We start from the raw sequence: 576,716 nt of genomic DNA on the forward strand, positions 1-576,716 counted from the left end.
CTGTCCTGAAATCCAACAAGGCAAGGGCTCCCACTGATGAGCAAAGTTGGTTTGCTGAAAGGAAGGGAGCAGATGAACACTTTATCCTTCACCCCAGCACCACACTGCCTCATTTGCTCCTGCACAGCATTAATCACACAGCTCTTCTTTCAGACCAAGGCTGTTCCTCCTCCCAGGATGGATTTGGGCACAAACAATGTCTTCAAAATCCACAAGTTGTACCAGCAGAGCTGAAATCTAAACCAACTTTTCCTAGGTTGTTCCTAGGACAGCAGCATCTCCACTGTGTAGTATCCAGCTGTGCCTTTGTCTTGACAAAAGGAAACAGTAAGATTTGCCAGGGGATACAGAAAGCAAGAACACTCTTATTTTTTGTTCCTTTGAAAGTTCAGGGAGGATTGCGGTGCCCTAAAAGCAGGAACAGAGGAAAAGGTCAGTGAAGAACATGCCTGCAGCATGAAAGCTGAAGATGTGTGCAATGAATTTCATTTCAATACATTTTTTGTAAAATCTGGTCTTGCATAGAAAAAATACATGCTTCAAATGTGGCTGGTTACTGACTCTGAGGAAAAAACCACTCTGAACTTGGTGTCTCTGCCCAATTAACCCTTAGAAAATATTGGATGTGTGATAAAATTTTTGTGGTGTGAGGGGCTTGAAATACCATCTAGGTGATGGCAAGATGCAGCACATGGAGTGAGTGACAGGCATTTGTAACCCAAATACCTGCAGGCAGACTGCTGACTGCATGCAGTGCCCATGGATGGGGCTGAAATTACAGCCCATCATGGGGGTACAGTGGCATTCCAGCCTGCTGCCATTTTCATTACAGCCTTTGACAAAAAGATGGATACAGGTTCTGTGTACTGTTCTTGGTATTAAAATAAGAAAGAGATCTTTTTTTTTTCATCTTCTGTTCTCATCTTAGATCAGCTCTCAGAGTGAGCCATCAGTCAGATGGCAGTGCTGATAGATCTTCATTTTCACTGCATGCTTTCCCTCACTTTTGTGACAAAGACTGCTAGACTAGAAAAGTGTGTGCCATTAATTCATTGCACTGTCAGTATTGGGACTAAAATGGAAGGGGGAGCATGGCACAAGATGTGCCTTTGCAATGAGCAAAGATAGCAGCATGAAAGAATGAAATGACTGGAAAGGAAGCAAAGTTTGGCCAGAAGGTAAAATCCCAGCCATGCTCCCATGCTGTGTTACCTGTAGCTCTGCCATTTGGGTCCATCTCTTCAAGCCTTGGCTCTCTGGTCCTTGTACCACATCCAGCACGGTGGGGCACCAACCCAGGCTGTGCCCAAATACCAAAATGTGCTGAAAATAGATCCTGGGTAATAGATCTGAGCAGATATGCCCATGTCTCCATGGGTCTGGAGGACCTAGCGTGGCTGTAAAATGCCTCATGGCAGGGTTTGAAGAATGTATGAGCTCAGATCATGTCCTTCCCTCCCTCATTCCACCAGGGACCTTCTCTGCTGATTTTAGCAAGGTTATCTGGGTTTCCTCACATCCCTGTCTTCCAGGGCATCATTAGACAGGAAAGCACAGCCTGAAAGTGCAGCAGAGCACAAGAAGCATTTCAGCCAGCAGCTCTAGTGGGTGATACACCAGCCTGGTGTGTTAGAGGCATGTGCATGAAAGAGACAAAAGCCACATTGCAGTGTCCTCAGCAAATGTGACATTCCTCTGCCTGACTAGAGAGGTCAGGTGCATGTTCAGCAGGACTGGCTGCTGCCATGGGCTGGGACAGGGCTCAGGCAGAGCAGGACACATCAGCTGTTGTCAGAACTCCCTCTCCCTGGGAAATCTGCAGCAGAGGGTCTCTGGATTATAAAATGTCATTCTGCTGTTACCAGCCTGGCACTTTACCTTCCTGATGGCACCCTGCTCTTCTCCCCAGTCATTCTCTAAATGCATTAAATATTGATTCTAAAACATAAGCTGGCTGTAAACTGTCAAAATGGAGTTTTTTTTGTCTTAAGGCTCATATCCAGAAATGTGTGATCCAGATCTTAGGTCTCCCTGCTGAGGTCCAGGAAGAGTTAAGGTATGGGCTCTGACACCCTAAACAGTGAAAGATTCACTTGCCTCTGGAGGTGTTACAGCCCATTCTGTCAGCCACACTGCAGTATCCATGTCTCTTCCTTCTGCTTTTATAAACAGTAATGAAGGAGTAATGCTGCTGTCTAATAATCAAATACTCTGTACTTGGAGGGAGAAACCAGCCTTTGTAACAATGAGTAATGCCATTGCAATATACAATGTCTGAGCTAGAGATAAGCATGGCTGAGAAATAAGCTGCAGCATCAGATCCAAATTCAGCCTACATGTTCTTTAGGACCTTTAGAGCTGGAGATGAAAAGACCTCCAGCTCTGAGGACAGTGGCTGTTCATCTTGCTTCCCTCCTGCTTTCTGGTTTTTGCTGCCTCCTTTCACCAAGTCCACTGAATTCAGTGAGAAAACACTTGGAAAACTAAGACTGCCTTTTGATTTGTCCATCTGGCCACCTCCCTTGCTATCTGTTGAAATGTAAATAATGGTGGTTTATGGTTTGTATTGCCACCTGCAGCTGCAGGAAGAGGCACTCCCCACCCACCTTACAGTGCCCCATTGCCCACCCTGTCTCTACCCAGCCCACACTAGCCTTGCCCCTCTGGCATTTGCAGTGCTGCTGGATGGAGCCATTCCCACCATGCCTGTCCCAGGGAAGGAGATGCACCAGTGTCCTTCACACATTTCCTTTTCTGGATCACTGGAAACTGCCTCAGGAGCTGGAGCGACATCCAGAGCTGCACATGGGCAAGGTGCTCTCTAACCCAGATAGTCTGTGCAAGAGCTGAGATGGCTGGCTCAAGCTTGGACATCTGTCATGTCCATCTTCCCCTTGCCGCTCCATTTCCCTGCACTGCAGGAGCACTGGGGTACACAAAAAGGAAGGGACTTTTTGGCAAAGGCTGCAGAGCCAAAGTTTTTTCTTCAAAAGATAGGCAGGCCAGCCCAGAAACAGGTAAAGGCAGTGGAAAAAAATGTGTATTTTCCTATTTCTAGCTGCCTTAATATCAAAACCCAGCTCACACAACCAGCCAGCAGACACCTTTCTCATTGCAGATCCTTTCTCCAAAGGTAAATCTCTATGTGCTCATGGCTGTGTCCTTCCCTCCAAGCCTCTGCCTTTGTGCAGTTTGGCTCTTTAACCACTGGACTCCAGTTCTGAAGCAAATACATTTCTTTCTATCAGTGGCCTTCGAATCAACCTCAGGGGAACAAGCTGGAGATTCATTCTTCATTTTAATGGATGTAAACCCCAGCAAATTTCTAAACTTTGCTTTTTTAAAACACACAGGCTGATAAGAAAGGTTCTTAATGGAGACTTACCCGTGTGCCTTGCTTACACAAAATCACCCATTATGATCCATTAGTATGTTACCAGAGTGAGGACTGAACATCTTGATCTTCTGTCACTTCTCATTCCCAGGCTGACCTATAGGCTTCTCTGGAGATAATTTTGTAAACAGACATGACAGATTGCTGAGAATGTGTATTCCTAGCTTAAATCAGTCCATCCAGGAAGCAATCCCAAGCACAGAGCAGGGAAAGGCTGGCAGGTTATGCTGCTGAAAGCCTTGTGGGATTTCACCAAGCTCCATACACTTTGTGTCATGTAATTGGTATGCTGGTAGTGGATCTGTGATAAAGAAATGGGCTTAAACATTTTCAGGCACAATTTCTGTAAGTCTTTGCCAGCAATTATCACACGTAACCAAGGAGTTTTGCTAATGAACGAATAAAATAAATGATCCTGTTTATTCTTTTCACTGTTCTTTATAATGTTTTGGCCTCAAAATCTAATTACAGAAAGTTTGACTGTGTGCTAAGTTTTGCTTCCAGCCTCTTTTGTAGGTCCATTCTCCAACCACATTTCAGCACTCTGCTGACAATGCTGCAGAGTCTTCTGGACCAGGAATTTATAGGCAAGGAAACAAATGGCTCTTGCAGACAGTGTGAGCAGAAGAGTAAGCAAATCAAAAAAGCAGATGGTAAGTGAAACACTTAGTGTAATTCAGGTTCTTAAGGAGAGTAAGTTCACTGCATTGAGCAATTCCAGTATCTTATGAGAGGCATCTATCCTGAGCAGAAGGTTGGCAGCACACGGTAATGATACCTGATTGAAATTCAGAGGGAAACAGCAATGCAGGCTGTTACAGCAAAGGCTGAGAATCACTGGAGACTGAGCACAGGTTAGTTTGATGACTAACAACCCAGCTGAACCAAGTAGAGTGTGTTTGGGTTCCTTCTTTCATAAATCAAAAGTCTGTATCCAAGGCTATTTTTTCTCCATTAAGAGAGGAGGAGGGCAAGAAGTGAAGATTCCCCCAGGAAATCTTGCATCTACATTCTCCTGTGCAGGGACTCTCAGCTTCTTCAGTCACAGGGTTAGTTAGGGCAGGTGCAGGGATGAAATAGCAAAGCACAGGGCTGGTACAACTGAAGAGCAGAGGTCATGCTTGCTGTTTCTCCAGAGCATCCGAGTCCTCTGTTTATCCCAACCTATTTGCTGGTCCAAGCACTCCTGCAATTACCCCTGCTCCTCCTGGACAGCTCTGGTTAAGTAGCCAGGGAGTGAGATGGCACAGGTGAGCTACTATATTCCTTACAAACAACTCTATCCTCTCTCCTCTCCTTCTGTGCTGAAGAAAGACAGGAGGGAGGCAGCAGTGAAATACAGGTGATAGTAGGAAAACAAAAGTGTTGATTGTAGAGAAAGACGAGAAGTAAGTGATGGAGAAATGCACCCAGTGGAAAATGCTAGAGGGTAGAAAAAGTGGAGGAGGATGTGAACAGTTCCAGGCTCAGTGTGTCCCAGGCATCAACACTTGCAGTCAGCACATTTCTGTGCATTACAGAATCTTCTTCAAGTCACTGGAGGTATTCCAGCATTCTGCTCATTATCATTTTCCTTCCTGAACTGGATGTGGCTGGACTCTGAAATGAGAGAGCCTGGATTCTCATCACAGAGTGGTGAGTGCCAACAGGCAGAGGTGGGCAGGAACCTCTCACTGCCTCTCATTTAGGATGTGCACAGTCAAGGTGTCACTGTCATATTTTCTGGAAAAATCCCTTTGCCCAGGATTCTTCTCCTCAGAAGCTGCGAAGCCTCAGAGAGAAAGGAAACCAATAATTATCTGTTTGCTTCTCCTGTGTTTTGCTGCTTTGGAATGTGTTTGAACATTGTTTACACACAGGTGATTGTTTCATTGCTTTCTTGTGAATTGTTATCACTCATTGGCCAATCAGGGCCAAGCTCTGTCGAGACTCTGGAGAGAGTCACAAGTTTTCTTCACTAGCTTTTTAGCATTCTGTAAGTAGCCTTTCTGTATTTAGTATAGTTTAGTATAGTATTCATTAATATAATACAGTATCATAAAGTAATAAGTTAGCCTTCTGAGAACATGGAGTCAGATTCATCACTCCTTCCTTCATCTGGGAACCCCACAAATAAAATATCAAGGATAGGGAATCTCTGCTGGAGCCTACTCACCTTTCCAGCTCGTGGCTCTCCCTGCACTGCTCACCCCGGGCCAGGCACAGCCCCAGGGCCTTTAGGAGGTCCTGTGAAGGTGACCTGCCCTTGCAATGCCTGCTAAAGAAGAATTTTAATCCAGCCAGAAGAGTAAGAGGTGGCTCAGCTAAAGATCTTTAACTCTTATAATGGAAAAGGATCCACATCCTGCTGCCACTGAGGTCACCCACAAAATAAGGCTTGGCAGTAAGGAAGGTATGATATTTGACCCAGACCCTCTTCACTTTAAACAAGGCTGATGCCAGTTTTCTTCTGCCTTTCTTTAAGGCAGTGAGGGGAAAATGGAAGTCTTCCTATCCAGAGAGACTTGAAGCAAAAGAGCTGTAAATCAGAGAGATGGAAGAGTTTCTCCTTTCTAGCCCCATTTTAGCTCTGCTAATACTGCACAAAAGCTCAACAGCAGTTCTGGCAGTCAGAATCATTGCCCTTGGTGCTGGGCTGCTCAGGACATCCCTTTTTCCTGCTTAACTTGTCTGCAGCTCAGGCCTCTCAGAGATTATTGATTTTTTTTGCCATTCTCTTCTTTCTCAAGCTCTCCCAAGGCAGATGATTTAAACATTGTTTTTAAAAGTTTATGGCGAGACAATTTAAAAATGTCGTTGAAGGCTCTGATCTCTTGGCAGGGATGGGAGAACTTGCTTATGGCTTCTGCAGAGAAAAAATATTGGTGTGCTAATCCCCTGAACAGCTCCTTTCACCACAGCAGTTGTTACTCCACAAGGACCACCCTGAGTGCAAAGCATTGCTCTGCACTGGTGTGGGCAGAGCCTGGGGTCCTCAGGGGTCTGAGGTAAAGCTGGAGGATATGGAGCAATGTTGAAGCTATTCTGTTGTTATTACTTAGCCAGTTCCTGTGCAGCCACATTTCCTTGAGCATTTTAGCAGCAAATTCATCAAGTTTAGAGGATCTCGAGGGGTCCCAATGGTCTGGCTGTGGAAGCAGTGGTGGAGAAAATGCTCAAGAGCCTGGTTAGGTCCCACTGAGACACATCTCAAACCCTATTGAGATACATCCACAGGCTTCTCCATCCATCCTGAAGTTCTTTCTAGAAGATGAGTCTGTCCTCTGTGCTGGCCTTGTGCACATATGTCTGTTAAAAACAAAATTAGGCATTCAGCATATCCATATCATCCATATCCACCCTGGGTACTCCAACCACGTTAGGAATTTCAGAGGTGGCACCAAGGTGTTTTACAGCCCTGACAGTAATTTATTCCAGCTAAAATTGAGCCATACCTGGTCATGGCTCTGTGCTACCCTCAGTCCTGGCCACATGCTCTTGCAGAAGAGGAAGAGAGTGCTGCTTTCAAATATCTTCAAAGTATTGAATTATTGCAGGATTTAATGTTCAGTAGATGAAATTACCCTTTCAAGTGACCTCAAATGTAATAAAGAACCAAGACTAGTCAGTGCAATGGTTTTATTGCAGAAAATTACAAAATGATGTACTGTAGCAGCATAAACTTGTAATAAATTACCTTGAGTAATGAACCATGAAAAATACCAAAGGCATGTAAACTGTGTATTTCTGAAGGAGGATGCCTGTGCTGGGTAAAACACATACACAGATCCCATAAGAAAACTGTAGGTGTGATTTATTTGGATTTGTTACTTCCTGCTTAGACATGATCATGCTGAGTTGACTGCAGTGATGTCTGTGGCAAAACTCCTCTCAGTGTAGAGTGTCACCATAAATTAATGGAAATGAGCTGACAGCATCAAAAGGTATGAGAACTATAAGGGGAGATCTTTCCTTTGGTTTATGCTTTCTGTATCCTCTACATTTTGGGGTTTTGTTCTAGTTCAGTCATTGAGAGCATGTTTCCTTTTCTGAAGTCCTGCTGTTTCCCTAGAAAATATAATATGGTATAAATATGGAGAGTCCCATCACTCCAGTGGAGCTACACTGATTTCCATCCCAGCCAGGAGATTCTTGGTGAGATTCATTGGTGTAACTGCCTCACATTCACTGGTGCAAGGGGGACAAAATGCACAGTGACTTTAACTTCACTGTGAATCACTGTGTTCAGGCAGTGCAGCTTCTCACTGAGAGACATTCTGTATCAGGAGTGCATTTAATCATTTTTTTAGAGCTCTCCTTGGCCAGGTCAGACTATCCCTTGTGTGAGGGGATTTAACCCCTCCTCGAAGGCACAGGCAGTGGTACAGGGGCTCTCTTGGCTTGATGTGGCATGTAGCCTCAAGTGCACAAGTGTTGGAGTGCCAGCACTGCAAAGCCAAATAGGCTGTGAGAGAAGGAAGAGGGGGAGAGGATAACATCCTATTTGTATCCTAAATATATCCCCATGCATGGAGAAAGTTCCCTGCTGGGCAGGAGGGGTGTAGAGCTGAAAAAGGAGATGTTCCCACCAGGCAGTGTGCCCTGGCTGTGCAGGAGGGCAGGGTGAGGACACCTGTGCAGCCTGGACCTTCAGGTCTGGCTCCTCATCTCCAGCTGTGTCCTACAAGCCCTGAACTCAGGGTGACCCCTCTGTAATGAAGGGAATTCCCTGCACCCCCAGGAGCAGCTGAGCAATGGGTGTCTGGTGCCTGGTTTGGAAGTGTCTGCATGCCCCCTCCTCACTGTGCCACCCCTCACCAGGGCACAGTGCCCTGAGCCTGGGGCTGTGTGAGAGCCCAGCTGCAGTGTGAGCCCTGGCTGCAGGCAGGAACACACAGAAAATGCCCTGAGAAGCTGCAGAGGAGTTATTTACTTTCCCATGCCATGGCTGTGTATTTTGGTGTAAAAAATGGGCAAAATGGGAGTTCAGGTGTTCTGGGTGTGCATATGTAAAATGCCCATAGGACTCCTGCTCTCACCATTACCCACTGGGAAAATGCCAGTGAGTGTTTTTGTAGAGCTAATGGGGCTCCCAGCCACCTCCCAGCCCTGGCAGAGGATGAGCAATAATACTCAGAGGGCTGGCTCATGAATTAAAATGAATTAATTCAATTCTCTTAATTGAAATGAGAATAATTTTGAATGCAAACATATTGTAATTGATATATTATTTCTATTTGTAAAAGATGAAGAAACAGTTCTGAACTAACACATCAAATTTGAGTTATCTCACAACTGGGTGGATTTGATCCAGCCTGTTGGGGAGATTGAGTCCAGCATCGAGTCCAGCATTTAAATTGTTATTAAATATTTGTACAGCAGCTAGAAGTCATGGTTGATGGCAAATTTCTAGCATGTGAGTGCCATGTATCTGCAGGAAAATCCTCAGCTGGAAGAGAGATATGATGGAAGCAGAGAAGGCAGACAAAGGATGTGGAGGGAGCTATTTGCCCAAGGTGAGAGAGGATGGCTGGGGCAGAGCTGGGGATTGAAATCAGACCTTAAGGACAGCAAGGGTATTCAACTGAGCAAAGCTTGGCCTAAAATAAGTCTGATTTTTCAGTCAATCACTCAAACCCTTTGCAATGGATGTGGTAAATTAACAGTTAACTAAGCTTGGCCAGCTTATGAAGGGATGTGGAAAATTCTGTGCTCATTGTAGTCTCTGAGGTGATGTGGGTTTCTTTCTCTTAGACATCTTCCCCACTAATCACAAATTCCTGGATTAAATCTGTGAAGTTCTGGGTACATTTCAGAGGTCTTGGTGCTTGAAAGCCTGAGCTGGGTGGCAGTGAAGGTCCCTCAGGACCTCCAGATGAAGAGAATCTGGAAGAATCTTCTGGAGAATCTCCATCTGAACTGGAGAATCTTCTGGGGCCTGAGCAAGACCCCAAGCATGGGCTGTCTGAACTTCCATCTTCAAAATCTTTGGTTTCAGTTTTGGGCTGGTTGCCAACAGTAAATCAAACATAAATGGATATAAATTCCCATTTTTCCAATTTTAAATCACTGAAATATTAAAGAAAGCTGAAACTCTCCAAGATTTTGTCTTTTTTGAGAACCAGGCAGAAGAATGTAGAATTTATTTCCAGTTTTACTTAGTGTGAGTGCCCAAGAACAGACAGCAAAGTTTCAGGCTTGCTGTATCTTTGAGCTTCCCCTCGCATCTCTGAGGATGAAGCATGGGAGCAGAGATGGACCAGGCACATCACTGCTGCCTGCTTGCCACAGGACTATTAAAGGGATTCTCTAATCTCCACAGCACATGATGAATTAATGGCATTTGTCTATCAGGCCATAACAGCCTCAGAGCTCACAAATCATATGTTAGTGCTACTGCCTTTTGTAAACATATATTTTAAATATGCATTGATTTGGTATTCACTGTTATTATTCATCAAAATATTCTCATCTCTGAACACTTCATAACAATAATAAAGATTAATGCCAAGCTCCAATATGGATAAAGGCTGCATGACTATGTATTTATTTGGCAAGTTTAATTAAAGCTGTTTGTTACCATAAAAATGAATGTTATTTTCTTTCAAGTGCAGCACAGCCAATATGAAATGACTGGGTTCCACACTGCAGCTATTTGAAATGGCACTGGGCTGGAATCAGCCAAAGGAGATGATACTGTGGGTCTGTTTGTGTTTATACCTTTTTGAAGTGATGAATGATAAGAAAACAGAATTCCTGCAGTTTTCTTTTGGTGGGGGCACGTGGGTGGTCTGAAGCACTTTGTTTTATTTGTCACTGTGGGAGTGCCACTATGGGTGACCTCTGATAATCCATTTACCCTCCTCAGACCCTGCTTACCCTTCAGGAACTTGTTGGATTGGAACCAAAATTAAGGGAGGGCTTTTAAACCATAAATGAAAGAGATTAAATGGTTGATGGCTATGTTGTGAATAGTTCTTGATGTTACTGGAAGCAGGAACCTGGTCTTAGGATGGGCTGCAAACTGCCAGGTGCTGTCAGTGCATTTCTCTTTCCTCTGGGGCTATCCTGGCAGAGAGGGATCAGTCAGACCCCTGTGAGGGATGGACACAGGGGGGTTTGCTAGGACCAGGGCAGGCAGCCCTCCCCTGCAAATCCAGCCAAAAGCACCTGGGAGGCTCGACCATGTTCATGGAGAAGGAGAATGCTCCTGCCTCTGGGAGTTACCTCCCATCCAAAACTCCTTGTGAATCTCCCAATGCTGGTCCCAGGCACTGGGTCATCCAGTGATTCCCAAAACACTGGCACAACCTGGAATGGCCACTGTCCTTCTCTGTGCTCTCCTGCCAGCTCAGGAGATTCCATGGATTCTATGCCAGCTCCATCTGTGACCAAGAGCATTAGAGGGTGCTTGAGCTAATTGTGCCAGGAGGGTGCTGAGTATTGAACTGACAAAAGTCCTTGTTCCAACCCTAAATTGTCAGGGATCTCCCCACTCTGCTCAGCATGGGTTTTGATCCTTTCTAAAGCTCCTTGCAGAAAGCATTGCTAAAAGTTATTCCTTCCTCAGGTCTGTGGAGTTCATGGCTCAGAAAATGAGATCATTTGGGTGGCCAAGCCCCCACGTGGTTTCAGTCAGCCCTGGCACCCTGTCCCCTATGCCCACCCTCAGCCAGGGCCAGCCAGTGAGGGCTGGCACACGGGAGCTCCCAGCTCCTCATCCCCCAGGGGATTTTGATGGCCTCTGCTCCTGAAGCTTCACATCTAAAAATGAATAAACCCCTTCACATTTCCCATATGTCTCTGGAGCTGAAGTCTCTGCCCTGCACCATTGCAAGCAGCAGATGGCACCTCCTGTTACTGCAAATAGGCTTCAGAGTAAGAAGTATTTGAGTTGCTTTATTTGAATCAATAACTCAAATATACTTTGGATTTGCCATCTTGATAGGCTCACTTGAAATTGGTGTGAGAATTTAGGTTGCGAAAAACAAGGATGATCACAATGAAGAGTAGCAGACACAGCCTGACAGGTTTTTGTTGTTGTTATTTGGGTTTTTTTGGCTTTTGGGGTTCTTTTTTAGGTATTGTGCAATGCAGTGTCAGTGTCCCCCACTCCCTTAACTTCATCAGTGCCTACAGACCCACTCCTTGCCAGCTTATTCAGACTGTGAATGCAAATCTGCAGCTGCCTCAGCAGAGTAAGGTGGTAGGATTGAAAATATTCACTGGGGCTGGGCTGCTTCCTAAATGCGATGTTCCCCGTGGCAAAAAGATCTGCTATCAGGAGAGAATCAGCAGGTCTGGCTTTATCCAGCAGAGGGCAAAGCCACCCGCAGGCTGCCCGGCTGGCAGGGGACCCCTCCCGGCTTCTTCCCTCCAGAGCAAAATCACAGAATAACTCAGGTTAGAAAAGACCTGTGAGAGCATCGAGCCGCACCGTTAATGAAACATGCCCAGAGTCCAAGGAAGGCACATGAAAAATGCAGATTGGACTACGGGTCCCTCTCGCAGCTGTGTCCCTACACTTGGGGTGGGAAGCACCCTTGGGAACCAGGGGGGTGTTTTCATCATCTGTCACCTATTAGCCTTTCCTCTGTGGGCTGCTTTCCATAAGGGTGACATTAGGGACCCTTTCTGCTGGAAACTGAGGCAACTTTTGCTGGAAGGAGCTGTGAGCAGAGCAGGGAGAGAAAGGGAGGAGCACAGGGCAGAGCCAAGGATGCACCCAAGGAGGGGCTGTGTGTTTCAGCCCTTCTGCCTTAACCTGCCACCCTAAAATACCCCTCTTTGTTGCTTATTGCCCTACTCCAGTCACCATTATATGGTTAAATATATATAATATGTGAGATATAATAAATTATATATGATGAGATATATATAATATACAAAATAGTAGCTAATGTCTAATATGTAATATGCAATATGTAATATAATATAATATATATAATATAATATATACTATATAATATGTAGTATATACTATATAATATATAATGTATAATAAAGTATATATTATATGTTATATAGTATATATTATATGTTATATAATATATATTATATGTTATATGTTATGTATTGTGTTCACTGTGCCTGCTCACTGAAAAGGGGGGTTTCAGGGTGGAACTTTTTGGGGCCAGGCTGACCCACTGCTGCCACTGAGATGCTCAGGAACAAAGGCAGTCCTGCTCACCATATAAGTGTAGATTTATCTGCCATCCCTCTGCATTATTAGCATTTGGACAGGCACATGGTGTGATTCTGGAGCTTGCTCTGTGCTGGGCCAGGAGTTTGACTTTGCAATCCTTGTGGGTCCCATCCAGCTCAGGAGAGTCCATGGATTCTATGCCAGCTCCAGCTGTGACCAAGAGCATTAGAGGGTGCTTGAGCAAATTGTGCCAGGAGGGTGCTGAGAAATGAGCTGAGAAAAATCCTTGTTCCGACCCTAAATCGTCAGGGATCTCCCCACTCTGCTCAGCATGGATGTTGATCCTTTCTAAAGCTCGTGGCAGAAAGTGTTGCTAAAAGTTATTCCTTCCTGAAGTCTGTGGAGTTCTTGGCTCAGAAAATGAGATCATTTTTATCTGTGTTTTATAAAGTCATGATCATATTCTAATCAAAACACTAATCCCAAGGCATTTCCAGACGCCTTGCCAATAACTAACAGAGACAGTAAATATGATTTGATACCTTAGAGCTCCTCCGAGTCTGATTCTCATTGAGATGAAAGCCTTCAGGCAACTGAGAATTTGGCTCCTTCTCTGCTGATGAAAACCTAATCAGAAATAGGAGTGGGATTCCCAGCAGTTCCCAAGAGACCCTTGCCTGGCTCTGAAACCAGCATTTAGGGCTCCGTTTCTGGCAGTTGTCTTTTGGAAAAATAAAGCCTGACATTTTAATGCAGGCCCTTCATACAAAGGGAGATTTTAAAAAGCAGAGAGATCTGCAAAGCCACCCACAAAAAGAGGAGAAAGGGGGAAAATTAGATGGAGGAAACATCTGCTAAAGTTTTCCTGCTATTTCAGGAATGTTTGTATAACTCAAGCATTCCCTACCTCCTTTTGTATCACAGACAACATCTTTGCTAAAAGATCCTCTCGTGTCCCACTCCCCAGCACACAGCCTCCCTCCCTGCTGGCTTTTGCTCACACAGAAAAGCAATATTGGGAATGTTCTTAATGCATCTGAGTTTTGTTTTAATGGAGCAGCTGGGGACAGGAAGGGCACTGCAGCTTGCAGCTGGAGACCCTGCATCTCCTCCTGCAGCTCTTAAAGCCCATGGAATGATGTGGTATTCCATAACCTGTGACTCTGCATCCAGTGTAGGGCAAACACCCCAAACCTGAGGCAACCTTGTGTTTCTTGTTATGCAGTTAATGCAAAAGGCTGGTCTTGTTAAAATTTTAGTAGCAATTGGGCTTAGATCTGTGCATAAAAAGTGCTGAATACTGGTGTGATTACTGAATTTGCTCAGACCTTGCTGAAACTGGAATGCACAGAGTGCATTACATTGAGGATAAAAGGTAAAAACTCACTTGGATTGTCCTGGTGCCATCATAAATGAATCATCACTTAGCTATTAAGAGCCATGCTTGATCATGCAGTTTAGAGCACACCAAAAAGAAGCACTGGCTGATTCATGTGGCAGTATCAGAGCACAGCACATTTCCCTGGCAGATGTCTGTGAGCTTGGGCAGTCAGAGGCACTGCAGTTGCAAAGCTGGAAGAGTGTTCCTGATGGATATATCTACTTACCTCCAGGCAGACTGAAAATCTGTCTCCTGTCCAACCACAAGGGGAAAAAAAAAAGTAGGGAAAGCTTTAGTTGTACACTTTGGGGTAGGCTGAACCTCTGGGTGATGTGGTCCTGTCATCATCTCCAGCTCTGCCTTCTTCACTGCTGCTGTCACCTGCAATGTGGCCACCTGCCCACAGGAATATGGACAGAAACACCAAATTGTCTCAGTTTTAAGAGCAGCTTTCTGAAACAACTCCCCTAGCTGGGTTTTACACAATAACATGGGGTCTTGGTCCTGATCCTAATCCTCTAAGGGTTTTCCCCTCCTCCATGCCTGTACAAGAGACATAACAAAATCCACCCTGTAAGGAAATTATTTTTTTCCTTGCTCAATCAGAAACATATGATATTAACCTGAGGAGAAAAATACACCAAGTTTTATGTTTGCTCCTACAGTAACATTAGGAATTGATTTCAGGACAGACTACAGCAGTACTAGTTAGTACTTTGGCAGGACTGAACAAATAGGTATCAAGTTACTAGAATGAGAATCATTGCCTAGACACCAGAACAGCAGAATATGGGAAAACCCTAAATAGGCAGTGATTATGGATGTAAGGGAGAACATGTAATTTAGTGTGGGGATGGCTGGGCTTAACACCTGTATTTAGTCCTTAATTTCAGCAAACTAATTTCCAGAGGCCTAAATTAATAAACTGTGTGGTGTTTTCTTCTCATTAGAGAGACTTTAGTCCTTGTTTCCATTACCTTTACATGCCAAGTAAGGCACTTCTCTCCCTCAGGACCACGGGCTGAGTGAGAATTTCATGTATAAAGCCCTGTCCAAATCTGTCTTACGCCTCCCTTAACTCCCACATGTTTCAAACACCAGAAAACACTATCTGCTAGTAGCTGTAAGCCTCTTCCTAGCACAGACACTGCTCAAACCTTCCATCTTTTCATATTTTCTCAGCTGTGATCTGACCTGTGTGCTCTCTCACATGCACATCTCTGCTCACACAGTGGTTCCTGCCCCAGCTCCATCAGGAGCTAAATGTTCTTATAGCTATCCTGAAGTAGTTTGCCATGCCACCAGTTTCAAGGAAACTTTCCACAAACCTCAGTGGTAGCATGATGTGAATGACAAAAACCCCCTGCAAAGTGGGATCTGCCACCTCTGCTGTACAGCAGAGCATCCTGTAAAACAGAGTTACAACTCTTAGTTTCTTCTGTGTGCCTGTGTGTGGATGTAGCAGTGCACATCACTCTGTATTTCTCTTTATAAAGCAAGTTCTGAGAACATGAATGGAGTAAAAGTAGTACATGGATGGAGTAAAAGTAGTAATTCACTGGCTGAATTCTAACTTTTGAGTAAACAATGGATCTGCTGAAGGCAAAAAGAGCTTGCAAAGTTTTCTCCCCTTCATCTGTCTCTGATTGGGCTCCTCTGGAAATGACAGTGTGGTGCTAGATATGAAAAGCAATTAACGAGCATAAAATAATTCAAACCTTTTATCTAGGAAACATTTTGCTGTATTTATTTTTCCCCATAATCTTTAAGAGGCTGGGTTCTGCTTTCTGTCAGGAGCAAATTAGTGACCTCCATTTCTTGCTCCCTGCCTGAGGAGGAAGGTTTGTGTCAGTAACAGATCAGAGAACGAGCAGAGGTTTCGGATCAATTTGCAGCTGATGTTTGTTTGCATTGTTTCAGAGCTCGGTCATTTTATTAGATATCCTTCAGCTATCACATGAAATATCCTCTGGAGCCCAGGGGAGAGCTTGCAGCTTGCCTCTGCAGGGGCTCTGTTCTTGAGAAAGAAGAGCCCTTTAGCAAAGAGCTGAGTGATTGAGCAGTGCCTGCCCACGTGTCCTCCTCCAGCTCTTGGCCACAGAGCCCAGCAATCCATGTGCTTATTGACTGCTTTGACAGATGCAAAGCAGAAAGCAGGGGGGATCTTTAGTTTAGTGCACTTAGGGTTGTTTACTGCATCGCCCTGAAACTGGGAGGAAGGTTTTCAAAAGAGATTGGGGACTGAAAAGTGATGACCCTGCTTATAGTCATGAATTATGCCTCAGGAACTGATTTGCTGCACACCAGTTAGGGGAGGTGCAGCAGCCTCTCTGGAGGCTGAGCAATTCCACAGCCCTGGAACTGTTCAAGGTCAGGCTGGATGGGGCCCTGAGCAAGCTGACCCAGTCTGTGCCCTCTCTGCCCACAGCAGGGGAGCTCAAACTAGGTGATTTTGATGCCTTCCAACCCAAGGTTTTCTATGGTTCTATAATTCCGAGACTGGAGTCTGGACAGGCCAGAAATTCAGGAGTAAGAGGAGCTCAGAGCTGGCAAAGACCCAGTGTAGCTCTGTGTAGGGGGATACAGAATGGGCAAATGAAGGTGGTGTAATCTTATCTCCCAATGAGTTGCAGCTGGACCAATTACAAAAGATTAGAAGCAGGTGTGATCTTAACTGGCCACACCTGTAGCCAATAAGGACAAGAGGTATAAAAGGTGGATTGGTGGGATCTGGAGTCAGATGGCTGCTGCAAGGACCAGGAACAATCAGTGCTTAGAGGAGCTGCCTGTGAGGAACATCGAGGAGGTATGGAGCTCTGGTGATATGAAATGCTTGCTCTATAATGGTGTTAGAACTCATGCTAGCTAATGTAACAGCTCTGCCTTTCAGAATGGGGGGACAATGAGCCCCCCAAGACCTTTGTTGGTACCAGATGAATCCAGGGCTGGGGCACTCATTTGGTGATGAGGTTTGGTGCCAGCAAAGCTGCTGAGTGGCTCCTGTCACACTCTGTTACCAGCCAGAGAAAGGTGTTTGGGCATGCAGGGGAGTTAAAATCAAGGCACAATTGTGTTACATCACTTGTGACGGCTGCAAATTCTGCTAATTGCTATGGATTGTCAGGAAATTTTATTAGACCAGGATGGCAGCTCAAGTTTAGCCATAAAAATGTGTATTTCAGCTGAGATAATAATCAATGGTAGCCTTTAAATGCTACAAACACTTTTGTGATCAAGCAGATTGAATGCTGTGCTACTGAAGTTGCTAATCTAACAGGTTGCTTGGTTGGCATAAATCATTGCCTGCATGTACACAAACTTCTCAATCCTTCAGCTAAAGCCAGTGGTTTTTTTTTTTGAGGAATATTTGGACACCTTATACTGATCATTAATAATGTAGAAAACTAGACAGCAATTAAAGACAGAAAAATATATGTTCTGGTTTGTAGGACTGCTGAGTAACTGCAGTCCTAGTTAGAGATAACAGATGTTGTGGGTGTTCTGCCCTTAGAAATATCCTTCCTGTGGTCCTCAGGAAAATAAATGGGCCTAATTTAAATGAAGAGATTCTTCTGGTTTTGGAAATGTCATGTGAACTCATTTTATTGACTCATTAGTAAATTACTTCCTTGGGCCTTAAGGTTTTGGATCAATGAAATACATGCCCAGGAGTGTTTGGGGGCTTCTTTGACTGCTAGATTTTTTTATTATATTTTGTACAATGTTTGGGCTGCTTTTATTTGCTAACTAATATTTTTGTTTTGGCTGTAAACAAGGAGCACTTTCCAGTGGGCATGGAACAATTTTGGGGATGTGGGAGGTCAAACAAATGCCCTTGGCCACTTGCACCCTGCAGCTCAACATATGCCATCTGCTCCTCCATCTGACCTTTGAGATTTTCTTATTTCCCTCTCCCATAGCGTGTCCTTGCCACGTGCTTGCCTTCCTTTGCCATTTCAAGGAGCTCTGTGTTTGCCAGGCTGGCTTTCCATAGCACTTGTGTGATAAGGAGTTGTGTTTTGCAAAGGTTAGCATGTGCCTTTTCTCTCTCTGTCGGGCAGCAGAGGCAGCTGCTTCTTCACCCCGTGTTGGGTTGTGTGATAAAACAGGACAGGTCAAGTTCCCTGCTCTAGCCCAGCTCTGGGAGCAGAGTGGTTAGACTGGTTTTAGGTCACCCTCTCTCAGCACTTCTCCTGGCTCAGCCTTAGTCTGAGCTCTGGCAGAGGTGAGGGGGTCTTGGAGGCTGCAGGGGCTGCCAGCAGTCTCAGCAAGGTGTGGGGTGATGGTCACAGCCCCCAGGGGACACTGGAGGAGCTGTGGGCATTCCAGGCAGCTGCAGGAGCCCAAGGTGACCATTTGTCCCTGCAGGTGTTGTTCCTAGCCTCCCATCCAGGTCAGAGACACCTTACTCCTTCTGTAGACCTTTAGTCCAGCTCAGGAGAGCTGCAGACCTTGTACCCATTTGGGATGAAATGCAACTCCTCAGTTTGACTCTCAGTTATGTTTTGCAATGGTCCGGAGTGAAGTCTTAGGCGCTGCTCTCTCCAAAAAACCTCCCTTGAGATCTCCCTTCATTCCCTGGGTCACAGCCAACCTTAGGACATTGCAGGTGTTTTCTCTTGTAAGGATTTTTGCTTCTAAGGGCTGGGCAGTGAACTGGTTTACGCCAGCTTGTGCATCAGCTTTATTTCAAAAATGCCCATTTTATTCTTCCTGATAAGACAACAGAAGACATGATATTCTGCTTTAGCACCTAGAGTAAAGAAACCACCATTTCCATTTTTTTCCAAACCCAGTGCCCCAAAAAAGGGCTGGCTACACCAGTGCCTTCTGCAGAGCAATGTCCTGCAGAGCTGTAGCTAACCCAGACTTCTAAATTTTAGGTAATTTCATGTGCTGTCAATTTTTTTTCTTTTTATCACAAGCACTAAAGAAATTGGGTGGCCTTAGATAAAACTATTTGGATTGCATTATTTTTTCAGTAACAAATGTTTATTTTCTGTTGGCTAGGATATAAAGTTGTACTTTTTGCTCAATGTTTCAAAGATAATGATCAAGAGTATTTACTGCAGGAGAATGGCTCTCTTGTCTTCCAACAGGAGCAACAGTTTCAGGCTTTAATCTGCTTTATTTGGAGATCAGGGCTGAAAACTGGATTGTGCATGTCTGTTGAATGCCAAAGTAAAAGCTGTAAATCTTTGCAGTAAGCGAAAAGAACTGATCTAAAATTAGGAAGATCCACAGGAAAGGAGTCCTGTGGTCTTGCTTGCCATCCCAGCAGGGTCTGGGAAAGTTTGGTGCTCTTATTTGTGTGTTGTACTGGATAGAATAAAAGCAGCCTCATTAGCTCCATATGATAAATTATAGATCTAAAAATACCCATCACATTTAGATGCTGCAATGAAACCAGTTTTCACTCAGGAGCAGAAAAAAGAGGAATTTGCTAAGAATCAATTGGATAAGACATCTGCTGTGTCTGCTGTGCTGTTTCTGCTAAACATTAAGCTCAATTAGCTGCTGGTGAAAAATGCCATTTTAACCAGCCCATACCCAGGTGTGCACCAGGGCCTGTGCATGATCACAGAGCTGCTCAGACCTGGGTGTCACAGGGAATTCTTATTTCTGCTCAATTTTGCAGTCTTGTCTGTTCAGAACAAGGACTACAAAATCCAAGCTGACTGTGGACATATTCTGTGCCCTAATGCAGATATTTGTGGTCACAGATTATACTTGATGGAGCTCAAATGCTTCAAGAGAGTTTTGGCTGAACGTGGTTTTGTTGCCAGTGACCTTTAGAGATTTACAGTTGCTGTCATACTTTCCATGTGAGTTACATTCCTGAGAGAGGTGTAAGGAGCAGGGAGCTGTGTGGTGTTGGATACCCAGTGCCAAGGATGCCATGGGAGACCCATGGAGGAAGGCTGGGTGGCCACAGCAGGATGGGGAGCCACAGTGTGAGATAAAGGACTGAACAACTCCTGGATTATTAACAACCTGCTGAGTAAAACTTCCACCCAGCAGCTTGGTAGACATTCCCAAAGCAATCCTTTGGACTGAGAAGGGCTGGGGAGCTGGAGGCACTTGGAGAATGGAAGTTTACATTAGCTGTGACAGGTACAGCAACAACAAGCTGAAGAAGGTCCAAGGTCAAGCAATGCCAGTGAGATCCTACATCTTGTTCAGGAGCCACATGTCACACCTCTGCCTGTTACTTAGAGCTCTGGTGGGTGCTTCAGCCAGTTCCTGCCATCAGCAGAGGTTTGTGACTGCAGACCCAGTTATTGACATGGGATTGCTTTGGGTGGAACTGTCTGTGCTGCTTTCCTTGCACTAATTTGTATTAAGAAATGCATCAGATATCACACCAGGTTCTCAGTCTAACCCTTCAGCCATAGATCCTTTGCTTTAGTGACTGTACATGTTATTTTTTGTCCATGTGCCTCCTACAAGTAAATGGTTTTGATCTCGCTCTCAGTGTGTGCCCTTTGCTTCCTCCCATGCTTAGTGAAAGGCATAAATCAGCAAAATTAATTAAGGATTCTTTGAGAGCTCTAACATTTCCAACTCTTTCAGTGACTTTATTTAAACAGTCAAGGATGTGAAATGCTTTTCAAACCCTCTGAAGCAATGGTGGTGTGTGCATTGTTTATGTGGGGGATGGCAGGTTGCTGCCCTTACTGTTTTACTCAGTCTTCAGGCATTTACTGCAGGCCAGAAGCTGTAATGACAAGGAAAGAAATTTACTCTGTTGCAGACAGAGCTATTAAAAGAAAATTCTTGTCAAAGTAATTCTTATCTCATGACAGGAATGCTGAATTACTGCTTATTACGGGAAAGGGAATTGAAAATGGGTTGGCTCTTCTTCCCATTAGAGCTTTTGTTTTATTACAATTGTCATAAGCACACACTTCTTAATAAAATCTTTTAAAATATGAAATCATCCTGCGTTAGGTACTGAACATAAGATAATGTTATCAAAATTAAAGAGCAGATTGCTCAGATAGGCTGGCAGAGTGAGCAATTCCTTTTTTTGGCACTGTAAGTGCGTGTCCCAGACAAAAGCAAGAGTGGGGCCCTGAGGAATAACTCCTCCATTCCTCTGGGACAGCAGAGAGGAATGGAGGAGTTATTCCTAGGAGAGACAGCTCAAACAGTCCCTTGCACTGACCCCTGTCCTCATCCCATCCCCATGTCACCAGGGTGCAAATCCATGAGCACAGAGCTGTCTGCAGTGGGGCTCTGCAGGCCAGTCCCACAAGCTCCCAGGTGAGAGTTCTGTCTCCAGTTAAGGCTCTTGGAAGAAAAGGGATGGCAGTGCTCAAGGTTTTATATGGCCCCACAGGTAAAATAGCCTTTTTGGTGCCTTCTGATCTCCGGGTCATTTTACATTTGTGTTCCAGCCCAGTTCCTGCCTCTCTCCACTCAGCTCCTCACTTTTTCTCCCTTGCCCATGTTGCCTCAGTGGATGTGGCAGCCCCACTTGCAGATCTGCAATGCAACAGAGCAGCATAAGAAACCATTTTCACTTACCTCTGGTTTTAGACCAAAATGCTAAATCTAATTGTGCCTTGGACATTTGTGATAGAAATTGAAGCAATGGTGTGGAAATAATCTGTAGCTTAAAAAAGAAATCAGAACAAATGCTGTTCTCATTTAAGCCCCTTGCTTATTACAGAGCATTAGTCCACTGACACCTTCCTGCAGGAGTTGTGCAGGCTGAGCTTTTTGGTATTGTTCCCAAAGTGTGCCCCAAAGGTGCTTGGGGTGCATCAGAAGAGGAGTGGGTCCTTGTCACCCTTCCAGGTGTGGGCAGCAGCACAGCCTGGGCTCCCCAGGGCTTGCTGACCCTCAGGCTGCAGCAGCCAGGGCGCTGAAACCTTTTCCTGTTCACCAAGGGCATCATCTTCTCTTCTCCCACCTTTAGCTTCTGTCCCCTAAAGCTTCTGCAGGATAACAGGACACAAATGTGAAATCAGGAACTGCCTGATACAGCCTGGCTGGCCAATAAATCACGGGTCCTTGTGCCTGTGGTGACAGGCCCTGATAAACAGCAGTGCCACTAACCCTTCACTTCCAACTGCTTATGTCTCCCGAAATACCTGCTCCATCAGCTCACCCTCTCCCTCCCAGCACAGCACCACACTCCAGCAGCAGCCAGCACAAGGACACAGACTGGAGTGTCTCTCCAGAGGTCCCTCTGCTAGGAGGGTGGGCTATTCTCTTACTATAATGTGCATTTTTGCCCCCAAACAAGCACCCCCCTGGTAGATCTGTATGTGCAGCTGCCTGTTACCAGCTGGGGTGGGGTCCCCTCCAGTCTTGGGAGGCAGAAACCCAACAAAGTCAGGTGTGCACCAGCCCCTTGGTTATGTCTTGGTCTGCTCCTGGGATGAAGACAAAGCAAAAAGGCTTTGTGCCCAGCTGGGTCTAACCTGGCCCTTCCTGTAAATGGTGCAGGAACAGGAAACCATTTTCCTCCTCTTTTAAAGTTTTGGTGTAACTTGAGAGTCAAGCTTTATGCAGATCGGAACATGTTAGTAATGTCTGGAAAGTAATTACAGTGTGTATTATTATTTTAATATTTACCAAGTGCTGACAGAGTAATGCTTTTATTAAATCTTTAGGGAGGGTGAAATACATACCACAAGGCATGGTGAGATGAAGATAGTCTTCTGAAATCATTCATTTAAAATTCAATTTTACAGTCACTTCCCTGTGATCTACTTTTAATCATATATTGGTTTCTTTGCATCTTAAATTATGTAAGGTGGCTAATGATTCTAACTTAAAATTCTTTATGGAAGAATGCAAATAATATTTCTGCCTAGTCAAGGCACGCCATGAACTTCTTACTGAAAAACAATTTATCATTATATTGAAGTGCAGTGGAACTTTGCTGCAAGCTTGAAGTCTTTCTTTTGACTTATTGCAGTTATGCAAGAGCAATATGCCAAGGGTTGTTAGCAGATCTCTGTGTTTGAAATGGAGACTAGGAGATTAAATAACTTTTGGCCTCTGAATTATTTTCTACAATGAGGAGAATCTACTAAAGTAATCTTGCAAAAATCAAAGAGCAGAATTTCAGTTTTGTTCACGTCTAATACTTTGAATAATCCAATCCAGATTTTCAACTGATTTTTTTTTTTCTTCAAAGAATATTTATCATAACCAAACATTAGGGTTAGACTTTTTAATCCAACTTGCATACTCCTCAGAGAATGTAGAGTCTTCTGTGACTTGCCACCTAAGGGAATGCATTTCTTTATGAAAAAGCACTGAGTTTAACACATTAATTGGCTGTCAAAGTGATTGTAAGAATTAGTGAACTTGATTTAGATGCTCAATGAAGATTTGAGTCACAAGGTTGGTGAACCACTGAGTTTGGGTCCTGGAATAAATGTTTGTGATGTGTCCAGTCTAGTCTTCACTGTAACATTTGGTAACTCAAGCAATTGGCCTAATTTAAAACATGTCCACAGACTTGAGAGAAAAATCTATAGCAACATAATTATATGAATATATGAACTTTAAGACAGCTGAGGGACGTAAAACCACTGAGAAACCCACAGTCTAAAAGAAATGAGTAGCTGATGGGTGGAGTTCCCTGACATCTGGATTTCACTACAGCAAACCTTTGTGGAAACCTGACTGAGTTTCATTTGCTCATATCCCATGGCTTTAGCTAAAACTCTTAGGTTTTATACTTTGTTTTAATTCCCAGGTTATTAATTGCCCATGCAGATAAGATGTCTTAATGCGTGCGCATTCTCCTTCCATTGCATTTCATTAGGAAGATATCATTCCATTTCAGCCACACATCATTAAACATTTCAAAGCATATCCAGGAAGGCAGTTGTATAGATGAGACACATTATTACAGGTAATATATTTTGCTGAGCTGCACAGCCCTGCAGATAAAGAGGCAGCTCTGCCCTGGCCGCTGGCACCGGCGCGTTCAGGGCACACGCCGCATCCATCGCTGTCCAACACAAACTCTGTTCCTTTTTCAACTTCTTTTTCTTTGCTTCTCCCCTCCCACCCTTCAGACACCAAGGCTGTGTGCCTGCCTTTTCAGGAGAAGAGAACAGACTGCAGCCTGAAAGCCCAAATCCACAGTCAATACAAGGATGAATGCTTCACACCAGACCCCTCGTGTAGTTATTTGTGTGAGAGTAAAGTTCAAAGGCAGCGAGCTACAAAACACTGCCAACCCCCTTGGTGTGAGAGGATGGGGAACTGAGCCCTTAATCCAGGCTGGGCTGTCTGGGAGCCCTGGCATGGATGGATTTCAGCTTTCCCCAGAATTTATTAGCACTGCCTCGCTGCCTGCCTGGGTTTGTATCTGTTACCAGCCTCTCTTATCCTCAGAGAACCTCTCTCCAAGTTCAGCACACTGAAGCTGCCCACAAGGCACATTATTCTAGTCAATACAAACAAAATAAAAGCCAGCAGGAGAGCGGGCAGGCTCCTTACACTGAACAAAGGCTCAGGAGAGATGTGATTTCTTAGAATAAGCTGCAAATACACAACTGCCCTCAGATATAAAATTCACCAGGCAGTCAATACCACATTGAAGGTATTTTGTTTATTTTTTTTCCCAGATGCACTTGTGCATCTGGGCTTCCTCAGAGACCTTTTCTGCAGCTGTATGTCAGATTATACTTAACACCATTATCATGGTGAAGGGAAGAAGTCTCTATTAAGAGACTCCTAGCTGGGCACACAAACTGGCATATTAATTTTCCAGACACTGTTGTACTACTGCAGTAATCCACTGAGCTGGCTCAGATATATATAAGGTCCTCCACAAGTCAAAAGATGCTCTCAGGTGCTTTCTGTGTGGTGCAGCCCCACAGGGGTCAAGGCTCAATGTTGTAGAGCTGGGTAATCACAGCAGCAGCTGTGGTGAATCTGTGCTGGTCTAGAATACATGTTCATACAGTCATAGGATATAGAAGGGACAGAGCACAGGCTTATTGGGAATAACTGAGCAAACTGACTTTTAAAAAAGTATTCTTTGAGGGAAGGTAAAGAGAAATTTAAACTTGGCTCATTTCTCTCAGTCTCCTTTGCTGTGTGGTGAAGTAAGCACTGTGTGCTATTGTGAGCTTTATTAGATGGCTTCTCACACACTCAAACGTAATCCTTCAGCCAGGAGATGTCTACAAATCCTATTCTTTAAACATGCTTTGGCTCCTGGTGATTTGCTCTTTGTCAGCCATCCATGCACCTATTTTTCATGTTTATCCACTTTAAATTGCATTAGCATCAACACTGCACCAGTGTGCAGCTCCTGGTCTGGCTGTGCCCCACTCATCCTGCTGGCTGCCTGCAGCAAGGCATTGGGATCCAAAGCAGGTTTTTCTTGAGCCAGTTACTGTAGCTGGATTAAAGAGCTGACACAATTATCACTGCTTATTCTGGCCTGGTAGATTTGCTGTGATTCTTTCTCTAAAAGTCACATCTAGCAGGAGCCTGGTGGGGTGTCTTTGCACATGTCTAGAACTGCAGCTGGTACAGAAACACAGGGTGCTTAAACATGGTGCTCTGGGTGTAACCAGTGTTGGCACAGTTCTGGGAGGAATTTTCTCCCCTTTCCAACACAGTCTGTTACAGAACTGTCCTTCACCCCATGGGCCATTCACCTGCATCTGATGGACTGGGCATTGACTGTCTCTGAGTCAGAAAACAGGATTTTAATGGGGGAATTGTTTGAATGGGGCTATCAAATCTTGTTCCCTCTGCCTTTAAAGCTCTCTCCATGTCTGCATTATTTCCTTTCCATTTGCAAGTACAAAAGAGCAGCAACAAGAAACTCTCAAACCAAATGGAAAAGGAATAGCATTGACACAAGACAAAGTGTTCACATCCCAGCCCTGCTCCATGCACAGCAAGGTCTCTCCTCAGCACACAGCCTGGCCAGGATTAGAGAAAACCCAGGATTTTCTTTTTTAATCCTAAAAGCTGTTACTTGTATTTGATAAATAAACAGTTGCTTTTATATGCACCAGTGAATGGTGTAAATGATAGCCATAACACCCCAAGGTGCTGGCAAACAAACTGTATATTTCAAATGGTGGGTAATAGGGAATTGAGGAGGAGCTTAATTAACTCTGCCACTAGGCAGCAGCTGAGTTTTGTTAGTCCAAGACAGAGCACAGAAAGAAATCCATGTTCCCAAGGGGGCCACAGGATGGTAACAGTGATGGGACAATTTGTGTGGCTTCACACTCTGGGCACCATCACCCACCAGGGAGCACAGAGGGATGGGAGGAAGGGAAGGGACCATGGAGCAAGCAGGAGTGGAAGGAAAAATGTGATCCTCAGCGAGCTCTTGGAGGTAGCAGAGAGAAGAGGAGTATCATGGAGAAGTCTGAATGTGGCAGGAGTAGGAGTGGGTTATTTCACTCCTGGTTTGATCACACAGGAAGGATTGCTTTGGCACCGGCATCTGAATGGGCAAAGGTACAAACCCATGGTACCAACACCTGGCCACAGGCAGCAAGGAGCAAAAGGAGAGACACTGGTTTGCCATGAATTTGGGGTACATACCTGAGTGTAGTTTGCTGCTGGCAGCACAAATATGTAGTTTTCAATGGAGCTTCATAATTAAGACTGAATACAGAAAAAAATCCCCCAATTCCTCCATCGAGTCAGATAACTCCAAACATGAATTTTCCTCTCCCTCTCTCCTGGAGCAGCTGCTTCATTTAGGTAATTCAGACACCTCCATTCCTGCTCTGCAGGATGCTAATGGATGGAGAAGCTTTGCAGAGGGGCTGAGTCCCAGCACCTGCTGAGTCCCACCTGTGCCAGCTCCCCTGCAGGCACTGACTGTGGGCAACTGCCTGGGGAGGGAGATTTGGGGAGCCCAGAAACCTCCCTGCTCTTCACTTGCTCTTCATTTCTGTGCATGCTGCTGCAGAGGGAAAAGTCATCAAGCTTTTCAGAGGGAGCAGGGATCGATGTCACACAGATCAAACCAGCAGTTGGGAAACTTTGGGTGAAAGTGTAATACTGTGAGTGCTTCCAGCTAGGTTTCATTCAAGTCCTGGTACTGAGGTTTGAGTATGATGACAATTTTAGCTTGAATTGCCTGACAGCTCCTCTTTGTGAACAGAAGCAATATTGACAGAATGGCACTTTTTGAAAGGTGAGTGATTTCTTTTTTTCCCCAGAGGAAACACATTCCATGTGTAATGGGATGACGCTGTTTCTTTTCCTTCTGAACTGAGGCTGCTTAAAATGAAAGTCTGAGAGCTGGCTTTCATTACAGTCATGGCTTTGTGTTTCTGGGGAAAATAGGTATTAGCTATAGGATTTGAGGCCTTGCTATTTTAGGGAGGTTCCCCTTGGAGTTACTGTTCAGGTGCCTTCTCTGGGAAGCTCCATGGAACACCTGCCCAGGGCAACTCCTGGCTAAATCCCAAGGGTCCTGGGTGAGGAAGGATAAAAATCATTGCATTTTAATGGGGCTCTCCTTAATTATTCTCTTGAGCTGAAGGGGACCATGGTGTATTAGGTGGCATCAGTACCATAAAGCAGAATGTGACCTCGAGGGAGATGAAAAAACCGTTTGCATGTGCAAAGGCATCCCCACTTCCTGGGTTCTCAAATATCCTCAATCCCAGCCTGACGTTCCCTGGACAGAGAACACTGTTTATTCTGGGAAAAAACAATCTGACAACTGTAAATTTCTCTGCCAGGCTCCTTTTTCCTTCCTCATATTATTATCTCCCACATCTTGTCATTCATGTCATGCCACGAAGAGAAGCAGCAAGGAATGAGCAGCCATGAATGAGTCCTAAAATCACAGTACAATGGTAAATCACCAAGGCAGCGTGGCTGTGTCACCTCTGCAGCTTGCAAAGGGTGGAGGGGGTCAGTGGATATTTGATTTCCACCCACCTCTTCTGCCTGTGACCTGCCTGCTGCAGGGAGCTGCTTCCCTGGTGAGGGGTAGATAATGGGAATACTCAACACTGTGTTACACAATGCTCTGACATGTTCTGCCTAAGCTCAACGAGATCCAGAGATAGAAAAGCCGGTGTCATAACAAAAATTGTAATTAAAGTTTTGGTCAGATTGAATCCATTACATCTCTCCCAAGTAACCAGTATTGATTTCAGCCCCAGCCCAGGGATATGTAGTCTGATACCTCTGTAATCCTGCTAGCAGAGTCCTAAGCCCATTGCACATGCCATTTGTGTGGCTTAAGCCCAAGAAAATGCTTCCAACCATCTCCAGCTCCGTAGGATTCCTGTTTTATTGACTCTGAGCAGACGCAGGCCAGCGGAAGCTGCACAAGGAAGATGGGTTTTGAGACACCAGCTGTAAATAGAAGGGAAGGGGCTATTTTGGCTATATTTCTGTGTTGGCATAAAACTGCAGCAGATTGCATTATTCAGTGGGTAATGTAATGTTAATGCAGCCCTGTAGCTGGGGGTAAGAGAACTTAAGGTTTAATCATTTTGTAATGCACTTACATTGCCCGTTTTAGATTTGTCAGCTGTCATAAATGAACTGCAGTTTTATCCCAGGACTATATATAGAATTACTATTTATATATTTTTTCATCTGCAGCTTATGCAGTTTAAATGGAAAAAAAAAAAAAAGAAGAAAGGAAAGAGGCAGGATGGAGCAAGGGGGGGATGCACCCTTGGCTGTGCTCTGTTCAGAGAATTCCTCAGTGCCTCCCCAGATAAGTGCTGCCTTCACCTAAGCCTTGGCTTAGGTAGTTGACATTTTCAGTAAAACAACACCCATTTTCAGCAGACTTTTAATGTTATGGGGAGTGAGGCACAGAAAAGTTGCAAGTGAAAATGCAGCCACATAGAAATGGCAGTTGGTGAACTGCTCTGTGTCTCACGTATCTATCATTCATAAGAACCTAACTCCAGGAAATCCCCTCCCATGGCATCACTCCTCACCAGCTTTTATTAAAAAACCATAATACCCTTCTGCATTCTAAATTCTGACTAAAAGCCACCCACGTTACAGCTTTTTGTATACATATTTTTAGCAGTTCTCAAACAAAGGCAGTTCCTTCTTGGACTGCCACGTCCTGCTGCTTTCCCTGCTGTGGTTCCTCACAGCATCACTGGAGATCTCATGGCGTGTTGCAGACTGCCCGAGTGCTGGTTAATGTCCTTGCCAAGAAAAGAGAGAAGGGGTTTGCAAATGGATTTGCCTCTCCTATCAGCTCAAAGTGCTTGAATGTGTTTGCTTTTTTGGGGCAGCCATTTGGAAAGAAATCCAAGGGAAACTTGAGAAAGTAGAACATCCTGCTGGTCTTACATTCCAAATATTCCCATTGTCTCCTCTTTTAATCGAGTTCTTACTCTGAAAGTGATTTCTGTAGGGAGTTTTGCCTTGACTGTTCTCTCCACTGCTACATCCTACAGGCCAAAGGATTCTTTTCTCCTGCAATAATAGTTGATGTTTTTTAAGGAGCAAGAATACCCCTGTTTTCATCCATAGCACTTACCTAGAAAGAACATGATAATTTATACAGCAAATGCAGCCTGTGCTTCCTGCTGGACAGCCTGATTTATCGACTGTGCATCTGTTTCATATAAAGTGCCCTGAGCAGAACAAAACCCTCTATTCTAGCAAAACCAGGACAGATTCTCCAGTTTTCAATAAATCATGTTCTACCTGTGGGATACCTTGTTAACGACTATACACTAAATCCAGAGGGGGTTTTCCTTTTTCTTTTTTTTTTTCCTCTTTCCTTTTTTTATTTTTAACTATCCATCCCAAATATTCTGAGTTTCTGGGACCATTTTAATACCCTTGCTACCCAGGCAAAACTCCTTCTCATTTCTGAGGGAGTTTGGCATCAGTAAACTGGCTACATCAAATATCTCATTAGTAACACACATCTCATAAACCAGCCTCGTAAAACCACAAGGCAAAATCTTCCTTCATTCTGCTTGTAGTTTACATCTTTGCCTTTACCCAGCCAACTTTTTTTCTGCACGGGATGGAGCTGAATTTCCATTATGGAGCCTGATTTCTATATCCAGGGAAAATACCTGGATCCCCTCTATGGAAAAAGCTTCCTTAGAATCATAGGATGGTTTGTGTTGGAAGAGAAGCAGAGGACAGTTGCCTAAGCAGGACAGTGAAAGGACTGACACTTATGGAGGAGTGGAATGAAGTTCCAGCAGAAAATGCTGTTCCCCCTTTGAGCCCATGCCTTCCTGGAGGAGATCCCAGCCCCACTTCTCCCCTCCCTGAGCACAGCCAGCACAGCCCTGCCACAGGGAATGGCTCCTCACTTCTGCTGCCAAGCTCTCGCTTTGAGTCTTCAGCACCAACCTTCCCCAAACCACCTGAGGTTTAGGAAACTGAAGGATGGGAGAAAAATCCATGTTCCCAGTGCAGCTCCACTGAAAATGTGTAAGTGCAGCCCAACCAGGCCCAGGGGGACTGTGTCTATCAAAGGCGCTGATACAAAGCCAAAATCCTCGTTTGAAGATTTAAATTGATGTAACTGGGAGTAGAAATTGTTTTTTTACTGAGGGCATAATTCATGCAGGAGGATGCTTATAGCATCCAAAAGGCTTTAAGCTAGTGTTACAGTTCTGACAGTGAAGCACAGAGGTGTCTAGGGAAAAGGGAGTACATTCCTGTAAAACACCTCCACAGCGAGCTGTGACAGAGCTGGATCTCATTTCCTACCCTGTGGGCTGGAGCCTCACTGCATCTGCATCCCCCTGATCCCCCTTCTTGTCTGCTGAGCTGCAGCCAGGCCAGCAGCTCCTCAGCAGAGCTGGAAGGTCTTTGCAGCACCAGACCCATCTCAGATCCACAACACCCACTGAGTGGAGAGGACTCTGGGGAGCTGACCTGGAGCACATGGCTCTGAGGCACACACTGCCTCTCATCTGGGGCTTCTCCTGGGGACAACGGGGGTCTTGATTTCTGACAAGATCTCTTCTTCCCCCGTAATACAAATTGCCACGTGTAAACACCACAGATGGGATGAGAGGAGTCCTTGACCTTGTTTCTTTGCTGCACAAAGCCAGGTGGTGTTTCTGCCAGTTCCTCTATTGCCAGTCAGGAATCAAACAGCTCCCTGTCATTAAATTGCCAGTCCTTTGTCCCTGGGCATAGTGCACAATAAAGTCACCTTTCCAACAGTTTGCCAGCTCTTGAGACGTGTTGCTATTTCAGTGTTATCTGCAGGGTTATTTGCTCAGCCCAGGTTATGTCACCAGGCTGCTGGGCCAGACCTTGGGGACTCTGCTGTGACTGCATGTGACTCTGCTCTGCAGGGGACACAGAGAAGCCCTTGGGCTTGAGGACACCTTGGTCTGCCTGTTCCTTTCCTCCTCAGCAGGAATGCCCCAGGCTCCACCTCACCCTGCTACAGCCCCCAGGACAGCTGGCAGCAGCACAGGGTGCCCAGGGTGCCATTTTGGGCTTCTTCCTCCAAGGAATTCTTTCCAGAATACTTTGGTCTGTGGTGGTTGTGTCCATCCAGTGTTTTTTAAGGACAGTTTCTCTTCCAGCCTTTTTTCAGCTGTTTTGTCTGTCTTTCTGATGCCTTTGCCAGTCTGGCCGGGACTGAATTTGGCCCCTGATAGAAACTTCTCCATTAATCAGAGATTTGCCTCAGTGGCAGGGTTGTTCTGACTTCTAATTAAGTTTACAGTTTCTAATTAAATTGATTTGAGATCCTGGGGTGGAAGGCCTTTTAAGAGAAATCATATATTAAAAATTTAAGATTTTTTGCTCCAACAACCTTTTTGTGTAAGACTAATTTTAACATCTAGACATGAAAGATGAGTAATCCTTTCTCAGGCTTTGGCAATGTTAGCTGAAGCTTTTTCTCGCTCACCTTTATCAGAGAAGCAATAAAAATTTGTTAATCACCTTGAAAAAGTTACTCATGTCAGGGTGAAATATTTGGCAACCATACACAGGATCAAAAAGAATAAAGTTGCTGGACTGAGGAGGTGTGTGAGACCCAGGCTGCAACTGTTTTCCTTCTTCCTGTGGTGGTTTTAAATCCCAACACCCAGATAATTAATAAGTGCTGTTTGAGAGGGTGTCTCATATCCCACTCCTGAGCCAGTCACTTCAAACAGGCTGTGGCTGTGAGCTGCACATCATCCTCAGCCAGATAAACTTTACAACTTCATTTCTTGAGACTCAATCAACCAAATCAAATATTTCCCATGGAAGATTTGATTAAATGTCAGTAAGATATGGCAGAGAAACTTTCAAAATGATGAAAATTGACCAACACACTCTCCTTGCTTTTGTATGTCAAAGTTATCTTAAATCTTAATAAACCCTAATCAATGCCTACTTTATACTCACACATAAAAAACCCTTCAAGGGCTTCCCTTGGGAGACTTTAAGGGGTGTTTGGGGTCAGAGCAGGTCCTTACATGGTGTTTCCTCCAGGGCCAACTGCAGATTTGTTCACTTTTAGTCCTAGAGAGCAGGGAGCCTCGCTGCCTTCGTGCCCTGCTTGTGTTACAGCTTTTTGTGATGGGAACTGAGCCACCCCTTTGCCATTTTCAGGGTCCTCTGGAACATGATCTCCCCAGTCCTGTCCTTGGAGAAATGCTGAGGGTTTGACTGGCCTCGTTTAGGACCACTAAGATAATGAGAAGAGCTGTGGATTGAGATGTAGGAGATACAGAGCTGTGATGCTCCTGTCCTGCTTCACTTGGTTGTGCTCTGTTCCCAGCACCTGGACAATTAATAAATGCTGTTTGATGGGTTGTATCATTTAAGGTAACTGAGAAAACCTGACCCCCTCCAAAGCTCTTGCCTTTAGAGATCAGTAATATGCAACAGATAAAGGACTGAGAGGATTGTGGATTTTTAACTGGGAGATTTTTTCCCCCCCAGAGTAATGATGACTTCTTGAAAATGCTTTTTTCACCTTGAAAAGAGATGTTTTGATAAAGCTTTTATTAACACTCTGAAATGTTTTTGATGTTTAGAATGAAATTTCTTTCCAGATATGCAGTCTGAACCATATTCTTGATGTTGAAAGGTAAAATAATTATAAAATAGAATTATAATAAGGCCAGAGAGGAAACAAGAAGCATTTCAAACCAATGTAAGCAGATTCAGGATGGACCTTGTCTGAATTTTCTTTCACTTTTCAGTTTTTATTCCTTTTCTCCTAAGCCAAAACAGAGAAATATTTCAGAATCTGCCACACGCAAAAACATTTCCTTGCCCAGCTCTAATTGCTCAATTGAATTATTTGCAGACAGATCACAACTCCCTTCAATTAATCAGTTCCAGGAGTGCTGTTTTCCCCCAGTCCCTGACCCATGGCTCATTCATGGACCCCATGCTTGTGCTGATTTAATTTAGCTCACGTGGCCTGGGAGGTTTTCCTGTTTGCACAGGCCCTCACTTAAACTCAGGATTTGCATACAGCTTCTAATTCTCCCTTAACATTCACCCTTCCAAAACCTTTTCTGCCTCTGACCTCCCATGCTGGGATGGATCCCTGTGGGAAGCTGATGCACGAGGAGCATGAACCCAGCTGGAATGAATTTGTTTAAAAAGCTGGGAGGACTTTCACTGAGGTTGTTTTGGAATTGCTCACCCAGTCCTAATTGCTTTATAAATTTAATGGAGTTAATTCTGGCCACTGGGTGCTGGATCAGGGCTATAAAGGCAGCACAGAGTCACAAAACCTCATCTCTTGGCACAGGGAAAGTGCAGAGGGGGAAGATGAGGAGCAGGGGAGAGACCTCATGCAAGTGAGACTTCAGACTCCTCTGCAAGAAGTTGGAGGCCAAGGTGATGTTCCTGGAAATTCTTGACTTTCAACTCCCATAAGCCACAAAGGGGGTAAGGAACTGGGGTTTTTTGTTGTTGTTTTGGGCTACTCCCTTCCTCACAAGAGCTGGTTACTGGAAGCTACAAAAAAATCAGAGCTGCCAAGATATCTCAGTGGTTCATGAAAAACTGCTGAGCTTGATTGTTTTGTGAGTTTTTTGTCTGTGTATTTCTTATTTACTTGTTTTTGCTGGGTTGCCATAAATTCCAGTTTAGGGTAAATCTGTAGTTCTCCTGTTCCTTTGTTAGTGGGAGAAATCTTTAAGTATGTTAAACCTTTCTGCTGCTGCTGATTGCAGGGATTTTTACTGCCAGGTAAATGTGCATTTTACAAACAGGAATGCTGTCCAGGTGGATGTTTCTGATATGCATCAAAGGCTAGATCTGATAATGTTCTCCTCAATTGAAGGTGACAATAATGATAGGAAAACAATTGGTCTACTTCTGTGCACATCCCAGAACATTAATTTCTCTGGTCAAACCAAGATTCTGAAGAACAAAATCCTAAAATTGCTGAAGATGAGGCTTAACACTCAATCAGCCAAATTCCCTTTGTGTCTCTCACCTGCTCACCCAGAAATAGATTGTAATCTGCTTTTGTAGATGGATCAGAAGAGTGAGGAGAGGGGTAATTCACAGAAAGAAAACTATATTTGCAAAATACCTTTTCTTGGAGTGTTGCCCACAGAGTGCTGCAAGGTTTAGCTGCTAAAGAATCCCTTCAGAGCCTGGCCTGGTGCAGAGGAAGGCTGCTGTGCTGTAGTGCTGCCCCAGGCCATGCACAGGCTCTGCCCCTGCCTCATCCCCTGCTCTGGTCTCAGTTACTGTCAGCAAAGCCCCAGCAGCCACTTCACCAAATTAACTTTGGAGAGCTCTGGCTTTATTTCTAGTTCTTCAGGCTGTTGTTTGACAGAGCTTGAGGTGGATCAGCCAGGCTGGGTTGGACAGTCCTTGGCCACACCAGGGCAGCTGCAGAGAATAAAGAGCCCAACCATAGCTCAGAGTGTCAAGGGGAGCAATAAAACCTTATCAAGAAGGAATCACAAGCACCTAATGAGAATCAGATGAAGCATAAAGAGGCCACAGGCATGCTCTTATCCAGATGCACAGGGAATTATGTACATAAACACTGGGTAATTTGGTTTTACATCTTATTTTTCATCCAAAGCTTCAGGGAGAAGTGACTTGGTTACTGGAAGTGGGAAACTTTTCCTACTGTGTAGGAAAGCTGCTGTTAAAAGCAATCAGGGGTTGCTCCCACAGAGCTTGGGGGATGGAGCTGCCCTGGGGGATCTGACACCTCCATTCAAGGTGGTCTGGAACAAACATCACCAAGTCCCTTGAGCAAAGTGCCCAGCTCTGGCTGAGACTCTGCAAATGAGAAACATCTGGATGAGGAGAGGTGAGCCAGAGTGCCCCATAGCTGGGGCAGAGTGGTGGTGTGGGGCTGGGGTCCCTTACACAGAAGGTCCTGCTGCTGGAGCTGGGCCATGGACCACGTGCAGAGGTTGCTTTGGGCTCAGTCTGAGGGCTGAAGGAGGGCTCTGCCTGCTGGGCTTCCTGCTCCTGATGGTCTGGTTTCCAGGCTGAAGTGCATTAGTGGAAGATTTGCTTCCCACATGAAAAGCTTTGCCTGCCTTGAGCTGCTTGTGGTTGCAGATATGACTGCACTTGTTGTGATAAATGCAGGAAACCTGAAATGCAAAGGGAAGGGTGGCTGTCAGTCAGCTCAGAAGGGCTGGAAGGCAGATGATCTTGGTGTTAAGCCTTGCTTGGCCTTGGTGAGGTGCAGAAAGCTGGTAAATTGCAGAAAGCCCTTGCCTTTAAAATGAATCATGTCTTGGGCTTCACCTCTGAGTGCAGGGTACCATAGAGAGGATTGGTTGGATGTAAAGGAACTATGTCTGCTTTGAGGCTGTCCCAGGTTGCCTGACTTGTTCCCAGGACTGACATTCCCAATCTGATTTAAGAGGGCTCAGTCCAACACCTGCACTGCAGAAGTCATTTCACTCAGGGGGCCTGGTAACAATGGGACTTGTTCTCCCCATGGATCCAAACCTGCCTGACAGCCTCATTCCTCTCCACCACAGAGCTGACTTCACAAAACCCCTGTCTGACATGCACCACAGAGCAGGCAGCTGCTCTGAGCCAGCCCAGAGCTGTGTGTTACCACCAGCCCTCTTGCCAGGAAGGTTTTTTATCCTGTGCTGGTGTCTGTGCTGGCTCAGAGCAGTCAGTGCTGCTTGGAGAGCAGAATAACGTGTTCAGGGCAGATCTGCAGGAGTGTAAATGCTGCTGCTTCCCACTGGGAAAGTAATGCCCTCAGGGATTTGGCCCTCTGTTTCCCATGTATTTTGGTGTGAAATCCTTTTCCAAGGATGCATCTTCCCAGGAGCACCACGGGATAACCAGCCCCTGCTGCTGTTACCCAGAGGGGAGCCCAGCATCCAGCAGAACCAGCTCCATTACTGCCAGGGCTGTGCAGCTGAACCAGAATTGTGTTAATTACCTACTTACCTGGGAAAACCTTAAGGTTCAGCATTAAGGGCAGAGAAATTATTACTCAGGGGATATTTTAATGAGCAGAAAAACCCATATTTTGTTTCACAAGTCACTTTTTTTACATTAAAACTTCCTGGGCTTATAATTAGAAATTTAATGTTTTGTGAACTGCAGTTGTTCAGAAACTATGGGGGAAATGGTTTATTTCCCAGCTGCCCTCTTGTTTAATGAATCCTCTCAGTTTTCTTTCCTAGTGGTTAATAACGTAGCACTTATGCCCACCCTGTCTCACAGAGGAATTTTAAATCTATAGGGCACTTCTGATTATTTTATATACATATGTAAAAACTCAGGCAGTCAGTGAACCATAACTAATGCAAGTGTTTGGCTGTTTGGGAGCAGAGGAGAGAGTGAAGGAAAGGCAGGCAGAAAGGACCACGGGCCCCCAAGGACTGTCACCCCCCTGGCTCATGGGAGCCAGCCTGACAGGCAGGGTGGCGTGGGGGGAGACTCTCAGGGCAAGGACTGTCTCTTCCAGAGGCCATGGCACCATGCAAAACACTTCCTAAGTGACACAATTCAGAGGCAATTAGGTAATTGTACCTCTCTGCTGTGCTCCTGAGCTCAGCACACACTCCAGGCTCTGGGCTTAGGCAGGTGTTACCTTGATCTCTGGAAAGCTGAGTTTTTGGAGGGGTCTCTTGTATGTTTTTTTCCCTCTCTTTAAGTCCAGAAGCCGTGGCAGGAGAGCTGCTGGCTGTTTCCTGCTCCTCCTGAGGGCACCCAGCTACCCTGCCCTTCCCAACATCTGCAGGCACAGCCCATGCCATGCCAGGGTAGAATTTTAATGCACAGCACTCCCCATTTCAGGGGTAGATGCAGACATGGGGATGAGGCTTGGGGCGTGTGGAGACACCTCCCTTACAGTGCTGTGGCAGACACCACCACTGAAAGGAGCTGCACAGGGAGGAGAGAGCCAGAAATAGCAACCAAGAGGCTGGGTATGGCTTCAGACTGCCTCCTCATTAATCTCAGAGCAAAGTCACTTAAAATAATCCTGACCTTCCCTTCCCCATCCATTTGCCACAGGCTGACTAATTGTTCCTGTTCCAGGGTAAAGGACCATGGGCTGCCTGGCTCTCCAGTGAGCTGGGCTCCTAAAAAGAGAAGAGAGAGGCTGATGGGGCTTGGACTTGGCACTTTGGAGCCCTGGTGGCTGTTTGGCAGGGAAAATGGGCTTATCTGAGCTGGGTGGATTGCAGGAGGGCACATTTTTGGGTCTGGCTGTGCACACTTGCCCCCTTGAGGGGAAGCAGGTGTAGGGGAGAGGTGTCTAGCAAGAAGGCAGCAGCACAATGAGCCTGAAGGATGCCTGGCTGCAGGAGGAAGCAGAGAAGTGGGTTTCTCCAATCTGGAAGCTGGGATTTTAAGTGCAGAAGCTGGCTCCTCAGTGGGAACATTTGGGGAACAGCTGGTATCAGCTCTCACTGCTCCTCCTTGTCCGTGGGGATGGATTGCACTGCTGTAAATCACTGCCTTGGCAGCAGTCCCTGTTCACACCCCATGCCTTGGTAAAACCGTGGGCTGGGAGTGGAAGTTGTGGAGAATCAATCCTGGCTTTCTGCCACCTGGGAGTGAAGGCAATCCTTGGGTACCATTGGGTGAACTCTCTAGGAGGTTTTTACTGCCTGAGAAATGGTTGTGAGGGACAAGCAAATTTAGATCTAACCCACATGATCTACATATAGCAAAAATCCAGATACACCCAGAAGGAAAGAAGGGAAATTAGGACAACAGAAGTTGATGGGCTGAAAACTTAATTAACATGTTGAAAAATTTGACCTGATCTCAGGCGCTTCTCCTTTCTCTTTTCCTTTGTTGCTATTGGTTTGGTTTTTAATGTTACTGCTTAGGATGAATTTTACTCTGAAATTAAGAATTAATTATATCAGCAACATGTCAAGCTAATGTGTTAATTCTGTTACAACACAGTGGAAACACAATATAACAGAATTCCCCCCATGTACCTTCCTCTGGTTTACTCTGAGGCTCAGCTAATAATCTTGTGGCCCTGTAGCTTCAAAAAGGCAAATAACAATTTAAAAGTTTTCTCTTTATTGCATTCATCTGTTGTGCTGGGATGAGGAGCAGCTCCTTGTGATACACTTGGAATAACACATCTGCTGCTGTGTTATTCTATTCTGTGTTACATCCCAGCCCCTTCCCTTGCTTTCCATGGCAAACAAGCAACAGAAAGACAAATCAAGGCATGGTTGCCATTGTCAGTGCCAGCTCCTTGTGCTGCAGGCTGGATGAAATATCCACACAATCATGGCACCATCCCATATTTATTTAAAAATATTAAACTCTTTATAATGGAGGGGTCATCAGCATGCTGCATTCATTAGCCAGGGCTCCAGGGAAGAGATGGCAGCACACAAAGAACACAAACAGGCTCTACACAAAAGGAGCAAAGAAACATCCTTTGGAAATGCCAGTGCTGAGCAGCAATTAAAACCAGCAAAAGTTAAAATACAGGGAATTCCAACAGTCTGAGTACAGCAGCCAGTCCTGACTGTCAGGGAACCTGTGGTGGGATTCCCATGGGGGTAAGGAGGGATGGTGAGGTCTGTGCTGCACAGTAAAACATGAATGGATTTTCTTTGTGAAAAGAAGAATTGAATTGCTGCTTGTGTGGAGAACCAGCAGTGCTGGAGGCAGGCAGGTGTGCTGCAGGTCAGGCAGGGAGACAGGGCTGGGTTTGTGCCAGGGTTGCATCCTGCAGGATGCTGAGCTGCTCTCTGAACTGTGGGGAAGCTGCCAGGCTGCACACAGATGAGTGTGAGGTTTCTGCCAGGAGCAGGCTGGAAAACATCTCTTGAGGAGAAGGGACTGCTCTGCAAGACATGGTGTGAGTCCAGCATTGGTTCAGGATGCTCAGAAATGGCCATTTGACCTTGCAAAGCACTTCTGGGCATCTCAGGGCAAGTGGTGTTAGAGTCAGTGGATAAAAGGAGGGAGTGGGGGGGGGTGTGCTCTCTTGTGGAAAGTGTTTCTGAGCAAACAATTTGTTCAGTAACTCCATTTGAAGTTACTTCATGCTATTGCAGTGATTTTATAGCTCCTAGTCCCCTTCACTCCATCTCCCACTGGAATTTGCTCAAGAGGGTTGTTACTCCTTGTGCCATTCCATCCCTGCTGATTTTGCATGCAGAGAAATGCTGCTGTGGTCTTGAAGCTCACAATTAGGATAATGAACTGAAAGAGGTCAGAAGAGATGAAATATTCATTTTTGGCTTGCCATGCCCTTTCAGGAATTAATTTACATTGGGCAGTTATGTGGTACTTTTCCTTTTATATTTTCTTTTCTCATTCTTTTTTAAAATAGACATGGATCACATCCAAAACCCAAAGTGCTCAGATGGGCTTTGGAGCTGTCCCTAGCTCTTTATACTTCCCATTTTCCAGGCTGCCTTCTGAAAATGTGTTTTTAGAGGTTTCCCACTCCAATTTTCCCGTTACCTGCCCACAGGATTTTAATGTTTTTAGTGATAACAAAGTTGCAGCTGGTGCAAAGTGGCCAAAACAAAACCAGGAACTGTATTTCCCTTCCTTCTCCACCTCAGGGTCTTCCACCTCCCTGGTTTCTGCCTTTGCTCTTTTTTCCCTCCTGCCCTGAAACTCCACTAAAAATTTCCCAGCTTTTAGCAGTCCCTGCAGGCACAGAAGGAATGATCCTTAATTCCCAATTTCCATTCTGCTGCTGGTCTCAGGGCTTTTTATTTCAATGCAGAATTATACAGAAATTCCTCCGGGGACTTTTCACATCCATATTTCCTTGTGCCTCTGCTGCTGAATCATCTAGGAACTGAAACTTGCTTGGCTGGAGAGCAATGTGTTTTTATAAATTATCGACATGCTGAAACTGGCCCTGGTCCAAGGCAAGCCTTCCCCTTTGCTAATGTGCCTTGGGTCTAATCCCCACCACACTGAGGAGGATGAAGATGACTCATCTCCAGCAGGAAAGGCTGGATCCAGGACCTAGTGACACATATGGGAGGTGGAAACTGGGAACAGATATGCCAGGAATGGATTTGTAGCCAACACAGAGCTGCAAACACAACTCTGTTGGTTCAGATGTTGTCTCCAAAGACTCACTGGGGAGCAACAGCTCCCAAGAGCCAGTAATTCACTGCAGGAGCTCTGATGGGCTTGTTTTTCCCAGTTCTGGATCTCTGCTGGGCAGTGGACCGTGTCTGTCATTGTACAACACAATTCTCTTTCCATGGATCTGGATCCTCACCTAAAAGCTCATTTGATTCAAGTCAGGAGTTTTAAGACTTTATTCTACAGCAATAAAGAAAAGAAATGAGCCTGGCAGTAAAAGGGTGTTGAGGGATCTATGGAGATGTGGTGTCCATCCATACGTGGTGCTGCTTGGATGGATTTATTGCCCAGGCTTTTCTGCAGTGGTCCTGGGGCTGTGGAAAGCCTCCATGACGTCATGCTGAGAACTGGGAGTTGAGCTGTTCCTGCTGTGTGATGGGAGCAATATCCTGATTTATCCCTGCTGCAGTGGCTGCCTGTGACAGCTCTGGCAGGGCTGTGCAGTGGATGCCGTGACCTCTGTGGGCAGAGCAGGAAGGTGGAGCTGCTTCCTCTCTGAGCCTGCCTGCCAGGGACATGATTCAGATTTTACAGCTAATTGACTGCACTGATCTTGCTGCCAGAAAAGGATAATATTCAATGAGTGGCTTGTCTTTCAATAGCTGCTGTCCAAAACTCTGCATGCACCTTATAAAACCAGTCCTGTGACTTGGCTGACTGGTTGCTCAGGGGCACAGGCTCTCCCACGACCCCCTCTTTATCTTCTCCCTGCTGCTCTGTGCCCTGCAAGCAGTCCCTCACCTGGGCTATGTGCTGTGTGACCCAAAGACAGGATTTGATGTGATTCCCCTGTATCTTTCTGTTTCTGATTAAAGCCTTGCTCCACAGAGGCTAATGAACCTAGTGGAAATTAATGCCATCAGCCCCTGCTAGCAGGAGGAGATGGACTCTAAGCCAACCAAAACTGCTGGGGGCACTGGTTTGAAACCCCATTAGCCCCAGCCCCCTTGTGCTGAGGGCTGGGTGGTTTAGTGGACAGCCCTGAGCTTGTGGCTGGAGGGCACAAGATAAAAAGCTCATGTGGCAGACAAAAACCCATCAGCCCATCCACGCTGAAAGCAGCACAAGAAAGGAAATTTGGGGAACTTGTAAATTCCGCTCTGAGGAGGCTGGCATGTGCCGCTGCTGCTGCTTTCTCCTTGGCCTGCTCATCTGCCACCAGAGTTCATTTGTTAACATTTCTTCCCCGAGCTGGCTCCCAGCAGAGCCACCACGGAGCTGATTTTCATCCCAGCCCGCGCTGGGGAGCGATGCCAGCTCCAGGATAGAGCCCGTCATACTTTGGTGATGATGCTTGGAAAACACGGAGCAAACAATGCTGTAGGAATAACTGAGCCCACATAGACTCGGGGAGAACTGTTCCCATGATGTTTGCTCAGCCCCTGAGTGATTTAGCACTCAGGATGCGCTGGCAGATGATGCAGCGAGACGCGCTAATTCGGGCCTGCAGTTCATGTGAAAGAACGGCGAGACGGGCTGCGAGACAATGAGAGCTAATATTAGGGCAGCAGGCAGGGAGTCAGGAATCCCAATCCCAGCTGACCTGATCCCAGGCCCCAAATCCCTCTTTGGAGCTGTCTGGAGAAAAGGAGCATCTCCCTTTATGCTTGGCCGAGCTAGCCCTGGGAGCCGTTTGTCCCAGCCAAGGCTGCTGGCTGTTATTCTCTATAAATAGCAATGATGATGATAATCTTTCCATAGGGGGTAAGGCATGGTGGGGTAGTGCCTCATATCAAAGCTCTGCTGCTTTTGTTGGACCCAGCTCAGATGTGCAGTAGAGGCTGCTTTAACATCACGATGCTCTTGTGGGACCAGGGAGGAGGAAGTTGATCGGGGATGTTTCTGCATCAGACACCGCCATGAATTCTTCTGCTTCACTGCTTCGAAAAGCAAGGTGGGGTTTGTGTATCTTCCAAATCACAGAGTGATATCTCGAGGTGTGTTAATTGGCTCTGCTCCTGAGAATATTTGTGTGTGCTCAGCCTTACACATGTGGCTTGTCTGATGCCTGTAAATTACTCTCAGGAGCAAAGTACAGCCAGACCCCAGATGGCTGCAGGATCAGGCTGTGCTGTCTGTTGCTGCCTTGTCTCTTCTGCCTTTTGTCAGGATTGTAATTCTGACCCAGAGGGGGATCTCCCAGCTATTCCTCACCATGAAGGAGCAGCATATCAATACTGCTCCAAAGGAACAACTTTTCCAAACCTTCAGCTTGTCCCATTATTGTGCCTTACTGCTACCTTTTTATTTCTTTTAATCTTGCTGAGGGTACTTGGACAAACCTTTTGTGAGGATGAAATCAATTCTTTATTACAGAAATCTTTCTTCAACTCAGTGTTTTTATGAGGGAAAAGGTATTTTTACTATTTATTCCTTATAGAGAATTGCTATTGATATTCTGTGTATTGATTCTTTACTTTTGAGAAAAACAAGCCCCTTCAAAGTGGAGCTGGTGGACAAGATACTGCACTGATACAGCCCCATGTGCCAGTTAGTTTTGGGAAGCTGAGCCTTTGTGGCTAGTTTTATTTTCGAACTAAATCATGAGATTGACAACTCTACTCAAGTTGTTTGAACCAGACTTTGCTATAGGGAGAGCTGGGTTTTTCCCAGCTTTTTCTTCCTGATCTTTTTCCATATTTAAGCCATTAGACTTTAATACACATCCACCACAAGGGACTACTACCAACTTACTCAGCATGCAGCATGTTGGAAAAGGGCAGACTTTGCCTCTTCTTTATGGCTCCATAAAGACTTAAAGCAGAAATCTTTCCTGATGCAGCTTTAGTTTTCAGGATTTTTAGGGGGAATGAATAGCAAGTTTTGTGTTGAAAATACATGGGGAAAATAGAAAGGAGAGGACTGGAGAGGTGAAGCAACAGGGGAAGGACAGGGAACAGCACCTCCATGAGTCTCAGCAGAGCAGGGGTGGAGTTTTAGGATACAGTGAGACTCTCTTGGTGTCTGCAGAGGGAACAAGGACAATTAAAAAGGAGGAGAGAGTGAGGCTCTCGAGCTGAAGTGAGTTTGGGTGAGTGTTGGTGCCTTGGGCAGCTGGGCTGAGCTCTTGCAGCACAAATCAGAGGTGAGCCCTTTTCTTTTTCAAGTACCAGAAGCAGAGAAGTGAAGGTTTATCAGCTGAGACAGGTGAATTGGGATAGCTTATCTTAGCAGGACACAGCTAGTGTCTGCTGAAGAGTCTTTGGTAACTCATGTGGAAACATTAAAATAGCAAAGAAAAATTCCTAGGGAAGAATGTGACTTAGTAAGACCCAATATCTATCAGCCTAGGAGGAGGAATTTGCTTCTTCTATAGCTTGATCATGGTGAAGAAAGTCTAGGAAAAAACATTTTTTATATATTTTTTAATCTTTATTTTATTTATGAAATACTCCTGTGGGTACCACATACCTCCCCTCCAATAAAATCTGTCCCTAATGGACACTGCATTGATATTTTATTCAAGTTTCTTTCAGAAAGTGGAAACATATGGCAGCCTTAGCTTCCCATGCAAAGCCAATCTGATCCCTGCTCAGGTTGCCACCAAGAGGCTTTGCCTGCTCTGTGCCAGACTTCAGAGCTTTTCAAGCCTGGCTTCCTCCATACCAAAAAGCCCCACCCACAACCATCCTACCCTGGAACAGAAGATCTTCTGCAGGGAAGAGATGCCTGAATGAAATTAATAAACCTGGGAATACAAGTGCTAATGAAAGTTAATGAAATCTACAATTTGTAATTGATTCTCTAGAATCTTGCTTTTTTAAAATGACTGGGTCCCCTGAGGCTGGCATCCTCACTTCCAGCTGGTCACTCTGACCCTTTGCTTCCACCCAATAAGCTCAACCACATCCCAACATGCCCAGCCTATTGTGTGTTATTTAAGCCATAGGATATGACAGAGCATGTTTTATGGAGCCATTAATTTATGCTGTGGGTGACTTTAACCACCCAAGAAGTATATTAATGGTGCTATAAAATACACCCCAGAGTGTCTTAATATGGTTATGAGATTGATCTTCAGCTTTATATTCCACTATGTGTGATATTATTGAAATAAATTGTAGAGGAAGGTGACATGAAGTCCCACTAAGGGGTGAGTTTCCTTTTTCTTCCCAGCATCCTGTGGTCTCAGGCTCACTCTGAGCCAGCCCTGGGTGGGACTCAAGCCACCCTGCTGCAGGAGGCTGGAACTGTCCTGCACAAGGGGCTGCCTTTTGGGATGGAGTTTGCTGGCCCAGCTCTGTCCCCGAGCTTAGGCAGGACCTGTCTGTGCTGGCTGGTCAGTGGCTTTGACCAGAGCTTCTCATGTCCTGACCCTTGGAAGCTTTGCTGTAAACACAGGGTTTGTTCAGTACCTGGAGCTGGGTCATCTGTTGAATGTTTGCCAGGACTCAAAGCAGCACCAGCCCATCTCCTCCTTGCTGCCAGAGAGCAGCACCAGCCTGGTGAAAAATCCTGGGTGCTGCACAGAAAATTCTCCTCCAAGAAGAGTTAAGTGGGATTGCTACGAAAACAATTCTTGTTTGGGTAATAACCACAATCCATGGCTTTCCTACTGAAAGATTCTGGTAGTGTGAGTGTGCCCACAGGAAACTTCAATGTCTGAGAAACTGGATCTTGTTTAAAGTCTATCTTCTCTTTTTTACCAGGATCTATGTGCTTAGGATTTCAAAGCCTTGAGACACATGATGTCAAAGGTTTGGGGGTTTGGGGTTTATCTGGAAATGAAGACTAAATTCTGCTGTATTAAATAAGCTGTACTTTCATTTGTAGTCTTAATCATTGTCATCTTTATGCTCTCTGGTGGGAGTACATGGCTGTGAACTGCCATAAACCCACAACATTCTCAGTGACTAGACATGGTTTTCCATTCCAAAAAAAGTCAAACTGTGGTTTCCTCAAGTTTCAGTAGCAAAGCTGAGAGAATGAGTTGATGCTTGGGGGAGCTTTGACCCATTTTAGAATTCAGGACACAGCACGAAATTTCAGAGACGTTTGAGACCAAGACCACGGGTCAATATTCTATTTGAAAGAGCCATTTGAGCTGTTGTGTGTTTGTAGCAGGGCCCAAAGCATGCAGAGCACCTTCTGAAGGAGGAAGAAAGATCAGCCTTCTCATCCTGACAAATTAGCAGCTGCCTATGCATGGGCCAGAGAGGCTGCAGACAAAAGAACAATGGAATCAGGATCTGCTTAAAGGCCTGAGCCCACCCAAATCAGTTTTCACAGTGCTGTCATGGGCTGTGAGCTGGTAAAGTGCATGCAGACCTGCAGGAGAAGAGGCTGCACCAGCTGCTGCAGGTGAGGTAGGATGGCTGCAGTGAGCCATCCTCGGATGAGGAGTGTGCCCTGAGCTTCTCCCTGCCCTGTGTCAATGTTCAGCTGCTCCCCAGCTTGCTGCCCTCTGAAGATTCCTTAACTGCTGTTTGTGAAGTGCTTAGAGACCTTCATAAAAAGGAGAGTGTCATTATTAGAGCTGCAGTGGTCAGAGATGAAGACAGTCTGTTAATCATTAAATCCATCCCCTGCAAAGGCAGGACCACTGTCCCTGGGAGAGAGGCCAGGCTCTGCAATGAAAGGCAATGCTGGGTTTGTATGGAGCAATACAAACCCGGCATTGCCTTTCATTGCAGGGACGCTTCTGGGCAGGAGCAGCCAGGCCATGGGTCAAGGGCTCAGCATTGTTAAAGCCTGACCAAGAGCTTCTCTAAGAGAGGTGGTTGGAGCAGCTGTGCCCTGAAATAATCTCCTTGCAGCAGCAAGGTGTTGGGCAGTCACAGAGTCAGCAATCAGGACAACAAAAAACCTTGGCTGTGTTTGAGCTGTTGTAAGTGATGTCAGCTTCCAGGATCTGGGGTTATCCAGACTGACCACCTGGATGCAAAGAGGTGATAAAATGGTAGGAAATTGGTCCAGGACCAAAACTGAAGTGAAAATCTGGAAAAAAAGTACTGGTTGAAAGTTGCTGGTTTTGTTAATTATCAGCAAGAACAATTTTGGGAACACAGTGGCCCAGACGTGAGTACAGCATTAGGCTTACAATGGGGACAGCTCACATTTTCATTGCAGTTGCAGTGTTGGTAAGCAAACTGAAAAGGGCCCTTGGAAGTCTGTCATCTCATAAATTTTACTATCAAAACTTGTTTTTCTTAATAGTCTTTTCCAAAATTTTTTTTTTTTTCCATGAGGCATGAGTAGTTCTGTAAGATCTATTCAGGGCAACCACAGCTCATGTGATGTTCACATGGATCCCAGATGATTTTTAGCTTAGCAGGGCTGTCACATAAGGCATCCTGCAAAGTGATGGTGATGAAAATACGTCACACCCGGCGCTGGGCTGTGAACAAGGGGCTCCCTGCACCGTGAGCTCACGTGTGTGACACAACAAGCCAGTGCACAGATGAGAGAGAAAGCCTTCCCCACAAGCCACACTGCTGCTCTGTAGGGTCTACAGTCTACAGGAGCATTTATTGCCCAGGGGATCCAGCCTGATGACCTATCCACTCTTTACTGGTGAAGGCACAATAAAAAGTGTGATGTCATCCTTGAAGTGACAAATGGGGCAGCTGGTTACTGAGCCAGGAAAAGCAGATGTGAGGCAGTTATTGCTGCTCAAACATAAGGGATCAGCACAGCTTTAAGGATGAAAACAAATATGAAAATAAGAAACCTCTTGGAAGCAAATGGGGGCTAAACACAGCAGGTACTGAACTTCATGAGTCTGCTCTACCCCTCCGTTGGAAGGACTTTCCTGAGCTCTGGTAATCCCATCTGCTTCCCATGGAGACCTGGACAGAGGTGCCTGAGGCACGGGGGATGGAGCTGATCACTGCTGTGCTGTGTGACATTGGCCAAGCCTTTCTCGTGCCTGGCTGGGGCTGTGCCACTCGGGCTGGGGACAGCGGCTCCCGCGGCTGCAGAGTGGTGTCTGCAACGATGGGAGCTCTACAAGACAGCCAGATGAGAGATTGCAGCTGGGGAAAGGAGGATGGAATGCAGGGGGTGAGGGAAGGACAAGCTTCCCTGCTCCATCCGGGACCGGCGCGTGGGCAGGGAAAGTACCCCAGTCACCTCTCAGGTCTGTGAGAGAAGCCGGATGATCAGCTGGGCCGGCATCAGACGATGTTAGGCAGAGCTCCTTCCCCAAGCACCGATGCTTGCCGAGCTGCCGCCTCTCCTGCATCGCACATCACCGCGGGACGCGCTCGGCTGGGGAGATGAGAGATGCAAGAGCGACGCGGGCACAGTGAAAGTCTGCGGGCTGTAGCGTCTGAGCGCACATTAGGGCAGCACAGGCAGCCAGACCAGACTCTTTGTTTCCCTGTGCCACTTCTCAGTCCCGATTAGCAGCAAAACAGGGCACGCACACATCTGACAAGTGAATTCCTTGCTGGAAGGGGTTCGGTCATGCATAAGACTGCTCAAAATGAGGCCTGGCTTTCAGGTTTGGAAGCATGGAGCATGACCTGGAAGGGACAGCTGGTACGTGCACTCTTACTTATTTTCCTCTTTTGAGTTTTGCACCAGTTCTGAATAACTTTGAAGAGTTTTGGCCAAGGACAAACAAATGGATGCCTGTTCCTTTACCCAGCAGCCAGACCTCGCTATTAGTCTGTCCAGCTTCTAAACAATTACACGAGGACAGGACAATGTGAAAACATTATTAATGTCTCAATTCGAGCACTCAGTCAAAAACTGGAGGAGAGAACTAAGAGTAGGAGCGCGACTTTCACTCAGCCTTGTGCAAGCGCTTTGATACTATTTTAATGAGAAACTTGCGCAAGTATTTCCTCAGGTCTTGTACTTTGTGTCCCCTCTTGTAACAACCATCTGGAATGCGCAGGTAAGAAGTGATCGCAGCTGTTTGCAACTGAGAAAATCCTAGAAATCCTCCCGGGAAAGCAAAGATGTGCCAAGCCCCCGTCCCCTGGAACATGAGCGTCTCCGGGGCCGCGGAGCAGAGCACCCGCGCTCAGGTCCCGCTCGGAGCAAGACGATTCCAGCCGGGGGGTTCACCCTCGTCACGGCCCGGGTGGCTCCGGCACGGACTTCTCCTTTGGGGAAAGTTGTCCGTGGGAGCGGGGAGGAGCCGGGGCCGCACGTGTGGCGGGGGGGCCGCGCCGGCCGGGCCGTGCCGGGGGCGGGGAGCGGGCGGGGGCCGGGCCGGGCCGGGGCGGGCCGTGCCAGGGCGCCTGCGCCGGCGGCGCGGAGAGCGGCGGAGCGGGACGGACCGAACTGGAACAAAACAAACGGCGCTTTGTATCGCCTGAAAGGCTCCGCGCCCCGTGCAGCGTCCGCGGAGAGGGGCGGCAACACCGTGCGGCTGCCGGATTTGCTTTTCCAGCGCTTTAAAATTATTTTTAATTTAATTTTATTTTTTTTTCTTAATAAGAGGGGAGAAGGGACGGCGCGGAGGGGCGGGCGGGAGGCGGTGCGCGCCCTCCGCGGGCGCGGGGCCGTGCGGGCGGTGATGGCCTGAGCGGGCGGCGGGTCCGCGCCCCCTGCGCACCTGCCGAGCGCGCTCCGCGGGCGCGGAGGGACGCGCAGCGCCATGTCGCGGGTGGTGCAGAAGAAGAACCACTGGTCCAGCCGGGTGCGACAGTGCGCGCTGACCCGCGGGCCCGGAGGGCAGCTGGGCTTCGCCCTGCTCGGCGGCGCGGAGCACGGCGAGTTCCCGTACGCGGGCGCGGCGGCGGGGGACGGCGAGGCGGCGCTGAGCGAGGGCGAACTGCTGCTGGAGGTGCAGGGGGTCCGCGTGTCGGGGCTGCCGCGCTACGACGTGCTGGAAGTGATCCGGAGCTGCAAGGACCCCATCGTGGTGAAAGCCGTCCGACAAGGTGCGAGGGGACGCGGCGGGACGGGGGAAACTCACTCTGCGCTTCCCGCGGGGGTGCGGGGCTGGGTGGCCACTGGCGAGCGCGGTGCCGGGGGTGGCGAACATCAGCCCTTCGGCTGGTGGCCCCGACAGAGGCACCCACGCGTGTGCGCACCTTCTGCGGGGGCGCTGATGCACAGGCACCTCCTGGTCCGGACCCGGCTGCAGCCGCCCCGCAGTCCCTGCCCTGCGCTAAGCGCAGCGAGCAATTGCGTGAGACTTTCCCAAAGGCACCGCGGAGCCGCCAGCGCTCCCTGCGGGAAACCCGCGCTTGTCCGGGGGAGCTCGGTGTCCGGCTGACCCTTGGAGAGGCTGAGGGAGCTTCACTGCTGGGGGAATGGGGCAGGGATCTCCTCCTCCAGCAGCTGAGCATCCTTTGGAGCTACTGAGTGGAGTCTTGTTCTGAAAGTGCAGCGTGTGTTTGCCGGCTGCCAGCGTGGGAAGAAAAAGCTTGGACCCTCCTGCATCTTCCCTCTCTGGCTGAAAGGCTGCTCAGATTTACCTTTCTTCCCCCCGGTTTGCACTAGGTGAGGTCACATCCGTGCTGCCAGCCCTGAAGCGCACAGGTGAAGGAACAGACAGATAGCTCTCCTGTTTGCCTGAGGAAGAGGATAGGAAAAGTCCTCCCATGCTGGATTAAAAAGATGACACTTCACATCCGTGTACACTCCACAGTCGCTCAACAGGTTAGCTAGCAGGCCTGGCTAATGGGCTTGTGATTTCCAGGACAGGACTTCAATTTAGTGCCAAAAAGCTGTTGGTGCTGCCGCAGCCACCGAGGCTGGTTGGACAGGCAGGAGCAGGACTGCAGCTGGACAGCCGGAGGTGTGAGAGGTGGAGGAGCTCCCCGAGGTCAGCTCCAAGTGCAGGAAGGAAGGGAAGTTTTCTTCGTGTTGCCCAAGAGATTCCTTAGGGGAAGGTTTATTTGTCATCCAGACGTGTGCATCCTAAAGGTGGGGGTTTCACTCCGGCTTGTGCTGTGAGGGTTCTTTTTCCCTGTACTTCGTTCAACCCAGCTGGTAGCTGCAGACAGAATTTCTGGCCAGCTGGCAGGACTGTCATCTGAAGTCTTGTCCCTGGGCTGGCTGATGAGCTGAGATGAAGGGCTGCAGGCACTCGTTTCATCCTTGGAAGCTCCGGAGCCAGAGCAGATGCCAGCGATGGTGTCGGAGAGGAGCTGAGCCTGTGCACTGCCCCTCCACCCCCTGCCCCGGAGCTGAGCCACCAAAGCACAGTGACTTGTTAGTCCCTTCCAGGACTCAGTAGCACTATTCCAGCAGACGCTGTCAAACTCCCAAAATACCCAGTTTTTGTTAAACAAATGCCTGTTTTCCCTGCTTCCTTCACTTCACTGGGAAGTGGTGAGGGAAACTCAGCCTGCTGGTTTCCCTGCCCAAGTAGGAGGGAGAGAAAAGCATGAAGAAAAGTATGAGGAAATTAGGCAGAGGGGTTTTTTTACATACTGATTGTTTTAGCAGAAGTATTAAAATACAGCTTGTGGTGTTGCAATGTGATCAGTACTGGTGGGTGAAGGAAGGTGTGTATGAAACCCTTCCCAACCAAACAATTTGTGATCAAACTTTTTGTTGTTTTGGAAACATGAGTTAGTATAAATAAAACATGTCCTGGGAATAAACTGCACATGACAGAACTCGGTGGTAAATGTGTCTCAGCTCCTGGATATGGTCAAAAGAACGGGCAGAGAGCTGAGTTTTAGCGTGTTGGTTGGGTTTACCTGGAAAGTGGGAGAAAAGGGTTCAAAACCCATCTGTGAGTCAGGGCAGGCACTTAAACCTTGGACTGTTCCCATCCAGAGCTGAGAACCAATCCCTTGGTTACTGTGGGGTTGTAGTTTCTTTTTTTTCCCTCCATATTTTTAAGAAATGCTTTATTAGCCAAGCATGTGGAATAGAAATAAATATTTGGTTTTTAAATCACTACATATTTTTGCGGTCTGGAAAGCCTGTCGATGGTAGCCTGGCATCTGCATGCTGCTCTTTGCAAAGCACAGCTCTCCCTCATGTATCAGAATCAGAAGCGTGGAAAGGGAGAGTTGTTTAATTAACATTCATTACTTCTGTGTTGATTAAAAATCTGATTATGGGAATGGCAACTGTCATTCAACACGAAAAGTGTGGCACTAGACAGCCCAGGAGTGTGCAGATAAGATTGTAAATATGTTTTTACACAGTTACTCAGATTTTTTTTACATAGTAACTTTTTTCAAAGTTATCCAGATTTTCTTCCTCCTCACAGTTGGTAGTTTCTAACTGATTGGTGCTGAAGTGCTGGGGCAATATTAGCCTGGAAATGTATACATTTTATTGCCTGTCTGTTTTGTTTGACATTTGCAAGGCTGGAAAAACAGGAAATTTACTATAAGTCATTCATCTGCAAGCATGAGCAGGAAAATAACGGTTCTGACCTTGCACTTGGTGAAAGAGACTAGGGTGGAAATGTAGGTGGAATAGGCTGTGCATGGGCTTTGTCATTCAGCCACAGTTTGTAAACTTACAGGTTTGCTTGCAATGTTTTTTGTTTTTTTTTTTTTCTTGTTTTTTGTGAGTGGTAAGTTTGAAAAGTAAGTACAAAAAGGAGGAACCTCTATGAAATCTCCTAATGGAAATACTGGCATTTAATACTGGTCATATGGGATTTCTTGGTCCTTTGCTTACCTGGAAGGAAGAGTGAAGAAGGCTAAAGGACTTGAATGGAGTTTTTTTCCTTTCCTTTTCCCTTTATGCCCCCTTTTTTGCTATGACATTTGAAAATAAAACTGTGCCATTATAGTTGCCTGTTTTGGGGGAGAGAGAGGAAGAATCTTGCTGCCACGTATCTTAGTAACTTTCAGAACTGTCAAATGTGTGAAAAAACCTCAGTTAACATTTAGTGCTTTTATGACTGACTGTTTCCATCTTACATCTGTGCCTAAGTTCTGATGAAACTGGCAATTAACTTCTGTGGAGTTAATAAATGCATTTTTATTATTACTTGGTCAGAGAGTATGGAATTAATAGATGGAATTATAGGAGCAGTGGTCACATATTCTAGTGTATAGCTGGCATTGCCTTAACATAGTGATTTCCCAGCTGTACTGTGAATCTTGTAGCTACCTTGAATACATTTCACATTTGTTAAAATAGCTCACTTTGATAAATTGATAATGGATTGCATTGGATAGATGAGTTATAAAATCAGGCACACCATTTCTTCTCATGGATCTTAGTTAACAGAGTCCAGCATAAGAGGAGAGAAGTTTGTTGTGCCATCCTCCAGAAGAGAAGAATTACGACTGCATCTATAAAAAAAGGGCCATGTTTTATTTGAGGAAGGGTGTCTGGGTTTTCATTCTCCCTCAGTGAGAGATGAGCACATTCAGAGAGATTTCCAGGTTTTTTTGCTCCTTGGTTCGATGACCTGTGCCAAACCACACCAAGCCAGATGCCTGGTATGGGAAACTGTCAAAGTTAATATGCTTGTAAATTAAATTGGTTTTTCAGTTCTCATTTCAATGCTTTGCTTCCCTAAAAAGTCTCAGAATCCCAAGCTCCTAATGACCTATTGCTTTGAAACCAGGAGGTGCTGAGAGCAGTTTATACAATTAATAATTTTGATAGGACTTTGCAGCTGTGGTGATCCCACCGTAGGGAGGAGTCGTGTGCTTGTGGGGGTTTTTTAGCCCTGTACAGGGCAGACAGGAGCAGAAACAGTCACTGTTTACCCAGTGCTATCAGCTGCATTTGTTTCTTTTCAAACATTAACTTAACCCTAAGATAAATCCTGAAATACAGTGCAGTGACTCAATGTTTCAATGTCAGGCTGGCATCTGCTATCCATGAGATGTTAAACTCACTTACATATATTCATGTGAACAAAACCAGCCTCTTTCAAAAAGTTTCTGTGAGCTGGTATTTGAGTATTTTCCTTTTATTTTCCTGAGAGAGCTTGTGGGATAATTTCTGTTTGTTATTTTGGCATTTTTTGCAAAACATTATTAAAAAAAAAAAAAAAAAAAAGGGAAGAGCTGATGGTTTAGCACACACAGGGAAGCAGAGTGTCACTTTGTGAGTGGTGATGCTCAACATCCCACGCTCAGTGCCCAAGCCCAGCAGTGAGTGTGGAGCAGAGCTTGGGGGTGATGTGCTGAGCCAGGGAAGAGAGAGGCTGTTTAGACAGTGAGCTCTTGCTGTTCCCAGTTACCTCTGCAGCATCTTGCATGAGCTCCAAAAAGTGTTTTCCTCCACTCTCTGCTAGCTCAGTGCCAGTCGCTTACACAGTGAATTTTCTCAGTCATTTTTCCATCTGACCCAAATTGTTTTTGGACCCAGGTGGGTTTCAAGTGGAGAGAAAGAAGTGTTGTCATCTGAAAACCTCAGAGATGTTCTTGTATTCTGGATTTACAAGGCCTGTTTTCAACTATGACAATTGGAGTAGTTGTGAAAGAAATGTAAAATTAAAAAAGGCAGAATCTCTTTTTTTCTAACTTGGAGCATATTTTGCTGCAAATCAGTAGTACTGATTTTTCTTTAAAGCAGTACTTAAAGTAGTACTGCACTTAATAGTCATGAAATTTGTATATCTTGTATTAAAATACTGCCTTGAGCAAGACCTTATCTTTACTGTGCCTGAATTTACAGTGTGGAACTTGCCAGCATTTGGAAGTTGATCCTGCTTGTGGCAAAGCAGTCATCCATCCTCTCCAGCCATGGAGTAGCACCCCAGAGATGGGCAAGAGAGCCCAAGAGCCACATCGTGCCTGTTATAAAAATATCCAGGAGTTAATGTGATACTTTTCATGGCATGAAAGGGGGCTATGCTTTCCACAGTAAAGTTAATCTTTCCACCCATTGAGATGGGACTCCTGGCTCCCTCTTTATGGCCAGTCAGACCACTGAGCAATTAAATCACAATTATGGTCTAATTATGAGCAGTCATTCAACACCACTGCAAAATAAGATGTTAACACCATCCTGCATGTTGTTCCACGTTTTTAAGACGGAGTTACAACTCCTGCATGAGTGAATTATTGACTTGCTATCATGAAATTTAAGATTCATCTTCCATGTTAGAAATTTAAGATTTTTTTTTAACAAGTTTGAAAGCCAAACCAGCAGTAGCTCCTTGCATTCCTGGATTTGGTATTGTCATTTTCTCCTGGTTCAGCTCAGGCTGTGATCATTCATGCATCTCTTCTGGCTGCTCCTGTATCTCTTGATCTGATGCCTGAGAAACACACTTGCTCCTTTGGCAGTGTGTGCACAGGGAAACATTTGCCCCAGGGCAGCTGCATTAAGGTGTAAAGATATTCAGAGCAGCACTTTTGTGGCTGTGCAGAGCTGATGATTTGAGCCCTCTCTCATTAGATTTCAGCATGGCTAGTTTGAAGTAATGTGGAAGCTGAGAAGATGCTGCTGCCTCAAGGGCTTTTTTCTATTGCATTAGCAGGGGCTGGGCTGTGGGCAAGGACAGGATCTTTGGGACCTCTCCTGAGGTTTTTAAAAATAATTGGCCAAGTTTTTTATTTGCATTCCTTTGCTTAGCTCCAGACACGAGCTATGCCTGTTAGTTATTTCAGGTGTTTGTATTTTTTTTTTTTTCACACTTCCTCTGAATTTGACTGGAACTTGTAAATCAAAGCATTTGGTTTTGATCTTTGTGTGCTGCAAGTGACTTAAATTTCTTGGTGAAAAGCACAGAGTAGTGGTTCTGTAAGAGCAAGTGCCATGAATTTATAGAAGGACTGTGAAGAATTTGAGACAAAATGTTAGCTGGAGGTGCAGGGATCTTTGCTGTGAGCACTCAGTGGTGCTTGGAGGGCTGGTACTCAAACTTCTGCATCCTGTCTGAGCTCCTTCCAGCTCCCTGTCCCGATTCCTGCAGCAGCAAAATGCAGATCCTCCTGGTCCATCTTTCTCCAGAGTTTTTCTCTAGCTCAGCTGTGGAAGAGATTTATTTTTGCCTTTTAGAAAGAGAGTATGAAGTGACCTTTTTGCACCAAGGGCACATGGCTGGGTCACCCCCCCCCGTGGTCCCTGGAGATCCTCTCTGCTGCCTTGCCCTGTCACCCGGGGCATCTCCTGCAGGATGGGGACAGCAGCAGCTCCTCGGTGCTGAGTGACAGCACTGCTGAGCCTGCAGGACCAGCTCCTCAGAAACACCATTTTCACCACTGTCATCATTTTCTCTGTCTCTCTGGACACTTGATGTTTTGTTTGCTCAGTTTGTGGTTTGGTCTGTGCTTCTGTGGAGCTGTGGTTTGACAGGTAGGGGCTCAGAGTTGGCAGCCCAGGAGATCCACAGCATCAGATAACTTAAGTTTGGGGCTTCCTGCAAGGATCTGGTGTTGGGAAACAGGCATAAACCTAGGCTCTCATCCAGATTTTGTTATCTGCTGATCTGAGAGAGAGCTGTGGAGGAGGCTGCCTGCTTCCAGAGCAGTTTGGCAGCTTTTGCATTGCACTGGTATGTTGGCACATTGGGATATTTATTATTTTTCCCCTTAATTGTAATTTTTTGCTTTTCTTTCTGAACCAAATAGGTGGGCCAGCATCTCCCTTGGCCCTGCAGGAGCAGTATGGCTCAGGGTAAATGGGATATTTTTGTTGAGATCCACCCTTCAGTTTCCAAAGGTCACACACTCCATCCACGCTTCCTCTTGTGACATTTTAAATGGTTTCCAGAACTATTCCACTGCTACAAGCTGGAATGATGGCACTATGCTCTCTGTTAGTCCCCAGGCCTGACTCTGGCATCATTTTGTGTTAGTAATATTATTTTATTTTAGTATTGTTTATTTTGTGTTAGTAATATCATTTAAACCTTTTTTAGTAATATTATTTTAGTAATATTTAATTACTAATTAAAATACTAATTTTTAGTAATATTATTTAAACCTAATTGTTTGTTTTGTGTTAGTAATATTATTTAAACCTGCAGATTTTATTTTTGTCTGCCCCTAGTAGACCTTGGAGAAACAAAACAGTTTTTCCTTCAGGTCCTGGTGTTTTGGGTTACATTTTTACACCCTTGGCTTTTGGCTAAAGACAATTCCAGTTTTTGTGGTTGTGAGGGTTTGTATCATAACTTAAAAGAAAAATAAGGTTTTAAAAATATTGATTGAATTTCATTAACTGTCCCTTATTAGACTAAACAATTAGGCTTACTACACGGTGTGAAAATAATGCAAAGTGCCCTTTCTTCATAATGGAACAGGAAATCAAAACAAACAAAGCCTTTGGGATGACTTGCAAAGTGGAACAGATGCCCTCACAATTGCAAGGCATTTGAATAAGGAATCAGTTTTGCATGGTTTGCTAATCCTTCAGTAAAGAGTTCATTGTCTTGGATTACACATCTGTAATTTTGGAGCCCTCAAGTCAGTGTCTCAGTACAATTAGAGTGGGAAGAGATTGACTTCTTTCTTCATATCCTTAATCTCTGGCTTGTTTTTTAAGAGGAAAACCTCAACTCTGGGTTTTTCATTTAGTTATTAAAAAAAAGCCTTTGAAAAAGAAGCTGCCTAAAACCCAGCCACTCCCTCAACACAAACAAAGCTGGGCAGATATTTTGTGCTTTTAAAAAACCCCAACTTTGATCTTCAACCTGTCTTATTCCAGTGGTGCAGATCCTGCACCAAGTGGGTGTTAGACCAAACTGATGACAGACTCAGATGTCTCAGAGGCTTTTGGATGAATAAGAGAGGAGAGTTACTGCCCAAACAGGCTGAACTGGACAGGTGGGGACCTGGGCTGCAGAATAACTGCAAAATGGCTTTTCTTAAAAATAGCAAGGAACATGCCCCTCCTCCTCCTTTCCCAAAGGCTCAGCTAGAACTCCCAATTAGCAATTTAAAGGCAGGGCTGCAGGTGGAGGTTCCTGAGCCTTGGAGCAATTCCCTGCAGCCCTTGGGAAGCCAGGGATGGCTGGAGCAGAGGTGGGAGAGCAGCAGGAGATACACAAATGACACCAAAAGCTTTGGGCTGGGGGAGTTTCCCTGTTCTCTGGTGGAGTTGTTCATGCTGAGGCTGTCTCTAAAAACAGGCTGAGTGTTTCTGCAGGACCAGCCAGGAGCAGGGCTCCTTCTGGCTGCTGACAGTCCCACAGCAGCCCATCATCTTGTTCTGGCCCTTTCAGGAGAGCTGGAGAGGGACTTTTTACAAAGGTAGGCAGTGATAAGATAAGCTGGAATGACATCAATGCCCCTGAAAAAGAGCAGGGTTAGGCAAGACACAAAGAAGGAATTCTTTGCTGAGTGGATGAGGGTGGGCAGGCCCTGGCACAGGGTGTTCAGAGCAGCTGTGGCTGCCCCTGGACCCCTGGAAGTGCCCAAGGCCAGGCTGGATGGGGTCTGGAGCAGCCTGGGGCAGTGAAAGGTGTCCCTGCCATGGCAGGGGGTGTCAGAACTGAATGATCTTCAAGATCCCTTCTGACTGAAACCCTTCTGTGACTCTGTGGTGCAGCTTTGCTGTTGGATATTCTGTTAGGATGTGGTGCCTACAATATCCCCTGCTGCCCCAGGACAGTGTGTGGTTCTCCTGTGTGACACGGGGACAGTGGGGGACGTGTGGCAGAGCACAGCCCTGGGGGAGCTGATCCCTTGGAGCTGGGGGTGAGAAATCTGCAGTTTGGCTGAATTTGGGAAAACTATTCCAAGCTGAGTCTCCTCTTTGCAGTGCTGCTGCCTGGGGGAGAGCACTGAAGACAGGACACCTGATGGGGCTTTGGCAGCCCCTGGTCCAGTCCAGGCTTTGTTCTCTCCATGTCCTGTGGGCAAAAGAGGGATTAGTCTGGTGCAAAACAAAGAATCATGTTCTATTTTCCCTGGTATGCATTTTCCCTTCAACAATGAAGTGACTAATATAGAATATCTTCTCCATGTGCTCTGGTGGTGGTTTAGAGGAGCAGCAATACCCTGACTGCATGAGCAAGTCCAGAGGTTCTGCTCAGCAGGGACTCAGGATCACAGAATCTGCTGTTTCTGAATAAAATCAGTAAGTTTTTTACTTAGTGGGAGGGGATGCCTTGCTTTGTTGTTGTTAGATTGTCTTCTGCTGGTACCCCAGCAAAGGCTGTGTATTTGTTTGATGTGCAAATAGCAAACTTGCTTAGCAATGGTGTGTAGTGTTTGGTTAACTTGTGCATAGCCTGTGTGCACTGTGGGGTCCTCCCTGTCACCTCCTGTCTGCTTTTATTAATCCAACTGTTTCCAAGTGGAGATCTGAGCTGCCAAATGCTTTTATACATGTCCTGTAGCTTTCCTTCTATTTTTTTTTAAATTTTTTTTTAATGAAGAGATATGGGCATGCTGAGATTGTTCCCCCAATTTCATGTGGAGATATTTTTGTCTGGACTAAGCTGCAGTCTGTAAATCCCTCATGGTGCAGGAAGCTTTGTTTGCTCCAGGTGGAGTGAGGCAATTAAACCCCCACTGTCTGTCTCTGGCTTTCTGTGGGAGGTGTGGAACTGCTCTGGGCAAAATCCAGATGGGCACTGAGGATATCAGGGCTCTGCTGGTCCAAGGGTTGGCTGCTCAGTGAGGTTACATATAGGGGGAAAATGTATAGCTACACACAACCTGCACCCAGTGCAAGAGGAGGAGCTTGTGAAAATATTGTGTCACCCATCAAAATACTTTGAATTCTTGGGTGAGACTCTGAGAATATGTGATGGTGTGTATATATAAATATATATATATAAAACTTTTTCAATTTAGCATCCCTGTTGTCAATTGCTGCTTCAGTGAAAAGTTCCAGAATGTCCTTTTCTTCACTCTTAATTTTTCCTTTATAATGGAAACTAATCCCATGATTTCAGCAGCTCAGGTTGCTGAGCAGCCAGTGCCATGGGTTTCACCACGAGTGCTAAAATTCATTGTTGGCACAGCTATTTGGAAGCTGAGAAGGAAGAGTATGAAACCAGCAGCATTCTGGCTGAGAGCAGTTCCCATGGCCATGATCTCATCAAGAGATGCAGGAGCAGCCTCTGCTCCTGTAGAAACATTGAAAATCACTGTTGTGGTGTTGCTGTGGTGAAACTGTTTCAGTGATACTTGTCCTGTAAATCATCTGCAGGAACAAGTTGGTTTTGAGAGATGGTTTGCTCGTGAGACCTCAGTGGCTTTCAGGTTACGTGATGCAGCTGCTGAAGAAGGTCCAGATTCCTTTTCCTGAGCAGCACTGGGGGCAGCTGCTCCCTAGACCTTGGTCTGGCCCCTGTGAGTCACTCCAAGCATGCAGGAGGGAAATCCAGAGTACACCTATGAACTGCACCTCGGCAAGGTGCCCAGTTTCACTGTGCACAGAGACCTCTGGTGTGTTAAAGGCCATAAAATGGCATTTAGCTGCCTCATTCCAGGGGCAGGTGGCAGTTACACTTTAACACGGGGTCATTCCTTTGTCAGGATGGGAAATGTGGTGAATGCCTGGGTGCATGATGTCAGTCTGTCAGGAGTGATCAGTTTGGGATTCTCTTGTGCCAGGCAGGGCATGGACCTGAGAGTTGTCCCTGCCTGGGTGTTTACAGGAGAAGAATGAGGGCTGTGGAGAGCTCAGTGATGAGTGCAGGGGAGAAAGCCATGCACAAAGGCTGTGTGGCTCAGCTGGGATGTTTGTGACAAGGGCATGGACCCACACATCTTGGCTCCCTCTTGCTGTGCTCTGGGGCTCTGCTGCTTCCCAGATCCTCATTAAAACGGGAAAAGGGTGAATTTTCAGCTGGAACAGCTCCCTGGTTGCTTTGCCAGGTTGTCCTGCTCAGGTGGAGCTTTGCCACAGCAGTGTTTCCATAAAATGCCCTATAGTTTGTTGGTTTTTATTTTTTTTAAATTTGTGCTTATAAAACCTGTCAAAGGCTGAAATTTTTATCTGCAAAAGAAATGGGTTAGGGACTAGCCAAGGCTACTTTTCCATTTATTTTTGTGTCCTGTTGCCAATTTTCCAGTTGTATTAGTTGATGCTAGAAATACCCACGTATCAGTTTTTCCAGGAGCTAAATACAAAGAGGGTTTTTTTTACATAGTTCTGAGCTGGGGTAAGATATCTTGGTCATATTGCAGACTGGCAAATTTGGATGTGCTGAAGTTGTTGCACATGAGAAAAGCCCCAGTAAAAATGAGAGTGCTTAAATTTAAGCATGTGCTAACGTAACACATTGCAGAGGGCTTTTTGTATCTTGTCTGTAAAAGATGCTATAATCAGCACTGAGGCTTGCCTAAACCAGTGTGGAAATTGCTGTTTGCCTAAAAAGCCGGGCAAGTTGTCACAATCCCAACATTAAAAGGCTGCAGAGGATTAGCCAAAACCTATTTCCAATTGATTTAGTGCAGCTGATGTGCAGCTCAGCCTGCTCAGCTGTGTCATGCCGGGGACCGTGGTGCTTTGAGCTGCTCTGAGTCCTGAGACCAAGTGGGTGAGCTGGCACTGCATCTTGCTGTGATGGCTCTGCCTGCTGTCCCCCTGGGCATGCTGAGGAAACAAGGGAGCCCTGGCTTCCAGCTCTCGGGTTTTGTGTTGCTGGAATGGCTCCCGAGGTATTAAAGTGTCTTTTTTTCCCAGCCCCGCACTCAAAGAAGAAGTTGGGATTCCTCAGCTCTGGTTCTCAAGGTTGTTTATTTTCTCTTATCTAATACATTCTTTTTTCTGACCTGCAGAGCTCTGTCCAGCAGGTCAGGTTGTGGCACACACTGACTGCCTTCAGGGCGCTGTTGGTTTTTTATACTAAGAACTACGAGTACTTTATTTACAATAATTTCCCAATACCTATCACCTGTGTTAGACAGTCTGTCTCTACCCTAAACCAATCCAGAAGTGCCACCATCACAGCAGAAGATGGAGGACAAGACAAAGAAGAAAGACAGGGCATGCCCAGATTCCTCCATCTTGCCTCTTGAACCCCCATTCTAAATCCCCAAAATTCTACTTTTTCACCCTGTGATAAATTCACTATCATTCTATGCAAACCCTTGTGGCTTGTAACTCTTCACACAAAGTTGTTAATTGTTTCCATGGGTTAAAATGGAAGGTACAGGTGTCTTTAACTCCATGCCAAGGTCTCTGAGCCCCCTGCCAGGGTATTGAGTCCTCCAGGGCAGCCAGAGGAATGTCCTGGGATCTGACACCCGGGCTGGCTCCTCACAATTTGCTTTTATTTGCTGTGTTCCTCTCCCCCTGCCCGGATGGGATCTGGCCCCTGGCAGGGAGCACAAGCATTTTTCCACGGTGCACTTGAGTTGGCAGGGAAGGTTCCATCAGCTGCCTGGCTGGAGCCTGGCTCAGGATGTGCTGCATACAATAATTCGTTGGTGGATTTCTGACAAAAGAGTGTTTCTGCTGCCTGCAGCACCTCCTGCCCTCCAGGCCCTGGGTGTGTGCTCAACAGGAAGGTTCAAAACTTTCCTTCAAAAAGCTAGGGACTTTGTTAACAGTCTTACAGACTTAATTAAAACTGGTGTCCCTCTTTTCCTGTATTAGTTGCAGGTGGAGGTAGATTTTACAAATAATAGGTGACTTGTGATGTTGTTCTGCTCTGGCTACTCAATTTTTGTAAACCTCAGGCATCTTCCAGCTACCTGTGGACTTTGGCAAGCAGAGCCTGCTCCTCCCCGAGCTCTGGCTGAGGAAAGGCTTCTCATTAGCAACACCAACTGATAAAACTTCATCAAGGCCTCCAGACAGAGCTTTCAAGTACTGGGACACAGCAGCAGCACTGCTGAATGCTGATAGCTGTGTGAACTGGTGGCAGAAACAGCAGTGAATATTTATTGTGTGCTTATTTCTCCTCAGAGTCCCCGGTGTAGAAGAGACTTCAGCACTTGTCCGTTGTAGTGGATCATGTTCAGAGGACTTTTTGCCATAAAAACATTGTTTCTAGCTCAGGTGTAGCTAAAAGGGTCTCTCAGCCTCAGTTCTACTTCAGCTGGTATTGCACATTGATGCCTTGTTGCACCCAGGTGAGCTTGAAGGTGTAACATTTACAGGAAATGTGGCTGAAGCCTCCCCGTCTTGGAGGTAAAGATGCAACATTTGCATTTCTTAGCACTGGCTCACATAGCTGCCTTGGGATCAAGTTTTAAAAAATGACAGAATGGTAAATGCATTGTTTTCCCCTTCTCTCAACTCTGCCTTTCCTCTGCACTGGTCAAATCAAACAGCAGTGACATTTCAAAGTCTTCCTGAATGGCAGAATTAGAAATACTCCATTTCTGTGAGAGGTGGTTTAAACGTTGCACGCAGCTGTTCCGGTAGGAAGTTGTTTGACTTGTCGAAATCTCTCTTTTACTGCACAACCTCGATTGAAAATGACAAATTGCTTAAAGCAGTTTCCATGTTAGACTTTAAAAAATTCAGTTTCTTTCCACCCAGAACACGTGGAAAGCATTTGTGCACTTGCCTGACTGTTTCTCTGTCCTAAGGCTCACACTCTGTGGCTTTGGACTTCATGTAATTTTCACATGCAGCTGCTTGGGTTTGTTTTCCTCAGCTTTCTATGGGATGGATTTTCTCCTGCCTCAGCTTAGCTGTGAAAACTCAAATATCTGCCTGGTTCAGACTTTGGGGACCCTGGAGTAAGCAGAGGAGAGACACTCCAAAGTCTGTGCATTTTAGAAGTGATGTTCAGAGCATTATAAAATCCATAATTTAGGCAGGAGAGTCTGGATCCACAGCCAAGTTGTTGTAATGTCCTTTAAAAAGCATTGAGCGGTGTTAATGCTTCACAAAATGACAAAGCATCTTTTGCTAAACATTCTCAGCCACCTTTCTGCAGCTGTCACTGTAGCAAAGGAAATTCGTGGCAGGTACCAGATACTGAGCCAGGCAGTTGGCTGTAACTGCTGTAAAAATAAAAAATCCTCAGTTGAAAACGTTTTTCCTCTCTTTTTTTTTTTTTTTTTTTTTTTTTTTTTTTAAGAAATATTTCAAGTTGTCATTGTGCTCAGGTGGCCCTGTAGGGAGCAGCACTAGTGTGCATCCCACGAGGATGCATTTGGGCTTGTGAAAGGAGAGAGGGTGCAGAAGAGAAGTGGGTCCCCTTAGCAGTGCTCAATAAATGGCAGGCTCCAGAAAAAAAGTGGAAATTATATTTCTGCAGCTTTGACAGGCTGAGATGGGGCTTTCTGTGCTCTTCCTTTTGCCTGGAGTGAGTTGTGCCAGTGTATGAATTTGCAGAGCTGTTTTTGTGGCTCTGATGCAGTTCCTGTGGATGGAGCTGGGACCTTCCCCAGGGCCACGAGCAGAAGGTCGTGTGTGTGTGTCCCCTCTGTCCCCTGGGCTGGAGGGCAGGCCCAGGGCAGGCCCAGGTCTGTGCAGCTGAGGGCACAAACTGTTCCCTGTCTGGCTGGGAAGGTGCCTTGCCCCAAATGGCATCAGATGAAAAGAAGCTGGCATTGCCCCATTGCTCTGCTAGAGACAGCCCCGTTGCTCAAGAGGGATGATTACTGAGTTAGACAGCAGTCAGAAGGGGATCTGAGGACAATCCAGATGCTTTTTCTATAACTCCCAGGCATGTCACATCCTGGCATTTCTATTTTTACCCACTTTTCCTCTAATACTTTCTTTTATCTGTTATGATTCCTTCAGTTTTGGCAGGTTTGGGCTAATATAATATTTTAACTTTCTTTTTGTAGCTATGCCTTTAGTTACCACTTAACATTTTGCTACAGTGTTGTTTTTTCTCGTAGTGGTAGCTAAAAAAGTAACAGTTACAAGTTTTCTGGGTCCTGTTTTTGTGGTTCTCTCTGTGAGTGGTTTTGGAAATTACAGTGTTGCTGAGTTTGGAGTAGGATGTGTCACAGCAGACTCAGGTGAGCTATCCTCTCAGCTGCTCTCCTGATGCAAATACTGGTTGATATAATCTGTTTTAGAAGATTGCTTTAGAAACAGGTGCCCTCTGGGAAGAATAACCCATTCCTGGTGGGGTGTCCTGGTCTTGTAGGCAGAGGGCAGTTTGTGCCTGCAAGCTGGAGCCTTTATGTACCTTGTTTATAGCGTTTGTTGCCTTTTGTGGAGTATCAGATGCTGCCTTCGGCTCTTCTTGTTATGTGAAGAAATGTCTGATCCATTTCTGAATCCTGCAGAGCTCCCTGATACCAGCCATAAAATATTTTTTTAATGGGCATTAAGCCTGCCTTGCTGGTCATGGTGACTCTGGCTAATAAAGCCATTGCACCCCAAATACCCTGCAGATACAGATATCTGTTTCAGAACCAGCTTCTTTAGTTATGTAACAGCATGAGAGCTTTAATCCCTTTCCTCTTGGAAGCAGTCTGGATCCCTTTCTGCTCGTCCAGCAGCCAGCATCATCACCAGCAGGGCTGGGCTGCTGCTGTGTTTCCACAGTTTCATACCCATGGTTGATAATTAACCCACTCCTTTAATAGTGCTCCCATGTTTGCTCTGACCTTTTTTCTTTCCCGCTCTCCAATTGCAATCCAGATTAAACTCAGCCTCTTCCCAGCAAACACTGGAGTTAATATTCCACCAGAGGTGTGCTGATAAACCCCTTTGTTACCTGGAAAAAACTTAGCTCAGTGTGCAGGATTTATTATCTCAGGTCAAAAGAATGCACCAAAATAGAGGTGCAAGTGCCTTTAAAATGCAAGCTGAGCTCACAGGTTCAGTTTCCTGATCCAGCAGTGTTTGTCATAACTGACATAGCAGCAAGTTTTTCTCTTTGAGGGGGGTGTTTGATTTTTAGAGAATCCAGACCCACTTTCTGTGAGAACTTGCACAAGCTGGGAGTGGGGACAGGCTCTGCCTCAGCCTCAGGCTTGGTTCCCTGTCCTGACAGGGTGGTGGCTTTCAGAGGGTGGTGGCACCAGGGTGCCTGGCTGGGGACGTGGCCCTGGGCAGCTGTGGAGCTTGGCAAGGTCAGGTCTAAAGGCAGCAAAGGCAGAGTGCTGCTGCAGCCCACTGAGTGAGCAGGGCTCATCCCTCTGCCAACAGGCAAATGCTTCCAGGGTTTGGTGCATTCCTAGGTGTGGGCATGGCAAACCACACAGCATTAAAATTAATGAACATTCGTGCAGTTTTAACTAGAATGAAAACTGTTGCAAAACTTATGTACTCAATAACTCCAAAGCCTGTTTTACTGGGGAGAGATGGGTGTTTGTCAAGCCACTGGGGCTTAGCTCCTGCACTGCTCCCCTTTCAAAGATGACACATTTTGATTTATCCTCCTTTCCCAGAACCTCCTTTCAGCCTTAGAAAAGCAATGCTTATCATCAGTGCTGTTGGGAGCCTGTGCAGCAGTTTGAATTACTGCCTTTCCCTTTCTGGTGCCATGTAAGCCAGCATAAATCTGTACATTACACCAATTTACATTTGGTGGGATTTGTTCTGACACGTCCAAAGCTTCTGACTCTTGATTCCTTGTATGAGCAACTCCTTTAATATGGAGCCCTGGGGACAAGACCCAATTTAAAATAAAGTTGTGCAGGTAAAAGCAGGAAGGCATGGACTGTGCTCCTGTGGTCTGCAGCTGAACTAAATGAGGAGTTTAAATCCTGCTCTACATTTCAGCTCCTAAAGCCAGTGCCCACTTCTGGGCTCAGCCTTGCCTTGGCCAAAACAGAAGCTGCTGGGTGTGGGCACCCAGGATCTCACAGCAGGAAGGGGCTGAGAGCAGCAATTCCTCAGCTGCTTGCAGAATGAATCTGTGTTGCTGTTCTCATATGTATTCCTTTTATTTAGGTTAGCCTTGCTTTTTGAATTAAAATATGTATGCACAAACCACTTCAAGTTCTTGTTGATGTGGGTTTTGGGTTGTTTTATTATTTTTTGTGTATTTTTTACCCTGCCTAAGGTGCATTTCTCTGCTTGAGAAAAAGGTAGTTTTAAGTAAAGTGTAAACTATAAAACTTCCATTAACTCCATCAAGGGGATAGGATAGCAGTGAGCCCCAGCTACCTCTGTGAAATACCTTGGCTTGAAAGTTTACTACACTGCCTTTACAAGATTGAAAGCTTTTTGCCCCAGATGAAAGGAAGGCTTTGCTGTAAAACCCTGCTCCTTACTAACCTGGCTGTTCTGAAGTTAGATGCAACTAACTTGCTGTGTGCTGTGTAAACCTCTAAGGAAGAAGTTGGACATGTGTGAATAGCTGAGTGATGAATTAAATAAATGAAGCAAGGAAATGTGCCATCACCTCTTGATAGAGACTTCTTTCACTTGGGGCTGATTTCTCAAAGGATCGAATTTCTAATTCCAATAATGAGATTTTTAAATATGTACTAAGCCTCTAAAATCAGTATCTCTAAAGGGCCAGATTTTAAGTAACACCTAAAATATACAGGATATCCTTATGGAGAATGTTATATATATGTACATGGAAATTCATCCCTATAGAGTCTACAACTAGAAACTTTTTGTGAAAAAACTTAGTCTATTGCCAGTTCTGGGCTAACACTTTATTTTTCTTAGATACTTTTTGTAATTCTTTTTATGGGTGCTGAATTACTTGTGTGACACACCACGTTGCAGACAAGGGCAAAAGTTTAGCAATCTGCTGTGCAGAAGGGCTGATTTCATTGCCAGCTGCTGATTCTGGGTGTGCAGCTCCTGTACCAGCCAATTAAACCACACTCATTACAGCCTTTGTGGTTTGGAAGTGAAGTGTTCCTGCCTTTAACTCGTAGTTTTACAGGATGTTGGTTTAGGCTGGAGGTTTGCAAAGCTTGAAATCTTATATTTTCCTCTGCTGTGTGCTCCAGGGGTAGGGGAGGTGAAGAAGGAGAGCTCCATGGAGAGTGAAGTGGGAAGGTGAGATGCTTAGAGCATTGTGAACCTGCAGGCACCTCCTAAAAGTTTCATGAAATACCTTGGGATGTGGTGTGCCAGGCTGCTGCAGACAGGAATGGTCTTGGCTGGGATAAAAAGTGTCCAGTGCTGTAGGAAGTGCTGAGCATCCCTTCCTAAGCAGGTTCCTTCAGCTCCAGATTGTTGCCTGCCACCCTCGTGGGGGAATCCTGCCATGCTTGGAGGCCAGTCTGGGAAAGCTGCTGGGCAAAGATGGGAGGAGGCAGAGATGGAAGAGGAATGTGGCCCTCTGAGCTGCAACTGGTGATTGTGCTATTTTAAAGTCAAACTTAATTTTTAGCTCTCCATAAACAAATCTCTGTGCCAGCTTCTTGTGCAGCTCTGAAATCACTTGTGCCTGCTGTGTCCTCCCTGGGTGCCACAGGGAGAAGAACTGACCTCTCCTTCCCCAAATGCCTCTTGGCACTCAAGAGGACCTTTGAAGAAGTGCTTTGCAGAGGAATAAACCCTTCAGCTCTTCTGAATGTTGCATGACAGCTTCTTTATCTGGGGATGAACAGATCTCATGGATTGAGTAGGATGCAGGTTACAGTGGGAGCTGGTGTCTTCACCCATGCATCCCAGGGACTGCCTTTGCCCCCAGTACTTTCATATTTGACCTAGAAATGCAGAATTTTCCTTGGAAATAGCACGTGCAGCATGGGCAGGGAAGCAGCAGGGATCCTGTCCCTCAGGAGGGTCAGTGATGTTTAATTTCCTTCTGACATTACTGCCCTGTTGATTTTAACTTGGAGACTTCAGTGAAAACCACACACACTGCTGTGAAAATTCATACTTAGTAACAAGTAAACAAGTGATCCAGCAGTCTGACTGAGTCAGGAAATTCCCTCCAGACCTTGTGGGGAGGAGGAGCTTTGCATTTTTCTTGTCCCTCGTTTATTTTTAGTCTTGCCTCTAACATTGCTGAGAGAGCCATTACAGCCCTGCAGATTAAAGCCCCAGCATGGGGTGGAGTTGAAAGAGCCATGCTGCAAAGCAGTCAAAACCTCCAGGATTTTCCAGCAGTGTCATGCTACAGGCAATTAATTTAGTCCATTATTTGCCTGCCTGGGCACAGCTCAGTGCCACAGTTCTGTGAAAGTGTTTGATTTCCTTGTGCACCTCTTGTCACAAGTTATGTCTTCAGTGACTCTGTCCCTGTGACTTGTAAGGGATGTGATGCTAATATTTTGGGTGTAACAGCTCTCTTTTTAGGCCTCTTTCTCCCTCAAGTATGTTCTGCCCTTGCTCTGAGGGTGAGTTGTGTTTTAGAGTGGGAAGAGTTTAAGTCCTGCACAGCTCCCATCACTGATAACCTTGGTCTGCAGCTGTCAGTAATCCCTACAGGGGTTTGGGTGTTTTGGAGGAGCCAGTCTTGGCAGCAGCACCCATCTGCAAGACCAGATGATTGACCCAAGAGCTCCTGGCATTTCAAGGAGGGCCTTTTTCTGCCATGGCTGGCTGTGTTAGTCTGAGTCCACAGTAGGGTGGTTAAGTCAAGGAGTGGTTGTTGGGTTTCCTGAGTCTTTTTTTGCTGACCGTTAGTCAAAGCCCTCAGACATGGCAGAGGATGTTATTCAGGACTGCCTAGAGCTTGAAAACTCTTAGAAAAATCAGTTTCTGTGAAGAGCTGGTGTGCAGTCTTGGTTATATTGAATCCATTTCATAGGAAACAGTTTTACCCAAAGTATGAACTAAGGTGATTTACCTCCTCCAGCAGTGGAATCTGTTGGTGGTGTGTGATGAGAGAGGTGATGGAACAGACAAAACTTCACTGAGCAGATGGGGAAGTGTCACTGATATTCTGGCAGGACAAGGACAGAGCAGCGCTGACAGTGCAGGACCCAGAAACAGCATCCAAAGCTGGGCTTTGGGCTTTGGCTTTGGCTTTGGGCTTTGGGCTTGGCTTGGAGAGCTCTCATCACCAGCAGTCTGGCCGTCTGCTCCCCTGGGCAGAGCCCTGCCCTCTGGGAGGGCTGGAAGGGCAGGGTGACTGCTCAGCCCTCTCCAGCCCCTTGTGGATTCACCTTAAGGCACATCCTCCAACAGTGACTGGGGAGCCTGACTGTGGAATAAGGACCTGGCTGTGCTCAGGTGCAGCTCTGCTGCTGCTGCTGCCTGGGTTTGGCCAAAATGTCCCAAATCTGCTGGGCTGTGGAGAAGGAGGCTGGTCTGTCACGGGGAACCTGAAGAACGTGTTTGAAGACAAGACCAGCTGCTCTGGGCTTTTGTTGCAGACTTCTGCCAAGCATCTGCAGGCTCTGATCAGCCTCTTTATACCTGAGCAGCTTTAACAAAACCTTTTTGTTTTCAGTTGAACTGGCTGTTGGGTTTGCTTTATTTTTAAACTAAGCAAGATCTCTGGGGGCTGGTGCCAGTGGAAGTGTCTCTGTGATAACACAGGTTCTCAGTTAAAATGTGGCTGAAAAATACTTTAAAAATAAAACAATGTGCGCAGGGCTGGTCACAGAAACTGAGGAGATCTGTTTCTTTACTTGGGAATCTTGGATCAAAGTCTGTTGTTACATGGAAATCCAAATGACAAGTTTTCTTCAGTCTCCATTATTCACGCAGTGAATACCTCTTAGGGCTCCCCATAAATATGTCCTTTTCTAGACTTACAATGAGTAGGCAAACACTATGTGTTTATACCAAATGCTGGAGGATTTACAAGTAACTACTATGTGGTTTGAAGTAACAATATACACAATGTATTGTATATTTTTGTATTTGGCCTATGTTCAATATAAGATTAAATGCACAGGCTTTAAAAAAAAAAACAAAACCAAAGACTTTGCAATGCTGAAAGCAAAAAAGCATGAGCTATAATGAGGCTTTACAGTATATAGAATTTTTAAGGGCAATTTTAAATTTCCTTAATATATTTTCCATGTAGAAGCCTGTATTTTGCACTTCAAGTCAGGTTCTGATGGTTGCACTTAGCAGCAAACAGCTGGGGATTCTAGTGCCTTAACCACACAGCAGCTGCTAATTAAAAATATATAATTCTACCCTGATTAGCTTATAATGATTATAATCCCCTTAAATTTGATTATTACCACAGCGTGGTAACCTCAGCCACCCCCTGTTTCATTGTGGGGCCTGTGAGTAACAAAACTAGTAATTTAGAGCTGATATCTGGCTCCTGAAGGATTTCATCCCAGAGAGCAGCACAGGGGAATAAAGGCACCCTGTTCCTGTGTGGCTTTGGACATGCCAGTTTGGAGTTTGGATTTTTTTATTCATCTGCAACAGGCAAGCAGTGCACTTAGTTCTTGGCAGGAGTGAATTTTCCTCAGTGCTACTTTGGCTCTGATAAATTTATTCCATTTATTCTTGTTTTCTGATCTGAATTTTCTCTTTCCTTCTTTCCTTCTTTCCTTCTTTCCTTCTTTCCTTCTTTCCTTCTTTCCTTCTTTCCTTCTTTAAACCACCTGGTCAACTTTGCAAAACAAAAAAGCTTTACAAAACATAAGAGTCATGCTTTCAGCCCTAGGTTTGCTCTGCTTTCATCTTGAGCCCATCTGCTTATTCTTTGCCAGTTTTTTCTCAAAATATTTTGTAACTCTTGATAGCAGGGAATGGCCTCCTTCTTTCCTCTGCAGCACCTGGGTGACACTGTAGGGCAGAGCAGTAATAAATAACTGCTGCTGGAGAGCAGCTTGGAAACCCTGAGTTCTGGGCAGTTTTTTCCCCTCTTGCTGCAGTCCCAAGACATGAAAAGAGGCTGTGTCAGAAGCCTGTCAGAGAGATGCCCTAATCTGAAAGTGTCAGAGTCACTTAGAGTTCACCTCTGACTTCAGTGTCTGGTATTAATGGAAGAGCTGAAAGGCCAGTTTTAATATATACAGGAGATAACAGAACCTGTCATTAAAACAAAGAAATAACATCTCCCAGAGCACACAGAAGGGGCTGCATCAGTGTGTTCATTAGGAAAGGGCTTGGGCAGGGGAAGGCTGGTGCTTGTCCCAAAGGTTTGAACTGCTGAGCTGTGCTGGCCAGTGTGAGCTGAGTATCCCCCAAGTTTCTCTCTGTTGGTGGGACAGCCAGATGGGTCTTACAATTAATTATTAATTATTCTATATCTTGAATAACAGAGCCTGGATGTCTTACTGTGTAGCTGTTGTACTTCAGATATCAGGGCAAGCCTAGGTGCCTCATACAAGAGACAGAGTTCTATTTTTTTTCCTTACATTATTCTGATTATTCCCCTTAGCTTTTTTACTTGCTTGGTTGGTTGGTTGTGGTGTTTTGGATTTCTATAAATTTATCTATTGAGATTGACACAAGCATTTTAGTGCATTAAAAAAAAAAAAACAACATAATTTCTGTAAGATTTTGCTGCCCACATGTTCCCTTCCAGTTTCATTCCACCACATATGGGCATTTGCATACAAATAAAAGGAAACCTCTTCTGAGTGTGTGGATAATTGATAGCTATTCCTTAGGTAAAGTCAGCTAATATAATGCTTGTTAATTTTAAAGCTCTCCTGTGGTTGGCAAGGAACTGAAGGAATCGACCAGGCTCTGAGAGATGCAGTTTCTTGCAGCTCTGAAGGATGATCTGTCTGAGAGTCACAAGTCCACAGTCAACTTGTTCTTGGGTAAAACAGAAAATTTCAGTGATTTCTGACTTTGCTTTCCACTCTGCCTGAGATGTGAGATGTCTGTGCAGAAACAGAGCCACAGAGATTTATGGTTCTCCTGGTGAAGAGGCGACGTGCACTGCCGTGACATCTTGTATCTCAGAAGTTAATCACAGCTTTTCTCTGTGTTGCTGGGTTACATTGCTTTGAGAAAAAACAGAAACTGCTATGAACAGTATGAATAGCTGAAACCACAAGTCCCACTGAGATTACAGCCAGCTCCTCCTAAAGGAAACGGATTCAACCACCAACATAGTTTTTCATTAGATGATTTTTTTTCTGAGCGAACAAAATACCCCTATTGTGGCATAATTGTTTGGTTTTTGGAGATGTAGGCAGAGTTGCAACTACATGACTGGTTGAAATAATAATTCAGCTAGATGAGGGGGGAGGGCAGAGAGACATTTGGCTTTTTATTACATTTTGTAGCATGTTGCAGACTAATGCAGAAGGTTTTAATTTTCTTGGTTTCTGTGCGCTTTGGCTCTGCAAAGGGGGGAAGGAGGAAAGTCTGTCTTGCATTTCAGGACAAATCTAAATCTGATGGACAAAAGTTTTTGCTATCTGATTGAAACCTTTTGTTGCTGAGACTGAGTGACTCTACCAGGCTGGCATGGCTGAAGGGATTTCTGTCTTGGATTCAATGTTTTGAACTGGTAAAATGTATTTATTTGTGGTTAATGGAGAAGTTAGTACTTTCATTGTAGCAATATGATAATGGCTAAAGATCAAGCTGAATTTTAAGTGAGGAAAATGAAGTATAGAAAAACCATGGAATCAGGGTTTGGACCCACAGATGTAATTTAATATAAGCAATTTTTGATTTCTTGTACCTTGACCTTTCATACCAGAAACATCCAGAGTTGTACCCAGTTCTTCAAGATGTGCAAAATGATGGTGATTTGATAAACCTAATTAAATAGAAGATGGTGAAGTTTGCCATATTAATGCTTGTCATCTGAATTTTCTTCTATGTCTCAGCTGAAGGCCCAGAAATTGCTTTGGTCCATTCTTTTCCTGCCCTTGTATTGACAAAGTACATCACGCATCAACAAAAGATGCTGCTGTTTCACCCAGATGGGCTCATCAAAAAGCAACATTTATTTAGGGGTTTAGGAGGTGCAGACAGTTAGGAATTTAAAAATATGATCAAAGAATGGGAGATCTTGGATCTGTGGTTGTTAGTGTGAAGAAAAGACAACAGTTTCCAAAAAGCGTTTGAATATCTACCCACTGGAAGCTTGATGATTTAAACAGCATCACATTGGGATATCTCCATCAGTTTTCATTTTACAAATCACTGTGGTGTCCCTGTACTGTCTAGGCTAAATGTAGCAACCATACTTGAGGAAATTTTTAAACACAGGGCTGGCCAGCCTCTAATTCTTTGTAGACTTTTCTCATGGGAATTGTCTGGCTGGTTACACCATGACCACCAAACATCAGACAGTGCAAGGAACTTCTTCCCCTTGCCCCACTTTATTTCCATCTCTCTTCCCAAAGGCAGTCCCTTGGAGTGGTGGCTGTGGTTTGCTTGTTTTTTTCTCTAGGAATTTTGTGAGGAAACTCTTGGACTTACTCATAAAGGCCTTTCTAGCATCTGATCTTTGCTAGAAAGTTTTCCAGAGAAGGCTGTGCTGTGTTTGTTCAGAATTCCCTTGGGAATTAATATCAAGTAAGGGAGTAAAATTATTTTGTTAATCTTCTTCAAAAGCTGCTGAGCACTTCATGAGTCTTTCCATGGCCATTGCTGGATGGCTGAACACTGTTGGGCTTGAAAGCTGCACTGTGAGCCTGCCCATGTTTAGGCTCTCCTTTTAGGCAGGCTCTCATCAGAGCTCTGGAAAGCTGGTGGCATGCAGTAGGCACACTGGAAAGTAAATAATGTCTTTTCATAACTCTGGATTTAAATACTGTCATTTATTTGGTCTTTAATGTTTTATTAACCATCTAAACCAGTTTAGATTGCAGCTAGAGATTCAGCAGCAAAACCAGATAAACCAGTCTGTTTTGCTCCCCTGAGCATTTGTTGATAGGAAGATACTCCAAGCACTCCTGTGTGCTCTTGCAGAGAACTGGGCTGGAGAGGAGCAAGCCCAGAGCCCTGGCAAGCCAGTGCAGAAGGTGAAACTCCAAATGAGGTGGAAAACATCCAGAAAGACATGTACTTCAAAAGGAGTTTTTCTAATGAAAATAATCTATCATGAGGAAATGAGAATGTTTGAGGCTCATTCAGCAAGTTGGGAATACAGCTTAAGAAACTGATACAAGAAAACTCTGTGTGAATTGCAGAGGAAATTAATACAGACAGTTGATTAAAAATAGCTCAGAACTTGGAATTATAAACTTCATATAAAGGACAAATTAAATGTTGTTTCCATAAACAAAGACAAACCTGTGAAAGACAACTCAGAATGGAAAATAGATAGCAAGTTACTAATTTAAAAGCAAAAAACCAAACCCTCAAACCTATTAAAAGCAAAGAAGAAAAGGGAAATTGCTTTTAGACCATATGAGATGGCTTGTGACTGTTGGTGCAGTGTCCTGTGGCCACATGAGACTTTGGAAATTGAGTGTGCTGTGCTGCTGCTCACTGCTGTCATCTGGAGCATGGGGATGTGCATGACCCCAGGTGATCTGAGAGCAGCTGCCATCCCTGAGCCTCTGACTCCTGCATGGCATCGTTTCCTGGAGGGGGGTTGGGGTGACAATTCAGGGCTACAAAGAGACCCAAATGTTCAGTTTGATGGAAAAGTACCTACACAGCCAGTTCAGAGGCTGCCTGGCCCTTGGGTGTGGATCCACTGGGTGCAGGGATGCCCAAAGTGAGGAGCAGCCCTTCTGGAGCACAGTCCAGCTGTGCTGCACACAGGGACAGTTTAATTTCTGCCCTTCCCCTGCAGTGTCAGCAGTTCAGAGGCAGGCACTGAGGAGGAATCTGAGCAAGGCTGTAAAACTCTGCTTCCAAGGGCCTCTGGAGAAGCTCAGCCCTCCCCAGTGTTGCCTGGAGTGGGAAAGCTGTGCTGTGACATGAGGCTGGGCAAGTGGGCAAGTTTGTCTCAAGGCCAGAGCCAGAGAGCAGGGATAGCTCCCATCCCTGCACCTGCAGCAGAACAGTGAGGGGCTTTATCCCAGCTCCCTGCAGCTGTGCAAAATGGAGAACAATGCCCCTAAGGCTGCTTGGGGCCTGGAGGCTTCTGGGCTGTGTCAGGGCTTGGAAGCACCTCTGATTTATTTGATTTAACTTGCATAATTGTGTGAGAGTGCTTGTGTGGGGTGTATTAACCATTGCAAAGCAAACAAAGTTGGTTTAGAATCACAGAATCATTAACGTTGGAAAAATCCTCCAAGATGATCAAGGCCAACCTTTAAACAAACACCACCATGGCCACCAAGTCTGTCATGAAATGCCACATCTTCTCCTTTTTTAACACTTTCAGGGATGGTGACTCCACAATTTCCCTGGGGAGCCTGTTCCAGTGCTCAACCACCCTTTCAGTGAAGAAATTTTTTCTGATATATAACCTGGACTAACCCCTGGCATACCTTGAGGCCATTTCCCCTTGTCCTAAAGGGGAAGTGTTTTATCATCTCTTGCAGCTTTTAACAGAGGGGATGTGCATAACATCATTTTATTTCTATGGTTTTTGAGGCAGAAGATTTTTAACCTGCTGTGCTTCGAGGGGCAAACTAATCCCCATATCTGCAGCAAGATCCCCCTTCTGTGCAAGGAGCCTGCTGGGCACAGCAGCAGCAGAATGTGGGGTGGGCAATCATCAATGGCCCTGGGCCACCAGAGCCAGGGCAGAGCAGAGGATCAAGAATTAACCTAGAAAAAGCCTGGGGTTTGCAGCAGTGAAGTGCATTTCCCTGTGTGTCAGGGTGGTCTGGGTGTGAGATCCTCACATCCCCAGCTCCCAGCACTCCCATCAACATGTAGCCTCAGGGAGTGGCAGGGCAGGGCAATTTGCATTGATAAGGAAATGTCAGCCCGAGCCATATGGAAATGGATCATTGTTTTTATGCACACACAGACACACAGAGATGCTGTATGAAATCTCTATCCTGCTCCTCAGGAGCCAGCTTTATGAGGAAGTGTTTGTCAAAGTGAAGGTAGCTGTGATGCAAGTCCCCAAAGCAATAAAAGAAGGTTCAACGTGCACAGCTGCTCCAAATGTAATAAATTGTGTCTCAGGGCTGCAGGTGTGTAGCAGTATCTGGGGTTTGGTTTTGGTCTTTTTTGTTTCATCTGGTTTCCTCACTAGATCTTTAAAATGAATGTGTGTTCTTGTCAATGTGCAATGCTTTTTGTAAGTACATGCTCTAGAGGGAAGATGAAGGTGTCTTACAGAGCCGAGGTTTGTCCTTTCATCTTGCAGAGGCAATTTAAAAAATCTGGAGGGCTGCTCCAAGGACAGCACCAATCACCTGGGGAAAACTGGGTTATCACATGGGAGTGGGCAACTCATCATCTGCGTTCCTGCTAAATCTGGGGGAGAAGAGAGGTTACCTACCTGTAAATGGCAGCAGGCTTTGGTTTGGAGAAGGCTAATTGCCATCTGGAAGATAGGATAAATATAGATGTAGATAGATATATATAGATATATATGGATATATATATATAATTTTTTCTATTGAAATCTCTGTAGTCTTCCTAATTTTTCTAGTATGTAAGCACAGCTGAACCTTAGGCAAAATGCTTGTTGGCCTGGGGGCAGTCTGGTATCTCAGCTCCTGGTTGATCAGAGGAGCTGCAAAATCCTTCCTGGACGAGGACATTTGGGAGTCTTACCCCAGAAATACATAGTGCTGATTTTCTGAAGTCAAAACATCACGACAAAGTTTTGCCAAAGTTTTTCCTAGTGCCTTTGCCAAAATTCAGTAGTGAAGAAAAACACTAAACCAGGCTATTCCCAAATCCATAAGTGATGATCTTCCAGCAGAACTTCCATTTGCAGCAGTCTTCAAAGATATTTTTTGTATCCCATCAGCACACATGGTCCTGGCCCACAGCAAGTGTTAACATGGTCAGTCCCTCCCCAGCTCAGCAACTGTTTGTTATATTTGAAATTTGGACTTCTTGTCAATTAGAAATTCTGCTACACAACTTTTCACTAGGTCTGCATTTTTTTCTTTTCTTTGCCATCCTTCTTGCCCTGCTGCATTTTCTTTGTTGCCAGACTGGATTCTCACAAGGTGGTGTTCATCCCTCTCACCCAAGGACTGTATTGGGTTAGGTTGGGCACCTGCCAGCATTGGAGGTAGCTGGGTTAGTCCCAAGCAATCCATTGCAATTTGCATACTGATGAAGGTGGGGCACTGTCTCTCATTTAATGTTGAGAAGTGAAATAATTATTTTCCCACCCAGTGACCCGACATGGCTTTATAATTAATTTTTGTAATTGGTGGAACACATGCTTTCTAATGATAGCAGGCAGTTGCCTGCCAGGACACAGTGATGTATTTACTACCAGATTGCTGCCTTTGACTAAATCAACAGTTCTGCTCTTTGAGCACTGGATGATCCATGGCTCTGTGTCAGAGCAGTATTTAATTGACTTTCAGGGTTTACTCAGAAGTTGTTGGCTGGCCTTGTAAACACCACTTCTCTGAAACATCATTTGTAGTAGCTGGCAAGCTCGGTATAAATTTCGTGTGAAATTTTTTTTTTTTTATGTTTGCAGGTGTTTCTTTGCCTCCCTCCCAGGAGACAGTCATGTTCTTGTAGTGTTTGTGAAGCAGGGTTGTTTCTTGCTGTGGGGCACTGTTATGTGCAGGAGGGGCTGTTGATGGAGTGAAGTGTGTGTATGTGTATATTTGTATTTTACATCTCCATCTCTGCCAAGCAGAGATGCTTCTGGTGCCAAGAGCTGCTGAGGGGTCACCAGTAGCTCCTCAGGGCAATGTTTATCTCAGCTCTGGGCATAAAACAGCAGAGCAGAGTGTGGTCATCCTTGAGATGGGCATGAGAAATTAGCAGTGATTTGTTGGATAAAGATTGCTTATCCAACAGTTCAAATCTGATAGGGATGAAAAGTTGATTTTCTGCTTTGTTGGGAGCTTCTGTTCAAAACTGTTCTTATTTCTAGTATTCATTATCTTTCCCAACAGGGAAACCACTTTGTGTTTAGCAAAAGGGTGAGGCAGAATCACCTTTGATGAAAATGTTGGTTCAAAGCCATTTCATTACAAATCAGTGCAAGTTCCAGCAGCACTTCAACATTTTGCTTGCAAATGTCAACAGACAGCCTGAGTGATGTGCACAAACCCCTGGAATCAAGCTGCAGAAGTGCTTAAATAAGAAAATATTACCATGCAGGGGAGGACCTTGTGTGGTGGAAGTAAATGAGGATGATAAAGCTGCAGGGTCTCCTGGTCAGATGGCATTTTACAATGTGAAAAACCACTTTTTGGGAACTGGGCCCATGTGTACTAGGCCACAGGTCTGTGGTGGCTAGAGATGTCCCTTTCCAGGCCACCAGGTCCAAGGGAAGACGAAGGGAGTGTGTCCTGGGGTGACAGTTTGTCCCCATCAATGGGTCGGGCCAGTCTGTGGGGTGGGGATTGGTGCAGGTTGAATTTAGGGGATGTTTTTTGTTTTATTATTGTCCCAGTGAGCTGATGGGGTTTCCATCATCTTGTGTGGTCTGGTTTTGTGCCCAAGCAGCCCTGTCTAAATTCTGAGGGGTATTTGAGCATTCTGCACAGACAGCAAGGGACAACAGTTCCTGACCTAGGTTGTGGTGGAGGGAGGCTCCAGTCAAAGAGCTTGGTTTGTATTTTTGCATCTCCCAGATGATGTGGCTGAAAACACCTTCCTGCTGTGTCCACACTGAGGTCTCTCTCCCATGGATGAACCTGAGAGAGCCTTGGGAAAGGCCCTACAGACATGACTGTGAGAGCTGTAATTAATGCCCTGCTCTGAGCAGTCCTGAGTCATTCCCTGTTCTCTCCTGCTCCCAGCAGGGAAGGGAAGAGAGGGCATTGCCCCCAGGCCATGGGTTTGGGGCTTGCCCTGAGAAAGAAGGGTTTATGTGCTTCCCTAGAGGTGTGATCCCCTCTCATGCTGTCCCTTGCTGCCCTGGCCAGAGCTGGTGCTGCTGTCCCTGTTTGCTGAGCTGCTTTCCCTGCCTGCTCTGCACCCTGCCTTTGTGTGTGCACAGTGACATATCACAGACAGCTACAGGAATGGGTCACACAGAGCCAGGATTGCTGCCTCCACCCCCCAGAGACAGTTTTGGTTTCAATGCACACCAGACTGCCACCAAAGGGAAGGGGAACAGGGCTGAGAGCTTAACTTCTGGCCAAAGATGCACTCTCACCATGAGGACTTGTACTGGCTGCAGAGGCTGACTGTGGGAAAAATTGCTGCTATTTCAGATTTCAAGGTGTGAGGAAATTCTTACTTTACCTAGTGCTAATTTGTAAATTGTAACCACATGAATGTGGCTGTTGCAATTCAGGAATGGCATATACAGCACTCTTGATGGATGCTGTGCATTTCATTTCAACCACATAACCTGCCTTGGGCTGGTTTTTAACATATCCCTTTGGAGCTGAATTTTTTTTTATGGAGGTCTCTTTAATTTTGGGTGGCCTGCATGGATTGTAGCAACCCAGCACAGTAGGGATGAGTAAGAGGAGAGACAGTGTTATTTCTGAATTTCCTTGTCTTTGAAGACTGAGGTTAGATACTTTGTTCTTCTGGCTAAAGTGGAAGCCTATGGTTTAATTTTTCTTGAATATGGGTATGTATTTCAAGTCTGTGCTTTCCCATAAGTGGTGTGCTGGCCTTTTAGAGGTTTCATTTCTTAAAAAAAAAAAAAGAGTTGGAAGCATCTTTTAGACTCCAGTTGCTTTTGAAATCTCAGTGGGAGGAATGGGTTGAAGAAGAGCAGTGGTGCTGCTTAACATGGGAACCTCATCTCACTTGTATGTTCAGGGCAGCTTTTGCAAAAGTACTCTTTGCTTTTACAAAGTACTCTGTTCCAGTGGTCTGGCAGAAACCCAACAATACTGGGTATTTTACTGTCAAGCAAATGTAAAATACAAACAGATTTTGTGCAAGGGGGCCTCAGTAATGCCACTCACTCCAAACCTTGCTTTTTTTGGAGAATGCTTGACCCAGGCAAAAAGGTTTTACCAAACAGATTGAGCCCACCTTCTGTCAAGACAGGGCTCTGCTGTGGGTGCTTTGGGAGCAGCTGCAAAGTGCTGGTTGGAAAATTGGAGCAGTTTTCCTGTAGACTAGTGTAAAAAAGGACATGTGAGGTGTCTGCAGCAAGAGGGTGCAGGGGATTAGGTGTTTGTGTGTGTCTGGTGGTCTGGCAGAAATGCTGGGAGGTGAGTCTTGTTCTCACTTTTGTTTTGAGGTGTTTCAATTCTTTTCCACGTTCATTGCTCTTTACCCCATCCCTCTGCTAAAAAGACACAGAAATTCAGGACCATCACACCAACATCTGCCTGATTATTGCCTGGGCATCGTTGTCACCCTTGAGAAATCTTATTCTGAGCTGAACATGTTTGTATAAACCCTCACAGCTCTGGACCAACTGCCTGCTGCTGCCAGACAATCTCAGCCACTCTGCCTCTGTCCTTGCCTTGTGTCAGGAGTGCTCCTTTGGAATTAAATGAAACTGAAGGGGGTTGTTCCATTTTGTGTGACAGCTCTTAAATGGGAAATTTCCTTTTCCCTTTCACTTTTTTTAACACTGCATAGTTGTGGTCCTGCTCATCTGGCAACTTCAGCTAAGGCTGCCCAGGATTTTGCTGCATCTCAGAGTGGGGAAGTTGAATTTTTTGTGAGCCAGTTTCAGGAGAGAAGAACCTGTTGGTTTGCAGTCCCCAACCTCTTGGAAATGTCTTAATTGCCAAGATTTAAGGAAAGATCTGTGGGAAGAAGTTTCTTACAGAAAATTATTTTTGTTTATCATTTTACTGCAGTTACATGGCCTTTGATTCTTTTCTATTAAGGAATGAAACTGAATAAAATTTAGTTATATTTCCTTGGCATTTCCTCTGCAACAGTTCATTTATTATGTATAAATGCAGTGTTATGTGTTCCAGGTAATTTATATAATTACTCTGCCATTAAGTGTGTCTAGTTAGAATCAACAAAATTAGAAAATGTGAAATTTCAGTGTCTGCAGTAGTGGTTGCCTGGTTATATCCTGGATGGGATTCCCTTGTGAGATCCTTCCTTTCTCTTTTTTTTGGTGTGTGTGAACCTTTAACACCAGCATGAGTTGCATTAACACTAAATGATTAAACAGGAAAAATATTTCATTGGATGACATATATGTAAAACATGACTTCTTTAGTGATGTTATTAGAATATTTAATGTTTTCATTTCCTGGCCTCTGGGAATTTAGCTATGCAGCTTTAACATTGCACTCCAAAGGAAACAGGGAATGTTTTCCCCCTTGTTAATTCACAGAGCTGCTTGCCATGGGGTGTTACTGAGGGCCAAAATTCAATGTCTGAGACGATGCCAATAATTAAATATACATGAACTGTTGGAGCAACAGAGATTTAAGGCAAAAATCCACCCAAAACAAAACCCAGCCCTCTGAAAGTAAGACTATTGGATGGGATATGTCTTCATGCTTCAGGACATTAATCAATATTGAGTTTGGATTTGGGAAGAAGAAGGTTTTTCTGAAGCACATCAGGAGGAATTGCTGTCACTGCTCCACCCTGAGCCTCCCCTGCTCCATCAGGATGTTCTCCCTGCCAGCAGAGATGTTTAGCATGAAACATCAGAGCATCAAAGCTTTGTAAAAAGAAGGGATATATAAAAAGGGGATTCCTCCTTCATTTCCCCACTGTTTCTGGAGCTGTTTGCAGCTCCATTCTGGGTGCTGCTGTAATACCAAGACCTGCTTGGTCAATTGTTGGAACCAAATAACCTTTCAGGTCTGTTCCAGCCCAGGCCTTTCTGTGATTCTGCAATTGCTATCCATCTGTGCTCAGGCCCTGGTTTCCACCTAGCCAAAAAGCCATAATTAAGGACTGCAGGAGTGCTGGGGGATATCTGTTCCTGGGTGGGAAGCTCTGCTGAACAGTTTAAAAAATAATAATCTGAAATATTTAAAATATCTTTGTCTTTATGGGTTTTATGTGGCCATCAGTCATCATAGTGCTTCTGCAGTGCTCCTGCATGAAATCACTGCACTGGGAATATTTCTCAGTTTTCAGCCAAGGACTATCAGGCAGCCCATGGATGTCCTGAATTCTCCCACACCTCCCTATCAGCAGTCGTTCAAGGCTTGATGGCTCTTCTTTCATTTATAGAGATTGGAAGCATTGTCAAGCCAGGCTTTCCTGGGGTTTAAACATGCTTTTGGACTGTGTTTTCTTTGGAGTTTTTTGTAGCATTAGATTATAAAAAACTGGTGGATGAAAGTGGGTTGAATTCCAGCTGGCACCAAAAAAAAAAAAAAGGGCAAACCAAGAGCTGTGATTTTTTTTCTTTCATCCAGGATCCTCCCCAGGTACTCTACTGTTCTTGGTTTTAGAAAACAGTATTTTCCTGCAGGGGTTAGAATTGGTTCATTCAGCCCTTAGGCCTTTCTTTGCTCCATGGTGGTTTTTATCAGTTCCAATCTGAGAGCACAGTGCCCTTTTCCTTGTGAGAAAATGTGAAGCTGTAGAGGGAGGGGAAGGAAGAAAAAGAGCAGCAATGTTTTTCCTCTCTGAAGTCATCACCTACAGAGCTGGTACCAATGGCATTTTAATAGATGAGGTGCTCCCCATCCAATATTGTGATAGAAATTCATTGTGTGGGGGATCAGGGAAGTTGGGAAATAAAAAGCACAAAAAAAGAATGAAGAAAATACTGATTTGAGCTGGGAAGAAGAGGAAGGGCAAAATGTAATAAATGGGATAGTTAATATTCAGTGATTTAATGGGGTCCTGCCAACCTTGTCTAAGAACTCTTGGATCCTAATAAAAGAATTGAGAAATTTTGGGTATAAACCAGCTGGTCTTCATAAAGCTCTTGTCCAGCCACATTGTAGTCAAGGGTTTTTTAGATGTTTGCTCGATTGTACATTCAATTTTTCTATTTGTTTTTAGAAAAGGGTTTGACTGATATGGGATTGATCTCAGGAAATTAGAGTGACACTTCAGTTTTGGGGCAACAATTTGCTTTTCTATGTGGGTGCTTTGCTTCTGTGGAGAATAACAGGTCAAGCTTCAACATCTGAGCAATTGCCTGAGTGTATTATTTAGCTGTGCTGGTTTCTGTGTGTGAAATCTCCATTTTCCCACAGATTCAGCTTGTGGAGGCAGCTTTGGGGAAAGAAATTACTTCAGAGCTTCGAAGAAACAAAAAGTGCAACTTTAACAAATTTCATCTTGGCCAAAAGCATTTAATACCAAGAATATTATAAATGCTTTCTGTTGGAATTGCTCCCTCTGGGCTGCTAATCTGGGAGCAATTCAGGCATTTGCTTCTGACCTTACCCCCTTCCTGGAGATCTGAGCACTTTGCTCATGAGAGTGCAGGACAAGGGAAGGAGGGGCTGGCAGAGCTGTTGTTTTCCAAAGGAAATGAAGTCATGTCACTTTTGGTTGGAATTACAGCCTCTGCAATGTCTTCAGAAAAGGTGACACTCTTCAGAAAGGAAAAACAGCTGATGGGAGGTGCTTGAAGGTGCCTTGAACATTTGTGTGATTTCTTCTCTGCCAGCAGTGCAGGCTGGCTGTAGCTTTATGTGAGTTGGTAGCTGGTAATTTATCACTTCATCTGTTTGTTTTCTGGTGCATGGCAAATGCATCCCTTGGGATTAATTCACCAATTAAGGAGCAGGACACAGAGCTGTGAAATCCCCAGGGCATGGGAAAGGTGGCCCTTGGTGTCCCTACAAACTGTGGTGTGTGATGTGGTCCCACTTCACCTTATCCTGCACTATCTGCATTTTCGTGTTATTCTTTGTGAGGATTGTGGTCCTGGCAGAGAGGGACTGAGGCTGCACACCCAGGCAGGGACCTGTTGGATGGGTTTCCACCTGCAGGGCCCTGTTGTTTCTGCACTGTTCTAAGTCATGAGAGGATTTAGAAACCTTTCAGCCTCGGCAGTGATGTGCAAACAGAGCTGGTGCCTGCAAAAGGCAGCTTTGGGAGCTGTCAGGAGCTTTTGGTATCTGCAGCAGGTCCTTGCTTCTGCTGCAGCAAAGTTCTCCTTGGGACTGTTCTGGAGGCTGGGACTCACTGGGGAGAGCTTTTTGTTCTGCTGGAGATAACCACACTGCTGTGCCCCCAGCCTATTCTAGTGATCAGCTGCCTTTTGTTGTTGTTATTTTCTCCTTTTCCTTCCCCCATATGGAAAGTTTCAGTGCTAGTGGAGCATGGCAGTTTTATGTACTTGCTTTTTGGAGCTAATAAAAACTCCCAATATTCTTCTCCTGAGCCCACAGCAGCCAGGCAGCATGGTGCAGCTCCTGGAAGGGGCTGAGTGTGTGATGGTGCATCTGGGATGTTGGAGTTTGGATGTTTGGGTCTGTTAGTCCTCAATTTGCTCCACATCCACCAGTTTTCATTTGCATTTTCAATGAGCCCTTGGCCTTTTGATGCAAAGCCTTTGCACACCCCATGACCTCTGCAGGGGGCACCTTCTGCAGCTCATCCCTTGTGAAGGCTCAGGAAAGGTTAACAGAACTGTTTATCCACTTTTTTGCTCAATTTTTTACTTCTTCCTGCCTTTCCTGTTCTTACCCAGCCACTCAGCCTATGGGGGAGAAAAAAACACAACAGGTTTCCTTGCAATATTGGTTTGAATGTTCTGGAAAACAGGAATCATGAGTCATTGGTCCTAAATTAACATTTGTGTGTGAGGCTGAAATGACATGCAAGAGATGGGTCACCCCTGGAGACAGGAAGAGTGTGGTAACATGCTCCCAACTCTCAAGGCTACAGTTCAGCTCTTCCGTTTATAAAATCCTCATTGGGAGGCTTGTAAACACCTCTGTGTGCCTTAGCCTCACTCTTGAATCCAGGGTTTCAGCCTGGGAACAGCTTTTAAAAACAAACACCCCTCTTCTGTGGCTCTCCCACTTTAAAGTTTCTTTACATGTCCTTGGAGCTCGCAGAGATCAGCAGTTTCTGGAGGAATTTGTTCAGCCAGGTTTCTTTTTCAAAGTGCAAACACAAGCCACAGGGTTGAGATTTCTGAATTTTGAGTCTTGAGGGTCTGGTCCTGAGCTACTTGAAGGCAGTAGGAAAAATGGGTTTATCTGCATTTCATAGGGGATTTTTGTCATTTGAAAGACACTGGGGTTTCATTTTTTTCCCCCCCCTCCCTTTTTCCTTTCCACCTTTGCCAGACTCTGCCTTCCTGGACCATCATCTCCTCCTCTCCAGTCACCTGGGGGCTGAGTGCTCCTTTAATCCTCAGATTGGCACAACCATCTGTGTAAATGTCCTCATCTGCACATGCTGTGGAGCCAGAAGAGATTATTCCAGCCAGCCTTAATTGCCTCCTGTGGCAAGGAGGTCTGTGAGGGTCCCCTCCTGATTTCTGAAGGGATATTTTGGCCAGGCAAGGTCTCTCTCACTAATTCAGTCTGCCCTTTGCTCAGGTACTGTGTTCTATTTTTAGGCACTGCTGGCTTCAGCTTTCTTTTTTCTTTTTGACAGAACCAAAATAGAACAATATTTATGCATCATTTGGGTCCATCCTGAGGTGTGTTGTTGTTTATTTTTGTTCTTTGTTTGGTTTTTTTTTGGTGGTGCTTGATCTTTGTCATTTTTGTAATCAGCATTAAACTGAAGGATGCTGATTCTATCAAGCCTTGGAGTTCTAACTGGTTGATACTGTTTAAGAAGCCAAAAAAAGCCCCAGAACCTACCTAGGTAAAAACCAAATATCCTAAATGAAGATGAAGTTCCTCCTTTACTGAAATGTGGTTTAGAAAAATATTTCACCACTACAAAGCTTTCAAGAGCTTGACCTTGGATTGTTAATCTTAAAACTGTGCAGTGCAGATGAGGTTTTTCTTTTCTAGAGAGGGAAGAAATGCCATGTTTCTCAAAAGACCTCCCTAGAATTAAAAGAAACAAAATCAAAACCCGGAGTGGATGATAAATGAAGTACAGTAATCTAGGAGTTACAAGAATTTCATGCCATCAGAATCAGCTTTATTTCATTAATTTGCCTTTTTTTTCCTTGCTGTCCCATTATTCTTGTTGCAATTTACTGTCAATGTACACATGCTACTAAGTGCTTTAATTCTGTGTGAGAAGCTGCAGCCTTGCAAGTCTTAGGTTAGAAGATGCCCTAAAAAAATAAATGAGAAACAGAAAAAGGAAACCTAAAAAAAAAAGGTTTTTTTCTTCCCATCTATCCAGTGCCAGATCCCAGTTTGATTTCTGTGTGCCCCTGCAACTCAGTTCAGGCTGAGAAATATCTGAGTAGGCAAAGGTCTGCTGGAATGGAAACATTAAGAAATTAGATTTTTTATATTATACAGAATTATTTGGAAGATTGGTTTTAAGGTTTTTAATGTGCAAATGCAGTTCTGAATATATATGAGGTGTTGTACATCTATATTATACTGACTGTTTCCTCTATAGTATTTCCTGTTGGTAATGCTCAAGACCTTGTTAAAATCGGGTTTATTGCAATGCTTGTTCACACATTTATAGAAAAGGGGCCTGTGTATAATCATCCTTTTCAAAATGAAGCATCAAATGGCAGTTTCACAGAATCTATGTTTGAAGGCTTTTCTGTGGTTTACTGGGATTTTTTCCCCTCTACTTAGAGCCCTGTGCAGCCCCTGCCTTTGTTCTCCTGGCTTGCTCACTCATTACTGTTTGCATCTCCAGGTTATAACAAAACATTCCAATGCTGTGGTCATTCCTCTCTGAAACCTTTAATGAGCTTATCAGGAAAGAACTATAAATATGTATCTTGTACTTCTTTAGTGGGAGATGCTTCCTCTGGCCATGAATAATGAGGTTGGCCCACCATAGCTAATTACAGACTGTCTCACTGTTCCAAATACCCCTGGGTAACATTGTTAGGACTCTCTTTCCAGGCTGATGGCTTCTCTGTAGCCTGAATATTACCTTGGCCTTTACTACCCTGGTCAGAAATGCACTGTATGGGACATTTGCCATGCCTGTTTGGGACTTGTTTTTTGCTAAAAGCATCATCTTTGCTCCTCCCTGAAGGATGAATCAGAGGGACAGGGCAGAGCTTGTCTGGATCAGGCTCTTTGGAGTCCAACCCTCAGTTCAGCAGTGCAGCTGTAAATGCTTCTGTGAGACTCTGTTGAGTGGCAAGGTGGAAGACAGCAAGTCCTAAATGTCCCTGGTAAATCTGATCATTTGTGCTGCTGCCATGATTACCTTTCAAATCTGTTCAGTGTTGTCTAGCAAACTTAACTCACCCTCTCATCTTCAGGAAAACAAATGTACCAGTTATTGCCTACTGGAAAGTGTGAGCTGAGCTCTGTGGGTTTTTTTTTCCTTTTCAGTGGGCTTGCTGTGATTTTGTTTTGACAGATTGAGCTGTGTTTCACTTTGCTTTCATTTTTCACCCTGTCAGAAGAATTTTTAGTGCATTTTTTTCCCCTTCCCCAGCCTCTTGCTGTCTGTATGGATCAGTGCACTGAAGCAGTGCCTCCCTCTCCTCTGCATTGCTGGCTTGCAGCTCCTCGTGCCACAGAGGCTGGAGCTGAACCTCCCCCGTGGGAAGCTTGGGTCAAACCTTGGCCATCTCAGTGGGCAGCAGAGCTGCTAGGGGCAGGTGAGCCTCCAGGTGGGAATGGCTCAGGCAGTCTGAAAGTTTTCTTTATTTTTCTCTTGTCTTGTGCTGTGTTTCCCCTGAGGAGCAGCGTGCCCTGGGCTGGATCAGCTCCTGTGCTCGGGGTCAGCTGTGCCCACTCGGTGTGGGGAGGATGCAGGGCTGTCCCCATCTGCACAGGATGCTTTGCTGAAGCTGTGTGTGAGGGTTTAGGGGTTCAGCTTCCCCTGCTGCCCCTTCATGAGCCTCTCAGCAGTCACTGTGGAAGCTCTGGAAGCTTCATGCCCACGTCCTGCAGTGTTGCTGTGTTAGAGGAAAGCTGCTGTGCCACAACCAGAATCATTAGAAAATGGGAGGGCTCACACCAAACTCACCTGGATGCTGCCAGGTCTAAACTGAGCTGGTGCTGAGAAGTTCAGTGGTGAGTGAGTGACTGAGCAGCACTGGTTGAAGCCAGGGGAAGCTGAAGTCAGGTTTAACTGTGCCATGGCAGCAGTCTCTGAACAGAGCCCTGCAGAATGGTCTGTGATCAATGGAAATCTCTTGGTGAGGCTGCAGCCCCTGCCCTGGGGACCCTCTGCTCCAAGGGGAGCAGCACAAGAGCATGAGCTGCTGCCAGCACTGCAGCATGTGTGCTGCTGGAAAACAAGGTGCCAGATCCCTCCTGCTCTCAGGGCAGTCTGGTGTCATACCCACCTCAGACACATCTTGGTTTGCTCTTTTTTTGTGTTTGTACAGGATGTGCACGTGGAGCTTTCCCTCCCCAGGCTCCAGGTGCCTGTGCTGCCCACAGCAGCAGGTATGGCTGGTTCCTGTGGGTCCCTGCTGGGGCTGCAGTGACACTTTGCTCCCCTGGCTCTCACTGCCTTGGGATGTGTTCTCCAGGGACCAGATACTGCTGCTCTGCCTGCAGGGAGCTGAAGTGACTGTGTTCATCTATCAAATTCTTAAGTACTTTTTTCTTTTTCCTCTTCTGAGCTTGGATTTCTTTTTTTGGCTGCAGTTTCCCTTGTTTTATGGGCTGTATGTGCCACTCTTGCCTGCTCAGTACTTCATTTCTTGAGAAGTTCAGTTGCAATGCAGTGATCAGCAGGTCTGACTTTATTGTGAATTCTTCCAAATTCTCCCTCAGTGTCTAGCAGTGTACTTAGGACAAGCAGAGATTTATTTGCATAACTGGTCAAGCAGAGGTTAGTGTGAAATAAAATACATGCATGTGCTTCTCTCAGCCTCCCCCAGTGCAAGGTCAAGGCTGGCTTATTTTTCCTGAGTCCTCCCATTGTCAGAACCTCTCAGGGATCTGGGCTCTGGTCCACTTGCTGTCAGTAGTAGTTTACTTTGCTTCTCAGTAAATTGTCCAAGTTTGCAAACCTCCCCCAAGGCTATCATATGACAGCATCCCTCACGTGATGGGTCTGGTAGCAGGAAAAAAAATCTACTTTCTTGTAGCCCAGACATACAGCCCTTTCAATTATGTATGAGTGAAGTGCTCAAAGGATGCAAAACCCTTGAAGTTGGCTCGGGTGTCTTTTCTCCCCCCATTCTCCACCCTCCCTGGTGCTTTATCATGGTGCTGGGGTGAATTTGCCATTCACTGGGTGAAACAGAGGGAGGGAACGATCTGGAGAAACCTAACCAGGGCTAAACCAAGATAACATTTCTGCCTGTGCTGGTCCTTGAGGCACAGCCTCTGCCAGGTGGAGTATTTGGGGAAGTACTGCCTTGCACTTGTCCTCTAGGATTCTTCCTGAAGCAATTCCTGCTGCTGTTCCTGGGGATAGAACTGTGAAATGGGAGGACACATGTTCTGACAACCTCTGGCCTTTCTTCCTGGACAAAATGAAGTTTTGAAGCAAGGCAGTTCAGTGCCCAAGTGATACAGAGCTCTCTGAATGGCTGTGGGTCAGTTCAGGTTTTGCCTCAAGTCCTGACCCTGAGGTGAGCCCAGGCAATTCCCCTCTCAGATATCCCTAAAATACACCAGGATCTGTGCTTTGGGCAGGGCCTGAGGACAGGCTGAAGGGAGGAAGGTCTGTCCCTTCAGAAGGTGGATGATTATTGGCATGTGCCTCTCATGCCCTTTCTGGTCCTCTCCTGCCTCCATAAGAAGTAACCAGAGCTGTCCTCAGGCAGTGGGGTGATGCTGGACCAGGGACTTGTCAACCACATGCAAGGGCCAATGTTCACAGTCAATGTGTCCACAGCTTTCCAGTCCCAAATCCCTCTGGGTTTGAGAGATTTGCTACTGGGATTCCCTTCCCTGATGGCTGGAGAGGGATATGAGATGAAAGGAAGGTAGTGATAACAGTGGAAAATGGTTTTTCCACTCCTTCCCTTTGAATGTAGAATGCTTCATTCTGCCTGGAGTTTAGCTACAGGTTACATTAAAAATGTTTGTTGAAGCTGGAAGTGGTTATACTGGTAGCTTAAAATAAATAAAGGCAGTGACTTGAGACAGTGAGATAGGAGACAGTGGCAGCAGGGTTGTAACTGATTTATTTATTGCAGCCTTGAGAGCAAGAAATATTACAGAGGACAAAACCCCTGTAATGTTTATATAAGGCTGTAAGAAATTGATTACAGCTCAGGTATGTTTTGTTGCATGCTGCTGGGAGGAATCATAAAAGTCATGCAACAAAGTTTTGAACATTGTGTTATTGCTGTTCTGCTCAAAAGCCTCATTTGCCACAATGAAAACCTTTCATTTGTTCTTTTTGCTAATTCCAGCTGTGTTGGCTTCCACCTTCTGTGAGTTGCTGCTTGCAGGATTCAGCTCTTTCAGGCTGTAGTCCTCTGGGGGTGAATTGTTTCTTCTCTTCTCAGCCAACAAAATCTCAAAATTTAAAACAAACAAAATCTCAGGACTTTGTGGAAGTGTTTCCCCACAGATGTGTTTGCTTTTAGTTATTATTTGTAACTTGTATTATTTGTCCTCTTCTGTCATAGTAAGAACTTTGGAAAGGCTTTCCTAATGCTCTCCCCAGTTTATCCCACCTAATCCCATTCTCCCACTGAACCATGCAGGACTTGATGTACCAAGCATCTCTGGGAGAGGGCAGTTTTCCTGCAGCCTTCTGCCCTGCTGGGACCAAGCCCTTCACTTGCATCCTTGTCCTGGAGGATGTTGGGGGTACTCAGCAGTGGCTTGAACCCCTGGCCACCCCCTTCATGCAGTTTCAGAGCGAGTCTAAGCAATATATCTTGTAAAGACTCATTTGGGGTTTGGCATTTACGATGCTCTACAGCCAGAAATCCATCTCTCCTCTCCACTTGCCCAAGGCAGTGTGCAATAAATCTCTGTCTCTGAGCATCCATAAGCTTCCTCTGGTACATGAAGTTACTTTCACCTGTTTATGTTCTGATATTCTTTCAGGGAATGTGCATTAAATTGTTTTTCAGGTGGATCTCCTCTAAATAAATGGCATCTTGTGTCGCTTCAGGAACTGCAAGGAGCAGTGGAATGAAAGCCATAAAAATAAAATATATGCATTGCTGATGCCCAGCAAGACTAGAGACTAAAGCTGACAATAAAAGAGACCCAGGAGTGCTGTCTGCCTGCCTGCCACCTCACAGGGTCCGTGGTCTCTGCAGGTGTGGTGGAGCAGCCTGGGTTGCTCATGGTGATGCTGAGTGATTTGGGGCAGGGATTTCCTAGCAGTTACCCTGGATTTGAGTTCATCCCTGAAAACACTCTGCACACAGTGCCTCACCCCTGTTTTTGTGGATAACTTGGAGCTGCCTGCAGATGCTGGTTTGGCCTTTGCTTGGCAGAGGTTTGTGTGCAGAGCAGACAAGGTGATTTGAGATTATGAAGCCCACCTGGTGTTTGGCAGTGCTGTCTGTGGTGAGGGAGGGTGAGAGGGGGCTGAGTGTGCTGACAGACTGTTCCAGCACAGGTAAAACGGGTTTGATCCAAACTTGTTAGTCAACAGCTGAGTTCATGTGTTGCTGCAGCTGTTCTTAGCACACCTCTGCCTGTGTCCTTATGTTACTTCAAGGAGAAAAGTCTGGTAAGCTGGACACAGGATTGCTGAGTGCACAGAAGCAGCTCTAAAATTGTTACCTGCTAATTTTAAGGCATTGCTTTACTCTGTCCCTGGCATCAATGAAAGCAGCACTTGCCACTTATCTCCTGGCATATGCCTATGATTGAGCAGCAGAGAGAGGGATTTAAATTGTCATTTCTAGCTTCACTGATGATCTGACACTCTCTGAGCAATCATCCCACCAGATCTCAGAAGATGGAAGTGCAAATCCCACTCAGTCTGTTTGAACCAAGAAGGAAAGTCAATGGAAGCACATCTGAAATAGCTGCAACCACGAGGAGAGGATTAAATAATACAGCCCTCAGACAAAAGGATTCAGTTGTGTTTATTTTGACATTAAGAGAATGGGGTTGAATGGGAATGTGTGTAGCATTGTTTTCAGCATGTCCAGCATTTTGAGGTGTAGTTTTGTGTGAAAATGAGGTGCAGTCTCTGGTTGCAGAATCTTAAATATGATGATGCTTTATTGGAAACTTCTCAAACAATAGAGGTGGTGCTTTTGGGAGGACTGAAATGTTCACAAATGATTGTCTATGAAACTGGATTTCATTTTGATACTAGAAAAACTGCCTTGACATTTTTTATTATTGTTATTGCTTTTATTGTTATTTTACTGTTAAGTGCTGAGTATCTTTGGGCCTTCAGTGACTAGAGGGAACTGTAAGAGATTGAGTACATCTGATACTTCCTATGTACAAGATCCAAGCATGGATTTGAGTGCCTGGCTTCTCTAGTAAGGATCTTGATTCATGTAATGTAAACTTAGAACAACAAAATTGGATTCAGATGCTCCCTTCTTTTTCTTCTTTTTTTTTTTTTTTTGTGTCCCTGTTGCAGTCCTAAGCCAAATGATTTACTGTGGAATATAGTTGAATTGCTTGTTTTATCTCATAAAACAAATACGCCTTTGTTGCTCTTTTGGACTGATGTTTTCCTTAGCTTGCAGTTGTGGCTTAGCTATACCCTTCCTTCCCTCTTGGACTTTTTAATTTTCCTCACACCATGCACAGAGCTTGGGTTTGGCCTTCTCTGCTGGCTGATGAAATTGGCTTTGCCATGCCATAGGAGCCTGCTGCCTAAGCAGTGGAGATACACTGATAAACCCTTTGCTTTTGTGTTAGAATTGGTGTTTTGTTTTGATACGGTGTGTATCATTTCCCATTTGAAACCGCCGTTATTGTATGCTTGGAAAAACCCTCTTACTTGGCATTGGCAAAGGAAGCAGAGTTTAAAAAGAAAGAAAAAAAAGAACCCACTTTAATTTAATAAGCAGTATTTCAGGGCTCCTTTTGTTACGTGCTACCTTTTGAACTCTGCAGAGCAGCATGCAGATCTAATCCTCACCAGCGTCACGGCTTGGGCTGCACAAGTAAACACTTTAAATGGGAGGAAGCACCTGCGCATCGCTATTGTCTCTCTTCTCCCATTAGCAAAACCTCGGGGCTGACTCTGCTCCAGCCAAACCCTCCAGGCAGTGGGAATCCACAGGCAGAGAGCAAAGCTCCCTGCCCTGGGCTGGAGCTGTGGGAGCACCTCGGGGGACAGCTGGCCATGGAGGGGAGCGTGGGGCTGCGTGCGGACACCCGCGCACGGCTGGGGTACCGGGCCCATCGCCTCGGCACCGGGGCATGCAGGGATCACAGGAGCCACCAAGGTGGGTCTGGGCAAGGTGTGCTCTGCCTGGGACTGTTCTGGGGCTGGGGAGGCTGATGGACCTTGAGAGCCACAGTGCTCCCAACACAACGTTCTGGAATTATCGCTGTTGTCCCACTCGTTTCGAGTGCTTGGCGTGATTGCTTTCCCACAGAGTTTGTGGTTTTACACCATTCCTTATTGAGGAGCTGGTGAAGTGTGTTATGGTCATAGATATAACCTGCAGCAAGCTTACAAGACAAAGTTTAAAGCTGAAAAACCTGGTTGAATAGAAGACTGCTAAAGGCAAAAAATCTCTTTAATTCACCCAAGACAGGTTGGGAATTGATTTACCAGTACCCAAAATAGAAGTACTGGTATAAAACTTCTTTTGAGCTAGGAAACCAAAACATTAAAAAGTTCATTGATTTGAAGCTAAATTTGGTTAAATTCAACTTAGAAAAACTAGGATGGGTCTTTTGTTTCCATTGCTGCGTTAATGTTGTGGTTTGTGCCTAGTGAGATAGTGGGGAACCATAGGATTCACAGGATAAAGTGCTTAGTGTGATATAGGAAATCTTGTTAGAGTTGCATCACTTTGGGATTTTTAGGTTTTCAGTCTCTATGAGACATTTTGTGGTGGTGTTGTACCTGAGGAGCTGGAACTACATCTTAATTTATTGAGTGTTCATTTATTGACATTTGAAATGCCTTTGATGAGATGTTAGTAATTATTTGATTAATCTTCTAACATCGGTTTCCATTTAGGAGAAATTGTCTTTGTGCCCTCTAGTGGAAAAACTATTTACTTGAAAGCTTCTAAATTGGGTAAAGTTTTTGCACAGAAAAGTGGAACGTGTGAGAAAAGACACAGAGAAGCAGAACAAGGCTGGAGAGATGAAGGGTTGCAAGGGGTGGACGTGCTTTGTGCTTCCTCTGCTTCAGTCCTCCCAAAACTGTAAGAGTGATGACATGCACAGACTTTGTCAAATACAGAAAATATTACCCAATATTCACATCAGCTGGACTTGGTGAAATTATTCTAGGTACAATTATGAGGAAAGTCCAGCCTCAGCAAGCTCTGGACAATGGTCAATCATTCGTGATTGCCATCAATGTTCTCCAGGGATGTGGTAGAGAAGGAAGAGCAAAGCCAAGCCCACTCTGGACCTTTAAATGGAGGAGAAGGAAAGACAGAAAATGAAAGATCAAGGAATATAACATGGTTCCTTAAAATAGTTCCAGAGCACTTTATTCACAGCAGAGAGGAGGATAGGATTAAAAAAAAAAAATCTGACTTAAATAGGTGGATCTGTCTAGCTTCCCTCTTAATGGGGTAACTCATTAATGTGTGAGAAGGGCTGCTGATGTGACTGAGGCTTTGGATCATCCTGGTGAACAGCAAAACCAGCAGGAGACCATTGTGATGAGGAGTAGGGAAGAGGAGGATGCAGAGGTGGCTCTGAGGGAGCAGGAGCTGGATGTCCAAGTGCAGCAGCCAGGGTGGTACTGGATGGTGGGGCCTGTTGTGCATGGCCAGCCCAAACAAACCAACACCCGCCTGAGGTTTTAGGAAAACACGCAAACTTCTCTCTGAGTCATCCTCACAGAAGCTCTGTGCATAAGGCAGGATTGGAAATCCCTTCCTGCTGCACCAAGGGGAGCTGGGCATTGCAGGGCAGGAGAATGGTCATGGTGGCAAGTCTGCAGGTGAACCACAGAGGTGGGAGGCTCAGCAGATGAGGCTGGAGAGGGAATACTGAAGGAGCTGTATTTGGAAATATAAGCCTGAGTGCAAGCAACACATTTTCTGATGCATAAAAGATTTCTGTAGAAAAGATGATCATTAGCTCTTAGTTGCCACTGGAGAAAAATACCTTGATTTGCCTGAAAAAAAATATTCAAGGTGCAGATTGGAGAAGAGTTTCTTACTAGCAGGTAATGAAGCGAGAGCAAAAGAAATTGTGAATCTGCTTGGCTGGAGGATTTGCAGAGCAGTTAAAGCAGTGCCTCTTGCTGATGGTGAGATTTCTCCCCCTCTGTTGCCCTCTGTCCATCCACCCACTACACAGGGTCTATTTCACACATTACCCTTCCAAGCTGGACTTTTTATTTCTGTTGCTAGAGTTGGTTTCAGGGGCCAGGGGTCAAAACCAGTAGCAGTGTAGTAGGCTATTGCATGGCTTTGGGATATAAATTCTGCTCTCAGTGCAGTCATGAAAACTTCAAGCAGGGATGTAGATCACAAGAAGCTGCTGCTGTCCCATATATCTTCCCTCCTCTGTTTCATTCTGGAGCTGCTCATTCGGGATGAAGTGAGAGCAACAGATGTGAACGTGATGGAGTCCCCACACCCCCCTCCCACCACTGTCATCCTCCCTTTCCTCGTACTGGACTGTCATTCTTGTTTATTTTGGTTTGAATTACAATTGCAAACTGCCTCTTGCAGTGTTGTTTGTGTGTGTGTCGTGAGTCACTGTTTGTGTTTGCTGCCGTTTGCTTTGCCCATCCTCTCCCCATCTCACAGCCACAGTTCCCCTCCCAGGATCCTGGAGCCTCTTCTATTCTGAGTCTTCAGCACTTCTGTGAGTTCAGGGAAAAGCAAGCTGTCAAGGAAGATCCAGGATTAGCCTTTTTTTTAAATTATTTTCCCTTGTTATAGCTTTCTTCTGGCATTTTGTAAGGGTCCTTGTTCAAATCAAAAGATTCCTTGGAGATTCCTTCCCTGAGATCTCTGTGCTCAATTAGTCTCTTCTCGTATTCCTACCAGACAGTGAGATCAATACTGTGTTTTCTGGCTTTCAGATTTCAGGAAGGAGGGGGAAAATCATGTTAAAAAGATTTTTGAAGTTACTGAGGTGCACATGTGCAATTCCAGCACCTGCCATTACAGTGGAGGTGTTAATCCCTTCACCTGCTTTATCACTGGTGTGGAGACTTCAGCATCCTGCTCAAGATCACAAGTTTGGACCAACAGGGGCTGACCACACTGGCCTCTGAGAGGGGCTGTGGGTGCTCTGGATGGATGGAAGAGACTCTCCATGCCCTCATGGCCTTGGGTGATCCCTTGTGCTTCTTCTTGCTCCTGGTAAAGTGCCATCATTGCCAGCCAAGGAAATCCTACAGCTCTGTGCCTGGGAAATCTGAATGGTAATGGCTTGCAAGTCACTCTGTGGAATTAGCAAGGAGAAAGAGAGAATTCCTTTGTGTCAGCTTAATGGAGCTTCAGCTCACAGAACTCCATGTGGGAGAATTAACAGTGGGTCTTCAGTCTCTCTCAGGTTGTCCAGAAGCTCAGCAAATGTTTGATTGTGAATCTACTGTAAAATAGCTGCAAGATTCCTATGCCTCAATTAGCTGCCTTGGTAGAGAGCAGGCAGATTTTCAGGTAAAAAATGTCCATTTTGACTCTTTAAGTGTTCTCAGGTGGCCTTTGGAACATAAATGTTTTACTCTATTTGTAATGCAAAACCTTTTAATTATCTCCAATTCATAAATCCTTAGTTTGTTACTTCACTGCTTGTAAGAGAATGCTCATCTTTGAGTGGGTAGTAATCAGTGTCAGAGGAAATGGGGAATAGATGGTGTGTTTTAAATGGTGTCAGTTCCAGAACTGGAATGTATAATTTAAGTCACTTAGATTTAATCATCCTTTAAACACTGAGTCCCAGCCTCTGCTGCTTGTCTCCCAGGAAGCTGACAGCTTTTTAATGCCACTATGGCAACACTGGAAAGTTCCTTAAACTGCTCCAGGCTGTGATGTGGCTCTGTACCACGTGTACTGGTGCATCATGGCTGGTTCTCTGAGCCTGGATGCAGCTGGGTGCAGGGCTTGGTTGGGCTCTGCTTCACCCCCTCCCAGCCTCAATTTTGGAAGTTTCAACTGTTTTACCTTTTTATGGAGCTGTAACAGCTGTTGTAAGTACCACAGCAAATGTAACAGCTGCTGAGGGTGGGATTGTGGATCTGGGGAGTGTGTATAACAGCTAAACATATTCTAGTAATTCAGCAGGTTGAAAAATAAAGCAGCTCAAGCTGTGTTCATCAGCTCTGGAGCTGTGTGGTGGGGATGTTTCCTGATGGAGTGGAGTTGTGCTGGTTCAGCCTGGGTTCCAGTGCCTGGAAGTGGGAGGCTTTGACCTCATGCATTTCAGCAAGGAGACAGGGCAAGGTGGGGTGCAGCAGGTCCTGATCCTGCCTGGGGAGCAGAGCAGCAGTGCCCTCAGCACTGGGGGACCCCAGCACTTGTGACCATGGTGTGTGGGGCTGCTGACATGCATACAAGACACTTGCTATTCACTTCAGTGCCAGCATGCATGATTTCAACCTGCACATGTAGATGCATTCATAAATACATATGCACATATATAAGGGAGACTGCAGGCACTTTAAAAAGCAGCTGAGAAACCCTGTTTGGGATTGAGAGGAATAGTGGATTTGTCTTTCCAAACAAGCAGTGGGTCTGCTGGTAGATAAAACTAGCACTGGGACATAAGAGAAACAGTGGGAAGGGTTCCACTGACTGATGAATGGAAAAAGATATTTACTTTTACAAATAAACTTTAAGTTTGCTGATAAATGAAATTAGACATTGAAAGATTAAAGAAACAATGAAGAAGAAAAGCTCCTAAATGCCATAAAAATTAAAAACTAAAAGGGAGGGTTATACATTAGAGGGAAATCTCTGGTATCAGGTGTATCAGGAAGTCTGAACCTCTCAAGTACCTCAACCAATAGGGAAAGAGAGAAGGGAAATGCAGCTGGGAAATTGGGATAAAAAGGAGGCTGCATCCTCCAAAAATTTGAGAGATCCTAGGGGAATGCCCCATGGCCTCTCCCTTTATTCAAATAAAGTAAAAGGACTACTCTGTCTCCTTTTTGGACATAAACCCCTGGTGTTTGTGGATTAATTTTCCTAACAGGATCATGTGGGATTCTGACCTCTGGCTGCCTCCCCTCTGCCTGCTCCCTTGGCAGTCTGGCTGCAGATAAAATAATTTAATGCAATTCTTGCTCCCAGCAACTGGTTGATGGCATTAATGGAGTGAGTGGAATTTCACTCATAGCAGAAATACATCTGGGCTGCTGGGGAGTGAGCCCCACAGTCAGAAAGGGTCAGTGGGTTCAGAACTGGTCACCTTTATTTGCAATGGCCCCTTGAGATGGCATTAGAGCTGACTGGCCATCTACGTGGGCAATAGGTAGCTTTTGTTGTGCCTAGCAGTCAAATGGTAGAGTCTGAAATTAGAATAGTCTTAAATTAGAAGCTGCCACTTCTACTTAGAGTAAAACTTGCATTTCCCTGCATGTATGAAAGCAGGAGCGTTTGGAGCTCAGAGGATTTGCCAAGGAGCCCATTAGTGCTGGCTGAGAGCGAGGAGGGGCAGTGGGAAGGAACATCCTGATGAGCTGGGGTGAGGAGGTGATGTGGGGACACGGAGAGCTCGGGGGACATGGGGACACGGAGCGCTGGGAGCCACCTTCTGCTGCAGGGAGCAGCCGGCTGTGGCTGCAGGAGCGGCAAACTCGGGGAGCGGCGCTGCTGGCACCCAGGGGAGGAGGAGGAGGAGGAGGAGGATTGGAATATGACCAATACAGCTGGACAGGACGTGCCTTGGCTTGTCTGGCCCTTGGTGCTCAACCAAATAGTGGCACTGTGGTGTTTCACCCCAGAGACACCTTTGGCTGGCTGGGTGTGTGGTGTTTCACCCCAGAGACACCTTTGGCTGGCTGGGTGTGTGGTGTTTCACCCCAGACACCTTTGGCTGGCTGGCTGTGTGGTGTTTCACCCCACAGACACTTTTGGCTGGCTGGATGTGTGGTGTTTCACCCCACAGACACCTTTGGCTGGCTGGGTCCTGCAGCTGGGCGCTTGGAGACGACTCCAGGCATGCAGGAGCTCTGGTGGCTGTGGGATGGAGCCTCGTCCCTTAAGAGGGTCTGCTCCTCAGGTTTACCTCTGGCAGAGAAGCTTTAAGGTGATGGTGAAGGGAAGACGTCGGTTCTGATGGAGGGTTTGGATCCAGAGTTTTTATTCTGGCCCACAGAATAAAAACTTCTGTCTTGAGGGACCTGCTGGAGGTGTGGTGTAAAAATCTGGTGGAGAGGGGCATAGGGGTTTGTTTTTAATTAGTATTCCTTAATTTTAGTAGAGCTTGTCTTTCTGGAGTGGCTCAGAGTTGGCAGGTGCCACCAGGCTATGCTGCTTTGGCTTTCAGTGGTAGTTTCATCTCAAAAATTGGGGGATCTGTAGGGTTTGGGGGAGAAGATCTTAGAGTGGAATGTGGAGCCTTTTGTCTGTGCCTTCAGACCTCTCCAGGTTGTGTTTAATTTTTAATTTTATTATTTGAAAGATAGAGCACTCTGTAGTGACAGAGGAACTAATGGTATAATTGGGAGTTTGTTCTGTTCATGTCACCTTGCATCATATTGCTGAAGAAGTGGTAGAAAGCACATGATTTCCTTGAATTTATTCACCGCTCAGAATTACTCACAGCATAAATTTCTGGGGGGAAAAAAAACCAAGCAAACAACTTAGATGTTCTTGTAATTTGTGAGATAAGCTCAAAAAGAAAAAAAAAGAAGCATTTAGCTTACTTAGTGCTCACTCCCCCTGAGACTTAAAGCAACAGTAACTGTTGAAGGGTTCTTTGCTTTAGGATTTTCCCAGTTTTGTAATGTAAAGGTTCATTTTTCTTGGTCCCTGGGCAAAAAGATGATCTAAAAGCCTTTTCCTCAATAAAAGTGCATGTTTCTCCTTTATCGCATGACTCCAGGAGCTGAGGGGGTTTTTTAGGAAATCCATCAGATATGTGTGAAAATCATCAGTGTTGGCAGCATTGAAGTGGTTGAGGACAAGTTCAGTGCTGTATTTGCTCAGAACTGAGAGCTTTGGGACCAGGGAGGTTGCAGCAGCGTGGCATGCTGAACAGCCTGGCTGTTTGAAAGCTCCTGCTGCAAGTGCCTGTGATGATATTTTGAAGTTTATTTCCTGCTGCACTTGATAAAACTTTGTTCACTGCACTGTTCGACTTTAAAAGGCAAAATCCTGGAGAAGTGCAAGTGGCTTCCTCAGGGAAACATGGATTTTGCTCTTGGCAAGCTGTTGATGTCAAAGCTGTAAGTGGAGGTGTGCTGTGCAGGGTGTTTGGAGGTTCCTCATTTACTGGGGACATGTGATGTCCAGTTGGGTGTCTTGAGCTGTACTGGGGTCCCAAAAACAAGTCCTTGTGCAGGAGGAGGCCAGAGCCATCCTGATGGTGACTGGTGTGGCCTCTCAGGCTGCTTTGCTGGGTGTTTGTACAGGAATTCCCAGTTTCAGCTGAATATCTTTGAATTTATGATTTTGTGAGCTGGACTTTGACCTCTGCCTGCTTCATGGTAAAGCATGAGGCTGCCAGGTGCTTTCCTGGTGTCACCCCATGCCCAGCATCACCTCCCAGCTGTGCTCTGTGGTGACAGTGGCCCCTGGGGAAGGTGTGTGGCTCCTGCTCAGGGTTAACCCACACCTGCACCACCCCATCCTCCTCTTGCCTTGTCAGGTAGTTTAACCTGTGCTAAATTTCAGAGTAGAGTGAACCAGTCTCATTCCACAGCTCCTGTGAGCACCAGGAGAGACCTGGAGAAAGAGGAGGGCAGGACCACACCTGTGTTAGCTGTGCTCATGCTGACAGCTTCTGTCTGCACTTCTGTGTTACCAGGACTGGGAATCCTGGACTTGAGTCCTCTGCTCTCCGTGGGACTGAGCTGCTTCTGCTCCCCCTGAGACACAACTCAGTTGAAAGGGCATATTTACAGGTTTGGAAGACCTGGGGAAATGGCAGATATGCTAAAAATATCTAATTTACAAGGCAGATGTGCTAATAATGGGCATTTCTGTGGCTGGACATGCACATCAGCATGCCAGCTCAGCCCCAGCTGGCTGGGGGGATGTCAGGCACTGCACAGGCACTCAGGGGAGCCCTGGTCCCCATCCCAGCTGTCTGGCCAGTTTGGCACTGGTGTCCTGCATGGATAGCACATTTATGAGAGGTTGGCTGGTTTAGGTGCAGCATGGACGTGTTGGGGGCTCTTGCTGTGCAGTGGGCACAGAGATCCCTGCACCTGGGAGAGCAGGGGCTGCTCAGCCAGCTGTGGGTTGGTGTGCTGCTGACATAAGGAGGCTGTGTGGAAACTGGATCAGATTCTGGTGCAAGATTTCTGGCAACCTTCAACTCAGTAGCCCCTGAGTCAAATGTGCACTTCCACCTGTGGGGAAGCAGCCTGCTTTTTTCCTCCTTCTGCCCATTTTCCTTTCTGATCTGTAAGGTTTCACATCTCAACTCCAGCAGCTTTGGCTCTACTGCTGGCACTGTTTGGATGCTAGAGGAGACTTTTTTTGGCAGTCACTCGAGAGCTGTTCCTTATTTGCCTGAGTTCTGGGTTTACAGTGATGCAAGCAACGTGATACTATTTAGCAGCTCTAATAGAGGTCAAGGTGCTGTTGTCTTAGGTATTGTAAAAATGCCTTGTAAAAGGCTGTACATTACCCAAAAGGGCTACAGGGAAGGCAAGCAAAAGAAGGAATAAACCAGCCCCTCACAGCTGCTCCTTATACATGTGAAGCTGAGGCACAACCAAATGTGCAGGTGTGTTTTGTCAGCACCTGAAATGGGACCCAGCTCCCCTGAGTTTTGCTCTAAATGACTTTTTGTCCATATGGGTTGATTCAGAGTCAGTTGCTAAAACAAGCTAAGGCTGTGTGCTCTTTGCTCATTGCTTTATCCCCCTTTTAAATGCTTTGAAAGGGATCTTGGGTAAAGCCCATCCACTGCTGGGACATCCCTAATCTACTTTTTTCCCTGAAACCTGGCCAGGGAGGAGGTGGGAGCATGCTCAGTGTCCCAGGTATGAAGCAGAGGCCGCACCCTCTGCCAGCAGCTCATCAGTCTCAGCCTGGGGATCCCAAAGCTGAGCGAGGCAGGGGCAGGAGGCAGCAGGTAAGGAATGCTGAGCACTGCTTGCACTGAACCTGGGCAGGTCTTGTCCTCTCCCTAAGGAGCAAGGAGGAGGCTTGAGTAAGAGTGAGTGAGTCTGGGGAGAGTTTCTGAAGGTGCATCCCCCAGGCAGCTGCTGCAGCTCTTTGTTTGCTCCTTCTCCCCATCCTTTGGAGGCATGTTGAGAGCTGGGGTGGTTGGGTTTGTTTCTGGTGAAATTCCTGCTCTGTGGGCTCTCAGGGCAGAGCTTGGCCCATGTCTGCAAGCTCAGTGCTATTGTCAGCTTTGGCTCCAGCTTATATTTTTGGAAATTAGGTTTACAAACTGCAAATTTTATCAAAAAAAGTCTGTTGATTTTTTTTTTTTTTTTTTTTTTGGTGTGTGTGTGTGTGTCTTTTAAGGAAAAAAAAAATCCCTCAATTTCTTGCTTCTCTGAAAATAGTAAAATTCTTGCCTTGGCTGTTGTTAGGTGGCTGCCAGAAAGGGAGGTGCTCTGATCCTGTCCTGGTGTAGCTAAGAACTTGTGTGTGTTCTTTGCTGCATTGAAAGCCTAAATATTTATGTTACAGTTCTGGTTCCTTGCCATGATCTTTACTTATATATCATTGTGGTTATAGTTCCTAAATGATTTGAGCTCTAATAAATAGTTTATTCTGTTTCATATCAACAAGCCAAAATAATAATTGATCTTTCAGGATATAAACTCCTTTTATTACTTGAGGTATTGTTTGCTTTTACGGCTCAAGTTGTTTACAAGGAATTGTTTTTATGCAATATATTGTTCACTTGTGTATTCTGAAAGAATAACAATAAAACATCATTGTGCTCCTGGTTTCCCTTTGAAAAGGCAAAGCAACCCTCCAAGCATGGTTGCTTTCCATGCTGTAATGGTTCTGTGCTCTTTTACCATTGTGTTCTTTAAATAAAAAGCACAAGATGATCCTGCTGCACAGAAACACAACAATTGTTCCTGTAAACAGTGTGTGCTCTGGTATCTGTAGCTAGTCACTAGTTTCTTGTTTATTATTTTATCTTCTTAATGAGAAATCAAGTTGCTGATACTTCCTTGCTTTTTGGAACTAATTGTTCCATGATTTTAAAAAGCACTTAATATAATTGGGAGTCATTAACTTCTGACACAATGTGATGGAAATGGAGGAAGTCCCTGTCTGAAGGGCTCTGGTGGCACAGATATCCCAGCAAGGATTGCTCTGGGTGTGCATTCAGTGAATGCCTTAAATCCACAGCCTCCTCTGCTTGCTGCAGGAGCTGAGGCAGGGACCAGTCTGTCCATAGGCATTAAGGCTCATGAAATTGGGACATTTTGTGGTTCCCAGAGCTAAGCAGGGGCTCAGAGAGCTGACAGAGCTCAGCTGTGACCTGTTCTGTGGTACTGCCTTGTGCCTGCATGTCCTGGAGATCACCAAGGGGCCATGGTGGGGGTGGTTGGGAGAGTTTGTTCTTTGGAGGGCCTGGTGATAAATGTCAGTCCCACCCCCCCAAATCATCTTGGTAGGCAATGGAAATGATTCCCAGGTGACTGATGGGGAAGGGAAAGGGGGGCATTTAAAGGGGAGAGTTCCTAAAGGCAGAGAATGCTTCTGGGGTGAGCTTGTGGGGCAACTTCCCTGGGACTGAGGGACCAGGGCAGTGCCAGCTCTGGGGAGAGCAGGGACGTGCCCAAGAGGTGCCACAGCTGAGAAAGGGCTGGAAATCCTTCTGGAACACTCACAGATGCTGGAAGGTGCTGTAGGCGCTTGAGCTGCAGCAGAACAGGTGGGATGCAAGGGTCTGGGAGAGGGCTGGGGGCTGAGCTGTGCTAGGGCTGCTGAGATGTGTTAGTGCTGCTGCTGCTGCCCTGCCTGCCCCTTTCTGGGCAGGAATGCAGCAGACAAGTTGTTTTGCTTCACCAGGCAGAAGGGGTTGATCTATTTTCATGTGTCAGTTTGGTAAGCATGACCCCAGCCTGGAAATACTGACTGCTCTCACTTGCTGGTGTGCTCTGTGCTCTTTCCAGCAGCAGCTTTGTCACAGTCTGTTGGTGACAAAAGCACCTGGGGAGGGCATGGGCTGTTTCCCTGTGAGGATCCCTGGGTGCTCTGCTGTTTCCAGCACTGCTGGCAGCTCTCCTGAGTTCCTGCACCATGCAGGGCAAAGTTTGGCTTATCTCACCATCCATCCTAATTAGGTGCTTTTTAAGGCAGAATGTTTCTTTCTTTTTCTTTTTTTCCTTCTCCTTTTCAGTCTTGAAGTAGCACTGCTGCAGCCCAGAGACTTTGTGTTCAGAATCTTCTGACAGCAAAGCTTGAGGAATGTGTCCCTGCTGCAAAACACTCTCAGATCACTTGCAGAAAAGAGAGATTACAATCCCTGCTATGTTTTGCATGCCACAGCTTGAAACCTTCAAGCCTGGAAGGTGGGCTGCCCAGCTCCTGCCTTCCAGAGAGAGCCTTTGAGAGGAGAAAGCTGCTGTCTCTTGCTGCTTCCTATCTCCATCTCCAAAACTGTTTCTTTGTGAATGAGTGTAATGGTAAAACAAAGCCTGGCAATAAGTGGCCTTCCAAAATTGTGCATTTTCAGTCTTCTGATCTTGCCGCCTTTTGTCTCTGGGCTGTTCTGACCTATTCATGTCAAGAGAGCAAAGAATCTGTGAGACTCTGATAAATTTGTACAGCCCCTGCATAGTCTAGGAGAAGGTTTAATTTGATCTGACATTTACTAATCTGCCAAGACTTTCAGTGATTTGTTTTCATACCAAGTTGAGTTTTATATCCCATAGAGAAATGGGTAAACATATTTCACTGGTAACAACAGCAAGTGTATGAAGCCAAAAATTGGTATTCATGCACTTGAAATTCCTTTCTGCTTGCTTTTTATGGGGATTTATTCCCCTTGCTAATTGCCAGGTTGCTAATTTTGTTCACCTGGTAAAGTGCTGGCAGAGTCTTAGCTGTGAATTATGTGGGCCATTTTGTTTGGTTTAGTCTTGCATTGCATTCATATTTTCCTAAGGCTGTTGCCTTAACACACTGGCTGTAAAAGTGATTCCAAATATCAGATTGTTTTTCTACCCACCACATGTGACTGGTCTGACAGCAGCTTGTGTATAGATATTCTTGGATTTATGTCTTTAAATGGCTCTCACACCACAGTGGGAAATTGCTTGGTTATTTATGTGTTTCTCACACTTTGTGAGTAAATTAGTGAAACAGTGGGATTCTCCAGTGCATTTTTTGTGTGTTTTCTTGGTTTGTGTGTTGTTGGTTGCCGGGGTTTTTTCCCCCCTTTTTGACTTCTTTTAAATTTCTATTACTTTTTATATATTTTAGGATACCCTGATGAGGTACTAGTGGAAAAAAAAATTCTGTTTAGATCTGGAATCTGCATTCAATGAAGTCACAGGAGAAGATTACTTGAACCCCTGGTATAAAAAAAATAATTTCATAGTTCTAATTGTTGTATCTGAAGCCTAGAGGATGATCAGCCCTTACAAAAATCCATAGTGATGGCATAAATGGGGCATTGGAAGTTAATGCATGAGAAAAATCAGTTGCCCTTTGAAGGAAAAACCAGGAAAACCAAACTAAGATCATGCACCCTGTCCTAACACTGCTAATTTTGACTTCAAGCCTGAACAGTGCCACAAAGTAAAGCATAGGAATAGATCTGACTATAGAGACTCCTGTGCCTGGGACACCCCAGGTGCTCATCTGGATTATTCCCTTGCTTTAGATTTGTTTTCTTGTTGTGAGAGGTCTGTTCTGAAGTTGAGACTTTGGACTGAGGTTTCCAGGACGGTGTTTGAGGTGTGTGGGTGGATGCAGCCCCACTGGGGATGCTGCAGTGATTGTGATCCCCCTCACCAAGGTCTCTGCTGTCACTGCACTGGGGACTTTGGTGTTCCCTCCCAGTAAAACCCAAATGAGTGCCCAGTGTGTCACCTTATGTTATGTAACCTTTACTGCCCAATTTCCATATCTGTTTCCTTCCTTGCAAGCCCTCCAGCTCCTTGCTGGATGGAGCACAGTGGGGATTCTGGTTCCCAGCTGGGAATGAGGGGATGGTGCCTGCAAGGACATGTTCCCCCCTACCAGGACAGGCAGAATCAGCCTTATGCCACTGCTCTAACTCCAGTCACGTCCCCTTTCTGTGGGGAGAGGGCTCCAGCCAGCACAGCCAGCTCCAGGGCCTTGTGGCAAATCAGCAGTGTCCTTGTTTTATTTCCTCAGATTGGATTTCATTAACCTTCAGCTTGCTTGCTCACTGCAAACCAATTTCTGACAAGCGAGTTTGGGGTTTCTGGCCTCCTCCACCCTGCTGTGCTCACCATCAGTGCACTCCACCTTCCAGTGGGTGCCTGGAAGTGCTGGCTGAGCTCCTCAGCATCCTCCTCCTCACCTGCTGCAGCATCCCTGCCCAGAGCCAGGGAGGGATGCTTGCCTTAAAGCACTGGGGAATGGTTCCCAGCCTGGTAAATCCAACAGCAGTCGGGAAGGTGATCACTCCTTCTGGAATTAGTAAAATGTTAATTGGCTGCCAGCAAACCTGAGTCAGGCACAGCTGCCTGTGGGTTTGGTTTGCTTTAAAAACTACTCAGGATAAAATCTGTTGACAGCTTAAAGCTGTGTAGTGCTTTTTAATTTGTTTAAATTTCCATATTCTCACCCTGAGTAAGTTGGCAGGTATGGCTGGGATGCTCACCAACCATATTACTCAGGTTTTGGTATCAGCACATTAACTGCACACTTGGCACTTTAGAATTGCAATGGCTTGGTGTTAGGCAATTCTTTTGATAACAATCAGAGGGATTCTGATGAATTAAGAGATTATTTAATCATGCCTGGGTTCTTTCTTAGGCTTCTTTCTTAAGGTTTAAAAATTAATTCCAAGTTTTGAAGACAAAAGGTTTTTTAGGCAGCTTGACTTTTAGAGGGACTTCTAATAGCTAACAGTATTGAATGTGTAGGGAAACTCTGAGCCACTCTTTGCAGTAAATCCTCATTCTTCATTATGATTTTTGCTATGTATAACTCATACTTACAAAAAAAAAAGAATCACTATTTTTTCTCTCCTGCCAAAGAGAGATTATGGTCTATTTTTTCAAATGCTGGGAAAGTGGGTAGGAAAGGTGGCTCTGAGTAGAACTCTCTGCTCTTACCAGTGGTCCTGCTGGCTGTCCAGGGTGACAGAGGAGAAGTTTGTCTGTTCATTTCGGGGAATACATTCTACCTTTGCCCAAATGTAATGTAATTGTGAGTGTGGCATTAGTGGGGAATGGTGCTGATAGCCAGGGTGCCCTGCAGTCAGGAGGAGCTGGCTTTGCAAGACTCTCACAAAGCCAATGTCAGAAATACATTTAAATACATTAATTGTCAGTATGTAAATGGGAAAAGATGGTGAACTAAAGGGAGTTCTCCCTTAATTTCAGGTATTGCTGCTCTTTAGTTTTACAGTCCCTGAAACACACTCCTCCCCTTAACTCCTTGTATTTTGTGGGGCTGTGGCACATCCGCAGAGTGCAGAGGCATCAGCAGAGAACTGCTTAATGTAGTAAAGACTCTTTACCCTCCCTTTCTTTTTATCTCCATCTCTTTTTTTTTTTTTTTTTCTTTAATGACCTGGCCAGTGCACTAAAGAGTTTGATTCTGAAAGCCTTAAAAATGCTGGTTCAGGCCCAATTGCCTTTATATGCCAAGGTTAAGTAAGATGTAGGCTTTAAATGTGTCAGAAGAAGCTTATACATGCATAGCTTGCTTTATGTCTTCAAATATTTGACATATACAAAAAAAAAAAGCTCTAACTCTTTTCTGACTGAGATGCTTTTAAAAGAAGCTAAAAAAGAGAGATTCTTCAGTTGCTTTTGCCATGCTGCATGTTACCTCATTAATTCAACTTGATATTCATCATTAGACAGTGCAGTTGGCAAAGTTCATCCCCTCTTCACCCAGGCAGGATGGACCTGGGCAATGAATGGCACAGTGGAGCTGTTTGAATGGTCTTTGGAGAAGGCCTTCTGCAAAGGAGGAGGTTTTCCACATGAAATATCTTGTTATCCTGACCAGGAGGCTGTTTGTTAAAAGGCCAAGAGCATCACAGGGTTCTTAGCTCTCCTGCCCAGAGTGCATTTTCCAGGGATTGAGCATCTTTGTGAACTGTTTGCTGAACAAAGGTGATTTTAATGCTGTGTATTAAGATAGGCTTTCACAACTGGCACAGCTGGGAGAGTGATCTGGGACATGGTGCTGTCTGTTACTGTGGAAAGTCTCTTTAAACATCTCTTACTCATCTTTTCTATACAGAAGTACCTTCTTTTGTGCTCTTTTTGTTCAAGCAATTGGCAGATTATGTTCTTATTAGTCCACTCTTAAATAGCTACAGATTAAAAAAGGCTTTTTTATTAAAGCTCTGTTGTAATTTTGCAAGTAATGCATTGTCAGGAAATCGAATACTCTTTTTTTTTTTTTTTACCAGAGTGGATAATTAACCACTGCAGCAATTCATCAAATGTTACCCAGTGGGTTCCCTCTCATGGAATGTGTTAAGTCAAGGATTGATATATAGGGAAATGCTCTAGTTAAAGCAGAAGCCAGGGAGGAATTGATTGATATGATGTGGCCTGTGTTACATGGGAATAGATCATCTCGGGATCCCTCGAGGCTATAAATCCATATGAATCTGTTACCTCTAAATACTGATAGGAGATTAGATCTGGGGATGTAAAATGTCTCCAATTTCCCCGAGTGACAATGGTGCCACATTGAGGCATTGTCCTGGTCCCAGCACGGTGTCACCTTGTGAATTGGTGGGGTGATTTAATGAGCACTCCTGGGTGGCTGCCTCTGTGTGTGCCCACCAAAGGGAGCCTGCCTTAGCTGGAGAGACGGGAGATCAGGTGCTCAGAGACCAGGAGTCACTGCAGAAAAGATCTCACAGTGAGAACTGTCCTCCTCCACTGTTGGCAAAAAACCCCTCCAAACTGAAATCATGGATACCTGTTTGGTTTGGGCTTTTTTCCCTAAGGAAAAGTGTCATTGTTGAGGAATTTATATATATATAATGTATATATAAAATACATAAATATTAGTATATATAACAAATATACATATGACATATCATATATATGGCATATATTATATACATTACATATATGATCTATATACACATATATAACATATATCATACATGTCTATAAATTATATATAACATATATATGTCACATATATATATATTAAAAAAAAAAAAAAAGACTAAATGGTTTTTTTCTCTATGCTTTTTTTTGTTGAATGCATTTACTTGCTTACTTTCCTTACTAGGAGAAAACCTTGGAAGCTTTCAGGTTTTACTAACCCTTGGCTTTGAATTCCATCCAGTTCTGGTTGTAAAATGAATCCCCTCATTTTACAGCTGAGTAACTTTGGGAAGTGTTAGAAACCTGCGACCCAATTCACCCTTCAGCATCAGGATACTCCACATGTTTTGTAGGATTACTGAGGGTGTGCTTAAGAAAGTGTTTTTCTATTTGTGCTTCTCTACTAGTCATTGGATTCATACTAATGGTTATCTTTACTTTGTATTAGCATTTATATAATCACAGATTTATTTGAGCTGCAGCTTGTTTTGAAAGCAATTGCTGGCTGAGTGATGGTGTGGCTGTGGTTGGTGCAGGAGGAGCCTGCCCATGAATACTAAATGCTCCTGGAGTGGTTCTTTGTGTATTGGGTCTTATTGGAAGGGCTGTCTTTGATCCAATCACTTTGTTATAAAGTGTTGAGAGGGCACTATAGTTGAATGAGGGGGTGAGAACTTAGTCATGGATTTTAGAATCAGGGTGCATAGATGTAAAAACAGATTAAAAAAAGCCCAGAGTTGGTGGTTTACAACCAACTGTTGGTAGGTTTATTGTGAGTGGTTTGTTTTTCAGCAGTGACTCTATATTTGCTTCTCGGTGTTGAAGGGACTCTGCACGTCCCAGTCCTCCCCAGCGAATGCAGATGCTGGGATTTGGGTTCTGTCCCTGTGCTTTGCACATGGGAAATGCTCCTGGAGCCTCGGGGGGCCCAGCTCTGCTTTCAGAGAGCCAGGGCAGCAGAGGTGCCCTTAACTGGACTGCTAAGAGCAGTGATGAGAAACCTCCCCCTCCGTTGTTTTGAAGGAATTTAGATGGAATTTAAAAGGTATTTTTAAGGAATTTTTCCTGTCCCTCCCTGAGCACTGAGTCAGAGCCTTCCTGGGCTTTCAGCTTCCCCCCTCTCCCATTTCCAGGCAGGGTGATGCTGTCTGGCAGAGGAAGCAGGGATGGGGAGCAGGGAGGGAGCCTCCAGCACTGGGGACCTGCTGCAGTCTCTTGACCAGGTCCCACAAACAGATCTGCACCCTGTCTTTGAGACAGCAATTTTCTTGACCAATGGATTTGGAGGTCTGTCTGTCTCTGCTTTATTATTGCTATTTATTGCAATCAGTGTTTGTTTGGCAGAAGGTTTTTGTGTTTAATACCAGCCCTGCTGCCCATTGCCAGGAAATTTAGAACCTGTGAGTGATTTCAAAGGCCATCTGACTCCAAAGCTTCCAGCAGGATTTATGTTTCTGCTGGTGCAGAGTTACAGTGTCATAAGCTTTTTATTTGTTCTTATTATACCATGGGCATCTGCAGACCGTTGAGTCCAGTTTTCTTCAGCTGTTTATGTGCAAATACATCTCCGATCTTGTGAAAGGAGGTCATTCATTATTTCCACTGACTGCTGCTCCAAGGAAAAGGCTCCCCCCCATAAGTCATTAAAAGAAAATGGAATTAGTTGTGCCAAAACTGTTGGCTACAAAATACATATGACTCCACTGTTCGTATGGAGGCTGAAAAAAGCTCTTGGTTATTTGGAATATACTCCTGATTCAGTGTCTGATCAGGTTTTATTCTGGTAAATCTGGCTTGCTGTCTGCAGTTTAGCTGGCAGTGGAACCTGGGGTGCGCTGCCAGGGCTGCAGTGGGATCCCTGAAAGGCTTAATTTAGTTTCAAATTGTTGTAAACAATCATTTATTAAACTCCTACTCTCTTTCCTGCCTGGCCAAAACAGTAGCAAGTTCCCTTCCAAGATTATTTCTAAAATTTTGACTTTTGGTGGAATCCAAAGGTTGCAGAGTGCAAAACTTGGGGTCTGGTCCTTCCTCCTTCTGGTCCTTGCAAATGACTTAGGAATTCTGAGTCAGGGCTTACTGTCTAAACCCATTTCTGTCTGTTTTTGAAATAATGTGTTTATTAATGCAGTGTGATTTGAACAGCTGCCAAATGTAACAATAACTAGGTTTAGTTGTTAAAGTGCTTTTCTGGAGATCCTAATTTTTAACGTTCTGATATTTCTTTTCTTTTTTCTTTCCTAAAAGAAAAAGGGGTTTTGCTGACTGGCCTGATATGTAATCCCTCAGGGGAAAAAGAGATACATTTCTAGGTGTACTGGTCTGGTGTCTGTGTGGGGGTATGTGGTGGTGCTGGGTCACTGTGGGATGGAGCAATGCAGTCATGGCATGACCAATCCTGACCCTTTATTTCTGCTTAAAGCTTTAGTACCTTCTGTCTAAGGATATGATGCACCCAAAAAATCACATTTCTGTGCCACTAATAAAAGGTCTGTAACAGACTTCAGATCACTGAGTGATAAAAATCCACTTTTAGTCCTCCCCCAAGTTTTAGCCATGTCTTTCAAATGTCATCTGGAGGTGTTGTCATTATCTGTATCTGCTTGTTGTGCCTTGGACAGGCAACAGAGATTTGTGTGGGAAACAAATATCCTATACAAGGTAATACTGCTGAATGACTCTTTAGCTTTTTAATGTTTCTGCAGAAAAGATGGATGTAACTCCTGAGTCCTGGGCTGGCAGCACTGTTGGAGTGTGTGCCACACTGGCAGTGTAATCTGTCTTCCAGCATTTCATCTACTATACATTTGCTTATCCAAATATTACTTTGTTATTTTTATAGCTGTCACTTGCAGTTCAGCTCAGAACAGCAAATGTCAGAAGAGAGTTACAAACAGCACCAGCATTTTTTGTGGTGTATTTGTTGGATGGTTCCTCCACGTAACTATTGGAAAGGGGAAGTATGGAACAGTGGAATGATTCTGTGAAGGCAGTCAAGGGTTTCTGGATTTTTCATCCTAGGCATCCCTAGCAGGTGGCAATGATTACAAGTCTTGTCCTGCAGAGCTCCATTTTTGTAGATCAATGTGTATTTTTACCCTATTATTGATCCTTCTTTGTACAAGGATTTCCAGCATGGCAGGGAGGGAGGGGAGCCTGTGTTGAGCCCAGCTCCAGCTGGTCTGGAGGCACAGCCACAACCTGCTCTGATAATCTTAGGCACCAGTCCAAGCAGCTCTCCAGTGTGGCCTTAAGGCAGGATTCCTGGAAATCTCTCTCCTGGATCTTTTCCCAAATGTTTCAGATGGGGCTTTTTGAAAGATAATCTATATTATCATCTTTGTAAGGAAAGGTAGTTGTTCCCAAATGCATATTTCTATGTAGTCATCCTGCTCCCTGAGAAGGTTCTCTTGAAAATGAGCCCTGCTGTGCTTCACTGCTAGAGTGATGTCATCTGGAACCTTCTCTGTGAATTTTGGACATGTTCTTGTTGTTGGAAAGAGCACTGGTGTTGATTCTGCTGAAATATTCCCAGATATACTGCTGGGTTTTCTAGCAGGCAGATTGAAAAGGAGCACTGTGGTATCAATAGATGCTCCATGTTCTGCTGTGAGGAGCTGTGCAGTAATGATTTGCAGCATGTAACTGCACATCTTGGCATGGATGCAGATGTGTAATGCTAATTCTTGAACACACTGAGGTGGTTCTTTTGAAATCAGCATTATTGCAGTTTTCTGGCAGGTGCTGGGATAGGTAGAGGATCTTGCATGCTTTTCTTGAAGCCAGTGGACTGTTGGCCTGGCATTTGAACCTGTTTGAGGCTGGGAAGAAGTTTTATAAAATCTTCAGGAATCCTTCAGTTGTGGTGAGGAGCTCTTGGGAAAACAGGGTGGTTTGGTGGGAGGGAAACTCCAGGCACTGGCCTCCAAGGTGGTCTCAGCAGGCTGTCCCTGGGAAAGGATGATAATGGTAGCAGCTGATTTCTTTGAGCTTTGCTTGGGAAATGGCTATTTCCATAAAACCTAGGCCTACAAGAAGTTTTGTTCTCATTGTTGCCATTGCTATGAAAGTTGTTTTGATGCTGTTGCTCCATTTCTGGGCTCATCCAAAAGGACCATCCAAAAGCAGAAGTTTCCAGCTTGGTTGTGTGATTTATACCCAGAGGTGCCATCCCAAGGTCAGGAGCTGGGCTGGTCATGAGATGGTCTTTGTCTCTGGGGCTGTGGGAAGGACTCTGGGGAACCTGAGTCTAATTTCAGCCTTTTTGTTATTTTTTTTTTCCTCCCTTCTTTCCCCACAATGCAATCTGACTATTAGTATTTGTGGAAGCTTAATAAGAACCACAATAAATGTGGACTATTTCATTTTGCTTCCCCTGTAATTGCCAGCCCATATCTCCCTCCATTATCCTTTCATCTTCTTTTCAGGCTGGCTAATAGTTGCTTAGTGATTACATTTAATGGTGTGAGAGCCTTTTAGTTTGGATACCCTGCTTTTCCTCCCCTCTTGCTTATAGAGATGTTTACATTTTTAGCCAGAGCTATGATTTGTCTCCTATATAATTGCATGGAAAGCAACAGTTCACATTCCTAGACGGGCATCCTGAATTTATTTTTATATCATTCTAATGCCTTTCCCACGCTCAGTTCACCCCGTAGAGTCTCTTGATTAGTTCAACTAACTGTTCCCCTTCCCACAGATTTGTTTCTTTGCAGTGAACTGCATATTTTAGCCAGTCTGGTGTGGTCTGTAGAGCTTTTGGGAATTCACAGTAAGCAGGGTGAGGTGGGAAAGGAAAGGAAAAGGAAATATTTCACCAGGTTGTGTTTCATGTAGCTGGAGTCTGTGGAGACACTGGGATGCTCTCCTTGCCCAGTGCAGGTGGTGCTTGGAGGGCTTTGCCAGTGAAGGTGCCTCACTTGGAGCAAAGCAAGTCCTGGCAGAAGCTCTTTGTTGGCTGACTGACCATGCTTGGACAGTGTGGAGGTGTCATTCAAAATTATCCACTTCATCAGTGTTATTGGTGAAAATTATCAGGATGGAGCTGATCCAGGGAGAGGGGCTGACCTTCCATCTCACCTGTGTGGCTGCTGAGGAAGGAGTGGCCCTGAGCATCCTGACTGTGCCAGCACCTCTCTGGCTGCAGGGTGGGAGAGGGCTCAGCACAGCTCTGAGAGCTTGGGCTCATCCTTGAGCTGCTCCACGTGTGAGATGGGGAAAGGGGATGGTGTGAGCCCACAAGGCACAGAGCAGGCACCTCTGGGATGAGAGTGCAGAGTGGTTCAGGGGAAGCATGCTGTGCAGTACAAGGTGAGAGAGGCTGAAGCACTGCCAGCCCTGTAAGCTCTCACTCCCCCCATCTCTTAAGGCTTTTATCTGTCTGTGTATCTCCTGTTCTGGCACCAAGAAATTTGGAAACTTCAGGAAGAATGTCCACCCTTAGCCTTTGATGTAGCAGTGTGGCTGACTCAGGGTCACTAAAGCCTTTGTTAGGGAGTGAGGAATTTTTGCTTTTTGTTAAAGAGCCAGGAGCTGTCTGTTTTCATCACTGAGTTTGCAATCCTAGCAGTTGGAATAAAGCAAAATTCAAAGCTTTGGAGAAGTAGCTGGGGGTGTGTGGAATGAGTAATGATCCAATATGAGGCCTCAGCAGGGTGAAAAATGTAAAACTAGCATCTCTTCTGCTGTTGGGTTTTTTTTAAGATAAATTCACTAGCAATGAGAAGTATTTTAAATGTTGCTGCTGTTGCTGATAGAAACAGGCCATTAAATTGCTACAGTCAACATTCCTTTGGGTCCTGGTCATAAGCCAAGCTGCCAACTATTTGTAAATTTACTGACAGTTAGTAAGCAGAATACAATATTTAAACTGTCAGAAAACTAATATTCACTCCTTTCAGGGAAACACAGCTCTGTTTCTCTTGGGCTCTGGCTTTTTGTAGTCTTTGGTTTGCTTTTATTTTCTGCTTCTCTGAACTCCAGCACTGACCCAGGAAAAAGCAGTGAGGAGATGAAGAAGAGGCTGCCTGCCTCCCCCTTCCCTGTGCACCCTGTTCTTATCATCCTTCACAATATCCCAGTCCTTTTTGGCAGAGATGTTACAGATTGCAGCCAAATTCCTGGGCTCCCAGGGCCAGAGTTCTCAGTCTTGCCATGGCTTGCAATAGATGCTGTTCCATCCCAGCAAGCTGTAAATATGAAGACAGACATTCACAAGTGCTAACTATAAATGCCTGGTGGCTTCCTGGGGTGTGCACTCAGAGATAGTGCAAAGCAGCTTGGGAGAGTCTAGAAAATACTTTGAACTTATTTATCATACTACTAAAATGTTGTGGGAAAAATGGCAGAATCATTTGTTTGCTGCTTGCTGTTGAAATGCAGGCCTGGGATGAATTACCCATGCAAAGAGAGCTCTGTTGTGAGCCAGCATTGCTGGGAGAAATCTGCTTTTCTTTACTGTACAGCAGCATTATGGCTTTGCCCTGTTGTGGACCTTTGTCTGAAATATCTTTTTGTGTAACTACCTATGTGGACATTGATAAAATATGAATCCAGGTGGATTTTCCCCAGCCCCTGCTGAGCAGTAACTCTCCTGTCCCATCAGAAGGATGAGGAGCTGAGCTGTCTGCAGGGGTGGACCTCTCTCAGCATGGCAACCCTCCCCGTGCTGTGCCTTGCTGAGGGACAGTGTTATTTGCTTCTGAGAAGTGAAAATTTCACTGGGCACTCTAGGCTGTGGCCTTGATAAAACCAGGAGGATGAGTTTGAATGGATTGCTGTGGTAATTAGATTACAGGCAGCAGCAAAATAAGATATTTACTTCTTTTTTTTTGATGCTTAATTTAGAGAAGTCTTTTTTTCAGACCTCAGGAAAGCCCCTGTTCCATGTCAGGATTATGCCAGGCTTGAAAATTTTGGACCAAGAGGGGAAAGAGCACAACAGCTGCTCCTTGCAGAGCAGTGGGTGATCCCTGCTGGGGGTTCACCAGCACTGCCAGACACCTGGGCTTGGGCTCTTGTTTTCAGCTGGGTGCTGCAGAGCTGGATCCTTTCCCCTTGCATGCCAGAGGAGCAAGCATGCCTCTACCCTGCTGGTTTTGTCAATTTTTTTTTCCCTGAAAATAAGGAGCTTTCCTGCTCAAAAGCAGCATTCTGCCCCGAGCAGTCCTGGCTTGGGTGGATCATTGTGCTCACAGAAGAAATGTGTTGTAACTCGCTTGCATTCCCCACTGTCTGTGCTCCTGGGGCACAAAGGGTGTGGGAAAGCTGTGCTCTGAATTTCCACCATCACCTCTGAAGTTTGGCCCAGCCACAAGGTGTAAGAAATTGGTAGGTGTTGTGTGATCTGCAGTATCCTCCAGCTACAGCTGACATTACCTGGGCATGGAGAGGCCACTTGTGTGTGCTGCTGCTGCTGCTCAAGTGCAAATAAATATAATATTTATCACCCTGTGCTGTCAGCGTGCTAGAAATTAAGCCCAGAGCCAGCTATAGCAATAAGTGTTTTACCAATCATTATAGCATTTGTCAACATTATGGGCTGCAGCCTGGCAGTAAAAAATGCATGGTGCTCCTGCTAGAGCAAATGGCTTTTCCAAGGAGAGGTGTATTTAATGAAGAATGAACAGCACAAGCTGTAAAAGGAACAAGATCAGTGATTTTTACAAAATGCTTGTAAATGGCACAAAGCGAGGTGGCACAGGCTGTGGAGTGATGTCCCCAAGGGTGCCCTGAAGTGAGCTGTGTTGGGCACCTCCACTCTTTGGAAAATGCATTGAAATTAACAAAAAGATGCTTTAAATTGAGGAAAAGAAGGCAAGCAACTTGTTGCTGGCACTGCTTGCAGGGCTGGGAGTCAGGAGCCAGCCTGCTTTGTGTTGGCAGCCCCTGGGGGAGCCTCCTCACTGGGAGAGATGCTGAGGCAGAATTTCACCTCCCACCTGCACTGAGGCAGGGATAATGGGGTGGGCTCCTCACAGGGAGGGCATGGGTGCTCAGAAATGGCTTTAGAAAGGAGGTGGGAGCTGCCAAGGCTGTTCTTCCCTCCCTCTGGCTGGAACTGCACAGCTTGACTTTTGGTTTCTGCTCCTTTTATTTCAAAAGGGCAGTTTTGATGTGTGTTCAGCTTGCCAGATGGTGGTGTACAAAAAAAAAGGCCTGAAAGCATGAGGGAGGGAGGAGGAGGAGGAGGGAGAAGCATGTCCCTGCCTGGGACCTGGGGAAACCTGACTTGTGTAATTGCTATCAGCTGCTGGAGAACCACAGGGTGTAGACTATAGAAATTAGGATTGTGGTATTCATTAACAGAACATCTCCATCCTACTGCAGGTGGTGAGGCTTTGATATATGGGGTTTATACCAACTTTTTTTTTCTTTTTATGAGCCCTGTGCATGAACTGTCATGTGAGAAGTGACTGTCATTTAGTTCCAGGACTGCTGTGCTCTGTGTGTGTGAGGGGGTTTGTCTTCCCTTGTGCAAAAATCCTTCTTTTCCACAAAGGAACATGTTTCCCCCCTTTTTTTTTTTTTTTTTTCCCTAATAGTATGTGGCAGGTAAAGGTGATATAAAAGCAATGGCATCATTTGAGATCCAGGAGGTATTTTCATCTACTGGGAGGGAAGGAAGGACAAGATGTGGTGAATCTTTTCTGGCTCCATATCCACATTGCTGAGGAGCACTGGAGTGGGACATCCAGGGCTGCTGTACCACAGTGGTACTGGAACCATTCATAAAAAGCTGCATTATCAAAATACCAGGAGAGAGGAGAAATGAAGCCCTGAGTCCATTTGTTGGAAGAACAGTATGATTAAAGATTCAACTGAAGTAACAAAGCTGTTGGATTTAGAATTAATTTCATGTAATGTTTGTTTGCTAAAGAAAAGTCGATGTGTTATCTCCTTAACAAATAGCTCATGCTGGAAAAGTGAAGCATGACACCTTCTACAAATCAGACTGTTTGACTTTTATGAATGACAGTGTCCCCTACCACTGTGTCAGCAAGATTCAGGGATGGTTTTTCAAATGGTTCAAAAGCATCTATTTTTCACTCTGTTTTCCCTATGGTGAATATTCCACTTGTACCCAAAAAATTACTGAAATAGACTTTCTCTCTCTTCCCTGCTTAGAAGTAAATACAATAAACAGTGATAGATATGTTATGTACACTATTGTCTATAGTGTGTGTATATATCTAGTATGTCTATCTATAAGTGCTATATATCTATATTTACATTTCAAATAAAGTAGCTCTAGTACACACCTAATAGAAAGATTGTTCCTATGCAGGTACCAGACATGGTGGTTACTTTGTTAATTCATGGCTATCAGCTACAAGTCAAAATTCAGCTGGAGTAACCTTGAGACCTTAATGCAAAGGTGTCCAGAGGTACAATTACACCATCTGTGTCAGAAATGGCTCTTTTCCTCCTCTTCTGTACCCCATCCCTCCTACAGTGAGGTACTTAAGGTCTTAAGGCTTAATAACAATTCTGGTTCACATCTGTCTTTCAGAAATGTAGTTCTAAAAATATTTATTATTCCCTCTAGGAAAGAACTTTCAGGTCAAGGTTCAGAAGATCCCCTCTTACTGCTCCATGAATAAGTTTAATTTATAAAATCTTCCTTAGTTAAGGTGGTTTATCAGCTCTAGGTCAGGGGGACTGTTGGACCATCAAGCCAGTGGATCCCACTCAGCAGTTCCTGCATTCAGCTGCAGCACTGACCCCAGGGTCTGAGCAGAGCACTGGGAATGTGGCTGTCCTTCTCACCCAGCTTGTTCTTTATTTTAAGAGGATTTTTTTTTCCATTTTGAGACCTGGCTGCAAAGCTTGTGTTTCCTGAGTCTGCTCTGGAGGATCACAGGAGCGCTTCGTTAGCAGAGCATCGCTGCTCTCCTGTGAAACAGCAGCATCAGGAGGGGGGCACAGCCTGGGCTGCCACCCTGCATTGATCAGCCTCTCTGGGTGACCTTGTAGGATGTGCACACAGGGAGTGTAAGAACAGGTTTCACTGTTGCACTGTTACAAAAGCAGTGTCAGGAAGGGGAATTTCCATCTGACATGGATTACACATCCCAGCGCCTCAGCTCGGCTCACTGATTCACCCCCTATGGAAAATGGGAACTGTGATACCTGTCAGAAATTTGAGCTTCAGCCTGGCAGGGAATCTCATGAAGTGGCAGGCACAAGACTCCATCACCATCATCATCACCTTGGGGAAGGGAGGGAAAGGCAGTGCAAGGCAATATTTACTTCTCAACAGTGATGAGGTCAGGTTTCCAAAGCATCAGTGCTGTGTGTGGTGATGCCTTTTAACTGTGGAGTTGAAAGGATGATGCAACTTCTGAGTGTTGTGCCAAAAACCGCAAAGTGTGTCAAGAGATGACCGCTGGCAGTGTCTAAAGGGAAGAAGGTTGATATTCTTAATTTTTTTTTTTTTTTAATCAGGCTGAGGAGCTGGTCTGGGAAGGGTTGCAGCATGATAGGATTGAGTTCTGAGCAGCTCCTGGCAAACCCAAGTGAATGAGCTTCAGTTCAGTTAGAGCAGGGGAAGAGATTATCCATATCCTTTATACAGAGGTGCTCCAAATTTATGAAGGAAAGCACTGATATATTTATTTTTTCCCCCTGTGGCCAACTGTGCTGCCTTAAGTACTTTTGCAATCCCCTTTAATTAAAGGGTGTCTGTCAGCCTTTCTCAAGTTTTCTGTTATCATAAGCAGCACAGTAATGGGTACCTGGAGAGAACACCAAATACCTTTTGGTGCTAAATGAGCTTTGCAATCTGCAATTTAGCAGAAACATTTTAATACCACCCAGGTGTTGCAGTGACAGTACATTCCAACTATTCTAGAGGCTCTGCCCATCTTGTTTTCACCATGTCCTGTTCCTTGTCTACCCTCATCCCATTTCAGATACTAAGATTGGAGCTACTGCGAAGTCAGTTTCAAAATCTCTGGATTTGAATACTTTTTAAAAATGGTGACCACACAGAAAGATATAAAAGATCTGCCTGCAGGAAACTTGGTAATTCTTTACTATGTGCATATAAAAATAAATTAACTTTTTGTAGTTTAAGAGTCTGAAGGATTTGGGAGTTTTTTAAAAGCATTGCTTTGAAGCAAGAGTTGATGACCATGGCATCACTGAGGAGAAAGTGTTTCATGTTTCTCAAGTGTGTGCGTGTGGTTTTGTACGTGCCTGGCTGCCTGCCTGGTGTTACAAACTAAAACAGTGCTGCTTCATGGTGTTAAATAAAAAAAAAAAAGTCCTAGAGGTCTTGTCACTGAGCTCTTTGTTTGCATAGGGAAACATCTGTCTGAGATTTAATGTGCTGTTCGTAACACTGCTGTTAGAGAGCTGTAAATCCTTCCCACTTCTTCTCCAGGGATTTGATCATTGTGTTTTTCCTCTCCTCCTAATCAAAGTGCTGTAGTTGAGTGTTGTAATTAGTATGTATTAATTTATTGATTGTCGCTGGTTGTAGTAATATGTGATAATAACATGACAGAATTTTATTAGTTCTATAATAAGATGTTTAAATATTGTCACTTTAAATAGCATTAAATAGAGCTTTCATATGTTGTTTATTATCAATTCGTTATGATTGACTAATTGCACTTGTTTGCATTGACACTATTCATTCCTGCAAACACAAGCTGTTTAAAGATTTAATTCTCATTTTACCTTGTTCTCAGGCAATTGGAGGAGGAGAGGGGGAAGGGATCTTGGGCAGAGTTGTATGCACTAGGTGTGTGACATAGGAAAATAAATTGTGTTTTCTGCTACTTACTCAGTTGGTTTGGACACAAAATGAAGCATGAATTTTCTCCTCCCAAACTGACAGCATGCTTTTAAAAACCTGAAGCTGTCATCTCACTTTGTTTGTTACCTCACCAGCACCTCCAGTTTGGCAATTTTCACGGATTGCAGTTCAATTTAAATTCCTGGTCAAAGTGTTAGATAAAACCAGTGCTTCACATCAGTAACTATTACCTGGAACAGGAATGTGGGTGTTTTTGCAGGATGGATTGGCATGTTGGGTGTTACCTCCTTTAGCACTCTTGTCTGATCCTATAGCAGCTTGTTTCAATGAAGTGCTGTGAAATTCCCCTCCCTTGAGGCCCCTGTCAGCCCCAGAAGGGGGTTTGTGCAGGGAGTGGGTCACCAGAGCCTTTATGGGCTCTTGGAGACTTCACAGGGAAAGCACTGTCCATTTGGGCAGGGAAGGGAGTTTGGGTGCCTGCTGTTCACCTCTGGGGTATCTCAGCCCCTCTCATCTTGGCTCCCTGTGGCTTTTCTGGAAGATTAAACAAGATTTTTATCTGTTGGCAAAGCTGAGGGTGTCAGAAGCCACTTGCTATTTCTTGTGACAGTAGCTTGGGAAACTTTTGGGCAGTAGCCAAGATAGCAGATCTGCTCCCATGGGTGAAGTGGTCCAAGGCCACTGGTGACAGGACATGCAGAGGTGCTGCAGAGCTCTGCTGCAGTGCATGGCTGGGACTGTGTGTGCACTTCTGCAGGCTGCTAGGCTGAAACACCTTGCAGAACTCAACCTGAGACAAGGAGGCAGTAGGAAAGGAAGAAAGGTCAGGAGGCACCACTAATTCTTTGCTTCTTGTTGGCCCCTGCACGTCCCAAAATGTTTGTACTGAAAGGCAGGGTGAGCTTGTGTGGGGGAACAGCTCCAGGTGTAAAGAAGGAAGAGTTGGTGATCTGCTCTGGGAGCCTTCAGGGAAGAAGGGGAGAAGATAAAGGGAATGTTTTCTACTGTGACCTGAGTATTTGTCAAGTGTAAAACCTTCACAGCTCCAAGCTGAGTGTTTTGGCTCGATCTTCAAGGTGCTCTCCAAACGTGTTTGTGTCTCTCCCCAGAGGCATCTGTGCCCAAAGTGCTGCCAGTCCTTAAACAGAGCACTTGCCATGGGCTGCTGTATAATAAAGCAGACTGGGAGGTACAAGCAGTGAATTTTCCTTCTGAATAAGCACATTTTCCCTGCCTCTTCTAGGAGCACACTTAATGCTACTATAAAATGCGTAAACCTAATAAATGTCACCTCTGTGGATGGATTTGGTGTTTGGTGTTTTTTTCCCAGATTGTGTGCTGGCCCCTCCTGAGCTCTTGTTCCATAAATCAGGGAGTAATGGGTTGTGTTGCTGTCAGGGGTATCATCTTGCAGTTTGGCAGTGGCTGTGGTCTAACAAATGGTCCCAGAGTGGCAAAGCCCATTTGAAGAGAGCAGAAGGTAGGCTTGTACAGAAGTTTTGCCAGCAACATCCATCAGCAATTTCATCTCTCTCTTATGTCTTTATTATTTTTTCTGGTGTTATGTTTGCTTTGTGTTTTCAGGAGACAGATTGCTCTGATTTCTAGGGAGAAATAAAAACCACCAAAGTTTGGTCGGAAAGCTTTCGCAAATCACTGGGAACTCTGAAGTGTGTTGGTCAGCCCTCTGGGCTGTGTCTAATTGCTCTGTCTCCCTGCTACCATGAGAAATTTACAGTGATTACTCTGTTCTTTAAAATAATGAAACTTTTGCCAGACTGTTTTGCCTGTAGATAGCCAAATGTCTCCTGTTTACAGCTGCAGTGCTACGGCTGCTCTTTGCTCAGACAGGGAGGGATGATTTAACTGCAGATGCAAAGTGTGGTGGCACTGGGGGAGTTCAAGGCCAAGGCTTCCTACTTTTTTGCGTGTTTTCCTTCTCTATATACAGACTTTAGTTTCTTTAGAGCAGCAACAATAGCAAAGACTATTTGGTATAAGAAGGGAAGTGAAATGAGTTTTGAAGCTTGAGTGGCATTGAGGAAAGGCAGCGATAAGGAAGGGAAACTTAAATGAACTGTAACATCACACATTTGGAAATATGATAAGGACTACAGTTTATCAGAGACTACCTTTCCCTGGAATTAAGCAAGCAATCCAACATAAAAGCAATTATTTCTGTACCCAGGAGTTTGACCATCTCATTTTTCATTTTCATGGGATCTTCCAAGTAATCATGCCTAATGACATATCTGCAAAGCCAGGGCAGTGCATTGCTGCAAAACTCTGAATCCAAACTTTAATTATAAGAAGAATACTTCCTTCCTTTGGAGGGACTATTTTTCTTCCTTCAGGAAATGAAAAGGAAATTATTTCACTTTTGTGTACAGGAATGCAAATGTCAATTTTCTGATGTAATGGGAAAGATTTCAGGTGGGATTTAGTGTTTCTGGCTCAAGGCTCTGGTGTGAAAAATGGTGCCTGCCTCTTAGACCTCTCTTGGCCATGAATCTGAAGTTCTTCATTGTATGGAACGTGTCTTACTCATAAGGAGATGGTTTATGCTGGGGGGGAGGAATTAAACTTTTAGTCATGCTTCACCCTGTCTTATTTATCAATTGCAACATGAAGCACAAAGTTAAGTTAAAACTTAAGTTAAAACAAAGAGCTTGAGTATAACAAGCTCTTTGCTGGGAATCCAAACATGAGCCAGTGCCTGGGATTTTCTATCTGTGTTTATGAAGGGTCAGTATTTAAGATTTAAAGATTTAGTATATGTATTTCAGATATCACTATTGCCAACATCTGGGTGACACCAGTGTGTCTGTGTGTGAAATGACAGTGTGTGTATGCAGGGTAAGGCTTGCCCATGAATTTAGCCTAGGCTCTAGTGACCTGTTAGTAGATGCTGTTTTATTACCAAATTTATTAATTTTTTCTGAGGATTAAATGGCATTTGGAGCATGTCAATTTAGCCAACTGATGCTTTTGTTAATTATGTGCTTTACTGAAGCAGCATGGTCTGAAAGGGGGACAGAACTGGCACACTTAGTTATGTGTAGCAAACATGGGGGCATTGACTATGTGAAATACATGTAAAACTGAAGAAAAAAAATCCCAACTCCTTTTTCTCTACATGTAACATCTGTAAATTCAGGGTTACTGCAATAAGCAAGAGATTAAAGGCAGTAGGAGCTTGGAAGGGATTTGGTTTGTGTTTGCAGTTGGCTCGTGTCTTGACTCCCTCCACTGGGGAGTGGAGCATGGAGCCAGCTGGACAGGAGCTAAAGCCAGCTCTGGGCTGGGATGTGTGCTTTGAAACTCTAGACCAAGGATGGGAGGGTTTACTCAATGAGAGGGTGTGCAGGATGGGAAAGCCCTGAGACACAGCTTGGGATGTGTGGCAAAAACAGAGCTTCCCCTGTGGGGGAAAAATGCACTTCCAGCCCTGCTCCTGCCCAGGGGCCCATCAAGGAATCCTGGAGACCTGTTTGGGTGCTGTGGATCCTGAGTTTTGCAGAAGGATGTGGAGTCCCAGCCAAGTTTCTGAAAGTCAGAAAGATCTTTCACGTGCTGGTAGCTGACAATCAACCGTATTGCTAGTATAAAATTTAATTGCCAGCATATGGGCCATTTGTCTGACCACAAAAGCTTTTATTCACGTGCTTTAAATTTTTAAAGGCTTGTTATCAGCAGAAATATCAGACAGCATGAAGGGGTTTCTTCTTTTGCAGCCACTGAGCTAAGTGGCACAGTGACAGAGTGGCAGGAGTGTGCCACCACCCCTTTGGCTGTGAGCTGGAGTGTTGGGGTGGGGAGCTGGTGGGCTCCCCTGGGTGAGTAATCAGTGAGGGACTATTAGCCATGTTTGTCTGTGAGGAGAGCAGGAGCTGGGCACAGGGGAGCTGCAATCCTTGGTCCAAGAACCCTGGTGGTGTGAGGCTGCTGCTGGGGTCATGCAGTGCACTCAGGTATTCAGATCACTTATTTAGAGTGGCATTTTACAGGTAGTGAATTATTGTCTGTTAGACAAAATGTCATTTTGTTGTCTCTTAACCAGCTTCATTTGTGTATAGAAGTGCCACCATGGAGTGGTACCTTCTGGTCTCATCTATTCCTAGTGTTCTCCTGTTGTTTGTGCAAGTCTTCTGGAGGAGAGGCTTCTGAATATTTTGTAAGACTATGGAAATGTGACTGTGAAAGCACTTGAAAGCACTTATGACTTCTCTCCAAATGATTAGATTCCAAATTAACAATGTCCTTAACAGCAAAAACATGTACTGTCCTGAATTATGAACAAGGTGAAACGCATCACGCCATCAGCATTAGGTAACTAAAGACAAACTGTTCTTTTATACAAAGCACTTGAAGTTCATAACTTTGTCAATCCAAACCATTAAATTTTCAAATCTGCTGTTTGTTTAAAAGCTGTCTGGACTGCAAAAGAAATATCATCTGCTGGAGCTGCTGAGGTGTTGCCTCTGATGAAGGTTATAGACAGATCTTGGTGCTTCATTATCTGCCATGTGGAAGATTGCTCTTTTGCATGTGTAAAATACAAAACTGCCAGAGACCTGGGGGTCATTTCTTCAGACCCCTGCATGCCAGGAGGGATCATGCCTTATATAATGCTTTCAGAGAATTTAATGACATAATTCTCTTTTTCTTGCCTCAGATGTTCCAAATCCCACTGGCCTGGTGGTCAAAAGCGTTCACAGGGACCCTTCTCCTGTGCCCCTGTGGGCAGGTGGGCACAGCAGTGTCCAAAGCACCTGATGGTTCACAGAGGGTGGCACTGGAGTGAGTGCTCAGGGAAATGCCAGAGATTGCCTCATGCTTTGCATCTTCTCCTTTTATAAAGATGGTTTTCCAGCTGATGTGTTTTTATCTATACCCAGCCCAAACCTTCCCTGCCCTGCCTTGGAGAGGGTTGGTGTGGGATGCAGAGAGGCTTTGCTGCCAGAGCTCTTGGGGCAGATGAGTGCTCCTGCATTTCTTGGGACTGTCTGCTAGTCTGGCCTCAGCCCTGATTTGTCTTGGCATGGCATTACCTATTTAGCACTGTACAAAAATAGAACATATCCTCCTGTTCTCTACAGGCTGTCACTTTTTAATTGCTGTAGAGGCAGCACTTCAAAGAGTTTCTGTAAATTTTCCCCCCCCTTAAATACAAAACTTTTCTCACTTGAAATATCATTAGTGGATCAAAGAAGCCTTTATCATTTCCTTGGGATAACTGCTAAAAGCTGGTGGTTACATTGTTGCAGTGACCAGTTTCTCAGATTATTGTGTAATTAATCATCTTATTGAAGGAGAGAAAACTGAAATGGAAGTTAAATCGTAACTAATTTCTTTGCATCATCCATCAAAATCCATCAAGGCCTTTTCAGAGCTTATTCCAGGTTATGAGTCTGTCTCTCCCCAGCAGTCTCAGCTGTTCTCCATAGGTTGGTGCCTGAGACAGGGCATTGGTCCCTATGTTAAATGTCACCATAAAGTATTATAAAACATCTTCTGAAAGGATTTTGAGAATTGAAGTCTTTTGTTACCAGAGAGGATCAACTTTGCTTCAACCTGCCTGAGCAGATATTTATTTAATATGCCCACTAAAAGACCTCCTGACAGAGACATCCTCCCAGCTCTGTCAGGTCACTTATTTCCTTGCTTATCAGAGATGAGAAGCAACAGCCAGAATCTGGAACTTGGGGAAATTTGGTCTTGCTATACTTAAAATTTCTCTCTGCATGCTGCAGGCTTCTCCCTTAATTATCTTGGGTGTGTTTCCTTGTGATTCTGGTTGCTAATTAACACAGTAAAGATTATTCCTGTGAGTACGTTCAGGGCTGGTTTTTTTTTTTTTTAAGTTTTATCTGCTGATATCTGTGCACAGACTGCCTGAAAGATTGAATCATTTAATTAAAAAAAGAACAAACAAGAGGATTAATGTAATCTATGGGATGGGGACAGGAGCCTGGAAAGGGTCAGGCAAGAGCTGCACAGGGCCCACTCCAGTGCCTGGTGAAAAGCACACATGGTTCACTGCCTGCAGAAATTGGCAAATAGAAATCCTTTAATACTTCTGGCAAATAGTGAATGGCAAAATCTTGGTGTCAAATATGAGAGTTCTCATTTACTTTTAAATAGTTGAGGTTTCCTTGTGTGTGTCACACATAGGATAAAACAGTGCTCTGTTATTGCAAATATTACTTGTAGTGAAAGTAAATATCATTGTCACCAGTGTTAATCTGCTGCACTCAGGAGTCTGTTGCCAAATATTGATTTCTGGTAAATGACCTTTATCAGAGTCACAAGATTTTATTTGGAAAATATTTTGTGTCAAAGCCTGGGAACGTTCACTGGTGACCTGGTTACATTTGTTAGTAGCCATCAACATCAATTTGCCCCATGTTTTATAGACCTGTGAAGGATAGAGCATCCTCTCCCTCAAAAATTTAGGGGCTCTGATGAGTTGGGGGCCAGTTGGGACTCACAAGACGAAGAGAGATCAGCAGATCTCAAAGCTGCAGGATAACCACTTCCAGAATATCAACTGGGTGTGATTTTTGAAGCCCCAGTATGGATCTGAGTGTGGCACAGATGTTTAAGACACCATTCTGGCCTGCAGAGCTGGATGCTGGTCCTCATTTCCCAGCTTGGATTCAAAGCTGGGGACTGATTGAACCTCTCCCACCAAGGGAATTTCTGTTTTTAAAATTATTGCAGTTTATCAGGTCTGACTTGGAAGTAGTTTGCTCATCTACATAATTAAGCTATAAATAGCAGAGTAAATGAACTTGCTTTTCAACTTTTCAATGAGGTTGTTATTCCTTCTTGAAGCTCAGGGGACTTATTGCCCAGAATGTGAGTGATTTTCCTGCACCCTTGTCTTTGCCAAAATGATGGTTATTTATCCTGGGGTTCTACAGAGTCAGGTGCTATTTGGGAGTAATTAAACAATGACTTTGAGTTATGGGAGCCTGAGTGACAACAGGAGCTAGAAGAACACAAAAATGGGAGAGGTTTTCCTGTGTGAATGATGAAACTGGAAGGTAGGGAGAGACAGGACAAACAGACATGGTTTTCTGTTGGCATTTTCACTACTTCTGAAATGAAAATGAGATTACTGAGGTCTGTAAGTCAGCGAGTTTGTGTTGGAAGCAGTTATGCCCCTTGGCCAATGTTATTGATAACCCAGATAAAGCTTCTGCCATTGAAGTTTGCACTTAATTTATTGCAGAGAAAGTCGTGCTGGCTGTCCCTGTAGATGGTTTTTCCTGTGGGATGTGCTCTGACTTGGAGCCAGGATGCTGGCATGGATGCTGGAGTGACAGCCCTTGTACCAGCTGCTGGGTGCCACAGGGCACAGAGCCAGGAGCAGCTGATACAGGGCATTGGGTTACCAGGCTAAAAACTTTGTTTGCTGCCTGTTGGGAAGTGCTTGTCCAAAAAAAGATGAGAAACTCATGCTTAGTTTTTAGATGGAAATCAGCCATGCACAACAAGAAACAGCTTAAAGTGGCTTGAAACTCAGTCTCTTGTGGTGCCAGAGTAGCAGATGGCCTGTTGTCACTGCCTATGAAAATTATGTTAATTAATATATTACAAAACTGACTCTGGTTGAACATTTGTTTCTTATGAGCATGTGATTATCAGCTTTTTTGGAAGATAAATTTTGGGAATGTTTCAACTGATATATTTCTCTGAAATAGCTTTCTGGAGGTTTAATGAGCTGTTTGTTTTTGGTACTGTGATGCTAAATGGATATCAGGCATTCTGCTGGTGTTAAAGAACTTGGAGATAGTGGAAAACAGAGTGAGAAAGCCTAGAAAATCCTTTGAGAGTGTGCACTCTCACCTGCTGCACACGTGGCTGCTCCAGGGATGGCCACATCATGGCCCTGTCTTGAGCAGCAGCTGTTTCCCATTTTTACAGCAGTGATTTTATGGAGGGATGGATTGAGTGAAGATCTGGATTCTTTCCTATTCGTGGGCCAAGACCTTTTGTGCACCATTTTTTACTCGAAAGGAAAGCTGTAGAAATCCAGGATGTTTTCAGGGGACTCTTTGCCCACCATGTTGATTTTCTGGCTTTTATTAAACACCAGGCTTGAGAATGGATGATCCCTTTGGTAAATTTCCCAAGCCAGGGCCAAGTCCATGTTTTTACAAATAAAAATTAACTTCTACATGGCCTGATACAATCAAGGTTTCATTTCTCTTCTTCTGAATTACTGAAAAGTCTTGCATGCTGCCACTGAGGACCTTTGCACACAACCTGGAAAGCTTTACATTCCTTGCCTGTAGAAGCTGCTGGCTCAGGCTGAAGAATGGTTTTGACAAAAGCAGGCACAGATGCTTCAGAAGGTGTAAATCCTCCCCAGTGGCAGATGCAGATAATCTGTCCCCTACTGTTAGCCACATCCTGATCTCTAACAGATAAAGACTGACTTAATCCCCAAAGCATGAGCTTTAATATCCTTTACAAAAGCCTCCTCCTAATTCACAAGGCCCTGGTATGGTTTTCTCCCCTGTGGAGTCTGCGAGCTGCTCAGGGCTGTCTGAAAGGCAAGGAGGTGTTTGCTGGCAGGGCTGTCACTGCCCCAGAGCTGTCACCAGCTTCCCCTCTGCAATTTGCAGAAGCTGCTGACTTTATTTACTCTTTATTAATTGTTTTTTAAATTTATTATCCCCTCTTTGACTTGCTGTCTTTCATTTTCTTATGAAAATAGTTGGTTTTTGGTGACGCAGGCCTTGCTCCAGTGTGCCACAGCCCCATTCCTTCACTTCTGCAGGGAAATGGAGAGATGGGGCTGTTGGCCAGGAGAAGGCACTGGGCATTGCTTTGTTTTGGGACCAAACCAGCCCTGTCTGGGAGCCCTTTCCCATCCCAAGAGGCTGGGATTTGCCTTCCTGCAGGTCAGCACTGGCTGGGGTGGGCAGCAAGCCAGGAGGGAGGCACTGGGTGGGATCAGGAGCCTCTGTGGCTGTGCAGCTCCCAGTGCAGCAAGTGAGACCCAGCCTGACAGCGGTGCCAGTGTGAAGGACAGTTTTGTGCCACAGTGGTGCTTTCAGCTCAGGAAATCCTCCTGGATGAGTTGTGAGAAAAGGCAATGTTGGTCTGTGCAGAGAGCTCCGTGCCCTCTCTAAGCCCCTGCCCCTTTCCTCTCTCTGCAAAAGTCTGGGCAAATCTGACTTTTACCCTCAGTGAAACCCTGTGTGATGCTGCTCCACCCCAGTGTTTGTTCCCTGGGAGGAGGCAATCACCTGGAGCATCTCCATGTGCCCAACTCTGTGTAAGCACAAGGCTGACCCTTCCCTGCTGCACTGAACATTTGTGAAGCACTCGAGGTCCTGTATGAGAAATACAGCAGAATATTTTGGTTGTACTTCCCTAGTCACTGGAAAAGCACAGTGCAAGTGCTTGTTTTGGGAGAATCTGGAGGGAGTAATGAGCTTGTGTTGAAGGTTGAGGGGTTTTGATTTTTTTTTCTTTTTAGGGAAACATGTTTGTTTTAAGTAAATTGAAAAGGACTCTGAACACTCATGAGAGCAGCTTTTAATTGCTTTGTAGCAAGTGTTATTTTTCTTCACAATCTCACAATTAACCTACTCCCTGTGGCTTCCCAGTGTAAGCTCTGCTGTTGGTACAAATTGATTTTTGCCTCTGCCTTTTGTATTGGGAGGAAAGGGGAAATTAATTCCCAGTGCCCTTGGCTCATTGGAAATCTTTTCCTGCCAGGGTCTCTGAACCTAAATGTTGTTTTGGGATTATTTAAGGGCTGAGCACCTTTGTATTGTCCTGAGTGCTATTCCATTTCCTTCCACCACCCCTGAAGTCTTTTTTTTTTCTTAGAATTTAAATTGCAGCTCATATTAGCGATGAGCAGGATTATGCAGGTGTGAGTGACTCAGGGATAAACCTTGTGTTTCAGTGGCTTGTTAAATTTGCAGGAGGAGTGGGGGAAACATCCTCTGTCATTTTGAGCTGAAAATCTGAATGCCTGAACTAAACCAGCAATTCATTATATTTGAAGGAAAGTTTGGACAGGGATTTGCTTGCCTAATTTGAAATTGTCTTTGAATTAGTTTGTGACAGTCTTTAGATGAAAACTCTAAGTTTTATTTTGCTGTCAGTGCCTAATCAGTGCATAATGGCAGCTTGAGTTAGTGAAGAGGTAGCACATGCATGTAGTTTGCACAGCTTCCATGGCCATAAATAGACTCTGGCACACATTTCTTTTAAAACCTTGATCTGAGCAGCAAATAAGCATGTGTGTAAGCATCTCAGCAATTCTGCATGGCTCTGGCAGTGGTAAGAAGGACAGTAAAACCCCAAAGGAGAGCAATGGGTCTGTGTGCAATGTGTCAGCAGGGACATACAGCTGTCTGTGCACATGTTGCTGGGTGTCTAAAGATGGTTTTTTTTTAACTGGAGAGGTGTGGGAAAATAGTGACATTAGAGACTGCTGGCAAGTGCTGTCTGAGCTGGCAAGCCCTGTGTCTGTGCTTTGTGCAGACATGGAAGGGTTGCTGGAGGCTGTGGGTCATTGTTTCCTGTGCAGGGTGAATCAGGCTGACCTCACTGGTGGGGAAGTGGTGCACAGGCACACCCCAGCCTGTGAGCTGAGAGTGTCTGGTGTGTTCTGGATGTGTCTTCAGCTACATCCAGAACGAGCAGATATCACTGGAGAGGGGAAAACACTTCTTACAGTCTGAGAGTGCACAGGAGAATGAGAAATGATGGCCAGAGGATGTCAGAAATCAGCCAGGAAGGATTTCCTAGAACATGCCCTCGAGCACTGAGAGCAGCTTCCACTGCCAAGAGGCTGCTCCTGACAAGTGAAAAGAGACTCTGGGTGGGGGTTTGGAGCAATGCTCCAGTCAGTGAACCAAAGATTTGCAGCCACAACCAACTCTTAGTAACAGATGGTTTGATCCTGGAACTGGAGGTCAAAACCAAAAGGCTGGTGGTGTGGAGCCACATTTGTCTTGTCTTGCTCAGCAGCCTGGGGTGATGGTCTGGGGGAGTGTCAAATAAAACATCCAGCCTGTGTCCGATCGGCTGTGTGTCTCTGTCGGACATGCGTGGGGTGGTTCGCGTGGGACGGTTCGCAGGCAACCCGTGATGAACAGACGAGGCTGGACTCCTCTATAGTTCAGTCTTCAGGTTGTTTATTAAAGCTTATCTCTAAGGTTTTTGTTCTGCCCAGCCGAGATCTGACCAGCAAGGCAGCCACAAGCACTCTCTGCCCCTTTTGGGCGGTCGTACATTCTTATACTGATAATTGCGTATGTGATATTTACAATTTTTCTCCAATACCCATCACCTTTATTAAACAGTGCACCTTTAGTATGAACCAATCTAAAATGCACACATCACAGAGAAGATGGATGACAAGAAGAAGGAGAAAAGCCACGAGGTCGGGCCTGAATCCTCCATCTTGCCTCCATTAGACCCCCCTGTACCAAAACCTTAAAACCTATATTCTATTCTATAAAAACACCTGCCCTACACCATTCAAACCTCTGAAACTTCCATATCCTTGGTTTCAACCCATGCTGCCCCTCGGGGGAGGACAGAGGGGCTCCCAATGACCCTGACCAGACCATGCACAATGCCATGGCCATCACTGCCATGTCACACAGTGCTGCTCCTTTCTGTGGATCTTTTAGCAGTCCCTTAAACATGGTCACAGTCTGTCTCACTTTAGGATGGGGTTTAATGTATGTCTGTTTCTTTAGTTGCTGTTAGTGTGCTCTATAATTTTTGACCCCTTCACTTGAAAAATGGATTTCAGGTCTGAGCTTTCATTGCTTTGCCCTCTTTTGTAAGTGATGAAAAGGATGTGCTCAGGATGTCAGCCTCACTCATCCCTTGTACTTCTGTTGCTAGCAGTGTTTCTAAAAGCAGAAAAATAAGTGATCTCATTCTGTTGCAAAGATTTGTAGACAGAATTGCCTTTATCATCTCTTTCTCTCTCTTTCTTTATATGGATGTTGTTCTTCCCTTCACTGTCTTTTCTCAAATACATCTTGACATAGAACATGTCCATACAGGGATCTTCAGGAAAGCTGAATTAAATTAACTAGAGGTGTGAATTTAAAAAGGATTATTTAAACCTCATTAAACCTCTGTGTTTGCACACTTTTCAAAATTAAAGTTGCTTTAATTTGATTTCAGTTCACTCCACTTCCTAAGTGGAGTAATCTCAATTTAATTAAGGTAAATTAATTGAGTAAATGTCCAAAGAGAGATTTAATGTCAGGTAGAAGAGGAGCATTCAAGGAAAATGAGTAAAAGGGAAGTTGAGCTTATTAAAAACTAATAAAAGCAGATACTCTTTCCAGTCTGAGATGTTGCAAGAATTCGATGTGATCTGTGGCAAACTCTGTAATTGTTATCTTGTAAAGGATACTATCAACAAGTGAGAATCATTTCTTTTGGCTCATATGAGCAAACTCTCATCACTCCTTCAATTCTGGGCACCAGCCCAATATTGTGAAAGGAGAAAGTTACGTGTATTGAATGTCTTCTCTTTTTACTTTGCTCATTCCTTTAGGAACCGGAGTAGATTTATACCAAATAATAACCTGTTTGTTTTTATTTTACCTCCCTGTCTCCTCCATCTGTTTCTTGCACAATATTTTTCTAGTGCTTTTTTTCTTGAGGAGAAAAGAGACTAGGAGGGAGAGGGGTGAAAACACATCCCTTCTTTCATGTGAAGGTTCTTATCTCCACCTGTGCAGGGGGTGCTCGGCCAAATCTCATTTCTATCTTGTTTCCAAAGAAATTCTGTATATAATTCTGAAATATGCAAAGTATCTGTCAGCTCTGCAGAAGGTTCAACAGCAGCAATGGTGAGGAAAGTGAAGGGGTGTCACTGATGGCAGCAGGAGGGTGGAAGGCAGTGGCAGGATGTTAGGTGGAGGTGCTCAGTGTGACCTTCAGTCTGATTTTCATCACCTGAGAAATGCTGTAATTCATGAAGAACCTTCTCTGCTGCAGAGGCAGGATTTGAGCAGCGTTAAACATGATAAAAGCCAGGAAAAAGGTGTGATTTACAGTCCTAAGACCTCTTTGGACAGGGTGAAGCACCAGGGGTGTTAGCTTTGTTCATGCTTTTACTCTCATTGTTGGGGTAGCAAATCCAAGCATACGGATGAGGAGCTCTGTAAGAATTTTCCAGTTTCCCTGCTTTGCCTCTGTGACAGAACAAATATTTAGTGAACTGAAGCTCATCCTGGGATAAGCTAGGCCAGCAGTTTGTATTTTTTATCCTCTTATGCTGGATTTTTAACGGTGGAAATGAGCTTCTCTGGGTTTCTCCTTTGCTCCCTGGCTTGCAGTTTTGGGTGGTTTTTTTGGTGTGGGGATTTTGGGTTCTTCCCCATCTCTTTCCTTATGGAGCTCCATGTAAAGGGCTTTTATAAAGGGAACAGAACTTGTGTCTTCTTCCAGCACTTCCTCCATCCCTGTAGATGTTTAACAGCCAGTGCCTGCCCCCAGCAGCTTCAGGGGCATCTCAGAGTCATTCAGCAGGGCAGTTCAAAAGTACAGACTGGATGGTCAGAGGGAGAGAATGTTTCCTGCAGTTTCCTCTATGTAATGTTTATTCATTAGAACCATACTGTATCAAAATGTTTGTATCTGACACGGGTTCTTCTTTCTACTTTGTTAAACCCAAGCCTCAGGTTTTAGACATCTCGTGGTTATGCAGTGCAAGAGGTACAAATTTGGTTTTGGGTTTGATTTTTGTCTTTGGGCTGTCAGCTGTGCAAAGAAAGGGAAGAAAGGACACAGGTAACAACGATGTCTTTGTAGGAGATGATGTATGCGAAATTTAGAGACTGTTTAAACAGAAATTTAATAAGAAAGCAAATATAATAAGGAACTTTAGCCCAAAATGTGTTTGATGGACAAGTAATATGTGGGTAGGCTGCTGGTTTCTCTAGCAGCAGAAAATTACATGATGTAGTTAGAAAGCTTGAAAAAAATTATGACTGGAGACATAGGTATTTAGATTGACCTGTGTTAATAAGGCAAAAGTACCCCTTACATAAGTAATTTATGCTTATATTTTATTCAGGCAATTTATTGCTGTGGGATTGATACTGGTCCTTAGACACCATTTAAAACTAAAGTAATAGCTAATGAAGGCTAGCTGAAATTAACAAAAAAATCCTGTTATGTTTGATTTGCATGTCAGTATTTCAGGTCAGAGAACTAAAATGGCATTGGAGATCTGTCAAGGCAGCTCTTTGGATTTGATATTGCCTTCTAGCAGATGCAAACCCGATTTCTTTGAATTGGAAAGAAACTTCTACATTTTACCATCAGTCAGAGCCAGCAACCTTCTGTGTCTGAGTCACAGGACTCAGGTTTTCAGAGGTTCCACAGTGAGACACAAATGTGAATTTCCTCCTGTGGATGCTCTTCAGTTGACTGATGGTGAGCAGTTTCCTCAGGATGATGCTTTTTGTCAGCCAGTCTCTGAGCATGGACTTTTCTGGATTCTTAAGGACTGAAATGAAGACATAGCTGTTGTCCTCAGCAGTGTTTCTGCCTTCTCCTGCACTGTGTTTCTGTCTGAAGGATACTGCAGCTTGTGCTGGAGCCCTGAGGTTCCCAGGGAAGACAACATGTTGTTTCATGAGAGTTGCATAAAGTGTCAATGGAAGATCGGTAGTGGCAATAGGAAAGGGTTAAAAGGAAATATCCAAAGGCTTCTCTTGCTGCCTAAACCCATTTGATTGCAATTTTAAATAGCAGCCTCTAACTTTTTAAAGCTTTTTTGGAGATGGCTGAGAGCTGGTGAGCTCCTTGGCACACAGTGTAGTCTGAAGGTGTGGTGTTCCATCAGCATTGGCTGTCTGGGCTCTCCCTGCCCTTGCCTCTTTCTTCTGGAGTTACTCAGACTTCTGTAATGGGCTCAGTGAAGTCAGGCACTGTGTGAAGGTCAAGGAGGTGCTGTTGGGTGGGGGAGCAGCCTGAATTCTGATGGGCTGTGAAGAAATAAATTTGTCCTACAGATGAAGGAAATGCCTTCAGGAGGACAGGCTTCATGCCTGGACAGTTGACTAATGCATTTCTCTAACGAGGCTCATCTTGCATGTAGCCTATTGTATGTGTGCTTGCCAGATGCTCAGGACGTGCCTCTTTGTTGGTTTGGCACTGGAGGTGCATCAAAGTTGCTGATCTCAGTCTTCAGAGCTTTTTTTCTTTTTCCTGCTGCAGTGTTACAGCTCCAGTGAGAAGCTAATCCTGAGTGAATTTGGTGTGCTACTGAACTCTCATTTCAGGGACATTGTTGTAGGGTTTTAATGAAAATTTTTTTAAAAAAGAAGCTGAAAGTTCTTTCATTAGACCATTGGGTATTGTGCAAGTCTCGATGAATGAAAAAAAAAATCTTTATTAGGATTCTAAGATGGTATTTTTCCCACATAATAAAATATCTTCAGGGACTAAGTGCAAACATTATTTTAGTGATCTTCCTGAACTTCATGGGAATTTTGCCTGCTGCTGCCTCAAAAACTGCCTTGGGAAGAGGGGACACTTGTAAAGGTACTTGCCACTGTCCTATAGCTAGAAAGAAGACCACAAATTAAAGGCTTGTCTATTCTAACTCTTGGATATGTTTGGTTTTTTTTAAATGGGGTGTCAGCTTTACAGTTTTCATTGTTGACCCTTACAAGGAAAAGAGATGCAGCATTTGTCAAAATCCTCTGTGTTAATATTAACTTATTTGGAAGAGCTTGCTGATATTAAGGCAAAAACTGTTATGTGGTACTTGGCTTACAGCATTTTGAAATCTTTTGCCCTGTCTCAATTAATGGTAGACAGACTGAGCTGGTAGGCAGAGAGAACAATCTCTTGCTGTGCTTCAGTAGAAGCTCAGTGTCTTGAAAAATAACTAGGTGCCTCTTCCCATCTCAGTTTATAAGACAGCTGAGTGGGAATATACTTAGCAGCTGCTTTTAAACTGTGTGTAAGTTGTTTTCTCTTGGAGCTACTTTCAGCAGGGAGAGGTTGAGGCATTCTCAGGCACAGAACTCTCAGGACAGCAGAAGCTTGTACTCCTGCCAGAAACTAAATCAAAAAAGGGAGAGTTCTGTGGAGCTTAGGAGGAGAGAAGGCAAAGGTGTGGTGATGGAGAGTGAGGTGCCCATGGCTGCACAGCTGATCATTGAAAAACTTGTCCCAGCTCTTCTGACACCCTTTTCCTTTGGGCTAGACATCCTTTTGCACTCAGGATCAGTGGTTGTTTCAGGGTGATGTACACTTGACACTGAGCTAGCAGTGGGTGGTGACACTACCTGCTGCCACCTTTTCTGCTTATGACAGTACAGGGAGAAGATTACATGTGAGTAACTGGCTCCCATTTGATCTTGTTTTGTGCAGCTGAGCAGAAGACCGGGAGGGTTTTGATTTATATGAGGAAGGGGTATGTGTACATGTGCAAGCTACCAAGCTTATGAGATTTTTTTTTTCCTTTTCTTGTTTTTTTGTTGATTTTTTTTCTGCTATCTTCAAGGCCAGGCTGTAGGAAAGGAAAGACTGACCTGGTTTATTATATGGCATTAGGAAATGGATGTGGTTTTCTTTCCCCTCTGCAGCATCTTGCCTTTTAAAGGAAAGAAACAGTCAATAGAAAACAGGTGGTGATTGGTGTAAGAGTTTCTCTAAGCTGTATCTGCTTATTTGAGCTTCAGGTCTTGACATGGGTTCTTGTCTTGCCCAGACTGTGCTGACAGTTGTAGCTCTTTTGAGAAAGCTGGAAGGAGCAGACAGTGGAGCCTTTCAAAAGAGGAGTTACTTTATCCTTCCATCTCCTATTGTGAAGCCTTCTCATTAGGGTGAATTTCTTACCCCCTCCAAATCAGGCACTGAAGTGATGGAGGCTTTGCCTTCAAAGCCTGTTGGCCATACTTTAAAAGCAGAGAATGTCTTCCCTGTTAAGAACAGAGATCAAAATGTTTCACATGCAGTCAGTGCCCAAGTACAAATCCAGCTTGCCCCATGAGCCCTCTTGGAAACCACAGTCCCTGTTCCCAAAGGATGCAGACAAGCATCTCTGTCAGTGAGGCTGGGTGGGAAGGCAGTGTGAGGATGTCAGGAGCCTGGGCACCTCCCAGCTCCTGGGAAGCTGAGCTGGTGGAACAGGGTGGGAATTGCATTGTTGTTCTGTGGGGCTGGCTGACCTTGGGCTGAGCTCTGGCAGAAGCTCAGTGATGTGTTGCTGCTTTTCCATCCTGTGTCAAAGCTTTAATGAAAAACATTTAAGGAAATATTAAGGAAATAGTTGCAATATTTGTGTCTGCTCTCCATGGCATAAACTGCATTTTGCAAATTCCACAGTGCAGCAAAGCAAAGAGAAGGTTTTCTCATCCTTAGTTTTGAACTATGGTACAGTTTATGAATGAGCTTCTAGCAAAATTAACAGACAAATGTTAATATTTAGAGCAAATAACCTTTCTTTTTTCCCCTCGACTTTCTTCTGCTTCATTGTGTAAACTAATTAACAATAAAGCCTTAAACAAGCACTGTAGCAAAGTAACTGTTGTCTTTACATGTATAATTGTAATTAAAAGGCATTTCCTTATGGTCTTTCAAATCTAAATCCTTATACAATAGGGTCTCTCTACTGCAATGATTTTCAGAGGTTTCATTAGTTCTCAGTGTACCAGCATTTATCGCTTTCTGCTCCCTCTCCTGAAAACTTAGTGGCTGTTAAGATTGAGAATTGCATTGCAGTGCTGTCTATGCTAATTAGGTTTTTTTCCAGCCTTGGTTTATGCCTCAGAGATGTGCTGCAGAAAAAAAAATCCCAGTTAGATAAAGAAAGCTGTTACAGAACTAATGAATCTGTGCAGCTTGACTGAGAGGTGGCGTGAGCTGATGGCAGTAGGCTCTGGGGCAGGGAACACTTTGGGGACCAACAGTCCATGAAGACCCTGAACTCACCCAAGTGAAACATGACCCCTCTGCCTCATTTCTTTGATTGCAGAACCAGATCAGGATAACCCTGTTAGCAAATAAGGAAGATGCTGCCAAGAGCGCTTTGTGCTCTCTTTGGTGAAATGCTTTGCTGCCTTCCACCAAGAGGTGGGATTGAAGTGTTGCAAGATCTTTCCCTGAAAATGTAGCTGGGGGAGATGTAAGGACTGAGTGGTCATTCTGTGGCTTCCTTCAGAAAGTTGCCTCCTGTCTGCTGCAAGCACACAGTCCTGTCATGCTCCTTTGCTCTCCAAGGTTGGATGTGTGTGGAAACCTCATGAGCAAAGAAAATGCTGGTTAGGAGGCCCTGGCTGGCCTGAATTGCAATTCAAAACTCTTCCTCAGAAATGCAGTAGCAGGCTCCAGTTGCCCCCAGCATGGGCAGTTATGGGCAAAGGAGAGGGTGGAAACCTTGGAGCCATCCTGTTGGACCCAGGGCCAGAGCATGCAGCCATTTTGGTTAAGAACAGTCCCATTCTTCTGAATCTCCCTTTTAAGCTTACTGGTGTCTCCTTTGTTTAAAGGGTTGGTACCAGGATTTTTATTTGTAAAGTGTTTAATGCTCAGGGCTGCTGTGGTTCTGGTGCCTCTGAGATGGACACAGATGAGCAATGTAATTGTACTCCCTCTGCCATGGAGTACTGGTCAGAAACCTGCTGCTCTAGTGGGGTTATTGACAAGGAATACAAAAGTGAGAGGTGCTTTAAGAGGGTTCTTTTTTCCATCCCCTCCCTTTAGTTTATGGACCTTTTTTTTTTAGCCTATGGCTTTCAATCAACCAAAAATAGTGTTCAGCTGTAGCCAGCATTGCTCCCTCTGACGTTATTGATGGAAAGGTTCAAATTGAAGATTCCCTGCAGCAGCCTGTCATTTTGCAAGTGCCTGTAGCCAGACTTGAGACTCAGTCCTGGCTGTGAGGACTTATCCTGCTTAGCTCCAGGATGGGCTCATCAGGGTATGAGCAAGTCTTAAATCTGCCACATAACAGTCAGCTGCAGTGATTCTGCACAGTCTAGAAGTACTGTCTTATCTCTTTCATGGAGTATTGGCATCATGTGCTGGGGGTTGTTGTGTGTTTTAGTTTACATAGAGTAGCTCTGGGCAGATAGCTGCCATAATGAGACTTTCAAGAGCATTAACCCTTGGAACACAGAGCTAATTTGGCTCCAAATCAAGAGATGAAAATGCACAGGACTGTCAGAGGGAGAGGGAAAGATTAATCAGAAGCTGTTTTGATAAAAACATCTTGCTTTTGGCAGAAGTCTTGCTGAGCATGCTGCATCCAGGACACAAAGCTTTGTTGTAGTCTCTTACTTCTTTTTCTCTCCAATTGACATTAAACACAATAATTAAAGCAACAGAGATTACCATGTCAAGACAAGCTTTTCATGTGTCCTCCTTTATTTTTTCTTTTTCTGTGAGCTACTCAATTTTCCCTTAATTCAGCAGATCATGTATTTTAAGGAAGGTTGACTCTACAGCATGTTGGTGGCAGAGGGAGGTAAAAAGTCTCACTCTCCATCTGTAATTTCTTCATATAAATACTTTGTTGTATGTTAATGAAAGAAAATTATCTTTGTTAGCAGCCTTTCTTTTGGCAATAAGCTTGACATAGCAGGAGTTTTGAGACATTAAGAATAGAGATTTATTTCCAAATGACCATCCAGACTGTTCAAAAGGATTTTGATTTTCATAATTAGTTTTTTCTGCTTGTATTTTTACTGTCTTTATCTTCTTTGCTTGAACAACGCAAAGCTTTTCATTTAAACACGTTAGTTGCATTTCTTTGATTTTATTCTGCTTGATATAGTAAATGCATCCAGACAGTGTTATAAATCTTCTTCTATGGAATTTCTGCCCAAAATGCTCATTATAGTGTAATGAGTGTTAGTAGAAGCTCTGTGTAAATAGTGTTATATCACAACAGCATTCTGATATGAGGAAAGATAAAGGAATTGATCTGTTCCAGAGCAAAAGAATGTTTGTGGCTGTGGTGCCCCACCTCATTATCCTGCAGAGGGGACCTAGGAATTCTGCAGTGAAAGGAACCATAGCTCCCCAGGTGCTATTTTTCTGCTCTCTCCTTAGAGAGTAGATCTCCACCTGTGAGCAAACTATATGCAATACTGAAACAGCCATTAAGTACCTAGGGGAAGTTTTTCATGGCCCAGCACAAAGCTGGGCTGCTGCACTTGAGGGGTGCCAGGCTCCCTGTACAGAGCACATCTCCTGCTGAGTTCTTTCTGCTCCCTCAGGGCACTAAGTGGTCCAGTTTTGCTCCACTTCCAATTTACCTGCTCAAGGTGGTGATGAGACAGTCATCAGAGAAGTTGTGGAGCTGCCTGTGAGCTGTGCTTGCCCTGTGGGGTGTCCAGGGGGAAGGGGTGAGCATCCCTTGGTTGGCAGGTTGCACGTGCTCCTGTCCTCTTCTGCTTTGGGTTTTCAAGGTGGGAGGTAAAGCTCTGAACCTGCTCAAAGGGCAGAGCAGAGCTGAGAGCCACCTTTTGATGTCTGTGTGGTTTATTAGATTCCTGCTGTGCTTGGCCAATCTCACCTGGATGGCCAGACTAGAACCAGCTCCTGATGGATGTTCTCCTGCTGGGAGGGGCTGATGTAAACAGGGCAGAGGAGGCTGAATTGTGACACAATGTGGTGCACAAATGCATCACATTTGCTGAAGGTGAACCCCTGGGAGCCTCTCCTGCTGCTCTGGGCAGCCTTGGTCCATTGTGCAGCACAGAATGGGAGTGCTCCTTTGGCTAAGTCCTCCTTAGTGAGATGTTAAACTTAAGCCCATTAGTCTTCCAGGGAATGAGCTGTAGCACAGATGGATATCTTACATTTTTTAATGGCATGCAGCAGGTAGAGCTAAACCAGCCTCTCTAACTTGTGTCTTTTTGCTTTATTTATCTGCAAAATGTGCTCTCCTGCTTTGCTGGAAGCTAGAGTGTTTGCCAGCCTGGCTCTTGTGTGTCTCTGGGATTTAGTTTCCACTCACAAAGGCTGACTGCTGCTATGCAGACAGAAAACCACAAAACTTTGATTTTAGTTGGCAGTCATACTTGGACCACTGTAAAAGAGAAAATGTATCTGGGCTGTGTCTGCCCATAACTCGCCCACCCCTCCACATTTTGACTTCTTAGAAGAGATCAAGGCAAATGCTCTGCTCTGGATTAGAGTTGATGCAGCTTTGAGATAGACTATTCCCACCACATCTCTATGGATAATGGCTCTGGGGAAGCTTTGGGAAGGTATAGGATCCTGAATGTGTCTCCAAGTTACTGTAAGTTATGGAGATAAAATTGGTGGACTTGAAAGTGTTTTGGGTGCTTTTAGAGCTTAGCACTGGCATTAGCCCCTTCTGGAGATCTTGGTGTCCCCTTCAGCAAGCTACCTTGGGTATACCTTAAAAGAATCAGTGCAATTCTTCCCTGCAGTGAGGATGTTCTTGCCCTCTCCAGGACTTGCTCCCCTGGGAAGCAATGAACCTCTGTCTTTGCTCTTGGCTGTGTGTTCTGTTCATGTCAAAGTATGCTGACTGGCCTTTCTGACCCTCCCAATCTGCTCATCTCTCATCTGCTTTGTATGACCACAATGATGAGAAGCTCTCCAGCTGAGCACAGTCCAAGGTTAGCACAGTTCAAGCAATTACAAAAGGAGGCCTTGTTCTGTTGTTTAACAAGGCAAAAACAACACTACAGGTGTTTGGGAGGAGTTGCACAGAAGATGCTCTTACATCTTTTCAACAGAATGCTTTTTGCTCTTCTTCTCAGTTACCTTTTGGGTTGTTCTTCTGTGGGCTCTTTTCTCAAGTGTGTTTCAAACCCAGAGCATGTTTTCTGAGTGCAAGCTGCTCTTTTCCTTTGCTGCACACACGTGTGGGTGCACCCACGCTGGCTCTCGTCAGGCAGCACTCGACTGTTTCTGTTCTTTACAAAACAATCTGCTTTGTTTCAGTCCAATAGCACAATGCACACGATTGCTGTCACTGATTGTGGGGAAAGCAGCTTTGTTACATACTCGTCATCCAATGCAGGAGAGACTCTCCTCATCCCTGTCTGCTTTTGCCCTGGAAAGCCTTTGTGGTGGTTCAGCTGCTGCTTTTCTGTGTGCTGGCCTCTGGCTGCCACTGCAAAAGCGAGGCAGTGGCTCCCTCTGGAGCCAGCACCACTGTGGCTCCAGGGACTGTCTCTTGCTGAAGCTGTCATGATTTTCAGCTAACAAGCAGTGTTTAGTTTTACCATGAAGGAGGCCTGTTTCCTGCCCAGTATCCTTAGAAAACAGTAATTAGCTCAAAAGTTCAAGCAGAAGCTGCACAAAGAGGGACAGAGGCTTGATGCTCTATAATTATTATTTTATACCTCCATTTAGCTGTCACCTTCCATCCCAGATGTTTCCATAGAGATTCACATGATATCATTCTTTGAAATAATATCTGTGCAATATTTCTATGGATAAATTTCACTGAATTTGCCTGGCTGTGAATGGAATTATCCCTTGTCAGGATAGACCAGTACAGCAGCCAGCATGCAATGAGAGCAGTGCTGTGGTTACTGTGCATGCTCCTGGCTGAACTGATGGTCCTAAATGGTGAATACCATTTGCACTGTTGGGTTTTTTTAATTCATTCTTTCGATAAAGTAGCAGCTGTTTGCAGAGTATTACTTTGGTTTCAGGAGAGTGGGCAGTTGTACAGGGTTGTACATGGTAAATTCAGCATAGCTGAGTGTTGCTGCACTGTATAGGCTCCTTAACTGGGCTTCTAACATCAGGGTGGTTTTACAGACACGAGAGTAGGTGACAGTCCTGCCTTGGACAGGCAGGATAAACATTTGTGGCACTTAAGCTCAGCCTGTGAGCAAAAGCTGGCTCAGAGGATGCCCACTGAAGGAGATAACTGGCATTTTGGGGTGGGCCCAATGGAAATTTCTTGGATCTGGGCTTCCTGCATGGCTGCTCCTGCAGCAAATGGTGCCAAACATGTCAGGCTGGAGGTGGCTGAGGGATGTCAGGCTGCCTTGTCAGCCCTGTCCTGCCAGTTTAGGGCTGAACCAAGGCTGGGTTCAAAGCTCTGGTTGTTATGGGTGCAGTGAAGCAGAGCTTCTGCCTGGTCTGCTGCAGAGCTGGAGTCTGTAGCATTGGTGCTGACATAGTTTGTGGTCAGTTAAGCCTGAAAAGGGTGCTGGAGAGGAACTGGGGAGAAGGCTGGGGAAGGGGAGACATGTCTGAGGGATGTCTGGAGTGTGTAGGATAAGACTCACCTCTAGACTTGCAGGATGCAAGGTCTCAAGCTTGTAACCTGTGCTGGGAAGGAGGAGTGGTCATCCTGAATGTTTTTGTGCCTGAGAGGTTCCTGGAGCAGATGGGGCAGCAGTGCACCATCTCTGCTATGGACAGTCCTGTACCCAGCCGTCATTTCCCTTCTCATTGCCAGTCTCTGAAGTGTCACCTCAGATGTCACCTGTGCTATGCACTAGGAAGATGGCAACCTCTAAACTAGAGTATCATCTTCTGAAGTGGGTGGATATGCTATGAGGGGGGGATTTTGCTTAATTGTTCTGTTTATATTCTCTTAGAATCAAAACTATTCAGTATTTCTATTTGTATAGTTTCTGACTCACAAAACTAAGGAAAACATTCGTCTCTCCTTTTGAGACACAGCACCCACTAATTTTGATGCACACCAGCTTCTAAAGAGCCTCCCTTGGCTGCTAAGTTCTTTCCAGAGGTGTCTGTTGGTATAAGGATAAGCCACAGAGATGTGCAGGTTGGGGCACAGTAGTTGAGTTCCCTGGGCTCACTTGTGACAGTTTTCATTGTGCCTCTGGAGCTGGTGTGAAATCAAATGTCCTTCAGCAGCCTTAATTTAAGAAATAACTGAGCATCAACCCTCTGCCTTTGCCAGATAGATGTTGCTTCTCATGCCCCTTTGCTGCTAGAAAATTTTAGCATAAATTGGGCTGTTAAGTCTTTTGGCTTTCGCTGATTGTTCTGCCAATATGTGTTTGAATGACTGCTCTGGTGCAGGAAGTCCCACTGAATTCATCAGATTTTCTTGCAAGCTGAATTATAATGTTTTCCTTAGCATTGTACATGGCTGTATTTCAACATAAAGAAAGTTTTGACACAAACGCTGAGGTTTTATTATCGACAGGCTTTGTGGTGTCAAGGAGTAGAAAAGAGTCATTGTTAATTGTTTCATTATACAGAGCCCTGATCTCAGGCTTGTAGAAATCTGAGAGCAAATGAGGAGAGCAAGTTTCCTTTGAAATGTTTTGAAAAGGTTTATTAGCAGGGAAATTGATGTGGAAAGCCCTGAATGGGATGGCACAGAGTAAAGTATTGGAGCCAGTATTGGCTGCTCCCCTTTTGAACAAGTGTTTGCCAAGGAAAAGTATCACTGTTTTTCCTCTAATCAGAAAGGAATAATAACTGGACCTGTGAATGAACTGTGTGTTTTTCAAATAGTTGAATTAAAATGTTTTTGTTTTTTTCTTTTTAGGTTGAATGTACTTGCTGTATTTCCCAGCAATTTGTTAAACTAGCATGTCATTTTATTTTACATTAAAGGGATGTTTTATTTGTAATGCTTTTCACAAAGTTTTGGGGAAATGCTAATATTCATATTTGTGATAAATACTATGGTGAATAAAAGAAAATATATATCCTTATAGCAACTGCATTCTAATGCACTATTAACTAAAGCAGGTAATGGGCTATCTTAGTTTAAAAGAATTGTAGCAGAAGAGGTCTGAATCTGTACAAGATGCCTCTACAAACCGTCATATGAAATAATGACCTTCCTGCAGATCTGCATTCTCAGCTCCCAGGCACCATTTGAACAGAACAGTGCTGCTGCTCTGTCTGCAGCAGGTTTCCAGCGTGCTCTGACAAATGCAGCCCAGAAATAAAGCTGGCAGGGCAGTGTGTGTTATTCTGCAGCTTGAAGGAGAGATGAGTGCTTCCTTTCATAGAATATTTTAATATCAGCACTTCTGAGTGCAGTTTAACCACATAAATCATTTGCTTACTAGAAGAGAAGTGCAGCATTGACTTTGTGAGCACTCTGAAATCACAGCTGACATTTTGAGGTGACAGCAGAAGTGCAAAGTACCTTTGGTGTCCACACAGCACGTGTCAGCAAAGAAATGCTCAGTCTGTCACCTGAATGTTTGTCCAGCCTCAAGCCTGAGTGTGCTTATTGACGTTTCACATTTTCAATCTTTGTGCTGCCTTTTCCCCGAGCACTTTCCCACCTCGTGCCCCAAGCCTTTATCCCCCCACTGGAATAACATCTGCTCCTAAGGAGGAGTTTTCTGCTTTAGGTTTTTAAAACGTGCCCTCTCGTGGTGAGCAGCAGTTTGTGCACTCTGAGTTCATTTATTAATTTATTTGTGAAAATCCTGTCGCAGAGCACAGATGTCATGGTTGTCTCTTAGTCCTGTGGGTAAATGTCTTAACATAAATATTCCTCTTTGACTCTTGTGTCATTACAACGCTGGTTTTGCTGAGGCTGGAGGATGTGCCCCTTAGTGCCCAAGGGATGGTGTGAAATCCTTGGGAATTTGGGGGAGTGAGTTTCAGCAGCTTTGAAAGTTGTAGCTGTGGTCATTCACCTTGATTTTGTGGGATATATTATATTTAAATGTAGGTACTGCAAAGGCTGAATCATTGACTTGTTTGATGGTTCACTTCAGGTACCATCTGTCTATTTAGTCTATTCACTGGATTGTAAAGAAGCTTTAATTTTCTTTGAAAAGACAAAAGAGAAACCTGCAATGTGATGTTTTATTCATGCAGACTGTGACCCTACCACCTCTGAACCTGTGACTGGTACTGTTCCATATGGCTTGGACCTCAGCTTTTAAGGGACATTTTTCTTTATGAAAGACAAGTTGCATCTTCCTAAGTCTTTATTGCTATGCCCAGACAGTGATTCTGTCGAAGATATGAATACAAATAAGATTTTGGGGGCAAAGGAGCATTAGTGTGACTAAAATCTGTGATTTTTGAGTAATACTCAAGATAAAAAAAAACAACAAAACCCCCAAAACTATCCTAAATGATCAAGTAATTATTGTTCTTAAAAGCTTTTTTAAAATGAAATGTGTAACCATTCAGTGCAGACAATTTCTTCAGAATTATGCTAGAGGTTTGAACTTCTCCAGCTTCCCCTCCAATGTCTTGTTCATTTGTGCCCAAAGCCTGTAACTTGTCTGACTCATCAGAGAAGATGCTAATCTAGGATAAGACTCTGTTTGCACAGGCTGAACAGTGAATCACCAATATCTGAGCTATCAAACTTGAAGCACAAATGCTAGATGGGACAAATATTGATTATTTCAGTCTAGGACAGCTAAAAATTAGAGCTTTCTCTAAACTTTTCTGGAGCCTAGCTGGGACCTTGCAAAGTCAATTTGAGATGAGTTGAATTAATTTGCTCACACGTAGCTGTAGAGCAAGGCTGTTTGCATTAATAGTGGCAGTGTGACTGGCTGGTGATGGAAGAGGTCATATCTGCAGTAATGTGTGCTGGAGCATAAATTGAGTGGTTGAGATGAAAGGCAGGCTCAGTAACTTGCTACTGTTGTGGAATTTAAGAAATTTGCACTGCTTCCAGCTATCTATTTAAAAGTCAATGACTGGAAACCAAATTACTCCTTGGCCTTAGAGGCACCTTTGAGTAATTTTTCATGAAGTGATTAGATAAGGGAAGGAGGTGAGCAGGAGATGATGATTATTTTTGTGCTTTATCTCATGAATTGTACTTGCAAGGTGTAATACAACCAGAAGTTCCCTTTTAAGAGGAAGTATTTAAATGCAAGTATTACAAATTATCCATTGTTATAATGAAGGCTTCTCTCAGAAGTTAATAACAGTGTGAAAGCCAGGAGCCAAACGCATCTGGAGGCTCAAATTAGTGATCACATGATGCCTACTTTAATTTTGACAAGGCTGTAATCATAAAGGGTGCTTGGCAAGGCACAACCTGTTAATACCACCCGTAAACATTGAAGAGAGTGCTGCCTAGCACATAACTTGATGAACATGGTTGTGCCTCTCTTGGCCCATATGGATTTTAAACATGTGCTTACATCCTGTGTGCTGTGCTCTCTTGAAGAGCTGCCCATATTTAAACTCTTACTCCAGGGGAAAAGAGGAGGTAAATCAAAGTAACTTCTTCATCTTTGAAAACAAGATGAGCTGTCTGATGTTTACTGTGTAAGGACATGGAACAAGTCCTATGGAGATTTGTGGTGAATTTCTGTCTTTGAGCTACATTTTCCAGCATCTGAATACTGGAGCCACTCAGGTTAGGGATTTGGGTGAGGTGAATCATGTACTTCCCATGTACTGGAAGCCTCATGTATTAAGGACTTTTTCCTGAAGCATAAATCTAAGATCATATTTGTATGAAATCCATGAGGAGCAGAAGAAAATACAGTTGGGAGTCAGTAAAGTACTTGCTAGATTTACTGGCAAAAGTGGGGGGGGTCTGTGCTCTTAGTAGGAATGCAGACCTGTGATCTGTGCACAGCTGAACGAGGCATTCCGAGTGGAGTGGTAACAGGAGAAGCTGCAATTGAAAGGAGGGTTTGTCAGGGGGATTAAATGGCCACTTGTTAACTAATCGCACAAGTGTCTTTCATCTGCTCCTGGCTGTAGGCACCACAGAAACATGCTTTCTATTAAATCTGTGGTTCCACTGAGGGGCACCAGCTTTCATTGTTATCATCCTTTCCCCCCCCACCCTTTTTGGCTGGCTTTTTTTTTCCTCATTCTAATGGGTGAAACTGGATTTCATTATTTTAGTGGTATCCATGCCCAAAGTTCTTATGTCCCTGCCAACAAAATTAAATTTCCTTTCAATTTGATATAATTGCAACATATGTGGGAGTTTATATATTGGTTATTTTTAAATAATAGCTTCTTTTTTATACTTTTTTTAAAAAGAAAGTGAAATTTAGTTCTATGGAACTACTTCATTTGCAGTTTCTTGAGTGGTATATTTATTTGTTCTAAATGAAGATATTGGCCAATAAAATGGGTTATCTCAGTGGTATTTAAAGTCATTCTGCAGATCTCTCATCTTTATGGTCTTTATTACTTTCATTACTATCATATGAACAATGCAATAATGTGTATTTCAGTCATATGGTATTGGGACTTCTTGTCTTTTCAGCTTGATCTCCCATGACTCAAATGACAAACCTAAATAATATTTTAATTTCCTTTTCTGGTCCTAGTCATCTGTAACAGGTTGTCCTGGACTTCTGCTCTCAGACTTCATGCTTTGGCCATACTGTTTGCAACCTAATGAAGGGAGCACCTGATTTTAATGGACAGGATAAGCCTATGGATACTCAGTCAGATTAGATGTTAAAATCTTTGGTTGTTTCTTGCATCAGGGGAACAAGTGATGATCTCTGTGTTGCAGGCACTGGTCAGTGCCCTGTGCAGTGTGTTCCTGCCTATCTTCTCTCATATCTTTGGGGACACTGGGGACATATTTTTCACTTTTCTGTGATTTTTCTACTCATGACACAAAGTACAAGGTGAACTCAACTGAAAGCTCCGTGAGAAAGGGGCAGATATTTGCTGAACTAAAAGGACTTCTGCATGTGATGGAAGGGAGCTTGCTCTAAGGTGTGTTTCTTTACATGATCAAGTCCCAACATTAGCTCAGCAAAATAGGTCTTGTTTGCCTTGGGTGCCAGTTCATCAAACTATATTAAGTAAGTATTTACACTTCTCCCAGCTGGGAAAGGCATTCAAGCATGTAATTAAGTCCTATCTAAATCAGTGGAATTCAAGTACAAGCCTCAAGTTAAGCATGTTGAAATGCCCTGCTGAACAGGGAGGGCTTGCTGGGTGGAGGGGCAAGGCCCATCTGTGTTTTCCATTTTGGGCAGGCAAGTGTGATGTGAGAAGCCAGGTGTAAAAGCAGCTCCTTGCCAACATCCTCATGCTGTGCTCTCTGCTCTTGGAGCATTCCCAGTCCTGCCAAAACAGCTGTTTATGTGGTGGGAAGAGGAGGGCTTGTGGTTTGGTTTGGGTTTTTTTCCTGGTCCTTTATTCCTTGTGCCTTGGTGAAACACAATCCTGCAGGATTTGAGCCAGCCCAGCAAAGATTTCAGCTGGCACCACCCTGCTACCCTGGAGCCCAGCCTGGGGCTGTGCTGTGCCACCCAAGGCTTCCCTGACATGGGGCTGGCAGTCAGTTTGCTGCCTTGGTGAGGAGCAAAATCCTAACTGGAGCATTTTGGCTCCATCCAAAATAGTGGTACAGTTATTATAAATACATCCCAGGACAGGAGGAGCTGCAAGGTGACACTGTGGTTGTACAGCTGGTCCCAGGGGAGATAAAGAATGGACTGTTAGCAGTACAAGGCATCTTCCTCCCACCATCCCTGTGTTTGCATGAGTAGTGTAACCAGTGTATATAGCCAGTGTAATTGTATTGATTTAAAAAACACTACATTAAAATCATCCCTCCCTTTGGTATAATTATGCACCACTTTATGGAGGCCTTTAAATCAAGGTAAATCTTAAAACTAAATGAGCGTTGGGCTTGATCTTTCATTATGGTTAAAAAATAATGAAATAAACTCTTAGATAGGGGGGTGGGGTGGAGCCTGAAAGCAGCTGTGGGAAATCAGAATCAATGGTTTGGATTTTTTTGGTTTTAGCTGCAAGTTAACCCTTCACTGGACATCCATGTCCTGGTTTCTGACTCTATAAATGGACTTAGTTTGCTTTTTAAACCACAAAGGTTGACAAAAGATGAGTAAGCACCATTGTTTTTCACTTTACAGTAAGTACTCATTGCTTTCACAGCAGAGAAAAACTCAAGATGGCAGAATTACAGCTGGAGCTGGCATTTCCCCTCAGCCTTGTGGTGTGGTGACCTTGTCCCTCTGCCACCTGCCCACCCTCTGTCTGCCTCCTGAACAGGACAAGGGGAGAAAATAAGACCAAAAAGCTTGTTGGTCAAGGTGAAGGCAGGGACATTGCTTACCAGTTACTGACACTGGCAAAGCAGATTCAGCTTGGTGAAAAGTTCATACAGAGCCAGGCTTGCAAAGGGAGAAACTAAGCCAAATTCAGACAGCTTTTTCCCAGGCTCAGCTTCACTCCATCATTCCCTAAGCCCTGCTCTCCCCAGAGGGATGCCCAGTCCATCCATGCTCTTCCCTGCTCTTCCTTCCTCCCCAGCTCTGGAGGCTCCTCATGGGCTGCAGTCCCACAGAGCTGCTCCAGCACAAGTTCATTGCAGTGAGCTCGATTTTGGAGTCAGACTCACTGTGCACCCTGTGCCTAATGATTGTCTCCCTCTAGGTCAAGTGGCCTCTCATTTTGGAGGCTGAAGCCATCTGCTAGATTTGCTGTTGAGCTTGGCATTGCTGTTGGGCCACTGCAGCCCTCATTATCTGCATCCCTGTGGCATTAAGAGCAAACAAAATAAGCTGCAACACTTCAAGTTATGTGTTTGAAATAGTTTAAATTTTACCCTACATACAGATATTAAAATGCTTTGGTATTTTTTTTATTAACAGTTTCTTCCCGGGGTTTCAGCACTTTTCTTTTATCTCTTTTATTCTCATTTTCACCTGTCTTTTGTGCAACCCTTCCATTCATCAAAGCTTTAATGAGATTTAAAAGTGAGACTGGTTAGCAGGGAATGAAGTAAGTGTTACAGGGGTCATTTGTGAGTGGCTGAATAGTTTTGACTTCAGATTTCTTTAGCAACTATTTTAAATTGCAAATTCAAAAAAGAGGAAAAATTAAATAAATAAATAAAAAAGAATGTTGAGAGGTTACAGAAACAGAACAGTTGCTTGATCCCTGAGCTGGATCTGCCCACGTGCTGCCTGGGTCAGCCAAGGGATTGCTCTTTGTGCCTGATCTGTTCTGGACTAATATCTCTTTATAAAAATATAGAATATACCCTCCCCAATTAAGCAGATCAGTTGGCAGTGAAAGGAATTGTACATTTATCTGCTGCCAGTGACTTAGGTATTTTTTATTCCCAGCTAACTAGTGTGGAGGTACCTTTTTTTTCTCCAGAAGATTCTGTGTGGCACAAGACTTTTGAGATCTGGAAATGCTTAATAACCTCACTCAGCCTACAGTACTGTCTTTTAGCTGAATTTAACTTGGAGCATAAGGTTTTAAACTACTTTGTGAATATGTCAGTAAGAAGAAAGTATATCCCTGTAGTAATTTCAGTTGCTGGAGAATGGCCTACCAAGGAGGGCCCCTGACTGATGAGGTGATGATTTTTTCCCCCTTGTTGAAGTAACATTTCCTCTGTTTAATGTGGTGCAGCTTCAGTTTGCACTGAGAGATGAGGAGGAATCAGTGGCTCCACAGAGAGTCTCACCTCAGTCACGAGCCTGTTATGGCTGGGTGAGGTGAGTTCTGGGGACATCAGAGCCACAGCAGTCCTCTTGAGATAGCATCTTCTCTGTGCTGGATCCTGGGCATTCTTCCACTGCTGCAAAGAAGCATTTGCCACTTGTTTTTTGTCTCTTCCCTCAAACACTGCCAGTTGCTCCTGACAACAGAGATTCAGCTGCAGAGACAGGCACTGGGCACTGCCTTGGCTGGCAGCTTGGGACTGCAGCTTTTCCTCTGGTGATTAAAATTAATTTTCCTGACTCTTTCAATGGGCAGGACATTTCCCAGTGTATTATGGGAGGGAACAGGTGGTGCTTGCCAGACATTAAAGGTGTTTCAGATACCTGTGCACTGACCTCTCCAAACCTTCTCTTCAGATACACTAACACCAGGTCTGGCTCTTCCATGTAGTTCCAGATGCACGCTGTGTATTCTTTTTATTGTGCCTGTTTATGTACTGTTCAGTTTTTTGGTTTGAATTAATTTACCCATAGGTCCTTTCTTTTGCATTTAGTGACATGGTTTTGTGCTGGGTTTCTTCTGAATCGTGCTTGCTGATGCTTGAGGGGGTGGGGGTAAGTCATATGGATGGTTAGGCACAGATTCTGTTTGTGTAAATTGCTTTTAAAATAAGCTGAAGTTGAAGCAAGTGCAGAAAAACTTTGCCTTTTCATCAGCTACATGAGCAGCTGTGTCTTGAGGAACTGGGTTCTGCTGATGTGTCCACTCCTGCCTTTCAGGATGAATGATGAGTGGTGTAGAACTGAAGGCAGCAGCATAAACTCTTTATATTTGGTTGCACTCATAAAACTGTGTGTTATTCCCCCTCTATTTTTTTGCATTTTGCTGACAGCTCTTGGTAAAGATGATGTCAGTAGGAAATGAAGGTGCAAACACTGCATATCTTTAGAATTATATAGAATGAAAGGCAGTGTTGTTTATGAACAAATAACGTTGTTCCACTTTTATTTCTTGACTTCAACAAATTATCCAAATGGGAGAGACTTTGTATAAACTGTCTTGGGCTGTTATTGACATGAACTAGTGGATGACAATCATGAACCAGCAACAAATTTAGTTACTTTTGACAATGCAAAAAAAACCCCAAAGTTTTCTGGTATTACATTACAAGATACAGAGATTAGGAGTAATAACCTTGCCATAATTTCATCAGTGTTACCCATGATTATAAACACAAAAATATCCCTGGTGTTGAAATGTGGCCATGCTGAAAACGTGGCAGTGTGCTGGGACCTACCCCAGGGTCCCTTTTGTGTGCCCACAGCTGTCTGAGATTGGGGAAAAAAGAGAATTTGGCTGATTTTCCTGTGTGTTGCTGCCATGGAATTTCCTATGTGTCTGTGTCCACCAGAGGGATGTCTGGCAAGAAGACTCAGACCTTCTCCTGCCCATAGCCACATTTTGTTCTTTCCTGGCTGCAGTTCTCTATTCTCACAGTGTTGGTGATGCCTTTTCAACCCTTCCCATAACCCCAGGGGGAACTGCTGGCTCAGAGCAAATTTAATAAAGTCTGAGTCCACCTAAAGATGGGGGGACCCCAATGCAGATAGACTTTGCAGAGAGGGGCTTGTGTTGAGGGAGCAGCCCAGAGTCTGCAAGGGAGGAGAGGGAAGCTGGGAGGAGGAGGAGCTGCTGGGGCACAAGGACCCTCAGCTTTCCCAGGGTGGCAGGAACAGCCACATCCAGAGTCTCGACCCCACAGCTTGGTGGCTGGATGCTCTTGTTCTTCTATTTCTGTTGGCTCCATCTCGCTGAAAATATGAGAAGTTAAAAACCCATTAGCTGATTCTGCCATAAACCCAGGCTTTTCCTGTTCCTTGCTGAATCTTACACTAGGGAGGCAAAAAAAAGCTGCCTGAACTCGGTAAATATCACTTTAATAACACTGTAATAACAAATAACACTATAATTTTATATAGACAATTTATGCTTCTTATATTTTTTAGACTCTGGACCAAGAAAGTGTAGTAATAACCGGTGTCAATTTAAATAAAGGAAGGACATAATCATAACCTTTGAAATAACTGGAACTTTTTATGTACTTTGCAAATATATTCTCTGAAAGGTTATGCTAGTGCTTTAGCTAGACACAGAAATTTTAGTGTCTTTCTCCCCATAATTTCTTCAGTAGCATTTTCTTTTTATTAGTATAATTATTGCAGGTTAGCACTGCTATCATTTTCTCTTTTCATGGCTCTGTAGCATGCTATTATTTTCAGGAAGCAAAAAATAGGTGTCTTTTATAGTGCCATTACTGTTCTTCAGCCTTTAAATTTCCTATAAAAAGCTAGTTAAGGGGTATGATCTTAGTGTTAAAATTGCTCTCCATGGAATGCAATAAGATGATTTATAATATAAATATAAACCCTTAATAGGCACCCAAAATGGCAACCCTCAGAGATTTAGAAGCACCAGTACTAAGCTCTTGATCACTTTAGCAGTACATTCCTACAATTTTTATGCAGAGAAGGAAAATTTATTTCCTTAGCAATGGATCTCTGGGCATCAGCTTGTTCAGGTTTCATTCTGTTGCCCTGGAATGGAGGTAATTTATTGACAGTATTGAGATGTAGGGAAGGCAGTCCTGGGGGTTTAGGTTGTTGGCAGTGAAAATTCAAATCAGTTTAGAAGGGACTGAAGCTTTTCATGCACAAAAGGATTTGGTGGTTGTTACCCACACCTGGGAATTTGTTGCTGTGGGTGGCACCAGTTGGCAATTCAGTAGCTGGAACTCTTGGAGCTGTGATGGAGAGGCAGCCTAAAGCTTTGGGGCTGTGATTTTTGGTGGCCAAAGGTTTCTTACTCATTGGTCATGTTTTTCCAATAGTTTTTAGTGGTTCTGCTCACCTCATCCTCACCACAGTGTAGCTGCTCTTCCCCTGCAGCTCTGCATGACTTAAACAGTCATCTGCTAGGGCAGCATTTCTGTTCCCTCCTCTCCTGTGCAGAAAGGATCTGGCAAGTTCATTGCTTTCCCTGCTAGGGGAGGGTGTATTTATTTTAAGTTATTTGGGTTAGCTGACCTTTGTCTGAGGCCCCATTTGGCTGCAGTAAGGTCAGGGGCAGAAGGCCCTTGGCAGCAGAGCAGTTGCTCTGTTCTCATCCACCTACAAGTAATGAAGTTTGCACTGTTCTGAGTTAGGGAGTTTGGGAACTAATTATTACCCTTCTCTGTGTCCTCTCTCAAGTTTCAATGCAGCAACACAGAGCTGAGTCTTTGGTCTGAATCTGAATCATCTCATTATTTTGAATTCTAAGGAATGTGTTAGTGCTACCTCTTGCCTTTGCCCTGTCCATCTGCCTGGTCCTCTCAATATGTAGGGCTGGACACTCATCCCCCAGGGCAGGAACTTGGCAACCAGTAGCTGGGGAAAAAAAAGCCCACAAAGATATGGTTTCAAAAAATGTGTGGCAGTACTTAATATGGGTACGTTTCAATACCAAACGTTTCCAGATTTCATCAGAAATTCAGGTAACTGACCTCATTTGCTGTCAATATTTACTCAAACAGCTGAGAAACTACTTGCTCTCTAAGCTGCTGGAATATTAATTTGACTGCAGATAATGTTCAGTTTTGCTGTTTCCCTTTGGCATTTCTTTATTTGCTACCAGTAAACCCCCAACTTCCCACCTTAGCCAGGGCTTAGTACTTAGATGAGTGTTGGTCTATACCTAAGGTTGCAGTCATGACTTTTTTAGCCATGACATTTTTTAGCCTTTGGAAGAAGCAAATGTTAGGAAGCTAATTTTCTCCCCACGCAGCTGTGTTCAGAAAGCTGCTAGTGAAAGCTATTGATGCTAAAATAACACTGAATCTTTAAACAAGTGCTTCATCCTGTTATACACAATATGGTGTTCTTTTAAAGTTATGAAATAATGTAAAGATTCTTTTTCAGCTTTTAGTGCTTGCATACCATGAAACCATAGAGATGTATAAGCTTGTTTGGCTGTGCCATAATCTCCAAGCTAATTGCTAAGATAACATAGCTGCAATGTAGAACCTGCAGCAGTTCTGCAAGCAAGCCTAGTTGTTTGATATTTTAGTTTTCTATCCCATTTCAATTGCTGGTGTTTGTTTCTGCAAGTCATAAAGCCATATCAGAATATTTTCAGTTTTCTTTTAAGAGCTTTGTTTTTATTACTGTATTTCTGGTATAAACAGTGCATTCATCACCAGGATATTCTCATATGCCAACTCAAGAAATTAAAAGCATCTGGGAAAGATCAGCTAAATGTTCTGCCCTGTCCCTTTCAATCACTTAACATTTTATATTTTCCAGTATAACCAAGGCCAGAGTCACATGTATTCAATGTCTAAATGTTTGTTTTACTCTGAAATGAGGAGAGGGAAGTATTTTTTCAAGACCCACCATTTAACAGTCAAAGCTGGCTTTATTATTTCTTCTCTACATGCTGGAAGTGCCTCAGGTGGGATTAGGAGGTCTCTGCTGTGCCCTTACAGTCCTGACCTCCCAAAATCAGGTGTGTCTGGGACAGGGTGCAGAGGGAGGGCTGAGGGGTGGAGGGAGTTGTCCAGAACTGCCTGGCACATTGGCAGCAGGGTCAGGATTGTCATCACTTTCTGCCTCAGCTGTGTGCTGAGGGTGAGTGTTGGGTGTCAGGTGCAGTGCAGTGCCCAGAGAGCCCAGTTTGTGGGGCTGATGACACCAGGACTGGCATTCTGCCCTAAATTCATGGGGACCTCTCAGGGATGGTCGAGTGGCAAGCTGGGAAAGAATACAATCTTTAAAAATCTCTCTGAGAAACTTTTCAGAGGTTGTGGCAAATAGGAAGGAAATCCCAGTGCAAGGTTTATTTGAAGCTTTCTCTGGAAAACATTTAGATAATTCCTATATGGCTAGGAGCAATTCTGCCAGCCCAACACCAAGCAGATAAGTCACTCTGTTCCTTGTCCCAAATGTATGCATTTTAAATGGGAATGTCACACTTCAGATCCAAGTCCCCAAACTATATCAGGTTTCCTGTGACATTGAAGTGTTGCTGTGCAAACAGAGTCGTGTGTCACCATCATGTGTTAATGCCACCTCTCAGTGTGTCTGGTGACTTCAGACACAGCAGCTCAGTGTGTGGGTTAGCAGAGCTCTGCAGGAAGGAATGATCCCCTGTACTTAAGGGGGAATGAGGTAAAATCTCCCCTCTGCAGGGGAACCCAGAGGTGCTGCTGAGAATTAACAACTAGGCTTGTGTTGTTTCCTAACATCAGAGCCTGTAACGTTGGAATAAATTTTGCTTTTCTTTCTGTGTAATGTTGAGCCAAGCCAGCAACATCTGTGTCAAATTTCTATCAAATATGGTCAAAACCTGTCAGTTTTGAGCCCTCCTCCATCACACATCTGTAACAGGGAGTGGTGTTTGAGCTGAACTGAGCCAGGCAAGCAGCATGATCTGTCATTATACTAAAATGGATAAAGGAGGCACTTTGCTCTCCTCATGCTTTGGGGCACTGCTGAATCCATATCTGATAAACCTTTGCTCATTGTTGTGGGGTTGCCTGACATCCTGCTTTTTGGGAGAGAGTGGCCAGTCATTTGGGTATAGGCAATTCTGCTCTGCTATTATCTCATGCTGCAAACCTGTGGGGAAAATAAAATGCATCAGCTCTGATCAAGCAAGTTCAAGAATGCCCCTTGAACTTAGAGAAACTCTAGAAAGCCCTGCAAATGCAGCATTGTCAGAAAAACTGTTGAAATATGGTCTGGTTATCTCTTGCATTCCTAAATACAGGAGAGAAATTTGTCTCTGAAGTGCCTTATTTGCAGATAGAGGAACTTTAAGAAAATCACATTAAAAGATATGGGGTGAAGGGAGCTCTCCAAAATTTCCTGTGTAGTAAAGCTGAACTTCCTTCAGTTTAATTATTAAATGCAAAATGGTTTCCCTGAGAATGAGAAGCATAAATACTGCAGAACTGAGTGTTTTGCAGATACTCTGATTAGATTGATGGATACCTATTCCTTTCACCTTAAGCCAGTGCTCTACCCCAAAAGCCCATGGCATAATTAAAATGCAATTAAAAACTTCCAGGAGAAGAAATTTCATAGAGCTTTACCTGAGAAACCCAGGGAGCCAGAATAAGTTGTTTGGACATATTAGATATTTTTCCTTGTCTGTGATGATTTTTTATTTATGTGCACTAAGAGCTCAACCCTAGGCTTACTAAACTTTTCTTCCATTGCCTCTAGCAGCAGGATTGGAACGCATTTTGAGGAGGAAGAGGGGAGGAAAAAGAGGGCACAGTTTTTGTGGAATGAAATGTGGCCATTCTTAGTTCTCATAGTTTCCTGGGCATTTTCACTTTATCTCTTTGATTTGGATGGATTCCCATTGCTGCTTGAAGATGTCAGTAAAGAGCTGTAGTGTTTTAGTGATGCTTTCTTTTTACTGTTGTGGGTTTTGTCCCTTGTGGAAGCTTTATACATTAATACCTTTTCTTAAATGAGTATAATCCATCTATGACTGCAGCTGAGGACCCCATGGCAGCTGTATGGATTCTACCTAGATCCCTGTGGATTTCAGATGATTCCAGGCTTATAGGTTTGTTCCTATTTACTGCAGAGACTTGCACCAAAAACATTTAATACCTGAGTAGAGCCTCAGGGGTCTGTTCACATCTAATACAAATTGATCCAGATGGAAAGGAACTGCAGATCTGATGTGAGAGCAACACAGGGGAAAATGAAAATGCTCTCTGAAGTTTCTCCTGAATGCAAGTCTGGGATTCAGACCAGAGCCAAGGCACACTCACTGCTTGAGGCTTGCCTGGGCACATTTCCCCCCTGTGCCCTCCTGCCAGGGCTCAGTCTTAGACCTGTGAGCTGTGTGTGAGACCCCAGAGCAGGGGAAGGTGCTCCAGGAACATGTGCCATGCTCCTGTCCCAGAGAGCTTTCCCTGGGCAGAGGGGGACCCTTAGGGTGTGTGTGGTGGTCGTGTTTTGGGTGTTAGCTCCCTTCTCCTGATGCTTGGGGGGATCAAACGACTTCAGTCCATGAGCAGGGGGTAATTATGGGAAGTGTTGTACTCCAGTGAGCTTGTATCTGGTAAGAATGTTAATCACGTTCCTGTATTTGGTATAAATATTTACATCTCAACTGTTTTAATTGGAAACTACTGTTGATTTTAAAAACATTCTACACGAGTGATGTAGCATCTTTGCATGCTTAATAGGAGGAACTGGTTTCGTGTGTGATTTAGGGTACTAAATAACAGATTAAGTTATGCAGAGCAAAATGTAAATGTGTGTTTCTTATTTATGTTTTTCAGGTAAGAAATTGCATTCCGTTAAGCAAGGCTGCCTGAGGGAGTTGACAGATGCTGGCTCTGTGCATTCATTTGTAAGCTACCAAATCATGCAAAGTATTCTAGCATTAATCCTGTTTGATATTTTGGCAGCTTTCTGAATTAAATTATTGCTTTTAAAATAGCCAAACAAAGTATTTTCTCAAAATTCTGTTGTTCTTTTCCTTCCATTTACAAAACTGTTTTCTAAATACTATCTAAATTAAAGAATAGTTTCTGGTCCTTCCATAGACCTGCATGTTTTTCAGTGAATAATATGCAAATTTTGCCTGATTACTCTAGATCTTTTTGATATCTCTCACATAATCAGTTGCATGGATATTTTTTTTAAATATATGTCATAAGAGGCAGTCTACATCTCTAGTTCAGTTATATATTTAGGTATTCCCAGACAGTATTTTATCTCCACATTGATATATTCTCCCCTAGGATCAAAGCTTAATTTTGCCTCCCCCCTCCCCTTTTTTTTTTTCCCTTCTTTTTGGGTCCCTCTCTGCAGTAAGCAATATAAAAGGCATAAAAGTGTTGCTTCCAGTCTCTTACAGCTAGGAAGTCTACCAACTACAATCAATAACTCTGAATTTCAAGGGTAAATTAAATGAAAGCAATATACATGATTCTCCCTCATTACACAGGAGAGGAACAGAAAGCTAGAAACGTGATCTGGTTCTTGTAGATACTTGATGAAAAATAATACAGTTTTGCAGGAAGATAGCCACCAGGAGTCTAAAATTGATTTTCTTCATTATAGCTGCTTGAGATTTGCATTTTTCATATCAAGAAACTTTTACAGTGGGAGGCATTTTTCCTTCTGAAATAGTTTCTTCGGTAAGACAGGAAGAGAAAAGATTTTATGTAGACAAAAAACCCTCAAGTGTTACTTTAAGAAGGCAAAGCTACTGTCCATCTTTGCCATGGATACAGTGGGGCACAGGTGCAAGAGAGGTAATTCAAGTCATTAATCCTACTATGACTACATTTCCTTGCCTTTCAGCACCAAAAGGAGGTCACCATTTTATCTCTGGAAGTAGATGGAGAAACTTGCCTTAAAATTGCAGTGTGGGCCCCTGGTTCTGCATGGGCTCCAATAAGGAGCTGTTTAAATATTTCTTTTCAATGGTGATTATTTTCATCAGGCCTTATCTAGAGCATGGCTCATCTCATGGGAGTCAAAGGGGATTTCAGCTGGTGTGATTCAAGCTCCCAGGGGTTGGTGGTACCAGGGAGCCTGATGAGCCTTGGGCAGCACCTGGGGCTCCATCCCACTGCCACAGTGCATTCCCTGTGCTGAAACAGCTCCTCCAAGCTGTCACTGGGGGGGTGTGTCTAGGCCAGCATGGCTGGAGTAAAGGGAGCAGCTACACTGGCTTCTGGACAGAAGGAGCTGTGGGTTAGACACAAGTGAAACCCTCAGCTGCCCATCTACTTGGTTGCAATCTGTTCCTCTGCAAACAGGGACTTGTGTTGGGTGATAGATGATGGCGTGTTGAGAATGGCTACCAGTCTTTTGGATGATATGGGCAAGCTTTATTATTCTTAGCTGAACATAAGGCTGGAAAAATACTTGGCAGGAAGATGCCTTTGCATTTTAATTAATCAGTGGTTTTGGTTGTTTTTTTTTTTTCCTGGAAACAAATTGAACCCTGTGCACTTGGTTGGCTTTGACAGTGGAGACCAATTCTTCAGCAGAGCCTAAAATTTACTCCTCAGTTTCAAAAGAGAACCCTGGAAGTGGGCAAAGAAGGTTATATGGGGGTTATGCTGGTTTAGAATTTGCCCTCCATCTTCATTTTGATTCCCTGCATGATGCTTTCAGGCAACAGAGATGTCCCTATAGCATAATAAAAGGGATGGATGTGAATGTTTTTGTTGCAGAAGTTAAACCCAGATTTATATATGTGGAAAATTGGCTCTGCTATCCAACTGATGCAGTGTGTGAATTTTCAAACACCAGGCTCTGCTGTAGAGATTCCTCTTGCCCCTTTCAAACTGTTTCCTCAGAAGAAGTAGTGCCAGCATAATTTGAATATGCATAAACTGTGGAGGAAATGATGATAATTAACAGCAGGGTGGCCAATTTTGAAATCCTGTATTTATCATTCTTTATAGGTCTTTTTTATCAGTCTCACTTTTCATCAGTCTGGAAAAGATTTCTCTTAGACATTGGCTGAAGAAAAAAAATTCTCTGAGGTTTTCTTGCAGAAAAGAGAGAAGGTGATCCAGGGAAGCCAGAGCCTAATCCTGGTATTTGTTGAGTCAGTTCCAAGGCTGTTATTTATTTTACCAGTACTAAGGTTGAACCTATGGAGTGTAGCTCATCCAGCAATACTCCAGACTTATATAGGGCAAAATCAGTACAATAGAAATAGGTTCCTCTTCTTTCATTGTCCATGTTGCTGCCTTTAGATTTAACAGAGAATTTCATTCCTATGCTGTTTCATATGGAATATTATCATCATTAATTCATTTTTGCCATCATGTAGAATTTGAATCAGCTGGGAACTTCAGTCTCCCAATTCAAAACATAACTTAAATCCATAAGGAATTGCAGTTGTTGTTAATGACTCTCACTTAATTAATTTCTTCATGAAACAGAATGAATGCACAAGTGTCTCAGGTACTAAATGATCTGTATTCTTACAATGCAATTTCAATTTTAATTTAATTAAACTGTAGGATATCTCGTTGAGAAACATTATATGTGAAAAAGAACTTACTTAATGTGAAAGGCAAAGTGCCATTATTCTTGCAGTGATAAAACCTAAATCAGATGGAAGTGGAAATCTAAATCAAGTGGAAGACTAGTACAGAGCCAGTGCCATTTAAAATGAGACACTTTGCAGTCAATAATTTAATCTCATTTGTTTTCAGACCAGTCTTATTTTAAAAGTGGCTTTTCTTTCATTGCTTTGTGTTCTTCTGCAGAGCAAGTCATGGCATCTGAGGTGGCTTGCACAAAGCACCTGATTTTACTCATTTATTGCACTTTTGTACAACTGTAAATCTACTCAATAAACACTCACTGGCCATTAATCTCTTAAGCTCAATAGATGGCAGTGGTTTACACAGTTCTTGCCTGTTGTTTTTGCCAAGGTGATTACTGTTCTGCAAAGGCTTGTGAGAAAATATGTGAGCTTTTGTCTCAGCAATGGCCTGTATGTTGTAGGTTACTGTGGTTTTTGGGGGTTGTTTGTTTAACACATGCACTGTAATTTAGTGTTTTCAGAACATATTGTCTTTATAACCATAAATCCTGTGTACTACTTGTGCTTGTGACAAATACCATCAAATTATTTGGATTGGAAAGATTCCTGGGAGATTGTATAGTTCAGCCTCTTGCTGAGAGCTGGGACAGCACTAACTTTACACCAGCTTGCTCAGGGCTTTGTCTACACCTTCAAGGACAGAGATTCTTTAGCTCCTGTGGCCTCCTGTACCAACCCTTAATTATACCCAGGGAGTGTGTCCAGTATTTCCAGTCCAGACAGTCTCATTGTCCCTCCTCAATGAAGAGCATGGTTGTTCTCTGTAAGCCCTGCCTTGGTACTTGATGGCTTCTGTCGGCCCCCCCAAAGCCTTCTCCTTTCCAGGTCAGCCTAACTCAGCCCTTCCTCACATCTTGCATGCTCCAGTGCTGACCATCCTGGTGGCCTCAGCTGGACTTCCCCAAGCTGATGAACATCTTTCTTATATTAGGGGAGCCTCAAGATTGTAGGCACAATTCCAGCTGTGGTTGAAAGAGTTGAGAAAGGGGAATAATGACTTTCCTTGATCAAGTGCCTTATGCACTTGTTGTTGCAGCCTTTGGATCCTGGCACCCTTCACTGCTGTTAGAGCTCCCATGCTGCCAAGGGTCCACCTGGATCCCAGGTCCCTGGGCAGTGTTTGTACAGATGTGGTCCTAGACAAAAGTTTGCCGAACACTGTTTTTTACTAAGCAAGGTAAACACTGCATTGACATCTTAAAGCTTTAATTCACATCTGCCCTTGCCAAAAGAGTGAGCCACCTGCTGTTAATTAAAACCAGCCTACTACAGCTAATGGCTAAAACCCAATTCAGGCCTATGCATCTCCTGTTTTAACCATTCATGTGACTCTCCTGGCATCCTGTTTCTTTTAAAGGCCAAATTCAATGCTTTCTCTTGACTCCCACAGGCTTTGAGCTGTGCCTAAAACACTTCCTTTCAGTCAAAAGCTGTCCAACTACTGCTTTCTAGACTGCCCACACATGCAATGAAAGAGCCATGTGGAGGCATTAGAGTGAATTAGAATGAATTAGAGGAGCCAGGTTTTATAAAGGCTGGAGGAAATGCAATGTAAATGGTAGTGACAGAGAGGAACTGCCAGTTCCTTCAAGCTGAAATCTTGTTTACGTCTTTGTGTGCGTGCTTTTTCCTTTTTCACAGAACGAACTGCCTCTGTGCCCTTCCTCACAGCTCACTGCTGTCTTTGTCTAGCAAGTCACTTGTCTTCACTTGTGCACTATATTTATCTTCATCCAAGTCACCTTTCTCAGTTAATACCAGATTTTCCACTGCTGACGTTAGTGGGACCCCTTTCCCTGTCCTCTCTCATTCCCAATTTGCACTGCCTTTCTTGCCAACACAGACCTTGGACCACAGGCACCACTTTCTTTTCCCATCAGGTACAGTTTAAAAAAAGAAGCTGTCATTTAAACTCTTGGCTTTTAAAATAACTTTCTGCTAGAACTGTGAGGTCCAGCTGTTTTCTAGCACTTACCTTTTCTTAATATAATTAGAAGTTTAGACAGAGGTTTATTTCACAAACCCAAACCCAGATTTTTACAAAAAGAAAACCCAGGACTGGTAGAAATACTGCAGCTTGTGGTAGCCAAACTTCTAATTTATTCATCTTCTAACAGTGCTGCAATAAGAACTGAAACTTTTCAATGGTGCTTTACTATTTTCAAAGTACTCTGAAGTACTTTCTGAAAAAGCTGAGAGTTCATAGGGGTTGGCATTGTGGTTGCAGGCAAAACTAAGAGCAGTTCAAATGCCTCAACAAATGGCAGAATGTGGGGTGGTTTTGGACAAAGGGTCCTTGGGCTAGCATCCTCTCCTTGGCTGCAGCCATTCTGTTTAGTTTCACATGGGCAACAGTGCAGAGCTGTTGCCACTTGTTTTCCCTTGCACCTGGGGAATATTTAACTGTGGGATGTGTGGGTTGATCTCCTCCTGCACATTTTTTGTGTTCTGGGAATTGTTTGATTCCCAAGAGACCGAGTGTGCTGGTGCATCCTCTGCTGTGGCCTGCCTGAGTGCTTTCAACACCCCTGAGAGTTACCTTTCCTCCATTCATCCTCACACTCCTGGGATCTGAAGGCTCTGATAGGTCAGACTTGATCAGGTGCATTTTGCACCGTGTTCTGCATAGAATATGTAAAATGTGCCCCAGCTATTTGATTGAAATCTCTCATGAGCTGAAGTGATGATGGCTACCTGGCATGCAGTGAATGTGGAGCTGGAAGGAAATTGTCCTGGGGAGGTGCAGCACAGGGGTTTGTAGTGCTGAGGAAAGCTCCCCTCCCACTGACCCCCAGCTGGTCTGCTGAGCTGCAGCAGGAGAGGCAGGTCTGTGAGGGCACTAAACTTGGAGCCTTAGGACATGTTTAGGGGTTTGTCTTTGGGCACAGGGAGGTATCTGACCCTGCCTAAAGCCTTTTGCTTTGTTTGAGCAAAAGGAGCTGTTTGGGGCTGGCAGTGTCCCTCCAAAGGTGTTCTGGTGGTGGGGTGGCTCTTGGACCTGGGAACTGTCTCTGCTGTCAAGTCAGTGTATAGCCTTGGGGCAGACTGTTTAATCTCAGCTTGATCTCCTCTGAAGATCTGACCTTATTTCCCTACTGTGTAATTTTTACAGCCACATGAGGATTGAGGATTAATTAGTTAATGTCTGTGAAGTGTTTTGAGTGTGTTAGTTAAGGGTGAAGTATTATCATAAGTCTCTAGGGAAGTGTCATCGTGTTTAACATGTGTACTGGAGTCTGTCCTTCCTAGAAACGTGTGACAGATAAATCCTGTTCCAGATCCTTTGATTTCCATGTCTTCATTATTCATTTTGCCCTATTTTGGAATGTGTTTTTCATTTGATTTGAATTAGGAACATAGCTTCTATGTGGCAGTATCATGTAAAGTTAATTTCAGCTTTTGGACATGTTATTAGTTTTAACAATATTTCTGAGAAATACTACCCCCATGTCGTGGGGCAGGGCAGAAGGACAGCAGGGGACAAAGGCAGACTGGCATCCTCCCCGAGGATGTGTACAGGGGATGGGATTAGCCTGGTAGTGCAACCAGCAACACCTGAGTTGTTTCTGGGGTGGCTGGAGGGCACAGGACTGTGCCTGGATGCAGTGGTGTTTCCCCATCTGCTGTCTGCAGGCTGTTGTGGAAGGCCCCCACGGGAAGAATTGCAAGTTCAACATTTGCTCTTGCTCTTTTGGCCTTGGCACCAACACAGGGACTGTATTTGGCACGAAAACTGCTTTTCTACTGCAGCTTGTCACATAAGTGGTGCCTTAGGTCTAGAATGGATTAAATAGGACTCCTCTCCAGCCTCTGTATATTGTGTTTCTAGATAACTATTTGTTCATCCATATGGGAATTGCTTTCCATTTTTAGCATCTGTATAAAAATCCACACTATATATAAATATGTAGCCCTATAAAGACCTGAAACTTCTTCTTGCAATGCTGACACTTTTAGAGAAGTGGGGGGTTACAACAACCAAAACAAAATCCAACATTCAGTGTCTGGAAGATCTGCCTTCTGACACAAAGTGCAGTCATTCTCCCACAGGCCAATTTTCTACTCTGCCAATGCACTTTTGAATACTTGGGGAGGTCAATGACCTGGCAGTAGAGGTAACTCATGGCTAGAAGTAATGGGAAGGCACCATTACAGGATGGTCAATAGAAAACCATTTGTCTGTCTTGCTCACTCTGAGCTTACTGCTCACAAAATCGTGGCTTAATTTCATTCAGTAGTAGAGGGCAAACCTTGTGTTGGGGGGTGGCTTTCCACTGCTCTTCTGGGAGATCTGTGCCTGTCCTTTTTTCCTGTCTCCTCTTTAGAAAGGTAGCTCACGAGCTGGCCAAGGGAGCCAAAGCGTGCTGGGCTCTGAACTGCAAACACTGGCTTGCACTTTCTCAGCCTTCTGGAAATCATTCCTGTGCTCTGATTTGTAAAAGGAATGAACTATAACTTTGTATAACTCTTAATCTTGCTTTCTTTTTTGCGTGTTTGTGTAAAAATACAAATATCTTGAGGTAAGAATAAGTGGTTCGGTCTAATCAGTTTCCATAAATATTTCATTGGTGTGATTACCTGCTACTTAATCTTATTTTCTTGCATGGCTCGTGCCTGATTAAAACACAAAATCTAACTAATTTCTGTAGTATCAGTTTGAAATAAGTGTGTGGATGTATTTGTAAAACCTGTTAGAGGAAAGAGGGGGAAAAAGAGTCATGCAGAGGAAAAACATCCAATTGCTTTCAGGAACGTGAGATTAAATAAAAAAATACCCTGCCAAATTTGTGAAAATCACTTGATTAAAAAAGTATTTTGAAATGTAGGTTGTAGGAACATATAGAAAAAGAAAAAATCAGGTCTGAATACATTTCCCTTTTTTCCCCTTTTTCATTTTAAACACTTTTGCTAGAGAGCTCATATGTAATACTGCAGCAGATCTGAAAAATCTGTCTTAAACAGCTATAAAAATTATCATGATCCTTTTGGATTTAGGGACTATTTTTTCTTTTTTCTCATTTTGTTTTTGCTTTTCTCCCCATCAACTAATTTTTTTTATGACGTGCTCTGTTATTTGCTGCAAAAGTAGTCAAGATTTTTCTAAATTATTTTAATGGCATAAATTATATCAGAGAGATTTCTTTAGAATATTTTGCTTCTTTCTGGAAGACTGAACTGAACTGTGGCATATACAGGAGTTCTTCCTCCTGTGTCCAATTTTTTGAGGTCTTTTCCACTTTAATTAGACTGTGTTTATTGTTCTTAAATCCACACCAAAAAAAACCCAGCTGATGTCAGCAGGCTCAGATCACCATGGAGATCTTCCTAAAGTAAAACCTGCTATTAGTTACTATTGGCCAGTAACAAAAAGCATTATGGATCAACAAAAGGAAGCTCCCCAAAACCCCAAATCTTGTTGGGCATTTCATACCTCATTGAAAGGAGCTGCAAGTTCATGGCCTGATCCCTGAGAAACCCCAGCCCTGCAGCTCCCTCTGGAATTGCAAGGGTGTGTTTTCCCAGGATGCCCATGCTTGTACTCTGGGAATAAGCCACTGCAGAGGATGGAGCAATGTATCATGAATAAACTTGCATGAGAACAGAGATTCCTATGTTGACTTAGGACAGGAGTCTGAGTTTATTAACCTTGAGTTTCACCAGGGCAATCTGGGCACTGTGAGCAAACCCTGCCCTGTGAGGACAGACTAATTCAAGCCAAAATTGCACATATTTGGGTCTATTGCAGACACTGCAGCAGGAAGATCTTTGCTTACACTGAGCAGGGTTGCTTTGTACTTAGAGGCTCCCTAACGCCAGTACCCAGTGGGTGGCACTGCACAAGCTTTGCATGACTCTGTGGGCTTTTATTATTTTTTTTTAATTCTCCAGCTAGTTTCCATGGTGACGACTGCAGCTTTGATGCCTGTGCAGAAGTGGAGAGGGAAAGAGAAATAAGAGGGCGATATTGCATTAAACTAGGACTTGAGTAACCCATGGAAGTCACAGTGGTCACAGCCAAGTGCAAGTCCTGCCAATAAGGCAGTGGTGGGCACAGAAATTGTGGATCCTGAAGAGCAGCTTCCAACAAGCTGTTCTGATGGGGTGGTCTAAAGGTGGCAATAAACCTGAAAGATTGAGAGGGGACAAACCAAGGCAAATGTGATGTATTTACATCAAGTAAACTAGACTCACTTCTGGAGTTTTTAGAGGATTTCTGCATTACGTGGGTAAAGCTGTGATAAAAGCTATAATACACAGTAAAATTTAACATGGATTCTCCTGAGAGTAGTTTAAAGGGATACATCTAATTAACATTGTGGATTTAAATACCAGGTCAGAAAAGCTTTTTTTTTTTTTTTTTATGAACTCATTCAAGTTTTTGCACCCATTGAATTTTATTTTCTGGCACAAGAAATAGTTGTCAGACTTGAAATTTGGATTTGTTAAAACTCTACCTAAATTTCTCTTTTGAACCCATTGAGCCTCCTCTGCAGCACTGTAACCTCCAAATTTCACAGCAGAGGCCTTGGAATTCAGGCACTGCAGTAATTGTCAATACTGTTGACTTTGCACCATAATCTTTTGTGACTGCTATGAGACGTGGCTGAATTTAATGCCCACAATCTACAGCTTATCAGCATAGATTGATCCAGGCGTGTTGTGTGTAAAAGCTGCTGATCAAGGAGTGCCACAGGTTTGTTTCTCAGACCTGCTTCTTCCCTGCTGCTTCAATTCAATCAACTTTTCTCCTTTATCTTGAGCAGCTTCTGTCAGATGGAGGGGGATCTGCCAGTCCTTGTGAGGGGGCAAAGTTCAAACATGTACCTCACCATCTGGAACTCCAAACCCACACTATTTGCTGGAAATTTAGCTGTGTATCAAAGTTTTTGTTGGTTTGTTTGAGCTCTTTTGGGTTTTGTTTCAAAGAGGAAAAGAAAGGGATGTTCAGAGGGATGCTTTACTGGTGCAGCTTGTGGATCATGGTGGGCTTTCTCCAAACTTCCCCTTTATAAAACTGCAGCCCAAATTCATCATTGGTGATGTTCTGGCTTTTCCCAGTTTTTCTCTCTCCTTCCTGCATCTCTCATTGCTCCTGGATCAGCAACCAGACATCAACATGAGTCTCCCTATTTGAGAGACTGCCTTGCTGAGGATCTCACCCACCCCTGAAGTGATTCTTTCCTCATGGCTAAGGTCGCTTTCAGGCTCCTGCCTTCTACAGGAGATGTTGTGTTTTTCTCCCAAAATGTGCTTCATGTGCAGCCACAGGTGGTACAGGGGGAAGGCTTAAGCCTGCATCACCTCTGGAGGAGCTGAATTTAAAGCTTCTTGTCTGATGTTGATTCTTTGGTTCTGAGATAAAGATACACATAGTAGGACCTGGAAAAGTGTTGTTGGAAAAACAGGGTGTTGCTTCTTTGACTGCTTGAAGGGAAACAGGGATGACAAACCTTGTTCACAGAAATTGCAGTGTGTGTTATTGCTTCTCAGTTTTCTGAAGGATCAAACAGGAGGAAAATCAGCCTTTTGTCAGCTCTGGGTACCTGAGTGTGCACAGGAGGTACGCTGGAGTCTCAGGGTTGGACAAGAGATGAGAACAAAGTAGCCAAAGAGATTGCTGGGCCTTCTTTTTCTTTTCTATAGTTGCTTTGCTGTGGATGTACCTTCATTTTCTCATTCTCAGTGTGAACATTTTTTTAATGAAAGATGATCAGCTGCATTAGTCAGATGATTCCTGATCCTCAAAGCAGTTCTTCTGTATTGGGGGATATCTGGGCATTGCCTACTATGAGTCTTCAACAAGTGAGCTTTATAACAAAGGATGACCAGAGAAGATTAAATAGAATTTCCCACTGTGTTTAATACAGAATATCTAAGGCTATTTTTCCTCTATAGAGTTAAGTTACATTTCAGACTTGGTTAAATTGACTTAATGGGCATGAAACCTTCACTGTCATTGTGGAAAATCAGCTTACTCAGAGGAGTTGTTTTCTGGACTTACACAGGTTCTTGCAAGCTGTTTAAGCAATGCTGAATATATTGCAGCCAAGAAAAGCTGACAAGGATCGTAGCTGCCAAATTTCTAATAGCAACTTTATAACTTCACTGCTTTTTCAGCAACAACAACAGCAAAAGAAAAAAATACTGTTAACTTGGCAAAATCCATTTTCTGTTTCTTGGGGTGTGGTAACAAACCTCACTAAAATAACTAAATATAAGTCAGCAAAAATATAACCTGCTTTCAACAAAAATTGGAGCTATGTAACCCTACCAGTACCTAAAATCAGTGTATGACTTCCCTTGTTGAAATTCATCACCCTTCTGCAAACGAATTAGGCAGTCTGAAACTCGAGACGTGAGGATTAGTAGAGGGCTTAATTAAAACATCATCAGTGTTGTCCCTGCAGAATCAAAATCCTGACACTCTGGTTACTGAACTGTATTTGAGCCTTAATTTTAAGTGTCTGTCTTTTACATTAAAGGGATCATCACTTAGAAACTTTAAGGTGGATTTCTTTTCAGAATTGTTTCCTTATGTTAGTTTGCAGATCAAAAATAATTCTCAGTATTTTATTAGTGATATGATAGCATTTTCAGGTGCTACAATGTGCATCTAGGGTTTTGACAAGTTAATGATGGTCTTGACTATCAAAATACAGTATTTATAGTTGGACAAAGTCTTTCATATTTACAGTGTTCATCCTCCCCAGAGGTCCATGTTTCCCAGAAGACTGATATCAGTTGGGCTTTAGTCTGTCAAATAAGCCCAAGAAATGCATGCCAATTTCAAATCCTAATCTTCAGCAAAAAGTCTTCTTTTTCAGCCTTGGCAAGGAACTCTGAAGTCAATAAAAATTTAGAATTAAAAATACCAAAGGACTCCAACAAGTTCAGGAATTTGGTAGTAAAGAAAAGAGAGCTCATATGTCTAGGGTTCTGATCAGGAATCCAACCTGGGGACTAGAAGCTAGAAGTTCTGGTTATATTTTGGGTTTTTTGGCCTTTCTTTGTTGTATGTCTATGTAACAGAAGATGCCCCAGCAGCTTTTGGCACTCTGAGGTAGAGTTCACCTGCATGTAGCTAAACCAGGGCTTTGTACCTGCTGTGCAAGAGGACTGGGGAAAAGATCTCTCTAAGACTTTTTGGTAAGTCAGATGCATGAAAAGGAGTGTGCATTAAATGATAGAAAATACTTGATTTTCAAAAAGCTGTGATGAATTATGAACAAGTTTAAGTTTGCATGTTTTAAGGTTCAAGGAGAACTTGTCTTAGTTCTTGATTTTCTTTCTGAATTGAGACTGTGCATGTTGCTGTAGCAGGTGGTGAAAGCCTGTTTTTCTAGGAGCCTTAAAATCAATTTTGTTGTTTAACCAACTCAGCTTCCCAAAATTGTAGGAACCCTGACTCTGCCTTGACCTTTCCATGTTTTTCATCTGGCACATTAAACAGTTTGTGGCCAGCCCTGTGCTACTAGATGCATGACATTTGTTAGAGGTTTTGCTGTGGTGAGTAATAGTGCAGGGAGAATATATTTTGTGGACCTTTGCAGATTAAATGTCTGAATTCGTGGGTACCTGCAATTTCAGGAGACTGGATTTGACATTGGTGGTGGCCTTCAGCCTGATGTTCCTCAGGTGGTTGGGTGGAGATGTGACTGTCTTGACTTGCAGACTGATGGGCTAGGATCACAAGTGTTACTTTCATAGAGTTCTGTAATTACCTGGGCATATTCTGAGTCTGCAGTCTGAAATCACATATTAAAAAAAAAAATTAAAACACATTTGAAGTAGCTTTTTTTCTTCCTGACTTGTGGCTCAGACTCTTTTGTGAGCTGTGCCAGTGTAGTGATTGTCATAGAATGGCTTTAAGGAAATTGTGACCATGCTGTAGGAGTGAATGGCTGAAACTTGAAAGTGATGAATTCCCTACCAAACTACTCTGTTTGTCTCTCACTCAGATGTGAGTAAATTAGCTGTAGTGCCACTCGAGTCAGGGCTTCAGGAGGAATGTAAATGGTAGGAATATGTGATCCTATATTTCAGGATATGCCCATTTAAGGGGCTCAGATCATTTGCATAGTCTCAGGTTCAGATCTCTGAATGTCACTTCAAGGTTCTCCCATCTTTTGGGTATAACACCTCCTAGGCTCTTGCAATTTAAGCAGAACTCCTGAGCACAGACTGCTAAGCCAAAATGACCTATCCCTGACTTTTAGAAAACTCAAAAGGGCAGATCTTCTGTGTTATCTCTAAATGTCAACATTGAATCTGCTTGATTTTCTGCAATAAAAACAGGAGCAGATGTAAACGAAATGTGCATCAGGTTAAAGTCTTCAAGAAATTTCAAACAGCTCTTGGCTGGTAAGGATTTTCTCCACTTGTAGCCTGAGTTTCCCTCTGGGGAGGCATATGACCACTTTGATGCCTGCATGTTTAAATTATTTACTGAGCATTGGTCTTATTTTTTTGTGTGGCATCAGCCTGAAGCCACCCAAACAATGGACCAGCAGCACTGGAGACCAGCTGTGTAAAGTAACATCTTAGCTGGCTATTTTAGTCCCCCAGGCCTGCTAACCACAAGTGAAAAAGCAGAAACCCTGCCTTTGCTTACGTCCTGGCTACGAATGCAAGCTCAAGATTTCCTCGTGGCTTTAACATTAATGTGCTCTAAACTGCTAAGTCAGAGCTCTTATTTTCCCCTTGAGCTGGCAGCTCAGGCCAGCTCCCTTTAATCCACACATTAAGCACACATTTTAAAGTGTGTTGTTTTTGGAGAGATGCTCAGCAACTTCCCTTTTGAATCCAGAGGCAGAGGTCTCTTTCCAGAATTGATGGCCTGTACTCGAGTGAATTGCTCTGTCTCTGGGCTTTGTGAAAGAGCCAGTCTGTGAGTTCAGGGATCACCTTTCTAAACGGGGCCTCATAAAAGGCAAGGTGAAAGGAAGGGCAGCTTGAAGGGGAAAAAAAAAATAGATGAACCTCAAGAGTTTGGTTTGGCAAGAAACAGTGCAAGTTCATTTTGCCTTAAAAACTTTTACTGGACTCTCTCCTGGTTTAATTATGCCTTTTTTTATTACTTTCATCATGCATTAATATATAAAGCATATGGATGTGGTGCTGTGCAAGTGTGACTTAGTTCCTTGAGCCTTGATTTCTCTCATGCAGCCAGTGGTATCAGAGGAATGATGTCCTGGTGGTTTTCCTGACCCTGCCCTGGCAGGCTGATGGTGGTACCCAGCACAGAGGGCTCCATACACACCATGCAGGGTGCAGAATTGACAGAGCAAACCCACAACTTAACTCTCCTGAAAACTTAAATTCAATGCAATTATCCAGCCAGTGCTCTGACCTCTCACTAAGGACTTATGTCTTGTGAAGAGGGTGAGCTGGGGGTGGCAAGGTGGGGCTCCATCTCTTCTCCAAATAGCAGGCAATAAAACAAAAGGAAACTGCCTCAAGTTTCACAGGGAAAGACTTAGATTGGATTGTAGGAAAAATTTCTTCACTACAAATGGTGGTCAGGCATTGGAACAGGCTGCCAGGGGAAATGGTAAAATTGCCAGCTCTGGAAGTGTTCAAAAAAAAGTGGATGTGGCATTAAAGAGGCATGGTTTAGTGGTGAACATGGCAGTATTGGGTTTATGATGGGACTCAACGATCTAAAGAGGCCTTTTCCAACCTAAAGGGTTTTAGGATTTTATGATTCTATGATTCCACAGCTGCTGCACTTGCTGTGTGCTGGCAGTCATCCTTTTTCACTTGTGACCCATGTAATTAAGGCTGCAGCAGGATCTACTGCTACATCTCATTACTGTGTTCCTGGGAACATTTCTCAGTGAGGCAGTTTATTTCATTTTGTGTATCTAGAAAAAAATGCCTGGGTTTCTTTAGTATTCCTGTAGTCTGTCAGAGAACTTAGCATTTTTTGAAGGCCTTACCTTTTGGGGTCAGCAGTTGCTATAAATAAGTCTCATTCCCAAACATTTTGGATATTTCATATAAAGGCTTCCTATATTTGCAGTTTAAAAAAAAATCTTTGTGTAGGCAAGACAAATGCAAAGACATTTTGCTTGCAGTCTGCTGATGTCTTTTTGCAAACATTAAAAGTATTGCTGTTTCCACTTGATTGATCAAGTGAGTTGCAATGAAATTTAATTTTGCTATGTCATTTAAAATAGTTCAGTAGAGTTAGAATACCTATTATGATGCAGCCCTGTTGTGCATATTTTTGTGCTTGGGGGTAGATTCAATATCTCAGAGTCTCATCTTTAGTGCTGAGAGGCTGGTGCTTGGCTGCAGACAGTACCTGGAAGGCTGCATCTGCTGTATGTGCAGCATGTACCACATTTTTATTGTTAACTGGTCATTTTTCAAGGCATAAATAACTTACCTCCATCCAGGGCAGGCACATGAAATCAGAGCAACCCTTCCAACCTTTCAGTTATTATTAAAATAAAGACAACTTTAATTTTTATCCAGGTGTCTGAAGACATGCTCAGACACAAGAGATATGTGGAAGAAAACTTGTATAGGTCACTGTGTTATTAATAAGCCATGGAAATACAGCTAGAATCACTTTGATTCCAGAAGGGAGACATTTGGAACATTTCAAATGAAATGTTTTTCTCCAGGCCTCACTCCTTTCTTGAGCCAATGCCAAGTGTCTGAATTTAAAATGCAGTGTTATCCTAGAAGTTATGTCAGACTTGCTTTTATCAATGTATAGGTGAATGAAGAAAACATGAAAATAAATGCAGTGTTACTCCTTTTAATGTGGCTAGATAGACAAAAATCAGGGTTTTCTAACATCTTACACTCATGAGAACAAATTGCTGATGGAGTCAGATTATAACACATCTTATTTACAAATGTGTTATACTTTCTGGATACATTTTTACCTGTGTTCATCTCAGGAACTCATCAAAATTATGCTGGATAGCTACAGATATGAGTTCTAGAAGATAAGTATTGGGGCATCTAATCACTAGTGGTCAGGTTACTCTTAAAATTTCTAAATTTGTTCTACAAGTGCAAAACATGTCTTGATTTTGGAGGAGTGAGGGTGGATGCTGTAGCAATGCTGTGTTCCTGTACCCCTGAAGCAGCCAGATTTTCATTCCCACATAAAGGGGCTGAAAAGTGCCAGCTCTCAGTGGTGTTTGCTTGCCTCTTCCCTCTACCTTACTCTCTCCATACCCAGCTGGAGGTTCTGGCCAGGCAGGTTCATAATCAACACTGCCTTCTGCATTGCCAGCTTCTCACAGTGGTGTTTTAGTCTTTTTTGTTAGTATGTAATGACCACCAAATTTTCTTCTCTTGCTCAGTGTTTTCAATGGCAGAGCTTGTAGGGCTGGAGCAGAGCTGCTGGAAATGGTGCAGCTCAGGTTTTCTGGGGTGCTTGGAATGGGTCATGCTGAAGCTCTGGGGATTGCTTTATACTCTTGTCTGTTTTGCTGCAGAACTGCTGTCAAGAATTAAACTTCCTATGGGGAGCCACAACCCTGCCTGTATTGATTTTTCTGAACAGTTGCTCTGTTTTAGTGCCCTCGAAGGGACTATACATCTTTTTAATTAAAAATAAAGTAAATATCAAAAGAGTGATGAGGGGTGCAGTGGGCAGAAAACCAACTGCATATTGACTTTTTGTTCTGGAGATGAATTCATAGAAACAGCTTACAAGGGACTCCAGAACATGGAAGTGTTTTACCCTTACTGGTTATCTCACATGGAGACCTTGTGGGAAACATTCTGGCATAGCTGGGAAATACAACTGATCATTTACTTGAGACTCTGGAAAATTCAAGAAGTTAAATTCACACAACAGATTTTTCTAAAGGTCTCGAGATTGGTCTTCACTGATGTGGTGGTTTCATCCCTGAAATCTCCACACTTCCTCAGCTGAGCATTTGGCTGCATCCTCGTGGGGTGTGGTGTTCCATCTCACCAGTGAGATGTGTGTGGTCCCTCTGAGGGGATTGTGAGCTTAAGGCTCTGGGCAATCCCAGCATGAGATAAGTTCTGAGGAAAACTTTGTGGAAGTGTTACATTAAATTTCTGTTAGTGTGGTTATTGCTAGTTTTTCATCCTTATTCAAAAGACTACTTAAGGGCATGTTTATCTACTGGTAGATAATTAAAAATAGTGCTAGAAAAAAGCTGGAGTTTAGGTTTCTGGCACATTAGGAAGCTGTTCCAAGTTAGATGATGTTTCATACTGGATGTCTCACATGCAATTAATTCACAGCTGTCTTCTAGGTCATTCAGTTCAATGGCAGCAAGGCCAGCTAAAGCAACTGAATCAAGCTTGTAACACATCTAAAATGCTAGTTCATGAGTTATCATCAACTTTTTTGGCAGATGTGTTAAGTTTCCATTTGCACAAAACCTTCTCAACAGCCACCTGCAGCACCCAAACCTTTGCTGGCAACTGTGTAGAGATTTGGAGGCATGAAGGGAGGTGAGGAAGAAGAATTCCTCTGATTCATTCTACATGCCTTGTGTTTGGTTCATCATGGGCATCAGTGATATACTAGAAAGAAAAAGGGAAGTAAATCCAACAAATAATCAGTAAATCTGAGCATGTTCAGGACAGTGTCATTATTTCAGGTATTTAAGGGTGTAGGAACAGTCACTTTTTGGGGATGCCCCCAGGCTTGGGCAGAGCTGGCAGTAATGATCTGGTCTTGCATGCTGTACACTGGACCACCCTGCAAAGGAAAAGAGAAAAGTGGAATTTCACTTTTAAAATTTTCATAGTAAGCATTGATTGGAATTGCTCTTATAATTGGATGGCAATAAATCTTATTTGACAGTTCTGTTGTATTGTAGTGGGAGATGGATGGGAAGGAGGGTGCAAACAATTGATTATGCATCTAACTAGGTGGGAGCAAGACAGGAATTTACAGGAAGAACAGTGAAGCTGTTTGGGCCAAGTAAAGTTTTTAGAAAACCAGCTCAGAGTTTTCATGCAGAGATGAGGTCTGGCTGTTGCTGCAGAGGAGGGCTGACACCACCACAGGGTGCCTGCCTGGGCAGTCAGTGTGGTGGGCTGCAGTAACTCAGCTGCTCTCTGGACTGGAGATAAATTGCAGAGACAAAGGAAATCTTCATTTCTGTGGCTTAAATAGTGGTTTAAAGACCACGTTCTTAGAGTGGATGAATAAAGTAATCTGTTACAGGTAGAGGTGAACAAAAGCATGCAGGGAAGTAAATCTCTCAGTGCCCTGAACATCTTGGTGGGCAGACTGAACATGCTTTGTGCTGGCTGAGACTGGGCTGTCTTTTCTCTTTGATGCTCTTTGTTTGGAGACAGTTTCCTTTAAGGCTGATTTGCCAGAGCAACAGTGCATTGATGCACACATAAGCTTGTTTGATAAGAGTAGGAACTCAAAATCTCAGATTACATGGAAAAGGGGAAAATTTTGAAATCCTTCTTCTCTCCCCTCCCCAGCCTTGTAGACTAGGAAGCTTTGTAATGGTCTCCTAATAAGAATTGCCTTTCTAATTCTGGTTCTGGATCTAATTACTGAATTGAAGCAGCATTGTTGTCTGTGCTGTGTGCAGTCTCCTACTTCTCCAGAAGTTTATGGTCCAGTGGATGCCCACACAGAACTGAAGTGAGTAATAATTTTATTTTTTTCTAAGATATACTGCTGGATTGTCGACAGCCACATGCATGCAAATTCTATCAGGAATTGTGGAGAAAAATGTCCCTTGTTGCTGGTAACACCAAATTACTATTTTTTTATCTGATGGCTACTGCCCTGTGGTGTTTAATGCTATCATGTACTTTTGCCTTATTAATACTGGCTTGAGGAGTAGCCCTATTTGTCACAAAATAATGAAGCAGAGCCTTCATGGACAAAGGGGTTTTTTTGCAAGATTCTTGGCAGCAGTCTGATAGGGAACTGGCCTTCCTAAAACTCAGCTTATGACAGAATATTCTCTTTGAAGCATAGCTACTCTAGCATTTGGTATTCAGTGGCTCTGGGCACAGTACATCTAAAGGAGTTCATCCAATATTGATGGTCTTCCAGCAAAATCAGGAGGGGGAAAAGAAAATCCTATTTCTTAAAGCTCTTATATTTAACTTCTTGCTGCCTGATCTTGGTCTAAAAGGTCACAAGGGTGAAGCTGTAGCAGAGTAAACCAAAATTAAAGAACTGTGCTTTGTTTTCTGTAGATGCTTCTTAATGTTTTCTCAAACTTGCAGCCTTATGGAGAGCAGAATGAGCCTGTTTCTGAGAGCACTGCTCTGTGTTGTAGCTCAGTATAAATCTACAGGCTCTGAAGGTGTATTTAAGGGGGTTCTAGATCAGCCTTGCAGATCAGAGCGTTGGCACCCAAAACATGACTGCAGTGCTAGAATGTGGTTTTAAAAGCAGCAGTCCTGCCTCTCATTTGGCCACAGAGGAAATGGGTTTGGTCTCCTAGGCTGACTTAAGAGAATTAATCTCCTTGGTTTACTGCTGTTCTCTCTTGCACCAGTGCCTTGGCATCTCCACCCAGGTGCAAATGCCAAGGCAGTGAAGGACCATGGGGAGCTGGAAGGTGCAGGGAAGGGGACTGAGACCCTTCACAGCTCAGCTGTGCTGTCCAGGTCACTGTAGGCTGGTGGAGATGTCCACCCTGAAGCTGTGTGTACATGAAACTGGTGCTTCTAAAGGAGTTGCTGAGCCCAGGTGTGCCCCTGTAGCTGGCTGTGTGGGGCAGTGCCCAGCTGCTGCAAAGGAGGTGCTGCTTAAGCTGAGCTGATTATTTTGATCTTCCAAGAAGCTGTAACTTCTTGAGCTGCAATTCCTTGCTGAACAGACTTCACCCTGTATGAGCAAAAGCAGCTCCTAGAGGTGTTGGCAGAGCTGCCAGGATTTGCTGATGCAGAACAGCTGCCTGGGTAGCAGAAGCCTTACCCAGTGTTGGTGTCTGGTGTGAAGGTCTGGGGTGAGATCCTGGCCTGGAGAGGTTTCCTGACACTACTAACTTTAAATGTGCAGCTCTGAGCTCCCTCATAATCTCCCTGATGTGGTACCAGCTATGCTCTGTGTTCTGTGTCCATCTCTGTGTTTAACTTTAAACCTATCAGACAGGATTTTGCATGGTGTGTCTGGGCAAGCCTCACACTTTTTTCCATGTACATATTCATCTTGGCTATCCAAGATAACAGGTTTACCATGAGGAACCACTGGAGCCATTCTTCAGAGATTCATTCAGGGTTCATTGAGGGGAACAACAACAAGGTTGTAACGTGGCAGTCCAAACAAGTATGGAAATAAGGCTTTAGTTTACTTAAAATTCTCATGTGCCACAGAGAATGAGTAAATGGGATTTAATTTCTGATATTCTTTATTAGTTTTTCATATGCAGTGTGGTGTAGAAACATTTGTATTTCAATTTATTTTATAGAAAAAGCCTTTTTTCATAATCTCTGTCAGCTCATTGTGAATAGCAACCTCTGATCACAGAAGGCTATTAATTCTTAATTATCTGCTGGTAATTTACTTGTGCATGAGTTTAGCAATCCATTAGGTGGTGATTTATTTTTGAGAGAACTATGTAATGAAAAGTTTTAGGATTTGCTTTCCCTCACCCCCCTTTTGGCTTGCTCTGGAATTAGCTGATTGATTAGATTACAGGATTTATCCAAACCACACTCTGTGTGTTAGAGATTGTAGTTAAGTACATTAAGAAAATCTGAAGCAATACACAGATAAATGTAATAGTGGTTTTGATGGCAGTCTCTGAATTAGGCTACTGGCTGAGAAATTGGAAGTTAAATTAACAAACACTGGAGTATTGGTCTAATTCAGGGATTTTTTTTTTTTTTATTCTAGCCTCTTTTGATTCATGGATATCTAAAAGTTTTTGAGTGGAAATATAAATCCCTCACAGCAGAGGAGCTCAGTAGCAGTGAGCTGGTTTTGTGTCATGCTGTGGGACTACATTGAGTATGGACTAAAAACTGACTTAATGCTGCTTTTGACACAAGGAGGGATGGAAAGCAAGGCCTGAACCTAAAATGCCTGTTTAGCTCAACTGTGTGTGAAGCTGTGTCCCATCTTGGCTCGTGCTGGATGCAAACAGAGTGGAGCAAAAAAGCTGCTGTGAGCCTCAGGCAGCACTGCTGGTCTGCTCCTCTTAACCTGAGCCTGATGGTGACTTGCAGCAAGGTTGGGAAAGGGAGGGCAATGCTGGCAGAGGGTTTTTGGACCATTGCCCATGGATATTTTGTCCCACCAGTGCTGCCAGAAATGTTAGCCAGCCCCACTGGTGGCAGCTGCATGTACCTTAGAGAAGAGTTTCCAGGTGTCTGGCCAGAAGGACAGGGCTGAGAGGCAGAAATTGCATTTTCACAGAAGCTGGATGCATTCTCCATCAGATGCTGGGCTCTGTCTTGTGTTTACCCTGTAAATGAGCAGTGCAGTTTGGGCAGTTTGGATCCTCCCTGTGGCAGGACACCAGGGGCTGTGTCAAGTCTTGGCTTCCTTGTGTGTGAGGAGCAGAGAGGGCAGCCAGGAGAGGGTCCAGAGGTGCCAGCAGTGTGCTGAGCCCAGCCTGGCACGAGCTGGGCACTGGAAGTGCAGCTGGCTTGTTTTTCCCTCTGTGGAGAGGCTGTTTATCAAGATAAATAATGGCATGCTCGTTTGGGAGAGGGCACTTAATCAGCTATTTCTCTGTAGTTAGAGATGCCTTTCCTTCCAAGCCACGTGCTCAGTAAAGCACAGAGCCCACGTGGCTGAAACAGCCACAGGACTGCCATTCCCATTGATCACAGGGCTCCCAAAGCAGCATTTGTTCCCAGAGTCTGAGGAAAATACTCAGTGAAAACCTGATGGCAGTGCATTAAAAATTGCTGTTGATCTTTTGAGCATGCCTAGGGTTGCACATTAGCCCTCCATGCAATCCACAAGCAGAGAACAGCAGCAATTCTGTCTCAGCCATCATGTTCAGTAACTGCAAATAGCCTATCTTGTTCTGACCAAGGAAGGAACCTGACTGTGCATCAGAACCCTTAATAGCATCATATATCCTAATAAAACTCATAATAAACTAACTGAAAGTATATGGCAATCTTCTCTTCTCTCAGGGCTATATGAAACAACCTGATGGTTGCTCTGCATTTTCTGATGAGAATACAATGAAGGAGAGCTGGGGGGACTTTAAAGAGGCTTGTTGTCATTTGGCTTAGTGAGAATTTCTGCAAAGTTCTAAAAGAGTTGGGACTCTTAAAAATGTTTAGAAATAGTTCAGGTACAAACAATGTTCCTCAGAGAAGAGAATTTCAGTGGCAGCTTCCTAGCATGACAAACCCAATTTTAGGTCAAATATTGCCCTCTGAATGTCCAGCAATCTTTAGCTGTACATTTTCCAAGGTAATTAACTCACAATCCTAGGGATGACATTGGACTCTACTGTTTGCAAATGAATTAAAAGTGTTTTTACGGATGAGGAAGAAACCTAAAATTTAGCCTGAGCTACTTTGCATAGTTAATAAACTCAAGTTGGGAAAACACTAAATTTCATTAACAAAGACATAACTAATCTGAGCCTGAAAAGTTCCAGTGCAACATCCTAACATTAGAGTTCAAGGTCTGAAATGCACAGCAGATATCTTGCTTTTAGGCAAATTCATTTCCCCTCCAGATTTAGACTCAGGGTGATTTCCAGTCTGGTTTTGAAGGTGCTTAGCACAGGCCTAAGCAAAGTCTGTAAGCTGGCAATGAGCACTGCTGAGCCCTACAGCTCTGAAAAGCAGCAAAGGAGAGAGGGATAAAGCTTTTTTTTTCTTTTTTTTCCTGAGCAACAGAAATAAATGATGGAGTGGAATACTTCTGTTGATTAATATTTCACTTTGAAATGGATTAGGAAGAAACTGTGAATTATGTATTTTGATTCAATCCACTGCTGCTTAAAATATAATCTTGGTACAGTTTGCAGTTAGTACTGTGCATTTGAATTTTGCCTTTTTGGGTTTCCAGAACCCAAACTTAATTACATCCATGTACATGTAAATTCTGTCACTGTGTTGCATGTTTTGCTATAAACCCTTAAATGTTTAACCATCCTTGCAGCTTATTTATCTATTTAATGTCACTTAAGTTTCTGGAGCTGCTTTAGATTTTTTTTGAGGTGCCACCCTCCCTTCCAACCACACAATTAACACCTCAATGTCAGCCAGGAAAAAATCAGCAGCATTCCTGATCTTGGAGTTTGCAGGTGAAGTTCTTTGTATGTTGGAAGCATCTGCAGGAGCTGGGGCAGAGCTCCCAGGCAAACAGAGCTTCACTCTAGGCAGAAGTGCAGCAGTAGTGAGTAAATCTGCCCCAGCTCAGACAGGCAGGATCTGCAGGAAACAGTATTATCTCCATTTTACTGAAGCTGAAGGAGATTAACTCTACATGAGAAGTCTCAGGCAGAACTTACTACTGAATCTAGATGTCCTGGTTCATTTATCCAGTTCTTCTAACAAAAATTATCCTCTGGTAAGGTGTGTTGCCTTGGCATGGACTGGTTTTTGGTATTGGGGTGGCCACAGAGGTGGCTGCTGTGAGAAGCTGCTGGAAGCTGTCACCATGCCCAGCAGAGCCAGTCCCTGATGGCTCTGAGGATGGACATGCTGCTGGCCAAAACTGGGCCAGTTACAGAGACTGGTAACACCTCTGTGATAACAGATTTGAGAAGAAAATCAAAACAAAGTGGGACACAGTTTTTCTTCCAGTCAGAGAAGAGGTGAGAACATGTGAGGGAAGCAAGGGTTGGATGCCTGGAGGAGGCTGTGATCCAGCAGGAGACCAGGTGGGGAGAGAGGGCCATTCCAGGCTGGAGCAGCCTGTCCTTGGAGGACTGCACCCCGTGGAAGGGTGACCCACACTGCAGCAGTTTTGGGAGGACTGTGTGCCCATGAAAGGGGCTCAGGGCACAGCAGGGGAAGGACTCATCTCCTGGAGCAGTGAAAGAAAACCTCAGTGCTGAACTGACCAAATCCCCCATGCCCTGTATCCCTGTGCTGTTGGTAGGAAGGAAGGGGGGGGAGGGTTAGATGAAGAAAAGGTGGTTTAAGGGCTTATTTTACTTCTCATTATCCTCCTCTGCCTCTGTTAGTTATAAATTTACCTTGTGCCTTTAAGGTGAGCCTGTTTTGCCCTTGGAGTGTTTCCTCCCAGACCTTATCTCAACTCATGAACCCTTCATTAATTTTTTTACTCTCTTCTGCCCAGCTGTGGCAGGGGAGGGTGAGTGAGAGGTTTTCATGGGTGCTTGAATTGGGCCAGTGTCAAACCATGGCATGGGGCAAAACAGTAGAGGAGTTTATCCCACTGACATCATCTTTCCTTTGGAAGAGCTGTATATTATCCTCAGTGATCAATAAAGACAGTTTAAAATTTTCAGGTTTAAAATAAGCTTAAATGAACTGCTAAAGTTCTTTGGCTTAGAAAGTTACTGCCAGAAGTCCTTGTGTTCAATCACTGTCAGCAGAAAATGGATGGATATTGTAATGTGCAATTCAGTGGCAGGTGTAATCACCAGTGCCAAAATCTCCCTTCTTGAAAGCATTTAGGTCTTGCATATCTTTTGATTTTCCATTAATATAATTTGCTTTTCCAAATTCCAAGGGAGTACAAATACAAAATCAGCCATTGTTTTTCCTTATTCAAAGATTTAATTTATTTTATTTAATGCATAATTAATTTAATTTTATTGATTTTCACTAGACAAAATAGGAAGTGTGGGTAGCAGAAGCAACCCACTGAAACCCCTACTTTCCCCATCTGCAGCCTGTTTACAGGGCTGAACATGGAAGTGGAAGTTTTCTGGTTGATTACAACTCCTGCAATTCACTGCTGATTGCCCACACTCATTAAAAGGAAATTGTTACTCGAGAAACGATGCAGCAGATGAGAAGCTAAAGCAGGACTGAGGTGAAAGGACTGAACAAACTACTTCAAATGAAGAGGGGCAGTTTCTTTGTGCTTGGAACCCATTGCTCAGAGTGGGGGATCTGTTGATTCATAAATCCTGACAAATGTGCTCATGGTTCCAATGTAATTAGAAGCTTCTAAATTGAGCAGAGCTGGTACCTCAGAGCTGAGGAACATCTTGAATGTTCAAGCTGAGGAAACGTCAGACAGTTGGAGTTACTGTGTCTTAGGTTAAAAAAGAAATAGTGATTGGTTTTAATAAGGATCTTAAGAAAAAGGACAGACACAGAGATCTGAAGCCTGGAAAGACTATAAAATTTCATCTGATTTCACTTAGTTTCTAATTTTGCAGCTCAGAATTTTCCAGTCTGTTTCCAGAGCATCTTTTTTTTTTTTTTTTTTTTTCCCCAGTAATCCAATTTTCAGATGTGTTCCTGCAGCTCCTATTGGCTTCTCTGAGACCAAAGCTCTGGAAAAGCTCAAATGTTTTGTTAGAGAAAGATGAGATCTAAACAGGTGAGAACAGAGACTTCAGTGGTCTGGTGAGAGGGGCTGTGGCATAGGAGTATTGCACTTTTTTAGGTGAGAGGCAGGCAATTGGATTTGGATTAAGAACACTCACATTTTGCTGTGTAAAACCAAAAAGCCCTATGAAGGCACTGGTTGCACATGTGACAACCTCAAAATTCAGACCTGAATTTTGGGCCAGGAAGGGGGTAGAAGTTTGAAATTGGTGAGCTGCAGAAGATTCACTTGTAAAAGCAGAAGCACTTTTCACTTCATACTTTGGCACATGATATCCTCCTTGCTGGCACTAATGATGTGGAGACATTTTTCTATCAAATGGTTTCTGACAGTTCAATTGCCAAAAATACTCAAGTGGCAGAATGCAACTGCAATTACCAACAGTGTGCTTGCCCCAGAGTCTGTAAATTCTCTCATGAAAGCCTAAAAAGCCCATTCACGTTGTCTAGAAATAGCAGCAATAACCATGGTAATAAGTTCCTTTCTTTGTTGCTGTGGTTCAATTCTTTTCATGGGTAGGCTGCAAAAAAACCATTTGATTTTTCTGTAGCTGCCTCTATTGTAAGGAGATGTTTCTGCTCTGCAGCAACAACAGTGCTGCTGAAAGCTCTGCAGCAGCTTCGTTTCCAGGTTCAGAAATTTAGCTAAGGAGAAGAAATTTAGGCCCTGTTTCAGGTAAGGTTAAGCCCAGTTTTGTGTTTGGGCTGTGATCTGGAGGAGAGGATGTGTGCTGAGGGGGAGGCGTGCTGTCCTGGGGAGCAGCATGGCCAAGAGACAGGATGTTTGTGGGGATCTGAGTCCTTCCAAAGCCACCAGGGCACTTAGTGCCTGTCCCATCACTCCTCTTACCCCTCGGAAGCAAAACCTGATGGCTTTCACCATCCTGGAGGAGTTTGTCTGCATGCTCAGAGGTATTCCTTCATTATCCCCTGAGCTGTAGTGCAGTCCATATAGAGAAGACAGGATTTGGAGATTCTTTCCATCTTAAAGTAGTTTTACTCAGGTTAATGGGGCCAAATGTGCTGTGGTCTTGCAAGAATTGCTCCTGGGCAGGTTTCTGTAGGGAGTGCTACTGAGTGTGATCAGGTTTATTAAGATGTAGGATACACTTTATGGACAAATCATGAAGGACTGGGTGCAGGAGGAGAATAAGAAGCAGTGGTGTGAGGCAGCTCGTCTGTGCCAAGTTGCTCACACATGTGAGGGTTTGCAGCATTACAGCTCTAAATCCAGTGCTTAGAGACTGCTACTGAGTCACAGGGACAGCCAGCTTTGATGCTTGTTAGAGGCAAGGAGCATGAATATAGACTTACTCTCCCTGTTATTAAAGATTATTTTATCCTATAAGATTGTTATGGTATGATGCTTGAACAATTTACAAATGTAGCTTCAGAATAAAAATGCCTTTGCTTCTGTAAGCTCTCCAAATCAGAAGCATTGAAGTTTTCAGCAGCTATTTAACAGAGCACTTGGAATGATACAAGCTTTTGTTTATTTAGCTTGAATTTCTAGGACATTCCAAGAGATAAATACTGGAAATGGCTGTCACTAAAACACTCTGAATTTATTTTAAGAAACTTACTAACTTAAAGTGTTGTGAAGTGTCTCAAGAACTGTTGTGGGCAGGAAAAGGGAAACCCCCACAACAGCATTTAGTTGGCAGTTTCTATTATATTGGAGGTTATATCTGAGCTTGTGACTGTGTCTGTGAAGGTTCTGGGCTCTGAGGCCAGCTGGTACAGAATGACCCACATCAATACCATTAAAAGTCTCTTAACCTGCAAAACATTCCTATAGGACTGGAAACTGTGCCAGCTCTCAAACTGTGCCTGAGAGTGCATGAGAAAATTATAGGTGGCACAGGCCAAAATTGTGCCAGGGATGGATCTGACAGCTCAATAGATGGGCAGTGATGGCCCAGGGCACAGGGGCATCCCTGGGCACTGCTCTACTCTGGGTTTGGGCACAGCTGCACTCACAGGTACAGCTGCTAAATCAACTTCTTGGTGCTTTTCAGGCAGCTTATAAACAGGGTTGCTTTGCTGCAGAGGGTGTCCCTGAATGACAAAGCTGCTTTTGCTGAAAGGAGGATTTCATGTCGCACTTTGAATAATATTAGTGTTATTTTTTTCTATGTAACTTTAAAATCTACCAGCAGCAGAATCAGATACGAGTATCCTCTAACATTAAACCTTTAGTTCTTCACAACAGTGAAAATCATTACATTGACAAAGGGATATTTCTGAGAGTCTTGAGTTTGTTTAGTAAACAGATATTACCCATAGATCGCTGGGCAATCACAATGCTCTCTGTCAGTTAAGCTACAACCAAGTGTTGTGTGATGTCTGGTCTGATTTTCTCCTCCATGCACTTCCCCTCTTTCACTCGACCAGCACTTGACTCCAGCCTTGATTCCTTTCACTCGAGAGCCTCTGGGCAGGGAGACCACAGAGGGGTTTGGAAATGTTTTAAGGCAAGTCGTTAGCGTGGTTGTTATGGATGTTTCTGCACTTGCTATGTAAATGACTTAACATTTCATGAATGCAGAGTAAATCAGTTCTCTCGTGTTGCTTGGGTTTAATAAGTTTTGATTCTTGGTTAGCATATTTCATAGCTGAAGCCTGAATTTTTTATTTTGCATTTGTCAACGATGCAACAATCACCTCATTATGTAGGATGAAGAATTATGTGTGTGGAATTTGGGCTGAGCTTTAAGCTTCTAGGAGAGCAAGAAGCTATTAAGCCATCCTGAGACTGCACATAATACAATGTCCTATATTGGGCTCTCTGACACAGCCATGCTAATTTATCTCTGTTCTAGCAGATGACAGCTCTGCTCTTCCTGTCCCAGGCTTCTCCAAAGCAGCAGAATATTATTTATTTTGCAAGTATATCAAGGAATAGTTTTTTCTGTCTTCCTAGCCAGGGTCTTACAGAGTTTTCTGTTAGGGTTTATTTTAATTTGAATTGACAATCAGTACCAAATATCAGAAAGTGTGTGTCTCATAGCAAAACCTGGGGGGAAGCTAAGTGGAAACAATTTAAAACAAGTCTTACTGTAGTTAGTCCAAGGACTTGCATGTCACTCTAATCTTGGTTTCCCAGGAACTCAGTTTTTTGCCTTATTTCAGGGTGCAGAAGAGCAAATCTTTCAGAAGCAGATCTTCTGGATAATGCATATGCCACATTAAGGTCTTTGTATTTTCTAGGGTGTACTGTGATTTGCTTCTTTTACAAATTTTCATCATGTGATAAGATTATTGTGATGAAAATTTTGGATTTGAGATCCAGAAAAGTCACTGCTCAACAAAATACAGACAATAAATTCAGCTTGAAAGATTATTCTATTTATTCACAGCTTGTGAGTCTTTTGTGAAATGAACACCTGAAAAAAACTAATTATGAAATGCAGACTGAAGATCCCTTATGACTTGTTTAAGGTGAAATCTTTACTAGGGAAGGGGAAAAGTAAATTTCCATTACTGACTAAGAATACCAATGTGCTCTTCAGCATCTTTATTTCACCCAGCCTGCAGTTCAAAAAGTTGCATTCAGCAGGTAGAATTTGTAACATTAGTACATTTGAGTTTCCTCTTCCAAGTGGCTTTAGCAGTATTTAAGCTGGCTTCACAGCGAGTTTGTGTGTATTAAAATGAAAATTAAAAGATTTTTAGATAATAATGATTCTTATGAAAAAGTCTTGCCAAGAAGCTATCAAAGAGATCAAATGTACTTAGGAGTGCCATGAAAAGAATATTAAATGGAACAGTAGTGCATGTGCAATGGCAGCCTAGATTCAAACTGTGGTGCTTTTGATACTGTAAATGGATGCCACTGCCAAAAAACTTTATACTCTAATTTTAACCTGCTTACCCAGAAAATAAAAATATATATTTTACCTTTTGAAAAAAGTAAAAAAGGTTTTGGGAAAAAAGTGGTTCTTTTCTTGCAACTGGTAATGAATTGGAATGACAACCAAATCAATTCTCAGCTGTGCTTCAGTAGGACAAATCCCCTTGCCTACAATAAAGTGGAAGAAATGTGGGAAACTGAGCATTTGCCCTCCAGAAACTGACAGTTTGTGTTACAGGAAAAAATTGGTGCACGTTTTATTGAAGGTTGTTACAAGTAAAAAAGTCCTTGAGGTGGTTGAACTGTGAATCAATATCTTCAAAGAGTTGGAATCTGTCTTGGCATGTTGTTACTTTGAGAACTGCCCGAATTTGTTCTAGCAAAGGAGAGGGGATGGATGGCTTTTCTTTGAAAATGCCATCATTTCTGCTAGCTTGTGCTCAGATAACGTGGGGTTACACAATCAGCTGGGTTAGTGGCAGTAGAGCAGTGCCAGGATATTAAATAATGCCTTCTTGATGACTATTTAAAGTTTTTGGGTGAGCAAAGCAGGCAGCTGAACCACCTGGAGCTTCCCATCTGTGTGCTGAGAAAGATGAAAGGGCAGAAAGGCTGACTTTGCAGTAGCTTTCAATTGCATAATCATAGACTATCCTGAGTTGAAGGGACTCATCAGGATCATTGAGTCCAATTTCTGGCCAGCTGCAGGACGTCCCAAGAGTCAGACCATGTGCCATCCAAACTCTCCTTGAACTCAGGCTTGGTGCTGTGAGCACTTCCCTGGGGAGCATCTTCCAGTGCCCAAGCACCTTCTGGGTGAAAAACCTTTTCCTGATACCCTAAACTAATCCTACTCATCTTCATGCCATCTCCTTGAGTCCTGTCAGTGGTCACAGGAGTAAGGAGATCCTCTGCTGTCCCTCAGGGGGGTGATGAAGACCACAATGAGGTCACTCCTCAGTCTGTCCAAGCTGAACAAACCCAGCTTCTCCTCACACATCCCTCCAGACCCTTCACCCTGCTCATGGCCCTCTTTTGGATGCTCTCTGATAGCTGAATGTCTTTTTTATATTGTGGTACCCAAAACTGCCCCCAGAACTTGAAGTGGTAGGTCAATCCACTCCCTGACCCAGCTGGTGATCCTGTGCCTGATGCCCACACATGGGAAATCCCAAATTAACCCTTTCAAGATTGTGCCATAGCACCAATTCCCTGCTGCTCTACACTGAGTAGTTTCATAGCTGCCCTTTGTATTCAATTTCTTCCAAATGAGCTTCATTTGTTGACAGATTTTGAGATTTTTCTTGGTTGCCCTGTGCGTTGCAATGCACAGTTCTTGTCTTTGGTCTTGAAATAATTTATAGCATAATAAATCATTCTAGTGCTGTGTGATAAAAGCACACTGAGAGGATGGAATCTGAATGAAGGGATGTGTTCACAAACTGCTCTGTGCCATCACTGAGTGTTCTCTGTGACCACTGCTGGCCCTGGTGCTCTCTGCAGTGGCCCAGAGTGTAAGAGCACTTGGGTCAGGCAATCCATTGGGCTGGTTTCTCCTCCTCCCCTCTGCATGCATTCCACATGTCCTTCTGAATCAGAATTTTTCATATGTAAAACAAGGAGTGCTCCCCTGCCCTGCATGTAAGAATACATTGCACTGGTGCCCACAGTGTGTATTGCAGATTTGAGTGCCTAACAGGCTGTAACCACAGTATGTGTTCAGTTGTACACACCATATGTATTCAAAATGGGTGCTTAACACAGTCATGTTATAAGGTTTTGGTTTTTTTGATTGTTGAAGTAACAGATGTGACTCAAATCCTGCAATCTGGAAAAAAGTTTCAGACTTGTGTTAGTAATTTTCTGTGTCCTTTCATTAGGGGTATTTTTACTGTAGCTAATAAGGAACCCAAGATGCTCTCAGCTCTTGAGTAAGTTACAGTGAAAAAGATACAAGCTTTTCAGCCTTTTCAACCAGCTACTCCATCATTAAAACTGGAATGCATTCTGCCTTTCTGCCTCAGACAGTTTACATGGTCTGCTGGTTTGTGTTTATGTTCTACAGCAGACTTTTTTGCTTTCTTTTTATTGTTTTATTAGATGATTCTATTTTAAATTGCCTTTCATTTCAGACATGCTATTCAGCACAAAAGCTGTAATCCTTGAATCATGCTCTCTTCATAGCAAAGCTGATGGGAAATAATTTTGTTCTGCACTTTACATATGGTAATAACAGTAACTCTTGACATTTGCTCTTTGTGATTATTTTAGGTTCTGTACAGCAAACAGGCTTTTGGGGGCCTGGTACTGGCCTCTAATGGAACCATTAAACTGCTTGTGCACAACCACATGAGATGCACAGCTGGGATTATTTGGGTTTCCCAAGATCCCTGTCATTTCAGATATATTTTGGAGAAGTTAGAACAGATACAAATCTATGGCCAAAATAAGCTTTTATCCTGAAGAAGAAAACAGTGTAACTGTCTATGTACAGCATGAATAATCTGTATATTTGTATTGTAGATATTTCTACTGGCATCTTCTGAGGCTCAGGGTGCTTGGTACTGCAGGAATGAAGCTGGAAGACAGCTGATAGTTCACTGAACTTCTCATCTGAGCAGGCAGGAGGGTTGAGTAGAGAAAAGAATGGCACAATCATTTACAAGTAGGGTAGCATAATTGGGGCATTTGAAAAATGTCTTGTCTCTTTTAGACAAAAAAAAAAAAAAGGCAGAAAAGCAGGGTGCTTTTAAAGATTGTCTGTCCTCATCATCATGTGCTTGTATCTCTCTCACACTTTCTGTCATTTATTTCTGTTGTCACTGGGTACTTACACAGCACAAATTACTTCTTTTTCTGAGTTGTAGACCATTATATTATGTGTTAGTAAGGAGAAATGGGCATTTGGAACATACCAGTGAAAGGAGACACATAAGAATAGCAATCACTCACTTGGCAGTCGGGAGCTTTCTAAAAAGCAGCAGGGTGTGAACCCCTGACAAAACTCACTGTAGTTAAGGAGTTTATCCATCAGTGTTTCTTGACACTCTGTTTAAACTGAGTAAAAAGTACCTTGTCTTCCTTAAACCACATCCATTCACTTTTATATTTCTGTAATATTTTCTCAATGAAATTATGGCAGTGAAGATTAGCCATGGTTTTTTCATTGTTTTTGTTTTCAGTTCTCCCTTAACACTGTGACACATAGCATATTTGAAGTCAAATTGCAAATAAAAAAAAGTTTCCTGTCATATTTAATTGAGATTCCATTGTGAAATCAGGAATTTTCTTAATATCAAGCCTGCAGCTTTGGTTAGGTGAAGGACTTGGAAGAGGGAAGCACTGGGTACAATTTTCATTTTCAGGGCACACAATCCTCAAAATGGCTTTCCATGTGAGCTGAAGGGTGAGTTTATTTGCACAGAACTATTTCAGTCATTTCTAATGATTTGCCAGCAAGGAGAAGACAAGGTGGAGCTGGCAGGCTTTAGAGAGTTTTAAGCTGTAAGATGCAAAAGAGGAGAAAATCCATTGTGAGGAATTATGAGGAAAAAGTTGTGGAAGACCCCATCCAGAGACACATGATTTCCTGGTGCTGACAACCACAGCAGGCTGCTGGCTTTAATGCAGGCAGCTTACACTGGTGCTGTGACTCTGCTCTGGCTTATGCAGACAACTCCTGTGACATTAATAAATTCCTGGAATAGCTGATGGAAGAACTGAACTGAAACCTGTCAGGTTTCTTCTGCTTGAGCACCTGTAGTCCTCTCTCACAGTTTATGCTCTTTACCAAGGGACCACAAAGTGATCCCAAATAAATGAGTTAATCTTTTGGTGTCTGTTTGCATGTGTGCATTTAACACTCCCAGGTCAGTCCTTTTTATCAGCTGATAATTGCAATTCTTTCTATTGGATGAGCTGTAATGCTTGCAGGATTGAAAAAGATTTTCTGAAAGCAGTCTGGCTGAAGCAAAAGGTGAATTCTTTTTGGAACAGGCTGTTGAAGGGATGCATAAGTGTTCAAAAGCTTCCATTCCATGTATGCTGTTGGGCACAGGAAGAATCCCCAATCCAATTGTTTTCCCTTCAAAAAGGACAGCAATAATTTGTTGTGCTTCTTATGCAAATTGAACTTTTAGAAAAAAAAAATTATGTGTGTGCAGATAAAGAGAGAGAGAGAGCAAGAAGTCAGCTGGGTTGAGAAATGTGCAGTTTGTTTAGCTTGCATTAACTTGCCCCTGTAATCAAGCTGGTGAGAGACAGGTGCAGTGCAGGTTGCAGTGGTGCTTTGCTTCATGTACTTCTATTAAAAGTGTTCAAGCACAGAATTATTCATGGCTGCTGGACAGTAAAGCTGCTCAAATCCTTTCAAAATTAAACCTGGAGGTCAAAATGGCAATGTCTTAACCAGATCACTGAATTTCAAATAAAAATACAAGTCCTTCCTTTTGCTTGGGTTTGGATATATTTATGTCTAGTGGATCATAATAATAGCAACTTAAAAGTAACTGCTTTTCTGTTGGGGAAGCAATGTGATTTTCCTTAAATATGGTTTTAAATATGAAATTTCATAGGCAAGCAGTGGCACTTGGCAACATTGTTTGATATGCAGTGCTCAGTTTTGTTCAGAGGACTTATTTCTACTCTGTATCTCCTATTGGGGTATGCATATAAGCAGCCCTTTTGTGTGCCTTATTTCTCAATTAAATTCTACAAAATTGCTTTGCTATTTTGCCTGGAAAGATAAAGACATTTTCCAGCAGAAGATCTTAATTCAAATTATAAGATATGTATTTCTGGCTTTCTTTTCAGTAATGTCTTATTCGTTTTTCTTCATGTTAATGAGTTCCTTAGATCTACCTTTTGATGGAAAAATCTTCATGTGAAGAGAGAAGTGTTGAACACTGCAGTAATTGTAGCCCTGGTGTCCTGAACTTGCTTCTCCCCTTCACATTTTGACCTTGTATCAATAGGTCACTGTTGTATTTCCATTTTGACAAATTTCTACTCTATTTTCACTCTGTACAAAGGAATTGTCATAGCCATGAATGCTTTGCATAACTAGCTTATCATTTCATTAGACTCTGCTTTATAGCTGTCACTCTGGAGTGTCTGTGCTCTTCAGCCCTTCTGTTCAGCAGGCACTAATCTGCCAGACAGTGTGATTTGATCAATTGTCAGATATGTTCTGCTCTTGGTTTGCCTCAGCTCAACTGCATTCTCAGTTGTAATTTGTTTGCCTGTTAATTCCATTCTCTTTTGCCTTTTTCTTCTTTTTTTTTCCTCTCTTAATTTATTTTTAGATATTTTTGAGTGGCCTTATTCTTTGGTTAAATAGTGTCTGTATAGGAAATATTATGTGCGTACAGGTATTGATCGTTAATAGTAGATGCTCAGGTTTGGGTGCTCTATGTCATCCAATAAACAGAAGATATTTGTGTTTCTGCATGTGCTGTTGGGTCTTTAAATAGTTTGGAAATGTGGGAGAAGGACTGTTGTGTATGAGCTGTAGCACAGGTGATGGTGGCTGGAGTGTTTCGAGCTTGGGTGGATGGGCAGAAGGGCAGGGTGGAGTTTCCCAGAATTGCTGGCCTTGGGAGGAAAGGCTCAGGGCTCTGCTGCCCTGAGTGAAACCATGGGGTCACCACACCTGGGGCAGACTGATGCAAACCCCCAGCAACCTCTCCCTTCCCAGACCCATAAACTGGAGCTGTGGGGAGCTTCAGATCCATCCACTTCCCTCCTGTTGGGTTTGAGTGGAGTGGTGGTTAGCACCTAATTCACACTCTTCTGTGCTTTATTGGAGCAGTTTCCTCAAACTTTTAATACTTTTAAAGCCCACTTCTTACCTTTTAAATCTCTGTAATTCTACAGAGTGGATGATCAATGTTCCCATATTCTGAGCACAGTTTAGGTGGGCATGAAGATAATCCACTTGATTGAACCTGGAGCTGCTAAAGCAGAATTCTGCATTTTGAGATTTTGCAAAGTACTTCAAACAAACAAACAATCCACAGGGGGAAAAACTCTAACACAGATGTTTAGATGTACCCAGCCTTGGCCTTAAAACAGTCATGGCATAAAACAGTAGAGGGGGGAAAAGATCTTTGGTATCGTCATTGGTGTGTTTGCAGCTGGTCCTGGAGCCCGTGGGCTGAGTCAGACCTGAGACATTTCCTTCACTTTCTCAGTGGTGCAAGATGCCATAGTGACACATTTTGTTTTGCATTAAAACTTAACTTAAAATTAATTTTATTGATAAACCATGCAAACTCTTTGTTTCTATGATTGCAGGTTACTTAAATTTATCTCCCTAAAGTACAGATTTATTTTATTACCAGTATATCTTGACTGTCATATCAGTTCAAATTTGGAAACCAGTCTTCTTTTTAATTGATACTTTTCTTGCTTGGTTTTTTGCCTTTTTTTTTTTTTTCCAGTTTCTAACAGTGTGTAGGCAGCCCCTGAAAAAAAGTTCAACCCAGTTCCTCTTCTTGTCCAAAAAAAGGGAAACTAAACCTTTGAGGTACTCCCTTTTTTTTTTCAGACCTGGAAAGGTCAGGGCTGAAACAGCAGGATGAAACTGCAAAAGAATTAAACCATGTCTCATTGCATCCAAGTGCTGTCTTTTCCAATCCCTACTGGTACTTTTGGAAGTGCTCAGACCGTGCATTTCGTTTGTTTTAATTTAAAATCAGCACATTAAGCTCCCCTTTGATGTGTAGCTGGGAAGGTAGAAAACCCACTGGTGTCTCTGTGCACTGCTCATCCTCCAAGACTTTCTCTGGTTTTGCCATCTCCTCCCAGAATACCTGCGCCTTTCCCCCAGACCCTGAATTCTCTGGCTATTAGGATGCAAATGAGGGAAATGAGAGAAAAGGCTCCTGCTGCCTGTGCTTTCACACTGGCCTGAGAACATGCTGTAGGTGACAGAGGTGCCATACACAGAACTTGAAAAACAGTAGCGTAGTCTTGCACGCCACTTGCATTTTCACACTTTTTTCCAAGTGATGTGAAAGGAAATGAGAGGAAAAGGTTGTGTGTTTGAACACTGGGAATGCCTACAAAAGGTTGGTGTCTGTTTTCTTCATGCTGCTTGGAGAAACAATAGCAGCTAAATGGGATATAATTCACTAGTCTGATGCAGCGTGTTAAGCTCATGAGCAAAAGAAAGCTCCAAGTCCTTTCTCTTTAAATTGCAGCTAGAACACATTAATATTAATTTTTTTCTCTGCCATCATTTCATGCTTCAACCCTCCAGATGATAATTAAGACAATAGAAGATAAAATTTTGTGCTGTATAAAATTGCATTCAAGCCTTAACAAATAAGAGATTATTTTGTCCAGTAAACAAAACATAATCATCCTGGCACCCTTGCGAAGGAGAGCCTAAAATAGAAACTCTGCTTTTTATAGGTCATGTAAAATGTCATCATCTCTCTCATTATCTGTACTGTTTGGATGAAAAAGAACTGATTAATTTAAAAGAACATTGGCTTTTTTGCTAACAAGGTTATTTTCTCATTGATTGCTAGGAAGTCTAGTTCCTTTGCAAAGGGTTGCAAATGATGAGTAAATCAATTGTCAGCCTGTGTAGATGCATCTGCCGTTTCTGTGCTGGCAAGGGAATGTGGACATGGTGTTTCTACAGGATCTGTGGATGAACCTTGTTTGGAATTTCTGGGTCTGAGCAGAGATGCAAAGGCAGCACCAGGAGAGAATCAAATCATGGAAGGGTCACACTCCTTAAATTTCTTTTAAAAGCTTAACAATGCAAAAGACTGTGACTTAAAAGGAAAACCAAACAAAGAAATGTAAAATTAGACCATTGAATTAATACTTAGGTAAGCAATTTAAAAAAAAAAAAAAAGAAGGACAGAAGTGTGAAAAAACACCTGTCAGAGCTGGTGGGTTTACCTGGCCAGCCTCACTCAGAAACAGCAGCAGAATTTTTTTCCAGGAATCTGAAGGTTTCCCCATTGGGCTTATTGGCAGAGAAGTGTGAGTACCCGAAGCTGGGGACAGTAGTGCAGCAGGTGACTTGGGATTCTGAGTCCCCTCTGTGAGCTCTTTATCTGTGGCTCCTGGATGCCTTTGTGCATGGTGCTCTATTCTGTTTAAAAAACAACCTGCCTTCCAACGCTGCTCCTTTGTTCATCTGCCCTGGGACAGACTCTAGAAGTGGGGCAGTGGGTCTGTGTTCAAGCAGGAACAGTGCATTATTCTGGATTGCTCCTTTGATAAATAGCTATTCCTTTTGCATGCTGCTTGTCTGACACCTTTTCTTGCCAAGCTTGAAGGTTCTGACCAAAAGTCCTTTTAATCCAGCAGAAAAAAACCCTGATGATTTAATGAGTGGAGGTAGAGCTCTCTGAAATCCCAGAGTAGCATAAAAGCAGAAACCACAGTGGCATTCACTCAATGCAAAGCCCATTCTGTGCTCCCTTGCATCTTTTGCTGGATCAGTTTAGACCTCTAAAACTTCTTTTACCCTTCCAATAGCAGAGGGAGTATAGGAGGCTTCAGTGTACCTGTGTTGCTTAAAAACTCTTTCAGCTTTGCAGAATTTACAGAGCTGTGACTGTGCATTCCCAAAAGTGAGAGAAGCATAAAATTAATTTGGGGTTAAGCTGATGAAAGCTTTCCATTCCAGAGTCAGTGTTAAGGATCTCCATCCAAACACATTTGATTAAATGAGGATGAAAAATGTTTGCTAGCAACAAGAAGGTACAAGAAGAGCTCTCTAAAATTAAAGAATAAAAACTTAAGGAGGATGAATTGGTATTTAGACAATTAACTCTGATTTTTATTGTTTTCTATTGCCTCTCTTGTAGTCTTTAGCTGGATCATCAGAACGCGCATCAAAATAATAAAAAATAAGGTGGTTGTTGGTTTTAATGGCAATGACAGCAAAGCTGCTGCTTGAGCATGGAGATTTCCTGGCAGAATTCCAAGTTGGTTAGAACCATGAGAGCCAGAAGTTACTGGTAAAAATGGATATAAAGCGTGGTCAGGTCTACTTGTCCTGTAAAATGGGAAAAATCCCATGGTTTCAAAGCCAGCAGCAAAGCCTGATTAAACATTTAATTTCTGCTTTTCCTGTTAGTCTTTCACAAAAGGTGTTCATTGTGGAGTAATGTAATGGGCATGAAACCAGGGTTTCTTTCCATTTGGAATTCTGAGAAACTGTTATTTTGCCCACTTCTGGTCTTGTATTTTCCAGTTAATTGTTTTTAGTGCAAGATGCCTGCATCATCTTGTCTTGCCAAAAAAAGTCTGTATTTCCATTTCTACCAAACCAGAATCTGTGAAACTTCATTCTGGAGGTACCATTTTTGTATCTTCAGAATGGACTGGTACTGTGGTTAACTTTTTTTGCTTGCAGTAGGAAGGTCAAGCCTGGGTGTTGGTAGCCTTCATCAGCCCCCTCTTTTAGGTGACTCTGCTAATTCTTATTCCTGCAGTGTGCATTGTCTGAAGATTGTAAGAAGGGGAAGGAAAAGAAGGATGTGGGCAGAAGGGCTGGGCTGACTGGACCCTTAGGAGCTGTGCTGGGGTCAGGGCAGCCTGGCAGGGCAAGGATCTGAGCAGGCACCATCAGAGCTGGGTCTGACTGCTGCAGAAATGTCACATTCCTGAGGAATGTCTCCATCCTGACAAATGCCATTTTGGCATCAAAAACATTACCAGGAAAATGTCTAACCATACACACAAGCTGAGTGTTTCTCTCTTTATTCCAATATTCTGTTTTCATCAAAAGAGACCTTTTTATTCTGCTGCAGAACTGTTCTGCTTTATATCTAAAGAAGCAAGTTGTATGTGGTTTCTTTGTAATTAAAATTCTTATCCCAAAAACATGTTTTCCATTAAAATTCCTGCACTAATAAGTCTAAATCTTGTAACTATTGTCTCTGGAAATATACATTTTGCTATATGCTGCATATAAACCTTTATTTCCTGCTCAAGAAAATGTGGGTTTTACCAGCTGTAATATTCATATTTGTTTCTCATAGGGAAAAATTGGGGTGACAGAAACATGATACAGGCACTTCTAAACTCATTAAGAGAACAAGACCTTGTGACCAGGGCAAAGATGTTTGTTACAGACCCTAGTAAGCTTTTTCATGTGCCTTTCAACTTTCAATTTTTTATTGCCAAACTTGCTTTATATTAAGGATCATATTGATGTTAGAGACCAACACTATGCAGGTTATTTGGGGTTTTTTTTGTTTTACATGTGAGTTTTTCAATATTTTAGCTGTTGTCTTTGACCAGACTTTAACCTGAAGGTTACAGAGGAGAAGATTTACTCTGTGTGATAGAGACAGTCCCAAGAATCAGAGAGTTTTTGCTTCATGTACAGTAACAGCAACCTTGTCCTCATTCACTTCTCACTTTTACTTTGGAGTTGTGCCAATAAGATGTAGTGGTACTTTATTAAATCCCATCACTGACTGCCATGGTTCTTGCTTGTTCCATCCAACTCCTTCATTCTGTCAGTGCTGTAAAATCTGATTTTCGAATTTCAGTTCCATTTCCTGCACAAAAGGGAGGCCCACAATGCTGTGCATTGAATTGCTTTCACAGCAGAGCAGCCCTGTTAACACTTCTCTTTTACCAGGAAGGTTTTCTCAACTTGCCCAGGCTCTTGGGCACCTGAGCAATTCAAAAGATTCAGCTCATTGCCTCATTTTGCTCTGAACTCTTTTAAATTGCAGTTGGCTCCCCCATTCTTCCAGATCCTTTACCTGCCTACTCAACCCACTCTTCCTAAATCACATTTCCAAGTAATAGCTCAGGACATTAAAGAACTAGCTTGAATCAATTTCTCTTTAATCTTGATTTTTCAAGAAAAGCATTCAGTGTTGATGTAACATTTTCCAGGGATGGAGAATATCCTCCAACCCTCAGAAAACACTTCCAATGGTACAATAAAAATAAAACAAAAATGTTTGCAGTTGAAATAATTAAGCAGAGCTAGTCCAGTTGCTTAGATCTTGTTTTCCTTTGTCTACAACATGAAACTGAAAAACTTTCCCTATAAGTCAGGTTTGTTTATAAACCAGTGTGACCTCCTTACTCAATTTTTGTGGCTTTTTGGGCCTCTTGTAAAATGTGCTTCAACAGCTCCCAATTGTTATACATGTTTTTCCATTTAAATGTTTTTTCCCAACAGATTTAGCTCATAATTACATTCAGCTTTGAGAGCCTGATTTTCTAAATCACACAGCATTGTTGCCTGTGTGCTTCCTTTCTGTACTGTATGTTAGTGGTTTGGCATCTATTCTCTATGTACCTAAATGTGTAATTGTATTTTAAATAGGAAAAAAAAAAAAAAAAAAGAGGTCCATCTGAGGTTAAGCTGAGTTGTGCTCTTTGACAATAATGTGGAAAGAGCAGGGCCTTTACTTGCTAAGGTGAGACCACAGCTAATCTTGTTTCTGGTTTTATTTGTCTCATGGCAAATTTTGGGTCTGAGAAATTTCTTGGGCAAGTTAGAAAATTAACCTGCAGCACTCTGTAAATAGGTATATTGCAGATGAAAAAAAAAATTATTATTTTTCTTTGGTCAGACACTGCTGCACCTGAGTGTTTATCATCCAACCACACTGGAGAAGGGGCAAAAGCAGCTGGAACATGCTTTGGACAGATCTTCTTCCTGTGGACACATGATTTTCAGCTGGCTTCTTCCAAGGAGCCAACATTTTGTTTGTGATAGAGATACTTGGGAGGGAAAAAAAAGGATTTGAAAAGCAGCATCAAAATTCTAGTGTTCTGACAATATCTTCATTTAGTGTGTGTTTATAGCCTGACAATCACAGGTTGTCAGCATTAGATTTTATGTATTCAGTTCCTCTGGAAATTGGGCTGTTAATATTGATGTGTTCCTGGAGCCTGGGAGGTCAGAGGGAAAAGCTGTAATACTGTGATCAAAATTCAGAGGTGACCTGGCTGGGCTGTGGGAATTTTTCCCTCCAGCAACCAAGGAAGAACAAGAAGGACTGCTCAAGAAATTTGAGGTCAAATTAAAAAAAAAAAAAGCTCCAAAAAACCCCCACCATCCATAAATTACAGAGAAAAGCAAGCCAAAAAAATCAAAGAATATGAAGAGCTATTTAGAACTCCCCAATTCTGGCATATGTGTGGCACTTTTTTTCTGATTCTGGAAGAACCAAATGCTGTATTTAGGGAATGGGTTTCAGATTTTGCAAATATTTTCCTAGTGCCATTCTAGAAAATGAGTTTGTTGGCATATTGTTATGGGGGGCTTGTTCTGCTAAAGCATTGTAATGCCGTCTGTTCCTCAAGCTGATTTGGCTTTTACAGCTCAAATATTATATCCTACTTTTAGAACATATGGCAACTCCTTTTAGAGACACAGAGAGATGTGCATCTCAATTCCAGAAATGGGTCTTTTCCTTGGAGTGAATTCTGCAAGTGCTTTTCATCTTGATTTTCCCCATTCTTGTTTTTTTAGCTAGACTTTCTGCTTCACCCCCTGTCCTGCTTCTGCTGCTCCCTAGAAAAGGCAGAGCTTGCTGGCATCTTCAGAGAGAAGGGGCAAGAGCAATGCTGCCTTACCCAGGTGGCCTCACCCAGAGCAGGGTGTGACAAAGGCTGGTGTGTGGCTCCCAGGCAGGCTGTGCTTTCCTGGGAAGCCTTTCCTGGGCTGCTCACGTAGCCCAGTCTGTGTTCATTGATGGAAACGCTCAGAGCAGCCTCCACTGAATCCTTCAGAGGCTGCATCCCATGGCACTGTCTTACAGTGACTTCATTCTGCATTCACTTCAGTTCTGGAGGAGGGCTTTTCTCTTCTTACTACTTTTTTGTTGTTGCTGTGTTTTTTTTTTTTTAAAGCCTACGTGGCAACATCAGCGTTTCTTGCCACTGTTGGTGGCTCCATCCTGCTCCTAGCTGGAGCACAGGGTGCAGAGTGCCCCAGCACAGCAGGGCCTTTGTGTGCCAGGCACAATGCCTTGCTCAGAGCAGCCTCTGCATCACCTCTGGCTCTGCCTTGCTGCAAAGCTTTGCAGAGCTGAGCCTTTGCTCTGGGCCCTTGGTTTGAGGCCACTGGCAAGCAGAGGCATTTATGGACGTAGCTTTAATGTTACAGCTGGATTGTCAGCCAGTTAACTCAGGGTCAGCACTGATCTGGCCACAGAACTGGATAAACTATTTAGCATGATACTAATCCATGCTTCACAGCAAACAAGACCAGAGGATGCTGCATTGCTTTGTTCTTTGTCCACACACCTCCTGAGCTTTGTTGTGACAGCACAACAAAGTTTGTGTGTGTGGCTGTTAACCTATAGTTTTATCTTGGAGATTTTTCATTTTAGTAGGAAATTATTCTGCATTTGTCCTCCCAGTGTGTTCCTTCTCTCACCTTAGCTCACCTTGCTTCTCTGCTGTCATTCCCAGAGACCACCTGACAGTCTCAATTTCCTTGTCTGTGGATTCTTAAAAGTGAATAAGGAAAACAAAAAGCTGAAGCCAGAGGAGTGAGCTTGTAGCATTTCTTGAAAATGGCACAGGGGAGGAAAGGAGGTCTCCTGTGAGTCAATAACAGAGTAGGAGTGGTTAATATCCAGCTTTTAGTTAGTTGGGTTCATGATTAACTATGGCTACAAAGCACTGGGACAGGGTCCCCATCTGCCAGCACCCATCTGGATGAGGCAAATCATGTTTCATGTTTTGTGCCAGGCCAGTTCAAATGTGTTTTAGAGATATCCAAGGCCAACCATCATCAATACTGCTGACCTTGCTCTTCCCTCTTCTATTCACCACATGCTCCTGTTGCTTGAGCAGCATGTTCTATTGTATTTTTGCCTCAGGTGTATCAGATTTTCTGCTCCTTAGGCTTACCTATGGTTGCCACTTTCTCTGGAGAAATGTCATTATTTATCCACCATTATTTATCCTATCTATCCATAGATATTTATGTTCATATTTATCAATATCATCATTGTTTATCATGCTATAGGCTCTATAGGGACACAAATGATACCACATGATTTAAGAAGAGGAGCTGAACTTAAACCTCAGTATTTTGAGGAAGAAAATAATAAAACAGATCCTTCTTGAGGTAGAAAGATGTGATTTGTCTCTCCATGGCAGAGCAGGCTCCTCTTCCAGGGATGCAGTCCTGGCTGTGTGGCCTCCCTGTCTCCCAGGTCAGGATTGTCCTGGGCTGCAGAGATGTCAGAGTGTTAAAGAATTTTCTTCTCCAGGAGCCTCAGGAAATTCAGGGCTGAAACTCTGAGGGCACCAGAAGCTTGAAGGGGCCAGAAAGGGAGAGAGGCTGGGCTTGCTGCTGCATTTGGAGTTGTTGCTGATCTGAATTCAGTTGAGAGCAACAGAAGTGTATTTGTCACAGTGTTCAAAATTTTCAGGCCCGGTGTATAAATAATGATTTTTTTTTTTTTTCTTTTCAACCTCAGTGCCTGAGCTCTGTGGGTTTTTCTGACCCTTTTCAGCTGAAAGGTTATTTGTTTAAATTTAGTGTAGAAATATGAATCACTATTAATGCTCAGAAAATAAGGTGGAGCACCCTGTGAATGCAGTAGATGAGGTGACATGCTCTTAGAAGAGTTTTACCAGGGATTTATGATCTGTTAAGTGCATTTCTGCAGCAGCAAATGCTGAATTACCACCTCAGTGCTGGTTCACTCACCCATGCAGATTGAGAGTGATACCAAAGGTACCATGCCAAGAAGGCTCTTGCCTGCTCCTGATTCTGGACATGACCTGAAAGTTCTGAGTGCAAATACATCTCCTTCAGGTTCACAGCTTACACCTAAAATAACATTTTAAGAAGTTCTCTCAGTAATAAAGTAAGTTATTCATTCTCAGGACAGGAATTACTGGCTGCACTGAAGTGCTCACTGCTGATTCAGCAGCCAGGCTGCTCCATCCAAGTGGGGTTTTATTGCTGGGCAGGCAGCTCATCCTGGAACTTTGTGCAATTCTTTATGCCATAACCCTCCAGCTTATCTTCATTTCCTTCCGCTGGAAATCTTTTGCAATGGATGAGGCTTTGTTGTTTGGAGAAGGTTCTAAAGCATAAAAATTGGGAAGTATTTTCTGTTTTACTTCAGGAGGTAGGCAAAGGGTGAGCAGTCATTTTGCTTTTGTTGTGGTGTGGACTTGTTAGAATAATGGCAGCATCTGGGCTCTGATCTGAGCAGTGCATCTGACTGCAGGCTGGTTTTAGGAGGCTGGTGCAAATTAAAGTAAAATATTGGTTGGTTCTGGGTGTAGCATTTCCAGCAAAGATCCAGTCTGCACCCTCAGAGCAGTTCTTTTTGTCACCAGAGACTGCCCACAATGGAATGGGAGCAATCACTGACAGTAACAGAGAAGGTTATTTAAGCACTTATGGGGAACATTTAAACATCTGGACTTTATGGTGGTAGAATTGGTACCCAGCAATAAAAGTTCATTGGTGTTTTTTGTTTGTTTTTTAAGAGGAAAAGAAGATGAGAAAATGGAATTGGGATCAAATTAGGTGTTTGCTGAGCCATGTTAATTGTTAATCTGAACTCCCATGGCAATGTTTAAATATCATTTTAGAACACTGAACCATAAAGGTTTTTGAGTTTACTTGTGTTAGGAAAATGTAGTGGCAATTAATTTACCAACATGTTATGTGTTTACAAGGTACCTTCATTTCATGGGTGGCTGGAAGACAGAACATGCTTAGATTGTATTGAGTTAAAGCAGCCACATGAATTCTTCAGGCTTTTAAATGGGTTTTCTCTCCATGGTCTTATTTGAACTCTGGCCAGTCATGATGAATGTCTTCTTGTGTCTTTGACCTCGCAAGAGACACGAAATAACAAATGTAGGTACTGCACTTTATTTACTTATTTACTTAGTAGTTAAAACAAGAAAGCAAACAAAACCATGATATATTTCTCCTCTTCTCCCCAGCACCCCCTTGACAAATGGCTGTTGAAACAGTGCTAAACTGTGACCTTAAAGCCACAGGCGTAATGAAACTGTGATCTGGCAGATGTGACAGACTCATCTTACATAAATCACTCTCTTTTGTCACTGCTGGCATATGGCCAATGAATCTTCTAATTATTGAATGGCTTTTATAGCCCCATTATTTATAATCACTTTTGGACAGCAGCTGGAAGACAAGGATGGGACAGGATGAACTGATATAACACAAACTATTCTCATTTCCATAACAACTGCTGGGATTAGGAATATTTGATGATGATGTGGTTACCAGTGCAGTCTTGTTAAATGATAAAAATCTACTCAACCTTCTAAGATGGGCTGCTGCCTCCTGGCCTTACCATGAAAATTATTCTATTAATTTGCCCAGAAATAGAGTATTAATCTCTCCAAGCACTAACAGAATATATATGAGTATCAGGGCCACCTTTGCAACAGGATTTGAGGAAAATTGATGGCAAGTGTTAGTAGGAGACATGGTGATGCCCTGGCATTGCTGTTTGAAGAGTTTTAAGAACTGTCTCCTGTTTCCATGAGCCCTGTCTACACCCCACTTTATAGTAAGGATTTAACAACAGATTGAAAAGTTGTCTTGAGTTGCATTATTAATATTATAACATTTCTTTTAAAAATAGGCTGTTGTTTTCAAGGGATTAATAGGTTTATAACCAGCTTAGTTAACACACTTCCTAGCTAAGGGGAGCTATTTTGGCTCTAATTTTAGGTGAGTTTGTGTTGAGTGCCTTCTGCTGGGCAGAGCAGGAGCACAAGTGAAGTTCCCCCAGCCTGCAGTGCCAGTCATCTGACATTGCAAATCCACTTGCTGCTCTAGAAAACACAAGCTGCAAATTCTCTGCTCGTGCCTCTAAACAAGCAGGGTTTGGATTTTTTTGTTTGGCCTGGTTTTTGTAGTTTTTTTTTTTTTCCCTTATCTGCAGTTCTATGTTTTGTAGCACAGAAATAAAACCCTGCTAACCACAATAATTTATTAGTTAAATACCTTCAGATAGAGATCTTCAGATGATAGACAGTACATTACAGTCAGGGGTTTATACTGCAAATCCAACATGTGCAATCTTTGTGTCTTTAAAAAATTGAATCCTTCCCTCTCAGTGTAGGCATCAGGGTGGTGAGAGAGAGTCTTAATCCAGATGACTCTATTGCACTTTTATCCCTTTAGTGAGGCCTTTAACCTTTCATTGCTTCATGGCCCTGTTGTTTTGAAATGGTCTTTGTCTGACCACAGAGAATCCCTCTGCTAAAGACACCTTTAAACAGAGATCCTGACAGGAGAAGGGGACTTCTGCTGCAATTCAGGCATGGAAAATAGATTTTTCTAGTTCAGATGCTATCAGTCACTGTGAGTGTAGCAATTGGTTGCCTTCCTAAAGAAGGGTAAAGCAAAAAAATATATACTGGTGTAATCTGCTTAGAGGAGTGTAATATAGGTCAGGGACCAGTGTGTCCCAGGCCTGACCCTGACCCATCTTTGCACGAGCATCTATAGGCTCTGTCAGAGTGTGGCTGTTGATCAGGATTATCTGGGACCATCTCGAGCAGAAATGGGATCAAACAGCTGCAGTAATTAATAGAAACATAAACTCTCAAATGATAGTTTCCAAAGCACGAGTTTAAAATACATCTTCAGCACACACATATTGCACAGAGCTGGCATGGACTATCCACCAGCTGGCAGGAAGGTGCTGGCAGCTCCACGATGTTCACACTCAGCTTTTTCTTGGGGAAAAAAATCAGATTGTGCTTGGTCATTTCTGCAGCCTGCTTTCCCTACTGGAAGGCAGCGTGGCAGTGGGGCAGGAGGCTCCCAGCCCCAGGAATGTGCTGCTGCTGGGAGGCCTCTCCAAGAGAACATCACACAGCACAGTCAGTGTTAGATGATCCCACATGCAGCTTTCTTCCTGCAGAAGCTGGGAATTTTAGCACCAAGCACAGCTCAAAGCAAAGCTTCCCTAGGGACTTTATATCAGGTAACTGTTGGGGGACAAATGTGTGACAGAACTGTGGGTTTGGAAGCCATGTGTTTAGAAAGAGTCAATATTTTTCATTAATCCCAAACCCATCTAAGTTACACATTGGGCTACAGTTCATTGTTTCTTAGAAAACCATATGTCAGTAATTTTTTGGTTGGTTGGTTGGTTTTTGCTATGAGAGATGTTTCTTCCTTGGGTTTCTTTTTTGCTGCTGAAATGATGCTACCATGTAATGGTTGGGGAGGGTGATAGACATACTCTACATTATGATAAGACATACTCTACATTATAATAATTAGGAAGAATAGATTAAACCAGCCATTTTGCTCTGTGTTTCATTCAAAGGATTCAGATAATAAGATGGAAGTATCTCAGATTTGGAGTAGTATTGTGAGGAGTGAAGCAGTGAAAAGTTGGTTCTCTGACTGTACCTTCACATTAAAAAAGGCATTGATTTTGTTCAGCAGAGAAAAAAAGGAAAACTGTTGCTACAGCACCAAAAAAATCTTTGAACATCTTACTAGTGAACTATAAATTTTGGTGAGTTTTTCATTTTTTGTGTGTGTCTGATAATCTAAGCTACATGTATCAGCTTAATTTTCATTACAGAAATAACCAGGTGATTTTTCTGTGTGCAAATAAACAATTTTCAACATATCCTGACTAGCACAAAGGCAGAATGGAGCACTGGGTCTTCAGACCTGTATCCTCTGCTTTGGAAACTGCTGTTCCTGGGTTGCATCTCCTGTCCCTCCTCTATTATCACTGTTGGATCTTTTCACACCCTTTTAGCAGAGAAGAAAAGAAAGAATCTCAAAAGAGTAAATGTAAAATCCAGTCTCCATGAGAACAGGGGAGTTTTTTGAAGGCCAATATAATACTTCTGGTTGACACAGCTCTTCTCTAAAGGAAGTATTTTCTTGAGCACAATGACATGGATTTAAATTTTAGAAAGGGGAAGATTTTTGCATGAAATGAGGTGGTTCTGGGCACCTGCCCATCTTTTGGTCTGGTAGTGGCTGGAGCATGGACAGAGGCCACCAAAGGTGAGGCTTGGTCTCAGAGGGAGTTTGCACAAGCCAGCGATGCCCCGAGGAGCAGAATGAATTTTGCTGCTAAGATTTGCACAGAGGAGGTTGCTGAAATGTCACTGGTATATTTTTCAGGTTCTCACAGATTATGGGTGCATACATTTTGGACTAAGGGCACAGCAGTGTTTATTTAGTAGGTTCTGGTGCTGCACACCAGTTTATAAAGCCAGTGCCAAGCCCGTGCCATCTCAGCTCAGGGGAGATTTTTGGAAGAGATCAGAGCAGAGAGAAGCATTTCAAATGGTAAAAAATCCAACATGTTCCATGCTGGATCCCTTTGGCAGCTTCCCACAAAGAGTTAGTTTCTGTGTTAGCTCATTTTCTTCTGCCATGCAGTGGAGGGAGTTCCTGAACCTGCCTGTGCCCACAGCTTGTGGCCTCAGCGACTGCTGAGCTGAGATCATCAGAGCTGCAAGAAGCCTTCATTTCTGTCAAGACTTTCCTGGAATTTAGGAACAGGAATGTAGCTCAGCAGGCTTTTGGGGGCTGGGTTTCTTTTTGCCTTTTTTTTTTTTTCCCCATCTTCTTCCTTCTCTTCTAAAATAAAAATGTAATAGAAATAAGCATCACTCTGAGCCCCCAGAGGGGACACTTATGTGAATGTAAGTGTTGCTACAGCCCCTGTTTTTGCAAGTGCCTTTTTAACTAGTGCTTCAGTGACTCAGCTGGGAAATCCCAGCTCCTGCATAAACCAAATAACCAAACTTTCCAGCAGGGCCATAACAGACTGAGATGCTAGATGGAATGGGCGCAGAGGGAAGCTAAAAAGCAGGATATCATCATTAAATTGCATATATTCTGTGGTCAAACAAGGCCTAGCTCAGCAGAGCTTTTTCACCTCAAGTCATTATTGTTACATAAATCACTGAATCAGGGATCACACAGTAATTTGGAAGAAAGTTTACTTATGTGATGCATGAAGTTCTGTGCATTACTTTCTTCCCTGGAATAAGCCCTTGCATTATGCCCAAACATTGTATCCTTTTTTGCTATGAAAATCTACCTTGCCTTTCTCTTGTACAAAGAAATATATGGACTGTTTAGTTAAAAGATAAAGAACTACTTTATTATTTCAGCAGAGGCTCTTTTTTGTGCCCAGTCTCTCTCTGGAGTCAAACAACGTGGTATGAAATCAAACGTCTGGAGTTTGGGAAGTCAGCTCTGATATTGAAAAACTGTAGCCCACAAGTCTACCAAACCCTCCAAGAGCCTACTATGTGGGAAATAAATTTTATGGTGCAGTAACTAGAGACCATTTGTTAGCAAATGGGTTGATAATTCACTCTGGGAGTGAGGGGTGTTGCTGGTGTTGCTCAGGAAAGTGTTTTGAGCCATTTATATCTCCCATAATTTCAGTTTTGTTGTTTCATTTCTGCAATGAGCATCTTGGTCTTTAAAAATTTCCATTTGTTAATAGCTGGGCCTGCTGCCTGAGCCTTCTTTTCCTCAATAAGAGATTTAATTAACAGAAAAAGCTGTCAGGAGGATGTAAATACAAATCACAAAATTATTTTAAAAATTTGACATAGTACTTCAGACTGTGGGGTTTTTTTATGTTTACTTTGTTTTTAAACCAACATTTCTGGTAAAATGCTGCAGGGCTGCAGTGGTTTTATCCTGCCCACAGTCAGGTAACAGTCTGCACTCTTTCTTTTTTCACCATTTGCCTGGTGCTGCTTCTGCCTCCCAGACCCAGTGTCCAACTGCACTCCATTGCAGTATTATCATTTTTGATTTGCTCTGCAGTGATTCCCAGAGGCTCCAGCCAGGAATCTGCAACTGTGAGGCTGCATTCAGTGTCCAGATATGTTGAGATGATCTCTGCATCACATATTCACAATCAAAAAAATCATAATGCAAATGATAAAAGACTGAAAACAGCTGCAGTGTTCAGCCCAAGGTCCATGTAGTCCAGCAGCTTGGCTCCAGCTGGGGTCATAAATAAGATGCCTGGCAAAGGGAAGGAAAAGAGCAAGATGCTCCATATTCCCCACTTCTTTCCTGGGTCTCCCAACCACCAGCAATTAATGTTAAGCCCAAGGGATTTCCTTTTCCCTCTTCTTTTCAAGGCCAGGTTGGATGGGGCATTGAGCAGCCTGGCCCAAGGAAGGTGTCCCTGCCCACGGCAGTGATGGGTGACAAGGTGATCTTTAAAATCCCTTCCAACCCAAACCATTCTGATTCTGCAGCCCCCCAATGGGTCTGTCCTACAAGTGCTTTTCCATCTCCCCTTGAATCTCCTGAATCAGCTTCTTGCCCCCCAGTGCTCTCCAGGGAGAGTGCACAGCCTGGGGACTCTTGTCCCTGGTGATTCTGAACCAGGCTCCTGTTTTGCTTTCCTTGGTGTCTCCCAGTCCTGGTGTTGGGAGAAGCAAGCAGTGCCCAGTCCCCAGGTGACCTCAGGGCATGTGGAGACTGATGTCCACCCCAAGCTGCAGCATCCCTCTCTTGGTCCTTGTGTGGCAGCTGCTCCAGGCTCTGATCACCCTGCTTGCATTCCTCAGAAGCTTTTCCAGTGCTTTTTTTCCTTTTCATTTTACAATAGAAGAGTTTCAATCCCTGTTTTTGCTCTTCAGTCAAATTAATGTCAGTGTTATTCCAAACTTGGAAATATTTTTGGTAAAAGACTTCATTAAGGTTCTGTAGTTCATATGTCCTGCTACAAAAAAGGGTTTGGTGTTCAGCAAATGGCAATGTTCATTAACAGCTACATTTATTTTTCTTTCCTTTTTAAAATTTTTTGTAGTTTTTTTTTTACTTTTGTTTTGTTTTCAACTCATTTATCTTCTTTCACACTTCTGAAGGTGTTCAAACCTGAACAGGCAAATAAACAGATTTAGGTGAAAAGCATTGGATAGCGTGGTTTGTTTTTTTTTAAGGACTTTGGATGCTCTTAACTTGTTAAATCAATGCTTTTGTAACTCCTGCTGTGTGTTGGGATGGATACCAGTGGAAAGTATAGCACTTGTTTGATTTTTTTGCTATGTTCAGCTTTATTAGTAGCTCCAATAGGAGCAGTTTTTGCCTTCTGTTCTCCACCCCACTCACCCTCCAGAGACTTGCAAAAGCAATACCTTTATTATTTTTCTTATTTTTCCTGTCATCTGTCTGTCTCCATTTGCTCAGACAAATAAGTGATAAACAGGAATGATGATCTGTTTAACACCACAGGAAGAATGTTGCATTATGAGACAAGAGAGACCTCTTGTTTACAGCAAGTTATTTTTGGTAATTAGCCATTTGTAGAGGAAGATGAGCCTCTGCTCATAAAGTCAGCATGCCATAATTTAGGGGGCTCTGAATGGAAATCTACCATTTGCCTCAATTGGAAATGATAATTGTGTGCATTTAGAAATGAATAAATGGCTGTTGCATTCAGAAATAAATAAATAATGGATTTTTTCCTTGCAGGAAGCAGACTGAACAAGGATCTGAGGCATTATCTCAACCAGAGGTTTCAGAAGGGGTCACCAGACCACGACCTGCAGCAGACCATCCGAGACAACCTTTATCGCCACGCTGTGCCTTGTAAGTTGTTGTCCTGGTTTCTTCAGTTTTTCTAAGCCTTCTGATGTTTACTTTCTTGTAAGGAACTTTCTCACACACTTAATGTAAATAATTTAGTGTTTTGCATTCTTTCATGGAGAAGGAGAAATTTGATGGACTGTTGGTTTGTCCGGTGTCATTGGAGAGGTGGCAGTGTCGCCCTCCAATCCACTGTCACTTTTGGAAATCTATAAATGTTGGAGTCAGAAATTAAAAGTGCTGTTTTTACCTTGGGAGACCTGAGTGTGCTCATCATGTTATTTCGTGTCCTGTAGTGACAATAAGTGACAAACCTTGCCCTGCTGGACTCCCTGGGGCAGAAGATTGTGGGAATCTTTAAAATCAGAGGGTTTTGGGAAAGCTGCAATAGGCAGGCCTCAGAGACAGCAGAACTGTGATTAGTGCTAAGCAGCAGCCATGAGATTGGTCAGCAGGAAAATTCTGTAAGAAGTAGAAAAGTGAGGACAACTAGAACAATGGTCTGTGTATCAATGCTTGTCTAGAATAACTCCCTAAGCTGCAGAAAAGTTTATCTAGTGAGATATTGGGAAGTTCTAGGCTTAATAATGGAGCTCTGTGCATTGTGTTTTAAGGTTTACAAGCAGGTTTTGTATTTGAAATAAGCAAACATTGTTTAACCAAAGGTATCTGTGCTTATGGTGGTTGGATGGAACCACTGTCAATGTGCTTTGTGTGATTGGTCAAAAACCTTTTCAAGTGAGTTGTAACATTAAGTTCTTGGTCTGCTGCCTGGGATGTGAGCTGATGGCATCTTCCCATTGTCATAGCCATGGAATGAGACTGGTGCTGGAAAATCAAACAGCTCAAGGCACGTTCCCAGCAGTCCCATCCTGTTGGTGATTTGTACACAGCCCCCAGCCGGTGATGGAATTCCATCTTCATTTTTGGGGCAGCCTTCCTGTGGGGGAGGCTGTTTGCAGTTTGGGCAGGCTTCCATGTGTGACAGCAGATAGGGTTGAAAAGGAAAATGATTCATCTCTGAATGAGGCTTTTTTGATTACCTTTTTGGAGCAGTTGATGGTGTGGTGCAAGCCTTGTGATGCCTGCTTTGGAGAAAAGCCCTAAAAAAAACTGCCATGAAGTGATTGCTTGGCTTAGAAAGAGTCTATATTAATATCAGAATGGTGAATGTTGCTTATTGGTTTAAAACCTATGAATATAAAAGAGGCTTCTATTTTTATTTCCCGAGCAGAACTTTATTTCTGATGGTTGTTTAACTTGTAGAATTGAACAGCATTTTATATGGCTAGGTGCCATTGTTGAAGGCATCTGCCACTGCTGGAAGGTCATCCTTGATTCATGTAGGAGATAAGGAACAAGAGTTAGCAAAGCTGAGAAAGAAATGCTCATTTTCACTCGAAAAAGCCAAAGCAAAAAAACCACCACCTAATGCACAACAACAAAACCTAAAACAAAAAACAAAACAAAACCAACCAAACAAAATACCAACAAAAAAAAAAACAGATCAAAAACCCCAAACAAAAAAACCGAACCAAAATAAAAACAAAATAAAAAACCAATTGAAAAAAAAAAAAAACAAGGAAAAAAAAGAAACAGAAGAAAAACTAAGAAGTCTGGATCATGGTAGTCCTTAGAAGGTCAGAATAATTACTCAAAATGAGATTGTCCTTGGCATTTTGGGAAGACATACAAAGAGTGGAGAGTGATCCTATTTTGTTGCACCTCAGTTTGACATTCCCCAGGTGGCAGAGGACACTCTTCTAAGGAAGAGCTTTTTTTGCTTAATTTGGCTGAGCTGTGGAAATAATGATATGCCCTTTAGATCAGGCTGGAATGAGTAAACATCTCAGTTACAGGATACTGAGATAAGCAGCAAAATAATTTGAAGTTTTCAGTCTCGTTGTGAATCAGAGATTGTTTATCCTGGTAGACTTATATAAATATTGAATAATTATGCTGCGATTCAAAAATCAGTATTTGCCAACAAATATCACATAGTGGTACACACAGTAGTAGTCATTTTCAGTCTAAGTGTTGCATGCAGGAGGGCTGTGTAAGACCAGTTAAAATTGAGTGGTAACACTGACAAATGTTGATTCTTCAAATGGCAGATGCTGTTATAACACCATGGAGTTTATGCTCATTTTATCAGTGAGAAGCACAAAACAAATTATGTTTAAACAACATAAAAGGACATAAAGAATAAATATGGATTACTGTTTACTATTGAGCACTTCCATTTGCCATTCTGTCAATGTGAAATATGATTATTCTTCAATCACCTAACTTGGCAGGCTGCAGATTTTTAGGGCATACTGCAAAAAGTGCCTTCCAGGAGAGCACGTGCAGTGTTAGGCTTGGGAGATGCAGTGTTGTGATACTAATGCCCTTCTGCCTACGTGTGATATTTCATTTCCTAAAACAGCAAATAAAGCAAATGAGTGTGAGTTCTGGGGAAACATTTTGCACGTTACCAAGGTTACATTTTGAAATGCTTGCCATTGATTCTTTTATCTGATTTATTGAACTTGATGGTGAGCTAAGCTGCTTGGTCTTGCTTTTGATTTAAAATTAAGAGCAGGGAAAGTGATTCCTGCCTTTTCAAAATAGCTGGGGGAGATGTGGGTTGTTGGTGTATTAATAAGAGCATCATTTCACTTATGAAATAAGTGGAAACCTGAGAAGTGGTGTTAGTTATTGTGTATCTCCACACTTTCTAAATTGTTGGGCAGGTAGCATTTAATTTTTGCTTCATTTACTGTGGGGATGGCATTGATGGTAGCTTATAAGGATGATGCTAATATTTGTGTGTGGCTTGGAATGAGATTGCTGCATGGTGGTTGGGATGCTTTACAGGTCTGGAGATTAATCTGGCTGTATGCTCATATTTTTATTCCTTGGTACACGTGACCAGTAAATCCAGAGCCCTGGACCAATCTCTAGTGCTAATGGATTATGAAGCCTTGTATTTTGAAAATGGAATTCCCTGATGCTTATGTGGTAAACACAAACAAGAACACAAGGTCACTTGGACTGAGCATGCTTGGCCTGACAGCTGCTTTTTATTGTGCTAATATAAGGGCTAAATGAAGTGATAATTAGTAAATTCAAAATGCAAAAAGGTGCTGTTAACCCATTCTTGGCCAGAAATTCTGGTGAGAATAGCTTGTGATTCAGCCCTGATTGGTTTGGTGCAGGTGGTGAGAAAGCCCAGAATGTTTCTCTTTCCCTCCCAGCCCTGTGCCCATCCTGTGCTGGGCTCTGAACTGAGTGAAGTCTGACAGCTTTTGTAGAAGACAGAGGTCAAGCAGAAAGGAGGAAAGATGCAGGATGTTGGGCTCAACGCCATTATTTTGTTAATGACACCCTGCTTAAGCATCATTTAGATTTTTTTTCTTTAGGAGAGTTGGTTAAGAGTTTTGATTTATTTTCTGGTGAATCCTTGAGAATGAGTGGATGCTGCCAGCTCCCAGGGGCCATATGAGCCTGTATGGGTGACACAGGATGGTTTGATCCCTAAATGTGTGAACCATCATAAACAAATGAGACCTTGAAATGGACCCAAAGGTGAAGTATTGTTGAAACAAGTTGGCAAACCACACACACGTTTCTGCAAACTGAATTCTTCCCCTGCTCCTCAGTGCCATCTGCCCCTCCAGCACACTTCCCCCGAGTCCTCATCCCCTCAGCTCCCAGCTCCCCACTGAGCTGATTTTTTCCTGCAATGTTCTGTAGTAAACAACAGCTGTGACAAGATTCCAGGTGGCCTCCAAGTTTGGTTGTTGTGAGTCTCGAGAGCTCTGCTGTTCCTCTCACACCGAGCCCACGGGTTTATTTACAGACCCAAGGCATTCTCCTCTGAGTTTACAACTTGAGCAGCAGCATGAGCTAGGACCAAGACAGAGCAAGGAAGAGAGGCAGGGCACCTATTGATATATTTGGATGGTGTATAAGTGGTTATAAAGCCATGCCACAATGGACAAATTGTGGCATGGCTTTATAACCACTTATACACCATCCATTGGAAGACTTAGTGTAGTTCGGCTTTTACTTCACATGAACACCACTGGGGTCTTGCTTCCTTGACTTTCTTCCTTGAGGCCTTCATTTCATTGTAAACTTCACCCAAGCATTTACTTTGGAATATTTTTGTCTTTTGCTTAAGAAAAATCAGGATTTTAAAACTAGAGCGAAGTTTTTCTCATAGATATTCAGATGAATTGCTGTTTTCATTCCTAGCATGTAGTTTCCATTGTCAAAACTTGACAAAAATCCATCAATACATCATTCAGATTAGTGTTATGTTGGTCCAGTCTCTAGCTATCCCTTTTCCTTCTTTTGTTTTGAAGTACCACATTTTTCCTCTGTTTTGATGTGCTAGTGAAGATGACCAGAAATAATGCTCTGTTTTGGGGTGTTAATGGCTCCATTGAGCTTGGGCTACGTTGTGAGATGGCAACAATTCCACAATTCCCCTTGGCCATCCTCTACCAGAAGTGCTTTGACTGATGCAAAGACCTGGTCCACACTTTACTTCTAGAGTGGATTTCACTTACTCCAGCTCAATTTTCCAGCCCAAACACTTGGGATCAAGAGGGAAGGTTTATCAGCTGTGTGAGTCACCTTGCTGGGGCACCCTGTGCCACATTTGAGTCCATCTGTGCTCGCAGGAGCTGGTGTGATCTGGGGGAAGCTGAGGGTCAGTGATGCAGTGTGGTGACACTCTGGCTTTAGGTTTCAGAGTGTTTCTAGGAGCAGGACTTTCCCAAACAGGATTGTTGTATGTGAAAATTCACCCAGTGGAATGTGTGATTAGCTGGAAGTTCATGTAAGAGTATATCCATCAAAGAGGGGTTTCCAATCAGCCCTTCTGGGGATACCTGCGCAATATTGAGGAACATATGTGAGAGCAACTTACTTTAAGGTACTAATGCAGCAGCCTGCCCAAACCACTGTTTCACAGAGGGCTGAACACACAGGATTGTCTTCCTCATTTTGAAATGATGCTTTCTTTTCAAAGTGCATCAAGAGGAATCAGAAAGATGATACTTCCATAAAAGCTTATCTCAGCATGTTGCTTGATTTTGGGTTTTTTTTCCATTTACTTGGTTCTCCACTTGTTTCAGTCCTGTGTGACATGCAGGGGCAGCTGTGGTGGGTCTGGTGTCTGTACCTTTACTTGCCAAAGCAGTATACCTTGTGCAGACATGACTGAAATACCAGCTAATCCTATTTCAGTCCTGTGCAATTCCCTTCCTTGCCAGGCTGCAGTCTTCAGAAGCAAGGCTCTGGAAGGTGCAAAGTGTTTTTGATGGTAGATGAAAAGGCAACATTGGCTAACCTAAAGTCAGACTAGACACTACATGGCATTCTTTCTATTTTTCCCCTTTTCTTCACAAAATTGGTTTTTAAAATGTCAGGAGGTCATCATTCAACAGTTGATTGACTTCACCAAAACAAGTACATGTCCTGGGATTAATTGACTGGAGATCTGAATGTTAGAGATGTACCACTTTCATTCCTGCTGCCTGTTCTCTCACCTTCCCAGGGTTTGATCTGTTCCTGTCCTCAATTACAGCACAGTAGCTCCAGCTGTTGTGCTTGGTTTTTTTATAGAGGAACATGGAGCAAAATGGGAAGAAATGGATAAAAATCAATAGTTGTAAGTGTTGAGTGACCTGTGAGGGGGCTCAGAAAAAGCCAACAACACTCAGGCACCTGGCTGGCCTGAGCTCTCACATTTCAGTGGGAAGTCTGAGAGTAAGCTTCTCTATTCCAAGTGATCTCCTGGTGCAAAGGAGAAGTCTCCTTTCGAAGCAAAACCAATAATACTGAACAACAGAACTTCACAGTTTTGATAGGACAAACTTTAGTAAGTGATTGTAGACTGCACAATGAAGCCTGTTCTCTGAATTCAAGATTTTCATGGATAATTGAACTTCCAAAGGGCAGCTTATAGGCAGTTCTGTGCATAACCAGCATCATCTGCAGGTAATGGAGGACTGGAGGGACTAAATGGGCTGGGGTGTGATGAAACTCCTGTCAAATGGGCAGGCTCAGGTGATTTCCCAGGATGGTTTTTAAAGTCCTATAGCTCTGGGTTCCCCTGTAAGTATTTCTGAACTTCAGAATGAATTGATAAAAGGGATATGCAAACCAGCTTACAGAAAGTTCTTTTCATTAGAATAGAGAGCATAAAAGGGAAAAGTTGCTGAAGTGAAGCATAAAGACCTTTATGTTACAAATGAATGTGTTTTTACATGTGTGGCTATTTGAGTTACAATTTTGAAGTTATTTTTAGTTACTAATTTTTGTTAAGGATAAACAGAATCACAGACAGTGCACATTAGTTTTCTTCCCAGGCAATAAATCATCAGTTTATGTACAGAAATGTTTTTGAATTCTCAAAAGCTTTCCAGACCTGCAGCTGTATTTATTATCCAAGTACCTTTTGTTGCAGTTCCCTTCCTAGAGGTGTAATTCTGTTTTTGTAATGAGAAATAGTTGCAGGGTCCATGAAATATTCATTTGAAGGCCCACACTGATAAGGGGAGGAGCAGCAGACTTTTTTCTAACACATAAAAGTAATTAATTGTTTTACAAGATTTATGTTAGGAAAAAAGTTTTAATTACTTTTAAAATAGTGCCATTATCACTGGGTTGCAGCATATGGATACCAGCAGTTTGTAAAAATAATTTTCCTTCAGAATGTTTGCTTGTGAGTTAATCTAACTCTGTACAATATGAGGTATATTTCCATGCCAGCTAGTGTATAGCCATTTGATTTTTCCTGTTTTCAGCTGGGACTGTATCCTGAGTACAATCACTGGCTTTAGAAAATCCTTATACCTGTGTTCCAGGGAGTGCCAAATTGCTGCAGTGTCCCCTGCAGTTCTCAAGGAAATAATTCATTCACTAATTAGTGAGCCAGATGTGCTTTCACTTTTAAAAGAGAGAAAAATGCCCTATTCTGAGCAACAGGGCCAATATTTCTGTAGTTTAGTTCCTTTCTATAGACAATAATTTTTGTTTAATCTGGAAGACTTCAGGACCTTTCTCCCATCTGGTCTGTCCTTTCAGATCAATAGCACATTTTGTGCCAGTGAAACCATTGTTTGGGGGTGGGTTTGTTTGTTTTGTTTCTTAATTTTGGAAATAAAAGCTCTTATGATGGCAAATATTGCTCCATCTGCTTCCCCATTTGTGAGGAATAGCTTTTTTGTGTTTCACTGTACACCCAGTTGGAATTGCACGAGGCACCAGAGAGCAGCACAAAGCAGAGGAGCTCAGCCTTAGATGCTCTCCCATGGCACTGGCCCAAGGAGATTTGGGTGAGGAGTGTGGGAAGGGATTACAGGGCCACTTTTCTTTGTTTTCTTTGTTGCCCCCCAGTGTACTTAATTTTGCAGGTTTTTCATTGCAGTTGCTTTGTGCTCTGGCAAAGCAGCTGCCAGTGGATATTTAGGTGCAGTGCAAACAATGCCTGTGCATTTGTTTTAAAACAAAAAGGCCTCCAGGGTGAGTCTCTGGGACAGCAGAGAGAGTCAGACCTGAGAGCAGGTACTGCTGTCTGGAGGCTGAAGGGGTAGAGATGAATTTCCCCACATTATTTACTTCAAAACTGTCTCTGTCCTGCCACAGTTTATCATGTGATGTCCCAGGGTCCTGATTAGATCTTTGGTGATGGCTGCAGTGCCACAGCTTTAGATTTCTAGGCAGTTTGATTTCTTTTCAGCTATCACCATGCATCTGTTCAAGGGTTTCAGTGTATTGATTATGCTACAAAGCAAGAGAATGAGTGCTCCAAGCAAAAGGATTGTTTTAAAAGGAGGTAAAATTAAATGCAGAGCTGTTCTTTAACCTTCTTTTCCACTCACATTTGCATTTGGGCTTCACATTTGGTATTTCATTATTAACTCCCTGCAGAAAGCACCCATCACTGTGCAGGTATGTTTGTGCTTGCCTGTGCTGGTGGTTTCACCATTACCAAAGTCCTGTGCTTTCCATCAAAGATGTCAGTGCTTAAAAAGGAACACCTGTAAAATCACATTTGTTTGAGATTCTTGTGGCCCAGTGTGATACCAGCTAACCCAGTGGGATTGTACAGGAGGAGTTTCCTGTGTCCCTGAGCCCAGGGGGGCAGTGGCAGATGCCAGCTCCTGATGGTTTGATGGGCATGCAGAGTTGTCACATTTCATCTTCAAACAGCTATCCTTTTTTTAACATGCTTCCTCACATCAAGCATGCTGTATTTGTCCTCCAAATCCTTTTTGTCTTTATTTCAGCAGAGAGGCGATTAGCCATGGAATAATTTATAAAGCTGTTTAGATTCTGCTAGCTGGTTTTCTTTGGGGAGAGTCACATCCAGCACCTTTACTGGGAATAACTCTGTAAATTCACTCATTTCCTTCCCCCCACCCCAAGTGAATAAGAGGGTAGAAAAAATAGAACAAATATTTGCATTTCCGCCCCTATTGAAGGAAAAATAAATCTTTCTTATTAGTCTTAACAGTCTAGATGTATCCTTTTTTTATGATGTTCTCTTGAATAATTAGAGCTTTGAGTTATGAAGTCAAGATTCCTGGGTCATTGCCAGAACAGATTTATTTAAGGGGGACACTAGTTCTCTGAATTCTTTTTAAAGGGCTTTGTTAATATCCCAGGCTGCTCTTAATTAGTGATTTAAGAGGGAACACATCTGTTTCATTGAGGATTGTGAAAATTTTTATTTAAATGGAAATGCTTAATAAATGGCTCTTTAAAAGGCTAATGTATCTTCAAAATGAGGTGTGTATCACAGCAATCAGGTGAGTAGTGATCTGGCAGTTCTTCTTGCATGGTCTTTTTCAGATGAATAAGGAGGAAAGCCTCATCAAAGACCTTTGGAAGTATCATCTACTCTTGAATTGTATTTCATACTTCATCATTCATTCTCTACCTGCACTTTTTCATTGAACTTTAGGTTTAACACTCCATTTACCAGGGGAGAAAACAGTAAACAGGAGTTAATGTTGGTGAAAGGTATAAAGATGCTTATTAGAGACATTGATGATACTTTGTTTTTTACCTTAGACCATCATGACAACTCAAGTACCAAAATTTAAAGTTACCTATGGGACATTTGTCATATGCTAAAAATGTGCAGGTGATCTTTGCTGTATTAGGGATTTGCACAGGCAAAGCTCAGAACAGAGGGGCTGGAGCAGATGCTTAGGGAAACATTAAGAAGCTGCTGCTGCTTTTAGTGAACTCTTCCTTGAATACATGAGGAGATAGCTATTAATAAACACAGCATTACCATCTCCTACTGTTCACAGGGCTTTTGAATTAGTAATCAAATCCTTGACACTGGGTATTTTGACTTTTTTCTTGTAAGTGTTGGTTTATGAGCCCATCTTTGTTCATGTTTTTCTAGGGTGTGAGGTTTTTTTTGTTTTCTTTTTTTTTTTGGAGGAGGATCACACAGGAGAGCTGAAAATGTGCTTGAATAATGAGGTTATTAGCAATTTTCCTAAATCCAGATATGGAAGATTTTCAGGAGAGCAGCAAGTGTTGCTAGATATGAAAGAGAGTCATGGAAAATCCAGCAGGACACTGTATGTGCAGAAGAAGGAAAGACTGGACTCAACAGTGGGGCAGAGCTGGACCCAGTTCTTCCAGGAATGTGAACATCCCATCATGTTCATAAATACCTTTCCCATTTTTACATTTCCATCATTTTTAAGATCTAGATTGCTATCTCACTTAGCAATCCTCTGCAAAATTCCTAGTGTTTTCTGGAAGGGAAAAGCTGGTGAGATGCAGTCGTGCTGCTCCTGTGTAACTAACCACACTGGAGAATCACACTGACAGACATCCAGTAAATTGCCCACATTATAGAACATTGATGATACCATTAAAGTGGTAAATTTAATATTATAGTTCTATTAGATTTCTCCCTCATTAACTCTGATCTGATAAACAACCTCCGGCATATTTTGAAGGTAATAATCACCTTACAATCACTCCTGCTCCTCTCTATCTGGCATTTCAAGCTCCTATAGATTTACAGCTCTTCTGTCATTTAATCTGTACTTACTCCTTTATTTCTCCTTTGAACTTGTGCTTACAGGCAGACAAACCTTTTCTAGAAGGCCCTGGGCATGCAACTAACACTTCATAGGCAGAGTAAAGTCATCCTAAATTCCATTCCTCAGATTCTTGGACCAAATGGGCCTGAGAGAATAAAATTAACCCAGTGTTCAGGCAAGCAGGATGCAGGCCTGCAGAGGTGTTTTAGGACTGAGCACTTTCTAAGGGCTGGTGCTGGGGAATGTTGGCAGCAGTGGGTTGTGTGCTCTTGGTGTTATAGATGGATAAGGAGGTGATTTGCTCTTGCAATTAAGGGATGACTGTTGTGTGAATATTAAGAAAAGCTTTAGTGATGTACAGGTATGTTATTGGAGTTTAGATGTGCTCTGTTCTCCCCATAGTTCCCTTTCCCCCCTGTGCTGTTGTCTAGGACAGGTACAAAGAAGCTTCACGTGTCCCTTACCTGGGGTAGCTGGGAATGGAAAATCTTGGTGCTCAGGGGGTGAGGGATGGCAACATCTGATCTCCAATCCAGTGACAAGAAAGCAGTTTCCACTGATAAATTGCAAAGAAGAGCTGACTGACAGACTTTGGGAGGGGTCAGGGCTGGCTGATGCCACCCCCAGGGGTATCAAAGACTGAGCATCTCCTCTTGGAGATGAACCAGCCATGTGGTATGCACAAGGCAGTTCCCAGCACTGCAGCTTTTTCCTCATGTAGTCCTTTGTTGTGTTTTTGTTAAGGTTTAATAAACCTTTTTAAATTTTCAAAGTGAGCAGTTGTTTCTCACGTTGGCTTTTGCAAACAGGTGTCAGAGCAACCTCTGCAAACTCTTGCTGGCAAAGTGGGTGGTGAAGAAGGGACCATGTGGGCACTGGGCACAGCTCTGCTGGGCAGAGCAGCCCTGCTGCAGCCTGTAGGGAGATGGAAATGCTGAGGGAACCTTTGTCAGCCACATCTGTCTGGTGGAGACAATTTCCACTCCCAAACGCTAATCCTCCAGCAGCAAACCCACAGCTAAACCAGGTAACCTTAGCTCCTCTCGACTGGCAGGAGGCTTCCAAGGAGCCTCTTGTTTTCCTGAGTGAGTCATGGTTTGATCAGAGTGCTGTCTCAGGGAGAAGGTGGTTGTTATACATCACCTATCACAATGTAAAAGTGGAAAGCGAGGCTGAAATGCTGACCCTTAATCTGAAGTGCACCATCTGTGTTTTATTTCCACATCTTGCTGAGTTTACAGTTATTTGAATTCACAGTTTGTTCCCCATTTGCTGTTCCCACATGGTAAGTGAATTGGATCCAAAATGTACTGATGAAAGAATGAGAACTCTGTTGCAGAGGTTTGTTCCTACCTACAAGAGTGCTCTATCTCACACTTTTTCCACCCTGTGAGCTAAATCCCAGCTGTAAAATCTTGTCTCAAGATGGCCTTCTTTCATGGTGGGAAGCTGGGGTTACAGCAAGGACAAAGACTCCTTTCCCCATCCTGAAGTGATTTATGATTTGCTTATGACATTCAGCTCTAGAAAAGGTAGAGAGTTCTTACATCTGACAAAGTATTTGCTTTGCTGTTCCTGTAAATTTCTGTGGATGCTTATCTGGTAATCTGCTCTTGCTGTTGGAGCACCACTTTTATTTAGTAATTCTTCTCTGTTCATATGAGCCAAAGTGTTTGATGCTAAATTAAGACCGGGTATAATATAATGATGAGAGTAATTACAACTGTAATAGTTTTTCATGGTGCAACTTTGAGCTACTCTGATTTTAGAATGGGCAAACAGCTCAAATCCAGGTTGAATTTCATTTGTTCTCCTTTCCTTCTATTTTTTCTACCAAGACCAACCATTTTCTTAAGACACAGCTAACTGTAAAAAAAGATATAAAATTTAAACATGTCGTATTTCAAAAGCAAGCCATCAAAATGCTGAAGGCTGTATAAACTTAAATACCTTCTTTGGCTTTTGCTGCAGACCACACAAGCTCTGAGAAATTGATTACTCTGGTACTGGAATGGGCTTTCATGATACAGAAACAGAGGTTTGCATTGAATTTCTTTCTTTGTGTGTGGGACCTTTTTTTTTTTTTAAAGAGAAAAAAAAGCCTTTAAACCCCAGATTAAAAATAAGTCATTTCATTGTTTCCGTTTTCCCCTCTTCTAAATCTTATGAAAGAGTTTCCATAAATGACTGGAGAGCTGCATCTCTGAATAAATCTAAAGTAAAATGCTCCATTTCTTTTTTTAATAAAGAGGCTTTTTTTTTCTGGAATGTTCCATGTAGGTACTGCCTCATTGAAGTTTCATCTGGTTGAGAGAGTTTCAGTGTGGCTCATGCAGACTTTTTTGTTTTGTGGACAAGGAATTCAGGGTAATTTATTTTCATATTGCAGTCTTCCAAATTTACTGAGTGCAATATTCTAAACCCAACATTATCAAAGGCTTTGGAGTTCCCACAGCAGCTTTGAGTTGACCAGACATATACCCAAAAAACCATCTATAGCTCCAAGAGGCCAGTGTTGAAAGATCAGGAAGGTGATCTTGAGCAAAGAATTTTTGTCTTTTTTTTTTTTTTAACAAGAGACACATCATGGGCCATCACCTTGACCCAGCTGGTGTTTTCATGAAAATACTGATGTCAGATAAATTTAAGACTGTTTATAAGCAGTCTAATGTTCTGTTAGTGTGTGGCCATGTCTCCTGTAATAGCAATGCAAGGGTTGCTGGCTCCCAGTGATGTTTTGCCCCTACCCAGCTCAAGCACTTTTGAGGACTGGGTACATCAGCAAGAGCAGTGTCTGTGTCTGCTGCTGGGTTTGGGGGTGGGAGAGGATGATGTTTTCCCTTGCCTGGCCCTTCCACACAGGTGCTGTGAACCTGTGAGCTGTGTCCTGTGCCCACAGCTGGACAGGAGCAGCTTTGCCTGGGCTGGCGTGGCTCAAAATTCTGCTTGTTCCAAGAGCAGAACAGGTGCCATGGGAGCAGTGGCAGGAGTGGCCCTGCAGTGCCCTGTGCCCACCCTGCAGTGCCATCCTCGGGATTCCCATTCCCTGCCTGTCTCCCTGCAGCTGCAGCAGCCCCAGCAAAGCAGCCCTGGAGCTGCAGGGGAGCAGGTTTCCTTGCAGGGCTGGAGTCCCTCAGGATTTCCAAGCTGCATCTAAGCTATCATGTCCTGTGAGATGTGTGGAAAGCGTCCAAGACGGACACCTGCTGGCTCTGAAGCAGTCAAGTGCTTCTTCCAAAATATCTCTGCCCTGTTCTGGATGTTTACTTTTAAAAAGATACGGGCATATGTTGGCTGTAAAAGAAAGGGGAGGTGGGGAAATCATTGTTGCTGCTGTCACTGAAATTCCCTGAAGACTTAAAAGGAAGATGAAAGTTGGTACTTGAAGAGAAACTTGAAGCCCTTGGGATGAGCAGGGCAGAAAACAGGAAGATGCTCTGTATTCTGTCCAATTGCTTGCAAAAATGAGTGCTGTATCTCCTACAGAGAGAGAGACAGAGCCAGAAACACATATTTGCATCGTTCCCCCATGCCTGAGCCTTGCTAACTAGGACAATACCATTTTGCACTTCCCTGGGCATATTTTCAAACAGCAGCTCAGTGCAGGTGATAGAGGGAAAAAAAAAGGGTGAGGGAGAAAGAAGTGAGGGGGGGAAATCTGCCTTGTGGTATTTCAGATCTCCAGTGTACACAGGTGCTTTTTAATCCCTCTGGCCTACATATTCCACAGCCCCTAGGAATAGAGGAGTTGTGATGTAATGCTCTTTTCCTCACACTCGCAGCTTAAATACAGATGGAAATTGTTGTCATGTGTTAGAAATGTCACCAATAATATAAAAGGCAGGCTTCTGCATTCTCCCTTTTGCACTGTCAGCTGCTGCTGCCAGCTTATTCTTCCCTCTCAAACCTATTGTCATGTGGCAGAAACCCTGATGTAAGTAAGCCCTGTCCTCCCCCTGCTTATGATCCCTGCATTTTTTATTCCCCTCTGCTGCAGTGCTGAGGATCATTACATACCACGACTTAAAGACAAGACCTCACAAAGGAAGGATTAATCTTGTATTTGTGCTTGAATTTCGAAGGACTCAGGCAAGTGAGAATGTTCCGTTGTATTCTCTGTCCCTTTTTCTTCCCTCCCCTCTCTCCTAGATGCTAACGTGAGGAATGAAAAGCAGCGATTGTGCGGGGCTGGGTGCGCGTTTGCTGAGCCGCAGGTCGGGATGCGAGGGAGGCTGCGGGGCTGGCAGCCCGAGCCCAGCCTGGGAGGACAGATGGACAGATGGCTAGTGCTGCTTTTTAATTCATCAAGCAGGCTTTACGTGAGGCCCGTTGGCGAGCGGGTGTGCTGCGAGAAGCGGGGTCAATGGGCACGAATAGGCTGAGATCAGGAGCAGATGCCTGCCGAACAATGGGGCTTTTGAGAGAAATGCGGGAGGAAGCGTGGCGCGGGCTTTGTACTGCCTCCGCATTGCAGGTTGGAATGGGGCAGCTCCGATTTAATGAAGTGCATTCCTAAACGTGCTCGTCAGCCCGGGCTGGCAGAGACAAGGGGACATGTCAGAAGGGGGCTTGTGGGGCCGGCGCTGGGGGTGGGGGGAGCCATCCACTGATGGATCGCCCCGAACAATGCGGGCTTAGTGCTGGATGGGAAAAACCATCCATACATCCCCGTGCATGTTAATGCGATACAGCAGGTGTTGCTAAATGTCTGTCCCCGCATTGTTCTCCCGCGGCTCGGGAGGGGAGGGGGCAGGAAGGAGAACCCCGCGAGGGATGCGCTCATCCCGGCTGGAACCGCGGCGGCGGCTCCGGGGAGAGCGGCGGGCGAGAACCGGCCCGGGGTCACTGCCCCGGCGAGGTGCGGGCAGCCCTGCCCTGTGCTGGCCCTGGCTCGGGGAGGCTGGTCACAGCTTAAAGGCATAGCAGGGCCAAAGGGTCCTTTTTTCTGCGGATATTCCCCCAAACTCAGCAGGTGTGAGGCTGGGACGTGAATCTCCCGAGAGCAGTCTGGGTCAGCAGGGCGGAGGGCAAGGGAGGGGGAGGCAGGAATGGTGTCTCGGTTGGAATTCAGCAGTGAAAGAGTTAAAAAGGGGCATATTTTTTTGAGCTTCTCCAGCAATACATCGACTGGGAATGAGTTGGGGAAGCTGTGTGAATGGCAATAAACAAGGTGTACAACATGCAAAAAGGCAAACAAAACATCTATGTCTGCTTCTGTGTGCCTCCTGCTGCACTGGCTGGATGGACCCTTCCTTTCAGAGAGTTTTCTGTCTAACAGAACTAACATCCCTAAACACTTACAGCCATGTTTGCCAGCCTAATTCTTGAAGGGTTGGGGAGGGGGAGAGTGTACACAGTCAGTCATTATTGTATGTATTTCTTAATAAAAATACACCCATTTAATTGCTGTCATTGTGTTGTCTGCTCCCCTTGTGATTTGTGACATGCTATACTGTATTTGTCAGCAGAATGAAAGGGGTCTTTGTTCCTTATTCATATTATGGCCCACTGCATCTCTCAGTGAAAATGGAATATTTGCCTTTAGAGCTAACTTAGCTGGTGATCTGTGCCTGCTGTTACCCTGGGAAGGGTTTGTTTTTTTCGCTTGGAGTTTCAGAGGAATTTGCAAGCAAGGCCTGAATTATTTTACTTATTAATTTTTACGTATCAATGGGTTAATGGTGATGAAGGGTGGTCAGCCTGTTTTGCCCACAGCTCAGGTAAAACACGACCAGGGGCTGCAACAGCTTCACAAATTGCAGTTGCCTTTCTGTGCATCCCTTTTCTGGGGATGAATGGCCAAGCTGACCATGAACCAGGATCGTTGTGCACCTTTGATCATTTGTTGCTGTGTAAATTGCCAAAAAAGGTGTTGAAAAATAAACTAAGAGTGTGCAATATGGACAAGCTCATGTGTCTGCTCAAAGGCTGGCCAAGGCTGCAGATGAATAAAGGCTGTTAGTGACTGGCCAGCTGTGGGAGTGACTATTTGGGGGTGCAGTGGCACTTGCAGAGCACTGTCCAGGCACTGCTGGGGTGTGCTGGGTTAGGTTCTGTATCATGCAACATCAACAGCATTATCATTTGTGATGAATTTGTTATCCTTGCTGTGGGTATCAGTCTGTGTGCCTGCTAGTGGGAATGGTTTATAGGGTAGCAGCTGGAATTGGCAGCCAAAAAAGATTTAAGGCATTTCTTGCACAGACAATTCATAAGACTTCTTCTAGCACACCCACATGGCATGAATGTATGGAGCTTGTTTTTAAATTGAGCTACCAGGTTCAGCAGCTTGAGCTTTATGTTGTTAATTATGCTTATTTTCTATTCTGCAGTGCCCAAGGAAAAATGAGCAAAAAATGCAAAGGCTGGCTCAGCCTGGGAGGCTGCAGTGTGTGCAAAGGGCTCCTGTGTCAGAGGGGCTGGCTCAGCAAAGGGCTGGGCTGGGAACCTGTTGCTTGTTGTTGTGTGCCTCCTCTTGCAATGTGGGAAATCCTATCCAGGAGGAACTCTGGTCTGGGGAGAGCGAGGGAGCTCTGGGAGGTGCAGAAGCACAGGGAGTGTTTTCTCCTTTGCCAGCTTGTTTCCACTCATCCTTGTCTTAACTCCTGTCAGATGGGAGCAATGATGGATCCGTGTAGATCCAGGAATGATGCTGCACTTCCTCCAGGGAAGCTGCTGTAATGTTTGTGAGAAGGAGCACAGGCAGCTGTTCAGGAGCACTTCAGTTCCTGCTGTTGAAGTGTTGCAGAGCCAGGTTTTGCCATTACAGCAATAACCCTTTTAGTTTTTTAGTACACTCTTCTAACGCAGGTAATCCAATGTGAAATATGGAACTTAGAGTATCTGTTTTGTCATTATTGAGAACCCCTAGCACAGGTAAGGCTGTCATAGCAGTCAGTGTTGCAGAAAATAAAAAAAGCAACAATGAGGGCATTAATTCAGCAGAGAAGCTGATTGACTGGTGTTGGGTTCCTGGCTCTGCATCTGACAGTAACAACCCTTGAGTTTCAGTTGTTTAAAAGTTCCTTTGCTACAGGGAAGGCTCTTCCCTGCACTTTGGAGCTGTGTACAAACACCTTTCTGCCAACTTTCCATCCTTTCCTGTGCACCAAGTCTTTACATGGCTGCACAAGAAATGCTTCTGCAATCAATGCACATCAAGTCACTTCAGCCAAAAGGTGCTGGGTGCTGTGGTATTCAGTAAAGCTTATTCAAAATGGGGTGCTATTTTCAGTCAAATTCTGCTAAATCCTGTCCTGAAATCCTCTGAATGTTTTGCTCTTGAGTATTCTGGTAAGCATGATGACTGGTTCACTGTGTTAATCCTGTGTGGTCTTTCTGTCTGCAGCTAATCCTGAGCTGTTGTTGCTGTTCTGCACACATGAGTAAGAGTCTGTCCCCCCTCCTCTTGACCATGTACAGTAGAATTCCAGCTGACTGCTCGAAAATATGCTGTTCTTCCTTTTTCTCATCCTTTAGCAGGAGACTTGAGTTTCTTCTACTTGAAAAACAAAACCTGGAGAAGTAGGAGAAATATTCTTGGTCTGTTGAGCTCTATCTGGAGGCATGAACTGGCTCAGACTGTGCAGGATGCCTTCAGGAATCTCAGTTGTAGACAAATGTGGAAGAAAAGACTTGTTTAAAGCAAGTTTCCAAATTCACATAGATTGGACAGAATTTCTATTGCAATTTCACTTTAATTAGAGATGAAGCTGGCAGTGATGGCTAAAAGTAAATATTTTTCCCCTAAAATAAAGTTACAGGATTTTCCTATTTTTATCCTAGTGATTTTTTTTTTATTTTTAATTGCTGGACCTACCTGTGGAAGATGGCATGGCAAAATCTATCCCTTTCTTATGGAAAAAAAAAGCCTTTTCCTTTGGGACAGTTAGTGTCACCTCAAAATTATTACTTGAGCATGTTTCAGGTTTAGTAGAAAAGCTTATGGAAGGAAGGGTGATAGTTTAACCTTGGGCTGATTCTCTCCACCCCCACTGATTTTACCCATGGACAGACATTGTATCTCCTTATTTTCAGATTAGCATATTTGCATAAATATGTTAATATCCATATGGCCTTTATAGGCATGGTTGCATGGGATGTATGTACCTGGTGTGTGTGTAATGCAAATGCTTACACTTGCTTTTAACTGCAAACATCAAAATGTCATGAACAGGAGAGTCCATGGTAACTAAAGTCTAAGTTTTTCTCAAAAACTGTGTAATATTTAGTTGATTTAAAATATCGTGAACACCCACTCTTTTCCTTGGAAGAGATTGAATTATTTTTTTTCTTTCTAAATAGATTTTCAAAGGATTCATTAAGAAAATGAAACCCAAGAAGAAAAATAGTTGACCCAGCAGTTCGAGGCCAATGAGGCAATTACCCAATAAATTTGTGTCAAGTCAGCCCTAAGTGAGCTGTGCCTAAATGACTTTGTTATATATATTTTCTGAAAATGTTCCATATTGAAATAGGGAAAAAAAAAGCCCTGCTAGATGAATAATGTCATTCTGTCAGCAATTGGGATATGGCTGTGGATATCTCTCACTGTATAGAAAATACTTTGTTGCTTTGCCTGCCTAAACAGAGGTAGTGTCCCACCTGGAATTTGCAGTGTTACCACCTTCTTTGTTTGCCTGAGGAAACACTCAATCCATTGCAGATTGGAAATTTTAGTTTGTGGGGGATTTTTTAATGTGTTTTGTTTTCATTAGGGTACCACACTGCCTGTTAATGCATGTGGAGATGTGAGCCAGGCACACAAAAAGTAAAAGCTCTGAAAGAACTCTGTAACTGAGATTGTGATATAATGGGGGGAAAAGTAGATTTGCTCCTTTTCCCCCCCTGTGTTTGCATCTTCTTTGAGCACAGGCTTTCTGGAAGTCTTTGGTATGTTTATTGCTCACAGTGAGAACTCTCTGGTGTTGATTTTTTGAACTGTAATTTAAATGAATGGGGAGCAGCTGAATAATAGTCATGCAGAAGGTACAGGTGGAAATGCAGTTCTGTCAGCACTGCCTGGTGATGAGCAGTGTGTCACTGCTGTGATGGCATGCTGACTATTCAGCACCACAATGAAAACCCTTGGTAAGGGTGGGGATGTAACTGGGAAAAAAAAAAAAAACAACTCTCTATCTGTTTCTTGCATGGACCACATCAAGAGCCTGAAGATTGAGACATCCCCTGAGGCTTAGACTGAAGGATCCAAGTTCTTTTCAGCAGCAGAAGCTGGGAATGGGCTGCAGCAGAGTTTGCAGTGCTGGTTGAAGATGTGTATTGAATGTAGGTTAGTGGACAAGTGTCCTGGTGTTGACAAAGCAATAGTTGAACGTGTGATAATCTGTCATCCTAAACTCTAAAGGGAAACCAAGGGTTTACTACATTTAGATACATGAGTTAAAACTTTGCCTTTTCTTCCTCAAGACTTGAATTATATATTTCTTTTTTACCTGGTGAAGATGAAGTCAACTCAGTTTGAGTCCTAATCAGGAAGTGATTCAGAGTCTGTGCTCATTAAATCCTTCCCTTCACTCCTGGGACTGTCAGGGAGGATGTCACACATTACCTGCTGATGAGGTGATGTTTTGTGAGGGAGATGAATGTCTCAGAAAGTATTCTCACGGTGACAAACCAATGGGAAGATGGAAAGGGTTTAGAAAGCCACAGTGAGGCTGGAATATGAGTATTTTCACTAGTTTTATCATCACTCTGTTATGCAGCTGCTTAGGCCTTAGAAAGAACTCATCTTTAGTTACATGTGATTTGGGGGACATGAAGGTTGAGCCCTGCTGTCCTCATTATTTGAAGTTTCAGATTTTCTTTGGGTTATTAGGGTACAACACAGAGCATTTAATTCCCCTTATCAGCTCCCTTAGTTATCGTTTGATTGGATGGACCCTTTTCAATTTTTTTCCATTTCCCTCTTTCTCATACTTCATGGATTCTATTGTTTTATTAGTTCACTGGCCTTTCTGGGTCATTGCAGTCTAAGTATTCTGACTTTTATAAAGGTCTTGGTGACTAAATACTAGTGACCTCTATTCATCTTCCTTTAGCTTCTCCAAGGCAGAGCAGTTTGATTTTGAGCTGCTCTGGGTTACAGTATCAGAGAGTTCATTGCATGGGGAATCAAACCCCATTTCTTCTCCTCAGATGAAGGTCCATTCAGTACATTGAGCTGCAGAGTTTCTGTTTCAGTGTTTGGATAAAAGAATCCCTGGAAAAGAGATGGAGAGAAGCCAGCCCATGGAGCTGCCCCAGCCTAGCTAAAATAATGTATCATCACACAATTGAAGGAATATTGCTGGATTCACAGCAGTTCTACCAAAGTCTAACAAGCTGAGCATGATTGACTTGAATTTCCAAATTATATAAGAGGAAATGGAAAAGTTGCCATTAGCTGCACCGGGGAGTTTGTTATACCATCAGAAGCCTTTTTGGAAAATTCAACTTTGTGTTGGTCGGCTTGTGTTTTGAGGCATTCCTTCTAGGGCACCATATATGAGGCATTTCCCCAGCTCAGACTCTGCCTGAGGGATGAACAGGCACGTCCCTGTGGAGAATTTGAGGTTCCAGGGTTAGGAATGGATGCTGCCATAATAGGAACATTTTACACATCATAGTTGCCATTATCTGGGCAAGTCTTGGCAAATAATGTGTAACATAGGAGGTTTCCTCTTGCTCAGTCTTGCTTTCTCCTTCTGATAACCCTCTGCCTCATTTGTTACTCTCTGCTGCTCCCTAAGTGAAGTGAGAAATGGGTTTTATAAAGGAAATAAGAAGGTCTGACTGCAGGATGGAAGAGTTCTTGAGAAATACCTACAAAAACAAAGAGAAACAAAAACTCCGAGCAAGCTGAGCTGCAGGTTTTGGTAGCTCAGAAGTGCTCTATTTGGGAGATTATATTTTAGCAGACTCATCTTTTTTTTCGTGTTTACTGTTGTAGTGGTTTTTAAAAGGCAGGGAGGAGCAAAGGAGCACCCCAAAATTTCAAAGTTCTCTCTTCCTCCCAAAGCTCAGCCTTGAAGCCCTCAAGGAGGGTCAGAGAACAGCCGTGGGAGATTTTACCCACAGTATTTAAAGTTTGGGAAATGGAAATGGGAGTCTCTGAAAGGAGAAGCTGACAATGGAGTGTGTGAAATGGCTTTTCAGGTGTGGCTGTATCTGATACACACAAAGCTTGCACTTTCAATGCAAGGGGAGATTGGAATGCTGCCCAAAAGTTGCTTTCATGCGTGGAACTGTTTGCATCTCTAGCTGCAAATGGCCCACTGGCACCATGGGGAGCTCTTTAAATTGAAGGACCTTTCTCTAATAAAAGGTCTGCTTCACTGTAAAAGAGATACTAGGGCTATAGCATCTTGCAGGCAAGTTGATAAAGGAGATATTATTATCTCAGTGTGTTCTTTTAGTGAAATATTTAAAAGTGACTCACTCCTGGTGAATTACCTGCTGGCCTCATCCTTTAGCAGCCTTATTAAACAGTTGCCTGTTGTAACATACTTTGTAAAGATGTCCCACTGCACTAAGCACTATTTCAGATATCCCCACTATAACAAAAAATCTTTATATAGTAATAGTGCAAACCAATGACTCTCATGGGTGCTTTCATAATGAGGTTTTATGGTGGCTGTTCTCTGATCCCTTTTCTCCTTTTTTCCAGTGTATCAAATCTACTCAATTCCTCTCCATATTCATAGAGCTTAACAAGTTTGCTCTTTGAACTCCTCCAACGTTCCAAACACCAGCACTTCTGACACAGAATGGGTTTATCAGGACAAACAGTGGCAGAAAACAAGGGTGTCTTTGCAAAGCAAAGTGCTTGGGCTGGGAGGGCTTAATGAGCCACTGGAGCCATGTCTGTACTCCTTGCCCTGAGCAAAGGCAGAATGAAAGGGGTTCCTTGAAAATCTTAAAACTTTTGCTGTTCAGAAGCTTGACTTCTGCTTGAGTACTGGGGTGCTCTGTTGCTGTTGCATGACAAGTAGTAACTTGATTTCTTCTGGTCACCTGTCTACAACATATTTTTAAATATTTCTGTGGAGGTCAGCAGCTACCCTTGTTGGTGCTACCTGAGGTTTGTAGTGCTGTTACAGCAACCAAACTAGCAGGGCAGTGACCAGCACCTGAACAAACAATTGTCTTGTGCTTTGGAACTATATTCCTTGGATATTCTTGGGTGGAGTGGAAGAAATCTTAAGTTCCTTTGATGTCTTTCCTGGCCTCATATCTAATTACACATTTTTTGATAGTTTTCCCTGAGGAGTTCCTTATTTTAAATATATTTTACAAATACACATTCAAATAAGCCTGACACTATTAATTTTTGTTGTCTAGTTGTTTTGTGTTGCTGACCATCCCCTTGGTACTTGAACTTCTCCCTACAGACAGTATTCACTGTACTTCAAGAACTTGTGGTCTCTCCTCACTGAAATAGAAAGCATGGTTGGGTTAAAATCTTCTTCTTTTTCTCCTTTGATTCATACACCCAGTTTGACTTGGTCTGATTTTATTTGGGTGCATCCAGGCAATAAGAAGCAGAGGTGCTCAGGGCCTGCCAGTTTTTGTTCTGTGATTTGTGGCAGTCAGGTTTGCCAAACCCCATCTCTGTGCAGTGAGGTGTGGGAGCTGATGGTCAGGTCCACAGCTGAGCAATGAGCCAACAGGTTTAAGCTGGTGGATCTTTTTGTATTCTCTGGGAGCCTTGTCTTTGACACTGGCCACCCTCATCTCTGCATGCTACAGGCTCATCTGTCTGGAAAAAAAAAAAAAAAAAAGTTTTGAGAAAATGACCTGTCCTAAGTTAGCCCAAGCTCTGTTAACAGGAACTTGTTATGGCTGGGTGCAATGATTGACATTCTGCATATCCTTCCACAGTTTGTCTCAGTCCTGACAATTGTCTTTTGCCCTCTGAGGAGATATTTTGCTAGGGGCTGGCTGCATTTCTAGAAAAAGAGGGTTTAAAAATAGCAAAAGAGAAGGAATTTCAAAATACTACATGAAGCAACAGCAAGGAATAGTCCTGGCTTCTGGAAAAATGCTGCAGGAGCTGCTGTGGATGCTCCTTTGGTCTGTGCTGCTCTTTGACACAGCTACAAACTGCCCAAAGTCTGTGCAGCAGTAGGACTAAAACAGTTCCTGTATTCAAAGCTTCTCTAGCTTAAAGTTTTATTAAAAAAGGTCTGCTGGGCTCTGCTTGCAAGCCCATACATCCCACACCACACTGGCTGTGAGGTCTGATACCATCTCAGTAATTAAGTGCCAGCATCCTCCAACACAGCGGGTTTAAAAGGCTGTCAGCAGCTTAAATGCCACCTGATATTAAATCTATCAGTCTAACTTTTCAACATTGTGCAGCTGACCCCCAGGAGCAATGACCATGGCAAGTTATTTGTAGATGGTGCCTGCTGCACCCTGGCTGCTGGGCTGCTTTAATTGCTGATCTCTAATCTTGCTCTAAAAGGTGGCAGTGCAGGAGAAGAAAGGCAGCACTACACTTACAGTAGGTTTTTTTGCCCAGCTGGCATCAATCCATTCTCTGGGGGGATTTTTGATTTTGCAGAGCACCAGGCTGGGCAGTCGTGTCCCCTGTGCAGTGGTCAGTGCTCAGACCCTTCCCCACACTTCCAGGTGTGGTGATTCCATCACTCCCCCAGGCAGCCTGTTCCAGTGTCTGACCACCCTTTCAGCAAAGAACTTGTTCCTAATGCCTAATTACAGTTCCTCATACTCACCCAGAAATGCAAATAGTGGCATGGATTTATCCCTCTCTGCCTTATTTTCTCCCATTGTAAGTTGAGGCTAATGATATGCTCCTTTTTTAAAGCTCTTTGGGATTGCTGGATGAAAAGCACTATGTAATTATTAAAATGCAGCTTTTATAGTGCTGCCTTTAGAAGGAAGGGGAAAAATATATTCACTTGGCAAAATATTGTGTTGTAGATGCAGCTTTGGAAATCTGACTTTCATTGTTAAAGCTAAAATTAAAAAGGACTGTTCCACTGTGGAGTGTCACACTAAAACCAGGCCTGTGTTGAGGCTGCATGGAAGCTTTGTGTGCCACTGGAAATGTATAAAAAGAAAGAAGAGCAAATTGAAACAAAAGAAAGGCTGGTCAAAAATAGAATTAAGTAAAGCCAGGGATGGCTGTGAGTGCCACTTGTGTCTTTGGGGCTCAGAGTTGCTTAGGCAATGGAACATCAAGTTCTCAGCAGTGTAGATGCTTCTGGCCACATCATTTTCATGACCATTAAGTTCAAATGTTTGTCTGTTTCCTGAGATGAAAGGATTGAGAGCTCTCTCAAAAAAGAATGCTGCAAATTCTAAAGCAGCTGTGCTCTATGCAATTTGCCTTGGAATTTCACCTCAAAACACCATTTTTACCTACTTTGAATAAGGCAGAGGCTGATATGAATGCCTCATTGTTTTGCCTCAAGATTGTTTGCCCAGAAAATGTCTTTCAAAATATTTATTTTTTGGTAAATACAAGTGTATAATTATAGACAAAGGTTAATTTTTGTAGCTGATTTTTGTGCTGTCATAGGGAAGCTGAGTGGTTTAATACCAAAATGGGACTTCTCACTTAAATCATGCCTATGTGCTTTTTATGTTTTTTACAATAGATTCAGTAGCTAATCATCACCTAAAATGGCTTTTCTAAATAACAGGCCATATTAGATAGTCTAATGGCTTACTTGGAAACTGGAAAGCAAAAATGATACCACAGTGAGTCAAGACTGCAATACTGAAGTTAAAAGGAAGACAGAAAATAATGCCCCATTTGTCTGCCCATGTGCACTCAGCCTTGCTGATGTATTTCCTGATCACCAGAATACTGGAATGTTTGAAGAATATGACCAATAAATTGAAAATCTCAAAAAAAAAAGTAATGAAAACTAACAAATATATAATTTTTTGGTAGCAACATCCAAAGTGCAAGGTGATATCTTGCTGGAAACACCACAGGGTGTTCTCAATACTCAGACCTTAATTCCAGTAAAAGCCCACTTGCATCCACAAAATGAGAAGGATAAACTCAGGGTGTTGTCACCATGAGGGGATCATCAAAATCAGGGAAAGAAAAAGCTGTGGAAGTCAATGCTTTCATTCTCAAGATCAATAGAAGCAGAGCATTTTGGGGGGAAATTCTGCTTTCCAATGCATTAGGCCAAGTTGTTCATGCTCACCATTTATTTTTTTCTTTACAATATCAGATGTGACAACATCAAACAGCAAACAGCTCTGTCCATCACCCAGCTGGAAGAAACTAATGCACTGCAATGCACAGCTCAGTATTCCTATGGTCAGCCACATGATAATGATTTAAATGATCATAAAGCTGTTGTTTTTATAATACAGAACTTTAAAAAAACCCAGAGAAATCATTGGTTAGGCTTACTAGCTGCCAAACTTTTCAGAATTCTTCTGCTGTGGAAATCTTTAGAAGTTCCTGTAAAATTTGTGTTATTTATTTGTAAGCCCAGATATAAATGTTCAACTACATATGACCCCAATCAGTTAAAACATTTGCAAGTAACAGAACTGTGGCCAAAAGTCCCACTTTTGCCAAAAAAATATAGTTAATTTGTATGTAGGTCTACAAGCAGTAATTTTTAATGCAGACAGGTGTCTTTTTGGTGTTTCAAACCTGTCTTTTATTGGGCAGGAGATACTGAAAATGGAATAGCTATGGAGAGCTTGTGGAAACTTGTTTTGGAATGAACAGAGCTGCAAACTGAGCCCTTAGTATTTTTCCAGTGGCCTTACAAATGTCTTTTATGTGGAGAACCAAGGGGAAAATATTGGCTTTATGGCCCTGATGCATTCCAGGTATGAGTTTTCCAGCTGTAAATGGTGTGAATTCTGGTTTTGGAGTTTGAGAGGGAGCAGTTGTGTTCTCTGGGTGTGACAGGGAGCACCTGCCTGTGACCTGGCCCCATTGGTGGGCATCAGGGGGGGCTTTGTTGCTTCATTGGGGCTGTGGATGAAGCCTTGGCAGGAGGAGCAGTTTCAGCTCTGGTGTTGCTGTATAGTGGACACTCAGCACCCTTACAGCTCAGTTTAAGCCATTTGCTACCAAATTTCCTGGGTTGCCCAAGGAGTTGAGCATCTTCTGGCTTGGGGGTTAAGCAATCACTTAGTTTTTAAAGTGTGTTCATCACTTAGGCTTTAATTTGCTTATTTGTTGTGTTACTAATTGGATGGGAAATGCTTCTTTGAGGTATGCATGTGGTTAGATGGATGCTTCTTGGAGGTGTACATGAGGTATAAATGTGGTTAGTGAGCACTCCTCACTCTGGAAATACTTCAGGAATTTGCAGGACACGAGCTAGAGATTTAAAGGAGCAAAGACAGACTCTTCTTGCCTCTCTTGAAACAATTAAGTATCTTGGCTTTGTTTTATAGCATTGCTACATGCAAACTAGGTCCTGAAAAACCTCTGAAAGAATGGGGTTGGATTCTCCCAGTCTTTGAGACATCCAAATGCTTTAAATATGATCTTACTGTGTTGTTAAATGGAAGTTACAGCCATGGTGGAGGTATTACTGGGTGAAGCATTCTTTGCTTGTCTAGAGAGGTCAGACTGAATTATAAGAGTGGTGTTTTCATGTGGCAAAGATTCTTTCTTTTGGATTGCTCTAAACTTGAGTTGTAACAGGAAAAATTCCTCCTGCATCACAAGAGAGGCTGTCTCCTAGTTTAACCTTCTCAGCTGGCATAAATCACTGCAGCTTTTTTTAATGTCAGGTCACAGGCTTGGATAAGCATATTTATTCAGATCAAGCCACTGAATATTTTGAGGTTCATCTATGACTAACTGAAAGTCCTTAAAAATAAACCAAACATCGGAAAGCTCTTGAAATGTTTTGTGATATAAAGTCTACTTCAAATAAATGGGATGGTCTCAATGGCCTCTTACAGCTGGTTCATTTTAATGGATTTTTATCCTCTTTTCTTTCCCTGATCAAACCAAATGCAGCTCACCTCTGGCATGAGGTCGGATGAGTGCTGATGAGATTTGCTTATGTCCCTGTTATAAGAACAGCCATGGGCCCACCTGATGTAAAAGCCCCCCTTTGGACTTATCCCTGCACATCCAGGGGGGATGTGGGGACAGGCTGGGGCACTCTCTGGCACAGAACTTAGGGCATCTTCATATCAACTGTATAAAGAATGAGGTTTGGAACGAGGGTAGCCGCTGTTGAAAAGCTTCAAATAAAAGCCAAGTGATGGGCCACAAGATCCAGGATGGAACAGCTCTTTAGGTGGGGCTTCCCTTTGGTTCAGGGTCTTCCTCAGGATTAAGAATGTCAGTTCTCTCCTGAGATGATGTTGGTTTGAAGATCCCCAGTGGGGGGTTTTCAGTTGTTGAGATTGTGATGCTCATACTGGGGTGCTGCTAAAATAGGGCTTGTGGGAATGGATCTTGGATCTGAGCTCTTTGGTTCTGTGCTTTGCCTTACTAATAACCATCACCAGTTCAGCCTACAGTTAATTCACGTGATTGGGAGGCAAGATAGAAAGGAGGATAAGGGACAGACAGTCCAGGTCCACTGGCCTATAGAGGTGCCAGAAAATTAAGATATTACTTTTTGTTTTTCTATTCATTGTAAAGGGATGAAAAGTTTCCTTTTAGGTTCATTTATGTGGCTTTATTGATATGAAGGATTTAGTGGAGCAGACAGTTTGAAGTGGAAACTGAATTCAAGAATTTTGTTGAGTCCTACACTGGGCAAGTAGATTAGGGACCACACATGCAGGCTTGAAAACATTTAATTTTTAAAATCTTGTTATGTAAGGGGGCACAAAACAATGTAAAAGACTTGGGGCCACCCTCGCAGCTGGCATAGATCAGTGTAGCACCATGGATTTCAGGGCAGCAACACCAATTTCTGCTGGTTGAGATCCTGGCCTTTCATCTGTCATCAATGCAATAAAATCGAGCTGCTCTAATTACCACCGTGTCAGTCAGAAATATGTTTGCCTGAAATGATAAAGCCGAGTTGGATCCTGGAGCCCACACAAGTCAGCAAACACTGTGCAAATCTGAGTTAAACCATTTGTTTGCCCACTTAAGGAGAGGTTGTCCACGGTCATGGTATGTGTGGAAAGACAGCGGGGGAGTGAGAGGAACAACTGAAACATATGGCCCAAGTGAGCTTTCTCTTTATTCCAATGCATCAGGATAAGACAAGCTGTTGAACCGATGAGAAACCTTCCTTAGATACCATATTTCAAGATTAAATCTGGGAGAAATTCAGTACCAGTGATCTCACATCTATGTCTGACTAAAGGTATAGAAAACCATTAAAATGTAAGTAGAGAAAAAAAGCCCCCAGGCCCAGCCTCCCCTAATCCATAATAGCTGCATCATTATGAAAAGAAAGCAGCAATTTCCCCACCAATGTGTCCATAAATGGAAACCTTATCAATACCTCCAGATGCTCCCTGGCTTTATGACACTATTAAGTTTAATTGCACTGATACAATGGATTTGTGTGGAACAAGATGTTTTCAGGATCGGGTTTGGGAGCATGCAGGAACAGGAGAGGGGTCACATACATTGAGACGTGCTCTTCACTGCACCTTAACTTCATTGTGACCTTGTGTTTCTTGAAGAAAAATGTGGAATTGGCATTTTTGCAGTGTGTGTGACCTCTGGAAAGGTCAAGATTGAGAGAACCTTATTGCAGCTGCACTTGCTGCAACTAAACGTTCTTGCAGTGGGAGTTAATTTAGTTTTCAGCAAAGAACATTGGATTATTATTTAACATGAACACAGGAGTTACAATTTTGAGCTATAATCCTGGGGCTGCTTCTCCCCAAATCAATGGAAAGAGAATTTTACCTTTAGTCTCAGGATGAGCAGATACTAACTTCCACTGGGTCTGAAAATCCCAATTTGTGGTGAATGCAGGGAGAATTTTGGTGTCTGTTCTTGAAGTCTTGTATCAGCAAAGCCTTTCCACCCCTCCAAACCTAATGTTTGCAGGTTTTTCAGCTGTCTCAGCAGGATAAGTTCATCTGGTCCATTCCCTTGTCATCAATTCCATTCATCTTGTCATTAATTCAAAACATCAGCTTTATTTTATAAAATGTAGCCACTCACCAGTGTTGGTGTACCAGTAAGATTTGACAGCATAAATACAGGAAAAAAAAAAAGGCAACACTATTCTTTTCTTGCCTCTCCCCCAGAAAACTCAGACACCTACAGGGTTTTTTTATTTCCAAACCAAGATACTGCCTCAGAGCCAGGAATTAAAAAGACACAGATTTTGTCATCTTATCATCTTTTTTTAGCTCCATGTGTAAATAAAGATACCAGCATGACAACCAGTGACTAAGTGCAGCTCACTGTGAGTAACACCAAGAGGCTGTGCCCCAGCTTTGCCTTGGCAGGACCTTCTGAAATGTCCCCAGTGAAGGATGCAAAAGCCAGAAAAATTGTCATTGTTACTTGCTTGATATCCCAAGGCAGAGGCAGCAACCTTACTTTCAGTGCAAGGGAACAATAGTAGGGACTGGCTCTGTAAGAGAGGCAGGGATTTAAAATCACATCTTCCAGTGCCCCAAAGCTGCAGATGCTTGGCAAGATACATGGATAGGGTTTATTTCCCCCAAATTCTCCTTTGGTTTAAGGTGGTTGGAACTGTTGCTAAACGTGAGCTGACATGACAGTATCAAAGGAATTGCCCTTCATCTAATATAAAATAAAAGTGAATCTTCTCTATCTTTTCTGTATTGAGGGTTTTAGGGTTTTTTTCATTTAATCTTGGAGGGCTTTTACCTGAGACAGCTTTTTCTCTGCATCATATATGTCATAGTTATGCTATATTGCTTAAGGATTTTTGGAAATGATGGAGTGCTAGCATTGGCTAACAGCTCTCAACAATCCCAGGGCCATCACCTCCTGACTCCTTCCTGGAGTTGTGTTTCTCCAACATTCTGCTGAGTGTTTCTATTTTTTTTTTAATGTTGCCTCTCTGAAGTGATAGTTGCTGTCAGAAATCTAGTCCTGTATCAGTCCTGGTTGAGTCTATGTGGATAAATATCATGTATATATTTATTTTTCCATTATTTTGAAAGATTCTTGAAAGTGTTTCTAGGAAGTGCATAGATCTCTGCTTTTCTTTCTCTGGGTGAAGTATTCCCTTTTATTACCATAAGAAAATCTTTACCTCTTCTCTATTACTGTGTCATTTAGTCATCATAGGCAGATGAGTTTATCTTCTGAAAAGTGCCTTTAAGATGTTAAAGTGGTAGCATTACAATTTAAAATCCTTCTGACACTGCCTGTTCCACTGGAGTACTAAATCTTGTCTTCAGTGTGAATGGAAATCAAACAAAGCTTTCACTTGCTTGACAATTGTTGCAAAATAGAAGAAAATGTTCAGGCTTTCATATAGTAATGACTGTGTCATCTCAGTGCAGTTCAAAGAGCAAACCCTTTTATGCACACAGACAACGTTTACTTTTGAGATCCATTGCTATTTCCTAGACTTTCCTGGCAAAAAAATTAACAAAGGATTTTTGTAGTTACCACAGTGTCACCTAAATGATCTTGCTCATTCACATCCTGAAAAAGAAAACTACATTGTCAAAAAACCCCAAAATGTTGGGAACTGATAGACCAGAAACAAACTGAGAAGCATGGAAGGGTTTGGGAGTTTTTTTGTCTTCTGTGCATGGTGCTATAGCTGACATCTGCACAGTGCCATGTAGGAGGGGAAAAAAGAAATGGGTTGTCAGTAGTTCCATCTCCAAAGTACCAAAGAATGAAAAAAAAAAAAAAGCAAAATGAAAGCTGTACAGCAGAGGAAGCAAGAGCTTCATAAAAGCAAAATCTCTCTCTTGCATCACAGGCTTGAAAACAGGAAAATGTCATGGTTGAAAGGCAGTCATCAGGGTTGAAAGTGTCATGTGTACCTTTTCTTCAGGTAGACAAAAAGCTAATAAGTCTGCATGCTTATTACTTCAGTAAGATGCACTGATGGAGAGAGGATAATAATAGTTCTTTACTCTTTATGGTTTCTGAAATCTGGGTTTCCACAGGGTGTTGTGTATGTACAGGTAATCAATGCTGCAAACAGCCCAGGCCATGCTCTGTGGTAACAGAGGAACAACTGCCTGCTATGATTTGCCTTTTTAATTATCACTTTAATCATGGGTGCTCAGCATGTGTAATGGCAATTGATACAGTCATCAAGGCATAACGAGGAGTCATTGAGTAGCATGAAATTCATCATGTTTATTTAGCCTTTGTGACCCTTGGAGAAAAAAAAAAAATCTGTTTTTATAATGAATTATTGTATCCATGAGAGTTAAAGTAAAGCTGGATAAGAGAACATGGCTTGTGACACGAGATGCAGTTTTGTCTCCACCCTCTCTGCCAGGACAGAGCAAGCCTAGTCAGGCATGCAATGGGTGTTTTATGGGGTATGTGTGAACTGGAGGGACTTTCTGCCTGGGGAGTGGAGTCACCACCCCTGGATGTGTTTAAAAACAGACTGGATGTGGCACTGGGTGCCATGGTTTAGTTGAGGGGTCAGGGAATGGGTTGGACTCAATGATCTTGAAGGTCTCTTCCAGCCTTCTGATTCTGTGACTTGATCAGAGTTTCCACTCTCTGTGTGCAATGGGAATAAATAGGGGCTGCTGAGCCTGCTCAGATTTGGGGGCAAACTGGCAATTTTCAAACCCAAAGGAGGTCTCTTGCCTTCTGCCTGTGCTTGTCATCCTTGCAAGGCTGAGCTTCTGCTCTTCCTTAATGTGCACACATATTAATCATCTACATCCCACTCCCACCAGCTGTGGGATCTGCCTGTACCTTTGAGCAGGACTTGTGGCAGCTGGCTGCCTTCTCTGCATGGAGTCTGCAGCTCAGTCCTGCAGGTTGGTTCTTCTGTCCCTGCCAATCCCTCTTGTGCAAATCCAGACCAGACTGTGGTTTTCAATGTGGTGTAGGGACCACTGACCTCTCAAACTTCTCTTAGCAGATTCTGGGCTTCAGGTTCCAAAAAAATTGAAATATCTCTTTGGGAATTAATACAAGAGTCCTAATGAATCCACATCTGTGTGTCCTTTCCCATTTTTCCACTGCCTGAGTCAATTAGCCCCATGGTTGCATGGTGTATTTGTTGTTACTCGTGTGGGGCCACCCATGACAATTTGTTTTTTAGACTTCAGCAAGGATATTGTTTTCCTTCAAAGCCATTTCAGGATCTCTTCACAGAGAGAAAAAACAAAATGAAAGGGTCAATTCCTACAGCACTTATTTTGTGGTAGCTCTGTTGGATAAAACTGATTACTTACATGGCCAGTGAACTTGCATTGCTTGTTTGACTTGGGTTTCATTGTATGAACTGAAACACAAACCACATCCAGACTGCTTTGGAGTGGAAGAATTCTGCTATCAGTTCAATCTGTTTTCCTTGTTGTTGTTTCCGCGTAATGAAAAGATAAATATGCAAACATATTTACTTCATTAATTTTAAACAGTGCCAGGAAAAAGGCTCTGTCTAGGGATTGTGGAAAAATATTGTGAAAATTAGCTCTACATATTTTGCTTTCAGTCAACTCTGTTAATTAGGATCAAAGTACTGCAATTTTTAAAAGTTCTCAGTGTTCCTTCCCACACATTTTCATATTTCAGGAAGATGCAGTTAACTAAGTCTGAGACTGTCAGTAAAGCCCATGGGAATGAGGGTTCATGTTCTAATAGCTGGGTACCAACATCCCTGAGGCCTTTGAAAATGTCAGGATTAGCTGTGCAGGGAGGTCAGATCGGGTTGCCTGTCCCTTGGGTGGCCTCTGGGATGGAAATGGGGCAACTGTTTCCCCAGCCATCCTCCCTGCAGGGTGTGTGTGGCTTCATCTTCACTCTGGTAAGACAAGTGCTCTGAGGCAGCTGCTTTTACAGGTGTGAAACTTCTCTTTTTGCCTCAAAATGAGCCATTGGGTACTTGCAGGAGGAAGGAAAAAAAGGGGTAATAAATTGGGTTGGTACAAGGAACTGGTAGATTGTGGTTATCCAAATGAGCTCAATACCAAATGTAGTCCTTAAGTTGGTTGTCTGAAAAGGAAACAGGGACACAGAAAGGTGATGTCCAGTCTCCCAAACCCTCTGCAGGCCATGGTCACACCAGAGCCATCACAGACAGGAGGTGCCCATGCTGCTTCATGTGCCTTTCCTCTCAAGCATGAAGACATTTCAATTTTAAGCAGGCACATAGTTATAAAAGGATGTTGAGTCAGCTTAAAAATCGTGCTGAGCTAAATAATTTACCTTTATTGGCATTGATAACACTTAAAATTCTAAATACTATTTTTCTCTGTGTTTCAAGGGGGATTCAGGACTGTAATTTATGTTGCTGTGTTGCTTTTTCTCAGTTCAGTTGCAAGGCTTTTTAGTTTTGTGCTTTGATATATATTTTACTTCCCAGTTATTGTGCATTGAAAGATCACAGCATTTGCCTTTAAAACATTGTGTGAACTGCTCTGGGTTCACTGCTGGATCTCCAGCACTGTTAAGAGTTTCAGTTTTTAAATGCAAATGGTATGTAAGTGTTTATAAATCTGACAAACTCCTGTACAATGGGCATAGATCTGCCCTAATTTAATCACACTGGAGAAGTGGCAGGAGGTTTATTTTGCCCCCTCTGCAGAAGTGTCAGCTCTCTTCCCCCTGCTGAGGAGCCCTTGGCACTTTGCTGGTCCATTCTCAGTGAGAGGAGCCTTGCCTTGTAATTCCCAAGGGCTGGGTGAGTGATGGCACACATCAAACATGTTTTGCCAAGCCCAGTGACTGACACCAGGGTATCAGGATGGGTCATGGCTGAAGGATTGCTGCTGCTTAGCTCTAGGTGCCTTGGAGCAGGAATCAGTCTCATTATTCTTTGTTACTACAGCATCTTCCTGAGAGTGGCCCTGGTCTGCAGCTTGGCTTTAAAACAAATCCTGCTGCAGGCTCTCACTGCTCCGGACTCCTTTCCTTGCCTGGGAAGTGCAAGGGGCTGCACTTCACCAGAGGAGGGACAGAGGCACAGTCAGACTGGCCTTCTGCAATCCAGGCAATGCAAATTCTTCCTTTGGTGCCAGGAATTGTCCTCTTTTGCATCTCTTGAAACTTCACATTTGTTTGAACCCATCACGAGTTCCATCTCCCCAGTGGGTGACAGTATTGTCCCCTGCCTTTCCTGGGACACTTGCTGGTGATCTAATCTGGCTGGACATGCATAGCAGCCACCAGCCTTCCCTTGTTCTTGCTTCTCACAACTGTCCTGGCTGTAGCTGCTGATACAAAGCACTGTTGTTTCTTGGGTTTTTTTGGAGAGGGGGAGTGTGGAGTGTCTGGTGGCTCATCAGGGAGATGATTTTCTTGCAAAGTGCACAGCTATTTGGTCAACTCTTAGGTAAAATTCAAAATCAATCAATTTCTGTCGTTGCGTGCAGTCTAATGGGAGGCTGGCGTGTGGCATTAATCCTGGCAGACTTCTGCAGGGAGGCTGGGATGCATTTGTATTCAGGCAGAGGATTTCTAGGTGCAGGAGGAGATGTGAGACTGATTCAGATGCATTATAAGCAACAGGCCATGTGTGCATGCCTCCATCCCCATCCCACTCCTGCATTCTCCTGGGCTGGAGAGCATGGCCAGGGCTCCCCAGCATAGCCACAGTCCCAGCTGTGGGAGCCACAGGTCCAAACCTCAGCCTTGTTTGGCTGCTTGATTTTCAGAAAATAACCTCCCTTCCTCTGTGTCCCTCTGTGCTTGTCTTTTTTAAACAAGTAGGAATGCTGTTGTTTGCTTCTTGTATATTGAATTCCCGACCCTGTGCTCTATTTAAGGGCTGACTATTACAGGTTATTTCACCAAAGTGCAAACAAAAAGAATGAGCTCTATTTAGTCCTTGATGTTTGGTAGGAGAACTGGGGGAAATTACCTTTAGGTTGAAACAATAAAAGAAAGAATAAACATATACTGCATTTTTCTAACTAATAAAAATTAGATATGTGGTTTCTAATCCTCAGTCTGATCTCTCTTGCATTCCAATTAATAAGAAAAGCTTCCATCACAGAATATTAATTTAAGACAGAGCTAAAAGAACCAGTTTCAGGCAGGTGATCTGTCTGTCTGCAGTAGCATGGGCTGGGTGGTACCCCCATGCCTTCTGAGCAGTCCAGGTGTGCTGAGCTGCAGTGGGCAATGGCTGGGGGGCATGGGAGTCCCCAGATGGGCAATGGCCAGTTGGGCTGGGGGCACAGGAGTCCCCAAATCTGTGGCAGGGAGAGGGGACATAGCAGAGGGGCTGGCAGGTTTGGGTGGGGCAGATGGCACAGCTGAGGTGGGCAGGTTTGGGTGGAGCAGATGGCACACCGGAGCAGCAGAACCTCAGAGCTGCTGACAGGACGTGTCTTGTGGCAGCAATGTGCCCTTTGGTGCACACATCTCAGGTTTGCCAAGTTCAGTTCTTGGCAGAGGCGTGCAGAAAGCCTGGTGGCATTGGACCCTGCCCTGGAAACTCTGGATTTTGAGTGGACGTCATGAGCAAGGTGAGAGACTGTAACCATCAGCTGGGAACAAGGAATTTGAGGAGGGGAGCAGTGAAAGGGTTCCCTAAGGGGTCTGTGCTCAAGGGAGTGTCCTCACTCATGTGCAAAGGGTCTCAAAATGCTGCTGAGGAGGAGAGATTCTCCCTGGCTGAGGAAATTCATGGGGCTTTCAGCAGTGCAACTTGGAGGCTGCAGTGTCTGTGGGAAGAGGGCTGGCTCTCACCTGGCAAGAAGAGCGAGCCAAACTCCCACTGCTTGTGATCATCTAGGTCTGAAAGGGCAGAATATGCTGCAATGGATCACAAGGATTGCAAGATTATTATTATTATTATTATTATTATTATTATTATTATTATTATTATTATTATTATTACTACTACTACTACTATTGATGATGATGATGATGATACTTGATGTTGTTCATTGAGGCCTGTGTAGATGAGTAGTTTGCTGCCAGGTGTCCTCAACTAACAAGAAGCATCATGCCAGTCTAAAATCAGTGGGATTGTGGAGCTGGTCTGACTGGGCAGCTCACCTGGGCAGACTGGAGGCTGTGATCTGAATTGTGCTGGTTTAGGCTTAAGTCTAGTTTCCTCTAGTGCAGCTTTGCAGTTAAAATGAAATAGTTGAAAATGGAATAAATTGCTCTAAGTGGGTCCTTTGAAGTCAGTCAGCTGCATGTCTGAGTCTGGCTCACGTTAGCAGTGTATCAGGAGGAAGGTGGCATTCCCATGGGTCCATGGATGGAAGAGCTTCTAGTGTGGGACAAAGTGAGTTGTGGCTGTCACTTTCTAAATGTTTGTTTTATTCTTTTGTTTATTTATTTTTAAAGAAGACATGAAGATGGGGGAGGATTGAGGACAGCTTTGTATTCCTCCTGTATTTGTCAGCTCCTGTCTTTCTAAAAATGTCAGATTTAAATTTTACTGTTTCAGTATTGCAGAAAAAAAATATTCCTGATCATTTTGTCTCCCTTGTTTCCCCTAGAGTTTGCATCACCCAATTTTTGTTTCAAATCATCCTTTACTTAGGCCAGAAAAGAAATATCAAGGGCCAGAATTGCAGCTGTGGTAAATCTGCACAGCTCCCTCAGTGGGGAGCAGCCAGGTACTGGGCTGTTCCTGGGACTGGAGCACATGCATCCATATCCTGCCAGGCCATGGACCCAGACATAATTTTCCAGTCCTAGAACACCAAATCAGTGCTAGGAAGTGATGTAAGGCACAGGAAAGTACAAACCTCCCTCCACTGCAGACATTTGTAGAAGTTTCCCTGGGGGTCTCAAGGCTCCAGGGAATGGTCTCTTGGCTCTGTGAGAGATTTCCTCTCATGCTCTCCTGAACATTTCCAGTGTTTCCACCTTCTTCTGTCCGAAATCAGCATTGCTGTGCTTAGCACTCAGCTTTTTCAAAGTCACAGCCCGGCTGTGCTTGTGTTCCATCACCTTTTGGTCCATCTCAGCCCAGAGGCTTTTCCCCCTCATTGTACAAACCTGTGTGGCTGCCCTGGCAGCGAGGCCTCCTCCCTCCCTGAACCTCAATGGCATCACTTTACACACAAGTATCAATTTCTGCATTGCTGGTGTCAGCTTTCCTCATGTTAAAGAAATGTTAAGCACCATTAACATAATCATACATGTCACTGGCAGTGAACATACCTTCAGAGGTGCCTCAGTGAGTGCAATGTGAGCTGCCCTCCAGCTATGCAGAACAAAAGGTTGTGTGTTAACAATATTAATGGCTGCACAAACCAGTGCAGATGAAATCAGGCTTACTTTTAATCAGTCTTCAGGGGTTTCATGTGCTGAGGCTATTTGTTTATAGTGGAGGCCAGGTTGTGCCAGAATCTATTAAGCACAGGGAAAATGATCAGTCCATTTTTTTGCTCATTCCTAATGTGAGAAAAGGAGACACTCCAAGGCAGGGAAACAACCTGAAATGACACTTTTCAGAGCATCTCTTGGTCTGAGTGAGGCTGGGATACAGCGATAAACACCATGACAAATCTGTAAAAGGTCCTTTTAACATCAGTGGTTCTACTTACATCTGTAAGCATCAAAGCTAAATGTGTCTGTGGGTTCTCTGGGGGAGTCCTCAGCCTCTTCAGGGGGCTCTGTCTGGTAAGGGCAAGAAAGGGATTGTCAGGTATAGATAAATACAGCATCTCATCATTTGCTTGTGGTTGGTATGTTGGTAACATATAAGTCATTGACCACTCACTTGGGTGAAACACTTCCGTGATTCAATACAAAAAGCACTGTTTCCTTTAATAGAAAGTTAAATTCATTAGGAGGGTTGTTTTCTTTCTGTTCTGTGAATATTTGAAGTGTCATTTCCTATATATCAACTCTTAACTGTGGTACTTTTATGGCATGGGGAATGCCTTTTAAACATTTTTATTATACAAATCCACAGAGAAGTTTAAAAATGAGAAGTCTATAATTGTAACACTGTAAGAATTTTCATGTTTCTACTCTTGCAAAACAAAAATTCATAGTGGAATGTACAAGTGTACGAGAGTCCAAGTCAGTTTCATGTTGATATTTTTCAAAACTAGACATTTTCAATATATATATTCAGTATACTTCCATTTTTCTGTTAGAAAATGTTGTCCAGATAAACTACAATATGTGCTTCCAGACATTCTATGTAAGAGCAAGAAGGAGTATCAGAACAGTTCGGGTTGGGTTTTGTTTTGTTTGTTGGTTGGGGTTTTTTAAGCTGATAATAGCTCTGCAATTTTATCTGCCTGTGCTCAGTACCAGAGGAACTAATTGAAATTTTAGGCCTGGCTTTATACAGTGCAGATTAAATAGCTGTTCCTAAAATCAATGACCATGAAGAAAAACCAGTGCATAATAACGCACATAGTAGATTATAGTTTGCAGACAACAGTGAAGTTGCTGTTCTGAACTGTGCCCTCTTAATGTACTTTTGCTGTACTCTGAAAAAAGCCAGATTTGCTCTCCAAGGACACACATCCACGTGTTCCTTGCTTAGCAGGAGCAGATGTCAAGGACCAGCTTACAGGTGAAGCAATGACCTGAGATCTTTTAACCTTTGCATTACACTGATCCGGCTTTTAGTTATTCCTTCCTCTCCTGTCTGCCTGAAATAAATAAATATAGCGAAGTAAGTGTCAAATTAGAGTCTGAGAGAAGTTGGAAACCAACCAGTTGTGCTTCCAGCCAACTTCAAAGAGTGAGGTTGTTTTTCTCTTCCTTCTGCAACACAGAATCGTGTGGATATAGGCTCCAACTGTTTCTCTGAAGTTAAGTTTTTAGGCTGCTTTAAGATTGCCTCTATGCTTTTCTCCCCCCTTTGTTTCTTTCCACGGAGGCTTGGCCAGCTCCAGGACTACCCGGTGATCATCAGCATTTCAGCAGGAGACAATGAATGGAGAGGCACATATGTCACCTGTTCCACGGTGACACTGCAGCCAGCCTGCTCTGCGGGGGTGCTTCAGGGATGCTGAGCATCAGGGGGCTGAGATTCCTGGAGAGAAAGATCTGGGGATTCTTTTAAGAGCTAAATTGCATTCCCTTAACAAGTGATCAAACATGCAGGAAGAAAAATGTCTTATAAATCACTTTATCCTGCTAAAAATTATTTTTTAAGAAATACTATGTTAAATCCTAGCAATACACTAAGATGTCTTTCAGAGATCAAATGACAGCAAAGAGTGGACTTCACCTATTCAAGGTGATGAACTGGACTTTGTTTCCCCTAATGTTCCACATCCTGCTGCCATTATGAACAACTGACAAACCTCTATTGACTAAAATGGGAAACTGTTTGGCTTTTTATCAGGGCTAAATTCTAATTAAGCCTGAAAAAACAGGTCTTCAGCCAACTGTACTTTGCCAGGCCAGTATCACATCTGGCCCGCATATCCTTACATTGTGCATATTCAGTCTCCTGCTGCTGCTGGAATTTTCATGGCTTTGCCCAGTGCTATGGGCACCTGGAGTTGCTCTGAGATGCTGAGCAGTGGATCTTGCTGAAAAGGTGTGGAAAGGTGAGGATGTTCACACTCTGGAGAGGTGCCAGTTGATCACCAGCAGGGCTGCAGCATCCTTCACCTGTCTCACACATTGATTCTGCTCATATGTGGGAAGTCCTTCCTTTCTATTCCTTGAGACTGAAGCTATCCCCCACCACCCTTGGGTGGATGTTCCCCACCTTTCCCAGACCGTGTGCTGCCCTTGCACACATGTGAGTAGCAGCTTTAGCTGTGGTGGCAGCATGGACTGCCCTTCCCTGCCTGGTGGATCGTACTTCCCTGTGGGATCAGGGACAGTGACGTGCTGAGCTTATTAAATGCTCTGCAATGCTGTTAAAAATAGGTTAGATAGTTGTAAAATAGTTGATAGACCATTAAGCATGTACTGTTAGTTTGGTTATTATATTGTAAAAGGGGTTAAAAGGGTAGTTATAAGAAATATGGTACTCAACATACCATAACACACCTCAGTAAAGTGCACCGCCCCCCAAGCGAAACGAGCCAGCCTGGACAGAACTGTAATGGCCAATCAAGCACCTTAAACCTTCGTGCAAATGAAGGATCCAAAAAGAAACCAATCCAAAGGGACAAAAAACAGGATAAAAAGGGGTTTCTGACCCACTGAAGTCATGCCCCTCCATCTGGGACATCAGGGACATCATGACAGGCGTTGCAGCATCCTCAATGGGAACACTCCTGCTTGGCCTGTGGGCCCCCTTGCTTTAGGCCTTTCTTTTTTATTTATAATAAAAGCTGAAATCACTTCAGTACTGGGAGCCTGCTCCCCTTTTTATCAATGCAGTCCTGAAGTGACTTCAATCCCGCCTCCTGCTTCCTCTCACCTTTCAGGCAAGAGAGGTAATGAGTGAGCAGAGATGAGCAGAGGGGCAGTACCAAACCTTCCTGTTCAGACAGGGGCAAATTAAAGCTAACAATGCATTGCTGAGGCTGGAAATTGCAGGCAGGCAGAAGAACAGCGTTACCTTTCCCCATTGTCAAAGACACTGCTCGCTCCCTGCTCACCCAGCTCATGGATTTTTGGATTCAGTTCTTCCCCTGACTTTGAAATTAATTTACAAACCAGTCCAAGGGTTTTCCTTTGTTGAGATGTTTCTTGCTTCCTACAGTCAAATTTGGATGGTGGCCCTGGTTAAAGTATCATTTGCTTTTGGGTATTGCCAGCCTCACAACATTAGAAAGGTGGGAATAGCACAGGAAGCATGAGGTTTGTTTCTTTGTTATTCTTCTTCCTTCCTCAGCCTTTTATTGTCGTTTCTCTTTTCTTAAGCCTCTGAGGAATTTCGGGAGTAAGTTCAAACTTCTCTTTCAGAGCCATAAAGTTCCTCTCCCGTTTCAGAAAAGGAAGGAGGATTTATGGAGTTTTGTGGTTTGTGTGTGACGGCTGCAGGAACTGGTGCTGTGATGCCACAGTGGGTTTCTATTCACAGGTTGGACAAACCTGCTTCTATTCCAGCATCAAACACCTGAGCAGTGCTGACCTCTGGCTAATGGGGGTGGCAGCCATGAACTTTCCAAATCTGAACCAGTTTAATCTGCTTCAAACCGGTCCAAAACGGTTCAAACTGGTCCAGACCTGGCCAAACCTGTCAGAACTGGTCAAAACCAGGTAAAAACCAGTTGAAACTGGTCGGAACCATTTCAAATCAGTCTAAACTAGTTCAAACTAGTACAGACTGGTCAGGACCAGTTTGAGCCAGTTCGGACTGGTTTAGAATGGTTTGTATCCATTACAACTGGTTTGAACTTGTTTGGCTCACTTTGAACCGGTTGGAAAGCCGCCTCTATCCTGGGCTGCCAAAGGTGTGGTCAGCACCTGGGATCTTCCCTATGACCAGATCCCAGCTGGAGCACTGCGTGCAGCTCTGCAGATTTTTACTGGAGCCTTTGAAACCTTGAGAGGGGAGATTTCATCTGGAGGTTTGACAGCATTTTTTTGTGATGAGGGTGATGAGTCACTGGCACAGGTGTCCCAGAGAAGCCGTGGCTGACCCATCCCTCAAAGTGTTCAAGGCCAGGCTGAACAAGGTTTTGAGCAACCTGGTCTAGTGGAAAATGTCCCCGCTCGTTGCACAACTAGATGGTGTTTAAGACCTCTCCCAGCCAAAATCATTCTGTGATTTTGTGGTTCTAGGATGTGCAAATTCAACCATATTGTCAGCCTTGCCATGCTTTCAGATCCCAGTCTCTCAGTTTCATGTTCCTCATTTTACATCTACAATACCTCTTTTTACAGTAACACTTAGAAATTTTGAATATCGCACAATGAGTCTGTATGGCTCCAAGTATCAACAAAATCCTGTGCTTTGCAAGGCTGACTGAGGAGGAAATCTACCCTATCCTACTGTGTAGGGCTGTGTGGACAGAAGTCTCTGCTTTCCAAATGCTGACACAAAGTAGGCAGCCATCAGGGATCAGCCAGACTGTTTGGAGAACTCTTCCAATTAACTGTGTTACTTTGCAAAGAGAGTTTAGATAACCAAGAGAAGCTGCATTTTATAGGAGATATATATATATGTGGGGGGGGTGAGTTTATTTATAGCTCCATATGCATATTGCTTCCTGTGTTGGAGGGGACAAAGAAGGACACTGTTAGTCCTAAAGATGTATTGGAGGGCAGGGGGAGAGAAAAGGGCTTAATTCTTCTTTACTTTGTGCAATTACAGAAAAATTGAATGACATTCATAAATGTTTCTTCTTCGTGTTTGACCCTATGGGTCCCACCCATGAGTGTATTTAAGGGGAAGATGCCTCCAGCATGCTGTGTCTGCCACCTTTGCCTCCTCTCTCCCAAGGATGGCACAGTGGGTGCTTTATTTCAGCGTGTGTGTGTGTGTGTGGCTATTCCTATATGAATATTTTAAAATGGTTTATGGTGGGGAAAGGAGGAGAAACAAAGGGCTTATCACATTTTCTTCTTTAAAACAACAAAATGGAAATCAGTGGCTTTGTACAGATCAAGGATGCACTATTTGTGGTCAGCCTCACTCTCCAAGAATGTATCAGGCTTTATCCAGGATCTCTGTCTGATGCTTTGTGCTTATTAGAAGTCTGAATGGCACTTCATTTCAGAGTGACACTTCATTTTCCCAGCTGAGTCGGTTAGGAAGATATCACCCATCTTCAAATCTTTTCGTTCAGGTTTCTTTTCCCCCTCTCCTTGCTTGGGAAGGGGACAAAAAAAGGAAGGGATGCGGGGGGAAAGAAGGGGGAGAGGGAAGGAAAAAGAAAGCTTTTCCCTTTAAAGTAAAGCCTTTCTCGGGCTTAGCCTTTTTCCCCAGGCTGGGGCGAGGAGAGGTCCGGTGAGATGATTGTCAGGATCATGTGGTGCGTGCAGTGGGTGCTGCGAGAGCCGTGTTTATCCAGGGCCATGTGGAGGTGGGCGGGTGCCTACCCGGGGACAGGGGACAGGAGAAGCTGGGCTCCTGCAGCAGCCACGCTGTGAATAGCCCACATTGACTGAACTGTCTAACCGGACTAATTTGCTGTGCCTGTGGGCTTGATAAAAGAAGCAGCTGCTGGAAAGGGCTCGCTCAGATGCATGTAGATGAGGCTGTGGACTGCCAGAAGGATCCAAGCAGCTTTTTTTCCCTCTTCCTTGCTGCATTTCTGCTAGGATCCCTACCTCCGGCTCCCGCGAAGTTGCATTGATCAGGTAAACTATTTTAGCTGCTGCCTGGCTTTGGGGCTGGCTGGCAGCCCCGGGATGGAGAGCGGGATGAGCGGGCTGTGCTGCAGCGGTGGCAGGAACAGCTCCCTTTGGAGCAGACACACATTTTCACTGCTCCCTGCAAGCTGGCAGTCGGGCAGGCTTTGAAAATCGTGCAGCCATGTTACACAGCCACAATTATTTGCCTTTCTCTCCCCCTCTCCTCCCCGTTTAATTTTGCTGCGAATAAGGCTAAGTCTGGTATTTCTCGTTTGCATCTGTCGATGCACCAGCCAGCCATGTTTTTCATATGATTATGTGCTGTGCGGGTCTCGCTGGGAATGCAAAGATGTTCGCTGTCCTTTCCGAGTCAAGCCCTTTACGTCTCCTCCTGGGGGGAGGGAAAAAAAAAAAAAGGAAAATATCTGTAGCATGCTGCATGGATTCTGTGAGCGCTGGGGACGCGGGTTAGAGGGCTCGTTTGGAAGCAGGGGGAAGATGAGAGCTGAAGGCTCCCGACATCCCTTCACCCACCAAATTTGATTCTTTGTATTAAAATAGGTGTTGTTCCATATCATTCCCCCCCCTCCCCGCAATCCCTACCCCCCCTCCCACGTTTGCATCTATTTTTAAGTGTTGATTAAATAAAGCTATGGCTCAGCTGGAGAAAAAGAAGATGGAAAAGGATGAAAAGGATGGCCTTTTGTGTGGAGATCTTTTGTGCGGCTCACCCGCCCCCCTCCAGCTTCCCGGGGTAGTACCAGCAGCCTTTAGTTTAACTGGCTGCTGCCTGCAAAAACAGCTTGGCAGAATTTGGGGAAGGGGCGCGGAGCTGGGGGGGGTGTAGGGGGAGCTCCGGTGTGTCTGCTTGCAGCGTGAGAGAGATGTTAAATGGGATTGAGAATCTGCAGACTGGAAAATGCTGCACAATTTAACGGGAAGGGTATTACCTGCAGGGATTAACCCTATTTACCGACAGTCTCTTCTCTTTCTGCTTCTGCACTTCACACTCGCTGTGTAACAGCTCCTGCGTTTCTGCAGCCAGAGCCTGGCTGCTTTGGAGCACAGCAGTGATTTTACCTGCCACGTTTGAGAAATGCCCTGTAAAAGCCTTAAAACCCGAGTGCTCCATTTCTCCTCCGAGGAAGTGTTAGAAGGTGTTGTCCCTCCCTGCAAGATGTGTTAAGCATCAGGTTGCACCTTATGAACTTTTATGAATAAGTATAGAATTCACTCACTGTGGGTATTTCCCCACTTCAAATGCTTTCGCCCCAAATGTATCTATGTGCCGTCCTGCTTGTAAGTATTGCCACTTTTGGGGTCACAGCTGGTTTGCTGTGGTGGCTCCTGTGTTGTGGGAGGTCTCTGAGAGAGCCCTGGCATTCCCTTTTGCTTGAGGAAGTGCTGTTTTATCCCCACAAATACATCCAGGTGGAGATCCTGGTTAAATGGGGGTGATTTTAAGCTGTTTGTCACCTGCACTGGAGGGTGGAGCATCTCTTGTATTGGCCTTAGTTTCAGGCTCTGCTGTGTTAAAGATGTGGGGGAGCACAGTACCTTGAGCACCCTGACCCTCTGGAGACCAGAGCACTTAGCTCAGGGGTGCTTGTGCTGCTCTGCTTTCCCACGTTTGTGCACACTCACACCTGAAATCAGAAATTGGGCTTCACAGCCTGATTGCTGTTGGCCCTCACAGCCAGAAATGAGCGTGTTGTAAATTGCAATGTGCCAATATGGGCTGTATCTAAAACCTGATTTTCTCCATCTCATGGTACAAACCAGAATTAGGCTTGCAGTGGGGTAATTTTGGATACCCATCATTCATCCCTGGGGGAATATGGGGATATCATTGTCTTCCAGGGTTTCAGAGAGAGTGCAGTGGGTCCAGGCCATTCCTGGAGGGATCTAAACCCTAACCCAGCAGCCTGAGCTTTGTTGTTCAGGATGTCAGTGCCTGATTAATCCCTTTTCTTGTGGGATATGGGCTGAGCAGAGATTGGCTATTGTCAATGTGAATTATGGAGTGGATGAGCATGTCATCTGTTGCTTTTAGAGGTATGCACTCTGAAATACTCATGCAGGCAGTTGGAAACAAGCTGAAAGGAATCTGAGGGAAGGAAAACAGTAAAAATTGTCAAAATTCAAGTGGCCTAAGGGTTGTCTCACCAGAGGGGGATGCTTTGTGGGGATTCAGATGCCTCTGCTAGGTTAACCAAATGAAAACATAAGTCTGACTCAGTTATCAGTAGGGTCAAAAAAATTCAACTATCAAACTAAAAGCAACAGCAGCAACATATCATTGCATAGAAAGGCAGTTTTAATTTTCCAGTTTCTGGGTAAATTTCCACCTATGATTTTTATCTGCTTTTTGTTTGCCTTTGTTTTTCTCCCAGATGAAAGCAGGTGAACATAGAAATGAAACTATGAGACGAACTGCACGTAGAATATTGCAAACTAAAAGTGTAAAATATAAAATTATTAAAAATGAGGAAAAAAAACCTCTATTCTGCTGTCATCTGCCTGCAGGCATAATTAAAGCTAGGAGCACTTTCAGACAGAGCAGTGATTTTCAGCTTGATGGTGTCATTTTTAAGCCCTCATTGGTTTCCTCACCAGTGACTGGTGTCTGGATGGGTACATGATTGGAAACCAGTTTGCAATATGAGGTGCTGTGTTTCAGCTGTCCCTTCACAGTGTATTTGAAATACTGCTCTTTGTGTGTCTTCTGGCATTTTGTAGGATGGTGAGGTTATCATACCGTTTTCTTAGGTTTCAATTAAAAAAAAAAAAAACTGTTCAAGATTTTGGATAGTAATAAGTAGATAAAAAAAACAAACAAACCCTCCATGCGACTACCTAAAAGAGTTTCACCCATGATGTTGATCTGCTGTATAGGTTGTCACTCTGCTTAAATTCCACAGCAGAACTGTGACACCATCTGTTCCCTTTCACTGTGTGCAAAAAATGGTTTCCTTTCATTAGCATTAAGCTGCATAAAGAGACTGGAGATCTAGAAATATCCCAGTCTTTCCCTGACACATACCTTCTTATGACAGAGTTCATTGCAAGCATCACTCCTATTCCTAAGAGAATGGGAGGGTTTTAGTTATATTTTATTAAAGATCTTTGAACAGCAGAGAAATAAAATAAAAAATCACCCCATCCATATACTGCAATGAAACCAGAAAGCTTTCTGAGATGTGTTAAGATGATGTTGATTCAGAACAGCTGTCTTTACTATTGCATGCCCTGAAGGCAGTAGGGCTGCTGTCTGCCAGTGTTGGTGGTATCTGCACTGCTTTGGGGCCTCTGGGATGCACTGATTTCCTGAGTGTGGGTCAAACCCCACTGTGCCTGTCCTCAGAATGTGACATTTTATCTTACAGTAGTCCTCTTTTCATTAAAAATTCAGATCAGAGACCTCTGCAAAGTCTTAGTAAGGTCCTCAGATGTAGAATTGTTCTGAAATTTCTGAAAGTCATGCATTTTGCTTTCATTGTCTCTTTTCATTGGCCACACTGTGTTTTAATGTTATTTTAATGCCAGTGCAGTGACCTGTTGGTGATGGCACCGAGATGTGAATTCAGCACTGCCCTGTTGCAGGCTCATCCTCTGGCTACCAGGATAACCTGGTAGATAAATGCTAAGCAGAAGAAATCAACATCATTGTTCTCTGAAATGCTATCTATATGTAAATCTGTGGTGCCATTCATTCCCCTTTAAAAGTTGCAAAGCACTTTCAGTTCCCGTTTAGTGGTTGCTCCCTGTGAATTACATGAATCAGGGAGGGAGGTCAGCCAATGCTGTCCTGTGGGAATGAAACCTCTTTTTGTTGTTGTTCCAGTAAGCTGTGGCAAATAACATTGGGGATGCAGCAAACATAGAGCAAAACAAGGCACCAGAATTGCACTGCATACCCAGTGGATCTCAGCATAAAATATTTACCAGGCACTGCAGATCTCAGTTGACATCTCCTCGTGTCACAGAGCCCTGCTGTGCCCCTTCCTCCCAAAGGTCCCAGAATTAAAATATTTGTTAGCTGTGATTAATAAAGGCACCTGACTGAGCCCTTGGCAGGGAAGAGTGTCTCAGCATTTTGGATCAGGTTTAAGGATCAGACTTCAGAGCTTGATAAGCACAAGCCTAAGCTGGAAGGAGTGCAACATACTTGGTTGAAACTTATGCCAACTGGTGAAATTCAGTTCCCTCAGATGTGACAGGGAACCAAATTTTGTAATGACTTTTGTCCTTTTTAAGTCATGTTTGTTATGACTTAAAAATTGATTTTGCCCAATTATCTTTTAGTGATTCCTATGTCCTTTAAGCCCCATTATTTCTTCTCAGTTCTCTTTTTCAGTGGTGAAAAGAGCACTGTTGCTCAGGTGCATTTTGAAACTTCAGTTCTGGTGACATCTTCCACTCCAACCCAATTTAATACCAGCACAGCTCTTTCTCTACAAGCAGGCTGAGGTGAATGGGCTGTCAAGGTGTAGGAACTTGGCTTGTCATGCAGTCACAGGGAAAGGCTTCTAAAATAAAATAGACTCTTGGATTTGGTGTTGTCTGAGCAGCTGGTAATTTCCTCTTCACCCATCTAGAGAGGGCCTGCTAGTTCCTGGTCAAAAGAACAGCATATCCTCAACATAAAGCATGGTTTGGTTGGTGAGTTTATGCCTTTTAAAGAGACCTAGGTCTGTGGGATGCTGTTGTGCATGACCTGTCTTTTTACAGATGGGGCTGGCATGAGCTCTTCTCCACCAGGGCCTTCTCTCCACCTAAGCATCAATTTGCATTAAATGTGTCAGAGGTGAATAAGTTTTAAATTTTTATCCTGTTGCAAAATAAAAGGTCTGATTTTTACTGCTCAGATTAACTGGAGAGAATTTGACTACAGCAATATCATGACAATGGTAAAAGAAAGGCAGGTCTTTGTAACTGACTACACTGTGAAATTCCTGGGAGCAAAATTAATCCTGTGCAAAGCTGTTCTGATTTGGGGAAATCCCCAGGAATGGCTCCTCTGAATTCTTGCCCGAGTCACATTGCTTCAAGTCACAGTTCTTAAGATGGCCTTAAAAATATAAAAATATGGAATCTAATTTGTGGCAGCAATTTGTGATCCAGTGTATAAGGAATTGATTTGAGATCGAGATGGAGGAGGGAGGACGTGTGATTTGAGAATGCTGGGCTGCAGCTTTTGCTCATCATGACAAGGAGTTAACCCTCATCCTCCAGCAGCCTGTCGTGGCACAGAATTGCCCCTGTGGAGTCCTGAGGGCAGCTGAGCTTTCTGGCCAAGTGTGGGAGTGAGCTGCATCCTGCCCTGCCAGTGGTGGGTGGCTATCCAGGATCCAGTGCAGCCAGTGGGAGAAAAATGGTGTTTAGTACAAGGAGGCTTGAGAAGGGGCAAAGCCATAATGCTGAAATGTACTGAATATCCCTCAGTTCTGCTCTGAAAGGAATCAGATCTTCCCCTCAGTGTGTGTTGCTGCATCTTGCAGATGTATTGAAAATCTGTGTTAGAGCTGTGAGCAATTAACACATTTCCTGAGGACACATGGAGAGAAACTAAACTTGCATGTGATCTACCACAGTTCTGCCTTAATAGATCTTGGCTGTACCTGTGATTTAAAGTGGCTTTACTGACACACAGCCACTGTCCAGTGGTGCTGCTGTGCTTGTGTGGAGAGGGCTGATGGTGCCACTGCAGGCTGCTTACAGCCCTGGTTGGAGTAATTTCCTGGGATTGCTGGAATCTTCCCATTGCAATGGATACAGACTTTGTCCCAAATCCAGACTGGCAGTTTTCACCTGGAAAAGGGTGGTTTGGCTTCTCTTTGTGGAGATGCCTTCAGAAAAAAAGCATAGGTAATGAATACAGTTGAATGGGAAACAATTTTCTTTTCTACTAAGTGTCTTAAGGAGGAAGAACATTTTTATTAGTTCAAGACCTATTTTTGTTGAGCAAAGATGAGACACAAATTAAAAATAACCCTCACTGCAGCCAAAACACCTGTGGAGGAGATGATGGGAGAGTTGGCCTTCAGTAAACTGGGTTGGTGCTACCAACAGGTAAGAGGATTTCTTGGAGAGGAAAGGGTGGAGATGAAAAGCAATAGAGCAACAACTGTTCTGGTCTGGAGAATGTTTTTCAGGTAGTGTGGCATGGAGGAGGAATAAAGATAGTGGATTTTTTGGAAGAAGGCTCCAGTCTCAAGTTTCAGAGATTTGAGATTGATTTGCGATTAAAATGTGATCTGAACATCAGTGACTTCTCTCTGAAATTAGAGTTCCTGATAACTCTTGGATGCTCTGCATGTGCTAAGACCTCATTCAAAACATTCATAGATTTTAGTACTGTGCTGGATTTGGGCCACCATGATAAATAAAAATGTTAATGATTTTCCAGGCTCATACTTAAAATTCAGTGGTGGAAGTTTGCAAACGGATTGTGCAGATTGCCAAATTAGGTCCAATTACTCAAATTTAGATGAGCTTAGCATAAAACATACAAATGTGTTCAATGCAGTATTCTGCTTAGGTCTGTGATTTCATTTCACCAGGCTTATATTTGCATGAGTTCATTAAAATTGGTTCCATTTCTTTTTTCCCTTAGCATCGCTTTGAAAAAATGGTATTTAAGCTGGGGAAAAATAGTAAAGAACAGACTTGTAATTATAAAATGAAGCTAACTGGAGTCATGCAGCACTGCTGTGGTTCATTCTGTCAGAAAGGGAACTAGAGAGCTCATTACTGAGCCCAAAGTTCAAACTGACCACTCTTTATTGAAGGTTCCCGGTGTATAAATCAATTAATTGCAACCTTCTGCTCCATGGTTACCCAGTCTCTGAAAAAAAAAAAATTCCACTTCAGCAGGACTGCTCTTGGTTTGTATCCTAATTAATATTTATTTTTCTTATTAAAAATAAGAACTTGAACAAGGAAGCACTGCTCCTCTCTGTTTGTTAATCCTTTCAGAAAAGAAAAAAAAAAAGTCATCTCAGCCCAAACAAATGAGAAAATCTCCAGACAGACTAAAGGCTTTAATGAAGTTATTACCTCTCTCTAAAGCCACACGACCCTTTCAAAAGGTGATGGCCTGGCATCTCCTGGAACATGGAGACATAGACATGCCTTCTTGTCTCTATTAATGGCTTTATTTATTGTTGTATAAGTTATCCAAATGTAAAAATAATATTTGTGTTTATTTAAAAGTACCACTTAGTGCTCCAGTAAGTTGTGGTTTGTTATTTGGAAGTTGTTTTATCTAGTTCATGGTCCAGATGTGAGAAAGCACACTTACTCTGCATGCAAAACCCCTTTTTCAAAAAGAGCTGTAATACAGCTCCACACCCCCCATAAGTGTATCTGTATTGGCATAAGAATGAATTATCCATGCTGTGAGTCTGAACACTTTTAAATAGCAGTTTAAACAATACTCTGCAGCAGTCTCAAAGAAGCCCTAATGTTTAATAAATTGGTAATGAGCTGCTTAAAAAGTGTATTAGGGTATCATAACAGCAACTTCGTAATGGAGATTGCAGACTGTTTTTCTACTGCTAGCAGGCTCTGACAGTCTGCTCGTGCTCAGCCTTCTCCAAAGAATGGGTTTCAACTTGAAATTCCTTGTGTGTGATGGGAAGGGGTTGTTCCACTTCTCCCAGTCCCTGTCTGCTGAGGATGATTGCCCAAGGTGTTTGTTCTCATTCTCATCTTTTGTCAAGATGTAGTGATTTTGCTTTTGAAAAAGTGTTCTGGCTCTTGGATAAAATGGAGTATGTCAGAAATTGTTTAGTGTAGGAGAAAAAACATTGTTGTTTGGTTGGCTGCCACGGCAGTTATGCAGGTGTTTTCAGAATAGTGGGATTGTTTGCAGGATGTAAAAATTCCTGAGACAAATCCTCTCTGACCTCGGTAAACCATGTAAACCTTAGTTACCGCTGGGTGTGGTAGCTTAAATACCTCACTGTAGTCATAAAATTAGCCATGAAAATAGAATCTGATCTCTGGAGAGTCCAGAGTGCCCTATTTCCCCACTCCTTCCCAGTACAGCACCCTTAATAATCAGCATGTGCTGGATCTGCCTTTGTTGGTGCAGCCCCTTTCAGCGTAGGTGCCCCCGTGCCATGTGCTTCTCCTGCTGGAAATGGGAACAGTAGCTCCATTATTTGTGGAATGATTCCTGGTGAATGCTAACATTGCAGCCACTTCCTCTGAGTGCCCTGGTGCTGTCAGTGTGAGCTTTCGCAGTGGGAGACGTGAGTTTGTGGGGAATGCAGTCACATTTTATGTTTCCACGCTGTCACCACCAAACCAGGCAGGGCAGCCTGGGCAGGGACGTCTGGCACAAGTGGTTCTCAGTTGCTTCCTCCGTGAAAGCTGTTGCTTATTCATTTCATTTGTTTCTCTTGCTGTATTTTGGAATAAAACCCCCCCTAGAAAATACAGACCTCCAAGTGATAATTGTGTGAAGTTTCGAGGCTAGCCTCAGTGGCTGAGCTGTGAAACAGGGAGTTGTAAATAAGGGCTGCACTTACCCTTGGACAAGTCTGCAATGAACGTTCCAGCATTTTCACTCCTTCTGTCACTTCCAGCCACACAATCAGTCTGAGTTGCCTCATCTAAAAAGAACTATATTGCTAGGTTTTTTTGTGCCTCCCAGGAGTGCAGGTAGCCTTCATGGGACAAGCAGTGTGCCCTGGCTGCCACCAGCCACCTCCATGGGACAGCCTGGCTCCCTGGCCGTGCCAGCCCCACACTCAGAGCTGTGATGGGTTTGAGTTCAGTGGGAGCCAAGGTATGTGACACCTCTGAAAAGTGAGGTTTAGATCAAATAGGCTGTTCAAGCACTTTATAAAAATGAAGTCTTTGGGCTTTCCCATTTAAAACAAGACACCAAACTGAGGCACAGGTGGGAAAGCCAAAGAGGCAGCTGCAAAACTCTGAAGCCTTCCAATGTTTGCACTGAGATTGCTCTGCCAGGCTGATGCCCTGCTAGAGAAGCAGGGGAGGCAATGAAGGTAACCAAAGAAAACAGTCACTGAAAAGAACATTTAATTTGGACTCTTCTAATCAGACATGCTTTGAGGTTTTTCTTTGCTGTTGGAGGTCAGAAGGGGCTCCCACCTGCAGCTCATTTGGCCAAAATTCATGTGATGGAGAGCAATGTTACCCGAAAACCAGGTTTTGTTGTGATGGAGGTATGTGGGGAAGAGATGTGGCCCAGATAGCATGATATCTTCTGGGATATCTTCCCTCCCTCACAGGGAAATACAGGACATTTAATTTGTGGGTTCTGGCTTGCTGTATGCATCACCCTAATTTGTGTCATGGTGCTTTGTGCTATTCCTCCATGAGAAGGCTCTGAGCTGATGTCAATGTATTAACTCAGGAATCTCTCTCCTGTGTCTTCTACTTTGAGATTTAGCAAGCATTACCTAAATTTGGATTGCAGGACTTGAAATATTTCTTGGTCTTCCTGTTTAAGTGAGATGCATCAGGGCCATCTGTTTTTCCTCCAAATTTATGCAGAAGTAATGCTGTGAGTCCCTGCATTTCTAGAGAAAGAAATCAGGGCCATCAGTGCTGTGCACATTAGAGGTTGGCCTAATTCAATTCAGCTTAAGAGGTTCTTACTCTAAGTTCTCTTAGGTTTGTTGAGAAACCAAGTTAAATGTTTACACAACATTAGGTGTTTACATTTATGTTAAATGTTTGCATTTAACGTTAACACAATACTCAATCTGTGAAGTTCTTGGAGTGTGGCTTAATGGGCAAAGCACAGCAGTTCAGGTATGCAGGTGGTGCTTGCAGATATGTGTTTCTGACCTTCTTCTGTAACCTTGGGGAGCTTTTCCTTTTCTGTAAAACGGGGGTAACAATACATCTCTCCTTTAGCAAAGTGCCTTTAAGCAACTTGATGAAGTGCTCCATACAGCCAGGCCAGCATAAGAGCCTTTATCTGCTGTGTCAGTTATTCCTATTCTAGGGTGGCTGCTGGGGGAATGAACAGAACCTGTTCCTCTGTGTTACAGCAGTGCCCAAGTTCATGTCTGCTCTATATTTAAACATGCATTTATATGTTTTAAGACACACTTCTTCACCAGTTTTGTTATTAAGCACATGTGCCTTTAATAGTGTCATTGGGACCATAAAGTTTGAAGGCTGGATGCAGAAAGGAGAGAACAAGAAAACCTTTTAACCTGCATGTTATTAGAAATCCATTTCAGATGATCCCCCTGGAAATGTTACTGATAGTTTTGTTTCTGAAGGCAGACAGCAGCTAGTCATGATTTTTCCAGAAAGGAAATGCTATGAACTGTGCAGAACCTAATGAAGGGGAAGTGGGTGATTTATTGTAAACAGTTAGAGCTTTCTGATGTTTGGATTTTATGTTAATCTTGTTGTGTGGACTGTGTGTTGGGAATAATTGAGAAACATGGAGGATTGAGTAGCTTTTGTAGTCCATAAATTACTGCCTAGTGAGTGTGGGTTATAGTCTTGACCAACTTCAGCACCAGCTTCTTTTATAACTTTTCCAGAATTTTAGCCACTTTAATATACTGAGTTATGATGCATAATAAAGTTCAGAATAGAATTGTGTCCAATAGAAGATTGCTTTAAAGGAGGGGTTCCTTTAAACCTGAAGGAGAGAGGACAGGAGGAAGTGAAACATTAAAGAAAACCCAGTCTATGTAAAGTGTAAATTCTCTCATTTGAATTCTGAGCATATGTTTCTTTAGATATAAAGACATTCAATGGCAACAGCACTGCTGTATTTCCTGCTATTGCAGAAACTGGGAATGCCACATAAGACCTTCCATGCTGGGAATGATCAAAAGCCTCCCCCAGGTTTTTGGCTCATCCTTTGGTCTTAAAATGCCTTTTGAAGACAACATATGTGGAAGAAGTAAGAGCAGAGGACAAGGTGCCAAGGTTTCTGCTGTGATGCCCGAGCACCACTGAATTCCAGGAGCAGCTGGGTGCAGGGGGAGGTGAGCACCTTTGGGCATCCTTTGAGGTGCCTTCCAAAGCCCTGCCTGTGCTGCAGGATTGTCACCAGCTCCTTTTGTTCTCCTCCCAGCCTTCACAGCGGCAAATGAGCAGTGAATTTTGCATGATCCATAGGTTATCTCTCCACATTGACTGCTGATCAGAAAGAGGCACCATGTAGCTCCTAAATAGCTATTTTATGAGAATTCTGCTATTTTATGAGAGTTCTGCTGCAGTCTTCTAGGGGGAGCACAGCAGAATGTACCAAGCTTAAACCTGTGCCTGTAACATCTTGTATTAGCAGGAATTAACACATTAAAAAGGGACTCTAAAGGTGCATTATGTAAATCACTCCTAGATTTCAAAGACTGGCCTCTCTGTTTTAAATATGGTTTTGAACAGTAAATTATGTGATTTTTATAGAAAGTATGTGGTCTTGATAACTGAGATACACTTATGATATATACTTGAATTCATCATCTCCGTTAAACTTTGAGCTTGTGACATCTTCTGCTTAAAAAGAAAAAAAAAAAATCATGACCAGCAAAAGAAAGTTCATCTTTTCTGCTTTCTACCCAGAAACTGATCTTCCACATGATGTATTTCTAATTTCATCCAGGCAGCTGGGAAATCCTCCTTTTTTCTTACAAAATGCAGTGTGTCAGAGCTGAGGACAGGATGGGTGTGGATTTATGCTGCACTGAGCACAGCTCCAGCTCTAGATGCCAGGATGCTGGGTGTTTAAAAAGCTTTCCTAGAGAGCTCAAGAAACAAGATCTTTATGGTACTGAAGCATGGAAATTTTTACCTACTCTCTGAGAGGCCCACTCTCAACTTGAGAGAGAGCTGTGCAATCAGACTTGAAAGCTGTAACACTTAAAACCTCTCTCTTTTTTTTTTTTAGTGTTTTATTATTTCCTGCTGAGTTCCTGTATTGATGTAAAAACATGTTCTGTTACAGTGCATGTATTTTTATTAAACCACAGTCTTTCTAATTTTTCTGTGCACCAGTGCAGAAGAAGGAAAAGCTGCAGAGGGCTTCAGCAGACTGCTGCTGGGAATGGCCTCTGTATCTCCAGATGGGCTGTGATGGATAAAGGTTATGTGAGTTTGTAACAGCTAAGGAGTCCCACTGATGTTGGTTCTAGCGTGGCTTAAACTTAAAGCTAAAGAAGAGACAGCTTGTGCAGCTTGGCCAGCAGATTTAGAGCTCTCACTGGTTTTTATTCTTAGTGTAGTGTGGGGTAGCCTGAGAAGGGCACATTAGTCACAGGTCAGAGCTGTGCTGGGTGTGCAGACGCTCAGCATGAAATCAATATGCAAGATTGCCAGCAAGATATGATGCCAACTGATGTGAGACAACCTGTTGGACAGTAGCTGGTGGTCCTGGCTCCTTGACAAGCCACTGGCTGCCAGGAGGGGCCTTGGATTTTAGAGCAATATGGACAAAGAAGGCAGGGAAACCTCAGTGTGGCATGGATGGGTGCTCACCACCTCTGCTCACCTGTGTTACTGTGAGCACAGGAGTGGGATGGATGGAGCAAACAGGTGGATGGAATGAGATGTCAGTGGATATTCTACAACATACAATAGCAGTATGTAAGAGACAAGGGCACGTGTTGACTTAGTAAGCTCTCATATTGCCTATAGTGTTTAAAGATCTCTCTCTTTTGAAAAGAGATTCCACTTTGATTTTCTCAGTGGATTGTCTTTGAATTTCTCACTTTCTGTGATCCACACCTGGGCTGATTTTTACTGTGAGGATGGTGAGGTACTGGGAGCAGGGAGACTGTGGATTCCCCACCCCTGGCAGTGTTCAAAGTTAGATGGAGAAGGCCTTGATCATCCTGGTCTAGTGGGAAGTGTCTCTGCCCATGGCAGGCACGGTTGGGACCAGGTGATCTTTAAGGTCTATTCCAACCCCTTAAGATTTTATTATTCTAATGATTGTCAGTGGGGCTCTCAATGAGCTCTCCACAACTCTCTTGTAAACCCAGAAGCAGCAGAAGCAAAGGTAGAAAGAGATTTTGTGCCATAGCTCTACTTTTCATTCCTTCTGCTTGAGGGAAGTTTGGGTTTTCTCCACCTTTCACCCTTGGCACTCTTCCATGTTGTTTTTAATTTCAAAGCAACATGGTGCCTTTTGCTCAGCTGGAAGAGTTGGCACATAGTTCTTTTGTGCAACTGAGACAATAAACTGCTGTATTAATCACTTCACACAAGGTTATAAACAATAGCAGAACTGTTGCTTTTCCCTCTCAGGTTTCTACTAAAATAATCCAACTTCCTGAAGGCCTTAGAAGTGAAATTATAAAACTGGATTTAAGTCTCTGAATTTCCTAGTGTCTTCTGCCTGACCTTGCACCATGTAGGATACCAAAAATCTAATTGGCAGTGTAATTACTAAAATGTGTTCTTCTTTGGAAGCAGGATTGTAGACAAACTTTGTGTGTCATGTAGCTGGTAAAGCCTCGTTTAGCTGTGGGGACAAGAACAGTCCCTGGCATCCTGAGCCATATGGCTTTCTGTGAGATGTTGCTAGGTGCAAGCTGCCTTTCTTCTCTGGCAAGATTAAAAGAAAAAACGAGCTAGGATTGCCCTTTGGGGATGGGTATTGATAGGATGTGACAAACCCTTCAAAATTCCTCTTCTCAACATTGCTTATTTTGCTAACAGTACAAAGCATCGAGCACACACCACAGCAGATGAAGGGAATTGGGAAATCACAGGCCCAGACCAGTTTTTCACAGCCATGGGTTTTGATCTTTTGAGGCTGACACTGTTTTACTGTCCCAGCCCACTGTTGTAAACACCACTCTGGGAAGGCACAGCAGGAACAAGGATTTCAGAGGCACCACACAAAGGTTGCAGGCTGGTGGCTTCCCCAGTGTGCCCAAGGAAGATGTGGCTGTTCTTTTCTTCTTTCTCTTCTTAGGGATGGGAGATCCATGCAAAGCCTTTGTCAGGAAGATGTTACAATTGGAAGGTGAGCTGCAGAGAGTGAGAGTGTGAATGCACTTAGCCCAATGCATAGGCAAGGAGAAATGAGTTTTCCTCCTTTATTTTTCCATATTTAATTGCACAGTTGGTCTGAGGGGGACTTTGCAGTGAGGTGCTGCAGCACAGCTGGGCTCTGCTCAGTGCTGGTAGCTGGATTCTGAAATTCTCAGAAAAACTCAGATTTTGTGGTTTACTTTAATTTTTGAAAGCAACAAGAGTTGCCTGCTGGGATTTAAATGCACTCAAAACAAATGCCAGAACAGAACAATTTTTCAGGTTAACAGCTAGCAATGTTAGTGGCAATATTTCTGTTCAGGGCAAGCAAGGCACAAAGCAGGAGGGCCTGAAAAGCAGAAAACCACAGCATTTACAGTGGAGAAGGCTGTAGCTTTTCCCTACTGGGACGTGGTGCCCATCAACTCAACAGCTGTTCTGCTCTGCAAGGACACTGCCAAGGTTATTAGTGTCTACAAATTGAGTGTCTTGCTGATGATCTTTTGTGAAGTATTTAATTTCTAGGTGAAGGAAGAAGGAGTGAATAAATTGCTTTATCCCCTGTCAGAGCTCTTCTTTATGAAGTGCAGTCATTTTACTCCCAGGTTGGGATTGGCTTCCATATTTTTTAATTACAAAATTAAAATATTCTAATGATTAAACTCTGCTCAGGAGCAATAGCAATCTCAAATGTTTAACAAAAAAAAAAAAAAAAAAGAAGAAAGAAAAAAGCCCATACACTAAGTTTCAATGTGGGTCATGTACACATGAAATCTATTACAATATGTTACAAAACAAGGTCACTTCAGTATTTCATTATTTCAAGGTGTTTCTGCAGGATTTCTGTGGCCTGGTGTTCCCAGATGCACCAGGGTTGCTACCACGAGGGAGAGAAAATGCCAGAGCTTCATGGAAAACTGTTGAATTCTTCAAGGACTGGCTGCCCAGAGTAGAATGGGCTTTGGGGAGATTTGCTTTTAGCTGAAGCCTGCATGATACTTCTCTCAGTGAATTGGGCAGACAGAATTGTAACAGGATCAAGACGTGATCCTGAGCTGATTCTCAAGTGCTTTGGGTGTTTCTTCACTGTCAAAATTTACTTTTTTTCAATGTCAAACCATGATTTTCATTTTCTTGAACATCACTCAAAATGCATGAGCTGTGAGCATCGAGTTGGCTTCCTACACAGTGAGAATTACATATGCTTATGTGATTTTTTTTCATTAAAAACAATGGTGGGAAGATTCAAAATTCAGAATTCAGAAGAGGCATCTTAATAAACACAGATGCAACCCAGAGGACAGGATTTTCCTTCCAGATTGTATCAGTAGGAATTTTTAAAATAAAACTTGACCTACATTAGCAGTCCCACCTAAAATAGCACACCTTGCAGGTGATTTTCATGTGGTTTTATTTCCTAGCAGATGAGTGTGCTGATGGCAGAATTTCTTCTTTAATAATGCAACAGAAGTGTAAGGAAGCAATGGAAACTCAGCTGCCAAGGCAGAGGCAGAGACTCGTGGTTGATTGAGTTGTTGGAAGAAAGCTGGAGATTGGAAGAGATGGCAGAAGGTGCTTCTGTCTAAGGTGGAGAGAGAACTGTCCTGTGGCAGATCATGAATGTGTGTCTGGGGAGAGGGAGGTGATGAAGAATGTACCAGAGAATCTGAAAAAACCAACTCTCCAAGTTTGAAAGAGTGTCCAGAGACAGGAGCAGAGATGGAAGAGGGAGAGGAGGGTGGATGCACTGTCTGAGGCACAGGATGAAGAAGCTGAGTCTGTCAGGTGAAATACAGAGAGATTTACAGTGATAAGGAGGGATTGACCCCAAAATTCAGGGCCACTGAGCCAGCCAGGCTGGTGACACTGGGGTGTGATGATGCTGAGTGGGTTATGCTCTGAGGCAGCGCTCATCTCACCCAGCTGCAAACATCTGCATCTGAGCTGATGCTCTAGAAGGCCTTTGAGGTCAGGGCAGGAAGATGGGTGCTCCTGGGACTCTTCCTGAGGTGGCTGCTGGCCTGAGCAGGGCCCTGGTTTGACTGGGTGGGTCTGGTGGCTCAGAGCACTGGCAGTCTGAAGCCCTGGCTCAGCCTGAGCTGTCTGCCCTGCCTGAGGAAAGCTGGGTGAGAGCAATGCCACCCCAGGACATGACCCAACCTCCACTGCAGCTAATGATGGGTGGACATTAGGGGACTTCATCTTTGTCAGCAGCAGCAGAGGGGAGATTTCAGTGGCAGCACAGCAGTAGAAGAGGTTTCCAGCAGATCTGGCCCAGTGGCTGCTCTGAAAGCACAGTCCTTTGTTGGGTGCCCACTGAGTGCTAATAAGGTGCCTTGTGCTGCATTAGTTCATGAGGTGGTGTCAAAGGCTACAGAAGATCTTGTTAGTAGCTGCAGGAGGACCATGATCTATTCTGATTTTGTGTTCCTTCCTCCCAGAGGAAAACAGTAATTTAGTACTTTTCTCATGGGAACCAAACACTGGAATAAACTCTGGGGTCATGAAATCCAGTGACCCTGTTCCCTCAGGCAAACACATAATATCATCCCTTTCATAAACTGATCAAATATTTGATCTCACAGAAAGCCAGCAAACTACAGGTTATGATGACAAAAATAAAACAAGCTATTTGTAGGGGAGAAAGAGGCATTGCTCTGTGCCTTTCCCTAGCTCTTTTGTTTCTTCTTTTATACACTGTGGTGTCAGTACTCAGGGCTTTACTAAGGCTGTAAATATAGATTTTTAAGAGAGTATTTGGATTTGTTTAGTATTTGAACATCTTTGTGCTGTCCGTGGTAATTCTCACCTATCTCCTTGTGGCTTTGAAATGGCAGTTGTGTTTATAAATGGCTTTAAGATAATTGATGAAAGGGGTGATTTGCATGGAGAACAAAGTAACGCTGAAACTTCCCAGAGACCTATCCACACCTTTTGGTGCATGGGGAAATGTAACATGAAAAGGGGAAAAGGTTTTTTGTTGGGTTTTTTCCCTCCACTTGTCTTTGTTCCTGCCCATGGAGGATGCCCGGGAAGAACAACTGCTCTATTCCCAAGATGATTTTAAAGAAGTAATCAGTTGGTCAAAAGGATAAATAACCTGCATCAGGTTAAGTAAGTAAAATAAGGTTCCAGAATTTATATTCCTCATTATTATAAATGACCTTTCCTTATCACACTGGAGAGGCAGCTAGCTGGCTTGCAGGAAGGTTGGGGTGCAGATCCATGGGTAATAGAGCTGGAAGGTTAAAAACAGACCTAAACTGAGAAATAAGTGTGATGGTATACTGAAGGTTTAACGCTGAACACATACCTTTCTGCGTGGGTTTTTGGGTTGGTTGGTTGGTGGTTTTTTATTTTTAATTGTGGAAGAATTGAGCAGTTGCTCACAAAATAACAAAGAGAAGAACTCATCAACTGCCCACAGGGAAATTGAATGAAGTCCTGTATCAGTTTGGTTTTTTTAGGTTAGTTACCAAACTTTGCCAGCAGCAGCGTTGGCAGGAGGTGTGGGGCCGAGAGGGGATGCTGAGGAGCGCTGGGTGTTCGGAGGGGCAGGATGAGGATGCGACGGGCGGGGGCGGGCGGCAGCCGCGCTTGGCGCTCCCTCCTCCGCATCCCCCGCGCATCCCCCGCGCCTCTCCGCGGTGGGGCTGCCCCCAGCACGCCTTTTCCAGGCAGAAACCCTCCCAGACAGCAGGTCTGCACTGCCCACTTGCGAAGGTTTTCCTTGCCTTCCCTTCTCCGCTCGGCATCGCTCGGTGCGCGGGGCTGGGGGCTCCGGGCCCCTCCCGCCGCCGTTCGCTGCTGGCAGCCCCGGTGACAGGAGCTGCTGATTGATGTCACGGCTGGGAGCAAACAGCTGCTGATTTGATTATCACTGTTTCATCTCCTAACCTTTGGGAGCATTGTGGGAATACTCGTTCACCTTGTCACGCTTTAATGGCATTTGGTGCGGTACTTGGCCAGGAACAATGGAGGAGTGGTGCTGTAAGGAGGTAGTTTAGAAATCCCCGTTCCTGCTCTTTGTGTTTATTTACAGATACAGGGAGAGAAGCGAAGATCTTGCTGTATGGAGGAATGGAAAATTCATCTGTTTGACTGGGAGCAGTTACAGACATAGATGTGCAATATGTTAATAAAGTAATTGTGCTATGTTGCTATAAAGAGGACGGCTTCATTATAAAATTCTTGGTTTAATACTGTCATTACAGCAGATGTATAGCATATGAACTAATTTGCATGCAGATAAGGAGGCTCTGACAGCTTGGTAGCATAATTACTGCATAGCATACAGCTCACTAGTGCTGTGAGCTGAAGCTGTTACTGGAGGGGTGCTCATGGGACTAATTACATTGGCTTTGTTAAATTTAAAATAGTGTATAGCCAGGAAAGAGACCCTTCTCCTGTGCTCCCTGGTGTTGTGCACAGTAAGTTACAGAAGCCTTGAACTGCTGCAGCCATTTTAAGCCATGCAAATGTCTGGATCTCAGCACTTCCCAGGGTAGTGGAGTCATCGACTTGCATTTAACCAGGGTGTCTGTATCAACTTTCAGATAAAAGGGTTGAAAACTCTGATATTTCTGTATATTAAAATGCCAGTTAGGTCCTTTGGATAAGTGAGGAAAACTACAGTTCCAGTAAGTTTATTTTGTTCAGTATCTGATGGAAGTGGATGCTGAATGGGTGAACTCAGGCTGGTGAATGGATTCTCCCCCCTCTCCTGGCTGCACCTATTGCCTTGCTTCATCACATCCGTGTCTTTGTGATTTGTCTCCACTAAATTTCAAACATATTTCTGCTTCCTTTTTTTTTTTGTATTTGCTTTGACTGTGTCTGCAGTTTTTAAAGATCTTATTATTGAGGTTCCTTTACGGATTTCAAAATGTTTAATTCATTACTAAGTCATTATAAACTGAAGACATTTTATTTTCCCGGGGAAATTGAGACAGTGCCACAGGAGATTATTTCCCCCCCTGCTACTGTCAGATTAGCTTGCAGAGAAGGGAGGAATTTGTGAATGCACAGTTGACTTTGATTATGTAAGCTGGAAACTGGCGAACAGTATGGATTTATTTCAATTCCACTTACTTTAAAAAGAAATACATATTAAATTGTGAGTGCCTTAGGGCATCAGACAAATGGGAAGCCAAGCAGAAAGTGTGTCTTCCTCCCTGACCCCTCCTGCAGAGCAGTGGCTGATGCCAGGTAGCTGGGCAGACCTTCTGCAGGTTGTGCTGGAGGAGTGGGGTGGGTTTGAGGAGGATGGGAAGGAGACAGGGGCTGGTTTACAGCCAGGACCAGGCTCTCTGCCCTCAGGGAGGGGAGAGGCTGCTGCTGTGTCTGGGGCACTGCAGGTTCTCACTGGGATCAGCAAAGGGAAGCACCCTGTCTCCACCCTGGCAGCGCGGGTCAGGGTGATGCTCGGGCAGGTGCTGTCCCATCCTGCTTCCATCAGCTCCCAGGAGCTTTTACCCCTGAACCCATCAGAGCCTGGCTCTCCTGCCAGGAGAGCCCTTCAACCTTATGCTGCTGCCAGGATGGAGCTGGATGTGGAGCCATGCTCCTAAAAATCATCAGCATCAAGGCGCCACTGGGCCACTCAGCAGCTCTGTCCCATGCATGGGTAAGAGCATTGTGCTCCACTGCCTTCATACCTTCCCTCCCTCCCAGAAAAGGTTGCAACTCCCACTCTATCTGTCTCCATAATACCCCATGATAAACAAATATTAACTTACACCTTTCTCTTTTGTGCTAAATATTTGCCCAGGTATTTTATTTTGCAAAATTCGAGCTCATCCTTGTATGATCTGCTTGCATTTTGTTAATCTGAGAATATTAATAGCCTGCTGGCATTACTGCTAATTTGGAGTTCCAGCTGTGGAGTGAAAATAGTAACAAGTTTTTGGAATGGTTTGTTAATCTTATCAATGTTCATTATGTATTTATTAATAGTAATTTGAGCCAGTCATATTGATGCCATTTGGAATTTTTTTATCAATCAAACAAGTATTTGTTGAGAGGATGATCATCTAATAGGAAATTTAGTGTAAATATATAAAAAATGAAATATGGTAGGAGAAACAGTGCAGGAAAACACTGAACTGAATTAACAGTTTTCACCAAAATTCTTGTCTTGTTTGATCCTCCCCTCCCTGGCATCTCCCAAAGCAAGGTTAATAAAGGTGGAAGAAGGGAACAAACTTATACCAATTTTTTAAAAAAATTACTCATTGAAGCAGTTCTAATTGGGCTTTTTTCCATATGTCAGAGATTGCAAGACAATTTTTTGCAGGTTAAAAAAAATTTTCAGAGATTTCAAGACAATTTTTTGCAGGTTATTCAGTTTTAATATGCACATGCATGTTGAGGTATTTTTCTTTTTTTTTCTTCATTTTTTGGTGGTGAACTTGAGTTATTTCAAAGAGGTTTGGTTTTTCAAAGGCCAGAAATGAACAGAGTTCTTTTGAAAATCAGGGCTCTGTGCCCTCTTGACTGGGTCTCAATCATGTAATCAAATCTTTCCCAGTCATTGGTGTTACTCACTTCTCCAGATTAATGTCACAATGTCCCTTTAGGACAAGTCCTGAGTGAGTCCTTTAGGTCTCTTGCAATCGTATGAACAACAAAAAGAGTGAGAGCATCTCTGAGGAGTCATGATTGGACTCTGTTGTTGTTTCCTTACCAACTCTGCTCCTCTGTTTTTCCTCTGTTGTCTTACCAGCTTACCTCCTCTGCTCCTCTTTAGGCCTGCTGTTGCCACTCAGGAAACAGATTATCCAGCACTTCTCCATCTTCCAGCCCAATCAGAGATTTCTCCTGAATCAGCAGTGCTTATTATCTCCAACTGTACATAATTATGGTAGAGAGGTTGCACCACCATTACTGAATAATGTCAGCATTTCTATTACAGCACCATACTTTTAGTGTCCTGAAATGGGGATATAAAATCTCACTTTAGCTTTATAGTCCTTCCAGTGGTGAGAGATAAGTGTGTGCAATCAGCCTTTAAGCAGTTAAAGAAACCCATAAAAAATTTCCTCTTTGGGATGTCAGTTGTGTAAAAGCTTGTTACAAACTGGGGTTTAATGCACTTCTGCAAAACTATTAAGCACCTGAAGCTAGCAAGCAGCCATGAAAATATCAATAATGCACAAGCACAGAATGATTTGCAGGTTGCTGCAACAAAAGAAAAAAAATAAAATATGTGGGCTCCGGTTTTAGCAAGTCTGCCAAAATGTTGTGAATATGCAAGGGTGAGGAATGACTCCTGCAGAGCTGCTCTACTCCAGGAAACCTTTGAGTATACATATTTAACCATCTATTGGTACAGTTGTGTAAAAACCTTTAATATATATTTAATCCTTTATGAAAATGGTACTTGACATGTGAGAGGTCAGCTTTTTGCAGTTGTTTTTCTTTAAGTTTTTCGTGGTTTTGGAACCCTTTTTGAACCCTTTTTCTCACTGCAGTCTGTTCTCCCTCCTGTTACCCCTGCCCTGTTTGCAACATCATGAACTAAAGGCAGGAGGTTAGCATTAACCAAGGGCTTCTGCAGAGTGAACCAGCCTGATTTCTTTAAAACATTCCATATGATCTTTTTCAAAGAGGAGAAGAGGGTGAGAGTTCATCCCTGTTTAAGAACTCGGATAGAAGTTCTGCCTCATGCTCTGCTGCTTATCATATTCATGCCAGCAGAGACCAGTGATGATTGCAGTGCTCTCTCTGAGTTCTGACACACTTCTAATTATAGCATACACTGCTGTAAACTCCAGAGGTGATAATGAAGCCCAGACCCATGTGTCAGCAGAGCTTTGAAAGGGTAATGCATTCCTGTTCTGCTCTACTGGTCCTTATTTGTATGTTTGCAGGCACCTAGACTCCAGCAATGATGTCTTGCTTGTTTTTACTGAGCCAAGGGGTGAAACATGCAGAGCAGTGGATGTGTGTAATTTTATCAAGGTAATTGAGTATTAACTATTTGCATGTCCTTTGAGAGATGCACAAGGAGAGGGGCAAGGGCAGGAAGATTTTCATACAAGACTTTGTATAAACTTGTTGCCTAGAAAGTGTTGACAGGTCTTTAGCACTTGGCTGTCTGATGACAAACTCTTTCCACTCCTGAGCATGGGGTGTAGGAAATGATTGACCCCTACAAACCAGGCTCACTTCTACAGCACAAAGCAGCACTGACAAAATCAGGGTGTGCACAGAGAAAGGGAGGGACTGCACTGAAGAGGAGTTAGAAACTTGCCCTAGGAAACTCTTGGTGAGTGATGAAAACTTTTTTTTCTATTTTTGTGATGAGCACAACTCTTCTGCTCTCTTGTTCTTTCCTAACTGAGGTGTGAACCCATCATGAAAACCTTTACATACTCTGCTCTTTAATCTTAGAATGTGAACCAAGCTAGCTCTCAGAGAGGGAGGTAACCAGCTTTGCCCTTCCTTCAGGTTCTCCAAGCAGAAAAAAAAATAACCTTCCAGGCTTCAACCACTAGGAACACCTTCATGTCTGGATGACCTGACAAATGTGTCCTGCTTCTCACCTGCAGATGAATCAGTGCAGTCTGTGTGACAAATTTGGCCTTCCATTTCCTTTGGTGGTGACAAGAAGTTTATCTTGAGGTACATCATCAGGGTGCAGCAACTGGTGTCTTCTGTAGCCCTCACTTCTTAGTGGAAAAAGGAGATAGAAGTGACCTTATGGTTCAGTATGGGAGGGGTCTCCATCTGACCTTCTCATTTGTCTTTGGTGAGAAAGTTGGGACCTTGTCCCAAGGTCCCAGCTACTCATTTGAAAGATAGAGTCACTTGACTCTTGTGGATGTGCTTCCTGTGGGCCAAGGGTACCAGAAACACCTGTAATGATGCAATTTCACTCTCCAGGAGAGACAGAGGTTGTCCTCTGTCTTTGCTGTGGGGTAAAAGCAGCTGAAGAAGAGAGAAATCTAACTTAGCAGAGGTTTAACAGCTCCAAAAATTTTGATATGTGTTGGGGGCAAATCTGACATAAATGAAATTATACAAAACCCGGGCATTTTTTCCTTCTAATCTCACCTATTTTTGTCCAAGAGAGGGACTGAAACTCTGTGAGAGAGGGGGAAATTGCATGAATGGGAGGGAGGAAGGGAGGAAGGGAGGAAGGGAGGAAGGAAGGGAGGAAGGAAGGAAGGAAGGAAGGAAGGAAGGAAGGAAGGAAGGAAGGAAGGAAGGAAGGAAGGAAGGAAGGAAATCACATCACCATGGTCTCATGATGTGCTAAGCCAAGGAACTGCATTCCTGTACAAAGCTGAGAGTTGCAGAACATGGGCCTTTTGGTTTGTCCATCTCTTTCTAAATACATTCTTTCAGTTGGGTGCTGCCAGCTTTCATTTGCCTGGACCACGAGCATCATCTGCAGCTGTCTGCAGGGTTATACAGAATATAATTTAAAATCAGCTGGTATTGTTTAAGTCCAAGTGCAGCCTGCTGAGGGCTGCCAGGCTGTGCTGCCCCGAGGGCTGTGCCATGCAGCTGCTTGTTCACTCTCCTCTACCTCTAGTAGGACTGGGAGGAAAAGAGGAAAAAGTAAAACTCATGGCTTAAGATAAGAAAAAATTAATAATTGAAATAATTTATATTAATAACACTAATCTTAATGAAAATGAGAGCAAAAGAACAAGGAATAAAATCCTCCACCCAAGACGGACAAACTATGCCCAATACAACCTGCTGACCAAGGCTCAGCCCCCTAAACAGCGATCAGCTCCTCTTGACCAACTCCCCCAGTTTCTATGCTCGGCAGGGTGTTCCATGCTCTGGAGCATCCCTTTGGCCAGCAGCCGGAGGCTCGGGGAGGGCAGCGTGGCGGCGAGCGGGAGGTGGGAGCCGGCACCGCGCTTATCTGGGTGGGAGGGAACGCAGCACCTCGCAAACTTTTAAACCTTTAATCTGCAAGGCGAGGTTATGTAAGCCTGCCTGTGGAGGTGTGAGGCTGACCGGGCTGCGGCTGCCCCAGGCTGGAGGTGAGCGGGACCGGCGGGGCTCGGGGGTCGGACACGGAGCGGGGAAGGCGGCGGCAGCCGGGAGCTGCAGGGTAAAACCCGAATTACAGGGAGGGAACCGACTGTTCCTGTGAATAAAGGGCTCTGCGGAACGAGCCCCCCCTGGGAATGCTGGGGTGGAACGGGAAGGAAAGCTGGTCTGACCGGGGAGTGGAGTCCCCGTCGGTCACCAGAGCTGCTGCCATGAAGGGTTTGTCCTTATAGATCATCTGTAATTATCTATAATGAACATATTGATTATAGAGTTAAATGTGACAATATATAACAGTTCTGTATAGAACGATTGTATAATGATATCTATAGAGATAAAAATTTATATATTCAAATTATTAAATACAATCCTGGAGTGTGCAGCTCAGCGGAGCCTGGCTGGGTGGAACAGTGCTGCCCCAGCAGTCAGTCCCCCCCTGCACCTTCCTCCATCCCTTCTCCATCCCTCCTCCATCATCATTCCTCTCCCAGCCCTGCTGGGCTTCCAGGATCTTGGGGGAAGAGTTTAGGTCTGGACAATGCTCTCAGGCACACAGTGGGATTATTGGGGTGTCCTGTGCAGGGCCAGGAGCTGGGCTCGATGATCCCTCCCAACTCAGGGTGTTCTGTGACTGACTGTGTGGCTCTCTGTGCTGCAAAGTGTTGATCACAGGTGTGTGAAGGTCCTTGGCTGGATTTGAAGCTGAGTGTTGCTCATAATCCAGACACATGATCTCTTGCCCTTGGTAAGATGCAGCACCTGCCCTAACAAATCCATAAATACTTGGCTGCTGAGCTCTGTCCTCGAGTGACTGCAGTGTAGATGTGCACTTTGTAAAAACTCATTTGAAAGAGGCCTGCTCTAAACAGATGAATGAGTTGCCTTCTTTGGAAAGAAAAATCCTCTTCTACCAGCACACCTTACAACTCTGACATAATTTACAAGAGATTGTACTCTTAAAAGTTCTGCTACATGATTACAATGTTGCCAGCACCTGTGATTTTCAAACTTTAGAGGAGACCTTGAAGGAGGTCGTTTAATCCCTTCCTCTATCTGAAGGCAGGAGCAGCTTTGCCTAAGCATCATCATCCATGGAAGACATGATAGGGAGTGTTATTTTTCTGCTCTTCATGGTTCCAAAGCCACTGACCATTTATAGCAGCTAGTGCAGAGTCAGTCCTCCTGCAAACTTGAATTTTTGATGTTGAACTCTCTCAAAATCTACCTGTAAGTGCTATAGTTTTTAACTAGGCATTTAAATATTACCCTGGGAATCTGAATCCTTTCCATGGGAATGGTGTAATGGAAAATAGGATGTCACTAAGTAAACAGATGCCATCAGCAGTCCACAAAGTTACTGGCCTGTGTAACACAGAGTATACAAAATAAACTACTCTCCTCTGCACTACTGTTAGGCCTGGGAGGAAGAAAAGCAAGCACTGAATGAGGATAAGCAGCTTTTTAAATCCAGCTCTTTAAATATTGTGACCATTGCTACCTGACCAGCAGTCATACTGCTCTAGATTAATTAATTATTAATTGTAAATTCACAAGTTGTGGTAACTTGTAGTCATGGTTTCCAATGAGATGAGGAGGGGAAGCTAAAGGTCATGAGACAGTACCAAAGGTAGCCTGTGGGTACTTTCAGCACCTGAGCTTTCTTTGTGTTTTCTCATGGCCACACCCTCCACACTCCCACTGATGCTAATGGTTTGCACACACCAGGTGGGGAATAAACCAGGAAATCACTCACTTGTCCATTATGGCCAGCAAGAGTCACAGCTGCCACTGTCTGCTGTGAAGATTCCTTCTGGATGCCCCTGATCTCTGTGCCATGGATGGGAAATACTTGCTTAGGTCTGTGGTAGCAAGAGCCTCTCATTGATCAAAGCATGTTTCTCAAAGTTTGACTTTTTAAAAGTGTATAAGTTCATCTCTGTGCATTTATCTTTCAGAAAAATTCCTAATCCAGGCTGTGGCAGATCAATGGTTGCATTAATTATGCACAAAGGGGTCAATTCTACCAGCCTCAATTCCCTTTGAATGCTGCTTTACCCTGGGAGGAATTGACTTGCATTATGCAGGTTGGACAAATTCACCTCCAGTCTGAACTTCTGTAAAAGTCTCCAGGGAAGGTCAAGTTTCTGTTATTTTCAATAATAAATGAGATTTCCCATTGAGTAAAATGATCCAGGAAATCAACTTCAGCTCTCAGAGTAACAGTTTTGTGGTCTCTGATGGAGGGCTGGGAAGAAATGATAAGAGTTAAAAGAGAGATGAATGAATCCCTCCAAGCTGCAGGTATTACAATTCTAACCTAGTAGAATTGGCTCCCAACACAAGTGTTAATAACTTTTTATTTGTTTTGAAGGTTGTCTCAGAGTTGTGATTTTCAAATACACTTGTTTACAGTCTTATCCTATCTCAAGTAAAATTTGTATTGGTGAAAGACAGCTACAACAATAAAGGAGAAGATGGTATTTGTGTGATAGACAATGATTTCTCACAGCTCACAGGAATGTCTTCCCTTCTGCATGTTTTTCTGCCAAATGGGTGTTTGGAAGCGTTAATGATTGCGTTTTCCCCTTCAACTCTGGAAGTAGCCTAATTTGGCTGAACAGTCAGAGGGGAAAAAAGAAATAATTAATGTGATTCATTCATCTAGAAAGTGTAAAGGAGAATTTAAATGGCAGTAGTGGTAGAAAAAAAGCTATAGTGAATGTTTCAAACTTCAGATTTTCTGTTGAAGTATGGAGTGATCTGAAAGGAGTGAGTGGCAGTTCATCAAAAGGATGTGTGTTTTCTTCTAACACTGTTTTATTGGCCCTTTCCAGTTATTAATCTCAGAATTGCTAAAATACATGGGATAATGGATGGTTGCTGTTCACAGCCCTAATTTACTTTACTGCACAGTCACTGTGGGAAAGTGCTTTAGCTACTTTGGCTCTTTTGTATTGCCTGGAGAAAGAATTTTGCCCATGTGTTTTGCTCCAGAAGTCATCTGTTGTTTTTCAATGTATGCACATAAACAGCTCTTGCCATTATGCTGGATATTGAGTCAGCAGTTCCCTGTGATGAAGCCATCACCAAGGCCTGTCACGTTTATCTGCACAGATCAGCATCACAGAGCAGTAATGCTCTTAACTCCCAAACATTGTCTGCCAGCCACAGAGCTGTGGGACACCAGTGACCTTCTGCTGCTTCCTTCCTAATCGCCTCTGGGCTTGGGCTGCCAGCTTGGCTGTTCTGTGCCTCCAGAACCCATCTGAAAAACGGGCACAGTTTCATCTTCCCACCTTGCTGGAGGTGTTTTGAAGGCAAATGTGCTGACAAATGCTACCTGTTCGGGTTTTTCAATGTGTGGTGGAAGAGTGGGGTGTTTGTTTTATTTCTATTTTAAATATTTAAAATGCCTCCAATGAAATTATGTCTCATTCATTGACTTTGCTCACCCTCATCCTGCAGTGGCAGAGGTAGCAAGGATTTCTCTCTTATTTTCTTTTGCCTTTCTGCAACTCATTCTTGACAGGATGAGAGAATATTTCTTTAAAAAATGGTGCTGGGAGATGGAATCACTGGGCTCTCTCCAGCCCTGTCAGCTCCACCAGTGCCATGGGCAGCAGGGACCACCTTAAATCAGCAGTGTCCTCACTCAGAACCAAATCACAATTTTTTTTTAATTTTTCTTTTTTTTTCCATGCAAAACATTTATTGCCCCAAGGCTGTTACCCTGCAAAAGCTTGAGCCTGTGTTTAACACCAATCATGGAAATTGGTCTTGATGCAGTTGGGATACTTGTGTGCTTTGAACTGAGCAGGTGATTTGCAGCAAGTCCCATTATCAGTTCTGCACCAGCATCTGTCTGGCAGAGTGGTTTCACCTGCATCACTCCTCTGAAGGACTCAACACAGCTGTCAAAGGATAAATGCTTCACCCTTTGAAAATAAGCACTGGAGTTTAGATTTAAACTTTATTTTTTTTTAATAAGGTCTTATCTGTCATATGATACTCTTGTGCTGAAGAAAAGAGCAGTCTATCTCTGGTAATCACTCGACTGTCCTCTAAGTCAAATAACATCCAGACACTTCTGAGAGAATATAATCTCAGGGTTTTTCTAAAGCCTGGATCTGATTGTGTGCTTCCAGGCATTCACTTTCCAGGCATGCAGTGATCTAGCAGCATGAGAAATCAGATTTCTGGGGAAGCTGTCTTCTCAACACCTCAGATCACAACACCCTCCACCAACCATGTCTAAGCTGAGGAGGTAATTGGGGTGTTGAGGATTTCTTCCTTATCCTCCCTGTGATGCCAACACAACTGAGCTAAAACCTGGTGCTGTTTTTCTTTGCAGGGAATTGGAGGCAAGACAAAGAACAGCTCATTTGTTTGGGCTGCCAGACAGTTGCATGAGGATAATTATTGTGTGCTGTTTATTTATGTTGGACTCAAACCAGTGGTGGTGGGGACCTGGAGATGCTCTGGAATTACTCACAACAGTGAAAGTTGGAGCTGCTGGTGTTGCAGCTCCCTGGGGCATCTGGTGGTGTCTGGTGCCCAGTCAGCACCAGCAGGGCATTGATAAACCAGCAAATGAATTAAAAATGGCATTTAAAATTGGGGCACTTGCAGAAAATTATTTGCAAGAATCTAATAAAGTGATGGAGTGTGTAATGTGATGGAGGGATTGTTTTGTGTGGATGCAGAGCTGTAAACGACTGTGCAGGGACATTTCCCAGAGAGAAGGTAGAGCTAGAGGTAATCAGAGGAAATGAAGCAAAGATCATTTGAGCCAAGCACTGGAGTATTTTATAGGGGTGTTGCTTGGCTTCAGAAAGGCAGAGCAAAGCACCCTGTGAGAGTGTATCCTATGAAACTCCTAGGTGATGACAGCATTTGTAGGAGAGGTTTTTATTGTTTGTGTACAACTGGAAAAGCAATAAAATCAATGGAGAAGCTTGTATACATTATCAATAACATGACAGTTAATTTTGGACTGCACAGATGCAGAGTTATGCACTACCTAACCAGCAGGCTTTTACTGTACCAGGAAATGTTTTAATTGAAAGTGAGTAGAATGTATTGTAACTTGAATTTTCTTTAGTATTCTATTGCACTTAGAAAACAACAAGTTCTTTCTGTGTTACAGCTGGTGGATTTGGAATTTTGAGCAGAGGAACTGTAAATAACAAAACATTGTAATAGTTTTTTATTTCAGTGAGGCAAGAAAAGATTTTAAATGTATGTATTTGATTTCTTTTACATTTTAACATTCCAGTTATCAATAGGGATGAACCTGAAACTCAGACACCAATCAGCTTGTCAATGTTTGGCATTTTTTCAGCATCCTGAGCTGTTATCTAATCAGCATTGCAGAAGGTGAACCAGGAGAATGTTTTCAACCAGCTGAAGTGATAGCAATCATGAAGGACTAAAGCATGCCTTGCATACACAGCTACTGGGAAAAAAATGCAGGAATTGGTAGCAGTTAAGAACAGGTAAAATTAAGGGACAGGATCTGTAGGGGATAGTGCCTAAATGTGCATATTGCTGGGTAGATTTGCTGTCTGTTCCAGTCCTTCCCCTGAGTTTTACAGTAAGTGCATCCATATGGTTACAGGAGTGCACATCTCTGCATCCTCCTTGCTATAGCACAGGCATTTGCAATTTTTGGTCAGTACTGAATATGAAGCTGGAAAATTGCTTAAGCAAAGGCCAGGGAAGATGTATGAGGGAAAAAGAACCATCTGAACCAAGGGTTGGTGAGTGGGCAGAGCCAAAACTTGAGGAGCCACAGGAGACTCTGGCTTTCCTAGAGTGTGATGAGGCTCTCACAGTTTAAAGTCCATTAGTTTTATAGCATTTCATGGCTCTGGGCTAGGGGAGAAGGTGTTCCATGGAGACAGTGTTTTCAGTGTATGTTTTTCAGGGGAAAAGACTGCTTTTAATAACTATATTGATGTCCTGTGGAAGTGTGGTTGAATGGGGGTGGTGGTAGTGGTGTGTGTTTGTTTGTTTTGTTGGGGTTTTTTGTTGTTTGTTTGTTTTTTATGGGGAAGAAAACCTCTCTGACTCTTTCTTTTCAGTAGACTGGAAGTGGTGGCTGAAACAAATTGGAGGCAAAAAATCAGTATGTTTTCTATGACTCCTTCTTTCTGTGGTGGAATTTTACAGAGATTAGACTAATGAACTGATCTTCCTGCTGTTAAGTGAGGTGTTTTATTTACTTTTAACTACAAATTAGAGGTCTGCTGCAAGGGCAATTAAAGTCAAAAGAAGGAGTTTTATATCACACCCAAACAGGGATGACCACATTGGTTTGTATCTCAGCCATACAAACAGCAAAAGGAGGTAAAAAATCTCTATTGAGGCAGCTGAGCTGTTGGATATCAAATAATCTGAAATTTAGTACTCTGGCTTTCAAGTGCAGAATATCTCTTCACGGATATATGTGCACATAGGTATGCAGATGTGAAAAGAAAGCATTGTTTTTGAAGAAAAGCTGAATTGAAGTACTGCAGGTGTTCAGTCTGTGTTGGAAATGCCATTTATTATGAGCTTAATGATGGTATTTGATCCTAGGGGCATGTCTGAAGCCTTGAAGTAGAATAGAAAACAGGATGTTTTGTTTTGTGGAATTTAAAAGGTTTTGGTATCCAGTTTTTAAAGAAAAGAGTTGCAATTTTTATTCCAATAGTGGTGTCAGCTTGTGTAGTGGTGCTGTTGAGAAATTCACCTGGTCCAGGCTGCTGGGCTCAAAAGATTGAGATGGAGATGGAAATGCAGGTTGAGCTCTGGGTGGGAGGCCATGAGCTGCCAACCTTTGGGGTAACAAAGGACATGAAGGTGGGGGATGCCAGCCAGGTGAATGGACACTGCAGGAGCCTTCCAGTCCCAGAAATTTAAGTCTCTGGCCTTGGGAGTGTGACTGTCAGGGTATTCTTCTTTTGGTTGAAATAATCACATATACTGCCCAAACAAGTTTTCATTACTTTTTTGGTAAAACTGGTTGTTGTGTTCTTGTTCACTGCATTTCTGCTTCAAAACTCCACTGCAAGTCTTCCCCCAAATGGGAAAATTCCTCCACTGCTTCATGGCAGGCAAAAAGGATTGGAAAGGTGTAATGTTTATAAAACCCTTAAGTTTTCTCTGGAAAACTGAGCTTGGCTGATTGGACTTCCCTGGTTTTGTGTCTGTCTTTGCTCTGTGACTTGGCAATTCACCTTGTCAGAGTTTACAGTGTTCCCAGTCCATTTCAAATGTCTTGTCCCTCATCTTTTCCAAAGTCCTTTTCTGCCAGCCTTTGGTCTGGAACATCAGGCAAAAGGTTTGAGAGCCATTTACTTATTCCCTAATATTATTTTTGTATTTAATATTCTTTAAATATTATATATAAAATTTAATACTTTTAATATAAATAAATATTTAAAATCTTTGTTTCTCTTATTTAGGCATAAGTATTTCTATTAATAGGTAGGATTTATAATCTTACCTATTCTATGGTTCTACTCCTATATAACCTATTCAAAACTTGTACCAAGCCATGTGAAGATCTGCTAGCTAATGAAATGCAGTTTTTAATACTACACTGTTTTAATCCAGCCCCTCAGCCAAACATCACAGGGAGTCAATGGCTATTTTCTTTCTCAGCAGCTGGATGCTGATACTGGCCCAGTTCACAGTTGGTTTAAAAATGAGTTATGAAGCTCAGACTGGGCTGCACCTTCTCTTTGGCAGTTTGGAGGAATCAGGCAGATAAAAAGCATGATAGGTTATAACTCCTGATAAACCACTTCTTAAAATGTGAAAGTATAAATGAGACAATGAAATATTTGTTTTTAAGTGCTGAATGTGTGGGAGCAGCCCTCCATCCAGGTCTGCTGTGAGTTAAGGGTACTTTAAACACTTCCCCACACACACCTTTGTCCTGTGGTATTTAATACAGATGTGCACATTGGGATGGAATCATCCTCTGAGTCCACTTTGTGCTTTTCCACTGCTCTGCCTCAGTGGTGAGGCTGCAGGTGGCTGATGTGGAAGCACCTCAGGGGTCAGGCTGGGCTTGGGTGGAAATAACCCAGAGTGAATGATCTTCAGGATTAAAAATAACCAGCTACTCAGGATGCTCTGTAATTAGCCAGTGAATGTATTTAATTTACCACCCTCAGCCAGCCTTTCCCAAGACAGACATTTCTGCTGAAAGTAACTATGATAATTTTTGCAAAGATGAAAGGTGGACCTTTTGAAATAAAGGTGCGTGCCATGGCTGCAGAATTATCTAAGCTTCTAAAAATGTGTATATGAGAGAAACAGAATATAACTGCAAGTATATCATCACCTTGTTAATTTCCTGTCAGCTAATTTCACTTTCTGTAAGTTGCATCCACACTTAGACAAATGGCAATTTTCATTCATTTCTGTGCCAGTATTTAGAAGCAGAACATTACAGTGCAATCTCATTACTACAGCTTTATTGATTTATAAAATTACACTTTATTACACTAATCCATGTATTAGAATGAATAGAACTGTGCATAGTTACAGCTAAGGTGTTCTTGCCAAGGAGGTACATAGTTTGCTTTTTCATCAGCAGTTCACAATTTAAATTAGTGGATGTCATGCTGTTGGACTCTAGGAACACAGGATTAATGGCAAACTCATTAGTTCATGAAGTTTAATCTTCTTGGTGGGTGTCCCACCTCGTGGGAAATAAGAGGGATTTGGCTGCAGGTGTCTGGTGAGGTAACAGCAATCACTCAAAGAAGGGGATCTAGAGCTGCTGCTATTGTGAACCCGAGAATATTTATTATTTATGCTTTATTTGGTGCCAGAATACTCTTTTCTTTGCTTAGGAGAAAGCAAATGAATGCTCTGAAGGACACATGAAGAGGCTGTGACTGCATTAGCAGGTGCCACGTGGCAGCAGAACCACTGGTGGTACTTGGGTCAGGGGGTGATGCTCTGTTGTAATATTTGGCATAGATTCTTAAACAGGTATTTTTACAGTGGCTTTCTTGGGGAGTGTGACAGGTTTTTTACCCTTGCTTCTCATCATCAGGTAATTATCAGTTTTAGTTTTTTTTCAAATTGCTGTTAGAGTGGGGAGTGAACCCCTGGTGCTGAATTGGCTGTGCCTGGCCCTGGCCTGGTGTTTCACAGCACACACGGATGAGCCTGCAAAGCCCCAACACTGTAGCAAGTTATTTTTGTGCCTTTTAATCTGTTAGGCCCTGATCCTGATCTGTAGGGTTTCCTAAATCCCATTGATTTCTCCAGAATTAGGTTCCTGGAGTCCTTTGAGAGCCTGGGTTTGGCTGGTCTTGTGCTATTAACCAGAACAAACCCACTTTCTCTACCTCGAAGCGCTCCGAGGATAAATGTGTTGAAGATTATCTGTGCTCTTGTTTGGTGGCAGGGAAGGCCACTGAAATACCAAAAATACATTTATAAAGGACAAAAATAGCCTGCTGCCTGGAGGGTTTCCACAATCTGAGCTGTGCTGTGTGGCTTGGCTGAATCACTTCTCCAGGGAGGCTCGGGGCAGTCCGCGCCTCTTTGAGGGGAAGGGCAGGGAGATGAACTGGACACAGCACCTCAGGGAGAGGGAGAGCAGCCTCTGTGTGTGCTGAGGGTCAGCCTGCCAGCACCTGTGGGCATGGCTGGTACAGCCTGCTGAGCAAGAGCTGCTGCTCTGCCATCCTTCTTTGGCCACTTGCTGGAAAGGCAGGTGGGAGAAGGAGCTTTTCTATAAATCCCTTCTGTCTCCCCCATGGAGGAAAAGTTGCTGTAGACTGCAGCCATGAAATGCATTTCTCTCTGAAACATGTCTGTAGAAAAGCACTTGTCTTGGTCAGCTCTTTTCTGGGTTTAATCAGTTGTTCCTGCTGACCACAGTGACAGCAATTTGCTTTTATTCCTGCAGTTGTGTGTGTGGCCAGGAAGAGTCAATCAGCATCTGTTCCTGTGTGTGCATCATTAATAGGGCTGGGAGTTCATTTCTAATGGCAGACACATTCCTCCTTGGCTTGAATTTCTACTCTTCCACCAAGACACCTTGAATGCTTGTCACGTTTTTGGGGTTTATAGGTGTCAAGTTGCTGGCTGGAGAAGGGATGGACTGAATTTAAAATCTCAGAATGGGCTGGCTGAGTTTCAAGTTTCAGGAGAAAATTGTGTTTATAAGCTGAGCATGTTTGGTTTGTAATAGATTTGGCTTGTCTGAAATGCCCATATTTTATGTAGTTACAGCTATGAATGACCCCTTACCACAGGCACATGTGGTTACAGTGTATAATGGATTGCCCAACAACATCCAAATACAATTCCTTTTACTTCTGTTGGGGAAAAAATAAGGTATTCTTGGTTTGAGTGACCCTAGAAGTCAGTAAGATAAGGCAGTTCTGTGTACAGTGTCTTCTTGCAGACAGGTTACACTTTATTTTTGTGAATGTGGATAAGGCTGTTTTTAGTCCTGTGCTGCTGATAAGTTCTGCCTTGAGCTTGGCTGCTGATCAGGTTCCCTCTTGTGGAGTCAGACCAGGCTGTCTCTGTCTTTTCCCTCCTCCATTTGCTATTAGCAGAGCTGTGAAGTTTGTTCTGCCTTCCTGTTATCTGGCACCATAGGTGACAGATGCAGGGAGCCAAAGCAGGCTCTCCAAATTACCCTGTGATGAGAGGGAAGAAGGTGCCCTCCAAACACAGTGGGAGGGAAAAGGGGCTGTTTTTCCTCGTGTGCTTCTTCTTTGGCAGCTGAAGGCTTTTTCTGTGTAGGTGATGAGAGCAGTCTCTTCTTGCTGAATGAATCAAAATAACAGTTTTTTAGAACAATGTGAAGAGCAGCACCCTGCCTTCCTCCCACCCCAGCCTTCCCAAACCTCCCACAGCAGCACTTGGCCTTGCAGCCTCCTGAGCCAGCAGCATCCCTGCACACTTCACATCAAAACCTTATTTACTGCAGTTCCACCCACTGCTGCTGACCACCAGTGGCTTGAGCCTGTATAAAATATGGTTGTAGCAGCTGTTATCATTGCTTTGAGTGTACAGCTCCCACATTATCTGTCATTTTAAGAGAAGCTGGTCAGTGGAGATGAGGAGCCAATGGCTTGTGGTTTGATCAGATGTATTTTGGTGGCTCACCAGATTGTCACTGCCAGCCAGTGGAACTGGAGAAGGAGTTTGCAGAAATTACTGCTTTGCAAATGGGACTTGTAGGTATTCTGAACTTGGAATGGTGATTTCCAAATGACTTGCTAGGGGCTGCTTTTGTTGCACAGTAACAGTATTACTGCCCAAGAACATTTTTTCTTTTTACATGGAAGCAATTGAAGTGACTGCAGCCCCATTAAGACTTATTTTTAGATTACAATAAGCAAGGCTCTGATTAATTTAGCAGCAGGGCATCAGTGAATATTAACAGCTTAACTTTTAGGCCTGGTAGATTGATAAAGAACTAAACAGCCCCTGAGTTGTATATTAAGTCTGGCCATGGTATAATTGAGGCTCGTGTTGGGTGAGTGTCAGCATGGTTGATAGGCAGCACAACAGCAGAAGCTATTTGTCTTTTAAATGGGCACTTAAATTATTCAGCAGAGTAGCTGATAGTCATCAGTACATCTGAGCCACAGCCCAGTTATTCTAGGCCTGTGAGCACAAGCTCTAATTAGTTCAGGTACAGCATGGAGCTCTCCTTGGGCAAACTCACCTGTGTCTAGAAGCAGTTTCTCAGGTGGGGTCTCCAGCCCATGATGAGCTCCCTCTCCTGTGGCCCAAGGATTAGGGATGCATGAATAAACTGGGATGCAGATAGCTTGGGGGTGATAACCAAACCAAACATTTCATCTGAGCCACTCATGTTAGACGTAGTTTTACTTCCCCAGCCCAGAAGAGAAAGTAAAAACTGCAATGCTAACTGCAGTGCTTTATATTTTGTTTTCTTAAGTCTTCTGTGGTTACAGGAAATTTGAGGAATTGCCCTGTGAATGTAATGCATCTAACTAGTTTTGTATGCTGTGGGATATGCTAGCCAAATCAGACTGAAAGCTTATGAGCCATTAAATGTGCAGAAGGAGTTGGTAGCCACTCAGTTTCCCCTCCAGTTCCTTCTTGTTGCAGCATTAGCAATTCTGAGGTAGTAACACGATGGACATAGCTCAAATTAATTAGCAAAATTGGTACCTAAAGGCAATAAGATTTCATGCCACTTAATATTTCATTGCAAACAAGACAGGCAACTAAACATATTTAAATATGATTGGCTCATCTTCTGGATTGGAGTATCTTATCTTTTGTTTGGGCTAAATACAGCTCTCATTGTGCTCAATTTATTCTGCCATTAGCAGTGGTCTGACCTGCTATTAGCTCTGATAAAAAGTAGTCATCCCCTTCACTGAAGACCATCCTGTGGTAAGGATGTTGAAATGCAATTTAAAGGGGGAAGGAGGGTAGACACACTTTGCTTTTGTACTTAATTAAGCCATGCTAGTGATGGGAGACAATTACAATGGGAGTTTATCAGCAGAGAGCTCCAGTGGTGGCTAGCAGGCTGGGATGCTGCTGGCCTGTGCACACACAAGCTGCCCAGCCTTGGAGCAGTTGTTCCAGGCTGTGAAAGGGCTCTGGCTGGAAGGTGCTGATTATTCCCAGTGTCCTGTGCCTGGGAAAAGTCATGGAGTTTGTGCCTCTTGGCTTTCTTCTCTTCCCCCCTTCCTTGCTGCCCGCCCTCTCCCCCCACCCTCCTTGCGAAGCAGCCCTTCTGGCTTTGTTGTAAGTGTGGTTTGTAATCATTGTACACATCCCAGATGGTTCATGAAAACTCTTTGAAATGCCATCTGCCAGGCGTGTGTCCAGCCGGCAGCCTGTCATTCTGCTGCAAGAAGAACGGAGGCGGGTTTTCCCTTCCCCCTGCCTCGCTGAATTGCAGTCGGTAACACTTGCTCAGATGTGGAGCAGGATAACAGCCGGAGCATCTGCAAGCAATCTCTGCTCCAGACAGCAACATGGAAACTTGCTGGGTTTTTTGCCTTCGCCCAGATAAGATATCCCAGCCAGTGCAGTTTTGATTTTCCCTGGGTTTGCTGCTGAGGACCAGCTGAGGTGACAAATGTAATCTCTGTGATGCAATGTTTTCCTTTTCTGCGGTGACTTTCCTAATGCTTTCTGCGTGTGTTGCAGGCAGTGGCGCTGATAGCAGGCACAGCTGCGTTTTTTTGACTTGAACATATTCAGGAAATTAAGAACACTGAGATGAAACAAATAGATCCATTAAAATGGCTCAGAGGAATTATGGCAGGGATATAATTGTCATGTCAAATAGGCAGCCAGCACTAGTAAACTGCTGACTGCAATTTCACCGCTATAAAAATTCAGAGGGAAGGAAAAAATGATTAATAAATATGCTCTGTGGGAAGATAGAGATAAAGAGAAGAAGAGGTTTTAAAAGATAAGGTGAAAGCAATCCTGAAGTTCCCTGATCTTTGTGTCTCATCAATGTGTTAGTAGTTATTGGGAAAACACAGTCCTGATCTTTGTCATTCGGCTCACATGGCTGGGGGTGACGTTTCACTGATTGATGAGCAGTGCTAGAGTGTTTAATTCTCACTTCCATTGTGCTCTGGGCATGGGACAGCTACAGCATACCACTGGTCACAGTTATTGGTGTAGCTTTTCATCCTTCTTGCTTCCCACTCCTGGCCAGGTTTAGGGGAACGTGGCAGGGGCCACCAGACACGATGCCCTGGGGAGGGTCCTCACAGCCTCAGTGACAATTCAGTGCTCAGGGAGGACATGTGGCACCTGGGCTGTGATCATCCTGGCTGCTGGGTGTGTGCTCCTGGTGTGCCAGGGAGGGACCTGAGAGGGCCTCTCTGCCTGCCTTGGGATGGAAGCACCAGCATGGGGCAGAGAGGGGCTCCAGCATTCCTCTGGACTAGATCTGTGAAAGAAAATTGCCTTCTGTTACAATCCACCCAGGAAAAACTGTTGTAGCCTTACCATAAGGATTCAGAAATACAAAAAAAAAAAAATACATGACTGTGTCCTTTTCAGATAGGAAAGAGTAATTCTGCTAGCAGGGTTCAGGTACCCTCACTATTTCCATCCCCTTCCTTACTTTTTCTCCTTCCTTCACCCATTCATACAGCTCCAAGAGGAGGAATGATGGAAAAAAGCACAGGAATTTATAGATCCTCTGAAGGCTGATGGTAAATAATAAAAAAGAGAGTTTCTATTTTGAAACAAGAAATGGGGGATGTTAGAGAAAGTGGATGTCAATCAAGGAAATTAATCTAGTGATAGTTTTTCAAGGGTGTCACTCTGTCAGGACTGACCTCTTGAGCAGTCTCTCAGATGAATAGGAGATAAGCAGACTTTCCGCTTTGCTGGCACTTGAGGAAAACATTTGCCAGATGCAGGCATGGTAAATTTATGCTCTTTCAACTTCTGAGAACTGGAATCTTCCCAACTAGTTTTCAGAAGCTCAGCTTCTTTATTCTTTCTTCTGTCCTTTTAAAAAGGGTTTAAGAAATTGTTGCACTGAGAAGACACTGCCCAGGGGCCAGAAGAGTCCCTCAGAAGTGAGAAATTATGCTTTGTTAAATGTTAGGTATGGCTTCCACATCTCTGAAGTTATTCCCAAGCCAGCAGACTGGTTTCAGCCACAGCATCCAGACACCTCCAACTCTGTAACTCTGGTCTTTCTTCCAAAATTCAGTTTCCTGTACCATCTGTAAATCTGTCATTTATATTTCATCTCAGATGTACAGAATCCAGTCACCTCCCAGCCTCTGGAATCATGGAAAATAAAGGCTTTTGAACAGAAATGGATCCTTATCAATGAAACTGTGCTCAGTGACCTAAAATGCAGCATCCCAAGTCATCTTAGGGAAAAAGTCATGAAATTACTCATCTTACACTGTGCTTCAGAGTGCTGCAAATTGGCCAGAAGGGACAAGAGTTTCAGAGCTGGCAGAGTGGCAGTGATCAGAGCCAGTTCTCCATGGGCACTACAGAAATTGTCGAGTGCTGGAGAGAGAGATTGAGTGTGACTTATTGCACAAAAGTATTCCTGAACTGGAACCAGCTTGAAGGTGAACTTGTGTGAGGAGAGTTGTCAGGTGGTCTCTTCAGTGAGCATGTGTGGATGGTGCATCTAAACCATCTCATGCTACTTTTTAATGCTGAATAAAAAATAATAGCATGAATAGAGATAAACCAGTAAGAAGAAACAAGGGAGAAATTATGTTTATGATGTGAGAGAACATTTGATGAGCTAGTGATACAGCAGTAATGGAACCTGGAAAATACTTGCCTTATCTGGTAATACAGATTGCAGTTTTAGTGAAGTATGAGAGACAATGCTAACAGCAGGAAAGTAATTGCTGGCATATTCCCAGTGCCAAACTTTTCCAGCTGTGTTTCTGGACACAGAGATGAGAGATTTCTTTGCCAGAGTATTTCTGAGAAGACAAGAAACATCCCTCAGTTGTTTTTGTTCTAATCGGTGCCACCAGTTCAGCCTGAAATCTACGTCGTGTTTTCACATGGGCTCCTAACTTCAAACTTCTTGTGGCCCTTGTAGCTCACAGAACTGTGTTTTACAGATACTCTGGTGTCTTTGTGAAAATTTGTTACTGTCCCTTTTAACTCTTGATAAGAAAACAACTCTGATAATGTTCTCATTTTCCTTTCAGGCACAACCCGCCCTCCAAGAGAAGGAGAAGTGCCTGGTGTGGACTATAACTTTCTGACTGTGGAGGAATTCCTAGAGTTGGAGAGAAGTGGGACCCTTCTGGAAGTTGGAACTTATGAAGGTATGGAGCAAGGGGCAGTGAGAGAGCACTTCAAATACCTGTGGTAGACACCACATTTGTATCACCCTTGCTCAAGTTAGGACCTTGTTTCCATCCCAGTGCTCTGCTTCCCTTTTCTCTGGGACCTGAGAGAAGGAATTCCAGTTTTGCTGTGCTTTTATCTTCTGCCTGAAAAGATCAACAGTAGGCTAGGAAAACCCAGTGTATAATCCTGTAACAGAATACTGGGGCAGTATGCATTTATCCTTTGTGCCCACTGGGGCTCATCTCTTTGTTCAGTTTTTCTTTCCTCCTGATCTTTTTCTTTCCCTCCATCTTCCCTAAATACACTTCCTTCATCACCCAGTTGTGTGTCACTATGCAGCTACATGATGCACTGTTTTTGGGGTTTTTTTTCCTTATTCTTGGATAATTGTTTCTAACTTGGGTCATTGTGTTGATCCTTTTTACAGCCCAACTTTGCAAACAACAGTACTGAGACAGCCAAGGGGCACTGAAGTGTCACCAGGGTGAGAGCAAAAAAAGCTCCAGAGAAATGCAAAGCAAATTGGCCATTTTTAGGTGTACAATAGGATTTGTGTAACTAAATCTGCAGCTCCTTTAAATTGAAAACTCCTTTTGGAGTGGGTTGTTTTTTTTTTTTTTCCTCAGGAGAACATTCAAATGTACCTCTGATAAGACAATAAAAAGAAATACTTTACAGGTTTGAAAGTCCTTCCAGTGTATTTCAGCTCAGTCATTTCATATTTCCACTTGAAAGAAGTTTAATGGTTCTTTCTGTAAATCTGAGAGATTGAAAAAGCCCTCTCCTTGCAGCGTTATTCTAATTATTCTTTATAATAAAAAATATGGAATACATTTAAAAATACAAACTGCACACAACTAGCCAAAAGTCTTTGAAAAGCAGTCATCAAACATGAGCAGAAGAAATTGTGACATGTGGTTTTGGTGTTCTGGGTCTGAAAAAAGAGTCCTGAAATACTGTTTATCTACTTCTTTAAAAACTCCTTTTTAAGGGCACCTTTAAACCTTATGCTCTCTCCCAGCTGCAGACCTGGTCTGCATGAAGATGCTAAATGTATAATTTGGTTTCACTCTTCCACTTCTCTGAGCTGATTAGCTCCATCAGCACCAATGCTAACGTTCCAGCAGCAGCTCTTCTCCAAAATGAGCTTTTTCCTCTCTGTGTTTCTAATTATAACACCAAATTAGTTTTCTTTGTCGTGGTGCTTGAAATAGATCAGCTGAAAGGCCTCGCCATTGCTGCCTGATCTGTTTGTTCTAGTGACCTTTCCACTTGGAAAGACAAAATGGGTAAGTGTCTGTAAGCTGGCTCCTGGGACATGCTGGGAATTAGTTCTCAGGAAATGCTGAATGCACCTGGGACAGTTGGAGCAGTCATTTCACTGCTTATGTGATTATATGCAGCAGCAGCTAAACTGTTTAGGTTTCACGGCTTGCTCTGTTCAGTTGCTGGAGATGAGGCTGATTTCTCATAAGTCTAATGTGTATTTCATTTCTGTGGGTGATAGAAGTGCCTGAACTTTAAAGGAATAATTTGTCAGGAGTGCTGAGAAGCTTCTTTCCCCATTGACATCAGTGATGCTGGTGCATTGTGGTTCTGGAGTGCTGGCCCATGGAAGGAAAAATCAATAAGAATAAAGCAAATAATGATGATGCATGTGTGCACATATGCATCAAGACACATTACTATTTGATTGTAATGTGAAATAAATAGAGTTCATTTTTCACTTATGGCTTAAAGAAATTATTTTGCTGCCTTCTGAGATTTCTTTAATGGCTTTGTTGTACTTTTTTTGGGAAATCTTATTTTACAGCTGTATTGATCAAGACAGGGTTGATCTTGATTAGATCTTGGAAGATGGGATGATTCAGACTTGATGCTGCAATCACAAGCAATTTTGTCTGTAAAAAAAAAACAGCCAAAAACCCAAACCACAAAGCAAGTTAGACTTTTAATGGCCAAATCTCTGTTATTGTCCAGCTTTACAGTCTTAGATATTTTAATTATCACTTGTTTTTTCTGCATTTTCCTGCCATAATTTTTTAATAAGTGTTCCACCATGATAAATTTGACTGTTATTTTTGATCAGTGGTGGCTTATTCTAAACAACAGAAATAAAACCCAACACAAAGAAGTAATCTTCTACCTGCTGTGCTGAGTAGAAATCAGAACAATTGAAGAGATGGGGTTGCTTGTGATTTAATGCTCTCAAGTGATTTAGAGATGAAGGAAGAGGAATGCTGTGAAATGGACAGTAGGGATGAGCAATGGGGGAAGTTTTTGTGTGCCAGCCACAAGCTCATGTGGCTCAAGCAGGCTGGTGGTTTGGGGTCACTGTGGTCCCAAGGACCCTTCTGGCCTTGTAAGCATCAGCACATGGTGGTGGAGAAGATGGACATAAAGTCAGCTGGACACTGTCCCTGAGAAAAATCTTACAGAAGAAGAGGTAACAGAAACATTTAATAACAGTTACTGAAGAGAATTCTGGGGAGAAAGATTAGAAAACAGGGAGGCATCAGAAGAGGGGTAGCACACAGGACTTTGATGCTGATACAGATAGTATTGATTTGGAAAGAATAAAGAACAAGCAGAAGAGAACAGTTGGAAACCATAAAAAAGTAGGAGAGTCTATCAGGTTTTCAAAGAACAGCCTGGGTTTTGAAAGTGCTCTAATTGCAAAAAGTGCAAGCTGAACAGGAGAAAAGAGGTGTTGCTGACCTGCAGGGCTTTGAAATGCCATTATTATTTCTTCTGGTGCACTCCAAATAGGTTCCTCTGGGCAGCTTTTGATTCACATCCCAGTGAAGGCAGAGCAGGCATGGCACTGCTGTTCTGGTCGCCTCTCATCTCCCTGCTGTGTTCTGCACCCAAAAGGCTTCAAAAAATGTAATCAGGTGGGAGGGGGCATTGAAAGCCTTAATTCCTGGGGTTTTCAGTTTGGGTTTTATCATCCTGATTTTTAACCATAAAGCCCAGAAACATTATCTTTACTTCCCTGATGAAAGCTCCATGTTGATCCCATGAATCCAGCAGCTGGAGCTGGAAGACCTGCCCAGAGCTGTGGTGCTGCCCCAGTATTGGTGATTTTGCCCCACGTGTGTGCTGCACACAACCCTTCCAAGCCACTTAGAAATTCCCATTGACAATACTCATTAGGGAGGAAAATTCTTTTTAGGCTGCACATCGTCTAGGCCTTCTGGTGGGTAGGAAATCACTGTAATTGTAGTCTCAGGCAGTTATTGACTGCTCCTTCAGGGCAGAAAATACTGATGGATGCATGGAAGTAATTGTGTAGGTTACTAATTATTTAGCAATTACTTCTGCATTTGAATTGCAGGCTCTCACAGGCACCCCAAGGGAGGGCTGTTTTGAGCACAGCCACTGCTTCCAGATTTTATTCCCATTTTTTCCACAGCTGCTGAGTGGCCCTGGGCAGATCAGGTATCTGCTCTATACTTCAGGTTACTGGCCTGAAGAATATTAAAACAACACTTATTTCTCTCCTCATTAATATTTCAGCAGATCCCCTGTGCCTGCAGCTATCTGCAGCTTGAAATAGGAGGGGAGAGGGGCAGCCACGGTGTTCTGGAGGGCTGTGCTGCATTCAGGCTTTCAGCCCTGCAGATGGGAGCTGTGCAGAGGCACACAGGGACATGGGCAGGCTGGCTGCTTTTTGGATGGGGATGGCTGTGTCACCAGGGTTTGGTGAGGCTCTGTGAATGAATGCCTGCCCAGCACTTAGTGATCCTCAAAAGAAAAAGTGCTGCACTTTATAACATGTGAAGGGTTATTACATTATAGAGTATTATTGTCAAGGCATCATCTTTCATTCTCAGGACAAGTGTTATGTGATTGCCAAGAGAAGTAATAAGTAATCTGCATTAGTCTCATGACTGAGATGTAATGGGGTGACTTGCTAGCACTTTCAAAGTGTATAAAACTATCTCCTGTAGACAGGGTCTCCGATTGTGGTACTTAATGATTGTAATAAATTACATTAATAGTGCAGTTTGAATTTCAGCCCAAGTAGAGAGGTGTATTCAGCAACATGCTTCAAATCAAGATGCCTTAGCCTAATTTATCTGATGTGCTGGCTCTCCTTGGGCTTCTCTGCAGCAGCCACTCCACCCCAGCTGCTTTAGCAAAGTGTAGGTTTTTTTTGCTGGTGCCTTCACAGCCTGTGGGTGTCACCAGCTCAGTCCCACCTGGAGATGAGAGCTGAGCCTGTGGCAGGCAGAATGTGAGGGGAAGATGGGAGAGGAAGGGTGGCACATGCTGGGGATGCCTGTGCAGGTGAACAACACATTCTGTTTAATCAGACCCACTGATTTTTGTCTCCAGACTAGAGATTGTCTCAATAAATCATAAGGTCTTCTTCAGCACCCTTAGAATGTGTCACACTGTATATCCACACACTAATATCTGTGCCCTGCAGAATGATTCCTCTTCTGGTTTTGGCTCTTAATACTTTGCTTGCTTTTTGTCTTGTTATTTTTTAAACCACTGGTAGAGAGAAAAAGGCAACACCTTGTTGTGTGTATGCACAATTATCAGTGCTAACTAAGCATGAGTGCTGCTGTACTGAAGTGTCATCTGATAACAATGCTTCATTCTGCAAACAGCTGAAGTGGTACCTGAGTAACTCTTGTTCTCTAAAAGCAAATATTCTAACATCTGATAGGGGTTTAGAGTGGCTTTGAATTTCCTGCAGCATTCCTGACTGGCTGCTCCCTCTCTCTGCACTTTCAATAACAAGTTTCTCAATGTGAGCTCTGTCAGAAATGGTTCATTACCAGTCATGTGTTTTAAAACACAAACCTCAGGGAAAAGGTTTCCAAAAACCTCTGGCAGAAAAGAGATATGGTGAAGTAGTTGCTTTTTTAAGTTAGAGTTCAGGTTATTTCAGGCATCATTTACTGTGTAACCATAGTTTGATGTCTGGAGGCTGTTCCTAGCAGTCCAGGCACATTTTGGCATTGTGTTTTTGGTACAGGATGTTCCTGGGGCTCCCCAGCAGTGGCTGCTTCTTGCAGAGGCAGCCTGGCCTCCCCAGACTGCAGCATTTCCCTGCCTGCAGGGCTCCCTGCCACTGCCTTCCAGGGAGGGGAGGTGCTAATGGGACACATCCTCTTGGTGGGACTAGACATATAAATATTTAACTATTTGCAGGAAGAGTTTCATGTTGCAATGCCTTGACAGGGTGTTTTCTTTATTCCTCCAGCCCTGTGCTAGGTAGGATGTTTCCAGCTGCTTCTCCTGCTTTCTGCATACACCATACACAAGTACATGTTTATTTATGTTCCCTATGATTTTTTAAAATCTATTTGAATGTGGATATAGCAGCTGATATAGCACAGCTGGTCTCATGGAACACCCTGAGCCTCCCCAGCCCCCTCCTGGTCCATGCTAGCATGTTTGTTTATTACTTTTAGTATCATTGCTTTGGTTTAGGATTTTTCCATGCCTTAAATGTGCTTGGATACACTTGTACATGAGTGCTAACAATAGCAAGTGGCAGCACCTAGTGATAACACAGCAAAAATCAGAATAATTAAGAGTGATTTGTTCTGTGAGTGACTTTCTCCTGTGCTGCCACTGCCTTTAGGACACTAATTGGAGTATATATGGTAAATTTCAGACCTGTTTGAAATGTGCAGTTTGTAACAGTTTGACTTATTTAACAAGAAACCCAAAATGATCTTCACTTAACGTTGTCATTAACAGCTACAAAAATTGACAGAGAATCTCCTGTTTCAAGCAAATGTAAATATTGTGGGTTAATTTCTCTGAGCTCTCCTTCATTGCCTGTTTTCCTTCCGATCCAGCTGCTGCATCTGCAGCCTCCTCCTGGTTGCCTGGATACTCTGAATTTCCTCAAGGCAATTGCTAATCAATGTGCAGTTGCAGCTAGGTGAATCCTGCAGACAGCAGCCAGATCTGTCATCTAGATGTGGAAATCTGTAGCAGAATGTGATCTGGGAGGAGAACAGACAAAACACCATGGCAGGAGCTCTGCTCCCAGGAACCAATTCATCCTGTGCTAATCAGACACAAGCACTCCTGCTGGATTACATGAGCAGAAGCTCTTCTGCTAAAATTAAGGGTCAATTGTTTTGGTTCTTGTACAGCACAGAGAAGAGGAGCTGAGTCTCAGAAAATAAAACAATTACATTAATAATTGCATTTCAAGTCTTTGTGTCAAGGCCTTGCTTAATTTTGCTGCTTATCTCCAAGTGTCTTTCCCAAAATACCCATTTTCACCAAGACAGAAAGCTATGAAGTGCTTTTTGAAACATGAGCTATTAATGGAGTCCTTGTTAGCACAGAGTGGTGGCTTTGAGGATGAGGTGCACTTCTCATGGACACAGGGCCTTCTGTGCTGCACTGGGGCTTTTGAGTTCCTTGGGATTTTTATAACTGCAAAATTAGACTTCACATGTAGGCATCAGGAAATTCAGAAAAAAGCAGTAAATTCTTCTTGGTCCTTTGCTGAGACACAGATGCACTCCAAGTCCCAGGCATAGACATCTTTCCACCAGAAAGGAGAAGAGCTGCTGCAGAGCAAACACCTACAGCTTAAAGTAACCCAGATATGTGCTTTGGGAGCACATTGTTCAGTTGCTGTAATTGCACCATTAGAATTAATGCTCAAACCCATGTTTGACCTTGCAGTTGGCTGCTCTGCCTTCTTCACCTCTCCATGTCAGCTCCCTGTCCCCACCCCAGCAGCCTCCATGGTCTTCTCTTCCCTCTCTGCTTTAGAGTCCATTCCACTTTTGAACCTGATTGATTTTGCCTCTCTTCTTCTGCATTTCAACCATTTCTTGTACATTCAACCCATTCCAGGAACAGCATCTTGGCTGGATGGAGTCCTTCCAAATGGAATCTAATTCAGTGGTGGGAATTCAAGGGTTTTATGGAATAGATTCACAGATATTTTAGTTAATTAGTTGGTGTGTTTTTGTGAATTGTATTTTAAATTCCAGGTTGCACAAATAATTTAAGGTGAACTTACTGCCCATCAGGGGAATACTTAATATGAATGCTTTGTTATTTGAAATATAAGACAAATTCTCCAAAAGCAATATTGTCAGTCAAGAGAACTTTCTTTTTAAGTTCTAGAAAATTTGCTTTAATTCAGGACAGGGTGGAAGCTGCTGCAGATTGCTTTCATTGATTGTGATCACTGCTTGAATTGGCAGAGCAAGAAGTGTTATGATGATGAGAACTTGTCTTATTGTTGTGATGAGCTGATACCAAAGTCTCATTACTGTGTGTGATGCTAAAATGTGTAAGCTGCCTACACTTAAAGATAAGGAGATGAAAAGAAACTAACTCATTCCAAATAGCTCTTCTGTTTGGGTTTCTTCACTATTATTGTTATTTTTGTGCACTCTCCCGAGTGGTGCTTCAGAGTGCCTGGATTAAGTCATGGATTTGGCTGCAGATGCTGCCATCAAACTACAGCTGTGGTTAAGTTTTAAGCACCAAGGGACTGAATAAAATAATGATTAGTGAAAAGTGCTGACGAGGGATTCAGTTAATGGTGTGTGCATCTGTGCAGTGAGTGGGTTGTTATTAGCTATTAATTCAGGTGCTGGAGGCAGGATCCAAGTGTGATTAAGAGGAGGGTAAGGAGCAGAGGCCCACTTCCCATTGGAATTGGACATGGGAATGTGACATTACTGCCACCCTGGCTGCTTCAGAGCTGGCATTTCCTCAGAAAAGTAGAATTTCCTGCAGTCTTGTCCTGGAAAGCTCCATTGTCTGGGGGACAGAGAGATCCTGTTGGGGTCAGAATCCTCAGAAGTTTTGCAGAGCTTCACCTGAGCTCAGCACCCCGGGGAGTCCTGCCCTCACTGCTGTGCTGACTTCAGAAAACGTTTTGGGATCCTCTGGGATGACAGATGCTTGTGTATGCACATGTAACATGCTGTTAATAATTAGAGCTGATTGGATATTCAGTGCAAATTACACTGGCTATGAAGTTAGCCCCTTCTTTGGGTTTACAAGTGGCTCACAAAACACTGTTAAAACCTATTTTTAAATGTATGTTTCTTCATAAACATTGATAGATTTAATTTGAACGAATAATGTCAAGTTTGAGTGTTGTAAAACTCTTGCTGGGCTGTTCACTGTCAGTTGTTAATGGAGCATGTTTGGATTTCTGAGTCACAGTGTAAATATTTTCTATTTCCAATGTTGAGGATGAAACATGAGGTTTGATGATTATTTTTACCAGTCCCCCCTAATAGTGTGTCTGCTCCCACGCCCAGGCCCACATGCCATGTCTTCAAAAATAACTGCTTAGAGAAGAGAAATAGGGCTGACTGCATCCAACAAATATGAGGGAAAGATAGATTTCCATTTTCTCTCATTTTCCATATCACCTGGAAGCTAGGTGGGAGCATTCTTTTAAAGATTTCCATCATGAGCTGGGTTATTTCCCCAACCTGTTTGTCCTTGTGGGAATCTGAAGGAAGAGCTCTGATTTTTTCTAATATTGACTCAGGCTTAATCTGCCTCCTGTGGTGAAAAAGAAAAGTTCAGCCCCAGTGGCTGCATTTCCCAAAAACCCCACACATGGAGAGCCTCACTCAGTTTCAAATTTGTATTTGCTCTTTTTATATGCTCATTTATATTCACAGGGATCCTCTAAGACAGCACACTGACTTAGTAGAGGGTAATTATTCACTAATGTTAGTTCCATGGCTGGTTTGAAAAATGACTCATGGTTTTGGTGTAAGAAAACCTGAAATGCTTCAGAGAAGCCTGTTTTTCTGTTGAGGAACAGCTCTCCGTGGACTGGTAGGAACTCCAGCTTTGCTGTTGCTAGAGGAACTGAAGAGGAACAAAATTCAAAGATATAATCATACATTTCTCCCTAATTGGAGGAGGGATGATGCCATCTGTGCTTTGCTCTTGTCCAGGGGAAATAAAACCCACACTATCAACATCTATATATCCTCCTTGTTGCATCCATCCCAAAGAATTTAACCAGTTAAAACAGACCCGAAATAACTTTTGCATTAAATAGTGATGCGCAGTGCTATAAATAAAAGTCATTTTCATGTGTATGGCACACACATGGCTCTCTCTGCTTAGCAGTTAATATCCTTAGAAAACTTTTATTTTCCTCTGGAAAACCAAACAAAGCAACAACCTAAAAAACCCCCCAAAAACCACAAAATCCCAGAGTAGTGTTGTTCTTCATGAAAAAGAGGATAGATGGGAGCAAGGTTAATTATATTTTTTTTTTCTTTTTGCCCACCTACGTTTATATTTTCCCTTTGCACTCCCTCTCCCCCATTCCGCCTCTTTTTTTGTATAAAACAGTTCTGCAGTATGTAGAGCATGAGAATTATTTCTCTAGCAGAAACTGCAACCTGCTTGCAGAGCCTCCGTACCCATTAGAGGCTCTTTCCAGAAGCAGTAATTTCCTTCTCCCCATAAATTATGCATCACTGTACATTTAAGATTCTGAGATGATGAACAGAAGATGAAAGCGCTGCTGCTCCCGCGGAGCCGGATCCACGTCCTTGTGTACAGGCTGGAGCACACCTTGCTCAGACAAACCTGCACGTGTTGCTGCCCTGCTACTCCAGCTGGAGCAGCACGGAGCTGGGAGCTGCTCTGGCTGCTTGGCTCCCTGCTCTGTGGAAAATTCCTTCACAGAATCACAGAATGATGAGGTTGGAAGAGACCTCTGAGATCATTGAGTCCAACCTGTGCCCTAGAACCTCAACTAGACTCTCGCACCAAGTGCCATGGCCAGTCTTTTTTTAAACACATCCAGAGATGGTGATTCTACCACCTCCCTGGGAAGAGAATTCCAGTACTTTATTATTCTTTTGGTGAAAAATTTTCTCAAATATCCAACCTGTCCCTGCCCTGCCATAGCTGGAGACTGTGTCCTCTGATTCTGTCAGTGCTGCCTGGTAGGAGAGACCCGACCCCACCTGTCTGCAGCCTCCTTTAAGGAAGGTGTGGAGAGCAATGAGGTCACCTCTAAGCCTCCTCTTCTCCAGGCCAAACAACCCCAGCTCCTTCAAATGTTCCTCAAAGGGTTTGTGTTCCCATCCCCTCACCAGCCTTGTTGCCCTCCTCTGGATGCACTCAAGCATCTCAACATCCTTTCCAAATGAGGGGCCAGAATTGCACTTTTCACCTCACAGGGGAATGATTGCTAGTGGATGGATTCTGCCAGTGCAAGTCAGGGTAATTCCAGCTCCTGATGGGTCCTGGTGATCCTCTTTCCAGGAGGAGCTGCTCCAGGATCCTGCCAGGCTCAGAGGTGAAGCTGGCTGGCCTCTTCCTAGGTCTTCCATTGTTAAGAAAGGGATTTTGGTTTTACTTTTACAGTCAGTGGGAATTTCACCTGGCTGCCACAACTCCTCAAATATGGTGGAAAGTGATGTAGCAACTCCATCCAGGTTCCCTGCAGATGCACCTCATCACTTCCCATGGACCTGTGCTCCTTCAGGTTCCTTAGATGATCTCAAACCTGATCTTCTCTTACAGTGACTGAAAAAATATGGGCTGAAAAACTGAAAAATAATGCTTTCAGGTTATATATAGCATGTGGAGATCAATGAAGAATGTAAATAAATGTATGTTTTAGAGAAGAATTTTGCACTGTTGCCACAACTGGACTATATGTGAAACAAGGCCAGTGAAATACCTCTGTGCTGTGCTGGCATGAATGAGTGTGCACTTATTCTGTGTCTCTTCCATGGTCACTTAAAATGGCAGGAGGCAGCCCAGGCACTCTGCACTGTTTCCATCACAACTGGTGATGGATTCTGAGCATGTGTTGGCATAACCCAGGGTGCATCTGTGTCCCTTCAAGCTTGGCTTTAAGGTCTGGGTCTTCACTTCTACCCAAGTTGACCCAACTGCTGAATTTCCTCTTTGAACAAAGCAGTGCCATGTGGTGTCTTTCCTTTTCTCTCCTTTGACTAAGTTTTCTTTTAGAGAGAAAATAGTGTTTGCTTTCCAAATGCAACATCCTCCCTAAAAGAACCTGTGTACTAAAGCAGGCCATGGAGCCTTTCATCACTTCTCTTGGTGATAGCAGTCATGAATTTTTTATTTTCTGCAGGGCTCACTCCAGATCTGCCACAGCATTGTGTGGGTGCACACATGCAAAAAGGCTACTAATTGAAATTCAGATGTAACGAGATGAAGTTTTGCTATTCACCATGACTGCCTTTTGTTTTAGCCCATGTACGCTCAGTGCACCTAAACAATACAACCATTGCTTCTCCTTTTAGATTCGACAAGAATAACTAAAAAGGCAAGAAATATTTCTGTGTCTGCTGTAGAGATGAAGTATGCACCCCCAAAAATGGGAATGGCACGTGTTAGCTTCTTTATATACTTATCTGTGGGGAGGGACTGAAATTTAATGGAACTGTTAAGAAAATGAAATAGAAAACTTACTGCTATGAACTGTTCTCTTTTGAAGATGCAAATGTGTCTCTATTGCCTAGGTAACTATTATGGAACGCCGAAGCCTCCAAGCCAGCCCCTCAGTGGGAAAGTGACTTCCACCAATGCTTTGCAAAACCTGCAGTCTGGCTCCAAGCAGTCGACTCCAAAGCGAACCAAGTCTTACAATGATATGCAAAATGCTGGCATAGTGCACACAGAGAATGAGGAAGAGGATGATGTACCTGAAATGAGCAGTAGCTTCACAGGTAAAGCAAAAATACTGCTGTCCTTCAGTTAGAATACCTGGGGAAGGCTTCTGGAGGGGATTTGGAAGAGGGAGTGTTGTTTTTAATGTGTTTTCTGCAGAGCTGTCAGTGTCAAACAGAACTGGCTGACACCTGAGTGGCAGATACCCAGGTGTGATCAACCACATGCACAGCTGGGTCTTTCCAAAAAAGCCTTGTGGGATTGAACTGGTTGAGACAAAAAGGTGGTAAAGTTCAAATCCATTAATTGCAGAAAGGTCAGGGAACAGTGGAGCTATGGTTGACAGTTACAAACAGTATGAAATGACTCAACCAGGGTTACATTTGAAATTAATTATTGCTCCTTCCTAAATAGGTTGCTGTCCTTTATCCTTCCTGCCCTCTAGATCTGCCCATCCCATACAGTTACTGTCCCAGGTCCTCTTCTCCAGGTACCTCCCAGCACATGGAGAGCTGCTTGCTGCAGGAATGAGATCTGGAGCATGGGTGCAAGTTCTGTATTTCATGAAGGTCTTGTGTCCTCCTGAGCACAGGTCTTGTTCCCACCATGGTCTTGATGGTCATGGAAAGACAAGATCTTGATGGTCTTGTTCCCACCATGGCCATGGATCACTGGAAACCTTTGCAATCTCAAGTCAAGTGGTGTGCAGGCAAATTCAGAGTAAAACACGTTTGGAGATCCATTGAGTTTCCACAGAAATCAACTGGAAGTTTGTGAAGCTCTGAGGGGCAAGAGCTCTTCCCCATGTCCTCTGGCCTAGTATTTGTTAGTGCTTAGAGTATTTGTTAGTGTTAGAGCTTACCTCAGCTCGGTTTCAAGCACTGAATTCATCTTTAGGGCTCCTTTTGAGGCAGATACTGAGCCAGGATTATCCACACCTTCAAGCCTTTCCCAGCTGCTTGCCTTGGGAGCTCACCATAACTGGTACCCACTCCTTTGTCCTCTGACCACTTTCTATCACCATGAAAATTTCCCTTCCCAACCCCTGATGAGTCAGAAGATCTGTCCTGCCAGTTCTACCTGCCAATGTCCTGGCTCTAACATCTCTTTTGAGCTTTAAAAGGATTTAGGCTGAGATTTAGTTTTGGTCCTCTGCAGGCCAAACTGTCAAATGGCTTTTGAGTGTTGTACTCTCTTTGGCTGGTCCCTGCTACATTTACAAATCAAATTGCTTCTAGACAGCCCAATTTCTCCCAGGTTGGAATTTCTGTCTCTGCTTTCCAGCTCATTGACAAACCAAGGGTGGTTTCTCACATGTTGTGACATGACAGCATCCTCAGCCTTTGTCACGAGATCTGATTTTGGGAGGAAGCTGGTGGGAGATCTGTTATTTAATTTCCTTTCTGCCCATCTCAGTTTAGTGTCCCTGAAGTAGCTTGAGCATCATTTCTCTTCCTTGTTTTCCTTTGCAAAATGAAATACTGGAAGATGCAGCTCGTTTGTCACAACGTTATCACACCCTGGCCCCTTGCCTTCATTAAATGAGCACAGAACCAGGAAGAGAGTTATTTCTCATATACCAAAGCGATTCCTTATGCTTATTTCACATTAAAGTGTGCTAGCCATGTTAAAATGCTCCTGCTTCTCTAGGGAGACCTCTGGGTAACTTGTGTATTCCAGATTTTGGCATGTTTGTACTCTCAGTTTTGAGCTGGCGATGATTCTTTCACGCTTCTTTATGTTGTCATCTTCTACCTAAAAATATCAAACTCCAGGAGGGCTGAAAAGCAAGCACTGAGGGTACTGGTATAGTCTAGCTGTTTTTCTTCCTGTTCCTCCCAGTGCTCTTCTCTTTTGGTAATGGCAGCCCACAGACTAGAATAATGAAGGAGCTGTTTCCAGGGCTGTGGGCTGTGAACTGAGGATGTCCATGGTCTCTGGTGTGGAGAGCAGGGAAGGTCCTGTCTGGAAGCTCTTTCAGCCCCACTCCTTGGGGACTCGGCAGAGGGTGACACTGATCTCTGTTTTTTGCTCTGTGCATTGTCAAGCTGTGCTTGTACTGATGTTCTCAGGGGATGTGGAAGTACTGCCATAAATTTTCAACACCTTCAAGAGCCAGAGAAAGTCCCTTTGGTAGACAAAGGGTTCATTTTAGAATTTGTCTGCTGTTGCCAAAACCTCTCTGTGAAGGAGTGAGGGCACAGACCTGTTTATTGGGGAGCATTTAGTGTCATTAGTGATGGGAGGGGATGAGCAGCATTGTTTCATGGATACAGCTCAAAACTGCATGAATACAAGCATCAGAAATATTTCCTTAGAGGGAGAAGGGCCAGATACAGCATAAAATACTCCTGACTGACTCTGACTGGAAGGGTACTGTGATGAGCCTTGAATTAAACCTCCTCAGACAGCAAGAACAGGCACTAGTGAGCAGCAACATGTGGACACATGGTACAGGGCTGACGTTCATTTTAATTTTTAATTTAAAATAACACACTGCACTGAAGACACTCACCATTAGCTTGTTGACTTTGAGCTTATGGCAACATTTTGCACTTGTAAAATCTCTTTTGATCATTCTTCAAACAAGAAATTCTATCCTCCTAATCCTGTCCCACAGTTGGCGCTGCAGGAGTGAACCTGTAAGTCTGCTTGAAAGCACACTGAACTCCTCTACACCAGCTAGCCCTGGCCTCAGACAGCTTGGAGGAATTTGGTACCTCAGCAGGGCCTGCTGGAGCTGATCACAGCTCCTGGCTGGTTTGGCTGGCAGAGTGTGTGTGGGCAAGGAGAGCTCGCCCCTGCTGCCTCAGAGGCTGCTGGGGCTCTGCCCTCGCTCCATCTGCTGCCGTGTCTCGTGAATTAAGAGGCACGGAGAGGAAAACTGTCAGGATAGACCTGGAGGAGGGACGTGGGGAAGGAAAGGACTGGTTGTCACTCGTACCTGTGTGTGTTTGTTCGCAGCAGAGTCTGGTGACCAGGACGAGCACAGCGCGCGCACCGGGAGAGAGGCAGCGCCAGCGTCCGCCGTTGAGAGGCACACCCACGTCCCCACCACGGACCCATCTCAGAGCCTCCCCCAGTACCTACCTCCTGCTGCCGAGGATAACCTAGGTCCTCTGCCAGAAAACTGGGAGATGGCCTACACGGAGAACGGAGAAGTCTATTTTATAGAGTAAAGCACATTTTTGTTGTTCTGATTCCGCCTCTCTGCCTCTCTTTGGGCGCAAAGTGAACCTCCGTGGATGCGTTTTGTGTGTGTATTAAATATTTAGTGTGTACAGTTAGGTTGCAGGGCTGTTAGTTCTTTACTGCTTCTGAAGGGGGTTTGCATTTCCTGATTGGATTAACATCCAAATTACTCCTGCCTTCCAAGGCAGAGGGAATTGCTTGTTTTATGAGGGTAGTTACAAAAGCAACAGACACTTATAAAATACAGGCCGGTTGTTTTCACGGGTGGGATGAAAGCTCCTAATTGGAAGGGCTGAGACTTCATTCTGTGCATAAAGCAGCTGAGGGGATTCCTCCAGTGCAGCAGAGACAGGGATGGACTTTGTGTGTTGTCTCCTTGTCACAGCAAAGGGGCCAAATGTGTTGATGTTCTCCAGTGGCTTCCAAAAGGTCCAGTTCAGTGCAGGGTAGGCACAGCAAGTTTGGAACACCTCAAGCTCTGCAGTCTTTGCCTAAGAGCTGATTGCTGTCAGCAGTTTTATGATGATATTGATTTTTTTCATGCCATAAATAATAGTCCCAAATTATACTTGTCTAAATTTATTGAGGTAGGAGTAACTTATAAAATAGGAGCTGTTAGTGTAAGAGATGTCTTGCACAGAGTTTAGCTAGACATTAACACTCAATTAGCCTTTGAAACTCAAACCCTTAGCTGCCAAGTAGAAGAGGGGTTGAGGAATTGATTTTGGATTTGATGGTCTGTTTAATGCAGTTGTGGAAACCATACCAGAAGCCAATGCCCAGTTACTGCAGAAGAACTTCCTCTGTTAATTAGCCCTGTCTCCTGTGGAGAGTTACACTGGAGCAGGGCTGTGAGGGCAGCAGTCCTGCTTCATCATCAGGAGAGGAGACTTTTGGGCAAGGCCAGGGGAAGTTTCAAGAGCAGGTTTTCCCTTGGCTGCAGTGGCAAGGGAACACATGAGAGAAGATTGGCAGATCTGAGGACCTGGGTGACTGAGGGCACCACCGCAGCCCTTCTTCAGCTGGGAGAGGGCTGCTCCAAAAAAGGCCATTTTCCAGGGCACTCTCAATTACCTGAAGAGGCTCCAACAGTCCCTGAGTGTAAGACAAGGTCAGAAGGCAGAATGCAAATTCTCATCAGATGAAACCAGGATGAGTGCATTACCCTGAGCACAGCTTTCTCCCCTCACTGTGTCCTCAGGGTGCCTCGTTATTTGATGTACTCTCTGCCCTTTATATAGAGAACAGCCTAATAGCCTGTTCAGCCTGCCATTTTCCTCCTTGGAGGAGGACAGATGATGAGCACTAAATGCTGCCCAAGCAGTCAGTTGCTCCCCTTTTGACCCCACAGGGGCCCCTGCTGTCCTTCCTTACAGGTGCTTCCATCGGGGGTTCTGCTGCCGCCACCAATTTCCCCAAACCCACCCCCGTGGCTGCTGTGTCTGTGGTCTCTGAGCAATGCAGGACTGCAGCACCTCTAAATAATTTGTCAGGAGACTCATGTGTGTGTTGGGAAAACACAGCCTGTAACAGAGACCTGTGTGATCTGAAGCTCTGTGAGATGCAGCAGCACCTGCTCCCTCCCTGCAGTGCAGTTTGAGGAGATGCTCCCATGGGGCTGATTTTGTGCATGAACCTGGTGCTGTGGATGCAGCATGGAATGACTGCAGTTCTATTAATTCTAAGGACACCCTGAGCCTAGAAAACATTTAGTTTGGTTTGTATCTGATTAAGAAAGTGAACTAATGAGCAGTGTGGACCCAAGCTGGCTCAGATGTCTGTTCCAGCATCTGTGGTGCTTTGGGTATCAAGTCAGGGTGCTGAATGGAGCAGCATTGCACAGAACCAGTGCAGGTCCAGTGGGGCCAGGGCTGTGTCAGATAACCAGTCCTGATCCAGCTGGAGCAATTTGGTTCTTGAGATACATTTCTCTGGTGCTTTAATGGGATTTTCATTGTCCCAGTCCCCTGTTATCTGTGCATGTTACAGGTCTAACACAATCCTTTCCTCCTGAGAGTGTGATCTGAAAGGTGTTTAGCTAAATTTTCTGTGCCTCAGCAAACTACACTGTTGTGAGCCTTTGCTTAGCAAGTACAAAATTGCAAGAAATATGCAAATATTCTATTGCTCTCCTCCCACCACCCTCCTTCTCAGCTAGACTGCAGACTTGCTTATAAATAAGGTGGCAGAGCCCTTCTGCTTTATTTTTGTTAATTTTCCTGACTTGCTGGATTTCTGACATTCGGTTTTCTAGGTGCTGATCAATTGCTCTGAGGGTCACATAAGGATTAAATACATTTGCTCATCCTGCCTTGGGAGGGCTGGGTAGTAGGAGGTGTAAAACAAGGACCTTTTATTTACTCTCTCAGATCCTGGGAGCAGGGCTGGCCCCTTTTCTTCCAGTACAATGCAAGTTTTCTGGTTGGTTGTTAGTTCCTCAGGGATCATGGCCCTCATTACAGAGCCCTCATGGGACAGCTGTGAGACTAAAATTCAGTTTGTAAATCTCTTTGAGACCTTGATGGAGAAGAAAATAGCATTACTACAGTATTGCAACTTAAAACTGTTAAGCAGTGTTAGAGGCTAAGCTAGATAAGTGATACCTCAGTGGACTGGAGGGATATCTTAGCAGGTTGTGTCCAGGTTGTAGAAGAGGCATTATATTATCAGATTGTCTGCCTATGCAAATGAAATTATGGGAAAAAATAACTTCTAGAAAAATGTATTTTAAGCCTGTTTACTATGCAACCTTCACTGCTGGGACTGGCATCATGAGGCTGTCAGGGGACTTGTGGAAAGGAAGAGTTGAAAGTAAAGCTGTTCATCTTCCATCAAAGGCTTAGACAGAACATTTTTATTTGTGTAATTATAAAGTTTTCAGTCAAAACCATTTTTGACTAATGCTTGGGTCAACTCTAGACATGTCAAAGGTCTTTTGTAGGAACAAAGCTCACTGTGTAATTTAGTGAGGAAGGGAAACTTCTGCCTTTAGCTCAGAGACAGCTCTGGGAATTAAAAACAAGCCACCAAAGACAAAAATTTGGAAATTTATATTATAGTATTACAGCATTCATATGCCTCTTTCCAGTCAGGAGTGCTGATTTGTAGATTTTCACTTGTTACCTTTGTGTTTCCAATGCTAAAGTTCTTGTGATTTGGTCGACTAGTTTGCACAACATCCAATTGTAGAGCTGTTTCTTTGAATCAAAAGTATGCCTCCAGGTCTGTTGAATAATCAAGAGGATATATACTTTTATGTCATGGATATTTCAACTCTGCTTTATTAACAAAGGTTGTATTTCCATTTTTGGTTTCCAGCCATAACACAAAAACAACATCTTGGCTAGATCCACGGTGCCTGAACAAACAGCAGAAGCCTCTAGAAGAATGTGAAGATGATGGTAAGAGACTACAAGTAGTGACATAATTCTGTGTTTGGTCCTTCCTAGGTGCCTTTTTCCTTTTCCTTCTCTCTTTCTAATAACCAGTATTCAGAAAGACTTCTAAAACTTTTAAAAATATTTTTCAGTAAGTACAACAGATGATATCCATAATGTTGTAAAATCACTGTGAATGTAAAACAGCCACTGAGGTGCCAGATCATTTAATAAAAATCAAGGAGGTGCTACAAGTAAGTTTTTGCAAAGGCATTTGAAAAGCTACTGATGCTGAACAAGACTCAAAGCTGTCTGACATGTTTGCTTCTTGGATCTCTGTGTGGGAGGGAGTGACTGAGTCTTTGCGTGCTCCGCTGTGTTCCGCTTCACATGGATTGAGAGAGTTATGTTGCTGTTCCTTTGTTTGAGCAGAAATAACTCAATTGCTTCACTTGTGCTGTTAAATGCTGACAGTCTGTGCAGTGTTGTGATTGCTGAAACAAGTTCCATTTGAAAGTGTAGATTTCTGAAACGGAAAATTTGCACTGAGATTTGGTATTCCTTGAGATGTTGGAAATGCAAGCCACTGTCCGATTCAGAGCAGCCAAATGCAGGACTGTTAAAGGAGGTCCCTTCCTGGCCTCTTTTATGAGATGTTGGAAGGAAAAGTGAATTATGAAAATAACTTAAATATTTGGGAAAACCTGTGAGGGAATTTTGGTCTACTGACCGGGAAAGATGGTGGAATTGAAATACACAATCTTGGCTAACACAGTTCTGTCATGGTAGACACTTCTTAAAAATTGAAGGGTTTCCTTTATCAGTGTTGGTGCTGTCCCTGTAAAATCAGTTTTCATGATACAATGAACCGCCTACTGGTGTCAGTCATCTTAATAAAAATCACAATTTTATTTCAGGAAAGAATCAACTCCATCCCTTTTCACTGTAAGGTTCAACTCTGGCCTCCAGAACTGCTGTTAGCTGTTTTTACCCATGTAGTAGTGTTTCACCCTCTCCTACCTTTCACTTGTGAGATTTTGCAGAGTGTGAGAATTTACCTCTGCAGGCTGCTGTGAGGAAGCAGGTCACCAACTTGCTAGAGCTCAGTGCAGGATACCCTCAAACCACAGGGATGTGCCAGGCGAGGAGCAGCCAGCACCACAAGGCTGCAGAGGGTGACTGAGCTCCTCTGTTACACAGTCTGAAGTCTCCTCACAGAAGGGAAAGTCTTTCTCTTGTCCTCTTAGCAATTATAAAGCAAACGTTGGAATAATTTGCCTAATTTGGAATAGAAACATACAGCTGGTATTATTGTATTTCATTGAGTTCATTATTTTGGAGAGCAGTGGCATCTTTGTTTATCAATTCCTTAAAATCAGCTAATTTCATCTTCCCACACACCTCTTCACTTCATTCATCAAGTTGCTCATTAATGGATATTTTTAACATTCACTAGTTAAACCAGTTGCTTCATAGTCACAGTAGTGGTCTGCAATACTTTGCTTGGCTGCTCTAATCTTGCTTAGCACATGAGAATAATTCTGTTTCAAAAAACAGACAGGAGAGAAGGTTAGTTTTGCTTTGTCATAGAAGCTGGATGGTTTTTGGCAAGGGTCACTGCTGTGTGTCCTTCTGAAAGAGTCAGTGGGATGACTCCTCTGTTTTGTTTGGGGTGTGTGTGTGTGTGCATGTGAGTTGCCAGGCTCATCCCACCTTCTTTATGGATTTTTAAAAATGTTAGATATTGTTTCAAATTTGTTTGGCTGCAGTTAGTTGCCTTGTGCTTTTGTTTCAACAGGATATGTGTCCCTAACAAAGTTTTTACTTGCTTACCATTGTTTAGGCTATCAAAGGAAATTGCAATTTCTATTTCACACTAATGGTCCCAAAAAACTGCTTTGGTAGAATATTTTGCAGAGAGGTCATGGAAATAGCTTTTTGGGTGTCTAGATGTTTCAACCCTACAACCTCTGGTTGCTTCTGTCATTCATTTATGTGGCTTAAACTTTGCTGTACTGGGTCCAAGATTGTTTTTACCTTCTTTGTTCTGGTTTTGTCACCATCTTTCATTTTCAGACTGCATTATTATTATTTATAGGCCAAGCAATACTTTAATCATCTGTGTCACTGTTAACTTATGAATATGGAGCAGATAATGATAAATGGAGCAACAGCGAATATTGATGGCTTTGTGTCTTTGAAAAATTATGTGATCTTTGTCCCAGGTGCCCTGCTAAAACTGGTGCAATCCTGTCTGTGCCTCACCAGTGCATCTGGGTCTGTGCCTCCAGTTAAACAAGGCTTCATGCCTATCTAAATCATCTGAGTGGGACAGGGAAGTCTGTTGAACCTTGTGTGCACATAAATTTAGATGTTTTCTTGAAAACCTTGCTACATTAGTCCTTGTTTAGGTGCAAGGTTTTCCTCTCAGATTCCTTCATTAGTGTCCAGGTCTGGCCTTCTGCTAGATCCATGTGTCTGTAGAACAGATTGCAATAGTTGGACCTTAGGATCTGAGGGAAAAGCCTCACTACAGTGAGAACATCACAATTTCATGACTTTGCCATATCAAACCATGACATGGAAGTTGTCCATTGAGGCAGATGTTTTGAGAATGCAAGAACCAGTTCTTTCATTATCTGCATCAGATCCATCAATATTCTGATCACTGGAGTGTGCTGAATGGGAAGCTTGGGCTCGGTGTGTAGAAAATTAGTGCTGGTTCTGCTGTTTGCTGTAGGGAATTTCTTGCTTGGGGCTGGTATCTGAAATTTTCTTTTAATTTTTTCTGTCTCATTTCCTGCTCTTCCCTTGGAGAAGAAGGGGTGCACACGGAGGAACTGGACAGTGAACTAGGTAAATCATCCATCTCTCATTTTGATATTTGACTTCAACTGCACTGTTTTGAGCCTTTAATTACTTACTTTCTGCTTTGTATCATTTTGCATCTTTCAGGGTTTTTTTTTATTTCACTAGGAGCAATTTATCAGCAAAACTTCCCCAGCACACAAAGCATTTATCTTTCCCTAGCTTCAGATCTGCAGTGTTTTTCTTACTGATTCAGAGTTTGAAGAATGCTAGAGAGCCCCAGTCTTGCAAAGTTGTTTCGAAGCCGCTTCCTCCTGGACTCTGCAGAAGTTGGGGTCTTTTCCTTTGGCATCTCTGGCTCCAGGAAATAGCTCATAGATGCCAAAGATGAAATGAAGTAGCTCATGATGCTTTTTCACTGGGGCCTAAGACATTTCCCAGACAATAGAAGCTAAGTGTGATTCAGAAAGTTTAAGTATTACATTGGATGCTTCAGCTGAGCTTGTGAATGAAACAGCTTAAAATTTTCCCTCAGTCAGTGATTTTATAAACAGATGATTTTCAGTGATGTGGTACACTTTTATTTGCTGCATCTCTTTGTGAAGGATGCTGTCTTGATATCTAATCTCAGCAGTGCTCATTGTGTTTATCCTGATGGCAGAGGTAGTTGTTATTTCTGTTCAGCTATGCTCTAGTGCACTCACAGAGCTGAAAGGATAAGAGGCTGCATAGAATTTTATTTCCACCAGGACTATTATTGCTTTTTAAAAGGACTGTAGTTACACTTCATAGTTCTGCATACTGGAGGAATTGTATTACCAGAGAATTAAGCTCTGCTGTCTGTAATGACTTGCAAGGATTCTGCTCCCTGCTTCTGTGTGATGGACACGGCACCAGCAGCCAGCAGTGGACTTGGAACACTGCTCCACAAATGGTTCTTCTGAATATTATGCCTGGAATAAAATGCCTAACTTCTCATAGAGCAAGAATTTGAAAGAAATGGCAATTTAAAGAAGAATGCAGTATCTTTAGTGGCCCATGAGTGTTATGTGCAGCTTGCACAAATGATCATCAGCAGACCAAGTAGCATCAGAAGTAGGTGGATGCACATCAACAATCTGCAAAGAGTTCTCACTAAGTTCTTCACAACCAGTGACTTAAAATGAGAGGGAGGTTTTAAAAAAGCATATTTAGAGGCAATATTAAACAGAAATTACCCTTCTTTCAGTCTGCTATCAGGAACTAGTGGAAGAGCAGAGCTGAAAAAAATAGATACAGGAAAACTCATTAATTGATAAGCCTGACCCCAGATCTGCAGGCACTTACATACACAAGTGTTCTGCTCCAACATTGTAAGATTTTCCCTTTGTTTCAATGCAGATAAGTTTTATTGAGCTCCCAGCCCATCAATATGCTGTTGAGATGTGCAAATGTTGCAGTGTAAAGGAATTTTCAAATTACTCAGTTGGCTACAGCAACATTAAGGAGGGGGCATGAAAACTTAGTACAGTTATAGTAACTCAGGTTAGTAAAAACTGGTTGGCAACAGCTATTTAGTGTCTTAACTTATCAACAGTTTCTGTTCTAATTATAAGAAGATTAAGACTTGAGGCATTTTCACAACTTCTTGTTTTCCAAAAAGCTGTGGAGTAATAGGTCACATTTTAGCAGAGGTTTGTTCTTCAGACACAAAAATTTAACCTATAAAGCAGAATTTGGCATGGCTTGGATCCACCCACCCTCCTGGCTCCACAGGGAGCAGTAAGAGCTGAGTGTGCTGAGTTCCTCTCCAGCCCCTTCAATGCATGGCTGCAGCTGAAATACCTGGTGGCTAGAGAAGTAATTTTTTAGGAATCCATCCAGCCCCTCTGTATGTAGGGTAGGATAACAGAGCATCTCAACAAGAATCCATGTGCTTATCCAAGGCTTAAAATTGTGATATTGGATTGAATTTACCATTGAATTTACCCACCTGCTGATACATGCTCTGAGACTGCATTGGTGCTGCATGGATGTACCAAAAGAAAAACCATATGGCTCACTCAGGCTCCTAATGATGCAAAATGTATTCTGAAATCTCATCTTTGTGATAAAATCTAATGCTCTGGGTCATCTTCAGTTTGGCAGGAGAGATAAAGAAAGGAGATGAATAATTTAAAGCAGCTGAGAAACTAGACTGCAGGATGGCTATGGAGAATATTGTCTTTTATTTTAGAGAACTTCTGGAAGCTTATAGGAGTTGAAAAGTGCATTTACATAATCATCCACAAATGTGTTAAAAGCTGCAGCTTTGTATATTGTTCTATCTGAAAACATGGAGATTCGTTCCTTTAAAAAAGCTGCAGAGATAGTAAACTGGAAAGATTTTGGCACTGTGCCATTTTTGGGGTTAGTAAAGTACTGATATTCTGATCTTCTGTGAAAATACTTTAAATGGGAAGGAAAAAAAAAAGAAATTACCTATCAAAAACTTTTGGGAAGAGAAGAAAGAAAACATTTTTTATTTTTGCTTAAACTTTAAAAATAAAAAAGCACTTAGCAGTCCAAAACAAAAGATATTTAGCATGAGAACTGCTGGAGCTCATTTGAAGGCATTTGTGCATCACTTCTCCTTTCCCTCATTGACTTTTTATTTTTCTTTCACCCCAGCTTGATCTCTTTACCATTCTACCTTCACCACAGTGCAACAAACTAAATAGGTACAACAGCTTGTGATTTTCCCAACTGCCTGCTAGGCTGTAATTGAATCCCACTGAAGCCCTTGGAGGCAGTCCCATGGTGCTCTCACCTTCTGGGACTCCTCTGCAAACCTGAGAGTTCCCTTTGTGAAAAGACTTTCAATATTGGCCTCTAGCTCTCTGACCTTTTCTCAGATAAACTTGCAGGGTGTAAAGGAATATCTAATTCTGAAGTGTTCAATCTGCTGATTAAAAACATGGAGTTTTTTCATGCCCAGAAGTTAGCATTGGCTTGCATTTAATGGCTTATGTCTCAAGGAATCCAAAGATGTTAAACACAATGAGGATAAAATAATGATAAGAATGGAAAACCTACCTTTTATCTGCAAATAAGGGACACGTGGAGCAAAACCCATGAAAGTTGATTTCATCTGATCTCCAGCCAATTTTGAACACAAACATAAACTTTGGGTAATTAGTCCATGTGTGATTGTATAGATTCTGTTCCTCTACAGTCTTGAGATATTTCTATCCTTATGGCAACATTATTCTAATTACTGGGGCATTGTTGATTGTATTGGCTCAGCAATTGATGCCATTAATGGAAATAAACCTCTGCATTTGATAATGAGCAGACATAGATTGCTGTCAGTGTTGACAAATTTTGACAAATTGCTTTGCATGGGCTGTTTGAACTTGTGTTATCCAACAGTGTTGGTTTCTTCCCTATATTTAAATGAATGTGCAGAGTTTGTGGGTCCACATGTGCACAGTCTATAGTGTGGTGGAGGTCTAAATGAGTGGCACAAGGATCAGGCCCTTAAGTAACACATACAGCTTTAATAACCCTCAGTTGGATGCTGAAGTGATTGCATTGCATTCACTAATTACAGTTAAAGTGCTATCTGCAGTCTAGAAAATCAACAGCAACAAAAGCGGATCCATTTAAAAATGTTAATTTCATCTTCAGAGCAGTTTTTTGTCAATTATGGTAATGAAAGGAAGGAAATCTCTGTTCCATGTGACTGTGGCAGTGTGTGTTCTTACATGAAGTGCCGTGCAATGAAATGCACCCTTGTGCCAGCTCCTCCTGGGTGGGTTCCATATGTTGGCATACATGTTAAATCTACCTTGTCCTGGTTTTGTGTTGGGCTCATGGCTGAGCACTGAAAATCCCAAACAAAAGAGTAAAAAAATCCTCTTTTCTGCACTGCTGAGCATAAATGGCTTGGCCCTGGTACAGAAGATGGAAGTGGTTTTGTCAGTGGGCTAGAGTTTTTGCCAGTCTCACCCTCTTCATAGTCTCACCCACCTTCATGGGTTGGTGTTAAAATGCCCTGGCCTTTCCTGCATTGATTTCCCCTGCAGTGCTCCCTCCAGGGCCACTGGCCATGGTAGAGAAAGCAAGGGGGCACTTGAGGCAGTCCCAGACAGGAAATTTATTGAGCATTTGCTCATTTAGTGCAAAAAGCAAATCAAACATTGACCAGAGTGGGCATTTTCCCACTGATGTGCTGATCCATCACAGGGGGCACAGGCAGGGGTGTTGGGGTCGTGCTGTGCTCCAAAGGGGGCTGTGATCATCCTGAAAAATACCCAAAGCAAGGTCTGATCTGCTGGTGAGTTTTGCACCTTGGGCAGGAGCCTGTCAGAAAAAAACCCTGCCTTGGAGGCTTCAGTAATGCTTTTTCTATTTCCAGAGTTGCCTGCTGGTTGGGAGAAAATTGAAGATCCTGTATATGGTGTCTACTATGTAGAGTAAGTGCCTGCTCTGGTGGGGCTGTTGGGGGGAGGAGGGGTCCCTGCCCCCCACTCTGGGCTTTGCTGGTAACACCTCAGACCAAGGAGGAGGAGAAGACCCTGGCCCATGACAGGCTGGGGGATGTCACAGGGTCTGGGAGAGGGCAGCCCTTTCTGGCCATCCCCACCCACCCCAGAGTGGGCTCCGGGGAGACAGGAGTGCCCTGGCAGGGGGCTGAGCTCAAGGAAGGCAGGAGCAATCCAGGGTTGGGATGTGCAGGAGCCCCAGCACCTCACCAAATGCTTCTATCCAGAGAACATGAATGAGTGTGCATTTAGCTGAGTTTGGTGGGCTTTGTGCAGCCCTGTGGTCACAGAATGAGTGTGCAAAGCAATCCACCAGCCAGCTGGGTCAGAAGAGGAGGATTGGAGAAGAGGGTGTGACCAAACAGCCGTGGCAGAGGCTCATCCATCAGGCTGTGTGACTGTGACTAGAATTACAGGTTTAATGGGACTCTCTGTGGAATTAGAGCAGCTTCTCCTCTATCGACATGTCAGATTGCTCCTTTGGGAAACCAGAGATCGGAGCTCTGCTTCATCACTGACCCCATAAAATGAATTTTTAATTATGTGTATACTCCTGTCTAGTAGGATGGCTTATGATAGCCCTCAGAATAGACATGGGATACAGTTTCTGTCTGCTTTGGCTCGTTTCTGACCCTACCATCTGTGCCTAGGGAAACAAGGTTAGCAAACTGTGTAATTAAGGCTTGACATTTATTTACCAAAGACATCAAGAATATTTTTCAGCTATTAAATGCCATGCCAAGAGATCTTTACAGGATATTGTCCTGTCACTTTATATACACATGCCTGTTAGTTTTGTGGCCCTCCTTACTGATGGAATTAAATCACAAAGTAACTTCAATAAGACAATAATTTTATTTTACTTGCTGTCTCTAAGCTAGCTTGATGGCTGTAATTTCAGCATTTGTCTCTGTCCCTTCAAATCAGGCACTTTGTTATTACATAATAGTTTTTATTGAGAGACAATTGTATCATGAAAAGGTTTATATCATTTTTAAAGTAGTCATCAATTTTTCTTGGCCCTCCAAAGATATCTTGAAATGGGAAATCTTTTTCACTGAGTGAGTTAGAGCTCACTTTCAGTGAGGTAGAACTCACTATTTTTTATTTAGTAAGTTAAATATTTTTCTAGTGCTTTAATATTGATCTTTAACAGAAAAATTTCTGAATATTAATCCCTGGAGTACTTCTGTCACAATTACTTGAAAATGTGGTTGGTTTTCATGTGGGTTTTTTTATAAAGCCATACTGGATAGGAGACAATATAATAGCAATTACTTTTAATGGTAAACTTTGCTTTGTTTACAAAGACAGGCTTTAAAGTAATATATTTTTTGAGGTCTACCTGTTCCTCTGCTGTAGCAAAATCTCTACTGAAAATGGTTCTTGAGCAGCTGATGAGCCACTGAGGGAGTCCCACCCTGCCCCTGCCACCCCAGCATCTGTGGCTGCTGTTTTCACTTGGTTTAATTAGGTGGTGAATCCTCTGTTGAGTGCATGCCTTGTCTGCCATGATGGGACTGGAACTGGTACAAAAAATTGGCTCTCAACATTCCATAGTGCTCAAAAGCTGCCTGAGGAAAGCAGCTGAAGTTTCACTAAATGCTGGTTTCCACTGGGAGTGTTAGCTGGTGGCTGATTCTGGATAGATTTGGATCCATTTGGAGCCCAGCTCATAGCCTGCATCCCTGCAGATGTTTTTAAGACACCCTGTGTGCATTGATCAGATTGCTGACAGATGTTGGGGTTTGTTTTGCTTTGTTTTGTTTTGAACTTGGGTGAGCCAGGAAATGACTGCACCTCTGGGAATCTGATTAAAGCAGGGATGATGCAGACCTGTCTTTTAAAATGCAATCAGACAGTGTGCCTTTCCTGCTTTAATCTCATTTTTCACAGATAGATCACTACTTTAATGTATTTGAAGGAATTAGCTATCCCTGCTTGAGACCTCGATATTGGAATATATCGATATTGGAATCTGCTTGTTTTTCTAAATACTCTTTTTGGATGAGCCTGGCTGGTATTTCACTCTTTTCCTCAGAAAGAGGAGTTCCAAAGCCTGGCCCTCATTCCTGCTTGCTGCACAAAGGGTTTCCCTAATTCATTTCTCTCTTCCATCTCCAGCCACATCAACCGGAAGACACAGTATGAAAACCCAGTCCTTGAAGCCAAGAGGAAGAAGCAGCTTGAACAACAGCAACAGCCTCCAGAAGGTTGGCACCCTTGAGGGCATGGTGGGTGGGGTGTTCATGGGGGAATGTCCTCCCTGGCTCTGGCAGCACCCTGCCAGTGTTTGTCCTTCCCTCCATGGCCTTAGGGTGGAAAGGCAAAGTGATGTGCATGGGAAAGGCTGTGTCTGTCCTGCACAGAAGATGCAGTAAAGGAGGAAATCTAAACTATCATTTAAGCGTAGAAGGTTTCTATCTTGTTAATCAGGAGAGATTTTTCTTTGTATGTCCTTTGTTTCTGGAAGGTTTCTGGACTTCCCAGAGACAGCTAAAGCATGTTTTCCTCTTCAGTCTGCTCCATCAAGTTAGTCACTGTAGCTGGTGTTGTTCCAGTCTGCATGGGGACTCAGGATGTCAGAGGGGATGAGGAGTGGGTTCTTACATGCACTAAATAAACCCTGCATGAGAGATTTCTTAAACCAAGACCTTTGTATGTTGTCAGGCTCTAAAATCTGAAGTAATTTCTTTTTTTTTAAACACTTTTTAAAAATTGTTTTCCTCCCTCCCAGCCCCTTTTTTTCTTTCATACTTTTTAATTTTTTTTTCTTCAAATGCAGCCCAGCTGCAGTGAGGGCCCTGTGGTGTTTGGGTTTGTTCTTCTGCTTAGATGCCATGAGTGGCACAGGGAGTAGGATTCATTTCAAGTCAAGGCCACTTAGATGCAAATCACATCCCAAGTCTAGTGTGAGATAGGATGTCCCAGCAGATGGATCAGTTGACCTGGATATAGAGATCCTTCAGAACTGGTTTTTGGACATCCCATTCATTTTGTTCCCTCTGTCTGTGACTCTGTTTCCTCTCTTGCCATACTTCTCACCTCTCCTCTGCCTGACCCCCACACTCCCAGCGTGTGCACATGCAGCAGCTCCTGGTGCTGTTGTGAAACCAGTAACATTTCCCTCTCTGCCCTCTCTAGAATGGACAGAGGAGTGTCCATCTCTCCCTCCACCTGCTGCTCCAAACCATGTTTCAAACAACCAAGAGGCAGCTCGGGAAGCACCAGTACAAGGTAACAGCCTTGTTAAACCAGTTGTAAAAGAGCAACAAGGGTTTTTTTTTTTTCCTGAGAATTCCCTCAGCCAACACAAGGGCAGTATTTCCACGACTGGTGACTCACCAGGCCCTGTGCCTGCTTATCTGAATTCCCAGATTTTGAGACTAGTTTGTTTCAAGACTACATTTGTTGCTGAGTGCAAGAGGTGGATGAGATTTGATGCATACATCAAAAAGAGGATTGTGGCTGTTCTCTGTGTAGCATTCCAAGTTTTCAAACACAGTGGACTTACTCAGAAGTTGTATTTTTGTACAGGTGTTTTGGGCTATTGCAACCTAATTTATTGTGTCAGTGGTCACAGACCAGTTGTTTGCCTTAAATAACTCACCAGACAAGACATGAATCATTCCTGAATTTGCAGCATGAGCTGAAACATTGCCAGGTCAGGTCACTGGCAAGGGCAGGGAGTTCCACTTGTACCTGTGGCAGTAAAGTACTCTCTGGTTACAAGTGGTTGTAAGTAAGCTTATTTTTGACTACATCTGAATTGCATAGCAGGTGAGTGGCATTGCCCTGTTATGCAGGAGCCAGAGCCTGGGGAAGGTGAGAGAGGGAATGTGGTTGGAATGCCTCTTCCTGACAGAGCTGGGAGCTGGGAAGTACTCCCATGGTCTCTGAAGGCAAACCTGACTGGAGTGCTGCTGTCCCTGGCAGCCTTCCCTGCCAGGAAAAGCAAGGAAGTGCTCTCTGCAGCAGGAGGAAGCAGATCAGCCCTTCCAAAACAAATGTGGAATTTGACAGGACCCAAAGCCCCCAGCACAGTCTAAAGGGGTATTAGAGCACATTAGAGTAATCCAACCTGGTAGCAAGGAGAAAACATGGGAGGTCTGAGGATGGCACCCTGACTACCAGGCACCCGAGTTTGGGGATGTCATCAGAGTGCCCCAAAAAGGCTGATCTTCCTCTTGGAGGCATCTGTGGATGCCCCCTTTGCCTTTCTCACAGTCAGGCTGAAGCAAAGGCTGCCCAAGCATCCACACATGGCAATGCAAAGGAGCTGTCACACAGGGATGATGTTGGGAGCTCAACACCACCCAACAACTCAGCCACCAAAATTGTGCAGTGGTGTTAGAGCAGAGCATTAACCAGTCTCAGCACTGCTCTGAGTGGCATGTCCTGGTATCTGCTGATGACTTCTCCCCTCTTTCATTCCTTCCTCTTCCTTTCTCAGTGCTGCTCCCTCTTCTCTCACTCCCCATTTGCAGCAGTTTCCATGTCTGGAGGTTTCCATCTCTCCCCCTGATGACACTGCTGGCAGGGACGTGGGCACAAGGAGCCCTCCCTGTGCCCCTGGCAACACTCTCACAGCCTGGGTTTTGTAGATACACTAATATCAAATGTGAGTTCTGTAGGTGGGATGTAGCCTGTGGTGCTGCTGTCCTGCTGCTGCAGGGCAAGCTCAGCTGTGTCTGTGGGCAGACACCAGCAAGCTCTGCTTGTTCTGCTTGTCCTTTGAACCAGAAATGAGCCCTGCTGCACCCTGCCTCTCAGCTGTGTGTGTTACCTGAGACACTGGGCTCTGATAGTCAGGGCTTTTTTGCAGGCTGGGGTCTGAGCAGACCATCTGCCCACGATGTGCAGGATTACCATGTTCCTCTGCCACCCTTCAAAGGAAGAAAACTACAAGTCCTCACGCTGCCTCCTCATGAATAATCTTCAAATATACATTTTTTCCTTCCAGTCAAAGGCTTACGAGTCTCAAATCCCCTCGCTCGCCCCCGAGGTCTCCTTTCTGAGCAGAGGCCCACAGCAATGGTGCTGAGGTGTTTGAAAGTGAGCCAGCTCTGCTGGCTGTGATACCCACTGCTGATCCCAGAGTTGTCACCAGAGGGCTTAGTGGCACAGGCTAAGCATTAAAAACAATTAAAAGTGCAAAGGTGTTTAGTGTTGGCACTGTGAAGTGCAGCAACCGTGATCCCTTTCCTGAGCCTGTGCAACATGCTTTGCAAGGATGTGCTTTGGTCTGTGGAGCACCTCTTTCCCTCTGAACTGTGCTCCCAGAGAGCATTCCCAGCCCTCCAGCACAACTGCTCTGGTCCTGGGCTGCTCTTTGATTCATACTTCACACCAGAAGTGTTTCATCCACAACAGGCAAGGAGCAGAAAGGGAAAAGGCTTCAAACAGTGTCTGAAGAGCAGCATCAGAGTCCTCCCCTTCTTCTCCAGTGGAGGTCACAGGGCAGTAGCAGTGGTGGGGCTGGGGCTTATGCTAAAGGACATCAGTGTCTTTATCAGAGTTCAGAACTTGCTTTTTGTTCAGTGGGTTGGGAGAAAGTCAAGTGGTGAAAAACATAATGATGCTTCTTTCTGCAGACTCCTGTAGGAGGCCCCCTAACCCTGCCCCATCCTTCCCAAGATGGATACAACCACCTCAGGACAGAGATGAGACACACATCCAGCCCAGCATTCCTAGCTTTAATATATTCCATTCTTTAAAGTTTTCCCCTTTGTAGCCTTGGGGCTTTGGTGTGCACAACCACAGCTAACAAAGTGCCAGGTACTGGGGTTTTGTTCCCATCTTTTACTGCATGCCTGGATCCAGGGAGACAGGCTGAGTGTGATGAGATGAGAGGCTGCAGGAGTGAAGTGCAGTCCCTGCACACCGCTGTGTTTGACCATGGACTCGTTACAGTGGGGAGGGGCAGAGGAAAAAGAGATCAAACACTCCTGCCTGCCTGCTTATGGATTTTTTTTCCCAAACTTCCTACACAGGAAAACCTTTTTTTACACGAAACCCTTCTGAGTTGAAAGGGAAGTTCATCCACACCAAGCTAAGGAAAAGCAGCAGGGGGTTTGGCTTCACTGTCGTTGGAGGAGATGAGCCAGATGAATTCCTCCAAATCAAAAGTTTGGTGCTTGATGGTCCTGCAGCGTTGGATGGCAAAATGGAAACAGGTACTGATGCTTTATATCAAAATCACTACTACCACTTTGGTTTGTGTTTTTGCAGCTGGTTCGAAGTGCTGTCCCTAAAGCACTTCAGTCTTCATCCCCTTCTTGTGGAAAGGCATTCAGCTTTCCTATTAGTAAGAAAGGAAGTGAAATACATTGAGGAATATATCCAGAATCTTGGAAAAGGACATTTCATGTGTTGGAATTCCATCTTAGTGTCAAAATACCAGCTGGGACACTGCCAGCTCCTGCTCTCCCCACACTGATCTGAGGAGAGGAGCCAGCAGTTGTGGGGTCCACATCAGGCTATGGATTCCTGCTTCCTGCTGTGGATGATGGATTTTTGTAGGGCTGCACCACCATGTGTTTGTGTCTCTGCCATGCTGCTTGCCTCTTTCCAAAGCTACTCCCAAAGAATGGGCAGAGCAGTGGGCTAATCTGCAATTTCCCTGTGTGGAGGCACCAAGGGCACATTCATTTTGCCGGAGATCACATCCACCACAATTTAGTTGCAAAATATGAAATATGGTTTAGTGGTGAGCACAGTGTTGCTGGGTTAATGGTTTGACTCTGTGATCTTGGAGGTATTTTTCCACCTTGATTCTATGAAATCCTCTTAGGCTTCATCTGAGGCCAAAACTCCTCACTTTCAGCTGGGGCATCACAGCACTTAGCATCCCTAATTTGCAGCCCCAGTGTTAATAAAATGACACATAACTTTATCAATATCTGGATTTCAGGCTGAAGTATGAGACATGACATGTGGCACTCACTGTGTCTGAGCAGTTGGTATTTGAGAGCCTTCTGTTACAGCTCCCATGTGCTCTCAATTTTGTTTCTATCATATGTCAATGTATAACAGTGAGAGCTGGACTTCAAAAGAGCTGTGAAACGGGCCATATACCAGCATTTAAATTCATGAATTTTTTGCATGAGCCAATTCCATTTTCACTTCCAAAAACCTTTATGTACATAAAGGCTTTATGCCATGAATCCACAGAGTTTTTGCTCACCCAGGTGTCACTGCTCTCTGGCATTCACATTCTCTGAACATGATTCCTTGGCCCAGGGTTTTCCTCCTGGGAAGCTGAAAGGCAGCGAGAGGCTTCAGAGAAAAGAAAAACAATTGTTATCTCATTTGCTTCTCCTGTCTTGTGCTCATGTGGAATGTGTTTGGAGATTGTTTACCCACGGGTGATTGTTTCATTGGATTCTGGTTTGAGTTGTTTTGACTCATTGGCCAATCAGGGCCAAGCTGTTTCGGGACTCTGGAAAGAGTGATAAGTTTTTATTACCCTTTTAGCATTCAGTAAGTATATTTTCTGTATTCTTTAGTATAGTATAAAATTCTTTAATATAATATAGCATAATAAAATAATAAATTAGCCTTCTGAGAACATGGAGTCAGATGCATCGTTCATCCCTGCCAAAGGGCTCACCATGAATTTACAATCCCACTCCTTTTCCTTGTGCTGAAATGCTGCTGTTGCCCGTGAGTGGTACCTGTGGACGCTGCAGATCTGCTCTCAGGCTCTAGCCCTCACCTTCCTGCAATGCACAAAACGCATTTCCTCGGTCTGTGTGTCTGTCTGTGTCCGCTGCAGGGGACGTCATAGTCAGCGTGAACGACACCTGTGTGCTGGGGCACACTCACGCCCAGGTGGTGAAAATCTTCCAGTCCATCCCCATCGGAGCCAGCGTGGACCTCGAGCTGTGCCGGGGCTACCCCCTGCCCTTCGACCCCGACGACCCCAACACCAGCCTGGTCACGTCCGTGGCGATTTTGGACAAAGAGCCCATCATTGTGAACGGGCAGGAGAACTATGACTCCCCGGCCAGCCACAGCAGCAAAACAGGGAAAGTGAATGGCACAAAGGAGGCCAGGCCCAGCAGCCCGGCCGAGGTCTCCTCCAATGGACCCCACGGCTACCCCAACGACACGGTGTCCTTGGCATCCTCCATAGCAACGCAGCCTGAACTCATAACTGTGCACATAGTGAAAGGGCCCATGGGCTTTGGGTTTACTATAGCAGACAGCCCCGGTGGGGGAGGCCAAAGAGTGAAACAGATTGTGGACAGCCCGCGCTGCCGCGGCCTGAAGGAGGGAGACCTCATAGTCGAAGTCAACAAGAAGAATGTGCAGAGCCTCACTCACAACCAGGTGGTGGATATGCTGATTGAATGTCCTAAGGGAAGCGAAGTCACGTTGCTGGTGCAGCGAGGAGGTAAGTCTTCAAAACTGCTTTAAAACACCTCTTCTTGAAATTAGAAAAAGGAAAAAATGCATGTCGTGAAAGATCTCCTCTCCTAAGCCTCTCTGTAGAAATGGGTTTTTTCCCTGAGATGTAGGAACTGCCCCAAGTTGGCAGTTGTCAGGTCACATAGATGGTTAAAATTATTTATTGTGTGCTGCTGCACTGTGGGGGATGCTCAGGTTCCCACATGCACACAGAGCTGGTAAGGGGCAGGAGGGTGGTGTGGTTACACCTTTGCTTACATAACAAACCCTGGTCTCATGCTCGGAAAATCTGAGTGTTTTAAATAGAACACAGACATTTCTTGAGCTATTCTGAGATATGGAAAAGGCTGGTAATATGTTTTGTAATTTGCAGTGTTCAAAATCAGATACTTAATGACTCTTCACTGGGCAAGGATTATACCTGGGACACATTTGCGAGCACAGAAGAGAATTTAAATTTCTCCAAGTTGTAAGCAATTGCAGTGTGACTTCTGCACATTTGTTTGCTGTGCCACTGGGAGCTGAGCTCATTTTTTGGTAGCACTGCTGAGGCCCAAAACCCATCCCACAGGCAGCCCACATGGAGCATGGCTGGCAAGTAACCTGTCAGTGGTCAGTCCATGCACAGGAACTCTTCCCCTGCACATAGTAAGTGTAAAGTAACCTGAGGCAGCACCCCTTTAACCTGTGGGTTGCGATTGCTGGCATAGGGTCAAGCTCACAGGAAGGTCCAGGTCAGATGTTGAGTGCAAAATCAAGAGCAGAGGTGCCAGCTCTCCCTCCCTCCTTGGCACTGGGGCTCTCAGAGGGACAAAGGCAGAGTTGAAGGGACAGGTAGGTGCTGGGCACAGCCCCAGCCAGCCCTGAGGGGAATGTGTGCTATAAAAGTACTTTCCTGCTGACTTTTCTGAAGTGTTTTGATTGCAGCTAACACCAAAAGCCAGTCCATTTTAACAAGGGACAAGTTGTTTCCTGAATTCACAAGTCTGGTTTGTTGTTTTCTGAGACTTATTTCAAGGCGTTAAATACATTGATTCTGCAATTAATAGCAGCTCTGGAGAAAGCACTGCCTTTCCTATACTCCTTTCTTTCCAAGTGCTTACTGTGTTTTTGTATTTTGATAGTAAATTAGAAAGTAGAGAACAGAATATATAAAGAATTCTTCAATTTTCAAAGTGTGAGTTCCTTAAAGACTTTCAGTACTAGAGAGATTTAAAAAATGCACTTCATTCTCATGATTAATATATGTATTATGGAGAAAATATGGTTGGAAGAAAAATAGCAGCTATTATTAATCCTCCTGGAGAGTGCATATATATCTGGAAACACCATATATTAATTATTTGAATTGTGCCTGACATTTAATAATCCTCCTAAAGCCTTGAAGGCATAATGAAAAGTTTTGATGAGGAAATAAAAGCCTACTTTTAATAAAATAGTAAATAGTTCCCTGATAATCATGTTGAATCTTTTTTTTTTCTTAATTTAATCAAGATACTAACCACATTTGTTATCACCTTCCTAGATAAAGTACCATGTCAGTCTCCTTGAACTGCCTCCTTCCCTCCTTCAAGGTCCTCGCATTTCTGTCTCAGCACAGAGCACTTGCAGTTTTGAATTTCATGCTCTCGTGGTACAAAACTTGGAGATCCTGGTGGCCTTGGTCCACAGTTATTTATTGAAACAAGGTTCTCCTCACATCCAGAGACAAGCTGCACCAAAAGGTGCTCAAGCTATGGCAGAGAAGCCAAGCAGAGTATGCACAGTAGAAACCTCAGACCCAAAATCTGTCAGGTGTGTTTAAGTCTTCTAAGGTGATGTTGGGGGATGAGAGGCTGGACATGCCCCAGCCATGTGCACTCAGAGCCCAGCAATCCATCACCTGGGCTGCAGGTGAGAGGGGCACCCTGCCCCTCTGCTCCACCCTTGTGAGAGCCCACCTGGAGCAGAGCATCCAGCTGGGGGCCAGCACTGGAACCACCTGCACCTGAGGGAGTGAGTCCAGAGCCAGCCACCAAGATGATCAGAGGCATGGGGGTGTGAGTAGCTCTGCTGTGGGTACAGGCTGAGAGCTGGGGTTGCTCACCATGGAAAGAGAAAGCTTCAGTGAGCCTTACAGCACCTCCCAGGACGTAAATGGTCCTGCAAGGTTGCTGGAAAATGACTTTTCACAGGAGCATGTAGAGACAGGGCAGGGGAAATGGCTTTAAACTGAAAGTAGGTAGGTTTAGATTGGATATTGGGAAGAAGTTGTTCCCTGTGAGGGTGGTGAAGCCCTGGCACAGAGTGCCCAGAGCAGCTGTGGCTGTCCCATCCCTGGAAGTGTCCAAGGCCAGGCTGGATGGGGTTTGGAGCCCCCTGGGACAGTGGAAGATGTCCTGTGCCCAGCAGGGTGGCTGGAACTAGATGATCTGAAAGGTCCTTGACAACCTAAAGTTTTTACAAAAACAAAAGGTGGAACTGGCTGAAATCCACCTGGCTCTCAGTGCTGCTGCCCTCGGGTCCTTTCCCCTGTAATTCACCTCGTGTTGCCCCTGCCAAGTCTCTCCTCAGCAGCACCATCCCCAGACAAGGCGCCGCTCTTTATTTCGGTGCGATTGCAGAAATGCATTTGGCTCCGGTGTCTGATAAGCTCCTTCAGGGCTTTTGAAGCTGTTCTTCAGCTCCTCTGTCACTTGTCCTTTCCTCCTCCTCCCTCTGGTGTCCAGTGAGGAAAGTGCTCAGATGCTGTCAGCATCTTCCCTTCAGCCCAATGCTTGCATTCAGTCCCGCTGTGCAGGAAGCATCCCTGCGACGCCAAGGCTTGTATCCAAGAGCTGCCAAAAGGATGTTCAGAAGTGATTACTAATCAAGCAGAAAAATACCAGAAAGAGATGTGCAATATACAGGAAAAGCTCTGCCTGCTCCAAGCTGCTGGTGCACTCCCAACAAGGAGGTCTAATTGTTAAAATGCAAACGCAGGGTTGCTGAGAACAGCCTGTGAAATATTTACTGTGAAGTGTGTTCAGCTGATGCACTGCCTTATGGGAAAGGGTGAATCCTGTTGCTGCCTCTGAGTGAGGAACACAAGCATGATGAATCCTGATGATTTCAGGAGGGATGAAGCTGAAATGCCCCCTCTGTGTGCTCAGGTGTCATCTAAAATCGTTTGCAGGACTGGGACAAATACTTCAATACCAAGTCAGATCCCTGAGTATCTGCTCTCCAGAGGCCTCATAGAAAATTTACTTTGTCTGTGTTCTGGTTTAATTTTTTTGTATTTTCTTCTCCTTCCTCTCCTCTGTAGGATCAATCATACTGCTGTTGTTTTCCTGTTTCACCTCTATGTGGATAAAACTGGATAAAACTCTAAACCCCTGATATGAGGGGTTCAGAAAGAGTTCAGCCCCCCCCCCAGGGTGCAGAGGGTTGATTGAGCTGACTGGAAAAGCTTTTTTTGCTTAGCAAAATGAAGGGACAGAGGGGACAAAATAATTGTCTCTATTAGGCAGGAGAGATAGAAGGCACTTAAATGAAGGAGCTGGCTGAACAACTGTGTGTTGTTTGGCTGTGAGTAATTTAAACTGGAAATGAGAAGGGGGTGCCAAGCCATTAGAGCCTGTAAGTCAAACTGGAGGAGGCGAGAAGGCTTTACTGCCTGAAGGTGAAGCTGAGCACGTTTGAAGGGGACAGGACATGGTGCCTGCAACAGCAGAGGAGATGCTTGATAACCCAGCAGCACCACTTGAGAGCTCTGCACCCGAAAGTAAACCAGTGCTGCAGAATTAAGCATATGTTTTTGTCCCTGCACTGGAAATTGTGATTACATACCTTGGTTATTTTAAAGAATTATTGTTAAGGCAACTGCAAAAGGTACAACTTTATTTTGAATGTTTGTAGCTGAAAAGGTTCTTTTAACCTTGTACCTACCCAGTACATAAAGTACTTTCTACAAAAAAAAAAATTTAAACCGAAGAAACAAAGTAATATTATTTGCCACTTGAAATCCATTAGTCATTGAAGCTTTGCCTATGCACTGTAATCAACTGAAATAAGCAATTCTCAGATACCTCTCCATTCTGCACAGACTCTATTCATAGTACAAGAAACATTTTGTCACAATAATTTCCCTGCTTCCCAAGGGACTTCTATTCTGGAAGTTGTGCTGGTGTTGGGACAGGTGGGGGCTGTGTCAGAACAAGTTATTCTGCAAAACTACTGTGCTGTATTTTTTGGAATTACTAAGATCTAATATTTGTTTCAGAGAAAATTTTAATGTATTTTAAATTTTGTGAATTGCCTCTGATTAAAGAGGATTTTTTTTTCCTTTTTTACCTCTTTTTTTACGTCAGTCTGCAGGTTAACCAAAATATATGTGTTTAGTTTGTGTTCAGTTCCAAGAATTACACTGAGTGTTCGTGCAGGTTTGAACAGACAATTTACCTTCAGAGCTCTCACACTTAGTGCTTAGTTGCATCTTTATTCACTGGAAGGTCAAAAATAGCATAAACCTTAGCCTGAGCTACATAATCCCCTGGGAGATGTGTTCCCACTTTGGTCCAGATCAAAGTAAAGGCACGCAGGTGAGATGTCACTCACATGTCAAGTGCAAATCAGTGCCATTTCTAATTGCTTTCCCCAGTGCCAAACTCACATTAAACTGGGGAGTGGAAATACATCTTCTGTAAAAAAAAAAAATTAAATATATATATATGCTAAATAGTTTTATAGACTTACACAAGAGTGTCAAAACTAAATGTGTTTTATGGGAAGAAGAATCATTGCAACATCTACTTGTCTAAATGCCCATCAGTGGCTACCTGAGTCTTACCTCCATGTAAAAGTCCATGGTAAATTCCCTATTTGTGGTTCAATGGAATGAAAGGTGCTTGTGGGAAGCAGTGAGATTGGTGGCAGTGGGGAGAGGTCTGTTCCAACAGTCCTGCTCACTTGATCCTTGAGTCAGTGGGTTTAAAAAGTTCCTTGTGACACTTGTAACTACAACAAAAATTCACAACAATGGAAGAAAATTACAAATTTATCGAGTTTTCTTAGCTACATGGACCTTCCCTTGCTGGAATTCCCACCTGGAAATGAAGTTTTCTCTTCCTTTCTTTAGCTGGAGCTGGATCACTGAGTGGTGGAAAAAAAAAAAAAAAAAAAAAAGAAGTGGTGGAATTAGAGCTCCTTTTCATTTGCTATCCCTAATTATGTAAAACCACAGCATAATTAGAGCTGCAATCAGCTATTCAGTGCAGACTTGAACTTTTTTAAACAAGCCACTCATTTCTGTTTACCCTTTGGGCTTGCAGTGAAGAGTGAGTTGAAAGTCATGCCACCTCAGCATCGAGCTGCCAGAAAGTTTCAAACTCAGCAGCTGCTGAATTAGAGAGAGAGGGAGTCCAAACTGCATTTTGGGACAAAAATCACAACCTGGGAGTCATCTGATGGTTACCACAGAGCACATTTGCCAGTGCCAAAGCTTGTGGGATGGGAAGAAAAGTTCACCATTTCCAGCAGTGTTTTCAGCCCCAGTAGAGAGGGAGCAGAGCTTTATACTGAGGTCTTTGTGCTGAGTTTTTATCTAGGGGCTCCCTGGAGCCCATCTGGCTGAGCACAGAGCTGCTGCTGCCAGGCACTGCTCATTGCCACCGTCATGGTTGGTTTTCTTGTGGCAGCTCCTTCCCTGGATCCCCAGGACAGGGGCACATCTAATTCCTTTCTGCCCTCTGGTGTGCTCAGTTGACTTCTAAACTATTTAAAAATCCCTTTTCAAATCACCTCTTTTTTCCTTGTCTTACCTTCTGTCCATCACCACCAGCTCCCAGTACCTCCTATTCAGGTGTCTTCCACCAAACCTATTTGTTGAATTTTTCAATTTTTCACTCTGTAGATGTTGTTTTGAGCTGTATGCTGAAAAATACCTGATATTGTAGTACAAATAATATCATCCAGACTCATAGGCACTCCTCACTGGGGTTTATTTAGGATTGATTTAGGAAATCAGAATTGCAGTATGCTTGAAGTAATACATGTTCAGGTGTAAGGCCAGGATTCATTTTTCAAGTTCATCACTTTGTATTCCAGGGTCATTACTTCATAATTCCAGAGTTATGGATTTCCTGGTTAAACTTGGAATATCATATGGCATTTAAAAATCTGCCTTCAGTTTTTTCCTCTTGTTTATTTTTGTTACTGTTTCTCTTAAAAAGCTTTGCCTGGCAAGAAGGCAATCAGATCAGTGAAGCTGGTTTACAAATTGGGTTAGAAATGAGATGTTTTAAAAAGTTTTGCATTGTGCCTTTTTGCCATTTTCTGGAAACAGACAATCCTAGTAAAAAGAAACTGTTAAAATTTAGGTGCAGGACTGGGGAACCTTTAGTTGGGAGTAGCTGAATCTTTTTTTTTCCAAACCACCCAGTCACTCTTTCTTATTCTCTTCTCTCTGTTGACTGGAATTATATTCTAAGAAGCTTTTGAGATTTTTAAAAAGGTTTAAAGCAAGCTTGATGTAGCATTTGCTATTCTCTCACAGCCTTATTCTGATTAGGCACTGGTGTATCAAGGAGCACATAGGAAAATCAGTTAAAGTCAGGAAAAGATGAAGTAAAGGAAATGTCATAAGTTTAGGTATTTTTAATGAGAAGTTTGAAGTTCCTACCCCTCATCAGAATTGCTGATGTGCATGTGTTTCAATCCAGTGTGTGAGTTAATTTTCCTGCAGCAGCTCAGGAGTGTTAGATATGCCTTTTTGGGACAATGCTGGGTATTGTTATGCAGCACCATACACTGATCTCTGTAATTGGTTTTGTAAAGCAAGCAAGCAGAAACTTGTTTTCTCTTTGTGATAAAAATAAGCCGAACTTAACATTTAAAATCAGGTCGTCTGATAAATAATGTAAAATGTTGGGATTACGTGGTGTTTCTTCTCCTTCAAAGTGCTTTACAGGTGTTAATCTTTGTGACATTAGTAGTTTGTTTTTGATGATCTGAATTTGTGAGGTTTGGGATAACTTTGCTGACCAAAAACACAAAGGGGGGAGGTTTTTGGTGATGCTGGAGTCCATGGCAAAGCTCCCATTAGACTCCAGGAGGCAGCAGGGTTTCACCCAGGGTTTTTCACTCCTAGAGATGCTACAGCCACTAAGGGTAATTGTTGGTAGCTTGCTCAGACACCAGATAGTTTAATGTTCCAAATGTTCATATAAATAATGCATTTGCAGGAACTAATGAATTAACATTGCCAGATCCTGCTGGAGTTTTTCAGTACAAGGCATCCAGTTGAAATACTAATTGACAAACCCCAATATCAAAAAGCCCACTTGTGCAAAATCCTACCTTAAGCTCCAAAAATTCCAGATATAAAAATACCACATTAAAGTTGGGTTATTTAATATTTCTTTTTTTAATTTATTTCAAACTTTAGTATTCACATTCTGCTGCCTTTCCTAAACCATGGGAGGCCAAGGAACTCCAAACAAAGCACACTGTCCTGTGAACACTTAATTCCAAAACAAGCAGCTTTATAATATTACAGTTCTGATCATGAAGAAGACTCAGCATTGCTGGGGTATGAACATTTTAATTGCCTGCAGAATTTCCAGCTATTGCTGGTGTGGTACATGTGAATTGCTGACACTAATCTGTTAGGCATTCAAGGCCCAAGTGTTTTTCCCTCAGCTACCCTTCATTAACTCCATTTGCACTGATTCTCTCCTAGAAATGAGTAAGCAAATGAAGAGATGCCTGTGAAATCTGCTTTTTGGGTCAGCATCAGCTTTACACGAGCTAGGCTGCATTTTTGTGGCAGCATGGCCTATCTATGCTATAGCTTGTGTCCCCCAGATATATGTGTCATCTGAGCTCCAGAGTTGCTTGGAAGTGTAAAATAGGATAGAACAGTTGCTGATTCATTATTTGGCATTTTGTTACTCATTTTGCATTTATTTCAAGGGCTGATATAATCTTCTAAGGTTTTCTGCTATTTCATGAAATAATGAAATGCTTTAAGGCCAGGAGGAAAACCTGTGCTTTAATTACTAAGGAGATGAACAATTAGCATGTTTGGAATAGGGAAATAATGTCAGTTTTGTGTAGTCCTGCGTGCTGACAGCACAATAGTGGTGGTGTGCACGTTACATGCATGGCTGCCTTTCTGTGGCAGGGGATCTGGATCTGCTTTAGCATCAGGAAGAAAACCAAAGCATTTGCTGAATGCTGGAAGAAAATAACATGGCTGAAATCTCCTCATCAGGATGTTTTATTGCCAGAACCATCCTATCTTGCAGAAAGCAGTAAGCTCTGAGATGAGAATAAAACAGCTTGCTTATCAAATGAAAGATGAGAGCTCTGAAACTCTTTCTAAAGGATATTTTTTTTCCTCCTTAGCTTGAGGTTTTGAAAATAAATGCTTTTTTTTTTTTTTTTCACCTTATGTTGATTGGGTTTTGGTATAAAATGCTGAAGTGGTGTAAGTGGAGCAAGTCAAACCCACACGGTGTTGTTTTATATCAAATGTGATGTGATGTAACACAAGGTGGCACAGCAGAACCTAATACTGTGCATTAGATAAGGCAGATTTAGCTGGAGATGTGCCTCCCACATCTCCATCAGGATTTGCACGGCAGGAAGTGGAGCAGACTTGGAGGTGTGCAGCCAGGAGGGTTTTGTTCCACTTTCTTTTCCTCCTACCCTCACATACTGCCTGGGTGACATTTTGGTGTGCAAGTAAATAATGAGTTTTTATCAGCCACGCTGCAGGTAGGTGCAGTAGCTGCTGCCTTGATTTGGCATTATAACAACCAGCCATAACAGAAGTAATGAGGTGTCAGAAATCCAAGAAAGGTCTCTGTTTATCACTGTAATTAAATACATTTGGAGAGTCATTAAAAGCAATAGCAGGTGGGCAAAAGTGAGGAAGAAGGATGACTTTGTAATGGAGTAGTCAATGGTTTTGTTCTGAAATGAATTGCTTTTAAATATCTGTTTGCATGTCTCTAAGTCTCTCCTTTCTGAATTTGAATGTTTTTCCCATTCTGCATTGGGATTTTGTGTTTATTTATTTTAATGGGGTTTTTCTGCCTCGGTCAGATAGATTTATTCTTGTGATAGCGATAGTAATTAGGTTATACCAGCTTTAAGAGCCAGTTAAGCTGTGCCTTTTGTGCCAGAAGACCTGCAGTGCATCATAAATTGGGCTTAAGAATTTGGCAGGGCTTGTAGGCCAGAGAGACTTGGTAGAGGAGGCTGAGCTTCAGGGAGGTGACACAGCTGGCTGAGGAGGCTGGGACAGGTCAGGACCCTGGGGCTGGGGGCACATGAAGGTGAAGTTGGTAGGGATGTGCAGGTAAATATCAGTCCTCAGAAGTTTTCTTTCCATCCTTCAGGATTAGTTTCTGAGATGTGCAGGTTACATCCTTGAAAGTATATCAAGTCACTGATCTATTTTAATAGAAAACTGTTTTCAGCCTAATGAAGTTATGTTTTGTGAAAGCATACTGTCCTCTAGTAGAGGTTTTTAGCATGCCATGTGTCTGTGCACTGCCCAGGTCTGAATCTGCCTGAGCATTCTGTAAATGCTAGCTTATTATTTGGGGATGTTATATATTAATAGCAGCATCCAGCTAATGCCAGGAGCCTCTGTACAGGCTGCTCTTCAGATATGAGACACAAGAATCTGCCATAACCCATCCAGTTTGAGCCCATGGATTTACACATTGTGGCAGTGCTGTGGTAAGTCTGAAGACAAACACCCTCACTGAGCAGGATAAATACAGATGTGACTGTAGCAAAATATGGTTTGTCCTCCCCAGTGTCCTCTGTCCTGGAGGTGCTGGTGCCCTTTGGCACCTCCATGGTCATGCCCTGGGACAGGAGTTACAGGATTGGGCACCTTCAAAACTGCAGCATGCCCCAAAAATTGTGCAAAAGTTTCCAGAAATAAAGCTTGTAAGTGATGGATTTTGTGGGCTTCTGGGAAAGGAAAGTTACCCTCTGGGAAAGGAAAGTTACCCTCATGGATAGCACACAGGTATGCTTATGTATATGAAAAATAGTTTCATAATACTGTGTGTCCACAGCCCCTTATCTGTGTAAGAAGAATGTGGGGGTCTGTAATTACTTTCCAATTCTAGTTGAATTTGTGAGATTTCAGAAATTTAATCTCTATGTACATATTTGTTTAAATATCAACAAAGGTTTTCCTCTAAGCATATGACTCTGACAGCTTGAGCTTTATGATAAGCACTTTATTTAATGAGCTTCAAAATAAAAATACAGAAACTGCTGACATGCTTTCAACCATAGGCTAGATGGGTAATTGTCACACTAATTCTCAATCTCTTTATTATCTTACTGTCTTGGTATTATCTTATATATATATATTACTGCATAGTTAAATTTATATTTTCATAGTAATTAAATAACATTTTATTAGCCTGTATCTTTTTTTATTGCTTCTAAAATCAATTCTCATTTGAGATGCTGAAAATATGACTGAGACTTTAATGGCAGGGAATTGTTCAACATCCCAACCAAAAATGAGTATTTGAGGCTAATAAAATTTAGCATCTTTAGAGCATCTAGAACTGAAATTCTTCTTAATGGCAATAATATTCTATGCCTCATTATGCTTTTCATCAGTGACAGTGGGTTAATAATGCCCAGGATGATCTCTTCAAAGCATTGTTTTCTTGGCATTAGCATTGAACATTAGCTTCAGAAATGTACCATTTTTCACTGCATTTGGTAGTTACCAAACTAGATTTATGGCAGGGCTGTATTACTGCAGTGTAAATTATTCTCTTACTTAAAGCTTATATTGCATAGCTAATTTTTTTTGCTAGTGCAGTGTCACTCTTGTTATGCAAATCACGATGACGAGCAGAAAAGTTTGGCAGGGACAGGTAGGGGATTTCTTCTTGATTTTTTCTTCTCCTTATGCTTGCACAGTCTTGCTGCTGATTGTTCTGGTCTGGAAAAGATGAACTTCCATCTACTCTTTTAAATAGTATTTGTCCTTTATTAGAAATCCTGTGGCGATGGATCATAGGGAATCAAGGGCATTGCTTTGTCACCACCAATCTCCTGTCCCCTGCCCCCCCCAGCAGCACTAATGGCCATTAGAATTAATTATTTAAAGTTCCTTGTTTTGCTCACAGATCAATGTTCAATGCCAGGTATATGGCTGTGCACCCCTGACTCCAGTACTTTACCTAAACCTCATCTTTCAAAGTGTCTGTTTTCTTTGATACAGCCTTTGGTTTTTATTCAGCACAGTGTAAGTGCTATTTAGAAAGCTTGAAGGTTTTATTTTTTTTCCAGGCAGGAACATTTTCTCTGTAAATGTTAACCTTGGGACACAGTCCGAAATCTTTATTTTCTTGTGTTTTCCTTCATCTCCAATTAATTTTCAGCACTGGTGCATTCTGGCTGCAGGTGATATAAGGGCAAAACCTTATGGGTGACCTTTCATCTTAGTCTCCCCTATGGCTTGTTTTGCTCTTGGATATAGATGGTCCACAGTGGCCATCCAAGGTGTTGGATGAGTTAAGAAACTCTGAGAAGTGAAGATCTGAAACAGCTGTTCCTCTCTTTCATGTGCAAAACCACCCCAAAAATGAAAAATGTTGAGCGGGATGCAGACATTGTAAGCCATACATAAGATGATAGTGAGGCCTCCAGACTGGCTCTTAGCAATTCCAGGAGCCTTTGTCCTGTGGGTGGGTTGTGCAAACTACTGAATTGTTCCAATTTCAGTTGAAATTCCATTGAAATATATAATCTGTGTGTGTGTGTGAGGTGAATAGTGAAGTATTCACAGCAGCTGGCCTCCACGTGTCTGAACTGTTGGGATGGGCTGACTGCATGACTCCTGTAGCGCCTAGAGATAAGTCTTCCTTAACATTCAACTTTAGATAATTTTGTCCCACAATCTCTAAAACACGAGGCTGTGGTACAGGGCATGTTGTGTCTGGTGTCCATTTAGGTAATTTCAGGGTGTTTGTGACCTCCTGAGCTCTCACCAGAAGCAGGCACAGGCTGTGGTGTGGGTTTGTGGTCATTGCATTGTATCCTCAGCAAAGCAGAGTTTGACATATTTTGTGGTCTTCCCATGTTAGCTTGCATAAAGACAAAGGAGTTGAGAAAAAAAATGTCCCTTTAAAAATTGCATGTTAGAAACAGCAAAATCTGAGGTCAAGTTTTGTCCCATGTGTTCTTCCATGAACTCATCATAAGTAGGGTTATCAACCTTACAGCTTCCCAAAAGTTTTACCACTCAAGACTGAAGGGTTAACACAAATAATATGAAAAAAGCTGAATTATGGATTTAATTCATGGGTCACATCACTCACAGCATAACACAGTGTCATGCAGCAGAAATACAGCTCCTCATGGGTAGTGGCATTAAGAGTGCTAAAGTAATGCTACAAAACTTGCTTAATGATTTGTGTTTTTTCCCCCATGTTACAAAATGTAGTTGAGCAGATGGATGCAGCCAGCTGTACACAGAGCTTTAGGGAGTACTGGGGAGAAAAGAGAGAGGGTTTTGTTAAGATAAATGTAATAATCTCTGTGATAATTAGTTTAATTTAGATCCCTGCATCTGACTCATTTTTGACTAACCTTGTATGAAGTCTTTCTTGCTTTGCTCATGGGTCTGTGAATTTAGTTTGATTACAATCCCTTTTTTTTTTCTTGTGGATTGCTCACTGATCACTGATATTTTTCATTAAGCAGTTGCTTTATTACATTGTTATTTAGAGGGAAGTAATTTGTGTTTTCTAATTAATTTAATTCTAGGCACATTTAGTAAGTAGCTACAATGAGCCCATTCAAGGGGTTTTAGGTCATATTGACATTGTTTACCAGATGTGCTGGTTTGTTTTAAAACATTGTTAACTCTGTGGTGCCAGCAGCCCTGTGTGATTGCTTGACTCTTCCATCTTCTCCAATCTGTATCTCCAAAACCCCCCAAAATCAGAAGATGCATTTCAGGTACTCGTGAGAGATGCCTATAGGTATCAAATCACAGGGAAATTATATTTCAGTGTCAATATAAACTATTACTATTCTGGCTTCTCCTAGCCAGGGATGTGAAGCCATTTACAGAACCACCAAAAAGCTGGTTAATGTCAAAAAGATGCAGATGGGGTGTTCAGTCTATGCTTGGCCCATTTACCTCTGAAAAAGTTGCAGTGAGGCTTCAGGAGAGAATGGGGCAGCCAGGAGGAGCTTCCAAGCAAGGCATGGCATGAGCAGTGCTGGAATTCCATGTTGATGGAATCCCAAGGCCATGTTGTAATTCACAGTTGTCACTATCCCAAATTCACGGGCTTGGGAAATGTTTTCACCAGAAGCTTTTTGGAAAAGCTCAGCATTTCCTTGCTAGTGGAGCTCCCATGATTTGGGGGTTATTCAAGCATTTGGTGTTCATCTCTGTTAAATACTGGATCCATTCCATCATCTGAGCCTGAAAACTCCCCATTACACCCATCATTTGCTCATTTGGCCTGCTGTGCCAGGAACTGGAGTTCTAAAATGAGACCCTAATTAGATGAATAAATAATATTTTCACAGGAAAATGTACAGGCAGGTTATTCCCCTGACTATAAGCTTGTCCCATGAAAAACTACCAACATTTGGTAACGTGTTCTGCAGTCACTTATTTTGGTAAGAAGTAAATTATTGCTTGTTCTGCAGCAAAGTCTGGCACAGAGCAGTGATGCTGTAAATTCACTGGCCTCTGAAGGACCAACCAAACAATAGCCTTGATGTGTTTTCCTTTATTTTTCAACTGTTTTCCATCTCTTTGGGGTTGGAACAGCCAACATTAATGACAAACTTTGAAGGAAAGGTTTATTCAATAGTTCATACTTACTAAATTTTAACATTTAACGCTGGTGATGCAATAGACTGAATTCTGATCAAATTTGACCCAGCAACTCACCTGCATTTCCACCTTATTTTTTGGAGGGAACATTTGAAATGTTGTTAAATCTTTTCTGTCTTGTGCTGGTCTGTTAAGGGTGTGTGTGTGCATGGGGGTGTGTTCCATGTATTGATTTAATAGGAAAGATCATCTCTTGGAAGGGGAGAGTAAACGTGTGTGCATGCATGTGGAATGAGGGAGAGAGAGAGGAGAATCTCTATCTGTGTGTTTATCTCTGTGACAAATGATGCCTGTTAAAAATGTGATTTGCCATGAACGTTATGAAGTGTTTTCCTCTTTAAGGGTATTATACAAACACAGTCCCCATCGGCAGAAATGAAGCTGCAGTCTCGATTGTTTGGTTCAAACAGTTTGATGTTTCATTGTCCCTCAATCAATCAGTGCCTGGAGGAGTATCAGCTATTGGCTGGGAATGCATCAGAGTGACATGCAGAGCACAGATATTCCTCAAAAGCTTGAAAATATTTCATTTAAAATACTCCTTACAGTATGCATCCCAGTCTGAGAGTAGCAGCAAAGTGAGCTCTGATTATCATTTTTAATTGTGGATCTTCCCTATTCAGTACTAACATCTCCCAAATTACCTTAAAATAAGCAGCTTCCTAGACAGATTTGTAATTCACTCACACTGCTTGTTTTATTCTCTCTGTAAAAGTTATATGAGGGCATGGGGTTTAGAACAAACAAAATGCATAAAGTAGAAAACGTAATGCGGCATAAATGCCACATAAATCACATCCTAAAGACAAAAGCAGATTTCAAACATCTGAATTACTGAGCACTTAATGTAGAGTGTAATCTGTGTTTTGGTTTACGTTTGTTTCTGGAGTGTCACACAGAGAAACAAAAAATATGGGGGGTTTCCTCTCTCTTCCAACAGCAGGGGGAAAGGGAGGTCTTGACCCCAAGAAAGAGCTTTTCCTGCATTGTAGGTAAATCCCCAGGCAAGTGTCTCCTTTGCTGCTGGCAACTAGGCTCTGTGCACAAGTAGCTGATTGAAATATCACTTGAGTTCTCTTGCTCATCACAGACTGAGTAAGAGGCTGCTTCAAAATGCAAAATTATCCTTGAAAAAACCTTCCCTGGTGCCCTCCCGGTTTGTTCCTTTACATCACCTGCAATCTGTGTAAGCCCTGCTTCTCCAAGCTCCCTAGCATCCCCCCCAGGGGTCAGGGCACTGGTGGTGCTATTCTCAAGCCACAGCTCTCTGAAATTGTACCTAACAGATAAAATCTCAGAGATTTCTACTTAGGATGGACAGGAAGGAAAACCTGTGTTTTTTCAGTAACATTCATAATTGTAGGGAGAAAAGCTTCTTCTTCCTCATGCTTTTGTTTTCCTTTGCCCAGCCCACACCTCTCAGCTCAAACCCAGCACACATTTTCCATTCCAAAAAAAAAAATCAATTCCTAGAGAAATACTTTTTTAAAAAATCAACCTGTTTCCCCTGCGCCGCCGCGATTGGTCCGATCAAAACCACCGAGCCGATCGCGTCAAGAGGAAAGAGCTCCGGCTTAATTGTGAGCTAAACCTCCTGTAATCCAGGGGAGCATTTGAGATTCTGCCCAGGCAGGCGCTGGGTTTGGGCAGCGCTGAGGGCTGTGGGTTTCTCTCTGCAGCACAAGGCAGCATAGCTAATGCAGAGAGAGCTCTCCCCCCGCTGCCGCTTCCCCGGCTCTCGCTGGCTCTGCCTCTCGCCGGGCTTTGATTCGATATGAACAGACTGCTAACTCCAGTGCCAGAGCGAGAGCTGACATAACTCTGCAGATGGCTACCTTTGGATGATACACCTAGGGATTTTTTTCTTTAAGGGAAGGTAACGCTTTATGCTAATGTTTATTTTTCCCTTGTTGCCATTTTTCAGGACTGCCAGTCCCAAAGAAGAGCCCAAAGTCGGTAAGCACTTTTCAGCTACTATTTCTGTCTGTTTGTCTGCTTTGAAGGGAAAAAAGGCATGAGTTTGGCTTGTTTGCTTTCTGGGTCTCGGTTGTTTTAAGTTGTCTTTCTGTTGCAACCATGATTACCTTGCATGGCTCCTGCTGCATGGGGAGATGAGAGGGGGATGCCGTACGGAAGGGGGACTTGTTTGCAAATAAAGCCTCAGGTTTACAAATCCGCTTCCCTGACAGATGAGCTTCTCCATCGTTTAACTTACCAAAAAAAAAAAAGCTATTGTTTCCTTTTGGAAAGATGTGAGGCTCCACCTTCTTGCTAGATACCAATTCCTGTCGGGTGCTCATAGGCACCAACCTTTTCCATTAACTCAACGAGTTTTCTTGAGAACCTTTGGCTGAATTATTAACAGAAGGGGAAAGCATGCACCTTGTCGTGAGAGACAAAGCATGAACGGAGCATGGTTACAGTTCCCAGGGAATACAGCCAGCTGTCCGAGTGCTCCAGCTGCTCTGGAGACATTTCCATACTGGGCAGGATTGTCCTGCAGGTGTAAGATTCCTCTTAGAAGGAAGATCTTTTAGAAAAGCAACAACAGAACAATATTTTCTTGTCCCCCTGAATGTATTTCCCTGTAAAGCCGTTACCTGGAAACATCTTAGCATCTCAGCTAGCAACAAGGAACTGTGATCTCAAGTATCGTTAAAGCTTCATGAATGATATTATGGAAGAAATTAATGTGCTATTTGTATGCAACAAAAAGCAATGTTTTATTTTTAAAGGGAATGAAAGTTTGCACTTTTCCATTGAGAGTGGGGGAGAGACAAAATTGTCTGCCAGGAGCTTTGGGGAAGCAAACCAAGTGAGGTATTTGCCATGCTGTAAGATGGTGTGAAACTTCACCAGCAGTCCCTGGTGGTGCCAAAACCTGCAGCTGGGCACAGCCCACCTCGCCGCAAACCAGGGCGAGAGGTTTAGGAGGCGGCTGAGCAGAAGGCTCTTGCTTTTAATACAAGCTCTCTGCTCATCCAAAAAAGAAAGCCCTGAAATAATTAATGTGATTCTGATGGCTTAGGGCAGCGCTGATTAAAGTCATGTGAGCCCAGGCCTCTACCATTGTCAGCTCACATTAATGTTGGGAGGCAGAAGCGCTGGGTGTGCTCCTCGCGAATCACGGCGCTGTCAGCCCCTGCCCTCGCCGCTGTCACACGCGGGGGCTGCTCCAGCCCTCACTGTATTTTACACACTCGCTTCTGGCTCAGACGTGTCTGGCACGTTTCTGTTCCCTGCCTCCACTTTCTCCCCCGGTCGGAGCAGGATTGGCTGCACGCGATCTGGGCTCTGACTTCTGTCATTAAACCAGCCCTAATCCATCAGCCGTGGTCTTCCCCAGGCGTGGATGCTCCCACTTTGCCACACACACAGCAGGATCCTGCTGTGTCAGGCACCTCTCTGGCTGACAGCTATGCACAGTGAGAATCTGAGCAGCATGTAAATCCATGGCAGGATAATCCAGCCTTGGTGAACAAAGAGCTGCTTACAAACAGGTGTAGCTGTGCAACAGCAGATTTCTCTCTTCTGTTTGCTCTGAGGAGCCTATCAGCTTGGGGAAAGCTGGCATTCCTTTGCGTGCCTCTCCCAAGCCTTTTCAGGGTTCCATCAGTGATTTTTCCTACGGTCCCAGGTGGTGCTGTTGCCTCTAAAGCGCAGGATTCCCAAAAAGCAGAGCCTCCTGTTCCCCTGGCTGCACAGGGGGTGGTCACCAGTGCAATTAGCAGTGATGTTGTACCCGCTGCAGCACCGTGAACCTCAGGGCATCTCCAGGGTGGATTTACTCCAGCCCCAGAGCTCATGTGGCCAAGGCAGCAGTCAGAGGCAGTGTCTAACACCGTCCGTCCTTGGCTTGTTGAAGGGCTGCTGCTCCACTGCAGGGAGCGGGGAGTCCTGCCTGACCTCCCTGGCCATGAGGATTCCCACTCAAGACAGGCAGGAGCCAGTCCTGCCCCACTGGCACGGTCCCTGTCTAGGATCCCATCTCTGAACTGTGCCAATGTGTTTCCCAGGGATGCCCTCAGTCCCAGGGAGTCCCAGTTTGCTGCTGCACTGGCAGTGATGGGTGAACACGGGAGCTGCCATCAGAGCCGTGTGCCAGGGGCTGTCCCCAGCACAGCACAGCACAACTGTGGGGCTTGGGGGCACATGCTGCCCATTGCCCCCATGCCCTTTGCTCAGCATTTCCCTTTTCCAGCACTCCTTGTACAACAAACAAGCTGCAGTTAGAGGACAGCACACATCGAGCTGGGAGCAGCTGGCTTTGATCTTCACTTGTGCTTGATTTTTGTTTCTTCTGCTGCATCAGGGAAGTCACGACTCAGGTGTCCATCTTCTGCTTTGCTCAGGAGATGAACCATCTCTCATTCCCTGATATCCTTTCCCAGAGCCCAGACACCTTCCCCACTTACTGCCAGTGGCTGGTATTCCCCAAACAAATCCTATTTTCTGTTCTCAGCCCCCAGTCCTGCATTCCCCAAAGGCTAACTTCAAGCTGTTTGTACCTCCTGGCTGTGGTGAGGTGTTAAAGCTGTGGAGGGGTTTGTTGGTGCTGGGGCTGTGACACAGCCTGGGAAGTTTCCTTGCCTTCAGCTCAGTTTTGCTGGGCTGTATTTGTCAGTCTGTATGTATCTTCTGGCAGACTTTGCTTTTCTCAGACTTTAACGAGAGTTCTTCAACCTTGGTGAAAGAGCTAAATTAATAAAAAACCCCTTTCCAGTCATACATGGGACTGGACATGTCCAAGTTCTTTATTCCTTTTCCCCTCACCAAGGACAAGCTCCCAGCAGCTCTCTGTGCTGCTCCTTTTTTCTTTAATTTCCTATTGATTATTTTTTGCATGAAAATTGATAATAGTTTGTATTGAACATCTACAGATATACATTTTAAGCATGAAAATTCTCTAGTATAGCATTTTCCCCTGCAATTATCCTGGTATAACATGGATGAGCACAAACTTTTTCTCTTTCTTTTTTTGTTTTCCTTGTTGCTTGCATCAAAATACTCCACAAGGGGGCAAAGATTCCCACTTCCAGCTCAGTTTGCTGTCACTGCCAGGACCAGCTTCTCCAAAAAGCTCTACAGCACAAAATCTGCAGCTAGATCATCAGAAGATGGGATCACTGCAGGGGGGATAAAATGCTAAGCTCTTCCAAAAATCTGATGGTTTTCCTTTGGATTTAAATAAGTGCATTGTCAGCATAGCTGACTGGTGACCAAAAATGCAATTCCTATGCACAGCTAGTCCCAGACAAGAGATTTACCACATTTTTTGGGTGGATAAGCAGCACCAGGGACTCTGCCAATGTCCTGATTTTGAAAGAGAAATTGGTTCCACAGTGAGTCTGTACAAGAGTATGTTCAACCCTCTTCATTCAGAGCCCAGGGGCTTGGGTAGGGCATGAGAAGCTCCAGCTTCCCATGTATTTATTTTGTAATGGCTGTAAAACAGAATCAGTATTTTATCCCATTACTGTATTTAAGTGTGCAGTCAGCCTGAATGGACTCAAGGTAGTCACCATAGCCTTGATTTCTAGCCACTTCTGGTAAAGGTCCTTTGGAGAGCCACTGATGCTTCTCAGCAGCTCTGGAGAAGATCAGTCAAGAATCAGGGGTGCTCAGGTAGTTCAGTGCCCTGTGCTCTTCGTAGCTCCTGGCAGAAGTCAGTACAGTTCTGCTGATATGAAAACCATGATCAGCACCTCAGGGTGAGCTCAGAACCTCCTGCTCTGTCACCAGCCAGACCCTGAGCTCATCTGCTGCTTTCCTGAGCAGAAAGGACCTGTGTGTGAACTGTGCAAGCTGGACTGTAAGATTCAGACCCAGGAGGATTGCACCTGAAGCTGGGCACAAGGCAGGAGATGGACAAGCCATCTTTTCATTGGCATTTGGTCAGCTTATCCCTCTTAGGAAAGCTCTGCTTTTTGTTTACCAAGACACAAACTTCATCTGAGCAGTGCCCATGGCAGGAACCAGGATGGTCAGACCCCTGCAATTCCTCATGTGGTGTGCTAAAGCTGCTGCAGCATGTGCAAAGAAGTTTGGCCCCAAACCTTTTTGGCCTCCTCTGGTGATATGAAAGTCAATAAATGTTGTCTTGGATTAATTTAATTACATACATTCCTTATTACCATGGTTATGTTGCCCTTGCTCTGGTCTCCCCTCCTAAACAGAGATGTTTCTGGCTTTTTGGAGGAGTTATTTTTTGGAAAACCACCAGTCCCACTAAAGAGGGTATCACCTGTTTCTTGAAAAATACCTATTTTTGCAATTGCTTTTCTAGTTTAATTAGAAGCAGTTTTGCTTGAGATGTGCTGACACTTCCATTTGCAATCCAAATACAAAACAGAATTCACAATTTGTTCAAAATGTAATCCTTTTCTATCACAAAGTGAGAGCGCTTTCTGAAATTCAAACTTTTTTTGCTTTTCAGAGCTTTCAGAGCGTTCTCATTACTTCCCTAAGGCCTGAATAAAGCTTCACACTTTAGTCCCTGTCCTCCACATTCTGTAACCAGCTATTTCCAGTGAGATTGGCCTGAAGTTTCACAGCATTCTTGTAGTCATTTTAGTAGTTTGGCCAAACAAACCAATCCAGATGGCTGGACTGAGATGTTTTTTTTTTTTTTAAGTTAATTATCCCCAGCATAGCTGTTTTAAAATGTCTTCATTAAAAATTGAAGGACTGCATGTGAATTAACTTCATTTACCACTTAAAAAGCTAAAAATGTTGGAAATTGGTTTAGATATTTGTATTTGAAAGTCTGCAGATGAGTAATCACAGCAGGTAAGCTTTGTTCAAAATTGCTTTAAAGGACAAAGGCAATTTCACATTCTAGTCAGTCGAGATACCCTTTAAAAAGATGCTGGTGGTGGATCAACAACTCGAATGCAGGGCTGAAAGGTCAGAATTATTTGGGCTGTTGAAGCTGGGATTTTTTTTTCTCAGTGTAAACCTGAAGAATGTATAACCTCACAATAATTTTACCTGGGGTTTTGGGTTTTTTTAAGACTTTAAAAGAGGGCACTTTGTATGGTTACTTTCTCCTCTGTAGTTAATTCAGCTGTTCTGTGATGGAGCGTTGGCTGCCTGTGTCTCGTGTTCAGAGTGAGCCAAGGGGTGCCCAGACCCGTGGCCAGTGAGCTCCCCATGCTGATCCAGTCTGTGTCTGCTGCTGGCTTCTCTCCCTACCCCAGCCTGGGCTCCTAGAGAGAAGTACCTGAAAGCACACAGATTGCTGTTGCAGTGTTTTCAGATACCCTCTGCCAGCAGGAGGCTTAAATTCCTGCCTGAGGTTTATTGGTTCTTGTAGCTGACCCCTTTTAGCTGGGAAACAGTGGATGTTGGATAAACAACCTGTGGGATGCTGTTTTTCAGCAGCCCTGGGAGCACAGTTCCCTGGTCCAGAGCAGGTGGGAGATTGCACTCAGCCTTGGTGGCAATCCAAGGTTCATCTCAAAAGAGCATTAAAAAGCATTTGCTGCACAGTCTGGGGAGCTCTTGTTGAGGATTTTGCTGCATATTGACTAGTACAAATCCTGGCAATGCAAGTGTGACTTGTGCTTCATTTTACACACAGTTGTGAATTTGAGGTAAGAACTATATATCTTGCTTAGCTAAATAGTAAGCAGTCAGAACTCTTGACACACTACTTTGGAGTAAGCCCTGAGTTTAGATGGATGCATTTTAAATATATTTAATTAAAACACAGCAAACTTCAAATAGACATTTTCACATTTGTACAGGTCTGCAGAAGTTCCTTGGATGCTCTGGGATGCATTAAAGGGGTACTCAGATGTCCACAGACTTGTTACGTGGAGAGGAAAAGTGATCTTGCATAGTAAGGGCAGTGCTTGAATCTGTTTCAGAGGGACAGTCTGAGTACTCACTGTGAAATCTGGTAGTTCTTCCATTTTCTTTCAGGCTCATGATAGACTCAGATGTTATCTGAATAGAAGGTTGTTGAGATTTTCTGCCTTAATTCAGGAAAAAATAAGTGCGCTGAAACTAGTAACCTAAAATGAGATTTAGATGTGTCTCATGTGTGAGATGGAAAAATGCTTTTTTTCTTTAATGATGAATTACTTTGTTTTGTGTATCTCTTTCTGTCAGTCTGCCTGTCAGAATCTGTCACTGGGGAATTCAGCTGTACCCAGCATTAACTGGGTAGCAGCAAAACTGTGACTTATATATTTACTTATGTGCATGCAGAAAAGCCTGATCAAAGAAGGGAGAAAAATTGATGGGAAAACACCCACTCAGCGACCAATAACCGTCTGTTCTCTCCCTCTTCCACTCGCTCTCATCCTTACAGCAACCACTTGAAAGGAAAGACAGCCAAAACAGTTCCCAGCAGAGCGTCTCGAGCCACCGCAGCGGGCACACGGCGTCCCCCGCGCACAGCACCCAGGTGCTGCCCGACTTCGCCGCCCCCGAGGCGCCGGCCGCCGACCAGCCGGACACCGCTGGCCAGAAGAAGCCAGATCCATTCAAAATCTGGGCCCAGTCCAGGAGCATGTATGAAAGCCGACGTGAGTATGAAGCAGGTGGAGTTGCTAAGGCTACGGCTCCGGCAGCTGCTGCCTGGGTATTTTCTTTGGGAAGAAATGAATCTTTTTTTGGTTTCTGCTGGCAGTGTAGCAGTTCTGCTGGTTGATTTGGTGTCTGTCAGTGGGATCCACTTGGTAGAGCTGCAGTTTGCTGTCTCATGAGGATTGGGTTTAGATCGTCTCTAGGAAAGGGCGCTTAGACCAAAGCTTAATGTGAAAGATCCCTCTAAAATTAAAGACTGTCTTTTCCTCTGTGTTTTTATTGTGCTTTTAAATTAGGCTGGAGGAGAATTTTCAAGTTTGTTATCCAGATCCTAACCTCTTTTTTGAGGTTAAAACTCATTATCTGATATGCATAGGAATTTCAGTAAGGAGGGGAAGTATTTACTTTGCTGAAATTCATATCAGATGCTTTTCAGCCTCACTCTGGGGAGGAGAAAATCCAGCTGAGCCATTTCACTTTGACCAGAGTGGACACTTTAACAATACCAATATTAAATGCATATTGTAAGTGGCTTTTATGGCAATTAATAATCTGTGCACTTGGCTAATAATTCAGCAGGGTTTTGACTCTGTTCCAAGATTATAAATGTGGTTTCAATCAGTTTCTTCTCAGGAAACAAAATAAACACATTGGTTTTGCTTTAATTGCACTGCTGAAGATGATCAAATCTGTAAAAGCTTCTTAAAGAGTTAGAGTGTTAGGTTCATTTGGAAAGGCAGTGGTTACTTTAGTTGGAGAAAAGGGAGTTTCAAAGTCTTAGTGCTCTGAGAGTATCACCCGCAGTTTGATTTTATTGTTTAACTGGAAATTGGTAAAACCAGTAAGAAATTAACCTTTACCTCAGAATGAAAAATGGTAGGACTTTTTTTTACTGATGAAATGAATCACTTTGAAGTCTTATATCCTGGGAAAATTAAATCATGAGTCACAGTTTCTTGGCTGAAGATGCATCTCTTTGGATTGAATGTCTCAGCAATGCAGTTTGTAGGTGTCTCTGCTTTTGTGCTCTGCCTCCTTTCCCATCCTTTCCTGGGGATTGGGTGTGCTGACCCGGGGGCTCTCAGGCCAGGTCACGCTGATCTGCAGAGTGCAGTGACAGAACTTGTATGTGCAGCTCATTGAAATAGGAAAGAGGGCTGAGAGCTGAGGAACAGCAGCTGCTGAGCCCTGCAGAGCTGTGGGCAGAGCTCTCCTCCTCCTGCCTGGGTGGACAAGTGTCCCATGGCACTGGCCTTCCCACTGCCCAGCCCGCGTGGTTCCTGCTGACACTGTGCTGCCATTGCCTCTGACCCCCTGCAGCTACTTAGCTAATTTCTAATTAACTGTTTAACTCATCCTAATTAGTCATTAGTATCAGCTTAGCAGCCTTAACTCCTGCCTGTCTTTTCTGATAAGAGCCAAGACTGAGCTGGAGAAAGCCTGAAGTGCCCAGGCAGTCACCCTTCTGTGTCACCTCCAGCACCATGTGCTAAATCCTCCCTCTTTCCTGGATGGCTGCTGTTATCCTGTAGAGGTTTTGTTCTTGGCTGGGACTAGAGCACTTCCAGAGGCCTTTTCACAGTCTCTTGACCTGCTGGTTTCCCACACCCCTTCTCTCCCTGTGCCACAATCCTCACTGCTTGGGCCTGTTGCTAGACTGGGATCTGCTACACCCCTTCAGCTTCCCTGGCTCACCTTTCCACAGTCCAGCATCTCTGTGGTGGGGCTGATCCTCTTCTCCTGCTTCAATCCTTGTCTCTTGCCTCTTCTACCGGATAAAACCTGTTTGAACATTGGTGCTTTTCTATCACATTTTCACCCCATTACTGTTCCCTTCCAGGAAGGTGTTTTTCTGAGATTTCTTGGTTTCGTAGGGTTTTTTGGAGAATGGTGGAAATGTGATATGGTCATATCTCCTTTTAAACCATTAGAGGTGTCCAAGAGCCTGTGAATTTCCAGGCCTAAGCTGGAGTGAAACACATTCCCTGGGGATTAACCTGCACTCTTAGCTAGTGACATGGCTTTGCTGTGGGTAATGAAATGTGAAGAAAAGCAGGAAAGATAAGTGGAAAATTGAGTTGGATGTGCTCTTTCAACTTTTGTGGTCTGATCCCAAAGCATGACTGGTAGTTTTACTTTGAGGTCAGTGGTCAGCTCCTCCTTGCCTCACCAAGCCCTTATTTATCACCAGTCTCATAAGTAGAGTCTGTGGTTCACAGCTGAAACCTGGCTCTGCTGCCCTGGGGGCTTGGGGTGAAGCCCTGTGTTTCTTTGCCTTTCTTAGGGTCCTGAATCATCCCTTTGAGACTCATTCCCAGTCTTTCCCAAGCGTGGCTCTCAGGTTATCTGTAGGGAGCTCTGCTGACACTGAGCATCAGAGTGTGAGATGGGAGGAACCATTCCCTGAGGACTCCAGTTCTGCTGTCTGTCAGCTCCACCTGTGCTCTTCTTCATGTTTTTACCCAGCTGCAGTTGGGTTTAACTCAGTGCCACCTTTGGCTGCTGGGGAAACAGTCATGTCTTCTCTTTCTCCTTTACTTCACTCATTCCCTCAGGCTTTGGGACTGTCATCTCCAGTGACAGCTTTGGGTGCTGGCTGTGACTCTCTCTGCAGCCTTCTGGTGGAGGTGTGAGCAGAACTAAGTGAAAATCTTATGCACAGCAGGAGGATGTCACCCTAGTGCCAGGGCTGAGGGTGGGTGACACATCCAGTCACCAGGGAATTTGGGGGTTCTAGAAAGCTCCACCACTTGAGGAGCCCCAGCACAGCTCTTCTTCCACTCAGGCCAGGGCTTGTCCTCTGGCAATTGCTGGCCTTAAAAAGCCTGAAAAAGGGTTTTTAAGGATGTTCTTCTATAGAATGTTCTTCAGGGTTTTGAATCCTCAACAAGTGGACTGAGAAACAGGAACAAGCCTTTGTGTTGAAGTATATGATGAATTTAAAAAGGACAGAATTTTAGAGTGTTAGATCATCTTAAGTGTTTTATTTTGTCCCATTTTTTAAATTGTTGAGCATAAAAAGAGCATAGTGCAATTTTTCAAGTGCAGTTGACACAAGAAGATGAATTCATTAGCTCCAGCCCAGCCAGATTTTTTTTTTATCTAAAAATAATATTGTAAAGAGGTTTTATTCAGTATATGAATTCCTCTTCTCCAAGATATTTCTAAGAAGTACTGAATCTGTAGTGAATACCTACTGCCTTTTTCTCTGGGAATGCATCCCACTGTTACTTACAATAATAATAAGTATGTAGACACAGAAAGTAAAGGCAACTTTTTAATATTTCAGAATTTGTAAAATTCATTCCTCCTCTACTTGAGTTGTCTTTGGATCAGTATTCCATTCAAAAAGACTGTATTTGCCTTATGTGACCTGTCTCACTGAAGTGATTGGTAGAGAACAATTAGGCTGAAAAGCACCAGCTAACCCATAATTGTGTAAAAGCATGTGTTTTTATGATTTAACCAAAGCATCTTAATATCAGAAAGGGGAGACCCACAGACATCGCTTGTTTAAGAGAAGAAAAAAAAAAGAACAAAAATTAAGCTAGAATTAATAATGCAAAGCTAAGGAAAGGCTCCATCCCTGTTTCTGGACTCTGGCTGAGGGGAAGCAGATTAGAGCTGCAACTTTATTCCACAAATGTGGGTTAAAGTTCCTTCATGTGGAGCTCCCTGGGGTGAGGGGATCAGCCCTGCAAGGTGCTGAGTGTTTGGGCTCAGGTCCAGGGAAGCTTATTTCCAAGCTGTAGACCCAAAGGCTTGCTTTAAGGCTAAGGCTGAGCTCAGAGGCTGTGCTGCAGTCTGGCCCAGAGTGACCAGTCTTTGCTGGATTAAGATGTTTGAGAATAGCCAGCTTTGTGGGAATGTGGGAACAGAGCATTTGGTGGTGGAAACAAATGCACTCTTTGCTGGTGCTGAGCTTTAGCTGCCTGAGCTCTCGTTATGGGTAACTCATTGCTGCTCGTGGGAGTTGTGTACATGAATCAGAGGGAAGGACAAACCCTTAAGGTTTGAAAGCTGAAGCAGTTCCAAGATTCAGGAATGACACACTTCAAGAGCACTCAGAGACAGAAACAGCAATTGAATGGCTTAGCAGAGAACCACAGTTCAGAAACCTCACACTGTTTTATTGAAATATATTTTTATAATATGCTTTTTACTTTTCAATGTATTATTAAACTTCCTTAAAGATTAACACAATCTGTTGTCAAATTTGTCTCATGTGGCCTGATTGCTTTGCAAAATACCGTATCCTACATATGGCCATCTGTCAAAACAGCAGTGACAAAATGAATTAATCTGAATTGCAGATGTGTTAATGAATCCCTTTGAAGGGCTTAAGCATTTAATTAAAAGTAAAGCAGAACACGATAGAGAATTTTTAAAGCTTTTAAAATATTCGAAGTTATCATTAATATTTGAATTTTTATTTTCAGGCACACAGTTTGTTTAGGAGGATTTTTCTCTCCCCAGATCTAATTAAAACAATACAAACAAGTCTTGACCCTAGCATGTTGGCTCATCAGCACTTACACAGAACTGAAAATATTTGCACAGTGACACAAACATTAGATAATTTTCCCTTAAAATAGAAAAGAAGAATACTCTCCTGAAATTGCAGCCACCTTCTGATCAGACTGAGTTGAAAGATGATGCTTAGTAAAAGCCCTTTGGTAGGGTTATGTCCTTTTATTATAATAATTGGAGACAAACAGTTGCAGTGATACTCCTGGGCACCCAGATGTATCCGTGCCCCTAGAGAACGTGTTGCTAAAAGGGACCATGGTACTCACATGAGCTTGTTCATCTTGTCAAGAGCTCCTGCTGAAACCATCTTTCAAAAGCTTTCCATGCCACCACAAAGGGCTGGGAAAGGAAAAGACCAAAAAAAAATTGAATTCTCCTGCAGTGGGATGATTAGGAAATGGATTTCTTGCAAATATGGAGCCTTATGAGAGCTGTGGGTAAATTGCAGGGCTTTTCAGCTCTGAAACTCTCCATCAGCTTCAGTGAGACTGTCCACTCCTGGTTTCAGACTTGTCCTCATATCGTTTGCTGAATCTGGGCCTTAAACATTTTTTGTTTTGCCAAGCTATGAGGCACTGAAAGTGCTGCTGCCTCAAATGAGCCAGTGACTAAAGCAAACTCACACTGATCATTCTTGAATCCATCTTACGTTGAAATTGATGTCACACTAGGCAAATTTTTATTTTATATAGCATGTTAAAGTTTGCATAGTGAAGTTTGATTACAATTATCTGTAATTAAGAACTGTATTCATTGTTCATCACCACATATTTAGAATTTCTTGTAACATTTGGCAAAGATATTTCTGTTTGGAAAACTAACTCATGTCATGAAGTTGAAAGGTTTCTTGAAGAAAAGTATGTTTCAGGTGTTGTCACAGAAATTTTTCCTCTAAGGAGAAAAAAGGTTTTTCAAGTGTACCTGCATGCATGTGCATAAATGTGTAAATTCATATGTGTGTGTATTTTATATCTACACATGCACAGAGATGTGAAACTTAGTATGTCATAATTCATAGTAGCTATAGCCTTAACAAATTGTGCATGCAAGCCTAACACGACCCATAAAGTCACAATTAATTAAATGAACTAACAAGAAAGCAGATACATTAAGCTTTCCAAAACTGTAAAATTAATATTGCAGCTATGTCACCTTCACCTGCAACTGGACTGAGCAAGGGTGAGAGAGAGAGAGAAATCAATTCCACGAGTTTTGGAGAATGTAAGACTGTGCTGAGAATGTATCTGTGTCTTGTGATGTCTCGTTCTGATGTCATTGCTACTCTGTGGTGGGGGGCTCTTCATCACCAAGGGAGTGTGGCAGGGCCATAGGCCAGGTTTAACCTCCCAGGGGCAAAGCCTGGCTTTGCTGTCCTGGCTGGATGGTGTAGGTGCTCGAGGGTGGGTATATCATGTTCCTGTTTCCTTCATGTGTTTGCCCACGTGGCTCATCAAGGGGGCTCCATCACCCACCTGTCCTGACATTCACAGAACTCTTCTTACCACTTTAGCACTGCTCTCCAAATGGTCTGGTTTAATTTGGAACAAGCAGATTAAATTTTGCTGCTGTTAAAATTTTACCCATTTGGGCTGCGTACATGTTTTGTCAGAATCAGACATGCTTGAGATCAGCCAAGGTGCAGGGTTGCAATGAATGACTCCTAGAGGCCATTTTTCATTCATTTTCAACAAAGTTTCAGCAGCACCATGTTCCCATTGAGTAAGGAAAGTGCTCCTCAGAAGTGCAGCTTAATAATGGTACAATCTAAAATAATTCTCCGGTATGGAGCCTCAGAGGGTTTCACCTCTGAAGCTCAGGGGTGGATGGGTGTTCTGAGCTGTGCCAGTGAATCACTGCCCTGCAGAGCTGCTGCAATAAGTGGTAAAAGGAGCTTTGTACTCATTCTGTGAAAAAGTGTGTTGTCTGTATGTCTGTTGTATCTGTGTTCCACCTCGCTGAAATCCTTCCAGTGGGAGGAGCACAGTGTGAAAGAGCCGGCTTCTTTGGGGCCAGACTTGTCTTTTTTTGTTGCTTTGGTCTGACGTGGCTGATCCAGCCTGGCCTGCTGTTCTCCCCAGCAGTGTTAATTGTGTAGCTGGGACCCAAACCAGGGCCATAAGGCATCACTCAGTGGGACTGGAGGGGTGACAAATGGGAAGGTGCTGAGAGATGCCGAGGACACGAGCCCACACCAGAGCTCTCTGCAGCAGCCACTTTACCTCTGACAGATCCAACACACACTATTAATTGTTTGGGGCCAGCCTTTGCCAAAACAGCCTGAGAAGGGCTGAGAGACGCTCCTGACTGTGTCTGCTTGTCACGCTCCCCTTGCTGAAGGCAGTGACAAACAGCAATTAATTCATTGTCTGGATGCTGTTGTGCTGCACGTCTGTGCGTGGCGAGCTGCCCTCAGCCAGAGGAGATGAGGCACACAGGCACCCGGCGTGCTCATCACCCGAGTGCTCTCTAATTGTGTCTGGACAAAAATCAGCCTCTAATTCAGTGAGGGCACGGGTGTTAAGCTTGGCTTATAATTGCAGGTAATTAAAATGTGAAAATATTATCTGTAAAGCCAGCTTAAATGAAAATGTTGAAGCAGACATCTGTACCTTACCATTCACCTATTAGTTTTGTTTTTAGTATTCCCAGTTCTTCCATACTTGTTATATTTTAACTCATGGAAGAGAGACCTTCAGAGGTAACCAAAAGTCTGACAAGCACCTGAGCAGACCCAAATTTTTGCAGAATAAGCACAGACAGTGTAAAATCCAATTAGGGCCCAATCTGACATTCACTGATGCCAATGGAAAACAACCTGTTCGTAGACACAGAAAGCTAGATGATGTGTCATTAAATGTGCTGCATCCTGTGTCTGAGGAGGCACCTTTTTAAATTGGATTCCTGAATTATATACTTTGGTTTCTTTGCTGAAGTTATAGGCAGATGACTGGTAAAGCAACAGCTTTTTATTATCATTAATTATAAATTTTGGGAGGGGATCATTACAAAATTAGTCAATGTTACAGATACTATCCAATAAATATTAAATGAACCTGAAGTTGCCTTCTGATGTGATATAATGTTAGCAATTAGTTATGCATTTTTAAAAAGGGGATGAAAGCAAGCATGAGTAAGTTAATATAAAACATTGCTGTTCAACAGCGCTTCAAGGTTAGTACTTCACTGTATGTAATATTCATTGTAAAAACCTTGCTGGTGTTCCATACTAATCAGTAGGTGAGGTTGGACTTTTTTATGTTTCCAGCTGGTTTTATCTCTTCAGTGCTTTGGCAGAGCCTGCACACGAGCAAGAGAGAGTCAGGAGAGCTGCCTTGCTCTGAGTGGAGCCCTTCTGATTTACACCAAGTGGGGATCTGTCCCACAGTTATTTGAAGCAGGGTTGGTTGACAGATAGCAAACTATGCTTGGGAAAGTTAATTAAATAGTAGAAGTCATAACAAGTGGCTCTTCTGTCTCCCATGTAAGAGGAGGCAGCTGTATTGTTTCTGGCAGAGTAATTCTCTGCTGGACACATTTATTTATTGATGGTTTGGAAGAGACTCTTGCAATGGGTAATGATGCTAATATTGACAGAAGGAAATATTATAGTGATAAATAAAGGGCAAGTCACAATTAGATACCTAGAAAGTAGAAACCACTGCATAACTTTTAATAGTAATATAAGTAATAATCCTTTAGTATTTAAAACTATAAATGTTGCTAGTTATGTCTCTTTTTTTATGTAAAAAGGAGGTGATCTCCAAGCCCATCTCATTTAAAGGTTAAAATTGCATGGCACATCCTTTTATGTGTGTCTGAGTAGTCCTGATTTGGGTAAAAAGGTAAAAGGTGTGGTATTTTGATTAAAAATGATAGTTTTTCTTCTTTCCCTTCAGTTCCAGATTATCAAGAGCAGGATATCTTTCTATGGAGAAAGGAAACTGGGTTTGGATTTAGGATTCTAGGTGGAAATGAGCCTGGAGAACCTGTGAGTATCATGTTTTAGTTTGTGGCATTTTTCAGAAACACAGCAGTAGAATGTACAGCTGTGCAGAACTATGCTGTAGAATCACTGCTAAATAGTTACTGGACTCTATATATATATCCTGCATCTCCCCACCCTCCCTCCAAAATAACCCCAGAACTCCATAACCAATATGGGTTTGGCTTCTCCTTCTACTTTAATGATAAACCAAATAAAACCACAGAGGTCCTTGGACACTGAGGACAGGATGTCCTGGTCGTGTTTGCAAGTATTTTGATCTTAGAATGGCAGGTTCTCAGATCTTAGAATGCTCAGTTCTCTGCTTGAATTCAGTTCATTTATTTACCATAAATCCAGTGCATGTGGGAGGTGGCATCCTTTCCTGTGCTGCACAGGTCCTAGCTAGACAGTAGCAGCATGACTTTCCATGTTTTTCCCTGCCAAAATTATTTTGCTCATTGATGGGAAGAGAGACCACAAATTCATCTCATGTTAGAGTAACTCCACAGAGCTCACTGGAGATAATCCAAGCCCGAGTTGGAGGACAAGCGTGTGGTGCAGAGCTTGTAAACCCTGCAGGCAACTGAAAGGGTAACTCAATCTCAGCTTCCCTGACAAGACCCTCAGTGCTATTAACCATCTTCCTGTCTGGTCACTGTCTGGTTGAAGAAGTTTCCCAAGGCTGTCTGTCCTTAGAGTGAATTGACTGCCTACAGAAACAAGATGTCCATTTATTACAATTTCCCAGTGTGCTGTATTCACACAGAACCGCTTTCACAGGAGCAACTTCTCTGACCAGCAGGCATTTGTCAACAATTTCATGTTCCTCCTAAATGAGGTCTAACTGGGAGTGCCCCTTGCTTGCAGCTGGTTCTCATGGCTCTCTCTCCTCCTGTGCCAATTCCTCAGATTTACATCGGTCACATTGTACCGCTGGGTGCTGCTGACGCCGACGGCCGCCTGCGATCGGGCGATGAGCTGATCTGCGTGGATGGGACGCCCGTGGTGGGCAAATCTCACCAGCTCGTGGTCCAGCTCATGCAGCAGGCAGCCAAACAAGGTCACGTCAACCTGACCGTCAGGCGCAAAGTGGTTTACACAGGTAGGCTGCAGGATCACCCTGCAGGGGTGCGTTTTCTTACCGGGATTCCATCTGTTCAGCAAACGGTCTAAGGGAAAAAAAGCTTCTTCTAGTTCTGGTAAAACTCAAGGGATGGGCTTTTGTTTTCCTCTTTTGCCTGTTTTTAGTCTTTTTTGTTCCTGATCAAAAAAGTTTCAAGTATTCTTTTTCCAGTCAAGACTGTCTTAGTTGGCTTTCCCAGTGTTCATAAGGTTTCAGATGAAATGGGAACTGTTTGGTTGCAACGTACAATTTTTACTTTGACTCATGCAGCAGACACTGTGGCCACCTGCTTGTGTTTTCTGTATACTTCCCAAAATAAATGTGCAGGGTGATAGTTGCCCTTAAACTGGGAGTGAGGGAAAAGATGATGAAGAGTCCAGAGAAGGGGAGGCAAGGGCAGAGTGTGAGTGAGGGCTCTGGTGTGTGGTGGCTGCTGTCCCAGGCTCAGGGCAAGCTTCAACATGTAGTCAAGTGACCTCAGGATGGGAAACTGTAAACATTGTTGGTTCTGGTGAGCCAGGGTGTGCATGTTTGTTGTCACAGGATCATAGAAAGTTTTGGGCTGAAAAGGACCTTAGATATCCATTTCCAACCCTTCTGCCATGGGCAGAGACACTTTCCACTAGACCGGGTTGCACAGGTCTAGAGTTTTCTGTATGCTGAGTTATGCTGGGCATTGTGTACACACTGTACAAGTGTAGGATCTAAATGAACAGGAAAGAAGCTGGCAGAAAGACAAAGATGCAAAGAGAAGTGACACTGCCTGGTACCATTTTGACACCAAGATAAGTGATTGAGAAATATCATAATAGCAAGGAAAATGAAAACATGAGCATGAGCTTTCTAAATAACATCTGGCCATATGTTTAATATTGGATAGTAACTTTTGAGTGCTGCCTGTCCCTTTGAGTCCCTTTAGGAACTCAGGCGTGGGATTTGCTTTTACTCACTCAAAGAAAATGATATTATGTAGCTTTTCAAGCTTAGGCATCATCAGATAAACAGGCAGTGATGTACTTTGATCTTAAAGAGAATCAAAATAACGTTCAGGTTGGAAATTAGGTCCTCAGTGGAAGTTAGGACCAGAAGAGTACCTGTAAAATAGCTCTGTGTTCTTATCCAGGCCTGAGCTCCTTCTGCACAATAATAAATGAATGTTCACGTCTCATTTCTTCCTTTCTTCCCAGTGTGGATTAAACACCAGGTTATGTCTCTCCTCTGACAGCCTGTCTTTAATTCCTGACCAAGGTCTGGTGTGAGAGAAGCGTTAGAAGAGCATTGGGAGGAAGGGCAGCTGAATTTTGGTATTGTTTTTGTGTGTAGATTTTCTATGCAGTTTTACAGCCTCCAGGCTAGAAATTACCATGAAAGATTTAGATGCATAAGATCTCTCTTGATATTTCATTCAGAGGCATGTTACTGCAGTTCGAGCTATTTCTGAATCATTGCAAATGTGGACACTTACTCTAGGATAAATTATTCAGAATCCCTTCTTTCACCTTATATTTGCAGGCTTTTAAATTTCAGCAGAACTTTGTGGAGAAGGCTGTTTCTGAATTTTGGTCCCTTGTTCCTCCTGTCATCTGTATGCCAGTAGAAAAAGATGGTTCACTTAAATGAGTACTCTCTGTCCTGAGATTCATGTAGAGGAAATTTTATGCTCCTGTAATCTTAATATGAAGAATGCTATCTATTTAGTACATACTTTTGAGTATATAAGTGCAGACAGGACTTCAATCCAAGGATGTTTTAAAGTTTTTTGTTGTTGTTGGGTTTTTTTTTTTTTTTTTGCATCATGAAATTACAGGTTTAGATTTTGTTTGCCATCCATTTTCATGTTGATGCTTTTAAGATCTTCAACTTGATTTTGATTCACCAAATTGGAGAAGTGACCTGATTAGCAGAGGCAGCCATTCAGCGAGGACAAGTGCAATATGCTGCTCTCAGATGCACAAATGGGCTGTGGAGAACAGGCTGAGTAACAAGATGTGGAAGCTATTGTGGGCCACAAGCTTTATGCTGAGGTTGGCTCAGGTGAAGAAAAAGACTGTGCAGGGATGTAGGCAGGGGGAAACTCTCCTGATTTCCCAGCAGATGATGGCTTAGTGCAATATGGTCCAGCACTTCAAGAAAAATATATTTGAATTGGAGAGAGCCCAACTGGAGGGAGTCCAGAAGACCAGGGAAAATAAGGAGAGCTCTAGAAAACATGGTCTGAAAGGAAATATTGAACAAATTTGGATTCTTTAGCTTGAAGCAGAGGAGGGGGAGGAGGTATTAAACTTCCCGAGACTATAAGAGGCTGCTGCAAAGAGGAAGGGAATAATATGTTCTCCATATGCCTGTTAGATAGCACTAGAAATAATAGCCTTATGTAGCAGCAGGGAAGATTTAAGTCAGATATTGCAACCAATAGATTGCCTGGGGAGATATTTAACAGCTGATTAGACAAACATCTGTCAGGACTGATATTAGGTGTAGTTGGCCCTCGCTTGAGCAGAGTCTGGACTAAGCAATTTTTTTGAGATTTCTTCAAGCCTTGTGGTAGCTGATTAGATTTTAAACTAATATCCCTTCCAACTTCAGTTGCTGTTAAACACTTGTTTAATATTAACATTAACAATGTTTAATGTCTGTACCAGACTGTACAGATGATAGTTGCTGGTTCTTCTATCCAGAAATGCTTGCTTCACAAGTTGTTTTGCTCATGTTGAGAGATTGTTATTACTAAAGATCCCATTAATCAAATGCAATCAGTGCACTAATTGATAGCTTCAGTTTAAAACTACACACAGAAGGTGGTGGTGTGAGATATTACTGCCTCTCCTTGTGGCTTGTGCATACATATGTACAACATACATGTGGTTGTACATATATAACTGAGGTGGGGATGCAATAGCTAGAGAAGGCACCTTTGAACTAATGTAATCCAGGTTTAAAATGCCACAGAGCATCCAGGCACACAGCACTGCACTGGTTTAACCAGGCTGCAGTTTGGCAGCGGATGGCTTTGGCTGAATGAGCCCACGCAGGAGAGGATGAGCAGTGTGGGCAGTTCCACCAATGAGCAGAGCTATTGAAAGCATGGCCACGGATAGACAGACTAAAGCAGGTGATTTTCTTTTACCCTTTTCTCAGTAGACACCTATCTCCAAGCACTGTTAGGAAAATTAATCCACAAAGATCAGAAGTTTATGTCCAAAAAAGAGACAGAGGAATCCTTTTACTTTATTTGAATAAAGGGAGAGACCATGGGTCATTCCCCTGGGACCTCTCAAATTCTTGGAGGACGCAGCCTCCCTTTTTATCCCAATTTCCCAGCCTCATTTCCCTTTTCTCTTCCCCCATTGGTTGAGGTACTTGAGAGGTACAGACTTCCCAGAACACCTGATACCAAAGACTTCCCTCTAATGTATAACCCTCCCTTTTAATTTTTAATTCTTATGGAATTTAGGGGTTTTTCTTCAGCATTGTTTCTTTCACCTTTTCAATGTCTAATTTCATTTATCAGCAAACCTAAAGTTTATTTGTAAAAGAAAATATCTTTTTCCATTCATCAATCAGTGGAACCCTTCCCATTGTTTCTTTTATCCCCCAGTGCTAATTCTGTCTACCAGCAGACCCACAGCTTGTTTGGAAAGACAAATTCGCTGTTCCTCTCAGCACTAAATGGTGTGTTGGGGAAGATGAAACAGGAAAGCCTTATAACTATGATTGCCTGGCAAAAGATTTTGAGAATATAGAAACTATAAGCAAGATTGAAATGAATGCAAGCTTTGAGATACCTTAGTTACCGAACGACTAGAAAACGATGGTGTGGCCAGCTGAAAATAATCCCCTTTTGATGAAACAATACCCTCTGCTTGCAGACAGGTCCAAAGGTCAGAGCAGACCCTACTAGCTTAGCAGAAAGATTCCAAAAAGTAGTTTTTTAGTTTTTAAGAGTTTAAAATGTTACACAGTATGGTAATGTAATGATTCTTACAGGCTGTATGTAAATGCTATAAGATTTGTATCTTGTATTAAATTGCTTAGTGAGAATTAGAATATTCAACACAGAAGAAAATTTATTGTATTGTAACAGGAACCTCATTCTCTTATCCTCTTTTACTCTTTACCTCTTATCCTCTCATCCTCTCTCTCTCTTTCTCTTTACCACTCTCTTTACTTCTCTTGGGCCTGCTCTGAGCTGTGGCTGGCAGCTCCCAGCAGGGCCCATGCACCCAGGCCTTTTGCAATAAACCCCAAGTTCCAAGACCTGGCTTCAGAGATCTCTCATCTCCGTCTGTCCTGACCATCCTGCCCACCATCGCTCCTGCACTGGTGCAGCCTGCTCGAACACTCTTTCTTCTCCCCTCCCCAGTTCCCAAGGCAGAGAATGAAGTCCCATCCCCGGCTTCCTCCCACCACAGCAGCAACCAGCCGGCCTCGCTGACGGAGGAGAAGCGGACGCCGCAGGGCAGCCAGAACTCGCTCAACACGGTCAGCTCGGGCAGCGGCAGCACCAGCGGCATCGGCAGCGGCGGCGGCGGCGGCAGCGGCGTGGTCAGCGCCGTGGTGCAGCCCTACGACGTGGAGATCCGCCGCGGCGAGAACGAGGGCTTCGGCTTCGTCATCGTCTCGTCCGTCAGCAGGCCCGAGGCAGGGACGACGTTCGGTGAGTCCCGCGCGTTTTTGGATGCGCCTCCGGTGAGAGGCGAAGTTGGCGGCCCCAGGAGGTGGGTGGGGATCTGTGTGATTAAAAGTCATGAGCGTGGCCCGATTTATGTAGTTATAGCAGAAGTAGAAACAAAGACTCGGTGGGTGTTTGCCTCCTGGGTGTTGTTCATCACTGAGTTGAGAAAAGTGAACTGACATCCCAACTTGAGGAGCTCAAAGGCGACCTATGGCAGTTCCTGATGCTCACTTTCTGGAGAGCCTCTCTGGGGTTTGCTCTCAGAGGAGCAGCTGGGGATTCTCCCAGTGCTGCTGTTTGCCAGCGCAGAAATGGAGCAGGTGGAATGAAATATGTCTCGTGATGGTGGAATCAAGCCAGTTGATTTAAAACCAGTAATGCTTAAACTGATTAACTTCTCTTTGGCAATCAGGGTTACTCTGAACATCATTATGTTGTGAGCATGCTGGTAGCTGGAAAGTTTTAATTAATACTGCTGGTGAGACATAAAACGGGGAATACTGTTAAAAGAACAGGATGTTTCTTTTACCATTTGACCTCTCCCCAAATGCATTTCTTCAGAGTAGGAAGAAATTAAGTTTCAGCTATGTCACACGTAAAATCCTGACCCAATAAAGGTGGTCATGGTTTCTGTCTCAAGACAGTCTTTCTGCCAGGCAGATACCCGTTTTCAGGGGTTGCTGCAGAGGAGATGTTCATAAGCTGGTTTTGCAAATATGCCCAGAACAGCCTGTTCTCAAGCAGAAGTGTCATTGCAAGGAGGAAACCAGTCAGAGATGCTATTTTCTATCCTTTCCATATCCTCCAAAAGGAAGCCATAGGCAGCATCCACTTGTACTTTGTCAAGGAAGGTGTTCCCTTAGTCTGTGATAGGGGTGGAGGGAAAGGAAGGTACTGTCCATCTTCACAGCACCTCCCACAGCAGTGCTGTGGTTTGCAGAGAAAATGCATTGCAGGCTCCCTGTGCAGCTTGAGTGCTCCTGGGACACACAGGTGCAAGAAGTGGCCTTTCCCTCATTCTCCCAGGCTTTATTTTCTGACATTTCTTGCCATTGCCCATCAGTGACACCCTTAGTAATACATCAAGGGAGCAACACCACCTTTGCTGGTATGGATGTAGAACAGGCTGTTTCTAGCTCTGTTCTGGGCAATCTGGCTGAGATTTCAAGGGGGAATGATGTATTACAAAACTAGTGCATTGAGTTCTGTCAGTTCTCAGATTCTAGGTTCTCTCACACTTTCCTTGCTGCTGGAAACTGCTCTTCCAAGATAGTTTTGGTGCCAGGACACAATGGTGTAATGTGAAACAGATTAAACTAAACACAGTCTAGAACAGAGGGCGTGCTTTTATCTTCTGAATGGATTTGCAAACGTCTGTAAATAACTTTTACTGTATGAAGGTTAAGCTGTAACTCTTCTCTGCAGAGAAACCTTGACCTGAGGTTGTAAAAAGTTGTGTTTGCTTTAGCCCAAAATTCTTGCTAACTGGAAGTTTTCTGTGCAGGGCTCCCAAGGAGATCTGTTGATCTGTGACTGTTTTTCCTTTAATTTTTTCAAGTATATTCAGTTTTTTCCTAACACTCCGCATGAGATGTGTTCCCTCTGCTGTCTGGTGCTTGCTCTGGACCTGCTTTGTAGTTTTTTTCTTTGATATGTAGTATTTAGAGATGGGCCAAACTGGTTCTAAAACCCACCTTGGTCACTTTGGTGTGGGCTCTGTCATCTGTGTTTAGTGGATTGGATAGAGTAGAAACTCACATCCTCAAAACAGGATAAACTGCAAACTGGATGGGGCTTTGTATTACCAGAAAGAGAAACTTCCTAACATCATGGTAAAATTAAAGACAAAATAAAAAAAGAGATCTCCCTAATGTTTGTAACTAATATAACTAATATTAACACTTTCTGCCAGTTTTCATTGCATCTTTCCAACCTCACATATCCTTGTCTCAGCCTTTTCTTCTTTATGGTCTTTCTAGTGTTGTCATGTGTGTGTATCTCTAAAACTACTAATCAAATGAAGACTACAGCAGAGATGGGAAAGTGCATCTTGAGGGTGAATGTATTGTGGATGCAAAGTGTGAGATGACCAGTGCTGTGTGCCCCAAGGCCTCTTGCCCACAAAAAGGAGCTGTAGAAAAGCTCACTGGATTTATCTGAGTGATGTTGTGTATCCCCTGTGTCCCAATTCTGCATGTTATGGACAACCCAGAGTTTTTGAAACAAAATAACTGCATGGAACAGGAGGAGAATTTTGTCTCCAGAACACATTCATCCCAAAGTGCTCTCGCTCTGTGTGTCAGACATCTCAATGGTTTTGTGTGTGGTTTTAGAGGTATTTTAATGAGGAGAACCTTATTCCTTCTTTGTTCCTACCTGGTGCCATCTAAGATCATAAAAGAGGAAGGGTTAGTAGAGGCTGAGGTGGGTGCCAGCACCAAACAGGTTACCTTTGTCAGTCTTGGCCCATCTGTAGTGGTCCTGTGCCTTCCCTGGTAGTACCTTTATTCACAATGGAAGAATAATGTTTCATGTTGCTTCCCCATCAGTGCTGGTAGAGTGGGTCTGTGTGGTAGATAGGGAGCCACACTCCCTCCTAGGCCTAGAATGATTTTATCTTTCTAAATTGAGAAAGAACAAAACATTGGCAGAAGCTTGAACAGCAGTTGGCTTAGAGAAGGACTGGAGAGGCTGACACTGATGTAATCTTGGAGGAGGAAAGTTGAGTTTTCTACAAACAGTTTCAATTTTTTTCTTCAAAAAAAAAAATCAGATTTGGGTTATGATGGAGCTGCTAAGTGCAGTTGTAGTCAATAAAAATTGCACCATTTATTAACAGAAATCCTCTTGGGGGGGAGTTTTGAGGGATTAACAAAACACCTTTTTGTGGAAGAAGTAAAGTGTTGTGCACTCAACTAGTTGATTGCCAATGTTTTGAACACTGGCAGCAAAGCTATCCTATAATAACTTTTGCTTGATGCATTAATTAATTAACCCTTAACCTTCTCTTTCCCTTTTCAACCCTTTTTTTCCTTTTCCCCTTCACCATATTCCCACATACGTAAACAATAAAAAAAAAAAAACAACAAAACCAAAACCAAAACCAAACCAAAACCAAAAAAACAACCCCCAAACCGATACAAAAGCGGGAAATGCATGTGTGGCCATGCCTCACAAAATAGGTCGGATAATTGAAGGGAGCCCCGCCGACCGCTGCGGGAAGCTGAAAGTCGGCGACCGGATCTTGGCCGTCAATGGGTGCTCCATCACCAACAAGTCGCACTCAGACATCGTCAACCTCATTAAGGAAGCGGGAAACACCGTCACCCTGCGCATCATTCCAGGAGATGGTAACGTATCTGTTTCCTGCTCTCTTGCCTCACCCTCTGCTGGGTTCTGTTCCCCGGGATTTTTCTGTCACGTGGAGCTGCAGAGCCGTGGAGGGCTCAGTTTCCACTCCCACTTTAGGACTTGGCAGTGAGGGAGGTTGTGAGTCTCCCGTAGTTTTATTTTTTGGATTTTTTGTAGAGATGGTTGGTTTTTAACAGGGAGGTGCTAATTCAACAGTACAAAAAAAAGAATTTTGTGTTCCATGCATCTGCTTAAAATGATCTTCCATAAATTTGATGGATCTCTCGATACACTTTGGTTTGATTCTTAGTTTGATAATGCAGCTTTAGAATATTTGGGAATCACTTGTTAGTATGTGTGATTCCTAAAGCTTTGTATAGACACAAGCAGGCTATAGAGTAAGGAGATCACAGAAAGAGATAAACACTTTGACATGTTTTAAGCTGTTTCAAAAGCAGATTTGCTTTTATTCTGGGTAAGTTGCTTTGGGAGCGAGCTCAGTACATTTTGAAATGACTGCTTAAATGGGGATGGTTCTGAAGTTGCATTTTCAGAGTTACCCTAGACAGGATCTCACTGTTTCAGATGAGAGGGAATGTGCAGATTCCCTAATAATAAATTGACACTTGGTGCTGATTTAAGGTCACTGAAGTATTTAATAAAAATAAGGATCTGTGTTATGTATCAGTTCCATTAAATTAATCCCTGGCTTGATCCCCAGATAGGAACTGATCAGAAACCTGGTAAAGTATCTGCAGCAGAACTAAAATTGCTGTGGTTCTAAATTCTGAGTTTTTCCTTTGTTTATTGTGCTTCTCTGCCATGGATGGGTTCAAAGTGAGAGCTTGTTGGGCAGAAACCTTTCCACATTGCTCCCCATAGACCAGGATGAGAAATTATCTGGTTATAAATTATTTCTGTTTAGGGTGATCTGTTTTGCACAAAAGCTTTATTTTCCTACTGTCTAGTGGGTACCAGGTCAAATGCTATATAATCCTCTGCTGCTTGGAGCAAATAGGGTGCTCATGAATAATAAAATGGCTGTGAATCCAGCTAACATCTGAGCTGGCCTGTGCATGCCTGTTTTGGAAGATAAACTGAGAGAAGAGTTGTTCATTACCTGTATTTTAGTCTCTGATAAAAGGAAGGTGAATCTTTAAGTAAATAAAGTGCTTATTTTCTAAAATAGCAAAACCATCTGAGAACTAAGCAATTTCTAAATGATTTAAGAATTTTTTTAAGAATATAACCTCCTGACATAAATGCTGAGCCAGTCTTGCTCATGCAATGATGTGTCCCAAATTAGGGAAACATGTACCTGTGATTGACATCACGTATTCCTGGAGGACATGGAAAGCTGTTCTTTGGGGAAGGAATCAACTCTGCTTTCATAGCAATTCAGACTTTAAGTCTTTTTTTTACTGTCACTTTGAAATTCCAAGTCAGAGTGCCAACTTTGCATAGTATTACCTGCATTTATTTTCCAAAAGACAGTAAAACCCAACACTCTCAAAATCTTTGAGGGGTTTGCTCTAAAACCCCATGAGATACAAGAAATCTGTCTCAGTGTTGTTTTCTTTTTGATGTCCTTGTATGCTTTTCTTGATTTGTTGTTATCTTTTGTTTCTTTTTGAGTGCTTTTTTGGCAAATATAAATGGCCTGTGTGCTTCAAGGAGGGGGGACCATAAATCAGAGGCCAGTTGTCAGATAAACATGAAACTGAGGTGCATCACAAGACTCACAATAAACTCACACTGCTAATCTCTTCTAACATTATTAAAAACACCAAGAGTTTTTGCTTTGTAATAAGTCTTGCACAAGTTAATTGCCACAGATGACTGCAGGATTGTATTTGCAATGAAGTGATGATGCTTTACCACACTTCCAGCAGATTCAAGGATACAGGATGCTGGAACAGGACAAGCTTAGATTAGGCATGTAACTGGTGACAGAGAGTTTTAGGGCAGAGCAGGGCAAGCAATCAATGAAATATGTAGGGTTTAGAACACACAATTATAATTGTACTAAAGATAATTTTTGCTCTATTCTGTTCCAGTTTTGCATGGTGGCTGGCATGTGTCCTGAAGCAGTGTCTAAAACACTGGCAAAATTATGCACAACTCCTGACTCATGGGAGAGGGTGGGCTAAAGATAGCTGCAGTACAGTGGTGTGAAGATACATCTGTACCAAAGATGTGTTGTTGCTCTGCTTGGTATTATTAGTGTGACCTACTAAAGGGTAGGAATCTTGCATTCTCTTTGAAGCCCATCTTCATCTGATCTCCAAATATTTGTGGGAGATTTCAGAGGCCTTTGTTCTGGATGAATACAGAACACTTAACCATGTTTTGGGGCTTTCTTATGTAGGAGACAGATTTTGACATCAAGGCATCTTTACAAAATAAACAGAATTATTTCTTAAACCCCAACGATGTAACTACACGTAGGGACAAGCCAGCTGTCAGTGGCACATCATCACAAGGGTAGGGTTTGGTCATGCCTACACTGAGAGGTGCAGGCAGACCCAGGAGCCTCTCTTGCTCTCTGAGCTGCTGGACACATGCCAGCTCTGGTCTGGAAGATGTTTCAGCTCCATATGCTGAGGGTTTGGGCATGTTAACTTGGGCACAGCACTGCAGGCAAAGGAGCTGTGCTCTTGTTGTACCCATCTGTTTAAGTGGTTCTTCTTCTTCTTTGTCCTTTTTCCTGAATTTCCCTTGACATGCAAATAGCTGCAGAAAGGAAAAAACCTCCCCTTGTCTAGATTTCTCCAGAATTAATATCAATCCATGAAGTAAATGAAGTTAAACTCCCAGGATACACCACATCTTAATTCAGGCAAAAACCCTCCCATTGCTGCAATTTTGTACTACAGCTGGACTCTGTTTTATAATGGTCGCTTTCTCCATAGCCAGTAAAATGAATTAGTGGATGCCTGTAGCTTGAGAGGCAAACAGGGGCAGGGTAGAAGGCCTTGTAATTTTATGTTGGAGATGCAGCATGTTTGGGTCCAACAAACCAGACCCAACTGGAGATGTTTCCATCCAGTTTTTGTCACTGTTGTCTTAGTGTCTGTGTGTTCAGTTTAGATTTTAATCTTGAAAGGTGGATCATGGTCAGTATTTTGTAGGTACTTGCACTCTGTGGATCTCTCCTGAGTGCAGTGGGTATAGACACAAAGAGGGGGTCTCCTGTGTACAGAGCTGTTCTGCAAAGGTGCAGCTGCCCACCACAGCAGTGCCTTTAGCTGGGAATGCCATGTCTGATGAGTGGCTGTTTCTGCTGCTCTGCCCATTATTCTCCAAGTGCAAACAACATAACTGTTGAGCATTTTGTGTGGTTAAGCACCATCAAGGTACATGGAGTACCACTGAGACTTTTCCTGAAGTCAAACTCCCACAGGAGAGAAGGAGTGTTTTCAGGAACTGCTGGCTTCTGGAGCAATTCAGCATTTGAAACTGCTCAGTACTAATATCAGTTCAGGATTGGTACAATATATAGTCCTGGAAAATCTGTTGAGTTCAATACAGAAGAGTTCTGGGTCTGTGTTGCTAATTATCGAGTAATGGGATTGACATGACCTCAATTTTAGGCAGAATTTTGAGTGAGTTTGTAGTTAACTCTGGTCCTGCTGAAGTCTGTGATGCAGCTGCAGAATGACAAGGGGAATATTCTGCCCTGCCAGACTGTGAGGGACTCCTACATAGTCACTTTTCAGTTGTGAGAGGCAGGAGACAGGACCTGTCCTTGGAGCCCCTCCTTCCATGCCTAAAGAAATCTGCAATTTGCACAGGCTGATGCTGGGCTGAGAGCCCTTTACCATGGCAGAAATTAAGCTTAGAAGTTACTCCTGCTCCCTGTATTCTTTCAGTGCACCCTTTTGTAAGTGTTACCCAGAGTTATTGGTGCATTTGGTACTGGTGGCACCACATTCCTGCTTCCAGTGCTGAGGCAGCAGTGGGTTGTATTTCAGAGAAGGGTTTCAGTAAATTTGTGTTTCAGCCACATTCAGTATCATCTTGTGAGGTATTGGATAAGAGCCACATCTCAATTCTACTGGAGATTGCAGTTTCTGATGGAAGAAGGACTGATAAATTTATAATCCCTGGAATAGTTATAGATACTATAAAATTAATCCACCCAACCTACAATATTTAGAGACTTAATTGGTTGGAATTCATGTATTTAGACAATAGACAAAACTTTGTTCAATCCTTCATCTATAAGTGGGTCTTCATGAATGTGTTTAATGGTCTGGGGTGTTCCAATCCAGATGTCCTAATTTAATTTTTTTTCTTTCATTTTCCAGTTGAGTGTACAGTTTCATATACATACTTATAATATTAATATGGGGAATTAAGGAATTTGATCCCATCTCCAGTTCTATAAAAACAATGTAATGTTGCTTTTCCGTGAAATGCTTTTACAAAACTCTTTTTTTATTTCAGTGAATGGCCCATGGTCTTCCCTCAGAATAAAAACAAAATCTATTTTTCAGAATCCTCCAATGCTACTTTATTGACCAATGCAGAAAAAATTGCTACAATCACAACCACACATACTCCTCAGCAAATACCACAGGAGACCAGGTCAGATTGTTTTCCTTGAGGAGAGCATCTCGACATGCTCTCTCTTCAGTTACTTCTTCATCACTTTCACGTCCCATGAGCTGTGTTTTTCCTCTCTCCCTCTCATTCATTGCAGCAGGAACAACACCAAACCAAAGCAGGAATCCCAGTTTGATTTCAAACCACCCCAAGCAGCACAGGTAAGGAGTACCTCTCTAATTGTTTTGCTTACCACAGACTGTTGTTTCCAATCTGCTTGAGGGCTGTGTTTAAATAGATCCCTTGAAAATTCCTACTGAGAAGCTGCTCTCCCTCAGTCTGCTGAAAAGAAAGAGGATTTTTCTGATTAGTTTCTTAATATGTGTGGCTGTTGTTTCAGCTGAGAAACATTTCCAACACATTCTCATAGAGACTTTGAGGGAGTAAAATTAAAGAAAAAAAGAGCTGACATTTTTAGGGCAGTAATAATTTTTGTTTGTTTATTGAATTGTCTGTTGTGAGGGGCCTCTCCAGAAAGTATTGTTGTGTGCAAATGATAAATTCAGAGAATAAAAAAGAGGAAAACTTAATAAGGGGCAATAGCTGGAGTGTTCCAGCTTCCACAGACAGTATCTTATTAGAGAGATTATCTATCTCCCTGTTAACTTTCCTTGCCACTGGCCATCCCAGAAGTAACATCTTCCATTAGGAACTTCAAAACATCCCCATAATAGCATTTGAGAAAAACAATGCAAAGGCTTCTGAGCTTCTTGCAAAGGAATAAATGATGTGGTAACAACACAAAAAGCCAGCACCATGGCACAGGCTCACCCCAGGTGCCATCAGATGCTGCACTAAAGCTGGCATTGGAAGGGAGGTTGTCCTTGCCTTTAAAGGTTGGTAGAACCTTGAACCACCTTCCTAAGATGTCCCCTCCTGCCCTGGCCCCAGGATGTGCTGTGCAACAGGGGTGCCCAGAAATGCACAGCAGGACATGGCCAAGCCCACTCATTCCAGCAGCCCTTCACAGCCACCAGAAGTCCAAATTGCAGAGTGGTGTCTGAGGAAGCAGCAAATCCTGGTCTGCATGTGAAAATTCAACTGATTTTCCATGTTTAATTTTTGCTTGAATAATTCCAACATGAGAGCAGAGCAGTATTTGACTTTCTGTTCAATCGGGTGTTTGCTGTCTTCTCTCCAGCAGGACCAAGACTTTTACACTGTTGAGCTAGAAAGAGGAGCCAAAGGCTTTGGCTTCAGCCTGCGAGGTGGCCGGGAGTACAACATGGACCTGTACGTGCTGCGGCTCGCTGAGGACGGGCCCGCCGAGAGATGTGGGAAAATGAGGGTATGCACAGAGTGCCTTTAAAACATTGCTTTGGAATGAGCTGACTTCCTGCCTCTCCCTTCTGCTGTTCTAGCTGAAAGGGAAATTAAATATGAACTGAAAGTGGTTTCTGTTTACTTCTGCTGATGGCATCTGTCACTCTTGGTGCACAGTCTATAGCAGTGTGTGTTCAGTGGAAGACTTCACTCCCTTCTTCTAATGCTGCTTTCCAAACTCTACTACATGATCTGTTGTTTAATGCCTAAGGGCACATGTAGCAGTGAAAATGGAACAGCCACAGTCTTTGCCTGCTAATGGGCAGAGAGGGGACAGAACATGTCTATGGCCAGTGGGTTACAAAATTACAATGTAGGTTCTGATTAACATTAATTGTTAACGTCACGTATCAGCTGAATGACAAACATTATATAACAAGGGCATATGTTATAAAATTCCTACTGAAAAAATAATTTGACAGGTTTTATGTAGTCCTTGGACCTTTCTTAGAGAATGCATTATAACTTTCCCATATACGTCATTGTCTCCAGATATGGCATGTGAAGGGCATTTTCAAAGTTCTTGTGCTAGGGGTAGATCTATGGGTCCAAAATTTTTGCTGATGAAAATGTGATGCAAAATCAGTGCTGCCCTGTGGAAGTCAATGCTTTGACGAGCTCTTCCACACCCTGTTTTCTTCTCCTGATAAATTATTTTATTTACAGAATCAGCTTTGCTGATTCATAGTAGGTATCTATATCCAAGTTATATATCTATATCAAACTATATCCAAGTTAGAAACAGACCTGAAAAAGCTCTGTGAACATCCCAGTTGGAGCAGACTGTGAAACAAGCAACCGCTTTGACTAAAAACTTTACAAATAATCAAAATAAAATAAAATAGCACCAGTTCTAACACTGCACATACTATTGAGCAATACAGTAATTGCAAAGTGATTTTCAGAACAGCAGTGAGATATTTTGATACCTCAAGCTTTCTCCGTCATCTTCATGTCTCCCAGACCCCTTCACAGTGGGCACTCACAGGAAGGAGTTGGGCATGTTTAGCTTCACCTGATGCATAGTTGTTCCAGCTTTGCTATGGCCACTCTTGTGTTGTGCTGGTAGGGACCCTCGTGAGGACTTGTTTCTAATCATAATCTCTTCATTACATTGGCAGATTGGTGATGAAATCTTAGAGATCAATGGAGAAACTACCAAGAACATGAAGCACGCTCGGGCCATCGAACTGATTAAAAATGGTGGCCGCAAGGTCCGCCTGTTTCTGAAACGTGGAGATGGCTCTGTCCCTGAATATGGTGGGTCAAACTATGAAAACATTCCTTTCTTCCCTGGCATCACTCCATGAATATTTGTCTCAAGATCTGAAGCGGGAATTCTTTTTTATTTTCCTTTCTCACCAGTGTCTTACCAACCTTTGCAACATATAATTGCCTCGCTTGTGCTGAATTTTCTACACATTTCATCCTTTGCTTGCTTCCATGGACTTGGGGCGCAGTGTAAGGCAAGATCATCATAGCAGTATTTTTTGGTGATCAGAGAGGAAAGCAAAACAAAACAAAACAAACCTTATTGTCTTGTCCAGCCAAAAAAGGAATGTTATTGAACTGTGCCAAACTGTTTCTCAGCGGCTGAATTGTTGTTTCACGTAGGTCTCCTCTTCTAATCAATGCAAAAACTGGGATCCCGAGTTGCTATTCTGAAGCAATGATTTATTTTTTTTTTGGTTAGGTTTTTCTCTTAGTTCCTGTCTGTATCCATAGACATGAATGCCGAGATGGCTTATGAGATTTTTGCCTTTCCTTAATATTTATGTAAATATTTATAAAGTTATTTGAGAAAAAAAAAAAGGGAAAAAAAAAGCTTTACTGCAAAAATATATTGATTTGGCCTCCTGAGCCCTTTTCTCCCCCCTTAAACAGTCTGCTGGTTTCAACTAGTTCATTTGTAAGGTCTGAAAAGGTGAGGAGGTTATGAAAAGGTGCTCTCGTGTCTGTCTTGGGGGAAACAGTCAGTCCTGGTTTCTTGCTAAGAATTGCATTAGATTTCCTTTTCTTCCCCTGGAGGTTGGATTACTGGGTGGCTTAACTTAGCACACTATTTAATATTATAATTATGTCTTATTTATTTGAGATAATTGTCAAATATTGTGCCCTCGATGGAGGGCTACTCCCAACCAAAGGTCTTTGAGGTTTCTATAGAAACTGATGATTGAAGGGATGTCCTTTATACTTTCCTCCCCGTATTTGGGTTATTTCTGTGTCAGTGAGTTCTGTGTTTATCATTCTCTCCATGCCCTAACACCAGAAACAAAACCCTTCTGCACAATTTATGAACTAGATTTTATTTTCATTTACTGTACTATGTTTGAGAGTTTCTGCTCAGTCTGCTCATTATTTAACTTAAAATGACCAATTCAGAGTATAACCAACAAACAATTGAAGTGTTTAACGATATGGAAGGGAAGTTGTGGGTTTACACTTCTGTAATATAAATAGCACACCAGAAGGTTCAATGATGGCACTGAAATTCTGTAATGTTCTTTCTACTTTTGTCTTTTCCTATACTCCTTTGGATGTACAGTACTGTATCATATGCTAGACTGCATAAATACCCTGTAAATTAAGTGCTTCACTTCTCAAAGCATATGTCTGTTGCACTGAGGATGGAAATCCATCACCAATTTTCTTTTGGCTAATGCTAACCACTAAATGTTCGTTCTCCAAGCAAGGATTTAATATACAGGGGTTGCACTACTGTAAAGAATATCCTTGTAACATTTGGGACTCCTTTCTCTCTTTGTTCTGTTCGCTGCAGTCGCAAATGGTTCCTCTAATAATGTTAAGTTCCAATATTTTTCTGACTTGATTGGAACGTGCTTCTCTATGAGGCTGTATATTTTTGTAATGAGTTTTGTACTTATTTTTAATGTTGTGGTCTCTGGTGGACTTTATTTTTCGTTGTTGTTTGATTGTTACTGTTTTTTCTATGACATTCTGTGTCGCTGTTCCAGCTGTCTTTTAGAATGGATGCTCTCGTTGTCTGGGTTATTGAATCACCTCTTAGATGTCTCTTTATGTCACAATAATAACAACTGCTGTCTTTGCAGCCTTATATTTGGGTGAAGCCTAGACAATCTGACTGGAAAAATAAACTTTCTTTATTCTAAGATAAAATATGAAGATTTTTCTTTCTTTCATCTTTATTATAGGGAATCTAAATTTTCTACTTTTCTCTTTCTCTTTCTCCTACTTTTCTTGGTGCTGGGCTCTTCCTTCCTCAGCGATGATACCTCCTAATATCGCTGCATGTATGAGAAATGACAAGCTCGGGGAGTCTTGCTTCTACCTTATGGGCCATAATCAAACTACGGTTTGTAGCTAAAATCAATATTAGGTGTTTTTGTGCTGTGGCCTAATTCCCTCACATTGCTTTTCTGCTTCGCTATATTCTATATGTACAGCAATTCATCCCGAACACCCTGCGTCCCCCAAATTGTAAGTACACACACCACAGGACATGTTTGAACCTCGCTTGTACCTTGTGTGAGAGGCAGGTTACCACAAGCCACGTGCTTACAGCCACAGGAAAGCAGCGTGGTCCCATCCCCAGCTGTGGCCTCAAAGTGCTCATAGAGCAAAACTGCCCACACGTGAATTGCAACATGGGTTTCACTTGGAATTCACAAAAAATCACAGCCCGTGCACACACACCAACCCTCCCAAGGTCAGGACTGGAAGTGCCATCAAATGGGAGACACTTGGCATGGTGGCAGGAGGAATGTAGAGTGTTTGGCTTGGTGGGAGGGAAGGCAGAAAGGAGAAGAAGAGGGGGAAAAGAAAGAATCTGTCCTCACAAGTGTTTGTGTGAGGGTTTTTAGTCATTGCCATCGGGGCATTCCACCTCAAGGTGGGTGTTGGGGTGCAAGTGTAAGGAAGTGGCTAATGCCAGCCAAGCTGCCATGAAGAAGTTACTTTAAGAAAGAAAACAATAAGCAAATAAAAGCAGCACTTGCATTAAGGCAGCGCAGCTACTTTAATGTTTTTCATGTTTGTAATGAATCATTCATAAACATCCGTTACAAATGACGGGAATAATTGTAGCCTAGCTGCAGCGCAGTGCTGGGGTTTAGTTTGGATGTTCTTTTTCTACTTCTGCTTTGCAGTTTGTCTTGCAGAGGCAGCTCAGCTGTATTTTACCTCAAATAGTACATGAAAAATAATGAACTGGAGATTAGATTTGAATCAAAGCCATCCTACATATTACAATATCTTTCCATTGCTTTGATATGAAAAAATCATAACTACTGTCATCGTTGTTTGAATCATTGTGGCAAAACCAAAAATCTACCCTAGGACTTTACATAACATGGTAGAACTAAGTGAGATTAAGCTATGCCTTAAATGAAATGGAAATGGCATGATTACAGTCTAATTCTTGCACCTTCAAAATGTTATTTTACAAGGTGAAAACTTAATAATCAATTCTATTTTCTGTACATTTTCTGCTATTTGAACCAAGGCCTCCCACACCTGGAAGGCAGTTCTTTATAATGTCTTAAAAGACAAAAATTGTTTCCTAACGGCCCTCTTTATTGGAAGCTATTAAAAAAAACCAGCCAACAACCTGAACTACAATGGTTTTATTCCACTGGAAAGAATGTAGTATAACTGAAACATTATGAATTGGGCTTGGGGAGAAATGTAAAGTGCCCCGTGCCCAGAAGAGCATAAAGATGAGATCAGCTTGGACCAAAACATGGCTAACGATCAGAGCAGCACCAGTACTAACCTGTAACTCTCGATGTTCACAGTTAAATTAACAAAAGCTTCGGTTAGCCTTCGCTGACTGCTTTAACAGTTGTTTGTTTTTGTCACTAATGAAGTCTGAAGAGTGCTAAGTGGTGTCACAGCGCCACGGAAGGCATCAATACCAAACCCTTTGCTGTTATTTTCTTTCAGACCCCAGCAGTGACAGGAACAGTCCCGCCACAGGTTCACAAAATGTATCGGAAATGAAACCCACGCCATCCGACCGACGGCAGCACCCATCATCGGAGTCCAGTTATCCACCAGACCTTCACAAATCATCACAACATGGGGACAAGCGGACTTACGTTAGAGACCTAAAAGGCAGCAGAGAGTTTAGCAGACATCCCAATGAACACCACACTTGGAATGGGACTTCTAAAACCAACGACCACGTGCCAGGCAGGAAGGTGGAGAGGTCGCCGGAGAGGAGGCACGAAAGGCAGCCAGAGAGGGCGGTGGTGAACGGGCAGAAGAGGAGGTCTCCTGAAAAGCGCAGGGAAGGGACAAGGAGCGCTGACAACACTTTGGAGAGGCGGGAGCGACTTGAGAGGAGGAGAGACCTCTCTCCTGAGAGACGCCGAGAGCGGTCGCCCGGGCGGCGGCGGCGGTCGCTGGAGAGACTCACGGAGCCCAGGAGGTCCCCTGAGCGGAGAAGAGAGAGCTCCCTCGACCGACGGGCCAAGTCTTCCGACCGGCGGAGGGAGAGGTCACCCGAGAGACGGCTCCGGGAGGAACGAGTTGGCCACCGGGAGAGGGAAGAGCCCAGCTGGAAGCACGAGCCCAGCCGCAGGCACCCGCCCGAGCAGCGCAGGCGGCTCTACAAGGAGTGCAGCACCGACCTCAGCATCTGAGGGGCTCCCCGGGGTCCCCGTCGCCTTCCCCACACCAAGGGAGCAGAGGAGAGAGTGAAACCAACCTGGCTTTCGCAGGCGACGAGACGCCCGCCACCTGCTGATCCTACAAACCATTTATGCAGATGAAATCTTAAAACAAACAAAAAAAAAAGCGTTGTGCCTGATGTATAATATTAAAGAAAGTATTTTTCAGTGTATTCTTTTTTTTTAATTACTTGCCAAATGTTGGTCCTAAAGGATTATAAAATTTTGTTTCTACATTCTTTGTAGATTTCTTAAAAATAATCCCTTTATTGGGCTACTTTCCCCCCCTCCCCAATATAGTAAGTGGGGGTAGCCAGTAATATAATATAGGCAAAGGATTTTATGACCAAGTTTGAATAATTTGATCCAGACTGTTCTCTAGTGACTCACTGCTACACTGTATGTAGAAAATTTTTTAAGGGTTAGGGGTGGGGAAGGAAGAAAATTGTTCATCTCAGTAGGAATGGAGCGTTCCTGCTGAAGGAATTAAAAAGGAAAGAGACAAATGTTCCTAAAATTGCAAGAACTGTTTGAAGAGACTACTGTTTCAATGAAGGATATTTATAATAATAATAAATGATTAAAAAAAAAAAAAAAAAGCAACCAAACCCACACAGCACAAGACGATTTACAATAAGTAATTTGTAGTTTGTTCCATGAACAGTTTATACTTTCAGGCCCCCTGGACAGGATGCGCAGAGGCAGAAGGACTGGTCAGCACCATGCCTGTGTCACACGCTAACGTGAACTGTTGAGCTCTCATTAGCCTCAGCAACATGTAACGATGATCTGTCATTCAGGCAGCAGCCCTGCTCATCTCCCAGCTGTATATGGACAGCAACCCCAGCATGCATGGTATTGTGTATCTGCTTGGAAGCAAGGGGAGGGATTGGGATTCTGGGACAAGGCACAATGCAGTGGGAGCACAGTCCCCCTGCTCGGAGTAGGTGTATTCCTTCTGCTCAGGCTAAACCAGTGGGCTTTTATTTTGCCAAATTCCAAAAGCTCTCAATTCTTCTTGCTGCATATTGAAAGGATTGGTTTTTCGTTGTTTTACTGGTTCACCCTTACTGAGACAAAAGGAGTGCACTTGCTGGGGAGGGAAAACAAACAGAAAAAAAAAAAAAGAAAATAAAAGAAAAAAGTATCAAAAGAAAATCACAGGCTAAAAGAGACAATCAGTGGGACAACCTGGTTGTGGAAGCCTATCCATACCTGAACACATGCTGTAAATTTGAGTCTAAGAACAGCAGCAAAAGAGAAACCTGCAAGTTTCTAAGTTGTATTTTTAAATTTGCAAGCTGTGTGGTAAGTCTGCTGTAGCATTGGTCTAAGATTTAATGGAATACTGCCTAGCTGAGCCAAAATGTTTGCCGTTACTGTTGGACCACTAAAGTAAACTGCTGCTTTTTCCAGTGCATTGGTGTGTACATGTATACTGACTCACATCCTCCATATGAACACAAAACCATTGCAAGTCTATCACTGTTGTTGCCATGGTACTGTAAAAACAAAACCAAGAAAGAAGATGGCCAATCATTGTGTGTACAGTTGAAATTGTAATTAATAGAGCCTGTTGGAAAAAAACCACAAAACTGTTGCCTTTTTCTTGTATAAAAGAGGATTTATGACAAAATTTAGGTGTGAGGAATGTGATTAAGTGTTTATATTTCTAAAAATGGAAAAAATTTGATTCAGGGGATATATTTTAATGTAAACTGAATCAGGTATGTAAAGCTGTTTTAAAATGGGAGACTGTATCAGTAATTCTAAAGCTTTTGTTGGTTTGAAAATATCTTTTCTTTCTTCATGGTGGGCCTGCTTATGTATTACTAAGCACTTGTATGCAGTCTATATTCTCCAATCATCATTTCTTGCAACATGCTATAGGCAAAATGCTCTTTTCTGTGTTGATGAAAAGCAGTACGTGGGCCAATCTTTTTTATAAAACACTATGCATATATAAATACTACATTGTTCATAGCTTTATTTGACTTAATTGGGTTTATACATAACACTAGGATGAGCAGATGTGGACTTACCCAGTAAGAGCTTCTTTCCTTGGAACAGACACTATGTATATGATGTAGCAACAAAGAAGGAGAAAGTCTGTGAATGCTATTTTTATTATCAAATAAAGTTTTCCATACAAAGCATGCATGCGAGTGTAGTGATAAGATAAAGGAAGAACCACACCCTAATGTTACTTATTCATCCCTGCCTAAATTAATAAAACCATAGGTTATGGTCGCCAAGGGCCATCTATTAAATATGTATTAATCAGCCATTAAATATGTATTATCATTTGACAAGCCTTAAAGTAAAGTTTCCTGGTCTTCCAGGATAAAATTTCTTCCCCTAAAGTAGTCAGAAACTGAAGGTTTAGGTGAAGCAGGGTCTGTAATTATGTCTGAGGTTTGTGTCATTGATTCTGCATAACACATAAGCACGTGTAACCAGAGAAAATCAAGGCAGCAACTGCTCAGTGGAGGTTGGTGCCATATATATATACATATATACATATATATATATCACATATATATCTATATATAGGGGTGTGTGTCTGAAGTTAAAACAACTTTTAAATCTTGCACAGTTTAACAGGCTCCACTCATCTGTTTATCTGAAACTTCAAGCAACCTGCTGGGAGTCCTGGCAGCCAGAGAGAGGCGATGGTGAAGGATTTGTATTTCCAGTCACAGGGATTTGTCTGGTGCAGCCTGAGTCCTTGGGGGTATGGAAGGGTCACTGAGAAAGTGTTTGGGTATTTTAAATTTTACTCTCTTATGATGATCAATTCCTTTTTACTCTGAAACCATTTTGTTCTGGTATACTTTGGGTAAGCATTTGCACCTTCTGCTACTTTTCTTCTCCTTGTTAATGTTATAATTTAAATGATCTTACGTAGGTGAGTCTCAAGCTTGGGAAGTGTTGAGTCTCAGCTAAAGATATTACATAAATAATACCAAAATTACAGAAACATTTAATTTAAAAAATGCTGCAATTTACAAAAAGACAAATTCAAAATGCCTTTTCAGTGGTGGCATCCTTTCTAGTGCTTCCAAACCCCCTGAGAGCTGGAGCCCTGCTGTGCAGCATGAGCATTGCAGCTCCATATTCTGTGGTTCAGCCTTAGTCACTTTAATTAATTCCAGCCTTACTTTTGACCAGAAAATATTTTTCAAAACTTCTAAAAATGAAAAGAACCTCTTTTTAGATTGTAACTTGGCTCCTGTTTTGTCAAACAACATCCTACAACTGTGAAGCTGCCAAGAAGATGAATTAGAGTCTGTTTCTTATGAAGAACTGGTAGGTTTCTGAAGTGGTATGTGAAAAATCTCTGCAAATTAATTTTGTTAGGGTTTGGATTTGTTTTGGGGTTGAGTTTCACACCTTTTTTTATTAGTCAGACACGATCAAGTTCCTGTGCCATCAGTATGCTCAGTCCTGCCATTTGCATTGATTAATTTCTAATTGGGAAAGTTTTGACTGCAGAGGAATTGTTCAGCCAGCATGGGGAATTATGTGGGGTTTGATCTCTTTGGTTAGTCTTGCACAAAACTTCTGGGTTAACTGAGCTGCATTTGCTGCCTTCATACATTTTTACTCAGTTCACTCCTTGAATATTCATCCCTTGGCATTGGAGCCAGTGTTTTATTTAATAGTGATCTTGTGTTAAACCATCTGCTGTAATATGCTTGTTTTATCACTGGAGTAGTAATTATAGATACTGTTCTCCTCCTCACTTTGATACCTTTTGTTGCAACAGGCTTTCAGCTCTGTCTCTTGGCTGACTGTTCTGCTGAAGAACATTATAAATGGCTCATAATATGTTCAGTTTTCTGGCTCTCATAAATAGTACCAGGAAAAGATGTCATTTATGACTCACTGCTGCCATCTGTAAATGTGTGCCTGTTAGGCCTTTGGGATTGTATTTTTTTAAGATTTATTTCTAAAAAAGGAAGAGTGAGAACTAAAAAAAGTATCCACATTTACTTTGCAGTTGCTGTAAATCTCGTGAGTCTGAGATGATGCCAGTTTCTGTTTTGGATGTGATGCTAATCCATCAGCATCCCTTCCTGGTATATAATGAAGAGTCAGTAAAATGTCACCCAGATGGAAATGTTGGGATTTCAGGACAGAGAGGAGTATAAAATGCGTGGTGCCACAAGGACTGCTGCTTAATGAATGTAGAAATTCAGTGGTTGGGACTGACCATGAAAGCCTGAGCTTCCATTCAGAGATTTTTTTTTTCCCTAGAATTTAAGGCATACTGTTCCTGAATTCCTGTGTTCAAATACTCTATAAATACCCCAAGCATATCCTACAAAACCGGGTGCAAATGCCATTAAAATGCAGTGAGGTCTATGCAGGAATTCAGGATCAGGCAGTTTTTTCCCCTGTATTTTGGCAGAGTTTAGATTTTCATATCTGGGTCTAGAGGCACCAGGAGATGAGCTCTGGCAAGTCAACAGAAAATAATCTGTGCCCTGGCCCTTCTGCATCCCCATCAAACATCTCTGCACAGCCCCATTTAGCTGATAATGTGACCTGCAGTGATGTGCTCTTCACTGAAGGAGCAGAGATGAGCACCCACCATCCATGGTGCTGACTGGACAGATGAGGAGGCTCCTACCCCCAGCAAATCTTCTCTGGCAGCATGTGCATTGCAAATCCTCCTTTCAAGGAACAGCCTGAGCCTCAAGATGCTGAAGTTGGAACGGGGGTGGTTTCATCTCCTTGAGAAGTCTCATTAGCTTTAATTTTTGCAGCAAAGATTTTCTTAAAAGAGAACTTCTGAAGAGGTTTTGCTGCAGCAGGAGGGAGAGGTCATACTCAAGCAAATCCAGATTGCTGGCATTGTGCCTCAGCCAAGGTTCTTTTGGTCCATTCCTAAGGTGATGTAACTTTGGTGCTGACTATAAGAGTCAGGCTTATATGGAATGGGACTTCCACCTTGCTGATGTAGCTTTTGTAGACCAGGCTTCATCTCTGCCCCAGTGTCAGTCTTAAATTTCCTTTCTTTTATTTGCATTTGTAAGAAATTTCAGTCTTCAGGTTTCCTGTGTGTCACTGGCTGTTCAGGCTCATGTGACATCACCTCACACCTGCTGTGGGCTAAGGGCATATGTGTGCATGTGTTTGGATGTATGGCTGAGCTTAGCTGCATCAATTTGTTGAGTCAGGGAAACAGGATGGTGAGCCTGTCCCTGCAAGCCTGGTGGCTCCTGTTCATATGAATGAGATTTTGAATTAGCTGCCTTGCTTCTTTCTAAGGATAGTCAGAAATAGGAATGTCTGGAGGAGGAAGTTGGCTGAGGCTCATTCCATATGTGCTAAAGAAAATATTGATTGGATGTGGAAGCAGCTTGGAGAGCTTCTTGAGGACTTGGGCTTTTGTTCCTTATAAATGAGCTGGGTTTTTTCCTCATTGTTTCTCAGTAAATTCTTCTGGATCCTATTTTTTTTCTTCTGAGACTCCAGTTTGCTTCAGGGACCCACAGGCAACTTCTTTCCTCTCTGTTTGATCCAACAATTGTTGCCACAGCTTTGAAGTGTGGAGTCTGCTGGCAAAGCCTTTGCTTTTGTGACCTCTGCACTGCAGTTGTGTAACACAGGGCTGACTTCCAAGAACACCAGGCAGTTTCTCTTCTGTACACTACAGCAGACATGGTCAGCACGTCCTGCTCCTACTCTTCTGTGGAAACAGAGGTCCTGACCACAGGCATGGAGAGCTGAGAAAAAGCCAAGAATCACCCTCTGAAGGTGCACCCAAGTACCATGTCCTACTGGTTTCCAGATGTGACATAAAAACTAAAAGAAGTCATTAAATTTTGGGGGCTGATTCATAGTACTTGAATTCATTATTCTGTGAAATGATTTACTGAATGGTTAGAAGATGTTTCAAGATTCCCGTGCACATTATTTGCATGGTAACAACAGAAAGAGAAAAAGTAAAGATCATAAAAATATTCATGGCCTATTCTTGTTTCTTATTGAGGATGCATCAGACATCTGTTGCCTTCTCCAGTCCCTTCTCTAGTGGAAACGATAACCTGATGAGACAGGTGTTTTTAGACAAATACTGGGGATGTCAACATAAAATCATTTTGCTGGAACCTCAGAGAAAAAGTCTGAACCAGTCTTCATTGGTCCTTGAAAAGTATTGTTTTATAAAAGTGGTACTTCTTCTCACTTAATATACATTTGCTAACCTGAAAAAAGGTTTAATTCTTTATAAAAGAAAGTACCACCTGTGTCTTCCTAACATGCCTGACTCACATGGGCCCAGTTTGTTTTTTAAACCCCTGACTGATTACCCAGTTTGAAAGTTGGCTGCCACTGGATTTCCTTGTGCTCTTGGGACAGCTCGGTCAGAAGTCTTCAGCTTAATTGTGCAATAACAATGCAAAATATGCAAATATGCAAACTATAAATGGCTCTGAAGTGCTTCAAGTGACAACACACAGCTTTGATGTTGGGAGCACGGCACAAGCCTGTGTGAGGGACCCTCTACCTGCTGGGCACATCCCTGCCTGGTGCCTTCCATCTGCCCACAGAGCATCTGGGCCTTGGGGGCTGCTGGGCTGTATTTATTCCTGCACTCAGCACTTTGGGCTGGTAGGCACACAGCTCTGCTTCACTCCTGAGTGCATCTCTGAGAGCATCCCAAACCAGAAGGGAGTTTTTCTCCCAAAGACCTCCACGTGAGGACTGCTTCCTTTTGCTGAGAGCAGTGGTTAACACTGCCATCCCCTGTGACAGTGCATCAACTCAAGTATTTTACCCTGAAATCCTAGAGATTAATCTTGGTTTGTAAGTAATATCAATGATTGCAGCTTCTGTTATTGCATTGCTTCAGCATATTGTGAAAATCCATATCCCTCTGCCTACTGAGGATTTCATTCATCTGCCTGACTCTTCTTATTCTAATTATGACTTAATAAAGAGAGAGCCTTCTAACACAACTTCATGGCAGTTACAGATTGTTAATCCTTTCTGTGACTGATGTGTTTCACAGCAATGAAGTCTCATGATTTTTTTTTTTCCATCAATTTCTTTTTAAAAAGGATGCACTCTAATTCATTGAGCCAAAAATCGACACATGCTGTCTTCAGGTTTAGATGTACTTTCCTCCCTGTTCATTGTGGAAAATGATCCATAAGAATAGCTGTTCAGAAAGAAAAATCAAATTAATTTCAAAGTGTTGAGTAATTAGACAAGTAGACTTGTGAGCTTATTAGAAAAATGTCCATCTGCTTGCTTTCAGTTCTCTCCAAAATGAGGTTTGGTTTGCAGTATTTTTTTATAAATATGCTTTTTCTACTTTGTCTTACTCAGTTTGCCTTCCTACCTGAATTCTCCTATAGCTGCTAAAGCCTGATGATTTATATCACTGCCTTGTTGTATCTCTTTTGATAAAGTGGTATCAAGTTGATTCCTTTATTTTCTGCTTGTTCCTTTATTTCCAGCATGCTCTTTGTCTTTATCATTTTTTACTGCAAAGCAGAACAATTCATTCTTTCTCAGTCTCTGGTTCCTACAAGGTCTTTTGCTAAAGGCAGGATGTTGTGAGGTTTTGGGCTTCATTTATCACAGCAGAATTGCATCAACAGTTTTGCAGCAAAATGGAGAAGATGGGTAAACAGTGAAAAGCTGAAGCAGCAGATTTCATACACCAGGCTATTAGCAAAAACTGATTTTCCAATTTTACACAAAAACAGAGCAACTTTTGTTTGTGTGTAGTCCTGCCAAACCCACATTAACTGTATTTAATTTGATTGCTTGGAGTCCAGATGAAAATGCTTTTCAAATAATTAGCTGAGTGTAATCATGGAGATCCTGATTCCCAAAAATGCCTTGCTGAGGAAAGCAGAGATGCAGATGCCCGAGACTTGCAGAAGTCAAGGGACATAATCATTTAATTAAGAGCCTTCCTGAGCAGGGTCAGGAATGTTCATGGGAGTCAATGATCAGCATTCTCTCAACCTACGCCAGAAACAACACTTGTGGTCTACTGATTAATGGTTTTCATGGCTTCCTGTCCTTGCCTTTTTTCTTGAGCACTCTGACAAGGATCTCCATGTCTGGGACTTGTTTCACATGGGCTATCAAGTGGCAGTGCCCCTCAGGAGCACATTCAAAACGTGGTTGTGGCTTTGTGTCCCATTGCTGTCCTCTTGCTCCACAAGAAATTCCTCTCCAGGAAGCTTTCCTCACTTTTCTTTGCTTGCTCTGCCTTGGGGTGCTCGAGTTCTCCAGGGCAGAAAGTGGCACTACACTGAAGATACCCATTCATCAAGCTGTGCTGGATGAGAAGAGCATCTCTTCTCTCTCATGATCACTGGTAGCAAGTATTTAGAGGATTTCTGTTTTGCCGCAAGTTCTTACAATCCCTGTTCCAGGCAATGCTCCCGTCCCTGCCATGGTGGAGTTTCATAGCTCAGCCTCTGGTGTGTTCTCAGACTCAGGGGACCCATTAACATCTTGGATATCACCAGATCCCAGCTGAGGGACTTCAGTACCATCTGAAGGACACAGACCAGGATGCTGTGCTGCCCTTACCCTCAGTAAAGCCCTCTACACTGTCAGTGAACGCAGTTTTATATTGAAATTAAGATGCTGAGAAACAGAAATAACCAGAACCATGTGGGTGATTCAAATAAAATAGTGTTTCCATAGCAAAGAAGTAGTTACAGACTACATAATGGTCTAGAGTTAATAAAGAATCAAGAGAAGCTCAAGTTTGAGTTGTTTCTGTGGTGGAAGTGAACCAGCAATGGTAAGGGAGAGGCAGATGTTGAAACAAAGATGAAGCCAAGTGCACAAAAATCCATCTTCTTAAAACCAGCACAACAACAAAAAAGCCCTGTCAGAATGATAGTCAGGCTAGCATTTAGCTCTTGATGACTAAGATAAGAACAAAAAGACTGAAAAAAACAAGCAATAAGAAAAGGTAAGCAACGTAAAAGAGATATCCACTCAAAAATGTTTTCCATTTCTTTTTAAATTTTGTCAAAATGTTAATCTTTGAAAAATCACATTTTCCTATAAGCATGTAAAAAACAAAAAAAAACCCACCCTAATCATCCCACCTTTCAAATGTAGCCATGTTTTTCCTCTCTTGGTACACCCATGAGAAGATCTGGCATTGGACACGTTCCAGTGTAGTGTGAGTATTAAAGATAAAGTAGCAGAGAGTACTGAGGAAATAGGGAAAGCCTCAGACTGCTTTCCCCCACACACTGTCGTGTTCTTTCTTTGCATATTTAGCAGGGTTAAAACTAGGTCAGAGTCTCTGTGCCATGTGCTGAGGCTGTGGCTGTGACATTAGCCCAGAGTGCCTCTGGCTGCTGTCAGTTCGCAGGGCTGGTGGAGCCAGCCAGCCTGATCTTCCTCTTCCAGACCATGGATAAATCACAGTGAGTCTGCAGAGGCAGCTGGAAGACTGGAGAGGGATGGAGAAAGCCTGGGCCAAGTACTTGCAGATGCCTCAAGAACCAGCAGAACATTGGTGGTGAAGCCATGGCCAGGAAGGAGCAGAGGGCTCTGTTGGAGGAACAGTGTGCACCCTGGGGGCCTGGATGGCAGCAGGGCTCATGGCTGTGGGAAAAGGAGGCTTTCATGCAGCCAAGGGCTTTGTCATTGACATGGACAGGGTGGGGGACGAGATGTGTGGGCAGGGACACTTGGGCTGGGATAAATGCAGCTCTGCCTGTCAAGCACCTCATCTACCCTTGCTGAAGGGAAAGCAGGACAGATTTCTTCTCCATAGGATACCAAGAGTACATCAGCATGCAGCTGCTTGCCACCACTTGGTGCCCTTTTTGCTTGAGCAAGGGACTGAGCCCTGAGCCAAGTGTCAGCATCAGAGGGGATGAAATGGGTTGTGCTAGAGGGGATGGCATGGGATGGGATGGGATGGGATGGGATGGGACAAGGAATGGGGTTCTAGAGGCAGCAGTGCCTCAGAAAAGCTGGGCTCCAGCAGTCAGGGAAGGGCTCTTGCCACCAATGGTGGAGGCAGCCCAGTTCCAGTGGAGCCTGTGGACCAGAGGGTCCCAGTGGAGGTTCTGAAGGCAGAAGGAGACAGGACCAGCCTGGCTGGGAGGAGTCCTCATCTCTTGTGCTGCTATTATCCTATTATCCCAGGAGAGGCAGAATATTTCATTGGGAATATTGGAACCATCCTGGTTTTGTTGTGTAAATGAGTTCTTAGGCTTGGTATCCAGTCAGTCCCCAGGTGCAGCAGGGGCTGGCTCTGCAGATTCCCCCTGGGTGACACACCCTGTGCTGGGAAGAATTCACTGTCCCCAGCTCTGCAGCACCCATCCCCTGGGGCAGCTGGGGCAGGCACCCACTGGGAGAACTGGTGGTGAAGCTGGGGCCAGGGTCAAGCTGAGCAGGAGCTTTCAGAGACCTTCCAGCTGGGAGCTGAGCAATAGCTTCCAAAAACTGAGGATGCAAATCTCAGCCAGCTGCAGTGTGTGGTTCAGCTCAGGACTAAAGAGATTTGGAGGAGAGGATTTTCTACCAGAGCAAATGTATCTGGCAGCAGTAGGTGTGACAGTCCTGGGCAGATTCTCACTTTGAATGTGCTGGTTGCTGTCAGGAAACAGACACCTGCAGTTTGTTTTGTGTGCATGCACACATGGAGGTGGTCCCCAGTTTCCCTCCAGGATTTCCTGCATGCTAAACATGGCCAAAGACTGTCAGGTTTTTTTCCACCACCAAACAAGTGGATCTAATGGGTTCCTTGAATCAAGGTTTGAATGCATCTGATAACCTGCCCTTATCTAAATGCAGTCTGTTGGGCTCTCCTGGCTCTTGGTAGCAGCTCAACCCTGGGGTGCCCTTCTCACCCCAGCAGCCCCTTCTGACAAAGGAGGCTTGTCAGACAAATCCACTGTGGGTGAAGAGGGAGATGGCTTTTCCAAACTCTGGACTCCTTTGGCTGAGGATGGTTTTCCCACATCATTTTTGGCAGTCCAGCATTTGAAGAGGGTTTTTCAGGCTGGTATTTGGCCATGGGAAGTAGGAGTCAAGTTGAGCAGGAGCTCTTTAGTCACTGGGCATAGAAGAGGGGAAGACAAATGGGCTGCCAAAAGCCATGGTGAGTTCAGTGTGCAGCAAGGCTTGTCACAGGCACTGGTGGCCAACACAAATCAGCCCCTCTGTGATCCCACAGGGGATGGGGGCTCTGGAGGGTGCCAGGGGTAGTTGTGCAAGTTAGAGACCCATCTGCACAGAAGACAGATTTCCAGAAGCACAAGAATCTTCTGTTCCTTCTGGAGCTGGCCTGCAGACCACGTCCCTGGGGCAGCGGGGGTAAATCTCCTGTGCTGGGGATGGGGGTGGCATGCTGGATGCTCCAAGGAATATTATAACTGAAATTCTTTATCAAGTACCCACATGTTTATCTTGGAGAACTTGAAAGAGTTATGAATCTGCTGAGTGCGTGTCAGGCTGGGGTGGAGAGCACAAGAACAATGATTGCTGTGGCAGGCAATATATTATGGCTGGCTTGCCAGCTTGGAAAGTGAATGCAATTATTCTTTGTGTTTGCTTTAGCCAAGGATAAGAGACTGTTTTGCTTTCTCAGGTGTTTTTGAGTCTTTTAACTCTGCCTTTGTCTTGCTGGGTTTGGGAATTAGCTCCTAAGTGTTTGTGCATTCCTCCTTCTCAAGCTGGAGGTTATTTGTGTGTTTGTGTGGAATGAAGCAGGTTTTCTGTATGGGATATTACCTCATGCTCCCTTAATTGCTTTGCTGCTGCTGCAGTTTTGGAGGGGAAGTGGCACAAAGAAGATGAAGCAGCGTTTCTATTTGAGAGGAACAAAACCCAAAAGTGTGATGTTTATTTAAGAAGCTGTTGCCAGGCTTGTGAAATCAGCCTTGGTTTGTATAGTTCTCCTACTGCAAGAGAGGAGAATAAAAAGAAAGCATTCCAGTTCAGGTTAAAGGACTAAAGGGCAAGACCTGAAAAGGAGACAAATATGTCCAAACAGTGGCTTTCAGAAAACCATAGTGGCAAAACTTTTGTCCTTTCTTCTTGCATAAGCTGTCACCCTGCTAATGTGGCTCTCTGCTTCTAGAGTAGAATTGCTTTGCATCTGGCCAGCTCAGAGCTGGGGCATGGAGCATAAGTCTGTCAGTCCTCATCCATGCAGCCATGCCCTTAGCGTGACATTATTGCCACATGTGCAGCTGGTAATAATTTTTGGGGGGAGCATTATTGAGTTTGACATTGACATAACAAGGATTTTGTAGGGTATCTCCAGATTTTGTTCCTGCAGGGAAGAGGAACCATGCTGTAATAATTCACCATCTGATTTACCTAGAGATGTCACATAATATTCCCTCCAAATGGCCTGCATGAGCCGAGATGGGTAGAGAGAGTTATTTTTTGTTTCTTAATTCACTGGGAATAATTCATTGCCTGACAGCTGTGCTGGTGACATGAGTAGGTGCATCCCTCCAAAACAAGCCCTGGCAATCCACTCAGCACCCACTTTGGCTTCACAGCATCTGTGCACTTGTAGTGTCTCTGTTATGCAACCTCTGGGGCTCTACCCACAGTCTGTTGACATTCATTTATTCATTTGATTTCATCCTCACAAGCAGAGACCGCTGTCATTTCCACATTACGGAAGGAGCCTGGGAACATGTTGACACAAGGCTTGGGCTCATGTCTGTGCTCAGAGAGCAGATGGGGAAAGCTCTATACTCATCAAGGAAAAGAGGGTATTTAAGGACATCTTCCCTTAGTGTAGAGGCTGTGTTGGGTGAGATGATCAGAAGTGGGACTTGGTTTCCTTGAGACAGGTCGAATGAACATTTCGTCCTGTTTTTGCAAAATAAAATTCCAGTTCATAGGGTTGGGAAGAGGCAATAGCTTTGCAATTTTCAGTGCAAGCAACCTAAATGAGGTGAATGAATATCTGAAATAAAAATGAACCTGAAAGGTCAAGGAAGAAGAAAATTGCTCTGGATCCTCCAAAGGACCTGGGATCCAGTCTCCCTTAGTGAAAATTAGTAAAAACACTGGAGCACATGAAAATGGCACTCCCAGCTCTGCAAAAGAGTGAGGAAGCTCCAAAGTCCTCAGAAAAGGCAAATTTTCAAGTCTCTTTTCCCTATAGCTTCATGCCTAGAAGCACCCTTTGTTGTGTGGGGAATAGACAGCTTGCAGTAGCACACAAAAAAGATTCAAAGGGAGATTTTTGGACTGGATGGTTTCGTGTTTGCCCAGGACTCTTGGGAGTGGACTGGATAGCTCTTACTTGAATTCTTCCTGTACTCATCTTCCAGCTAATGCTCCTCAGTTCAGTTCACATCCCCCACATGTGTCTCCCCCATTCCCAATTTGATCTGTCAGCTTGACACAAGAAATATGGTGTGGATAAATTTCTCATTTGTATTACAGAATAAAACCTGCTTTTTAATTCTGCCATTTAGAGAGGAGAGTAAAGGTGGATAAAACTCTCCATAAAAAGGTGAGATCAGCAGGTGCCATTTCATTTTCTTTAGTTGTCTGCTGGTTCTGGAGAAAATGGATCTTGCCCAGGGGACAAAATCAAGGAATTGGTTTTGCACCTGTAGAATTCACCTATTGAATTATATTCTACAGGTGAGAAAGGTTGCAGTGATAAGGGAAAAGAGGCACTTTCTTGAGGCAAAACGCAGGTCACCTGGAAACCCTGACTTTAACCTTAGAAGATCTTCATTTGACCTCCAGTCACAAACCAACCAAGGCTCTGAAATGATCCAATTTATCTCCTCACAGGTAATAATCTTGCCTCCCTGTAATTTTTATCCAAAGTAGTTATGCTGTAAAAATGTGATGACTGCCTCTGCAGCACTCACCTGCTTCTATAATGGGATAATTGCAGTTAAAGCTAATGTGGCTTTAATTTCATACTATTATTGGGTTGCTGGCAGGTAAATATACAGGAGATGGTCTAATAAAGCAATTTGAAATCTCCCACAGTGAGCTGTTGGAAGGACTTATCAACCACGAGCAAACAGCACAGTCTTAATCAATATTTGCAGAATTGCTAGAGAGGAGATGAAGAGGGGAGCTAAAATGGGATGGCTTGTCCCTCACTTTGGTGCTTTGACAAAAGCTCAGGGCTTGGGCTCAGTCTGGGGCCAGCACTTCTGCTATGCTGCTGATGCAAGACCCTGGAACTGTGGCTCCCAGTCCTCACTCTGCCAGAGATGGTTGTTTCTGAAGCCAAGTGACTCTTGTGTCACCTCAAGTGAGCCCAAAATCATTCCCTTTCCTCCTGCTCTGGAAAAGCATTGATAAGAATTGTTCTCTGAGCACCTGTAAGTGCTGGATGCTGCCAAACTCTGTGTTGACATCTCCTGGGCTGACTGAGGACCAAATTGAGTGCTCAGCAAGCTTGGACTTTGATATCCTCTTCCACTAATGGAGAAAAATACCTATTGCTTGGTCTGCCTTGCATGGTTTGGCAGAAAAGCTGAGCTGCTGTGTTCCTGCCCTGTGTCTCCAGGCATGAGGGCTGGTGAGGAGCAGCACCTGGTCTCTCCTCTGTGGGGTAACTCACCAGGGCAATTAGAGCAGCTGTCTCCACACAGGCAAGAAATGGGCTCTTAGTCCTTCACTGGGTATGTTTTGTCCATGGCCCTTTCTTTCTGCACAAGGATTTTTTCAGCACTGAAGGAACAAACTTTTTTTCTACCATTCAATTTCTGCTTCACTCCCCTCATTTGGAAAGGAGGGGATGCAGAACAATGCTGGATCTCCAGCTCTCTGGCATTCTTTGATTTCCCATTTTGTCCAAAAACTCTGTCATCTCAGTCAATAGCATGCTCAGCCCTTCAGCCATGCAGGGAGCATCAGCTCTCTTGTTAGTCTTCAGATACTCAGTTCTTTCCTCTGCTTTTGCTTTTCATTTTTATATCTGGCTTCCAGCCATATTTTTCACCTCATGGAAATCCTACCCAGTGTGTTCAGGTCTTAGTGGAGATACATGCTGTTTGTCAAGCAGCCTCTCCAGCTGCTTTCTTTCAATTCATCTCTGCTTAGAATTCAGCCCCTGACTTTCATACCAGGTAGGATTGCAGCAGCCAGATCCTGCCAGATTCATGTGTTGAAATTCTGTATCCCATGTACGTGGAAATAATTTAATAGCCCTGAATATGAAGGAAGTACAGATTCCTCTGCAGGGGATGGAGTTTTGGCTCTGATTAAGCTCCTAAAGATAGTGTTCCTATACTTTGGTAATGAACAAATTATTTTAGCCTAATAGTTGTAAAGAAAGAAGTTCCCTTATTTATGTTTATGCTTTGTGGTTCAAGTATAGGATAACCAATTCCATCTATCCATTTAATTAATTCTCACAGGGCAGCACCTAGAGATGCCCAGCAATAGGGAATATGACATTTGACTCAGCAAACCAAAAAGTCATGGTAAAAAGTGATTAATGTTATTTAAAAATACAATTACTGCTTGGCCCAAGGCAGATTTGGATCTCCTATGACTGCTGTGGAGATGCAGGCTGGACATAAAAGGCACTTGATGCTGCCTGTTCTGACTAATGTCAAGGTTTTGTGACTTCTCTCACCTTAGCAGAAGTGCAGTGCCAACCTGTTACAGGAGCACTCTTAATTGCTCTGTAACAACAGTTCCATTGCTGCCTGAATATGCACTGTGGCCCTGCCTTCACCCCACCCCTGCCCTCAGAGCTCTTGACATTAAAAGCTATTGATGGATGAGCTCGTTTTGACTTGTTTGGAATCCACTTGACCATCACGTCTTTGAGAGTTCAGTGCTGATGTGCCTGAGTTCACGTGCTGAGGGAGAGGAGGATGCTGGCAGAAGGGGAAGGAATTCCAATGGGAATAACGGTTGGAAGGGAGAGAAAGGTGGTGAGGAGAGACATCAAGACCCAGCTGGTGGGAAAGAACCAGAGGCAGAGCTGGGAATGGAAAATGCAGTACAGGTGGGTATGGGAGGGAGGCACGTATTTGACTTATTCCTGAAGCTGTACTTAGCAGTGGATTTTCTTCTTGTCTGAGAATTAACTTAGTTAAGAAAGTGAAATTCGTCTTGCAATGGAAAAATATCTGTTGTACATGTGATGGGCTGAAAAAGATGATGAACTTGATCTTATGTTTCAGACCATGGAAACTTAGGGATTTGACGTTTTAAAGAAATCATGTCCTCCCTCCCCACCTTTGCCACTCTGCTCTCTCAGCTCAGGCATGTAGAAGAACAGGATTAGCACAGACACACAATTCTGACTGACACGGAAAAGGCAGTTTTCACCTCAAGGGAACTGAAAAATATCATCAGACACACGTTGGATTATATAAGGTCAGGTGCTGTGTAAGACTGCACTGATCCCAGCCACGTGCTGAGGGACCATCCACTCCCCCAAAGGGCTGGGGAGATCAGCAGAGGGGGCTTAAGAGAAGTTAAGATGACATAAATTAATCTCATATTGCTTTCAACATCTCTTCCAGCATATGAGCTCCCTCTCAGCACCATTTAGTAGTATTAAGACCTGCTCCACTCCTTGCATCCCATCTGGATGGCTGGTAGGATATAAGAGAGGACAGGAAGGATTTCTCTGTCTCCACTCCACTGGTCAGGAGCTGGATGTTGTATTTGAGCCATGCTTGCTTTGATGGTAATTTGTAAGCCTTTGCTTGAAGCACTGCCACCAAGTCAGTTGTACAAGCAAAGCTGATCTGAAATCCAAGTCCCTGATAAATCACTTCAATGCTGACCTAATGAGTTCTTCATGACAAGAAGATTTCTGCTGTGGCTCATTCAACAAGCTATTTTTTATTTTCTATACCAGTGGTAAGGACTGAAGAAACGGTTTCACACAGAAAAATGAGGAGCAATGGCACTTTGTGAGATTAATTGGTGACTCGATTGGTCTCACTGTCAAACACCAGATGTTCTGGCTTTTGTAAAAAAAAAAAAAAAAAGGCTTAATTTAGATTTACTTCATTAGCTGCTGATGTCACTGCATTCCACCCTATTCAAATAATTGATAAGATTCCTGTCTTTCCTTCCCAAGAGACTCATTTTCCTCTTTGAATTAATTATAAAAGGTTGATTTGAGGAGGAGTAGGACAAAAATCTCTAACCCTGCTTTCCTTCTTTCTTCCTTGTAGAGGAGAGAGTATCAGGGGAGGTCTGGATCCACATGGCTCACGAGGATAGGGGAACAGTGAGCCCTGTGGGGCTCCTCAGCCCATGCCCTGTGCAGAAAACCTCCCTCCTAAAGCAGCCCTGAGGTGAGGGACCAGCACAGGCTCAAGTGATGCTGCCACTCCCCACTCAGCGCAGGGGAGTGAGTCTGCAGCAGCACATCAGGAGTGCTGAAAACAATGTCCCAGCACTGTGCCTAGGGCTTGAAGCACCAGCAAAAAGTGTCAGAGTCTCTTCTCCCTCGTTATGGGAGGACTGAGGTGGGGAGGCAGAAGGGCTGTGCAGCTGCCAACCCTGTCCTGTTCTTTCCTCCTGCGTTCCCAGCCTGGGATCCTGCTCTCTTGCACTGAGCTTCAAGACCTCAGTGTAAGATGCAGAAGGAGCTGTTTGAGGTCTTTAAAAAACAGTGTCTTAGATGACTAATTATCGTGAGCTGACTAATAGCTAATGCTTCTGGGCACAGCTGTACCTACAGTAGCCAAACATCTTTATATTTGCTAAAAATGAGGAGGAAAAAAAAAGATAAATTTTGCCTGAGCTGGAGCTTTTTCCAGGTCAAGTCTCTTCTTATTTAACTGTTAATCTTGAAGTATTACATAAAGTTTGGGGCTGTGAAAAACTTCTGCGAAGTCAGGTCTGAGTTAATTAAAAGGAAATCTTTTCTCTCTGGAGGTGCTGTGTCAATCTGGGCAGCACAGGGCCATCCCATGGGATCTTCCCAAGGAGACATCTCACACACCTGCTGCTGTGTGTGCAGGGCTTGGTTCTCTTTGGGGGAGGGTGCAACGACCTTCCTCTAAAATCTCCACAAAGCCCCAGCAGGCTCTGCTGAAATAGAAGGTAAAAAGCACTGCTTTAATCCAACCACACCATTTTGTACTGACACCAGCCCTCTACAGTGAAATTTAAAGTTGCTGTTCAAGGTGACTGCCTGGGATGCCCAGAGAATCAAGGTTGAATTGTCCAGCAGTGCAGGAGTGGCCACATTTTTTGCTGAGATATTTGGCTTTGCAGCAGTGGGAGCTTTTCTCATATCCACTCTGTCCTGGACTGCTGACCCCACAGTCTCACCCAGCACCAGACATTTCATTGCCCTTTTGAGCCTTATTTTTGTGGGTTATTTTTTCCCTTTCTTCCCAAGAAAGTTCCCATGTTGGTCATACTGGTCAAATTGGGTTTCTCACCAACATTTTCCTTCCACAAAGACCTTGAATTCTCTGTGACAGCCTTTGGCAGCCTCCTTCAGGGCTCAGAGAAAGAAAGATGAGGCCACATCCATGTGCACCTACAGGAGCTACAGACCATGCAGTGTGTAAAGGCTGCAGAGGATGGAGGAGGAAAACCCTCCTGGCTGCTGTAATTCAGCATTGCTCTGTTGGTTTGTGACCCCAGGCATGCTAACAAATTGTGTGTGTCAGAGGCAATAAGTGATGTGAAAACAGAAGATCACTGCGTGTCATTTAAAATCACAAAAGGTTTAAAATATTTGCCAGGCTTCAGTCAGTTTGCACAGGATGGCTTTTTACTTTTATGTGGTAATGGGCATGTGCTTGGATGTAAAGGCTTCCTAATAGCCACCATTTTAGGAAGTGTAGAAATATATATATGTGTATATATATGCACCAAATATATATATATCATATATATATATTTCTACATTTCTTTTTTCCACAATGGAGTCTCAGAACCAAACTCATTTTGCCACACTGGCACTTCTACTGGCACATGAACTGTGCACTTCAAACAATTCTTTAAGAAAAGGTTATTGATGTTTCAAGCAAATTCAGGCTGCTGGATGTTTTGGGTTTTTTTTAAATGGCAAAACCCAGGCTACACCAGCAGAGATAGATTTAATTCAGTTATTTGTTTTACTTTCTTTCTGGGCTGACTTCACCTTCCCCCCATTCAACCTTTTGCTGACTCAAGCAGTGGTAATGAAGGTTTGACAGCTGCGTGTCTTTAATTGTAGGCTGGCATCTGATTGTAGGAGCAGTGCATTCATTGTAATAACCAGGAGAAGAAAGATGTGTGACATTTTTGGGAGGGAAGGTGCATGCATGGTAAAAGATTAGGCAAGTACTTCAATTCCCTATTGACAGTCAGGACGTGCCTTATCAGCCATCTCATCGTGCCTGTGTTGAGCTATCAACAGCTGTGATATCACAGCTGTCAGCTCCCACCACCTTGAGACTCATGATTAACAGGATTTCCTCTTCAGTTATTAAAGTAATAACAAGAGATGCTCTGTGGGAAGCAGCAGAATCTGTGACAATTGAATGTGCTGTTTCCCTGAGATACATCTCCACTTATTTGCTGGCAGAAGGCATTAAGCAGCACACTTGTAATACCTGTAGGCAGGCAGAGCTTTATGGCTGCAGCTCACCAAAGGTGAGCAGGGTGAGCTCCCTTGATTTCAAGGCAGACCACTACTGAGGATTTGGCTCTGTTTTAGCTCTTCAGTGTTTTGTCTCTGGTGGGACCTAGAGACAGCCAGGGCTCTGGGGTGGACGTGCTGGGACTTTCCTGTGAACTGACTGCACTAAGGACATCAAAGGGACTTTGAATTATTAAAGTGGCCTAACATTGGGTGTCTAGAACATGCACTAAATAAGACAACTTTTGAAAAGGATAAATTTAGATCTGATGAATAAATAAAAGGGTTCAGAAACCAAATTTCTCCTCAACCTTATATACCCTCAGCAGGACAGACTGTGCCCTCATGTTGGACTTTGAGTACCATCTTCCTTGTGGAATCCAGACAGATCCTTCTGTGTCCCTGAGGCACCATCTTTCCCATGACCCAAGGAAGGGGCTGGCATCAGCTCCCCACTGCTTTCAGAGCTGCCCCAATCCTGCCTGCCACATCCAGACCCTCTACTGAGGCTGTTTGTTCTGGTGCCTGGCAGGCAGCACACACTTTCTCCCCACCCATCACCTGGGGTATGACAGCTGTCACAACTCTTTTTAAGAGGGCATGGATCCCAACATAAGTACTTGGATCACTCCTGAATGTCCTAAATTTGGCAATTCCTATTTAACTCGTCAGCAATCAGTATTTCTCTGTGTGTGTTGAACTTGCTCGTGGCAGAAGTCATTGCCAAGAACACCTCTGCCTTCTGCCTTTATTTTCTGTGTGTATCACCAGAGCACAACAGCAACCAAAAAGCCAACCAGTTCTTTCTCAGCCAGTCTTTGGTGTCAACTCCAAAACAACCTCCTGCTGCTCAGGCAGGAGCTCAGAAACACCGTGGAGGTCAGGAAACACTGAACACAGGTTCTGTGTCACAGCTGCAAGTTTGGGAGTTCCTGAACATGGGAACTTCTTTGTCTGGTCCCAGTGGGCTTGTAAGGTCTGTAGCTATTCCTTTTCTCTGTGTCCTCTCTTGAAATTTAAATTACTGCTCTGCTTTTCTAGAAAGATTCAGGGTGAGCTGGGCCAGAATCTTTACTGGAGTCAGCTGGGCCTGCTAGAAATGATCAAGCCAACCTGAAATTTGGCATTTTGTGGTCCAGCTCCAGTATGGATGGCTGTCTGTCTATCCACTGATGTACATGTATATATTTGTCTGTCTTTCTATCTTGTAGCCAACTACTACACACACATATAAAATTATATTTCACTCCTGATTCACAGAAGTATTTAGTGCCTCATAAATCCCTCTGCAATTCTGGACATTTCATCTTTCCCCTTGATATTTTTGGCGTAAATCTGACAAATAAACAGAAAAGTCTTTCATTACTGGCTGCTGTAATCAACCAGCTGTAAGACGAGGTGGCAAAGTTATTTATATTTTGTTCAGAGAGAGTAATTATTTTTCTCTCCTTCCACGTGGCAGAAAAATGCTTTGGTAATGTTGAAGCTTGGATTTTCTTTTGAAAGTGCCTCTAGTTGGCTTACAAGACAAATGAATGTGGTTCACTTGCATTAAAAAAATGTTTTATAACCTTTCTATACAGTGAAAATGGTGTGTGACATGTAAATAATACAGAGGAAAACTTGCATCCATTAACATTTGTGAAAGGAATAACAAAGGAAAATGATGCTGCGAGTGATTTCTCGCCTGACCTTGGGCTTTGTAGTTCATCAGCTCACTGGTTCTCTGCTGCTCTCCAGCTCCAGCTTATTTCAGGTCAGCATGCCTCAGTGCACAGCTGTGCTCTGTGGATTCTTAGACTAACACTAAATGGGGAGTTTCCATTGGAGCTAAACTTATTTAAGCACCAAGGTCAGAATTCTTCAATATCTGAGATGCCTCTTGAGGGATGTCAATGTGTCCATTCTCACATCCTCAGGCAGGCTCGAAGGTCCTCTTGGAAATCAAGGAACTCATACCCACTCTTCAGGAAATTTTTCTTAATCTTTCTAGGCTAGAATTTACTGCCAATTTGATTCCTTGAGTGTTGGGTATTTTGGACCTTATATATATATATATATATATATACACTTTCTTTTCCCCTAAAAATTGCTTTCCCATTAAGAATGAACAATTCCTGCAAATGCTTTGTCTTTTGTCCATTTTCTCTTACCTTGAGAAATGCTCATCTTTGTGTGCTTGTTTACTCCTAAGATGAAAAGGTACCTTTTCTTCCTAGTCACTGTGTAGAATCTACAATAAAAATGAGGCGTATAAGCCATCAGAGACATAGCTACAGGCAAGAAGCAAAGTGGGCTTAGTGACCTTGATGTGCATGCTGGAGTTGTTATGGCAACAGGCAAGTGAAATGACTGTTGCTAAGGCTCAGAGAAATGAAGCAATCTCAGTCACTTAGTGGTCATTATTCTCCAGTAACTTCATTTTGAGTTTGCTGCAAGCTAAACTGCGAAGTGAATCAGCAAACCACCCTAAATACTTAGGAGAAATATGAATGAGAGGGGTTTTCTTTGCATTCCTCTTCCCCTGAGCCCCAGGAGTGACACAGTCAGGAGCAGCCACAGGGGTTTTGGAACCCGGGGTGAAACAGGGAGATAATTCCCAGTGGCTCTTGGGAGCCATGCTGGGCCAGAATTCAGGAGCAGGGGATGGTGCATGCTGGCCCCCTGAAAGAGCAGGAGGCATAATTCATTTTTTTTCATTGAAAAATAGGGATTTTCATCTTATATTTACAAACAACAAATTATAGTACTATCCCTGACAATACTAGAAAGTTTGGCCATTTTCTTCCTTTCCTCCAACTGACCTATTTGCTTGATAGAAAAATAGGAAGATGCCATATTTATTCTTGCTTGACCAGAGCTGGTTTGGCTATTCCTCTTAGGTGTGTGAGGACTGGACTGAAGTGTAGTTAAGCTGGGTGAAAAATAATTAATTTCAGTGCTAATTTTAACAGATAAAAATAAAGATACCCTTTAAGAAACTTAAATGTTGGAAACCAGTCTTTTGGCATGAATTTTGTAAACCTTAAGGAGGTTTAGGGGTTTCAGCAGAATAGAATATTGTCAGACTTCAAGGAAACAGCAAGTGTACATTACCAATGCCAGTTTTCACTGAAGATGGCAAAATAAAAGAGCCATGAAAAATCTTAATCCCAGTAACATTCATGGAAATTGAACGCACAGTGGGAAAGCGTAGTCAAATTGCATTTTGCTGTGAAAATACATTTGGAAAATCACAGTTCCTGAATTCCTTCATAGACCGAAGCCAAAAACGAGGAGAGCCTTTCCCTAAAATAAATCCACAAGCCCCCATATTATACACACACCACCAAATCCCTCTGAAATATCTCACAGGGCTCTGGTGTCCTGTTCCCTGCTTGTGAATTAGTGAAGATTTTTCCAAAGGCTAATTGCTAACCCCTTTCTATTCCCAGTTAATTTCCAACAAAGCCAGATGTGAATTTGCAGTTCAGGCCTGGGTATTGTCCCAGAAAAAGCAGTGGCATTAGCAGCTGAGAGCAGTCATTAGGCGTTTGTTCCAGCAGCAGACTGATTGCTCATCAAGGGAGCAGAGCCTGCACAGGCTGAGCTGGATGCAGAGCTATACATATGTATTCCCTCTTGAAAATGGACACAATCAGGCCATTCATGCATCCTGCCAAGATGCCTCTTGGTTGCAGATGCCCTGGGTGATTGCAGGAAAGATTTTCTTCTGTGCCTGTATAAGCTGGTGTTTATCAGGATGGTCTCTGTTGAAATCAGAAGTATTTTACTGAAATGGAGATGGGATTGGAATCCATCCTCAGGATGGAAGCCAGTCCTATGGAGAACATTAGGGCTGGTGCCCCTGAATTTGTGGGGGTTTGAAATTGTGCCTGGCCCATCTCAGAGATGCCAGGATGGAGGGGAGGGCTGGGGGTGCTGTCCTTGGGCACTGCTGCTGCCTCAGCCCTGCTCAGGGGCTTTGGCTGCACAGCTGCAGGCAGTTCAGGCTGCTCTGCCATGGCAGAGGTGTTGATGCAGAGCTGCTTTCCTGGGGTATTTCTGTCACAGCTGCATGTTTGGCATGAACACCTTCTGTCTCAGGCCTAGGAGAGCTGGCCAGGGTGGGAGAGAGCTCTGGGGCTGATCCACCTGCTACCCCTGTGAGCCCTGTGCCAGCACTCCCCCAGCATCCCCCCTTGCTGGGAAGCCCCAAGGCCACACTGCTCAAATTCAAGGAGGGCACATATGGAGTGGAGGTATTTGTGAGGTGGCACAGGCACTGTTTGAGAAGCTGGTGGCATACAGAAGAATAAGGGCCCCAGTTTTACCATTTTCTTTCAGAGGCTTACATCTTACTTGATGTAACTTTTAACTTCCAAAGTTTGCAGAATAGAGCCTTTCTCTGCTGGGCTAAGGGCTTTGCTGCAGTCTGATGTAGGGACTTTAGTGCCACGCTGACTACTCCCTATCAGTGATTTTAGAAATTCCATTTATTTGCTAAGACTTCTCTTGTACCCAGTGCTCTTTCATGTGCCTTTTTAAAACTCAGACCAACAGAATGTTGGTGGGCCTCCAGCAAGTAAGTGTAATCAAAGTATTCATAAAAAATTTTTTGATCATTAACTTAAATTGTTATTGAGAATGTTATTGCTAAACAGCCAAGCTGATTATGAAGCAGAGCTTTTGCATGAATATCCAGAATAGCAAAAAGCAATGGTAGAAATTGCCACTGTCCTTGACATGAACTGCAGTGCATTCCCAGTCACATGGGAGATTGCAGTTGTATCTGCAGAAGAAGAAGAGCTACAAGAGATCAGGATGTCACCAAGGGGTAACCAAGGTCAAACTTGTGATGCCCTGGTGTGACATGGGCACTTTTGCATTGACTCCAGAATTATGTATGGAAATAGGAGGGTTTGAAATGGCCCATGAAGGTGTCAGTTCAGAAAGAAACCCTTTTTTTTTCTGTTTGATGGAATGAAATGTATTTCAGCTGAAACCTCAACTTGCTGAATTTTCTATCTTATTCTTTTCACCTTTGAAAAACACTTTGCCTCTTACTCTCCTATGCATCCGTCAGCAAGACATCCCCAGCCAATGCATCTGTCTGTAGCAGGGACTTTATTTTAGTGATCAATGGCATCAGAACTGCAGCATTTGAAGTTTTATGGCATTCTCTGATTTAGTGGGCTTTTTAATAATATATTGTGCTTGAGACCTATCTCTGTGATTGAAATGTCACTTGGAGTCAATGTGACCTCTTCTTGGGAGAGCAGGAGCCAGAAAGGTCAAACTTGAAAAAAAGATGGAAAGAAACAAAAAGCTGGTGATGTCCAACTGCTTGGGAAGAGCTGGAAGTGTCCATGAGTAGTTGTTGGGAGCATCCACACCCTTCCATCATTTTCCTTGATGCATTGGCACCTTTTGGCAATGGTGCAAAAAAGCTTTGCTACAAGCTCAAAGCCAGTAGCTATTTTTACCTTACTGTTCCAAGCATTGTGCTGTACAGAAGGTGCAATTATTTTTTTGCATGCTTATAATCAGAGACGGCTATTGCTTGAAAACCTTCTTCTCAATATAAAAGGAAAAAAGTCCAAAGGTAGCAAAAGTGCTTATCTTTTCACTGTTAGATAGTCTGGGTATAACAACATCACACATCCCAGCTGTAAGGAAAACCAGTGGAAGTGGTGGGAGATCATCCCCAGCCTTCTGTATCCATTTGCCTCTTGCAAGATGTTTGGGTTCATTCCTTGAAAAATACAGTTTGATTGCAATAATGCAGTTCCCATTTTGAATATATTTGGGCAACAGCTACTGAAGTTGCTGTGCCCATAGCTGGCACAAGAAAGTGGCTGGAGTAAAAGCTGGTGTTGTTACTTGTGCACTGTCTGTTCCTGCACATTTAATCAACACTCAGTTCCTCACTGCTTTGGTTCTTAGCATTGTTATTGCTGTGTCAGGTGCTGGAAAGGGCAGCAAATAGAGATTTAATTTTAAAACTGGACTTTGTCTTGAGGTAGTGGAAGAATCCATATAAATCAAGCTTGGTTGTGTTTTCTGGTCATCAGTAGCTGCCAACACTTTTTTCTGCATTCTTAATTAATAGTGTCCTGTAAAAGGCCCCTGTGGAAAGCTTGGGCCACCAGAGAGTAGCTTGACTGTCCTGTCTGTGCCATTTGCCAGAAATTCACTGTGTTCTTTCATTTGCTTGCCAGGGTTTTGGATTGCAAACATGAAACACAAAAATAGCATAAAATAGTCTTGTTATTTATTTGATTAGGGAAAAATTATCCTTTTGTTCCCAAAACCAGCATTTTGGGATAAAATGCTCAGTTTATTGATTTAATACCAAGCATGCTCTAACCCCTGGCTTCACCTCTGCCTGAAAGCAACTCTGACTGAGGAGGGAGATGTGGTGTATCCCTCTGCATCATTCAGTTTAAGGCTTGAAATAGTCATGAAGGATGTCAGCTCATACCAACCATCATAGCTCCTGGAGGGGAATTTGTCTCTCTCTGTTAATAAATAAGTGCAGATTTTACAAGAGAGATTAGAGAAAGATGTTTTTTTTCTATTAGCAAATAAAAGAACAAAAATAATTTAGGAAGAAATTCTTTATTGTGAAGGTGATGAAGCACTGGAACAGAGAAGCTGTGGCTGCCCCATCCCTGGAAGTGTTGAAGGACAGGCTGGGCAGGCTCCTGAGCAATGGGGTCTGGTGGAAGGAGTCCCTGCCCATAGCAAAGGGGTGAAATGAGATGATCTTTAAGGTCTGTTCCAACTCAAACCATTCTAGTACTCAGTAATAGATGATGGAGAATGATGGAGAGGTCCTGGGTTTCTGCAGAACCAGTAAAATTTGGACCATAAGCAAGGTTCTGTGGTGTGCTTTTGATGGGAAGGTTTAAACCAAGAAAGAAGGGGAAATTGCCTCCTGTGCCTTCAGCTGGGGTGGGAATAAGACAGCAAACCCTCTCTCCCTTCTCACAAACCATTTGGGCAGGATGGCCCTGGAAATGTCATGTGGAAGGAAGGGATGGTTTGTTTTCCCCACTGAAGGTGGGATGCCTTGGCCATGAGACCTTGGTTGAACCTCACAGCACACAAAAGCTCTGGGGGCTTCCAGAGCCTCAGACCACTTGAACATTGCAGTCAGGATGTTAACCTAAACATCCTGAAAACAACTGATCTGCTGCTATACCCTTCTCTTGGTGCTTGTTAGCCTCTCAACCCAGCTGCCTTGGAGAGCTGTCCAGAGGAAAATGTTTGCAGCATGGGCAATCATGTTGGCAGTCAGTAATCAATCAGCTCCCTTGTGTAAACGCAGAGCCAGCCATTGACTGCTTGCAGCTCTGCCAATGATTGCTGCCCCAGGGCTTTCAATGCACTAAAAATTCAGAGTTGCTATTTGGATCCGGTCACCTTTCATCCGACTCAGAAAGTTAAAAATAAATTTGTTTTTTGGTACCAGGATGCTTATAAAATCAACCTGCTTTAGTGCAACCCATAAGCTCTCTCTGGTGAATATCTTGCTGAGTGGGAAGGAGAGCTTCTGACGCTGTTTTTGTGTTCCTCTGCAACTGCTCTGCTGCTGCCCTCTGCCTCTGTGCCAAATCTGGCCAGGAGTAAGCGCTACAAAGGGGGGAGAGAGCAGATTTATGTCTGTGTTATTGGTGTCAGGTTTGACTGGGGAAGGAGAGGCTAATGGCCCCATGAAACCACAGTCTGTGCTCTTGGGTGGTTTGTGCCAGGTTTATGCATAGCATGGTTACACTTTGGAAAGTTCAAGGGAAAATGTCAGGGGGAAAGAACACCTCTGGAAGTTTTTGTTGAAGGTCTGAAAACACAGTCTTCCCAATTTCTTTCTTGCATGGCCATCCTGTGGAATGGTGACACACTGAACTGCAAGAGAAGGGAATATGCTCAGTTCCTCTTAGTGAGAAGAATGAAGCCTTCAATGTGACAAAATATATTAATTTTGTTCTATTTGTCAATTTGTTGGCAGCTTTTCAAGCAGTTCCAATGTAGCTCTGCCTGCTCTATGTGGCAATAGCAATATGGAGATAGAGCAGCTTTACAGGGTGGCAGGTACCTTCCTGAACAGTAGGACTGCTTGCTTTTTAAATAGTTTCCAGTATGTAAAATGACACAACTGGGTTGGAGACAAACACGAAATGGATCTCTCCACTTCTGTTAAGTTTCATTCTCAATCAAGTGCCTGCTCCAAGCAGATACATCTTCACTGCACAGCAGTCTGGAAAATGTATCTAATATCTTCCTCCTCTAAATGTAAAACATTCCCCTCTGTAACTCAGGTACTGTCCTGCAGGATGGTTACTCACCCTGGGAAATCCCACCTCCAGAGGGCTCATAGTGGAAACCCCAATGGGGCTGGAGCACTTCAGCTTTGAGACCAGCAAGATACCTCTGTGCATTGGCAGAGCCCTAAAGACCCCCTCTCCCTGAAACCCTTTCTCTCCCCTCCCCACAAATTCCTGGTTCCTTTCCCCCCTCCATGGCTGCTTTGACTTGTGCATCATTTTTCAGAATGTCCCTTAAATTCACTTTTGCAGAGTGAATGCATTTCCTGTTGGTTACAACTAAGCTGATGTATCTTTTGCTAAGTTAAATCAAAATACTCCTCAGTGTTGCTTCAGTTACCAAGGTGTGTTAGCATCAGTCACTAAGCACAGTCAGAGTTTAACTGATTCAATTGAAATGTCATAAAGCAAAGGAATTGTGCAGGATAAAGCCAAACCCTGCCACTTTGACCAATGCTTTATTGGTTTTGAATGTAAAATTAACTTATCAGAGAACTGGCCAGCATCCAGACATTTGAACATCTTTGGATCCTTTAATATTTTTGAAATATTTCATTAGTGAAACAAATGTGCAAAGAGTATCACAGCTCCTCCCTCAAGTAGGACTTCAGTTCCACAAGCTCAGGGAGCAATTCTGCCCTTCTTATCTAGGCTGGATAACAACTAATTCCTCTAAGATTACAATGCTACTCAGCCAGACAAAAGGAGCAGAAAACAGATCCAGAAGCAGAGTGAAGCCTCTTCTGCACCTTGAATTAAGTCAGAGATTTAGGAAACAGTTGTTGTTATGCTTTCTGCCTCTGGATTTTCAATGCAAAAGGTTTCACTGTGTTAATGCTGGGGTTTAAATGTAAGTCATCCTCAGAACAGACTGCAATTATAAAAAGGAATGGTGTAAGAGGATGCATTGGAGAAAAATACAATTAAACACTAAATACGTGAAAATGCACTTGAGGTAGTCAGCAAAATGCTGGAGTGAGGACTTAGGGCTGGGGGTACAGAGACCACTGGTGTCCTCCTCTGGCACTGCCTAAGGGATTTTTCAGCTTTGTGCTGTTTTAGAGGAGTTTGGTACCTCAGATTTGTGGACTCCAAGGTGGGGGGTGTGCATATCTGGGACATGTCTGGCTTTGGCTTCTTTGTTGGGTTGAAACACTTCTCAAAGTGGACTGTTTCAGATAAGATCTCGTGGCTGAAGCAGATCGCAGGGCTTCCTACACCTGAGAGTCAATCTGCATTTTCCTGCTGGTTCAGCTCTTCTAGCAAGAGCTGCTTCCTCTCCCTGTGGAACTTGTGTCCCTTTTTCTAAACAAAGCACATTTCTATTGGGTGTTAACTTGCAAGAGTTTGCTGTCCTGTTGTAGCTGTGACAAGGCAATGCAGCTTTCCAAGGAGATAGAACAGGGAATATCAGCAGTCCATGTGTGTGATGGAGAAGACATAGAGACTGATCCCACTCACTGTCCCTAAAAACTGCTCTCACCTTGTCTCAGGTAGTGAGGGAATAGTTCCATCACTGTGCCAGAAAGGAGAAAACCCAGTGCAGATATTGCAGTTATATTTCACAGCACACTCTCCCCAGGGTTCATACATTCACCTTCTCAAGGGGCTTTGCTCCTTGGCTGCTTCTCCCCAGGGCACAGGAGGAGTGTTACACCTTATCAAGAAATTATCCATATGGCAAGAGTGAAGATGGCTTCTTTTGGGACCAGCACACCTCTGCTGCAGCTCTGGAACAAAAGAGCAGCTGTAATTTTGCCTGTGAATCTCCCTGGATTTGGGTGAACAGGAGACACCCAGTGCTGCATGTGAGCTCTCACCACCTGAACCAGCCTGCCCTGTGACAGCACCAAAATCAAGGTGGGCACTGCTCCCAGCAGTCAATTTATCCCTTACTGGTGGAGGGCATTGTCGGTGAAGGCCAAAAATCTGACAATTACAGTCATTCTTTAATTGTAAATCGAGCTGTACTCTCAAAAGGTTACTCTGGTAGTTTATGGCTGGCTATTTTATCTTTTAATTAAATGCCCATCAGAGCTCTTTGATCTGAGGAAGAAGAGCTCATAAAATGCAGAGTCACTGCTCTGCCCAGGTAACTCTCAGTAATCCAGATTGTCTCAGCCTGCAGCGTGGAGGTAATTTGAATTGAGCCGTGGGTTGCTGTTGGGCTCCTGTCAGTGCTGGACTTGTTGATTTGCATTCAGAGAGGATCTTCCAGAAGATAATGGGATTTGTGAGGAAAGCTGATTTTACCTTGTTATGCAGTGAGGGAATAACGTCATCCTTTGAGCGAGAGGCAGTGCAGGATGGTAATTACTCAGATAACAGGGAACCAGGGAGGCACAGCTGCTTAGCCTGACCAGCTCCAGATTGTTCCCTGTTACAGAAATGCTATCCCAGAGTTTTCTTAAGCAATTCCCTGAGGCTAGGACATGAGAGAAAATCAACCTCCAGTCCTCGGCTGCAGAAATGATGAGACAATTGCAGGAAATCATGAAAAGCTGAGGCCTCATGAGATAAAATTTATATAGCTTTGGTTTTCTTTTGAATGCATTCTATGAAGATTTTTGACTCCTAGATCTGAATTTAAAACTCCTTCTGAAACCCTAAAAAGCAGGAATTTTATTTTTTCTTGAAGTTAAGTGTTTTTCTCATGATCACCTGAACTGAAAAGTGTAAGAACCCCAAATAATTCCTGGTTCATAACAAAATGTTTGTGAGAGCCTGTCAGCAGTGTCCCATGTCTGTTCAGTGCCACCCTCACTGCTTTGGGTGCTGTGTCTCACTGCAGCAGCCCCTCCTTTGAAGGCCCTGGGCATCATGTAAATGCACCTTGTGAGGTCCCTGCTTTGAGCTTCCCTCTGCTCCCATGTGTGTGCCTGCTCTGTGCATCTCAGTGGGATGCTCCTGGGAAGCCCATGAACCCTGGGGGAGCCCCTGGGGACCAGGCAAAGAGCCAGAAAGGAAGAGTGGTGTGACAAGAGAATGTGGAGTAGGAAGAAAGCAGTAAGAGAGGGCAAGCCAGTGCTCAGCAGGGTCCTGAGCAGCAGGCATCAGGGCTGAGAGGCTCCAGGAGCCATGGTTTCTGCTCAGTCTATCCCATCCTTTCTCCTCCTCTAGACCAGATGTTTCCAACCCTGGCACTACACTGGTCACTCCTGCTTCACCCTCTGGATTTCTTCAGGTACACCCTTGACTGTGCTTCTAGCAGTTCCCAGGAAATGCCCTCCCTTTCTCCTCACCTTTCACATCTCCCCAGCTTGGGAATTGCTTCATAAAAATTCATATGAGATAGAAGGGCCCAGAACAAGCTTAGGCAGTGGCTGTTTGCACACATAAATATGTGAGTCTGTGTGCCAAGCTTTTCTCCCCATCCAAGCTCTTCACCCCCAAGCTCTCTCCTGGAGGAGTCCCTCCAAGAGCCCTTCAACAGGAGCACTGGAGAACCTACCAAACCTCAGTGCAGGCCATTTAATGCATATCCCAAGTTGTTTTGTAGTGATGCTTCACCCCTCCTCTGAGTGCTGGCCCAGGAAGGGCTGCAGAGGAATTCTGACTTGATAAAAGTCTGATCTGTGGATAATGTCACCCCACCCATACAGCACCATACAGATGTGCTGGTGATAACTGTCATGGTTGACTCCTCCTGCAGTATTATACCCTCCTTTTTTTTGCACATAAAGAAATGTTTGTAACATTTCTTTACCCTGAAACCTGATGTGTTGGTTTAAAGAATCAAGTGGAGTATCTCCACCACAAATAAATTAACAATTAAGTTTGTTCATTCTGAAACCACTGGAGCTCCCTGTGGGTCTCCTGCTTTGATTTGTGTGCAGTGGCTCCTGGATCTCCCTTGTCCTCTCAGGGGTAAAACCACGGTTTTCTTGTCCTCAAGAGCTCCCTGGGTTTTTGCTCCAGGTCAATAGGGCAGGACAGCAGCTGCAGTTACATGAGGAGCAGACTGATGTCATCCAGAGAAGCATTTGCAAAGCATACAGTACATCACAGTAAGCATTCCTTATATGATAGTTAAACCACTTCACTACACCACTTAATCTTGCTGTTAAATCATTCATACAGGACTCTCTCACCAGAGGCTGTCAGAGGTCAGCTCTTTCCTGCTATCTTGAAAGACAGAGTTTGAGTTCACTAATGTCTTACAAGGAGACAAGATGCTAAAACATCATTTTTTATTTTTCAGATGTACTTCAAACTTGACTCCCTCCAATATAATATTCCTAATTTCTCTATTAACAGGAACTTTGTGACTTTTTTTGCATGAAAGTAAATCATAGTGTAACTCTCATATGAGATTTTAACTGGCTTCTACCCTACAAAATATTCTCCTATATTTTGTAAAAAAAAGCAATTTTTGATTAGACAGAAAAAACTCACTGGTTTTTGTTTCTGCTTGTAAACTTTGATTAGATACTACTGGCAAATATAAACACTTGGATTTAGTCCCCACTTAGAGCAAAGACTTACTAAAACTTCTTTCAGTGGGAAGTGGGAATAAAAGCAAAGTTCTCCTAAGGTTTTAAAACTTGTAGCTAATCTGATAATAATAATTGATGTTGTCCCTGACCTTTCTCATGTTTTAATTTCAGAACAGGGAAACTGAGCCTTGAAGAGCTTTATGGTAGTGGGGTGCAGATATTCTTTGTGCTGTAGCTATGCATTGTGAACTCCAATAGTAAAAACTGGTATTAAATGTTAGAGTGACTATCTGTAATCACTTAAATTTGTCCCTCAAATATAAACTTTAAAGTTATTCTCTACCAAACTCCATGTATAGACTTTGACCTGTCAATTAGCCACCACGATGCAGCCACACGAAAAATGTGCAGCATAAACAAAATCAATTCTATTGATTTCTAAGGGTAAGCTCACTTGAGGGACATCTCACAGAGCCCTAAAAAAGCATGATTTCAGTGCTAAACATTTCTACAGTCAGGGCTCTTTTTTCATCAATGCACTGTATGTTGTTACTCTGATTTGAGCTGAATCCTTTCAGGACTAATGGGTTTAATCCACACCCTTCATATGGCAGCTCTAAGAGAGAGTGAACACCTGCTCCTGCCCTGTGCCCCTCCCTATCCTCACCCCCCCACACTCACACACAAAACAAAACCAAAAACCCCACAAATTAGTCTTATTTGGGCTTTTGAGAGCCCCATGCTTGGATGGATGCTCTTTTCCAAAGTACTGTATGAATCAATTTGCAGGAGAGAGAACGAGGCGCTGAACCTGGAGATGATGTATGTGAAGGGGAGCTTAGAAAGAGCTTTGCAGTCATGAGGAAGGAGCCATTTTCAGTGGTTTGGTCTCCTAGTTTTGGTCTACAAAATATGGACCTCATGCAGTGGCCACTGCAGTGGAACCACCAAACCCATCAACTTCCCCTAAATGGCAGAACTTGCCAGGGTCTGAGCTGTGACTCATTGCTCAGGTCAGCAGTACAAGCACTACCAGTGCCTCCCGTGCTGGTATCTGTTCATCACCCTGCCTGTTCAATCACCAAGGCCTCTGACACTGTGGAGAGACATTAAAACCCAAGGAGGACAGCAAATGTCATCACTCATTTTCCCGTGCAGGTGGGGAATTGCAGCACCAGCTGCTGGGGCACACAAGGGAGGGCTCTGTATCCACTTGCACCTGCCAAGAGCATGCACTGGAGTCAAGAGGAGCTCAGGGTGGGCCCTGGGAGGAAAAAACCCATCCCCCACAGAATCCTTTGGGAATCATACCCTTCATGAACTGCTTGGAGTGTTTGGAGCTGTAAATCACATTTGGTGTTATGGATTTTGCCTTATAAAAATTTTTCTTGTTACCATGAGTATTACAGCTATAACTCACTGTGCAGCTTTTCCCAAATTCTCCCTCTCATAAATGTCATGTCCACTAGCATGACTGAAGGAGGCTCCCAGGGTGGTGAAACAAAACCTCTTTGAGAACAGCTGCCTTTATCTGCAGGTGGCAGAAGAAGCCTTTTGATAACCTACTAAGGCCTGACTTTGAGGTGCCCAAATGAAGGTTTAATTCCCTTTCTCATCTCTGGAACAACTGCTGCTGCAAAGGAGTTCTTCAGCTGAGTAATCTGTCCCCAGGAATGGGCACATCAATTCTGTACTGCGTGCTCAACACAGCTCTATCCAAGGGACAACTTTCCCAGGATGGAGGTCACTTTGCAGACTTAACTAGTTTAGGTTGGCTAGTTGCTTTAAGAGGTTGACTTATCATTGTGCCCAGGAAGACTTTCTTTTATTAAGAAAAACCTCTGAGTTGTAGATATTAATGATTTATAAATGTACTAACCTCAGAGGAGGAGTGGCTTCTGTTTCTCGTTGGAAGCATCTTGATAAATGTCATGTAATTCAAAAGGTTGCAAATCCCCATACTCAGGCCCTGCCTGAAAGGCCTGTTTGGAAAGGGATGCTCACATCCTCAGTTTCTCAGGAGTCTGCTGAATTCTTCATGAGCTTCCCTATGAAAATAACATAATAACATAACAAATGATGCATTTTGAAATGAAGCCTGGGAAATCCCCATGCTTCCCTAGTCAAATCCTTGTCCACTTTTTCACAGATCCTGTGTTCTGTGAAAACACCTGCAATTTTATTGTTGTTTATCTTAATTTTATTTTTGTTTATCTTCTTTTCCTAATTAGGGCTGCATTGTGCAGCTTTCAGTCTGTCACCTTACAGGCAGTGGCTGCAGCAGGCTGAGACAGGTGATGGAATAGCTTTAGAGGCTCTGCCTTGATTAGCAGTGAGGTTTTAATGAGCTGACATGATACCTGCTGCAACTTGACCCATTCCAAGCAGAGCAGCCAGCGTGGTGTCAGCTAACCCAGCTCTTCATTCATGACCACATCCCTAAGGAAGATCAAAGCTTTGGTGGAGTTCTGTCATGGAATGTTCCTTCCTTCTCTCCTGCTCTCTCTACATGCCTTGGTGGAATTCTGCCATGGAATGTTCCATCCTTCTCTCCTGCTCTCTCTACATGCCTTGGTGGAATTCTGCCATGGAATGTTCCATCCTTCTCTCCTGCTCTCTCTACATGCCTTGGTGGAATTCTGCCATGGAATGTTCCATCCTTCTCTCCTGCTCTCTCTACATGCTGTGGTGGACAAGAGCAGGACAATAGATATTTGCTTACTGGTCTGGCCTTTCCAGGGCTCAGGGCTCTTGAGCTGAACTTGGTCATGTGAGGAGAAATAGGAAGGATAGGTCAAGCTTTGAACAGGACTCCACATCCAGTGAGGATGGGATTACTTCTCCTCCCCAGTTATTTCCAGTTCTGGAGCATGTTCTGTCAAACATGGCTAAAAATGGGGGGATCCCTGTTGGCCTGGGGTGCAGTATTCCTCTGGTGTTGCCCCAATAGCCTGGGTAGTGAGCATGCAGCCCTACAAAGTGCCTTGGATGTTTGTTCACCTTGTCCTTCATGACAGAAAGTGACTCTTCAGTAATTCACACGAGGTCAGGGCTTTGCCATCAAAACCTCCTGCTTTAAGATGTCAATGATACCTCTCTCTGATTTTTAGAAAACAATTATGCCACTCTGCTGGTTTCTCTCCTCCCCCCCTATTTTTTGTTTCTGCATTATATGTAGGTTTCTGGTCCTGAACTCAATAGTCTACAGGTTCACATTTGTAAAGGTAATTAGACTGTGAAAAAAACTGCTTGAAATTTGTGCCTTTTGAAAATACTGCAACACTTCTGTCTTTTCCTGCAAGCTTTTAATTACTGATATACATTTAGCCCTTAAACTGTTTTTCTGAAACCAGATTGAGTTCAGATGTTTCTATTATCTAAAGCCTGTGCCCCACATTTTGGCAAATCAATCATTGCTATTCCTGCTTCGGAGCTGTAGAACAGGCTGTCAACTGATATTAATCAATCTTTGTCATTGCCCGTTTCCAAAAGTCATTAGCATGCTCAGCCTCACATTATATTTTCCAGCAGAAAAATAACACATTGTCAACTGTTCTTTGTTATGAGTTACTACGCAAGTGACCTTATTGACTGCACATATGTAATAGAGGTCTGTATTTACTGAGAACCTTGAAGTCTTTGTGTTCATCTTTATCACACTTCCAGTTTCTCTCTTCTATTTTTTGTGTAAGATTTTTTTTTTCCCCTCAACAGGCAAAACAGCTGTTCCCAAGAAAAGGAAGATGGCTGAGGAGCTGGAATGAATGTTACAAGTAAATGAAGATATGAAGTAAGTACATCTGACTGCTGGAGATGACTAAGAAATGATTAATGACCCTTTAACACATTAAAAAAGGTCTGTCAGCAAATAGCTATTTTTGTTGTCACATAGTAACACTTAATATTCCTATAAATGTGTCCACCATGAAGTTGGCATGTGTGAAAAGACTTCTCAGCCATCAAGGTTTACAGATAGATTTCTCTTGCTAGTTATTCCTCACAATGCTTGATGAAGGCTGAAAATAGGGAGACCTCTTTTTTTTATTTTCCTCCTCTTCTTTTTGAGAGAACAATTCCAAGAAAGATTTCCACCCCGGTGTCTGGGGAGCAGTGAACAGATAACATCCAGCAGTCCGAGCCAGCCACAGCCCCAGTTCCTGGCAGCTTTTGTCTGGGAGAAATCCTCTGATATTTACAATTTTAGGAGGCAGAACATTTTGCAGCCACAGGCAGGCTCAGGGCTCAGCAAGTCCCATCCCCTGCCCCAATGGCAAGCACACTACAAACCTCTTTTTAAATGAAACCATCTCTAATATAAAGGAACTTCCTTGCAAAGCAGAAAGAAATTCCAGCCCAGGATGCTTATAAACCTATTTATCATTTCCAGAGTAAATCCACTCAGGGCAACAATAACAATTTTTGCCCTTTGTCCTGCCTTCTCAATGTTTCCCCACTGTTGGCCAAGAGTGCATTTGGGAAAAATTCAAGCACTTGGTACAGGCAGTGAGCACACACTAGTTTTGGGAGAGATTTTTTTTTTAAACTTCCTTGAATAAAAAAGTCCTACCATACTTAATAAGTAGGTATCCTCACTCCCTACCATTTCTAGAGTGCCTTAAGGTGTAGCCTCAGGAAAAATACATTACAGACTCCAGTCCTGACCAGATGAATACTACTCTTGTGAACAAATTCTTTCCAGTTCTCACAAGCTGAAGTTAGCAGCCAGTAATGGGAAGCATTGCAGGGCATTGCTGTTGAAAAACCCTTTCTATCAACTGAGGATCCACAAACCCCCACAGTGCAGCTTGTGACATCAAATCATCCTCCACTGGAAAAGAAAATACAATATTAGTCAGGGCTTCAACAGCCCTTCAATATGTCATCAGCTTTATTGGGACTAAATCTCAGGCAGGCAGGTCACTCTGCTCTGTTCTCATCCAGGGCTGTGTTTTGCTTTAACTGGTTTATCAGAAGAATCAATCTTGCTGGTATAATAAGGGTTCTGGTAACTCTGGAAGAAATTCCTCCTCCTGTCTGTCAGAAAAACAAGAATGCAGAAGTTCTAAATCAGTTCACCCTAGGACACCTTAAACTCTGCCCAGTAAAAGCTTCACAAAATAGTTTGTTGGTCTTTTCCTGGGAAGTTTTATTATTAATACTTAGTAGGAGATGCCAACTCTGAATGTCAAGTTTCCTGGTCAAAAAAGTTATGTCATCTTTTCTTCTCTAGGTTTTATTTAGAAAAATGAATGCAGGATTTTCTGACATACCAGATCCTGCCTGAGTCTATGACAATAGTAGATAATTGCCAGCAAACCACTTAGTGCATTTTAATACTGCCTGAAGAGCTTCCCAAATCCTCAGCCACATCTCTCCCTAACAGAAACATTTTCAATATTTAATTTGGGAGATGCTAGGGAAGACTGCCTCTCCACTTCCTGCCATCCAGAAAAACTGTGAGCAGGTCTCACAAACTGGGGGCAAACACCAAAACTGACCTGCCTCCATGGTGTGATCATCCACTGCCAGCTCTGCTGTCACAGCAAGAGGGGAGCAAAGAGCTGGATTTTAAATCCAATTTAGAAGGTTCTTTTTTCCCCCTACAGCTTTGTGCTGCAGCAAATGATCTTCATCCTGTTCAGGCAGCACAAGCTTCAGTGATTACATATTTCATAGGCCATTGACTGGAGTGCTCTTACAGTCCTTTCCCCTTGTGAATGAATGTTTATCCTCCTTCTTCAAAGGACCCAGGGACAAAGGTCTCAACTTTAGGAAACATTTGTGGGTCCCCATGGGCAGCCTTGCCTGCATGGCAGGTGAGCACATCAGAGATTTTGTTGTGACAACCCAGTCAAGCCCATGCCTGAGGGTGCAGCTGGAGAGGGACAGGCTGCTCTAAAATCAATTAGGAATTGATGCAGGATGTCCATGTCTGTACTTTGGAAACTATTTTATTTTCTCTCTGTTTTTTCCCTTCTGCTTATGTAAGTAATCCATTAAATAGCAATAGCCAGGAATGAATCAGTGTTGTGTCAGCAAAGGTCCCTCTTCCTTAGAATGAGGAAACATTATCAGGTTTTCTTTCTCCTCTGTGAGCATCACTCCTTCCTCCTCCAATGAGTTTCTAATGTCTTTCTGCTCCAGTGCTGGCTACTGCACAGCATGCACAGATTTCTGAAAATAAGTTTTTAAGGGACCATTTATGTCAGGTACAAGTTCTGTCCAAGGCAGGGCTGATAAATACTGAAATAAAATCATACCTGATCTCTGTCCCTTCTGCAGAAGACTCAGGTGATATTTGCAGCCACTTGAAAGGAGCTGTGAGAGCACAGGCAAAGATCCTGCAGGGTAGGTAGAGAGACAGAGCACAATCCTGTGCTTTCACATTTCTGCAGCCTCTCTGCATGGGTTGTCCCATGGAGTCCAGCCCTGCTCCCAGAGACCAGGAGGAAGGACAGTGGGTGCTGTGGGGTACCACCATCCTTAGGAGGGTTCTTGTCTTCAGGGGTGGCACTTCATCTCAAAGGTGTGGCAGAACTACTGAGAGCTTTACCCCAGCAGAATATAACCCAAATACTGTGCTACCCATGGGGCCCCCTGTGATAATAAAGGACTAAATGTGTGTCTCGAGAACTCCTTCCCTAAATTCTGCTGGAGACTCAGTGGAGGGAGAGCTCCAGACATGCTATTGCCCATGACTATTGAGCTAGTTGAAAGTTTTTCCCAAGTAAAACATTAATCATGATGAATTTTTTTTTTATGCTTGTGTTATGTGACTCTACAGAACTAAATTTTAACAGAGTATTAATTAAATTATGATTTCTGCTATTAACCAATAAGAATTTTAACACAGCCTGCATGAGGCAAAGTCCTTTCCTAACTGTGCAATTTTCTATTGTTTCACTTTTCCATTGTTCAGATGCTTTGAGTTGTGGTTATGTTGTTATTTTCCCTTTGATTGTATTACTTTCACCCATCATTTTAATCTCCCTGGAGTGAGTGAATGGGGAAGCTGTGCAGGACACCCCTGCTTTCAGAATGACAAGAGATGGAGATGATTTGGCCTCTTGGGATAAAACTGGCACTGCTTTACAAACAAGTAAAAAAAGTAACAAGTAAAACTGGTTTTACAGATTGCCCCCCCTCGAATTAAAACACAAACCAGTCACCTCCCAGCAAAGGCCTCTGATGTGTTGCAGCACAAGAGGGCAGTGTGAGGTTGGACTGAGCTGCACAGAGGTGTGATTAGCACAGGAACAGTTCATGGCTGGTTAATTTTGCCCATCGGTGAAGATCATGTGTGGGGTGAGGGCAGCTCCCACTGGGGCTGGGCCATGGAAGAGGTGGCCAAGCTCCTGAACCACCTTTTTAGCCTGGGTCAGCATCAGCAGCCATGCCACACTGCTGGGCATGGCATTTGGGGGCACCAGTCTTACCCCAGGGTGCCACCAGCCACCCTGACCCCCACGGGGCTTTGCTGTGTGTCTGTGTGTCTGTCTCTGCCCACTGGGATTTCCCATCCTGCCTTGGCCACAGGGTCCCATTGATGGTCCTTGCTGCAGTGCTCAGCAGAGCTGCTGTTTCTTACCCTGCTCAGCAGGGCAGGAATGCCAGTCCTGTACCAAATCCCTTCCCTGGCATGGCTGGGGTGAGATGTCCCAGCCATGTCCTGTGTCTCTGATGGAATTGCTGGAGTCTTTGTGCCTTGTAACACCACCCAGCACCTGCAGGAACAAACCCACCAGTCCAGCTAAGGGTCTGGCCAGCCTTGACATCCAAAGACAAGCTCATTGTCAGTCACTGCCTTTTATGGGGTAATAAATGAGAAAAAGCTAAAAAAGAAATATGGAAACAGCTATGAGGGTGTGAAACTGATGATGTCCTCCCAAGGAGAGGGGGGATGGGAAGAGAAACCTCTCCACAAAACCAGCATCACATCCCCTGCAGGACACTGGTACCTGATCTTTGACAGCATGGTCCTGTTTTACCCAGAGCACTCTGGCCTCTGAGGCTTCTTTGTCAGCCTCTGGTTTTTCATGAGTGATCTGAGAGTGTGGGTATCTCCAACTTTTTCCCTGTTTTCAAGGAAGCATGATGTTAAAAGCAAAGGTTTTATGTGCAGCTGTGGTGGCTCATCTCGAAACAAGTATTGCTGCACAGGAAAGCAAGGGCTGAGCAAAGCAAGGGCTGAGCAGAGTCATGCATCATTTACTTGTGCCTGAAGGCTGGTTGCTTTTGTGCTCTCTGGTTTTCTGGTCGTTGTATCATGCCTGGGAATGATGTTGAGCCACGGACATGAGCACAGTGCTCCAACCCCTAAATGGAGGCCACTGAAGGATTCTTCTGTGCTTCATCCTCCCAGCCAAGGCTGTCAGGCTCAGCTGGTGAAAAGTCTTGGGAGATCCCACTGCAGGCTCAAAGCCTCAGGCACCATTTTTTGATGTACACAAAAGACCTTGTTTTAATAGGAATTAATTAGAAGTTTAAGTACTTGCAGGGTAGGAAATCCCCCACAGGGTATACTCGTTAAGGTTTCTTTACACATTACCTCCCAGGAGGATGCAGACTTTCCCTTGGTTCCTGCATCACTCTCTGCTTCAGCAGTAACTCCAGTAATTGTACTACAGCCCCAAATACTCCAACTGCAACCATAAATTGCTGCCAGTGCTCATCTGTTCCCCTGTGTTGGACAGGATGGTGATGGGCAATAATTTATCAAAGAGCCTGAGGTTATGGTGTCACACATTCATGCCCAGGGTGCAGTGATGATGTGATAATGTCAGTGTAACCACACATCCAGTTTGCATTATTTATTGCTCTCATGAATGACAAATTTGTGTTTTAAAATGACTGAGACATTTATCTGCTGTCCCAAAAAGCCAAATTATGAAGGTGGCATAATCTTATCTCTAGGGCAGACATTCCCTTTTATTATTGGCATTTAATAAGAGAATGTGTAATTAAAGGAAAGTAATTAACCTATTTCTAGGAAGTGTGTATCTTGAATAAACAGGCAGCTGTAAGTGTGCTGCCAGGAGTCCTGTCTGCCCAGACTGTGCTCTGAGGGAAGCACTCTGCATTCCAGGGGTGAGGAGAGTGGATGGATTTCTCCAGAATGGTGCCACAACACCACATTTTCTTTAGGAGTGGTTTGAATTTTGGAGGCATTTTGCATAGGGGTGACTCCTCTTCCTGTGGGATGATCAGACAGTTGGGGCAGAGGTGAGATGAATCCTGGCTGACCCCTGGCATGGCTTTTCCACAGATATGGCAGCCCTGGCAGTTTGGGAGACTCCCACAAGTGGGGTGACTGAATGGCACAAAGATCCCACTGCTTTCCTTCTCTGGTGGCTCTGTGCTGAGTTACCCATCAGCAGGAATCAGTGCTTGCCTCCTGGCTGGTTCTCTGTGTGCTCTGTGGGGTGTGTGACTCTTCTGTGCCACACCTGCTGCAGTGTGCAAGGCTTGGCTGGAAGCTGCTTTGCCATGAGCAGCAGGAGAGGACAATCACAGAAAAATCCTGTGAGTCCTCTGTCACTGTTCTACATTTCACCCTTTTTGAAAAATGGGACTAGTTCTTATTTTAAAAGCTTTCCTGGTAGACCATTTCATCTTTCAGTAGGAGAATATATTGTGGAGGTTAAGAGTGTATCCAGAAAGACAATGGGCAGGAGCAGCAGCAAGAGAAATTGGAAGTGCACAAATGGGAAAACAGTTTCACAATGGATGTGAAAAGCTAGCAAGGGAGGCTGGGATCCTGGAAATATTCAGATACTGTGCAGGAGGCCCTGAACGACCCAATCCCCCTTTGGAGTGAGTCCTGCTTGGAGCAGGGGTTGGGTCAGTGTCTTCCAGTGATGCCTCCCAACCCAAACTACTCTGGATCTGGAAGGGATTCAGCTCCCCAACCACCTGGATGACAGAGAGTGCTTGTCTGGCTGCCTGGGCAGCCCCTGGGGAAGCTGAGGATGGAGAGCACTGGCTGAGGCTCAACCTGCCTCAGACACAGGAGCTGGTGTGCTTTTGGTGCTGCCAGGCAGAGCAGCCTTTGGTGCAGTTGAACACAGGGATTCAAAGAGATGCTGTTCAGAGCTTCTGCAAATCAGGCAGATGCTGGGAAGCTGTTCTGGCACCTAATGAGGCACTGTTGTTCTGCTCTAAAAGTGCTCTGTATCTGCTTATCCTTTGCAAAGTGACACCAGTATGAATGTGTCTGATTTTGTAAAGTGTGTTTTTTTCTGTAGGCATTCAAACAGCTCTGAGCTGCATGATTATGAGAGCTGAGCCTCAGCTCCCACTTTGCTGTCATCATCAGCATTCATAACCAGTGCTGAGAGGCGTTGGTGGTGAGAATCAAGCCCTGGTGCAGCTCCAGGTGACTGCTGCCTTCTCCCAGAGCCTCAGCACACACTGCATGAATTTCACCATGCAGTGGCTGCCATCACTCTGCTGGATAACCAGGTAAGAAAGGCTGTGCCTATCATTTAAATGAGATGCTGGCTCATCTGAGATTCACAGTTCTGCCATGAGGTTAATTAATTTTCTTTAAATAAATATGGAAGTGAAATCATCCATCCTTTTCTTTGGAATGCTGAAAGAAATTTAAAGAAAAGGAAAACTGATGTGAATTTACACTTCACAATTGCTCTGCTGAGCCTGGAAAATATTTGCCCTAGTGCAGATGCAGGTACACTGGAGTCACAGATGAAGCAATCATATGGAGGGTAAATCAAAAAAGAGAATCAGCTTGAACATTTCTCATGTAACCAAAGCCCAACCAAAGCCCTGCAGACTGGAGAGGTGGCCATGGCAGGATGAAGATGCATTAATGCAAGTGACCATAAGCACCCAGAAGTTTTGGTATTTGCTGTGGCTGATCTAAGCTGGGTGTGTGTGGAACAAGGTGTGCAGCACCTTCCTCAGACCCCCAGCTGCTGCATGGAGTGTCAGCTGGCTGGAGATTTGCAGTTGCAAAATGGGTTGAAGCATAAATGTAAGTCTGGATATTATCTCTGGAGACAGTGTCAGAACTATTTGACACCTTATCAATTCACAACACATCTGTTTCAAAGCTCTCTGCCTGCTCCAGGAGCTGTGCATGTGGAGCTGTGCTGTGCAGGGGGCTCAGGGCAGCTGTCACACACTGCAGATGTCAGATCCCGTGCCTGCTGCCCAAGGCAGAGTCAGGCTGTCCCTGCTAGGGCTGCATTTTTGGCAATTTGTTCTGATGTTCCCTAAATGAGGGAATCACTACAGCAGCTCCTCAGCTCTGGCTCTTGAGACCCTCTGTCCCTTCCACCTCTGCCCAAGGTCCCTGAGCTGGAAGCCAGTCCCTGAGCTAGTGGCTGGTGCTCCAGCACAGCTGCAGGAACAACCTCCTGCCTTGCCAAGGAGTAAAAAGGGGAGGGAGATTCATTTTCTGCAGTGAGCTCACATTCAGAGAATGGGCCATGGCAGCTCATTGCTAACACATGCAGTGCTAGACTGTCCACAGGCAGTGGGGGGCTGCCTGCAATTCCAAACAACAAAGCAGGAGAGGTTTGGGCAGGGGGTGACAATGGCAATTGCACCTCTTCTGATGCAGAGATCAGACACCAACTGGCCAGGTATTAACACTGTCTTAAGCAGCCATGGAGCTTTGAAGTGTTTTTCTGAGCTCTGGGTGTATTTTCTTGAAGGCTAAAATACACTTTGAGTGCTGTGCTGTCACTGCAGCAAAGGATGGGTGGCTGTCTCAGAATAGAAGGCAGATATATATTTTTGTTGAGATTTAGTTGCTGGATTGGTGAAGCATCAAGCAATTGCCATAAAGCTTTTCTCTGAGTAATACTCTTGTCCTTCTAGATTTGGGTGGCTGTCTGACACACTCTGTTGGCTGAAGATCAAAGGGTAGAGGGAGCCTGTGTGTCTGGCTGCAGTTTCCTTCCACCCTCTGGCAAAACAAAGCCAAGGCAAACGTGACATCCCACCCTGTGAGCTGGGTCTGGGGGTGGTTTGGGGGCTCGAGGCAGGAGGGCTGGGGTGCTGGGCTGTGTGATGGGGCCATGCTGGGTTCATCCTCCCTGGCCACAGTGCAGGGTGAAGGAGAGCACAGTGGGAATTGAGCTGTGTCACTCTGGGTGCCACAGGGATCCTGGCGGAAAGGCTGGCAAAGTGTCCTGAGAATTTCCTGTGAAAGACCATAGGGCCTTTGGAAAGCTTTTAGGACACGTTGGGCTAACATGCATGGAGAGAGTTGAAGTGGAGCTGATTCCTGGGACAAGGGGGTGCTACAGTGCAGAAGTGCTCACCTGTGGTCCTTCCCTTCTTGCCCCACCATCCATGATCTCCTTCCTCCTGATGGAACTGGTTCTAAGCCCACAAAGCTGTGTTCTTCAAGGCCTCAAATTCTGTTTGCAGAGGTGTTACCAGGCTCAAACCTTCCACATTGTCATCTCCCAGTGACAGCTTTACTGAGCCTTTGCTCTGAGCTCCTCTGTCCTAGGGAAGGGCACCCCAGGCAGAGGGATGCTGTGGATTTTGGGAGCTGTGAGTGTATCCCATGAGCCACATCCCCATGCACTTCAGAAGGTAGGTAGCCCAAAACTTCACTCCAAGGAGGTTGGAAACTTCCTGACCAGGAGTTTCTCTGCTGAGATCCCTTCAGGGCTGATTTCCCTGTGGTAGCCTTTGCTCCTGAGACCAGGGCCTTTGGAGTGGTGGGAAGAATGGGCCAGGAGGGACAGGGCACCTCCTTTCCATGTTCCTTTTCCTTCCACTGATCCCCTGGCACCATCCTGCACTGCATCTCACCTTTGCTTTTGCAGTGAATTATAAAACCTGGAGGGAGAATTTGTTTTATACCTCAAAGGGAGAACAGCACTTGGAGCTAGCTCTAAGGCCAAGTCCAAAATGTACCAATCTGCCCTGAGACTTTTCCAGCCTGCACCAGAAAGCTGCTGCAAAGAGTCCCATCCCTTCCAGGATGCAGGGAAAGCTGTGCATCCTTCTGCAAGAGAGAAATGGAAAATGGGAGTCATTAGTGGTGCCCCAGCCCCACTGCCAGCCCAGCTCTGAGCACTGAGGTGCAGCCCCCTCAAAGCTGTGCCAAGGGCTTGCTGTGAATGTCCATCTGGGTTCTCTGGCAATGGGATGGACAGAGGCTGAGCCCACCCACGAGCTCCTGCCTCCTGCTCTCCCTGCCACCACAAGGCTCCAGTGAGAAGTCAGGTCTGGGGCTGTGATGAGGGTGCTTGACTTCCACCCAAGTCCCAACACCCACGTGTGAGCCCTGGCCCTGGGACCACAGCAAGATGCCTTTGGGATGAGCCCCTTGGCCTGGTGGGAGAAGCTGTTCTCTCTCCACAGCCCTCAAAGTGTGCCAGTGCTTGATCTAATTTGGCCCAAATTTACTTCCAGAGATGCTCTCTTCTGAAAAGCCTGTTTGCTTTCCTCCTGGCAGTGACCCAGCCACGTGATGCTCTGGTTGCACAGAATTGCAAGTGCAGTGTATTAAATTATTGCTGCTCCTTCAACTGACATGCAGAATGGAAGTTACAACTGATCTGGTTTTCCATGAAAAATTTATTGCATTTAAGTGTGTCTAATTGAGTAAATTTTGTTTGCACGCAGGGACTGCTTGTCCTGTTGCCTCTCTATCACTCTGGAATTGTATTAAGGTCTCCCATCATGCCCAGGGTCTGTAGCCTTATATACCCTTGTGTGTATCCCCCTTCCAGCAACATTTCTGTCATCTTTTCAGCCAACTTCCTCTAGGCTATGCCTGCCAAGAAAAAAAAAAACCTCCAGCCTCCATCAGCTCTCAGGCCTTAGTGCAGGCCCCTGAAAACCCAGCTTTTTACCTCTTATTCCAGGCAGGCACTAGCTGGTTGATTGCTTTCTGCATAGAACAGTCTCTTCTTCCAATTACTGAGACTGTTGGAGCTTTAAAGTTGATGATTGTGTGTTGTTGGAATACAAATTGATCATTAGAAACATTAATAATGGCTGCTTGACTTTATAATTAGCCACGTATCTGTATTGCATTCAGGAGCTATTAGTCTTCAATGAGCACATTCCAAATAATCCATTTATATTTGAATAAATTGACACACAATAGCTATCTTAATCAATCTAAATAGAATTCCTATTTAGGAGTCTCTGCTTTGCCACTTAGATTTTTTTCTCAGGAGAGCTGCAGCTGGGTTTGGTGGGATTTGGAGCTCCAGGAGGGCTGAGCTGGAGAACAGGCAATGCTCAGCCCCCCTGCAGCCTCCCAATCCATCAGGTACAGGCAAATCCAGATCATGGTGGTGGAATGGGGCAGAGGTTTGGATCTTCCATCACTTGTGTGGATTATTGGGTGTATCCAGCAGTGTCATGGTTTCACCCCAGCCAGCAGCCAAGCCCCAGGCAGCTGCTCACTCACTCCCCCACCAGCAGGAGAAAGGAGAGAATTGGAAGCCTAAAAGCCTTCCAATTCCTCCAGGAATCTTGTGGGTTGAGATAAAGACAGTTTAATATGGAGAGCAAAACCCAAGCACCCAGGCAAAGTAAAACAAAGAATTCATTCACTGCTTCCCCTGGGCAAGCAGGTGTTCCACCATCTCCAGGAGAACCCAGCATGTAAAGGTGACTTGGGAAGATAAATTCCATTGCTCTAAACAAGTCCCATCCCTTCCTCCTTCTTTCCCCAGCTTTGCATATGAGCATGAGGTCATATGGCATGGAATATCCCTTTGCTCATTTTGGGTCACCTGTCCTGGCTGTGTCTCCTCCCCAACTTCCTCACCAGCGTGGCACTACAAAAACAGAAAAGGCCCTGGGTCTGTCTAAGTCCTGCCCAGCAACAGCAAAAAAATCTCTATATTGTCAAGTCTGTGTTGTCCAACAGAGCCCTGCACCAGCCACTCTGAAGAAAATTAACTCTACCCCAGCTGAAACCAGCTCAAGCAGTAGGTTTCCTTGGACCTGGGATCATTAAAAATTAACTTCCATTTTTCCATCCACAAAATTTTCAAACATTTTTTTAAGAATTGTTTACTTAGAACAGCTTGATTCAAGTTTGTTGGTCACTTTATAGATTTGATAAGGTAAAGACTCTCTGGCTTATTGTTACATCCTTACAAATTCCAGGTAAAAGGCATCTGAGGGGGTCACAGCAGTCACCAGTGATGTGCAGATGAGATGATGGCATACAGCTGGGAACTTCAAGTTGAGTTAGCACTGAAAATTTGGATCTGCCAGTCCCAGACAGGTGAGTTTTGTGATTCAATCTTTCACCCATGATGTGAAGGTTTTAATTTTATGCACCCTGAATCATCTAATTTACTTGTTTGGTGCAAATATTTGAATATGGCTGAGCAAGGAACCGCATATCATGCCTGCTAAAAATCATTTATCAGATTTTATTGGGAGGTGGAATTGCATTTTTATGCCTTTTTGGACAGTCAGCACTAATTGTTCCTTGCTCATTGGTGAGGGTACTTAGGACTGTGTTGTTTTTGAGATGACAGGACCATTCCTCAGCTGGTGGACACTCCCTGTGACTTTGCTTAAGCCACATTAGCACTCAGAGAGTGAGGATCACAGCAGTGCATTTTTTTTCTTTTGGGGAGTTGTTTGCTTTCACTAGCGAAAAAGAGGTGTCGTCTTTTTGTGGAGCACAGTCAAACCCTGGGGAAATTATCCCTCCCTAGAGGACCAGAGGAGGTGTGAATACCTGAGCAGAGAGCAGACTCTTACACCCCACCAGGGAGTCCCTGAAGGTGATGAAAACACTGTTTTCCACTGTTTTGCTGTATGCTTTTATCCCCATGCAGCTCCCATGGAAATAATCTCACAAAACCTCCACGTGTTACTGCAGACTGATCTTATTTGTCTGTGTTGTCTTCTTAGTGAGAATAGACAAACAAAATAATAACAGGAAAAAAAAAAGAAACCAAAACAACAAAAAAAAAAAAACACAAAACAACCCAGCCTATGATGGCAGTGGAGATTCTGAAGCCCTACAGTGCCTGGGGTGGTCAGAGTGTGCTGCACATCCTGTGGAGTGTCTGTCACCCTGTGCCCAGCCCTGAGCACTCACAGCAAGACAGGTCAGGTAAAGCAAAGAGGAATGGGGGTGTCCACATGGGTATGGCTGGTAGGTCACCCCCAGATGAGATCTGGGTTAGCTGGGGACATTGGAGACCTGGGGGACATTGTTCTGCTGATTACAGGTGTTTGGCTGCAGAGGTTTGTGTGGCTGTGGTGTCCTGGCCAGCATCCCCTGTTCAGGGACACCCCACCAGATGGACAGAGCTCTGTCCTTCCCAAAATAAGGAGTGACCTTGCTGGGCAAGGCTCCCAGCTCCCAGGAAGTCCTTAGCACGAGCAGGGCTGGGGTTGCCAGGAAGGAGCTGAAAACCTGCCAGAGCTCAGCTGGGATGAGGAGAGAGCCCTCGTGGGGCTCTGCTAATAGGGAGCTCTTAGAGACTGCTGAACAAAAGAACTGGTCCTGCAACAGTACAGTGGGCAAGGAGAGCTTTTGTTTATTTGACTGTGTTTCATCCAGGTCTGATGGGGTTTTTTCCACTTTGAAAATTCCTTTATTCTCTTTTGTGCTCACAGTGGAGAGGGGTCCAGAGCAGAGCTGCAATGGGTTCACACCACATGCCAGAAAACTTCCCCTGGCCCCATCCAGTGAACTTTAAATCTCCTACAGCCCAGATCAACACCTAAAATCACTGCAAGATTCCACAGGAGGAGAGCAGGAAGGACAAAGTGCAGAAACAGTTTGGCTCAGCTTTACAGGTAGAGAGAATTCATTAGGTGAGAATGGCCATGTGGAAAACCCCCAGAGGCTCTGCCAAATTTAACCCTGGCATGAGAGTGGCCTAGGAATAATACATGTTTTATACAAGCCTCCATTGTTAGCTTTTCCCAGAAAGATTCTTTATCTGGAGTTTTGTTCAGCTGAAGCTCTTTGATGCTGCCTTTCATTTTCCCCAGTAATTTTTCCTTTCCTATGGCCCATTCTTGTCCATCCTTATTACCTGGAGTCATTTGGATGACATCCATTTTCCCTTCTTCACAAAAATTCCACTACCTTTGCTAAAGGCTGCATCACATCCTATTTAAAATCAACAGAAGGATTTCAAAGAGCCCCAAACTGGACCTGAAATTGTTACATCCTTTCAGGTTTCTCAATATGATATTTGCCTCTTAGCAACCACCATCCACAGGCAGGGGTATAGCAATATTCAGCTCTCAGCTGAGTGCCACAACTGGCATCCCAGGGCACCCTGCAGAGCCTTACAAAGCCCTCAGTAGTGTCAACTCACTCCCCTTGCTGTAAGCATCATTTACACACAGGGTTATGCAACAGTCTGAAAGGCAAAGGGAAGTTCTGCCCTGCAGAGGCCGTGAAAGGAGAATGGGGAGTGCTGCAGGCTTGATTTATACTCCAGGTGAGACAGAAGCACCCAGAGGATGTTTGAGGATCTCCTGTGCTTTTACTGCCTGGAGTATCCCCAGCTCTAACCCTGTGAATCATCTCATCCTAGGTACACTTTTGCAGTCCTCCTCTTTGACAGCTAATTTGGTGCCTTTTTCTTTCTTTAATTACAGCAATTTATCACATTCCCTCCCAGCTCATCCTCTCTAATATACCACCGTGATGGTGAATGTCACTTGCTCAGGAAGGACAAGGTGAAGTTTGCCTGCTGGGAGCAGTGATTTTTCCTTAAGGATCCAGAAAATGCTCTCAGCTAAGCGAAGTCTTTGTCTCTTTTTGACTTCCTTATGCTTTTTTTTTTGCTCCTATTTTTGCACATCCATTCCATAAATTCAGTTTTTCTTGATTAGCCCAATTGTATCAATTGTGGATCTGTGTGGGGAAGCTCAAGATCCTTTTTTACCTTCAACTGTTTAGGAGGAAAGTTGTAAGTTATCCCAGTGGGGCTGGAGAACCAGCCATGTCCATGCAGCTCCATCAGCAGGACATTCCAAGGGCTTTTGTGGCTCAGAACAGCCTGAGTTCCTCAGCTCTTTCTTAATAAAGAGTAACAGACATCTCAAAGGGTTTGGATGAATAACCTCCTTTCTGCTGTATCCTATTTGAAACTTGCCAGTGTCTCCTCCACGTTTGTTAGTCACTAATTTAAGATCTAAAAGACTTTTTCTCTTGGTATTGGTGAGGTGATATAAGGCTATTTAGTTTTGATTCTTCATGAGAATCTCAGCTTTCATTAAGGGACAGGAAAGGAGTAAATATTTAGTGCACTAACAGACTCCAAAAAGAAAGCTGAACATGCAGAGCTGCAGGGCCAAAATTTAGAAGGCAATTTAAGAGTCTGCCACCTTCAAAACTCTTGTTTAGTAATTATTTTTAGATGTCATGATGTTTTTAACGAACTGAATTTTTAGATCCTGGAGCAATTCAGTTGGGAGGAATTATATTTTAAAGCTGCAGAACACCTTTGGAATCATCCCTGGTTTAGCTGAGAGGGATGAAGATGCACAAGGGATCTGTGTATGCCTGTGGGGCTTTGTGCATATAAACTTATTATCCCATCCATTTTACTTTAATTGTATCTATCTTGCTAACTGGACAGTTTGCAAGGACCACATCAATAATCCAGGAAGATAAAAAGTTTAAGAGCAATGGCATAAATATACTGTGCATTTTACTGGTTCAACAGTCATAATATCTGGATCATATAAAAATAGCTATTTAACAACAACTGTTTCTCCCACAGCAATTAAGAACCTATGAAAGTTGAAAGATGATGAGCATCATATAATTGGTTTCTGCAGAGCCTAATGAGACTCTATTTTCTCAGTAAGGAGACTATTCTCTTTCTTGAGAATAGAAAAAATAACTGATGATAAATATTTATAAATGACTCTTATCTTTCTCCTGTCATGAAGTTTTCATCAACAAACTACATTAAAAAAAAAAACAAAAACTGAAAGAAAGAAAGAAAAAAAAAAAGATGCTCCCATCAGAAATGCAGCTAATTTCCTGCTGTTTAGTATTTGTACTGCAGTGGTGCCCAGAGACCAAGGTGGGTTCTGCGCCCCAGGTGTGACCTCCCCACAGGGTGTCCCCATGACAGCATTGTGGTTTTGGGGAGAATTTGGGAAATTGGCACCATCCTAAATAATGCAACCTCTAGTCTCTGCCTTATGTTGTTTCTGCAACTCCACTTAAGGTTCCTTGTATGGGTTTGGGGATGCATTTTCTGTGGTAATCCCAGGCACTACTGGGGGCACCATTCTGGCCATGGTGTGAGCTGTGCATGGGCAGTCTGCCCTGTTTTCCATCATGGAAAACACTTGTTTTCCATGCACTTTTGTAAGATCTCAATGCACTTTTGTAAGATCTCCTGGCCAGCTCAGTTGACATGTATTACAGTAATTGTCTGGCTGCAAGTAAAATAATGTGAAGATATATATTGATGTTTCAATTACCTTTTAAATTGAACTTGCTGAGATCCCTGTGCCTGACTTGGGTGTTAAAACATGGATGGCACCTGGTTCTATGGACACATTGTTTTGTCAATGCATAAAACAGCTTATATTTCCATCCTTGAGTAATCACCTCTGCTTTAAAGAGTGACCCTAAATTGTATTTACACAATCAATTCATGCTCGGTTCTTGCAGGAAAAAAAAATTGCTTCAAGGAATCTAAGTGCAATTTTCTCTGCTCTTCTTCCATGATCTCCATCATAAATAAGTAGCTATGAGTGCTCATGGGACAGTGCAAGAGCTTTTTGCAAGCAGCTGCTTTTACAGCTGTTTTATGGCTAGTGTGTTGAGGAGCTAACGGTTTGAAATTAAAGCAATGGTGGTTATAAATACATCTCTTTACGTGGCTATGTCTTCATTCTTTTTTCCAAGAATGAGATAATGGCAGAACAGAGATTCCTGAAGAGCCTCTTTTTGAAGGCAAAGGTGACCTCTTTTTAGCTGCTGTGACTGCAAGGCAAGCTTCCTTATTGAAGGGGAGAAAATTCTTACTTGTCACCAGGGAAGATTTTGAATGCACAAGAAGTGTCTCATGTAGTACTCTTTGCTGAGGAAAGAGTGCACTCTTTCCTGAGGCATATGCCTACATAGGATTTTCTCTAAAAAAAAAAAAGAGGAGTGAACATCATGTGCCAGACGCCTTCTTAAACATACTTGCTAGCCAAGGTCATGTTAATTCTTCTGGGTTTAAAACAACTTCACCTACTGGATCGGGAATTAATATTTAATGGATACACAATAAAAGGTTCAGGTCTTAAGAAGAAGATTACTTTTTTTTTTTTTTTTTACTGGTATTCTGAATGGAAATTGCATTCTCTTCTCTGAGGAAATAAAATTAAATAAAGCATCTTGATCTGTTCATCTGCTGAGACCAGAGACATAGGAGAACAGGGAATGAATGGTTTAACCTTCTCCAACTCTGTTGTTATGGTGAGAATGGAATAGCAAATGCAATTCTGCCTCCCACATCTCAGAAAAGAGGTTGCAAAGCTTGGAAAGGACACTGCAAGGAGCCATAGTAAAGGGCAGGCAAGTGTGTCCTATGGTGTGAGAGCTCAATCTGTTTGGCTATTCAGAAAGATTGAGGCCTTCATTTGATTACAGGGCGTACATACATTCATGAGGAATAAATATTCTAAAAGTAGTATTCCAGCTATGCCTATAGGTGTAGCAAGATCCAATGTCTGACAGTTAAATCAAGAACTATTTATGTTTTAAATAGCTCATAGTTTCACTGATGGCAGGGTTAGCCACCAAGCAAAGAGGAGGAAAGTCAGAAGAGGTAGAGGTAGTTTGTTTTGATGGCAAAAACCATGATAATGTGTGTCTAGAAAGAATTAAAATGGATTTTTTCAGCCGGTAGAGAAGCCAGACATGGGTGTCCCTGCACCATGCAGCTCTGAGCACTCAGCTGAGCTGTGTGTGTCCATGCCCAGTATCTGTGTCCAGGTACCCATGTCCAGGCTTCTGTGCCTGGTGTCCATTCCCATGTCCAGGTGTCCAGGTGTCCGATGTCCAAGTGTCCACATGTCCAGATGTCCATGCCCCTGTCCAGGTGTCTGTGCCCATGTCCAGGTGTCCATGTCCAGGTGTCCGTTCCTGTCTCCAGGTGTCTGTGCCCATGTAGGGTTGTCTGTGTCCAGGTGTCTGTGTTCAGGTGTCCATTGCCATGTCCAGGTGTCCATTGCCATGTCCAGGTGTCTGTGCCCATGTCCAGGTGTCCGTTCCTGTCTCCAGGTGTCTGTGCCCATGTAGGGTTGTCTGTGTCCAGGTGTCTGTGTTCAGGTGTCCATTGCCATGTCCAGGTGTCTGTGCCCATGTCCAGGTGTCTGTGTCCAGGTGTCCATTCCCATGTCCAAGTGTCCATTCCCATGTCCAGGTGTCTGTGCCCATGTCCAGGTGTCCGTGTCCAGGTGTCCATTGCCATGCCCGAGTGCCCGTTCCCATGTCCAGATGTCCGTGTCCAGGTGTCCATTCCCATGCCCAAGTGTCCGTTCCTGTGCCAGGGTGTCCGTGTCCAGGTGTCCATCCCCGTGTCCAGGTGCCCGTTCCCATGTCCAGATGTCCGTTCCCGTGTCCGTGTGTCTGTCCCGGTCCGGCAGAGCTACAGCAGAGGGTGCTGTGATGCCGCTCCCGGAGCGCGTCCCGGGCGCAGCGAGCCCATCCCGCCTCGGGCCGGCTGCTGAGCGCTCCCAGGGCTGGGAATTCAGTCCCTGCGCGAATCCCGGGCCCTGGGGGCTGTCGCTGCCCGGTTTCTTGGCTGGGAAGCTGGAGCAGCGCCGTGTGTGCGATTCCCACCGAGGGTGGTTATGTAAATAGCGCTCTCACGACAGCTCTCTAACAGAATTAACTCGGCCGGGAGGCACAAGGAACGCTTCTCTAATTTGTCCTCCACGGTCCTTTCCCCACCACAATGTTGGGAAAAAGACCTTCTTTTATCAAAGCTCTGACAGGACTTTTAATCAAAATAATCCATTCTAGAATAATGTCTCATCTGTGCTTCTAGTTTCCTTCTCTATCTTTCTCTCTCTCTCTCTTTTTTTGAACTTTTCTCACTGAAGAAAAAGGAAAAAGGGCAGTCAGGAACATGGAAAAAATGCACTACCCATTTGCCAGTTTTGTTTTTTAAAAGTTTCAAAATCTCTGAAGCAGTGCTTATGAAAATTTCCTATTTCAAAACCAGGGCATTACTGGGGCCTGGGAGAGAAGCCCTCCAGCCCAATCCAGCCAGCTCTCATATAATTTTAAAGGACTGGTAATATTCAAGCTGAGGGTGGAATAGCACCTCCTTCCTGAGGACTTGGGTGGCATGGCAGAGGAGCACGTGGGAAGCAAATCACTTATTTTATTTTGCTTATTTTCTCTTCCAGAGGACCCACCCTGCAATGTGGGTTTGGGGATGGAGGAAGGAGAAGGGATCCTTGCCCCAGATGCTGCAGAAAAAACAATGGTTTGGGAAGGCAGAAAACCATAGCTGGGTTTTGGGGGTGCTCTCTGATGGCACAAGGCTGCCACGTGGAGAGGCCAAAGCCCTGGGGGAGCAGTGCCATGAACGTGCTCCTTGGCATTTGAAGTGTGGCACGCTGTCAGCTGTGGTTTGTTACTCCTGCTGGGTTCCCTGCCCCTCCAAATCTTCAAGGAAAGGCTTGGTATTTACTCTCTGACAATTTATTTACCAGAGGACTGTTCTTAAGATATTGTGGTTTATGTCTGAAATATTGTTTATGCATAAAATAGCACTGAGGCTTGGTTGGGTCCTGAGCTGACCCCTGCCCAGCCTGCAGATCCTTCAGCTCCTCATTTATGTGTCTCACAGTGTAGGGGATGCTGCTGCCCCTCTCCCATCCACACAAAGCTGCCTTCCCAGTACACATACCCAATTTGTAGCTAATACTCTCATTGTGGCTACTTCAATAACAGTACAGATTTTTTTTTCCAAATGAAATACACATGTGGCTCCCAAGTCAGCATTTTTCTGTTTCAAATTAAGCATATTTTTTTTCTCAAGAATGCCACATCATACATAATTTTCTATAATTTTTTCTATTGATTTCATTCTTAGCCTTCATCAAAACTGTGCTGGAGCAATTGAGGAGCAGATTGGGACCTACCTTGCAGAGAAGAAAAGGGGATGAGGAATCTACTTACACCATTATATTGACCTTCTGCTTTGTGAGTAATAGCCCTGGGTCAGAGGAATAGTTTTACTATTCCAGAGAGGAATGTTGCTCCCAAGGGTGGGAGTCCTGGCTGTTTTCTCCCCTGCTAAGGCTCCTAGAAAGTCTATCTCACCTATGGGACACAGAGCTTCTTGTGGTACCATTTCCTTCCAGGACAAGCTGGAAATTCACAAAATGCCTGTGACATTCTTGCAAGACCACAAGTAATGAGCACAAAAAGGACAAGGCTGAATCTCAAATGGGAACAAAGCTATAACTCAACCAGCTGGAGTTGAAAAAGGTCACTGGCTCAGCTCTAGAAAGACTTGCACGTTTTGATGTTTGTGGAATATCCTCAGGTTCCTTAGCAGGACACACTGCTGGGACAAGATCATACCAGAGCAAGTTTATGATGCTGAGGCATCTCCTGGGTTTGACTGCAGCAGAAATACCTTGTGGTTTCTCTACATCTGCGTGAAATTAGTAAGTCCTGGAACACATGAAAATTAGTAATAAAAATAAAAGCTTTCCTTCCACCCCCCGTCACCTCCTCCCACTGACACAATTTAAAGATTTAGAATCAGTTTGTATCGTGGCCAGAGATTGAAGTTACGATTGTAATGTTTCCACTTAGGACAAGGAAATTGAAGTAGAGCAATTAATCAATAGCAATATGGGAAAGTAAAGACTGAGACAGTCACTTAGAGCTTGCATGCTTAGCTGCATAAGGGGAATTTTAGAAAACTTCTGTCTTTTACTGCCCTTTTAAGTTTTATATTACCAACTTTCAAGTACAGAGAGAAGTCATGCTTTGTGCTGCCCTACTTCACCCAGCATTATAAACCCATTCATTTGCAGGGAGCGGATATTTAATTATGAATAATCCCAGAGTGTTTCCCTGAGTGTTGTACAAACTGTGCACTCAGGCCCATTTCATACAGTCATGAAATGCCATCATCCCTCAGGTGAAACAAAGCAACTCTTGAGCAGCACAAAGCAAAGCTGCACAGCAATTTGGGGAAGGAAGTGAGCAATAATGGATTCATTTGAAACTGCAGGGGGATTTTAGCTATGCAGAATGCAATTACCAGAACTGGAGTTTATCCAGGACACTGGGGTTAAGACCCTATCTATTACAAAAGATGCCACAGCACTTCCAGCATCCTTCCCCTCATTTCCTATGTGTTTTACTCACTGGGCTTCCAAGTACACACTGAGGGAGGCCAGTCCTGTTTGGATTGTGAAAAGTAATGGGACCTCAGGGCAAGGTGCAGAGGAAAAACTAGTATTTCTTACTGACCAGAGCTTTCTCTTTGCACATAATGCAAAGAGCTTTGTACTGGAGACAGAAATGAAAAGCTTTTGGGTGTGTGGCTCTGTCCAGAGCCACCTAACCAGGGCAGCTGCTGGTCTGTGGTGTGAGCCATGGGCTGCTGAAAGGGCAGGGAGGCTTTGCAGCCTAATTTGGTCATCAGCACTTTGAGACAGAAATGGACCATTTCCTGACTAACGTAAGTTAGGCTGAATTCATTTAAATATCTAAGTACTTCTTAATTGGGATTGGAAATCCCATATTTCCATGGGGGAGATAAAACAAGGGCAGTATCTCTAACATCCTGGTGAGGAGCACAGAGCAGCAGCACGGCACAGAAGAAAGACTTAAACCTCAACTATGTGGTGCCTGTTAGGAGCTTTCCTGAACTGTTTTGGGTTTGGGGAGTTGCCTGCCCTGCTGAGCCCAGCTCCCCTCAGACCCTCTGCCACCTCTCCACTGTGAACACACAACCCCTTGGGAAATAACCAGACACCTTTCTCTTGGGGCATTGACACCCCAGAATAAAATCAGCTGCCACAAGCTGGTTTATAAAGAACAGAGGAGCAGGGAGGAGCAGAGCAGTAAAGCCTGGCCTAGGCAGGGGTTGAGGAGCAGAGATGTGGCTGCTCCAGAATCCCAGGGCTGTCCCTGCCTCCCCTCTCACCACAGGCAAACAGGCAGCATCAGGTCTGCATGGGAGGAGGAGTGGAAATATTTGTTCAAATATGTATATATGTATTTTTAACTCCCACAAAAATACCAGTTGTGAAACCCCAGGAGCAGCACTTTTTATATTGGCACGAAAGCTAGAGTGTATCTGGAAAGCTTTCAGCTGATTTGTGAGGTACAAAAGTCAGGATTCAACAGTTGTATTTCTGGATATTTAACTGATTGCATTAAAAGTCAATAGGCCTTTTTTGCCTAGAGATCCAGGTATTAGATGTGCTCAGTGCTGGAAACACCTGTCTTACCTCCCCTCCATTTACAGCTGAGAGTGTTTTGGTCTTATTTAAATGTATGTAGCTCAATACCCACAACAACTGTTATTCTCACATGGCTGTAGAAAATAGACAAGTAAATAAAGCAAATAATCACCCAAAAATGCCTAACAATCCCTTTGCCCACTCACAGGTGCTGGTGGAAAATTACCAATTACCAATGAAGCCCCAATAAATAATTCTTCAGTCTTGTAACTGAAAATCTTTCTAAGAGAACCTGGTTATTTCATGCCTTGCATCATAAATCAGTGCTCCCGACGAGTGGGCTCTGAATGGCTGGACAAAAATAATTAATCAAGATTAAATCAAAAGCAGCATGATGCATGCAAAGGCAGTCTTAGCCAGGATGCATTCCTAGGAATGAATTCACTCTGAAATTGCTTATAAATCTGGAGCATGGCTGAGCTGAATGTGAGGAAATGTGACTGGTATGGATTTTCAGGTTTTATGCTGCATAGATATTGCATATGATTAACTTTGCTGCTGCTGCAACAGCATCAGATTTCAGGCCATGTGTACCTTGTACCTTTACCAAAGGCCATAGGTGACCATGGTGGGCTGGAGAACCTATCTCATACCCCTCCTAGAATCATACAATCAGAAACATAGAATATTCTGAGCTGGAAGGTACCCATCAGGATCCTCAAGCCCAGCTCCTGGCCTGCAGCAGTGTCTGACTGAGCAGCAGAAATACAGGAGGGACACAAACAACAGAAAAAACCTCATGAGATCAGACCCTACTGATGGTTTTACTGAGTAGATGAAGGACATGCAAAATCTAGAAAAATAAACCTTGCTGGGATGATTTTACATCATTATCTGTTGCTCTCACTTGTGGTGTCTGAGTTTGGTCTTGTGTTTATTCTCAAGCAGATTGGAAGTGACAATGTCTGATAGCTGCAGTGCTGACAACTGGCCCCATCATTCAGGCTTTATCCAGTTTTTCTCTTGTCTTTATTGACCATTCATGAATCAGGACTTATTCCTCAGAGAGACTGAGCTAAAGCTGCATCTCTGATAAAACTAGGAGTAATACTCAGAAATACAAGAATTTCAACAGGAAAATTAAACAGGCATCAGAGATGGTCTAAATACCTCATGCTAAATAATGCCCTATTTCAGATTCATCTTTAATAGCCTCTCTTAATCCCCTGTAATATATTTTTAACATGTAACATTCCTGTCTGGAATATTTTCTTTCTTATTTCTCTGACTCTTCTCCAGGGGAGCAAAGATTTACATAACATTAGGTCAAAAGCCAGCTGAGGATATACAACATGGAAATTTTGTAAAAGAGACCCATCCCCTGTCTGTGAAGGGGAACCAGGCTCTGAGCAGCTTTACAAAGGCACCAAAAGCCAGACAATTCCCAGAGGTTCTGCTTGATACCAACAGGGCCTGGCAGGAAATGTGAAAGCCCTGAATAGTTAACAGACCCATCACTGTGGTACATAAAGCAGAGAGTGCCAGGGCAGTATAAAACCTCCCCAGAAGAATGATAAGGTGGTTCAAAATCACTGAAAAGTGATGATTTATAAGCTCACAGAAAGGGCAGGGCTGGTGCTAAGTGTCCCAACATGGTTGAGTCACTTTTAATGTAGTAGCTGCACACCTACTACTCAGTAACAGGACACACCTTGTTATCCCCAATTCTCATCTCTCAGCATAGATAAAAGTTTCTGTCTGAGATAATTTCTAACTTTTAAACATTGAATAATATACATTTTCTTGGAACTCCACCTTTCAGCAAAAGAACAATAACTTCAGCTTCTTTAATAGCCTTCATCATTCAGCAATCATGCCAAGAAGATTAATAGTAACAGCCATATTTTATTATTTTTATAGCAGGTTGCAGAGGAAATGCTTTTTGGTTTCCATGTCAGGTGAAGGTTGCTCTGACCACTACTTGTTCTAGGGCAACTTCTGTGCAACTGGTTCTGTAGGACAAGTTTAGAAAACATCATTAGTGAAGAAGGGAAAAAAAAACAACCCTAAAAATTCAGTGCACAAAAAAAGATCTGTGGTGCCCAAATAAAATCAATAGCACAGTATGAAACATAGTATAGGAAGTAAAATAGTTGATGTGCTGGCTGTTTGAGAAATGCTTCATTCTGACCTGAAGTTTCAACTAAAAAAATAACAAGTTTTGCACCTATTGTGCAATATATATAGGGTTAGGGTTATGTTTATATTTTAAATGAACTCCAACCTGACCACAAAGGGCCCATTTTTGGGTCCTGTTTTGAGGCAGTTTCTCACACTAAATATCTGTGAAAGCTTTTGGCTTGGATAAAATCATTTAGGTGGACAAGACCCCTAAGATCATCAAGTCCAACCATTAAGCCAGCACTGCCAAGCCACCACTAAACCACATCACCTGGTGCCACATCTACATGTCTTTTAAATCCCTCCAGGCATGGTGACTCCATCACTTCCCTGGGCAGACTGCTGTGGTTTTTGTCTCAGTTTGCTCTGAAAATGTGTGGTTTTGCAGCCTGAGTCAACCTGGCTCCTCAGCTGAAGACAAGCTGCTTAATTCCTCTCCCAAAGCCATCAGGTGCTGATAAGAAAAGGGGCCACAGGAGATTGTCCTGAGTGCCCAATGAGCACCTGTTCTGCCCAGCCTGATCAATAGGCTTTGAATGGAACAGGAAAGAAGGGAGGTGGATGGAACTTCATCACTCTGAGGAAGTCAGGGACAAGGTGAGGACACGTGTGGCACTGCCAGCATCCCCATCATCTCAGCAGGCTGGTGAGTGGAGGCTGCTGCTTCTGCAGCCCTTCCTTTGTACCTGGTCAGCTTGAATTGTGTGGAGCTTAGTCTGGGATTAAACCAGGGAAGTTTGTGGTTCTCAGCTTTGGGTTGTGTTCCAAAAGCCATGCCTTCCCTTCTCAAGTATGGTTTGTGCCTCCTGCTAACTAGCATTGTTATAATGGACCCTGCTGGATCATAGGCAATATAAAAACAATGTCATGGGTGTGCAAGAATGGAAATGATCCTTAAAATATGTTGGCATGAAGTGAGGATTGGAAGGGGATAGCAATTGTCTCTTTATGTGCAAGAGTTTTCCCCACCCAGAATCAGAATCCTGCTTTTTTTCAAAAATAAAGGCTCTCTTCTATCCAAAACACTTCAGAGTTATTTCATCTCCTGTTTAACTCCTGCCTAATAATTTCATCTTTCATTTCCTCCTATTGTTCACCCTGGCACGTATCCCATCTATTATAAGCCTCAGATATCAGAAAGCAATTTTTTTAGGGAGAGGAAAGTAAGAGTCAGCTGGTTTGAAGTAAGGTTTTTATAGCAGCACAAGTTCTGGAAGCATTGTGCAGAGACTGGTATTAAAGAAATTGCTCCATGGGAGGAAACTGGATTGAGGAGACAGAGGTTTCTGTAAGAGCTGTATTACTGTCAAAGCAATTGCTCCTGTTTAGGACTCTAATACAGAATGGTGTTTTGCAGGCACTGAGCAGAGATATGAAGTTTTCACAGGCATGAATTAGTCACTAAATAAACACTCATGGGAGCTGGCCTTTTCTGAAAATCTCCAGCTAATTACTTTCCTGAAGCAGTTGGCTGCAAAGCAGCCTTTTAAGAAAATTAAAATGTCTGTAAATATGGCTTTTGCCCCTGTGTCTGTGCACATGTAGACACAAACTGCAGGGTCCATCAGCTGGCCTAGAGTACGTGTCTCACATCAGGGACTGGGCTCAGCTCGGGGGCTGTGCTGCTTCCACACCTTCCTTCTTTCTGCTGGCAGAGGCTGCTCTAAGACTTCATGTTCCTTTTGTCTCATGAAGGTGGGTCAGACTGCCAGAAATATCAGCAAAGCCTGGGCTAGAAGTCCTGTCTGAGAGTGCTGGGTGGAGCCTTGCAGCTCTGTTAATGAGCCCATCTGCATCCCTTTCCCTTCCTACACCCTGACCAGAGCACTTCACTATGGGGATGCACAAAGGTGTGTGAGTGCTCTTTGGCCATTTAGGCAGGGCAGGTTTATGGGGCTTTCTGGACACATAACACTGATCCTTCTGGCAAATCCATAGAGGAAGTGGGTGAAGGAAGAGAAATGCAAATATTGGAGTTTTGTTTGCACTGGTGGTCCTCGTTCAGTTAAGAAACAAAATTTTTGTTTTGTTTTGCATGTGAGGGATGGGATAGTGCATCACAAAATTGTTCAAGGAGTCCCAAATAATGAGAGATTCTGCAGATTAGATTAGGAAGAGCTGCTAGGTTTAGAAAGGGAATAAGGACAATAAGGATTAGCATTGGGTCTACCAGGTCAGTCCAAGATCCAGCTCATTTGAATGTGGGATATCAGTGCCAGAGGTAAAGATGAAGGTATCAGAAAAAGATGGAAGGTGCCTCAGAAAGGGTTAGGAAATAAACAACCCATCATGTGTGTTTGCCAGTAGCTAGTTCACAACACAAATCTTTCTCTCATCTGTCTAAAATATTGACAATGAATTGAACCCTGTTGCTTGGTTTAAATGTATAAATGGTTTAAATGTATAAATGGTTTAAATGTATATTTTCATACAGAACTACCAAGGGGGTAAATGTTCTCTTCTCCCTGAAGGATTATTAGGGCTAATAACAAAGGAGGTGTGACAGCTCTGTTTTGCACCAGTTTTTGAACCTCTTTGAGGGAGACAGAAATAAGTTTTCTTGTGACACAGGCTGTGGCAACTTGCAGATTGATGGTTCATTGTGGTAATGCACTGTGTGTTATTAATGACTTCCATTTCCAGCAGCTCCCTAGGACTTGCACTCACTGCAGTGTTCAGGTTCAAGATCTCTTGAATCCTCCAGCACTTCCAGTGACTCTGGTGTGCTAAAGATTAGTGTGCTAGGGCATAGGCCTGGCCCTACAGATGTCAGTTTTTAAATACCATACTGTTCTGGATTAATTACTGTTCAATTGTAGCTGTGTTTTGGATTTGATGAACAGTTCTGATGATAACCAGGTTCTCACCCTTTATGGAAAGGCAGCACCACGTAAATGGCAGCAGTTCAGTAACTGTGTTGTTTCTATGTCAGTACTAGTTTCCTACAAACCTAAAAATGAAATTATATGGCTGCTGTCTTAGGAGTGTAACCATTGAACAGCTATTGCTGAGAGGTCATTCCAAAATACATAAATAAGGAAAGGAATTCCATATGGTCCAGAAAAACAAATAATTGCCACGTGGTCTTTCTGAAGAGGCAGAAAGAGTGTGTTTGCTTTTTTTCTTGCAATATAAAGACAGAGAAGTACCTGGTGAGAGGAGCAAGAATTGGTGGATTATCCCAAACTGGGGCTTCCTAAAGGTGCTTGGGGTCAGAGAATATATGAATATGCTGGTCTGAAAGTTCACTGAAGCTGTTAAATGCCTCTAAATGTTAGTGGGAAGAAGTCACTGCTAAACGTGCAAAGACCCAGAAAGGTGACTGGAAGTCAGTATTTTCCTTAAATTCTTCTGTTAGTAGTCTGTTATAAAGAAGTGGCTGGTATGAGGCAGCAAAGAGCTAAAAGCTACAACAAAAACTCTAGACAGATTAAACATTAAATTATTCTGACACTCATTATATTAAACAGTTAATTATTTACTAGTAGTACCAGGGAGAGCACATGAATTCTCTAGATTGGAACAAATGCAGTGATGCAGTCCAGGCTATTTTTAAGAGCAGAGCTTTGGACACAGTGTGCTGAATCTGCTGTGTCCCGTCACTGTGTGCATCATTTCAAGCTTTTATAAACAGCCATGTTTTTTCAGGAGTCAGATTTTAGGCAAGCACTCGGGCAGCACCACGGAGGAGTGACATAGCAGTGTCATAAACATTCACAGAGATCCAAGCAGGGCCTTGAGATGGCTAAATGTTTGGGAAAACAGATTATCTGGGGAGGATGGGTTGTTATGGGACTTGGAAGGCTGCACTGGCTGTGCCAGCAATGTGTAGAAAGCAAATTCTCTCCAGCTTCCAAATTCCCGGAATCCTTCTGAGGTCTGTGCCATTCAAAATAGCAGCAGTTTGGTGGAGGACTCTTTCAGCAAAGGACTCTTTTAGTATTTCTTCTGCTCCTTGCATGAAGGTACTAACAGCAGAGGAAACAGCTGTGAACATCAGGAGGCAGCTGTACAAGGCAGGGTGCCACTTTCTCCTCCTCTGTCCCAAGCAGGCTGTGTGGAGATGAGTGCAACTTCCAAGTGCATGGACTTCCTCTCTCCTGCAAGGCTGCTGCAGTCGAGTTGTGCATGCAGGAGTGATGGCATGAAAGTCTTGTCAGAGTTGTAGAGGCAGTGATTTTAATGTGCAGAGTGTTCTAGTGTATGTAACTCTGCTTTTTAGGTAGGGTTACGTACACTAGAGGTGCTGCTGCACCCCCTGCGTAACAGCAGTGCAGCTCAGAACCATTTCCTTGGAAACACTTCAGGACTGAAAAAGCAGCAGCTGCCTGTTGCTTTCCTGGTGTAGAAGGGGGTTTGGGTATTTGGGAAGTATGGTGGTGGTTTAGGTTCCTTGGTTTTTTTATCCTAAATGTGAGTTCAGGAGCTGACCTGCAATACAATACAAAGATGAGCAGTAAGGAACTAGTGCAACTGATGTGGGACCCTGTACACTATAGTGACCTGCTTTTTTGGGAACTGCTGTGGATCCTTGGAGGAGAGGAGCTGGTGTGTCCTGTAGGGAGGCAGAGCATCAAAACAGGGAAGAGTATTTTGTGTATGAATGGGACATAACCACCCCATGACTTCTAGGCAGGCTGCAAATCCTTTACAGCTGGGATGGACTATTGGTTGTTTGAATGGAGTGGACCCTTATCCCTACTTGAATTAGAGAGACAAATTGGATATGAGTGACATCAGAAAATGTGTTATCTAACTGACCTTCAAATAATATTATTTAACAGCAGTGACAAAAGCACTGACAAACCTTTTGGGAAAAACCCCCTAAAACGTAAGCAGTAACCATATTACTTAAACACAGAAGGGAAATGCAGAACTGATGTTCAGAGTCTGTTCCCTGTGCTGTACACCCGTCCAACTGATGCAATTCCCATGGATCTCTTGGCAGTACTTGTCACATCCTACCCCAAGGGAGTTGACCCTTGCTTCACTGAGAGGGGAAAAAAAGTCCCTTCCAGATTCAACAGCGCAGTTCCAGTTTGACCACGTCCTTTTAGTGACTTGCTGAGCTCTTACACATTTACTTACCCAATCCCTGCGTAATGAAAATTGGCAAACCTCTTTGGAGAGAGCCCATGACTCTGCACTTACTGAGCAGCATCAGACTGCTGAGCAGTGCCTCTTCTTTTGACAGCTCACATGATGCTGTGACTTATTTCCATGTGCTGGAGCAAGGAGAGATCTAAGGCAAGAGTCCCAAATGGAACAGGGAGAAGCTGCTACCTGTTGCCATGAAAAAGCCATCCCAAACAATTTGTCTGGGATTAGAAAGGTCACACTGTGCAGTAAGAGGAGTCATCACTGACAGCAGTTCTTTCCTACCAGTGTGAAGGAAGAGAAGATTTGCTCTTGAAGCCTGTGTCATCACTAGTAAGGGATTGGTTGGTGCAAGTAGGGTTTACAGCTCTTGTCTTAGAAAATGTAAAGGTCAAAACTATGGGGAGAGAGAGAGAGTGAGAGATTGTTGTTGCTATGTCGTTCTGTTGGGAATACTGATGATAATGGAGTAAGGAGAAAGAAAAAAATATCTGGAATTTAACTCTGCATATGAGCACAGCAATCAGAACTTTAAAAAAATTTCTTGGTATTTTTCCCAGACAAATGTTAAGGAGAACTTAAAGTGAAAACAACTGAAATTCGGTGTAACTAAAATTTCTTTTGTGTACTTCTCCTCAAATAGAGCATTGCACAATGTCACTGGGCCCTGCCTCTATCTTCTTTCTAATGACTTTGTAAGCATACAGTAATGTGAAACACCTCTACAAAAGTCAAAATGTGAATGCTGTGCACCCTGTCATGGTTTTGTTTCTACACAAGGAAATAGGAGCTTATACTGAGAGCTTTGCTACTCCCCTCAGTCCTAAGCAGGTTTCCTTTCAGCTGACATCTCTTGATGCTGCTTGATGAAACACATCAAGTGCATTGGCAGAAAAACTTTTGCTGAAGTACTTCAGATATGGAGAGGGAAATGCATAATGTGGTAGGCTCAGAGCACCTGAGGAGGCTGGCTTAGTTTTAGGAGCCACCCAAATGTTTGCACCTCCTAGGGATTTAAAAAATGTGTTCTTTCCATGGTGCCATGGAAAGTGTGGCAGCATTTCAGGGGGATCCAGCTGAAGGAGGAGTCCTCAGGACTGGGGTCACTGAGGGTGTGGCAGTGGGATCTGGGCTGCCCCAGTGGAGCTGTGGGTGCAGGGGGGCTGGTTCATCACAGGGTGCCAAATGACAAAAGGGGTCTTGCAGCCTCCAGCAAAAGGAGCATGAGGACAGGAGAGTGATGGAGTAGTGAGGCAGAAAAGGGAAAACACAGAAGGCCCACAAGAAAAGCAAGTGAGGTATTTTCTGTATGTGGTAATTGGCAACAGCCCTTTTGAGACTGAACAAATCCAAATACTGAGCGTGACAGAGGTTTTGAGATCTCTCTCGTCTTAAATAAAAAATTAACAGTTTTATTTTTTCTTTAAATGAAAACCTCTATTATAAAAACAGATTTTGCTTGCCCTGCCTCTGGGATAACTGCTGATATACTAAACCTGGGACAAAGCAAAGGACTTGCATTTCATTTAAAAAGTGCTGGATGGGAGATGAGCATAACAGAACCCAGGTTTGCTCAAAACCCAGAGCACTCAAAAATGCAGTATGTCCTCTGCTTGCCTATCCTCCCTGTTTTGTTATTCATCCACAGCTCTATATTCCCTACAGGTTTCATTTTGCCAAATTTAAAAGCTTTGGCATTGCAAGACTGCCAATGATGCACTAGGACTCTAAAATGAATCGTTGTTTTTCAGCTGCTCTGAAAAGACCATAAACTAAATTTGACTCTTTCTCCATATATTAAGCTCAGCTGCTGCTTCCCTTTCTGATCTAATCTGCAATAGGTGGTTGTCATATCCTGAATACTTCTCCACCTGGACCTCTGTGGTTTCCATAAAAAGTCAGGCTTTCTTACAGGAGAAATGCAATATGCACATAAATCCAGCATAGCAATTTTTACAGAAGGCTGAATCATTTATTAGCAGTCCCATGAAAAAGCCTGAGTGGTTGCAGCAATGTTCCCTCGGAGATCAAGCACCAAAAACTTTGCACTTCCTGGAATAAACACCAACACCACAGCTTAAATGTGAATATATCTCTGCAGCTGCTGCAGTGTCACTGCAGTGAAGAACAAGCAGTGTTACTGATTCAGCTGAAATGCTTCTTGCAGAGCAAGCATCAAAGCAAGGCTGTTTTATCAGTTTACATACTTTGAGCAGAGAGTTTATTTCTTGTGTAATCCTCCCTGTGGCTGAACAGAACCCTTGCAGAAATGTCTGCTTCCTGCTTTGTAAATGTCATTTCTGCTCCCTTCCCTCTGTTTTTGGGCTGACTTCTGGGAGTTCTTTGTATGTGCTGTTCCATAATCTGAGAGAGATCTGTTTTATGAAGAAAACATGGATTTGGGTTTTTGAAGGATTCCTGGCTTTGGACAGAACTGGCTGATTTGCTTTGAGATCAGCTTCATCTCACTGTGAAAGTGAGCTGAAACAAACAGGCTGGAACAAGGGGTGATTTTTTCCATGTGCAGGGATCACACCAGGACTGAAAGCTACTGTGTGCTGCTCAGCTGCAGGTCTGCAGCACTGCACTTGAGCCATCTGTTCCTCAGGCCCTGTGGCTGTGAGAGTGCCTTGGTAAAATCCATGAGCTGTGAGCCATGTGAGATGGGCTGTTTTCTACCAGCCACAGCTGACTTTAATGCAGGGCTCCTGCAGCACCATGCCCTTGGAGAACTCTCTCCTCTTGCTTTTGTGCTCTCCTCTTGGTATTGAGATGTACATCTTACAAAGAAAACTTAAACTTTGAGCCAATAGTGAGGGCTGTAAAAAGCAGCCTTTTTTTTTTTTTTTTTTTTTTTTGAGACAGTTTGTTCCTGAGCACAGGAAGGTGTAAAATTGCTGATAATGAGTTCATTCATAGCTGATGCCAGAATTTACTGTCTTCTGTCAGGCAATCCTTAGTGAAAAGGAGCAGTGATTGAGTAAAGCAGGGAGCTGTCAGTTCTCTTTCAGTTCAGTGGATTTTTTTTTCCTAGAAGTTAGTTATCTTCAACCATTTCCATTAGAAGACTATTCAGTCTTTATCAATGTTGGACTCTGTTATTTTTAGTAATTAACTATGCTTCTCCAGTGCCATTTCTCTCTTGTGGTTTCTACTGACCAAATGCCAAAGATTATTTTCTGAGCTCTTGTTGATATTTCAGCTGTATTGTTACTGAGACATTCTGAGAATTATTTTCTAAATACATTTCCCAATTTCACACCAACAATATTTATTTATTTCCCAATTTCACACTAACAATTTACTTCTTGAGATGTAAGAAGGTATGTTAGTCCAAAAAAGAAAATATCCCAAGACTGAAATACGATCCCTGGAACTAAATAACTGTGCTACTTTTATGCTTATAGTTTAAATAAGATGAAGTTATGGACAAGTGACAGGATGTCTCTTGTTTCAGCTCATTTTGTGGGTTTTTTTTTTTTTTTTGCTTGCAACATAGAAAGACAAAGATTAATTTTGTTGAAGAGTTTCCTATTTGATGTTCTTAACATACTTGATGAAAAACAAATGATCCTAGAGAATGGGTTTTGGTGTTAATTCCATTTTCCTGTCTTTGGTTCTACCCAATGTCTCTGGAACATCAGGAGATATGTCATGACTGCAGGAAGGACATTTCATGGCTCTTTCTGGTTGCAGTCATGTCCAGGCATCCAAACAATATTACAGGACATGCAGGATCACAGATTATTTGCAACAAGAGCACATTAACCCAAACATTGGTTTTTGTTACCACTTTTAATCTTTGTGGGCATTTTTTGGGTGTGACCTTGACTATAAAATGATGCTAATTCATCCCCCCTCTGGTTTTTGGCTTTCCTCCTGAGGCTTGCGCTGGGAGACATCATGACATTGGCTGAGACTAAGAAAGGGCAGAGGTTGTAAGGAAGTGGCTCTGTAAGTCAGTCTCTTACCAAGGTCCTGTGTCCTCTCTCCACAAGGTATCAGCTAAAGTTTCATGGAAGCAGGAAGCAGCTTGTGAAATGCATAACCCTGACTCTAAATGCTGCTGCTTTTCTATTCACCTAGACCTGTTGGGAAAGAGAGCCTGGTTGACTCAGGGCAAAATCATTCCACACTCTCATTCTGGTAGTCTCCTTGCTGCCTAGAAGAGCCCTGGATAAGCTGTGAGAGAAATGCCACTCGTTGTGGCTGTCCCTATGTCTTGTCCCCTCTATCCTTCTACCATTGGTTTGAGATTGATAAAGAATTTTTCTTCAAGGCAGATATCCCAAATAAAGATTTTTCAGCCAGAGCCAAAAAAGATTAGTCTTTCCAACCAAGCTAATGTTCTTGCTGCCCCAGATTTGCTGTTGCAGTTCTGTTGTTTACCATTCTGCCTTTGGGATGACAAATGGAAATTTATCAGTGAAATTGTAATGCCTACTTTAAATTGTGCCATGTCGATTTGGCAAGCACAATGTATGTAACTCTACCCAGGACTATACTTGATGGGATACAATCTAGGAATTCAATGTTTAGACACCATAATATGCTGGCTCCCTTGTTCTTACCCCTTTTTTATCTAACAGGAGCTTTAGAAGACAACTCTTAAAAAAAATATCTGTAGCTCTTAGAGTTACTGAGATAAAAGGGTTAGAAGAGTTCTTAGATTTAAAAGTTGTAGCATTCTTGGCTGCTGTGAGGTGTCTGAAGCTGGATGCTGCTCTTGTTCTCTCCTTTTCAGTGAGTTGCATTAGAAGTAGAGGAGAACAGCCAGCCACTGGGGGAGAGGGAAATCTGCTGTCACTCCAGCAAACTCTGAGAAACTCTGGGTCCTCCTACGAGCTCTTACTGGGTCCCTGAAGTTGGTTTATACTTCTAAACAGACATATCCAGCTATGTTGCAAGAAGTGAATGGTTCTTCACCCTTAACATCTGCACAGATAAGGACTGTTTGCTACCAGAAAACCTGTTTTTCCAAGTAGTGAAGTGAAGCCAACTGGATTGGTGATAAGGGCTGGCTTTTCCTAGACAGGATTCATCCCAGGAGAGCATGGTGCAAAGTAGTCAACACCTCTAACACTGCTGCAGCAGAATAACCCTTCATCTGGGGTGCTTCCTGGCCTGTGAGTACTACAGAGATTTTTTTGGAGCCTCTAGAGATGGGTTTTTAGATGGAGTCATTAGATGTGGTGCAAGTAATTTAATGGTAAAAGTTTAGAAGCGTGTGTGCATGCTATACTCTGGTTGAAGAAGGGATACGATCCTTATTATTGCACAGGGAGTTGAAATCCTCCTAAATGTGCCTTGCATATGTTTTTAAGAGAATTAAACTGCAGGGCTGGATTATCCCATGGAGAATACAACTCTGCTCAGAAAACAAATCGGGGTGTAATGTTACACACACTGTAGGTCTTGAGTATGTGGAGTTTGTGCCTCTCGTGACAAGCCTGTTCAGTTATGGGCAGCTTTCTGAATAAATCTCATTATGTGTGCCACCAGAGCCACATGCTTCTGTGGTTACATTTTCTGGGTTGTGCTGACATAAATTTAAGCAGGATTTGTCTGTGTAAAAAGAAAATGTGTTTGTATCTAATCAAATTCCACCTTGTTTTATACTCCTGTTCAGCTCCAGTGATTCCTGCAAAGATATGACTAACATCAGCTTTGGCTTTGCTGCATAGTTTTGCAGGAAGTTTCAGCAGAGCAAGAATCTGCCATTACTCAATGCAGAATTTCTGTCACTGGTAAAAATTGTTACACTCATGAAGGAAAAGGCTTCAGTTAGAAGCTGGTTGTGTTTCTGTTGGTTTTATGTTTTCCGTGATGTTCAGAGCAACGCAGTTCACAGAATTAACTGTCCCCCTCTAATGGAATGTGAGTGTGAAGCTGCTGAAAGCAACTGAAGGACCAGGAGAGCTGGGAAATCTGCAGCCTATTGGCTGCACTAACAATGCTGAGAAACATCTGCCCTGCCAGTCTCTCAGTTCTGCTGGTTCCACTTCATTATTTAGAGCAGAGAGCACACTTGAGTCTGGCTTTTTTCTTCCTTGGAGTGTGGATGCAGTAACATTTTTCCTGATGATTTGTACAGATAAGGTAGTGATTCCAAGTGTGTCTCATGATGCAAGAATTGCTTTTGGAGACTTTCAGATAATTAAGTGAAGAACACAAAATTGTCTTGCTAATTCATCAATCAGTGTAAAATGCTGCCTGTGATTAACATCTCCATTAAAAGTACTCTCTTGAACTGCTCAAAAAAATGTGACATATTGGTACATTAAAAAGAAAGTACTGAGCAGTGCAATGTAGTGCCACTGTCAGTTTGCAGGTTTGATAATTACAGTGCAGATCAGGCTGGGTATCATGCTGGACACCAGAACTACTCTTTTTTTCTGTTAAGAAGCAAGCATATAGAAAACAGTACATTTTTTCTGGTTATAACAACTTCTATATTTATGGCCTTTGTGCAATGGAAACTAAAGCTGTTTGTCAGACTGAATGAAGAATAATGAAATGCATAAATCTGAGAATGGCATGACATTCTATAATAATTTATTAAATATTTCCAATAAGCCATATACAGATGCATAACATCCATTAGAGGGCAGGAGCTCAGGGCTTTCATTCCCTGGCTAGGCAGAAGTCTTTTTTTTTTTTTTTTTGCTTGGAATAAATATTTTGAATTTTCCATTGTGTTATTTCCTCTAGGGGTGGCTTTCTTCCCTGATGCTACTGTTGTAAAGACCACTCAGTGTCAATCTGTAGAGTTAATTAAGGAACAAAACTACTACAGAAGACAGGAGTCAGACAAGAGTTTATATGTTGTAAATCTGAAGCACCTGCACCAAGTAGGGCTCTTCAGACAATAAAATGTGCTGAAGTGTCATCAGTCACACAGCTTTGCACATCTCCCAGAATGGCACTTGGAGGTCAGCCTGTATTGCTCTGGGGAAGCATTGACCTGACCAGGTTACAAATACAACCCGCTCACAGTGAGCCATGTGACAAGAAACATGGCCATGGCTAGAAATGACAGCATAAAAATGAAAATTTTTGTACTCAATTGCTCTGATTTCATCTTTGAGAGGAATCAGCTGCTGATTCTTGCCAGTGTGCTCTCCTGCTTTTCTTCAGAGCAGCAGCTGTCTTGTGTTGATGTGCTCTAGTTGGAGGATGTGACTAGTCATTATTTTCTAGAGTGTGGGATGGGGAAGCCCTTTGGACCACTGTAAGCCCAAACCCAGTCTTTGGACCACTGCAAGACCAAACCCAGTCTTTGGGCTTCTCTGCAATTTAGGAGCTTGTCTTGTGCAAGGCACAGCCTTTGCAATATTGAGCCAATGGCTCCAGCTCAAGCAGAAATGTTCCACTGCATTGGTTCCAAACATTGCAAAAGGCTAACTTCAAAGTGCTTTAAAAAGGCAAATTTATAAATAGTTAGATCTGGGAAAGACTTACAGGGACAAAAAGGAGAAAGGCATGTAAGAAAAGAGCTGTTAAAGACCTCAATTTCTCTGTTTAGAAGAAGCCAAAATTTCAAGAGGGATTTGGTCTCAAGTTGTTTTGGATTGGGTATTGTTTCTGATTAATTTGTTCCTTGGTATCTATGTCCGGAAAAAAAAAAAGTTTAAATCTTTTGAGTGATATTAGAAAATAAACATTTTCATTTGATTTGAAGGAGTTAAACAATGTGGTCACACTTGAAGACACTATATTAAAGTGCTGACAGATGTCCAGGTCCACTTTCCTCCATAATGAAAGCCCTACTTGAATAAAACCTGAATGGTTGTTGCCAGATCTCTTGTTTCAACCTTCTTTCATTACATTTGAGGTTCAGGTTTTGTATAAATCTTGGCAGAAACTTGAGAACCACAGTGAAATCCAGGCTATATATAATAAATGGAAATGGACATGGCTGGGCACTTGTGGCTGAGTGCATTTTGAATTTTTATGACTCTTTGCAATGGAGACTCCCTTCATCGGTTGTGCTGTTCTTTGAAAATTAGTTTGTCTCTCTTTTTGTCCCCAGAATCAGGATATTTGCAATCTAAAATATTTGCAATCTTACCCAAAGCTTTCAACACAAATATTTTACTTCTCATTCATTTCTTTCTCACTCAAAGTGGAAACTTTTTGCTATATTTGCTTCAAAGCAGAGGTTTTGAAGTAAAATCTTGATTTTTTTTGTTATGGATGCTCATTCTAACAGCATGGTTAAGCTGATATGCTTTGTTCACAACTACACAGGATCCCACAAAGAAATTTGTATCTTCTACTGTACCTAGGATCTCTCACACTTTTTCTGCTGTATGGTTTTATAGCAAGATCTTACCAGCCAAAGCTGTGCTCTTTTCTGCCCATTATCTTCCATGAAATCCCTGACTGAGGTTTATTGATCCTTGACTCCTGTTCCAGCCCTGTCAGGAGCAGGGCCTCCATTTATTTGGAGTGCTCCTAGCCATGGAAGAGGCAGGTTTGAAGAGCTGTTCCTAAGCAGTTACAATGCTGTCTGTTCAATTAGCTGCCACATCCTAAATTTTTGCACTGAGTGAAGAAAGGTATTTGCAGCACCTCTTTCTGCAAATGTGGATTGGGTGCCTCATCCATGCTCTGTTCCTTGGGGAATGCAGATGACTTGTCCTCTCTAGAAGGCAAGGTAATAATCAGTGAAGTCAGGTAGAAAGCTTGTTTTATCTGCTGAACAGAAGGGTGTCTCAATGACTTTGTTACTGCTAAATACCCCAAGGACAAGAAACATAGGCAGAATGCTGTTGTAGCAGGGTAGGGAAAGCAGCTGAGAACAAGCTGAGCCTTTTCTTCTGATCTGAAAAAAAGCTTCAGGTATTTGTGATCTGTCTGAGAGCTCACAATTCTAAAAATACTGCTGGGATGGACTGGGGGCTCTTGCTGTGATACTGCACCGAGTCACTGTGGGATGTCTGCAGTATGTCATTATCTCTGTGCCACCTTTTATTAAGACTGCAGAGTCTCTGCTCTTCTGAGATGAAATTTTCCCTTGGCTGTCTCCAAAGGCTTAAGCACAAAGCAGGCTGGGTTGAACACTTTATCCTGAGGTGAACTGTGCTCTCAGGAACCGCCCTGTAATTGTACCCAGCCCGTGCTGGTTTTTGTCCTGTTGCAGTGATGTGTGTCTGTGTTTTAGTGTAACTGGGCTGTGAGGGCTGTGAGATGTGTAAAAGTTGGTAATGGAACAGTTACAGGGGAGGCAGGGGTGGAATTATTTAGTGGTTCTGAGAATCTGAGTTGCTTGCTCTCAAGCATTCTCCTGCTGGCTTTGAAAGAGAACAATTTCTGCTAGAAATTGTTCTGTTATACAGTTGTTTTAATGCCTGTGCATTCTTAGTACTTTTAAAGAGAAGGGACATAGTCTTGTCTTACTTTTCATTCCTTAGAATCTTACTTCTAATTGTGGAAGAGTGGTTGAATCATGAACAGGTTGGGGCTACTCCAGTACAGCTGAATACCTACGAATCTACGTGTTTTCTGCAAATCCATCCACAGGAATCCTAATAAATGAGGCTGTATCTAAAAACTCTGATTCCTGACTGTAAAGGGAACAAACCCAACTGTCAGTCAATAGAGACAGAAAAGGAATATTGACAAAAGCAGGGCACTAAGCAGAAGGGAATTTCAGAACTGGTCCTGTAGAGAAATGTGGATGCTCGTGTGAGGAAAGGAGATTTCAAATCACTGAGGCTGATGGCACGGTGGGGGGGACACATGCTTTGGAAAAAGAGCATGCAGACATCTGGAACCCAGAAATGGGATCCAGACTGGGAAAAGAATTGAGTCTGAATGAGTTTTGATACCTCAATACTTGGGGCTATGGACTGGTGCTGGTAGGGAGCACCTGCAGGCATTGATATAAGAAGCTGTTATGCTGAGTAATTAAATAAAAACTCAGTGTTTATTCCCAACACATTTCAGTTAGACTTTATCTCATACTGTTATTTTGGAAATACTGTAATGCTAAACCATGCTTGAAGTTGTTTTAACCTTAAAAACACAACAACACCCTCCCCCCAAAATACTTGGTGGCAGTGCATTACCTGAATTTGTGTTGAGCATTTTAAATTTGCTTTATTGCAGCTTCACTGCAGTTTTATTTTTAGTTAGTTCCCAGTGAGAATAAATAAATAGAAGGCCGTATCCAAGATTCCTACATAGGTTATTTTAGACCTTTTTTTTTCCTTTGCTGCATGGAATAACTCCTAAGTAATGTTGTAGGTACTGCAGAAATAAATAGTGCATGTTTAATTTTAGAGGAACTACATAAATATGGCAAAATAACTAGAGAGCAACAGAGGAAAAAAAGTTTCTGGTTCAGATGTTGAAGGCAGAGTAGGTGAGACACTGGGGCTGAGCAGGGAGGCAAAGCCCAACAGCTTACCCAAACAGGACTTGTAGGGAATGACTTTAAACCAGTTTTTGGACCTAGGTTGTCCAGGCAGAAGCTAGGCTGAGCCTAATTCCCTGCTCTGGAGGAATGCTGAGCTGCTGAAGGGCATCCTGCAGGCTTTTCTGTTAATCCTGCTTTCTGAGAGGAGCAAACATTTTGTAGACATGCCAAACTTAGCTATGTAAATCTCCTCTCAGGAAAGCAAATACCCACAGCAACCACATATTTTAATTCCCAATCTGAAACCTCCAACACCACTCTTCTTTTTTTTTTTTTTTCTTTTTTTTTATTTCATTCTAACTTAGGCAATCATCATGTTGCAAATGGAAGCTATTAAATCTTTGCACAACAGGAGCATCTAAGATTGAAGTTTCTTCTGATCTGTCCCAGCTGCAGACAAAAAGCCAATCCTTACTGGAAGATCATTTTCTAAGCTCCTGTCAGTGAAGCAAATAATGCAAGGGGTTGAGTAACCCTCTTTGTGGAGTTTCTAGAGGAAGTATTAGAAGCTGGAGAGCCTGACTTGCTTTAAAATGATCATTTCACTGCACAGACTGCCTGACATGTGTGGAGTAGCATCAGCTTGAAATGCAGTGTCAGAATTTTCCAGGCTTTCTTTTTTTTTTTGTGTGCACTGCTTTTGTGTCACTCCTATATAATATTTTTGCTTGGCACCATGTGGTTTTTATACTGCTGCAAATGCTTTGTGAATGTCTGTTCTCAGTGCTTCTTTTGACTTTTTTCTTTCCTTTAATTAACTAACATCTGCATGCCAAAGCTCTATTTTTGAGGTCAAACCTATTCTACTGGTCACTCTTTGGGAATTTGTGAAAAAGAGTCTGTTGCAAGTCAAACAAAGAATTTGTTTCCTGGTACTGTGATTATGTTCTTGTTCAAAAATTTTGCAACTTTCTTGATGACACTGGTCTGAATTTTCTTTACAGATGACTCAGGGCTTTGCTGTAAAACTTGTACAGATCTAATTGGATAATTTACAAACTGTTCTTCTGGAATAAACTGGAGTCACTTGGCCTTTGGGGCCTTATGCTGGGGAAATGATTTACATTTTTGTTTGTAGGGCTTCAGATTAGAGGGCGTGCTGAGCTTCAGTAGATGTGGAAATAGTTCTTTGAATGCTTTACTCTGTGTTACAATACTGCAGCTTCTGTAAGAAATGAAAGAAAGAGGTTTTTTCATAGTGAGATTCATTGTCTTTTATAAACCCATGATCTGAAAACTTCTCTCTCTGCAGTGCCTGACTGGAGCAGGGGCACAGATTGCCATTTCACACTAAAAGACTTGTATTTAGATGGCTGAGGGTGGGGGGATTCCTCTCTGCCTCTGCTGGGTGGAAGGAGGTTTCAATTGCAAAGGAAGAATGATGCTCAGTAGGATGAAGGAGGGTAGCATTAGGGCCTAGAGTATATTCTGGGCTGATTAATGAAAGCCACAGGGATAAAATTCTGGTGATTTTACTGAGGTAATGTTCTCCTTTTAAGGCTGGCTAATTTCAGCTGAGCCTAAGGAGGTCACCTTCCAGCTAGAAGTTGTCTGTGGAAGAGAGATGGTGCCCTGAAGTGGAGGGAAAAGATTGTTACCTTGAATAAAAGTGCAATAAGTAAGACTAGGAATGCCCCACAACTGACTCCAGACTTTGATATGTGCAGCAGACAGAAGGAGCTGAGCCAAGGTTTGCTCAGGGCAGGCACAGGTTTGAGAGGTAATCCAGGATTTAACAATGATGAAGATGGAACACCAGTGCCCCTCACTTTCTTCTGTCACAGCATGATGAAGTCTGCACTTCTATAGTCTGTTCTTTCTGTGATTTAAAATCAGCTTCCTCCACCTCCCTCCCTCCCCTCTGCTGTCAGCAGTGGCATTTTCCAGATCCCTTCCCAGGCTTAAATCACATTCTGAGCCTGAGCAGTCCTGGCTCTCGGGCCCTGGATGGAGATGCTGTACAGTAGTCTGTTTTATTTACAGGAATGTGTCTGTAATGAGAAATGCCCTCCAGAATTTCCCTCAAAGAATAGTCTGGCTGCTGATGTGTCCTGTTCTCTGGGAGACCCACAGACAGGGCATACGGATTTTTCACTGCCTTGAGTGAAAAATATTCCTGTGAATGTAAATTTTCTTCTGCAGTTCTTAGGTGTATTGGGATCTGTGGTCATTTTGTGTGGTTTGGAGTGCTGCTCTGCTCTTTGCCCTCTGGAAGAGGGGGTTGTGATTCATAGTGGTTTTCTGGGAGAAATAGTAATGTGTGATTTATAATAGTATTCAGCACACAACAATTGTTTCCCAAGTGCTCATTTAAGAAAAAAAAAACCCTAGAAGTGCAGGGGGATGCTTATGCTGCCTGATAGGTTCAAGACAGTCTCCATCATGCCCAAAATACTCTTTGGGTACTGGTGGGATGATCTGGAAGTACCATGTGGCTTTTTACTGCAAATTTTGACAGACATCCTATAAGCAGTGCAAGAATCCTTGGGAAAAGCTGCAACCCTTTATGCACTCTCCTGAAAGGGCTGGACAGGCTGTTGGGCTTCCCCTGCCTTGCCCTCCCTAACTGTGGGGAGTGCCTGTGAAATTCAGACCTGAATCACAGCATCTGTGTTCTAGCAGTGGGTTTGGGCTGGCCTTTGCTTGTGGAAGCTGCAGCTCTTGCTCAGGTCAGACAAAACCAGAGGAGGAGCTGGCCCATAACTCCTGAGCACTCTGAATGCATCATGTACTGTGAGTTCAGAGTGGATCTCCTCCTGCACTTGGGTAAAACCAGGTGTCTTCTCAGGTCCATGAGTGGTCTGGGGATAGCTTTGCATCTGACTCCCAAATCAAATGGTGTGGGGCCTCTGGACACTGCTTGGGTGTAGGAAGAGCTGTTGCACACTGATGTCTTGGTGTTGATCAATGATCCCTTCATCTTCCATTTCTGATAAGATCTCTTTCTCTCTTCACCTAATCCCCTTCCCTTTGTGTGAGCTTGTGTCAAAAATGAAATGTATAGGTGCCTTTTACTCTGCCTCCTTCCTGTGAGCTCAGTTGGTGCCAATGCCTTGTCTGAGAGAAACAGACCCCTTGGAGTGAATAAATACCTTTTTAATAAAGGGAAAAAATACTTTACTCTCCCTGGTGCCAAAGGGCTTTGCTTGCAACAGCAGCAGGCAGTCCCTGCCTGGTTCTCTGCCAGCATCTCCTTAGTCCAGAGTTTCCTAGAGGGGAGATTTTGGCTTCAGTGATGTATTACTTGCAAAAGTAAGGAATTGTGGCCTTTACTGACTAGGTGTAGCAAGTTTCTCTTGTTAAGAATATTTCATTAAAACTTTATCCCTGTGTACTGCAAACTGCTTCTGTCATAACTGTGTCCAGATGTGCATTTAAAGTTGTCTGTATCCATTGGTTTTGATAACCTCCTTTGGCAACTTACCCTCTGTGCTGAACACTATTCATTATCATGAGAAGTTCTGCTTGAGTCCCTGGGTCTCTCCTGGTTTTTCCTTTTATTTGGTCTGGATTTTTTTTTTTTTTTTTTTTTTTTTTTTTTTTTTTAGTGAGAGGCTCCATAAACTCAAACTTATTCCATGCTGGCGAAGGATTTAGAGTCACAGTTCTCTGGTTGCAAACAAGTTAAAACAAACCCCAGTCATTTTGCCTTATCTCCCTGGTGAAACTCTGTGTGCAGGAGCTGAATTCATCCTCTTGTTTCTGCTGCTTTAGTGTTATTCCCCCTGCCTTTCCCATTCAATGCATCCCAGCCTCCCAGCACAGCACAGTTCTTCTTTCCCATGCTTTGATTGAAACTTCCTCCCATTTCAGTTGTGCTTTACCAAGAGTACTTTGTCCTGGGCAGTAAAGGAAAGACTCAGCTCCTCCATGCTGCCCTGTGGAGCCCATGCTGGGAATTCTTGTTCCCATACAATACCAGCCTTCCCAAGGCAGGCAGTGGCAATGGCATGCACATGTCATCCTCACTCTGGCAGGCAGTGGCATCACTGGGGCTGGGATGATTGTTCCTGCACCCTCTGGACCTATTTGCATTCATACATACACTGGGAAATTGTAAAGAACTTCATGAGAGCTATAACTAATAACTCTTCTCAGGAGGAGCTTCCGGGAGGGGCAATGTTCTTTCTGAGTTGGGAGGTTTGCATTTTGTCTTTTTGCTTGCAAATACTTTACATCAGTCTTGCATTTTTGTTGAGAAGGCATATTTTGAATTCTCAGCAGGATTTTTCTTTATGGCACTCTAGAGTCACAGCCGCAGATAAAATAAACATTGAATCTTCAGTTTTAAAGTTAGCAGCAATCTTTGGTATCTTAATTTTTCTCCCTAATGATGTACACATCTATAAAAGGAACTTCTCCTGATTTTTCACTTACAATCTTTCACCAGTGGCTGCTGCTGCTTTTGACTGCTTTCTTCATCCTTGCATGTGAGTTTTCTGTGAGGGTGTTGGTTTGAATGACCTGGATGTTGACATCGCTCTGGTGCTGACAGAGCTGGGTGTACAACCACAATCTGTTTCAGTAATGACATGTATCAGTTTCAGGAGAGTCCCGGGCAATTTTTGCACTGTCCTGTCACCTCACATTTGTGGCTTGCAGCTGTGCCAAAGGGAGTTAAGTTCAGCAATCCACATGCTTTTCTTCATCCTTGTATTTGTAGAAGTGGTTTCTGGATGTTCTTGTGTCTCACTCTGCTCCTCTGATTAAGTCTTCCTCTTGAAAATCTATTTATGATGCAAGTGATACCCTCATGTGTGTGTTCTTGAATATTTTTCCATCATTAATTTTTAGTTTTATCCAATACCAGGCCTATTGCTGAAAATTCAATGCCTAGAGATGTAAAATAAGTGAATGTGAAGATTTCAGTAGTAACTTTTAGCATAAATCCATTAATTGACCCTTTTTTTTTATCTTCCCTGGCAAGAAAAGACGACATTAGGTAGGAGTAGAATTAAGGAGTTATGGTTCTGGCTTACTTGATGCATGGAAGATAAGAATTTCAGAACTTCCCAGATTTCATTATTCTCTGGTCTATCCTTTGTCATTTCAAATGGATCAGCATCCTGTCAATGATGCAGTTTTGTTTGGTTATTGCAGGAGCAGCATGAGTCAATATGAGTTCAAGCAGATAAGCAGCACTTGAGTAATGTCAGCAGGCAGAAACAGCAAGTGCTGCTTGTGCCAGTCCAAGGCTTGGCTGAAGACCTTCTCAGTGTGCTGGGTCCAGCCTCTTGCTGTCCTGAAAGCCAGACTGACCCTTTTCACAGCTCCTTGACATGCTGCCAATGTCCAAAAATGACCAAAGTACTGACTTGTATCAAAATTTTGTCATCACCAGCAAAAAACTGTTTTGTTAGCAATGGAAAGACTACAAGTAAAAGAATGGACTGTCCCTAGTTGTGGTCTTGCCGTAGCTATGTGAAGTATTTTTCTAGTTTCTTGTAGTTTTATTTCCTTTATTCCCAACTGCAGTGGAATTAAAAGTGGGTTAAAAAAAAGGCATTTTTGTATTCTGATTATTTCAGTATAACCATTGCATAACACTCTAAAATTTCCCCTGGAGTAACTGGTGCTGTTGCTGTGAGGCAAATGTGTCTCATACTCTGGACTGAACCTTTGAGTATCCAGTACAGGAGAGCCCCAAAAACCTCATGGAGCAGGGAGGAGGAAAACTGGGAAGAGAAATCTTTGGGTTGCTCATGCTAATGGCCTCTTCCTTCTTCATGCCTTATAAAATGGTAAACTCTGTGCATCCTTTTTTCTAAATGACAAAGGAATCTGACCCTTTAATCCTCTTTCCCTGATTGCCTTACATCAGTACCTTGCTTGATTTCAGTCTTAATGTAGCAAAGGTTTTTAAGCATGTTAAGTAGTTTTCCTTAATCAAATCCTAGGGTTCTAATTCAAATACTCCCAGAGGCCTTCCTTTTCTGGTTTGGACTGTGTTTCCAAACCAGAAAAGGAAGGCCAAAATTTCCAGACAGAAGAAGCAAAACATGGTAACATTTTTGCCTCCTTGGCGTGACTCACAGAAACTTCTTATCTGTGTTTGAAAGCAGTTGGGCTCTTTTTCTCTGAGTAGGGGCAATAAAATTTGTCAGATATGTAGGTACAGTCAGGACAGACCTTGCCACAGGGCTCAGGGGCTGCTGCTCACACTGCTGAGTGTGCTCCAGGGTGAGCAGCTGTGTCCCCCTGCCACCCTCACTGCTGGGGGGTTCCTCTGTGCCCTCCACATCCTACTGCCTATGAACTGCCAGCACCTTGCATATGAAACCACCTCCTTTTCTTCCTCTTCCAAGGCAGAGGACTTGAAATCTGACCATGTGCTTTTAGGTTTTTTTCCTAAAAACCACTTCAAATCTACTGCAGGAAGTTGATTTGCTGTTTTACCACCCAAAGTTTCTTCCCACCACCCTCCTGTGACTGTGCCAGCAAGTGGCTGCCCCTCTCCTGTTCTGCAGCACCTCCACTTAGATTTGGTGCCAGCCTTGGTTCTGATAGACTTCGTGTGGTGCAGTTAGTTCTCACTGCAGGCAAGTGTCAAGCACATTTAGCATGTATGACCCTCCCACACCCCTGCCTTTCCTCATCAATTCCTTCCCTGGTCTTCTCCAGCTAATTTGCTCCTAAGACTTGCACCCATCCACACACAAGAATCCCAGACAGGATGCACAGGACTCCTGGCTCTTGCAAACAGTTCTGGTATTGTCTCTGGACTTAAGCAACATTTCCCATCTTCATCTCTGTCTTCTCTGCTGAGGCTGCAGGGCAGAGATCCCTTCTCTCTTTTCAAAGATGATTGTGGTTTTGGCTGAGCCCTGCAGGCTTCTGCACAATACAGAGTAATATTTGGTCTAATTTAGTTAACTGTTAGTATTGTCTCAATGTGATGCAGTCTCTGCTGAAATTTTTGTGTTGCTGTTGCCAAAAAAGCCAGTGGTAGTAAAGAGCAGCCCCATACCTGTTTAGAAGGGCAGTTCAGGCAATGTTGAAGAGTGTGTCATGATGAGCAGCATTTTCCTTCTAGGGTAAAGCTGGATAATTTATATGCCTATAGAACTCCCTCTGTGAGAGTCTGTGTGCTTTTAAAGGAGATTTATCATTCTGCTTAGGTTTTATAGAATTGTATGAGTGTTGTCCAGGTCTAAAATTTTATTGGTCATCTTCATTGTGATAGAAAATTGAGTTTTGCTTTTATTGGTTTATAATGGTGGCTGGTATATGTCATACCACTCACAGTAAAAAAAAAAAAAAAAAAAAAAAAACTAACAAAAAAGACCAACCAAAAAACAAAGTGTACTTTAAAGCAGGAGACTGCAGTATTTCATATTTCCACTGCCCCAAGGAAATAGCTTAACATTGCTCTACTGCTTTTGAAAGAAAAATGTTCTGGCTGGATTTGGAGCTAGGGTGGACTGTTGTATCCCTATTTCACATTAAAGAAGCTAAACTGCAGGGAAGAGCTGCTTCTATGCTCCTCTCAAATCTGTGGCAGAGAGCCACGGGTTATGAAGTGCAGATGAATACTGAGAAAGTTTCTCTCTAATAAAAAGTGTGGAACCAATTTCACCACCTCTCTGTCCATGGAATAGCCAGTGGGCATACAAGACAAAAGACACCCTGAGATAATTGAGACAGATAAAAAAAGCAGCAGAAGTGACAATGGCATGGAAGACATGCCCTACATCTGAGAGACATGGTGCGTACCCAGGTTTGCAGGCTGCAGCTCCAGAAAGTCATTCTTATTTTTCCCCTCATCTTCAGATTCCCTTGTTCACCTTGGGTCCTATTTCAGCTTGTGCTGATTGAGAGCAGTGTCCTGGCTGAAGGCACAGGGTTTCATCCTTCACCTCCCCAGCCACTGGCCTCTGGGGTTGAAAGGAAAGGGTGACTTTTCCCATCTAGTATCTCTTTTCTAGAATGCAGCAGGCACTCTGGAAGCCAGGCAGGCTTGGGTTGCACACAGGTTATCCATATCTTTATGGTGCTTAACATGTCAGCTCTGCATCTCAGCTGGAAATTTGAAATGTAACTGTGGTATTATCATAATCATCACATGTAAATGGGCAAAGGATTTTTGGCTCAGTAGAGGTTTCCTCTTCAGTTTGGCCACTGCCATCCCCTGTGTGTGTTCTATTGCCATAATCTTGCCTGAGCACATCACAAGTGCCCAGAGTTTATTTTTGAGATTCATCAAACCCATCATTAAATTACTTTGGCAGGTTAATTGAAGGAGCTACATGAGTTCAGGCAATGAACATGAGTTAGGATGAGCTGAGTGCTAATCCCCTTGGTGTGCTCTGAAAGCTTCTCTCAAAATCAATAAGTACACAGTTATTTCCCCTTTTAAATAAAAGGCCACAAAAAGCCCTGTCCTTGCAGGTGTAGGCAGTGCTCCTTGGGCAGTTGTGTGAAGACATCTTTTGGAGGAGGACATAAAAGGGCAAACAATAAACCCAAAGGAAAACACTTTTATAGAGCAAATCAGATTAAAATGAAGCAGGTTGGGGAGGAAATGATGCCTGGTTTAGTGTACTTTAATTAATCTTCTTTAGGTTTGCATCACTAATTAATCTCTTTTTATGATCCACATTACTGCATGCAACTGCATATTTCCAATGTGATAGCTTGTCCTACCTAACTGCTAGCACATCCTTGTAAAATAAACAAGCAATCCTTTCTTCCTGCAGTTGTTCTCTGTGGATTTCCAGCCTGTCAGTGCCTCTCCTGAAATGCAGAGTAGCTGTGGTGGGAGACAGAAACCTCTGCATGCTCAGAAATAACTTTTAAGAGCAATAACTGGAGTTTCTGGCTATTTGAAGGATGTGATTGCAATATTGTCCCTGAACAAAAGACTTGCTTTTGGGAATTTAACTCTTTTTAAAATCACCCCTCTCTGATGACTAGTATTTGTGACAGAGTCAGTGTAAGATGACCAGGGCAGAGGATGTGTGATGGCTGTCACAATGGATGGTGCCACCATGATGCAAGTGAGAGTGAACATGGAAATGCCAGAACTGACTCTTCTCCTGGATGTTGCTATGATAAAACCCATCTCCATGCAGTCAAGTGTTTGCACAGCCCTAGAAGCATCCAGGGTTGGACAAAGTGTTTTAAAGTTATTTCATTTGCTTTGAAAGCAAAACCCTTTGGAGGTCTTGGTTCAGCTGCAAATCTGTTGGGTGTCTCTTCTTCCCCTCCCAGCTGTGGTGTCTGGTGTGAGGTGCAGGACCAGGCTCAGTCTGTAAGCACTGCAACAATCTAAAAGTCAAGGCATTCATGATCAGACATCACTTTCAGCCTACTCTGTAGCCATGCCAGCAGATGAATGGGATGTGGCTGGCCAGTTGTTGGATTAAGAGACTTTGACACCCAATATTTTATCAAGAGGGAAGGAATGAGATTGATTGGTCTGGGTAATCTAAATGCAGAGGCTGTGTTTAACTGAGCAGTAGGAAAAAGAAGGCTTCCATGTTTCTAACAGGGTCTTAAAGAGGCTTTGCAGATCCTGAGGAATCACTGATATCTGGCTGAGGAGAAGCTGAGAAAAATTAATTGCTGCTGTGTGAAGGGAGGCCCTTTCACTGCCAGCAGTGTGCAGCATGCTGCCTCTGAGAAAGAGAGAGTGAAGAGGGAAACAAAGCATGAGAGTGAGATGCATGACAAATTAAACCTCTGGATAACCCCATGTCAGTAAATCACTTGCCTCAAACACCAGTGCTTCATTCCTCAACATGCCATGAAATCGTGTAAAAGCAGGGCTTCACATCCTGTGTGTTTGAAGCTGAGGCTTTACTTAAATGCAGAAAATAGTGGATCTTGGGAAAACTCTGCATGGCCATTCCATACCACAGGGTGTACCTGAAAATGGTGTTGGGGTAAAACATCTCATGGTTAAGGTGGAAGTGGGGAAATGCCTATACTATGATATTTGGGTACATGGAAATTTGGGAAGGTTATCTTGAATCTCCACAGAAAATCAAACCAAGCTTCAATCAAACCACCTTCAAGCTGGTACCAAGTGTGGTACCAGCCTCAGTTGTGTACATTTGTAGTAAGTTGGGACCTTTGTGTGCAATGTAAGGTCCCTTGCCAGACCCTCATACATGAAAGAAATAGTTTAATTGTACAAAAGTCATTTTAGTTACTAAATAACTATAAGATAACTGTTGCTATACAGTGACTAAGGGTATTGCAGCATTCCCAATTAAATTATTTCTGTGCTGGAATGGGGCCAGAAAGAGCACTTTGGGCAATCTTTCCTCTGCCTCCCTGTGCTGTCCCCACTGCACAGCCCCCCCAGAGACCTCAGGCCAGATGCAGCCCATGTGTTTGGACAGATTTGCTCCTTTGCACTTCCTTTGGTAGGCAGGGCAGAAGTGGAGAGGATCTCTGTGTGTGCACGTGTCTTTTCAGGCACATGAAGGAATTCAGTGTCTTTGTTAATGCTGTTTTATTAGAGGGCTTAAAACACAGTGACAAGCTCTCAAATGGGTTCAAAAATGCAAATTCTTCTGCCTCTTGCATCTCTTTGTGGCAGTGGTTACTCAGAAGTTCTGTGACTAAGGCAGTAAAACGTGGCTCCCAGCTGAAGCTGAATTGTGGTGTAATACTGCTGCAGACTCCTGGGTGTTGCTGCATGGCAACAGTTCAAGGTGTGCCTGTTCTTCCTAAATGGGGTTACATTTCAAATCCAGATGCAAATTCTGGTAATGCCCACTGTCCTTCAGGCTCCAACAGAACCACCAGCTCCAGCCTATTGTGGCCACACATAAAATCATGGAAATTGCTGTTTCTGTATCTCCTCCTGATTGAAATGCTGACATTTGGGTGTGTTTGTGGTGCAGGAATGCTGCCAGGAAGGAGAAGGGGAGAAGTGCATGGGCAGAGTGTTGGGTAGCTGCTCCTGCAGAACTGACTGCCCTCAAGTGTGACCCACTGTAGGCAAGGGGAGTTGAGCAGAGGGATATCCCCACCTGAGTTCAAGGAAACTGTGATTTGGGTGTGCCTAATTTCAGAATGAAAGTTTGGTTGTAAACTGGATAAAGCCCACTTTGTGTTTTACAGTAGCATCCCTGAATCTGCAGGGACAAGGCAAATGGGGGGAAAATGAGAATACAGAGGACTGTTTCTTAAGAGAGGTTGTAGACCAGCAGTAAATAAATGCATACTGTTTTGGAGGGTTTGGTTTTGTGCACCAGAGGCAAGCTCCCGTCCCTGGCTGTCCCTGCCAGGCTTCTCCAGAGGGTCCTTGAGCACCCTTCCACCAGGAGTAACTGATTGGGGCTGTGCCTGGAGAGCTCTGAGACTCCTGACCTTCAGCTCAGCTCTGAGGTTTGATCTCCTCTCTACTCTGGAAGAAGCTTTGTCTGGTTTGTTTCCCTCAGTCAGCATGGAAACCTGCACATTTCTTTTTTCCAGCCTGAGACTGTTCTCCTCTTTAAGTCTTGCTGAACAAATGAGATATTGTTCACTAGTTCTGAGAGCTGTTTGTTAGTTAAGAAAAAAAAACAACAACTCCTTTTTCTCTTGTAGCAGAGAAAGTTAGTTGTAGTAACAACTGGGTTTACACTATCTTGTTTAAAAAAATAAAATCTAATAAATGTTTAACACATTAACAAAGTCAATACATGCTCCAGCAGCAGTGCATCTGTATTTCCTGTACTCTTTTTTTAAGCTTGGCATACAAAGTACCATTTAAATACCATGGTGAAAAGGGCAAGCATTCAATTTAATGCCTTTGAAATAATTCTGGAATTAAATCCTGGGCAATATATCTCAGTCGAGCAGTGTTGCATGTAGCCACATGCAGCTAATGAGCCATCAAAGGCAATGCTTTAAATCCCCATGCATACAGTACACAGATCCTTTATTTCTGCTGTCATAACACAAATCATGAACCTTGATTCTAAATCAAACACAGGTAAAAGAAAAAAAAGGGGGGGAATAGAACAAGAGGCAAAAGGAGGGAGTAGCTTCGTGGCTAATTGGAAAGAAATTTGAAACAATGGGGGCTTCTTTCAACACCATTAATCACCTCTGCTGGAACATCCTTCCCAACCCAAGCTTTTCTTGTCCCTGTTGCTATTTTCCCTCTTTAACATGGTACAGAATGTACATAATCATTGTTCTTGAAAGCCATTTCTCTCATGCTGTGGTGGAAGGGCTCAGAGCACAGGCCTGTCACAGATCCCTTTGGGCTTGGTGGGGCTGGAGGTTTGCTGCCTTCATGTGCTGCCCTGAACTCCCCAGTGAGGACACTGCTGCTCCTCCTGCCCCGTGGGCTGTGGGGGAAAGATGCTGGTGTTTGCTACCCAGTCCAGCAAAGCTCAGCTGAGACACCAAGGATGAAATGCAATCAATGCAAGAATCTGGAATGGGAAGTGGAGGGAGGAGGATATTTGTGTACAGAGTCAAGACATGGGTTTTGCCAGCACTTCCCCTGCTTTGTTTTCCCCCAGGCAAGGTAAACATGTGCAGCAGCTTAAGATCCATGCTGGTTGCCTCCAGGCTGCTTAATGGCCAGTGTCAAATGAGTGATGGCTGTTAGCCAGCTCCATAACCATGAGCACTCACCTTCCTAAATCCTTGAGATACCTGGAAGGAGGAGGAGGCTCTGCTGAGGGCTGCCCAGGGCTCCTGCTGCCCTTGAGCAGATGATCAGCACTGGCAATGTATGGAAAGGCACACCAGTGACCTTGATTTCCACAGGGACTTTGGGGACATCAGAGTGGGTTATTCCCACCCTGTTTTCCATTTGGTTAAGCTACTTGCCAGCAAAACAGCTGATGGGCACTCAATGTGTATAATTACTACTACTGCTATTATTATTATTATTATTATTATTATTATTATTATTATTATTATTATTATTATTATTATTATTATTGTAAAGGTGAGAAGTCACTGCACCTAAGAAGGTTAGTAGCTGTGAAGTCCACATGCATCATCCCCAGTGTCTTTTCTTGGCTGGTTAATGTTTTGAACAGCTTCATGGGGAGGGGTTTTAATGACTCATGGCAGAGATCCTTTAATTGCATGATGCTGATGGAAGCTGGAAAATGAGCAGCTGTAAGAAGCACCATTGTGTTGGGTGAAAGGGGTTTGAAGGCTCACAGGTAGTGCTTGCCTTAAAATGCCCAGGGTAAAAAAAGGGGGAGGAGGGAAAGGTTATTTTTGCTGGTACAGCTGCATCAGTGTGGCACAGAGGAATTAGCTGTGCTGAGATGTCAGGGAGGGGATCAGCCTGGAGCTGTGTTGGAATGCTTGGCTCAGTGTCCCTGTGCTGCTCCCACCTGCACAAAGCCACATGCACATGTGGATCACATTCATGTGTAGAAAGGTGCTCCTTTGCAGTATTCTCAAGTGGTGAGTGAAGAAGCCTGAGTGGGAATTTGTCACTACAATAATCCTTTCAAAAATAATTAATAATCTAGTGAGCAATAATGAAAAATACTTAGGAGAGATCTCTATATGTCCTTCAGCCTACTGTGTTAACCAGGGTATTCCCAAGCTTTTACTGTTTATCTTTGTAATGCAATTTTTGAGCAAAATAATGTTTTTGCTTTCTTATTTAAATGTTATCACCAGCTCTCACTAATGGAGTGGTTAAGAGGTTATAACATTTTAGCAAGCTTTGAGTTTTCTCTGGTTTTGATCCTCAGGCAATATGACTCAGATTTTTGTGAGATGCTTAACTTTCTGGCAAAAGAGGTTTAGAAAATAAATCAAGATTTACCATTATAATTAAAGTAGCATTTTCTACTTTAAAGCATTTTTGTCTATGTGTTTATATAGCACATACAAATTCTGCAGGTTTTTTTCCTATAGTGGAAATTCTGTTCATGTCTTAAAAAAGACTGGTCCTCTGTTTCCAGCATACATTAATGTGATCAATACAGGCATTTTCCTCATTCCATTGCAAATATTTATAAACTACACACCAATGCAATTTACTCTAAAATGTATTTTCTCTCACAAGGGTTTCCTGTTCGTCACGGTATTTATCCAACTGGAAAACACTGAAAAATGGGAATGTGTTAGCAGAACAAGCTAGAAGGATACAAATCATCCTCTTTCTTCCCCTCTGTGGGGAATAACGTGAATATTTATAGATCTGGAAACTTACAGGAGTCTGTAATGAGTAAGAGCTGAGCCATTCTTTGTGCTGATGCCATTTCTTGCTTTGACCTGAACATCCATCAGTAAAGAGCTGTAGCACCAAGGAGACTGAATCAAATCAGTCATCTGTACTTAAACCAAATTTCTGGGCGTGTTTTCCACTAAAATTGCAGTAGAGCAGGAACAAAGTTGCAAAGCCCCACAATGATAATGATGTTTGCATCACATGGCAGAAAAGACACTTGAATGTTGTGGTCCTGGGCAGGGGGAAGAAGGTGGCTGCTTGTTTTTAGACATTGCTGTGGAGTTGCCTAGGTCAAACACAAGACCTATTTGACTGGCTTGTCTGAGGCAGCCAGCAGAGCTCCCACGTGGAATTTAGCAGTGTTCCCAGGCCTTGGAAGCCGTCATCTTTTTCCAAACTGTTTCATGTGGAAGGTGGGTAGGGTTTTATGAGAAGTGAAAGCATGCTGATAACACAAAAGAGGAGGTTCCAGTGAGCTCCTCTGGCTTATTGAAGCCAACTGATGGAGCGGGGAAAGGAGGAGGGTTAACACAATCCAGTGGGAAAGCAGAGAGCAGAAAAAGCACTTCAAAGCAAAGGCTGAGCAGGGGTCAGGAGCAGTGTCAGGTCCAAAGAGAAATGGAGTGGGGAAAACCTGAACTCCCTGCGACTTCCCTGACAAAGAGAGCAGTCTCGGGAACTAGAGGGAAGAGGGGAGGCTGGCTAAAATGGACACACCACAGGGAAAAGATTAGAGAAACCTGGAAAAAAGAAATCTCATTGTGATTTTAAAAGGAAAGGAAAGGAAAAAAAAGACAAGCAGGGTATCTCATGAAAAAAAAGTGAAATCTCTTATGTTTTCTTGTCTGTTCTGGGTTTCCAGGAAGCAGGCAGGAGCAGAGCTCCAAAAGGGAGTGGGAATGTGCACGTGTCTTCCTAAGAGGAGATGTAAGGTTGGGGTTCAGCCTAGCTCATTCTTCATGCTAGTCAGTCATGCAAAGGTCACATTGGAGTCTGTTGTTGTTGGCTTTAGGACTGAAGGCCTCATTCTGACTGGGACAAAAGTCACTCTGTAATATGCAAACAGCCTAAGGTGAAGCTGCAGGATAGATCCTCAATTCCTTGTTCATATATAGCCAAAACTAATCAATACAATATATTAAAAGACTCACATGGGATCACTGATATTATAAAACCCTTCTAGAATGTTTAGTTCTTACCAAAGTGTTTTGGCTGAGGATGTTGCGTGGGCACAAAGCAACTGCATCCCACAGCAGTAAATGGTCATAGAGGACTGGGAATCTCTCTGTTATAAAATGTCCTGAGTAAAATTGTGTTGTCTCAGGATGCAGGCAAAGCAGCCTCAAGCAAAGAACATAGGGCAGGAAGAATAGATTGTGTTAAATCTGGCTTTGGAAAGGAAGAGGGGAAATAAGTGTCAAGTGTGACACAAGATGTGCTGCTGTGTCCCCATGCAGGGGCTGGTAGGAAGTGGGGTGGAGGGCCACACATGCAGCTTCCCAGCAGGAATGACAAGCATTCCCTTCAGGAGAAGTCTGACTAGCTGATAGCAAAGCAGAGAGGAGGTTCCTACTGACTTGTGCTGAAGCACTGGCCCCTTGCCTGGCTGCTGGCAAGCTGCTTGGCAAGCTCTCAGCCAGTCTGGGTTTCCAGGGCCTGCTGACTCAGCCATTCAGGCTGTTCCTGGCTCCAGCATCCACAGGTTTAGGATAGATGTGTCCCAGCAGCTGCCTGGGTTGATGGTACCCAGCTCCATGGTTTCCATTTGGAGAAGCCAGCAGTTTGGCAACCTCTGCTGTGCCCTTCTGACAGCCTGGGAACAGGCTTGGGGACACCTGGCTCCCTCTCGGGTTACTGGAAAGAAAAGATGAGTGCCTGGCAGCTCAAGGGACAGAAAAATGGGAATCTCAGCTGTTGTCTAATTTGGAAAAACTTAATATTGTTTTGATGGGTTTTCTTTCTCATTTCCTGCCTGTAAAGAATGCTCCAATTTCTGGTCTTTTCTCCAAAACAGAATGATGATAATTTTATTCCAAACTTCCCATGGACTAAATTTCAGTCATTCTACCCTCCAGATTAATCAGATTTTCTCTTGCATGTCTGTTGTCCAGACCACAGTCTCTGTTTTTCTGTGCTTGTCCAACTGATCCCTCTGGCCTAGAACACTCCCCTTTTCATTTTTATGTTGTACCTGTAAAAAAGGTTTGTGAATCACATTGAGTTTGTTCATGTTGGAAGAAATCTGGGGACTGGTGAGTTGTCTGAGGGATGGATACACACACAAGCAAACAAGGGCTGTTGGAAGCTGGAAGAGAAGAAGCAAAATTATGTGAAGGAGAGCTGGGCTGGTCTTCTATCCCCAGGAGAAAAAACAGTTCTCTAGTCTCTACAATTACTGCACCTAAAATCATGGCTGAATAGTCTCAGAGAAACTAGGAGAAGGAGTCAGAGAAGTGTAAATTACCACAACTTCAAAAATCTACAGTTCTAGAAAGAATAGCATGTCCTGCAGAGAATGGCAGCAGTGAGAACAGCTCTCTTCCTTTTGTAAAGCATAACTACACAGGGATGATTTTTGTCCTGTAGGATTTTGAGTCACATGCTGAAGACTGAGATGTCCAAAAGTGAATGGGCTTTATGCAGCTGATTTCAGGAAGAGGACTTTGCACTCCCTAAGATCAAACACTCATTTCAGAAATGGTTACTCAGGGAAAGTATGATTGCACGCCTTGCACTTGCAGATGTTTTAGTTGCATGTCTTCATCAATTAAAAGCTGCAGAATGCAAACACAGCTTTGGGGTACCCAGCTATGAGCTCTGTGTGTCTCAACACACAGGGAGATGTTAATTCTATTTCTGATGGTCCCTAAGCAGCTGTGTGCCTGCTTGCAGCACTTCCTAAAATGTAGTTACAGAGATGTTTCAGGAGTCTCCCCTGTTTTTCTGATGCATTGGGTAACAAATATGCCTCTTACAAATGGTTTTACTCTAAATACCCTTGAGCTCACTGCTTTGCAATTCAAAAGCAGGCAGTAATAAAACACTCCTGGAATGTAGAATCTCTTTCTCCACCCTGCCAATAAACTTTTGAATTACTTGCACATTGCATTTAATTCTTTTATTGTATCAAAAAGAAAGTTCAGCTGATGTGCTCATTTAAGCAACATGTTAGTGTCTCTCTTTTCTCCTCTGTAGTGCTGCATCCATCCTCAGTCTCCAGGAATGTGCTTCTTGATGCAGTTGGGTTTGGGCTGTTTGCTGGTTGGTTTTTATGACTTTCCTTCTATTCCAGCAGTCAGGTTCCCGGGGGCAGCAGAAGGTTTCCTCTGGAGATGGGTCATTGTGACATTCTGTCTGTTCCCTTCTCCCTTCTCTCATTGCCTTCTGCTCCCTCTTCTGTTTCTTCTTCTTCTGCCATGGCTGTTTAAGGGGGAAGGGGCCACTGGTGCTTACCATACACCAGACCCTCAGCCTGGATTGTTGCTCTTCACTTTCTAGAATTGCTGTGTAGTGCTGAAAGAATGTGAGCAATATTTATGGGATTGTGTATTACAATAGCAGCCAGAGGCCCAAAGCAAACACAAGGGCCTCTGTGCTTCCCATCCTGCAAACAGAAGTCCTACACCATGAAATAGCAAAATGCACAAGACAGGCATTGAGTTGGGGAATGTCCAGACACTGGGAGTTTCCCACTTCTTAAGCAGTTGCATTTTGAGACTGGGATTCTCTCTGAAGAGCTGGAATAATAATTTCCTCTGTCCATGTTGTGTTTAAGTCTTTATTATACGTTAAAAATTTGTCTATTCTCGTGTTGAGCAGCCACAAACAACATTTCATTTTACTTTTTCTTTTTATGTCCCCTTTTCTCTGAGACTGTATGTTTCCATACATTCACTTTCTCCTCACCTCCCTCTCTTTTGTTTAAGCACAGACTCACAGCAAATCCATCAATCCCAAACCAGCCATTATACATTTTTTTCCTCTTGAGGAATGCATTTATGTGTGTAGCAAGGTCACCAAGCTCTCTAAAGACTGCTTGTTTAAAAATCTATGTGATTGCTCACATTTACATAACTCTTGCCCTGAGAATTGGGCAAAGCCTACCAAGAGTGTATATTTGACCTTTATCTTTCTGGAGACCTTTGATGACAAGGGGTACTCAGAGTTCCCATTCCAAGCACAGCCTGGTTCAAGACTCTGTGGGTGAACATGAGCCATAATTGGTGGTTTTATCTGTAAAATAGCTCAGCTGAATAGAATAGAGAGATTCTTGGCTTGGCTTTTTCCCAGCCTATGGGGTACAGTTCACTTGAGGTAAAGAACATCAGTCATTGCTCTTTGCCAGCAGAGTGCCTGGGAAATATACCTGGTCACCAGAAATCTTTGCTAGATCTTTTCCATCAGTTAAAGACTTCATGAAGACCTGCAGTTTTCCAAATCTGGTGTAGAAAGTGTATGAAAAACATTTTGCAAAGGCTACTTGGCAGTTAATGCTGGTGAACTTTATTTTAAAGCCTTTGGTAAGAGCTCCAATGTTGCATTAGTTACAGATGTCATGAGGACAAAACCAAATGTCAACAGGCTCTTAGGGTAAGGCAGTAAAGCCTTATGTACATTCTGTTACCTTAAGATGGATTTTTGGTTTTGTGGCACTCTTGCTCAAACAAGAAAGTCAGCTTTTGGGTAGGATGTGATGCTCATATTAAAAAAAAAAAAAAAAAACAAAAACAAACAAAAAAATGGAACCAGCATCTACAACAGATATAACAAGTGAAGTGTTTTTCCCTTTCTGCATTTTTGTTTCTGAAACTGTGTGGGTTTTGGTTGTTTTTTGTTTTTTTTTTTTTTTTTGGCAATAGAAAGAGAATGTTTGCCACAAAATGAAGTAGTCTTGTACCCCAAACATATATGATGAGCTCCAATAAGTTGTAGATGTATTTGACTGGGAGTAAAATTGCAGGGTGTGCCCCATTTTAAGCAAGCATCATACTTTGCAAATTAAGAAAAGCAATATTTAGAACTGGAACTTTCAAGGTCCTTCTGAGCTTTTAAATCTTTTTGTCTCTGACAGGTGTGTTGACACTGAACATGCATATTGAGATCTTTCAAGATGTAACAATATCAATATTCGTTTTGTAGAATATTACAGAATCATTGTAGAATTATTTAATGTATGTAGAATTAAAATATTTAGAGTATGTATATTTTTTAAGTATGCAGAATTATTTAACAGGGTTAGAAAAATACTCTACTGATGCCTGACAATTGGTGTGGAAATATTCATTCCTTATATAGTAACATGACTAAAAATGGCACTTCAGGAAATTACAAAAGCTCCACCTTACAGTGTTTTTCCATGGCTGCTGTTTCATTTGAGATTGGACACAGGAAGAACCCACAACCATGCTTACCTGATGGTGCCAGAAGAGCACAATCCTCTTCCACCTTTTCTTGCGCCGTTAATGGTAAGGTATGAATCACAGTCACTGTGGCTACGCCTTCACGATGATGTATGGTGGCTGGGACGTGCATATCTGTAATTAATGAGAGGGAGTTGCATGGCTAATTCCCTGTGCACTGCTGACATCCTGTCTGCAGCTTTGTCCCTGAGCTTTTACTGACGTGCCTCCAGCAGCCGGTTATTGCATTACATCCTCGTATTATATAAATAAAGCCTTGACCTTTGTCCTTTGCAATATTGGTTCCGTGCAGGTTCTTAATTCCATTTACAAAAGGAGCCTGAGCATTAAAACTGTTTGAATCTCCTTAAACACCTGGAACGTTGATGGGGCTATTTCTGCTTAAGGGAGAGCACTAAGGCTAAGAAATTGCCTTCTAGCTTTTTGTCATTGACAAATGAGTGCGTGTTCCTTCACACTGAAACTATGCAGGAAGCCTTCTCTGAGCAGGGAGTACACATCCTCCTCTGCATTGCAAGGCAGCATGGGTCTACAGAAACTATTAGCAGTGCAGAATTTTGTTTATTATTTCATCAAACAATTCTGAAACAATAACCCTTCTGAGGCAAGTAACCCTCTCCTTGCTGCAGGAAAATATCCAGTATTTTTCTTATTTTTCCCCACTATCACATTCTATAGCCTATTTAAGGCCTGTGTTTCTGCATCCTCCCTGGTAAAGCCAGGCTGACACTAGAAATATTGCAGTGCTTTAAGACAGACACAGTTTGTGGGTGTTGGAAGCTCAGGTCCTCTCCAGGAAAGATCTGACCTCTTTTTCCTGTCACTATCCATGGGGTTGTATTGAGGTTTTTTGCAATGTGTGTGTAAAAGTAAAGGCAAGAAGGGTGTTTGTGTCTCTGAGTGTCTAAACCCTGTTACTGCTGAGCTTTGGTTCCCCACTGATTGAAAACAGGCATAAAGGTGCTCAGTTTTCTTCTGTGGATATTGTGGGTTAAATTCATTAAAGATTAGGAGTATTAGAGCTAGACACAAACTGGCTTTTATGAAAATCATCACGACTGTAATGCTGTTAGTACCTCTGTGCAAATCCTAGCAAAAGTAATTTTTTTATAATGATGGAGATACAGATCCTCTAATTATCCAGGACAACTCAAATTAGCACCACAAATATCTGCTAAGTGGAGACTGCATGATGTGAAGTATAATTGATTTTTAATATGGTAGGGCACAACAGCTGTTAAGTAATACACAATGTCATTTTCTCCTGTTGGATGTTTAGCAGTATTTTGAAGAAACCTGAATGTGATTTATACCATTGCTAAAGATTTGGGCTTTAAATCAATTTTATATTATTTGTGGATTCTAAAGTGGATGCAGTTACAAAAGGGAAAGTAAGAATTTTTATTTTTCATTTTATTCTTCATGTCAGATTTTTTTTTAGTAGAGCAGAAAAGGATTCCTAACAAACCTGTGCTTATCCTCTTTTGGGAGAAGTAAAATAAACCTTGAGCACTGATAAGCTGATTTACTCCCCCTGCCCCTCGTTTTTTGGGACAATTATGTGCAATCAGTGATTGCATGAAGCTGCCTGGATTCCATGTAAATGATACATCTTTGGCATATGGGAGTTTTTGCAAATCATTTAAAGCAAGGCATTCTTCTATGCTTGGCAGAGGAAGGATACAGAGAGCTTTTGTACCTCACTTGCACCAAACTGAATATTTCCTTAATCACCCTGGAGAGGAATGCACTTGATAGCGTTCTGTGAGTTGTGAATTATTGTTTTGGGTAGACCTGGTGGGTAATGAATGACCTGACTCCTCACTGCCACTACCCAGCCACCCCCTCAAATCCACCAGCTCTTCTCCCTTGGGCAGGACCTGCTCCACAGTGGTAGCAATAGTCCAGAGAAAAGAATGTGAGGGGATAGCCATTAATAACAAAGTTGGCAGCCCCCTGTGAGGAGAGCAATTTTCACATGAAAATCTCCTCCAAAGTAATGAAGCCTTGCTTCATTTGAAGTCTTAACAGGTAATTGCACAGAAGGTGATTTCCAGGTAAAGATTTTTTTCTCCTGGATGAAGGGTGAATACTGTATTTAAACACAGACAAAAAGCCCAGACTGTCACAGAATTAGCACCTAGTGCAAAGTTTAATGCTTGAGGTTTTTCCCTAATAAGTTGGTAAAAAGACAGGAACACTTCTATGACAGATTATTAATACTCCAGAAGAGGGAAACTGATGAAAGCTTGTGACTGTTTCTGCATATGGCTAGGTGGTAACATATTTAATTTTGAAGTTTAACAAATATGAACCTTTTCTTCCCCTTTTTCATTTACAGAAAACAGTGAAGGTGAGGCCAGAACTAAAAAAGAGATATTGTGCTGTTATCAGTTTAGACATTTTCCTAGGAAATATTATGAAAACTATTCAGGGGGAAAAATATTTCTCCATTTTTTTTTATGCTCAGTTTTCACTCATAAGCTCCAAGATTAAAGTAGTCACTTTAATTAATCTTGTCTCAATCCTCAGTCACAACCAGTGGAGAAAAGCCCTGTTCTGCTGGGATATTAAATTGACAGAGTCAGAGTGTGGTACCAGGAAGCTCAGAGGAATCGCAGTCCTTGGCCTCAGTTTCTGAGCTACTTACCAATTTGACAAATGTAATGTAAATTTGACAAATGGAACTTTTTCAGTGATGGGCTCATTCAGCTGCAAAAGTGTTTTCTGACAGAGGGGAGAAAGGAGTTAAACTGCAGCTGGTGCTTTCCCTCTGAAGAGAGAGCAGTGATGCATCTGCAGCCAGCCTTTCCCTGGTGCTCAGCACAGAAGGGATGAGCCACTCCCAGGAGGCAGACAGGGTAATGCCATTGGTGAGGAGCAAGAAATGCTCATCCCATGTTTGGAGCAGCTTCTAGAAAGTGATGTGTGACATCCTGAAGCAGCATGAGCACATCTCATCCCTACTGAGCTCGACAAGCCTGTGGGGGCAGAGCTTTGCCCACCCTATTTTCATTGAATCCATGTGTTGGAGGCTTTATTTCCACAGTGGTCAGCAAAGCCTCTGGATACACATGTCTGCACAACACAGGTGCAAGCCTTTGGTTTATGATCCCCATCTGGAAGTGAGGCAGGCTGGGCTGGGAGCTGTGCTTTGTGTGCTGAGGAGTGGAACTCGGGCTGGGTGATGCAAACAAGAAGGGATTTCCCAGCTGCAAACCCTTCACATCTGATGGGACCCAAGCATGTGCATGGCTGCCTCTGCCCATATGTGCAGATATATCAAATGTAAACATGAATCCAGTTAATTTTCACACACTTGTTACAGCTTCCCCAGTCTCAGTGGAGGCCTCCTTGCTGGGAAAGTCTGGATTTATGACAGCTTGGGCTGTTCCTTGGATGCACACTGGGATGCCAGACATGGGACAGTGGCTTCATCTCAACATCAAGGAGAGAGATGAGCCAGGCTGGGGGCAGATTCAGCCTCATCAGTCCATATTGTTATCTTCATTTATCAGCCACTGCCACAGAGAACAGGGGGCCAAACTGACAGAAGGGAAAGGCTTCTTTAAAGAAAGATTCAGGAGGTCATAAAATGTCTTGGATTGGGAGGAAGGGCTTAGCTGTCAATCAGTGCTTTCCTGCTCACAGTGTTCCTGGCATGGCTTTCAGATAAGCACATCACTAAATACAGTATCTGGGATGGGAAGTGATTTGTCTCCCTGGTTTGATGCTTGCTCTTTTAACCAGAACCACGGAAGAGGAAAACGTCAATGATTTCTCATATGTGAACTAAACACGTGGGTTGTGATTATTTATGTTTTGAGTTTTTTTCCTGTGAGTGTCTGGGGTCCATTGGAAGCAGCAGCTCAGTACTCTGCTGGTGCAGGAGGTGGTCAGACATCAGGAGAGGAAAGCAAAGAATGGGGAAAGTTGCTTGGCTGTGCACAGGGATCTGTGAATCCCACCGAGGTTTGGGTGCCAGGGTGAGGGGCTGTGCCAGGGTGCTGGCCCCAGGTGCTGGGACTGGGCTCTCCTTCCTGTGCATGGGTGTATGGGACAATGGCCCTGAGCTGGCCAGTGAATCAGAGCCTGGACTCGCCCTGCAATCAGCCTCTCAGAGCTCGGGAAATGAGCCACCTGCCCTGCTTCCTCTCATTTAATGGGTTTATTTTTAAGTGGAAAAGGCTATGAGATTTGTTCCTTTTTCTCAGGGACTTCACGTCCTCTGGAGATCCCTGAAGGATGGGGTGAGGTCTGAGCAGCCTCAGGGACCTTCCCTTCGGGAACCACGTCCTGGTATCTTCACTCAGCACCAGGAACCAAAGCTGAGGCTGTTCATGGGATGCACATGAGCCAATCTACCTAGACCGTGGCAGAACTTCCTGATGCTATCTGAGCTTCCTTCCACCATGTTCCCAAAGTAGAAACTGTTGCTGAACAAAAAAAACCCCAAGTCCTGGCTCTGCTGAGCCTGTGTTTTCCACATCTGGGTCTGGTGACTGTCGCTGGGGTCCTGGTGAGCAGTGAGGCTCTTAGGCTGGGAGGCAGCACCACTGCAGTCAGTTTGGTCTGGGCTTTTGCTGAGATCTACAGAATTTTAGATGGTGAGCCTGCCTCACTGCCCATTTTTGACCATGACACCATTTCCACTGGCCTTTTTGTGTGAGGAGACTGAAACTGAGGTCTGTCTGTGGAGCAGTGGATCTTCCTCCATGGGGTTATTCCTCTCATGGACAGTATTGAGATGCTCACAGACTGTCAGATAACACAAAATAATCCATGTCAGACACTGTGAATCTGATTTTCAAGAGTATTCCTCTGTAAAACAGGCCCAGAAACATCAAAGCAATCTAACATGGTAGATGTTTATTTTCCATATTTTGAAGAAATGTGTTGTGTTTGTGCTCTTCTGTTCAGTGACTTCTCTGTCTCCATCCCACGCTCTGTTTCTCTGTGGGAAGGCACAATCTCCATGCAGCCTGGGTGCTGCAGGTCTGGATCTGGAGCTGTACCAATGTCTCTGAGAGCTGATGCCCTTTTGGGGACCTGAAGGGGTTTGTCTGTGGCCCAGCACTGCTCTGTGCTGACGTGCTGGTTTCCTCATCCAGCTGCCTTGGGGATCTCCAGCACACCTCTGCATTACCTGGTGCAGGCATGCCTGTGTTTGCAAAACACCAGCAATAATTAATGATTAAGTAGGAAACAAAGGAATGCATTTGAGATCCTTTCTTTGAGCAGTCCAAGGTCTATCCATGCTTACAGCCCCCTCCTTTTATTCCACACTTCTCTCTAGATACGTTAATTTACTTTAGCACCAATTAATCCATGTGTTTCAACCTGCCTGCCCATCCTCTTTTTTTTTCTCCAGGTTAGAATGGCTTTTGGGAGGTGGTTCTTTAACTCTCACTGAGCTTTTGCCAAACCAGAAGTGTTCTCAGAGAGGAATGTCAAGTGCTTAACTACTCTTCATTTTAGTCAGAAAGAGGATAAATAGCACACCACCACATGTGTCAGAACAAAACCTGTCTGTGTGGAGTTTGGGTAGGCTTTAACCATAGCTGCACTTAAAGGATTATACTGCTTTCTGTGGGGAAGGGGAGGAACAGGGGACTCTCCCAAAGCTGGAAATGATGCACACAATTTCATTTCACCTCTACACAGGTGTGAGTGTAGGTAACTGGAGAATTTGGTCTCACCTACACGTTCTTCACTTTTACCTGGTTACCACTGTTTGCAAAGCAAAGTTCTGCAGATATAGAAGTAAAGACAGACTGGACTGAACCTAAAAAACCAAATGTTGTCACTTCTGTAGTCTCAGAAGCATAGAAGAGTTTGGGTTGGAAGGTACCTGAAGATCATCTCATTCCAACCCCTCCCATGGGCAGGGACACCTTCCACTAGACCAGGTTGCTCAAAGCCCCATCCAAGCTGGCTTTGAACATTTCCAGGGATGGGAAATCCACAGGTTTTTGGGTTTTCTGGGCAATCTGTGCCAGTACCTCACCACCCTCCCAGCAAAGAATCACCTGTCTGCTGTGACTAAAATATTGGTGGGGTTTTTTACATTTAAATTCTTTTACAAGGCCTGAAGTTTTCACCAAAGAATTAGAAAGAGATCTGTAGACACCCATCTAAACTCAAGTTTTTCTAGATCTCTGATCTTTCCTCTCTCCATTTGTTCACCCTATTTTTAAATATCTTTATAAATCCTTATTTCAGCCATTATTCAGGAAGTAACTAACCATATTAGCATAAACCATGTAAACAAGGCAGCATCACACAACAGCAATGTCTGACACTATTCAATGGTATTTCTAGCTATCATAGTTTCTTTCTCCTTTATTGAATTTAATTTTGTTTGGACTGTACCCATTCTTTCCTTTCTAATGTTTGTTTTTTTCCAGTTGATAAATATAGGGTTTAATTCTCTTTCCTACAGAACATGAAGCAGCCTGGCTTTTCTCATCAACTTCCTTATTAGCATAAGCACCACCACCTGTAACATTCATCATGTGAGCAGCAGCACGATGCTGGGAGCTGGATGTATTAGATAACCTGTATTCCCTCTTAGAGGTGAATGCCAGGATGGAAAAAGATTGCAAGTTCAGCTTTCAGGACAAGTTTAAGTGGTTTTTTTCTTCCATTATTTTGCAGGAGTGCAATAAAAAATCTGGAGGAGATCAAACTCTGGCTCATTTGGCACAGGAAAGTCAAGCAACCATGCAGGACTGGAAACTTCTAGTTGGTAAGACAAGAGTTAAATCAAAGAGGAAAGTCTTTTACTCAAAGTCATGCAGTTTATTACTCCACTATAGATTCTCCAGAAGACTATAATACCTTGCTGTAATGGTAACTAGGAAAATACTTTGAGGTTTTAAAGCAGGATGTGCAGCTCATGCTGGTTACTGAGTGATAAATGATACAGGCTGCACAGAAAAACTATACAAACACATTATTTCAACTAGCACAGCAAAGCACTTCAGATATAAATTAAAAATAACTACAGTCTTGTGGTCCTTGTCAGTTATTTACAAGCCTCTTGAAATATTTCCTTATCTGCCTTTCTCATAAGAAATTAGGCAATTATAGTATAAGTCTGAAGCCAGAGAACATCAAATAATAAATTATTATGGCATTATTACATGGGAAGTAGGAACAAGGGGAAGGCCAAAAGAAAACCGAAAGGTTTTTCATCTCCAGGAAATCTATTTTAAATTAAATTGAAATAAAAGCCTTAAATAAGTTTAACGTAATTCTGAGGAAAAGGCAGTTGCACAATGAAGAGGTATTTGCAGTCTGAAATTCAGCTTCAGGATATTTTGAAACACACAAAAAAAATTTTCCTGTCACTGAGCTGGTCACAAATCTCTGTATAGGGGAATCTTTCACAAAAGAGATAAATGTGGAATGGAAGTCCAGTGACTCAGGAGTTTCTTGAAGATGGGGAGAAAAGGAAATACATCAGTGTATATCATTCCTTATTAACTCTTAATGGCATTATAAGTTATCTATATTTATGTATCTATGAAAATATATTGTTGTGTAACAACTATCATGAGAAAGACTTTCAGGATCAATATAGTTGGGATTTTGAGTGTTGTGGGTATTCTTGGTTTGGTTTGGGTTTTTCACAATTTGAATATTGCCTAATTTCTTCTCTTCTGATTCAGCATTAGAGCACATTTCAAGATAATTCATGTGTTTTGGTTTTCTTTTCTAGATCAAAATTCCAGCTCTGTTAAAGAGGCATTACATTCCCTACAAGCCAAATCAGACATTCAAAGTATGTCCAGCTCCCCTGAGCATCAAAAGGAGGAGGGATCAGCAAGTCTCAGGCTTCATCTCAATTTGACAATTTAGAGGTAACATTTTGACATTGTCCGCAGGAGATGCAGATAAAATGAGCCAGTGTTCTCCTGTAAAGGGTTTGTTGATATCTGCTTGTTGTTGATATTCTGCTTGTGCTCTATGAAAGATGAAATCAGGAAACTGATCCCCACACTCACCAGAAACTGCAGTCTGATCTCAACAGACAGGACTGATGGCTTTGATTGCTGAACTCTTCTTACAGCCCTCTGCTCAGCTGCACTGCTACTCACTGGAGCAATGGGCCATCATAATTGGGCAATATTCTGTTGTGTAAAAAATATATATTTCCATGTAACTTTTTAATTCAATTATTTCTTCTTTTAAATTAATTGTGTCAGGGCAGGGCAAATTGTCTGGAAAAGACACTTTTCTAAAACTCAGTGACTCTTTAAACAATACCTCTGTATCCTGTATTTGGTATTAGTCAGTCCTAAGAATGTGATTATACTTGACTTTGCACCCAAGTCCCCACCTGAAGAATGAGAACCTATTTTTTTTTCCCTGACCTCAAATGTGCTCTAAGGCAACAAATGGCTAAAATTTCATCTTTTGAAGGATGAGAATGCTCTGAGGTAGTTAATGTAGTTCAAGATATGTCATTCCTGATTTGGGAAATGGCAGGGTGAGAACTGAATATTTTGGGTAGATGGAGTACTGGGTCACCAGATCTATGTGAAATACAGCTGAGAAATACATAGGTAACAATGACAGCTGGCTATGGTATGCCACTCTTCACAAAGGACAAGCTATAGCAAATTGAGTCAAGAAAAGGAAATCCTTGATGTTACTCTGAAAGAAATTATTAAAAGCAATTTTAGAATATTTAGCTTGGATTCAGAGCAAAACCTATTCTTCTAAGGATGAGATAACTTATTCTTCTAATAAGGATGTGACCATTTTAACATCAGTATTTAACCCACCCTTTGCATGGACTCACACCACTTACAGAAATGGTGAGGAACCTCTCACCATCCTGTTGAGAACTGAAGGACATAGAGATCCTGAGCAAGAGGACTTGCTGAGCAAGCTCATTTTCCAGTTTAGAAACACCAAACAGCTTCTCAGAGCAAGTGTTAGTTATCTTCTTTCTTGTGTTGTGCCTGTCTTTGAATCCTTTCCTCTCAATAAACACACAGGCTTCACTGTTTGTTGTCAGGAAAAGTCTAAGTCACAAAATGTGAATAGAACTGACTTACACTTTTCTAAGGGCCTGAGAGAGAACGAGGATCCATCATGCAAGGTGCTGTCTAAACATGTAGCCAGTACTTAGAGTCTGAGTAAATAAAGCAGGAACAGAAAAGTTCAGTGACTTGAAACAACCCATGAGAAGAAACAACAGCCTGGAGTCAGTCCAGCTGCTCTGACATCTCGTCCATTGCCTTTTCCACTGGATATTGCTGAGCTGACATCTTGGATGGTGCAAAAAGTACTGCATGATATATACCAAATGGGAGGCTTATCACAGTTATCTCTGCAATGTCTGGCACCAGGAGGATTTAAAAAACAGACATCAAATTATAGAGGCATAGATCTACCCCAAGCATGTCTGTTCACTGCAGTAATGCATAACTGCTTGATTATCCTCTTGCTGCTACTCATCTCTACCTGTCTCCAAATACGTTGAGATCGGTGTCTGGATTTATTTCTTGCTCTTGGTCTCAGGTGTAGCAATTAAAGAAATGTTCTGTGTTGCTGAGAGCACCAGATGTGTGCAGTGGAGCATCCTATCCTGACAAGCATTTTGCTTTTAATAGTTCCTTTGGGTACACATCGGCGTCTGGTTTTAGTTTTCTGTTTATACTTTGTTTTTCTGTTTTATGGCACTATTTTCTTGATGGGGTTTTTCTGCTTCTTACCTTGGAAAATGGTTTGGGGGAGCATGGATTATGGCACAGCAGCATCAAGAGTTGTCTCCTGTTCTTGTTTTCAGTTTTTTAAGGTCATTCTAAGTTCTCCATTTGACTGATCCTGTATGGAATAAACAAAGAAAAATATTCACTGATTCTGAAACTGAATTATGAATCATGCTGATGTCTTTCTGGCCTTACTTGATGTCTCTCTTGTTTTCCAGGACCTAGGACCAGATTTAACATATCTATGACAAGATTTCTTTGGGAGCAAGGTTGAGGATCAAGGCTGTTTAGTCACAGAAGTTACAAACCTTCTTTCACCTGCACTCTAGAAAAGGTGGGCATATAGAAGATGGCAGGGGATTTTCCTTTGAAGTCGGTTTGAAGATTTTGTCCTCCAGTCTAACTTTCAGATGGTTCTTCACTGGAGAGTAGAACAAGATGCTGAATTGCAATCTTAGTGCTAGGGGCAGCAGGAGGCATATTCTGATTTAGAGAAATCTGATCTATTTTTTTCTGAAATGCTTTGTACCAAATTGAGAGTGCCATGACGGATATGACTAGCTGACAAGAGCTACAGACTATGTTAATACCTATAAGTAGAGAAGAAAGTCTTTCCTGACTTCTGCAAGTGGTTTTCCTTACTTCCTAAAGAGTGGAATTTGACTACTTTGGCTACAGTATGAGCAGTGTTAAATGTTACTCAGTGTGGTGAGTGCTATTTCTTCAAACTAACACAGGCAGTCAAAAAATAGATCCTCACACACTTATTATTTATAAGGAATGTTGGGTGTATCATGACACTGTGACCAATGGTATCAGGGTCTAGTATAGGAACTTCTTATCTCACCAAAACCTAATTTATTTAGTTTTTAGAACAACAGTTCAGGTGAAACCATGATAAGCAAAGCTCTGTCAGATAAAAAGCAATCCTGTACCAGTTCAACTATCCTAGTTTTCAAAAGGGAATGAAATCTGCAGTAATTCATACAAACATAAATATTGAATAACCATTGCAATGGATTGGATTAATAGATACATAAGATGAATAAAAACATATTTGATTTAGTCTTCTGCTGATGGTGCCAGCAGATTACAAGGACTAGCCTGTCTACTGCAATGTTACCTATCAAATAGCTATAATTCAAATCTTTTCTCTTTTTTTTAGCCCCTCTCAGAAAAATAACACAGCCAGGATAAATAACAGCCTTTACATCGTTTTGTTTCTCTGGAGATTAACCCTCATCTTACTCATCCAATTTCATGCACATGAATATTCTTGTTGATTAGGGTAGGAAAGTTTTTCACATCCACAAATCATTTTGGAGTTTGGGGCCATAATGTGTCAAATGAATTCCTAATCTCACTCAGCTACCTGTGCATCCACTTGGCCTGACACCACATAACAGAATTTGGGCATAAATTTGGTGTGAGAACTCTTGAAGCACAAACAGGAGCCAGGCTCCCACTGATGGTCCCTTGGGATCAGGTCCCACTCTGCCCCCTCTCCTCCTGTCTTGCAGGGATGAGCATTTCAAGGGTGGAGGCTAACAGGCATTCCTAACTATGCATGGCATCCTACTCCTTAATGCTGACACAAATGGACTGTTTCCTAGGAGATAGCTCAAAATCAAATAAATTATTGGAGAGATATTCATGTTAAAAGATTCCATGGAGTTCATCTCTACATAAAACTCCTGTTACCAATTAGCTGGCTCTAGATCAGGGCTACAAGATGCAGCAGATATGATCTACTTCCCTCTTCACTGTGTGACAAAAGCTGTGTGTGGTCAGACCCCCAGATCCCTTTTCCTGTGTTGTGCTGCCAGCTGAGTCCTCCAGAGCCCCTGCATTGCTGCCCTTGCTCTTCAGGGCCTCTCTTTCCTCCTTGTGCCCCCACAGTAACATCTCCCAGAGTCTTTGGGTAAGTGTGAGTGATGTTAGCTGCAGGATTCCTCTTTCTGTCCTCCTGGATCCAGGGTGGTGCAATGCTTCAGGGCCCAAAGCCTTGAGGCTGCAGTTTATCCCCCCACCATGCATTTCAGAAGTGATAAATCAGACATTCTGCTTTGCTTTTCTCCACCTCCAGTGGCTTTTCAGATTGCATCTAGTTAAAGAATTGCCCATGAGCTGGCATTAAAGGTGTACCTTCAGGAAATATATTACCTGAATAAAAATGTTCTAATTCACAAATATCTTTCCCACCTTTTTTGTTGCCCTTGTTAGGGAAAAACGCTCCACTTTAACCTCCAGCTAACTGATTACCTGCCAGTTCTGATGCTGTGCTCAGAATTAATGTGCTCCAAAAGCCAACAGAGATGACTTGTGTTTGGGCACCTCATGGGAAAACAGGGAGATGAAAAGCCTTAGGAAAACTTTGACAAATAACTTGGAGTGTTTGACCAGCTATGCACAGCTGCTGCTGAAGGGAGAATGCAAGTAATGTGCCAAACAGAGACAAAAGGGGATCAGCAGGGAAGGCAGCTTTGGTATCAGTGCTGGACGTTTTACTCTCAGGAAAGGAGAGGAAATATGCTGCATTACCTGTAGGAGGTGTGCCTGCTTTTGCTAATAGATGTGCATGGTTAAAGAATTCCTAACCACCAGGTCCCGTACCAATGCATGCTGGAATTCTCCCTGAGGTCAGTGGAGATACATCCATGCACAGCACCTTAATTTGATTGATTGCATCCCACCCATCTAAACATGCCTTAAAGTCTTGTTTGCAGAGCCACAATCTCTCTGCCCACTGCAATTCCCTGCTTGAGGTGATAATGTCTCCTCATAAATCCTGGATGTGATAGCACCAGCATGACCCATCACTTCATTACACCAGAGCTGTGTAGAGCACTGAGGAGGAGTTTATCTGGACAGAATGGATCTGGTCCAGGAGGAAATAAAGGAGTGAGGAATCTGATTAATTCTGGGCCAATTCTGTATGAGTTACAGCTTCTCAATTTTCCCGAAGTCAGCTAGTTTTACTGGTTTTGTTTCCCTTCCTTACACAGGAGGTAAAATATATAGCTAGCACAGACATCATGATGAGCTGCTGGTGTCAGGAGAGCCAACCTGAAATTTGGATCTGGTTAGGATGCAATGAATCATGGGCAGTGTCATTTGAGCATTGGCTGTTATGGTGCATGCCAGGCTTGTTCCAAAATCAGGGATCACCTCACTGTCAGCAGCAGGAGTGTGGTGGCTCCTCAGACACCCCAGCCTGTCTTATCCAGGGCTGTCTGGGAGGAGCAGCCTAATTTCCTCAGCTTTGTGCAAATGAGGAATCCTTGTACAGAGGCAATTTCTTGGTGACCAGGTACAGGGGACACAGTATGGCATCTTTCACTGTCAGCATGAAGTGATTAAAGGAAAATTATGTGTCCAGTTCTAGGGCATTCTGCACTGCTTCAGACATGAGTGGTAGGGGAAAAGAACAATTTCTTCTATTTTATTTATTATTTCAAGTGTTTCTTTATGATTACTTCCCAGTGATTTCAGAGATAGCTGTTCAATCTTGGCCTTGCACAGGCTTGTTTAGTCTGATGCCATGCATCACTTGTTTGTTTCTTCCAAGGCACTACTTTTTCCATGTATTGACTTAATGGTTTATATTTGCTTAATGCCCATCTTTCAACAAGACATTCAGACTTCATTCAATGATTGCTGGAATTTCCTACGTGTTCCAAAGCATAAAAATTACATCTGTGTGTTGAGCCTTCCCTTGCAAAATTCCTCTGTGATTCTCCTGTGCAAGTTTTGCAGACTTGATGGGCTTAGTAGACATAACCCTTGCAGGTACTCACTGGTTTTAAAGTATTTAATTAGTCTTGAATACACAGTGCAGCTCTCCAAATACAGGACTGAGGTATTTACTGATTCCTTTTTTCTGTTCTGCACATTTGAGTTGTCAATTCTAGGTAGGCTGGCACAGAGGAATTGGGAACTGTGGTGGTTTTCAGCAGAAAAGTAAGTGTTGCTAAGGGGAACTTGTGGGTGTATGTCCTTAACTGCAGCACAGTGACAGCTCCTCAGTTACTGCTTTTGGCACCTCTTTTTAGTCTGTGCCTGCTCTGAAGTTTAGAGTAAGCAAAAAATCTTATTCAACAGAAACACTTTTACCCTTTTGTAAAATTTTTGTTTGCTTATCAAATTTTTATTTTAATTTTTTTTTCCACTCAGGTTTTCATTTGATTGGGAAGTACTTCTGCAAGGCTTTATGGAAAAGTCAGCTGGGTGTTTGTCCTGCTCCCTCCCAGGTGAATCCCTGCCTATTCCCAGAGCTCCCACACCTTTTGGTGAGCATATTCCTGTGCTGCACGTTCAGAACTGGTGAAAAGCTAATTTGCTTGCTTTAATTTAGTTTCAAATTCCTAGGGCCTAAGCACCAACACAGAATTCTTCCTAGTTATTGGTTAACACCAGTAACTAAGTACCAGATGCCATCTTCAGCACCTCATGCAGAAATTAAAACAAATGTCTCTTATTTCAGGAAACTGATGGAAAATGAATATAAGGCTACATATTCTGGGGGCTGACTAAGGCATGAAGGACCTAATGTAAACCCCCATTGCACACTGCAGTCTGGATGTCTCATGTATGTTCTCTGTTACCCCACAGATTTTTGGCCCAGAGAACACAATTTCCTAGTGCCAAATAGCAAGAATAGCCCAGAGGAAAATTATTACCCAGCTCCAAAGGGCATTGTGAGTGCTGTGGTGCTGCTGCCCAGAGGTGGAGCCCAGCCCTGCCCTCCTGCCAGCCTGCCTGAGCAGTCAGTGTTGATGCCCTGCCCTGCTGCTGGGGATGGGATTCATAGAATCATGAAGGTTGGAAAAGACTTCCAAAATAATAAAAATAATAGTGTCCAGCCTTTAGACTGAGTCCACTGAAACATGTCATGGCCCTAAGAACTGTGCTGGAAACTTGCATCAAGTCCTTGGGTGGGAAAGCTCTCTTACCCAGCAGCCATATACTTAACTACCTTAGTTAACTAATTTCTAACCAGGCAGAGGTTTAGAGAGAATCAAGAAAAAGCATTTGGATTAAGAAACAATGCTTTGATATTAGAGCTGTGCCTTTGCTCTCATGTTGTGTGAAAATTATGTTGTGGGGAGGGTTCATTGCCCAGAGTTTTCCTTGTGGGGAAGGGAAGAATCCCTGTCCAGGTGCAGGTGGTAAAAATCATACTTTGTCAGTTGAGGGCAGGAGAAAAATCCTCTAGAAAATAAAAATCGACAGTGTTTTTGTTGTGTTTCCTTTAGAAATAGATGGCAATTAGTCCATTCACATTCTTGTCCTTTTGTCTGTGGTTCCTTACTGCCAAAAAATCTGTGTGTGTTTTTACAACACACATTCATTCACCTTAGCATTTTTAAATTAATATTTTTGTTTTCTGAAAATGAAACTTGAAGTCATGCGTTCTGAAATGATGACAGCCTAAATTTGTTATGAATGCCCAAAATAAAATTTTATTTTCTTATTAATAACCTCTGTCATAAAAATAACAACCAAGTATATATTCATTGCCAGAATTTGGAAGAATGTCATATCACTAAAGGGGAGAAATTACTAACTAGACACCTGGAATTGGAATTTCTTGAGTAATAAACTAGCTTTTGACAGCTGCAGCCCTTTTTTTGCAGGTGCAAAAAGAACATTTTCTTCTTTTTGTTTTATCTGCTTTACATCACATAATGACTAGAGTATTCCAAGTTAGGAAAACAACTGGTAGTTAAAAGAACAGGAAAATTTGCTTATCCTTTCCCATTTTGTGAGTAAAAGGTGGGGTGGGGGGAAGATCTGAGATCAACCAGTTCTAATCTTGAAGAATAGGGAAGCAAGGAAAAAATAACTCAGCTGATTTATTGCTGTTGATATTTGCACTGTTCAGTACCTCAGCTGCCTTGAAATGCAAGGAATATTTTGATAATATTTCCTAAAATATGCAGGACACAATGTAGTTCCACTTAAACAATTATGTTCTTCTGGATATTTTTGTTCAGAAGCAGCATGACACAAAGCACACATTAAAAAGTGAATCAGGTGACTAAAACCTCCATGTCCTGTTTTCTCATAAATCAAACATAAAAATCAAACCCCAAAACTAAAAGAGTTAACAAAAACAAATACTAAATCCCAGCTCAGAGCTGCCTCTCTTTGCAATCAAGCATTTTTATTAGGTGTCAGTCTCTGAGAATAACCCTTTGTCATGAATATCTGCTAGAAAGCACAACTGCAATGCAAGTTGAATTATTCAAATTGTGATTTAAATCACAATTAACAAAACTGATTTAAATCAAAGTGATATAAATTGGTCCCTCCTGCTTTAAAATTAATTGAGGATGTGCTTTGAAAGCATGCTCCTATCAGTGCTCTGACTCAGTGGGTTCTCCATATCACTCAAGTTTTAATAAATCAGAGCAAAGGGATGGAATTTTTATTTAGTTCAACAGTCTCGGTCTCTGAATTTAAGGCCACTGAAGAATAGATTAACATTTATAATTGCTGGGTTGATCAGCAATGCAAATTAAAAATGGGGATTTCAAAACAAATTAACCTTTGCAGTGCATCTTGTGGAGACAGACAGACAATGGTACCTTTGAAAAGGTTCCCCTCATCCTTGAAGTCACAAATCACTGTATTCTTCATGGTGCCTCGCTGCTCCACAGCCTCTGGAGTCTCAATGTCCAAAAAATAAACTGTGATAGCTGAAAGAACAACATGGGCTCTTTGAGGCTGGAAGTCCCTGCATGGGCTATCACTGCTTTGTGTCGCTCCAGGCAGACTTGTGTATTTTGGGCTAAGATTAGGATGTTTAGGCTAGGGGTAAATGGGTTTATAATGAGATATGTCCCAGCCCCTGACCTGTTAATTGAGGTTCATACTTCTCTCCATTTACCCTCCACCTGTAATGAGACTGTGATTTAAAGCAGTTGAGGGAAAATGGGCTTTCTCTACCCACACACTTTTCTACTTTAGTGTGCCCATCCTGTGCTCTGCTGAGAGCCTTTCTGTCCCTCTTTGAGATATCTCATGAATAGAACAAAACACTGTGTCAATGCTGGTCTGTGCTGTATTTATTTAGTTATTAAATTAAGAGCTTAGATTCCATCTGGAGAAAACCACCCAGCACCTTTGCATTTGCAATATTTCTCCTCAGGCAGAAAAGCAGTCATAACTGAGAAGATGGAGTGGATTTTGATGGTACCCTACAGAATCTGAGGAGATCCAGGACTGCTCCTTCCATGCTGAGACATCTCTGGAGCTGGGAGATACAGAACCTGTGTGGGGAAAGAGTGGGGCAGGCTCAGGACAACTGTGGATGGAATGGAAAGAGTGATCACCCATGAGAGCAAACTGCTTTGGTCTCTCCTGCTGCAGGTACATCAGCTCCTGGGAAATCCTTGCCAATCAAGGCAGCTGATGCAGGAGCTCCAAGCTTTTCTGTGTGGTGGTGTCCCAAGGAGCAGAAGACAAGCTAACCACACTTAGGGTGCAGGCATGTATGATGTGTTTCTGACACGGCTCATAGACTCCCAGAAAATTTCTGTTTTCACATCTGTGGTGCTTTGCCCAAAATTTAGGTTTCCGTGGGCAACCTTTCATACCTTCAATGCCCATCACAGAATCTGGTGATTTGGAAGGAATGTACAAAGTTCTTGAGTCCAGCTCTTAGCCCTGCACAGGACACCCCAGAGAGCTCTCAGGGTGCTTGCCAGAATTGTCCAAATGCTTCTTGAACTCTGCCAGGCTTGGGGCTGTGCCCACTTCCCTGGGGTGCAACCACTAATAACTGAAGTTGAATGTGAAGAAATATTCCCTTTTTCTCATCATTTGTGTGCTTCCACAGTCCTTACCAAAACTGAGCCATTAGACACAATTGCAGAGTATATGACCCATTAGTCTGACCCTGTGGAAAATATTAGCTTATGCAGATGTTGATGCATATCCTTTGTATAATGGCAGAGCTATTGTGTAACTTGCCTTTTTTTCTATGAGCAAACTTACACCAGGGGAAGCTGGCAGTACTATCTTCTGATCACAGAGCTCCAGAAGGATATAAATAGGGAGTGAAGAATGAACAGTGGTATTAAAAGCTTGCTCTGAATGGATTTTTTTTTTTCCTAAGTTTATAAATAGAAATAAAACCTAAACAACCTAAACTAAATAGACCGGAATAAACACAGAACTGTGGCAGGTATTGTCATCACTGCTCTCACCAGTGAATGGGTTTTTGGTTATTGAGGAAGCAAAGCCAGGAAGGAACCTTAAAGATGTCCAAGTCTGAGCAGTGGAAATGCAGAAGGTTTTTCCAGGAGGCAGAGCACAAATGAGGAGCCTAACCCCTGGTCTGGTGGAGCAGGGTGTCCATGCTCTAGGTAGGGCTTGGTGGTGCCCACATCAGGCATGGGAGGTGGGGACAGCCCTCTCCTTCCTGCCAGGGCCACACCAGCCTCTCCCAGCTGAGATGCTCCAGGCTTCTGTCATCCAGAGGATGGCAAAATGTGGGTGGTAGGTGAAGAAATGCTGATGAAGGGGATATTGATGAGGCTACTGAATAGTCTGCCAAATACTTGGAATATTTTTCAAAATGTTTGGCAGTTGGAACAGGATTGCAGCCTGGAAGAAAAAGACCTCTGTGTCTTGTTCAGTAGATGTTTCCAGCTGCTGGTAATGGTATTGACAACAGGAGTTAATTAATAACTGGAAAGTTATTGCTTTTTAATGCATGCAAGTGTTGTGCAACTGCCATTGATGTTCAGCTAAACACACCCTACTTCATACATCTCATTTTTTGTCATCTAAATAAATTGCAGGTTGTTGAAAAATCCCTTCCTTTCCCAACACTATATTATTTGCTAAACAATTTTTGGGTGTTTTTGAGCGTTTTTTTGATTTTGTTTTGGTTTTTTTCCCCTCTAAGAAGAATAAAATATTGCACATAGCCCTTTCCCAAAATCAAAGCTCTTTAGTAGGGTTAGCTTTTCTGGTCTACCTTATTACTGATATTCCTACAGATTACTGGCAAACACAAATTTATTGCAATATTTATTGGGCTGAATTTGAGGTTACTTGTAATGTGGTTAGATGGCTATTTATCAAACATGTCACAGTAACTGTTTAACACTTCTATAGCTGTCTAGCTGGAATTAGGACATAAAACAGAATTTATTGTATTCGATCCAGAAAATGTTACAAGAAGAGTAAATTCTAGGAAAGACACAACTGTGAGAAAAATGAAAGGACCAGGAAGAAAAAAGTAGTTTTAGACAGCAATTCTCAGCCAGACTGAAGGAGGGAAATATTCAGGATGTGAGGAAGTCCAGGTGCAGATTTTAGGTTCTCTAAAGTGCACCAGCACTCTGCCTAACAGCTGACCTTTCCCTCATGAAGTGGACATTTTTCATTTAGAAAAGGAAATGAGAGTCATCTTTGATTAGTTTTGTGCTGATTAAGTAGAGTTAAAAAGTTCTATGGGACCATTTTCTCAAGGAACAATTTCATAAGAATCAAGTCTTCCACAGGCAGGTGGTACTTTGGTGTTTTTAATGTGTTGTGTTAAGGTGGTATTGACTAGTGCATTTCACTGAGATGGATTCAAATGAATTTTTTTTTTACATCAGTGTGTTATAACTCTGCATTTCTGTTGTGAAAGCTTTTTGCAGCATCAGGACAAAAATCTTTATTTTCCATGAACATCTATGGGGTTTGGATCTTTTTCTTATTTGTAACAGAAAATGAATGCACGTGTTGAATCTCTCATGAAGAAATGTGGATGAGACTTCCCTGCAAGGAAGAGTCTGTAAGTGCAAAAAAAAAAAGTCAAAAATACTAATGAATTTCCTTTTAAAATACTTTCCTGTAAGCCTTAGAGAAATGTAGATTATTTAGGAAAATAAGTCCCCATTTTCATATACAGACACAGACCATCTTAAAATACTTCACCAAAAGAAGTCAGTCTTTCTGTTTAACAAATAAACCCATTTCTGTGGGAGGATGTGGAGGAGGGAGGAAATGAGGCCATGGAAAGGTTTGCAGGTGTGAGGGTGAAGCTGGGCAGCCGCTGCTTCCCACTGCTGGTGAAGGTGCAGTGGAGGCAGGACAGGGTGAAGGGAGCTGTTCTCCTTTTCCTTGTGCCTCCTTTTGGCATTTTCTCAGGGCAAAGGAGTGTTTGTGCCCAGTGCCACTGCTGTGGAGAAGCAGCAAACCCCATCCCAGCCCTCCCCTTTCCAGCCTAATTCAGACTGTTCACCCCAAGTCCCACGGGAATTCCCTCCCTGCATGTGCCCAGTTATCTCACCACAGGATGGCAGCTGCTGTGGACCAATAAACACATATTTATCCCTTGGTTCTTGCAGGTGGAGGAACCCAAACACTCCAGCCTTCAGATACTGCAGCCTTGAATAGCACAGGATGAGATGTGGAGCAACACAGAGGCAAGAGATCAAGAGGGGAACCTCTTTGTCCTGATTACACCTGCATTAAGATAAGTTTTAATTATGATTTTTTAGAGTGTAGCTGCCAAATAAGTTCAAGCTAATGCTGGTGAGAAGCTACAGGAGGCAATTCAAGGAGGCCATATATTTTCTTAAATTCATTAGCTGCCCATTGAGGGTTGAAGAGAACAGAACTAAAAATAATTACATATGAATTATGAAGTTCAAATGGAATGTGTTACTTTGCTCACACAAAACTTCAAGGGAGACAAATCAGAGAGGCTTATTAGCATATTCTAATTTTCCAACAAACCTTACAATGAAGGGAATATATAATAATGTAAAGGAGTTGAAGATTCATGTTTCCATAATAGCTGTGTCTGCACTATCCTTCCCGTGAAATTTATTCTCTGTGGGTAGTGATGCTGTTGAATAGTTTTTATTTCACAGCCATCTTTATTATTTTCCCCTGTAAGCAGCCCTTTTGTGTATATCTATTAACATGCAATCCTCTCCTGCCCAGAACTTTTTTCAGCTGCATTACACCTGAGCCAGGGGTTTTGCAGGGAGCAAAGGGCAGCACGCAAAACTGATCATAAATACACTCCCAAAAATTCATTTTCATTTGAGCTCATTCATTCTAATTGTTCTCTCGAGGCTGGATTTGGAGCACGGAGAAATCCAAAGGGGGCTCACTGGGCTGTGGGTCAGGTTTTCAGGTCACCTGTACATGGCAAGTGGTGAAAAATGAGCAGCACAGTGCCAGCCCCTTAGGCCTGACCCTGAGGATGGAGTAAGAATTCAGGCACTGATCTCATCAAGTGCAGTCTCAGGGATGGAGGAGAGCACAGCACCCACCCCTTCTGCAGCCAAAGGCAGTCACAGACCTCAGTGACCAGCAGGCTGCTGTGCCCCAGTAACTCAGCTGACCATGCCCTGATTAACTGGTGCAAACTGTGCCCTGAGCACTCTCTCTGTGGAATTAATTCTTTTGTTGATGACAATGGTCCAAGATGTTGTTAGAGTCATTGCTGGGACTTGATGTGATCACAGCTACATTTCCATGTTCAGCTATAAGTACTGTGATGACTGGTTTGTCCCATTACTTTTGTTTTCTTTTGTGGGGAGGGTTAGGGTTTTTTTGGGGGTTTTTTTTTGTGTGTGTGCGTTTGGTTTTTTGGGGGATTTTGAGGCTTTTTTTCTTAAACAGAATCCTTTAAGCCAGATTAAAAATTTGTTCTTGCAGACAGAAATGTTCTTTCCTTTAGTCTAGATTAGGCATTTGGATGGGAAATGGAATGTGGAGGTCCTGGCCCAACTTTCTGTGCAACCACAAGTGAATCACTTCATGCTGTGGCCCCTTGTTGCTGTACCAAACTCCACCCTACTTTGCTTGATTTTAAGCCAGCAAGAGTGGTTGTCATCTTTTGTCTTTTTGGGGACATCAGCATGAATGTTGCAAGACTGGGGATTCTGGACATCACCACAGTAATCACAATAAAGGTCTGAGAGCCTCTTGGTCAATTCCAAAACTCCCCCTCTTTCCACAGTGTTAGAAACAGATCCTTGTTGAGCTGCTTTTAGCTTTTATCATCTTTGATAAAGCTTTTAGCACTTATCATCTCTATCTCCATGGGTGCCCCTTCCTGGTGTCCTGTTGCTTTCCATGCATTGAGTTCTACTGTTGTCACAAAGGATCTGGAAACAGATATATAATTACAAAGTGTAAGACAGGTAACTGCACGACAGAAAAAGGAGTGTTCAAGCCTGGAAACAAAGGAGTTAAAATGAAATTAATTTCTCTTACCCACTTTCCAAAGATGCCAGCCTTTCTATGTAAACTCCTCTGTCATTAATCTAATAGAGCTCTACTTCGTTCATAATTTACTACACTCTTGAGTAAGCCTTTCTAATATTTGTGCAGGGAAAGTACATAAATCATTGTTGCCCTTCTCTACTTTTTTTTCACTTATCTGGTTCTTTCAAGGTCAATAACCTACCTTACAACTTTCATCTGGTTTAAATATTCAGCTCTTGCTTTTTACACCTCTCTTCCTTGTTCATGTCCATTTGGATATCTGCAGCTGTAGCTTCTCAAGTAGCTATTGATCATGTCTCCTTGCTAACTTCATCAGCAGTAATGGTACAAATTACATCTGTTAGGGTTCACTCACACCTCTCTTTCAGAAGGAGAGACTGCCTTCTGACTTTGTTATTGGCCATCTTTTCTGCCTAGGATATCTAAAACTCAGTGAGAAAAATTACATGCTGGGAAATATCCTCATGCTGACACATGTAGGCTTTCAGTGCCCAGGTCATGCAGAGCAGCTATCAATCCCTACTGACCTCCAGGAGCCTGGAATATAGCTGGGCAAGGCCTCAGTCCAGCAATGCACTTAAGGGTATGCTTATGTAAACATAGGATCCATCCCATTTTCACTGCAATTTGGTGAGAAATGCATTTCAGAGCAGAGCATCTCCAGGGATGCTCCTTTTTGCAGGGGCTGTGCAGGATGAGGCTGTACCAGCAGCCAACACGAGCACACTCCAAGATATTTGGTAATCTTGCACAGGGCAAAGCAATTCTCTTTGTCTTACTTGTGGGGAAGCTGCTGAGGTGCCACTGCTTTGGAATCAGTGTGTGTTTGTGAGTGTGAGCCCTTGTCCTCTGCAGAGCTGATGAATTCTTAGGAGCTTGAGTTTCTCTTGCTGACTGTTTAAGAGAAAATTAAATTATTTAGGATTAAGCAGAATAATTGGGTGCTGCAGGACCTTACAGTTATGCCTGTTGTGTGCTGAGGGATCATCCTATCTTCTGGCTTCATCAGATCCTTGACCCAGTCGTGTTGCTGCCACAATCTTGCCAACTTGTACCAAAAAACACAGGAGTGGAGTTTAGTCGTGGTTGTCTGCTAAGGAGGGAGGCTGGGATATTTACCACCATGGCATAGAAGAAAACAGGGCTAGAAAGGACCTGAACAGGTCACCTCATCCACCCCCACACAAACCACTCCTGACCCATTTGTCTGAAGTGTTTTTTTAACCCCGTCAGCCGTGGAGATCCCCCAGCCTGCCCAGGCAATCCCCTCCAGTGCCCAGTGACCCTTGCAGCAGGGAAGTTATTCTAGCTCTGAACTCAGGTCTCCCTGGCTGCATTTAAACCCATTACTTTTTTTGTGCTTTCTCTGTGGATATGGATAACAATTTATTGCCTTCCCCTTTGCATAAGCCATTTATATAATTGAAGACTGTTATCATGTCTCCTCTCTGTCTTCCCTGCTCTAGACTAAATAGCCCAGATAGGATGAAAGCTGGAATGGGGTGTCAGGGAGGAGTGAGAGGAGGAAATCAGAGAGGGATTAATCCTGCTTTTAGTCCCTGTAGAAACAGACTTTGCCTTCTGAAGGATGGGGATATGGGAGGGAGAAACAGGATTCTCTGTGCTGCTGATTCACTAATGCAGCTCTGTGAAATGTGTATCTGATTGATGGGCCACTGCCTCACAGGCTGAGGAAGAGGGGCTTGGACTGACTGACTGCTGGGCTGTGACCCTGCTCTCCAGCCTCTGTGCTTGCAAATGATGGCTTTAATTTCTTACACCGGTGAGGAGCGTATCCAGCTCACATGTCAGCTCCTGGGAGGTGTATCTGGTTGAGTTTCTGTGCATCCCAAAAGCTGCTTCCAGGTGCTGTGTGTGTTATACAATCAGACAACATGATGATGAAGAACCACCACAGTCCAGACCGCCCACCAGGAGCCCTGCCAGGGAGCAGGAGTCCTCTCCTCTGATGGCAAAGCCTTGTTTTCTGCTGCCCTGACCTCAGCTCTGTGCTTCCCACCCATGGCCACCATGGGAAGCCACTCACCACACTGCCTATGTGTGCTTCAACTGCCTACATGTTTACAGCTTGATTGCTGTTCCTAAAACCAGCAGTGGGACAGGCAGACTCTGATCCAGAGAGCCCTGTGGTGTATTTTGTCAATGTCACACACATCAGGAGAGTACAGCCAGCGCTCAGAGTGACTTCTTGTGCTCAGAACCCTTTTCCATTATTCACATCTGCTGTCAGAGCTGCAGCACATGTGCAGCCATTGCTGTCACAACCTGAAACAAAAATACCTCCCAGCCTGGAGACTTCCAAAGGCACAAGGTGAGGGGAAAAATGTTTCCTTGCTACGTAATGCTCCCAAACAGTTTTTGGTGACAGCTTTGCCTTGCTCCAAGCGCTCCAAGAGCAGCACGTAAGGTGGAGCTGTTTTCCCTGGGCTCCTGGTGACATGGGATCACAGCATAATTTACATCAGAAGAGGGCTGGCCTTGAAGAAAGCAAAATATTAGATGCTGTTTGGACCAGCAAGAAAGTTCATTGCATTTCAAGAGCAACACAGACCAACTCCAGCATTCCCCGTCTCTCTTCCTCTCCCACTGGCAGCTAAGTTGGCTGTTAAGACTTTCCAGTTCAATTTCACAGTTAAAAAAATCTTGACAAATTGCAATCCAATTGTTTGGTTGGGGTTTTTTGTTAGTTTGGGGTTTTTGGGGTTTTTTTTTTGCTCTCCCTTTCCCCCACCCTTCCTTCTCAGAGTGACTTTGAAGATGACATTTGTATTTCTGAATTAAAACCACATTTGCCCAATACTGCAGAGGGGGAAGGCAAGGGCAGAAGAGAGAAGAAAAGTTTTTGTTCTCCTCCTCACAGTGACCCCCTCACCTGCCAGGGCCAAGCTCCACAATAATTTCTAACAGCTGAGGTTAGTCAGGGACACCCAATCCCAAGAAGCTGGCTCTGAATTCCAGCACCAGCACAGAGTTTTAGTTCCATCAACAGCCATTTACATCTAATTCTCCCAAACCTCTGAGGTGTGAGTATACGTACAGGTGCATGCTTATTAATTCAGAAATAATTTTTTTCATAAATCTGAGCCCAAATGGCATCAACAGCAGTGACAGCATTATGTTTTTAAAGGTAAGCAAGCTCAGGAACTGTTTTGAGGATGCACTGGGGTCTTTTGAGCACACCCTAAACAGCAGTGTCTAACAGGATGCCAAGAATTGTGATTCTGAGCCAAAGGGAGGGCTGAGTCCCCTTTCCCTGATTTCCTGCAATGGAAGAGGAGTGCTCTGTGCAAATGGAACTGGAAGTATCAGCTGAGTGTGCTGAGACCTGTCCTGTGTGTCTCCAGAAGGGGCTAAGGAGCATCCTGGCAGCACAACAGAGAGAAACCTCCCAGGGCTCAGCTGATGGCAGGATGTGACAGCAACTCTGAAAGAAATGCACCTTCCCAGGCATGAACGGGGATGACATGAGATGTGGTGGGTAAAATTACAGTTTTCCTTCTTTGGAGTCAGTCAGAAGGAATAATGTGTTATTTTTCTCAGGAGAGTTTTAATTTTTTTCAAAGATAGTCCCCTGGTTGACCCTAAGTATTGGTGACCTAAGGATAGAACTCCAGTTCTGTTGCATCCCTTCTCACAAAGGAAATTTCCAGCAACTTTTCTCTTTGTGGTGTTTGCTTTAAGACCATTGTCTTTTTATTTAGAAAAAAACTTTGGTTTTGCTGTTTAGCCAGCTGAAATGAGTAATGAAAATGTTATTTACATGGTTCAAATGAAATGTTTTCTTTGAAATTATTTCATCTTATGAATTGATTACAATGGGACTACTTGGATGTGTGTAGCACACAGCACCCAGTCCCTCTGTTAGAAGTCTTCAGCCAACCTGATATAAACCAGCCCATGGGAGAAAACAAGGGTAAAAGGTGTCAGGTATTTAAGGCTGACCATCCCATGGATCCAGTTCAGTCTCCACAAGGAAACAATTAGTGTGTCTGAAAAGATGTCCTAAAAATATTGGAAGTTTCTGTGGAAGATGAAACCCTAGAAAACACTGATAATTAAAAACATAGACTAGAAATAAAAAATTATCTAGAGAAAACTCCTTCAAGGAATAGGTATTTTCTGTTGTTCAGTGCAGACACCACTGAGAGCCTGCTAGCATGGAAAGTATTTGCTGTTGACGAAAAGTAATAATATAAATCCACAGTATGTCTGAATTTAAATCAGAAAGGGACAAATTAATATAAGGGATTGAAGTGTTACAGCACAATTCCCTCAAGAAGAAAAAGAATCTCATACTTGGAACTGATTTAAGTATAATAATCTTCAAATATTCATGGCTGAAAATGTTTCCTAAATGCAGTTTCCAAAATGTTGTGAGACAGCAACTGTGTCCTGAGCTGATTTCAAAACCATGGAAAATAATATTGTTTCACATAAACACAGAAGAAAATGTGATATCAACAGAAATTAAGGGGAAAAAAATTGTCCAGGTCTGTGTGTCAAGAATGGTGAAAAACAGAGAGAAAAGGCTTCAACAGGAAAGCTGGGAAAGCCAGCATGGGGAGACAATGTCATTCCCAACCCACCAACACATCCATGTGATTTGTGTGGTTAAGATCTATTCCCCCTTGGCTCCAGCAGCCACTCTCAATGCTGCCTGCTGCCAAGAAGTAGGTCAGAAACCTATTTTCGTCCTTATTCTTCTGTGGTCCCTGCACCAGTGAGAAGAAGGGAAGGTGTGGCTGGCAGTCCAGGGTCTGTCCTGGGCTGGGCAGGATGCTCTGGGCTCCAGCTCCCTCTGTGCTCCCTGACAAGAGAGAGAATGATCCCTCCAACAGCAGGGATTGCCCCTGGGAGTGCCCACCTCTCTCTGCTTGCTGCTGAAGGATTTTAAGGGAATTAGAGACTTAGTCTGTGGTTAAATGCCTAAACTAAATAGGATGAATCTGAGCCAAAACACATGTGAAGGGCCAGCCCCATGCAGTGATGCTGTACCCAAGCAGGACAGGAGGTTTTTGTGTTAACTCAGGCCTTGGTGGTCTGGCTCAGAGGGGCCTTGCAAGCCCGAGGTGGGGATGGAGGGGACTCAGGCAGAAGCAGGAGACTGGGGATGAAGCAGAAGGAATTGTGTTGTGAGGGAGCATTTACTGCTCTGGGGCTGAAAGCTGCATGTTTTTCCTGCTGGGAAAAGAAGCCCTCCCCCAGGGCTATTGATTTCATCACTTCTGCTGCTAACATCCTTCTTTCCTTTCTCTGTATCAGCTGCCCTTTGCCCTCCTCCTCTAAATTTATCCAGTTGATTAGCATAATTCATTAGAATTTAGTAATTGTTTTCAACTTTTACTTCCCTTTGAAGTTAGCTAGAAGACCTGTCAGGAAGCTGCTCTGATTGTCCCACGATATAATCTAGAAATTATAAAAACTACAGTAGGTTAACCTGAAGATACTGGCTCTCCTTATGGAGTTGCCTTACTTGTATATCTGTGTCATAAGTGCCAGAATCTTCTTGTTCCTCCCTCCTCTCATGTCAATGGCAGGCAAAGGCTCCTGGGGACAATGGTTTTGCCCCCCTGGTGTCCTGTGACCTCTGGAGGATCCATCTCCCTGAGGGACATTTGGTGTTTTGCCACTGGTCAACAAAATGCTGTCCTCAAGTGAATAGTCTGACAAGTGGCAGACACAGTGAATGCTGCTGCCTCAGGGCCTGGCACAGCCCCAAAACTCAAGGGTTTGTCAGCACTGAGGTGATTGCAGGAGAGGCCAAGCAGGAGAGTCAATTCTGATGTGTCCCTCTCTTCACATTTCTTTAAAATATCTGCAGCGTTCAGTCCAGTGCTGCGCTACTTCATCTCAGCCAATTGTGCTCCCTCTGACATGAAACTGCAAAGCAGTTGTCTCATCATTCTGTCTCTAGCAGGTCTTGAGTCCAGCTTTTCAAACTGATTTTTCCCTTTTCACAGTGCACTTGTCAAGATCCCACTCTGGAACAGAAGATCAGAGCAAACGGGGGCTGAGGAGAACAAAAGCTGCCCCAAACCTTTGACCTAAATTTAACATAAAGCCAAATGAAACCTTAGAGGTTTGTAAATGTTCATGAAACATTTCCACCTCCTGCTCCCCTCTCCTTTATCTTTGGTTTCTTTATACTTCTACATTTAACAGTTTCTAATTGAAAGTCTAATGTAAAGCTCTCCTAAATTAATGGAAAGGCTCTCACTGATTTTAGTGCCTTCTGATTCAGCCTCCCAAAGAAAGGAAATAATTTCTTTAATGAAAGTGTCTTTAAACTTTAGAGAAAAGCAAGCCTGAAAAGAGATAAGGAAATGCAGAGATCAAATGCAATTTTCCAGCTAGCAGTACGAGTCCTTGATGTGAACCCCGCCCATAAAATTGCTATGGATAATGTTAAAAAAAAATAACACTGAGCAGAAACAGAGAATTGCTGAGACAATGGTGAATTGGTTTAATAAGTTTAATGTCTTCTTATAAGAATGGTAACATTTCTAGTTTTTTGCAGCCAGGTTGTGCATTAGAAGCTAACTGCTGGTTTCCAGCTGGCATTTGTCACCTGAAGTTTCCAGCTGGCGTTTGTCACCTGAAACTTCTGTTTGTATGTGTGAGAGTTTCTTTTGTACCAATATTGCTAAAATGAAACACATGAAAACTTTATTAGGAATATAACTCTGCTACTTATACAATTTTTAGCTTGCTAGGTGACTCTTTTCAGAAGGAGGTAATGATAGCTTATGGGGCTTAGGTTCACCTGAATTTCCCTAAACAATGCATTGGATAATCAGAATAAGTATGCTCTTGTCCAAGTTATATTCTGGATTCACAGACAAGGGCCTTGAGGAAGGCTGGTGAAACCAGCCCAAACAAAAATTAAGATGTGTCTCATGTTGAAATGTTCTTACACTGTCTTTGGGCAGTGGCAGGTCCTGATGGATGGGTGTTGCCAGTTCAGAGCTTGGTCTCTGCAGTACTGACCTGCCTTGAGCTCCTGTTTTGCTCTTACAAACTGGGTGTTTTCTGTGTGCACACTGGTGTGGCTGCATGGTTGACTTGTGAGTACCTGCACAGCTTATCTAGGGAACGATTCCCCAGTACCTGTGTAGCAGTTTTGGTGTTCCCAGTCACAGGGCAGATGCACACAGAACAACATGTGCTCCAGAGGCTGCTGCTTGGTGTTAATGGAAAACACAGATGTGCAAAGTGGCCCTGGAATGATGCTCTTAATAAGCAGCACTGCTTGCTCATAATGTGCCTACAAATAAGCATTATTTTAATATTTTTAGTATGCAAATTTTACACAGCACAGGGTTTTTTTCATTTTCTCATTTTGTTTTTGTCTCTTATTTGTGTTTTTTCCCCTTACTCCTAGATTTTCTGCTTCTGAGCTCCTCCAAAGTCCTCCCCAGTGGGAGCTGGACTGAGTGGTGTGTGCCAGCAGTGCATGTCCCTGTCCCAGTGCTTGACAGCAGTGATGGCACCTTGTTCACACACCCCTGACCAAAATGCCTTCAGAGTATCTGCTGGGTGCCCTTGTGTTTGGAGGTTTGGATAGTCCTGTCAATGCACTGACCACTCCTCAACTCCTGAAAGAAAATAAGGACTGTGGTAAAAGGTGCTGGCTGAGCTCCAGGGACCATCCAGTGTGGGGATAGCAGTGGTGGAGTGAATCCACTGGACAGAGCAATCTGACAGAAGAAATGATCCAGCCCAAGTAAGAAGGGGGAAATTCTGTGTGCTGGCCTAGTGACAAATCTATTTTGACTGTCAAAACTTAGAAAACTTTTCTTTTTCTCACAACTTCTCTTGGATCCAGTGGTGTGGGTTTTGTAAATACTTCATCTATCTGTTTCTAGAAACATACAGAGCATGAATTACTGGAAATGAAGCAAAATCTACCAGACATAAACTCAGCCCATCCTCTATAGCTCATATTCTCTGAAGACTCATTTGTCCTTTTCCTCTTTTCAGATATTTCCTCTCTTCTCTCTGGTCTGTTCTTGTTATTTGTTTCATCAGCCATTTGTTATACAACTCTTGGCAAAATATCAGGGAAATATTCCTGACTGTGAATGGGGAAGTGCTTTCTTAAGGGAACAACAACAGTTTCTTTACTTGAGAGAGCAGAAAACAAGTCAAGCCCAAGTATTGTCTTTGCTGAGACAAAGTTCATGAGGACAGTGATGTGCTTTGTTGGACTCACTGGTTCACCTGATGAAGCTTGTCCTCTTGGGACTTTCTTTGGTTTTTTAAAGGTTTAAGGTGTTATTTCTCCATGTGAAACTTGCACTTGCATCACTGCCAGGGGTCAAACAGGCAGTGATGGAGGGATGGACTGAGCTTGTGTCTGGTGGGAACTGAGCTCCCTGTATGTGGCTCCTCGGTGGTGGTGGGTCTGTTCATCTAGGGGTGGGGATGGGATGCCCTTCTGGCTACAGGCATCCCAGCAGTCATTAAAACAAGCAAACTGCATGCTTTCATCCCTCCTGGGTCCACAGCTTCCTCAGCTCAGACAAGATGGCCTTAGACCCAGCCTGAGCCTCAATAACCTTTTCACTTTTGCAGTTTCACCCAAGGCTTGACTTTGCACTGGGATTATCCTGAGATTCCTCTGCTTCAGGTCAGTTGGGTTGCTCTCTGTCTGCTCTCCAGCTAAAAGATTATAGCAGAGCTGCACAAGCATGTCCTAAACTCACAGCAAACTGAAGGAAAGGCAGCTCCAGCTGCAGCTCACAGCCTGCCAGAGAGACTCCCCTGGCAGGTCTCTGACGAGCCTGTTACTACAAGTTCGCTCCAAGCGGCAATTCCGGACAAAGCAAAATTGTGCATGAAGTTCATATTAGTTCATATTAGCTCACTCTGCCAGCAATTCAGTAGCTCCTTCTCAGTGCTTGAATCTCAGTTGAAAGATTTATGTGGACTTGCCATGCAGCCTCTCTGAGGAAGTCATGAAGGTGGGCATGCATTCAGTTTTCCCAAATATCATGGCGCAAGTTAGTTGTGTAATATCTTCTGGAAGGACTGAAGATTTTTAAGTCCTTATACAAAATTGTCATCTCTGCAAGATGTAATAGCATCTAGATTAACTTCCAAAGCAGCAAAGGACACAGTAAAAGTAGTTTTATATAGTAATTTTTATTTCCACTCACTGAATAAGTGAGGTCTTACATCTATTGAATCACCCAATATTTAAAAAGCTTTTCTTTTAAAAGAGTTTCTAATGCTTTGACTGCATGCATTAAAACTCATTTTGTGTGTTTTAAATGAATTATAACCTATTCAAAAGCATTTTCTCACCCTAAAGCACTCTGTGCATTGTCTCTCTGTAATACCTTCAGCTGGCACAGAGATCTCACAAAGATGAGGATGTTAATGATAAATAGATTTGGGGGGGGGGGGTGTTTATGTTAATCTCATTTTGTACATTTGCCAAAAGATTTGAAAACAAAAATCTGTGTTATTCAAATTTTGGAGAAGGGTTGGTTGAACCTTACTTTAGTTCCTTTTGAGTCACATTCTAGTGATGGTTTTTAATGAATGGCAATATGCACATATTAGCCACAGAGCTAACATTTTCTGTCTTCTCCTGACTTACTGTAGATTAACAAGGATGAATCTCACCCCTTGTGAACACTGTGTGATCTGGGCTAAGACCAATGAGCCAAACCCAGTCCTCAAATGGACCTGGAGTGAGGCAGTGGCTTTCCAGCTCCCCAGCAATTACAGCAGTGCAAAAGGCAGCTCTGTACTCAGGGAGCTGCTCTGGTACCTGCTCACACACTGCTGGGGATGTACCCCCAGCCCCTGGAGCAAAGCCCACTTCCATCCTGATGGAAAGGGCATTGCAAAGAGGAAGCAAAACCCTGCCCAGTGCTGTGAAGAACAGACAGAGGCTTTTTGGGGGTGTCTGTGGGAAGGGGAGCTTGCTGTCCCCAGGAATGGGAGGCATGTCTGCAGTGGGAGGCAGTGCTCACACGGCTCCCCACTCTCACCATTGAGCATTGTTCAGAACAAACATAGATGCTGTATCTGGATGCAAAGCTTGATTTGGGGTTTTTACACCCACCACATTTCTTGGAGTTGGCAATTCTAAAACTTTGGGACTTTTTATCTCCAGGCTGGTGTTTTCCTCAGGGTTTTTTCTTCATTTTATAGGAAGCTAGCATGCAAACAAACCAACCCACGCCTTGGCCTAAGCAGCTGTGTAATGCTGTCCTCCCCTCAAGAGTGTACAAATCTGCAGGGCAGTGGGGACACAAGTTGGGTTGGTATAAACAGTACAGCTGCACCATGACATTGCTTGGGTGGATGCTGAGAAATCTATAGAAATTCACTGGGGAAATGTGGAGAAAAAAGCCTGCTCTACCCACTGTTCCACTTTGCTGGAAAATCCACTGCCCTACAGTGAGAATAGAGTGACTTATTTTTCAGAAATGCCTTGGGCCAGCTGCGGCTGAAAGGTTGTTTCTTGCTCCTTGTAGTTCCCAAAATGTTCAGGGCATTTTCCAGGTAGAAGTTAGAGCTAAAGAGACACAGCAGAAAGAAGGAGAAGATTCAACTCAGCAGTGGTTTAGAATAAGTGGAATCTCATTCATTCTAAAATTTCAGCCCTTTCAGATGACTTCACAGTTTTAAAGAAAATAATATTTTTGAGCTCTCCTAGGCACGCTGAAAAACTTCTTGTTCCTCCTGCTCTGTGGCAGACGATGCTGCATTAGGATTTGTACAAGGCTTTGACAGGAGGTATGTAACGCTCACCTCTGAAAATCAAACTGGTATTTTCTCTGAGGATGGAAAAAGGATGGGCCAGCCACTCTTTCCCTGGGAATTTCCAGCCAACAGGAGTAGTTATGTACTTCAATTCATTGGTGAGTGGGAAGCAATGTGCATTGTTGGGTCCTCTTGTTGGGCACGGAGTGAGAGACACGTGGAGATGGCAGGACTGCTGTCACCTCGTGCTCTGCCATCATCAGGTGTGTGGCTTTGGCAGACATCATGAACCAAATCCCTGAGGGGTCGTTTCAAACCCTACTGTACCCTGACCTACCACAGTCCTTCTCTCAAAGCTGTCCCTTCCTCCTTTACCAGCCAGAACGGTGGATTTGAGTACACAAAGAAATGAAATCAGACAGAACTGACTGGAAAATACCCCATAGCCCCAGGTGGGTGTTGATGGACATTCTCCATTGGCTGAAAGTTTCTTATCTATTTTCAAGGACACTTTTATTTTTAAACCTCTTTTCCATTGGACATGTGCATGTGAAGTCAGGGAGCAGATAGAGAGGCTGGCTCAAGAATAGCCACAAGCTGCCTGATTTCTATTGTGTACCATACACTTTGGACTGACAGCAATTCTCAGCAACAGAGTACTTTAGAAATATTAATCTCACATCAGCTATTTGTGTTGAATATTGGCTTATTCAGCAGGTGATGTGAGCCAATATTATCATACTTTTATAGACAGCAAAACAGAGAGAGAAAGAAATATTAAGTGACCCACCTAAGGTCAAGCAGTTTGTCCAAGAGAAAACCTGGTTAGGCTTGGGGATTACTGCCTCCCAGTGATGGAGAAATGTCTGCAATATTTCTGAGAAGATAACATATATACATCTACAATGAATTAGAAATTATACTGGATTAGGTTAGTCCTTCCCTAGTATAAGGGACATTTTCATTGCATGGTTTGGAAAAGCCAACAGACTTGGTGCTTTAGTCAGCAACAGCCAGATCCTTCAAAATGTCATCATGTTCCTCCATGTGCAAGTCCCACAAACTGTACTTTCTTAAAGGAGAGCTCAGTCTGCTGGTGATTAATATAAGCTGTGATTATCATAAGCTTTTGATTTGGCAAAAAAAGCCAAAGGTTTGACTCTTTTAACCTTGTCTTCTCACTATTCAGCATTTCCCATTCCGTGAGCTAAGAGGGACCTGTACACATGGGACTGTTCCACAGCATGGGGATGGGCTACATGATGAGCAACAGGAGCTCTGTGTCCAGGCAGCTCGTACTACATCAAGTCTCAAGGTAACAGCACCTCTTAAATTGAACACTGATGTTGTAGGAATTTTGGGAAACTAATTATCCCGTGAGCAGTTGAGTAAACTTCAGAAAAAAAAGGTTTACATTGAGAAATTGCCTAATAATAGGGATAAGATAATTAGACACAGGGGGGAAAAAAGCCAAACCTTTTGTTCTTGGACTTTCCTCTCTTACATCACATTATGTATGCCATTCAAGAAAGCAACGTCTGCAGAATAATTCTAAGTGTTAACTAATCATGTTTCAACAAAAATGAGCAGGGTCTCAGACTTTGCTTGGCTTGGATGTCTAAAGGCAAATTATAAGTTACGTAAAAAAAAAACAGAATCATTCAACATTGATTTACTTGTTTGTTTTGCTATAAGAAATGAAATTTTTATTGGAACGAAATTAAACAAAGGTTTATGTGCTTGTGTTCCCCATAGACTTTTATACTGTACTAATATAGTAATATTCATAAATCATATCAGAGTTTTCAAATTTCCTCAGCAGTGACCTAGACAACAAATGCTTAACAACTAGCTGAGAGACTTTGAAATTAAATTCAGCTGTAATATCATCACAACTAATTTATGGCAAGTTTGGTTGCTACAAAGATACACTTAAAGAAACTGAAGTACATGGTAAGGATGAGATAAAACATGGGTTTAGTATCATGTAGTTACCCACTAGAAAGATTTATTCTATGTTTCATTTCTTTATTGAACATGGCAAACCAGTGTGTTCCTTGGGAAAGAGGAAATCTTAGATAATTAAACATGTAAAAACTAGGCCTTCCACCAAGTAAAACATGGAATGCACTAGATAAGAAATTAAACCTTTATAGCTATTGAAGGAGTCTTGCCTTTGACATTTTTTAATATGAACATTCATGTAGACACATGGACTCTCTATATTAATGTGTATCCAGAAATACATGTGTGCTTAAACATGCATACAGCCTCCACTTCACAACAGGCATAATATTAAAATATTATTTAGGGTAACACAGACATTATCTGGTGCAATTGGAATCATGTTTCTGAATTGCCCAACATCCCTTAAGCCCATTTTAGTCCCACTGCAACTTTTGAACTTCCTGCAAGGCTCATTATGGCAAATTGAGATTGATGACAAAGTGCAGCATTTTTAAATTATTAGTAACAGAAACAAGACTTTTCTTTTATCATTGCTGCTGCTTGGGAAAAGCCTCGGAATTGCTTGGCTTTTGAAGGTCCTCTCCCTGTCCTTTCTAACCCATTCTAAGCAGCTAGCTGGCCAATTAAAACAATCTCTCCTTTAGAAAGCAAGCATTTGTCAGAGTTAAGAATGAAGGCTTTCTTCTACTACATCTATTGTCCCATTCATTCATTTACATAACTACTCCAGTGTTAATCAAGTGCCTGTAGGCATATCTCTAGAAAAGTGTAAGGCCATAAAAATAAAGGCAGACATATCTAGTTATAGATGAACCTTCCATATGCTGCAGATCTTTTCTCACACACTTATCTTGGTTTATCTCCACCTCTTTAAATTGGAAAACTCACAAAAATCCATCTCCTGTGAGATTTCCAAGGTTTCTTGATTTCATTTGGGTCAGAACTGACACAAAAAGATGCATGTCTCAGACCATTTCTGAGCTGCTGCCAAGAACAGGGAGTGCTGGACTGTGCCACTAAAAAAGAAAAAAAAAAAAAAAAAGGTTTTTTGAAAAGTCACCAAATTTTTTAACCTTTAAAAAATCGGCCCAGCTCAGTCTCAGATATGATTAAAAGAGCTGCCCTGATTTATTGGTGTCAAACAAAGTATGTTAGGGTAGAACATTACTTTGTAATGGAAAAAGAGTCAGTGGAAGCCCTGCCCATCAGCTCTGCTTGGGCTGGGTGAGGCCTGAGCCTTGCACGGTGTCTAACACTGAGAAAAGACTATTAAAAAAAGGAAGAATGCTTTACCTGGAAGACCATCTCTTAGTCTCTCAGATAAAGTTGGCTGTGAAGTCAGCCTCAGCATCTGGGGCTCTGCAGATTAAATTATCACAGAAATCATGAAATATACTGAGTTGGAAGGGACTCATCGGGATCTTCTGATATTTGCTTTGTGCCTTACCCTGCAAAGTAAAAGGAAACAAGTTTCTCATTCTCCATCCCACCAGGAATGCTAAGCCATGAATATGGAGTGATGGTTTGGGGAATGTTTCACAGAATAAACTTTCCATGCACATAAATTTAATAAAAAAATAATATTCTCCAGTTGGTAACACAGTTGCTTCCTGCTGTCCTTTAATTTTGCACTTTTTCTTTTCTCTTGCAAAAGAGAAATTAATTTTATTTTGACTGTGTTCTTGTTCTTGCTCATTGTCTTACCCAGAGCAATGCTCTCTCAGAGCACTGTCAGAAGGACATGCCAGGACTGCCCAGAGACAAATGGAAAATGCAATGTAAGAGAAGCAGGGGAGCCAAGCCTGCTGTTAATAACCCAGTCTGTTTCAGACATACTTGTTCCACCATCATCCTTCTGAAGCATTTTGAATAGAACCCCTATGCAAAGGGAGACCTTAATAAGAAACTTACTCCTGCTCTTCCTGGAACCACCATGTTCATTTTTCTTGAAAACATATAACTGTGGTAACTTTTGGCTTTTAATCTGATTTATGACCCTTTGAGATGCTGTTGAGGTTATAGCTGAGGCCCTTAAAATGGACAAAATTAGTAGAAAACATAAATTTAATTTGGTAAACTTATAATTAAAATTATATCAAAAAATCAGCACTGAGAGGAAAACTATTACATAAAAAATGATACTGGAATGAGCAGAGTCCTCTGCACCTATACACATTTCTTCTAGCAGATATTCTGCTTGTCCTACTTTTGGGCAACTACTTTTGATCAAAATGCTGCAGACTAAAAAAGGTGGTCCTCATTTTGTAGTGCTTGTTTTGGGTGAACAAAATTGTCTTCTGTCTTTAGATGTTGAATGATTATTTGAAAGCAACCTGATGAATAGAAGACCGTGTACTCTCACTTGGGGCAAATGTATTTTTTGATTGATTCATAATAATTAATCTTTGTCTAAGTGGAATGCATTAATTTCTCCTACTGGTGGTGGCTGTACTTCTGTTTCTTTTCCCAAGTTAGATGGTTGTGCTCCAGAGGCATATTTACTGATTAAATTGGACTGCAACCGGGTACTTAGGTTATGTCACTGTTACCCAAATGATCTTTTAAAGAACACAGAGTACTTGTTTTTGCTGCTCTTACATGCTCCACATTTAATCACAGATCTTTGTAGCTTGTTATTTCTAAAATTCAGATTACTGCGACTTAAAAGCCTCTCAGTCCCTGCCAGTGCTCGGTGACATAAAATAAACCCACATATTAAGAAAAGAACCACAAAACTTGTCAAGTTGCACTGAGGGGTGGAAAGAAAAAGCAAGAATGCTTTACAGTGATTTGAAAACGCCGTCTGCAGCACAGCTATAAAGGGAAATGCTAGAATAAGTTGATATTATCCATGTAGCCAGAACTGCTTTTGAGAGTGCTGTTAGACAGCAGCACCCCTGGGGCAGGGGTCCCTGTTGAGTGTGGTGTCCCAGGGCATGGGTGGGACACAGACACTCAGCAGAAATGGGTTCATGCCCTGGGGAACATGAAGTGCCACTGGGCAGCAGGATTGGGAAGGGGAAAACAGAGGGAGAGATTCCCCACCAGTGTCCTGCTGCTCCTTGGTGAGAGCAGCCCCCAAACCCTCGCTGGCTTCTCCCCACCCTTCTGTGGGCTGGCAGAGACCCTCGGGCTCCCTTGTGGCTGGCCCTGAGCCGCCAGTGCAGAGCAGAGTGCCTGTTGCCATTTTCCTCCCACCACCTCCTCCTCCTCCTCCTCCTCCTCCTGGTTGCCAGGGACTGAGCAGGATGGAGACAGAGCTGGCACAGCCTCATGCTTGATGGACTGAAGTGCTTCAAGTTCCTTTTTTAGTAAAATTGCTTTGTCTCCAATGTGCTGCAGAGCAAACCCGCTCACCCTGTGCCTCCCTCCTTGCTCTCAGCCTGCTGGAGGTGCCAGGATGATGTGCCAGGAACACTCCTCAGCCCCAAAGATGGAACATCCCAGGGTCCTGCAGCCTGTGTCCCATACCCCAGTTCAGTGTTAGGTTTCTCAGGACAAGTGGCCTGTCCTGCAGCCCCAGCACATCCCTCTCTGGTGAGGCCTGGTGGCAGCATTGCTCCTTTGTTCTTTTAAGACATGGCATCTAAGGACTGGACAGAAACCAACAACTCTTTTTTTCCTTTTGGCCTGGGATAACAAATAGCTTGCGTGCAGCTGTAAAGCACTGCACTTGGGCAGGGTTTTGCTGGCTGCAGGATGAAGGGCTCTGCACAGCTTCATTAGTTCCTTCCACACTCGGTTTTGCCTTTTCATTGCTGCTCCTCCACAGCCCACGATGGTGCTGCTGGGGCATGGCCAAGGTGCCAGGGAGGAAAATTATACCAAGGGGTGATGGAGACCTGTCTCTGAGCTTGGTTGTGCTGCATTCCCAGTTCTGATGCCTTCCAAATTCAGACAGGGCTTTGGCCCTAAGTTTTTTCCAGCATTTCCTTGTCCAGACAAATGCTCTTCTAGGTCAGATGACAGTTTGAGATGGGGATGAATGGCATTAAGCTGGTCTCAGTGGAGATGCCAAGGGAGTCAGTGTGCACAAGGGTTGTGAGGAGTGGGTGGGTGGACAGGGACCAGAATCAGGTAAAGGGGGCTTTGGTTGGAATATGGGAGTCAGGGAGATGCTGGGAGGTAATGAGCTGCTAACAAGGCTGATAAAGAAAATGTGGAGATAAATACAATGAGAATTAAGCAGAGTGAAACTGGGTGTGGACATAAACAGTGAATATAAAACAGGAACGGAATTAAGGTGAAGAGGACAAACTTACTTAAGAGGTGAGGCTGCAATGAGGGCAGGACATCTGGAGCTGCAGATAAGAAGAGGCAGACTTATATTCAAACATTTAATGAACTGCTGTTAACTATCAGGATGTTGTTTTCTCCAGTGTCTGTCTGGAGCTCAGTGCTCCTGGTTCAGCTCTGAGCTCTGGCAAAGGCTCCCTGCCTCTCCCATTCCAGAGGCATCCCTGTCAGAATCCAAAGGAGGTGCTGCACATTCCCTGTCTGTGTGGCTGCAGGAGAAGTGGGTGAGAGTGACTCTGGTTTGGGGAAACCATGTGCTGCACAGTGATGCCATCCTTGGTGACAAGACAGGGTACTTCTGGGTGTTGAGGCAGGTTTTGTATTTTTATTCATATTTTGTTTATTTATTTCTAAATAAATGGTCTCCTGCTGTGCTGGGTGGCTCTGCTCTAGCGTCAGATCTTGGAAGGAGCATGTTATCTTTCAGATTCATCTTCCTAGGTCTTGGGAGGTGGGTGTGGGACTTCAGGGCAAGGCAAGATGGTCCCATGATTAAGGTCTCATGCATTTGAGTGCCCTCCTGATGAACTGGGTTCAGTTTCTGCAGTTACCCAAACTAAACTATTTCAGGATGATTGCTTCTGTGGTTTTGGCCAGGGGTTGGGGTTTTTTGCAGATGTTGCATATTCCCAGTACAGATATTAATGAGAGCTGAGTCTTACATGTACAGTGTAAAGGCCCTTGTGAAGTTTTTTGGACAGCTTGGACACCCCAAAATTTCTGAAAGTTTTTTGTTTTATTTTTATTATTTCTCACCCCTCCCTGTTCTCACAATGTGTGATTTAGCTACAGGAATACTTTTGTTGGTTTTGGATGATTCACTGATGAGAAGTACAGAAAACCCATGAGGATATGAACAATTTTCTCTTGTGTGCTCAAGCAACAGGCAGCAACTACAGCTTGGTGCAGTGCAGTATACAGAAAGTAGAAAACCAAAAGTAAAATCATAAAATGTATCCTCCATGCTGTGCAAAAGAAAGAAAACTCCTAGGAAAATCTCTGGGGATGCAGCTGCAATTGCATAACTGCAGTTTGTGGGAAGAGAGAGTTCATGTAAGTCCTTATACTTCTGTGAGGTAAGGTCCCATTTGAACTTCATTTGACGTTGGATCGTATTTATTCTGACACAAGGTGTTATGGTGCACTGTGAATAAAACAGTCAGTTACTGACAGAGTAACTCCTATGTGCCTTGAGGGATGGTGGTGATGTTGCTGGCCCATGCACTAGGGGTTGAAGATGGCTGTTCAGTTTCTACATCTCTGAACCCTGCTGGGAACCTGAACTGTTCACCTGAATGCTCATTTTTTATGTGTTTTCTACTAAAACAGTTTTAAAGCATCTCTGAATTCTTGCTTGTTTGTCATAAAGGAGGAAAAAAAACACCAAATGAGAATTAAAGAAAGGATTTTCTTTGTGACTTCAGCTCCTCATTAGAAGGTTTATGATCAGGCTTAGGAAAAGCTTTCCTTGAATTATTTTAAGGTTCTAATGATAAAAACCTTGGGGAGGTCATGCACATGAGGGATTTAATACCCATTCACAACCATCTGGCATTAGATTACATGCAGGGAAAGAACAAAATCTGGCAGTAGTACTTATCTCCATTAACCCAGAATACAGGCTGATATGATTGTAGCAGAGAAAATACCCTCACTCTTTCACCAGGAAGAGTTCTTAATAGACCTGGGCTAAATTGGCTTATAAAACCAAAGACCTATTGAAGCGTGGCTCTGCCATCTCATTGAGTGCATTTGCTTTGGCTTTTAATACGTATTTCTTATCTCTTTAACCTTGACAACTAATACATTAAGGTATAAAATATTGCTGGGATGAAGGACTGTGTTTGCAGCTCCTAACTTACTCTGTGGGAGTTAGTAATGTAATCACCATGCTGAAGTAGAGCCAATGTTGCTCCTGTCTCTTCCCTAGAGCATCACAGAGTGCACAGTCCCAGTGACATCCTCAGCAAAACTCCTCCTGATGTCAGTTGTGACAGGAAACTTTCCTTCCAAGACTCCAAACCACCCAGGAGCTGAAGCACATGCGTGGCCTGAAGCAAACTGACCAGTGAGTGGTTTGGTCCAAACCCAGCTGAGAGAGTGAACAATGCCAGGGAGGTGATCCTTTCTCATCCAGATTAACTGCCTTTCACCCCACCTGCTGGGCAGACTCTCTTCAGGCTCCTGAGCTGCTCATTACTGCTCCACCATGTTCATCCTGTCATACTCCATCAGGATCCTGCATGGAGGGTTTCTCCCCGCCTTCCAAATTTTTCTTTCCTCTTCCCTGCTTTCCCAGCTTGGTGCAGTCTGATCTCTGCTCTCTTTCAGCCAATGTTATTCACTTACTACATGGAAAGCAAAACCATATGGAAGACAAGATAAAGGCCATTTATCTTGAAGCCTACTGAGATGTGAACATCTCCCATTAAGGCTGCAGTTCAGCCAGGCTGTCTCGCACATGTTGCTGTCATCTCTTTCCACCAGAACAGAGATGGACTCCTGCGTCAGCCAAAACAATCTTCTTAGTTGTCATCTGCTTTGTACTTAACACAGCCTTGCATGCAAAACATTCAAAGGAAAAAAGAAAAAGCTATTACTGTTATGTCTTTTCCTTTGTTCTGAGAAGCCACCTGTGCCAGCTCTCCCTTTGAAAGCTGCTGTCTGGTGAAGGAAATTGCTACCATCCTGAGATAGGGCTGAGTTTGGTAAATGCTACTTGCATCAAGTTTGGAAAAGGAAAGTTTGTTCTGTATTCATTAATGAATGCCTCTCCCTGAGTGGCTGAAAGAGGATTATAGAACAACTTATGTTGGAAGGAACCTAAAGATCACCTTGTTCCACCTCCCCCCTGCCTCAGGTAAGGACGCCTTTCACTCTGGTGCCACATCCCTCACCTCATAGCCCGGGTGACAGTTCGTTCTCTCTTCATTCCAGCACAACTACAACCAACAAACCTGACTACTGATTCTGGACTGAGCTCAGGGTAAATATTTTTCCTATCCTGTCAGCCACAGCCATCCTGAAGCAGTCAGGGTACTTGTGTAAGCAGCACTATTGCCATCTTTCAATCACTGCTCTTGGGGAACTGCTCAAACTCTCACGCTTTGAATGATTCCAGCTGTTCTCCACTCCCTCAGAGACAGCATGAGAAAGCAGTCCCTGACACTGAGATTACTTCAGTGATATCAAAGGGTGTGGAAGAAGGCTGCTAATTAGTAAACCCTCAAGGTATGAAGATATAAATAGCCCTGGAGCAGTGAGAACAGATCCAAATCTGCAGACTAACATTATCTTGGGATGAAAGCATTACATTTAGGCTGATTCCACTAGAGAAGAGTGACTGAACATTCCTGTTGAGGGCTTGTTTTCATTGATAAAGCTCCTTGTTGGGTTGTGCAGCATATTATAAATTTATTGAGCCACCTGCCAAGGCTGAACCAGGAGGAGTGGTAGCAAGAACTTAGTCTGGGTTGAGCAATCATGAGGGAAGTTTCTGGCTTGTACTTTAACTTATATAAATAAATAAATACATATCTCAAGTCCCTTAGCCAGAAGTAAAAAATGCTTTGGGGGTGCAGCTAAAAGGTGAAAAAATTTATGATAAACAGCTGACATTCATCCACTAAGCATTTGCTAAAAAAGTGAGCTTATCCTGCCCAATGTGCTTGTGGCAGAGGGGAAATGTCAGGGCTGGGAGAGATGGAAATCACACAATTGACTCTTCTTGATCCCTTTGCATACTCAGGAGCCACATCCCTCATCTCATAGCCCTGGTGACAGCTCATTCTCCCTTCATTCCAGCACAACTACAACCAACAAACCAGTCAGCTGTTCTTAAATGGCATTTTGATATAAAATACTGCCCTCCTCCACACTTTCCAGAGGGATTGCTTGTGGGGGATTTTTAGTCTCCTATGCTGAGTCTCTTGACCATTACACAAAGCAGCCACTTGCAGTGGCCTGACAGCACTGTCCCCCTGTGCTAAATGTAGAGATCTTGGGTTTAAAGTGAAGGATGTCTTAAAGGAAAAGGAGGAAAAACACATAAACTAAACCAAACTTCCCTTCAAAATACCAGCCCAGCCATAAGTGTGGACTTGCACAGCTGCTTCCAAGGGCAGGATCAGAGCACTGTGCACCAGGAGCACTTCTGCAGGACCACACAAGTTTACCACTGTTCCTAAATCCCAGCCTCACAACTGGTAAATTCCTGCCAAGTTTTTTGAGATGGGGGTACCTGGGGAACGTTAGATGAGTCTGCATTGCATCATGAGAACACTATTTGCACTTAATTATGTGTATCACTCCTCTCCCAGCAGACAGATGCTGCATCCACAAAGTGAGAAAGAAACAGTTTTCAAGTGGAATCTGACAGCAAGAAGCCTAAGAGCAGGCTTCAGACAATGCCAGCAGTGGAGATCCTCAGGTATTGCACAGTTCAGACCAGTGGATGTTGGTTTTCTCTGCAGCAACAATTCCCATCTATCCCAGTCCAGTTAACATCCTAATTCAAACAGGTCATCTTGCACTTCTGCCTCCTTGTGCTGGAATGTTGGTGGAGAGGTCCTGACCTCCTTTGTCTCCCTTGGGCCCTCTCTGGGAGTCCATCTTTCAGCCAAAAGTCTGGATGTTATCTCCTGCCAGATGTTCTGGATGGTGCTCATCATAACAGCCTTACCCAAAGTGTGTTAAGATCCCTCTCCAGGATTACCCTGCCTCTGTGTCTGAGGCAGGAGTTTAATAGGCCCCAACTGGGCTATTTCATCTTCTAAAGCAGACTGATCTTCCTGGGAAGGATGATGGGCAGGCAGGAAAGCCTCCCATGAGTTATGCTGGCCCAAACTGCAGCATCACCCTGCTGTGTTTGAGCAGAGCAGGTGCCCTGTAAACAGACACATCTGGCAGGTGAACACAGAATCTATCACCAGCCAACACCTGCCTGAACTAAATCCCAGTCTGTTCATTCCTTGGAATGGCTGGAAGACAAGGTGCTTCTCCTTCACATGGCAATCCCAGGATGTACTAACAACAAATGTGCAAACCAGGCTTTTGGAAGCAATTCCTTGGAAGTGTGAGTCTCCAGGGGCGTTTCCAACTTGGGCCTGTTGCTGTGTGCACTCAGGGGCTTTACCCTTTCATCCTCCCCTCCTTTACACGTCAAATCCCCCATCCCCTGATCCAAGACAGGAAATTTCTGTTTACATCAAGCCGTGGTGATGCAGACACTCATCTGGCACAAGCCTGGGTTGTTGTATGGGGGTGATGCTTTTCTCACCAACTCCCTCACACTGGCTCTACAATTCATGGGTTTGGGCTTTAATTCTGTAGGTACCTTAAAGAAGTCCCAGAAAGTATGATGGAAAATATGTTTATCAGACATGATACAGCTGAGTGAATAAAATGAATGGTCCTCTACTCATGAAATGCAAAATTTTCAAGGAAACTTTCAGTTTACCTTGTTCAACAATTTTGCAGAGGGGGATTATTGCCTTGGGAGAGGAATTCCTCCATATTTTGTCCTGACTGTTCATCTGCATGGAGCCCCTTGACACAAAATTTGAGTTCCTGCAGCTGCCTCAGCCCTGCTTCTCTGTAGGATGGCTTTCTGTACAAAACAGGGTCGCTGCTGCAGTTTCACTTTAAAACTTAGTCTAACTAAATCTGTCACTTATTTAGGCACATTCTGGATTTATTAGCAGGAGAAGGAAAATATATGTGAGCAAAGTGGCACTTTGACACTTCAAAATTTCAAGTCTCTTTTCAGGTGGGTGTGTAAATTCATTGCGTAGATGAATCAACACTTTTTCATTTATATTCATTTTAATATGTATTAGGGCTCCAATAAAACATTGTAATGCTTAAAAATTATCACCAAAACCCCACAAAAAACGAGAACACATCCCAACCAATAGTTTAGTTTTCCTGTTTACTTTGGCATGTGGTTTAAACACATTCTTCTCAATATACCAAGGCTAGTTGGTGTCTTGCTTATTTGACACATTCAGAAAACATATGTGTCTAGCTTTGCAGCTGAAATGTGAGACATCATTGCAATTAAATGTTTATATGCTGAGAAACACAGTGTCTTCATAGAACACAAAGCACTGTGTTCAATGCATATTAAATACTAGAAACTCAATGCATACTGAATAATTTTAGGTGGAAACTGTTTCTTTTGCTACAATTGTAATTGTTTTCTTTATAGTTCTAGGAAGTTATCCCACACTCTGTTTTAAATGTGTTTCCACATTTAATGAAGTGTCTGGTTTAATGATGTGTCTGTTTTAATGACATAGGAGAACCCCAGTCAGAAAGTTTCATTATGTGAAGATGAAAAGAGGGGGGTTTTCATCCCAAATCCTGTTCCCCTAAGAGGCAATAGCTCAGGTTTCCTTCTGTCCTGGAAAAAATACCACGAAGATGATCTCATGGATATCACAGCTTTTCAGCTTTCTCCAGAATATGGTAAACTGGACAGTAAGTGGACATTTTCATGATTAAATTCCTTTCAGAATTAGGAAACTGATATTCATTCACATTCAGACTTCTGAATCTGATTTTGTGTCATCTGCCCATTTAATTATTCAATAAGCAGTGCTGGCCAAGGAATGTAAACTGACATTGCTGTAAATTAGCTCTGGTATGACACAGTCCCTATAATTGATGTTGCTTTTGCACAAACTTTCTCACAACTTTTTGGTATTGAATTAATCCTGTTTTTCACATTAGTATCCAGGTAATGTTCAGTAGTGCAAGATCTCTTACCTGTATTGGGTTTTTTTTGTTGTTGTTGTTGTGGGGAGGACATGCTGTACTTCAAACTGAGTTTAATTCAGCTGCTACATAGGCAGTGACTTGCCAGAATGAAAGCTATTTTTGTGGCTGGAACAAAAGAAAAGCAATTGAGATTTCGTGGAAAACTGTTTGGATCCTGCTGCAGCTGAGAGGCTGAAGTGTCTGTCTCTGCAGGACTCCTTCTGGATGTCCCTTCTGGTTACACATGTGCCTAAGTATTCTGTGGAACTGAGCCCTCAAAGCAAGCAGGAACACCCACACACTTCCACAGACTATCCAGGGACACAAACACTTTCCAATCTTCCCCCAGAAAAACTCGCCTTGTCCTTGCCCTGCTGAGAAGCTCAAGCTCAGCAGCAAAGACAGCTCTGCCCAGATCACCCAGCACTGCTGGTGTGGGAGGAACAGATCCCCCTGCATCTCTCAGGGAGCAGCTGAGGTGCTGGGTTTTCCTCTGGCTGCAGAATATCCTTCCTGATGCAACTGAAGGATTTCTGGATTCTTGTTTTATTAGTGTTTTTCCAGCCAGAACCTGCAGCCATCTCATCCCAAACCAGCTGCATACAGCCAGAGCAATGCAAGGGTATACTCAGAGGGTATAATCTTTTTTTAAAGCAAGAATAAACGTTAGTCTTCTCTGAGCTAGGAGAAATATTTATTAGATGTGCTTAAGTATGTGTGTTGCTCTAGGATCAGGCAAGAAAATGAACAGTGACTCTTACCTCATGTTGTAGGTATGAGGAAGGATGGACAGCAGCTGGCCCCTGCCTGGATACTCTGAGGGAACAACAAAACGAGTCAGGTCAGGGTTTTCCTCACTCACACTCCTGTTGGGTCACTCAGTCAGAGCTGGCCTGCTGCCCTGCTCTTTCCACTGCAGCGTTGAGGATGGAAGTGCAGGGTTTGAGCTCTGTGAGGCTCAGCAAGCTGGGGATGTTCTGCCTGGCCAGCAGGACAGAAAACCTCCTGTGCCTGCTGAAAACTTCAAAAAGAAGCAAAAAAACTAAAAGATATTATTTACTTGCTTGCCTAATTTGCTCTCTCTATTGTGTCAGACAGACTGTGCCTGCAGGGCACGAGGGGATGCCTGGAAGGAGGGATGTGCCTCTGACTGCCCACAGCCCAGGTTTTCTCCATGTGCAGCACCTTCACTTCTGTGTGGCACTGAATGGATGCTGCACTCCCAGCCTGGCCTGACCCCCTGGTCTCCACTGCTGGCTGGGTTGTGAGAGTGGTTCTGCTGAAGCAGACTGGAGGGCCAGGTGTCCCTGAGTGCCAGGTCAGTGGGGCTGGCCCAGGGCTGCAGTGCAGGTGCAGCAAAGGCACCGTGCTGTGCCAGCCCCAGCATCAGCCCCACTGAGCCAGGAGAACCTGGGCTGCCCAATTCAGCCAGTGCAACCTGAAGGCTGATCAATCCAGCCTACATTGATTTGAATGGCTTTTTGTTTAAAGTTTGTCAGTTTTTTGAGACTATCTTGGTGAAATTTCCTTTTTCCATTTGAAAGAAAAGAAAAATGTGCACACCGAAAGATGCAAAAGGCATTAAAGAAATGCACAGATCATCATTTCAGGCATTCTGAGCAGTGGGATTGAGTGAAATAATTTATAGCATCTGTTTTGATATTCGAGTGGCTTTAAATTGTAGAGTTCCACTAAACAATTTTGAGTAAATAAATCTTTCCTAGGTAACTTTTAATCTGTTCCATTGTTTTCTCAGTCAGTATTGCTATGCTCTGCCAAACATCAGTTGTGTAACTGCAGCAAGACACTTTCAGCCAGATAAACCAATGCTTTCTCATAGCACTGCAAAAAAGAAATATATACAAATAAATAGATTCAGGGACAATTTGTCCAACAATAATCTACAGCACAGAGGGGATTCTGGAGTTATCTTCAAAGTATATATTGATGTTCTTAAAATGACCTATGAACATCTCTCTAGACTGCAAGGAGTCCAGAGGGATTTTTGATATAATACATTTAGGTTATTAAATTACTCTTGGAAATATGGAGCTGACCTCCAGTGGCAAATATTTCTGTGAAAACATTGGCAAACATTTAATTTGGTGAATTTTCCTCTAGCGTTTCTTTCTTAAAATCAAAATAAACAATAAAAATATATTGGATAGGGCAAAAAAAACCCCCACACTATGCCAATTTTGTTGCATTTTCTGATACATGATACTAACTGCTAATAAATAATGGGCACACCTACTTTTAGCAGCTGCTCCAGGTTCAAGATGCCTTTGAGCTTGCATGTAAAATGGGATGAAATTACCATCCCTCTTGTGCTGATTGAGCCTAGAGCTGGTGAGAAGCCTCAGCTCTTCATTGCTCAGTGCAGACACAGGAACGTGCCGGGTTCGGCAGAGCTGGGATGGGAGGGGATTCCTGGGGACAGATTTTTGGCTCAGAGAGGCAGGGAACGGTGGGAGGTGACACAGGAGAGGAGCACTCAGAGCCCTGACACTCCCCTGAAATGAGCCTGGTTTGCAGACCTGCAGGGGCATTTCTACCTCACCCCAACAACCAGGTTATACTGGCAGGAGCTCTCATCTGATGAATGCTTCACTTTTTATACAAATTAAGCAATTCCAGCAGGAGGGAGAAAAAAAAACCTAAGCCTGTAATGAGCAGAAAAAGGACTTGAACCCGAGCCTCTTGCACTGAGATGAGTACTTGCATGTGTATTTTTTAAATTAAAAAGACTGGTTTGATTTTGATGATTAATAAGCCCAGCTTGAAGAGTTCAGGTGATGGATTTCTTGGTGCTTTCAGGCTCTTCACAGAGAATTTTGATTAAGTCCTTTAGTAATGACCTGAAAAATTAAGGCATTTTCCTTATGACCTTTTAAATTTCCAGACTGAGCGTGCTATATTAAAATCTTTGCAGAATCTCTTGCCCTACTGTATGTAACACTTGTTTGACATGAATACCCCAAGAGCAGTTTCCCATCTGACAAACTGAGTTTCTCCAGCATTGCCCAGCTTGCCCAGCAGCTTTTGCTGGAGATACCCAGTCTGGTAACTGATGCTGTTACCATCTCTGGATCCCCTGGATACCCTTTAAGGTAAAATCCTGTATTTGGCATTTTTCCTGGGCAGAAGGGCCCCAAGGTCCTGTTCTTAAAGCCAAACTTCATGCTAGAGTAGTTGTATGCCTCCAGGCATTTTGTGAGAGCTCATTAACCAGGGAAAAAAAAAAAAAAGAAAAGAAAAAAAGAGTGATAAAAAACCATGGGACACAGGAATAGCAGAGATATGTTTTAAGCACAGGAAATGTTATTTTTAAACAGCTTGAGAGGGTTAAATCAACAAAATTCTAAACTCTTCCCAGCAGACCCAATTCCCATGTCCTGAAAAGCACAAGGTCTGGACAGCATCCCTAGGCCAGATCTCAAGTCCTGCTTTCTGAGCCCTGCCTCCTCAGCCCTGCCTGTGGAGGGGCTGTTGGCACACTGGCCCCTTTTCACACTCAATTTCTGGTGCTCTGGCTCAGTCCAAGTCATCCAGCAGTAGTCACAGAATAGAATCATAGAATCATTAAGGTTTGAACAGACCTCTAAGATCACTGAGTTCAACTCTTAGTGCTGTAGTTTGCTATAGTCTTTCCTCTTGGTAACAAACTCTTCCAAAAAAACTCCTCCTTGATATTTCATGTCAGCACAGTGCAAAAAAGAATTATGAATTATAATGCAAAATAACAATATAAAATAAAGGGGGGGGAAGGTAACATAAAAGGTCTACAAGGCATAAAGGTCTACAAGGCAAAGCTAAGATCACTGTTATTTGCACCATGTCTCCTAGTGGTAAATGTTGAGATAATTCCAAAATCAAAATAGTAGTACATGACCCAGATCTGATCCCAGAATCCTGATGTTCCTGATGTGTTGGAAACAGAGCTGCATCTCTGTCATGCACCCCAGAGCCCTCTTCCTTGCAGCAAGGGAATCAGCAGTTCTGTGGTCTTGAATTAAAGCTCTGCTGCAGAGGTAAGCACAATGTATTGACACGTCTGTGTGCTGTGTTTTACAGTCACCTCACTGCTTTCTGCTCACCTCAGGAAAACATGCAATTTGCTCATTGTTTTGCCATGCACTCCATAGCATTAAAAGGAGTGATCATTGATAAAATAATAATAACTAGGCAGGGAGTGAAACTCCACTTTCTCGCTTCAGCTTGCCAAGACTGGGGAGCTGACTAAGCAGTGTCCAGGCTGGGAGTGGACAGAGAGCAGATCTGGTTATTTTATATACTGAGTGGAAACACCCCGGGGGGAACTGCAACCTGAAACCAGCTCAAGTGGTTTGGCACACAATGTGATAGAACCTTCACATCAATAGCATCACCTATGAGATGCAAGACAAAGGCCATGCTATTGTATGGAGTCTTTTCTCCCCCAGGCAGAAATGGATCCTGCTTCCTCCGTGCTTGCCAGCTACCCAAGTTGTTCAGTAATTGTTTAACTTCACGCTGATGAATGAATGGTAAAACTGAACCAGAGCTACAGAACACAGTTCAAAGGGTTCAACTCTTCAGCAAGATGAAAAGGATGGATAATTCATGGGTAGAAGTGTCCAGAAATGAAATATGGAAATGCTGATAAATGATAACTGGGTTTTTAGGTTTCAAGACAGGAACACATGGAATGGATAAAAATTGAAGCATAAAGCATTAGCATTACGTGGCCTTGCCTGTCACATGATGCTGATTTCCTGGACATTTGAGGGGTAATTTTTGGGTTTGCCAATCTGCACTGCTGGTGGAAGCATTACCCTTTTTGTTCCAGAGCCTGCCTACAGCTCTGACTCTTCAAAAGACCAAGCTATGCAAGGCCCCTCTTTTCTGCAACATCCTTCTGGAAGTCCATGACACGCAGTCCCTGCCCCTACCTGTCTGCCTTGGGTTTGACCATGGAATAACTCATTTCATCTCACCAAAGCAAACAATCCATGTGTCAGCAGTTCCATGCCTACCATGCTGTGAATTCTCACTTTGTACCCAGATGTTATCAGTGATACATTTTACCTCTAATCAGACCTTTCTAATCAGCTTCCTTACATTTTTTATTCTTTTTTAAACCAGGGGCTGCAGCAAAACAATATGCTCTTGTGAGCATGTGTTCTAAAAATATTTTTTTAGTAAGAGGAAAGAACTTGAAAACCTTGAGCCAAGGGAGTTCTTTGTATTCTTTCTTTTAGTTTTGCCCTTATTTTGACAGTTACATCTCTATCTGCTCCACAGGCTGCTGCACAGGGAGCAGCTCCGCCCCGATCCAGAGGTGGTTCCGAGGTTATGAAAATTTACTCACCGATTCGCTCCATGCACTGTGGCTCTGGTGAAATGAATTCATTTAGAAGTTTAATTACTGGAGATTAAATATATGACAGTAGAGGTAGACTGGAACATAATACTGATGCTCAGCCAAGCTTGAACTTGCACGTTTGACTTGCTCAGCAGAACCCCATCAGATTTGTTGAACCATCAGATTTGCTTTTCATGTTTTCAGTCTGCTGTTTGCAGGGGTTGGCATTTTCTTCCGTGATTTTTGTGATGCTGGGGAATTATGTTAAAAGTACTGAAGTCTGCATCTTTTATTTTCTTGGCTTTGAAAAAGTACTCAGCTGTGGATTAAAAAAAGTCAGTACTATATACATAGTGGCCCTTCATACAATCTCTTTGAAAGATGCTTTTCCAGTTTTATTTTGCTAACAAAGGCATGACATACATGGGTCAAAGCCCACTTTCAGCTTTACTGTGTCGTAAAAAAAAATGTGATAGTTGATGGAGAGGGACAGAAATATGTAATGAAAATAATAAAAAAAAGAGAGCAGAGCCAATAAAATCCCAGAAGGCAGAAATGGGAGCAGTAAAATGAAGAAAAAAAAAAGTTTAAAACTATTTTAATTAAATTTTGTAATAAGCTCAAGAAATTACCCATTCTGACTATGAGGAAACAATCTGTGACAACCCAGGCACTTCTTATTTTTAACCCAGACTGCTAGTGACTGTGGATGGATCTTACCCATCCACTTGCTTGACCATTTGCTTGCTCTGATTATGTCCCAGTCCCTGGCCAGTTCCCACCTGGGAATATTTTGCATAGATCATACTTCTCCCCTGGGATGTGCATGGGGTGTATGAGTGGATGTACAAACCAATATCCACCTGCATCTGCTGCAGAGGCTGGGAAGTGTGAGTGTGACCAACACTTCTCCCCTGGGGCCCAGAAAGGAGGGGCAGCTCCTTGCACCCAGGGGAGCTGGAAGGGATCCAAAGGAAATTTGGAATCACCTCCTCCCCAAGATCATAGAGTGACACTGAGACAGGGCCTGGCTCATTCTCTAGGACAGACCAGCTGGGTCTGGGCTGCTCTCTACAGAGTCTCATCCAAGCTGAACCCAATTACTAAGATGTCTCACCTGCCCAAAGAGTATAAATTACTGCAGGGGGGAAGCACACAGCTCACCTGTGTGGGGTGGAACATTAGGAGTTTGATCTGGCTGCATGAAAACAGCCACAGTTCAGCCTCTGCTGCTCGTTGGCTGAGCAGTCTTCTCAGAGGCAGCATGGGCTGCAGAGATGCCATCCTCCCATCCTGTCTGTGGTGCTCCACAGGGAGTCCAGCACCCTCTGAGCACCAGCCTGGTCACTCATGGGGAGGGAGAGGAAGTAAGTAAACTTTGGCTGAGCTGTACTGATTGTTTCCCTGCTGTCAGAGTGGGTTTACCCAAGGTTTCCTTGGCATGGATGGTTTGTTACCCTCTCAGAGCAAAGCTGGCTCTTTTATCTGCTCCTGGACATGCAATGCTGTGCTTTCCTACTGACACTGCTCAGGGCAAGTATTAAGCAGGCAGGAGGGTTGCCTATTATTAATTATTGTTACACTCTATTAATTATTATTATGCTATTACTACAGTGTATTTAGCTGTTCCTCTATTTCCTAACATAGTTTTAGTTGGCTGTCTTTGCCATTCTTTCTTGCTTCATCTGTAAATACAGGTCTGGCAGTTGGTGCTGACACATGTTGTTGTACCCTCACCAATTTCATTAGCCTGCAGGATTGTAGGGCTTAAAAAAGGAAAAAAGGTCAGAATAGACTTAGCAGGCTGTGGAAAGTAACATGCTGTGACACACACCAGTGCTGGTATAATGTTGGATCAGGAGAAGAAGGTACTATCAGGCTTGTGTGTTATGTACCCTCTGAACACTAATGCATGGTCTTCTGGGTGTGCAGTTACAAAATCACAATTTCTTTTGATGCTTTCCATCAGTCAAGCTAGCAGCAAATTTTGAGAAATGCAGAGTCAACTGCTGCACCTCTGGATCCCAGAACGTATCTCTGGGATGCACTTCTGGGGAAGCACCATAACTTTGCAAGGAATAACAGCAGGACCCTATTCATGCATCAGGGAGAGCTCTCTCATGTGGTGAGGCTGGCACCAACCCCAGGGCCCAAAAGGAGAGGGCACATCAATTGTGAAGCACCAAATGTGTGAAAGGAAATGGAGGTTTTTGAATACCCAGCTCATCAGGGCTGGGCAGGCAACACAGCCCCCTGGCTGGGGGCCTCCCAGCAAGCAGAACCCCAACTGCAGACATGACTCTTGGGGTTATTTTTAATGCATTTCAGCTTCTCAGTGTAGATTTTGGCACACACAGCTCCTCCAGGCTCCTGCATGCTGCTCAGTCCAGCACAGATTGCTGGATTGTGACCTCTCCTGCTGGGGTGGCCCTGCTCACACACAGAGCCTGTGCAGAGCACGTGGGTCTCACCAGCACTCATCCTGCTTAAGGAGAGCATGAACTTGAGGCATACTGAGGACAGCTGAAAATAAATAACTTTTAACTGATCTGATGGAGACTAGCCCTTAGAAACTATTTGATTTGTGTGGATGAATTTCTCAGGAATTACACTCAAATGTTCATGTGATGAAAAATAACACTTCTTTCCATAGTTCTGTGCTCCTTATGTTGGCATATTTAGAGCTATTTTTTTTTAAATTCACATTGATATGCCAAGGAAAACTACCTCAATAAACATAGCTTTTGCATCTGTGCAGTAGTTGGTTTTCAAAGTTAAACATCCCTGCTGTTTCACATTTTTTTAGATGCCGGCAGTGATTAGACATTACCATGGCCTAATTGCTTGTACAATTTCAGTTCTTACCTTGCAGTCGCCTTGAAATTTCCAGCTGCAACAACAGGAACAAACCCCATGCTCTCAGCAAATACAAATTAGTCAAAAGCAAAACAAAACTGGTTTTTCTTGTGTTTTTATTGCAGCTGTTTATCTAAAAATTGGAGAGCTGCTTACCTCTCCTCCATCTGAACCTTATAAACAGACCCTGGTCTGAGGCAACACATATTCCATTTCAGCCAGAGCTCAGCAAAGGCACCTTCTCTGCTCATACAGAAATACTCACATTTATGATTAATCTTGAGGATTTTCTTTTAATGCAAGGGATGCTGAACTCTCTGGTTAAAGGATTTGTGCAATTTGTCTTTTTTCATGTCTTGGATACTGTTGTTCAAACTATATTTGGGCAAACAGGACTCTGCTCCTGCTGCAATTATTGCATGTATGCCTGGGCATTGACAAACATGAGCAGCAGAATCCTAAAGCTCATCGTGCTGCAGGCACTGCTCCTCAGCCCCTAACTGGGCCTTGTAAACCACTGTTTGGAAATTATATTTATTTCATTATTTCATGTGCAGTGTTTTTAAAAAAAAAAAAAGCCCCAAAGCACAAAAGGCATGCAGACACACACCCAGAATGCTGCCTCTTTGGGGCATTGGGTCAGTGATTCCTGTATTAAGGAGCATGCCTGTCCTTAGGACAGCAGGATGTGGGAAGTCCCTTCAGCAGAGCAGCTGCAGCTGACACCAAAATGTTTCCAGCCTGCCTTGGCTTCAAACAGCTCTCCTGACCCAGGCCCTGACACCTGAAGGAGTGAGGAATCGCCTCCCTACCTTTCCCAAATTTTGAAATGCTGTTATTAGGTTCAGATGCTGGAGAGCCCACATCAGGCCTGCGGATGTTTGCTAATCCCAAATTTCAGCACCTTCCTGGCCTTGCCAGAACATCAAAGCCTGGTGGAACATTGCAGCACAGATGAGGAAATTACAGCAGGACATTTCGTGGCAGGTAATGGATCAGGGACTTCTAGAGGAGTGAATGATTGGCCCAGGAAAATGATATGTAATTATGAACAGCATAGGAGTTGAGATGGTTCCAGGATTCATTTATATCTAGCTGTTTATTCTGCAGTCAGCATTCCCTCTGCCTGTCCCCTGCCTTCCCCACAGGCAGCAGTACAAGAGGGTGAGTGGCTGCCCTGGGGGAAACCTTCCTCCCATCTCCTCTTCCTCCCATTCTGCCTCCAGGATCTGCCAGGCTCAGAGCCCACACTGGCTCCAGAGTTTGTCTGCTCTGTTGTTAGCAATTCCTCTTCTTGCCTGTTACAGAAACACATGGCCAATCCATCCTTCTGCCCTGTTTTATGGGGTCAGATCCCCAAGCAGGAGCTCAGACGCACTCCCACGAATGCTGGTGAATGCCAAAACAAAAATAGGAATAATAACGAAATCTGAAGCCACCCTTGTAAACTGTTTTAAAAGCATTTATTTCAGTAATTGTAAAAAAAATGTTTTAAGACCTGGGCTAGTTTCAGTTCCTAATTCTAGGAGTGGCCTTGAAACAAAATACTGAGCTCCAGTTTACTGGGCATGGATGAAGTGAGAGCAGCTTGGTGAGGAAGGGATGTGGATGAATGGACTGTGTGGTTTGGGGGGACCAGAACTTTTCCATTCTCTCTGCAGCCATACCCAGAGACAACAATAAGCCACTTAAAAGCTGTTTGAAGTGCTCAAGTGCTGGTGAAAGCAGGGTGGGTCTGCAGTGAGGACTCTCTCCTTGCCTCCTGGCTCTGCAGGTGTGTTTTGGGCCAAAAGTACCTGCAAGCAGAAGGTCATCCTTGCAGTGCACAAACCTGCAATGGCTGTTGAGCCCAGGGCAGTCTCTGGGCTGCTGCAGTTAAGGCACAATGGGATATTTATTGCTGCATTTTCCATCTAGCACAGCTTCTAACAACCACCAAAGTAGGCCTACTACTTTCTGCTCCCTTATCTCCAGTTGCCTTAAGCAACCTCTGCTCCCACCTCTCCAAAACACCTTGCCCTTTGTGGGCTCTTGAAAATTAACAGGGCCTTCAGAGCCGTGGAATTTACCTACAAGCACCTTCAGCAGAGCTTCTCCCCCCTGGTACTGGGATAGGACACAAATGCTGTAAATGCAAAGTGGAAGGCTCCAATCTAGTTCCCCATGGGAATTCCTTGGCTCTATAAAGATTTAGGATTTGCTGTCTAGTCCATCGGCTGTCAAATCCAGGTGCCTTTGGATTTCTGTTGTGGCTGCATTAGTCTCACAGGAGAGGAGGTAACATATTTCAGTGGAGCTGCTGGGAATAGACTGTGGCCAGGAAATGAGAAAATGTGGCAGTCCCTCACCTGCATTTTCATTGCTTTCCTCCCTTCATGCTCCAGTCTCTCCTAACACATCAGGAGGCACTCAGCAGTTTGGGGAAAGCATTTGTGTATGTGTTGTGCTCTCACTGGAGGCTGGGTAATACCTCACTACTGTTATTAGCAAGTAAATTTATTTCCTTAGCAAAAATGGGAAGGCTGATAGTGCAGCACTGATGGCTCTAAAGCTTTGACCAGTAGGTCATTCCATTATCTGCACCCCACAGAATCAGCTGCTCTGTTTATTGCTTTTCTTCCTCTCTCTTTTTTTCATGAGCAAGAAATAAGGCCCTGTCCTTTTCCCTACTTATCTCATTAGGACTTTATTAACAGAAAGCACATTTTTGGCAGTTAGATTTAGCAGTCATCAGCATTTCTTTTTTTTTTCTTTAAACAAGTCTGTACCTTTGCAGCAGCCTCAACCAGAAAAAAAAAGTTTCCTCCCCCACTTTTTTTCTTTTTTTTTTCTTTTTTTTTTTCTTGGAACCTTAAAAAAAGAAAGTCTGTGACTGTGCAATGTTCTTTAGTGGAACAACTAACTTTCTATACACTTAGCAGAACTGAGGAGTTTACAGTTTTTCCAGCTGTTCTGTGATGCAACATAAACAGTAAGGATGATAGCCTGCCTTGGAAATGTCCTGTGCAAGCCATACAATTGAATTCCAGCATGATTGGTTAGGTTATGCTGTCTGCTACTTCTTGTTCTCCTCAAATTTCTGAGTCAGCAAAAGCAGTGAGGAGAAAACATGCAGATATCTTGCCATCACCCATTTTCATTCCTTCCCCATGCCAGGAAGAATGCAATAAAATTGATGTAGGACGCAGGGAGTTACCAAGGAAGTTTTTGTGGTTTCTAGAGGAGATGCCTCTTTTGATTGTGGGAGGAAAAAAAAATATAAAATTCTTGTGGCATTTCCAGAAATACAACTTGCTTATTAAGGGCTCTTTCATGACTGTGTGTAAGGTGAGCAGGGTCATATCCATCAGCACAGTGGCCAGAAGGTGCTTGGATTTGCCTTTGCTGTGAAATGCTCTGTGGGTGGATGTAGCCATGGGTGCTGTCCCCAGGCTGTGGTCAGACATCAGGCAGCCCTGCTCTCAGCTGAGGCTGGGTTTTAGCAGTCTGCACAAATCATTCCGTGCAGAAGGCACAAAACATGTGATTCCCTCCCGTCATGTGGGAGCAGGCACAGGGTGAGAGGAGTGGAAGGAGGCTGTGTCCCACCAGGGCTGGTTTGATGTGCTGACCCTCTGGCCTGAGGGCCAGGCTGGAGGAAATCACAGCAGATCAAAGAGCAGGGGGTAGGAGTCGAATTGGAGCAAGTACAGCAGCATGAAGCTAAATATCCTCCAGAAATGGCATTCAAATGATAACAAAACACCAGATTGGGGTGGTAAGCACAAGAATTGAGTGTCTGAGCTAATACCTGATCAGAGACTGATCCATGCTGTCTGTGTGGGAGCCAGCCAGTGGAAAGCTCAGCCAGTCATGTCTGTGAGTGCTGTGATTGCACATGCTGATGAAGCATGAATGCAGCCAAGGACTTGAGCTGAAACACCCTCTGAAAATGGATAAACACTTCTAGAGCTCAGAATCCACTTGAGAACGTGCTGCCCAGGGCAGATCAATCAACAAAGTGAATATCTCTTCTGTCCCAGGGCTGAGCTTTCCAAAACAACCATGGCCCTTCATTAAAACCAAGGGGAAGCTGTGGATCTTCTTTGCCTATAGCTCCCATGGCAACCTGCAGGGCCAAGATGTCTTTACAGGTCCAGACATCACATATCTCCAGTCACTCCAGCTGGAAGGGCACATTTATCGTGAATACTATTTCATGACTGAACTTCAAGTGGAAGATCAAGTGAGAAATGGCAAAAAGCTGCAGGCATCTGAATCCGTTGCTGGGGTACACCTTATCCTTCCAAGATTTCATCAACAGGTGAGAAATGACAGGGTCTGATGCTGGGTTTGTGCCAAGGAAAATCACCTGATTCTGATCACAGCCTTCCAAAGAGATTTTAGTGAATTACAAAGTTGTTTTACTCCCCTCTGCTGTGGAACAAGACCTCTCCTGCCCTCCCCTTGCCTGTGTCTTTCTGTGGCTCTGAGGTCTGGCCATGCCCTGATCCGTGGAGAAGAAGCCAGGTGTGTCAGGAGTGTTCACAGCTGTCCTTGCCCAGATACAGGGGGAGGCTCCCCAGTCCCTGTGCCAAGCCATGAGCTACTGAGAGCACCTTGTGAGGTGCAGACTGGCTGGCCCCTTGTCAATGAGATGGCTGGTGGCAACAAGCAGCATTTTCTGAGAAATTTGGGGTCGATTCTTTAGGCAGGCTAAACTGGAAGACAGAATAGTCTGTGCTTTGATCTGCTTGAGACACTGGCACTGATCAATGTTCACAATCAAATTGTGAAGAAGAGGATTCAGCAATGGTGTTCTTTGCAGTCTTTCCCTCAGAAATCTCCAATCCTTGTTAAATCAATGCCTTCAGAACAAGGAGCTGGGGGAGAAACAGGATTTTGAGGCCCAAAGATTTTTTAGATTTCAGAGATTTTTCTGTTCTGCATCAACACAAACTCAAGGCCTCCCAAATGTTTCTGCCGGAAAAAAGATTTAAAGAGCCTATTCAGGAATAACAGAGAGCCTGAGGGCAAGGCCAGTTGCGTGGGCTTTGGGAGGTGCCTCTTGCTCTGAGTCACCACCCAGGCTCTTGAAATGTGATTGTCTCACGTTCCTGAGGAGGTGCCCAGTCAGCAGGCAATTCCTTACACCACAGGGACTGTCTCCTGGCCTTTGCTGAGGAAACTTTTTTCTGATGAAAGTCTCATCAGCATCAATACATTCTCACAAAGTCTTTTGGTGAGCTGACATCTTGCAGTGTGGAGGATGCGCTGGCAGAGTCCCAGCCTCCCCTAAACACAATAACAGACAGCAGCAGGGTAAACACCAGCTTTAGAGAAAGGTGCTCAAACAAGTATTCTAATATTCTCTCTCACACTTCCATGGTACTTCCACGGCATCATCTTGTAAGGAAATAGAGCAGTTTCCTGCTAGACTGCTCAAGCTTTCCAGCCCCCACAGCCTCTGCCTGGAGCACTGAGTTTTGTAGCTAATTGAGAGGTGCATTCAGACAGAAACCCCCTCATTGCTCAAATGCCTTGATTCATCTCAGCCTCACATCCCTGTTTCCCACACAGTGCATCAGGTTTATTTAGCCTGGTATACAGAAAAAACTCCTCTAGAAAAGTTTCTTAGAGAAACTTCTTCACCCTTTTCAGAAATGCAGTTATAGGTGCTCTGCCACTGAACCTTTTCAAGTAAGTATGAAATCAACTCCATTATAAATTAATGATTCTTGCAGTGTTATTGCAACAGTGTTCTTAACATGCCACTTTATTGCTGTTCTGCTCATAACTTCAAGCTTCTTAAAGTGTTCATGCTTGCTTAGAAACCTCTGCATCTCTTTTTCAATATATAATTTTTAATCTTCATGGTTGGCTTAATCCTGGATTTAAACATGACCTTCAAGGCTCGAAATTCAAAAAGTTAAATAGAAAAATCCTTGATACATTTTGTTCATTCTCTTGATTTATTTTTTTCATGAAGAAAATTTGTTGATCCTAAATGCCAGACTGTTAGAAAGACTAATAGTGACCAAGGTTGCCTTGCTTGTATCACCTTTCCATCAAAATGAAGCATGCACTACATTAAAAACCTTAGTGTTTAAAATTAAAATATTGTTACCATGGAAAATAAAGAGGGAAGCATTATTGCGAATACACCAGGAGAAATCCTTAACATTTGAAGTCTCCCATCATGTTGCTGTATACAGGTTGATAATAAAATTATTAATACAGATATTAAAGAAAGTACAGAGCATTAGATGGGATGCAAAAAATAAAAATCTTCAGGCTGGAAAGCAGTTAATAGTTTTGAGCATATTCTTCTGAGACAATGTGAGAGAACCTAAGAATGGAAAACCTCACCCACTGATGCTTTGAATGGACGTGGGTGGAGCAAACAGAGATTGCCAGTGCTGGGATATTCTTAGGAGCCATTCAGGGGACACATCACTGGTGTGTCACCCTGGGACTGTGGGCAAGGGCTGTGTCCCACTGGGGACAATGGCAGGTGTCTCTGTGGGAGAGAGCAGGGTCATACTCTGGCAGAACAAGTTTTGGCAATTGAACTGTTCCTTTTTCCTTTCTGAAATATTATTTCTTAATCTCCTTCCTGCAGAGGTCCCTGGACTTTGGCCCAGCTGGCAAAGGGTGGGTTTGTACATCAATTACTAAGCAGAACTTGGTGCCTCTTTGCTGTTGCTATCATAAAATCCTGCACAAACTGCTACCAGCTCTGCTAACCAAAGTCTGATCTCTCCTTCCACAAGGAGCAGCTGAGCTTTGAGTCCATTCGTTAGCTTTGGCAAGCCTAAATTCCTTTAATCTTCCAATAAGTATTTTTTCCCGCTCCAAACACTGGATCCTTGACTAGAAGGATGTTTCAAACCATTCCAGAAGCAGAGGGGAAGGAAGTAAAGAACACTCATCCAACTACTCAGCATGTATCTGAAACACTTCTTTTGCATAACCAGTATCAAGGATGTTTTCTCAAATTGCATTCCATGTTTTTAGGAAATGGGCACGGATTTAACAGCTTCCTTAAAGCTACTTTGTTTTACTCTCACACACTGGTGAATGTGTTCCTCCACTCTATACATGGTGTGGCAGCTCAGAGTTGACTGTAACTGTGTGGACACCTGTGGAAACTTGGCCTTGAATAGATTTGGAGTTTCTTGGCAGCCTTTCTCCAGTTTATCTGGGATTGAAACAGAAGTCATTGACTTTCAGGAAAGGAGTAGTAATTTCCCTTTCCAAACCCAGTGCCAGATTCTGACAGGACACAAATGCCTGTGCTGGAAGGAGAGCAAGGCTCAAGCTTGTCTGTCATCTAGAGCTGCACTGTGAGAGAGACGTGTGGGACAGGACATTTCTGTGTGCCTGGCTCCTGGTGGAGTCCTAGCTAAAGTTTTGCCCTTTTCTCTGCTTAGATTATGCTGGTCCAGGCTCCATTTGCTCCAAAAGTGAGCACAAGGGCTGAAGCTCTGGGAGCAGCACTTGCACCCCAGGGCCAAAGTCAGCATCAGTCCTTTGTGCTGGCCAATGCCTGATTCCACAGGAGAATGGACCTTGCACCCCTTCATGCCAGCAGGAGAGGATTAGGCTGCTCAGCTGTAAAATGTTCTCCAGTGTCTGCTCTAGCTGCAGGTGGTGGTGAGAAACAGCTCCCTGGCTGTGCATTAAACCCAGCACCCCTCTTTGTGCTATTAAGTGTATTCTGGGCTGAGTAAATTACCACTGGACATCTGTAAAACACATTTATGTGTCTAGAAGGTTTCTGTAGACAAAGATGGGTTAGCTCTAGCTACCCTCCCAGTTTAGCCCCAGGGCAGATGTCTCCAGTGAGGAACAGCATTCAATTGCTAACAAAAGGCAAGACAAGCATTTTTGGTCTGTGTTATCCATTAGTGTCTGGGAGCTTGTGCCAAACCAATTCTTATTGTTGCATTTGATTTGTGTGTAGATATCAATGGCTATACCTCTAAGAGCAATGGAATTCTGTACACAGGAACCCCTCTCCAATGGCTCACGTTTTTATGGCTTTCCATGCACTGCACTGGGTATTGCACATTATTAATACATGTGCTCTCTGATTGCTAAAACCCAGGGGAATACATTGCTTTTCCTCATTCTTCTGACTTGAAAAAGTACATTCACATGTTCCAATTTTTGCTTGGTTACTGTCTTTATTGACTTCATTGGACTAATCACAAGATTGCATTAGACATACATGTTTTTTGGAAGGATCAGAATCTTACTCCAACTTTAAAAAAAATAAACCAAGAAAAATATTAACTTTGAGACAGATACAATTCTGTTGTTCTTTGTGCCTTTGGTGCCTAGTTGTGGATTCCCCAGCCACAAATCCTGTAGCTGTGTACTGTGAATATTTAAGGAGCATCTACAAAAGAGCTACACGCCAAGGCAATGGAGCAGCCAGGGACATACTCTGCACACAAATATAGACTAAGAGCTCTTCCAGACAGGTGACATTGCTCACTGCACAGAAGTTGTGCATCACTTACATCTAAATGAATACAATGGAAAATTTGATATCCATCAATAAATTTCACAAGTTCTTCAGGGTGTAAGGAATTTTTCTAATATTTCAAAGTAATTCAAAGAAAATCAAGCACCAAAACCTTTTCTATTGGCAATGGCCCCTTAGCTCTGGGAATCAAAATTACCTTCTAGCAACAGCTAATACTTGGCAAGCAAATGTCTACTGAGCCCATTTGCTGGAACTTTTTATGCCTTGCTCTCAGTCTGTATGGGAAGTATATTGCTAGCATAGCACTCATGTAATTTAAAGCTGGGAGTGAAGCCATTGTGTACAGCAGAAGGTATGAGTGGGGAAATCTAAAGGTATTATTTTCCAGGCCATATTTGTTTTTAAATCCAAGGTGTATTGCAGTGTAGTTATTCCAAAGGGGGACAGGAAAAGGGAAATTTCTCCAGAAATATTTTTATGAACCATGAAGATAAATCACCTTTTTCAGAGCTGAGTTAGCAGTAGTCAAAGAAGCCATAATTCTCAAGCAGGGAAGGAACTCAGTGTAACCCCAGTTCCCTCTGTGCTGCACCCACAGAGTGCTTGTTTAAAAGCCCAGGTACTCCAAAACCCAGGGGAATCCTGGTGAAAGGGAGCTCTAAAGATATCTGAAGTTTCTAACTGCTATTAAAAGCAAGCCTGCAGTTTAAAGTTGGCAGTGCATGAATCTTTTCTGATTAGAGGAAGAGCAGCTGATAACCAGATAGAGATATCTACCAGGGCTGGCTCAGAATATTTGCAGAGCACAGAGGAGAAAATGGGGAAGGGTACTGCTGTGAAAAACCCTCATTTCATCTGGCCCCTAGCATTTCTGCCAAGTGATGTCCCTGCTTCACATGTGAATTTAGGCACCAAAGGGCCAAGCAGAAGCTGTGCTCACCTCTGTGCCTCTAGCTGGGGCTGAGTTTGATGCCTGTAGGAGCCCAGTGAAAGCAGCCCTCTGAGAGCAACTTCCAGAGACATCTCAGACTGCAAGAGTTGTTTGCCCCTGGTGCCTCAGAGCTGCAGAGCTCCAGGAAGAGGCTGAGCCTTTGGGAGGGGAGGACGAGGGTCTGAGCCTCTCCCAGTCGTCCCAGCCACCCCAGTCTGTGTTCCTGCTGTGGGACAGCCTCTGAATGGTCCCATTATCTTTTACAACGGAGCACAGGGGCCCCTCTCCTGGAAGGGATCTCCTGAGGAGGTATTTCATCTACCATCCAGTCCCTTCCTGCTGGCTAAACTCAGTTAAAAGGCACTGTGGGATTAACCCTTGGAGATCTGATTCTGTGACTTTGGTCAGGGATGGCTTTGCAGATTTGAGGCATAAGCAAGCACAAGATCACATCTTTGATTTTGTTCCCTGGTGTCCACAGCTGAAAATGGGATTTTAAGTGCCAAAAAAAAAAAAAAAAATTAGGGCAAAAATAGAGAACAGAAATGTGTAACTCATCTAAGGTACTAGACAGTGACAGACTATATAAAATGTTATTGTTCAACAAACACTGTCTCTAATAAACTCCATTTACTAGTGTTAGCAGCTTGGCAACTTGGAAACCCCAAACTCCAGTTAAGTAAGGAAACAAAAAGCAGAGCCATATGATGATACCCATAAACTACGCAGCTGGTTTCTGTTTTAAAAGATATTCTACTTTCCATATTAAATAAAGCTGCTTAGAGAGCAAAAAAATCCCATATGGCCTTCTGGAAAATGAGAACCAAGTTCCAAACTAAAAAATCCCAGGCCATGTACCACCATTAAAAATAAAAGTGTGCTTTCTCTCTAACCAGCTACTGTAGCAGCAGAGATGAACCCACCTGGGTAGAGTGAGGAGTGGGATCTCAGGAGATACTGGGACCTCAGGAGACCCTGCAGTGGAGCAGCAGGCACTGTGGTGCTCAGAATCACTCTGGCATTCATGTAAGGCCAGGTCCTGCATCCCTACCTGCCACAGGTTTCACAGGAATTGAAAGATCTCTGGAGTTTGCATGGAAAAATATAAGTTTTTTTATGAGAAGCTGACCTTCTCTACATCCATATCAGTGCAGTTTGACCTCATATACTCATTTCTGGTTCTACCCTAAGGGTTCTGACTAAAGATGATTTACCAAGCCATAAAACTTTTGCTTTACTTTACCAATCTTGTATACATCTGTGAAATGAAGATCTATGAAGTCTTGCTAATTTGTTTGAAAATATTTAAAACACCCCCTAATTAAATTTTCAGCTACTGATGGCAGCAAAAGAGATGACTGCTAATTTTGCCTTTGGTTTGGCCAGTCTCCTCAAGTATTTCACTTGCAGTGCTTGTCTGCTTTTTGAGAATTCTGCTACATGAAAAATCCTGGAAAGCACCCAGTTCTCTGTCTTGCAATCAACAGGCTAGACAGCCTCTGACAAAATACAACTGTGGCATTGGCCTGTCACCACTGCCATGGGCTGGTTCTGCCTCTGCATACTGGTTGTATGTACTTGTGGCCAGGTAAAAGAAATTTAGGTCCTCTTTGCATGGCTTTGTTTTTTTAATATACACTCATAAGTGTATATTAAATACATATTAATATATACTCATAAGTGTATTTATGACTCTGCCATGGGGTGGTAAAGCTCTCCTGTTGTGCTGGATTCTGTACAGACAAAAGTCATGGAGCCAGGAACACCTGCAGGGGTGGTATTCCAGTGTCTTTGACTTCTCAGATAGAATAGTGAGGTTATGTGGAGGTATCTGTCTAAATCCACAGATGTCTCGTTCTTCTGTGGAAACTGGAAGAATCACCTGAAAAATTCTCATCCAAGTTTAGTTTGGATTTTGAACATTTCTAATCTTCCTATGCTGTTTTCATCTGAAACTTCAGGTTTGAAGTCACATTTCCTGACTTCTCCTAGTACCAGGGCTCACAGAGGAAATGTGGTATGGGATACCCCAGTCATTGCTTCTCTGGTGGGGAATTTGTTCTATAAACAGCTGTTCCTTTGAAATCTGTCAGCTATTCAAAAAACATCCAAACGATGTTTTACTGAGGGTTTTATAAAAGAATTTTGAACACAGAGCACAATTTTCTTCTATCATACAATTTCATAAATAGCCTTTGAAGAATAACAAAACTATTTAAGCTGCAGCACTTAAATTTGGGAAGGAGTTTTGGCAGACTGAGTAACTTTAGGAAGCAAATCTTTCCATGGGCATGCATGTAAGTAATAAAACATTCATACACATGTAGATTAATATGGCAGAGATTAAAAAAAAACAAAGTTCAGAGAAATTTGTTGGCATTGGTCATCAGAATTGGAGACTTTTTAGTAAGAAGCAAGTCTGGGCTCAGAATTAGCAGCAGGGTTGGGGGAGATAAAGATGAAACATCATTTCTTTATCTCATGGTGAGGAGATAAGGACAAGGTGAGCTGCTGTTTTCAGAAGGAGAGCCCATTTTCTGGATCTGCTTCCCAGGGGTCACACAAGCACATCAGTCTCAAAGAGGAGGTGAATGATGTTTTCAGCTTCTGTAAAGAAGAAATGAGGAGGGATTCACTGGACTGTGCAGGACTAGAACTGCAAGCCTGGAGACAGAAAATCTTGCTAATTAGAGATCAGATTATTTATGAAGTGTGGGACTGCATCTTGCAGGAGCCAGTGGTGAGACACAGCTCTAATCCTATAGAAATGCCTCCTGAGAGCCAGCAGCCTGGGAGATAAGCAGAGAGAGATCCCAAGAAAGGAAGAACATGAGTTAAACAGAAGGCAAACAGAAGCTGTCTGGGGTCATGAGCATCCTGGGTCTCAGTATGTGCTGGCCCATCCCTGAGCTATGAGGCAGAGGTTGAGAGAGGAGCTTTGCCTCATTCCAAAGCTTCAGTGACTGCAAGAACTAAAAGAAGAAAAAGAAAAAGAAAATAAGTGAAAAGAAAGAGACTTGCAGTGTGAAGTTTTCAGAACCAGACTCAATAAATCCATGAGACAAGAGAGGACTGCCAACCACTTGGCTCTGCTCTCATGTACATCAGTGATTCAACAACCTCTTCCTTGCCAACTGGACTGTCACCTGATAAGCAGAAAAAATTGGGCTGGAGAAATACAATAAAACCATTCTGAGCTCAGTGGGGAAATGCAGGCTACTGATAAGAAGCCTCCAGAGCAGGGATGTTACCTTCTGGGTGCACAGAGCAGTGCCACATCCAGCAAGGCAGGAGGAGGTGTGGATGTGGCTGCAGCACAACACTGTGATACCCCCAGCTAAAGCACAGGACAACAGCCCTGTGCAGCTCATTTGGGGCACAAGGCTTTGTCAGCCCTTATTCTGCAGAGATGGATGGATTCAGAGAGAGTTCTGTTTAGTCTTGATGGAGCCATTAAATAATGAACTGGCAAACTTTCACAGCAGACTCATTAATACACCCATAAAAGCCTACATAGTCTGGATCAGCAGCCACATAAAGGAAAGGAAAACCTCCAGGAAAAGTAAAGAGCAGCTTATCTCAGTGGAGGAACCACTTAGCCAAAGCTTTTCACCACTATCAGTGCTTCAGGACAGGCCAGCTCATTTGCCTCAGCAAAGCATTCTGCAGCTGGGAGACCAAGAGCAGCTGCTGGCACCCTCAGCCAGGCAGGAGCAGCATCACAACCATTTCAGGGCAGCTGGCTTTCTGAAAGGTGAGCAGGGAAGAGCCGTGCTCAAAAGCCTGAAGACAAATTTTCCTCAGTTTCAGAACCCTCCATCAGCTTCCTGCTTTAGTTTTTGGGATGGATGGATGGATGGACGGACAGACGGACAGACCAGGTTCAGGTGAAGAGAGATTGAAAGAGATATAAAATATCTTAGATTATTAAGACTATAACAAATCAAAAAGGGGTCAAAGCAGGGAGCTTCTGGGTGTAACACAGACAACAGCAGTGCCAATCCAAAGATTAATTCTGCTCTGATTCAGCCCTGACACTTGTCCTGTCCCTGGCCATCCCTGTGTCTCTTGGCTTCCCTCTGACACCCAGGTCTCTTCTGCAAGTCCATTGAAGGTCCTGGCACATCCCACATATTCTCCTGGAGGAAGTGGCTTTAACAACCACTCAAGAAGCCCCTCTGAGGAATATGAATTGTGTCTCTTAAGGCCTCTCTGTTTCTGCCTCCTCTAGAATGACACATGACATTTACATCTTGGACAAGCCCCTTTTTCTCTCATGCTGCCTCCAAATGTAGCTGAGGATAAAAAGTCCTTCTTCTGTGCTCCAACACACAGGGAACAATTTTTATCCAGTGTGATGGCACAGTACATCTCAGATATTAGCCAGTCCAAAAGATTATGTCTTGATGGTGGAGACCTACAAAAAATATGCACAAATTGCAGCTCATTTTCAAAGGAAGAAATGTTAGAGATATGATTTATGTTTTTAAAGAAAACTGTACGTATGTTCCCTGGCAAAAGGAGACCCTGATCAGAAAGGAAATGGGAAGTGACTTCCAGAGTTCACACAGGACCAAACCCAAAATTGCCTACGTAACCCAGCAGAGACTTCACCTCTCTCCAGAACTCTATTTAAATCAGAACGTGGATGTTCTCTTTGAACCTCCCAAGTTTCTCTCAGCCCAGGGAAAGGGTGATATATTTGAGACACAATTTATTCAGAGGAGCCCTAGAGATTGTGAACCTTGGAAACAAGAAAGCAGAAAAAGGACCAGACCTTGGAGACAGCCAAGTGTGGCATAACCCCATGGAACAGCTCTGCCAGGCACCAGGGAGTCTGACAGGGAAGAAAGAATTTGGCAAGGGGGAAAAGTAGGCAAGTAATGAAAATACAGGTCTGGTAGCAAGGAAAGGAACAGATTGAACTGAGAGGCTTCAGTGTACAGTGGGTAACAGGAGAGCTTTGGGGAGAGCTCTACACATGTTGGAAGGATTGTCAGACTGAGTGACCCTATAAGGCAGCTGGCATCCTCAGTAGGATCCGATGGTGATGCTGTTTGAAAAGAAAGGAGCAGTGGCCAAGTTTCAGAGGTGTGGGTTCACAGAGTGCCTGCACCTGCAGCCTGCTACATTACACACTCTGCCCCTGCAAGCACATCAGCAGATTAAATGCAGACCTTAGGTGGACTCTTGGCTCGTGCACTTCCAGGGAAACGCTCGGCACTACTTTAAAGACATTGCAATGTGTTGGAAGTACACAGCCTTGCTTTCATCATGCCTTCAGCCACATCTTTTTCATAAAGAGCTCATTTCATTACTTGACTGACATCTAACACAATCCTTGTGGCAGAAGGGGTGCAGGTTGTAAATGACTGTACTGACCATAATGACCTTGCTCCATTACCCCTCATTTGCACAGCCCTTCCTGTCACAGCTGTGATATTACCAGGCTGGGACTTCACAATCTCAATTTTCACTCTGAGCATGCCAAGATGGTTTTTCAATCCTGTGCTTTAATCAGGTGATGTCCTTTAACATGAGCAGAACCATGGCTTTAAAACCCTGGCCCAGTATACTTCAGGATTAAAGGACCATTTTACCACTGTTCTTCTAAAATAGGTTCACTCTGAACTTGGACAAATGTTGGAGATCTCACTTCTGGAAAGCACATCTGAGCATCTGAGTTCTACCAGAGACTGTTAGTCCTTTGTATCCTTGCTGACTTTGTTTGCTCTTTCCAGCATGCATTCCCTGCTGCATTAATGCTATGATGCTGGTTAAAATTGCTTCATCATTTGTCTATTAAATTAAAAGATCATCAAGGCATTAAAGTGTTACTTAGTAGCTGCTGTTTACACAGATTGGTCATTAAAGATTCCAAGCTCCATTTAGCTCAAAGCTTACAAAGCAACTCATTAAGCTAAGATTGCAAGGCCCCCATTCAACAAAACAGCTGCCATGTGCTCACCTACAATTAAATTCAGTCAGTTTTAGGCTCACCATTTTGACTTTTGCCATTCTGTTCATTGGACATTGCAACTGTTCCTAGTGGTTATCTGAAATGATACCTTTTCTCATTCCACAAAAAAATCCTTTAAATATCATTAGAGTGTTAAAGGTTATTTTAGAAACCAAAGTCCCTCCAGCTGTACCATGAAAATTTATTTATGGTATTTTTATGTACAAGCTTTGTACTTGAGAGTGGAACTCAGAGCATGGTCTGGTGCTGTTGGAGAGGAGGCAGCCAAGAGACAACAAATGGGAGACACCTTGACCAAGGTGACTCAAGTGTTAACTTTTTGCAAGGCTGAAAAAATTAAACCCAGTCCCAGAACACCTGCATCACTCATTTATTATGTTATTCAATAGAGCTTTTTGTGTCGGCCTCTTTGTTTCCCTGTCTCCATCGATGCTATCATAGATTAATTGGCACCACTGCAAATGTTCACAGCTGTCTACAAGATGTTGGTGAGTGCATCGTGTCAGTCAAGCATGCTATCACCAAGGAGATGATTTCAGTCTTCAGGAAGACAGTTCTGTAATGTGACCTAATAAAATAAAATCTTTCAGCAAGTGTTGGGAGAATATCCATCAGTCTTCAAGTGAAACTAAAAAAAGTTAGTCTTGTGCTGATGCTTTATTGTTTTAACAGTTAGGCATTGAAATTTTAATGAAGTGGTCAGGAGACAAATCATGTTAGATTATATAAGCAAGATTCCTATTTAACTTGGGATGTACAACTCGTGTCTCCAGTCTGGCCAGAAAGGAGATTTGTTTGCCTGTTTTATCTATGTATGCACACACAGAGGTGTGATTCCTGAGGATGATAAAGTAGCATTATGTCTGGCTGGTCAGGTGATGATTATTCACTTAAACATTTCAGCCCAAGTGACACCATGCAGTGCTTGAGCTCACTGCTGTGCTTTTGTACCTGGTGCAGACTGAAGCTGTTGCCTACAGTCACTCAAAATTCAGACCTTTAGTGCATTTATATTTATGTACTGACTCAGTAAAACTACAACTCACACTGGGGCTGCCCCTACTCATAGAGAAGAAGTGCTGGGAGGGGCAGCAGGGCCAGCAGACAATGCCACCCACCTGTAGCCCCTCAGTGTCCTTTGCTAACCAACTCTAACAAGCAAGACTGAAAGCAGATAAAGGTGCTCTCAATCTGTGATTAACATGAGTTCAGTTGTTTCCTCTGAGAGGAGAGATTTAGGAAATTAACTGATGGGGATGGTGGCTCCTTTTGTTTGGAAGGTGCCCTGTGGCACACTAGGTGGGAGTGAAATAGGTATTCCTACATTCCCAGGAGAAAGTTCAGCCTAGGCTACCTCACACTCATTTTTGCATGAAGACAGAAGATTCTGCATGTGCATCTTCACCCAAGGTAATGAATTTGTGTATATATTTTAACCTAAAATGTTGGTGGAATTGGAATACTCAGCCTTATTTTGTTTTTTTAATGAGTATTTGTAGAAAGTCTTGGTCTATGCTTTCTGAAAAATTGTGTTTCTGTCTATTTGCTATTGGTCTTTATATAACAAAGGCAGGATAATATATCCTGTTTAATGTTATATTGACTATCCATACCAGACAAGTGGTTAAGTGCAGCTAGAATAGAATCATTACACCCTCTATTAAAGTAGTAAACTTCAGTTATGTCTACGGAGACTTGTTTTTCAGATGACAGAATAATTTACCTAAGAACACTAACCAGATTTATTTTGATTTAGTTCTACTATGAGAAAAAGCTTATTTACCCAGAGCAAAAGCATTTGACCACCTATGAGATTTTTACTTTTTAAAGTTCAGCCTAAAATGCCTTTAAAGCATTTGTTCTGTGAGACCCCTGCTTAAAAGGGTATTACAGGGTGATTGTTGTAGTATTTCCCTGAATTATGAGCATTATTTGAAATTACAGTGCATCTATGTCAAGTGCTGGTATGGTCTCAGCATTTCTAATTTTTTTAGGGAAATAAAGTAATAGAAAACCTAGGCAGTATGTGTATGAAAGGGGAAAAGGAAATTGGTTCATCAAAAGCATTTTACATTACAAGTCTGAAGAATGACTCCTTCAAAACAGTGGTTTCCTGAAGGCCATAAATCTTTCTGCTTTGGCAGCCTGTCTTAATTGTTCCTAGCTCTGAGCTGTTCATTCAAAATATGTGTTCTTAATGACATTCAGTTGTGATAGTTAGCTCTCAAAAGAGAGAGGTGTGCACTTGTGTTAGCAGCCTGTGCTCAGCAGAGATGGCCACAGGTGTTACTCTGGTGGTAGCCACAATTCACAAACCCAGAGCCCACCCAGGCAAGCTGTGCTCATGCACTGTGATAGCAGAAGTTGGGTGTGTACTGGAGATAGAGGTTTATGGGACAGTTTCCAGAGGTGGTCTTCAAAAGAAATTAGATGATCTGGAAGTATGCCCTTCCCATCAGAACTGTGACTATTGCAAAAATCCCAACAACTTGTGGAGATGTTTCTGTGCTTTGCACAGGAAGAGCACTGCAGGGAGATGTTTTGGTGGCTCAACTAGAGAGCAGCAGAACTTGTGCTACAAAAGGCCCTCAGGAGCAGGACAGCAGGGCAATGTTTGTACCACAACAGGCAGCACAGTTGTCCCAAAAATGTGTGAAAGTATTTTAGGAATTGCACAATTTCTCAGTTGTAAGGAAAAAGTTATTACCCTGCCTGCTTGGCTCTCCTCTCCTACAATTATGGTGCCAATGGTGTGTGTGGAGGGGTAGCTCTTTCCTTCTCTTTTAAAGTGATTGTTTTATCCTGTGGGTAGGGGAGCAGCTGAACATCTAATCAAGGCTGTGGACAGAAGGTTCCATCCCTTGGGTGATGTTCTTCTCTGTGCTGTTCTTCTGCTCCTGCTGTCTGCTCTGCCCAGGCAGAAAGCCTGGAAGTGCCACTTGGATCATGTCAACTTCCCCTTGTTCATGCTCTTCCATCCTTTTAGGCTCTTTTGAGAGAGAGCAATCTGCTGTCCTATTTTTCAATGTGTGAGAAATGCTGAAATCAGGTATAGGTTCTGTAAGGCACAATTCAAGTTTGTTATAGTGCAACAGTTAAAGCAACAGGTTTGGCAGGGAGTTAAAAGAAAATTAAAATGAACAGAACCAAATAAAGATATTTCACTATTCCAACTTTAGGCTGCAAACTACATATAGTTTACAAATATATGAGGTGAGAGAAGAATGCTCCTCAGCACAGCTGGTGAATAATTATCAGTTAGGAGTGTTATAATTTCCACAGTAATACCAGGGACAGTATTTCACTAGAGTGGCAATAAATCTCCTGGCAGAACAATGGTTTTGTTTCTTGTCTTCTGCAGTAGAAATGAAATTGAACAAATGGCTTAATACACACTGAACAAGCATATTTCAAGTTCAGACATTTGTACAGCTATCACATGTAATTATTGCTTATGGTATTGGCTTTTTTGAAAGTCTTTTAGTGAGAGTTAACAGTCCTCTAGTACTGACCTACTTAAAATCTTTGGTTTTGATTCTGCTGCCATGCAGCAGCTGGTGTGCCATCTGAAATTCTACCTGCTTTCTTCACAGACCTTATAGACTAATGGCAGAAAGGTCCCTAATTCTCAATTACACTGGCACTCCTTCTCGTGGTTTAAAGAGGAAGGGGTGAGGAAGGCAGGGTATTTGGTGCTCTGAGCCTGTCTTCCTTTATCATTGAAAGCAGGGGAGCTTGAGTCCCCACCCCCTTGGGACTTCTTAATTAATACTTCTCCCAGGTGAACTTAGCCCCACACAAAAGGGTTCTTTGTATTTTGTCTAACCAGCTCTTTGTTCAGGCAGATATCCAGGGCAGTAGGGGAAAAGTCAATATTCTCTATTGAATCAGTGGCTTTTCCCTGCTATGTTTCAAAAGAGCATTTCAGAGACAAATTGGTTATAATTGGCCATAGAAGTAAATTCACAGGTGTATGTGAGTGTGTATATATCTGACAACAAGGAAAAAATACACTATTTACATTGAAAAATTTTCCTGGAAGAGGAAAACTAGACATTAGGGTCATTGTTTAATTTTAAAAAAATGAACAACAAAAAACTCCCAAAGCACACACAAAAAAAAAAAAAAAAAAGCCTCAAGGGCTCTGCTGAGATGGATATAGGCCTTGAACAGCTGAGAAGTTGCAATTTTTATTTACAGTACATGGTAAGGTGAAAAGAGCCAGAAGTTGCCCTCATGCCCTCTGACCTGACACCAGCATTTTTGCTATGTGCATGTAGCTATGGATGAAGGGAGAAGTGCAGAACTCTCCTAATCCAGGCTCATTTTCCAGAGGATAGACATTAATGGTGTGTTTGGGAGCATCTGTACCTGTTTGTGCTGCTGGCAGAATTCACTGCTTGTTCTGCAGGATGCCTGGGACTGCCCACAGCAGCTCTGTGTGCAGCAGGAGGTTTCCTGCTCCCCAGAACCACTGTGTGGAGGTTGTGTAAAGCCTCAAGTGGCTCAATTCTGTTCATCTTTCTTCTTGCTGATAATTAATGTCCTGAAGAGCCTTGCTCTGGTAGTAACTTCTGGAGAGAGACTGAAAACAGTCAGCTTTAACATGAGCTTCTCTTAAGGCTTGGAGGCACAGGTACTCAACCACACAAAGCTGTCTGGTGCCATTGTGTCTCCTGTCACCATGGGATCTGAGCATCTCTGGGTTCAGTAGAGTTGTTCTCCCAATACAGAAGGTAGAGAAGGGCCCCTGTCCTCATTCTAAAAGTGTGGCATTCAAGCATGGGAGTTGCATCCAGTTTCACCAAAATATTTTGATGCCTAATCCAGGACAAAAAAATAATATGTTTTGGGCTGGAAGAGTTCTTGAAGATTATCTTAAAGATTATTAAAGGGATCTAAGATTATCTTATCAGTCTCAACTTCCTTGCAGTGGACAGGGACATCTTCCACTGGAGCAGGTCTCTCAAAATCCTGCACAGCTTGGCCTTGGGCACTTCCAGGGATGGGATCCACAGCTACTGGGGCAAGCTGTATGACAGGCTGTCATTGTCTACAGGGCAATCTGTAGGAGAGTGAATACAGCAGTTTAATTATGAGACTAGCATCCTAACTGCCAGACCAGATTTCTTTCTCTAAACCAATTCATAAGTTGTTGTTTCACCATATGAGTGTTGCAGTGAGGTTCTTCTTCCTCAGTGCCGAATCATTTCTAAATAAATTTGTTTTCCCCTGGTAAACTTGTGTCATCTGAAGTCATGAAAGTGGAAGGAAGAAAAAAGTGGAATTGCTAGGCTAATTTTAATTTCTGAGTTTGAATAGACTGAGCTCCTCCTGGGAAGCCCCTCTGCACTTGAGGATGGGAAACTTTTAAAATATTTTTTCCTTCCCCCATGGAGAGAATGTGCAACAACTTTTGTAGACATCCATCACACTTTCCTGTGCTCATCCAGCACTGAACTGAGACTCATCAGTGGCATGTCCTTTTCTAAAGAAAGGAGGAAAAATAAATTTTAAAAAGACCCAAACAAATTGCTTTTACATCATCTCACCAGAATGTAAACTAAAGTGAATCTTTGATGTTACATGCACAGATGTTGTAGCTGACATGTCTCATGGCAGGCACCAAGCAAGAAGTGACAGAACGGCAGGAAGTTGAGGAGACCACAAACATCCAACGCTACAGGGATGGCCTGGAGCAGCAACCTACACAAACACAACAGTCTCACTTCATTGTTAATTAAAGCAGTGCTTTCCAGGGCACAACAGAGAGCTGGTGCTGTACTTGGGATTCTGATTTCAGCTGTGGTTGTTGACACTAAAGAAAGATTTGGGAACAGAAGTCAATGTGTGGGTACCTGCCAAAAGAGAGATGCATTTGTTGTAGACTGTCTGCATGCAATAAGTTGTGATATCTGGATGATTGTTAAAGAGTTAACATATGACAGCTGTGTGCCCATGGATTAAACCATATTTTATCAGCTAGACAGTTACTCCTATTTTATAAATTATTATGCTTCCGTTCTTGGAGTATCAGAGAGCAGGGAGGATGTCTTCCTCTTGTCACACAAATAAGCTCTTGCAAAAATTTTTTTAAAGGATATTTAAACTTTAGCCACACACTTCTGACTCCACATATTTTTGCTCAGTCTTAACATGGAGTTTAAATCAGTTTATTAGAAATATGCATTCATATTTCAGGTCTGGGATTTGAAAGTGCAGTGTTATAGAATCAATTGTATTGTAAAGGGGTCACAGTAGGAAACTACATAGAAATTTAAAGGGTGGTGTTGCATGAGAAATAAAAGAAACCGTGAATGTCTGTGTAGAGTAAAATGCACCAAAAAGAGCTAACAAACCAACAATACCCAACACCATTCCTATATGGGCTAGCAAACCTTGGATTTTCTCTTGCTACAAAATGACTGCATGTGTTTGTGCAGTCATCCCATGAAAATGTTTCACCTTCATGTTGTTCATTCAATTCCCCTTTTGAATTCTGAATGGCTTTGGGAGCAGCAATTTGTACCACGTTAGCTCACTAGTGCAGCAAACACCAGTGGAAAAGCTTGGCTGGAGCAAATTTATTTCAGATCCAATAATAATGCTCAAGGTGATTTTTTTTTTTTTTCCTCCTGTTCTTCTCCCCATTGCCTCTTTGCTTCCCTGTGTACTGCTGTGATGACATGAATAAAGAAAATCCAGTGTTGGATACATGCAAGGAGAAGTTGTTCTATTTGATAAGTAGTAGGGTTCTATTGAGAGCATCCATAACACTTCTGTCATTGTCCTGATTCTGCTCCTTTAGCTTTTGATGGGTTTGGTGTTGACAATGGATTGTTCTGATTTCTCTGGACATTTTATGTGAAGTTCAAGATGGTAGGAGAATGCCCAATGTATTTGGATCTAAATATTATGAAAATGTGTATAAAAAGATCTCTGCAATCTGTCACGAAATGTAGCACAATAGCTGTTAAATGTTACCAGTTTATCACCAATATTAGTATCCCTGTGTGAGAGAATATGTTTTATATCTGTACTGCTGGGAGTGTTCCCAGTGGGGAGTTGGAAGGGACGTGCTTGGGACAATGCACTGTTTCTAATCAGCTATGCAAGTGTTGGTGAATGGCAGCAGATTTATCATCTGAAATTATTCTCTTCAAGTAGTTTTTATTGTAATACCAGGAAAATAGTCTCTTTTTTTTTTTAAGTGATTTATTGAAATCATCTGGCTATACTCTACCTAATAAAACGTAGTCTACGGCTGCTGGACTTCCTGCAGGAAAGAAGAATTAATCAGATATGCACAGATGCTATAAAGAGGAATGGAAGTTCTATCAGTTGCTGTAGCATAATGGAAAATATGTAGGATCCAGGCTCAGTGGGTGTAAGAGGGTTAATCAGGGGGCAGGTCACTGGAGCCATATCCATTTTCCCCAGATGAAGATGCCATGTTAGTGTTGCAGTTGCTCCTGTGCTCAGGGAAAACCAAACAGGAGCACCGGTGAAAATATTTTAGGAGTTATTTTGCTTCCCTTTCAGTCAGCAAAAGCAATGTTTTGGAGCTGCTCTGGGTGGAAGCCATTCCACATGAGATTTGAACACGAACAGCCCATTGTCTGCTGTTTGCACAGGGCCTTCTGCAAAGAAACACTTGGTCATCAATGGGCTCATCAGCCATGTGCAGGTTGAGCCATCTGTGATGGTGGTGAGAGCTCTCTTTCTAGAGTCACTCAAACAATTTAGGTCTTTATTAGGAAAAAACCTTGCTTCCTGTTTGCCCTGCATATGCTGTTGCAGTTGTCTCGTCCTGTAATATTTAACAGCTCACTAATCATGCACTAAGTGATGTGGCTGACACAGACCCTGTGTGCTTATCCAAGGGCAAATCTCTACTCTTTTGATTTTAGAAAAGGTTTTTTTTTTTTCCTCTGAAATTCTTTCCTCTGCCTCTTGCAGAAAAGAGATCTGGTGAAAAATGCCTTAATTTTCCCTAGGAGAACTTATTTTCAATTAATAAGTAGTAAAAAGTCAGTAAAATGAATTTGTAAATGTTTTTATGCAGATTATTTCTTTCTTTACCCCTTGAAGAGAGCTGGAGAAAAAATATTTGTTTTTCCAAGAGCAAGCAATTTAATTTTAAAAATATGTGGGCTTGGTCAATCTGAACATTCTCCTCTCCCTGTTACCTGGTGGATCAAGTGAAAATTCTTGCAAGAAGGAAAGAAATCAACAATAAGACCAAATGATGAAGACTGTGAGACCATGAGGAGACCAGGCTGCAAGGCAGACTGATATGGGAAAATGTAGTGTCTGGCAGCAAGATAACAGGACTTGTGGTGTCTGTGGCTAGATTGGTTTTGATGAATGACCAGCTTAGTTTTCTTGCCTCTGTGACTCACTTCTTAGTTATCTGAGAAGCCTGAGGTCCCAGGTAAACTGAGCTCGCTATTTTACACTCAACAGTTTTCTCTCTCCCACTGTAAATTCATGGCTGGAAAGAGCTTCAATTCTCTCTGTCCAGGCTAAAACTTTGGTTTGCAAGACTTGTTTCATATCAAAAATATAATTTTCTTGGTTGAAAGAAAATAATTTCCAGAAGTCTTTTGGAGAAAAAAGAAATGTTTCTCACCATGCACTGTTTGGAAAATGATTGATATACCATGTCCTAATTCTACACTAGAATCCTTATGTCAGTCCTTTTTTCATGGATTGGGAATACAAGAGACAACCTTGTAGATTTCATGATGCAGTTGACTCTTGTAGCATGTAGGATTATGAGGGATTTGAGCTGTTAAGTGGCTGATCTGGGAAGTGGCATGGCAGAAGAGGAAAGCTGATCCCTCAGGCAGGAGAGATATCCTTTCATATCTCTATTTATTGAAGGTGGGTCTGACTTTAAACATGCAGAAATCTAGTGAGCCCTCAGGATGAGGATGTGAAATTACTTGTAGCTGAGCCTTTTCTTTCCCCAGTTTTTGTTCCTGAGTTCCAGCTGCCACATTGTTTTTTGCCTGAAAAACTCCTGTTATACTATTGCAGAGTTCAGTGTGGGTGGCTTCAGAAAGCAATGATCCCAAGTCAGACAGGGATGTGGGCAAGCAGTAGCAGTAAATCTCTGAGTTCCTAGATATAATTGCTATCCTTGCCATTATTTTAAGGGTTGGTGAATAACAAAAATCCAATGAAAATGTGTCATACAACCAAGGAATATCCTGCAACATGCTTTCAACCATTGAATCCAGTACCTGAAAACTGTTGGTGTTTTCACTGCTTCTCTTGGGAACTATAGAACAAAGTGTTCTCCACTGGAATACCTTGAATAAGCTGGTGAATAGAACTGCTCTGAGGAGGCAGCCACCATCCTTGGGGTGAGCTGCCCTGCAGAGTGGTGGAGCTGCTGCCTGGGGCACAATGACCAGAAGGTGCCTTCATGGGCTGGCCTCCATGCAGCTGGATCTGCTCCAGTCCCCTCCTCTCCTCCAGGGAGAGGGCACTTTCAGGGGATGCCATGTACGTGGCAGGATCAACTGGCAGTGAACAGATCCTGTCCCCCTGCTGCCCTGGGAACCTGTGTGACACAAAAGTGGTGAAGAATCACCTTTGCTTCCTTTCCTGAGTTTTGCACCACCCTGACCTTCACCTCTGCCCCAGCTTTGCTTCATGAGCTTGTTTTATTCTCTTTGACATTTTCCCAAGTACATTTTAATTGATTCTGCCACCTTGTCTTCTTCAGTCTCCTGGCTACTGTTCATCTATTCTTCATGTACAAACAGAAATAAACAGTGGAAAGTGGTACAACTCCAGGTCAGAGCTCGGTCAATGCCTTCACTTCATCTTCAAAGGCTTCAGCTGTCCGGACAAGGAGCTGCTAGTCATGCTTACCTTGAGAAGCCTTTGGCACCAAGGCAAGCATTTTTGTCTTCTGGCCAGGATTCTAGGTTTTCACCCTTAGGTTCAAAGGCAGGGATGATACCTCCAGAGCCACGCACCATTTGGAAATTATTTAAAGTGAATAATTTTCCCTCTGTGCAAGATCTTTGTTGCTAGAATGAAATAATCAGCTTTGGGTTTCTTCTGTCTTCCAAGAAGAGGGGAGCTGTCTGGGTGTTGTATGCACATTTGGTGGGAGGCCATCCTCTTTGTTGTTTCAAAGGGGCAATTGCAGTCATAGCTTATAAATCATTGGGGGGGTATAGGACTGTCCCCTCCTTATGCAGCTTTTTGCATATGAGTGATGATTACTTGCTGATGATGGTGTATCTGTATCTGGTCTGAAATTCCCATTTGGATTTCATATTGCTCTGATCCTGGATTTCTCTCTCTGAGGCTGCCAGGGAAGCATGTGTGAGCTGACCCCTAGCAGAGGCCCTGCAATTGTTGTTTCTTACTCCTTAATCCCATTCCCAAACTGTGGTGTTGTTAAGGCAAAGTTTACCACCTGAACTACCTCAGCAGGACAGAGGACAGCTGTGTTGGAGTGAAATTTATCCTGGGGAAGGATATTTCAGCTGGTTTGTTTAAGTGACAGTGACATTGTGAGCGGAGTACGAGGCTGTAGCCAAAATACAGTGGCTGAAGAGGTGTATTAGTAGACCCATAATTACTAATGATACTTTAACAATTAGACACCCTATCACTCGCATTTGAACTTGAGATGTGGGAGCAAGCTGGCAGAAATTGGTTCTTGTTGTGAAATATCTGCAATTGTTAGAGCACCATAAAAGGGGTGGACTGCAATGCTAAATGATGGTTGCTTACACAAAGGAGGTAGCACTAAGGGAAAAGCTGAAGTTTTGTTTGCAATATTTCCTCCCTTTACAAACAGAGGAAGCAGTGGCTTTGGAGTTAAAAAGCTCAGTGCAACAACAATGCTACCTACACTTTTGGCTGGGAAAATAATTCATTGCTCCCTGTGAAATCTGCAGAGAATGCAGCCTTGAGCCAGGTCTTGTTAAACTCACCAGCTCCAGGACTGGGGAAGTTCTCCCTCTGGCTCTGGGTTGCCACTGAGTAGCTCCCACCTCTGCCCATTAGGCTCACGTTCCCATCCCATGTTCTTAATCTACTTGGCAATGAAGGTCTGTTTGGCTAAAATTGTTCTGAATTTCACTGCCTAATTTTAAAAAGGATGAAAGAAATCCTGGAGGGTATTGGTTAGAATACCCACCTGGAAGTGGTGATACTGGGGTCCAGGCCAGTAGAAATTACGTGGTATTGTTTAAAAGCAGTGGTTATGGTGTAACCATAGCTGATCAGCTAATTCTGATCTACCAAGTAATGTTGTTCTTCACAAAGTCACACTCTTTTTACTCTTTTTCTGTCTCCAATTTTGTCACTTAACCAAGGGGGGGTCCTTGCTTTTGTGCCCTGTACACCTCCTGCCAATGGCCCATCTCTGCTACCACAGCCTTCTGGTTTGGGGTGAAGGTTTCTCTAAAGATGGGGTCCCATAGAGTCAGACATGGGTACCTCATCTCCTGCTCCCCTGGCTTGGGGTGGTATTCTTGTGGCTGGATTAGAAAATTCACCAGTGTACCTAATGATGCCTATAAGAGCTTTTGTGACACACTGCATTTTTCAAACTTGGTTTATTTTTACCTGTGACTGAAAGGGAACCAAGTTCCTCTCAAAAGAAGCAGAGCAAAACAAAATCCCACTTAACCTCCAGGAAAGATCTAGCTCCTTGACTTTAGGCAGAAAAAAAGGAAAGTTTTATATAAATACATCCTGAAGTTCACTCAAATTTGTTTACCATTAAAACTTATCTCTAAGCTTGCAATTGCAGAATTTGATGTTGTAAGCATGGTAGAGCCACACAGCACATACTTAAAAGCAATTTACAGTACTGAGAATCTAATAAAGGTAGCTGACAAGATAATTGCCAAATTATAGGAATGCACTGCCACCACTCGCACACAAATGCTCTTTAATTATTTTTTGGCATCTGAGGAAAGAAAGAGGAATGTTGAGTTAACAGGCAGCATGTAATCCATCTGTGTTTGTTCTGGTGCATCCTGGATTTGTGGAAGACACCAAAATGAGATGTTGTCTGGGGTACAATGACCTTTGTGTGCAGGAGAAAAATTGCCACTTGCTAGACCAACAGTGTAAAACAAGAGAGTTGCTTGTCTTTGGATTATGACCTGGTCACCTAAAGCATGTGGGAAAAATGTGTTAAGATAAAGGCTACAAAATTGTTAACACTTTGAATTACATTTAGATTACAGAGCTTTATACAGCTAGCAGTGTCTGTGTTATTGAAAACCTTATCAGCTGCCATTCAGTGAATGCACTCACTAATAAAGTGCTTCATGGAATTTGTGCATGTGTTTGTGCCTGGTGTTTGTCCAGCCACATCTTGGGGATTTCCTTCTCAGGCATCCATCTGATCCTAATCCCAGCCAACAATAGCCATTTTATTCCATTATAGTCTATCACACAGTAATTAAAGAAATTATTTCCACACTATTGTTGCTATTGTCTGTGTATACATCACAGACAAAAATAGGAAAAATATTTCTTGTTAAGACAGTCATCTGTGGCATTATTCAGCCACTTGTCTGTTATGATTTCTTGATCCATTTAGAAATGACATCAAATTACAATGATATGGAACACTCTAATAGCATCATTGTCTGATTTCATTCTTTCAGTTTTCTTTTAATTAAGTCAGGAGTCTATTCTATGAGGGGTAAATGATCTTCATTTATACTACCCCATTCAAAGCTTGCTGCTTCAGATAGTAGAAACAAAAGGCCTAATGAAAACTGACATAAACTAGAATAGGAAATCTTGGTCAGGCATTTCTTATGGATAAGACAGATAAACAGATCATTCTTCTTGTGAAATAAAGCTCACTGGCAGCAGAGAATACCAGGATTATGTGAGCATACACCTCTTGCTGATTGTATCCAGCATCCCCAAATTACTCTGTGGAAGCAAATGTGAAGCCCTGATTTGGAGGTTTGGTTCTGCAGAAGCTCTGGATGGGCAGGGGGTCAGTGTCAGGATTCAGCATTGTCACTCTGGTGTGCTGGGGAAGGAAATGCAGCAACAGCAGTGGGAAGGCGTGCAGAGGAGCCTGGAGGAGAGGGAGTTAATGCTGTGACTGTGCCATGGCCTCACCCAGAGCACGTTTTCCTTATCTGTGAGGAAAGGCTGAGAGCCTGAGCACACGGGGCTGGAGATACCTGGCACAGCCTTGTTGGATATTATCTCATACCAGACGCAACCAAGTTCTCAGGGAGAATAAAGGAGGGAGCCCTCTCCAATAGGTGCACAGAGCAGGGAAGTGATGACTGGAAATAGATATCAGCTCACTGAGAGCTGGTTGGAAATCCTTTCCTTTCAGAATCCAAAAGCTTGGACTGTTTCATGGCCCAAATCTGTTAGTCTAGATTTCCGAATGGAATCTTCCAAGAAAAATAAAGGCTTGTCCTGAGGTGTCATTGGAAAGCCCTGATTTTGTCTTGTAGGGATGGAAATATGCTTGGAAAAAAAATTGGGTGGGGATTATTACTCAATACCCGTCAAAAGGCTGCACCTCTTTTTTTTTTTTTTTTTTTTTTTTCCCCACCTTCAGTGTTTCTTGTTTGTTTTGGGTTTTTTTCCCTCTTCAGAACTTCTTGTTTTTTCCAGCAGTGAAAAGAAATCACTTCTTTAGTCACCAGGGTCATGCTCTTTAGACACATGAAGAATTTGAGATGGACAAAAAGAATGGTAGGATTTCATGTAGTGTTAATACCTGGAAGAAAATTAACACCTGATCAGAGGATTTGTGTTCACCACCCCAGCAGCTGGTAACTACTGGAGCCAGCACAGCCTTAAAACATGTCTGCTACCAACCTGCTCTCCCTGGGACCAGCTCCCAGCAGCAGCCCTCACTGGGCATGCAGATCCACTGCTTTTGGCTGAGTAGATATTCCTGAGTGCAGATATTCCTACCCCACAGAAATTGTCTGAGTTGGTGTGGGTACAACAGCACTGGAGTGAAAGAGCTGGATCAGCTTAGAGTGCTCAGGGGACAAGGCACCCTCAGCCTTGTCCCAGGTGAGGTTAGCACAACCAAGAGATGCCATACTAGGAAGCTCTCAATGACAATGTAATTGTTTTGGCTAGAAACATTTCTTTTTGAAGCTTTGGATCTTCCAAGCAGGTCTTGTGTTTGTTGTCTGAGTCAGGGCTGTGGTTACAGCTGTGGACATCACATCTGTTCTCCTTGGTTGCTCATGCTCAGCCGTGTCTCTGATCTGACCTCCCTGGTTCAAGCACATGGTGCAGTTGCAAGTTAATTGGCTACCCAGGTGCTGCTCCTGGACAGGAATTTTGGGAGCAGCTTCCTACTCAGTTTTGCTATTTCCTACTCAAATCCAATTTTCACGGCCAGTGTTGGCATAAATGGGAAATCTTCTTCCACATGTTTGTCAAAATCAGAGCAAAGCCTACAGCTCTCAAAGCAGCATACATCTTCTGGGGGGATGCTGATTTTCAAAACCCAAAAATCTCCAGCACAGAATATCTCATCCTTACATTAACTTTTTGTGCTCAAAAATGCATGTCTGAGGTGTATAAGCTGGTTTTCCAACAGTATTGATCCTTTAGGGCACTTAGTCCGGTGCATTCCATGGGCACCAATACATAATGAATAACACAACTGCAGAAGCTTTACCAGAACATGGTAAAACTGAAGTGGTCTTGTCTTCTGTGATCAGTCTTGCAGGTTCATCAGACTGACATGTATGTGGTTGATGAGGAAAGCTAAAAGCATGTTGTCACCCTTATAAAGAACTCAATCCTATTCATTTTCTTTATTTCTCTGCATTTTTGTCAATCAAAAACTGGGGAGGACAAACATTCTCAGTGTGCAGAAATTTCTGAGGGGTGGGAACATTACAAAAAAAAAAAAAATCTTCATTTACTTTAAAGATATCTTCTTTCTCCCCACACAGGATTTCTACTTTCAGAAATCCTCCAAGTATATTTTCATTCATGCTTTGAATAATCTATATATACTTGTACCCAAATTTTGTTTGATTTTTTCTTTCTCTTTTTAAATAAGAAATAGGGTAAAATCATGTTTGCACACAGGAGTTTTGTCTGTCGCTAGTTTTAAACAACTTTCCAATTATAAAATATTTCTCATTATCTTTTTCTTATCTAATGGCATCTGTGAATTAGGATTCACCTCTGTGCAGTTAAGAATATAAAAACAGTTTAATAAAACCTAAATAGATGTTTAAAACCAAGGGTGTAAGCAAAGGTTTCTCTCAGATGTAAACAACTGGAAGTTCATGCTGCTGTTGTTTTCTGAAGGGTCTTGTCTGAGTCACTTTATTCCAGCACTGCAGTGGTCCTGAGGTCTGTAGAGTCCCTTGTGCACACAGAGTTAACCTTGGATAAGTGGTTGTGGCATCTGGGCTTGGGTTTCGAGAATACATTTTGTAAATGTAAATATTGTCTCTCATTAGTATGCTCCAATATTTGCTTACATTGTTGTTTGTGTGAATTTCCTAGCAGAGAGATTTGCTAACAAATTATAGCTGGAGAACAGCAAAACTGAAGCCAACTCGTTTGCAGGATAGGAAAATAAAAGTACACAAGGTACTACAGACAGCAGCCACTCAGCTTTCAGTGACAGCATTTGCATTTCAACACATTTGTGATTAAAAACCCATCACAGGGGCACAGTAAGAGCTGGGCAAGGATCTCTCCTTGTCTTCAAGAAAAGAGCAAGGATGAAGATTCCCTTACTCTCAACATTTATTTTTCTATTTACCATTCATGATACTTTCAGTAGTTGCACTGCTAGCAGGCAGTGCAATGACTGATAAAAGCTGTTTCTTAACTCTTTGTTTTGCTGTAACTAATTGACATAAATGTTTATGCTGTAGTTATCAGTAAAATATATTTTTCTGTAAGTACCAATAACAAACCAATACTTTAATTATGATATAGAACAGCTGGTGGCATTCACAGAAACATTTCCTTTTTACAGATAACTCAGAGAACAGGGAACAGTGCTATTTTCACTTGGACCCTTTCAAAGAAACAGGAAAATAGGAAGGGAGTTTTAATATTGTATTCTACATGAACATTAACTCCCACATTGTTTTCTGTCCAAGATTATAAACAATGTTCATTTGAGAGGCTTTAGGTTTATTCCTATTTTAAATACTGTAGGGAGTGATTAAAGATACTGAGCATTAATCTTGTGAGGATACATCAGAGGCACTTCCAGCTTGTGCCTTGCAAGCTAAACCCTGTGCAGGCACCAAAGTCTGTATCCTTTCTGCTGCTCCCAGATCATCTGGTAAAATTTTCATCAAATACTCAGTCCTTTTTGATGTCTGCCTATGTGATACTTGTCCAGAGCTGGAGAGAGAGATTGGTGCTGGATAACTACTGTTTGGACCCAAAAGGAATTTAATGTCTGTTACAATCCCTAGAAACTGCTCAGGGATTCTTTACCAGCAGTTAATGAATGTGCTTTAGTGATGAAAACAAAATAAAGTCAGAGTGAGCTCAGCTCTTCCTAATGGTTTGTAAATCCTAAATACAAGATGGATTCTGCTCTTAACTTCATCCAGCAGTTTATAAGTTGATATGAGAATGAGGATGATAGGAAGATAGGGCTTAAGGTCAGCTGTTGTCTCATGGTTTTTGAGAACCAGCAGACTCAAATTCAAAGCATCTGTTGCAAAATTAAATGAATTCTAGTTGAAATTTATTTCTACAAAAGTTGTCCGTGGGGACATTCCTACAGTAAGTTGAATATTTATTTCTGCTGTGAGACATAATTGCATCTGCTGTGTGTTTTTGATTTCTGAACGTCTGGGGGCAAAATCTCAGTTGCTCTAAATGGGTAAAGCTGTTCTCCCTGCTTTTGTTATGGAAAATTCTGCTTGAGATATCAAGCTGTGGGAAAGTTGTTTTGGTTTGGATTTTTTTGTAAGGAGAGGACTTTGAATAGGTTCATTTTTTGGTGGATTTGGGGTCTTCTTTCCTTGTGGAGATAGGGTCAAACTACAAGTAGAATACTTGCAGAAATGTTCTCCTGTGTCTGGTAAAAAGCATAATCTAAATAGTTTCCTAAATTAAAAAAAAAAATGGACTGTTCTATTAAAAGTTATTGTTTTGCTCAAGTTTTTATTTCCTATGAGCACAATAATATACCATTAGCAACCTAAATATTTTCATTCAAAATGGTGCCTAGTTGGGAGTATGGTTCTCATAGTTGGGAGTATGAAACTTCATCCTTTCATCCTTCATTGTGGGCCAGGTTCCAAGGCTGAACTGACATCTATTATGGGGAGGAACATAAACTCTTCCTCTGGCTGGTTTCCAGTGACAGATTTGGGGCTTGGGAGGTCTTTTGAGGGCTTTTTGGAGTTTTGTGTTGCTGGATTTGTGGGTGTGTTGGTTGGTTGATTTTTTTTTAGTGAGCAAATATTTTATTTTTAACATCTCTAGCTTTGATGTGTTTTTAAACAAATTCCACAGCAAGGATTTTTTGCTTGGTAATCATTTTGCCCTTGTGAAAGTTTTATATATGATCTCCCAAAACATCTCCCCAGAGCTTCTCCAGAGTCATTTATTGCATGTTGAAGAAGGTTTTTATGGAAAGAGGGGCATGCAGGCAGAATAGGTACACATCCCTTTACATACCCCATTGCTGATGTTCCATGCTCTGTGGATCTCAATGTGAGAATTATGAGATATCTTTGTAATGCCATCATTTTAGTAGTGGGGTTTAGGAGTTTTTTTCCAGGGTTTTCAGCTGTTGTTTCTTAGCTCTTTTTCTAGCTACTTTGTGCATGAAATAATTCATGTGGTTTGGAAATCTATTCAGGAGAAGGCTCTAAGTTCAATTTTTAAACTGTTTAGTTTGTGCATGAGAAATTTTTTCCCACTAGCATTACTTTGGACTATTAGGCATAGCTGTATCTGGGCCAAGATTTTTCATGAAGCATCAAGAATTTACTGAGTACATATGTTCATTCTGTTTTTCCCCCTTGAGACTACCTTTCTCCTGCAATCCAGCCTGGAAAAGAAACTCACCACTGAAACAGCCTTGACACTTTGCACAACACTTCCTATCCTTCATGTACTTCTCCTCTTGGGTTTTTCAGGAAACCACTGGGGCAGCACACAAAACTGCAAATAAAATGCAAGTTTACAGTTATACACTCAAAGATAAAAATCACAATTTAAACAAATAACTGTAACTATTGGACCTGTGGCAGAAGACAGAACAGATTAGCACTTAGTTGATATGCAGAATTTTTTCCTGCTTTGTTAGAGTTGATATCATGTGCTAGTCTGTGCTTTAGGAGCTTCAAAAGAAATTTCTAATCACAGAGGGTCAAAACTGATAGCAGGGTGCTCAAACCTCTTGCTTTGAGCTGTGGACCTGCTTCATGTTGATTTTTAATATTTTTTTAACCAGTCAAACTCAACAAGTTTCAGCTTTCAGCAGAAGATGGGTGACCCAGGAAGAATATTCCTCAGCTCCCTGATTTTTATGACTACATCCTCCAAAATCTTGTCCTTTCCTACTAGGTTTCCCAGGAAATGCATCTTTGCAACAGACCCTGTTTTATTATTTACAGTATTTAAGATTGCCCAGCTTGAAGCAGTTTTTCCAGTGACGGTGAAGGGCTCCAGCTGCTTGGGTCTTTAAGCAGCCTTAAACTTGACAACCAAAAATCATGTAAGCAATTTACATATCACACCTGAAACTCTGGGCTGTTGTTTAGTTATATTCAATAACTAAAGATTCTCACCAGATTCTTGTTTCTGTTGAAGCTGTGCATGCCTACATCAGAGGGACAGAAATTCTGCTAATAGTCCTGCATAACCATTCTTCTGGGTGCTCACACTGTGGGGTTTGCACAGCTCTTGGTTGTCATCTGCTTTCCCTTTCCTAAGTAAAAACTGTGCAAGTTTTTCTGCCAGTTTTATGCTAGTGATAGCAGAAAGGAGGTTGCTGGAGAATGTGGACGTGAAGCAAAATTTTCATGGGTTTGAGTTTTATCTTAGTTGGCTAGAGTGAACTAGAGTTGGTAGAAGTGAACTTCACCTTTAAAATGTCACTTTTTCTGTAGATGTTGTCTGTATTCTCTTTGCCCTTCATCACCAGGGGTTCTTGTGTTTTGGTTCCCAGTCACTGAGTGTGACTGGCCAAGGACTGAGAAGGACAGGTCAGAATCACCGGAGCAGTTTTACCTTCTCCTCTGACTGATTGCCAGGCAGGACACAGATGTTTTCAGGTTCTCCTACTTGTTATATCTGGACATCAGTTTGTAGTTTATTGCCTGAGGCAAATTCTCCTCATGTGCATGATTGCAAATGCTACATAAGCATTGTGTATGATAGAATGTAAGAATGTGATAGATGAAGTAGAATAAGTAAGTGCACTTTGCTGAGTTCATATTTGCTATTCAGCTTGCAGCAAGAATAAGAAATTGAATTGTTTAGCCCTCTATTTTTTGAGGACTATCACTAACAGTGATAAAAATGACAAGATGACAAGACCACATGTGCACTTAAGGCAGAAAAAATAAAAGCATGGGATAATTCAATCTGTAGGTTTAATTTTCATGCTCTTGCAGTCTCTAAGGATGTACATGACTGACAACTTTAATAACAAAAATCTGGATCTGAGGGTCTTCCTCCACTGACCCAGAAAACCTTTGCCAAGTCATGATGGCTGCCTGATGCACAGCCTGAGTGTCAGCTGAAGAAAGAGAAACACCTGGGATTCACGAGCTGAAAAAGACATTCCAAAAGGAAATAAAAGATGAAGAGGAAGAAGGTCACAGGCAAAGAGCAAAGACTGGAGTAGCTAAAGCTAATGGTATGGACATTGCTGGGGATGAGACTGCTCCTGCTTCTTGGATCATAGGGATGTCCAGCCTTGGTTGTGTCACTGGCAGCACTATGCTGCTGGGATATTACTGGTTTGAGAGTGGATCTTCTCTAAATGTCCATCATGGGGCAATGCTCTGGGCAATGTGCAGTTCTCTTCCTCTGAAAGGACCATCAGCTACACCTGGGTGTGAGAGAGCTGAAGGATGCACCAGGGAGCAGTGGGCTGCAAGGAGAGGCTCTGCTACAAACTGGGAATGCCACAGAGCTCATCTGCAGATGTGAGCTCCCATTTAATGTGATTTCCAGCAAATCTGAAATCGAGCTCATGACCAGCCTTCTTATGTCACTTTTATCTGGATCTCTCTCGTCTCACCCCATAAAAAGTGGCTTTTATGAAGATGTGGAGTAGCCTACTGCACAAATGACACATCACCTCCTGAAATCTAATAGAGCTGTCATCCTTGAGCTGCTGTTGTATCTGTTAAAGCCATCAGCTGAACATCTGTCCCTCTGTATTTTATACATTACAAACCACTCTGCCAACTGCCTCCACCCAGCTAGGTTGCCGGAAACACTGCATTTTAAATGCTTTTAGAGTGGGAGGAAAGAGGGAGTGTTTTTTTCATTTTTCAGTCAGCTGCATCTGATAAAAGAAGACTTTGTAGTGCTGGGTAACCCAAAACATTTAAAAGCTGGCTTGCAAGCCATGCTGCAGTATTATAAAAAGGACTGGAGCTCTTCAAAACTCATTCGATTGGAATCACACTGGACCCAAATTTGGCAAGAAAACCACCTAATTTCAGTGCTGAAATCTGTAACAAACTGGAAGTAATTCTCCATTAGCATGGAGTTCATATAAATGAAGGCTTCTGCTTCCAAAACTGTATTACCCACAACAGCACAAGCTATAGTTGCTTTTAGGAGCAGACATCCAAACCCAAGCATGTCCAGTTCCAGGTGTTCAATGCTGTAATAGGGGCCAAGATTTTTTGAGATATTTGAATAAGTTAAACAACATGTTGAGCTTTCCTGAAAAAACTGGTCTCCTTTTGGATGGGATTTTAACCCTTAAAAAAAAAAAATCTGTATTCTTCTGATTCTGAATATTTTTAGAAATATTCTAGATTTCTATAGAAATATTCTAATTTTCTGGCAGGATCTCTGTATTTAGCTTGATGATGCCCACAGGAAAGAGCTGCAAAGAGCTCATGAGCCTGGACCAGAAGTCTGGAGAAAGCAGTGATGAAACAGAGGGGGCAGGAGCAGACTGCAGGGCATGGCCAGAGGAGCTTCCTTGGCAAGTCCCTCTTCCCACACACAGTTGGGCAGCACAATTTCATCACATGCACCTCAAACAGATTTTGATCTCCTTGTAAAGAGTGAGGAGCTGAGCAGATTGCTATTAAAATCAAGCAGATTTCATAGAATTAACTGTAGGGTGGCAAACATGAAATAGCCAACTGCTACTTCTTTTTTACCCTTGTTTTAATGCTTTTTTGCCTAAAGAGCAGCAGGTGTTCTGGGCTGCCCTGTCAGCGTTTCCATATGGGTCAGAAACTAAATCAGCTACCAAATATGGATTCAGAGTAATTAATTACTCCTGCAGTACTTCTCTCTCGTTGCTGATATTGCATTTATTTTCATTTTGGGCTGTGTGGCAGTTCCCAAGGCAGTGTCTGACTTTGTTTGCAACTCGGTGTAGTGAAAAGAACATAATTTGCTATTTCTAATTCTAAATGTTGCTATTGTGCTGTGGGATTTTTTTTTTTATCTGACACTCTTTTGCTTAGACAATGCTGGGGAGTTAAACCATACATAAAGATGCTGAGGTTTAATGCATTGTGATTGGGATTGATATGGAACATGGTGTATTTGGGAGTTCATCTTGAGGGAAAAGTTACAGTACAGCCAATTTATTAGCTGTGATGCTTCTTAATATCTTGAGAAGCTCATCCTGTTGCACCTGCCAAGAAAGGCTGTCTCCTGGAACAGCTCAGGCAGTTTATCTCAATAGATACTTGGATACAGCATAAAGGGCACTTGCTGGCTGTGTACCTGCATTTAAAATGGGTTAAGACTAAACTGTGTGTGTCTGCAGCCTGAGTATGTGCTACTGATAAACTCATAATCAAAGAAGTGAAACCCTTTTGAAGATCAAAGGAACTGTTGTTATGTGTATCTGATTACAAGAAATGGTCTACAATGTCTCGTAGCAGCAAATACAATCAGTGACACAAACAGGAGTGGTTGGGATGGAGACATGGGGATTTAGGACTCTCTTCTATGGTCTTGGGCACTCTGACCCAGTGTTAGGAGCAAAACACACATTGTTGCTGCCACAAAATTCCAGTTTCTCCTACAAGCTGAGTTTTCAGTCAACTGAAGAGACCTGGGAGGAGCAGTGAAACTGTCAGATGTATTTGGTCATGGAAAGATATCCTGACTTTTAGGCACAAAGGAAAGCTGTACTTTCTCCCCTGCTTCTCCTTTTCCATATCAGACATGTCCAAGAATGAGGGGAAATAAAATCACACTTAACTATGACACGTCTCATCCTTACATTTTCCAGTGTTATGAATTCATGTTGCATGGTTTAGGCTTTGTTCTAGTCCTAACATACTTTCTAGTGTAGTAATAATAACATAACCATAACCTGTCTGTCTCCTGAGGTTTGAGGGATGGGGGGAATTTTTGTAGACTCAGGGCACACAGCTCAAGGAGTCCCTGAGACTAAAGTAGTCATGTGCCAAGATCAGTGCTGATGGGGTGTGGAGGAGTTTGATTAATATGCTGAAACTTAAGCTGTATCTGCCAGAGGCTGGTACTAAAATAAAAAATTTAAAAAAAAAAATTCTAGCAAGATAGATGTTTGAGAAATGCTGCAAATGCCTCACGTTGTCAGGGGCACAGGGAGGAGAAACTTTGCCTTGTTGTACTTTTGCACAGGCCAGATATTATTTTGTTGGTAGATATCAAGAAGCACATGAGAGAGGATAAATGGGATGTCTGCAGACAGGGATTTCCACCAAAGCCACCTCAGTGGCAGCCCCAGAGCAGGTTTTCCAGTCTGAAGCAGATCACATGCACTGTCACTAATCCTTCCCTCCCATCCTCCATTCTAGGCAAAATCATCTGTGCCTGGCAGCACTTGCTGAAGTTGTGGTGTAAAGGGGTCTGTACAGGGATTCCAGTTGCATCTAGGGTATAAAGTGATCATGCTCTCTTCCTCTCACTCCTCCCCCTTCCATACATCCTAGCAATGGATTTCCCAGAGCAATTCTGTCCCATAAATAAGGCATGATGTCACTCTTGTTTGTCTGTCACTCTTGTTTCTGCCTGAAAATCTGAAGAGGAAGGAAAGGAATATTTCAGTGTGATTTCTAAATGAAGAATTTTAAAAGTCAAAAGATTAAAAGTCAAATTTTAGAGTCAAAAGTGTGTGTTGAGGAGGAGGGAGGTTCAGTAAGGCACTGTATGTTGGAAATTCCAGCTGCTGTTTGTAAGAAATGCTGCATAGAGTCATAGCACAGCCCAGGCTGAAAGGAATCTTGAAAGATCATCTGGTCCAACCTTGTTATGAAGTAAAAAAGGTGATGAAGAAAATGTCCTGGTCTTGCTATTTCCAGGCATGTTGAACTGTGCCTTGCTTTTGCCAAGGTCAGATGGTGTCACTCTGATAAAGCAGAGTGGGAAATGAGGCTGGTAGGCCACTTCTATTAGTTTTCACATGCTCTATGTAACCAAAAACTGAAGCACAATCTGTTGGCACAAGATTTTCTGTGTATCCTTAGTTCAGTCAAAGAACCTTTTTGAATACTTGACATTTTTGTCTCAACCACGGTTTACATCTGAAATAATTTGAAGGTTTATTTTGATTAGAATCTGAATAGTCATTTTTGATTAGCAGTCTGCATAGATCAGAAATGATACTGCAAATCTGAAGCCCTGCTGATTGCCAAAGGTAACACTTTCTCAGTGCTTACTCAGGTTTTTGGTGATGAACTTTTTTGAAGTTGAGCTGAACCATGGAATATTTGTTTGCTTTGCAACTGTTGTCTAGCCATCTGCTTTAGGTTTTCCTTGATTTCAAAAATGGTTGGATTGTTTTGGCTTTTTGTTTTTTATTAAAGATGTTGGATGCATTAATCCTCCGAATAATCAAAACGCCCTCAAGATTAATTACAGATATGGGTCAGCTATTTGTTGCATTCTACCCATATGAAACAGGTGTTTGGGTTGGCAAGTCATCCAGGGGCAAAGGAAGGACTTCATAGAGTTGGGTTTTTTTACCTTTGAGTTTATGGTGAAACTGAGCTTTACACATTCTCCAGGAGTTAATTACTTCAAATGTCATGTTCTGCAAACAATCCTTTACTGGAACGGTTTCACAGATCACAGAAAAACTGAGGTTGGAAAGAAAATGTACAGGTCATTTAGACCAATCCCTACACAAAGCAAGACCGTCTGCCTTTGTCTTTATCACAGCTATCCATGAGGTAGCTGGAGAAAGCAATTAGATGCACCTATCCTCACCTTGTTCCTTGGCTGAAAAAATGCCATTCTTGGTTTGTCCTGTGCTCCAGTCCTTGCCTGCTTGGTTACAGCATTTTTGTTCTTTCTTGACTGAGCTACTTCCTATGGGAATACAGAGAAATCTCTTCCCCTCACTGGTGTCTCCACACATAACCTGAAAGGTTGGACTGGGTTAGAGAAGAGTGCAGGCAAGGTCTGGGGAGATGAAATGGGCAGGCAGTAAATTCACAGCCGAGACAGGCACCTGTGGCTGGCAGCTTTCAGTGGGAGGTGGTGAGCTCACGGTGTTTTCCTGGGGGGAATTCTCCAGTAGCATGTTTTGGTGTTGGAACCCAGGTTTGTTTTCCTTAGAGCTATTTGGCAAATGAAAAGTGCTTCCAGCAGCCAACAGCACTTCAAATTTGATCCAGCAGGGAGCCCTCTCATCAGGTAGAAGGGATTCAGACTGCTGAGGTTAAACTCAAATGCTGGAGTCCCAGCTCAGCACCCCACCCATTACAGCTTGCTCGCCATATGCTGACAGATGACTGTCTTTTCCTCAACAACTAAACTCTTGTTTAGCTTTATTTCAAATGTTTACTTTTCTGCTGGGATTTCAATAAAAGCCCCTTGTCCTGCAGCAGCAGCAGCAAGTCATCCAGGGCAAGAATGGGGTCTGTAAAACTGTCCTGGTTTTGTGCTTGTAAAGCTCTTTGAGAGAGACCACACTACCCATCCTGTGTTTTGCTTTTGGAAGGAAGTTAAACATACATTATTTAAGTTATTTGTGTTATTGTTAGATCATGGGGACAAAGGGGCTGATTGGTAACAAGCATAAAACAGTTGAAATTTATGCCCCTATGATTCTTTTTCTAAAAAACTAAACAAAACAAACTCCCAAAACAGGAAAGGAAGAGGTGGGGGAAGTGAGGATCAGTTGTTATGTTTTGAGTTGCTTTGGTTTATGCGTTGTATTCTTTGTTTTTGAGCTCCTGTTAGCCTACTGCATCTCAGGCTATCTCTGGTCCCCAGAAATAAGGCCACTTATTCAGTTTCTCTAACAGAAGAGTTGTCTTTAGAGAGTTAAATTCTGCAGCTCGACCACTGGTGTGTTGGTCCACTGAAGAGGAGTGCTTCCAGCACAATACTGTGCACTTGCCTCTGTTTCCTGGTGGCTCTCCTCTCTGTTACTGCACAGTGATCAACTCCCTGTCACAGAACAAATGCTACAGCAGCTCTGGACAAGAGCAGAAAATGTATTTAAAATCTCTCTTTGCCTTTTCTGTTTCCAGCTTTAAATGGTGCTGAGTAGTGGAAAAAATCAAGCCTTAAGGTTAGAGCAGCCACAGCTCTTGAGCCTGCAGTACCCTTGGGTGTGCTCAGTGTTGATTGTGCAGCTCCCACAGCCTCCAGCCCCAGTGCTGGGCTGGATTCAGCTCTCCTCCCGGCTTCTGGAGAGGAGGGAGCCAAACCTGCCAGTCCTTCTCCCCTACTGGTGTTGACTAAATCATGTGAGAGGGATTAAGGAGAGCAGTGAAGCATTTTAACCCTGCTCTCTCCACAAGAGCACTGGGGAACCAGAGTGTTCTCTAACAACTAGGCATGTGCATCAAAGGGGCTCGGACATGAGAGGGGGAGAGAGGTGGAGTTCGATAAAGAGCCCCTAATCCAGTTAGCTCTTGATGCTGCTGGCAGGGCCACAACATGGAACTAAGGAGTGTTTGCTCCAGGATTTCCTCCCTCTGGACGCTGAGCACTAAGGATCTTTTGGGTTTCAGGAAGGCAGCAGTGCCATAGCAGATTTGTGTGGTGCTTCCACAGGCATTCCCACTCCTCCCTGGAGCTTTCTGAAATCACTCTGCCTTTTGATAGTGGCCCAGCTCCCCAGTTCAGTGCCTCCTCTTTGTGCAGGCACCATGGAGTCCAGGCTGGAGGGAGATAATACTTCCTGAAGTGCTCATTTATCCCAGCGGGAGAGAGGCGGCTCGCAGCATCCACACGGGTTATTAAGCTGCACTGAAAAGAAAGAGCAAACTGCAGAGTTGTATTAGTTTATGTATTATCAGCATTTGTAAGGTACCTGTTGCCCTAGTAACGAGGAACAATGTATATAAGTTCAACCAGGCAAAATCGCCCTCTGGTCAGGGAAATAAAAAATTCATGGCCTTTCCTTCGGAGCCACTCCTCCAGTGCTTGGGGAGGAGGGCTTAGGAGACAGAAGAAAGTGAGCTGGTTGTTATGATCATACAATCCCAGTTTCTGTTCATTCACGGCTCCTGGGAACCCTGCAGAGCTGCTAACAAGCTGTGTGTATATTGAGAGCACGAAGGGATATGCTGAAGGCAGGGGGGACAGAGGGGTGGGCAGGTTCACATAATTTGAAGCCTGCACAGTGCCTGCCAGTGCAGGGGGCTTGGGGATATCTGGAGCTGTCCTTTCCATGTCCTTCCTGCTTTCATCTCCAAGGGACTGGCTGGCGAACTCACCAGTGGAGCTTCTCCTGACCCCAGTCACCCTGGGGCTAGGCTGTCTTGGCATGAGGGGAGCGACAGGCTCTGCTGTTTGTGTGACAAGTGCATGTGCTGCCCTGTCCTCACTTCTCAAAGCTTAGTGTTTAATCATTAAGTGGGAATCACAGCATTGCCAAACCTGAAAAGCTACCACAGGTCTCACACTAGCAGTTACTTTTCTGATGGGGGCTGGATGAGTGAATGAACATGGTGCTGTTGCTGTTTGTGTCATGGGATGGTCTGAAGATCATCATGCTGGGCACTGGGAGCTCAACCTGGCACTGTGTCCCACTGGTTGCCCCATCTCTGGAGCAGGGACCCTGGCTGAGTACATGGTCTTCTGGACTTTCAGATGCTTAACGCTTGGTATTTTCCTTACAGAAAAATAGATTGCTCTGTATAAACAGTATGACAAGATCAACGTTGTGCTCAGTATGACAACCAAGAAAAATACTGCAAGGATACCTTAAAGGTTGAGATGGAATCAGAAGACAATGCTGACTTTGTGTCAATGTCAGGGGGAGAGTCCTTGCTCAGGTCCTGGCAGTTGTAGGAGATAAAACAGCACTTTCCATTGCATGTGGGTCAGCTAGTATGGACTTGTTCCTAGCATTGATTTTTTTATGCTGGCTAATGACAATACAGTTATTGTTCTTACACCTGTTTGCAAAGGGGAATGAATTGATGACAGAATTTTAGTGCCTCTCCATGAGGCAAATGGGTCAGGTTTCTTTATTTTTGTCATTTAGTGCAGTACATCTAGTCTTTCAAATCTGAGCTGCAACCCAAGATATATATATAGGCAATTCAGACCCTTGTTTTATCATCTTCTAAAAGACAATAAAGTAAGTCATTAACATCTCCACCAGAGTGAAATAAGAGGTGAGATTCTGATAGCTGTAAACTAGGCAGCCAGCTAAGGGGAATCCAATTATTTGTGGCACTGCAGGATTTTGCTGCAGGATCACATCACAACTGGTAGCCAGCAGCATTTACTTCACTTTGGCTTGATTCTTGTCACAATTGCTATACAAACAGTAAAAATTCATCATCTGTTACTGTTCCGTGTTCCTATCAAACTCTCTTTGTTGCATCAGAAGAGATTTGTCTTCACTCTCTATCAGCCACCACAGTGATTGCCTCACTGTGACTTTGACTATAATTTTAATTGTCTATAGATCCTGCACTGATCTTTCTGACACTGAAAGATTTAAGAGTAGAGTTAAGCTCCAGAATCGATGTTAACAAGTCTTTACTTGGTACCCTTATTTAATAAACTCTCATAGCCTCTAGGGGTGATTTACCAAACTGACCTTCACTGACTATCTATAAAAGCAGAAAATCAGTAAATACATTTCTTCGGGAAGTAATGGATGCTTCCTTATTGGGAATCACCATGGCACCTGAGCCATGGCCACAGCTTTACCTGCCCCAAAGCATTACTGCTCTAACTTTTGAGTAGATAATTTATTGCCCTGCAAAGGTGGAATAAACCCAAACATCTTGTTCAATGTACATTAAGATGTTGTAGCAGAGGTACAAGCAGCTGATTACTTGCAGTGCAGAGCCTTTTCCCATGTCTTGCAGAATTGACAGTGTCGTTTTAAATGGTCCAAGTTATAGGAGTTGTAAAGGATACGGTATGGAACAGTCAGGCTTTGATGAAGACATGGCTGGATAACCTAACAGGCATTCCTTGGCTTAACAACCCTGCAACAAAGTGCAATGAGTTGTGTGGCTTTGAGTTCAATATGAAGGTTTCTGCTTTAAAAATTCAAGGGGGGCAAAAGCAATTGCGTTGGGATTCTGTTCTGGCAGACAGCGTGCGGCAGGGACCATGCCCCCGGTGAAAATGCCATGGAGACAATGTGTCTGCTCCTACCCATCACATTGCTTTCCATGCCAGTACCTGGCTACAATCCACACACAAAACCCAGACTGCTGGCTGCAGTGGTATTTGCAAAGGTGAAACCATGCAACTGTTACTGAAGCCTGCTCGTTCCTGATCGGAAAAGTCGATAAACATTTTACAGATGATGGGTTTGGGCAGCGGGTCTGAAGTGACTCTGCTCTGCCTCCTTTTGCCCTCTGGCTTGACTGCAGGAGATGCTGTGTGTGCTTCACAGTAAATGGGTATTAAAGGTTTATTAAGCGATACAAGTCTGTTAAGAGGTGCTTTCCACAAATCAGTATAAAATATTCCAGGCTATTGTAAGGCCATATTACAAGAAAATGGAAGGATTTTGCATCCGTTGATTAAACAGTTAGGAAACTGTGCCTCTCATTAAACTTTCATATGACATATTAAATGTACAGTTGTAAATGGAAGGTGACTAGGCCATTTATTGCAAAACAAATGGATTGATATGATTAAAAGGGGGCTGTGCTTTTGTGAGGGGATACTGTCAAGAGGAATAGGAAGAGCACTCACAAAAATGAGAATGCCACAATGTGCTTTTACTTCAAAACAGAGTCCTGAATCTGCCCTGTTAGAAAAATCTATCACTGAGACTTGAGTGAAGTATTATCTAACCATCTGAGACACAGCCCTATAATTCATGGGTCATTGACACAGTAGAGAAGATCAGTTCTGGCTATTGTAGCAGCAGAGGGACTCTTAATCCATGGATTATTAACGTGGAAAATTGAAGGGGCTGTTACAGGCTTGTGGTTTATTAGACTATTGTGGATTTAGGGAGCTTTAATTTGAAGATTATGGACACAATGGAGTGCAACAGATCCCTTGACAATGTCAGTGGCAAGGCTTTTGTACAGGAGAAAGCTTCTGCCTGAATTCTGTCCTTCCTCATCCCACAGGATACTGCTTAGGAAAACACTTATGGGGCTGCAGTCACCTTTGAAGCTCATTTGATCAAAGTATCTCAGAAACACACTACTCTGAAGATAATGTTCCCTCAGCTCTCCAATCTGGGAATTATTTTGTTCTAGCAAGGCTTTTATTGCCAGCACTTGATTTTCATCCCCTATTGCTGTTTTGTCTTGCAAAAATTTGATGCTACGTTGTGTTTGTGTAACATCATTAGGTCCATGGGATGCTTGGCAGGACAAGTGAGCTGAATGTGTTACATTTTGGAGAAGGACTAAGGAATGAAACCTTGGAGCTTCACTAGCAACAGCTTTGTGAAATACCCTCCTGCCTCTGATCATCATCTCACTCCCCATCCACCTTGAAGGACTAATAGAGATGTGAGGAGTTTCTGGGAATGGAGAGGCACAATGAGGCTTGAACACAACCATAGTTCCAAAGACAACCAGCCTGCTCTGACAGCACACCAGGGAGAGTTTCTTCCCTGCCCAAGAATGTTGTACGTTTTCCTTTTACCCTTCTCTGTTCCAGAAGAAGGGAAGGAAAATGGAAATGGTTACAGAAAACACTGTGGGAAGGGTTGGGGCTGAGGGAGACTCAGAGCTGGCCCTGGGGTAAGCTCTGTAACTGCAGGGGTTCCACTGCACAGCGTGGAACTGGAAACCTTCCTTCTGCATGCTCTGATTTATGTTTGCAGTACAAGAGGAGGAGCTGTGAGCAGGCCAGCACTGAGTGGCTGGTTGGATCAAGGCTCTTGGCATGTCCTCTGTGCCCGTGCTCAGCTCGAGGTGTCTGTGCCTCACAGGTTGCTTTGCATCACTTCCATGGCTGTCTGCAGCTGGGGAGGGACTGGGGAGAGCAGGGAGGAAAGCCAGAACACCATCTGTGTGGGCATTGTTTGGTTTGTTGTGCTCTTGTCCAGGTAAAGCACAATTTGTTCATGGAGCTTCTTGCTGCTGAAAGCTGAGCTACTTCTTCTATTAGATTTCATTGTAGGGCCAGACAAAACCTTAAAAGCTTTCCCAGCAGGGGCAGGAAGAAGGCAGCTGCACAAGATAAACTACAGTGTGTGTGAATTGGGGAATGGGAAGCAAAAAGGAGACAGGGAGTTGTGTCAGGCCAAGACAGGTGAAATAAATGCTCCAGTTGGCCCAAAATCAGTAAGACAGAGTCACTGTCAGTATGTGACAGAGAAAGCATGTGCAGGACTTCAGAAGGCAACTCAAGAACTTCTAGGAACAGCCCTGGGCACAGGGACAGTCCCCACCCTCTGATGCTCCAGTGTGTACCCAAAGGCTTGGTATATACACAAAATCTCTGCAGTCATGCAGAGACTTGATTAAATTGTAAAATTGGTTGAGTGATTATTTTAATTGAAAATATATATTTACTTGAAATAAACTCCTGTTTTTCAACTATGCTTATGTTACACAGATAGTTTGGTTTATATTTGAATAGAAAATGTTTAATATTCAGCCTGGGAATAGTTATTTAGTACAAATAACTATTTCTTCAATATTAATTTCCACTTCAAGTATTTACATTTTCTTGCTTTCCCTCCTTGCCCTCTTCCATTCCTCTCCCTATCAAAATTTACTTATATTTCCCAAGGAATATATGTGGTTTAGAGTAATGCAAAACAAATGATGGATTGAGTGTATTTGCAATGCCCTTTGAAAACTGTCCCAGTGTTCAAATGTTGCTCAGTTTTATTTCTCTAAGTGTTCTGCAGCTTACTGCTGCAACATGTCATCTACACAGCCAGGAAGTTGTACAAGATACACAAGATTCAGGCCAACAGGATAAAATCCAAGTGATCTTTTAGCTAGCTTTTGAAATGAGTAGAATTTTGTGACCCAGAACTCCAGAAATTAATACTATCTGAGCAGTCAAACACAGATGGTCCACATGAAGTTTTCTGTGTAACTTCTAATTTGACATGTGAAACATTTAATATAATTTTTTTAACATATACTGTGATTTTGAGCCCTATGCTATTTAATAGAGCACATATTGTTGCAAAGGAACAAAGACCTGAGAAGTGTTTGGTTCAGGAACATTGCGGGTTTAAGCAACTTTTAGAATTTGTGTAGCCAAAGATGCCTGATTTTTGACAAGCACTCCATGAAATGGGTGCACACCTTTTAATGCTGAAGTGCTGGATACCTACAAGGAGCTCTGAAAATTCAGTTGCTCTGACACACTAAACTCTCAAATAGTGGGAAATTTTCCTTTGATTTCAGCAGATGTCTCCCACAAGTACACAAGAAAATGTTTGTCTTTATATTATCAGCAGTTTTTATGTTACAAAATAGCCAAAGGTCAGAATTTCATTTTCTCTCGGGCATGGTGCTGAATGAACAATAGCTGAGTAACTGTATTTGGATTCAGTCACTGATTGCACTCCCTCAAGATATTCTCACAATCACTTATTCTTCCATTTCTGCCCAGTAAAGTGGCTGGAGTTTGGTAAATAGCTGTAGTCAAAGGGGTGTGGGAGGTAAAAATACAACTGAGGTAGGTGAGAGGTTCTGCTGGTGAGAATATGAAGGAAGGAAAGACACTGAGTTCCCAGAGCATCAGGCATCACCCTCCCTGTGAGAGCATTGGGAAACAATGCATATTTTGGTCT

General features: G+C 43.3%; 1 protein-coding gene and 2 long non-coding RNA genes across 34 annotated transcripts; all 3 read left to right on the top strand.

Moving 5' to 3' along the window:
* The first annotated feature begins 33,601 nt into the window (after positions 1–33,601).
* Positions 33,602–382,229, top strand: MAGI1 (membrane associated guanylate kinase, WW and PDZ domain containing 1). 31 transcript variants are annotated; one of them, XM_030228184.2, is made up of 25 exons: positions 48,929–49,229; positions 211,252–211,368; positions 294,342–294,461; positions 305,979–306,185; positions 309,091–309,301; positions 312,637–312,719; positions 315,513–315,551; positions 319,882–319,939; positions 322,133–322,221; positions 323,153–323,245; positions 326,002–326,184; positions 327,786–328,406; positions 344,215–344,246; positions 350,608–350,824; positions 356,499–356,576; positions 359,252–359,343; positions 360,250–360,442; positions 364,827–365,120; positions 368,285–368,488; positions 372,989–373,079; positions 373,195–373,258; positions 374,239–374,385; positions 375,542–375,680; positions 377,666–377,754; positions 379,344–379,532. In XM_030228184.2, the coding sequence occupies exons 1-25, from the start codon at positions 48,944–48,946 to the stop codon at positions 379,398–379,400; spliced, it is 3,804 nt and encodes a 1,267-aa protein (XP_030084044.2). In that variant the 5' UTR covers positions 48,929–48,943; the 3' UTR covers positions 379,401–379,532. The 31 variants fall into 31 exon arrangements, with proteins under 31 accessions (XP_030084041.1, XP_030084044.2, XP_030084045.2 ...); XM_030228185.2 differs by having other exon boundaries at positions 373,198–373,258; positions 374,242–374,385; XM_030228190.2 differs by having other exon boundaries at positions 315,516–315,551; positions 373,198–373,258; positions 374,242–374,385.
* A 100,553-nt stretch (positions 382,230–482,782) lies between these two features.
* Positions 482,783–519,945, top strand: LOC127060085 (uncharacterized). Of its 2 annotated transcripts, XR_007778693.1 has the most exons (15): positions 482,783–482,907; positions 484,986–485,101; positions 488,941–489,017; positions 491,921–492,141; positions 494,496–494,563; positions 495,120–500,511; positions 502,998–503,116; positions 504,419–504,760; positions 505,612–505,666; positions 507,710–507,789; positions 508,135–508,208; positions 508,946–509,071; positions 516,958–517,006; positions 518,340–518,449; positions 519,700–519,945. It is a non-coding gene; the product is annotated as an uncharacterized LOC127060085 (long non-coding RNA). The 2 variants fall into 2 exon arrangements; XR_007778692.1 differs by lacking the exons at positions 494,496–494,563; positions 516,958–517,006; positions 518,340–518,449; positions 519,700–519,945 and adding an exon at positions 511,433–512,765.
* An 88-nt stretch (positions 519,946–520,033) lies between these two features.
* Positions 520,034–522,562, top strand: LOC108962233 (uncharacterized). The gene is made up of 3 exons (XR_001990741.3): positions 520,034–520,500; positions 521,553–521,620; positions 521,878–522,562. It is a non-coding gene; the product is annotated as an uncharacterized LOC108962233 (long non-coding RNA).
* Positions 522,563–576,716: the final 54,154 nt, after the last annotated feature.

Source organism: Serinus canaria, chromosome 12 (assembly GCF_022539315.1).
Source record: "Serinus canaria isolate serCan28SL12 chromosome 12, serCan2020, whole genome shotgun sequence".
Classification (NCBI taxonomy): domain Eukaryota; kingdom Metazoa; phylum Chordata; class Aves; order Passeriformes; family Fringillidae; genus Serinus; species Serinus canaria.

Excerpts from the sequence above, each read along its gene's own strand:
- MAGI1 (XM_030228164.2), top strand. The coding sequence starts at position 48,944 with ATGTCGCGGGTGGTGCAGAAGAAGAACCACTGGTCCAGCCGGGTGCGA. Across the intron at positions 319,940-322,132 it reads TATGGTGTCTACTATGTAGA|CCACATCAACCGGAAGACAC; the intron begins GTAAGTGCCTGC and ends TTCCATCTCCAG. Across the intron at positions 356,577-359,251 it reads TTCCACGAGTTTTGGAGAAT|TTCCAGATTATCAAGAGCAG; the intron begins GTAAGACTGTGC and ends CTTTCCCTTCAG.